The 546,544-nt window shown below is 42.1% G+C and overlaps 8 protein-coding genes and 1 long non-coding RNA gene across 14 annotated transcripts; 4 read left to right on the top strand and 5 right to left on the bottom strand.

The window, feature by feature from the left end:
- Nucleotides 1–13,642: 13,642 nt before the first annotated feature.
- Nucleotides 13,643–63,466, bottom strand: ppp1r14d (protein phosphatase 1 regulatory inhibitor subunit 14D). The gene is made up of 4 exons (XM_060933988.1): nt 63,281–63,466; nt 34,658–34,738; nt 14,011–14,043; nt 13,643–13,912 (listed from the first exon to the last, which is right to left on the bottom strand). Exons 1-4 carry the CDS (start codon nt 63,452–63,454, stop codon nt 13,844–13,846), a joined length of 357 nt encoding a protein of 118 aa, XP_060789971.1. The 5' UTR covers nt 63,455–63,466; the 3' UTR covers nt 13,643–13,843.
- Nucleotides 63,467–82,047: 18,581 nt separating this feature from the next.
- Nucleotides 82,048–85,269, top strand: LOC132893851 (uncharacterized). Its single transcript, XR_009655599.1, has 4 exons — nt 82,048–82,130; nt 82,274–83,448; nt 84,291–84,445; nt 84,563–85,269. It is a non-coding gene; the product is annotated as an uncharacterized LOC132893851 (long non-coding RNA).
- Nucleotides 85,270–87,978: 2,709 nt separating this feature from the next.
- Nucleotides 87,979–131,331, top strand: spint1a (serine peptidase inhibitor, Kunitz type 1 a). Of its 2 annotated transcripts, none has more exons than XM_060933986.1 (11): nt 87,979–88,204; nt 90,921–91,350; nt 96,412–96,572; nt 96,786–96,927; nt 106,402–106,572; nt 106,799–106,846; nt 108,271–108,402; nt 115,870–115,908; nt 116,037–116,219; nt 129,246–129,305; nt 129,606–131,331. In XM_060933986.1, the coding sequence occupies exons 2-11, from the start codon at nt 90,942–90,944 to the stop codon at nt 129,794–129,796; spliced, it is 1,536 nt and encodes a 511-aa protein (XP_060789969.1). In that variant the 5' UTR covers nt 87,979–88,204; nt 90,921–90,941; the 3' UTR covers nt 129,797–131,331. The 2 variants fall into 2 exon arrangements, with proteins under 2 accessions (XP_060789969.1, XP_060789968.1); XM_060933985.1 differs by having other exon boundaries at nt 87,979–88,211.
- Nucleotides 131,332–140,739: 9,408 nt separating this feature from the next.
- On the top strand, nt 140,740–204,573 carry LOC132894318 (pleckstrin homology domain-containing family G member 3). 3 transcript variants are annotated; one of them, XM_060933983.1, is made up of 19 exons: nt 140,740–140,894; nt 150,512–150,597; nt 176,865–177,355; nt 184,916–185,016; nt 186,239–186,308; nt 186,412–186,458; nt 187,579–187,729; nt 190,084–190,215; nt 192,086–192,268; nt 192,783–192,875; nt 192,983–193,069; nt 193,153–193,186; nt 193,331–193,417; nt 194,745–194,786; nt 195,752–195,762; nt 196,068–196,412; nt 200,122–200,229; nt 200,880–202,365; nt 203,094–204,573. In XM_060933983.1, exons 2-19 carry the CDS (start codon nt 150,531–150,533, stop codon nt 203,819–203,821), a joined length of 4,263 nt encoding a protein of 1,420 aa, XP_060789966.1. In that variant the 5' UTR covers nt 140,740–140,894; nt 150,512–150,530; the 3' UTR covers nt 203,822–204,573. The 3 variants fall into 3 exon arrangements, with proteins under 3 accessions (XP_060789966.1, XP_060789965.1, XP_060789967.1); XM_060933982.1 differs by having other exon boundaries at nt 150,493–150,597; XM_060933984.1 differs by having other exon boundaries at nt 140,741–140,894; nt 150,493–150,597; nt 196,068–196,325.
- A 12,234-nt stretch (nt 204,574–216,807) lies between these two features.
- Nucleotides 216,808–268,817, top strand: xgb (x globin). Its single transcript, XM_060933981.1, has 5 exons — nt 216,808–216,992; nt 257,294–257,401; nt 263,644–263,764; nt 263,915–263,995; nt 268,601–268,817. The coding sequence occupies exons 1-5, from the start codon at nt 216,811–216,813 to the stop codon at nt 268,724–268,726; spliced, it is 618 nt and encodes a 205-aa protein (XP_060789964.1). The 5' UTR covers nt 216,808–216,810; the 3' UTR covers nt 268,727–268,817.
- Nucleotides 266,684–284,335, bottom strand: srp14 (signal recognition particle 14). The gene is made up of 5 exons (XM_060933980.1): nt 284,249–284,335; nt 275,980–276,052; nt 272,962–273,074; nt 272,106–272,138; nt 266,684–270,845 (listed from the first exon to the last, which is right to left on the bottom strand). The coding sequence occupies exons 1-5, from the start codon at nt 284,270–284,272 to the stop codon at nt 270,756–270,758; spliced, it is 333 nt and encodes a 110-aa protein (XP_060789963.1). The 5' UTR covers nt 284,273–284,335; the 3' UTR covers nt 266,684–270,755.
- Nucleotides 284,336–291,901: 7,566 nt separating this feature from the next.
- LOC132894315 (5'-3' exonuclease PLD4) lies at nt 291,902–302,054 on the bottom strand. Its single transcript, XM_060933979.1, has 12 exons — nt 301,915–302,054; nt 301,682–301,729; nt 301,503–301,587; nt 301,199–301,383; nt 300,751–300,934; nt 298,956–299,076; nt 298,742–298,869; nt 298,446–298,646; nt 294,732–294,871; nt 294,468–294,633; nt 294,213–294,309; nt 291,902–294,002 (listed from the first exon to the last, which is right to left on the bottom strand). Exons 2-12 carry the CDS (start codon nt 301,687–301,689, stop codon nt 293,797–293,799), a joined length of 1,521 nt encoding a protein of 506 aa, XP_060789962.1. The 5' UTR covers nt 301,690–301,729; nt 301,915–302,054; the 3' UTR covers nt 291,902–293,796.
- Nucleotides 302,055–305,973: 3,919 nt separating this feature from the next.
- cep170ba (centrosomal protein 170Ba) lies at nt 305,974–377,078 on the bottom strand. 3 transcript variants are annotated; one of them, XM_060933975.1, is made up of 18 exons: nt 376,774–377,078; nt 372,053–372,186; nt 358,394–358,483; nt 342,735–342,813; nt 342,257–342,315; nt 341,935–342,073; nt 329,316–329,429; nt 327,911–328,375; nt 322,047–322,912; nt 318,540–318,669; nt 316,921–318,459; nt 315,802–316,036; nt 312,494–312,608; nt 312,093–312,221; nt 311,893–311,981; nt 309,690–309,783; nt 309,558–309,609; nt 305,974–306,925 (listed from the first exon to the last, which is right to left on the bottom strand). In XM_060933975.1, exons 2-18 carry the CDS (start codon nt 372,155–372,157, stop codon nt 306,729–306,731), a joined length of 4,497 nt encoding a protein of 1,498 aa, XP_060789958.1. In that variant the 5' UTR covers nt 372,158–372,186; nt 376,774–377,078; the 3' UTR covers nt 305,974–306,728. The 3 variants fall into 3 exon arrangements, with proteins under 3 accessions (XP_060789958.1, XP_060789960.1, XP_060789959.1); XM_060933977.1 differs by having other exon boundaries at nt 315,802–315,934; XM_060933976.1 differs by having other exon boundaries at nt 329,355–329,429.
- Nucleotides 377,079–399,784: 22,706 nt separating this feature from the next.
- akt1 (v-akt murine thymoma viral oncogene homolog 1) lies at nt 399,785–543,579 on the bottom strand. Its single transcript, XM_060933974.1, has 14 exons — nt 543,421–543,579; nt 508,164–508,309; nt 443,152–443,280; nt 437,677–437,788; nt 435,296–435,422; nt 429,748–429,879; nt 429,471–429,536; nt 423,057–423,125; nt 422,832–422,957; nt 421,250–421,378; nt 411,310–411,524; nt 410,094–410,181; nt 409,556–409,658; nt 399,785–402,140 (listed from the first exon to the last, which is right to left on the bottom strand). The coding sequence occupies exons 2-14, from the start codon at nt 508,207–508,209 to the stop codon at nt 402,061–402,063; spliced, it is 1,422 nt and encodes a 473-aa protein (XP_060789957.1). The 5' UTR covers nt 508,210–508,309; nt 543,421–543,579; the 3' UTR covers nt 399,785–402,060.
- Between the last annotated feature and the right edge of the window lie 2,965 nt (nt 543,580–546,544).

The raw sequence follows: 546,544 nt of genomic DNA, 5'->3' as shown, positions 1-546,544 counted from the left end.
ATCAATGTCTCATTGTTCTTACTGGATTTTTTTTTATACTTAATTCATTTTACTGTTATTGCATTGGCAGGAATTTAAATGAATTTAAAGTGAACTGCTATGAGTAGATGACCACCACAGATGCAGAACAAATGTAATAAGGAGAGATGAGTGCATTAGCAGGCATTACAGACCACCTCTTGAGACATATCATCATTGGATTGTCCATCATGTAGAGACAGAATGAATGTGAAAGGGGAGATGAGTGGTGAGGAAGTGCCTTAGCATTAGCAAGTACTCCAGCATTATGGGGCTTAACTATGGCCAAGTTTACATTAGACCGTATCTGTCTCGTTTTCTTCGCGGATGCACTGTCCGTTTACATTGAAACGCCAGGAAACGGGAATCCGCCAGGGTCCACGTATTCAATCCAGATCGTGTCTGGTCCGGTGCTGTGTAAACATTGAGGATACGCGGATACGCTGTGCTGAGCTCTAGCTGGCGTCGTCATTGGACAATGTCACTGTGACATCCACCTTCCTGATTCGCTGGCGTTGGTCATGTGACGCGACTGCTGAAAAATGGCGCGGACTTCCGCCTTGTATCACCTTTCATTAAAGAGTATAAAAGTATGAAAATACTGCAAATACTGATGCAAATACTGCCCATTGTGTAGTTATGATTGTCTTTAGGCTTGCCATCCTTCCACTTGCAAGTGGTTGTTAGGACTAGGACTGTTTTGGCCTCTAGAGGCCGCTGTTATTTCCTTTTCATGTCGTGTTTATTTTGGCCTCTAGAGGCCGCCACTGTTCCTGTGTTTTGTGTTTGTGTTAATTGCCTAATTATCTTCACCTGTGTCCTTTATTAGTTTGTCTATTTATACCCCTGAGTTCAGTCCTCTTGTCACGGAGTCTTTGTGCTGTTATGTTTATCTCCAGTTTCCTTTGTACTGTGTTTTTTTGATCTTCTTAGCTTTTGTATTTTTGCACTTTGCTTTTCTTTTGGATTTTACTCTTTGGTTTTTTTTTGTCTTTTGTTTTGCCCTGTATATAGTGTATATAGTTTAAATAAACCTTTTGATTCTTTTTCTACTTCCGCCTCACGCCTCTGCATTTGAGTCATCCCCCTGGTGGCCTAGTGGGGGTTTGCTGGATTATCACACCAACGAACCAGGTTCGAATCCCAGCAAAACCCTAACAGAAAGACTCCGTCATGACCGACTCAGCAGAGGCTGCTTCAACTGTCTACCCGGCCAACCTTCAGGGAATTATGGCAGCTTTGACACGCTTCGGAGCGACCATGGACGCTCATGGACGTACGCTCACCAGCCAACGTGAGGCCCTCGCTCGCCACGAGGAACTGCTTCAGCAAATTGGGAAAACCCTGGCACAGCTGACATCTCTGCCTGCATCTCCTGCTCCTGATCCAGTTCCTGCTCCTGATCCAGCTCCCACTCCTGCTCCAGTGCCTCCTGCAATGCTGCCTTCTTCACCTCGCGAACCCAGCCTTCCTGCACCACAGAGGTATGACGGCAAGCACAGTGAGTGCCGAGAGTTCCTTACCCAGTGTCAACTCACCTTTGAGCTTCAGCCTACCACCTACACTACGGATCGCCGCAAGATTGCCTTTGTGATCACCTTATTAGCTGGTAAGGCGCGAGCCTGGGCTACTGCTATCTGGCAAAGACAGGGACCTGAGTGCTTTGATTTCCAGCTGTTTTCTGAAGAGATGCTTCGGGTCTTCGATCAGGCAGACATCAGTACCGACGCAGCCCGAAAGCTCATGTCCATCCGGCAAGGAGGAAGCGTCGCAGATTACGCCATCTCGTTCCGAACACTCGCAGCAGTAAGTGGATGGAACGAGACTGCCCTGGTGTCAGCCTTCCACCATGGTCTGTCTGACCCCATCAAGGACGGTCTGGCCTCTATTGGATGCCCAAGTGACCTCGAAACCCTCATCTCACATGCTATTCGTCTGGACAACAGGATGAGAGAACGCCACCAAGCCTTGAGCCCCCCCAGCCTCCCTACCTCTACCTGGAGACCGTCTACCTCCTTCAGTGACTGTCCAGAACCCATGCAAGTGGGTCGTACTCGCCTCTCCGCATCTGAGAGGGAGCGCAGAAGGAGGGACAAGTGCTGCATCTACTGTGGCAAGCCTGGTCACTTCCGAGCATCATGTCCCGAACTCTTGGGAAAAGGACCGCCCCGTCCAGCCGAGGGAGGGTTGTGACGGGGCCTACCCTCTCTCCCGGACTCCCTGGCCAAGGAATCTACATCCCGGTCTCCATCTCCTGGGGTGAGTCTGTCCACTCTTGTCAAGCTTTGATAGACTCAGGGGCGGCTGGGAACTTTATGGATATTCACTTCGCCCAAAGCATCAATATACCTACTGCACCTCTTGAAGTCCCTCTGTCTGTGTCTGCCCTCGATGGCCAAGCGTTAGGTGATGGAAGAGTCACTCAAGTTACTTCTCCAGTCTTCCTCCAGTCTCAAGGTCACAAGGAAGAAATATCCCTGCACCTGATTCCTTCACCTGAGTTCCCAGTTATTCTAGGCCTTCCTTGGCTTACTCGCCACAACCCTCGCATAGACTGGGTAACAAGCCAGGTTGTGGAATGGGGCCCTGCATGCCATGCCTCTTGTCTGCTCTCTAGCTCTCCTGTGTCTCCTGCCGAGCCCCCTGATCTCACCGAGTTATCTCAAGTTCCCACAGAGTACTGGGATCTCAAGGAGGTATTCAGCAAGAGCAGGGCCGCCGTTCTTCCTCCGCACCGGGCCTACGACTGTGCCATCGACTTGCTCCCTGGGACTACCCCTCCTCGTGGCAGACTGTTTTCACTCTCTCAGCCAGAACGCAAGGCCATGGAGGAATACCTCAAAGATGCCCTGGTCTCTGGGTTTATTCGACCCTCCACTTCACCTGCTGGAGCCGGCTTCTTCTTTGTCGGCAAGAAGGATGGGGGGCTCCGACCATGTATTGATTATAGGGGCCTGAATAAGATCACTGTGCGCAACCGATATCCCCTTCCGCTGATGTCCACAGCTTTCGACCTGCTCCAAGGCGCCACCGTCTTCACCAAGTTGGACCTACGGAACGCATACCACCTCATCCGTATCCGACAGGGAGACGAGTGGAAGACTGCCTTTAACACCCCGTCTGGGCACTACGAATACCAGGTGATGCCCTTCGGACTCACCAACGCACCAGCTGTTTTTCAGGCCCTAATCAACGACGTCTTAAGGGACATGATTAACCTATACGTTTTTGTCTACCTCGACGACATCCTTATCTTTTCCAAGACCGTGCAGGAGCACCGCCACCATGTCCGCCAGGTTCTCCAGAGGCTGCTACAGAACAATCTGTTCGCCAAGGCCCAGAAATGCGAATTTCATGTTCCCGAGGTCTCCTTTCTGGGATTTATTGTACGGACAGGCCAACTCCAAATGGACCCTGCCAAGACCCTGGCCGTCCGGGATTGGCCTACTCCCAAGTCCGTTAAGGAGGTTCAGCGGTTCTTAGGATTCGCTAACTTCTACCGCAAGTTCATCAGGAACTTCAGTTCTGTGGCAGCACCCATGTCAGACCTCACCAAAGGGACAGGTGGATCTTATGGCTGGTCTCCTCAGGCAGAAAAGGCGTTCAAAGACCTCAAGGACCGCTTCTGCACGGCACCCATTCTGGTTCTCCCGGACACCTCCCAACCATTCATCGTGGAGGTGGACGCCTCGGACAGTGGTGTCGGCGCGGTGCTCTCTCAACGTTCGGAAGGAAAGCTGCACCCCTGCGCTTACTTCTCCCACCGCCTGAGTCCTGCTGAGTCCCGGTACGATGTGGGGGATCGAGAACTGCTAGCGGTCAAACTGGCCCTTGAGGAGTGGAGGCACTGGCTGGAGGGAGCACAACATCCATTCCTGGTTTGGACTGACCACAAGAACCTGGAGTACCTCCAGCAAGCCAAGAGACTGAACCCTCGACAGGCTAGGTGGGCCCTGTTTTTCAGTCGGTTTGACTTCACCTTCTCATACCGCCCCGGCTCCAAGAACACCAAACCTGACGCACTGTCCAGACTGTTCTCTGCCACTAACAGGGAGAATGAAGTCGGGCCTATTATCCCTGTGTCCCGGATTGTGGCCCCTGTCCGCTGGGGTATTGAGGAGGCTGTCCGACGAGCCCAACGCCAGGACCCCGGTCCTGGGACGGGGCCACCAGGCCTCTTGTACGTCCCACATCAAGCCCGGGCCAAGGTTCTCCAGTGGGGTCACTCTTCCCCTCTCACCGCCCACCCGGGAGCTCGGAGGACCCTGGACTTCCTGAAAAGACGCTTCTGGTGGCCTAACATGGAGAAGGAAGTAAGGTCATTTGTCCTGTCCTGTGAGGTTTGCACCAGAACCAAGAACCCACGACAGCGTCCCCAGGGTCTCCTGCATCCTCTGACCATTCCCCGGCGTCCCTGGTCCCACGTGGCAGTCGACTTTATCACGGGTCTCCCTGAGTCACAAGGTAACACGGTTATTTTGGTCTTAGTTGACAGATTCTCCAAGGCCTGCCGCTTCATACCACTGTGCAAACTCCCCTCTGCTCTTGAAACTGCGAAACTTTTGTTTAATCATGTCTTCCGAGTCTTTGGTCTTCCACAGGACATCGTCTCAGACCGAGGGCCCCAGTTCTCCTCCCGAGTGTGGCACGGGTTCTGCAAGGTCATCGGAGCCACTGCCAGCCTCTCCTCTGGGTTTCACCCACAGTCCAATGGTCAGACGGAGAGGCTCAACCAGGACCTGGAAACCACCCTGCGAGGCCTGGCTATGGATAACCCGACATCGTGGAGCACCTGGCTGCCATGGGCGGAGTACGCCCACAACACCCTGCAGTCATCGGCCACCAAGCTGTCGCCATTCCAGTGCCAATTCGGGTTCCAGCCACCTCTGTTCCCGGACCAGGAGGAGGACGCGGGGGTGCCCTCGGTCAACCAATATGTGAGACGGTGTCGCAAGACCTGGAGCAAGGTCAGGAAGACCCTCATACAGACCTCCAGAACCAACCAGACTCAGGCCAACCGCCATAGAAGACCTGCACACGCTTTCCGCCCTGGGCAGCGTGTTTGGCTGTCCACTAAGGACCTTCCACTGCGGGTGGAGAACCGCAAGCTTGCTCCTCGCTACATTGGCCCCTTCAAGGTGGTGCGCAGGGTGAACCCTGTCTCCTACCGGCTCCAGTTGCCCCGGACTCTGAGGATCAACCCCACTTTCCATGTTTCCCTGTTACAGCCCGTACTGACGTCTACGTATGCCCCTGCCCCTAGGAACCCCCCACCCCCCCGCATCTTCCAGGGGCAGACTGTGTTCACTGTGAATCGCCTGCTTGACTCCCGCCGGGTCCGCGGCGGGTTGCAATATCTGGTGGACTGGGAGGGCTATGGTCCTGAGGAGCGCTGCTGGGTTCCTGCTCGGGATGTCCTTGATAAAGAACTATGTCGGGACTTCCATTCGGCCCATCCGGATCGCCCTGGGAACGTCAGGAGACGCTCCTAGAGGGGGGGGTCCTGTTAGGACTAGGACTGTTTTGGCCTCTAGAGGCCGCTGTTATTTCCTTTTCATGTCGTGTTTATTTTGGCCTCTAGAGGCCGCCACTGTTCCTGTGTTTTGTGTTTGTGTTAATTGCCTAATTATCTTCACCTGTGTCCTTTATTAGTTTGTCTATTTATACCCCTGAGTTCAGTCCTCTTGTCACGGAGTCTTTGTGCTGTTATGTTTATCTCCAGTTTCCTTTGTACTGTGTTTTTTTGATCTTCTTAGCTTTTGTATTTTTGCACTTTGCTTTTCTTTTGGATTTTACTCTTTGGTTTTTTTTTGTCTTTTGTTTTGCCCTGTATATAGTGTATATAGTTTAAATAAACCTTTTGATTCTTTTTCTACTTCCGCCTCACGCCTCTGCATTTGAGTCATCCCCCTGGTGGCCTAGTGGGGGTTTGCTGGATTATCACACCAACGAACCAGGTTCGAATCCCAGCAAAACCCTAACAGTGGTAAGTGATATGCACTGAGATCTCACACACAGCGGCTCAGTCCCGAATCACTGCTCGTGCGCTATACTCGTGCGCTCTGTGAGCTGCGCAGGGCCGGAGTGCGCACCCTCCAGAGGGCACTCGCTGTTCAGGGCGGAGTGATTTGGAGCGCAGGATGCCTGCGGAGCCGAGCGTATCCGTGTATTGGTGTTGCTGTGTGCACGCTAATCGTTTTAAAAACGTTAATCTGATGATCCGCTGATACGGTCTAATGTAAACCCCACCTATAGTGAGTGATCCATTAGGACAATAATCATCCACTTTTTTTGCTAAAAGAAGAGAACGGGCTTGTTGTCTCACTGACTGGAAAATAATTTGAAGGCTAAAATTGCTTGTTTAAAAGCTACATTCATGCAAGAGTGCCTATTGGATGTTGTGGTTGCCACAAGTGATGACAGCAACTTCTCAAATGTCCTTGTGGCAGACTGCTTGTGCGTAATAATGCTACGTCCAGGTTTTTGTTTTTTTTTTGATTGCTCTTTGTTGTGAAACAAAGTTGCATCAATTCTGAGGTAAATTCTGGGGTCAGGGTCTTTTTTTTTTAATTACTTGGTAATTTAAATAAAGTCTTACTCCTTACATTTTATTTAGATCTTCAAAGTACTTGTTACATACAGTTGTGTTCAAAATAATAGCAGTGTGTTTAAAAACGTGAGTAAAGCTCAAAATCCTTATAATAGTTTTTATTTCCATGCATTGGGAACACTGCACATTATATTCTACATCAAAACATGAAGAAAAATGTAGCAATATTTTAATTACTTTACAGAAAATGAAGAAAAATGAACATTGGGCTGTTCAAAAAAATAGCAGTGTCTGCATTTTTCACTACAAACTACAAATATTTATTGTATAAACTGAAAAAATCTTAAGGATTTAATATTCCTGTGAATCACTAAACTAATATTTAGTTGTATAACCACGGTTTCTGAGAACTTCTGGCACCTGTAAACAGGTATTCCAGCCCAGGATGATTTGACAACATTCCACAATTCCTCTGCATTTCTTGGTTTTGCCTCAGAAACAGCATTTTTGATGTCACCCCACAAGTTTTCTATCGGATTAAGGTCCGGGGATTGGGCTGGCCACTCCATAACTTTCATTTTGTTGGTCTTGAACCCTGATGCTGCTCGCTTACTGGTGTGTTTGGGGTCATTGTCTTGTTGAAACACCCATTTCAAGGGCATTTCCTCTTCAGCATAAGGCAACATGACCTCTTCAAGTATTTTGATATATGCAAACTGATCCATGATCCCTGGTATGCGATAAATGGGCCCAACACCACAGTAAGAGAAACATTCCCATATCATGATGCTTGCACCACCATGCTTCACTGTCTTCAGAGTATACTGTGGCTTGAATTCAGTGTTTGGGGGTCGTCTGAAAAACTGTCTGCGGCTCTTGGACCCAAAAAGAACAATTTTACTTTCATCAGTCCACAAAATGTTTTTCCATTTCTCTTTAGGCCAGTCGATGTGTTCTTTGGCAAATTGTATCCTCTTCAGCACGTCTTTTTTTTAACAGTGGAACTTTGCGGGAGCTTCTTGCCGATAGATTAACTTCACACAGGCATCTTCTAATTGTCACAGTACTTACAGGTAACTTCAGACCATCTTTGATCACCCTGGAGCTGATCATTGGCTGAGTCTTTGCCATTCTGGCTATTCTTCGATCCATTCTAATGGTAGTCTTCTGTTTTCTTCCACGTCTCTCTGGCTTTGCTGTCCATTTTAAAGCACTGGAGATCATTTTAGCCAAGCAGCCCATCATTTTCTGCACTTCTTTACAGTATACGTTTTCCCCTCTCCAATCAACGTTTTAATCAAAGCACGCTGTTCTTCTGAACAATGTCTGGAACGACCCATGTTTCTCATGTTTTCAGAGAGAAATGGATGTACAACATGTGCTGGCTTCATCCTTAAATTAGGGCCACCTGATTGACATCTGTTTTTTACAGAATGAATGACCTCACTAATTGAACTCCACACTGCTATTATTTTGAACACGTCCCTTTCACTTAATTATTCGATTACACAGACTCAGGAGCATGCATATCATGAATGTTGGGTCTGTTGGTTTTCTATGACTCTACTACACCTACTGGTAAATTATTTGCCATGTAGTAATATAATTTCCACCAAAAACAGTGATTGATCTGGTTAGTCGTGTTGGACTGCTATTATTTTGAACACAAGTGTATCTCTCAAGTCTCTTCTTTCATCCAGCCAATGACTGTATGCTATATATCAATTGACCTGACTGCAATCAAAATTCGTCAATATACGCTATATGGTACGAGTACACCTGACCATCACACCCACATGTGGTTCTTCTCCAGACTATTGCAACAAAATTGAAAGCACACTGTTGTACAGAATGTCTTTGTATGCTGTCGCATAATTCACTTCATTTGAACTATGGCGCCCAAACCTGTTCTAGCATGACCGTGCCCCTGTGCACAAAGCATAAAAACATGGTTTACTAAGGCTGATGTAGAAGAATCGAGTGGCCTGCATAGAGCCCTGACCTCAACCCCACTGAACACTTTTGGGATGACTAGAACACTGACTGTGCACCAGGTCTTCTCACCCAACATCAGTACCTGACCTCATTACTCTCATAGCTGAATGAGCGCGAATCCCCACAGGCATACTCCAAAATCTAGTGGGAAACTTTCTCAGAACAGTGGAGGTTATTATAATGACAAAGGAACCAAGTCTGTGATGGGATTTTCAAAAAGCATATGAGCGTGTGATTGGGCAGGTGTCCACATACTTTTGGCCATACAGATTAGAAAAATGTATATTATGAATTGTGCCAATTTAAAACCTCTCTTTAGGTGTTTCACTGAGATCTGATGACTTTGAAAGCTAGAGCATATGATTTACATTATTTTCTTATATATCATACCATTCAGTGAACTCTCATGTCCTGTAGATGAGGTGGGGTCATCCTGGAAGAGACTACTCTCATCAGGATAGAAATCCTACCTCATGGGATAAAGGTAATTTAATCATAACTTTTTTTTTTGACTGATTTTGCAATGACCCTTCAAAGGGGACAAGTGGAAATCTGAATTGACATGTATGTAAAGATTGTGTCACATCCCATGGGAAGGCTTTTCACACTTCAGATTGAAAACACTCCAGGAAGTGCTGTTTTCTTTTATCTCCCACCAAGTATTGACCAAGTTAAAATGTAGAACAATATATACACTCATCATGGATATGAATGTCATGGCAATATTGGGCTTTCAGTGACTTTTTGGAACTGAACTCTGGGGAAGAATGATCATACAACATACATCTTTGGAAAAAATATGGAAAAAATATGATTTTAGTGCACAAGTTTTAATTTATTGAGGGTTTTCTGAAATCAATACAGGTCAAAAACATACATGGCGCACACCTGATATTTGCTTAAATGTCCCTCAGCAAGTTTCACCTTGACCAGATGCTTTTTGTAGCCATCATCAAGCTTGGGGTCATTGTGCTGTTGGAAACCCAGATGTGTTCAAGTTTCAACTGTCTAGCGGATGGTTTCAGGTTATGCTGAAGAATTCTGAGGTTGTCCTCCTCCTTCATTATTCCATCCACTTTGTTTAACCATGCTTAACAGTGGTCTTGGGGTTGAATACCTCACCTTTACTCCTCCAAACATGCTTCTGGTCATTGTGGCCGAACAACTCAGTCTTTGTCTTATCTGACCATAAAACCTTCCCCCAGAAGGTCTTTTCTTTGTCCATGTGGTCATCTGCAAACTTTAATCAAGCTTGAAGGTGTTGATCCTGGAGCAGGGGCTTCCTTCTTGAATAGCAACCTGTCAGTCCATGGTGATGTAAAACTCGCTACACTTGGAGTGTTCCAGCAGTTTCCAGTTCATGACAGGCCTGTGCCTTGATGGTTCCTGGGTTGTTCCTGACATTCAAACCAATTTCCTCTCAGCTATGGGTGACAGTTTGGGCTTTCTTCTTGCCCAAGTATTACACCTTTCAATAACTTGTACTTGTCAAACAAGCCTTTTTTATGTTGGCTCAGAGAAGCTTTCCAGCTGTACTCAATCATGATCACTAACAGGAAGTTAAGAGGCCTTTGCCGTGGCATGTTAAGAGATAATCTCCGTTTCTGTAGGCCTCGGCCTGTCACTTATATAGCTAGGGTTACAATGGGGAGCTAGTCCTCTGGTAACCACGGGAGTTTGACTCCCCACTCGCATCTATATTGTAGCGTGCCTTGCCAGATGGCAGTAGGTACCATTTTTATGATGGTCTTTGGTATGACCCAACCGCGAGTAGAACTCGCGATCTCCCAATCAAGAGGCGGATACGCTAACCACTAGGCCAGCAGTTCAAAGATAAGCATGTAAACTTCTGACCACAACTGTAGACAACATTCAAAAGGACTCGTCAGAGTAGCAGAACTACTCTGGGTTTTTTATATATATATATATATATATATATATATATATATATATATATATATATGTATGTTAGCTCTGTAATTTATTCAGAAATTGCCTCTGTGCAAATTGATTAATATCAGTTATCTGGCAACATTACCAAACAGGCATTCAATACGTTGAGAAAACATATCTGGTCCAAACAGTTTTTTAAAATGATGAGTGTTACCTTGTGTGCCTTCCTCTCTTAGCACACAAACTGGAATTTGCCAGAATATGGATGGGGAAAATTTTTGCATTTGATCACAAGGTTGACCTTTTCTGTTACTAAGCTGCAGAAAGAAGAAAGGTGGTTTGTTGTTCTATAAAGTACTTTTGCTGGAAGTATTATTATAATAGATATAGTGGGGAATGGAGCACGGAGTTTGTAGTGCCTAATGTATTTATTTTTGCCTGTTATGACTTTAAATTTTATTTACTACCTGTTTATGCTCTTTTACTTGTTCTTATCAAAAGGACAATGAAGGCCAATCAAATTTTACAACAGATTCTACCATAGATGGCTGGTTGCAATATTAAATGGGAGGGACAAAATCTAATATCTCTCATTAGCCTGATAAAGAAGTGATTACAGTTGAGCAGTGCATTATTATTGTGCACTTGTTAATGGCACAATAAAAATAACATGGCACAAACTATTACACAATCACATTTTAAGGCAAATAGCAGCTGCATTCGTGATTTCAATGTTTTTTAAGCAATTCCTTCGAATGCCAGAAATTTTGATTATTTCACTCAGTGTGATCACCTGACAGTGTGACACCGTATAGACTGAATGAATCTACAGCCTGAGCTAGACAATATTCAGCGCCTGCTTCATTTCTTCATACCAGTCTGCATTTTTATAATGACTGCTGGTGGTACTGTTTCACTTGATCTGACAAAAATCCACAATAGTCCACTTTAAGATGTTTGTTAACAGCAAATAATCTTTTCAGGATGCCAAACATAAAAGACATCAATATAAATTTTCATCTTTGAAAGACAGCAGGGCTTATCCTTGCTAGCCCATGTATACCAACCACCCCGTATATAACACTAGCATATATTATATATCTATACGTCTGTACATATAGTGGTACAATCCTATACCACTGACACTAAAAAACTGTGCATATTAGCAGTCTAACAATGCTAGGCTTGCCCCGTCTTATTTCTACTAAGAACTTGCGTATGAGTGAACAATAATCAACTGTACTTCAGCACAAAGAGACTGGAAAAAGATATTTCTAGCATCTCCGTTTGTGAACAGAGGATTTACCTGTTCTACATTGAAACTGCTCATAAAAGCAAACAAAAGCAACCAGTATGTTAGACATGAATAAGACACATGCACACACAGACAGACGTCTTCAGACAGTCACACACTCACCACAGTGAATTGTCTCGAAGACTGTGACTATGCTGTCACTCTGTGACATCCTAAACACAATTATCTATTCATGAGCTCACAATAGTATGTTTCATTCATGGCGTAATGGCTGCTGTGACATACTGTCGTACAGAAATGGTTTTCCAGTTTACTCTGAGAGCCTCTCAGGTGTTCCCAGGAAATCAAATACCAGAGAGGCCTGCACAATTCACAAAGATATAAAGGCAACATTTACAACAGGAATGTGTTCTGTGTCTAGCTTTCAGAGCTAAATGAAATCTCATTCAGACAAATATCTTGTGAAGAGCATAATACTTATAAAATATGATTTTTATTCCCTTTCTCCATACATAAAGGTGTGTTACTGTAGGTAATAGGCATGTAATGATACATTGTGACAATAAATTGTCATACAAATGTATGACTATTCAAATCAATGGAAAAATATTATTATTATTATTATTATTATTATTAGGGTGGGTAATCGCTTAGTTTTTCCTAGCTGTAATTGCATTGTTTAGACAGCAGAAGGTACAACAGCTGGAATGCACATGACTTCACACTAAGCAGACGTAACACAGCTCTAATGTCATTAAAACACACACATACACACAAAATCAGATCTCCAGCGGGAAATAGCTGTTGTGGGATTGACTGTACAAATAGATGAGAAATCAGAGCTCTATTTTTTAATAGATTGCCAAAAGCTAAAGATAAGCAAATGGAGGTAGTACAAATTTTCATAAATGTTTTTAAGAAATGGCCTATTTGTTATTAACATTTTCATTTTCAATAAAAGGAATATTTTAGTTAATAGGCTATTATATTTTACTCTAGCTTTAACAAATGTGGGCAAGTAATTATTGTTGGTTATTAAGAAAATGAAAAAAATTGTTTTTTTATTTAACAAAAGGAATATTTGATTTGATAAAGAGTAGGAAATCAGTGTTGCACTTTTTGATTTAAAAAAAAAAGTCATTACATTTTTCAAAAATATTGTAGGAAAATCAAATCATGAATCCAATATTGTGAATCGGATTAAATTGAATTGTGAATTGGGTGAATCATTACACGCCTATTAGGTGAGATCAGCTTTTTTTTTTTCCAAAATTAGGTGTCAAGACAGTTCAACTTTTGAATGATTCCTGCCCAAGTTCATGAAGCTCCACCCCCAGGAACAACAGTGGCCAGTAGTGTGTTTATAAAATGACTGACAGGAAGCACATCCAAACACAAACATACATTCTGGACCAGAAGTCAGGTTTCTAAGCACATTTTCTCAGTGACTTAATACACCATTGCTAAGGCCACGACTTAATGCTTTTTTTTTTTTTTTAATCGTTCTACATTCATGTGTCTTCCAGGAGTTTTTTGTACAGGTTTTGTACTATTGCACCTTTAACACATTTTCTGTCCATGATGACATTTGGTTGTTCATTTAAAATTAACCCCTAGCTTCCTTTACATGTAAATGAAAACTATATGTCCTTGCAAACTTGGTCTAGTGTTGCGTGAATGATTCATTTCTTTCAACTACATCAAACTGTGGCATTTAACAGTTAATTACTAAACCAAGAGGAAAACATCACACAACATAGTTAAAGATCACCAACAATCTACACTTGAAAAGGTATCATTTATGATCACATACAGTGCTTTTCAGAACAAAAACATATAAATAGGCAACCAAAAATGTACAAGTCACAAAAAAATGAGTAATAGACAGTACAATTTTATCTGATGCAACCCTATGTCTGCTGGAAAAAGTGCCAGAAATGTACATAAAGAATAATATTCTTTAAAAAATGATATTTGTGGACAACTCCCTTGTTGACTCACTTGTCAAGGGAAATTCAGTGTTTTTACATAATTCCATTGACAGATGTTCAACTCTATACAGGTGAATATGGATCTTCAGACATACACATACTATTTTTCACATTATCTTGTTTGTGGATTTTGACCTAGGACTATTTCTTGAGGGGCCCTGACATCTTGCGCAGGCCCTTCATCCGATAAAGTAACCCGTTGATAAAATCCTGTGAGGACAAAGAGACAGAGTATAAAAAAAAATCTCATTTTCCCTTCAGAACTAAGAAAACTATGATAACTAATAGTGTGAAGATATACACTGTACCTCTTTTGGCTTCCCACATTCTTGCAAAAGCTCCTGGTGAGGAAAAAAAAAGATAATTATTCTTACACTATTAAGTTGTACAACCACTTTAGCCCAGCTTCCTGAGTGATTAGCTCAGCTTACAGAACAAGCTTTTAAGATTTCCTTCTGACATTCATATATAAGATGTATTTGTCCTGCATTTTTTTGGGGTGCAGTTTCTGTAGTTGATTCAGAATTACATCATGATTTTAGTCCTACTGTACAAAATGGTACTTCTGAATTCTCCAGCCCTTTTAATGCAGAATTAATTCCTGATTCGCAAAACATTATGCACTTCCAAATTTGTAGTTTAATGGAATTAAATGCTAATATTCTACAGTAACTGAGCTGTAAAAAGAAGTGTGTTTTTGTTGTTGTTTTTACTCAGTAATAGTCTGGATGACCACCATGCACACTGAATATCACCTGGATAACTACTGGTTATGCAGAGACCTTTCAACAGTCATAAAGTGACATATGATACAGCATTTGCAATAAACACCATTGTCACACAGCCATCTTTCCCTGGTGCATTCTCACCTAGTCGCCAGGGAAAGAGGCACTAGGTCCAAGGCAGTTCTGAATTACAAGGAAACATGGCGGTTATCCAGGGTTCATGAAGCCACAGTTATGCCTACCTAGTGTCCTATTTCATGTCTTCTAACCAACTCGCATGGATAACTTATGCCAGAAATGTCGTGACGAATGGAAATGAGCTGAGGACTAATTAGAAAGGTGATCAGAGAGGACTACTGCACTCACAAACATGCTAACCCCCAGGTGGCAGAAGCATCGACTTTCAGTAGTAATACACCTCTGATTAACATCCGTAAGGAGGAGACGTTCCTCATAGTAGAACATCATTGTGCTTAGACAAATGAGAACCTTATACCTTGTAAGTGGTTAGCACGGTCGCCTCACAGCAAGAAGGTTCTGGGTTCAAGGCCAGCGGGGGCCTTTCTGTGTGGAGTTTGCATGCTCTCCACATGTCTGTGTGGGTTTCCTCTGGGTGCTCCAGTTTCCCCCACAGTCCAAAGACATGTGGTTAGGTTAATATGGGATGGCCTTGGGCTGAGGTGCCCTTGAGCAAGGCACCTGACTCCCAACTGGTCCCCGGGCGCTGTTAGCATGGCTGCCCACTGCTCTGGGTATGCGTGTGTGCTCATTGCTCACGTGTGTGTGCATGTCTGTGTTCACTACTTCAGATGGGTTAAATGCAGAGAGGAATTTCACAAGTGTGTGATGAATAAAGTTGTGCTTTCTTTCCAAGACAGATGAACAGTTGGTCATAGGTCATGGATGGCCGCTGTCTTGTCTGGTATGTGGGTTTTCCTTCATAAAACACTGATAGGTCATTTCACTGATTCACAAAAATGGGTGAAATGACCTCACAGATTCAGATCACACTGATGGTCCATTTGGCTATGCTAGATTCATGATAGTTAATTAAAGAAAAGAATCACATGTTGTCTTGTGCGTTTCTCATACTGTACGTTATACGACACTGTACTGTACTATGCTAGTGTGTCATACTATACTATACTCTCAGAAAACAAAGTACACGATTGTACCTTTAGGGGTACAATGGCTTGTCACTGGGGCAGTACCCTCTCAGGTACTTACTGCTGTGTCCAAAATCACTCCCTACTCACTATAAAATCTACCATGGTTTACTATGGTTTTACCATGGTTTTTATGTAGTAACCATGATTCTACCATGGTATTTCATGGTTATTCTAAGTACTATGAACCAACCATAGTATTACTGTGGTTCATCCGTGGTAGTAACCATGGTTCTACTATGGTATTTCATGGTGATTCTAAGTACTATGAACCCACCATAGTATTACTATGGTTCATCCATGGTAATAACCATGGTTCTACTATGGTATTTCATGGTGATTCTAAGTACTATGAACCAACCATAGTATTACTATGGTTCATCCATGGTAGTAACCATGGTTCTACTATGGTATTTCATGGTGATTCTAAGTACTATGAACCAACCATAGCATTACTGTAGTACTGCAGTAGCTGTGGTAGCATCATAGTTGTATGTGTAATAGGTCATAGTAACTACGAAATTAGTTTAAAAAGGGATAGTATGGTTTTTAAAAGGATGCACTAACTGTAGTATTACCATGCTTTCGTCCAACAGTCAATACTGTAGAGAAGGATCTCGATTAACAGCCCAGATACATTAACATTTACTTAGAACCTAAAAATTGAAGTGAACATTGAGGTAAAATGCACCATGGTTTTCATGGTTACACAAAAAAACATGAAAACCATGAATAACTATAAACCATGGTAAAACCATGGTTAGTTTTCATAGTAAAACCATGGTTAATTTAGTGGACTATATAGTGATTTCGCCATTTTGTAGTGCTGTCCGAATGTATAGTGAGAATTATTACACCTTATATAGTGGACTTACAGTATCCCACAATGCATCATGAAAAGTAGTGTACAACCAATGGTCACTAACCAAGCAATATATGCCATCATGCATTGTGGTCGTGCCGAAAGAATGGCAATAATATTGCAGTGTGTTGGGGGTGAATGGACAGAGGAAGAAACACATTATAAACGGACATTCAAGTACAATTAAAAATAGTAAGAGAATAGAAAATAAGTTAAAATAGAATAAGACTGATAACATACAAGAATAAAAGTTATAGGTGTAGAGCGAGGAATTCACCAAAAGCCTCAAATATGATTTAATAAAAGGCAGCGGCAAAGAAGAAAGTATTCAGCCTTGATTTATAAGAACTGAAAGATACAGCAGACACAAAATACTTTGTATTTATTAATGTAGGAAATATGCTCAGTATAATATGTATTTATCACAAAAATACACGCATGTATTTATTATTTTGAAAACCCACCAGCCGACTGATCTGGCACACTTTAATTGTGCAACAGTAATGACGTAAATAACGGTGTGGCGGAGTAGTGTCCGAAAGCATTTTTTTCCCTTTTTTTCCATTTTACCAATGAGCTCACTATATAGACCCTTTTCAGTCACGTGACCTTCGTAAACGCGACCACCATTTTGGACATGTAGCGGACTTCGGCTCGAATTGGTTTGAATGCGAGGAAGGCGACAAACGGAGAACATACAAGAAAAAGGAGCGAGATGCAGAAAACACCTTCGCTATCCAGCGACGTAGGGCATTTACAGGGCGAGCAGAGGGAGAAATAACAACAGTAACGACATATTAGCAACACCGTACAGAAATAACGGTTTATGGCACAGACCCTTTCGGTTCTCGCTCATCTAGCTGCTACAATGACTGCTTAGACTGCAACAATAATACCTAACACACATTTAAGTATCCGTCGTAAAGACGTGAAACTCGTCGAGTGACGAGTGTGTTCATTGATAAGCTAACACAATCTAAAAGTAGACATACCATCACACTGCCCTGGCGCTGTGTACAGTTTACCTTCTATGGTTTGTGCGCTCACTATTTGCCATTACTTTCTCCAACCGTTGTTACAGATTACAGGGAACGGCCTGGATTTAAGAGACAAATACATGCTCCTATTGTTTTGAACACTTATTTGTAGGCAGTGCTTAATTTGTAAAGTGGGAGGTCCCGGAGCGCAGAGGATGAGCAGCTCCGGTGCGGGAAAAAGAGGGGGGGAGGGGGGCGCGGCGCTGCGCTTCTGGGCATGTTTTATAACAACACTGCAAATTAAGTTCATCTGCAGATATTTTGTGGATGTCGTTTCATGAGAGAAATCACCAACAAGACAGATATCAAAATCAGACATTAACACTAAATAAACTTGCATTTTTTATTTAATTATTTGTTTGTTTGTTTTTTGTTACATAGTCAAAAGAGGTGTCGGATCACCGGATCCAGTGTAAATAGCTGCCGGAGCCAACGCCCGAGGTTCCGTCAAATTTGAGGCTCCCCTCAAATTAAGCGCTGTTTGTAGGACACTGCCTCTGATCTGTCCTACAGTCTACCAACAGCAAAGGAACACAACGCTAGCTAATGTCGTTAGCTAATAGCCACTACAGAAGAACAAAGAGGTTACAATGGGTTATTTTAGCCTATTTGGTTACACACTCGCCCCCACAGAATGTTAACAGCAATGTAATGCCTTTTCTGGCTAATTTTATTCGTCTTACCTCCAACAAAGTGGTCACTACACAAGCATTGGTATGCCGAGGGCTGCCAATCTTTCCTGTTTATGTCCGCTATCCATCTACCGGGATCCGATAAAATGATAAACCTTGCCTTGTTTGTTGATGGTTACTACATCCAGGTGCACAACAATATAGTGGCATGATGGAAGTCTTGCTGAAAACAAACACTTTCTTTGCTGCCGTTCCTCAATGTTGGCTGTGGTAAACTACTGGTAGTACACGTCCAAAATGGCGGCCGCGTTTGTCGTGACATCACGTGAAAAGGGTCCATAGTCCTTTATATAGAATTCCCTAGCGAGTGAGTAGGGAGTAGTGAATGAGTGAGTGATTTCGGACACAGCATATTTGTACCTCTTACATACTGATTGGGAACATATATGTACCTTTTTGTCCTTAAAAAGGTACACATAGTTACCTTGAAGTCCAATAATGAGCCCTGGGGGGTACATTAGTGTAGAATGTACCTTGGGGGACAGAAGTGGTCTCCTACTGTACCCCTGTTTCTGACAGTGTATACTCATATTGCCTTCCCAACAAGGTTTTAAACTGATAGTACTCTTAGTCCATAGGCTCCAGCTTGCCCGCGACCCTGTAGGACAGGATAAGTGGCTACAGATAATGGATGGATGGATGGATGGATGGATGGATGGATGGATGGATGGATACTCTTAGTCCATGACTTAGTGCATCAGTATCAGGATGTATTTATTGATAGAGACTTTAAATAACTTAAGTAAATCGTTCTGGATATGGGTCTCTTCCAAATGCCGTAAATGTAAATGATTCTGAAACCTGCGCTCTCCCATCCAGGGCATCTTTGGCAACAGGTCCAAAGTGCAACCCCAGTACACAAGGTAGATTACCTAAAGTTTGTTTGTACATGAGGCCTATGGCAGAGGGATTGTCCTAACCACACCTGACGCCGTGCATAAACCAGGTTGGTGGAAAGTCACCCAAAAGCAAGCCCTAGGTGGTCTACTGCTTGAAGCAACATGTCAATCAGCTCCCTTCTAGAGGGATCCACTTCTGTACATTTGAATGATTGCTTGAACCAGCTAGAACATACAATACATTGTTTGGGTACAGGTGAACTGTATGTCTAAATCCCAATAAAATCTCAGTGAAATCTTTGCACTGTGGCATTGTGAATTTTGCTGTGACTGGTGTTGTGAATGATTGATTTTAGTGATGTAGGATAAAAGTGACTGCCCCAGCTGGTTTAGTACCTGTCAATGGTGCAGACAAGATATTCAAGGCCGACCCAGACCCATCAGCTTCACTGAAACCCAAATATCTCACCAGAAGCTTCTCTGGTATTTCTCTGCTCTTTTTCAGTTCCTTTTGATTAATATGATTTGCAAGGTTTTTTTTATCTTCAGTTTGGTCTAGTAGAGTAAAATGACTAGAGTAAAATTCATCAGTGTGGTCCTGTTCAAGTTACTGACTTGGTCTGATTGTACGTTTGGTCCCAAAAATTTAAATCAGTTATTTCAGTTTGGATGATTTGTCAGACTGGAAGTGAAAGTGGAAGTGTTGCCTTTTGAGTCTGGTTCCTCTCGAGGTTTCTTCCTCATGTCGTCTGAGGGAGTTTTTCCTTGCCACCGTCGCCACAGGCTTGCTCATTGGGGATAGATTAGGGATAAAATTAGCTCATGTTTTAAGTCGTTCAAATTCTGTAAAGCTGCTTTGCGACAATGTTTATTGTTAAAAGCGCTGTACAAATAAACTTGATTTGATTTGAAGTGAAAGACCATTGTGTGTCGAGGCGTGGTGTTTAAGAGCATTTAAACATTGCTTTTTGCTTTTTGACACCACAGTATTCATTCTGCTTCTGTAGTTAGCAGTCACATCATCAATAAGACAATCAAGCCAGTTTCACATGGAGCCATTCCAATTCTCTCAATTCTCTCAATATTTCAGTAAAGCTTCTCTGTGACAATGTCCATTTTTAAAAGTGCTATGCAAATAAAATGTGATTGAAATTAATCAAATTCTCTACCATGTTAAACTTCACTCTATTTATAGTTAAATGTGGCTCCATGAAACCACGAGCTTGTTTCAGACATGAGATGGTAATTTTTGGTAGATTTTCCTCTCATACTCCTTTGAGACCCCAGTGTTGACATGAGAACATCACATTTTCTCCCAGCTATGCATGCATACAATGCCTTCAGAAAGTATTCACCCCCTAGTGATTATTTTTCTTTTCACTCTATTGAAACATCATATTTATGCATATTAGGATGGGATTTTTTGTGCTCATGTTGAAGTGACTCTTTACAGAAATAAAATTATGTCCTCAGTATTGCTTAAAAATGCATAATTGATACAGTTGAGCGCCGTTATAATACGGATCGCTATTATACAAACACCACTGTCACATGGTCAGCTCATGGCTCCCAAAATTTAAATTTAACTTTATGCAACTGCATTCAAGAACTCAGCAGTCTCAGACTTGGAAGAAAAGTTACTTGAAAATGCGTTAAGATGGTTTGAATGCAAAGGTACTTCTGTGGTGAACGTCACACAGCTACGAAATCTGCTTCATTTCATCTGACTACAGGCCTGCACGAGATTTCAGCAAATGAAAGTTACAGACTTTTTCAGTAAAACCAAGGACCAAAATGTGCTGTGTTACGCGCTATGCCTAAACTGTGCTTGTTTCACAATAATCATTGTTCCATTCTTTGAACACTTCTCGTTTACTTATTATATGCATATAATTATTACATGATTATCCATATTCTTCTCACTGCTATTGTAGTTTTATAATGACTTGTAATTAACTTGGCGGTGCTACAACACTGTACAGAATTATGCTTACAATTGTTTAGAGCAGGCCAAAACTTGTATTTTTAATACCTTGCAATGCAAGCACAGGATGTCGCTATAGAAAAAACGAGTTTTTAAAGTATCCCCTTTCTTTTAACAGACTAAATTAGAACTAGTCTGTTTATTTCAAATCTACAGTGCCTTGCAAAAGTATTCATCCCCCTTGGTGTTTGTCCTGTTTTGTTGCATTACAAGCTGGAATTAAAATGGATTTTGGGGGGTGGGGGGTGTTAGAACCATTTGATTTACACAACATGCCTACCACTTTAAAGGTTCAAATTGTTGTGTGGGTTTTTTGTTTGTTTGTTTGTTTGTTTGTTTGTTGGTGACACAAACAATAATAAGATGAAAAACAGAAATCTGGAGTGTGCATAAGTATTCACCCCCTTTCATATGAAACCCCTAAATAAGAGCTAGTAAAACCAGTTCATTTCATAAGTCACATAATTAGTTTATTAAGATCCACCTGTGTGCAATCAAAGTGTTACATGATCTATCACATGATGTCTGTATAAATCAACCTGTTCTGGAAGGACCCTGACTCTGCAACACTACTAAGCAAGCAACATGAAAACCAAGGAGCCTCCAAACAGGTCAGAGACAAAGTTGTGGAGAAGCATAGCTCAGGGTTGGGTTATAAAAAAATATCCCAAACTTTGAATATCCCACAGAGTACCATTAAATCCATTATAGCAAAATGGAAAAAATATGGCACCACTATAAACCTGACAAGAGAAGGCCACCCACCAAAACTCACAGACCAGGCAAGGAGGGCATTAATCAGAGATGCAACAAAGACACCAATGATAACACTGAGGGAGCTGCAAAGATCCACAGTGGAGATGGGAGTATCTGTCCATCGGACCACTTTAACCCATACACTCCACAGAGTGGGGCTTTATGGAAGAGTGGCCAGAAAAAAGTAATTGCTTAAAAAAAATCACGTTTGGAGTTTGCTCAACAGCATGTGGCAGACTCCCCAAACACATGGAAGAAGATTCTCTGGTGAAATGAGACAAAAATTGATCTTTTTGGCCATCATGGGAAATGCCATGTGTGGTGCAAACCCAACACCCTGAGAACACCACCCCTTCAATGAAGCATGGTGGTGGCAGCATCATGCTGTGGGGATGTTTTTCATCTGCATGTTAGGACTAGGACTGTTTTGGCCTCTAGAGGCCGCTGTTATTTCCTTTTCATGTCGTGTTTATTTTGGCCTCTAGAGGCCGCCACTGTTCCTGTGTTTTGTGTTTGTGTTAATTGCCTAATTATCTTCACCTGTGTCCTTAATTAGTTTGTCTATTTATACCCCTGAGTTCAGTCCTCTTGTCACGGAGTCTTTGTGCTGTTATGCTTATCTCCAGTTTCCTTTGTACTGTGTTTTTTGATCTTCTTAGCTTTTGAATTTTTGCACTTTGCTTTTCTTTTGGATTATACTCTTTGGTTTTTTTTTGTCTTTTGTTTTGCCCTGTATATAGTGTATATAGTTTAAATAAACCTTTTTGATTCTTTTTCTACTTCCGCCTCACGCCTCTGCATTTGAGTCATCCCCCTGGTGGCCTAGTGGGGGTTTGCTGGATTATCACACCAACGAACCAGGTTCGAATCCCAGCAAAACCCTAACAGAAAGACTCCGTCATGACCGACTCAGCAGAGGCTGCTTCAACTGTCTACCCGGCCAACCTTCAGGGAATTATGGCAGCTTTGACACGCTTCGGAGCGACCATGGACGCTCATGGACGTACGCTCACCAGCCAACGTGAGGCCCTCGCTCGCCACGAGGAACTGCTTCAGCAAATTGGGAAAACCCTGGCACAGCTGACATCTCTGCCTGCATCTCCTGCTCCTGATCCAGTTCCTGCTCCTGATCCAGCTCCCACTCCTGCTCCAGTGCCTCCTGCAATGCTGCCTTCTTCACCTCGCGAACCCAGCCTTCCTGCACCACAGAGGTATGACGGCAAGCACAGTGAGTGCCGAGAGTTCCTTACCCAGTGTCAACTCACCTTTGAGCTTCAGCCTACCACCTACACTACGGATCGCCGCAAGATTGCCTTTGTGATCACCTTATTAGCTGGTAAGGCGCGAGCCTGGGCTACTGCTATCTGGCAAAGACAGGGACCTGAGTGCTTTGATTTCCAGCTGTTTTCTGAAGAGATGCTTCGGGTCTTCGATCAGGCAGACATCAGTACCGACGCAGCCCGAAAGCTCATGTCCATCCGGCAAGGAGGAAGCGTCGCAGATTACGCCATCTCGTTCCGAACACTCGCAGCAGTAAGTGGATGGAACGAGACTGCCCTGGTGTCAGCCTTCCACCATGGTCTGTCTGACCCCATCAAGGACGGTCTGGCCTCTATTGGATGCCCAAGTGACCTCGAAACCCTCATCTCACATGCTATTCGTCTGGACAACAGGATGAGAGAACGCCACCAAGCCTTGAGCCCCCCCAGCCTCCCTACCTCTACCTGGAGACCGTCTACCTCCTTCAGTGACTGTCCAGAACCCATGCAAGTGGGTCGTACTCGCCTCTCCGCATCTGAGAGGGAGCGCAGAAGGAGGGACAAGTGCTGCATCTACTGTGGCAAGCCTGGTCACTTCCGAGCATCATGTCCCGAACTCTTGGGAAAAGGACCGCCCCGTCCAGCCGAGGGAGGGTTGTGACGGGGCCTACCCTCTCTCCCGGACTCCCTGGCCAAGGAATCTACATCCCGGTCTCCATCTCCTGGGGTGAGTCTGTCCACTCTTGTCAAGCTTTGATAGACTCAGGGGCGGCTGGGAACTTTATGGATATTCACTTCGCCCAAAGCATCAATATTCCGACTGCACCTCTTGAAGTCCCACTGTCTGTGTCTGCCCTCGATGGCCAAGCGTTAGGTGATGGAAGAGTCACCCAAGTTACTTCTCCAGTTTTCCTCCAGTCTCAAGGTCACAAGGAAGAAATATCCCTGCACCTGATTCCTTCACCTGAGTTCCCAGTTATTCTAGGCCTTCCTTGGCTTACTCGCCACAACCCTCGCATAGACTGGGTAACAAGCCAGGTTGTGGAATGGGGCCCTGCATGCCATGCCTCTTGTCTGCTCTCTAGCTCTCCTGTGTCTCCTGCCGAGCCCCCTGATCTCACCGAGTTATCTCAAGTTCCCACAGAGTACTGGGATCTCAAGGAGGTATTCAGCAAGAGCAGGGCCGCCGTTCTTCCTCCGCACCGGGCCTACGACTGTGCCATCGACTTGCTCCCTGGGACTACCCCTCCTCGTGGCAGACTGTTTTCACTCTCTCAGCCAGAACGCAAGGCCATGGAGGAATACCTCAAAGATGCCCTGGTCTCTGGGTTTATTCGACCCTCCACTTCACCTGCTGGAGCCGGCTTCTTCTTTGTCGGCAAGAAGGATGGGGGGCTCCGACCATGTATTGATTACAGGGGCCTGAATAAGATCACTGTGCGCAACCGATATCCCCTTCCGCTGATGTCCACAGCTTTCGACCTGCTCCAAGGCGCCACCGTCTTCACCAAGTTGGACCTACGGAACGCATACCACCTCATCCGTATCCGACAGGGAGACGAGTGGAAGACTGCCTTTAACACCCCGTCTGGGCACTACGAATACCAGGTGATGCCCTTCGGACTCACCAACGCACCGGCTGTTTTTCAGGCCCTAATCAACGACGTCTTAAGGGACATGATTAACCTATACGTTTTTGTCTACCTCGACGACATCCTTATCTTTTCCAAGACCGTGCAGGAGCACCGCCACCATGTCTGCCAGGTTCTCCAGAGGCTGCTACAGAACAATCTGTTCGCCAAGGCCCAGAAATGCGAATTTCATGTTCCCGAGGTCTCCTTTCTGGGATTTATTGTACGGACAGGCCAACTCCAAATGGACCCTGCCAAGACCCTGGCCGTCCGGGATTGGCCTACTCCCAAGTCCGTTAAGGAGGTTCAGCGGTTCTTAGGATTCGCTAACTTCTACCGCAAGTTCATCAGGAACTTCAGTTCTGTGGCAGCACCCATGTCTGACCTCACCAAAGGGACAGGTGGATCTTATGGCTGGTCTCCTCAGGCAGAAAAGGCGTTCAAAGACCTCAAGGACCGCTTCTGCACGGCACCCATTCTGGTTCTCCCGGACACCTCCCAACCATTCATCGTGGAGGTGGACGCCTCGGACAGTGGTGTCGGCGCGGTGCTCTCTCAACGTTCGGAAGGAAAGCTGCACCCCTGCGCTTACTTCTCCCACCGCCTGAGTCCTGCTGAGTCCCGGTACGATGTGGGGGATCGAGAACTGCTAGCGGTCAAACTGGCCCTTGAGGAGTGGAGGCACTGGCTGGAGGGAGCACAACATCCATTCCTGGTTTGGACTGACCACAAGAACCTGGAGTACCTCCAGCAAGCCAAGAGACTGAACCCTCGACAGGCTAGGTGGGCCCTGTTTTTCAGTCGGTTTGACTTCACCCTCTCATACCGCCCCGGCTCCAAGAACACCAAACCTGACGCACTGTCCAGACTGTTCTCTGCCACTAACAGGGAGAATGAAGTCGGGCCTGTTATCCCTGTGTCCCGGATTGTGGCCCCTGTCCGCTGGGGTATTGAGGAGGCTGTCCGACGAGCCCAACGCCAGGACCCCGGTCCTGGGACGGGGCCACCAGGCCTCTTGTACGTCCCACATCAAGCCCGGGCCAAGGTTCTCCAGTGGGGTCACTCTTCCCCTCTCACCGCCCACCCGGGAGCTCGGAGGACCCTGAACTTCCTGAAAAGACGCTTCTGGTGGCCTAACATGGAGAAGGAAGTAAGGTCATTTGTCCTGTCCTGTGAGGTTTGCACCAGAACCAAGAACCCACGACAGCGTCCCCAGGGTCTCCTGCATCCTCTGACCATTCCCTGGCGTCCCTGGTCCCACGTGGCAGTCGACTTTATCACGGGTCTCCCTGAGTCACAAGGTAACACGGTCATTTTGGTCTTAGTTGACAGATTCTCCAAGGCCTGCCACTTCATACCACTGTGCAAACTCCCCTCTGCTCTTGAAACTGCGAAACTTTTGTTTAATCATGTCTTCCGAGTCTTTGGTCTTCCACAGGACATCGTCTCAGACCGAGGGCCCCAGTTCTCCTCCCGAGTGTGGCACGGGTTCTGCAAGGTCATCGGAGCCACTGCCAGCCTCTCCTCTGGGTTTCACCCACAGTCCAATGGTCAGACGGAGAGGCTCAACCAGGACCTGGAAACCACCCTGCGAGGCCTGGCTATGGATAACCCGACATCGTGGAGCACCTGGCTGCCATGGGCGGAGTACGCCCACAACACCCTGCAGTCATCGGCCACCAAGCTGTCGCCATTCCAGTGCCAATTCGGGTTCCAGCCACCTCTGTTCCCGGACCAGGAGGAGGACGCGGGGGTGCCCTCGGTCAACCAATATGTGAGACGGTGTCGCAAGACCTGGAGCAAGGTCAGGAAGACCCTCATACAGACCTCCAGAACCAACCAGACTCAGGCCAACCGCCATAGAAGACCTGCACACGCTTTCCGCCCTGGGCAGCGTGTTTGGCTGTCCACTAAGGACCTTCCACTGCGGGTGGAGAACCGCAAGCTTGCTCCTCGCTACATTGGCCCCTTCAAGGTGGTGCGCAGGGTGAACCCTGTCTCCTACCGGCTCCAGTTGCCCCGGACTCTGAGGATCAACCCCACTTTCCATGTTTCCCTGTTACGGCCCATACTGACGTCTACGTATGCCCCTGCCCCTAGGAACCCCCCACCCCCCCGCATCTTCCAGGGGCAGACTGTGTTCACTGTGAATCGCCTGCTTGACTCCCGCCGGGTCCGCGGCGGGTTGCAATATCTGGTGGACTGGGAGGGCTATGGTCCTGAGGAGCGCTGCTGGGTTCCTGCTCGGGATGTCCTTGATAAAGAACTATGTCGGGACTTCCATTCGGCCCATCCGGATCGCCCTGGGAACGTCAGGAGACGCTCCTAGAGGGGGGGGTCCTGTTAGGACTAGGACTGTTTTGGCCTCTAGAGGCCGCTGTTATTTCCTTTTCATGTCGTGTTTATTTTGGCCTCTAGAGGCCGCCACTGTTCCTGTGTTTTGTGTTTGTGTTAATTGCCTAATTATCTTCACCTGTGTCCTTAATTAGTTTGTCTATTTATACCCCTGAGTTCAGTCCTCTTGTCACGGAGTCTTTGTGCTGTTATGCTTATCTCCAGTTTCCTTTGTACTGTGTTTTTTGATCTTCTTAGCTTTTGAATTTTTGCACTTTGCTTTTCTTTTGGATTATACTCTTTGGTTTTTTTTTGTCTTTTGTTTTGCCCTGTATATAGTTTAAATAAACCTTTTTGATTCTTTTTCTACTTCCGCCTCACGCCTCTGCATTTGAGTCATCCCCCTGGTGGCCTAGTGGGGGTTTGCTGGATTATCACACCAACGAACCAGGTTCGAATCCCAGCAAAACCCTAACACTGCAGGGACAGGAAAGCTGCTCAGGACTGAAGGAAAGATGGATGGCACTCAATACAAGGCAATTCTGGAGGAAAACCTGTTTGAGTCAGCCAGAGGTTTGAGACTGGGACAAAGGTTCACGGTCTAGCAGGACAATGACTCTAAACATACTGCTAAAGCTACACTGGAGTGGTTTAAAGGGAAAGATTTAAATGTCTTGGAATGGCCTAGTCAAAGCCCAGACCTCAATCCAATTGAGAATCTGTGGCATAACTTGAAGATTGCTGTACACCAACGCAATCAATCTAATTTGAAGGAGTTGGAGCAGTTTTGCCTTGAGGAATGGGCAAAAATCCCAGTGGCTAGATGTGCTAAGCTAATAGAGACATACCCCAAGAGACTTGCAGCTGTAACTGCAGCAAAAGGTGGCTCTATAAAGCATTGACTTTGAGGGGGATTATTATGCACACTCCAGATTTCTGTTTTTTCATCTTAATTATTGTTTGTGTCACAAAAAAAAAAATGTGCATATTTAAAGTGGTAGGCATGTTGTGTAAATCAAATGATGCTCGCCCCCCCACCCCAATCCATTTTAATTCCAGTTTATAATGCAACAAAACAGGACAAACACCAAGGGGGATGAATACTTTTGCAAGGCACTGTACCTGTGACTAGTTGTATGGTCACACAATACATATCTCTGACTTGGGTAGGTCTTACAGTTAAAGTTGCAAATCCTCATGTTAGGAGGAAAATAAATCTGGAGAAGGTTTTTAAACATAGGTAAAGCTTTGAACCTTCCTTGGGGCATTGTGAAATCCATTATAACAAAGTGGAAAAAAATATGGCACAACCCAGATACTACCAAGATCAATTCTCTCATCTCATTATCTCTAGCCACTTTATCCTGTTCTACAGGGTCACAGGCAAGCTGGAGCCTATCCCAGCTGACTACAGGCGAAAGGCGGGGTACACCCTGGACAAGTCGCCAGGTCATCACAGGGCTGACACATAGACACAGACAACCATTCACACTCACACTCACACCTACGGTCAATTTAGAGTCACCAGTTAACCTAACCTGCATGTCTTTGGACTGTGGGGGAAACCGGAACACCCGGAGGAAACCCACACGGATAGAACATGCAAACTCCGCAAAGAAAGGCCCTCGCCGGCCACGGGGCTCGAACCCAGACCTTCTTGCTGTGAGGCGACAGCGCTAACCACTACACCACCATGCCCCCAAAGATCAATTCTTTTTCTGAAAAAAAAAAATGAGCACATGGGCAAGAAAGGCAATTGTCAGAGAAGTGTCCAAGAGGCCAGCTGACACTGACACTGACACTGAATGAGTTTCAGAGCTCACTAGCTGAAATATTTGAAGTTGTGCAGACATCAACAATATTATCAGCTCCTCACAGATCAGGCCTCAATATAGAGTGGACAGAAGGAACTTAGCCATGTATGAGAAAGGATAAATGCATGCCTGGAGTTTACTGGAAGGAATGTTGTAAAATCTGAGATGTTTTTATATGAAAATGATTTTGAGTTATGTTTGACACAGCCCAAATATCACCCAACCCCCAGGCAGCACCATTGCCATACACTGGTATGTAGCATCATGCTCTGGGGTATCTTTTCCTCAGGAGAAACTGGAAATCTTGTTGCCATCAAGGGCAACAACAATGGAGCCAAATACAAGCAAATTCTTTCGGAGGACCTGTTCCAGGCAGCTAGAAATCTGTGTCTAGTGTGATAATTTACATCCCAACAAGACACAGACCCAAAGCACAGGGCAAAAGCTACAAAGAAATGCTTTGGAATAAAGAAGGTTTGTGTTTTTGAATAGCCAAATCATAGCCCAGACTGAAATTCAAGTGAAAATCTATGGCATAGCCTGAAAATTTCTGTCCACCAGTGTTCTCCATCTAATTTAGGAGAGTTGATGAAACTTCTCATTGATAAATGCAAGAAAATGCCCAAATCAAAATGTGCAAAGAGACATATCTAAGACACTCAAAGCTTTAATTGCTGCAAAATGACAATTGATTGTGGGGATATTTATCAATTAACCAATGCTTAGATCTCATCTCATTATCTCTAGCCGCTTTATCCTTCTACAGGGTCGCAGGTAAGCTGGAGCCTATCCCAGCTGACTATGGGTGAAAGGCAGGGTACACCCTGGACAAGTCGCCAGGTCATCACAGGGCTGACACATAGACACAGACAACCATTCACACTCACGGTCAATTTAGAGTCACCAGTTAACCTAACCTGCATGTCTTTGGACTGTGGGGGAAACCGGAGCACCTGGAAGAAACCCACACGGACAACATGCAAACTCCACACAGAAAGGCCCTCGCCAGCCATGGGGCTCGAACCCGGACCTTCTTATTGTGAGGCGACAGCGCTACCCACCACACCACCATGCCGCCCAATGCTTAGATCTTGTATTTTAAAATAATCCAATAATCCTGAGGACATTAAATGTTTAAATTAATTGGAAGGCCATGGAGAGGCCTTCAATTAACTTAAAGCCTAGGTCACAACCGGACGTACAATTTTTTGGCCATGCGATTTTTGGCGTTTCCCAAATCGCTGCGTTTTTTTTTTTTTTTGTTCATGGAGAAAGACGCACGTTGGCCGTAAGTTTGTCTTGCAACCTGAAAAAAACGTAAGCGCCCGTAGATTTTGTTTGACATGACAAAGAACTTCTGCGGCCAGTCTACGGCTCGAAAATCAGCACGTCACACACGCGCCCTCCGTGCGTTTCTTGCGTTTTTTGCACATAGACCGGCCATAGGACCACGTATGGCCGGTTGTGACCTAGGCTTAAGCCATGGCTTCTAGGTTAGAGAAGAAACTTTGGGACTAAAAGGTCACCGGTTTGATTCCCTGGACCAGCAGGACTGGTTGAAGTGCCCTTGAGCAAGGTATCTAACCCCCTACTACTCCCTGGGCTGCTCTGGGTATGTTGTATGTCGCTCTGGATAAGAGCGTCTGCTAAATGTCAGTAGTGTCATTTTATTTCTCACGCAAATCACTTAAAAGCATTCTAATATACATACATTTAAACTTCAACACAGCAAAAAGAGAACTAATTCATACTTGAAAACTTTCTGGAGGTACTATATATCAGGAAAATCCTTACATCAGGACTTCTTCCTGTTGTAACATACTGATCAATATCCATAGTTATCAGGTGCTAATAAACAGAAATAGTAAAGAAACACATCATTATAGTTTGGGTCTCAAGAGGACACATGTTAATCTGGCTGCACAATCTAGTCATGACATCTATATGCTGTCCAGTAGAAGTCTGTTGGGTTTCTTAGCTAGCTTTACAGCTAACTAAGCATACTGTTGTGGGCTGTAGTCATGTGGTTGCCAATAAAAGTAAGTGCAGTGTTTCCTTTTCAAGCTTCTTTCTCACAGACACCACAATATAAATTAAAAAATAAACAAGATAAAATGTAAAATAAAAAACATAGTACATCCCAAGTGACATAAGTTTAGAATATAATACTGTACGTTCAGGGCGGCACGGTGGTGTAGTGGTTAGCGCTGTCGCCTCACAGCAAGAAGGTCCAGGTTCGAGCCCTGTGGCCGACGAGGGCCTTTCTGTGAGGAGTTTGCATGTTCTCCCCGTGTCCACGTGGGTTTCCTCCGGGTGCTCCGGTTTCCCCCACAGTCCAAAGACATGCAGGTTAGGTTAACTGGTGACTCTAAATTGACCGTAGGTGTGAATGTGAGTGTGAATGGTTGTCTGTGTCTATGTGTCAGCCCTGCGATGACCTGGCGACTTGTCCAGGGTGTACCCCACCTTTCGCCCGTAGTCAGCTGGGATAGGCTCCAGCTTGCCTGCGACCCTGTAGAACAGGATAAAGCAGCTAGAGATAATGAGAATGAAATGAGACTGTACGTTCAAAAAGGAAGCACAATTGAGTACATCAAAGTCCCTCTCACGCCACAATCTGGTCTTCCCAGGAAGTCTCCTGTCCCAGTACTAACCAACTCTTTAAGGCGTACGGGTGTGGTGCTGATCTCCATTTCAATAGCCCTTGGACTGAAAGAAAATGGCGCAAATCTAAACTTCACATCCATTATCAAATCCATAAAGAGATGCTTTGTAATTATAATTATGAAATTCGTAAAGCAAGACAGTCTTTCTTCTCCAATATCATCAGCAGGAATATGAACAATGCCCGTGTGCTATTTTCAACAGTAGAGAAGCTAACTAATCCCCCACCACAATTAGCACCTGAACTTCTCTCAGTTAATAAATACAATGAGTTTGCATCCTTCTTCAAAGGTAAAATTGATAAAATACGGCAGAATATTTCTCATAATATATCTCAGTTGCAAAAAATTGAAAAACTGCAATCACCAATGACACAGATAGATAACTTTAACACAATGTCAGAATTTTGTTTAATTGATTATGAGACTCTTGAAAAAACTGTACAAAATCTCAGTTCCTCAACATCTGAACTGGACATTCTGCCCACCAACTTTTTTAAGTCTGTTCTTCATCTTATAATTACAGATGTGCTTCAAATTATAAATACATCCTTGGAGACTGGTGTTGTTCCTGTGTCCCTAAAAAAAGCTGTTGTAAAGCCCCTTCTTAAAAAAAATAATCTGGATCCTTCAGTGTTAAATAATTACAGGCCAATATCAAATCTACCATTTATCGGGAAAATCCTGGAAAAAATTGTCTTCAATCAATTAACTGCCTTCTTGATATCAAACAGCCGTTTTGATAATTTTCAGTCAGGATTTCGTGCCAATCATAGCACTGAAACAGCGCTGATTAAAGTTATAAATGACATACGTCTTAATACTGATGCAGGCAAAACATCGGTCCTGGTATTACTGGACCTCAGTGCAGCTTTTGATACTGTTGATCACAACATACTGCTATATCGACTTGAACACTGGGTTGGATTGACTGGTAAAGTTATCAATTGGTTAAAATCATACTTAAAAGATAGAAGCTTCTTTGTTACCCTGGGAAATTGTTCCTCAACGTCAATGCCCTTGACCTGTGGTGTCCCCCAGGGGTCGATTCTTGGACCATTACTTTTCAACCTTTATATGCTCCCACTTGGGCAAATTATCAATAAAAATTCAATTTTGTATCACTGCTATGCAGATGATACCCAAATTTATTTTGCTCTATCACCAAATGATTATGCCCCCCTTGAATGTCTCTACCAGTGTATCGATCAAATCAATAGCTGGATGTCACAAAATTTTCTTCAGCTGAACACAGATAAAACAGAAATAATTCTATTTGGAAAAAAAGATGAAAGACTCAGGATTACCACTATTCTTGACACAAAAGGGATTAAAACTAAAGAAATGGTTAAAAATCTTGGTGTTTTCATTGACAGCGAGCTAAACTTTGACAGTCACATGAAAGCAATCACTAAAACGGCATTTTATCACCTAAAAAACATTTCCAAACTAAGAGGACTTATGTCAAAACATGATCTGGAAAAACTAATACATGCCTTCATCTCTAGTAGGGTTGATTACTGCAATGGCCTTTTCACAGGCCTGCCAAAAAAGACCATTAAACGACTTCAGCTGGTTCAAAATGCAGCGGCGAGGGTTCTCACACGAACAAAAAGAACAGAGCACATTACTCCAATTCTAAGGTCCCTTCACTGGCTTCCAGTAAGCTACAGAATTGACTTTAAAGCATTGCTGCTGGTGTACAAATCTCTAAATGGTACAGGGCCCAATTACCTCTCTGATATGTTGCAGCGGCCTAACCCAATCAGATCTACCAGATCGCAACAGAAAAATTTACTATTAAAACCAGTTGTTAAAACAAAGTGTGGTGAAGCAGCTTTTAGCTACTATGCAGTGCAGCTATGGAACCAACTCCCAGAGGACATTAAAAATGCTCCTGCTGTTGGCAGCTTCAAATCTAGGTTAAAGACCAAGCTGTTTTCAGATGCTTTCTGTTAAATAATTAATATTTTACATTTTTTATAATCTTTTTCTCTGCATGTTTTAAATTTATTTTAACTTTATTCTATTTTATTCTGCTAGGGTTTTTTTTCTCTTTCTCTTTCTTTTTCTCCTTTTTCTTTTTGGAATTTTAATATTTTATTTCTACTATTGTTTAATTCTTATTATTTTCTTTTAATTCTTTTAATTAATTATTTTAGAATAAAGATAAAATTATTTTATGTAATTTTATTTCTCTATTGTTTACTGTTTTTGTTTTTACTTCTGTAAAGCACATTGAACTGCCATTGTGTATGAAATGTGCTATATAAATAAACTTGCCTTGGTCTCTTGCCTATACAGCTTGGGTTATAAGTCCTCTTGTAACTGTGAGAGCTTGACTTCCCCACTTGCATCTGTATTGCTGCATGCCTTACCAGGTAGGAGTAGGTACCATTTTTATGATGGTCTTTGGTATGACCCAGCCATGAGTAGAACTCATGATCTTCCAGTTGAGAGGCAGACACACTAGCCACTAGGCCAACTCACAGTCAAGTTGAGTATATACCAATTATTTAAAAATGTTAGGAAGACAGGTGTTTTCCTGAATCTCACCAACATGTCTAATATTTCTGGAACCAACACAGAAACTATGACCTACAGTATGGTCCAATGTCATATTGTTGTAAGTAGAGTTGTGCATGGAGGTGCAGTTTGAAGTGAGAGAGAACATTATTATATCCACATTCACTGGTTATGAGCAATTGTGTGCTCTCATTGGCTACTCTACTACTAGGCTATCAGCTCATATACCGTGAGTAGAGAAAAACAAAATGGTGTTGCTGAACCAACCGAGGACTAAATAAAAACTCTACTTGAAAACAAAACCCCCCAAAAAATAAAAACAAATCAACAAAATACAGTATTTGATGGTAAAAATGTGTTGTTTTTTTGAAGAATTATTATAGCATTTTTCACAAATTGCTACTGTTATTTCATTGGTTTGTTTACATTCTAAGTGGAAATTATTTTGTCGGACATTTTGTATAAAGTTTTTATTTATTGCATTTGCAAAAAGTAAAAATAAAAATGCTCTGTTTTTTACAAAATCCAGTGAATTTGGATAGAATAAAACAGTTATTCCACTCCATCTTGTCGTACATGGCTTATAGCTACGTGCCTTGTCGGCTATCAGCTCATGTACGACTTGATTTTTTGGAATAATTGTTAAATAGAACAATGTAGAACTTACATGTAGTCTGGTTCTCTGTTCTTCATCTGAGAGCTCCAGAAGTTCATCAATGTCTATCTCTAGTTCAGGAATCTCTTCTTCCTGGGGAGAGCAGAGAAGTGATAAGCTTTGATACAAGAACCATATTTAACTTCTTTAAACAATAACTTCAGAATTTGCTATGGAAAATAAACAGTAAACTCCCTCTATTATTGTGAATGTAAGTCCACCAGAAATTGATTTTAAATGCAATTCTATGCAGATTAAATCTTAATTAAAAACAGATTCATTTTAATTCAGATGATACAGAAACAATGTGATTTGTCTTGAAGGTAGAGGGATGCCATTGGTTTTAAAAGGACATTTTGAATAGTCTTGAGAGATATTTTTAATATAGAAGACACAAGGACCCTCATTTATGAAACAAAAGTATGATAGAAAACTGAGCAGACAGCCATTTCCATGCAAAGCTCGGCATTTGTAGATGTGGAAGTGAATGGAGGCTACGATCAAATCTCACACTGCAAAAACATGATATCTTAGCAAGTGAAAATATCTTGAAAATAGTTGAAACGATCTAGCATTTCCTATTAGAAGAACACAAGACACCAATTCTGAGATTATTAAACCTAGTTCTAGATTGCAACCAACTTATTCTAAGATGTCTTATCAAGTAAAAATATCTGTCCATACAGCGAGATAATTTCACTAATAATTTTCACTAATTTTCTCCTCATTCAGTTTTCAATTTTTTGCAGTGCACGTCAAGTTTCATCTCGTGTACGCAAGTTTTGAGTCAGCAGGGACATGCGGTACAGCGCAGTACATCTGGCTGAGTGGAGAATTGTTATTAGACCTGGACCTGATTTATCTGAAACATCATTAAAATGAGGAAATTAAGAAACTCAACAACTGTAAGTTTTGGTGACGAGTTTGAGATCTGACCATTTTTTTCTTCGCCTAGCTTACATGTAAAGATGTGCGATATTTAACAATTATTCCATGAAATCGAGTCGTGCATGAGCTGATAGCCGACGAGGCGTGGAGTTGGCTATAAGCCATGTACGGCGAGATTGAGTGGAATAATTGTTTTATTATATCCACATTCACTGGATTTTGAGAAACAGAGCATTTTTATTTTTTGCAAATTCGATAAATAAAAACTTTATACAAAACATCTGACAAAATAATTTCCGCTTAGGCAGACTTCTTAAAAACTTACTGATGGCTGTATGAATTGACTTTAATGTTGTTTTTTTGTAGAACATTCTGTCTTGCTGTCGTGCCAAGGTATAGTATACCTTTAAACATTTATTTAATTCTTCCTTGGAGAGATCAGTTGTGTAATTTTCAAACTTCTTTGAGCTTTTGAACCAGTCTAAAAATATTCAACAAATTTTAATGGTTAAAGATGAAGAATGTAAACAAACCAGCGAAATGACAATAGCAATTTGTGAAAATTGTGATAATAATCATTCTTGAAAAAAAAATTTTTTAATGACATTCTTACCATCAAATACTTTCATTCCATGTTTAGTCGCTTTTTTTGTATTTTTGGGGGTTTTGTTTTCAAGTAGAGTTTTTATTTCGTCCTCAGTTGGTTCAGCAAAACGCTCTGCCATTTTGTTTTTCTCTACTCACGGTATATGAGCTGATAGCCTAGTAGTAGAGTAGCCAATCAGAGCGCGTGGCTGTTCATATCCAGTGAATGTGGATATGATAAAAGCTATTATATCATTATTATTGTATACAGTCTATAGGCTATACATATTATACAGTAGTGCTTGAAAGTTTGTGAACCCTTTTGAATTTTCTGTATTTCTGCATAAATATGACCTTAAACATAATCAGATTTTCACACAAGTCCTCAAAATAGATAAAGAGAACCCAGTTAAACAAATGAGACAAAAAATATTATACTTGGTCATTTATTTATTGAGGAAAATGATCCAATATTACATATCTGTGAGTGGCAAAAGTATGTGAACCTTTGCTTTCAGTATCTGGTATGACCCCCTTGTGCAGCAATAACTGCAACTAAACATTTCCCGTAACTGTTGATCAGTCCTGCACACCGGTTTGGAGGAATTTTAGCCCGTTCCTCCATACAGAACAGCTTCAACTCTGGGATGTTGGTGGGTTTCCTCACATGAACTGCTCGCTTCAATGACCTAATGAGTTGCAACTTTCTTAGAGAAAGTTACTCTGTGATTAGTCTTGAAAAAGGACACTGTGATTGGTCTTGAATGAAGTGAGACACTGACGCATTGGTCTTAAAGTGAGATGCTGTGATTGATCTTGAAGAAAGAGACATACTGTGATTGGTCTTGAACAGGAAAAGACATTAAGACTGGTCTTGAAAGAAGAGAGACACTGTGATTGGTCTTGAAAACAGGGAGATACTGTGATTAGTCTTGAAGAAAAAGACATTTTGATTAGTCTTGAAAAAGGAGAGACATTGTGATTGGTCTTGAAAGAAGAGAGACACTATGATTTGTCTTGAAGGACAAGAGACCTTGTGATTGGTCTTGAAAAAGGAAAGACTGATTTTTTTTGAAGGAAGAGAGACATTGTGATTGGTCTTGAAGGAAAAGAGACACTGTGATTGGTCTTGAAGGAAAAGAGACATTGTGATTGGTCTTGAAAGAGAAGAGACGCTTTGATTGGTCTTGACGGAAAAGAGACACTGTGATTGGTCTTGAAGGAAAAGAGAGATTGTGATTGGTCTTGAAGGAAAAGAGACATTATGATTGATCCTGAGGGAAAAGAGACATTGTGATTGGTCTTGAAAGAAGAAAGACACTGTGATTGGCCTTGAAGGAAAAGAGACACTGTGATTGGTCTTGAAATAGAGATCCTGTGATTGGTTTTGAAGGAAGAAAAACACTATGACTGGTATAATTAAACCCTTGTCTGGTTTAAATTTTTCTGGATTTTGGAGTGTTCTTCTATGTGAATCTGAGTCTCCATGTTTGTGACAATGCCTTTAAAACATTTATATAAAATATTGTGATCAAGGAAACAATATATTTTTGCTCTCAGTTCCATCAGTAAGTTGGTTATTTCTACTAAAATTTGATCTGAATTCTTTAAAGGCAACCTGACCTAACCTTTGTGGTTATATTGTACTGCCCACACTCATTTCACAATATGAGGAGCTGATCTGATTGGATATTGCAGTGACATGCCTTTAATTACCTCTTGATAATGTATTTATCACAATTTTCACTCTGACCACTTTACCACCAGCACTGATGGACACAGAGATACTAAAATTATACAATGCCACACTCTCATTTTTATTTGTTACCAAACAAATGACCAAGTTTTTAATCTGGGATGACATCAAGATAATGATTAGGCACCACATGCAGAAGAAGTTGTTCTGTCTTTAAAGTTGATTTTTTTTTTTTTTTTGCCTCATGTTTACAGTTCTTAGAAAATGGATTTGAAAATAGCATTTAAAGGATACTGTTTACAATAATGGCCAATTTCTAACTTTTATTTGAAGCTTACCTTATGAAGTTAAGAAGAACAGAAGTTGCACCCAGTGTTAGTAATGAGCTCTCCGACATAATCTGACACTGCAGCTTCTTTGCTTCAGTGAAGAGAGACTGAGAAGCTTCACTGAGTCCTGTAATGCTCAGTTTGTCCTAGCTGATAAATGATCCATGCTGGACAGTTCATTTTCTCACAGGGGAGCAGTCACTGATGGATCTGGGCTTTAGGGTCACTGTAGGAGCTCTTCTACACATTATATGTGTAGATATCATGGCTGGGGCGGCACGGTGGTGTAGTGGTTAGCACTGTCGCCTCACAGCAAGAAGGTCTGGGTTCGAGCCCCGCGGCCGACGAGGGCCTTTCTGTGCGGAGTTTGCATGTTGTCCGCATGGGTTTGCTCCGGTTTCCCCCACAGTCCAAAGACATGCAGGTTAGGTTAACTGGTGACTCTAAATTGACTGTAGGTGTGAGTGTGAATGGTTGTCTGTATGTGTCAGCCCTGTGATGACCTGGCGACTTGTCCAGGGTGTACCCCGCCTTTCGCCCGTAGTCAGCTGGGATAGGCTCCAGCTTGCCTGCGACCCTGTAGAACAGGATAAAGCGGCTAGAGATAATGAGATATCATGGCTATAGTAGTATAAGATTCCAGCTGGGTGATGCTCGAATGGGATATAGACTCTCACAACGCTAACAGCAAAACAATGGAGGAGCTGTGGCCTAATGGTTAGAGCAGCAGCTTTGGGACTAAAAGGTTGCCGGTTTAATTCCCTGGACTAGCAGGAATGGCAGAAGTGCCCTTGAGCAAGGCACCTGTAAGATTGTGTGTGTTCTCGTGCATAGCTGTCCTGAGCTTTATGACCCTTTCACACCCTGGTAAACGTGCATAATCGCGAGAACATACTCTTTTATTTTCTCTGTACCTTCTAGTTTCGCTGAAACCACATTCCTGGTTCCTCCTGTTCTAGGGGGTGTATGGTCTGCTCTTTCATGTATAATAAAAACGACTCCTTATCTGGCGAGTTGACCTTGTGCCCCCGAGCCCCTTACTTATCTTGTCACGCAAGCTTCTGATGTATATAAACCCTGCTCTTTCTGTGTATCGTTGAGCAGTGCCTGAATAAACCAGATTGATTTCATTCGTGTGGTTTGTTTTCTCCCTGCTCCAGAGCGCTCTTACGTCAACGCATCTGAACTGAGACAGACACAGGTTCTAACAATTTGGTGACCCCGACGTGATACTCTCAATCAGGTAAGACATGTTTGATTGACTACCTGGTTGGCAGTAGTTTCGTAGTGTCCTACGGAGGACAGTTTTCCCTGGTTCGAGTCCAGGAAGAGCGCGCTATACAAATTTGTACTATATTTGTTGTCTGTTCCTCTTCAGATCCGTTTGTTGTCATTGTACGATGGGAAGCTCGTTCCCTAAGCCTGCGCCAGGGGAAACCCCGGCCGAATGGATGACTAGGTGCGGTTTCGCTTATTATGTTTCTCCTTGGCTCGATAATTTGGCAGGTTGGACCGAGGCCAACCCTCAAATTCCTTCATATCCTCGCCGAGGTACTTTCGATCCTGGTTATCTTGCATCGGCCCATCGCATGATTTATGAGGGATTAGGGGACCCCGGATGGGATCGCCCGTATATGCGGGAAGGATATGCCAAATGGTATGATATGAAGAAGATTTGGGATAATTTTAAACAGGCTTATACTCCCCGTTCAGTCCTGAAATCCATCCCGAAGCCTCGGGCTGCACCCGTCACCAAGGAAACGGAGGAGGCGGCGCTAGGAAAATCCAAATCTCATTCTGCTCCTCCAGCCTCGTTAGATAGTAAACCTCCACCTTATAGTAAGGCTGGAAAAATTACTGGTAAATCGCCGTCAGCTGCAAAAACGATTCCTAAAATTTATCCGTCCCTGGCTGCTGTGTCTGCGTGCCCCCCCCCCCCACGGTTGACAGAGGGCAGCGTCCCGGAGGGATAAAGGGTGCGCCTGCATCAGCCAAGAACGGCAAAGACGAAGAAAGTAGTGACGATACCGATGATGACACTGATGATGACGATTGGGATAATCCCGATGGTGTGGGTCCAGACGCCGGCTCGCGTCCTTATCCGCCACAAAACGCTGCTTGTGTATGGGTTGCAAAGCGCAGTGGTATTGATATAACTCCTCCGTCCCCGTCGGCTCTTAAGGACATCATCTCGCTTCTTCCGTCACCCGATAAGCCCTTGCTTTTTGTTGATCAGTTAATTAATGTTTCTCGTAATTGTCAGCTTACGGGAGCTGATTACCGGTTTATTCTGCAAAATAAATTAGGAGGCGCATATGATGAGACAGCCCTGTTAGAAAACGTTCAGGTTCTCGCCCCCGTCAATGATCAAGCTGAAAATATTAAGGAAGAGTATGAAGGGGATGACGGTCGCCCGCGTCGGCGCACCGTGACTACCTTCTTTTGGAAGGACACGCCGAACGCACTGCAGCAGCTTCGTGAGCAATTGACGCGATACCTGCTCGCCTTAAAACAAGCAAATAGAGACCTGTCACAGGTCACTAATTGCAAACAGGAGCGTTCTGAGCTGACGTCGGCTTTCTGGAAGCGCTTTGGGGAAGTTTGGCAACATTTGGGAGGTCTTGAACTTGATTTGGCAAACCCGAACCCAATGTTCTTGTCCACCTTTCTGTCTAATTGTCGCCCCGAAATACAGAGCGTTTTAAAACATCACTGGAGTGACCGGAATAATCTGGTCCTCCGTCAGGCCGGGGAGCGGGTGCGCACGCTGGAGAGCGATGGTCTTTTAGACTGTAAAACGAATAAAGCATGTTTATCCGTCGTGCCGGGCGGACGAGCGGAGGGACGACAGGAGAGGGGTCGCCGAACGGGACCGCGCGGCGGGGGAGGGAGGAGAAATGGAAAGTGCCACTATTGTGGAAAAGAGGGGCACTGGATAAGAGAATGTCATGCGAAACAGCGAGATGAGCAGGAACGCGAGAAACCCGTCATGCGCGCCGGTTCAAGCCCCACAGGGCAGAGAGATCCTGCCCGCCCATAGGGCTGCCCTCAGAGCGATGAAACCCCGACCGTTGCTATGTTAAATCTTTTATTCAGCTCCCCTCTTAACGAAGATCTTCCCACTATTGTTTTATGCCTGGCAGGGACTGAATATCCTTTTTTACTCGACACCGGGGCTACCATGTCCTCAGTGGGGAGGGAATATGCGGGTCCTTTATCTACACGGTCTGTAAGCTCTGTGGGAATAGAAGGGGTTCCTTTCCATTCCAGTTGCACGCCCCCCCTTTCTGTTACTTGTGCCCTTGATCCTTTACTGAAGTTTTCTCACTCCTTTGTTTGCATGCCTGATTGCCCTTTTAACCTGCTTGGACGGGACCTCATGAGCCTCCTAGGGCTCTCTATTTCTTTTAGTGGCTCACACATGGTTGTTGACATACCAGACGAAACCTCGTCGGCTGCTCTTGCCCTCACCTCTCTTTCTCTCCCCCATAACCTTCTCAATGCTGCTTGTGCCGTTACCTGCCTCACACCCTCTCTTTCTGATCTCCCAGCTTCTCTTTGGGCGGAACATAAGGACGAGGTGGGCTTTGTTAACTGTACCCCTTACGAGGCGGTCATTAAACACTCTTCGCCAGTATATGTAAAACAGTACCCCCTTTCCCCAGCTAAACTGTCTGGCATTGATGATGTTCTGTGTTCTCTCCTAGAGCAAGGTGTGGTTGTTCCCTGTGTCAGCCCTTATAACACCCCAGTGAATCCGGTGCAGAAGCCCAACGGCACGTGGCGTTTCACCCAGGATTTGCGTAAGATTAATGAGTTAATTATCCCAGTCGCCCCATTAGTTCCAGACGTTCCCTCTCTTATGGCCTCGATTCCGTGTGAACATGCGTTTTTCTCTGTGATTGACCTCTGTTCTGCCTTTTTCAGCGTCCCTGTGGGCCACGACACGCAGCCCCTGTTCGCTTTTACGCACAGGGGAAAGCAGTACACATGGACCAGGTTACCCCAAGGATATGTCGATTCCCCCGCGGTTTTTACAGCCGTAGTGAGGGACGCCTTGGCCGGTTTGTGCCTCCCCTCGGGCTCCTCCGTGCTCCAATACGCGGATGATCTTCTGGTAACGGCGGAGGACGAGGACCTTTGCGCTAAAGCCACACTCGCTCTCCTCTCTCTTCTGGCGCAAGAAGGTTTCAAGGTCTCACGAACTAAGCTTCAGTTCTGCCTCCCCACTGTTCGATATCTGGGTCACGATCTCTCCCAGGGCTCCCGCAGGCTCAGCCCCGAGCGTGTGCAGGTCATCCTAGACACTCAGGTGCCTGCCACCAAACACGCCCTCATGGCTTTTCTGGGACTTATCAATTACTGCCGCCAGTGGATTCCTGACTGTTCCACCTATGACAAGTGTCTGCGCTCTGCAATTCTGCACTCGGACCCTTTGACTCAGCCCCTGGTGTGGTCTGATGAGATGCTGACGGCCTTCAGGGCCTTGAAACAGGCTTTATGCTCGGCCCCTGCTCTCGGACTTCCGAATTACCGTTTGCCGTTTCATTTATATGTGTGCAACCAGCAGGGAACTGCGTCTGGGGTTTTGGCGCAGGAGCACGGGGGGGGTATGCGGCCTTGTGCGTTCCTCTCTAAAACTCTTGATTCTGTGGCACAGGGCCTCCCTGCTTGCCTCAGGGCGGTGGCTGCATGTGCTGTCATGGTCACGGACGCTGAACGGCTGGTTTTGTCTCACCCGCTCGTTCTCCACACCTCACATGATGTAGTGCACGTTTTAAAGAACCTCAGTACCCAGCATTTATCTGCGCAGCGTCGCTCTGGATACGAGTCTATTCTTTTGGCCACCGAAAACCTTACTGTTAAGCCCTCCTCCTCTTTTGATTCTCTCGCGCACGCGCTTCAGCGCCTCCTCAATTCACAGGATGATTTTCTTCCTTCTGAAACACACGACTGCATTTCTAGCATTCTTTTCGAGACAAGTATCCGCCCCGACTTACGCTCCACCCCGTTACTTTCAGGTGATTCGCTGTTTGTGGACGGCTCGTGCTCACGCCCCTCTGACGGCGTTTTCGTGTGTGGTTATTCTGTGTGCCGCCTTCCTGATGAAACTGTTGAAGCTTTTTCTCTCCCTTTCTCCTCGGCTCAGGCTGCCGAACTATACGCTCTAACCCGTGCATGTGTTATTGCCCAGGACACAGACGTCACTATCTACACTGATTCACGTTACGCTTTCGGCGTTGCTCACGACTTTGGTCGGATTTGGGCTTCGCGTGGGTTCACCACTGCAGACGGTAAGCCCATTTCTCATTCTTCGCTTGTTACTGATCTTATTACAGCGTGTCTTCTCCCGCGCTCTTTAGCCATTGTTAAGACTCGTGCTCATTGTATTGGGGACTCTTTTGAGATCAGGGGAAACTCTCTCGCCGATCGCATTGCCAAAGCCGCGGCTGCCTCCGGTGTTTTTCCGCCTTCGCTTACTCTCTCCCTGGTCTCATCCAGCCGTATGATTAGTGCCGTTCTTCCGGACATTGACTTGATCTCCCTCCAGGCCTCCGCTTCGGCCTCAGACAACCATTTCTGGGACTCATGCGGCGCGCAGCCGTCTGACGGCGTTCGGATCGATGCTCAGGGCCGCCTTTGTTTGCCTAGACATTGCACTCCATTTCCTCGTCCGCGAGTTTCATGGTCCCACTCACCGCGGACGAAGGGGGGTAGTGGAGGATTTATCCAAAATATTTTGCATCGACAAAATACACACCGATGTACATCACATTCTAGACAGATGTTTAACGTGCGCCCAGAATAATCCATCTAAACCAGGCGCGGTACATCAGCACCTTCCCATACCTGACACGCCGTTCCAGGAATGGCAGATTGACTTTACTCACATGCCAAAACAGGGCCCCTTTAAGTATCTTTTGGTCATGGTCGACAAATTTTCACGATGGGTGGAGGCTTTCCCTTGCGGGAAAGAAGACGCTCGCACGGCGGTAAACAAATTGACGCAAGAAATCATTCCGCGTTATGGCCTCCCGGTAGGGATAGACTCTGACAAAGGGACGCCGTTCACCTCTAAGGTGACACAAGAACTATGTAAGGACCTAAAAATCCTTTGGCGATTCCACATCCCGTACCATCCACAATCCTCCGGCATTGTGGAGCGCGCAAATAGAACAATCAAGGGTAAGCTGCGCAAGGCAATGCAAGAAACCGGCACTAAAAACTGGGTACAAATTTTACCCTTAGTCCTCGCTGACATGCGAATGACCGCTCAAGTGGCCCTCGACAACCTGTCTCCGTACGAGCTCGTGATGGGCCGGCCTTTTCCTACACCCTGGCGCAGAGGTATGCAGGCTATAGGAACGAGTGATCTTGATGTACATCTCAGTGAGTACGCCGTGGGTCTCATGCGGGTACTTGATGAATACTGGACGAGACTAAATTCCAAAAAGCCTCCCATTCCTGAGGCACCCACTCACCCCTTTGAGGTAGGGGATAAAGTGTTGGTAAAGAAATTCGCTAAATTAGGCACTCCTCTAGAGGAACCGCCCTACAGTGAACCCACGGATGTGCTCGCTGTAACTCGAACGGCTGTACTAACTGACCTTTTTCCACAGTGGATTCATGCCAGTCGAATAAAGAAGGCTCCAATGTAATAGAAATCTATATTGTTGATGCTTAACAGGTTTTTGTGTTTCAGAAAGTTGCTGTGACAATAGCTGACGGCCTTTTCAGGGATCCCCTTTCCAGCATCCGGAGTAATCCGGTTTCGGCTGATCTACAAAGAGGGGATGGTCGGTGAGTCCTGCAGACTTCTGGGCTAAAGAATCTGAAAGACACGTGAGCCTGGGCTACCTTCAACTATCTACATCCTGTGGACACAGAAAGAACAAAGTCAGTGACCAGTATGACTTTCCTTCTGGTATTGGTCTTAGCGCTTGGAGCAGGGAATCCCGCTCAAGCCAGCCACGAGGACAACGTTTTTTGGCGATTTGCCAATTGGACTGCTAAACAACATACTAATCAGTCTTGTTATGTCTGTCAATACGTTAGAGTCTAAACTGTAGTTATACTCTGTAAACAAAGTATAAAAGAGGGGATTGTAAGATTGTGTGTGTTCTCGTGCATAGCTGTCCTGAGCTTTATGACCCTTTCACACCCTGGTAAACGTGCATAATCGCGAGAACATACTCTTTTATTTTCTCTGTACCTTCTAGTTTCGCTGAAACCACATTCCTGGTTCCTCCTGTTCTAGGGGGTGTATGGTCTCTTTCATGTATAATAAAAACGACTCCTTATCTGGCGAGTTGACCTTGTGCCCCCGAGCCCCTTACTTATCTTGTCACGCAAGCTTCTGATGTATATAAACCCTGCTCTTTCTGTGTATCGTTGAGCAGTGCCTGAATAAACCAGATTGATTTCATTCGTGTGGTTTGTTTTCTCCCTGCTCCAGAGCGCTCTTACGTCAACGCATCTGAACTGAGACAGACACAGGTTCTAACAGCACCTAATCTCCAGGCTGCTCTGGGTATGTTGTATGTCACTCTGGATAAGAATGCCTGTAATGTTAACTGATTATCTTTGTTAAATTTTCACTTTTAAATATATCACAAGATCATGACCAAAAATTTGCAATGGGGCATTGACGGTGTCCTAAAGACTGCCTTTAGTACAGTGCTAAAAAGGAAAAGCAAATCCATGACCACACCTATGAGAGACAAGAAGATTAGCATAATAATTGCTATGTTAATTATGCTAGCTTCCGTCTTTTAGTGCTTTTTCTCATCTTGTGTGAAAGAGTTAGAAAGATGTCGCATTGCACTGTTTTCAGAATATTGATGCTTGAAGGAATTCTTTCAGACATATTATTTAAGGGAGCTCTTAAGTAATATAATACTTGACTGTAGTGGGTCCTGCTGAATTGGCATTTAGATATGGACTTTGTAAGGCTCTGAGGGCATTTGAAGATTTGAAGTATTCTGTCCATCTAACATCATCTATCTACACTAGGGCCAAAAAAGCTCCAGTGGCTGAATAATTTATTTTCAAGACAAGCCTTGCAAGAACATTTTGGACATAGTTTGGACAAGTGTCAAATCCTAATGTTTCTCTTCTTTGAAAGTCAGTGTTTGAAAGCAGACAAGCATGGTTTGCGAAAGTACTAATACAGTACAGTACAATAATCTTTATTAGGTTCACAAAATGGGGTCTTCATACCTAATTTGCAAGTGCTTATAAAAATATAATAATTCTAATTACAAATAATAAATGAAAGTATTCTACAGAAGTACAGTGGTGCTTGAAAGTTTGTGAACCCTTTAGAATTTTCTATATTTCTGCATAAATATGACCTAAAACATCATCAGATTTTCACACAAGTCCTAAAAGTAGATAAAGGGAACCCAGTTAAACAAATGAGACAAAAATATTATACTTGGCCATTTATTTATTGAGGAACATGATCCAATATTACATATCTGTGAGTGGCAAAAGTATGTGAACCTCTGCTTTCAGTATCTGGTGTGACCCCCTTGTGCAGCAATAACTACAACTAAACATTTCCGGTAACTGTTGATCAGTCTTGCACACTGGCTTGGAGGAATTTTAGCCCATTCCTCCATAAAGAACAGCTTCAACTCTGGGACGTTGGTGGGTTTCCTCACATGAACTGCTCGCTTCAGGTCCTTCCACAACATTTCGATTGGATTAAGGTCAGGACTTTGACTTGGCCATTCCAAAACATTAACTTTATTCTTCTTTAACCATTCTTTGGTAGAATGACTTGTGTGCTTAGGGTCGTTGTCTTGCTGCATGACCCACCTTCTCTTGAGATTCAGTTCATGGACAGATGTCCTGACATTTTCCTTTAGAATTTGCTGGTATAATTCAGAATTCATTGCTCCATCAATGATGGCAAGCCGTCCTGGCCCAGATGCAGCAAAACAGGCCCAAACCATGATACTACCACCACCATGTTTCACAGATGGGATAAGGTTCTTATGCTGAAATGCAATGTTTTCCTTTCTCCAAACATAACACTTCTCATTTAAACCAAAAAGTTCTATTTTGGTCTCATCCGTCCACAAAGCATTTTTCCAATAGCCTTCTGGCTTGTCCACGTGATCTTTAGCAAACTGCAGACGAGCAGCAATGTTCTTTTTGGAGAGCAGTGGCTTTCTCCTTGCAACCCTGCCATGCACACCATTGTTGTTCAGTGTTCTCCTGATGGTGGACTCATGAACACTATTATTAGCCAATGTAAGAGAGGCCTTCGGTTGCTTAGAAGTTACCCTGGGGTCCTTTGTGACCTCACCAACTATTACACGCCTTGCTCTTGGAGTGATCTTTGTTGGTCGATCACTCCTGGGGAGGGTAACAATGGTCTTGAATTTCCTCCATTTGTACACAATCTGTCTGACTGTGGATTGGTGGAGTCCAAACTCTTTAGAGATGGTTTTGTAACCTTTTCCAGCCTGATGAGCATCAACAATGCTTTTTCTGAGGTCCTCAGAAATCTCCTTTGTTCGTGCTATGATAAACTTCCACAAACATGTGTTGTGAAGATCAGACTTTGATAGATCCCTGTTCTTTAAATAAAACAGGGTGCCCACTTACACCTGATTGTCATCCCATTGATTGAAAACACCTGACTCTAATTTCACCTTCAAATTAACTGCTAATCCTAGAGGTTCACATACTTTTGCCACTCACAGATATGTAATATTGGATCATTTTTCTCAATAAATAAATGACCAAGAATAATATTTTTGTCTCATTTGTTTAACTGGGTTCCCTTTATCTACTTTTAGGGCCTGTGTGAAAATCTGATGATGTTTCAGGTCATATTTATGCAGAAATATAAAAAATTCTAAAGGGTTCACAAACTTTCAAGCACCACTGAATATAGAAAGGAGTTATTATCAAAACCTAATAGAAGTACTATTTCCAATGTTAGCATCAAACTTATCAGAACTCGGTGTGCAGCCACCTCTCGAAATAACACAACTTTAAGTTACGTTTAAAAATGGATACTGATAGAGACTTGGAAATTGCCTCTGGGAGTGACTTCCAGACAGAAACCCCTCTATAAAGAAATGAGTTTTGTGCCTTGGCAGTACAACACTTGGGGATATTCAGATTGTTACTATTCCTAGTATTTTGTTGATGTACTGTATACTGGAGCATTTCCTGAACAAGCTAGTAAGATACTTAGGGGCAAGATTATTCATGCATTTGTACATAAGTACAGCGTCTCTTATGGTTAATAAATCAGACACAGGTAAAAGTTTCAGTTCCTTGAGAGTAGGTGTTATGTGATCATATTTGCGCTGCCAAGATAGAATTCAGGCAGCAAAATTCTGCACTCGCTGTAACTTATGAATATTTGAATTGCTGGTACCTGATCAGACAGAAGAACAGTAAAAAAGCTTAGTAAAAATTAATGATTGTAAAGAGTGTCTGTTGGTCAAAAAGGTGACGGATCCGACTTATCATTACTAGTTTGCTTATTAGATCTGCAGCTAGAGTCCTGATGTGTTCATTGAATGATAAGTTCTTATTGACTATAACTCCAAGGTCTGTAACTGAGTGAACGACAGGTAGCTCCTTCCCCAGGAACGTAATGGATGGGACAGGCGTCTGACTGAGTATCTTGCTTGATCCAAACACACACAACTTGGTCTTGTCCAACGTAATGTCTTGTAATGCCTGCTACTAAGCCTTCCAGCACTTCTTGTCATAGACTCACACAAAGTTGCCACTAAAAACATGGCATGCCATCACACAGAAACGATAAAGGTTACATCCTACGTCAAAATCTCTGATATACGTTTTTGTGATGAAACTTTTAGTGCACAGCTAAACACAGACAATAATCCTGTTTTTAATACTGAACATTTCCTATTGATCTGTTCAACAGTTCATCACATTTTTTTTGTGTGGTGTTCATATTTTTGTTACTCAGCCAGTGTTCGTGGGTCTGGCGGACCCGCTGCATTTTGGTGCTTTAAATTCAACACAATCAAACAATTTTACATTAAATTCTTAACAGATGTTTCCTTCACCCCAATTACAAGCAACATAAACAGCATATATGGTTAATATTTGCCCTTTACCTTTGTTAGATTACATTTATTTTTTTTAAAAAGTGCGACTTGTTTTTTGTTTGTCTTTTAATAAAATGTAATTTTACAAAAAAATCCATTACAGTCAAGATATGAGTGGAAAAAAAGATGTTTATCTTCAAATTTACAAACGAAGCAAGGTTTTCCATAATAACTGATTTTTATTTATTTGAATTTCATTAGAAATTTAACCCATTCAGTTCAGTTTACACAACACAAGCTGAACACATACAGTAACCATTGTCAGTCTATACAACACATCATCCCCATGCTCGTCTTTGGTTTGGGACTAACTGATGCTCCATCTCATCCTCTTCTTCAGAGTCACGTCAGACTCTGAATTTTCAGAAATGTGATCCTCACGTTCTGAAACGTCTTCCTCTACATCATCATCAAAAGCTTCTCTCTCTTCCAGAATCATTTGCAAGTCCATCTGAGCAGAGAATCTTTTGGCCATCTTGATCAGTTGTGATAAGGAGCCACATTGGAAAAGCTATAGTTATTGTGTCCTGCCCCCAATTTATGGGAACTTCTGTCTTGGTTCCCGCAAGACAGAGGGTACAATGTGTAGGAATATGAAAGCAGACAGGTGTCGGTGCTTGAATGGCAGGGGCAGAAACACAAAACTCACACACACACACACTAACAGCAGGCCCAGACAGGAGGAGGACAGAGTGAAGGTACACACTTTTATTAACCCCGGGTCCAGTGGACCCGAACATCCTGTATGTAATATAAATGTGTGGTGGGGTGTACAGTGTGTGGTCATCGAAAATGTGTTCTGATATACGCTACCGTTCAAAAGTTTGGGGTCACTTTGAAATTCCCTTATTTTTGAAAGAAAAGCACTGTTTTTTTCAATGAAGATCACTTTAAACTAATTAGAAATACACTCTATACATTGCTAATGTGGTAAATGACTATTCTAGCTGCAAATGTCTGGTTTTTGGTGCAATATCTACATAGGTGTATAGAGGCCCATTTCCAGCAACTATCACTCCAGTGTTCTAATGGTACAATGTGTTTGCTCATTGCCTCAGAAGGCTAATGGATGATTAGAAAACCCTTGTACAATCATGTTAGCACAGCTGAAAACAGTTTAGCTCTTTAGAGAAGCTATAAAACTGACCTTCCTTTGAGCAGATTGAGTTTCTGGAGCATCACATTTGTGGGGTCGATTAAAGGATATGGGACATGGATTTTTTTTTCTGGGCATAATTATGTATAAAGGACATAAGAAATGCCATCTAAATCACTGCAGGGCGTCAAAAAATGTGAAAATCATCACATTATTCAAGTTTTTTTTATACATCAGGGTAAAACAAGGATTCGTTAATGAGCTAGGTGGTCACGTGACCTGTGACGTAACAAAAACTTTCCAAGGAGCCAGCGCTTGGGAATCTAATGTAAACAGGTTACCGAAATGGACACCATCGACAGTGATATTCCCGATGTTTCACAGATGTGAAGTTAGACCTTATCAATTAGAACCGATAGCTGGAAATTCACATGAACATGGATCTTGTATTTACTCTGACGGGTCAGATGATTCTGAGAGTGAGAGTTCATTCAATCCCCATGAAACTGAAAGCGGTCGGCTCGATAACACTTCCTGGTAAGTTAAAAACAATTCTGCTCAAAGGCTAATGATCTGTTGAAAAAAGTATTATTTTTGTATCATACATTGAAAGTTCATCATAGATCTAGCTAAAGTCCGTTGCAAGCTATTTTTTTTTTGCTGATATTTTTCGAGATTGATTGAGATACAATGCTTCCAGAGTCCGAGATGAAAACATTCAAAATGGTGAAACGCCATCACACAGCCAACAATACTACGCCGTTTGGCGAAAGAGATGAAAATTAAGAAAAGTTAAACAAACTTACCAACATAACATTTATTTAAATGTCCATTAATGTTACAGGATTTCTTGACTGTCTCTACAGTTGTAGGAATGTTAGGCCCTGTATATTATGGCGCTATCACTGCCTCCATGAACCTGGCTATACGGCCTATTGTCCTCACCGATGTTTATGTCGGAATCCGCATCATTGCTCCAGAAAATTATTCAATTGTTTTGAAAACATAATCGATATCTATTGTTGCATTGAAATTTGTCAACTCTATGTTTTATTCGCGCAATAAATAAAATATAGAATAATAAAATGAAATAAAAGTTAAAAAAAAACTCTTCTACAACTTCACCACAACTCTTCAATTCGGTACGTAAACAAAGAAGGACAGATATAAGAGTAAATGAGTCAGAATTAGGGGTGGCACGGTGGTGTAGTGGTTAGCGCTGTCGCCTCACAGCAAGAAGGTCCTGGGTTCGAGCCCCGGGGCCGGCAAGGGCCTTTCTGTGTGGAGTTTGCATGTTCTCCCCGTGTCTGCGTGGGTTTCCTCCGGGTGCTCCAGTTTCCCCCACAGTCCAAAGACATGCAGGTTCGGTTAACTGGTGACTCTAAATTGACCGTAGATGTGAGTGTGAATGGTTGTCTGTGTCTATGTGTCAGCCCTGTGATGACCTGGCGACTTGTCCAGGGTGTACCCCGCCTTTTGCCCATAGTCAGCTGGGATAGGCTCCAGCTTGCCTGTGACCCTGTAGAAGGATAAAGCGGCTAGAGATAATGAGATGAGATGAGTCAGAATTATGATAATCAATAATTGATACACCCAAAATTATAATACTAATCCTTACCTCGGCTTTCAGACGCTTAGCGAATGCACCTCGTGGTGGCCGTAGCACTTCTGGTTTCACTCCGCCGTCTTGTTCCTGAATTGGGACGTTGGGAATGGCTCCATCTTTACGTAGCCTCTTAAATTTGGCTTGGCAATTAATTTCGTTCAGTACCTGAGTATTAAAGTTGAAAGAATCCTCTGTGAAATGGTCCGAACACAGTTTGTGGGAAACAGTAGGTGCAAAGTTTTTTCTACGGCAGTAGTGAGCCCACACTTTCCTCAGCTTCGGGTCCTTGGGGAATGCAAAAAAACTTACTCCAGGGCATTTCTCATTGGAATTATTGCAACCATAAGCAGCACAATACACCATGATGTCCAATGTATGATGTCCAATGTACTTTAAAGACTATAAAAACAATTTTCTTGTCATCCACTTCTCCATTCATCTACCCGCTTGTGCTGTGCCCGAAAGTTTTTGTGACGTATGATCACGTGACAGCGGCTCTTCCGGTGGTAGAAAATGCATATCGGAAGTCGAGCAGAAATGCCATTATAATCATCACGAATATAACGATTTTGCTGAATTTAATAGATGATTTTGTATTTGTTGATGCAATTAATTCATATTTTTAATGGAAAAAAACTGATATAGCGTGCATTTATGTTTCATGTCCCATATCCTTTAAATGCTCAAAATGGCCAGAAGAATGTCTTGACTATATTTTCTATTCATTTTACAACTTATGGTGGTAAATAAAAGTGACTTTTCATGGAAAACACAAAATTGTCTGGGTGACCCCAAACTTTTGAACGGTAGTGTATGTTCTTCACAGAAAATGTGTAGGGGGGAAGAAAGAGAGACAAAAGAAGTGATGGAAATCCCTTTTAAGAATCTTAGATAATCCAAATTTTTAACTAGGTTGGAAGTTATGACAAGGCCAATGAGTCTGAGTTTGAAAAAATAATTAATCGTATCATTGTTCCTTTCATAAAAAATGAAAATGGGGTCCCACAGACCCGAACACCATACAAGGGTTAATTGATGGCACTAAGATCACTTTCATTTTGCCAAAGTGCTTTTTAGCTGAGCTTCCATGCATCAGCAGGAGGAACTCATCATGTCTGATATGATTTATTTATATATTTGTAATATATGAAAATGCAGTCAGAGATGCACAGAGTCTTTGTGGCATCCAATGAGTGGCTGAATGCATTAGAGATGAGCATGAATAATTAATTCAGTGACACAGGGGACTCATGGTAAACGCTTCCACATGAAGACTCGGCATACCCATAGCGTAATCTTTCAGCCAAGCCATGTAAAATTCAGCCTTTTTATCGACCATGTGGACAAATACATTGCCACTCATCTACTGTGACTTAGCACCTAGCTAAGTGCTTTCTAAGTAGAAAACCGGATGAGCTTCATAGCTAATCGCTTTTACAAAAATAAACAAAAGAAAACAGTAGTTCAGTAGTTGTTGTTGTGTGGCAGGTAAGCTTCTTATAAAAAATAAAATTCAAGACATATTATCATAGTGAGATTATAGATGTTACAGGTCAAAAAATTTCAACCTAGGTGATTTTTTTTTAACCTGGGTTAAAATGTTTAACCTAGTTCATAACTTCCAACCTAGTTAAAAATTTGGATTATCTAAGATTCTTAAAAGGGATTTTCCATCACTTCTTTTGTCTCTCTTTCTTCCATTCACTTCATCTCTATCTACACCTACCTAGTATTTCCTCTTGTCTGTCTATTCCTATCTACCTAATTAGCATTTTTTACATATCTTTTTTCATACTTAACCAGGATTCAGAACCTTGTGATTTTTAACCCAACACCTTAACCACTAGACCAGCGACAATTGTGATGGAAGGAGTGATATATATTTTGAATTTATTAATGAGTCCAGCCTTATTACATCATCAAGTAGTTTAAAATACAAAGTCTTCCCAAATCCTAACCCTAACCCTAGATATAATAAGTCTCCCTAATACAAGTAGCAAATTACGAAGTGGGTTAAAAATTCTAATCTAGATTGAAAAATTCCACCTGACCTACAATTCCGACCTGGAACATAGACATTTAGTCACACAAGAAAGATTTGTTATTAATAATATACTGAAAAAAACAATGTAAGGAACTGTTAATTTATAGTATAACCATCTGAATCAGCACTGTAGAGGTCACAGCCTCCATAAAGCCTTGAAGGAAGCTGAAGATTTAAAATATTGTGTATATCAGCTACACCACAGGAGGACATCAGCCTTGACAATTGGCCTTATATCTTGCAGAAAGAACTCTGCAACAAAAAGCACCAGAGAGAATGAATGCCTCAGGAAACCTTTCAAGTACTGCATTTATATTGTGGGCTTTTTGGTTGATAGTCTCAATTTAAACAACAGAACTGATAAAAAAAACAAATATTCTATGTATGTGTGTTTCTTAGAAAACATCCAGGCTGGTCTCAGATGTGTGAAGGAGAAGGAGCAAAGATTATTTATTCTGTCCATAGAAACTGACCACTACAAAGACAAGTGTGCAGTTGAACAGCCTACAGACCAATAGGGGGATGTATATTGCAGACAGCATAAAGAATGTTTGAATATTAGTGCATCAGTTTATTGACTTCCAATCTCATAACACCCATCCATCCATTATCCATAACCGTTTATCCTGTGCAGGGTCACAGGCAAGCTGGAGCCTATCCCAGCTGACTATGGGCAAGAGGCGGGGTACACCTTGGACAAGTCACCAGGTCATTGCAGGGCTGACACATAGAGACAAACAATCATTCACACCTACAGGCAATTTAGAGCCACCAATGACCCTAACCCATAACTACGTCATCGCTTGTTTACCGCAATGCATTATGGGTGATACCTGGGGTTAGCTCCGCCGTATTGTTTACTTACTTTCACCCTTGTTAAACACTGCATTGTTCTGTCTAACCGGTTTTAACTGTGCCTAAAGTGAATTGCTGTGTGCCTTACTGTGTCTCCACAACAAAGAAAGTACCTAATTTGAGTTTTTATCAGCTGCCAGTCAAGAAGAAGGGAAGAAAGAAATGGATAAGTTTAATCCGCAACGAAAACCTTCAGATTGAATCGAAATGGACAAGTGTTTGTAGCTTACATTTCTCGGGTGGGAAAAAGACGTACTTATACTGTGACTCAGCAATATTTCCATGGTCTATGAAAAGGCCTTCAGTTATAGAAGATTATAACAATCAACACTGTTCATCATCTGAAACTAGCGATGTTCCAAGGCCTGGAAAACAAAGAAGCATTATTTGGCCTTTGCCTCTCAACGTGCCGAAGCACTCGGCAGCTGAACGAGCCTGTCGGACCGATAAAACTCCCAAACCATGAAGGGTTCTCTTTCGACTGTGGGTGGTAGAAATGGGCAACTGGACTTGCTTGAAAATTCTTGAAAACGTTTCATCTCTCGTCCAAAAGGCTTCCTCAGTTCTGTCTGAAGACAGAACTGAGGAAGCCTTTTGGACAAAAGGTGAAACGTTTTCAAGAATTTTCAAGCAAGTCCAGTTGCCCATTTCTACCACCCACAGTTTACTATGACCTGGATGATTGAGAATCTTCACAGACAGGTTCTCTTTCGAGTTTGTATAATGTTCAGTGTACCTCACTAGTGGCATTTATTAATGCATTACCATCTGGGTCACATACATATCAACTTAATCCACTGTTTATTAAGTCCTTCACCCTGTATCACACACCAAAAATTAAGTTCAATCCGTGTTCAACAAATCAATCCAGATTAGACTTACAAAATAGTTTATTTCTTAAGATTTGACAAGATGTAGCAAAATGTTTCAAAATTAGGAATGAAATTATTTAGCATACAAATTATTTATGTTGTTCGCACATTTTCGTTGATTAGGCCTATAAAGTTTTGCTATACTTGGCCGTAGGACCTGGCAGTCAGCCTAACATGAATGTAACTTCACCATGAACACTATAGACATTACAGCCAATTTCAGAGAGGCTACATACAATTCCTGATATTCAGATAGATTTGTTTTCTCGATAAAGTTTAGCTGGTGCAATATACGTCCTCAGAAATAAGACATTCTGAGATTTGATGTTGTTGTTGTACAGTGTGGTAGACTCGGTCTAGACGCTTACCTTCTCACCAAGCTTGATTTGGATTCCGATTTTCCTCCTGTAAACCCTCGACATGTTATACACTTTTTTAAATCATCAATTTCATTGTCTTCCATGACAGAGCACTGCAAAATCGCTCCTCTCACATCACTCTCATGTAAAATTCATCTGATATATCGCTCAACTACCGACCCTGGCTATCCCCCACAATGCACTGCGATAAACAAGTGATGACATAGTTATGCTTGGGGGCTGTTAACCTAACCTGCATGTATTTGGACTGTGGGGGAAACCAGAGCACCTGGAGGAAACCCACACAGACACAGGGAGAACATGCAAACTCCACACAGAAAGGCCCCCGTCGGCTACTGGGCTCCGACCCAGAACCTTCTTGCTGTAAGGCAACAGTGCTAACCACTACACCACCGTGCCACCAATCTCATAATAATGTTATACAATATTATATGCAGCCTACAACACTGTAAAAATGTTGTATTTGTTCAGGTCTCTTTGTATGCAAACATTCACAAACCCCCAAAGTGAAATATTTATACTTGGTCTCATGAAAGATTTCTACTCATTTGAACAACGTGGTTGGATTTCATTGTAAGAAAACTGGTCGCACTACCATCTCACAGCTCCCCAGTTTGATCCTGAGCTCAGGTTATTGTCTGTACAGAGCTTTTGTGCATGTTGGGGAAGCCATGGCCTAATGGTTAAAGAAGTAGCTTTGAGACCAAAAGGTTGCTGGTTTGATTCCCTGGACCAGCAGAAATGACTGAAGTGCCCTTGAACAAGGTATCTAATCCCCAGCTGCTCTGGGCATGTCACTCTGGATAAGAGCACCTTCTAAATGCCATTAATGTAAAGAAAATTGACATCTGCAAGCATTTTGATTCAAAGAGCAGCACTACTGCTCGTCAGAGGTGTGTCACAGGAGTGGGCAAAGTTTCTCTCATGTAGCTAGATAGTAAGCTCACAGGACATATTTCTAATAATGACCATTCCAACTCAATGAACTAATCAGCTATGCTAACTCTAGTTGAACTCTACAAGCCATTTTCTGGGGCTGAGCTTTGTGTATATAAGCAGGAATGGACAGCAGCTCAAGCAATAAAAAGTTAAAATGTTCTTCAACCCTCCTACTTAGTTGATAGAGACCCAGTGCAAGGTACCTAACCCCAACTGCTCCCCAGGCTGCTCTGGGTATGTTGTACGTCACTCTGGATAAGAGAGTCTGCTAAATGCCTGCAATGTATTGTAATATTTTCACATGTCTATATGGGTTTCCTTCAGGTCCTCCAGTTTCCTCCTACCTCCCAAAAGCATGTGAGTTAGAAAGTGAATGTGTTTGTGAGACCCTGTGATGCACTGGTGTCCCATGAAGGGTTTGTCCCCACCTCACCCCCAGTGTTTCTGGGCTCGGCTTCAGATCCACCATGACCTTGACCAGGATAAAGTGGTTACTGAATTGTGTAAATTGTTCCATGGTGTGAGACCATGTTGTGATTTTCATTAGCATTAAGCTTAAGCCATAAAGATTTATGAAAACACAACAGAAACAATAATTAATTTAATGGAGACTGAACAGAATGATAGCAGCACTAGACTTCCTCTGTTGTAAAAAGTTAGCTTCAGGTCAGCAAGAACGTATCTGTAGGAATAGTATGGAAACTATTTGAGAGGAATTAGTTCCATATAATAGTATTGAAGTGTTCTGTAATTTTATATTAATAAGTACTTGTTGTTGTTTGTTTGGATTTTGGATACATGTGTTTGAATAGTCTGCATTAGATACTTTATAGTAAACAAGCTGTCTATAGACTGTTATGAACCTGTCAGGTGATGGTTCTGTATCAACTTATCAACTCATCTCATCTCATTATCTCTAGCCGCTTTATCCTTCTACAGGGTCGCAGGCAAGCTGGAGCCTATCCCAGCTGACTACGGGCGAAAGGCGGGGTACACCCTGGACAAGTCGCCAGGTCATCACAGGGCTGACACATAGACACAGACAACCATTCACACTCACATTCACACCTACGGTCAATTTAGAGTCACCAGTTAACCTAACCTGCATGTCTTTGGACTGTGGGGGAAACCGGAGCACCCGGAGGAAACCCACACGGACACGGGGAGAACATGCAAACTCCACACAGAAAGGCCCTCGCCGGCCCCGGGGCTCGAACCAAGGACCTTCTTGCTGTGAGGCGACAGCGCTAACCACTACACCACCGTGCCGCCCAACTTATCAACTGATTCCTAAAAATGTGAACAGTGTATGGTTGTTGAAATTTAGTAGATAAACTACCATGTCGGCAGTAGTCCTATCACTATTTCACAACATCTTGCTTAAATGTATGACATGTTGGTTGAAGGCATTTTTGACATAACATTAAGAAGAAGTTGATGATGGGGTTTTTGCATTATTAAAAAGTTCACATTCTCAATACAGGGTGGCATGGTGGTGTAGTGGTTGGCACTGTTGCCTCACAGCAAGAAGGTTCTGGGTTCAAGCCCAGTGGCTGACAGGGGCCTTTCTGTGTGGATTTTGCATGTTTTGTGTGTATGTGGGTTTCCTCTGGGTGCTCCGGCTTCCCCCACAATCTAAAGACATGTGGTTAGGTTAACTGACTACTCTAAATTGTCCATAGGTATGAATGGTAGAGAGGAGAAAACCTCTATAATAAGCTGGTAGAAGGCAACAGGAATCCATCTATCCATCCATTATCTGTAGCCACTTATCCTGTTCTACAGGGTTGCAGGCAAGCTGGAGCCTATCCCAGCTGACTATGGGCGAGAGACAGGGTACACCCTGGACAAGCTGCCAGGTTATCGCAGGGTTGACAGAGAGACAAACAACCATTCACACTCACGGTCAATTTAGAGCCACTTAATTAGCCTAACCTGCATGTCTTTGGACTGTGGGGGAAACCGGAGCACCTGGCAGAAACCCACGCAGACATGCAAACTCCACACAGAAAGGCCCTCGCCGGCCTTGAACCCAGGACCTTCTTGCTGTGAGGCGACAGTGCTAACCACTACACCACCCGCAACGGGAATGCATTACTGTAATTCTTCCCTAGTAACTTCAATGGCTGAAGCTGTCAGAGCAGACCTGCCATCAGGCAGAACACTAAAGAAGAAGATGATTCTCAATACAGTGCAGTATAATTTATTTTCTTTTCATTTCAAAAGAAACCTACAAGCCACACATGATGAACAAACACAAGCTAGCTCTCATGAAATGAATCGAGCTAAACTTAAAAAAAAGAAAGAACATATAGTGGTATGCAAAAGTTTGGGCACCCCTGGTCAAAATTGCTGTTACTGTGAACAGTTAAGCAAGTTGAAGATGAAATGATTTCCAAAAGGCATAAAGTTAAAGATGACTCGTTCCCTTTATATTGTAAGCAAAAGCAATTTTTTATTTTAATCTTTTACATTTTCAAAATGACAAAAAAGGAAAAGGGCCCGAAGCAAAAGTTTGGGCACCCTGCATGGTTAGTACCTAGTAAGACCCGCTTTGGCAAGTATCACAGCTTGTAAACACTTTTTGTAGCCAGCTAATAAGCTTTGAGTTCTTACCTGGGGGATTTTCACACATTTGTCCTTGCAAAAGGCTTCCAGTTCTACAAGTTTCTTGGGCTGTCTTGCATGCACTGCTCTTTTGAGATCTATCCACAGATTTTCAATGATGTTTAGGTCAGGGGACTGTGAGGGCCAGGGCAAAACCTTCAGCTTGTGCCTCTTGAGGTATTCCATTGTAGATTTTGAGGTGTGTTTTGGATCATTGTTTTATTGTAGGACCCATCCTATTTTTAACTTCAACTTTTTTACAGATGGTGTGATGTTTGCTTCCAGAATTTGCTGGTATTTATTCGAATCCATGCTTCCCTCGACCAATGAAATGTGCTCTGTGCCACTGGCTGCAACACAACCCCAAAGCATGATCGATCCACCCCCATGCTTCAGAGTTGAAGAGGCGTTCTTTTCCTGGAATTTGGCACCCTTTTTTCTCCAAACATACCTTTGCACATTGTGGCCAAAAAGTTCTATTTTGATTTCATCAGTCCACAGGACTTGTTTCCAAAACGCATCAGGCTTATTTAGATGTTCATTTGCAAACTTCAGATGCTGAATTTTGTGGCTAGGACGCAGGAAAGGTTTTCTTCTGATGACTCTTCCATGAAGGTCATATTTGTTCAGGTGTCACTGCATAGTAGAACAGTGCACCACCACTCCCGGGTCTGCTAAATCTTTCTGAAGGTCTTTTGCAGTCAAACAGGGGTTTTAATTTGCCTTTCTAGCAATCCAATGAGCAGTTCTTTCAGAAAGTTTTCATCTTCCAGACCTCACCTTGATCTCCACTGTTTCTGTTAACTGCCATTTCTTAATAACATTACAATCTGAGGAAACAGCTACCTGAAAATACTTTGCTATGTTCTTGTAGCCTTCTCCTGCTTTGTGAGCATCAATTATTTTATTATTCAGAATGCGAGGGGGGGCGGCACGGTGGTGTAGTGGTTAGCGCTGTCGCCTCACAGCAAGAAGGTCCGGGTTCGAGCCTCGTGGCCGACGAGAGCCTTTCTGTGCGGAGTTTGCATGTTCTCCCCGTGTCCGCGTGGGTTTCCTCCGGGTGCTCCGGTTTCCCCCACAGTCCAAAGACATGCAGGTTAGGTTAACTGGTGACTCTAAATTGACCGTAGGTGTGAGTGTGAATGGTTGTCTGTGTCTATGTGTCAGCCCTGTGATGACCTGGCGACTTGTCCAGGGTGTACCCCGCCTTTCGCCCGTAGTCAGCTGGGATAGGCTGCAGCTTGCCTGCGACCCTGTAGAACAGGATAAAGCGGCTAGAGATAATGAGATGAGATGAGAATGTGAGGGAGTTGCTTAGAGGAGCCCATAGCTGTTGATTTTAGGGACAAGTTTGAGGAGACAGAGAATTTATACAGCTTTGAAATCTGCATCATCTGGCCTTTCCTAACGAAGAATTTGAACAAGCCACATCTCAATAAGCTAATTAAGGTCTGGAACCTTGGTAAAAGTTACCTGAGAACTCAAATGTATTGGCGTGCCCAAACTTTTGCATGGTGTTCCTTTTCTTTTTTCACTCTCCAATTGTACAAAACAAAAATAATACACAAATCTTGCATAAAACACTGAAAAGAAATGTGGCGTCTTTACCTTTTATGCCTTTTGGTGATCAGTTTATCTTCTGCTCACTTAACTATTCACAGTAACAGACATTTTCAGTAAGGGTGCCCAAACTTTTGCATGCCACTCACTGTACACACTAAAGCTGTTCCTCTCTCCTGTTCATCAGTCGTGTGGTTTTGGCTGCAACCTGCCTAATGACACTGTCACTCTGTCAAGAGCACACTGATCATCAGCAGAAGTGGGAGGCCAACAGACAGGAATCGGTGTTTACGACTCAATAAAGTGTAGGAGTGCCAGCCTCACCATTTCTCTTTTCAGGCTTGGTTCTAGCTTTAAAATCGTCAGACAAACCACTTTAAAGACTAGATTCACTTGCTACCATAAGTAAAGCAAGCATCATACTGTGTTTAGTGGCATAATTGTCATTCTCATGTTTTTGTTGGAGGTAGGAGAGGAAATGTTTGTGTCCTGTTGTCATCATCATCATTATTATCATCAGTATTTGTATCAGCACTCATCACCCTTTCGTTGCTTCTCACTGTGCATCTGTTTTGCTTTTCACACATGGCAGCCGGAGCCTTGTTGCCATGGTATCCCCAGAGGCAGCTGAGCGAGTGAGCAAGCATGCTTCATATAACCCTCACAATTATAATGTTCCCACCACCATGTCTTAAAGTACATCCATCCATTATCTGTAGCCGCTTATCCTGTACAGGATCGCAGGCAAGCTGGAGCCAATCCCAGCTGACTATGGGCGAGAGGCGGGGTACACCCTGGACAAGTCACCAGGTCATTGCAGGGCTGGCACATAGAGACAAACAATCATTCACACTCATATTCACACCTACGGTCAATTTAGAGCCACCAATTAGCCTAACCTGCATGTCTTTGGACTGTGGGGGAAACCGGAGCACCCGGAGGAAACCCATGCAGACACGGGGAGAAAAAGAAAAACAACAACTTTATTCATCACACGCTTGTGAAATTCCTTTCTGCATTTAACCCATCTGAAGCAGTGAACACACACATACATACCCAGAGCAGTGAGCAGCCATGCTAACAGTGCCCGGGGAGTAGTTGGGTGCCTCACTCAAGGGTACCTCAGCCCAAGGCTGTCCCATACAGTATTAACCTAACCGCATGTCTTTAAACTGTGGGGGAAACCAGAGTAAACCCATGCAGACTTGGGGAGAACATGCAAACTCCACACAGAAAGACCCCTGCTGGCCACTGGGCTCAAACCCAGAACCTTCTTGCTGTGAGGTGACCGTGCTAACCACTTACACCACCATGCCGCCCTGTCTTAAAGTACAAACATGGGCAAACCAGTGTCTTGGAGCTCAACGATAATGTACCTTTGTGAGCTGTGGCTCAGTGAGTATTGAGCTACTACTTGGAAAGTTGAGTTCAAATCCCAACACTAGCAAGCTGCTAGAGTTGGGTCCTTGAGCAAGACCCTTAATGCTCAGCTGCTCTGTGGTATCCTGTCTCAATTACAAGTTGCTTTGGATAAAAACAATAATCAGATGAAAATATCACCCAGAAGTAACAACAGAGTTCTCATAGTATAAAATCTATTAAGAGCTTATAGTAGGTGTAGATATTTAGCAGAAATAAAAGGGCTGTTTATTTTTGGTCTATACAATGACTTAGCTTACGGACAGACACTTGTAAGTTTAGTTATTATTTCTGGCGAGATCACTGCCTCAGTAGGGAGCTGTATGAGGATTCCTAAGGTTAGATAGTATCACTCATGACGTTTCATTTAAAGTACCGTTGTGCGACAGATCTCACTGATCACTTATCCATTGCAACATCAGTGCAGAAATAATCCTCTACTATTTCAGAATTTGGTGCGGTCGCTAAACTGGTTAAAACGGACAGTTAATTGATAATTCATAAATACTGAATCTGAGTAGCCATGTCTCTCTGGGTGTGTACTACACACTTGATCCTGTTACTAGTTTATACCAGAATAAACACATAACATTCTTAGGACTTACAGTGAGCGGTTTAATATAAACTACCTCCGACCCCTCTGGGTCTCACCTCGCAGTCGTAAAGCAGGTGCAGCTGCCCGTCGATCCACTCCTCAATGTCCAATCTCCGCTGGAGGTCTTTACGGTTGTATTTCACTGTTAGTTTGCCCAGCTTGCGATGGGAGGGCTCCTCCTCTTTGGTCTGAAACATCACCCTGGACTGGGTGCCTGGTTCCGACGCCATGGCTGCCACGGCTGCACACAAACCAGGGAGAGCAATCGGCAAGCCGTCTCTCTCGCTCTCTCTTTCCCTCGCACCCCCCCCTCTCTCTCTGTTTCCCTCCCTTTCTCTTTGCTTGGATCTCTCAGAATCGCTCCTTACGCTCTGTCCAACAGCCCCTCTAGCTGTCTCTCTATTTCAGCTCTTCTCTCTGTTGTTCTCTCACTGTCGTTCAGCTACTTGCGTGCTCGCCGCCTGTTCCTTTGGAGGCTTGTAATGGAAGACGCCTTTATATGTGTGTGTGTGTGTGTGTGTGTGTGTGTGTGTGTGTGTGTGTGTGTGTGTGTGTGTGTTTTATGACAGTCCGTGAGCACAGGTCACAAAGAGACTGATAAGCTGAGGAGTATAAGATGAGTGACAGAGGGCAGGAAGTGTACTGAAAAATACCTAATTTTATGTTACCTCCACAGTTCACATAGCTCCCACTGTAAATGGCTTAATGGAGGGGGAAGTATTGCATATTGCTGTAATATATCTCCTTACTCTGTATACCCACAGAGCTCTGGGACTTCAATATTAGCTTGGCAGCACAGAATCTGATTTTCGGTGCTAATAGTGTTTTATGCAGCTTTAATATCCTGTGCTCGGAAACAGTGGTGAGTAATGGATTTGGCATTTCTGTGTTTTCATTAAACATGAGCGAGAGACATGGTTGTACACTTACTGTGCATCAAAACCTGTCCCACTTAAAGGAAGTCATTAACTCATGAGTCCACTTAAAGGAAGTCATTAACTCATGAGTCCACTTAAAGGAAGTGATTAGCTCTTGCACTGAGATCAACTATTTGTACAGAACAGTACTGTAGAAATGCTAAAGGTTATGAATATTTACAACACATTTACGGTGAGTGGCCAAAATATTGATATAACTGTGAATAATAACATGGTGCAGCATGTAAGGAATTAAACAAATCAGGGCTTCCTGTTATAGGAAAATAATCAGTGACAGATTGGTATGATGCCACTCCAAAGTGGACTATTTTTGCAGCACATCCTAAAGTTTTTCATTCCTTTCATACCACAGCCATTTGGCAGCAACTATATATTTTTTTATTGTTGAAGAATGACACATCATACTTTTTATCTGTTTATAGCTATATTTTACATATGTTGTGGAAAAATCCACAAGACAAATTAGTTCGTGGTATCACTTCTGTTATAACAACTATAAACTGTCACTCCCTCATCAGCCTTTCTATTTTTTACCTCTCTCTTGAAGTGAACAGGGCAGAAAAATCCAGCTTGTCATGTTACCAAGAAACCCAAAGGCACCACGTTCTCTGTCCTCAAGACTTTGCTGTGGCAGAAAACTTACTGGCTGTTGCAAAGCACTAACACTGGAGATGCTTTCCATCCAAGCATTATCTATATCGCTTATCCATCAGGGTCGTAGGGGAAGCTGGAGCCAATCCCAGCTGACTTCAGGCGAGAACTAGGTAAGGTCACAAATCTATCACAGGGCTAATACAGAGATGAACATCACTTCACCCCTATGGGCAATTTAGAGTTGACCTAATCCATGTCTTTGGACTGTGGGAGGAAACCAGAGCACCCAGACAACAGAATCAATTTTATTGGCCAAGTTTGTGTTTGTTGAGCCTCTGTAAAACAGTGGTGGCTGAACAGTTAAAGTGCATATCCTGGACCAATTTCGTGGGGTTTTTTTATATGAAAGTATGTCCCTTTACACACTCATCCAGAAGGGTAATTTTGCACAAGGCCATCTGTCTACAGCAGAAAAAAATAAAATAACAAAACGTGTCTGGAAAAATCCCAAGGGAGTCTGGACCCAGATTCGTGACGTTACCTGCAGAAGCACCAGCAGGCTGCGCGAGCTTTGCACGGTTTCAGTGCACAGCCTGTGTAGACCAAGCGCTCCCATTTCTCTCTCATTGTCCCGGCTTTTGGGAAACGATGAGTACTAATCCCATCAAGATTGGTGTTGCTACACCCTCCTACGATACATCTGTTAACCATTTTAATAATTACGTGATAACGTTGAAGAAATTTGCAGAAAACCACCAGGTCGTTTTCTCATAAACAAACCAGCGCTGACGTAGGATTCAGAGGGAGGCGTCCCGCAGATGATGTCACGGTAAATCAACATTTGCTGGGAAATCCAAATGCCAAGTTTTTTCAGAGGCGGACCAATTCGCCTCAAATGGCTTGATTTCAACTGAATTTTTCTGGTATTGCGCAAGGTAAAAAAATTGCACAAAATGCAAAATGTGACAGATATTTGACCAAAGTTTAATATAAATGAGGAGAATTACATTGATCTTGCTCCTGAATTTACCCGTGATATGCGCTTTAAGGCTCTTGGTTAATGATCAGTAAGTCAGGGGTTCAAGTTCCAACACCAAGCTGCCACTGTTGGGCCCTTGAGCAAGGCCCTTAACCCTCTCTACTCCAGGATCACTGTACCATGGCTGACTCTGCACTCTGACCCCAGCTTCCTAACAAGCTGGGATATGTGAAAATAAGAATTTCACTCTGCTGTAATAACTATTTGTGTGGCACACCAATGGCTGGTGCACACTTCCCATTAATGTTCATTCATGGCAAAAAGTTATTTGCAACCAGTGTGATAAGTTAAGAAAAAATAATAGTACCTTGTAAACACAGCTACAAATAATGCACAAGAAAAAGGATAATTATTACCATGTTTTGGATGTTACTGATATTATTTGTTAAAACCCAGTGTATCAGATTGTCAACAGAGCTCAAACTTGTGCTGTATTCAAATGCCAATCGGTTACAATAAAGAACACAGAGCTCAACAAGGGCCAGAGTGCCACTATAGATCTTCCACAGGTCTGATTACAATAACAACAATGTCTGCGTTACTTTTCTTTTGTTTTGGCAGGGCATATCAGTCGGCTGGTTCACCCCGCTGATGCGCCGTCTGTTACAAGTGCTGAATTATTGAGTGTCACTGCAGCTCAGCTTTCACAGCCAACAACCATTCATTCATTCCACATCTAGTGGCAGGTATTTCCCCTTCAGGTCCACTTCTCGACGAAAGGGTTCAGGATCAATTTGCCTTAACTTTACCCTGATCAGACAGAAGTCCCGATCCTATTTTTGCCTGCCAGTTTTTCGCTCTTGTTTGCCCTTCTTTGTCACACCTGAGTCAGCCATTACATCAGCTCATGAATTTATAGGCAGAGCTTAAAGGAAAATTCTAGCTTTTGTAGAAAGCTTTGCTCAGAATTTCTCAATTAAGTTATAAATCTAGATTTTCAAAAGAAAGTTGTTTGTGGTTATGAATTAGTAATATTGACACATATATATTGAAGGTCCTCAGGTTCAGCCTGATCATGCATATGGTGGCACAAAACCTCAGGGAACGGCTATATTACTTTATACTGTATACCTGTAGTTTTTAAAAGTAAAATACATCATCTTTGCTAAGACATTCTGTCATGTCTGTCTTATCTAATAGCTAATTTTATAATTAAGTATAATGCTTGTTTTTTTATTTTGATTTGAATTCCATTATATTTTGATATTTTAAATCTTTACTGGAGAAATTCACCAACTGTTTGTAGGTTTCCACAAGTTCATCTGGGGATTTTCTGCTCTTTTTCAGTACAGCTTCAAATTTCATGCCTGATAATTGCACATGGTTTCTTTGTATTTACACATTTCGCAATGTTTTTATGGTATGAACTACTGTGTGTAACAGCCCACAACAAATGATAGGGCTGGGCTTGCAGGTTATCCAAGACAGGAGATATAGTAGAAAGTATGCATCTAATTACCTCTGCCAACTGTGTTGGAGGAGGTTATGTTTTCACCTCCATTTGTTTGTTTGTTTGTTTTTTCCCAACATAACTCAAAAAGTAGTGAACAGATTTTGAAGAAATTTTGAGCCATGGGCCAAGGAACAATTGATTAGATTTTGATGCAAATCCGGATATGCAAGTGGATCCAGGATTTTTTTTAATCTGTTCCCAATGTAACTCCAAAAGCACTGAACATATTTTGATGAAATTTGGTGTACAGCTTTAGTATTATCCGAGGTTCAAGTTATTTGATTTTGATGTTGATAATATGTGGCTTGGCAGAGATAAATACGTTTTCAAACCAACACAAAACAACACAGCATCAAGTGACTACTTCACTATGGATCAACATCGCCCATCTGAACTCCTCAAAATGGGACTTCTGATGAACAAACCCATGGATTTCCGAAGACTTGTGCCGGATCTGAAGAGCTGGACCTTGGGGGAGATCTTCTGTGCTGTGGGATTTGTCGTGTTGTCTGCTGGGGCAGGTTACTGCATTTACCGCCACTTGAGGAAAGGAAGCGCTCCTCCGGACCACACCCACACTCAGCCTCCTTCTCACAGTAGGAGGAGTTTCAGTCAGTCATGTGACTTTACTGTCTCACTGTTTTTACAGTAAATCATGTTAAAGTTACAGTGTTCAAGTTTAAGTAACAATTATTCGCCGAAGGTGAAGTGAATATCGGTGAATAATAACCAAGATGAAGTTGAGGTTATTATTCACTGATATTCACTGAGCCTGAGGCAGATATTTGTTTCAGTATAAATACACAGGTGATTATAAAAAAAAACCTTAAATCCTATTTTAGAAAATGTTTTTATTTCAATCTTCAAAAGTAGCATGCAAATGTAATGCGCGCAGATTTGTCACTTATCTATGCCGACTCACATAAAATACTTTGTTTTGAAATAGATAAAATAAATCACAATTCCACCTTACCTTTGAATAGTTTCAGACCAAACTTCATAACATCTTCAGTGCTTTTAGGAACAGCATTTTCTTTCATAATTTCTAATTCTTCTTCACACAAAGTGATTGGCTGCCATTTTGCCGAGTCGCTCGAGGTGATTATCAAGAAATAGTCTGAATCTCTCGACCAATCAGCGCACGCGATTTCGAATAATCACCTCTGTATTTATACTAATGTTATTTAGTGTTCAGGCGACCTTGTGTATGTGATTCAAATTAGCCTAATGCTAGTTACCATGCTAGCAAACTTGGCTACTATTTTAAATTACACACTAAAATCCTTAACTGAATTGATTTGGTTGAGGAATTAGGTTTATTTCCACAATATATTATTTACCCCATTAGAAGGTCATTTTTAACAAACCCTGGCTACTGGTTTTATCATGTTTAGCCTGGTGATTATCCAGCTAGCGCAATACCTCTCTCTCTCTCTCTCTGTCTCGTTCAGACATGTGTTCATTTAGGATTAGTAAATAAAATTTGTTTTTGTTTTTTTTTTTAATTATAAAAAACTACTTGCCAACACCAAAGTATCATCTCTGTGTCTCTGTGAAAAACTGTTCTAATGTTAGCTACACTGCTAACAAACCCAGTTGCTTGGCTTGGTAGCTAACGTGGAGATAACTATTGTATTGAGCAGCTAAACATTAAAATGAGTAGATGGTAAAATATTCTCCTTTCCTGTTAACGTTTGGACATGAATTATACAATTTAATAGTTAGCTGAATTTCTGTGCATTTTAGGTCTCAAGACAATAAAATATTTATCCTAATGTTACCTACTATCTAATAAACTTGGCGATTGGTTTTAAATGTATGATAGAAAATCTCAGCTCATCTCATTATCTGTAGCCACTTTATCCTGTTCTACAGGGTCGCAGGCAAGCTGGAGCCTATCCCAGCTGACTACGGGCGAAAGGCGGGGTACACCCTGGACAAGTCGCCAGGTCATCACAGGGCTGACACATAGACACAGACAACCATTTACACTCACACACCTACGGTCAATTTAGAGTCACCAGTTAACCTAACCTGCATGTCTTTGGACTGTGGGGGAAACCGGAGCACCCGGAGGAAACCCACGCGGACACAGGGAGAACATGCAAACCCCGCACAGAAAGGCCCTCGCCGGCCACAGGGCTCGAACCTGGACCTTCTTGCTGTGAGGCGACAGCGCTAACTACTACACCACCATGCCGTCATGATAGAAAATATTAATTATAATTGAAGTTTTAATTCTGAGTCACAGAAAAGTGATTTATTGCAGAGCCTGTGGATGTGCTGGAAGAATCAGTAGATACTCTCTCTGTCCTCCAGGTATGCGTCAGTTACAGAGTGATATTTTAACTACATTGGAAATATGTAAGCCTCTGTGCTGGCGAGATTATCAGCGCCTGGTGCAATGTTCAGTTTCTCTCTGCAGACGCCTGCAGCTCCCAGTCTGAGGTGTTCTACAGAGCTGCAGCTGAGATACAAACACACCCTCTTCTTTACAGCTTCTCATTTGTGGTTTTGTTTTTTCCTATTGCTAGTTAATGAACATTAAGAGATATTTCCTCGGCATGATAAGGGGTCCTGAGAGTCGGCTCTGCTGGTTTACAACCACAGAGACATGCTGCTTAAATCACCAAGTAATCACAGTCTTTATTACTCTGATGAAGAGAACTGACAATTAAGATTATTAGATGAGCACTTTTGTGAAATAGATCTTGAGTTTCAGTCGATTGCTATTTGCAAGGATTCCCTTATTACATCAACACAGAGGATTGTTTCACTGGCATACAGGTCAGGGATTATTCACTGTAGCATCAAAAAACTTTTGTTAATTAAGGTGATTAGTTGTGTTCACAATTAATTGTTCTTTTAAGGGTTTATCTGGGAGGGTTACAGAATTCATTTCCTGTAACCACATAGAGACCAGGACTTTACATTAGCACCCACCCACCCGCCAAATGCGGGTAAAATTCGGCTTTGGCGGGTAATAACTTTAGTCTCACTAGCCACTTTGGCGGGTGGTTTATTCTGTGGTATGACAATATATTTTAATTGTAGTTTTCTCTGAAGGCATCTGATATAATAAACACATTGCAATGTAATATTACGCGCCTACAACTCCCATGAGCACCTGCATAAACATTCTGACAACATGTTAGAATTGTTTATAATGTTCGTTAACGTCTCAGATAAAATCAATGATACGGTAACCTGCGGTTAATGAACGAAGCAACAAAGTTGCTGACGACTGACAAACGTACTATGTGGCAACATATAGCTGGAGTTTCAAACCCTGCTGTTCAGGAAAAAAAAAAGGGGCAGAGATGATCAGGGCCGGAGCAGCATTTTAAAATCACCGAGGTCCGTGATGCGCAAAGCGCGCGCCGAAAAAATGTTCGACATATTTAAATGAGAGGGGTGAATTACACGCCACACAAGAGATCTATTCCTGAAATTACTTTTAATGGTGTTTGAACTGAATATCATCAGTTTTGAAAAAAAAATCATGTATGTGGCAAGAGTAAGAATAATTTAAGCTTGTTTAATGGTTTGATCTGGCCCAAGCAATGAGGACAAAAGATACCCTAACCATGTAGCCTATGGAACTAAGATACATTAACAATCTGGCATCCGTTACACCTACACACAAAAAAAATTCTGGGGAAAAAATCAGTATACACCACCATGTTTTAGGCAAAGTTATTCAAGGCAAACATAAGTTGAAACTTTCCACTTTATTGCTTTGGCTTATCGAATGATTTATTTTTAAAATCACAGACAAGGTAGGCTACAACTGCGCTGCTTCAAAAATGTAAATTTAACAACTTCATGAAAGTGCGCTGATGGTTCCCATGGAAACCCCATGTTTGCTGCACTGCGTTCCTCCGCCGAGTCGCGTGCTCATTCGTTTTTGTGTTCTTGGTCTCAGAGCCGCACAAAACAGACACAGAAGACAGAATCAACGTTTAACATAATTAACAATGCACTTTTTATGGAGACGTTTTAATGTTATTCTTTATTTTTTTATCCAGTTGAATATTTAGCGTAGGGGAGAGTGGGGTAAGATGAGCCACTTTTTACATTTTTCATCATAACTACATGTTAAAGCCATTTTTGCTTCCAGTCTACACACCATACCAAATTTCAAAGTGTACTGTTACTATCTGAGCAAAACATAATTGATAAGCTCTTATGGTTAGAGTGATATTACCTCTTGAAAAAAAAATGTCAAGTGGCTCAACTTACCCCATGCACGGGGTAAGATGAGCCACTGTGTGGGGTAAATTGAGCCAACACAAAACATGTTAGGTTAACAAAGTAAACAACTTTTATTATTAGAAATGCAATCAATGAATCAAGTCAAGTCAATCAAGTGGGGGATAGGGCCGTTGCATAGAGAAGGGGAGATGAAGAGAGAGGTGATAGAACGAGGGATAGATAGGGATAGATAGGGAGGGATAGATAGATAGATGGATAGAGAGAGAGATATGCGTAGATAGATAGAAAGAGGGATGGTTAGAGAAGGAATGAGAGATATACTATATTATAGAAATTACTAAAACAGTAGAACAGTGCCAAAAAAATCTTATTTATTTCAGTAGGTTAAAACATTGCTAAAACATGCAGCAATCATTCCATCAATCATTCAATCATTTCATCATTATTCAATGTTCCAAGCGTTCAAATGGCAAGGGAACACCATTTGCCTCTCCCTCCGTGCTGTCCCCCCAACAGTAAAGGGGCGGGGCAATTTTTTCACAATATCCTGTCTTGACAGGACAGCCTCATCTTTCTCTTTGAAGACAAAGGTTGGCTTTCTTGCAGAGCCATGGCATGACCGGCTTCTTTTGAGAAATCTTGCCTCTATTTCGAAGACATCCAATTTGATTATCTGGCCAATGAAGAAATGCACTTTCTTCTTCCCCGTGTATTTTGCCACAACATAATCCCCCACATCTAACAACTGGTCTTCCTCATCTGATGTCATATATATATGTTGTTGTCATATATGACCATTAAATGTGAAAACTTAAGTGTCATCCATATTGGGTAAGCTCAGCCACCAATGGGGTAAGTTGAGCCAGTGGCTCAACTTGCCCCACATCTAATGGCTCATCTTACCCCATGGCCACCATTTTGTAGAAAAATGCTAATAAAGGGGATTAGGCTAATCAAAATTATTTTTATTAGCATTCATATCATAGCTTAGAAAGCCACTAACTTAACCCTAATGTGTCTAAATATTATTCTACTTTTGTCTTCTCTAAATCATCTTCACTGTGGACAAACATGGAATTGACTTAGAAAGCACAAAAACACATTTTTATAAATATGTCCCTCACCTAGTTTGACATGTGGTGCTCCTCTCCACAAGTGTAAGTAAATGGTCCCGGCCCCCTTTGAATGTGGTCACATGGTCACATTTGTTTACTGTTTCTTAGAAACAGGGGGTGGCTCATCTTACCCCCTGGCTCATCTTACCCCGCTCTCCCCTACAAATGTATTTTCAGCTCTTAAAAATGACCGAGGTCCGGACTGCGGGGGCCTCATAGCTGGCTACGGCCATGGATATGAACAAGACGCTAATAGGAAGATAAGGCAGTTGAATGACAAATGGAAGTTCGGGCGAGATTGGCTAGTTCATAACAAAACCGAAAATACCATGTACTGTGAAGACTGTAGAAAGTCTGGCAAAGACAGGCACCAGTAATTTTAAACTCATAACTATAAAGGACCACGAAAAGTCAAATGCACACATCGGTACATCAAAACAGGCGAAGATGGTTGGTTCACTACAGGACAGCATTGCTTTCAAGTCCCTGGCTGTCATGAAGTCGGCTGAGCTGGGGAAGATGGAGCTGCTATTTAGAAATGTTCATGCGATTGGAAAGAAGTTGATCCCACCCCAGCTATCAACTTATGGCCTGCTGGAAGCCTCAGGTCACGAAGACCATTTTTCATGGACCATTCAGACTCATCTGATGATGAATGTAATGAGGACATTTAATGTCTCTCTCTACACATGTTCACACACACACACACACACACACACACACACACACACACACACAATTAATAGATAATACATAATATACATAATACTTGATAATACACATAATACTTGCATATCAAAACATCAAATGTTTTTCAATGATAAATGCTTTGAATTGGACTTTTAATATTAGAATCAGTTCAGTTGTACTGAATGTTATTTTTCATATTATACGATATTTCATATTGTAAGAGGCTTGAATTTGAGTTCAATAAACAGAATACTCTGTTTATATTTTTGTCTGAATTGGTTGCATGTTTTCATATAGGGAGCTACCTTAACAGCACTGAATACTTGAGTGCTACTGTAGAGATACATTATACGCTGCCATTCATAATTAAATCTAGATCTTCCAAACTTTAACGTATCATGGTGAAGAAAAAACTGCGATTTCCTGGCAACAAAATTGCGGCTAGTGAAAAGGCTGAATGGCTAGTGACTCGGGAAAACCACTAGCCACAGTGGCCGGTATGTCATCATGCCTCCTGAGGTCAATGTGTTGCAGTCGTGATGTGTTTATTGTACAGAGTAACTTTTAGAATTTTGTCCATTGTACATTTGTCCGCCATGTCAAGATATATACAGTACTGTGCAAAAGTCTTAGGCACATGTAAAGAAATGCTGTAGACCAAAAATGGCTTAAAAATAATGAAATGAAATGTTTGAACATTAAAGTACTATAAACAGCAGTAAGCCATAATAAATGGAACAAAGTCAATATTTGGTGTGAGACGACCCTTTGCTTTTAAAAAAAAATGGTAGTCTCAGGTACAGTTTTATAAGGAAATGAGCTGTAAGTTTTACTGAGCATCTTATAGAACCAAGGGTGGCATGGTGGTATAGTAGTTAGCACTGTCACCTCACAGCAAGAAGGTTCTGGGTTCGAAGACGGGGGCCTTTCTGCGTGGAGTTTGCATGTTCTCCCCGTGTCTGCATGGGTTTCCCCCAAAGACATGCAGGTTAGGTTAATTGGTGGCTCGAAATTGACTGTGAGTGTGAATTGTTGTTTGTCTCTATAAGTGTCAGCCCTGTGATGATTTGGTGGCTTGTCCAGGGTGTACCCTGCCTCTTGCCCATAGTCAGCTGAGATAGGCTCCAGCTTGCCCATGACCCTGTACAGGATAAGCAGTGATGGCTGGATCTTGCAGAACCAGCCACAGTTCTTCTGGACACTTTGACTGTCACATTTGCTTCTTAGTTTTGGAGCAAAACCCAGTAGCCTTCATTATGTTTTCTTTTTTAATCTGAAAGTGGTTAATATACTGCTCAGATACAAACATATTTTTCTGTAACATTTAATTTTGTGCTGGAAAACGAATGTTTGGAACTCTAAAATGTTTTTGTACTGACCCGATAATGTAGAAGTCATAAAATAGAAATCTATAACAAAGTTTGTATGCAAAAAAATAATAAGGTGCCTAAGACTTTTGCACAGGACTGATGTGTGCGTATATACTATATACAGTATATATACACAGGGTGTTTCAAAAAAAATTATATTATTTGAGATGTACTTGTGGTCAGATGTTTACATACAGTGACAATGTCATCTTGGATATGAATGTCATGGCAATATTTGGGCTTTCAGTAATTTCTTTGAACTGTTCTTTTTCTGTGGCAGAATGTACAGCATACATCTTTAATTTAAAAAACATGATAATTTGGTGCAAAAGTTTTAATTTTCTTTGGGTTTTCTGAAATCAACACAGGGTCAAAATTATACATACAGGGTCAAAAAATATACATACAGCACACCTAATATTTGGGTAAAATGTCTGTTCGCAAGATTCACCTTGACCCAACATTTTTGTTTACCATGAACAAGCTTCTGGTAGAATTCTGGTTGGATATTTCATGACTCTTTATGGTAGAATTGGTAGAGTTCAATTAATTTTTTTTTCTTGGAATGGACTCAACTTATAAGCACGGTCCATATATTTTCAATAGGGTTGAAGTCAGGACTTGTTTTAAGCTTAATGTTAGTCTGCTTTATCCTCCACAACCAGCTCTGATGCATGTTTGGGTTCATTGTCCTGCTGTACTGTAAGTCCCAAGTCGTGTTCAAGTTTCTGATGGTTTATGCTGAAGAATTCTGAGGTAGTCCTCCTTCTTCATTATTCCATCCACTTTGTGCAATGAACCAGTTCCACTGGCAGCAAAACAGCCCCAGAGCATGATGATCCTACGACCACCACCACCAGCTGGTACAGTGTCCCTCTGTACATGGTAGTCATTGTGGCCAAACAACTCAATCTTTGTCTCATCTGACGATACAGCTATCTTCCAGAAGGCTTTTTTTTTTTGTCCATGTGGTCAGCTTCAAACTTTAGTTAAGCTTGAAGGTGTCAATTTTGGAGCAGGGCGTCATTTCTTGGATAGCAGCCTCTTAGTCCATGGTGATTTGAACTGTAGACAGTGATCCATCAGCTTCCAGCTCATGGCAGGCCTGTGCCATGGTGGTTCCCAGGTTGTTCCTGACCATCCAAACCAATTTCTTTTCAGCTGAGGGTGACAGTTTGGGTTTTCTCGAAGCAAAGTGGCTTGGCAAACTGACTACACCTCACAATAACTCGGATACAATTGTTTGAACTGATCTTGGGCTTTGCAGTTGTTTAGAAATGGCTCCAAGAGACATTCCGGAGTTGTGTATATCTGCGATCCTCTTTCTCAAATCTGCACTGAGCTCCTTGGACTTTCCCATTTTACTGTGTGTTGGTCAATCCAATGAGTACTGTAAACAAACCCTTTTTATGAAGGTACAGAGAAGCTACCAGCTGTAATCAATCATGATCAGTAACAGGACATTAAGAGACCTCGGCCTTGGCAGGATAAGAGACATTTTGGAAGTTTCAGCACCTCTGAATTAATAATTTGAGTGAGTGTATGTAAATTTTTGACCCTGTATGTATAATTTTGACCCTTTGTTGATTTCAGAAAACCCAAAGAAAATTAAAAGTTGTGCACCAAATTCTAGTGTTTTTTTTTTTTAAATTAAAGATGTATGCGGTACAATCATTCTACAACAGAAAAAGAACAGTTAAAAAAAATTACTGAAAGACCAAATATTGCCATGACATTCATATCCAAGATGACATTCATGTCACTATATGTAAACTCCTGACCACAACTGTAAATATCCCAGAAACTACATAGTCTAGGCAAATGAAACTGAACAAGCTTAATTTTGAGCAATATAAGATTTATTCCTCAAAATTTGAATGAGAAATTCAAAGGTATGTGGATTCCATGAACGATTTCACAAATTTTCAATATGCATACCACCTGAGACATGGCACACGTCAAGTCGGTAGTCCAGCTCCTGCCAAACACACTGCAGCATCTCATCTCATCTCATTATCTCTAGCTGCTTTATCCTGTTCTACAGGGTCGCAGGCAAGCTGGAGCCTATCCCAGCTGACTACGGGCGAAAGGCGGGGTACACCCTGGACAAGTCGCCAGGTCATCACAGGGCTGACACATAGATACAGACAACCCTTCACACTCACATTCACACCTACGGTCAATTTAGAGTCACCAGTTAACCTAACCTGCATGTCTTTGGACTGTGGGGGAAACCGGAGCACCCAGAGGAAACCCACGCGGACACGGGGAGAACATGCAAACTCCACACAGAAAGGCCCTCGCCAGCCACGGGGCTCAAACCCGGACCTTCTTGCTGTGAGGCGACAGTGCTAACCACTACACCACCGTGCCACCCACGCTGCAGCATGTCTTTGGTAATAGTCTTTTCTGATAACAATGCATTTTTAGAGAATTCTCATTAATGCACGCTGCACAGTCTTGTTCGACTGTGTTCGAGTGTACTCTAACACACAAAATGCCTTTTCTTTTCCAGTGACTGGCATTTCTATACCCAAAAAGATAAAAACAAAAAACATTAAACATAAAATTTTGACCTGTTTCTACACATGCTGTTAGAATTCGAGGTCAATTGAACGAGAATTGGCAAAGTTATTAGATTGTGAAATGATACCAAATTTTTTGAAACACACACACACACACACACACACACACACACACACACACACACACACACATATATTTACAACAGATCTTTAAAAGATGACTTGCACAGACCTGCATGTGGGCACAGATGGTCAGATGGACACCTCCACTTGGGAGAAGGAAAGCAGTCATTAGGAAAAGCAGTCTGACTCTACAGTGAGTCAGAGAGTCAGCCAGATCCTGAGGCAATTCGGTATTTCAGACCTGATGTGTATCTACATATTCTACTGTTCCCCTGAATGGGAGGCTGTAAAATTTACTGTGTGAGTTTTAATGATTCGTTGCTAATTTGGCTTGCAGGAGAGTGAGGACAGCTTTACCCCAGAGGAGATGGAGGTGCCCTAGATCAGGTACGATCCTCTCCACTGTTTAGTGTAATGTATGTTTAACATACACTAAACATTTACACCTCTTGTTTCTTAGTTACCATCTTTCAGACAGAGAGGTTACAGATATTGGCCTGAAGCTGAGTGCTCTCCGTCAGACGTGCTCTATGAATAATATCTTTGTTTAGCTGCTGTTATTCCGCAGATAGATTACACTCTGCTTTAACTTGTATTGTGTGTTGTCTTACAGTATATTCAGACTTTGCTTGCCAGTGCCTACAACCAGAACATCATCTTTATGGTGGGGGAAAAGATTGTGGGGCCTCTGGCAGCAGCTAACAACCAAGTGACTTCAGAATGATGATAGACTCTTTCATCTCTGTGCAAAATACTTTCAGGTACTGTGCTCCAAAATGTTATAGTAGTTAAAAAATAACAGGAAGTGAAGACTACTGGAATAACTAGCATTGATACAGTGGATATAAAAAGTCTACACACCCCATTAAAATGATAGGTTTTACTGATGTAAAAAAAATTAGACCACAAGAAATAATTTCAAAACTTTTCCCACCTTTAATGTGACCTATAACCTGTACAATTCAATTGAAAAACAAACAAATCTGTTAGGGGGAAAAACATAAAAAATAAAAAAACGTACAATAAGCTGGTTGCATAAGTGTGCACACCCTTAAACTAATACTTTGTTGAAGCACCTTCTGATTTAATTACAGCGTTCAGTCTTTTTGGGTTCACACCTGTCATCAATTAAAATGACTTCTGATTAACTCCAAATAAAGTTCAGACATTTGCTCAGTTGCATCCTCCAGCAAAAGCCAGGGTTCACAGAGAGCTTACAAAGCATCAAAGGGATCTCATTGTTGAAAGGTACCAGTCAGGAGAAGGGTACAAAAACATTTCCATAGCATTAGATATACCATGGAGCACAGTGAAGACAGTCATCAAGAAGTGGAGAAAATATGGGACAACAGTGACATTAGCAAGAACTGGACGTCCCTCCAAAATTGATGAAAAAATTAGATTAGATTAGATTAGATTAGATAGAACTGTATTGATCCCTTTGGGAGGATTCCCTCAGGGAAATTAAAAGACAAGACGAAAACTGGTCAGGAAGGCTGCCAAGAGGCCTACAGCAACACTGAAGGAGCTGCAGGAATTTCTGGCAAATACTGGTTGCGTACTACATGTGACAACAATCTCCCGTATTCTCCATACCGTATGTCTGGACTATGGGGTAGGGTCACAAGATGGAAGCCTTTTCTTACAAAGAAAAACATCCAGGCCCAGCTAAATTTTGTAAAAAAAATTCCATCAACTCTCCCAAAAGCATGTGGGAAAATGTGTTATGGTCTGATGAAACCAAAGTTGAACTTCATCTCATCTCATCTCATTATCCGTAGCCGCTTTATCCTGTTCTACAGGGTCGCAGGCAAGCTGGAGTCTATCCCAGCTGACTACGGGCGAAAGGCGGGGTACACCCTGGACAAGTCGCCAGGTCATCACAGGGCTGACACATAGACACAGACAACCATAGACATCCTAATACATAGACGGAGAGTTGGCTGTTCTGACGCGAGAAATACGGTCGCCATCTTGGAGTGGTGAGAAAGCGCGAGATATCAAGGTACCGTCTATTAGTCTAGGGGGATTCAGTTTGCCCCTTTATCCATTAAAGAAATTAAATTTGGAGTGTTTTTAAATAATAACAAAATTGAATATGGTATTAATAATTTACTACTTTTAGGTAAACATTTTATTCACAAATGTTTTATTTAAAACTAAACCTTATGTTACAGACTGGAAGAATGACCTCAAGCTTTTTGCCAAATCTTTAAAGTTAGTTGAAAATAAGGATGTTGGTTATTTTATATCTTTTTTGGATTACTTTGATTTACTCGATTAACATATGTAAAGATAGTTAAGTAACCCCTTTCTTGTTCATATTTTTTACTTTATTGCTATGTGTGTGTTTTACTATTTCGATGTTTTGGATCTGTATATATATGGTGCTCTATTTGTTTGTATTTTGAATATTTTGGGAAATAATAATAATAAAAAAAAGTACCGTCTATTACTGCACGACTGAAGAAGAAGACAAGAGACAAGCTGCCAGGCTGGTGCTCAGCGTACTCCTGCTCAAACGAGCGAACCGTTTCAAACAGAAGCAGGGGGATTACATTTCACAAGTAAGATTTAACATTACCGTACTATTTGTTGTTTTTTTTAAATAGTATATTACCAGAGCTGAGAAGGAGCTAAGAGACTTAAATCGTCATCAGGTAGTGGTTTCACGAGTAATGTTTTAATGTTGTATGCTAATATTATATATATTGTTATTAAATGTTTATTCATATACTACCTTTTTTATTTATTTACTAGTTTATTTATTTACTACATTGTTATATTTTTATGTTTGACATTAATTTGTTATAAATAAATGTTTTGATATGCTTTAAAACAAGACAAAAAATGTTTGTGGTCAATATATGGTCATCACACATTGTCCTACATACCAAACAAAGTGCCCCACTCAACCTGAATACATCAGCTTTGCTGAAGGGGGGTCAGATTGTGTTGAAGGATGTAAAAGGCTCTTATAAATTCACTGACTAGATTAATTTCCCCTTTGATATGTTCTTAACAATCTATTTAAAGAAAACATACACACATTTGAATCATTATAATGGATTTAGATTGTTAAAACCGCATTTTATTTGCAACAGATTGGTGGTTGTAGCCGATAGAAAAATGTTAAGCTGTTTATATCTAATGTATTTAGTATTACACTGAGTGCAGCGGATCACCACTCCAAGATGGCGGCCCCGCATCTCGTCAGCGCTTTTAGAATTTACATTGGATGCTCCGTCTATGTATTAGGATGTCTATGCAGACAACCATTCACACTCACATTCACACCTACGGTCAATTTAGAGTCACCAGTTAACCTAACCTGCATGTCTTTGGACTGTGGGGGAAACCGGAGCACCCGGAGGAAACCCATGCGGACACAGGGAGAACATGCAAACTCCACACAGAAAGGCCCTCGCCGGCCATGGGGCTCGAACCCGGACCTTCTTGCCGTGAGGCGACAGCGCTAACCACTACACCACCGTGCCGCCCAAAGTTGAACTTTTTGGCCATAATTCCAAAAGGTATGTTTTTGTTCCAAACAACACTACGCATCACCAAAAGAGCACCATACCCACGGTGAAGCATGGTGGTGGCAGCATCATGCTTTGGGGTTGTTTTCTTCAGCTGGAACAGGGGCTTTAGTCAAGGTGGAGGGAATTATGAACAGTTCTAAATACCAGTCAATTTTACCCCAAAGCCTTCAGGTGTCTGCTAGAAAGCTGAAGATGAAGAGGAATTTCATCTTTCAGCAGGACAATGACCCCAAGTATACATCAAAATCAACAAAAGAATGGCTTCACCAGAAGAAAATTAAAGTTTTGGAATGGCCCAGCCAGAGCCCAGACCTAAATCCAATTGAAAATATGTGGGGTGACCCGAAGAGGGCTGTACACAAGCGATGCCCTCTCAATCTGACAGATTTGCAGTGCTTTTGCAAGGAAGAGTAGACAAATATTGCCAAGTGTAGATGTGGCAGGCTGATAGACTTCGACCCAAAAACACTGAATGCTGTAATTAAATCAAAAGGTGCTTCAACAAAGTATTAGTTTAAGGGCGTGCACGCTTATGCAACCAGCTTATTGGACTTTTTTTTTATGTTTTCCCCCCTAACAGATTTGTTTGATTTTCAATTGAATTATATGTGTTATAGGTCACATTAAACGTGGGAAAAGTTTGGAAATTATTTATCGTGGTCTCAATTTTTTACATCAGAAAACCTATCATTTTAACAGGGTGTGTACAGTTTTTATATCCACTGTAACTAACATTCTGTTTTACAACAATCACAGCCTGCTAAGAATTAAGTACATTCTTTGGATAAATGTTAAAATAAAATGCACATGATGAAGATGGCCCTGGGATATGCAATACTTGGACTTTTGGCCCATGTAGTACACCATCTGTGTATCTTTAGTAGAGTACCGAACACATTTATGCTAAAATGCTGCTTCTTGTTAGGGTTTAAACTGAGTAGCCATGCTGAAAACCAGAGCCAAAATGAGTTTTAAAGATGTTGTTTTGCTTTAACAGGATATGGTTGGTGTGCAGCTGGCCTATGGATCTCTAATTGGATTCCTGAAAAGTCCTCCTAATCAGGAACTGACTGTAACAGAGCTCCGTGAGGCCCAGGTAAGCTTGCAAATGTCTCTGTAAAATGACTGATTTTTAAATATAAAAGATTTTGCTTATATAGAAAACAGGATTTCAATATCTAAAGCACACTTCTTTTTGTAACTTTTCTCCTCTGTGCAGCTCCATCATTACAATTTCCTGGGTGTGTTTTTTGAGCTGCTTCATTTGCCTACTTCATTAACGGCTCAGCTCCTGAGGCAGTAAGTGTTTTCTCAGGAAATGTAAAAGTCATACTTGAATGTAGTTCCAGAACATTGTCTGTTTTATCTCATTTTGTTTTCCCATATTTTTAACCCTGATATTACACGGCATTAATGGAGTTTGTTGTCTTTCTTTCCTAAAGTTCGAGGGAGGATTCTTGGATCACCTGTTTACGCTGATCAGCATGTGGGACACGGACGTGTGGGAGCCTGCAGTAGGACACCATGCTTACTGTAAGCGGTAAATATCTTCTGATACCACAATACACAAGTTCTCAGGATTGCATCTCTAACTCAGTCACATTATGTTGTGTGTGTGTGTGAGAGAGATTTGTCAATAGGATCAGCTTACAGTGCTTTGAGAAGTACTGTTTTCTCAGCCAGTGGAGCTCTACAGCAATCCAGAAGCCTTAAAGCCAATTTATGCTGACAACCCAGTCCTCGCAGATGGCGTCGCAGATGGCGTCTGCGAAGCCCCCCCCTTCGCAGACGCTCTGCGCACACCTCCCAAAAATTGTGACCACCGCAGACAGCCTCGCAGACAGCGTCGCAGACAAGAGGGCTCTGATTGGTCCACTCTACATCCGCTGTACACGCACTTCCGCTTCCCTACTTTCCCGGTTTGGTTTGTTTTCACAACCGGCATTTTTAAAAACACGAGCGAAGATGGAGCAGCACGAAGAGCGGTTGATCGAGGAAGTGAGGAAGTACGTACATCTATACGACTCCAGTTCTAGTCATTATAAGTAACCGGAGGATAAACACTCCACTAACCACACCCACCAACTACTCCTAGCGATTTCGCGACTTCGCACCCCCTTGCATTGTGGCGGTGAATAACATCGCGAACGCCTATTACTCCCCGCTCAACGATAAATTACAACTGTCTGCGAAAAGCTATCTGCGAAAGCCTTGTCGCAAGAGCATGCAGAGGCCCTTAGTCTCTGCAGTTTTGCATCTCCTTCTTCAGTTTGTCAAACTGATAGACACTTTGGAGAGGCTCTGAACAATGTAGTTCCCGTAAGGCCAATTTATGCTGACAACGCAGTCCTCGCAGATGGCATCGCCGATGGCGTCTGCGTAGCCCCCCCCCCTTCGCAGACGCTCTGCGCGCACCTCCCAAAAATTGTGACCACCTCAGAAGCCTCACAGACAGCGTCGCAGACAAGAGGGCTCTGATTGGTCCACTCTGCATCCGCTGTACACGCACTTCCGCTTCCCTACTTTCCCGGTTTGTTTTGTTTTCACGACTGCCATTTTTAAAAACACGAGCGAAGATGGAGCAGCACGAAGAGCGGTTGATCGAGGAAGTGAGGAAGTACGGACATCTATACGACTCCAGTTCTAGTCATTATAAGTAACCGGAGGATAAACACTCCACTAACCACACCCACCAACTACTCCTAGCGATTTCGCGACTTCGCGCCCCCTTGCGTTGTGGCGGTGAATAACATCGCGCATGCCTATTACTCCCCGCTCAACGATAAATTACAACTGTCTGCGAAAAGATATCTGCGAAAGCCTTGTCGCAAGAGCATGCAGAGGCCTGTACTCCCCCTCCGCACGCACAAACACACACACACCACAACAATTTGCAAATGATTAGAATTCTTTAATTTATTCATTAATGCCATGTTATTCTCATCTCATTATCCCTAGCCGCTTCATCCTTCTACAGGGTCGCAGGCAAGCTGGAGCCTATCCCAGCTGACTACGGGCGAAAGGCGGGGTACACCCTGGACAAGTCGCCAGGTCATCACAGGGCTGACACATAGACACAGACAACCATTCACACTCACATTCACACCTACGGTCAATTTAGAGTCACCAGTTAACCTAACCTGCATGTCTTTGGACTGTGGGGGAAACCGGAGCACCCGGAGGAAACCCACGCGGACACGGGGAGAACATGCAAACTCCGCACAGAAAGGCCCACGCCGGCCGCTGGGCTCGAACCCAGGACCTTCTTGCTGTGAGGCAACAGTGCTAACCACTACACCACTGTGTCACCCCCAGATTTACATCATAATTGAAATGATAGCTTTCTAATTGGTTTTATTGTAAATAATGGGTGTGTTTGCCTTTCATCTAAAATAATTTATACTATTATCATCCTTGAAAATTCATCCCTTTAGGAATCTCCCAAACTTTCTGTTTCAGCCAGCATTAACTTTTTCAGCAGTTTGTGCTACAGTAGCTCTTCTGTCGAACTGAACCACATGGGCTAGCCTTCGTGCCCCAAGTGAATCACTGAGCCTTTGACACCCATGACCCTGTCACCAGTTCACCGGTTGTCCTTCCTTGGACCACTTTTGGTAGGAACACACCACAAGATGTGTCATTTTGGAGATGCTCAGACCTAGTCATCTAGCCATCACAATTTGGCTCTTGTCAAAGTCGCTTAGATCCTTACGCTTGCCCATTTTTTACAGCTTCCAACACATCAGCTTCAAAAACTGACTGTCAGTGTAATTCACTTCACCTGTTAGTGGTCATAATGTTATGGCTGATCGGGGTATGCAGATCATTGTGAAAGGTCAGTCTGCTCATTGTAATAGTAAGAAGCCTTGTGTTTGTGTTTGTTGATTTGTCTTTAGAAAACTCAAAGCAGAAAAATTAGATTATTTTCGCAGATGATGATGAGGATGAGGAGGATGCCTCTCTACTGGAGCTATGCAGGTCATCAGAGCCAGAGTGTGTGTGTTTGCGTGCTGTAGAGAGCCTGACTGTAACCTGGCACTAATGGAAAACGGGGCTCAGGAGGGGTCCATCAAGTCCTGTTTCCTCTTTAACTGCTACAGTAGTAAAAGCAGAAGAAAGTGTGCCGCTTTGTCCGAAAGAAGGGTTTCAGGTGATCATGGGCACAAAGCACATTGCAGAAAACTGCTGTTTTTTACTGAATTGCTCCAGAGCCATGCATCTCAGCGACTGACAGGAGGCAGAAGTCTCTCACACCGCTGTGCCCGTCATCATCTAGCACACCTCTGCAACATTCACCAAGAGTCCTTTCCAATGCCGAAAAGCAGGACACGATGCTCAGAGAGGTGGAGGACATAGCAGCAACTCCAAGAGACATAAGTTTGAGCTTAAAGCAAATATACCAATCACTGCAAAATGTGAAAAACTAACAAAAATTAACATGGAAATAAAGCTTGTAAACTAAATGGATGATGGAATTTCTTATGTTTATGCCAGAAACCTTTGCTTTACAGATGCATGATGAGGCCCTGATATTCAGTAACTGCATTCTAACTCAGGTCTTTTAGAGCTCTTGACCCTTTTGAGGGTTTGTTAGCGTGGGCTTTAATGTGTGTATTCTATCCCTTAGACAAAAAAGTGACATGAGGCTATCCGATAAAATAAAGTGGTATGTATGCACACAATTTAATCAGACATACGCTGCTGCACTAGCCAACCTCAGACCCACAAAACTATGCTGAAGAATAAGAGAGTCATGCATTCTCACCAGCCACTGGGTAACCACATTAACAGTATTGCACTAAGCATCACAAAGTTTCATATTAACTGTGATATCTTTTGTGAATTTGTCACTTGATGGATCTCAAACTGCACAAATAAAGCAGCTACTGTAGTTAAATGAAAAATGAATGAGCTGCACAAATTGCATACTATTTTATCTTGTATACTATTGCGTCTTATGTAGAGTCTCTCAAATTATAGAGGATTTGAAATACGATTTAAGACCAATTTTCTTCGTGGGTAGTGGGCAAGCTGGAGCCTATCCCAGCTGACTATGGGCGAGAGGCGGGGTACACCCTGGACAAGTCACCAGGTCATCATCGCAGGACTGACACAGAGGCCCTGCCCACGACCCTGCACAGGATAAACAGTTACGGTTAATGGATGGATCAATTTTCTTGAGAGATCACCTTACTTAACATTACCCTGTCTGTTCGTACTCCAAAATTGGATTTGTGTATTTTATTATATATTATACATATACTTTTATTGATAAAAAATAAACTGTATGCATTATAATGATATATATTTAATTAAATATTACATTAAATGTAAAATACTGGAAGGGTTAGTTCATGGAGGTTTTCTGATATAAAGGTAAAGCTTAATCTGTCCTTAAGTAGCAAGTTGACATAGTGTCTATGTTTTCATGCAGTTCGGGATTTAGCAATAATGATATCCTGCCTAAGGTACAAACTGTTTTTATTTACAGGGATCCTTATATAACACTTTATGACTCAATATCAAAAAATTGTCATATCCTTAATTCTAAGACGCTGATATGTGAGTGGAAACAAAAATCTAGTTTAACCCCTAGATGTGTAGACTTCATCATCATTATTATTATTATTCAACCAGTTTGAGCCCATGTCCACCTGGAACCCAACCTGTCCAGAAAGGCCCTCGCCGGCCACAGGGCTCGAACCCAGACCTTCTTGCTGTGAGGCGACAGCACTAACCACTACACCACCATGCCGCCGCATTGAATTTATTTATTTACTTATTTAGTTTTTAACTTTGTCATCTCCAGCTTAGGGGTGGCATGGTGTAGTGGTTAGCACTGTCGCCTCACAGCAAGAAGGTCCTGGGTTTGAGCCCAACGGCTGACAAGGGCCTTTCTGTGTGGAGTTTGCATGTTCTCCCTGTCTCTGCATGGATTTCCTCCAGGTGCTCTGGTTTCCCCCACAGTCCAAAGACATGCAGGTTAGGTTAACTGGTGGCTCGAAATTGACCGTAGGTGTGAATGTGAGTGTGAATGGTTGTTTGTGTCTACGTGTCAGCCCTGTGATGACCTGGCGACTTGTCCAGGGTGTACCCCGCCTTTCGCCCGTAGTCAGCTGGGATAGGCTCCAGCTTGCCTGTGACCCTGTACCGGATAAGCGGCTACACATAATGGATGGATGAATGGATGGATGGATCTCTAGCTTAGCCATGTGATGACCTGGTGACTTGTCCAGGGTGTACCCTGCCTCTCGCCCATAGTCATCTGGGATGGGCTCCAGCTTGCCTGTGACCCTGTACAGCAGGGGTGTCCAAACTGATCCATAAAGGGCCGTGTGGCTGCAGGTTTTCATTCCAGCCATGCAGCAGCACACCTGATTTGGCTTATTCAATCAACTGACACACCCACCCTTTAATCAAGGGTGGGTGTGGCTGCAAGTATTTGACTGTGTGAAGACAGTTCAGTTGATTGAATGAGCCAAGTCAGGTGTGCTGCTGCATGGCTGGAATGAAAACCTGCAGCCACAAGGCCCTTTATGGATCAGTTTGGACACCCCTGCACAAGTGGCTACAGATAATGGACAGACGGATCTCCAGCTTTTGTAAGACTGCCACCTGGTGGCCGTTTGCCTGTATTGACGTTTTTTAAAGGCCAATTCTCGATCAGACTCATGACTGCTTTTTCTGAGAGATATTAAATAAAAGAAAAAACATGATCTTATAAGAGCATAAATGGTAAAGGTTTAGTGGAAGTCATTAACCAGGAGTACCAGTTAAATACACTTAAATACGGAAACAAAATTTAATTAATACATAGTTGTCAATAAATCACAGAGTTCTAGTTGGATGTTGATACAAGAAGGTGAAGATGAGAGGGTGAAAAGAAGTCTAAACATTATATTTGGCCAAATTGTTTTTGAAGAAATAAAGTCATTACAATAAAATTCAGTTGTTGAGGATCTTATTCTTAAGATTATAAATCTAAAACAGATCCGTGTTCATGTCGGAGACTGAAGCTCAGACAGCCTTCTTTCCCACATGCCGGAAGTGGATTGAGCGTCAAGGAGGCGTGGCCTAGATACCTGAACATGCATACTACTGGACTAAACAGTACAGATACAGAAGCCTGCTATACTCTTACGTATTCAAGTATGTACTCTGGAGGCGTCGCTTCGAATTTCATTTCCTGGTGCGCAGGTATCGGACACACCTGGAGAGAAGACAGGACGGCTTTCCTTAACTGGAACTTTTAATAAAGGTGGATATATATGCGTGTAGATTTTTGTTTTAGTTCATAACGTCGCTATTGAAAACTTTGAAAAGAAAAAACACCTGGAGAAGTGAAAGAAGCTGAAGAGAGACTGAAATTTAAGGTACCCGGTAAGACACTGTCACTTACTTTGTTTCACTCAAAGGCCTAGTGGGATTTAAAAAAACAACAGCAGTATTCCTCCACAGGCTTTGAGCCATCTGTTTTTGGTTTTTTTTAAAGTTATTAGTTGTTTAAGCAGTAGGATATTAAGCAGTTACAGTCGTGTTCAAAATAATAGCATTGTGTTTAAAAACGTGAGTATATGCCTACTTTTTTATGTGTGTGTATGTGTGTATATATATATATATATATATATATATATATATATATATATATATATACACACACATACACATATATATATATATATATATATATATATATATATATATATATATACACACACATACACATATATATATATATATATATATATATATATATATATATATACACACTGTGTGTGTGTGTGTGTGTGTGTGTGTGTGTGTATATATATATATATATATATATATATATATATACATATATTATATATATATATATATATATATATATATATATATATACACACACACCCACTTCACATTTTATATTCTCTCTCATATATATATATATATATATATATATATATATATATATATATAAAATGTGAAGTGTGTATCTATCTATCTATATATATATATATATATATATATATATATATATATATATATATATATACACACACATTATATATATATATATATATATATATATATATATATATATATATATATATATACACACACATTATATATATATATATATATATATATATATATATATATATATTATATATATATATCTCACACTTCACATTTTATATTCTCTCTCATATATATATATATATATATATATATATATATATATATATATATATATATATATATAGTCTACCTGTAATGTGCAATTTGTCCGAGCCTCTCAATAAGGCAATTTTTCTATACTTTTTCACGGTAGATAATGCAAATAGCCCTCTGTATTTAATCCTTCATTTGTCTAATTTTTTTTGTTATCTGTTTGACATTTTCTTGCTACTGTAACACGTGAATTTCCCCGATGTGGGATGAATAAAGTGAATCTAATCAAAATCTCAATCCTTATAATAGTTTTTATTTCCATGCATTGGGAACACTGCACATTATATTCTACATCAAAACATGAAGAAAAATGTATAAATATTTGAATTACTTTATAGAAAATGAATATTGGGCTTTTCAAAAAAAAAAAGCAGTGTCTGCATTTTTCATTACAAACTCATTTACTATATAAACTGAAATTTTTAGGATTTAGTATTCCTGTGAATTACTAAACTAATATTTAGTTGTATAACCACGGTTTCTGAGAACTGCTTCACATCTGTGTAACAGAGTCAACCATTTTCTGGCACCTGTGAACAGGTATTCCAGCCCAGGATGATTTGACAACGTTCCACAATTTCTCTGCATTTCTTGGTTTTGCCTCAGAAACAGCATTTTTTTTATGTCACCCCACAAGTTTTCTATCGGATTAAGGTCCGGGGATTGGGCTGGCCACTCCATAACTTTCATTTTGTTGGTCTGGAACCAAGATGTTGCTTGCTTATTGGTGTGTTTGGGGTCGTTGTCTTGTTGAAACACCCATTTCAAGGGCATTTCCTCTTCAGCATAAGGCAATATGACCTCTGAGTATTTTGATATATGCAAACTGATCTATGATCCCTGGTATGCAATAAATAGGCCCGACACCATAGTAAGAGAAACGTCCCCATATCATGATGCTTGCACCACCATGCTTCACTGTCTTCAGAGCGTACTGTGGCTTGAATTCAGTGTTTGGGGGTCATCTGACAAACTGTCTGTGGCCCTTGGACCCAAAAAGAACAATCTTACTTTCATCAGTCCACAAAATGTTTCTCCATTTCTATTTAAGGCCAGTCGATGTGTTCTTTGGCAAATTGTATCCTCTTCAACACGTGGTTTTGTTTTTAAACAGTGGGACTTTGCATCGTCTAATTGTCACAGTACTCACAGGTAACTTCAGACTGCCTTTGATCACCCTGGAGCTGACCACTGGCTGAGTCTTTGCCATTCTGGCTATTCTTCGATCCATTTGAATGGTAGTCTTCTGTTTTCTTCCACGTCTCTCTGGTTTTGCTGTCTGTTTTAAAGCACTGGAGATCATTTTAACCGAGCAGCCCATCATTTTCTGCACTTCTTTATATGTTTTCCCCTCTCCAATCAACATTTTAATCAAAGCACGCTGTTCTTCTGAACAATGTCTGGAGCGACCCATTTTTCTCAGGTTTTCAGAGAGAAATGCATGTATAGCATGTGCTGGCTTCATCCTTAAATTAGGGCCACCTGATTGACACCTGTTTTTTCACAGAATGAATGACCTCACTAATTAAACTCCACACTGCTATTATTTTGAACACGCCCCTTTCACTTAATTATTCAATTACACAGACTCAGGAGCATGCATATCATGAATGTTGGGTCTGTTGGTTTTCTATGACTCTACTACACCTACTGGTAAATTATTTGCCATGTAGTAATATAATTTCTACCAAAAACAGTGATTGATCTGGTTAGTCGTGTTGGACTGCTATTATTTTGAACACAACTGTACATTAATTAGGAGGATATACACGCGTGTGTGTGTGTGTGTGTGTATATACACACACCTATATGTTGGTCTGTGTACTCTGTGTAACAAACAGTAAGAAGCCTTGTGTTTTGTTTATTTGCTTTTAGAGCGCTCAAAGTGGAGAAGGAATGAAGATGATGATGGTGACTCCTTATCAGATTTGTGTGTTGGTTCTCACTACGTCGCTGTTACCAACTCTTCTGGCCCAGGACCCTTCAGAACAATGTTTGAGCAAGTTTACAAAAGGACGTGAAGACTTTGTTTTAGACACGGAGGAGTCTGTGAAAGATGGCGCTGGGTTCCTCGCATCTCCACAGGTTTCAGGAATCAAAGAGTGTGTGTCTGCGTGCTGTGCAGAGCCCGACTGTAACCTGGCACTAATGGAAAGTGGGGCTCAGGAGGGGACCATCAAGTCCTGCTTCCTCTTTAACTGCTTGTATAAGCAGAAGAAAGTGTGCCACTTTGTCCGAAAGGATGGTTTCAGCAACTATTTACTGGCCTCTGTTTTTGACCGTTACCTGGAGGAGTATGTGTCCGGTAAGTGTGAAGAATAAAAGGGCTGTTTTTGTTTTGTTTTTTAATTCAGTGGAGAAAAAAGGTCATAACTTGCATGACAGGCTGTCGCTGTCAATACATAGGTCAGAAAATGAAATTAAATACTTTTTTTTTTTTTTTTAAATTTCAATTACATGTAATGAAATAGGGTGGCACGTTGGTGTAGTGGTTAGCACTGTCGCCTCACAGCAAGAAGGTCCTGGGTTTGAGCCCAGTGGCTGACGAGGGCCTTTCTGTGTGGAGTTTGCATGTTCTCCCCATGTCTGTGTGGGTTTCCTCCGGGTGCTCCGGTTTCCCCCACAGTCCAAAGACATGCAAGTTAGGTTAATTGGCGGCTCTAAAAATTAACCATAGGTGTGAATGTGAGTGTGAATGGTTGTTTGTCTCTGTCAGCCCTGCGAGAACCTGGTGACTTGTCCAGGGTGTACCCCACATCTCGCCCATAGTCAGCTGGGATAGGCTCCAGCTTGCCTGCGACCCTGTGGAACAGGATAAGCGGCTACAGATGATGGATGGATGTGATGAAATAGGATGAACATCATAGCATTTAGGCTGGGGTTTTATTCATGGGTGAAGAGGCATCATGTCCATAGCCAGGTTTCCATTGTGGGTTTTGTGCAAAAAAGAAAAAGTAATCTTTTAAAACTTTTGACAAAATACGATTACAAATGGTCTTTGTTTCCATTGAGTGATGCTATGCGATTTAAAGCTGGGTTTTTTTCCTCTTGCAATAGCTCTGATACCTTTTCCCGACCAACAGGGAATGGGTTCTTGAACCGGTTCCATTCAGGATTCTTTGCAAATATGTTTTCAGTCCATTTTTTTTCTTCTGAACATGTATCTTTTGCTGCTGTTCTTCATTACAGCACTTGGCTTCCTCTGCAAAGTAATGACGCCCACTGATGTCACAGTTCATGCTATATTTTGGTTCCAGCTGGGAACCAACTTTTCAGGTTCTGGAACAATTTATTTTTGGTTGAAACGCTTTGAATGGTTCAAAAATTGGTGCGTGAACAAGAACAGAACCCATTCCCATACATGTCAACCTATACGGAATGTCCGTAGTTTATACGGATTTGATTCAATAAACGTAGTATACGGGCGTACAAATAAAGTTATACGGATTCTTTAAAAAAACTTCAATATTTATTTAGAGCTATAATCAATTCCCACGATGATAAAAGAGCGCATAACATTTACAAATGTACTGTACACCACAGACAGCCAGTAAAGAGTCTTATGAAATCGCGCGTTATCTTGTGGTAGCGAGACTTCGTTCCACTTTTGATCACGCGCACACCGCATTGCGAGAATCCCGCCAACCCGGAAGTATTTTGTTTGAAACGTGTATTTCCACCTGAGCGACTTTCACTAGTGACTGAAAAGATTCTGAATGGGCACTCCGGCAAGATCAACACAGACACTTGCTGTGACATGCAGCCTAGTGAGGTATTGGTGCAGAGCGCTAAAAAAGCTGTCATGGAGTACAATTCAGAACATTAGAGTGACACTTTGTGTTTTTATCGAACATTGGAGCTTTGTATTCATTCTGAAGGTTTATTGTTATTAATATTGAATAAAAAGTAACTTGGATATATCATTGTTGATTATCATTCAAATTTTAGGTAAATTATTTTAATTTGCATCTTATATGGATTTTATAAGGGAAATACGGATTTTGGAGGTTGGTTATACAGGTTTGATTGACCAAAGGTTGACATGTATGCATTCCCTGCTGGTCAAAAAGGGGAAGGAGTATCATTCCCTCCCCCCACCACACACACACACACACACACACACACACACACACACACACCACCCCCAAAACCAAAGGTAGTGTTTCCATTTGCTCGTCATGTCATGTGACTTAAATGTGAATATTTCCATTTCAATTTTGCGAAGCATTGCTTTGTCAAATCATTAAAAAAAAAAACACCTCATGCAAGTGTAAAAACGTTGTGATATTGGAGTGGTGTGTGTTTTCATGTGTTTTTACTTTTTTTAGTTTGCAATTTCATATTACGCATTAAGCAGGTTCATGGAAGCATGGCTTGTCATGTAGAAACCCTCTGCCTGTAAAGCACATTTTATTGACACTCTTTTTAATGTAATCAGACAAAAGTATTACTCAGTAAGGCTTTTTAAACTCTTTCCAGCAGTACCAGCAGAATGGAAATTAACTTGGCAATCAGTATAAACAAATGAATAATTGTATTGCTTCAAGCCTGTTATAAGATTAGTCAGGACATTGTTGGGTTTCTGTGTGTAGAGTATCGGGACTCTGTGTTTAGCTGCTGGTGAGCAGGGTGATTGGGAAAGTGGAGGGATGGGAATCTCCTCCTGGGCAAACAGTTCATACCTCTTCACAATAACTTTTGTACAGAGATAAAAACACAGCACAACTAAAGCATTTTTGATAGTGGAAAAAAAAAAACTGAACACAGCTACCATAATAAAATTATAACATTTAAACCTAGTGGGCTTGGTTAAAAAATAGGTACCCTATGGGTAAATGTGGATCCTGCTTATAAATAAAATTGTTTTCTGGTCCCATGTCCATACAGTAAATACAGCATATATATATTTACTCTATGAGGCAGTAGCCACAGAAATGAAGCGTAATCCAAAAATTAATAATTTAAAAATCACAGAAGTAAAATATACCAAGTGTCTGTACTTTATATTATTCTACTCTTGCCTTTTACGGTTTTCGAAACTGAAACCTCCGAACCGAGGCTGATATACATACGCTGTCGCCATGACCAAAACTCTTATTTCCCAGAAAAGGCCCGGCGCTAGAGCTCAGTGGTCTCAATACTCTTTTCGACAACTTCCTGTAACAGCTCAGAAGTGCGTCACATCTACGTCACACATGGGACCACTGGCCGAAGAAGGCAAGGAAAGGGAGACAACCTGGAGTATATTTTAAAATAGGAGTGCAATTTCTATCGGTAATAAGCATAAACATGTCTGAAAGCAATTTCTTTAGTCCATTTATTTTGAATGGTGAACCGAATTGTATACACTCACCGGCCATTTTAATAGTTTTAATAAGTTTTAATAGTTTTAATAAGTGTAACAATAGCACACTGCACCTGCATGTGCAGTGTGCTATTGTTACACTTATTCTTACAACACGATGACATAGTGGCGCAGTAGCCATAAAAATATATTTATGGGGAAAAACTGCAAATTTTTAAAACCGAGTGCGTACTTTCATATGAGCCTTTAACAACTACTGTGGCTTGTGATATCACACATTCACTGCTCACAGGCAGCCCCAAAACAGGCGGAAACTCCATTTTTTGGTCTCTGGTAAAATGATTTAAGGAGAGATTTGACAAGGAACACCCTAAGGATTTTTATCTCATCTCATCTCATTATCTGTAGCCGCTTTATCCTTCTACAGGGTCGCAGGCAAGCTGGAGCCTATCCCAGCTGACTACGGGCGAAAGGTGGGGTACACCCTGGACAAGTCACCAGATCATCACAGGGCTGACACATACAGTAGACAACCATTCACACTCACATTCACACCTACGGTCAATTTAGAGTCACCAGTTAACCTAACCTGCATGTCTTTGGACTGTGGGGGAAACCGGAGCACCCGGAGGAAACCCACGCAGACACGGGGAGAACATGCAAACTCCGCACAGAAAGGCCCTCGCCGGCCACGGGGCTCGAACCCGGACCTTCTTGCTGTGAGGCGACAGCGCTAACCACTACACCACCGTGCCGCCTAAGGATTTTTATCCCAAATTAATTTGAAATGATGCATATAGATGCTTATCTTGCTCAGTGTAAAATCTTTTACACTTTTTTAAAAAAAATTTTTACTTTTTAAAAATATCTTATTCAGTTGTGTTTATTTGTTTGCCTATTTTCTGTGTGCCTGTTCTTATGTTTATCTACCTTTATGTAGCCTATTCATTTATTATTTATAACTTTGCTCCTGCCATGAATGTAGCACATGATGCTGAACATGGCATTAAAAATTAAATACCTAACTTACGTTTTTACGAGAATAATCTTCTGTACAGTCACATGATTTTATGGATAGTCTATTATTGGTTATTTTAATATAAGTTTTTTGCTCTTAATATCCCTGCTGTGTTTCCATGAGCAGCATTAATTCATCTCATCTCATTATCTCTAGCCGCTTTATCCTTCTACAGGGTCGCAGGCAAGCTGGAGCCTATCCCAGCTGACTACGGGCGAAAGGCGGGGTACACCCTGGACAAGTCGCCAGGTCATCACAGGGCTGACACATAGACACAGACAACCATTCACACCTACGGTCAATTTAGAGTCACCAGTTAGCCTAACCTGCATGTCTTTGGACTGTGGGGGAAACCGGAGCACCCGGAGGAAACCCACGCGGACACGGGGAGAACATGCAAACTCCACACAGAAAGGCCCTCGCCGGCCACGGGGCTCGAACCCAGAACCTTCTTGCTGTGAGGCGACAGCGCTAACCACTACACCACCGTGCCGCCCGCATTAATTCATAGTTTTGGATTAATCTCTGTTTTATCAAATATTTCTCTTGATCAGGTTTATGTAATATATGCTCCCGATGACTTACTAACACTTTTGTTACATAGCCTAGGGCCCCTCCTATGTGCAATTCGATACTAAGGCATATTCGAGTCAAAATCATTAACTCAATCCTTCAAGTTTCAGTGTTGAACGTTTGTAATATGCTCCATACAATACTATGTCTCTTTTATGTAACTACTTTCAGTTAAAATAATTTAAGATCTAATCCCTTTTTTTTTTAAATATGCTCCTCATTCTAGGATTGTGTGATCACATCAGTGAGCATTCTTGTAATGTTTTCATTGAAAATATTTTGCTTTGTTTGCATCTTGTTGCTCAACTTTGTGTACTGGAGAAAACGGTTCCTGTAATTCAAGCTTCCCCCTGTCCTTCCTGATGAAATACTCAAGACCTGTAACAGCTTGTTGGATTATGTACTATAGCAACCTGCTTTCGCTGTTTACTTAAAATGTTCATGTTTTCCATTTGTTTTCTTGTTTTTAGAAGAGAAGAAGGATCAGCCTCCTAAGGCAAAAGCAGGACAGGATAGAGTGGTGCAACCTAATGATGACGTGAGACTCTCTGGCTTTGAGAGCAAGGATGACAATAAAATTATTCAGTACGAGTGGGTTCAGGTATCTGGAAGCCCCACAGCTGTCCTAGAGGTGTGTGAATTTTCTCATCATGCTTCAGGTTCTGTTGTTGAATTACTAGTAAGACAGGAACTGTGTATGGTTTTGACTTCTTAAATAGTATGCAGTTTTGTAAGCTCATTACGAAAGGTGTGCATCAGATTCTACCACATGTTCACCCTGCCACAACTGTAGATGTGGACCTCTGCATTCTGAAGTACAGCTCTGTGCATCTGTTCCTTTCAGAAAACCACTTATAAAGATGAAGTGAAAGTGTCCAAACTGTCTGCTGGAGTGTATAAGTTCAGGTTGACTGTCACAGACAGCATTGGCCAGACTGACTCAGCGGAAGTTACTGTCTTGGTCCTCACGCCTGAGCAGTCACAAAGTGAGTACTTGTCTCATCATAAACCCATTATAAGCGGTCACCACAATTTCATATTGACACTCCTAAGAAGCAACTTAATTCAGTTTATGCTATGTTGATAAAGATGTCTCAAATGCACGTGTTCTTTTTATTATAATAAATTGATATGAAAATGTGATGTTCAGCATGTTCGTGGGGAATTCATCTGGGTTCTCCAGTTTCCTCCCGCCATCCAGAAACATACCTGTAGGCAGATTGGCTACACTAAATTTCCCCTACGAGTTTGTGAAAGTGTGTATGCATGGTACTGTGGGATGGACTAGTAACCCATCTAGGGTGAATTTTCCCACCTTGCACCAGCATTCCTGGGATTGGCTCTGGATCCACCACAACCCTGACTGATCATTACTGAAGATAAGGGGAAAAAAATATACAGGGGGCTGCAAAAGTAGGTACTGTATACAGTAATGAAAAACAAAACATTCGTACGAAACGTTATTTTATTGATTATACAAACGTATGTGACGAGTCATGGAATCCACGGACACGTCGGCCGAAACGAATCTGAGAAAATCGCAAAAGAAGAATTAATTAATTAATTAATGCTTCTTTTGCGATTTTCTCGGCTTCGTTTTGGCCGACGTGTGTCCGTGGATTTCATGACTCGTGACACGTCGATAATATATCAATAATAAACATTTGAATCCCTCAAATGTTCAAACTGTTTGCCCCCGGCATTCACACACTCCACTAGTCGAGTGTGGACACCCATGCGCACTCTGGCACAAAGGTCTTGATCAGCATCAATTTCCTGTCAAGCTTCCCATATGAACTGAATCATGGCATCAACAGAACGTGGCTTGCGTGCGAAAACCCTAACTTTTACACATCCCCAGAAAAAGAAGTCCATAGGGGTGAGATCCGACGAACGTGGTGGCCAGCCAGCGGCTCCCGGACGTCCAATCCACCTGTTGGGAAATTCTTTGTCAAGTAGCGCATGCACATTGAGTGCGAAGTGCGGTGGCGCTCCATCCTGCTGAAAGTAGAAGTCGTCCTGCTGCTGTTGTTCGCGTATAGTCCTTACTGTATACCTACTTTTGCAGCTCCCTTTATTCAACCTGAAAATAGAAATTAATTTCCAAGCTTTCATGCAGCACATATAGTTCTTGTTGTCAAATCAATGAGTGTTTTGAATAAAGGTAACAAAGTAAATAATGTAACTACTTTTAAATAACAGATTATAAAGGCTGCCAGGGTGTCATGTTTTTATATGTAATTGAAAGCAATTCATTTAGTTATGTCTTAATCACTTGATTCAGCTTGGTTTCTTGTGAGAGGAATCTTTTGATAGCAAAGTGATTTTTGGACCATTTGACTAAAATGGATATGTAATGGTGCACAGTAAACCTCGAGTGTCTTGCAAAAGTATTCATCCCCCTTGGTGTTTGTCTTGTTTTATCGCATTACAAGCTGGAATTAAAATGGATTTTTGGAAGGTTAGCATGATTTGATTTACACAACATGCCTACCACTTTAAAGGTGAAAATTATCGTTTTATTGTGATCCAAACAATAAGATTTGGAAAAAACAGAAGTCTGGAGTGTGCGTAGGTATTCACCCCTTTTCATATGAAACGCCTAAATAGAAGCTGGTCCAACCAATTCACTTCATAAGTCACATAATTTGTTGATTAAGATCCACCTGTGTGCAATCAAAGTGTCGCATGATGTCTGTATAAATCAACCTGTTCTGGAAGGACCCGGACTCTGCAACACTACTAAGCAAGCAATATGAAAACCCAAGAGCACTTCACACAGGTCAGAGACAAAATTCATAAAAAATATCCCAAACTTTGAATATCCCACAGAGCACCATTAAATACATTATAGCAAAATGGAACGAACATGACACCACTATAAGCCTGACGAGAGAAGGCCACCCACCAAAACTCACAAACTGGGCAAGGAGGGCATTAATCAGAGATGCAACAAAGACACCAAAGATAACACTGAAGTAGCTGCAAAGATCCACAGCGGAGATGGGAGTATCCATCCATAGGACCACTTTAAGCCGTACACTCCACAGCTTTATGGAAGAATGGCCAGGGGAAAAAAAAAAAAAAACATTGCTTAAGAAAACATGTTTGGAGTTTGCCCAACAGCATGTGGCAGACTCCCCAAACACATGGAAGAAGATTCTCTGGTCAAATGAGAAAAATTGAACTTTTTGGCCATCATGGGAAATGCCACGTGTGGTGCAAACCCAACACCCTGAGCACACTATCCCTATGATGAAGCATGGTGGTGGCAGCATCATGCTGTGGGGAAGTTTTTCATCTGCAGGGACAGGAAAGCTGGTCAGGACTGAAGGAAAGATGGATGGCACTAAATACAGGGCAATTCTGGAGGAAAACCTGTTTGAGTCAGCCAGAGGTTTGAGACTGGGACAAGGGTTCATATTCCAGCAGGCCAATGACCCTAAACATATTGCTAAAGCTACACTGGAGTGGTTTAAAGGGAGACATTTAAATGTCTTGGAATGGCCTAATCAAAGCCCAGACCTCAATTCAACTGAGAATCTGTGGTATAACTTGATTACTGTACACCAACGCAGTCCATCTAACTTGAAGGAGTTGGAACAGTTTTGCCTTGAGGAATGGGCAAAAATCCCAGTGGCTAGATGTGCTAAGCTAATAGAGACATACCCCAAGAGACTTGCAGCTGTAATTGCAGCAAAAGGTGGCTGTACAAAGTATTGACTTTGGGAGGGTAATACCTATGCACACTCCAGATTTCTGTTTTTTCATCTTATTGTTTGAATCACAATAAAACAATTTTCATCTTTAAAGTGGTAGGCATGTTGTGTAAATCAAATGGTGCTAACCCCCCAAAAATCCATTTTAATTCCAGCTTGTAATGAGACAAAACAGGACAAACACCAAGGGGGACGAATACTTTTGCAAGACACTGTAGGTGTTGCTATAGTTTTATGTCTCTAGGGGTCTGCTTGCTTGCATTTGGTAAATTACAGCTGAGCCTAAAAACAGATAAATTGGCTTATTTAACAGTTTGTTTTAAAAACTATTGGTCATTCTTTTCAGCTAGGTGTTGCAAAATCCTTCAATATTTTCTAATATAGATTAACTGGTCATTTTTGTGTAATGGTTAATTGTTCAATTACTAATTTGTATGTGTCTGGTATTAAAAAAATACCTTTTGTTCATCAAATAATCTGTGGCCAAGTTTACATGTGTTGCTTATATAGGTCCCTTTATTTTAGTTGCCCTTGTAGTTTTTCACTGAATTGCCTTGGTTAAGTTTAGTTTCCTGCATACCAATAACTGAGTTTAAATCTTGAATGAATGAATTTATTTGAATGAATTTATTTATTTCGAACATGTATAAAAATGTATGTAACTATTTGTACATACAAAAGAAAGAAAATGAAAAAAGTGACAAAAGAATAAATAAAATAACATAAAGAGCTAAGACATTACAATACACCGCACATTGTTCGAAAAAGGAGTGGGAAGAAGTACAATACTTTTTTTTTTTTTTTTTTTAATTTCCCACCCCTTTTTAACTACCCCGAAATCCAAACTACATTAATACACCTATAAAAATATATACCATATATACACTTCATGATTATCCATATAAATATATAATTACAAAAATAAATATATACTACATACTATAATCCATATATATATATATATATATATATATATATATATATATATATATGTATATATATATGTATGTGTGTGTGTATGTGTGTGTGTGTATGTGTATATATATATATATATATATATATATATATATATATATATATATATATATATATATAACAGATTTATATTTGCACTTTGTTTTATTTCTGTCTCCAGTCTGTTCCATAAAGTCACCCCACAGCTCGATACGCACATGCTTTTCATATTTGTTCGAACCTTTGGTTTTTTAAAATTTAGGTCTCCCCTTAGATTATAAATTATAAATTATCTTAATTATGATTTTTTTTTTTGTGAGATTTCTCACAAAAATAACACCAGATTCTGTAACTAGCCAAACTAATTAGATATACCTGATGGTAACTCCAGCAAATTCACTCTATTTTAAATAAAATGGTATGATGTCAGTACCTAAATACCATGATCTAATTTTATTCAGTAAACATATACCAAGTGACTTCAGGTCTAGAAAATAAAGTGGTCTAGTGTGTGGGAAGAAAGCGGAAATGAGTTGAATTCTGCAATATGCCTTTGAGGCAGTGAAACTAGTTGAGCTGGTTTTCTGCTTGAGTTTCACATGCAGTTAAAGAGAATTCAGACACATCTTTTTATTTCCTGTGCGTGAGAGTCAGTAAATAATATTTGGGTTGCCTTCACGTCATTTGAGGTGAGTCATTTTGTTGAGAAAGCATGAAATTATGCTTGTCTGATGAAGCCTTTTCAGTTGGTCTGCTGCTGTTTGTCTGGTTTTTTTTTTTTTTTTGGTCAGCAGAACATCCACAATAAGTTGTCTAGTGTAGTTATATAGTGAGTTAGCAGCAATGCAGGAAACTGAGTGCCACCAAATGCAAAAATGCCAACAGATGTCTGGTGAGCTTGTTCTCGGAATAGGCTGTAATGCACAATGGTGTCCTAGGACATTATTGATGAACAGGGTGATCACTGGTGGAAGAAAAGATTTTGTTGCTACAGCAAAGCTGAATAAGCCTGTTGCTGAATGTGCTCTGCTGTTTGACCAATAAATAATGGAGGGGATGTGATGCATTGTTCAGGATCCAGGACATTTCCATAACTACATCATAACTACCCAGAGAGCATCCCAGGACAGAGTTGGCCACCTTTCAGTTTGTCAAGCTTCCGTGCATCTTCAGCTGGAATGCTAAACCCCCCATCCCCAGCATACTACCATAAAGATGACGGCACTCGCAACACTACACTGCTTGAGGATCTTCAATATCTTGTTGCAAACATGAAAGGACCTGATTGTCCTCAGAAAGCAGTGTCTGCTCATCCCCTTCCAATATGCAGCCCATGTGTTGACTGTCCAGTCCAGCCTGTATACACCAAGGCATTTGTAGGTGTCAGCCAGCTCATCATCCTGTCCCATAATGCTTACTGGTCTAGTTGTGGTCCTCCTTCTTCCTGAAGTCGACCACTATCATATTGGTCTTGGCCACATTTAGGAGTAGCTGGTGTTTTCCACACTGCTCAATGAATTTGTCTACAAGGTCCCTATAGAGGATGTGCAGTCACGTGACCCATCCGCGTTTACTCCGCCATATTGGACGGCTTCAGGATTGTTTACCTTGCGCGAGCGTAATGGATCCAGGGAGTAATCCCCAAGAAAATTCGGAAAATACCCCATCTACATCGCGCGATAACTTGTCTAAGTTTGTTCAGCATCTTGAAGGTGGCGTGAGGCAGCATTACGTGGAAAAGTGTTCCAGGTTGGGGATTGTAGATCCATACAACTTGCCGCAATCCTTGTTCAGGGAAATTCGGAGCTGCGGTGCCGGCGATTTGCCCGATCTGGCCTACCACGACATTTACAATTTTCTTGTTAATCGTGAATCGTGTTACACTGGCAAAGCCCTCAAAGCTTACAAGAGCCTGGAAGCTTATAAATATTTTGTTACGGGATGGGTATCCCAACTATACCTCTGGAAGGTTCCGAAGAAGAATGTCTACTTGATAACCTCACGGGTAAGTGGCATTAAGATGTTTATCATAAAACGTCCTGCATAGTCTCTCTATCGTAAAAATGTTTGAAATCTAAACTCAGTTCCAGATAATGACAGGATTGTAAATATGTATGTTTTTGTCTGAAAAAAAAATCACAAATCACCGACTATGCAGTTATCATTCAATCCGAAAATCAACTTAACAGATGTACTAGGAGTGTTGAATTAGAAGATTACACCTACCTGATATGAAGTGTTCACTACAAATTCGGCTGGTAGAACTGGGGTACCAGTTTTCTCTTCGCACAGCGGACACCCATTTTGCGCGTCTCTCCTCGTCTGTGGGGAATCTATAAAATGACAGGCCCTCCTTTTGGCCCTGTCTATTTGTACAACCAAATGCTGAACAAGATATAACCATTCTCGAAAGATCTACTCCCACGCACTTGATAATTAGAACGGGTTCGTCTAAGTTCTATGCGCGGCCATGCCGTCCAAGATGGCAAATAAACAAATATCACGTGGTCTCGTGACGTCACGTGCACGCTCTCTATACTCTTCTTCCTGTCCATCCCTGATGCACCCAACCACTGCAGAACTTCTGCAGGTGACAGGGGTCTGATTTGTACCGGAAGTCTGTGGTCTACAATGGTAAAAGGGATAGGGATGGCACAGTTGCCTGTGGCACTCCAGTGCTGCTCAGTAACCTCTCAGACATGCAGCTTCCCAGCCACACGAACTGCGGTCTGTTCGAGAGGTAGTCTGTGACCCAGAAGATCATGGAGTTGTCGACCTACATTTTACCCATCTTCCCACTTAGCAGGAGAGGTTGGATGCTGTTCAGTGCACTTGAGAAATCAAAGAAAAGAAGTCTAAGAAGTGATGCAAAGAGGTATTGAATGTTGTTTAACAGTGCTTAAATGGTAGCTATACACAACAAATTTCTCGACAGTCAAAATATATAGAATTTCATTTAAATTGTGCTTCATATCCAAATTGTAGCCTACTATTCTATCCCCATGTCTGGGTGTTTTTGGTTTGGGTTTTTTTTGTTTGTTTTTTCCCCTCCTGTCTTATTCCTGGTTGTATCCTTTTGCTCTTGGCAGTTGCTTGTTTGTACAGAGTAGAAGAGGTGTGTGACTAAAAGCTATTGTCACTGCTGGTTGTCAGATGCCATATGATTTTGTAAATATTAGTGCTTTCTCATATCCTGTTTTTTCATGCAATTAAGTAAGTAACCATGGCTCAAACGTAACATGCCTTGTTAACTGCTCATGAATGAGTCGAGTGGAATGAGAAGTATGATTTTGCATGACCTGCAAGTTTAGCATGAGCATCTGGATGAATGTAAGCGGCAATCACAACAATGGCCAAAAATGCTCTGGGTAAATAGCCTACACTTAATCATGATCAAATACTTTAAATTAGCAGAGCAATGACTTTCAGTTACAGTGGAGTCTGCACCATGATTTGTTTAAATGCACAGAACCCCTCCTTTGCTCTTACCAGAGTCCATGGCAGCTCAAGTGTACACTGTCAGTAAAGCAAAAGAGGGGACCAAATACTGAGAAATGAAAATATTTTAGACTGAATTTGGCTCATTCAGTCTAAAAGCGTTAGAGAAGTCAGAAAGCCTGATGCTCAGCTGATGTTCCAGTTCACCCCAAAGGTGTTCTGTGGGATTTGAGGTCGAGGCTTGGACCACTCAAGTTCTTCCACATCAGCCCTCGCAAGCCATGTCTTTTATGGAGCTCACTTTGTGTGCAGGGGCATTGTAATAATGAAATAGATTTGGGCCGCTTAGTTCCAGTGAAAGGAAGTTTTGATGCTACAGCATACAGACATCTTGTACAATGTGTGCTTCCAACTTTGTTGCAACAGTGTCAGGAAGCCTAGGGTTATAGTGTACATGGTTATAATTCCCTGCAGTAAGGAAATCCTTTCTTTTGTCCGTTTTTGTTTTGGCTGATGATTTGCCAGAAACTGGGTTAATGATTTAACTGTTAAGCACGTGGCTATGTTGATGTTAGCTGTTAAGTCTACAGACAATGTAAAGATGCATTGAAAACAAGACAACAGAATTGGGAGCATAATATTTTAGTGTAATTATATTTTGCATCATATACTAACTCGGCTCCCACCAAGTCTGCCATACAGAGAAACATCATTGGGCAAAGAGAATATGAAGGTATGAACGTTTTCAGTTCACTGTTGCTATTTTTGCACAGCATGCGTGCACTGTGTATATGTACATGATGTCCTTTTTAAAAAAAAATATTAAAAATGCCATTCTTCTCAACATGTGATTGGGACACAGGTATTTCATATCTCATCTCATTATCTCTAGCTGCTTTATCCTGTTCTACAGGGTTGCAGGCAAGCTGGAGCCTATCCCAGCTGACTACGGGCGAAAGGCGGGGTACACCCTGGACAAGTCGCCAGGTCATCACAGGGCTGACACACAGACAACCATTCACACTCACATTCACACCTACGGTCAATTTAGAGCCACCGGTTAACCGAACCTGCATGTCTTTGGACTGTGGGGGAAACCGGAGCACCCGGAGGAAACCCACACGGACACGGGGAGAACATGCAAACTCCACACAGAAAGGCCCTCGCCGGCCACGGGGCTCGAACCCGGACCTTCTTGCTGTGAGGCGACAGCGCTAACCACTACACCACCGTGCCACCCCGTATTTTATACTTATGTATGGAAATTATCCACTTAATAGTCTCTCTTTCCTCTTCTCCATATTTGCGGTACATCATCTATACATTATTGGCACAGTGTCTGCACTTACCAGTCAAAAGTATGAACACGCCTTCTAATTAAATGCCTTTCTTATTAAGACACTTCATGTCTTAAAATAATGATGGATGTCGTTTCTCTTTACTTAGTCGAGTGGTTCTTGACTTAATATGGATTCCTACAGTTGTGGAATAGGGCTATTTACTGTATTGTTATTATTTACTATTTACTGTTTGATCTCAAATGCATTAAGGCGGCAAGAAATTGCACTAATTAACTTTTGACGAGGCATACATGTTAATTGGAAAGCATTCCAGGTGACTACCTCATGAAGCTGGTTAAGATGATGTCAATAGCATGCAACATGGCAAGGTAAATGCTAGCTACGCTGAAGAATCTAAAATTTGAAACTTCTTAAAACTTTTTGTTCACGACATAATTCCTTACATGTTCCATATGTTGGTTCATAGGTTTTTCTGTATTTTAACAATTTTCTACATTGTAGAACAATACTGAAGACATCAAAACTATGAATTAGTAGGTGTGTCCAAACTTTTGACTCGTACTGTGTGTAAATAAATCAAAATCTTCTCATGCACTATTTGTTTTATAAATTCTAGCAACTGTCAGTTATCTCCACAAGCATAGGGCAGCCTGTTTCTTGCATATATGGGGCCTCTATTAGCTTCTGTTGTCGTGTTCCCCCCCCCCCCCCCCCCCCCCCCCCCACACACACACACACCATTTTCTCCCTCATTTAATCACGGCCAATTCCCACCCACCAGACAGGTCTCTTCTATCACACAGCCACCGACCAGGGAGGATGAAGGTCATCGCATGCTTCCTCTGAGGCACATGGAACCAGCTGACTGCATCTTTTCAAACTGCTGCTTATATAACATTAGGGGGCTGCATAACACACTCAGATGTACATCATTACATTGCCAACCTAGTATTGTAATGATGTATATCACTTACATGTTTTGTCTTTTTTTCCCCCTCCCAATTCTTGTCTTTTCATTTGATCATATTTTTTTCTTCCCTCTCCCTAGACCACTGTCTGGTGCCTAAGAAGGTAGGACCATGCCGTGGTTCCTTCCCTCGCTGGTACTACAATGCATTGACTGAGAAGTGTTTGCCGTTCACCTTTGGTGGCTGCAGTCCAAACCGCAATAACTATCTATCTGAGGAGGAATGTAAACAAGCCTGTGATCAAGTTTCAGGTAACTTATGTGTCCTGTCAAATTATTTTTGTTAAAATGATCAAATTAGGCAAAATAATGTTTTAGATAACGTGACCAGTTTATCATTCAGTTTTATTAGTAGGCATCACAAACGAGAACTTCAACTCCCAGAGTTAAAAAGCAGAAGCGTGTGTTTATCTTGGTCTTGTCTAGAATGCTACTGCTCATGTTTGCTACTAATGCATTGCTCTCCTTCCTGTTGCAGTTCAAACAGATTCCTCACTAGGAAGACTAGGGCCTATTGAATCTGCAGGTAAGTCCATAAAGATGTTCTCTTAGAAGTCTGCCTTCCCTGGAGCTTAATGAACCATAAGTCACTTGTGACACTTTGGGAATATACACCGATCAGCCAGAGCCTTAACCCACTGTCAGTTGAATTGAACGACATTGATTATCTTGTTACACTGGTACCTGTCAAGAGGTGGGATATATTAGGTAATAAGAGAACAGTCAGTTTTCGAAGTTGATATGTTGGAAGCAGGAAAAATGGGCAAATGTATGGATCTGAGTGACTTTGACAAGAGCCAGATTGTGATTGCTAGATGACCTGGGTCCAAGCATCTCCAAAACTTGTGCAGTGTTCCCAGTAAGCAATGGTTAATATCTACCAAAAATGGTCCAAGGAAGAACAACAGGTGAACTGGCAATGGGGTAATGGGTGCCCAGGGCTCACTGATGCATGTGTGGTGCAAAAGTTAGCCTGTCTGTTCCAATCCCACAGAATAGCTACTGTAGCATAAATTGCTAAGTTAATGCCGACTATGAGAAAGGTGTCTGAGAAAACAGTAAATTGCAGCTTGCTGGCGTAGCTGCAGACCAGTCAGAGTGTCCATGCTGACCCCTATCCACCACCAAAAGTACCTACAATGGGCACATGAGCATTAGAACTGGACCATGGTGCAATGGAAGAAAGTGGGCTGGGCTGATGAATCATGTTTTCTTCATCATGTGGATGGCCGGCTACATGTTTCACTTACCTGGGGAAGAGATGGCAACAGGTTTAACTAGTCAAGTCAAGTTTATTTGTACAGCGCTTTTAACAATAAACATTGTTGCAAAGCAGCTTTACAGAATTTGAACGACTTAAAACATGAGCTAATTTTATCCCTAATCTATCCCCAACTATGGGGAGAAGGAAAGCAGGTGGGTGCAGTGTGATGCTCTGGGCAATGTTCTGCTGGGAAGCCTTGGGTCCTGGAAAAATGAACATGACAAAGTGTTTATTGACCTCTAAATTGTCAGATCTTAAGCCAATCAAGCATCTGTGGAATGTGCTGGACAAACAGTTGTGATCCATGGTGCCCCCCTCATAACTTATAGGACTTGAAGTTTCTGCTGCTAATGTCTTGGTGTCAGATACCACATCACACCTTCAAAGTTCTTGTGGAGTCCATGCCTCGACAAGTCAGAGCTGTTTTGGCAGCACAAGGGGGACTTGCACAATATTAGGCAGGTGGTTTTAATGTTACGTTTGATCGATGTAAAGGCCCCCTGAAACCATTACAGGTCAAAAGTCAGCACTGAATTGAATATTTAAAAACTGCATTTCAACTTTTTGACACAGTGAGTTTAGGCTTATGTTGTATGGACATGTTATTTATTATGCTTATAGCAATCTATTATCCTTTGCTTGCTTGCTTGCTTGCTTGCAGAACTCAAACATTGTGTCTCTTTCAGGTGAGCAGTGTGGCATATCATGTGGACCAGAGAAGTTTACTTGTGCCAATGGGTGTTGCATAGATGAAGCACTTGAATGTGATCAGGTGCAGCAATGCAGCGATGGCTCAGATGAAACACAGTGTGCTAATTGTAGGTACCAAAGTTCAAGTTGTCCTGCAGAAAGCATATTCTGATAACCTTATATCTTGGGCATTTAGCCAAACAGTCTTGCTATGTTGCTAGTCTTGCAGAATCATGATAAAATCATCAGCTTACATCCAGTCATTTTTCTGAACTTTTGGTGGCCCAAATGAATAAAAATTAATATACTCAAGTAATTAAATCTCTAAACAAGGGCTGGCATATATCCTTATAGCTCTAGAAAAATGACGGTTAGGCTACTTGGCATGGTGAAAGGTATTGAAAGTAAAATCATTTCTTTGTTGGTTGTGATGGTCTGAGTTGTTGTGGTCTCTGGAAACAACTGTAGGTGACTGACATTTGGACCACCCAAGTAGTGACCATCTTTAAAGTCAGCAGACTGTTGTCATAGCCAGTAATGGCGAGCTAGCAACTTGGCCTAACACTTCTTATTTTAGACGCTAACTAGTCAGCCGTTAACATTTTTCATGCCAATTAAATCAATAATTGGAAGCAAGAAAGCAGACAAATTGACTGACTAATGTCCAATTACACTGCAACCCTGCTATAATGAACTCTTTTACTACGAACTTTCGCATATAATGAACTCCTGTTTGTGTCCCCCACCTTTTAATGATGAGTTGGAGTCTTCAGGGTGAAAAAAAAAAAAAATCACTGTCTCTGTGTCCGAAATCACTCACTTGTTTGCTACTCGCTATATAGAGGACTATATCGTGAGCTTATTGATAAAATGAAAAAACGCTTTCGGACACTAGTCCGTCACGCTGTTATTTATGTCATTACTGTCACACAATTAAAACGTGCCAGATCAGTCAGCTGGTGGGTTTTCAAAATAATAAATGCATGTATTTTTGTGATGCATGTTATACTGAGCATATTTCCCACCTTAATAAATACAAAGTACTTTGTGTCTGCTGCACCTTTCAGTTCTTTTAAATCAAGGCTGAATACTTTTCTTCTTAGCCGCTGCCTTTTATTAAATAAAATTTGAGGCTTTTGATTTGATTTCTTTCAGCGCGACCGCAGTGCATGATGGTGTAATAATGCTCACTATACATTCGGACAGCGCTACAAAACGGCAAACTCATTGTCAGACCCGTCAGCAGAAGCGGTCTAGTAGCTGGGCATTGCACTGGCTGGGGGTGGGCATGCATTGGCGAACCCAATTTTACAAGGGGGGTCCGGGGGCATGCTCCCCCGGAAGAAATGTTTGAAAAAAACACTCTAAAATGGTGTATTTTGAGCTCTTCAGACACCCTGTTCTGCTGCTATATATTGTCCGTCACTGAGCACATTTTTAGGGCATATTCCGTTTCATACGGAATATTGGCAGTATTCCGTTTGCGCACGAGTCATGTTGTAAACTCGTTCCGAATACCCAACACTGAATGCGCAAACGGATGATTGTGATCAATGTTGACCGCAAATTAAGATTGATATTTACAATTAAGAGTGCGCAACAGAAGATTACATCACACTCATACCCCCTGCACAAAGCCTAACTGCAGTAACTGAATCCCTTCTAAGTGAAACCATGCGCATTAAAAGTTTTATGTCTCAAATCTAGTTTTGTGAAGCATGACATTTAATCTTTAATACAGATGTGTTTTGTAGGTTAACTGAAACATCAAAACCAGTTTCTTACCTCCAGTGCTTAGTTTGCAAATCAAACGCCAAGTGCATGACAGCGTAGGGCTGACGAGATGGGCGCAGGCCGAAATGTTAAGAAAACAGTGTGTCATGTATAACTATTTTGTAGCCCATACAGTAGGCTTACTATAATCAACAACTCAAGTATAACTATTATGTAGTGATTAAAAATTCAAGCTCACCCTCAGTAAAGCAGTAGGCGACGATGCAGGCACAAAAAAAAAAGAAAAGCGTTTAATTGTAGTAGCCTGCGATTGATTGATTTTATTGATTTATTTATTTATTTTAAATATTGTGTTAAGCTGTTGGCCCTAGCTTATGACAGGGCGGGCGGGCCCACACTAGGGCGGGCCCACGTGACTAAATGGGCGGGCCCGGCCCCCAAAGGCCCGCCCATCGCGCCGGGCCCGCTCGTTGTATAGTCCACTATGCAGGGAGTGATTTCGGACACAGGGTGCGTCAAATCCATACATATTGGCGCTGCACGCTCGGAGTGCCATTAGGACTAATTACAGTATTATGCACCTGTTCCAGATTAGAGCACAGTCACACCGTGTGCTTATAGGGCTCTCTAAATATACAGACTTGGCGATGTACAGTGGCATGCAAAAGTTTGGGCACCCTTCCTGAAAATGTCTGTTACTGTGAATAGTTAAGTGAGCAGAAGATGAACTGATCACCAAAAGGCATAAAGGTAAAGACGACACATTTCTTTTCAGCGTTTTATGCAAGATTTGTGTATTTTCATTTTGTACAATTGGAGAGTGAAAAAAGAAAAGGAACACCATGCGAAAGTTTGGGCACCCCAATACATTTGATTTCTCAGGTAACTTTTACCAAGGTTCCAGACCTTAATTAGCTTATTGAGATGTGGCTTGTTCAAATTCTTTGTTAGGAAAGGTCAGATGATGCAGATTTCAAAGCAGTACAAATTCTCTGACTCCTCAAATTTGTCCCTAAAATCAACAGCCATGGGCTCCTCTAAGCAACTCCCTCACATTCTGAATAATAAAATAATTGATGCTCACAAAGCAGGAGAAGGCTACAAGAACATAGCAAAGTGTTTTCAGGTAACTGTTTCCTCAGATTGTAATGTTATTAAGAAATGGCAGTTAACAGAAACAGTGGAGATCAAGGTGAGGTCTGGAAGATGAAGAAAATTTTCTGAAAGAACTGCTCGTTGGATTGCTAGAAAGGCAAATTAAAAAAAACTGTTTGCCTGCAAAAGACCTTCAGAAAGATTTAGCAGACCCTGGAGTGGTGGTGCACTGTTCTACTATGCAGCAACACCTGAACAAATATGACCTTCGTGAGAGAGTCATCAGAAGAAAACCTTTCCTGCGTCCTAGCCACAAAATTCAGCGTCTGAAGTTTGCAAATAAGCCTGATGCATTTTGGAAACAAGTCCTGTGGACTGATGAAATCAAAATAGAACTTTTTGGCCATAATGTGCAAAGGTATGTTTGGAGAAAAAAGGGTGCCAAATTCCAGGAAAAGAACGCCTCTTCAACTCTGAAGCATGGGTGTGGATCGATCATGCTTTGGGGTTGTGTTGCAGCCAGTGGCACAGGGCACATTTCACTGGTTGAGGGAAGCATTGATTCGAATAAATACCAGCAAATTCTGGAAGCAAATATCACACCATCTGTAAAAAAGTTGAAGTTAAAAAGAGGATGGGTCCTACAATAAGACGATGATCCAAAACACACCTCAAAATCTACAGTGGAATACCTCAAGAGGCACAAGTTGAAGGTTTTGCCCTGGCCCTCACAGTCCCCTGACCTAAACATCATTGAAAATCTGTGCGTAGATCTCAAAAGAGGCGGCACGGTGGTGTAGTGGTTAGCGCTGTAGCCTCACAGCAAGAAGGTCCGGGTTCGAGCCCTGTGGCCGGTGAGGGCCTTTCTGTGTGGAGTTTGCATGTTCTCCCCGTGTCCGCGTGGGTTTCCTCCGGGTGCTCCGGTTTCCCCCACAGTCCAAAGACATGCAGGTTAGGTTAACTGGTGACTCTAAATTGACCGTAGGTGTGAGTGTGAATGGTTGTCTGTGTCTATGTGTCAGCCCTGTGATGACCTGGCGACTTGTCCAGGGTGTACCCCGCCTTTCGCCCATAGTCAGCTGGGATAGGCTCCAGCTTGCCTGCGACCCTGTAGAACAGGATAAAGCAGCTACAGATAATGAGATGAGATCTCAAAAGAGTAGTGCATGCAAGACAGCCCAAGAAACTTGCAGAACTGGAAGCCTTTGGCAAGGACGAATGTGTGAAAATCCCCCAGGTAAAACTGAAAGATTATTAGCTGGCTACAAAAAGTGTTTACAAACTGGTGATCCTTGCCAAAGGGGGTTTTACTAGGTACTAACCATGCAGGGCGCACAAATTTTTGCTTCAGGCCCTTTTCCTTTTTTGTCATTTTGAAAATGTAAAAGATGAAAATTTTTTGCTTAAAATATAAAGGGAATGAGTCATCTTTAACTTTATGCCTTTTGTAGATCATTTCATCTTCAACTTGCTTAACTGTTTACAGTAACAGCAATTTTGACCAGGGGTGCCCAAACTTTTGCATACCACTGTATACACGCTGTACCTAGTGTCTCACATCGCCAAGCCTTGTATCTGTGTTTTGACCTTTTGTGTATTTGGACTGTGCTTTTCGTCTTTGCCTCCACCCTTCTGTTTGTTCCTCGTTTGATCATTGCCCGTTTCATGACCCTGCCTTTGTCTTACATTTTTGAACTGTTTGCAAATAAACACTCTTCCTGCAATTACATCAGTCATTCACCTGCTTACATGACACACTGAGGTGGGGTTTACATTAGACCGTATCAGCAGATCATCGGATTAACGTTTTTAAAACAATTAGTGTGCACACAGCAACACCAATACACGATTCGCGTGCACACAGCAACACCAATACACGGATACGCTCGGCTCCGCAGGCATCCTGCGCTCCAAATCACTCCGCCCTGAACAGCGAGTGCCCTCTGGAGGGTGCGCACTCCGGCCCTGCGCAGCTCACAGAGCGTGCGAGTGAAGTGCACAAGCAGTGATTTGGGACTGAGCCGCTGTGTGTGAGATCTCAGTGCATGTCGGGCATGCGCGTCACTTACCACTTGCAAGTGGAAGGATGGCAAGCCTAAAGACAATCATAACTACACAATGGGCAGTATTTGCAGTATTTTCATACTTTTATACTCTTTAATGAAAGGTGATACAAGGCGGAAGTCCGCGCCGTTTTTCAGCAGTCGCGTCACATGACCAACGCCAGCGAATCAGGAAGGTGGATGTCACAGTGACGTTGTCCAATGACGATGCCAGCTAGAGCTCAGCACAGCGTATCCGCGTATTCTCAATGTTTACACAGCACCGGACCAGACATGATCTGGATTGAATACGTGGACCCTGGCGGATTCCCGTTTCCTGGCGTTTTAATGTAAACGGACAGTGCATCCGCGAAGAAAACGAGACAGATACGGTCTAATGTAAACTTGGCCTGAGCTTCCCACCAGAAACAAGCAATAAGCAATTAAGTCTGTAGTCAAGTTAACAATACATGTTAACACCATAAAACAAAGGCTTAACTAGCCTAGCTTAGGTGTCTGTCACTAGCAGTTATCGAGAACGGTGATCAAAGGATTGATAAAAGAATGAAATGACTGCTGATACTGCTAAACTTAACACCTAGTTAAAACGTACTGGTGGAGTTTTTATAGAGGGTGTGCAGTCATGTGACCCGCACGTGTGTACTCCGCCATATTGGACGGCATCAGGATTGTTTACCTTGCGCGAGCGTAATGGATCCAGGGAGTAATCCCCAAGCAAATTCGGAAAATACCCCATCTACATCGCGCAGTAACTTGTCTAAGTTTGTTCAGCATCTTGAAGGTGACGTGAGGCAGCGTTACGTAGAAAAGTGTTCCAGGTTGGGGATTGCACATCCGTACAACTTGCTGCAATCCTTGTTCAGGGAAATTCGGAGCTGTGGTGCCGGTGATTTCCCCGATCTGGCCTACCACGACATTTACAATTTTCTTGTGAATCGTGTTACACTGGCAAAGCCCTCAAACCTTACAAGAGCCTGGAAGCTTATAAATATTTTGTTGCGGGATGGGTATCCCAACTATACCTCTGGAAGGTTCCGAAGAAGAATGTCTACTTGATAACCTCACGGGTAAGTGGCATTAAGACGTTTATCATAAAGAGACTATGCAGGACATTTTATTGTAAGAATGTTCGAAATCTAAACTCAGTTCCAGATAATGACAGGGTTGTAAATATGTATGCTTTTGTCTGAAAAACAGTAAATCAGAAAGCTGCGCATGTTTGCGCGGAAGCTGCGCAAATGTGCACAGCTTTCTGATTTACTGTTTTCTTCTCATACTTATACTTCCTGTTTCATGGACTGTAACAGTATTTGCTCATTTAGTAATTTTAATACAGAATTTACTCTGATGAAATTATTCAGACACTCCAACGCCCCCCCCAAAAAAAAAATCGGATCTGCACGATTCAGCCGTGAAAAGGGCGGCATCTGCCGTTTGCATTCCTGTTTAAATTCATAGGTTAACCGACTTTAACCGGCTAATGAGGCTCGGTGGTCGGTCAAGATTTTTTTTAGTTTTCGCCATCCCTACTATGGATTGGCCTTTCAAAGGCATATATGAGCCAAAAAGATAAAACATTGTCATAGACTAGGCCAGGGTAGTAGGGCTAGGCATAGCCATTTTAAACGTTAGAGACTGTCTAGTTTCTAAGTATGCAGTTATCATTCAATCCGAAAATCAACTTAACAGATGTACTAGGAGTATTGAATTAGAAGATTACACCTACCTGATATGAAGTGTTCACTACAAATTCGGCTGGTAGAACTGGGGTACCAGTTTTCTCTTCGCACAGCGGATACCTATTTTGCGCGTCTCTCCTCGTCTGCGGGGAATCTATAAAATGACAGGCCCTCCTTTTGGCCCTGTCTATTGGTACAACCAAATGCTGAACAAGATATAACCATTCTCGAAAGATCTACTCCCACACACTTGATAATTAGAACGGGTTCGTCTAAGTTCTATGCACGGCCTTGCCGTCCAAGATGGCAGATAAACAAATATCATGTGACCTCGTGACGTCACGTGCACGCTCTCTATACCCCCTGCCCAGCTCTGACATAAATGACCTCATCGGTGATTTGCAACACATAAATGAACTGAATGGGAAGTATTTAGAAAACATAGCGAGTCAGTGGGTGGACCTTGACAATGATACACCAGTAACCTCTGTCATTTCCATAATTGCCTCTCTTCGTGATCCTTTAACTCAGTCTTAACAGTGATCGTGCTTCAGAAGGAGAAATGTGCCTAAAAATTTGCATATAACGTAAGAGTTTGGTGTGACAAGTGGGTCCATTTCGGTATTACAAACTATTTAGACGTCCCCCAAGGAGTTCATTATAGGGGGATGCAGCGTAATTAGCATTCATTTCCTACTGGTATTTTCTGTCTTTCTCCTGCCTTTTTTTTGCAGTTTTCTGGCCCAGATAGAGAAGAGTGTTTAATGATAATTGTTTGTGATCTTCTGACATTAGTTATATTGGTTACGTTTTCATATCAGAACAGTGTGACTGCCTGGTACTTAAACCTTTTCATTAAATGATTGTAGTGTGAATTTTTTTGCACATCAGTTTTAGAAAGCATAGCCCTGCCCTTTTTGTGCCCTGGATCTTTCAACTGTGTGGAACGGTGGAAGCATATCCTCCTTTTTTATTATTATTATTATTATTATACTAATGATTTTTTTTTTCTTTTCCTGCACAGTGGGCAAAAAGCTAAACCGATTGCTTAACATAGACACAGGTGAGGACAATGGTGTGCATTTAACAGCGGAGTTTCTTTTTTTTTTTTTAATTCACTGATGCATTCTGCAGAATGGGGTCAGTATTTCTTTCTTACTCTAATTCTGTCTTTCCACTATCAAAAATAAGCCAGTGCACCCAGCCGTTGCACACAACCTCCTCTCACAGGACCCTGCCGAGAAAGCAATACCATGTGGTACTACAGTGCATATGAGAGGAAATGCATTCGCTTCAACTATGGTGGATGCCAAGGCAACGATAATCAATTTAATTCTGAGGACGCCTGCATGAACTTGTGCAGTGAAGTGACTGGTAAGTTTTGGCTTGAGGCCTTTTCACTCAATAATAAGACCCAACTAATCTTGTGTATATACAACTTGAAATTTTTACTTGCTAAATATGTCAGTTATAGGCCAATTTTTAATTGTGAGATTGTTGTAAAATACATTTATCATGAATTAAAGCCAAACAAAACCCAAAAAACTAACTCCATTTGCTGAATACAGCAAGTGCCCTGATGTGCCCCTCCACGTTTTAAAGATAACTCGTCCATTTTAAAAGTTTTGTTATAAAGTTGAGATTATTGCTAAAACTAGGCTTACCTGGGCACGGCCATTTGTGCTGAAACCGGATATCGGTTTGTGATGTTGCTTATACACTAGTACACCATTTGTCTTTGCAACACAGTCATCGACTCCAGAAATTTTCTGGGGGTTTTTTGTTTGTTTGTTTTGTTGTTGTTGTTGTTGTTGTTGTTGTTGTTTTTTTGTAGTTTTGCTGCACAAACATGGAAAATTTGCCTGAACAAAAAGTGATTCAGCTGTATACGTTTAAACCAGAATATGAGCCCAGGGAGTAAGAAACAGTGAAAATGATTCCATTTCACTGCTTGCTCCTTCACTATAGTACAGTGCTGAGCATAAATGAGTACACCCCCTTTGAAAAGGAACATTTTAAACAATATCTCAATGAACACAAACAATTTCCAAAATGTTGACAAGACAAAGTTTAATATAACATCTGTTTAACTTGTAATGGGAAAGTAAGGTTAATAATATAACTTCGATTTCACATTTTTCAGTTTTACTCAAATTAGGGTGGTGCAAAAATGAGTACACCCCACAACAAAAACTACTACATCTAGTACTTTGTATGGCCTCCATGATTTTTAATGACAGCACCAAGTCTTCTAGGCATGGAATGAACAAGTTGGCGACATTTTGCAACCAAGGGCGGCTGGCGCATAAGGGCGATTGGACGACGCACTGCCAAAACGAAAAAAAAGTTTTTTTTCTTTTTTTTTTTTAAACAAACTTTCACCAACGCTGCTCGAGGCCGTTTTAATCTGTCTCTGGGTATCATTGTCCAATCAGGGTGGTCTTGCTTCTAGAGTACCGCCCCTTTTGGGGCAATTTCAGTCACGTTGAAAATCACCCAAGAGTTCACTGATAGAGTCCCATGTTAATATATATTTTTTTCACCTAACTGACACTTCAATGCAATCTCTATGGGTTCCGGGGGGGCTTGCCCTAACGTGCTTACGTCACTGCGCAGCGCGGCAAAGTTGCGTTCGATCCGCTCAGTTTCTGAGGTGAGATGGATGTGGAAAGCAATTCAGTGCGGTCCTTAAAAGAAGCTCCATTTAGTCAGCGATCAAATCGAGCTAAATTGGCAACAAAACAAGCTGGACCCCCTCGACCAAATCTAAACATAAAACAAATTTCGACAAAGGGGGGGGGAATCATGTACTCGAGGTTTTACTTCAACATGGTCCCAGCGCAAATCCTGGCGAGCTGGCTGCAAGGACGCCTCAGCGGTTTTCTGCTCCCCCTGCTTACTTTTCCACCCTGGAGGTGGCTCTGCGGACAACACTGTCACTGGAGTTTCGGACATGCATCATTTGTCGGAGAAAATAAAAAAACATGAGTCATCAAAGATTCACATGGGCAGCTGCCTGAAATTTTCGGCTTTTGGGAGAGTGAGCATCGCTACACAGCTGGATGAGGGCTACAGGCTAGCAGTTCACCGCCACAACAATGAGGTGAGCAAGAACAGGCACATATTAAACCAGCTCATCCAATGTGTGAAATTTTGTGGAGTGTTCGAGTTAGCTCTACGAGGCAAAGACTAAACTGAGGGCTCCAGTCACCGTGGTGTTTTTCTGGGTTTGGTTGACTTCGTGACACACACACACACACACACACACACACACACAGTCACAGAATCCGTTCGCTTTTGATGTTTTCAATGTGCATTTTTATATTTGCCACACTTTGCTCTGAGAGTTAGCACTTTGGTAATATCCTTGGTAAATACCAGTAATTGCAAGATCTAAAGATCCACTCATCTATTTATTCAACTGCTATTGTTATGTTAGCCAACTATTTACAATGTTTTGTTACAGTAAGTGCACTTTCCTGTTGTCCTTAAGTTGCACAGTCTGTAAAATTCTTGCTGGTCATGGAGTTTGAAGTACAAAATCTATTTACAGAACATTCTGTAGAACAGTACTTTCAAGATTGGCAAATAAATATGTATTATTTTTTTAAAATAATGTTTCCTTTCTTATTTACACTACCGTTCAAAAGTTTGGGGTCACCCAGACAATTTTGTGTTTTCCATGAAAAGTCACACTTTTATTTACCACCATAAGTTGTAAAATGAATAGAAAATATAGTCAAGACTTTTTTCTGGCCATTTTGAGCATTTAATCGACCCCACAAATGTGATGCTCCAGAAACTCAATCTGCTCAAAGGAAGGTCAGTTTTATAGCTTCGCTAAAGAGCTCAACTGTTTTCAGCTGTGCTAACATGATTGTACAAGGGTTTTCTAATCATCCATTAGCCTTCTGAGGCAATGAGCAAACACATTGTACCATTAGAACACTGGAGTGAGAGTTGCTGGAAATGGGCCTCTATACACCTATGGAGATATTGCACCAAAAACCAGACATTTGCAGCTAGAATAGTCATTTACCACATTAGCAATGTATAGAGTGCATTTCTGATTAGTTTAAAGTGATCTTCATTGAAAAGAACAGTGCTTTTCTTTCAAAAATAAGGAAATTTCAAAGTGACCCTAAACTTTTGAACGGTAGTGTATGTGTTGGACATATCTTTTTATAAATATATCATTCTTGGCTATTTCACATCATACAATATTGAAATAACGTGAATAGTGAATAGGGCGTAATTGGAATTGGTCATTGTGGAGCCAAACTATTCTGTGATTGTGAATGTTGTTTGCAACTTTACACCACAGCCTATTGAGGTATTTCACCTGACGTCACAGGGTCACATGACGCCCCGGTGTCCGCCATTTTGAACGTCAAGCTAGCTAATGTCAACAACAGTAGCTGGTATGTTACTGTAGCAATGTTTACGTTCAGTCATTTGGATGACTGTTAAAACCTTTCAGTCTCAAGTTTTTCCTTTACTGGATTTACTAGTTTACTGGGCGGCACGGTGGTGTAGTGGTTAGCGCTGTCGCCTCACAGCAAGAAGGTCCTGGGTTCGAGCCCCGGGGCCGGCAAGGGCCTTTCTGTGCAGAGTTTGCATGTTCTCCCCGTGTCCGCGTGGGTTTCCTCCGGGTGCTCCGGTTTCCCCCACAGTCCAAAGACATGCAGATTAGGTTAACTGGTGACTCTAAATTGACCGTAGGTGTGAATGTGAGTGGTTGTCTGTGTCTATGTGTCAGCCCTGTGATGACCTGGCGACTTGTCCAGGGTGTACCCCGCCTTTCGCCCGTAGTCAGCTGGGATAGGCTCCAGCTTGCCTGCGACCCTGTAGAAGGATAAAGCGGCTAGAGATAATGAGATGAGACTAGTTTACTGAGCTAGCGCGTGCGCGGGCTGGCCGGCCGGCAGGCTAGCGCGCACGCTAGCTCCCAGCTTGCCCGAGCGCGCTAGCTCAGTAAACTAGTAAATACAGTAAAGGAAAAACTTGAGACCGAAAGGTTTTAACAGTCATCCAAATGACTGAACGTAAACATTGCTACAGTAACATACTAGCTATGATGTTGTTGACATTAGCTAGTGCTAACAGCTAGTTGCTAATACACTGCTACAACTACACCGACCCTAATAATACAGTTCTTCATCATTGCCTGGTAACAGCAAATTTATAACGGGCCATGTCTCAACAGACTAAGAAGTTATTTCAATGACATTTAATAACATTTTGTTTATCCTGAGGACCGAAAGTAAATGAAAATGTGAACAAACCTTAGTTGTAATAAGATGGTGACCACCGGCTCCAGGGACGACCCGCTGATGTAGGCATGTTACCCAGCCTGACACAAAATATTTCTAGGTATCCAAACTCTTATACGCTTTCAGATCAATACCTGTGTATGGCGATGGGTTTTTAACGACATAGGTGTACAGATCATGTGGGCCGAAGTCAGGTAAAGATGAGGGCTTCGTATACTTCCGTACGTCAGTGAACAATCCTGGTGGAAGCAGGTAAACGTCGTTCTCTAAGCCTGCTAACCTCAATTTTTGCAAATACCTCTCCCTCTGCTCGCCCTGTAAATGCCCTACGTCGCTGGATAGTGAAGGTGTTTTCTGCATCTCGCTCCTTTTTCTTTTATGTTTTTCGTTTGTCGCCTTCCTCGCATTCAAACTGATTCGAGCCGTGCTGTCCAAAATGGCAGTATCACATGACTTGGTCACGTGAGTGAAATACCTCAATAGCTTAGGTAGCTACAGGGAAAAGATTTCTGTAATGTGCTGCCATCTAGTGGACAGAAGTGGCATGGAACTGTGATATGCAGAGAGAAAACAAAAAAAGTCAATAATGTCTGGCTACCGATAATGTACCTGTTGAATGAGTCACCTTATGACATTATTGGATAATTTGCCCCTCCTGAGAAAATTTTCAGGACCCGCCACTGTTTGCAACATCAATCTTTTTCCATTCTTCAACAATGACCTCTTTTAGTGACTGGATGCTGGATGGAGAGTGATGCTCAACTTGTCTCTTCAGAACTCCCCAAAGAAAATAATTTCTTTACACCACAAAGGTTAAGGCTACAAGAAGATCAGCAAAGCTTTACTTATCAGTCAGAATACTGTAGCAAAAGTGGTACAAAAATTTAAGAAAGATGGAACTGCAACCATCTCACAGAGATGTCCAGGTCATCCACGGAAGTTAACACCTCAACAGGAGCGTCTTCTGATGAGAAGTGTTGAAGAAAATCTGCATGCAAGTTCACTGCAGTTATCTAAAGAAGTAGAAAGCCAAACTGGGGTGACTATTTCCCGTGACACAATACGGCGTACACTGCAGAGGAATGGCATGCATGGATGCCGTCCACGAAAGAAGCCTCTCCTAAAGCCCAGGCACAAAAAAGCCCGCCTAGAGTTTGCCAGGGCCCATGCTGACAAAGATGAAGACTACTGGGACTCTATACTCTGGAGTGATGAGACCAAGATAAATGTTTTTGGAACTGATGACTTCAAAACTGTATGGCGTCGCAAAGGTGAGGAATACAAAGAAAAATGCATGGTGCTTACAGTGAAACATGGTGGTGGCAGTGTCCTTATGTGGGGCTGCATGAGTGCTGCTGGTGTCGGGGAGCTGCATTTCATTGATGGCATCATGAATTCACAGATGTATTGCTCTATACTGAAAGAGAAGATGCTACCATCACTCCGTGCCCTTGGTCATCGTGCACTTTTCCAACATGACTAAACACACATCTTAAGGCCACTGTTGGATTTCTGAAGAACAACAGGGTGAAAGTGATTCAGTGGCCAAGTATGTCTCCTGATCTGAACCCAATCGAACACCTATGGGGAATTCTGAAGAGACAAGTTGAGCATCACTCTCCATCCAGCATCCAGTCACTAAAAGAGGTCATTGTTGAAGAATGGAAAAAGATTGATGATGCAAAATGTCGCCAACTTGTTCATTCCATGCCTAGAAGACTTGGTGCTGTCATTAAAAATCATGGAGGCCATACAAAGTACTAGATGTAGTAGTTTTTGTTGTGGGGTGAACTCATTTTTGCACCACCCTAATTTGAGTAAAACTGAAAAATGTGTAATCTAAGTTTATATTATTAACCTTACTTTCATGTTATAAGTTAAACAGATGTTATATTAAACTTTGTCTTTTCAACATTTTGGAAATTGTTTGTGTTCATTGAGATATTGTTTAAAGGTCCCATGGCATGGTGGTTTGTTGATGCTTTAAACGGGCTTGTGGAGGCTTCCGGATGTTATATCCGCAGCCTTTCTCAAAATGAACCCTCAGCACGTAAATATAGCCTCCTGGGAGAAAGCCCCATTTCAGCGCTTTTCCCAGTGCGTCGTTTTGCTAATGAGAAGCAGGAGGCGGGGAAGGGTAGAGGGTGGGGGCAGGCCATGGGGGGAGGGGCTTGACCAAGCTGCAGCCATGCTAGCTGTGTGTGAACAGTAGCAATGGCAGGTCAAGCAACAGTCCAAGCTTTCGCTTTTGACCCGGAGTCTGACCCCGAAGCAGAAGCGCAAGCAGTTGAACAAACTGTAAATCACCGACTTCAGCAGGACGTATCAGAATGGTGAGTTTGAAATGTTATGTCTGGAAACGGGAATTATTGGGTTGGTTATGTTTCCCGTTATAAAGTTCGCGATCAAACCTAGTCTGTGTTTACACAAAGGTAGTGATTTAGGCTATATCCCGGTTTGCTTGACAAAATGTTCACATGCTGATATAAATAGCCACCATACTTCATCATATCCCTATCGTGGTGGATACAAAATGATTACCTGGCTAACTGCAGGAAGCGGTTAGCTGCACAGCTAATGTAGCCATTGCTAGGCTAACGCACCGATTTTAAAACACGGCAAAACGACCAGTTATACACTTACTTGTTCGGTGTTTGTTGCTGATGCGGTAGGGATGCTTGGTACGGACCCAGGCTTCAGTGACAGTTGATGTGCAAAACCTGCCCTGTACTGTCCCAAGTTGTGGAAACATTCCTCAGAAAAATGCTTCCGACAAACATACACCATCTTAGGTAGACTCGACGGCGTATTATTGAAGTAAATAAAATTAAGCCACTGCGTCTTCAGGGGCTGTCCCGTCAGCAGTAAAAACAGACTCCTTTCTGTGTTGTCACATCCATGTACAGCGCAATTTCCATGTTTCGCTTGCTTGGGTGATGCCATGTTGTTGTGTCCTCTATGGTCTCCTCACTACAACTGGGCGGGCAATCCATACAGTGGGTGGGAATCCAGAGGGGGGGCGTGGGGATCATCTCCCTTGCTGACGTAGTAAAGGGAAGAGCTTATCAACGCATCGTTTTGACGTGCCATTCTCAAATGTTGGGCATAGTTTGGTTTACACATTATGAAATTTCTAGCCACTGGGGTGACTTAAGAAGGTCAGAGGAACTCATTTTAACATTAAAAAACCTCAAAGTGAAAATTTCATGCCATGGGACCTTTAAAATGTTACTTTTCAAAGGGGGTGTACTCATTTATGCTGAGCACTGTATCTTTTGTTGGATTGTGGATGGCAAAAAAAAAAATTTCCCTTTGCAGTGATCAGGCTTATTTTTACATCCAAACGCTTGGCACTCAGGCGTCTATCAGTAGGTATATCAGATGCTTGCTGGCTGTGCTGTGAAAATTCTGCATGCAGACGCTCATCCAAGTTTCCAAATCTGTCATTCCTTAACGCTTGAATATTTTCTTTTGTGACTACTATCATTAAAAAGCTTATCTCTGCTTTCCAAAGAAATTTCTCACTAAGATCTGTTCAGTACTTTGGGAGTAATGGCAGGTTAAAGTTGGTACAACAGAGTACACTCTCTGCTTGCGTGACGTCGGGAAAATGGCAGTGCTTTTTGAATCACGGGAAAGTGGTCAGGCGCTCTCCGTCTCTCTCTCTCTCTCTCTCTCTCTCTCTCTCTCTCTCTCTCTCTCTCTGTTTCCAACTGGATTACTCGTGAATATCAATCAGATAACTTTTACAGGGATGTTCTCTTGCTCTCACTGTTTCTGATGAAGTATTCAGCAAAATTTTCTGTCTGCTAGTTTTGATGTTATGATTCATGGGAGACTTTGAAGTGAGTTTTCATAGCTTTATCTGCTTATCTTTTCAAATCAAACTGATTTTCAGGTAAATAAATAACTATTTTAGAATATAACTGTAGTTTTGATGAAAAATATTGAGATCTTAGTGGGTGAAACGATATTTTACAAAACGGAAGTCAGAAATGCGCATGTCAAGTTCAATTCAATTAAATGGAATTTTTTATTGGCTGCGGCTCACGGAGTTTTTTTTTTTTTTTTGAGGTTTGCCTTGAAAGCTGTGAATATCATTTATATCCTTTAATATGAACACTAGCCAGCCCTACTTTTGAGAAATACAAAGGCCTACAGAGCACAAAGAGGGAATTAGAAATTCTTTAATTACTTTATTGAGTGTACTGATTTAACATTTTTATGTAATTAGCATAATTAATACTAATTAAATAGTAATTTGCATTATTTTTCAAACTTTGTATTCAGTATACAACCATCTATGTGCCTGCCAATTTCCATGTAAATATCTTGAAAGCTAACAGTTATTAAGAAAAAACATTTGATCTCATTCGTTAATGAGGCCCATTTTGGACCATCCACCCATCCATTATCTGTAGCCGCTTATCCTGTGCAGAGTCGCAGGCAAGCTGGAGCCTATCCCAGCTGACTACGGGCGAAAGGCGGGGTACACCCTGGACAAATCACCAGGTCATCTCAGGGCTGACACATAGGCCCTGTCCACACGGCAACGGATTCAGGTGAATCTGATAAAATTGTTTATCGTTTCGGCCTGGCGTCCACACGGCACCGGCGTTTTGGGTGCCCCAAAACTAAATCTTTTGAGAACGGGTTCCAGAGTGGAAAGATCTGGCAACGGCGCTGTTGCGAAGTCGTCTGGATGAGTAGAACGGATTTGTTTATGATGACGTCACAACCACATGACTGTCAGTGCTTCACGCCAGGTAGAAGTGTAACGAACTCGATGCGAGTTGTCAACAAATCCTATAACTTGGTTAATAAAACGCGCTTACAAAATATTTTCACTGTGAATATTTATTGTGTAATGGTGCAAAGTGAGAGAGAGAGAGAGAGAGAGAGTGTGTTAGGGCAGAGTCAATCCCGCCAGCAAAAATAGGGAATAAAAAAAGGAGCAATCTCACCTCTTCAGATGTTGGTTTAAGTCCTACAATACATTCCTCAAAAAGGGCATAGAAGAACAAATTAATCCATCAACGTGTAGTATTCAATTTATTCCGGACCATTAAAGACGCCGCCTTCCGCGTAGAATCATACGTCATCCTCGCCGCCATATTGGATGGGTCAAAGCGGAGAATAAAGATGCCTCATTCATATGCTGCGTTTAACTGTACCAACAGGTTTACCGTCCAAACGAGATCACATGGGATTACCTTTCACAAGTGAGACTGGAAAAATACTTTACATTGTATTTGGTCATTATAACGTAATTTTACAAACAGATTTTTCTGACTGTGGCTAATATGAAGTCTCGCACATAATAGTTTATGCGCATGCGTCCTTACTTCTATTATTCTGGTGTCTCCGATGGGACCGTCTTACAGCGCACCTAGAGGTGTGGCATGTGTATTGCATCGTTTTCAGCAAGCGTCGCGTTGCCATATGTACCTGATATTTTACTGATCCATTGCCCATGTGGACGCGATATTTATTTATTTATTTATTTTATTTTTTTTAAATCTCGTTGTCGTGTGGATGTACCCATAGAGAGACACAGCCATTCACACTCACATCTACGGTCAATTTAGAGCCACCAATTAGCCTAACCTGCATGTCTTTGGACTGTGGGGGAAACCGGAGCACCCAGAGGAAACCCACACGGACACAGGGAGAACATGCAAACTCCACACAGAAAGGCCCTCGTCAGTTGCTGGACTTGAATCCAGAACTTTCTTGCTGTGAGGTGACTGTGCTAACCACTACACCACCGTGCTGCCCCATTTTGGACCATGTTATCCAAATACATCTCATTATGGCAGTTTTCTAAAAAATTAAGCCATTTTTTTCAATCTTTGATTTTGTAATATCTCAAAAATGGATAAACATACTTTTTACAGAATTAAAATATATTGTTCTGCATTCGATTCTGAATTCAGTGAGACCAGTTTCAAGCAATTTGGATTTAATTTTCACCTGATATGTCTACTTCATGGTTGTTTACAACAATTTAGAAGCGATGTGTCCATGAGATCTAAGCCTAGGTAAGCCATGTGAGTCAGTTACATCACTGTGTCGGATTCTCTCACATAATTTGCACTCGGAGCACGATATTTAAACCTCAGAGAGAGTATGATGGCAGTCCTTGGGGACATTTTATTTTAAAAGGGAAAAACAATCTGTATACAGGTACAAACATGAATAAATGAATAATCGAACATGGATATTGTCAGTATAAATGAGTTTATTTTTTGGGTTTTGTTTAACTTTAAACCTATTTCTAAATATTCTTGCTAATTTCAAGCTTGAGATTTTGTAGAAAGAAACAAAATCTGACAATAGGTAAGGAATATGTGTAGTTACACAAAAATAATCCATCTCAGGGTGGCATGATACCACCACAGGGTGGTGCAATTTCATATAATCACAGTCTGGAAGCATTTATTCTGCTTATTGTCAATTATTGCAATGTTTTAATTATTAATGAACTACACATTGCACTTTTAAAAAAAAAAAAAGTTAATTGTCGTCTATGATTTAAGTCAGTTTCTGTTCTGTTTATTGTTCCTATAATATAATTCACTTACTTACCAGCCTCTTACATTCTCTCTGTCCTTCTCAAAAAGCACAGCTCGTCATTTTAGAGAGAGAAACCATAAAGCATAAACTCCTCTGTGAAGACGTTCCTGTGCTAGGAAACTTTGCAACGCACCATGACTGTTACATAGCACTGACATGACACGTGAAAGACCTTCCATAAATGTTAAACACCTCCACATCATGTCAATGGTTATACAGTTAGGTCCATATATATTTGGACACTGACACAAATTTTTTTTTTTTTTTTACCTGTTTACTGAAACATATTCAAGTTATAGTTATATAATGGACATGGACATAAAGTCCATACTTTCAGCTTTCATTTGAGGGTATCCACATTAAAATTGGATGAAGGGTTTAGGAGTTTCAGCTCCTTAACATGTGCCACCCTGTTTTTAAGGGGACCAAAAGTAATTGGACAGTTGACTCAAAGGCTATTTCATGGGCAGGTGTGGGCAATTCCTTCGTTATGTCATTCTCAATTAAGCAGATAAAAGGCCTGGAGTTGATTTGAGGTGTGGTGCTTGCATTTGGAAGATTTTGCTGTGAAGAAAACATGCGGTCAAAGGAGCTCTCCATGCAGATGAAACAAGCCATCCTTAAGCTGCGAAAACAGGGGGAAAAAAAGCATCCGAGAAATTGCTACAATATTAGGAGTGGCAAAATCTACAGTTTGGTACATCCTGAGAAAGAAAGCAAGCAAGCACTGGTGAACTCATCAATGCAAAAAGACCTGGACACCCACAGACGACAACAGTGGTGGATGATCGCAGAATAATTTCCATGGTGAAGAGAAACCCCTTCACAACAGCCAACCAAGTGAACAACACACTCCAGGAGGTAGGCGTATCAATATCCAAATCTACCATAAAGAGAAGACTGTATGAAAGTAAATACAGAGGGTTCACTGCACGGTGCAAGCCACTCATAAGCTTCAAGAATAAAAAGGCTAGATTGGACTTTGCTAAAAAAACATCTAAAAAAGCCAGCACAGTTCTGGAAGAACATTCTTTGGACAGATGAAACCAAGATCAACCTCTACCAGAATGATGGAAAGAAAAAAGTATGGCAAAGGTGTGGTACATCATGATCCAAAGCATACCACATCATCTGTAAAACACGGCGGAGACAGTGTGATGGTTTGGGCATGCATGGCTGCCAGTGGCACTGGGTCACTAGTGTTTGTTGATGTGACACCGGACAGAAGCAGCTGGATGAATTCTGAGGTATTCAGAGACATACTGTGTGCTCAAATCCAGCCAAACTGATTGGTCGGTGTTTCATAATACAGATGGACAATGACCCAAAACATAAAGCCAAAGCAACCCAGGAGTTTATTAAAGCAAAGAAGTGGAATATTCTTGAATGGCCAAGTCAGTCACCTGATCTCAACCCAATTGAGCATGCATTTCACTTGTTAAAGACTAAACTTCAGACAGAAAGGCCCACAAACAAACAGCAACTGAAAACCGCTGCAGTAAAGGCCTGGCAGAGCATTAAAAAGGAGGAAACACAGCGTCTGGTGATGTCCATGAGTTCAAGACTTCAGGCAGTCATTGCCAACAAAGGGTTTTCAACCAAGTATTAGAAATGAACATTTTATTTACAATTATTTTACAATTACTTTTGAGCCCCTGAAATGAAGGGATTGTGTTTTTTTAAAAATGCTTTAGTTCGTCACATTTTTATGCAATCATTTTGTTCAACCCACTGAATTAAAGCTGAAAGTCTGAACTTCAACTGCATCTGAATTGTTTTGTTCAAAATTCATTGTGGTAATGTACAGAACCAAAATTAGAAAAATGTCTCTGTCCAAATATTTATGGACCTAACTTTTTTTTTTTTTTTTACTTTTTTTAAATAAGGTTTAGTCTTGGGCAATACGGTGGTGTAGTGGTTGGCACTGTTGCCTCACAGCAAGAAGGTTCTGTGTTCTAGCCCAGTGGCCAACGGGGGCCTTTCTGTGTGGCGTTTCCATGTTCTCCCCTTGTCTGCATAGGTTTCCTCCCACCATCCAAAGACGTGTGGATTAGGTCAATTGGCTACTCTAAATTGCCCATAGGTACGTGTACCCGTACCTACCACCAGATGAGGGTTTAGGTCCCTATGGTGTGCTATAATCACCCAAGAGAATTCAGGGAAGCTAATTGATAGCTTCCTGGATCGCCGACCCTCAGCTGTGAGGACAACAGACATAAGGTTTAGTCTTGAATCATGTGGAGTGTCCATCATACCTGTGTATGGGCTACTGTCTGAGCTGTGTAGTTGTTATATAAAATCATTGCACACCTTCTGACCAATCAGATTCAAGTGTTCAAGAATGGAATGGGGAAAATCATTTCCTTTTATTATAACTTAAGAAGAAATATTAAACGTATGTCTATATTGTCTATATTCAAGCTTTCACTTCAAGATATCATGGTTTGCACTATTGGTATTTTCTGGGAGTGAATGGGGTTGTGGCTGTTTATTTGTTTGTAAAGATTTCTGAGTATATGTGTATCATTAATGTCTGACACTGCTTATGCAGAGAGAGATGTTTTCATCAACGGAGAGGTCTCTGACAGGCTGACAGATGACGATCAATCAGGTAACTGGCCAACTTCCTGAGGAAAAATTATGCTTACATTTAAAGATCTACAGGTCCAATGGACACAGATCAGTTGTGTAATTTTGTTCCATTGTTCTAGTATATTATATCTGAATTTATGCTTAGTCGAGCATAGTTGGTGTTGACTGATCAAAAGCATACTTTCAATATTGCTGTAGAGTGAATGTACATACATTACCTTCACCACTTTGTGAACATCTCTGACATGTTCTCTTGCACCATCATACCACCATTCAATGCTTTTTCTTCTCTGGTTTGATTTTTTTTTTTTCCCTCCAGTTCCCATTGCCATTGCTGTTGCACTGGGCTTGGCCATCCTGATCTTGCTGGTTGTTCTTGGTTACTGTTTCCTGAAGGGGAAGAAGCAGCGGCAATCAAGGCACCAGCACATTTCTGCTAATGGTGCACACCTACTTCCTGTAGAGGACACAGAGAAATTTGTGTACAATAGCACCACCAAGCCCATCTGATTCCTACGTTCTTTGTCCGTTTACAGCAGTGCTTCTTTATTCTAACACATTATGCTTTTCCTTCTGTAAAATACCCAAATCTGCTCATTAAGAGTTTGATTATTAGCCGAGGATCTGGGTAATGGTATAATGTTGCATTCATAACTCCCAAAATATGCTCTGATTTCATTAACCAATTCTGGTAGGGAGGCATTTGCCTACATAAGCATGCTATGGCTGTCTTGAAAATAAGTTTTTAAAATGTTTTTAAGTAAGAGTTTTACTTGAGAAGGAATTGGTGGTTTATTTCAGTTTTACTGAAATGTTTCATGAACAGATTAATGCTAGCTAATATTGGATAAGAACCATCACTGCTATATTTATCTAGTAAATGAAATGGCAATGTGTAAAAATTTCCGAGGACAATAGGACATTTTCCCATCACTGCTTTCTTTATCACGTGAAGCGAATGCTGGGAAAATTACAAAACTGTATAAAACATGGTGACCCCCAAGACTAGAATTAACCTTCCTTACCTTACCTTGTCCAGGTCTTCAGTTGTCGTCAGGTGACAGCTCTGCCTGCTCACGAACCGAATTAAGAACCAGAATTAAGAACCACTGTTTTAGAATATTACTGGAGAAACACCATTTAGTGTTGTCCCTGCCCTAATGCATCAGATTCGGATCGTCCATTAATTGCTGAATCCTTCAGCAAATGAATCGGACAAAATGGGGAAGACATGAGCATGTGCAGGCAGGACCGAGACTGGGACCACTCCTCTGAACTCGTACACCAGTAACAAACTCTTATGAAAGCTTGTGGATTCTTTTAAATGACTTCTTGAGTCTGTTTGGTTTTTTTTTTTTTAAGTTAATTTTATTTGGCAGTCCACTTGGTTTGAACAAGGCATGTCTTGAGGAGGTAAAGTGATTGACCGTTATCCTTTTTTTTTTTTTTTTTGCTAACTATTATATACATTGAAAAAAACTGTATTGATTTATTGTATGTACTGCATTATATTTGTTTTTAATCAGCATCTCTGTACTCAGGGTTTAATGTTCTCATTTAAATGTTCAGCTCTGCTTTGAGAGTCGGTTTGTCAGTTTTGGACTAAAACTCTTCCAGAAGTTTAATATTCCATGAGTTTTGGCATGGCAAACTGTTCCAGTGTGTTTTTGAGGAGACACAGCTTAAACATGTAGTTTGATTGGCCACGTGGTAAGATTTTGTTTTGATTTTTAGAGGGGTTTTTTAGTGGCTTGTATATATCGGTATCGTTTTAATTTTTATAGGAAAATGATTTAAGAAATAATTTCCATAAACCAGATTTTGATAGTTTATGCTAAAGCAATCATATGTGAACTATTTGTTCATTTTATTTTTGTACATACAGCTATGGAAAAAAAATTTGAGACCATTTTTAAAGGTGGTCACTATTAAAAGTGGTCCCTTAATTTTTTCCAGAGAGAGAGAAAGACAAAACGTGATAAATATAACACATTTTTGAAGTTTGTTCATCCGTTTTTAAAGATTCAATAAAACTATATAATGTATATTTTGACCTTCTGTTTGACTGGTAGGGAATGGTGACTCAGGAGGCAGGCTGAGGAGAGAGATGCAGACTTTTTAGCTCATCCTCGAACTCTGATTTTCAGCCCAACTGTTATCACCAGGAGATATTCCATTTTCAGCATGGCCAACAAAAACACTTGGGTTAAAACTGAAATCACTGATGCACACACAACATCTCTCTGGTAAACACTTGGTCTGATTTTAGGGAACCACTTGGAGAATCTGTTTCTGGTGTTTCAACCCAAGTGAAAAAACAAATTAACTACAAACAGGTGTAAAAACACACTTATTACCCACTCATTCCCCATGACTTCTCCTGTTCATAGCCAGCACTTGACCACATCCTTGTTGCCACATACTCTAACTGTGCTACTCAAACTGGGGTGTCATTTGACCTGGGTATAGCATAGCAGCAGCTCATGATCGTAAATGTAGATGGGATGGGATGACATTTATTGTCATAGCATCAAACGAAACTAAGTTTAGTTGTACCTTTGTTCAATACACCAGGTGTACTCTCCCTTGCTAGTGTGAGAGAACCAAACAGTTCAGAAATAACCAGTGTTGCCAGTTTTCAGCAAAATTTCCAGCCCAACTGCATGTCAAAAACCCCATAACTGACCTGAAATAATACATCAGTAACTGCTTCTGGACACCTTATCAGTCAGATGTTACTAATGAAATGCACAGTATCATCAAGAAGTGTGACTACCTCTATAAAAGTAGAACTTTTAAGCAGTTTTGTGTTCTGGTGTGTCTCTACATCAAGCCAAGAAGAAAGGATGTCTTGACCTCAGCAATTGTTGCTACTCCTCAATCTTGGAAAGGTTATAAAGCCATCTCCAAGCAATTTGAAATTCACCCTTCTATGGTCAGAAAGGTTGTTTACAAATGGAGAGCCTTCAAGACAGCTGCCAATCTTCCCAGGAGTGGGCGTCCCAGTAAATTCAGTCCAATGTCTAAGCGTTTAATGCTTAGACATTGAAAAACTCAATAGCAACATCAGGTGACCTCTGTAAGCACATTAAATGTTTATGATGGCACCATCAGAAAATAACTGAGCACGCATGGACCTATCTTGTGTGCCTGAGTAGGAAGCAATACTACGTGTTGGAGGAGGAAGAAAATTTAAATGTTGAATCCTGAAATATGCATGAACGTCATATTATTAATAGACCTCTCAGAAATGTACTTTTAAGGCCAGTGTAGGTGTAGCAAACATTATTTCAAGGATTGCAGCCCTATTTTTAACGAAGAATTGTACTTTTGTTACCTCACCAGCAGAGGGCGAGGTTGATCTGCTGTTTGATATGAACCTTATAGGCACACATCTGTATCTCCTGATAATGGCAGAATTGGCTTTGTTCCTCTACGATCATTACCTTTTAAAAAGCCTATATCCAGAACAACGTTAAATACTATGCAAAAGTCTTGGGCATCCTTTTTTTTTTTTTTTATAAAATCTTTGTAGATTATTTTATGACTTCAACATTATCGAGTCAGTAGAGAATCATTTTAGATACCAAACATTAGTTTTTCAGCACAAAATTAAATGTTACAGAAAAGTGTCAGTAATGAAAGCAGAATATTACAGAAAAGACCACTTTTCAGACAAAAACATAATTTGCTGCAAAAATAAGAAGCAAGTGTGACAAAGACTCCAAATGAACTGTGGCTGGTTCTGAAAGATGCTCATTAAAACATAACTAATTTTCTTATAAAACTGCACACATTGCACTGAGACTACTGTTTTTTGTTTTTACAGCAAAGTGTCATCACACCAAATATTGACTTTGCTTCATTTATTACTGTTTACTGCTCTTTATAGTATTTTTTAATATGTAGAAACATTTAATTTCATCATTTTGAAGCCTTTGCTCTACAACATTTCTTTGCATGTACCCAAGAGTCCCCCCCCCAGGTACACTACCGTTCAAAAGTTTGGGGTCACCCAGACAATTTTGTGTTTTCCATGAAAAGTCACACTTTTATTTACCACCATAAGTTGTAAAATGAATAGAAAATATAGTCAAGACATTTTTCTGGCCATTTTGAGCATTTAATCAACCCCACAAATGTGATGCTCCAGAAACTCAATCTGCTCAAAGGAAGGTCAGTTTTATAGCTTCTCTAAAGAGCTCAACTGTTTTCAGCTGTGCTAACATGATTGTACAAGGGTTTTCTAATCATCCATTAGCCTTCTGAGGCAATGAGCAAACACATTGTACCATTAGAACACTGGAGTGAGAGTTGCTGGAAATGGGCCTCTATACACCTATGGAGATATTGCACCAAAAACCAGACATTTGCAGCTAGAATAGTCATTTACCACATTAGCAATGTATAGAGTGCATTTCTGATTAGTTTAAAGTGATCTTCATTGAAAAGAACAGTGCTTTTCTTTCAAAAATAAGGACATTTCAAAGTGACCCCAAACTTTTGAACGGTAGTGTAATTATGTAAATATGTGATCAATCGTGGAAAACAGCCATTCATCCATTATCTGTACAGTAGTGCTTGAAAGTTTGTGAACCCTTTAGAATTTTCTATATTTCTGCATAAATATGACCTAAAACGTCATCAGATTTTCACTCAAGTCCTAAAAGTAGATAAAGAGAACCCAGTTAAACAAATGAGACAAAAATATTATACTTAGTCATTTATTTATTGAGGAAAATGATCCAATATTACATATCTGTGAGTGGCAAAAGTATGTGAACCTCTAGGATTAGCAGTTAAGTTGAAGGTGAAATTAGAGTCAGGTGTTTTCAATGAATGGGATGACAATCAGGTGTGAGTGGGCACCCTGTTTTATTTAAAGAACAGGGCTCTATCAAAGTCTGATCTTCACAACACATGTTTGTGGAAGTGTATCATAGCACGAACAAAGGAGATTTCTGAGGACCTCAGAAAAAGCGTTGTTGATGCTCATCAGGCTGGAAAAGGTTACAAAACCATCTCTAAAGAGTTTGGACTCCACCAATCCACAGTCAGACAGATTGTGTACAAATGGAGGAAATTCAAGATCATTGTTACCCTCCCCAGGAGTGGTCGACCAACAAAGATCACTCCAAGAGCAAGGCATGTAATGGTCGGTGAGGTCACAAAGGACCCCAGGGTAACTTCTAAGCAACTGAAGACCTCTCTCACATTGGTTAATGTTCATGAGTCCACCATCAGGAGAACACTGAACAACAATGGAATGCATGGCAGGGTTGCAAGGAGAAAGCCACTGCTCTCCAAAAAGAACATTGCTGCTCATCTGCAGTTTGCTAAAGATCACGTGGACAAACCAGAAGGCTATTGGAAAAATGTTTTGTGGACAAATGAGACCAAAATAGAACTTTTTGGTTTAAACAAGAAGCATTATGTTTGGAGAAAGGAAAACGCTGCATTCCCGCATCAGAACCTTATCCCATCTGTGAAACATGGTGGTGGTAGTATCATGGTTTGGGCCTGTTTTGCTGCATCTGGGCCAGGACATCTTGCCATCACTGATGGAACAATGAATTCTGAATTATACCAGCGAATTTTAAAGGAAAATGTCAGGACATCTGTCCATGAACTGAATCTCAAGAGAAGGTGGGTCATGCAGCAAGACAACGACGCTAAGCACACAAGTCGTTCTACCAAAGAATGGTTAAAGAAGAATAAAGTTAATGTTTTGGAATGGCCAAGTCAAAGTCCTGACCTTAATCCAATCGAAATGTTGTGGAAGGACCTGAAGCGAGCAGTTCATGTGAGGAAACCCACCAACATCCCAGAGTTGAAGCTGTTCTTTATGGAGGAATGGGCTAAAATTCATCCAAACGGTGTGCAGGACTGATCAACAGTTACCGGAAACGTTTAGCTGCAGTTATTGCTGCACAAGGGGGTCACACCAGATACTGAAAGCAAAGGTTCACATACTTTTGCCACTCACAGATATGTAATATTGGATCATTTTCCTCAATAAATAAATGATCAAATATAATATTTTTGTCTCATTTGTTTAACTGGGTTCTCTTTATCTACTTTTCGGACTTGTATGAAAATCTGATGATGTTTTAGGTCATATTTATGCAGAAATATAGAAAATTCTAAAGGGTTCACAAACTTTCAAGCACCGCTGTAGCTGTTTATCCTGTCCTACAGGGTCACAGGCAAGCTGGAGCCTATCCCAGCTGACTATGGGTGAGAGGCGTGGTACATCCTGGACAAGTTGCCAGGTCATCACAGGGCTGACGCAGACAAAAACAACCATTCACATTCACACCTACGGTCAATTTAGAGCCACCAGTTAGCCTAACCTGCATGTTTTCGGACTGTGGGGGAAACCGGAGCACCCGGAGGAAACCCACGCGGACACGGGGAGAACATACAAACTCCACACATAAAAGCCCCCCTCGGTCGCTGGGCTCGAACCCAGGACCTTCTTGCTGTGAGGCGACAGTGCTAACCACTATACCACCATGCTGCCCTGTGGAAAACATCTGCCCATGAATTCAAATAAAGAAAGAAAAAAAGAACAACTTTATTCATCACACACTTGTGAAATTCCTCTCTGCATTTAAACCATCTGAAGCAGTGAACACACACATGCACATACCCAGAGCAGTGGGCAGCCATACTAACAGTGCCCGGGGAGCAGTTGGGAGTTAGGTGCCTTGCTCAAGAGCAACTCAGCCCAAGGCCGTCCCATATTAACCTAACGCATGTCTTTGGACTGTGGGGGAAACCGGAGCACCCAGAGGAACCCCACACAGACACCAGGAGAACATGCAAACTCCACACAGAAAGGCCTCCGCTGGCTGCTGGGCTCAAACCCAGAACCTTCTTGCTGTGAGGGGACCATGCTAACCACTTACACCACCATGCACGTGTTAATGTGTAAACACGTGAAACAAAATCACGTCAGAAAATCTTATAACTTGTAAAAATAAATAAATGAAATATAAAAGAAAAAAACTTTATAAAAAATAGTTGCAAAAAACAAGAAGCAAGTGTGACAAAGTCTCCAAATGAACTGTGGCTGGTTCTGAAAGATGCTCAGTAAAACATACCGACTAATTTTCTTATAAAACTGCACACATTGCACTGAGACTACTGTTTTTTGTTTTTACAGCAAAGTGTCATCACACCAAATACTGACTTTGCTTCATTTAGATTAGATTAGATTAGATTAGATTAGATTAGATTAGATTAGATTAGATTAGATAAAACTTTACTGATCCCTTTGGGCGGGTTCCCTCAGGGAAATTACGATTCCAGCAGCATCATTACAGATAAACAGAGAAAAGAAATAGAGAAAACTTCTAGATAAATTAAAATAAATTAAGTATTTACATATACAAATATAAAAAGAATAAGATATGGGGAAGAGAGGAAGAGGGAGGGGGGAAAGGGGAAAGGTGGGGAGAAGGGGAAAGGTGGGGAGAAGGGGGGCGGTGGCAGGAGAGATATTGCACTTTATATTGCACATTGTCCGGTATTGCTTATTGTTAGGCTAGGCTACCGCTCCTTCCCATCCTCTGTCCTCCTGTTACCCCTCCTTCCCCCCAGAGAGGAGTTGTACAGTCTGATGGCGTGAGGGGCAAAGGAGTTTTTGAGTCTGTTAGTCCTGCACTTGGGAAGGAGCATTCTGTCACTGAACAGGCTCCTCTGGTTGCTGATGACGGTGTGCAGAGGGTGACTGGCATTGTCCGTAATGTTCAATAGTTTTATTACTGTTTACTGCTCTTTATAGTATTTTTTTAATATGTAGAAACATTTAATTTAATCATTTTGAAGGTATCTTTGCTCTACAACATTTCTTTGCATGTACCCAAGAGTCCCCAGGTAATTATGTAAATAATATGTGATCAATTGTGGAAAACATCCATCCATCATCTGTAGCTACTTATCCTGTTCTACAGGGTCGCGGGTAAGCTGGAGCCTATCCCAGCTGACTTTTGGCCCTTTTCCACTACCCTTTTTCAGCTCACGTCAGCTCGCTTCAGCTCACTTCAGCCCGACACGGCTCGCGTTTCGACTACCTCAGAGCAGCACGACTCAGCTCGCTTCAGCCCTGCTTAGCACCCAAAACTCGCACGGTTTTGGAGTGGGGCTGAAGCGAGCCAAACCGAGCCAAGTGGGGCTAGGGGCGTGAGCAGACACTCCCCTGTGCACTGATTGGTGAGGAGGAGTGTCCTCACACGCCCACACACGCCCCGCGAGCACGCTGGGATCTGTAAACACCGTAAACCCGGAAGAAGAAGAATTACAAATTACGAGAATTTCTGAAGCCTTATGCGCCTCGCCTCATCTGTACACTCTTGCCAGTATCTGTTGGCGTTGTCGGTGACAACAAGTCACAGCACCAAGACCAGCAACACTAACGACTCCATGTCCTCCATGTTTATTGTTTACTATCCGGGTCGTGAGACTACCGCTTAAAAGATCACTGATGTCACTGTTTGCGCCGCCTAACGACATCACGTGACGTCCACCCACTTTCGCTAACTCCACCCAATGTGGCCACCCACTTCCAGCCAGCACGGTTCAGCACGGTTGTAGTCGAAATGCAACTCCAACAGCCCCACTCAGCTCGACTCAGCCCAACTCAGCACGGCACGGCTCAGCCCAACTCAATTTAGAGCCACCAATTAGCCTAACCTGCATGTTTTCAGACTGTGGGGGAAACCGGAGCACCCAGAGGAAACCCACGCAGACACAGGGAGAACATACAAACTCCACACAGAAAGGCCCCCACCAGCTACTGGGCTTGAACCCAGAACCTTTTTGCTGTGAGGCGACAGTGCTAACCACTACACCACCGTGCCACCCTGTGGAAAACATCTGCCCATGAATTCAAAGAAAGAAAGAAAGCACAACTTTATTCATCACACACTTGTGAAATTCCTCTCTGCATTTAACCCATCTGAAGCAGTGAACACACACATGCACATACCCAGAGCAGTGGGCAGCCATACTAACAGTGCCCGGGGAGCAGTTGGGAGTCAGGTGCCTTGCTCAAGAGCATCTCAGCCCAAGGCCATCCCATATTAACCTAACCGCATGTCTTTGGACTGTGGGGGAAACCGGAGCACCCAGACATTGGGAGAACATGCAAACTCCACACAGAAAGGCCCCCACCAGCTACTGGGCTTGAACCCAGAACCTTCTTGCTGTGAGGTGACAGTGCTAACCACTACACCACCGTGCCACCCTGTGGAAAACATCTGCCCATGAATTCAAATAAAAAAAAATAAAGAAAGAAAGAATAACTTTATTCATCACACTTGTGAAATTCCTCTCTGCATTTAACCCATCTGAAGCAGTGAACACACACATGCACAGAGCAGTGGGCAGCCATACTAACAGTTCCCGGGGAGCAGTTGGGAGTTAGGTGCCTTGCTCAAGAGCATCTCAGCCCAAGGCCGTCCCATATTAACCTAACCACATGTCTTTAGACTGTGGGGGAAACCAGAGCACCCAGACACCGGGAGAACATGCAAACTCCACACAGAAAGGCCCCCACCAGCTACTGGGCTTGAACCCAGAACCTTTTTGCTGTGAGGCGACAGTGCTAACCACTACACCACCATGCCACCCTATGCAAAACATCTGCCCATGAATTCAAAGAAAGAAAGAAAGAAAGCACAACTTTATTCATCTCACACTTGTGAAATTCCTCTCTGCATTTAACCCATCTGAAGCAGTGAACACACACATGCACAGAGCAGTGGGCAGCCATACTAACAGTTCCCGGGGAGCAGTTGGGAGTTAGGTGCCTTGCTCAAGAGCATCTCAGCCCAAAGCCGTCCCATATTAACCTAACCGCATGTCTTTGGACTGTGGGGGAAACCGGAGCACCCAGACACCGGGAGAACATGCAAACTCCACACAGAAAGGCCCCCACCAGCTACTGGGCTTGAACCCAGAACCTTCTTGCTGTGAGGCAACAGTGCTAACCACTACACCACCGTGCCACCCTGTGGAAAACATCTGCCCATGAATTCAAATAAATAAATAATAACTTTATTCATCACACACTTGTGAAATTCCTCTCTGCATTTAACCCATCTGAAGCAGTGAACACACACATGCACAGAGCAGTGGGCAGCCATACTAACAGCGCCCGGGGAGCAGTTGGGAGTTAGGTGCCTTGCTCAAGAGCATCTCAGCCCAAGGCCGTCCCATATTAACCTAACCACATGTCTTTAGACTGTGGGGGAAACCAGAGCACCCAGACACCGGGAGAACATGCAAATTCCACACAGAAAGGCCCCCACCAGCTACTGGGCTTGAACCCAGAACCTTCTTGCTGTGAGGCGACAGTGCTAACCACTACACCACCGTGCCACCCTGTGGAAAACATCTGCCCATGAATTCAAAGAAAGAAAGAAAGAAAGAAAGCACAACTTTATTCATCACACACTTGTGAAATTCTCATCTCATCTCATTCTCATTATCTCTAGCCGCTTTATCCTTCTACAGGGTCGCAGGCAAGCTGGAGCCTATCCCAGCTGACTACGGGCGAAAGGCGGGGTACACCCTGGACAAGTCGCCAGGTCATCACAGGGCTGACACATAGACACAGACAACCATTCACACTCACATTCACACCTACGGTCAATTTAGAGTCACCAGTTAACCTAACCTGCATGTCTTTGGACTGTGGGGGAAACCGGAGCACCCGGAGGAAACCCACGCGGACACGGGGAGAACATGCAAACTCCGCACAGAAAGGCCCTCGCCGGCCACAGGGCTCGAACCCAGGACCTTCTTGCTGTGAGGCGACAGCGCTAACCACTACACCAACGTGCCGCCCCACTTGTGATATTCATCTCTGCATTTAACCCATCTGAAGCAGTGAACACACACATGCACATACCCAGAGCAGTGGGCAGCCATACTAACAGTTCCCGGGGAGCAGTTCGGAGTTAGGTGCCTTGCTCAAGAGCATCTCAGCCCAAGGCCGTCCCATATTAACCTAACCACATGTCTTTGGACTGTGGGGGAAACCGGAGCACATGCAAACTCCACATAGAAAGGCCCCCACTAGCCGTGAACCCAGAACCTTCTTGCTGTGAGGCGACACCACCATTAATGTGTAAACACACGTGAAACAAAAACACGTGTCTGAAAATCTTCTAACTTGTAAAAAAAAAAATCATAATAAATAAAATATAAAAGAAAAAACTTTTTTTAAATAACAGTTTTTAAAAAGCACTAGAGAAGTGACAGTCGTAAATCACGTGTATAAAAATTCACATGTGAAGAATAGTGAAGTATACCACATGGAATAATGAATAATGGATACCGGAAGTACAGGAATGTCTTTGGCACGTGAATTGCGGATTGTGTGTCGCTTTCTAGTGACACGCCCTTTTCAGGCTGTGGGCGGGGCTTATCCGAGCCTGCAGTGATCAGAGAGGCGTGCGGTGCGGTGCGGTGCAGTTGCTGACTGCATGTCGGGTTTGTGTGGAGCAGAATACAGCACGGCCTTAAAGTGAGGGATGAGTTTGTGCTTGGAGCGAATCCTGAGATAAAGATTTAGTGTGAAGAGCCAGATGTGCACTTGGTAAGTAAGTTGTCTGACTTTAGTGCGCTTCCTGCTCACTGATGTGTCTGAGCTTCTGTAGAGTCATGACTGCTTTCAAGGTTTCCAAATGTTGTTGTTTTGCCTTCATATACCAAATCCAAGAACTTTTACAACGACAACGAACTGCACAGAAAAGATACTAAACCTTTGTTCACTCTGTTCTTCATTATACCTTTAATCTGATGTGCTTTCCATATGAGTTAAGGAATGTAAACAAAGCATAATTTGTATTTTTAAATAAAAATAAAGTTTAAAAAAAAAATAAGCTACACATGAAAGATGCAAAACCTATTCTCTTAAGAGTGCTCCAAACCAATCAAAATAAGGTACACTGTTTCTGAGAGTCTAAATAGGACTTGTTCCAAATCTACTCAGTGTTTACAAATGTACAGTAAGCTGTGTGACTTGTCTTGACATTAAGATAATGCCTGTAATATATGAGTGATTCCACGCTTATGGGTACTGAAATGGGGACATGAACTTATTTTTAAAAATTCACCTAAAACCATTTCTTTTTTTACCATCAGGTCACAAAACATGTAATCTTTAATGAATGATATGTTAAAAGATAACTTTAATTTTCTGAGATGTAATAAAAACATATTTATATGCCAAAGTCAGAACATAACAGAAGTGTTGTGGACATATATATTCTCAATTTTAACAATGTAGAATTACTTTTTGAAACATCGGAAGGTGATGTTTTAGCAAATATAATTAATAAACATGTGTAGTAGAATAAACATACACATTCTTTCAATAAGATTAACATGGTATATAGCTAGATTGTAATTAATTTGTAACAGACGCGAGATGGACAATCGTAACAGAAGTAATGTAACAGACATCATTTTGGAACTCATAGGCTTGACTTTGGCATATAAATATGTTTTTATTACATCTCAGAAAATTAAAGTTATCTTTTAACATATCATTCATTAAAGATTACATGTTTTGTGACCTGATGGTAAAAAAAGAAATGGTTTTAGGTGAATAAGTTCATGTCCCCATTTGAGTACCCATAAGCATGGAATCACTCATATGAAAGTCTCCTCAACACTGATTTTACAGTGCTCATATATCATATCATGAATACTCCGTCAAAGTTTCAGTACATGTTCATTCTGGTTTGTGAAAAAGATGTGCACCAAGATTGTGCCATCTCTCTCTTTCACACACACGCCCTGTTCGATTGTATGAAAGCGAATATCAAAGATGATCTACAAATCCTGGTGCGATTCTTGTTTCTCCACTGTGTACTTATAGTATCGACTCTGCATGATGCAAAGTTCACTGCAGTTTGTCTTTGTTTTTTGTAGCTTTAAAAATACAAATAATCAAGACTTGTGATTTCACATCGCACATAATCACGCATGTGTCATCAGACCCTGTATCCAGACTCTAAAGAACATTTGAATAGTTTTGACAAGGCCAGACATCTCATCTCATTATCTCTAGCCGCTTTATCCTGTTCTACAGGGTCGCAGGCAAGCTGGAGCCTATCCCAGCTGACTACGGGCGAAAGGCGGGGTACACCCTGGACAAGTCACCAGGTCATCACAGGACTGACACATAGACACTGACAACCATTCACACTCACATTCACACCTACGGTCAATTTAGAGTCACCAGTTAACCTAACCTGCATGTCTTTGGACTGTGGGGGAAACCGGAGCACCCGGAGGAAACCCACGCGGACACGGGGAGAACATGCAAACTCTGCACAGAAAGGCCCTCGCCGGCCACGGGGCTTGAACCCGGACCTTCTTGCTGTGAGGCGACAGCGCTAACCACTACACCACCGTGCCACCGAAGGCCAGACGTGACAACTGATAATACCTGTTTACTTTTCTTTAAAAAAAAAAAGTTCCTGTTACTGCTGAACTTTGGTCTGGACCAGAGTTTGCATATATTGATTGTTGTATTTGATATAAAATATTCCTGTGCAAAAGTCTTAGGCAGTCATATATATATATATATATATATATATATATATATATATATATATATATATATATATATATATAAAATTTTATTTATTTTTTTTTGTTGTTCAAACTTTCTCTATTAGTTACAGAAAAATGTTTGTGTCCGTAAAGAGACACTTTTCAGGTTAAAGAAAACATAATAAAGGCTGCTGGGTTTTGCTGCAAAATGAAGAAGCGAGTGTGGCAATCAAAGTGTCCAGAAGAACTGTGGCTGGTTCTGCAAGATGCTCAGTAAAACCTACAGCTCATTTCCTTATCAAACTGTGATTTGACTTTTTTTTTTTTTTAAGCAAAGTGTCATCACACCAGATATTGATTTTGCTTCATTTATTACTGTTTACTGCTCTTTATAGTATTTAACATAGAAACACTTTCATTATTTTCGAAGGACTCTTTACAGGATTATTAAATTTTTTTTTTTTTTTTGTGCCATGTGCCTAAGACTTTTGCACGGTACCAGTATACATATTCTATCATCCATAGCTTATCTCCCCTTCACTTACTCCTCCGTATACACACAAACATACTGATTTTTTTTTCCCCCTCTGGGATTCCAGAGAGGGGTGTAGGATGAAGAACATAAGCTTTTTATAGCTTTATAGTGTTTTGAACTTGCATGAAGTTTAAGCGCATGTTTAATTAGCCCATTGGAGGGAATTCCTTTGGTGCAGTCATGATGTGGGATAAATGCCTCTGTTCATGGCCTTGAATTAATGTGGCAGGTCTGGCAGCCTTTTATTTACTTTAGACTTAGCAGTTACAACAATTATATACTCCTCCCTGTTCCTTGATCATAATAGAAATGTGTGGTGGTGTACTGAGGCTGGAGAAACTTTCTCCTGTTCTTCTGTTTCAGTTTCCCGTCCATGCACAAAGTAGCACATGCCTTTCTGCTTCATGGTTTTTAATGGAAGGACTTGACATTAACACAAATGGCCATAAAATGGAATAATTCTGCACAATGAGCTCCCGATGCTGTGCTTTGAAACGCACTATAGTCGAGTGACGCAGAGAGAGAGCTTACCTAACGGATTCGTTTGTTGTTTTAATGTTATGCTTATTATGTGTGGTGTTCTCTCTTCTCTTCTAGTTTTCACACAGAGGATGTGTAGATGTGCGAATTTGTGCGAGATGTTCTGGTAGAAACAAGTCTAATTGGACCCAGCTGTTTCAAAAAGACAGGCTCAGTGTTTTTTGCTTTGACCTTGTCTACCTTAAAATTCCCTGTGGATTCACAGTGCATGTCTGAAGTACTGTTACACTGCCAGAGTTGTGGTTGAAAATGGAGCAGCATAGAACACATGTTGGGAAGTCCAGGATCGAGAGCAGAATTTACCATGAAAGGAATTTGGTTCTCCTTTTGTGTCCACGTCCATGATAACACACTGCAGTTTTACCGTCCATAATAATAGACACTTCTGCTTGAATTTGGCCTCGGTCAGTATTTTGTCCTCCTTTTCATTCTGTGAAAAAGGCCTTAATTTAAAAACAATCAGTCTTAACCATAACGTTAAGCGATCTCCAAATTTTATTTTAATTTCTGGCTTTAAATATAGAACTCTCCCAGACTTTTCTTGAAAAAAAGCACAACTCCAGAAAGAGACTGAGATGCCTGTGGTATGCTGGAGTTCAGGGTCAGTTTCTTTTATTCGGATATTGCATGCATGAAGGGCCAACATTTTTGCAAGGTATATTTTAATAGACTTTCCAGCCTTAACTATGCTGGCAAGACCTAATGGTTCTGGGACGATTTTAAATGGTGCTGTGGGGTCTTAAGGCCTCTGCATGCTCTTGCGACAAGGCTTTCGCAGATAGCTTTTCGCAGACAGTTGTAATTTATTGTTGAGCGGGGAGTAATAGGCGTGCGCGATGTTATTCACCGGCACAACGCAAGGGGGCGCGAAGTCGCTAGGAGTAGTTGGTGGGTGTGGTTAGTGGAGTGTTTATCCTCCGGTTACTTATAATGACTAGAACTTTTTTTATTATTATTATTATTATTATTATAATGACTAGAACTGGAGTCGTATAGATGTACGTACTTCCTCAATCAACCGCTCTTCGTGCTGCTCCATCTTCGCTCGTGTTTTTAAAAATGGCGGTCGTGAAAACAAACCAAACCGGGAAAGTAGGGAAGCGGAAGTGCGTGTACAGCGGATGTAGAGTGGACCAATCGGAGCCCTCTTGTCTGCGGCGCTGTCTGCGAGGCTTCTGCGGTGGTCACAATTTTTGGGAGGTGTGCGCAGAGCGTCTGCGAAGGTGGGGGGGCTACGCAGACACTGTCTGCGACGCTATCTGCGAGGACTGGGTTGTCGGCATAAATTGGCCTTTAATCCGACACAGGAAATGATCGTTAACCCATGTGCACACTATCAGAAATAGGGGTACAGTAGGAGTCCATTTCTGTCCTCCAAGGTTACAGTCTATCTATATACTACTAAAGGAAGGCTGTGTGTCTCTCGGTCTGTTCACCTATGCAAATTGACACAGCTGGACGCACATACTCCATACTTTGCACGTGGATTAGTGATACCCCAGAGGGACCCAAGACAACATTTTCGTTTTTCTAAAACATGGGATTAGTGCTAATCCAACACACTTAATTTCCCATCGGCTCCATGCTCGTGCTAACACACTGTGCACAGCCTTGGCAGGGAATCCCCTCCCCGACTCACCTGAGAGTTTCGATTGTACAGGATCTCACAGTTGGTGCTCCTTGCTGGTGACTTCTGCTAGGGCTGGGACTACGTCACTGAGGAGATACGGGAAGCGATTTACATCATTTTGACAGAACGTGGTGAAAACATGCGTCCACTCAACCCAATTCCAAGCAGCTGTATGACCAACACAGCCCCTGTGAAGAGCACCATTCAGAGGAAGTCAGGTTCACAGGCAATCACTGCTAGTTTACACTAAAGTACCCCCTAGGGCTTGTTATTGGACCTCAAGGTAACTGTGTACCTTTTAAAGGTCAAAAAGGTACAGGTATGTTCCCAAGCAGTATATAAAGGGTATAAAGAAGTACCTTAGAGGGTCCTGTCCCAGTGACGAGCAGTTGTACCCTTAAAAATATAATAATGTAGTTTATTTTTTGAGAGTGTAGACATTGTGAGCTTTGTGGATTTTATTTATTTATTTAAGATGCCTTATGGTGCGATATTGAAAACGAGGCTCATTCTCTTGTTAAAAATGTGGAAAGTGCAAGCAGAATTCCTCCTCATGGTATTGCATGATCTGAAAATAAAAGTAAAATCGTAGGCGTTGTTCAAAACGAATAGACATGTCTGATTTGATTGTTCTGACTTGTATTTGTTCTTGCATGCTTCAGGCAGCGGGTTAATTGGGCTGTTGGGTTTGTGTAGAGCTGAAGACTGAGTGGAACTTGTGTGCTGTTAGAGCCGGAGTGGGTGTGTGAAAGTGTGTGGTTGGGAGTGAATGATGGCGGTTTTGTCACCACCCCCAGCCCGAGTTAGGACAGACAGCAAGCAGCTGATCTCTGTTGGAGTTAAACTGCCACAGGGAAAATGTGGGAAAATGGACACTCCTCTTGTATTGTGTTACTGCGTGGAGTGAAGAATTTTCTTTTAAAAAAAAAAAGGGTGGTGGTGGGGGGGGATGTCTGCAGTAAGAACAAGGTCATCCAGGACATGCGTGCACTACAGTGCTGAAATAATAAAACCTTGGCTTTAGTCAGGCCATCACTGGACACTGCTGTGAATTGTCAGGATGTACAGTGAAGATCTGGCTATGGTGCTTCTCTAGAGAGCTTTTATGATGTCACTCCGAGACCCATGGAGTACGCCACTGATCCCATGGGTCTACTTGGGATGTAGAGTTAAATGTGGCCGCTGAAGAAAGGAGTCGGTCGAAGAAACTATATTTTTAGTGCAGCTCGGAAGCTGGGTTTGTTTGGCTGTCGGATGTGTTTTAATCGAGGAAGTAATTGTCGCTCTCTTGCCTTGAGAGGCTTGTCTAGTGTTCCTGCGAGTGTGTTTAACCCTGAAGGAGACCATCTTCGGTTGCAGTAAGTATAGGTGACGGTTTGTGCATACAGTACTATCGTGTCCATCTTAAAATCAGTTCCAGTAATTCACTTGATTTTGATTCCTTTATGGTATTGTATCTTAAAACCCACTTCACCTGTTTATCAGGCGTACATTTTGTAATTCTCATGGACCTTCTTGAGCGACAACAAAATATTGCAGCAGATTCATCATGTTGGGTAACAGTCGTTCCTTTCTCAATATATTTCAGAGATTACTTTTTTTTCTTCTTCACCATATGTCTTATCTAAAACATTTCTTTGTAGATAAAAAGCTCCCTTGGGAGTCTTTCTTTTACAAATGCTCAGACTTGGGCAACAAAAGCATAGATTCTTAACATTCTTCTCCTGTTAGGCAGATAATTCGAATAGACTGTTTTGCAAAGCTCATTCTTGCTCTTTTGGGGAGATTTATTGCTCCAGGAACAGCATGTCACAAAGGTAGAAAGGTCTGTTTATTTCATATTTGGATCTTGCTGAATATTATTGTCCCACTGAAAGCTCTGACTTAACTCTGTGTCCTCTGAGCCAATATGTGAGAACAGCATCTGTTTCTGTGTAACATTGCTAAGAAGTTATAAAATCTTTTAACTGCCTGAAGCGTCATGTGCGGAAGACGGTCACTCCGTCTGTCTCTAATTAGCGAATGAGTCCTTGATATCCACTGGCTAAGTTGTGGTTTTTGGAGGAGTGGGGGGTGAGGTGGCAGTCGTTTCACAGGTCATGTAGTGGTTAGAGTGTTTTATCAGCTGGAGGAACAAATGCTTTCTAGTTGCAGTTGACTCAGTGCCAGCTGGGCAGTTACACATCTGGTGTGTGCTGTGGTGGTTTCTTAGGCTTGGCTTTTAATGGCAGCAAAAGGAGTGACAGAAAAACAGAACTAATACAAAGTAGTCCTGATGTATCTGCTGCTCCTTTTGTTGTTATTTTTAATGTTTTAACAAATAGTTAATATTTTGAGCTTTTTTTTTTATTTTATAACCCTTCTTTCAAGTGAGATGTGAGGCTTTGTTGAGGTTTGCAGGCATACGGTATATAGAACATTTCATCGTTTGGTTCAATCCTGAGCTCGGCTTACTGCATGGAGTTTTGCATGTTCACCTCATGTTCATGGGTTCATTCTGGTTCTCTGGGTTTATCCAACCTCCCAAAGCATGCTGGTAGAGGAATTGCTCCGAGTGTGGATGAGTGCTGTGTGATGGACTGGCATCCCATTCAGGGTGCATTCTTTAACATCATAGCCAGTGTTCCCACGATAGGCTCTGGATCCACCTCCACCCTGACCAGGGCAAAGTGATTTCTGAAGATGAATAGATGAATGAATATTGGACGTTATTTCATGTTTGATTTAAGAATAGTAAGTCCTAAGTTGTTGATGGTAACTTAAAAAAAAGAAAAAAGAGAGAGAAGCTTAAGTGGTTTTTTTTTTATTATTATTATTTTTTTTTTTTTAAATCCTCCTCATAAAAACTGCTCTTTGGAGTCGTGATAACACAACAACAGGGCTTTCCCTTTTTGTGCATGTTTCACAATAGCATAAATAGACTTGAACACATTGTGAACTGCCCCCTGCATATTTATGGAGGAGTTGCCCTTGGGTCATGCCATAAACACCATTTAAAGGGACTTCAGCTCCTTTTTGCACCATTTCAAACTATCTCCACTCTGGCAGCTATGCACAATGTGTTTGGGTTTGGTAAGGCAGTGTAGCGTGCACACGCAGAACTCCACTCAGCCACTGAGAGATAATTGCCAAACCTCTCGTGGCCGTTGGTTTTGGTGCAGCAGGTTGTCCGCTTGTAGCAGAGCTCAAAGATTACACTGAGGAACAATGCAGGACTTAATCCCTGAAGAATTCCTGCTGCTGTGATCTTTGATCTTGTTCCCATTCGAAAGGCAGAAGCTCACTGGGATAGCAGGAGGGGAGATCACGAGCCTGTTCTCCAGAATTAATTTAATTTAATTCAAGAATGGAGAACTAATCTGTGTTGTCAAGGGTTCGTTACTGATGTGGGAAGTGCAGCAGTCTTCCCCTTCTCAGCCCCATTAAAGAAACCTGTCCATGATCATGCTGCAGTGAATAAAAAGATGCATGCAGTTTGCACTCAAACCCACAGACGTTCTGCTCTTACACTCTGAGAAAACAAAGTACATCATTGTACCTTTAGGGGTACAATGGCTTGTCACTGGGGCAGGACCCTCTAAGGTACTCGTTTGTACCCTTTATATACTGATTGGGAACATGTATGTACCTTTTTGACCCTAAAAAGGTACACATGGCTACCCTGAAGTCCAGTAATAAACCTTAGGGGGTACATTAGTGTAGACTGTACCTTGGGGGACAGAAACGGGCTCCAACTGTAACCCTATTTCTGACAGTGTGTCCTACAGTGAAGTAGTAAACTTTCATTTTCTGCCTTTGACTTTGAGTTCCATTCTCCTTTAGCCACTTGTCCTTTGTTTTGGAGCTTTTCTTTTGGCTAAGAGTGATTAGATATGTAGAGTTGCCTTTACCTGTTTGCACAGTGTGATATTACGTAGTGTGAGTTAACATTTTGGAGCATGGATTTGAAATCCATATTTGGTCTGAACCAGGGGTTGCATGTCTGTCTGACTGATCCATAGCTTGTCTGAAATGTTTTGTCGAACCCCCCCCCCCCCCCCCCCCCCCTTTATTTTTTTTTTTAAGGGGAGTTTACTTAATTAATGCAGTCTTTTGGTATGTACATTTCTATCAATGGACTGTGTTCTCAATTCTGTGAATTGATCATTTTTTAAATCTAGGACTTATTATAAATAAATTTTTATATAAAGTCTAAATGGGGAAGCATTACTGTTCAGTTTTTGGTTTAAGTGTTTGCTTGACCTGCTCATGACCACAACTACATTCAGTCCAGATCTGGAAAGCTTCACCACTGCAGTTCTGCCAGCCCACTAGCTTTCTCTGCCCACTGGCAAATATTCATTGAGGTGGCAAGTGGCTGGCACAAGCTAATACAGAACACTGATTTACTCTGTGCACTGGAATGGCAGGAATTTCTCTCTCTCATGCCGATAACACTCCATAGCCATTTCCCTTAGAACGGAGGGCAAAGCAGGGGGCAGCTGGAATGCGTGGCTCTGAGCTAACTCCATGGATCTGAATACTTGGGCCCTGAAGAAAGGTCCATATAGAAGCACAAATATGTCAAAATATTTAAGTTGCATTAATAGTCTTGACTGGAGGGAGGAAAAAAGTTGACAGTGGTGGTGGTTGTTTATGTACTGTGGCTGCTAGAATGAGGACGCTATTTTGAAGATGCTGTGACTTCCTGGGACCATTGAATCAGATTGGAGAGGCTATTAAGTATAATCAGTGGATATTTCTAGAGAATTATTATATTGCTCGTTTCTAAAATTCATATTGTGTGTTTTTTTTGTTTGTTTGTTTGTTTGTTTGTTTGTTTTATATAAACAGTCATATTAGAAATTGAGAAGTAGGCACCAGATAACAGCTTTAAACATTAATGTGAGTCTGGAAAACACAAGTTTCATTTGTCCTCTGTTTCAGGTATGTTTTGCTTTTGCAGTGTCTGAAGCTTGAGTGACATGCCAGAGAAGTCTCATCACAGTCGTCGTCGTCGTCGTCATCATCATCGGGTCTCAATGGGTGAAGGTAAGTTCCTCAATTTCTAATGCATTTTTGTGTTTTTAGAGATCCAAACACCATTTATTTCTAACATCTCCATGAGCAGGCCGTATGGTGACGTGGAGGGAGTAGCACAGCACTGGGCCTCATAACATACAGCAACTCTCTATAGTTCTTATTAGCAGTGGTGGATTTAGGTATGAGTGACACAAACAACCGCCCAGGGCAGAACAGGGCACTTGCACAAACGAACAAATTTGAGCAGTGACATTTGCACAATTGGTTTTCTGTCCGTCATTTGCATGACACATCTGATGACGCTGTGTAGGTGAATTAATCTGTCTGAGTGAGCACCCTGATTGTAGTTTGTGAACTAGGCAGGATATTTCCTGGTCTCCCACTCAGAAATACAAGATGGGGAGGGTAGTGGGGATAGGTTGACCTATGACCTCAAGTCTACTCACCGGAAGCCCAAGGTAGATGGAGCAGGGGAATCTATCAAATGGCGCACTACTAACTTTGTACAGTACGAATGCAAGTAGGAAAATCGGAGGAGAAACGTGCAAAAGATAAAGGTATGCAGCTAGGTCATCTCTGAGTTGTTGTTGTTGTTGTTATTATTCATGTCATGAAATGTGCTAGTGTAATACTTATGTTTGTTAGCCTATGTTGCTATTTTGCTTGCTATGCTATTACACATAGGGGGGTGATATCCCATTTTCTGTGTAGCTAGTTTATATAACCTGGGATAAATGTACTTCTGTGCACTGAAGGAAAAAAAAAAGTTTTGAACACTGACCCAACAAGCTGTATGTAATCACTGGGTAGAAAAAAAAAAAAGTTCATAGCATAACATTTCAAACAAAACTCTTTCTTTTAAAAATGGTTGGATGAAAAAGAACTGGTACTTTTGGTCATTAAACATGGTAATTCAAACTGTCTCTGTGAAAACGGATAGTTCTCACCATGTTTACTGACCAAAAGGATCAGATATTTCACAAAAGCTAGAGGTCTAGCTAGATTTGCTAAACTAGGCTCTTATTAAACATTTGTGGTTTTGAATGGATTAAGTCTCCACATTCAACGTGCAGTACAGGAGCTTCAAAGTTTGGGAGAATAGCAGGGTACAAATAATTTACAGCAGGGTACAAAATGGTAAAATGTCTGCGTGCAGGTGTATGTATATATATGTGTGTGTATATATATATATATATATATATATATATATATAAGAGAGAGATATGCAAGTACGAATTTTTCATGGGGCGGGATGGTTTGGAACAGGCCATCTAAAATTGGGATAACATTTACCCGGGACGGGTATTTGAGGCGGGTCATCTAGCTTAAGCTTGATTAGCGTTGTTACGCATGCCAGTGTTTCCCACAGAAATTTTGGAGACTATGGGGGCAAGCCATGGGGGAGGCGCGGGGGTTGTTTAAAATCGAGTGATATGTTAAATATTAAGTTATTACTGAAAAACTATTGATAAAAAAAACAGACACTGAGAAATGGTCCTATAAACAACTTTACCAATATAAAAGATTACCAGGACTACAAAAATGCAGAAAAATGGGCTTTACTTATCCAAATGCACCTGTTGGTTCAAAAGTTAAAGTGCAGAGAACCTCACAGCACAACATGAAGTTACCTTCAAATATAATGTAAATGCCTCAGCTTTCATGTAAGAAAAAAAACTATTAATACTAGTACTGTGTGCAGGCAGTCTCTCCTGAAGACTAAATTAAACAATAATTATAAACTAATAAAATAAATGGCTCAGGCTTCATAGAAGAAAAAAAAACAATTTGAACAGAATCTCACAGTATGATGCTGAAGCTGCCTAAACAATGGAAAATAAAATACCATTTTGGCAAAAACGTTGGCATCCATTAATTTCTTGTATTAAGTAAAAAATATGTTGCCAGATACTGCTGACATTTTACAGCCCAAAATATGTTCAAAACCCGCCGAAATGCACTTAAAACCGCCCAAATTGGGCGGGAAACCACTCAATCTGGCAACACAGGTGGCAGTAATGGCTGCACTCGTGTCGAGGATGTAAACACAGTTGACGCGGCAACGGACATACATGACATAGTGGATGTAATTTACGTTCACAACTTATTTTGCTGTCAGAAATATTTAATATTAAATTTTGTGACTCGACTGACAATAGCCGGCGGCATAACAAGCCATAGCCGGCGATTTGCCGCCGGTGACCGGCTACTTTTGAGACTGCTGCAGCAATGTCTGAATACCAGGTCTACAGCCAGAGTGGATTTTATTTTATTTATTTATTTTTAAACTTGTAGGATATCATCCATCAATAGGTCTTTCTTCTAGCTGGCTGGCAAATGTGCTTGGCACTGATGTACCACTTGCTGAAGAATGCCAGCATGTCTCAGGCTCCATCTCTCCTCCTTCCTTTTTCATAATCAACAGGAGCCAAGAAAAGCCTGGGACTAGAGAGGGGAAAGTTCTACCTATTTTTACACAATAAATGCTTCATTCAGCACCATCTCTCAATTCACCAGGCTTTGTTCTAGGATTAATAAATGACAGGTTGAGATGGTAAAAGGGAATGTTGTGCTTCAGGAAAGAAGCTGAGGATAGAATGTGGATGGTTGCCTGTGGTTAAGATAAATAAAACAAAAAAATAGCGGAGTTTAGACTTGTTCCATAGTCTTGATCAGACTTGATTCGTTTTTTAGCAGTTATATTAAAAATGTTTGTCCAGGTGGCCATGTTTGGTCTGTATAGCATATAGACACACACACACACACACACACTCTCTTTCTCTCTCTCGTGTTCTTGTCTTTTTTTGGAAGTGAACATATTCTGAAAGCCTGATTCATTTTGAAACTCCAGACAGATGAGAGTTGTATCCATGCCTTTCGGCACTAGTAAACTTGACTCAATATCTAGATGATGTCTTTAACAGAACGATGATGATCCAAAGCCTTCATGACTCTCTCACCACATTCCTGCCCCAGGACAATCTGTAAGCGCAGGGTCTTTTCAAATCTCCTCTGTTTGGCTGCGACCAAAGAAGAATAGCATATGCCCCATGCATGAATGCAGCAGTTCAGCAAGGACAATTGATGAAAGCAGCCTTTGGACAGGAATTTACTGTCTTTTTATTGCACTAATGCACAGCGCACCCTTTTCTCTCATTATTTTCTCACATATTTTTCTGCATCACAATAGCTTGCATATCCAAAACCTTTACAGTGGATTAGTCTGATTTTTAGCTTTTGACTTTGTTGGTCCATTGCACTTTTTGTTAGGAGCTGCTAGTTTGTCCACAGCAAAAGAGCTATTGATAACGCTGGGGGTGGTTAGTGTGAGAGGGAAGGCACTTATTGTGAACATTAGCTTAATGAGGCATTCCATGTAGCCATGGAGATTTCCTTCGACTACCCCTTTTAAACTGAGAGAGACTGGCCTCAACCAAGTTGTGGAGAAGTGTCAAATGTTTTCATTTTAGCCTCACCCATCAACAGAACATGTTCGTTCAACTGGATTCCCACATCTCGCTTTGCACTGTGTCACCCAGACTGAGGATCTCCTGTGGATTTTCAGGCTCACTGGTAAAGTTTGCAATGAGCTTACACCTCGACATCCTCTCCACCTGACAGATGGTCTATGTTGTTGGAAGGAAATGGAGATTTGAATAGAGGTACTTCAGAAGGGGGCAAGAAGGTCTGTGTAATACCATTGGGGTTAATTGGCTCTATAGGCTCCTGCTGTTCTTATGGGAAAGTTGGGCTGATTTGTCCTGCAATGCTGCATTGAACCTTTCGAAGGAATCTACCATGTTTTTGGGGAAAAGGGTTTTTATTTTTTGAGGAATTACGCTATGGCAACCCATTTGATCTGTGGACTGTTTGATGGTCTAGTGTTGCGTGCATGTTAGAAAATTCCTTTCTCTAGTGGAATCTCTGCCTTGTATTCCAAGGTGATCATTAGCTGGATATCTCTGACGTAATTTGACACAACTGTCAGGAAAATGTAGATTTTAATTATTGTTCAGCTTAACCACAGTTCTGTGATGTTTTGAGAAGTTGAATATTCCTTGGCCTTTGATAATTTCCCCTCTGATGCTATCTGGGAATTTGGCCCTGTTCCTCCCTGAGCCCTGCAATCTTTTTTTCAAATTATAAGACAGAAGTGGAGACGCAAACACTAAGTGGTTTTAAATTGTGGGGTTTGCGTGAAGATAACGAGATATGATGTTTCAGTTCTGTGGTCTAATGTGGATGCTTGAACTGAATGCTATGTCAGAGTTGGAGCTCGTGCTGATGGCATGTGATGGTCTGTGAACTCTGTTTTAAAAGGAGTGAGGTGCACTTGTGGTCTTGAGGGACGTATGACAAGCACGTGAGATGGAATGTCCAAACTAGATTCCTTCACTTGTAAGCATGTGTTACAGGAGTCTGTGATGATTGCTCATTGATGGACAGATATCCTTATTATCTGGAATGTCTGCTGAATTTATGTGATTAGTCCCAGCTGTACTTAGTGCTATACATGCTGTATATGGTTTCTAAATTATGGCCTGGATGAATGACTATTTGGTAAAATCTGCCTTCATGATCTAATCGAACAAAATCGGCTGCTGTTTAGAAATGAGACTATAAGGCCAAGTTTACATTAGACCGTATCTGTCTCGTTTTCTTCATGGATGCACTGTCCGTTTACATTAAACCGCCTGGAAACGCCAGGAAACGGGAATCCGCCAGGGTCCACGTATTCAATCCAGATCGTGTCTGGTCCGGTGCTGTGTAAACATTGAGAATACGCGGATACGCTGTGCTGAGCTCTAGCTGGCGTCGTCATTGGACAACGTCACTGTGACATCCACCTTCCTGATTCGCTGGCGTTGGTCATGTGACGCGACTGCTGAAAAACGGCGCAGACTTCCGCCTTGTATCACCTTTCATTAAAGAGTATAAAAGTATGAAAATACTGCAAATACTAATGCAAATACTGCCCATTGTGTAGTTATGATGGTCTTTAGGCTTGCCATCCTTCCACTTGCAAGTGGTAAGTGACACGCATGCCCGACATGCACTGAGATCACACACACGGCGGCTCAGTCCCAAATCACTGCTCGTGCGCTCCACTCGCGCGCTCTGTGAGCTGCGCAGGGCCGGAGTGCGCACCCTCCAGAGGGCACTCGCTGTTCAGGGCGGAGTGATTTGGAGCGCAGGATGCCTGCGGAGCCGAGCGTATCCGTGTATTGGCGTTGCTGTGTGCACGCGAATCGTGTATTGGCGTTGCTGTGTGCACACTAATCGTTTTAAAAACGTTAATCTGATGATCCGCTGATATGGTCTAATGTAAACACCACTTAAGTAAGATGGAATTGAAGTGGAAGACGGTGACAATTTGCTTTGTCTCGCTCACCCTGAGCATCTCTCGGTGAATAACTGGATTTGCTTCCTGCTTCCAGTACCATGGTATTTTGCTGCCACCTGACGTGGGGCATTGTTTTCAAGGAACACCCGTCCTTTGTACCTTCTCATGTCAAGAACTTTGGAGTGTTCACAGTATTCCCTGTGTGTATTTCAGGGTGCTAGTTTTGTAGTCAGGATGTAAACAGAGATGTGATTTCAAGTGAAATTAAAATACAGTGGTGCTTGAAAGTTTGTGAACCTTTTAGAATTTTCTATATTTCTGCATAAATATGACCTAAAACATCAGATTTTCACACAAGTCCTAAAAGTAGATGAAGAGAACCTAGTTAAACAAATGAGACAAAAATATTATACTTGGTAATTTATTTATTGAGGAAAATGATCCAATATTACATATCTGTGAGTGCCAAAAGTATGTGAACCTCTAGGATTAGCAGTTAATTTGAAGGTGAAATTAGTCAGGTGTTTTCAATGGATGGGATGACAAACAGGTGTGAGTGGGCACCCTGTTTTATTTAAAGAACAGGGATCTATCGAAGTCTGATCTTCACAACACATGTTTCTGGAAGTGTATCATGGCATGAACAATGGAGATTTCTGAGGACCTCAGGTAAAGCGTTGTTGATGCTCATCAGGCTGGAAAAGGTTACAAAACCATCTCTAAGGCCCTGTCCACACGGCAACGGATTCAGGTGAATCTGATAAAATTGTTTATCGTTTCGGCCTGGCGTCCACACGGCACCGGTGTTTTGGGTGCCCCAAAACGCAATCTTTTGAGAACGGGTTCCAGAGTGGAAAGATCTGGCAACGGCACCGTTGCGAAGTCGTCTGGATGAGTAGAACGGATTTGTTTACGATGACGTCACAACCACATGTGCTTCACGCCAGGTAAAAGTGTAACGAACTCGATGCGAGTTGTCAACAAATCCTATAACTTGGTTCATGAAACGCGCTTACAAAATATTTTCACTGTGAATATTTATTGTGTAATGGTGCAAAGTGAGAGAGAGAGTCAATCCCGCCAGCAAAAATAGGGAAAAAAAGGAGCGATCTCACCTCTTCAGATGTTGGTTTAAGTCCTACAATACATTCCTCAAAAAGGGCGTAGAAGAACAAATTAATCCATCAATGTGTAGCATTCAATTTATTCCGGACCATTAAAGACGCCGTCTTCCGCGTAGAATCATGCGTCATCCTCGCCACCATATTGGATGGGTCAAAGCGGAAAATAAAGATGCCTCATTCATGTGCTGAGTTTAACTGTACCAACAGGTTTGCCGTCCAAACGAGATCACATGGGATTACCTTTCACAGGTTAGACTGGAAAAATACTTTTCATTGTATTTGGTCATTATAACGTAATTTTACGAACAGATTTTTCTGACTTTGTGGCTAATATGAAGTCTCGCGCATAATAGTTTATGCGCATGCGTCCTTACTTCTTCTATTGTTGTGGTGTCTCCGATGGGACCGTCTTACAGCGCACCTAGAGGTGTGGCATGTGTATTGCATCGTTTTCAGCAAGCGTTGCTTTGCCATATGTACCTGATATTTTACTGATCCGTTGCCCATGTGGATGCGAGATATATATATATATATATATATATATATATATATATATATATATATATATATATGTATATATATTTTATTTATTTATTTATTTATTTATTTATTTATTTTTTTAATCTCGTTGTCGTGTGGATGTAGCCTAAAGAGTTTGGACTCCACCGATCCACAGTCAGACAGATTGTGTACAAATGGAGGAAATTCAAGAACATTGTTACCCTCTCCAGGAGTGGTCAACCAACAAAGATCACTCCAAGAGCAAGGCGTGTAATAATCCGCGAGGTCACAAAGGACCCCAGGGTAACTGCTAAGCAACTGAAGGCCTCTCTCGCATTAGCTAATGTTCATGAGTCCACCATCAAGAGAACACTGAACAACAATGGTGTGCATGGCAGGGTTGCAAGGAGAAAGCCACTGCTCTCCAAAAAGAACATTGCTGCTTGTCTGCAGTTTGCTAAAGATCACGTGGACAAGCCGGAAGGCTATTGGAAAAATGTTTTGTGGACAGATGAGACCAAAATAGAACTTTTTGGTTTAAACGAGAAGCATTAATTTTGGAGAAAGGAAAACCCTGCATTCCAGCATAAGAACCTTATCCCATCTGTGAAACATGGTGGTGATGGTATCATGGTTTGGGCCCATTTTGCTGCATCTGGGCCAGGATGGCTTGCCATCATTGATGGAACAATGAATTCTGAATTATACCAGTGAATTCTAAAGGAAAATGTCAGGACATCTGTCCATGACCTGAATCTCAAGAGAAGGTGGGTCATGCAGCAAGACAACGACCCTAAGCACACAAGTTGTTCGACCAAAGAATGGTTAAAGAAGAATAAAGTTAATGTTTTGGAATGTCCAAGTCAAAGTCCTGACCTTAATCCAATCGAAATGTTGCGGAAGGATCTGAAGCAAGCAGTTCATGTGAGGAAACCCACCAACATCCCAGAGTTGAAGCTGTTCTGTATGGAGGAATGGGCTAAAATTCCTCCAAGCTGGTGTGCAGGACTGATCAACAGTTACCGGAAATGTTTAGTTGCAATTATTGCTGCACAAGGGGGGGTCACACCAGATACTGAAAGCAAAGGTTCACGTCCTTTTGCCACTCACAGATACAGTATGTAATATTGGATCATTTTCCTCAATAAATAAATGACCAAGTATATTTTTGTCTCCTTTGTTTAACTGGGTTCTCTTTTATCTACTTTTAGGACTTGTGTGAAATCTGGTGAGGTTTTATATCACATTTATGCAGAAATGTAGAAAATTCTAAAGGGTTCACAAACTTTCAAGCACCACCATAGGTGTTTCAGAGCTTTTTATACCAGACCTTTTATTTTTATGGATCCCAAGATGATGGTATATCTAGAAACAAATGTGCAAAAAAAATTTGATTTCATCTTGTACTAGTCTTGTGCTCATCCAGTTACATGTTCTCGAGAACATGTGTCCCTCCCCCTGGGGTGGGTAGGTTGTGCTCTACAGTATGAGCTCATTAGAAGCAAACATGCTGTGTGCATTTTTCTGTGTGTCTGCTCTGCCTATATACTAGCTAATTATTCCTTGGTTGAGGCAAAAATAGCTGTTTATTCACCAGCACGTTCTACCTCAGGCCAGTCAAAACCTGATTTGTCCAGCTACCTCAGACTGACGAAGAACACAATTTTGTCTTTATACACTGTTGGAGTTTCTCCATCAGTAAGTGATATTTGAGCTACCATTCAAGCGCCTCCCAGTGATGAAACCACAACTCTGTTATCGTCAGTGCCACTGATGGTACAGTGGCTTTTGTTTTTGTTTTTTAAATATAAAGTGCTGTCTGCGGTATCGCCTGTGCTGTGAGTGAAGACGAGAAGAAAAGGAGTCTTTCATTGAAAGTCTTTGCTGTTCTCCATATTTATCTAGTTTACTAAGCTGTTGTCATGTTTGCTTGAATTTGGCAAGGTATTGTGCATCTCGGATGCTCTTGGCTCTTGTGTAAATAGTTTACATGCTGCAACTCCCCTTTCACTTGGATTACCTGGAGATAGGTTGACATACGGAATCAAAGGTAGTTTCATGTGGCTTTTAGGTTTGTATCTAGGCTAATGAAGGTTTGTTTGCTGTCTGCTGGCATCTGTACAGTATAAAATTGAGACTCCAAGTACTATGACTGCTAAATTCCAATTTGTTTGACTCCCAGTGTGAATGAAATATATATAAAGTCTCCCTTTCAAGAGCAAATCCTGTATCAAAGGTTGAGGGGAATTTATTATTATCCTTTTGAAACTGCCTGAAAATGCATTTGTGTGTGTTTGCGTATAAGGAAAAGAGAGCACAACTTTTTATTCATCACACTTGTGAAATTTCCTCTCTGCATTTAACCCATCTGAAGCAGTGAACACACATGTGAGCAATGAGCGCGCACACGTACATACCCAGAGCAGTGGGCAGCCATGCTAACAGCGCCCGGGGAGCAGTTGCGAGTTAGATGCCTCGCTCAAGGGCACCTCAGCCCAAGGCCGTCCCATATTAACCTAACCTAACTGCATGTCTTTTTAAACTGTGGGGGGAAACCGGAGTAAACCCACACAAACACGGGGAGAACATGCAAACTCCGTACAGAAAGGCCCTCGCCTGCCGCTGAGTTCGAACCCAGAACCTTGTCGCTGTGAGGTGACCGTGCTAACCACTACACCACCGTGCCACCATAGATCACTGTTCTGCTCCATCTAATCAAAATGCTTCCATTTTTTGGACAATATTAAGCTCAGGATGTTTTTTGATGGAAGGATCTTATTTAAGTTTTGTGTTTATCCTGCATCTTTTCTGCTTTTTCCTTCTTGTATGAAAGGTGATGATGGAATTAGCAGACTTGTGGATACTTTGAGAACTGTGCTTACTGAAAGCGAATGATGCAAAAGATATCCTGGAGAATCCTGTGAGGGTACAGTTGGTTTTCATAGAGCCCTCACTCACCTCTGTATCGTCACTGTTTTCTACTCGGAAAAGATTTGCATGAGGCCAATGCTGTGGCCTCAAATTTCCCTGCAAGTGCATGTGAACACTGCCTATGTTTCCTGGTTCCTAAAGAAAAGCTCATGTGGAAGAACATGTATTTTCACATTTTGCATTTTCCACAAGCGGAGGCTGAGGAAATGCATTTCTGCTGCTACGCTATATTGCTATATTGAGTGGAGTTTCCAGCCTAATCGAAGGTAAGGTTAGTTAAGTTTAATGATTTATGGGGCATTTTGTTTAGGATGACGGTCTAAAGGTTTTATGAGGATGAATGATGTTAGAGAGGCTGTTTTAATGGTGTGCTAAAGGAGCGTCTTGATCGATTTAGACAATGCCACTCCCCAAGACTATCCGCTCAGGTTAGTCAGATTATAGCTCCTGCCCTGAAGTTTGGGAGTTGACTGGTAACTTTTCAAAGAGTTTTTGTTTTTTTAACTTGGCAGAAATGTTTTATTTATTGTGTGTCTGCAGTGAGACATTTTGGAATTTCTCACCTGTAATGGTTAATACCTGGGTTAATCAGACAGAGGTTTTCATTCACTTCACTCTCTAGGTATGTTAGTGTCTTTTACTTGTGTGCTACTCTATTGTGTGTGTGTGTGTGTGTGTGTGTGTGTGTGTGTGTGTGTGTGTGTTTATATTAAAAATGTGGTGCTGTTATTCAATAAGCAAAGTTTTATGTGCACGTTGTTGGGATAGTGTAACATTCAGACACTGTACATTATGGCAGGATCCTGAGAGGTGTTTTATTTGCTCTTTAGTCCAGCCTTATCGATTGCTCTGTTTTTGACCTCTGCTGACTATAGTTTCGTGTTCGTCCTCTGCGAAGGCTCCATGGTAACTGCTTTGACTGTGTGGAATATTTGGGTGAGACGAACAAAACCAGCCTTCATGTCTAGATGAAATTTGCATGGCGCGTTGTTACAGTAAGATTGAAGTATGTTCACAGCTAAATGGGCAGGATACATCCTGGAATTCAACATTTGAGTTGTGTTTTTTGTTCCGCATCAGATGTGTGATTTAGATGTAAACACAGTTTCTTTAAAGAAATGCTGCTTCTGTATAGTAAATAATTTTGCTTTATATTATGTGCAGAAGTCCAGAGAGCAGTGGTGAAGTTGGTCATTTTGTAGATTTATCTAATACCTGGCAACCAATCAAGAGATAAGGAGAGAGATGTCGTTAAACTGTGGATGATCATCTTGGGGTATGTGCGAGAGGTTCTGCAAGTGTCTTCAATTAATTCTTCTTAAATTCAGTTCATACTGAAATGGCAACCCTGCTGGTCGCAAACAAAAGCCTTTTATAGTCACTTTACAAGTGATGGCATGACTCCATGTTTTCTTTTCCAATACCAAAACTAAAACCTTGAGTATGGGCCAATACCGGTCTAACCTTTGTTAAGAACTAAATAAGCTTTTAAAATGAGGGATTGAGAGAAATTGAAGTGTTTTTTTTTTTTTTTTCATTTTTAAAAAATGACAGCGCATAGCCATCAACATGCCTTACACAAAATGGCAACCTTTTTAAATGTGTAATTGTGTGCAAAATGAGAGGTTGTAATAAACTGTAATTCCTGTATAATGCTGCTAAATAGCAAACTAATAGTTATTAGGGTAACTTGGGTGGCTACTCTGTCTCACATGACCTACTTTACGTAGCTTTACATTTCATTATGTTGTGCTGCACACAATGTTTTTCAGGCTAGATTTGTTTTCCTGTGATGTCAGGTCCAACATTTTCTGCTGATATGAAGTGTCTTGATACTGACATTGGATCAGTGTTTCTAGTAGTAACGTTTGAACCTAGTTAATAGAGTAGTCTCCGAAAATATCTTTTGAAGACTGCGTTGTTTTTAAAAAGTGGTTCGAAAAATAAGATGGGAATACGGTAATAAACCAGAATGTGGGTAGCCCTTTTTCATAGCATGAACATTTGAGTTGGTGGAAATAACTCCGAGGCATGTTTGTATTCTAGATCTTGGGTTAGATTAGATCTTTATATTAGCTCTTGGCTGTTCTATTAGATCTTATATTCTAGATGTTTTTATATATTCTAACAATGGACATTGTCCCAAAGAACACTTTTAAACTTTGAGAATACTACACTGGCCGTTAACTTGAGTTAATAATTAATGAGTTCTTGGGTTTTTCCCTTCCCTTAGATTGTTGTGATTAATCCCATTTCCTCTATGCTCCCTTAGGAAAGATGTGATAGTTGATTCATTATCACATGTTGCAGTGAAATGAGATTAAAACTAGATTAATGGTTTCACAATGATGGTGGAGATTAAAGGCTTAAATTCCTGAAACACACAGACCTTTCAAGGGCATATCAGGAAATCAGTATTCCTACTCTAGATGGTTCTAGGAATAGTGTTACACATACAGTTTGTTAAACTCCCTACATCCTAAATATGGTGTTTTACTGAACATGCCTCTTCTCCGTAAAAGTCAGTGTTTCCTGTAATCTGAACTCCTCTTTCTCAGCCATCAGTGGACACTGTGTAATTAAATGTATGCCTGTAGACTGAAATAAGTCAGTTTGAGTCACATCTATGACCTATATCTGTTTCCTGCTCATGGTAGTAAACGTCAGTTTTGCCGGTCTGTGCGTGTCCGTCTGATGTCTAGACAGAATTGCTCACTGTTCTCTGTTCCTGCTTTGACCTGCTGTTCCTTTTGCCCTTGTCTCAGCATTAAGTGATGTTCATGGGGGGGGGGACTGAAAAGTGTCCTTGCTGTGAAAGAATGTGTAAGTTTGGTCCTCTGTCAGGTGTGAGGAATTTTGTTGTTGGCCTCCGATGGAATGCGGCCACCTGCTAAGAAGGCCGTTTCAAAACACGTTGGCTAATGATTAGCTACTTCTCAGTAGTACTGGGGTGTGTGGGGGGTGGGTGGGGGTTTTTTGGATTTTTTTTTTTAAAACATAATTTCCAGGTTGGCTTAAATCTACTTTTTAATATATGTAGACAGCATGTGTCAATTTCACTTTTTATTTAGGTCAAGGTCAAAGCAGAATTTCCGTAGCAGGTTTGATGAATTCAGGGACTAACTGCAGAGCACTTCAGTAATTTATTGTAAATGAAGAGCCATATACAGCTCTATATACAGCATGTGTGTCTACATACATACACTGAGCCATAAAATGAAAAACGCTGACGGGTAAATTGAATTACTTTTGATTGTTACAATGGCCCCTGTCAAGGGGTGGGATATATTAGGCAGCAAGAGAACAGTCAGTTCTTGAAGTTGATTATATTAGAAGCAGGATAAATGGGCAAGCTTAAGGATCTGAGCAACTTTGACAAGGGCCAAATTGTGATGGCCAGATGACTGGGGCCAAGTTTACATTAGACCGTATCTGTCTCGTTTTCTTCGCGGATGCACTGTCCGTTTACATTAAAACGCCGGGAAACGGGAATCCGCCAGGGTCCACGTATTCAATCCAGATCGTGTCTGATCCGGTGCTGTGTAAACATTGAGAGTACGCGGATACGCTGTGCTGAGCTCTAGCTGGCGTCGTCATTGGACAACGTCACTGTGACATCCAACTTCCTGATTCGCTGGCGTTGGTCATGTGACGCGACTGCTGAAAAACGGCGCGGACTTCCACCTTGTATCACCTTTCATTAAAGAGTATAAAAGTATGAAAATACTGCAAATATTGATGCAAATACTGCCCATTGTGTAGTTATGATGGTCTTTAGGCTTGCCATCCTTCCACTTGCAAGTGATAAGTGACTTGCGCACAGCGGCTCAGTCCCGAATCACTGCTCGTGCACTACACTCGCACGCTCTGTGAGCTGCGCAGGGCCGGAGTGCGCACCCTCAAGAGGGCACTCGCTGTTCAGGGCGGAGTGATTTGGAGCGCAGCCGCTGAGGAGGAAGCGATGAGCCGCACTGACACATTTCAACTTACGTGCCGAATTAGTCATGTGATTAGCGTATCCGTGTATTGGCGTTGCTGTGTGCACGCGAATCGTGTATTGGCGTTGCTGTGTGCACGCTAATCGTTTTTAAAAATGTTAATCTGATGATCCGCTGATACGGTCTAATGTAAACCCCACCTGGGTCTGAGCATCTCAAATGGCATACCTTGTGAGGTATTCCTGGTATGCAGTGGTTAGTATGTGCCAAAAGTGGTCCTAGGAAGGACAACCAGTGAACTGGTGATGGGGTCAAGGATGTTGAAGGCTCACTGATTCGCATGGGGCACAAAGGCTAGCCCATATGGTCCAATCCCACAGAAGAGCTACTGTAGCACAAACTGCTGAAAAAAATTAATGCTGACACCTTTCTGTTTCAGCCAGCATTCACTTTTTCAGCAGGGTTTTTTTTCCTTCTTTTTAAAACTACAGATGCATTCAAACACTTTGAGCAGCATGACGGAACATTTCTGGATGTGGCAGGAGATCATGTTTCTGGTCTCCTGGTTCTGGATGATTTTAAAATCCCCCCCCCCCCCCCCCCCATATAAATGGAAAAGCATGCTGGCAAGGTCCTTTCTTTCATCTTTGCAATACGTTGACATTTGGTATTGAATTTATTTATTTTTAAATGATCAACTGTGCATTTACACTACAATTATCTGCCTTAGGCTCGTCGAGGTTATTATTCACCAATATTCACTGATTCACTTTGCCTTCAGTGAATAACTGTTAATGAATGTCTACTCTTGCTTTGAGCCATAGTTTTGGCTGTGAAGCCTTTTTTTGTTAAAAAGGATAAACCAATTTAAAGACCACAGAGATATGGGAGAAAAGCAAGCCATTTCGAAGCTTAGAAAAGCGGGAAATCGTTCAGAGCCGTTGGGCATAGCCGGTATAACAATTTTCAGAATGTCTTGAAAAATTTTACCCTCAAGATTAACCTCTACCAAAATGTGGAGAAAGAAAGGATCAGTTCATGATCCAAAACATGCAAGCTCATCAGCCAAGCACAGTGGAGGTAGTGTCAGGGCTTGGTCTTGCATGGCTGCTTCTGAAATGTGTTCACTAATCTTTGATTGTTACTCATCATGCTAGCAGCAGGATGAATTCAGAAGTCTACAGAAACGTTGTTTGCCAATTTACAGAGCAGTTCATCCAATCTTATTGGGAGGACCATCATGCAGAAATGCGATGACCCGAAACACACTGCCAACATAACAAAGGATTTCATCGGGGGGGGGGGAGTGAAAGGTTTTAGACTGGCCAAGTCAATCACCAGAGCAGTTGAGCATGCAGTTCACTTCTTGAAAAGGAGATTGAAGGGTGAAACCCCCCAAAATAATCAACTGAAAGAGGCTGTAGTATAAACCTGGAAAAGTATCACAAAAGGAGAATGCACCTGTTTTGGTGGTCAGTGGGTTGCTGACTTGATGCAGTTATCGTAAGCAAGGGGTATGCATGCATGCATACCACCAACCGGGAGGTCTGTATCATGAAATACCATGACCGATGTCTTGAAAGTACTGACCGAGGTCGGTATTCAAGGCTGAGGTCACGGTATTTCACGATACTGACCTCCCAGCTGGTAAATAACTTTTTTTTTTTTTTTTTTTTTCGCGGTCTGGTTTCCATCAAATCCTGTGCTCTGATTGGCTGGCGATCGGGTCCGTGTCCTACGATACAGACCCCAGTTACGGACCTCTGGCGACTCGCTTGTTCACAACAAACAACATAGTAGCAATTTTTGTCAACATTTATTTTTGCATTTCTCAGGAGAATAGCATTAATTTTACATTATGGATAGCGATAACGACAGTCTTTACAGCGAAAGTGAGTTTTACTACCTTGAGGTAAAAAAAACTGTTATTTACAGTGGTGCTTGAAAGTTTGTGAACCCTTTTGAATTTTCTATATTTCTGCATAAATACAACATAAAACATCAGATTTTCACACAAGTCCTAAAAGTAGATAGAGAACCCAGTTAAACAAACCCCTCCTAGAACTGCCACCTTATTGTGGTGGAGGGGTTTGTGTGCTTGAATGATCCTAGGAGCTATGTTGTTGGGGGCATTATGCCCTGTTAGGGTCTCCCAAGGCAGACAGATCCTAGGTGACAGGCCAGACCAAGAGCAGTTCACCAAAACCCTTATGGATAATAAAAGATCAAGGACCGTGACATCTCCTGGTATGGCGCAGCCGGGGCCCCACCCTGGAGCCAGGCCTGGGGTTGGGGCTCGTATGCAAGTGCTTGGTGGCCGGGCCTTTGCCCACGGGGCCCGGCCGAGCTCAGCCCGAAGCGGTGACGTGGGCCTGACCTTCTGTGGGTTCACCACCCACAGAGGTAGCCATAGGGGGCCAGTGCAGTGTGGATTGGGCGGCAGTCGAAGGCAGGGGCCTCGACGGCCTGATCCCCGAACACAGCGGTTAGCTGTTGGGACACGGAATGTCACTTCGCTGGGGGAGAAAGAGCCTGAGCTTGTGCAGGAGGTTGAGAGGTACCGGCTAGAGATAGTCGGGCTCACCTCCACGCACAGCTTGGGCTCTGGAACCCAGCTCCTCGAGAGGGACTGGACTCTCCACTTCTCTGGAGTCACCCATGGTAAGCGGTGGCGGGCTGGTGTGGGCTTGCTTATAGCTCCCCAGCTCAGCTGCCATGTGTTGGAGTTTACCCCAGTGAACGAGAGGGTCGCCTCTCTGCGCCTTCAGATCAGGGAAAGGGCTCTTGCTGCTGTTTGTGCCTACGGGCTGAATAGCAGTATAGAGTATCCGGCCTTCTTGGAGTCCCTGGGAGAGGTACTGAGAGGTGCTCAGACTGGGGACTCCATTGTTCTACTGGGGGACTTCAATGCTCACATGGGCGGCGACAGTGACACCTGGAGGGACATGATTGGGAGGAACGGCCTCCCCGATCTGAACCCGAGTGGTGTTTTGTTATTGGATTTCTGTGCTAGTCACGGTTTGTCCATAACGAACACCATGTTCGAGCATGGGTGTCCATAAATGCACGTGGCACCAGGACACCTTGGGTCGGAGGTCAATGATCGACTTTGTTGTCGTTTCATCGGATCTCCGGCCCTATGTCTTGGACACTCGGGTGAAGAGAGGGTCTGAGCCTGTCAACTGATCACCACCTGGTGGTGAGTTGGATCCGCTGGCGGAGGAGGAAGCCAGACAGACCTGGCAGGCCCAAACGTATGGTGAGGGTCTGCTGGGAACTTCTGGCCGAGCACTCTGTCGGGGAGGTCTTTAACACCCACCTCCGGGAGAGCTTCTCCCAGCTTCCAAGGGAGGCGGGGGACATCGAGTCTGAGTGGACCATGTTCTCTGCCTCCATTGTTGACGCGGCTGTTCGGAGCTGTGGCCGCAAGGTCTCTGGTGCCTGTCGTGGCGGCAATCCCCGAACCCGGTGGTGGATACCAGAAGTAAGGGATGCCATCAAGCTGAAGGAGTCCTTTCGGGCCATGTTGGTCTCCGGGACTCCTGAGGCAGCTGACTGGTATCGGCAGGCCAGGCATGCCACAGCTCAGACAGTTGCGGAGGCAAAAACTCGGAACTGGGAGGAGTTTGGTGAGGCCATGGAGAAGGACTATCAGTCGGCCTCGAAGAAATTCTGGCAAACCGTCCGGTGCCTCAGGAGGGGGAAGCAGTACTCTGCCAACGCTGTTTACAGTGCAGGTGGGGAGCTGTTGACCTCGACTGGGGACATTGTCAGGCGGTAGAAGGAATACTTCGAGGATCTCCTCAATCCCACAGTCACGTCTTCCATTGAGGAAGCGGAGGCTGACTCAGAGGTGGACTCGTCCATTGCCCAAGTCGAAGTCACTGAGGTGGTTTGCAAGCTCCTCGGTGGCAGGGCACCGGGGGTGGATGAGATCCGCCCTGAGTATCTCAAGTCTCTGGATGTTGTGGGGCTGTCTTGGCTGACACACCTCTGTAACATCGCGTGGCGGTCGGGGACAGTGCCACTGGGGTGGTGGTCCCTCTTTTTTAAGAAAGGGGACTGGAGAGTGTGTTATGGAGCAGGGTGTCGGGGGCCTTAGAAGTTAACACACAGATACGGCAGGAGGCAAAAGATGACGTTTTTGCCTTTTATTTTTTTGCACACCACAGATAAGATAATGAGCCAGAGGCCAATAACTAACTAAAATAAACCAAAACAAAAATATAGAAAAATATAACTATACAATATTTACAAACATACAGAAAATAAACAGGCTACGTGGAGCCAAAATAAACAAACAAAAGATAAACTAGCCTAAGGCTCAAGAAAGCACAATTCAAATCAATGTACTCACACAACTGAGTGTAGGACAGAGCAATATAAACACAGGTCTTGTCTCTACCTGGCTCTCTCAACAACTGAACACATCACCATTATAAATGATACCTGTCTCCTCCCTATAGTTGGCCAATACACTTGCCTAAACCAAAAAGCAGGGAGTTTTTAGTTAGGCACTCAATAATAACTAATTTAAACATTTTAAAATAGCGCTATAAAGAAATACATATTCTCAGGCCTTACAAAAAATAATACACAAATACATATAGGTACACAAATACCAACTATTCAGACATTTTACACGTTTAACCGTCACCGCAAGGGCGCGAGGACGCGCACACGTGAACGTGCCCCATAATAAAAACATCCTCAGCACCATCACGCAACCCTTTGTCACAACCAGGAAGCGCTGCCACCGGTAAGACATGGAGCTTTTTAAATGCCAAATGAACATTGATTGATGTTCTTAAACACTTAAAAACCACTCGTTTGTACTCATTAAGGCTAGATGTTATGACTAGGCACAATAAATAAAGAAAAAACATGTTGACAAAGCGTCGTTTCTGAGTTGTTTGTGTGTGCGTTGATATGTGTGGAATGTAATGTATTTTAATACCATGTGCGTGAATGGTTGTTACGCTAAACATGTGTCGACCCATGTTAACTAACAAAACCACAATGCACAATAAAAAGGGTTAAAACTCACGTACTGCGGTTTATAAAGTCCATGAACCATCATAACAATGCAAGAAAAGTTTGAATGGGAAAAATAACAGTACATACTTTCAATGGCGGCTGCCATAGCAGACGCCATGATGGTGCGCTCATGGGTCGCATCATCACAGTGTGCTCCAATTATAGGGGAATCACACTTCTTAGCCTCCCCAGGAAGGTTTACCCCAGGGTACTGGAGAGGAGAATTCAGCCAATAGTCGAACCTTGGCTCCAGGAGGAACAACGCGGTTTTCGTCCTGGTTGTGGAACACTGGACCAGCTCTATGCCCTTCATAGGGTGCTCGAGAGTTCATGGGAGTTTGCCCAACCAGTCCACATGTGCTTTGTGGATCTGGAGAAGGCAGTCGACCGTGTCCCTTGTGGTATTCTGTGGGGGGTGCTTCGGGAGTATGGGGTTTGGGGCGCTTTGCTAAGGGCTGTCCGGTCCCTGTACGAACGGAACAGGAGTCTGATTCGCATTGCCGGCAGTAGGTCAGACCTGTTCCCAGTGCATGTTGGACTCCGACAGGGCTGCCCTTTGTCACCGGTTCTGTTCCTAATTTTTATGGACAGAATTTCTAGGCGCAGCCAGGGGCCAGAAGGAATCCTGTTTGGGAACCACAGGATTTCATCTCTGCTTTTTGCGGATGATGTCCTGTTGGCTTCTTCAAACCAGGACCTTCAGCATGCACTGGAGCGGTTTCCAGTCGAGTGTGAAGCGGCTGGGATGAGAATCAGCACCTCAAAGTCCGAGGCCGTGGTTCTCGACCGGAAAAGGGTGGCTTGCCCTCTCCAGGTTGGTGGAGAAGTCCTGCCTCAAGTGGAGGAGTTTAAGTATCTCGGGATCTTGTTCACGAGTGAGGGAAGGATAGAGCGTGAGATCGACAGGCAGATCGGTGCAGCCTCCGCGGTGATGCAGTCGCTTTACCGGTCCGTCGTGGTGAAGGAGCTGAGCCAAAAGGCGAAGCTCTCAATTTACCGGTCGATCTGCATTCCGACTCTCACCTATGGTCATGAGCTTTGGGTAATGACCGACAGGACAAGATCGCGAATACAAGCAGCCGAGATGAGTTTCCTTCACAGGGTGGCTGGGTGCTCCCTTAGAGAGGGTGAGACGCACAGTCACTCGGGAGGAGCTCGGAGTAGAGCCGCTGCGCCTCCACATCGAGAGGAATCAGCTGACGTGGCTCGGGCATCTCTTTCGGATGCCTCCTGGATGCCTCCCTGGGGAGGTGTTCCAGGCATGTCCCCTGGGAGGAGGCCCCGGGGAAGACCCAGGACACGCTGGAGGGACTGTGTCTCTCGGCTGGCCTGGGAACGCCTCGGTGTTCTTCCCGAGGAGCTGGCTGAGGTATCTGGGGAAAGGGAAGTTTGGGCTTCCATGCTCAGACTGCTGCCTCCGCGACCCGGCCCCGGATAAGCGGATGAAGACGAGACGAGACAGTTAAACAAATGAGACAAAAATATTATACTTTGGTCATTTATTTATTGAGGAAAATGATCCAATATTACGTATCTGTGAGTGGCAAAAGTATGTGAACCTTTGCTTTCATTATCTGGTGTGACCCCCCTCGTGCAGCAATAACGGCAACTAAATGTTTCCGGTAACTGTTGATCAGTCCTGCACACCGGCTTGGAGGAATTTTAGCCCATTCCTCCATACAGAACAGCTTCAACTCTGGGATGTTGGTGGGTTTCCTCACATGAACTGCTTGCATCCGGTCCTTCCACAACATTTCGATTGGATTAAGGTCAGGACTTTGACTTGGCCATTCCAAAACATTAACTTTATTCTTCTTTAACCATTCTTTGGTAGAATTACTTGTGTGCTTAGGGTCGTTGTCTTGCTGCATGACCCACCTTCTCTTGAGCTTCAGTTCATGGACAGATGTCCTGACATTTTCCTTTAGAATTCGCTGGTATAATTCAGAATTTATTGTTCCATCAATGATTGCAAGCTGTCCTGGCCCAGATGCAGCAAAACGGGCCCAAACCATAATACTACTGCCACAATGTTTCACAGATGGGATAAGGTTCTTGTGCTGGAATGCAGGTTTTTCCTTTCTCCAAACATAACGCTTCTCATTTAAACAAAGTTGTATTTTGGTCTTATCTGTCTACAAAACTTTTTTTCCCAATAGCCTTCTGGCTTGTCCATATGATCTTCAGCAAACTGCAGATGAGCAGCACTGTTCTTTTTGGAGAGCAGTGGCTTTCTCCTTGCAACCCTGCCATGCACACATTTATTCAGTCTTCTCCTGATGGTGGACTCATGAACATTTGGCTAATGTGAGCGAGGCCTTCAGTTGCTTAGAAGTTACCCTGGGGTCCTTTTGTGACCCTCGCCAACTATTGCACGCCTTGCTCTTGGAGTGATCTGTGATGGTCGACCACTCCTGGGGAGGGTAACAGTGGTCTTGAATTTCCTCCATTTGTACACAATCTGTCTGACTGTGGATTGGTGGAGTCCAAACTCTTTACAGATGGTTTTGTAACCTTTTCCAGCCTGATGAGCGTCAACAACGTTTTTTCTGAGGTCCTCGGAAATCTCCTTTGTTTGTGCCATAATGCACTTCACAAATGTGTTGTGAAGATCAGACTTTGATAGATCCCTGTTCTTTAAATAAAACCGGGTGCCCACTCACACCTGATTGCCATCCCATTGATTGAATTCACCTGACCCTCTAATTTCACCTTCAAATTAGCCGTGAATCCTAGAGGTTCACATACTTTTGCCACTCACAGATATGTAATATTGGATCATTTTTCTTATTTGTTTAACTGGGTTCTCTTTATCTACTTCTAGGGCTTGTGTGAAAATCTGATGCTTTAGGTCGTATTTATGCAGAAATATAGAAAATTCTAAAGGGTTCACAAACTTTCAAGCACCACTGAATGTTAAGACTCTCTATTCCAATAATTTTGCTCAACTAAAGTTGGATGGTTTACCACCAAATGTGCCATGTTCTAAGTTGTTTAACACATCTAGATAATCTCAGTAAATAAAAGCTGAAATTCTGTTCCATCGTCTCATTCATCTTTTGATCTCAAACTTAAATGTCTTCAGTGTATAGCGCAAAAAAAAGCCTTCCTGTTCTACTACTTTTGGTGGGGGACTGTATATCATATTGTCTCTCAAAGGGGGAGATTCACACTACTAATACAGTAATTAGGATTAGATAGTTCAAAGTGTGTGTGTGTGTGTGTGTGTGTGTGTGTGTGTGTGTGTGTGTGTGTGTGTGTGTGAGTGAGAGAGAGAGCTTTTATTCTTTGAGCATTTATTTCTGCAAGTCTATCACTAAGTCTTTCCTTGTTTGATGATAACTTTTGGTTCTTGTTTTGTTACAACCCCCCCAATGAGTTATTGTTTAACTAGTGACTGTGTTGTGCTCCTAGGCAGCTTTATCTACACTGATGTGTTTGCTGGGTCAGACTACATGCCTCAGCTTCATTGTCCTGAATGTAGCAGATGAAACTGCACAGCTGTCTCGATTGGCGGAGGAGAGCGCAGCATGGTCAAAGTGAAACTGGTTAAAGTGTGTTTTGGGTCCTGATGATATGTATTTATGTTGTTGAGCAATACGTAGAGCAGAATTGAGTAAATTTGTTGACTAAAATGAGCCGTTTGTTTTCGTTATGTTGCTGCTGTTTTTAAAACTTCAGTATGGTTTTGTACAGTAGTTAACAGAAGCAGGGTTGTGGTTTTTCTTTTTTTTTTTTTTTTTTTTTTAATGAAGCGCAATAAGACTTGACATGTCAGAACTGTTTGGTAAGGCTTTACAGGAATACTTGTATTTCTTTACTTCTTACAGGGCCTGCCCAGACCCCACACCTCAATTCAGTTCTAACTATTCTAGCAGTGCAATATCGTACCACAGAAATGGTGAGTGTGAGTCAGCCTTTCTCACCAGTGTTAAGGAGTGTTCCTGCCTCACCCTAACCTACACTCTGAACATTGCTAAATTCAGGAAGGAAATGAAAAGTTGAACCTGTTTGCATCAAACAGAAAGCAGGATGGCTATTGTGCATTCTTTTTAATCGCGCCTAACGGCACTTTTGAAAATGCATGGTTTATTTGCGAGGGTTTGTTTGGGGCATTTCTATGTAGATTTGACTGTGGCAGCTTCCTGATACCTGAGTCATAGAGACTGAGGGTGGATGGCAGGTGTGATCGTGCAGAGGCTTGAGTCGGCCTGCTAACCTGTGCACTGGTAAACAGGCTGGCTGTACTATAACATCATACTTATGTCATCTCTGTGCAAGTCTGTACAGCACTGTTTGGGTGACTAGGAGTTAGATGGAAAGTGATGGGAATATTGAGTCAAATGTGTTTTCTTTGGTATTGAAAGTATTTCCATTCCCCATTATATTTGTCATGCCACACACTTTAGGCATGGTGGTGTAGTGGTTAGCACTGTCTCCTCACAGCAAGAAGGTTCTGGGTTCAAGCCCAGCGGCCGGCGAGGGCCTTTCTGTGTGGAGTTTGCATGTTCTCCCCGTCTCTGCGTGGGTTTCCTCCAGGTGCTCTGGTTTCCCCCACAGGTCAAAGACATGCAGTTAGGTTAACGTGGGGTGGCCTTGGGCTGAAGTGCCCTTGAGCAAGGTACTTAACCCCGACTGCTCCCTGGGCGCTGTAGTGTGGCTGCCCACGGCTCTGGGTGTGTTCACTGCTTCAGATCGGATAAATGCAGAGGATGAATCTCACTGTGCTTGAAGTGTGCATATGACAAAGGTTTCTTCTATTTTGACACGACACTAATTAATTCTGATTATACTTTCTTCCTCCACCCCCCCCCCCAAAAAAAAAATCTATGGTTCGGACCTGCCATGGGTCCAGTCTCAAGATCTCAACATGCTTCATTTGGAGCCTACATTTGACTGGCTTCCATGAATAATATTACACAATTGTGGCTCAAATGGACACTGCTTTATTTGCTGTACCATGCACATAGCAACTGGGTGAACTCCAAGGATGAATGCACTATAAAACCAAACCTGTCATTGGTGATTTATAAATGAGCCAAGCCAAAGCCAATTATTTTCAAGATAAATAACACTGAGAAGTAGCAGTCGTTTTCTTGTCATCATGAAATTTAATAGCATGTGTACACAATGGCCAATACAAAACCTCAGCAAGTATGAGCTTGTAAACTTTGCACAACCCTTGCAGACGTCATCTCCACATTAGCGTGTAATTTCACCACCAGTTCTGAGCCTAACTGCACATACTGCGTAACTTTTGAAAAATGGGGGAGCGGTTGAGGGTGGAGAAGTGGCATAAAGTCCTTTTGAATAGAGTCTCAATCAAGATGTAATTGAAACTGAGCAGTTTCATGGACTCCCACTCAAAGGCGGGAGGTGGGCTGCCCAACTCTGATTTGTGGGTGTACTCGTGTAATATATAATTATGCATTTTATTTATTTAATTTTTTTTTAATAATTAAAAATTCCATGATACAGAGGCTTACCAAACGGTCAACTCTCCATCAGCCTTGCAAGGTTCAGGATGATTTTAACCAGTAAATAAATTGAGCTATTTTCAGCCCATAAAATTGTGCGCGTGTGCATGGGTGTTTTTAAATGTTGTGTACAGTCTTGTCAATTAGCTGACAGCTCAAAACCACATTTAACTCTGCAGTACTACGTTAAGTCTGCTGAGGGCTTGAGGAAGGGTGAATGAAAAAAGAAATTAGGCAGGGATCATGTGATGTACATTTTCCATGCACGGTAACACCAAGTAGATGATCTCACTCTGTTTATTATGGACTTGAGCACTAGTTTACACTCTATACAAACATGACTCCGAAATCTCAACAATCCACTCTTTCCCAAGGTCTCTTCCTCCTTTTCCTCTCTCTTAGGTTCAACTGGCATCAGTCCATATGTGGGCAGGAAATGGAAATTAGGCCTGGTCAGTTATCGCTGAAAACCACTCCACTCTGAAGTGTCATGGGTTATTTGGCTAATGGGGTTAGTTACTGTAGGGAAAAATTGCTGGGGGAAAGTTTGGACATTACATACTACTTCCCAATGGGTTTTCTATACTGAATGAAAGCTTTCTTTGTTGGAGTAAAATCCGGTGTCATTCCTGTGACCTTTCAAAAGGTTATTAATATAGAATTGGAGTACTGAAAACTGTGTTTAAAGTGAGATGCACTTGGCAGTAAAAGTTTCATTCCATTACTAACAACTGTTTTTATTTCCAAAACTTGAACGTGCTTGTCAAAGTTCTCAAACTGTGTTATCATGGTTCAGTAATGTATAAGAGTTAGTGAAAGATATAGTAATGATAAAGTATAGAGGACTGTAATAATGAAATTTCAGATGGTATAAATGTATTAATTTCTGAATGAAATCGGAGCAAAAAAAAGTTTTAAAATGTAAAAGCTGTTGAATTGTTAATGATGTATTCATTTCAAATGTAATCATAGCAGAGAGCAGGGTTTTTGAAGTAATTTTTTTTTTTTTCTTTTGGAAATTTAACATTTTAAATTCACACACACACACACACACACACACACACAAAAAAAAAAAAAAAAAAACCTAATTGAGCCTGGAATTCAATAAACTGATATCTGGTCAACCAATCATTTTAGGCTTGTAACCTGGATACATAACTTTTTTTTTTTTTCTTCTTCTTCCTTTTCCCCTCCCCAAAGTGAATTTTGCAAATTTGATTGAATGTGAGCACCGAAATATATAAAAAAAATTAAATATTATTAGGGCCAATAAAACTACTTTTGAATTTTAGTCGGGTTGACTTCAAAACAAATAAATACAGATGTGTGGTTTGTGAAGTAATAGTTTGGTGCAATGAAAAATTTAAATTCAGGGGAATTTACATTTAATCATGAATTCAAAGGCTTTTAAAATTCAACCTATTTATTTCTCTTTTTTTTTTTATGTTTTTGAGTAACACTGTAGTACAGTGGGTAGCATTTGGCACCTCACAGCTCCAGTGTATCTGATTTGATCCTGCACTCGGGTCTGTCTGTGCAGTAACATGAGTTCCATATGTTCTCCCCATGTTCGTGTGGATTTTCCGCATGTTCTCTGATATTTTTCCTGCCAATGTCCAAAAACATTTCAGATGGATGAATTTACTGCGCCAAATTGACCCTAGGGGTGGGGTGGGGGGGCTGAGGCTAACCTCCCAGTTAGCCTCAGTTTTTGTTAAATTGTCAACTTTTGATTTTATTGTTGTGGCTTTAAGTCAGACTGTGTGTGTGTGTGTGTGTGTAATATATATATATAATGCTGTGCACATTTTGAGGGAGATTCAAATGCCAAAAAAAAAAAAGATTTTATTAAAAATGTATAAATGCTGTAGTAGATAAACCATGTACATGTTTTTGACTTAATGTCTCTCTTTCCCCACAACAGAATCTCCTCGCTTGTCCACAGACTCCTCCTTGAGCAGCCATGACACTGTCCTGGCTGACTACTGCTCGCTGTCCATCGAACACTCTGATAATGAGCGACCAGTGAGCACAGTGTCCACTGTCTCATCAGGCTCCTCCGGAGAGGGCCAGAGCAGCCTGTTCAGTGTGTCCCACTGTCCCCAGTCCATACCCTCCTTATCCACAGAAACTGATATCAGCCTGGAGCTCAGTCCTCCTGAGGAACCCAATGAACATCCACCCACTCTGATGCCTGCAAGCAAGAGACCAAGGCAGGACCCTGCTGCGGGCCAGCTTAACAACAACGCAAGCAATGGTGACACCATTACTCTGCCACCAAGCCTGGACAGACCTTCACCTGTCGCCACTGTAGTGATGGCACCTAACTCTCAACTAACATATGTGGACCGAGTGGTCATGGAGATTATTGAGACAGAAAGGATGTATGTAAGGGACTTGTGCAGTATTGTCGAGGTGAGTAAAAGCGTTCCTTGTATGACCAATAAATTTTTTTTCTATTAGTCACAGCTGTTTGTGCGACTTTAGTGTTTACGCAATCTGGTAGTTACAAGATGGTATGACACAGTTTGACTTGTGTGAGCTATCTGTTCTTAACTTTTAAAAAAATTAATGTAGGTGGTTCTTGGTGAGTGTCAATTTGGAAAGTCTTGTGCGTCTCGTTATTCTATATTTTTATATCGAGCTGTTTAAAGTCTTTGGCTGTGCATGAATGTCAGTTTTGTATTGCTCAGCTGAGCCTTTAGTGTGTTCATATAATGGAGAGGAGCAGGAGTACAGAGTCGATCATCTGATGTGTCAGGTGAAGTTCGTTGTTGTTGCTGAAACCAGTGTGGTTGTCTCTGCTTCGAGTGAAGAACATTATGGCAGTCTGAATTTATGAGCAATTTATTGCTTGTGGGATCTTGGGCTAAAATGTGGTTTAGACATGGAGCTGTTGCTTTTGGTGGTTTTATTTATGTAATTGTGCAAAACGATTTGAACCCTATGACCTTTTTGTTTGTTTGTACCAAGCTGCATTATAAAGGAGAAATTTTATTTGCTGAGTAGATGTATATTTCGATCGTTAATGAGCCAAGTCTTTTGAGATGACATGAGGACATGACTGACCAGACTCCTCATCTTTTGGGTGACACTGAATAGTGGGATTATAAATCCTTACTCCACTTGTATGCTCTTTAAAATCCAATACTACCAAGTATGTGAGATGGATGTTCGGCATGAGCAGTAGTTCTGAGGTACAAATCTGTAGTATTCAGGTGAGATTATCCACTGAAATAAGTGTGAGACTTGGGCATAAACTGTTTTTGGGAAGTCCAAATGTAGAGTATCCGTGTGGGACCCGTTCGTGGCAGCAGAAGGAGGGTCACAACTGTAGAAGCACTAAGCAGAAGCAGCATATCAGGATGAATCCAGCAGGAGTAGCTTGGGCTGCACAATATGAACAAAAATTTAGGTTTTCTAATTTTATTTGTTGACCAGAAATCTAAGAGAACCTAATTGGCCATACATTTTGAGTGGGAGGGATGGCATTCCTGTCTTTCCTATGAATGAGGAAAGACTTGGTCATGGAATTCTTTGACCTCGTGTATACAGAAAAGAACCACTGGCATCTCCTCAAAGCGTATTCACTTGTCCTGTTCTGTTGCATAGATGTGACTACTGGCGCAGCACATCTTGTCTCAATAATCTCAGAAGCACATCTTCGATTTGTTCTTCCCAGTTGATATCGGTCATGCAGTAGTGAAGAACTAGCTAGTAGACAGGAATGAGCAAAGCCACCAGGTGCCTAAAGCACCACGTTGTTTCGTTATACTTGATGCTACACTATACCAGTAATTTGTGGATTTGATACGGCTTTGTTAAAAAGCCCTGTGCTGCATGTTTTTGTTTTTTATAGTCCCCTTCTCTCACTACAGCTGGTTACAGAACTCTTACAAACTGTTCTACAAAGCTTGACCCGGAGTTAAGCTTTGTTTTTATCCACCACATTGCAGTTTTTATCCCACCCACAATAAGCAACTGCCTGTTTGGGTGAATCACATGTTATTGGTTGTCACCCACATTTCCCAGTCTTTCATGATTGTTTTTTTCCATTTATATAATTAGCTGTGATTAATGGCTATGCCAGCAGGAGCAGTTTGCTTCTGAAAATTGAGGTAGTTTTGGCCATACTTGGGTTTCCACACGTGCAGCAAACTGTTTGGGGGGGTGGCTACCTTTCCAGCTGTTCTATCTGCCTTAAATCATTATTTTTCACTTACAGCCTTGCATTGTCTCCTGTTTGGTCTGGACCACAGATGGGGAAGGTAATGATAGGCTGAACCTAAATCCTACATAATCATGGTAAATCTTGACTACTTTGTCCACCTGTCAGGATTTTACCCAGGTGCATATCGACAACAGAGCAACACATCTGGGGCTTGGCTGGAGCTCTGACTTTACTGAAACAATTTCTAAACCCAACTCACTAACAGAAGAAATTCATCCAGACCAAAACCATTTTCTGAACCATAGGTCATCAAAATCATCCCTAGAGTTGCTGTCCAAACTCTATTCTTTATGCTTCTAACTTGATTGGCATTTATTTAAAGTTCTCATGAACTTGCGTCGTCATTTGATTCCATATTTTGGCATATTTCCTTTTGAAACAGGAGGTCAGAGTAACACTGTTGTGCAAATCAATTAAGTGCATCAACCACGAATAGTGCTCAAGATGTCACGCCCCTGTTGAATCTAAATCAGCTTGATGGTTGCTAAGAAAACTAGTAAAATACAGAGAACAGCAAAGAGTTTGAGAGGCTGGGTTTTTTTTTTGTTTGTTTGTTAACTGAAGGATTTCATCCAAACCTGACAACTGTAGGAGTGTTCAGAGTTATGCCATACGTGTTTGAATGTCAGTGGTGCCGTGAAGTGAAGGAGCTGTAGGATGCATCGGCCACGTCTGAATGGTGGATAAAATGTTTGACTGTGAAGCCCAAACAGTGTCTAAAGAGGAAATCATGTTCCTGATCAGTCTGCGGCAGCACCACGCCCTGAAGTTCTCTGAAAAGTGCCTGTCTGATAACCCCAGACTTGCAGAGAGCATTTAATTGGATGTGCATGACAGTAGTACAGGTTGAGTCATCAAAAAGCTTTTTTGAAAGGTCTTCCTAGAAGGTAGCAAAACTATATAAAATTTAAAACCCAAACAATATTCTCATCTCATCTCGAGCCGCTTTATCCTATTCTACAGGGTCTCAGGCAAGCTGGAGCCTATCCCAGCTGACTATGGGCAAAAGGCGGGGTACACCCTGGACAAGTCGCCAGGTCATCACAGGGCTGACACATATAGACACAGACAACCATTCACATTCACACCTACGGTCAATTAAGGCCCTGTCCACACGGCAACGGATTTAGGTGAATCTGATAAAATTGTTTATTGTTTCGGCCTGGCGTCCACATGGCACTGGCGTTTTGGGTGCCCCAAAATGAAATCTTTTGAGAACGGGTTCCAGAGTGGAAAGATCTGGCAACGGTGCCGTTGCGAAGTCGTCCGGATGAGTAGAACGGATTTGTTTACGATGACGTCACAACCACATGACTGTCAGTGCTTCACGCCGGGTAGAAGTGTAATGAACTCGATGCGAGTTGTCAACAAATCCTATAACTTGGTTCATGAAACGCGCTTACAAAATATTTTCACTGTGAATATTTATTGTGTAATGGTGCAAAGTGAGAGAGAGAGAGAGAGAGAGAGAGAGAGAGTGAGAGTCAATCCTGCCAGCAAAAATGGGGGAAAAAAAGGAGCAATCTCACCTCTTCAGATGTTGGTTTAAGTCCTACAATACATTCCTCAAAAAGGGCGTAAAAGAACAAATTAATCCATCAACGTGTAGCATTCATTTTATTCTGGACCATTAAAGACGCCGCCTTCCACGTAGAATCATACGTCATCCTCGCCGCCATATTGGATGGGTCAAAGCGGAGAATAAAGATGCCTCATTCATGTGCTGCGTTTAACTGTACCAAGAGGTTTACCATCCAAACTAGATCACATGGGATTACTTTTCACAGGTGAGACTGGAAAAATACTTTTCATTGTATTTGGTCATTATAACTTTATGAACAGATTTTCCTGACTTTGTGGCTCATATGAAGTCTCGCACATAATAGTTTATGCGCATGCGTCCTTACTACTTCTATTGTCCTGGTGTCTCCGATGGGACCGTCTTACAGCGCACCTAGAGGTGTGGCATGTGTATTGCATCGTTTTCAGCAAGCGTTGCGTTGCCATATGTACCTGATATTTTACTGATCTGTTGCCCATGTGGACGCGATATTTTTTTTAATAACATCTCGTTGCCGTTGTCGTGTGGATGTAGCCTTAGAGTCACCAGTTAACCTAACCTGCATGTCTTTGGACTGTGGGGGAAACCAGAGCACCCGGAGGAAACCCACGCGGACACGGGGAGAACATGCAAACTCCACACAGAAAGGCCCTCGTCGGCCATGGGGCTTGAACCCGGACCTTCTTGCTGTGAGGCAACAGCGCTAACCACTACACCACCGTCTCATCTCATCTCATTATCTCTAGCCGCTTTATCCTTCCACAGGGTCGCAGGCAAGCTGGAGCCTATCCCAGCTGACTACGGGCGAAAGGCGGGGTACACCCTGGACAAGTCGCCAGGTCATCACAGGGCTGACACACATAGACACAGACAACCATTCACACCCACTACACCACCGTGCCACCCCAAAACAATATTTTAAAATGTTTTTTTTTTCAAAAGTCATTTGGTGGCTATAACACTATGGGACAAGTACAAAAATCCCTAAAACGCCTATTTTGACTTCAGGGATACATAACCACCCCTCCCCTTTTTTATTTATTTAATTATTTATTTTAAATCAAATCACCAACCTAGTAGTAACAAATTCCCAGTGTGCTTGGCCTCTCTATGTACTGATCATATGGATATCGCTAGATTGGGATGGTTGAGTATACACACTCCAGCCAAGTATTTTTCAGTTTACACCCATTTTGTGAATTTCACCATGCTTCAAAGAGAACGGTCACTTGACTTTAATCATGCAGTAGAGATGGGCCCCAGTTGTCTTTGCTGTGTTCATTGTTAGTGAGTAAATGTTTATTTCGCTGTAGATCTCCCCACAGTTCTGCGCGCTCATTGGATAAAGATGGTGTTAAGCTGTTCATGAGTCTGCCTGGTTTTGGTCTTGGCATTGGCTTCACTGCCATGAGAGACACAGTCCATTGCAAATTGCCCAAATATGGTGCTCTTTGATCTTCAGCATAGACACACCCTCGTGACATCACTCATAGTCTCTGTGTCTCACTCTTGTACACACACATGTATATTTTCACTTTCTCAAAAGAACCAGTGGAAAGTGGCTCTGAAATCCCTTATTCCCCTGTTCACTTATACGGTAGCAAGAACATGTACAAGTGGAGATTGTCACTACATCTTGCATTAAGAACACTTTTATTGCTTTTTGATATGGATAGTTTGAATTGGTGGCTTATACTTAACAAAACATTGTAATTGGAAATGGATTTGAAATATTTTAAGAACATATATTTTAATGCTATTTATGCCTTTTTGCCTGCTTACCTCCTGGTGTTTTCTACAATAAGTAGCAAGATTTCATTATAGGAAGGTTCTTTTCAAAAGAGCTGAAAGTATGCCTACTTCCTAATCCCTTTTTAATCATTTCATTATTTCAGAGGAACAACTGCTGGCTGACGTTCTTCATTGTTAAGGAAAAAAAATGAAATTCACTTTATTTCAGAGCATGTTCCGACACAAAAATGGCCTACCCTGCCCGTGGAGATGGTCTTTCCAAAGGATAAATTTTGTGATGATATTAACTGAGATATTGTGCAGCCCTATATGAGTGTTGCATTTTTGAGACATACATTTGTGACTTTATGAATTTTAAAATGGCCACATAATTAAAAGGCCTCCAGTGTTGGCTGTTCTGAAAAACAGTCCTATTTTACATCTAGTAGGCTGTATGCTAAATGCTTTACCTTATTTGAGCAGTAGACGATACTCACATGCGGCCCAGTCAGAGGCCTGACACGAGTGGAATTCCCCAGAACAGAAAGTAGCAGGTTTTTGTGTTTGTCTTGGTAGGTGAGAATGTCTGCAAGGGGAAAAATGCATACATGCACATATAGATGTTAAACTTTTGCTTGCACAGCTGATGAAGGACTTTGGTTTGACTTCTCCTATTTCTCCACAAAGCGCTTCCAAAGCTGTCAGAGTTGAAACCAGATGCATTTCAATAAGTTCCACCACACTATACAGTAAATGAAAATACTCATACAATTATGTGGCTGACTGGTGAGGAAATGTAATTTCATTAATCTGAAAAGGAAAAACAAAGCAAACCCAGACCATAAAAATAAAGGAGAACTCAAAACACACACTGGAGCTTGTGGTCTGTATCAGTTTCCTGATTATCAATGCCACGTTCTGTGTTTAGACATGTGATTAGTAACTGGTTGGTTTTGAATGGTAATAAGCAAGATGATGTAGAAGAGAACATGGGCTAGCAACAAAATGTACAGGTATACTGAAGTGACCAGAGGACCTTGCTGCTCAGTTGACTTCTCCATATTGTAGAGCTGTTACAGACTTGTCTAGAAGTATAATACTGCCCTCTGTTGACATGTTTTAGGAATTACATGTGTGTTCCTGCACACGCAAATATTTCTCTCTTTTTCATTTACTTAGTATTTACTTAATTTCTTCTTATCCTGGTCAGGGTTATGGAGAATCCGCATCATATCCAGGGAACACTGAAAACAAGAATACACCCTGGATGGCATGTCAGTCCATGCACCATTCACACATGTATTCACATCTGGGCCAATTTTGCATAGCCAGTCTGTCCACTGGCATGTTTTTGTGGAGCAAAGGGTGGGAGGAAACTAGAGAACCCAGAGGAAACCTATACAAGCACAAGGAGCACATGCAAAAATGTGCACAAACCATCCAAGCTCAGGATTGAACCGAGGATGCTATGAGGCAGCAATGTTAAATTTGACTTGCTTACTTTAATACTTTTGAAATTGTAGCATATTACTTTTCATGTATTTTATGGTAGCTTACTCCCTTGAATATTTCTTTCCATTATTTACATATTTGTAAATCGTCCTGTGTCTTGTATGTTACATGGCCTCACCAATACAGCAGATTTTATCTCCGATTCAGTAGCAGATAAATGTCATGCAGTGTGTTCTTTCTTTCCCAAAAGACCGCCGCTGTCTGAAATCACTTCCTCATTCACTTTATAGACTGTTTTTATACATGCAAACAGTGCGGTAGATAATTCCCACAGTGTAGCACGGCATGACATGTGACCGTGCTTTAGCCATGTGACATCTGTTACAGTGGTTAGTGTCAAAACATCACATTTTTAGCCTTATAAAAGGAATGTATTTTTAATTGTATTACTGTTTTGAAGTTCTTGAAACGGTTTATTGCATTAGTTTTTAAAGGAGCATGTTCAGTAACTGTAGAGATGCAGCTGTGCAGAGAACTATTGATATAGCATCACTTCCTGTGTACAATTTATTTTACTTAATGTTAAAAACATAATTTAGCAGAGGGTGCAGTGGTTAGCATTACCATCTCACTGCTCCATGGTCCCCAGTTCGATCCTGAGCTCAGGTTACGGTCTCTGTGATGTTTTTGCATGTTCTCCCTATGTTTGATTTTCCTTCCAGGTTCTACAGTTTCCTGATGCATCCTGCAAACTTGCTGGTACATTGACTTGGTTACTCTAAATTGCCCCTTGCTGTGAATGCGTGTATGTATGGTGTCCCATACAATGTGTATTCCCACCTCACACCATGGGTTCTGGATCCGCCAACAATCCAGACCAGAATGACTTTAACTTGATAGATTTCTATATTATACACACGTAAACTGAAAAAATGTGACCTAGTAAGCTAATCTTTGTGTGGTGTGGCTTTTATTTTATTTTATTTTTTCCTTTCTTCAGGACTATCTGGCTCACATTATAGACACCAGGAATTTACCCATTAAGCCTGAGCAAGTGTGTTCCCTGTTTGGCAACATTGAAGTAATCTATGAGTTCAACAGGTAAGAATCAACCTCGTATAATGTAAAAGTAGAACTGAGATGAACACTGGCCGCCTTCTTTCTGGAAGACGGCCCACAAAGTGGTAAAGCTTTAAAATAAAATTAGAAAATCTGTCAAGTCCTCCTGATTAAATCTGAACTCCTTGTGGATGTCATGAAGCTGAACTTGTACCTCTAATGCAAGTGCACTACTTCTCTTTGGTTTAAAATGCTTTAAAAGGGATTTGTCACGCAGGGTTGATTTGTGTGCGTGGTGAACGTTCAACATATTTGAGTTTGTATTGGTCAGCAGGATGTTGACGTGAGGCATCGGGCTTGATTCTGACATTTGCAGTCAGAGACGTTTACAGCCCCATGTGTTTAAACAGTTGCTTTTCAGCGGGGTGTTGGACAACATCTGATGTAACAGAGAGCCACATGGATAGAGAACAAATGTGTGTTTTGCATGCACATACCTCAACAATAAAACATTGTGGAAAGCTCCACTTTGAAATGCATTAAGCATGTTTATCCTGAAATATCTGTGATTTTGCGTAAAAGTTGGAAGCTAAAAGATTAAAACACTGCTCTCTTTAGGTAGAGATGATGTACGCACTAAATCCCGTTGCTGTTATCGACAGGTAGTCAGACGGCATTATGGGTAACATAGGAAAAGATGAATCAAAGTGATAATATACCAACATATTGGACGAAAGGGGTTTAAAAGGGGGGGGAAGTGAACTTGATGATAAAATTAAAGATCACGTACTGATTATAAATATTGATGTGCAAGTCATTCAAGGTGGATCCTTCAAATAAGGGCCTGCTTCAGCTTCACTGGTGTAACACTTTCAGGTTTCCTTACCACTAGAAAGAAGTGTGATTGATGGGGGGGCATCACCAGAACATCAGAAACCTCTGAGTCAGATGTCAAATAGTTTTAACTTCTAGGAGGCCACATCCATTGCATTAAATGCACTCTTGTGGGTTTTTTTTTTCCCCCGTCTGTAAATTTTGCATGTAATGTGACCATGTTATAGTTCACATGAGGAAAGTTGAGTAATTTATTGCTTAACCTTATGATTGATGTGAAAATCCATATTTGAGGTTCACAGATGCAGAAATTTGAATTTCTATTAAGCTATATATAAGGTTAAAATCAAGCTGTATAACACATGCAACTTAAATCTGTCTGTTCTCTCTCTCTCTCTCTCTCTCTCTCTCTCTCTCTCTCTCTCTGCAGCGAGTTACTACAGTCTCTAGAAATGTGTGACAGTGACCCAGTGGCTATTGCATGTTGCTTTGTGGATAAGGTATACAGTTAAACTCCATTCCATTTGATTTGGTGCGCCATCCATTACAACCAGGCTTCTCACATTTTTATATATATATATATTTTTTTCCTTCCATGTGCAGAGCGACTATTTTGACATCTACACTCAGTACTGCACAAACTATCCCAAGTAAGTGGGCAAGAAATTTTTTTTATTTTATTTATTTTTTTTTTCTCAAAGTGATTTGATATACAGTGCGAGTGGTTGTCATAGCAGTGATAACAGCAGAGCGGCCATCAGGGGCTGCATTTGTCCCACTTGTCTTCTACGTCTTTTTCAATCCACTAATTTTAGATTTGTTTGTGGCTGAAATGAAAATTGTCAGCTTTTTCAGGATATGAGATGAGATTTGTTTAAAAATCTGACAGTTATGGCCTTGGATCTGGCAGCACAATTGTTAGCATCACTGTTATGCTACTGGACTGTCCAGTGAGTTCACACTATTTTAAACTCCACAGACAGAAAATGAGTTATGTCATTACTTTGTTGTGTGTTCTTGCTTGGATATTAAGCCAGTAAATGACGATGCTTTTTATGTTGCATTACATTTGTCCAGGTATCTAAAACATTGTTTGTGAAAGTGCCCTTCTTGTACGCCTGTTAGTCCATTTGCAGGTCTGAATCAGTGAAAAATGATATTTTTGGCTTGTTTTGGTTTCACACAGCACAAGAATTAAAAATCACAAAAATGATCTGAGCACAAAGAATGTGTTTTTTATAATTGTAAAAATGAATAAATTGGGTTTCACATCTAGCATTTATTTCCTCATTTCATTTGTTGGTCCAAATATCTAGAACACCTCGCGTTTCTGCAGCGCTACAGTTCAATCCTCTGGCTCAGTTTCTGCCTTGAGGGTCAGTTTAACAGCTCACGTCTACAGAAAGTGCTGCCCGAAACCCATAATACATGCCAGGTTTGGTTCATTTCCTGCAGTTGTTTTGCTTCAAGGTTGAGGAGTTTTCTCACTGCATGTGAACCATGTTAATTTGCTAGAACTTGACTGAGACCACCTTGCCCAGACAATATTGGACGGGTTGTTTTGGTCTGCAACCAAGTGTGACTACTGTGTTCTCACCTGCCCAAACAAATCACACCAAGGGAGAAAACACACCAGGGTTCAATTCAGACTAAACACTGCGAACACACAAGGCATTGCTATTGGTGGATGCAAGATTTCTTTTGTCTGGGGACTTTGTGCATTTCATTTCCCTTTGCCAATCTTTGTCTTCATCGTTACTTCCTTTTCAGCTCAGTAGCTACACTTACAGAGTGCATGAGGAACAAGACACTGGCGAAGTTCTTCCGGGATCGTCAGGCCACTCTCCAGCATTCCCTCCCTTTAGGTGCCTATCTGCTGAAGCCTGTGCAGAGGATTTTGAAATATCACCTCCTGTTACAGGCACGTACCCCTTTATGCCTGACAGTCATTTATTGCATACACAGCAGTGCTCAAATGAGTTTGACGTACAGTTAAAGCCAAAAATTTGCATACACTGATGGTGATGATACACGGGGCAACTTTTTGGGCAATGTTGCCGAGCAATGTTGCTGGCAACGGGCAACTAGGTGAGACACAGGGCAACTTTTCAGGGCAACTAACAATGGGCAACAACAGTTAGCAACGGCAGTTTACAGTTAGCTAAAAAAAATCGATGTCTTAATTTTTGCTGTGACCATTTAATCAAGCTGTCTGTTGTTTTTTAGAGCTTTGGTGAGGTAAATTCCTCCATATAGAATACCGGCGTAAAAACAGATGAGGAGTCTCTCCATCTCTTCACTCCACTGACACTGAGCGGCCGCCATATTTGTTTGAAATTTCTGATCCGAACCTCACCGGAGGTCACATGACTCGATACTCACATTCTGATTGGCTTATCTCAAAAAGTTGCCAGAGATTATCAAAACCATTCAGAAAGAAACAATGTTGCCCAATCTCAACAGAAAAGAGTCAAAACGCAATTGCCCAGCAACATTGCTCGGCAACATTGCCCAAAAAGTTGCCCTGTGTATCATCACCATTAGGCTAAAAATATTTAAAGAAGTCATTCAGAATAATAATTAAGGGACTTATTTCATTTCATTTCATTTTACATGTCAAAAGTACTTGATTTGGTGGCACTGCCTTTTAATTACATAACCGGAGTCAAAAATTGGGGTGGTCTTCCATAAGATCCTCAACAGTGCTTCAGGTTTGTGGGCCTTGTGCCTCAGACATGCTCTTTCAATTCGGTCAACAAATTTTCAGTCAGGACTTTTGATGGCAACTCTAATCCTTTCATTTTGTTACAACTTTGGAAGCATTGACTTGCTGGCATTTGCCCCATTTCCAACCAAGTTTTAACTTTCTGACTGATATCTTGAGGTGTTATATCGGTATTTCTGGATAATCCTCGTTCCTCACAATGACGTCTATTTTCTGAAGTGCACTTGTCCCATTTCCAGCAAAACACCCTGACAACATGATGCCACTCCATGCTTCACATTTGGAAGGGTGTTATTCCGATTAAAAGCCTTACCCCCCCCCCCCTTTTTTTTTTTTAAATGTTTGTCTTAGAGTAGGGGATTCTTCCTTTACACAGCAGCCATTCAGACTACAGATATGTAGGACTCCTCCTAATGGTAGACATACATGCATACTTTTGGAACCAGGTGCCTCAAACTCTCATTAGTTCCTTTTGTTCTCTTGGGGTTCAGTTGGACGGTTTGATCAAAGTTTGCTCCCTGGGAGTTCATTTGTGCATCCTTCCTGAATGATGCAGTGTCTCTATGGTCCCAAGATTTTTATATTTGCTGTTTTTTATAAATTGTAAAATGCAAGTGGTACCTTTTCAGTATTTTGGAAATTGCTCCTAACGAAGAATTAGATTTGTGGAGGACCACAGGTTAGTTGGTTTGTTTGTTTCCTTCCCCCGAGGTCTTGGCGGAGTTGCTTGGATTTTCCCATTGCAACAAGGATTTAAAAAAAAAAAAAGACGTTCTTAAGATAGACTCTTAAGTACAGCAACAGGTGTGTTCCCATTAAGTCCTAATTATGACACTTGGCCAATCAGGAGCTTCTAAAATTCATTACATCAATTTCTGGACCTTCCCAGACTGTCAACTTTTGACCTATTGGTATTCTGATGTATAGTGAATTAAACCTGAAATAATTTGTCTACAAATCAGTTGTTTTCTGATGTTCACAAAGTAGATGTAATGCAACAAAAATGTATGGTAACGTGAAATGTGTGGGCTTGTGAAAAACTAAGATTGAATATCTTTGGCCTAGGTGTATGTAAACTTTTTTTGGCCTCAACTGTGTCAGTTTAGCCATACAGTCAACACTGACAGAGGGAAGCAAATGGATTTTACTGTCTGTTTAAATTAAGAAAGCATTGGCACCTCTCTGGACACCATATCACACTACACCGGTCTGTTAAATCTGCATGACACTGTGATCAGACATAAAACCCTAATTAAATAGTCCTAAAATAAAAATGTGACTTGAGTTAGATTTATCAAACCTTGCTGTTTATACTTCAGTTAAATACTTTGTCTAATAAGCTTACTGTGAATTTATATCAAGGGTTATGGCACACAAAGGTAGAATCTTTGTCTGGCATGTTATTTCTGGACCTTCCCCTTTTTTCATGTCATTTCAACGTATGCATGCGTCAATCATCCATCCCTTCCTTACACATCTCTGATTGCTTGTGTAGCCAATCTGACAGAGCTTTGTTTACTGACTATATTTATGCTACTTTGCTGTTTTAGGAAATCGCCAAACATTTTGACCCTGAGGAAGGAGGCTATGATGTAGTGGAAGAGGCCATAGTCACCATGACAGGAGTGGCCTGGTACATCAACGACATGAAGAGGAAACACGAGCATGCTGTGAGACTGCAGGTGATCAACAGTCTGCCTTTACATTTATCACAGCACTTCAGTGAACATGCTGGAATTGCTGATTGATTAGAGATGCACTAAAGGAAATTGTTTCTGGGTTCAGCGTTTTGATGCTGGTTGTTTTATTAGACTATCTTCTAATTGCCTTTTAATAAGATTTTGTTTGTTTGTTTATTTGTTTGGCGAAGCTTTTTTTTTTTCTGGAGGCATCTTTGAATTGGATTTAGATTTATTTTTTTAAAGATTTAATTAGCTTTTGCTGTTCTGATGGTCAGAGTTGAATTAATAATACCTGAAAGCACCAGAGGCTACTCTAAATTACCCATAGGTTTAATGTGAGCGTAAATGTCTGTCTGTCTGTGTTAACCACGTAATAGATTGGTGACCTTTCCAGGGTGTACCCTGCCTCTCGCCCAAAGTCAGCTGGGATTGGCTCCAGCTCAACCACGACCTGCAATGGATAAGCGGTGTAGAACATGAATGAAAGAGAACACCAGGCAATTTAAAAATCAAGCCCAGCAGAACCCATTTTAAATCTGCACAAAGTGATTTGAAACAATAAATCACTACTGCAGTCATGAAGCTATGTATATGTTTTTAATAAAAATAAATACATAAACGGTGAGCCAATTAAGGCTACTACATTTCCTCGTCCACATGAACTGCTGTAAAAATTAGGCTGGCAGTTCAGTGAACAATAATGCTGAAAATTACAAAATCCCAGTCCGTCCACCTGTGTAGAAAGTACTGGAATTTATGGCACCAGAAACTGGAATTGTGCTTGTTTGGTACATCAGAAAGAGGTTTGAATGGGGCAGAGTGTGGCAGTTTGTAAAAGTCACTCCCTAAACCCAAAGCATCCAAACTGCCTCTCCACAGTGATTTAGAAGGAAACCATTGGGAGCTCTGACTGTATCGAATACAATCTCCTCCTCAAACACAGTTTTATCACACAGTTGTGCATTATAATGAATTTGTTGATTTTAACAGAATTGTCCATAGTATGGTGGAAGATATTAAAATATCGACTTTTATTATACAAGTAGCAGAGACGAACGCTTCACTTCATTGTGTTTTTTTTTCATTTGGGGACAAGTTTGAGAAGTCATACCATGTAGAACATTCAGAAGTCCTGAATCGTACTCTGTGTTTCTCATTAGACTGTGGGGATCTGTATAACCTTCCTCAGATGGTCCAGGAGCTCATTTCATGTTAGCAACATCCTCATCTCAGTCAAAGTGACACTATTTCATTATAATTAAACATGTGCTTATCTACTTGCCCCTTTGTTGATGAACTGTTATGTAAGGCCACAAATGCTCAGGGGCTTTCTAAAATTTGTTTTTGAAACACTTTTCAGGAGCAGGTGATAAACAAAGTTTAAGGCTCCAGTTGTTGTGTTCTTGGTTTGGCACCAACAGGCCCCAACTGGACTTGGGGTGGGGTTGAAGCTCCTGTTCATTAGTGATTCATTACACATAATTACAAACAGAATGAGGAAATGCGGGCAGTAATTTGATCTGTAAGTGGATTAACCAAATGGCTGATTAGACAAAGAAACAAACTTGATCTAAGCACGTCCACCATGTTGAACTTATTGGCGTAAACACAATGCACGCACTGATTATTCTGCGCAGAACAGATGTTCTATTTGCGCTTTTTTAAAAGACCGTTCCAGATGAATCTCTGATTGAAAAGGGACTGACATTAGAAACTAAAATTTTATTGCCTCCAGCTGGCATCATACCCCTAATAATTTCACAAGTTAGTAGCATGCTATGTTTACAGAGAAGCTTTCACTTCAGTTGATGGACTGATGCCTGGAGTAGCAATGCATTCTGAAGGGGAACTTGTTTCTCGTTTTCTTCAGGAGATTCAGTCCCTCCTCATCAACTGGAAAGGGCCTGACCTCACTACCTATGGTGAGCTTGTCCTTGAAGGAACCTTCCACGTCCACCGTGCAAAGAACGAGAGAACGCTGTTCCTCTTTGACAAAATGCTCCTCATCACCAAGAAGAGAGGAGAGCATTACGTCTACAAGACCCATATAATGGTACTGAGCAGTCTATAATTGGGTGTGGTCATGTGTTCTTTTAATTCGTGCAATGTTTTTGCCAGGGTATCTGTTTTTTTTTGTTTTGTTTTTTTTTTTAGTTAGACCAAATCCTAGTGCAGTAGGGTTCTCCTCTACAGAAAAGGTAAACTAAACTAATTTTAGAAAGGAGACTATGGAAAACTCATTATAAGCAAGCATGATGTTGCTGTCATATCTATTTGGTAGCGTATTGCTAATTGAAATGTTACAAAGGCTTTTCCTGCCTCCCAAATGGAGATCATATCGGTTTGTTTCTCCACAGTTTAATTATGATTAAGTAGTTTCCTCTCATTTCCTATGAACATCCTCACTTTCTGATTCACTGCAATAATATCTATATCAGGTTTCTTTTCTGATCCTAAGGCTTATAGAAAGCCTAAGATAGAAGATTCAGGGCTAAGAGCTGTCCAGTAAAATGAAAGGTGTTCGCTATTCTCACGACCTCGTTTCTCATGTTTTATGTATTGTTTAGTGTTCCACTTTAATGCTGATTGAAAGTGCCAAGGACTGTCTTCGCTTCAGTGTGACGCACTACAAGCATCCTAAACAACCTCATACAGTACAGGTGTGTGGGACTCTGATTGTAATAAACTGTACATCAAGGAATAAGCAGAATTCTTAGTGTTACTGCTCTGATTTGGTTTGTATAACTTCTCGTTTGCCTTTTTGCAGGCCAAAACTGTAGAGGAGAAAAAACTGTGGGCTCATCACATAAAGCGGCTGATTCTGGAGAACCATCATGCCATCATACCGCAGAAAGTAGGTAACGTGAACAATATAAATGTATTATGATTCACTACATATGATCTGTAAAATGTAATTTGCACTCTTGATACTTTTAGGCCAAAGATGCCATTCTGGACATGAGATCTGCCTGTGAGTTGTTGAGATTTTTTTTTTATTTTATTTATTTATTTATTTATAAATCTGATGTAGGACTCAAACATGCAGTTTTGCACAGTGTATGCATGAAATGTAAAGCAAGTTTTTATTTCTTTGTCTATTTGCCTGGTGCTTTAGGCCCAGTGAAGTATCGCTATAGTCCCGAAAGGCAAAATAAGGGTGAGGACCATCTAATGCTAGGACTGAAAGAAAGAAGGCGGTCAGGTAAGCCTTTGACTTTTGCACTATTATTCTTGCATGAATTTGTTTGTCCAGCAGGTTTATTAAGATATATTTAGTTGGTTTGTCAGGGCGGTACGGTGGTGTAGTGGTTAGCACTGTCGCCTCACAGTAAGAAGGTCCTGGGTTTGAGCCCAGCGGCCGGCGAGGGCCTTTTTGTGTGGAGTTTGTGTGCTCTCCCCGTGTCCGCGTGGGTTTCCTCCGGGTGCTCCGGTTTCCCCCACAGTCCAAAGACATGCAGGTTAGGTTAACTGGTGGCTCTAAATTGACCGTAGGTGTGAATGTGAGTGTGAATGGTTGTTTGTCTCTGTCTCAGCCCTGCAATGACCTGGCGACTTGTCCAGGGTGTACCCCACCTCTCGCCCATAGTCAGCTGGGATAGGCTCCAGCTTGCCCGCGACCCTGTAGAACAGGATAAAGTGGCCACAGATGATGGATGGATAGTTGGTTTGTCCTGATTGGTCTCTGCGCTATGATTTTAACCCTCTCAGCATGTGCTTGTTCTGAGTTTTCAGTGTGCTTTTGTTATTGTTTAGGTTTGCTCCATTTACTCCTCCCCTGTTAGCAGACTGAACTACTAAAAATGATGAGCTATCTATGGAGCCCTGCTCATGATAGAAAAAGAATGTTTTGTATATATCGTGGACACATTTTACGAATTTGTTCCCTCAATTTAGCTAATTTGTGGTCATGTTTTAATAATTTATGGCCACATTTTACTAAATAGCCTGCTCTTTATTAATACATCACTCTCATTTAGGCCACTGAAAACATCTGCATCTGATGGTGGGGACAATAGGGAGCCTGTGTGGTCACAATTTAATTAGAACGAGGGAATGAGTACAAGGTGGTCACCAATTAGTAAAATACTCCTTAGATATCAGTATCACCTTGTGTCTTGTTAGTAATTAATTGTGCCATGTATGTATTTTCAGTTTGCATGTTCTTGTTTGTCATTTCTGGGGGGGGGGGTTGGATAGTCTAGTTATTTTGCAGCAGTTTCCTCCTTTTAAGTTGTGTATTATTTCACTTTCATTCATTTGCATCCTGTTGCATACTGCCGTGGTTTGAGTCTGCACATTAGTATGCTCTGTTTCGTTTATTATACATGCAGTGGTGTATTGTGGGGAAGTTCTGAACATGTACACTGGCAGTCAAAAGTTTGGAGACACTTGGTCATTAATAGTAATAAGTGTGTCCAAACTTTTGGCTGGTACAATACTGTAAATGTTTCAAATTGGCAAGATAATTATATAATTGGTTTTAATTGAATACATACTAACTGTTCATTTTCTGTTTTCTTCTTTAATAGAGCCATTTAACAGAGTTAAACAGAACGTGAGACCTACAAAAGGTAATTTGCCCTATTTAAGATGGTGTCTTTTCATATTTTAGATTTTTAGGAGCCATCACTATAAATATCAGAAATCAACCTGTTGACAGTGGTGATACCAGGTTTTGTTTTAATTTTTTTTTTTCAATTGGCTAATCATTAGCAAACAAAAAATGTCAAAAACAGAAGTGCGCCATTCTTCTCATTAGCTCAAAAAAAGCCTGCAGAGCCTCCATACTTGCCTGTTGTCATCAGGAGATGCATGCTTGTCTCGTCCCCTTGTCTACTTGGCTTCAAAGGTTTACAGTATCCAAGTGGTCTCTCCAGTAGATCAAAGACCGCAGCCCCCATCCTCAGCCTCACACATAATGATGTTAATTATGGAGACCATAAGCAAGGGCCTTTGTCATGCGTAGGCTCTGGCTCCTTTCAGTCTGTGGGCTTGTTTTGGCCTCTGATCATCACTGGTTCCCCTATTACGCATTCTAATTTGTGGATAATGGAAAAAAAAGCCAAATATATGTTAGCCATTTTTTTCTTCTCCCTCCATAGGTTGGTTGGGCGCTCGCTCGCTCGCTCGCTCGCTCTCACTCACTCACTCACTCACTCACTCACTCACTCACTCATGTAATTTGATTTTATGACTAACTTAAAAATGAACGTGTTGAGTTCCTACATGTCTGTCTCTGTACTTTTGTTCAGAAAAACACTCTCTTAAGCAACCATGAATGCCTGAAATGGGGCTTTTCCCCAATGTAAAACTGATTTAATTATATCTATTTGGAACTAACAAAACCGGTGCTATTTTAACAATGCCTTCATGCTCAAAATATAAATGCCAGGCCAAAAAAAAAAAAAAAGTATTGCCGAGTTGTCAGAAATGACCACTGGAAAAGCTACCATTTATTGCGTTGTTTGTTTGATCAATTTTTCCTTTCTTTCTTTTTCATTACCCTGTTATCTTCATTCTTCATGTCATCCTGTAGAAACTCTTAAGGTAAGCCTGCATACAGTTTTAATTTTATATAATTTTTTCTCCTTCCAAATCTAGTACCTTTTGTTGAAAAGGGGCCGGTGTCCTTGAGAATGGATAAGCTTAATATGAGGAGGGGTGGGTTTTTGTTGTTTTTTTTTTTTTTTGGGGGGGGGCAATTAATGAGCCACATGAGGTTTGAAATTGTATAGCTAGGGCCACCAAAAATGGATTTTACCTGTAGTACTTGCTTTCAACATTAGCTCAAATCCCCAAAACATGCAGCGGCAGCCTTTGTGCACCCCTATAACTGTGTCTTTACACTCCAGCATGCTGACAGCATGGGTACTTTGCTGTCAGACAGCAGCCGGGATTCTCTGCAAGCTGCAGCTAGCGCCTCCACCTTGAGTTCCGGCGTGGATGAAGCAGAGACTGAGAGGCCCATCACTGAGGAGAGCACAAGCGAATGGCTCTCCCTGGACTGGCTAGAACCACCATTCCATAGAGAGAAAGAGGAGAAGGAGGGAGCATTGGAGAAAGTACAGAGACGGACTGAAGATGAAGAGATTGTAGTTAAAGATGAGCAGGTAGCTGACTTTGCCAGCTCAGTGTTGGCCGCCATCTCCTGCTGGCGCTATAAGGCCAGGGCTTTGCTTTTCACACGAGTCGCAACGGTGAGGCTCACTGTCACTATCTGCTTTTGCCTCCCCCCCAGCCATATCACTTCACTGCTTTGTGCTAAACAGCCATGCTAGCCAAATTCCTCTCTGTTGCATGCTGCATCTGATGTCAGCTATTGGAAGGTGCTCAGCTTCGCACTTGCATGACTCAGTGCATGTTTTACATCTCTCAAGGATTTAGAACACATCTCCTTATGCATGATCGTTTTTCATGGGAACCTACTTGCTGCTTGTTGTATCTCAGCATTTAAAAAAAAAAAGCAGTTTGTATCCCAGCAATTCAGTTGCCTAATTTTTCGGTTGTGGTTGCCATATTGGTAAAGATGGCCAAAAAAATTACTACAATTTATTCGGATGAGAATAAACGGTACTTTAGCAGAGCCAGTAAATAGACTGATTCAGATGATTCCTTTAAGAGCATAGAAGCTTACTAGCACTTCACGTCTGCCTGAAGAAAGGATCCCAACCTCAACCCCCATTTAAGAGCAATAAAAACTGTTATTAAAGGCAAAATAATTTTTTTTTTTTTTAAGATTTTTTTTGGGCTTTTTTTACCTTTATTGGATAGGACAGTGTAGAGACAGGACAGGAAATGAGTGGGAGAGAGAGATGGGGAGGGATCGGGAAATGACCTTGGGTCGGAATCGAACCTGGGTCCCCGGATTTATGGTATGGCGCCTTATCCACCTGAGCCACGACGCCCCCAAGGCAAAATAATTTTACATGAGCTGAATGTTGCCAATACACTCTACTGAGATAATGTAATGTTCTCTTCGCTGCACTGCTGCTTGCTGAAGATGTGTGTAGTGAAGTACAACCCCGATTCCAAAAAAGTTGGGACAAAGTACAAATTGTAAATAAAAACGGAATGCAATAATTTACAAATCTCAAAAACTGATATTGTATTCACAATAGAACATAGACAACATATCAAATGTCGAAAGTGAGACATTTTGAAATTTCATGCCAAATATTGGCTCATTTGAAATTTCATGACAGCAACACATCTCAAAAAAGTTGGGACGGGGCAATAAGAGGCTGGAAAAGTTAAAGGTACAAAAAAGAAACAGCTGGAGGACCAAATTGCAACTCATTAGGTCAATTGGCAATAGGTCATTAACATGACTGGGTATAAAAAGAGCATCTTGGAGTGGCAGCGGCTCTCAGAAGTAAAGATGGGAAGAGGATCACCAATCCCCCTAATTCTGCGCCGACAAATAGTGCAGCAATATCAGAAAGGAGTTCGACAGTGTAAAATTGCAAATAGTTTGAACATATCATCATCTACAGTGCATAATATCATCAAAAGATTCAGAGAATCTGGAAGAATCTCTGTGCGTGAGGGTCAAGGCCGGAAAACCATACTGGGTGCCCGTGATCTTCGGGCCCTTAGACGGCACTGCATCACATACAGGCATGCTTCTGTATTGGAAATCACAAAATGGGCTCAGGAATATTTCCAGAGAACATTATCTGTGAACACAATTCACCGTGCCATCCGCCGTTGCCAGCTAAAACTCCATAGTTCAAAGAAGAAGCCGTATCTAAACATGATCCAGAAGCGCAGACGTCTTCTCTGGGCCAAGGCTCATTTAAAATGGACTGTGGCAAAGTGGAAAACTGTTCTGTGGTCAGACGAATCAAAATTTGAAGTTCTTTATGGAAATCAGGGACGCCGTGTCATTCGGACTAAAGAGGAGAAGGACGATCCTAGTTGTTATCAGCACTCAGTTCAGAAGCCTGCATCTCTGATGGTATGGGGTTGCATTAGTGCGTGTGGCATGGGCAGCTTACACATCTGGAAAGACACCATCAATGCTGAAAGGTATATCCAGGTTCTAGAGCAACATATGCTCCCATCCAGACGACGTCTCTTTCAGGGAAGACCTTGCATTTTCCAACATGACAATGCCAAACCACATACTGCATCAATTACAGCATCATGGCTGCGTAGAAGAAGGGTCCGGGTACTGAACTGGCCAGCCTGCAGTCCAGATCTTTCACCCATAGAAAACATTTGGCGCATCATAAAACGGAAGATACGACAAAAAAGACCTAAGACAGTTGAGCAACTAGAATCCTACACTAGACAAGAATGGGTTAACATTCCTCTCCCTAAACTTGAGCAACTTGTCTCCTCAGTCCCCAGACGTTTACAGACTGTTGTAAAGAGAAAAGGGGATGTCTCACAGTGGTAAACATGGCCTTGTCCCAACTTTTCTGAGATGAGTTGTTACGGTATGAAATTTTAAAATCACCTAATTTTTCTCTTTAAATGATACATTTTTCTCAGTTTAAACATTTGATATGTCATCTATGTTCTTTTTTTGAATAAAATATGGAATTTTGAAACTTCCACATCATTGCATTCCATTTTTATTTACAATTTGTACTTTGTCCCAACTTTTTTGGAATCGGGGTTGTATGTTACACACAATAACATTGATGCAGACGGTCAGTCTTCAGTCCTTGCAGTGTGATGTCACATGAAACACAAAGGGGTGTGTGTGTAAGCAGTGTGATTCACTCAGCTGGTAATGTTTTGGTTGTTTACACAGCTCCTGGAACAGCATTATGATAACGATCTGTTCTAATGATTAAATATATGCTCCGTTATGAATGCGCATAGCTTTTTGTCAAGCGATTTGTTGCTTTAGGTTGTTTATGGCTCTTGCTGATTTAAATAAAATGTATTAAAGTAAATGTAAGTAAGGAAAATATTCAGACAGACTGGTGTGATGTGGCCCATTGTGAGGCACTGCAAAGGGAGGGGATTTCCCGTAACAGCATGTGCTAAATGTTTTATTCCTCATTTACCGCAGTGATGTTTAAAAAAAATATATGTTTACAGTTACATATGTCTAGCTGGTTCATGTTGTCACTTACATTATAACAGTTACAAGCTGTAGTTGCCTCACTAGCCTCAACATTGACTGTTAAAAGTGCTAACACCTGAGACTCCTTCCATACATGTTCAATTCCTTTCAGAAAATATAACTATAAGATCTCAAGTATGTTTTTTTTTCCTTTGTTAAATAAATTTATTCAGTTTATTATTTGACTTGGTTTATATAGCATGTCCAGCATCAAGTTCCTGTGACTGAGTTGTTACTGTAGAAAAGATAATGTATATTAAAATTTGTCATTTGAAGGCAGAACTAGTGTCAGAGCTGCTGTTAAATAAAATTAATCCTCTTTCTGACCAGTCGATCAGATTAGAGAATTCAACAGCACCATTGTAATTACATTTATTATAATAACTTGAGCAATATTACAGGAGGTCATGTCCTCCTGTTTTGAAGACTATGCCCATTCTGAATTGTTAATTGCACTTTGAGTACATATGAATTAGATTCTGTGATTGAAGTTTGACTTCAAAGGAAAATTTCACTGTCAAATTTTTGGAGGTGGGAGTTGGGGGACAGATGGGCTGTATTCAGACTAGCTCTGTGCTTCCCATAATCAATTTCACCAAACCTTTCTGTTGTGTTTTTGATTGTAGCCCATCACACAAGCAGTTTGTAAAGGTCAGAAAAGCACTGAAGCTTTCATTTGAAATGCAGCCGTTTATCATGGATAAAATGGAGCTCGGAGAGTGTTCACTCCAGATCAGATGGGACCGACCATGCCTCCATGAAATCTCATTCAAATTGGATTTGTAGCATAATATTATGTTCTATTTTTTGCTTGTTTTATATTTAAGAACAGAGATGGGGAACAAGCTATGGAGGAGAATGAATTGGTGAAACCTAAGAGAAGCCAGTCTCCCTCTGAAGAAGACCAGGGAGACAATTCCACTGTGTATCAACAGGTGAGACAGATGATGTAAATGTGTTTTATATTTAATTGCATGGCATTGCCTCACTAAATGCGTTATGAGAAGTGAAATATTAATCGTTGGTTTTGTCATTGTATTATTATTATTTATTATTATGCTGCACACAAGACTTACTGAAAAGCAGCCTGCAATCCCTGAAAAATGTCCAAAAAAACACTATTATTGCATTACTGTCTCACAGCTCTAGGGTTTCCCCTTCAAACCTGAGCCAAGGTTATAGTTTGTGTGGCATGTTGTATGTCCTTCCTGTGTCTGATTCCCCCGCCCACCAAAAAAAAAAATGCTGGTAGGTGAATTGGCAACTCTAGATTCCCTATAGGTATGAATGAGCTTGTAACACGCTGCAGTAGACTGGCTTCTCATTCAGGGTGTATTCTTGCCTTGCTCCAAATGTTCCTGGGATAGGATCTAGGCCCACTGCAACCCTAACCAGGATAAAGTGGTTACTGATGACAAATGAATGAACTACCATGGTACAAATGACTTTTATCTTGTGGCTTTGTCAAGTTAATTGCAAAGGATGAATATTGACAATGTACAGTATGTTCATATCTTTTTGTCATAATTCAATGAGCCCCCTCCTGAAACGGTAATTGATATTCCCCCCCCCTTCTGCCCACTAGAACTCTTCTGAGGATCATTGTTCACAGGCCATTTCTCTGCCTGGAGAAGAAGATACAGAAGAAGCAAGTCCACAGCAGTCACAAATTAACCTTCAGGATGAAGCCAGAGAAGGCGATGGGATAGATGGTGGTAGTATGGAGTCACTGTCCTCAGTCCACAGTGAGCTCCAACTAGAGGACGAGAGCATTCAATCCGGAACAAACTTTTCGGAGGACCTGGGGGAGGAGGAAGATGATGAAGTTTCATCAGAAACTGAACCTAGGAGTATCTTGCCAACATCTGTGCTAGACAAAGCCAGTGTTATTGCTGAACACTTCGCCAGCAGTCACTCTCGGCAAAGCAGTCTGACAGCTGATGACGCATTCTCTTTAGGTTGCCCTTCATCTCAGACAGGTAGTCGGAGAAGTAGTGTGTTTAGCCTCAATGTTGAGCTGTTGGTTAAAGAGGAGACTCAAGAGATGAACTGTTCCTCCCCTGAGCCAGTTATGTTAAAACTTGGACCTGAATCTTTAGCCAAAGCCAGTCTTGGAGACAGACTGGTCACACCAGACCAAAGACCACAAACAAAACCAGATACACTCTCCAAAAAGGACAGAATGCTTATCCATAAGATCAAACAATACTATGAACATGCTGAGCAACAGGATGCCAATTTCAGCATCAAACGCAGGGAAAGCCTTTCTTATATTCCTGCAGGGCTAGTCCGCAATCTTAGCCAACAGCTCAATGGCCTTCCCACTGAAGAAGCTGTGGTAAGCCACAAGAAGGCCTCAAAAATTACCAGGCCAACTTCTTGGGCAGTTTTTGATCTTTCAGGCCTGGAGAAAGAGAAGAACTCCAATGAAGTCATGGACACAGAGATTCTGACTATTATAGACAGAAAAGAAGCTATGGACAGGTCTCAGCAAGGTGTCCAGGTTCTTGGTAAAGATGAGGATTTCCAAGCCTCCTCTGAGGTGATAAGGATTTGGCAAGACACGGAGGTTGAAATAAGTGGAGCTTCTAAGGAGGCTCAAGATGCTTCTAAAGATAACATGAACGGCACAGTTGCCAACTCTTCCCAGGATCAAAAGGGACAGGAGAGTTCTTGTACTGACCTTGGGGAACCCCTGCTAATATTGGAAGAATTTGATAACAGCATAGCTGGACAAGGGACATCAACACCTGTACCACTTAGCAAGTTCCAAGGCAAAGAGCATGACCTGGGGAGCAGCTTATACACTGATCAGAAGCTCCAAGAGACACAGAAGATCAGACATGCTCCTCTACCAAAGATTGTCTCCCTGAGGTCAGACTCTGAAGAAGACCTAATGCTACGTGATATGGAGAAAATGAATAACAAAGTCTTCCAGCTAGCTAGGCAGTACAGCCAACGTATTAAGGACAACAGGCCTGTAGTGAGACCGAGAGCAAAGGTGTCAGAGAACAACTTTAGACACAAAAAGCTGTCTGTTGTGGAAGACAAAACTCCAGAGAATGAGATGGGTAAGTATTTTCACATTTGGTTTAAAGCAAGGCCTGTGTTGCATGGATTTATTCTTTCCTTCGATGTTCCTTGCAAAAACATTTATAATATAACTAGGTAATAAAGTGATTATAAAAAGAATAGTGACCTGTCCAAATATTCATGAAGTCCTGGAGTTTTCTATTTTTATGCCATGGTTATTTGCTTATTTTATTAATTGACAAAGTACATTCTTTACCAATTTTTCGTCGAAGGTGAATATTGGTGAATAATAACAAAGGTAAAGTTGAGATTATTATTTACTGCGCCTGAGGCAGGTAATTTTTATTTATTTATTTTTAAAGTATAAATACAGGTGTGGGTTTTGTTTTGTTTTTTTCTCCAAAAGTGGCATGCAACTCTAACGGCATGCATAGACTTGTCACTTATCTCTGCTGAGTCACATAAAATACTTTGTTTTGAAATGGATAAAATAAATCACAATTCCACCTTACCTTGGAATAGTTTTAGACCAAACTTCATAGCATCTTTTAGTGCTTTTAGAAACAGCATTTTCTTTCATTTGTAATTCTTCCTCACTTACCTTGACGAAGCGATTGGCCGCCATTTTGCTGAGTCGCTCGAGGTGATTTGAGAAATAGAATTTTTCGGCCAGTCACACATGCAATTTTCTACAATTGCGTGTGTATTTATACGAATGATAGTTATAGCTGTTATGTAACTTAACACTTTGTTTAAATATCTATAGGTATGCAGAGCCTGGCACTATCACTTGGTTCATGTGATCGCACAGACTCCAGTTCATCGCTGAGCCCCTCTTCCCTGGGGAGTCCTCAACTGCAGTCCACGATCAGACCACCTGCTCTGGATCCACAAAGTCCTGTCTTCACTGAGACCTTTAATTGGCCAGATGTAAAAGAGCTGCGTTCTAAATACTCCCGCCCAAATTCTCAGTCAGTCACAATTAATCGCAGTGTCTCTGTACCAGAGCGAATACTTGAGGTTGGACGAAATAATCCCACAGCCCGACGAAGCTGCTCCTGTTCCAGCCAAAATTGTGACCGTATGGACCTCCACACAACACCAACTAAAGTCACTACCACTATGCAATCCATGAACAAGGGACCTGCAGGACAGGGTGTAGGTAAACTGTCCAAAAGCAGTTCTTTGGAACACATGATGGGATCTCTTCATTTAAAAGAGCAAATGAACCTTACAAACATCCCAAGGAACTACTACATATCTGGCCAGGCCACCATGCCCAATGAAAACAAGATCATTGTAGTGGAAAGGATTATTAAGACAGAAAATAATGGTCTGACAGCAGGCAAAGAGGAGCTTCATGAGGACCAGCCAAAGTGTCTGGACAGTGATGAAACATGTACATTGAGGTCGTGTGAAAAAACAGAGAACAGCCAACACAATTTAGTCAAAAACCTGCGAGAGAAGTTCCAAAACCTTAGTTCATGCACATAAATGTTCTTGTAAGCTGCTTTCAGACTTTATACTATTGTACATTTCCTGTACATAGAGGCCCAGTGTCTTTTCTACAGAGATATCTAAGCATAGCCTTGTGGGGTTGTGGCAATATGCCACTCATTTGTTCATTATGTAGATTGTATGTTAAGAATGGAGTGCTCAGGCCTTTAAAGGAGTCCATTTATATAATTATGCTGTATTGATTAATTGATTTCAGTTAAGTGGTAAAAGGACATTTATAAACACAGACCTCACCAGACATATTTATGAAATTGATATTTTGTTGTGTAATTTAGTGTATATTAGCATTTTTGGAAGTTTATATATGTACAAAAGCTTTTGAGGACTGCCTACATAACATGACACTGTTAAGCTTACTCAGGATAAATTTACCTCTATGCTATTTCAAGATCTGTATCATTTATCGTTTTCTTTTTTTTGTACTCCCTGTATCTCTTTAGAGAAAAGTGTCCAGTAGGTACACTACAGCAATAATCAAGTATATAACTGGGGCTGTGAACAATATGGCCTGTGTGTATGAATGATGGCTTGTAATATTGGGCATTTGCAGTAGAATTCAACTTGTGTATATTTTTGTAAAGCTGTCCCTTCCCAGTAACATTAAGTTACCAACAGGGTGGTTCTAATTAAATATGAGTGGACAGAAGTGGGGATGGATTAACTTTGATCCCAGGTCCACATTTGTTTGTTTCTGTCCAAAACATTTCTGTGATAAAAATCTACTGTAATTTTGTGTATAATCTTTATAATTTATTTAAAATTGCATACTAGGAGTAGACAGTTTTTGTTTTATATCAATTTTACTTACTCATTTTCAGGGGCACAAAATTACATTACATTCAATGTTGCTTTAGAAAATGCATTATACTATCATCAGACTCATCTTGCAAATAGATGCAATATTACATGAATGAACATTATATATTTTAAAAAAATGTATGTAAGAAAGTGATACATAAGATATTTAAGTATTACTCATTTTGCTGGTACTGGCTAAACTCCTGGTTACCATAGAATCAGCCAGACATCCATCTCTCTGAGTCAGGGCATCTTCCAGTGCCATCTTCAAATAATCGGGGGGGGGGGGGAAGCAATAGAACAAAGTTGCGTTAATAGCAGGGCTCCCCGTGCATGAAGTTCCATACTTAAGAGAATACAGGAAAGCATTGATCTGATTTTTGATAGCTTTTGTGACCGTATGTGTGTACAAATGACGTACCACCACAAAGTACCTGATTGCAAATGCAAGGCAGCATATCTCATAAACACTCGACCATAAGACAATGAAATTTGTATCTTTTATTTACATAAGATAGATGGGTTTTTATCTAGTGCTTATTTTTAATTTGCCTTTTAAAAAAAGCTTTATTTTTTTTTTAGACATTAGACTAAATATTTTGATTTTAATAATCAAATCCAAGGCTAGCCTACACCAACTGAAGGCGTCGGCTGTAATGTGCCAATGAAGTGGACCCATCATATGGTCCAACAGTGCCAAGGGTTTTTTGTTGTTTATACATGCAGATAAGTGATACCTGAGGAGAAGCTGGTGGGGGATTAGGATGAGTACAGTGACTATCCACAAGGGGAGCCATAACCTCAATGAAAATTTTAAACTACTGGTTAAATATAAATGCATCCATGTCAAGTCTGGGTGTACATGTTGAAGTTTCATCTCATCTCATCTCATTATCTCTAGCTGCTTTATCCTGTTCTACAGGGTCACAGGCAAGCTGGAGCCTATCCCAGATAACTACGGGCAAAAGGCGGGGTACACCCTGGACAAGTTGCCAGGTCATCACAGGGCTGACACAGAGACACAGACAACCATTCACACTCACATTCACACCTACGGTCAACTTAGAGTCACCAGTTAACCTAACCTGCATGTCTTTGGACTGTGGGGGAAACCGGAGCACCCGGAGGAAACCCACGCAGACACAGAGAGAACAGTTGAAGCTTCATATTGGGGTTAATTAGAACATTTATCTGAAATTGCAGTAATTAGTATTCTATAATGGATGCAGATTAATTAAGATGGTGGGGCAGAATGCATAAGAATTGTTACTGATGGATTGATGGATCAATTGATAGATGGTTAATGTGCTTTATTCATCTCTGAGGGAAATTCGTCTATTACAAAGTCACAGGGAATCAGAAGTATACTAAAAGTAACTTTACATTATAAGTTAAAATAAGTTTGTGTGGGTGGCATGGTGGTGTAGTGGTTAGCGCTGTCGCCTCACAGCAAGAAGGTCCGGGTTCGAGCCCCGTGGCCGGCGGGGGCCTTTCTGTGCGGAGTTTGCATGTTCTCCCCGTGTCCGCGCGGGTTTCTCCCACAGTCCAAAGACATGCAGGTTAGGTTAACTGGTGACTCTAAATTGACCGTAGGTGTGAATGTGAGTGTGAATGGTTGTCTGTGTCTATGTGTCAGCCCTGTGATGACCTGGCGACTTGTCCAGGGTGTACCCTGCCTTTCGCCCGTAGTCAGCTGGGATAGGCTCCAGCTTGCCTGTGACCCTGTAGAACAGGATAAAGCGGCTACAGATAATGAGATAAATTTGTGTGTATGAAAGAATATTGTGTAAGAATGCAATGTGGTAGGGCAGTTCAAAGACATGCAAATTAGGTAAAAATACCCAGCCACTGGGGTTGTACAAGCCAGTGCATACTTGGTGCCAGTCCCAAACCCAGAAATCTTGGGGAGGGTTGCATCAGGAAGGGCATCCAGTGTGTTTAAAAAAAAAAATCTCTGCCAGATCAAAGGGGGTTTTGCCTTGTATTCCTCCCGTCACAAACTATGTGAACTACGTGACAAATCAAATAAACTAGAAACTTTAAACAATGGGGTGTAAACATTGTAGATATAAGCAGCACACTTGAGTGGAATTAAAGTGGCAATGCAAACACTGTCAAGAGTGATCAAATGAACAGGTATATACAGTATTGTCTGCAGTGTTTCTCAACCACTGGGCCACGGCCCATTAGTGAACCGCAAAGCGCCAGCTAGTGGGCTCTGAATTTTTTTTCCAAGTTTGAAGCCAAATACTAAATAGTTCAGGATGTCATAGTGTCCCAAATCCGGTAGCTGGTTCGCCGAACACTTTTCAAGTGGAATAAATACATTTGTGGGTAAATTAAGATGAATAAGCCTTTATTTTGTCACATTCCTCCTCTACATTTAACTGCACGTGCGTGAGTACACACACGTGCACACAGAGAGAGAGAGAGAGAGCTATAAATAAATAAATTTGTGGGTAAATTCTATGGATCTGTGATGCCTGCTGGAAGAGAAGAGCAGGGAGAACTGGGAAGCAAGTGGCTGTTGTTTGTTTACACCCAATACTAAAACTTGTAGCATCCTACCAACTATCGCAAAGACGTGGACCAAAAGCCCAGAAACTCCTATTTACACGGACAAAAATGCTACAGGATTTATCTTTTAGTGTCCTGATCACCAGACCTTATCCCAGCCACATATTAAAAAGTTGTACTCCTCCATGCTCTTCCAGGTTTTCATGTGTGTCCCCGTGTAGAATGATGTCTGCAGCACCAGGTAGTTTTAGATGTTGGGGAACTCAACAGATGAATAATTTTCCAACTCGTTATGAATGAATGAATGAATAACTTCTATTTGATTGATTGGTTTTTATTTAGTAAAATGATGCACAAAATACATATAGTGTACATTAAGATATACAGATAACACAAATTCTATAATACATTTCCATTGTGGTCTGGCAAGAATCAAATGGCAAAATAGGGGTAAATAGTAAATACATAATATTATGTAAACAATAGTATACTAAAATAATATTAGAATTTTTAAATGTAAACATAAGTTGATCAGCAGAGCTGGTGGGGTTGTGCATGTACAGATACAAATAATTACAAATATAAAAGACTAAAAATATACACAATCTTTAAAAAGAACCTTAAAATCTATTGATTATCTGTTATCTTCACATTAAGTTAATAGTATGCATAACTATTGTCTTTGTATTTAGTTACGGCTACAATAAGATCAATATTTATGCTACTAATGTCAAATATAGCTTGTAAATTTTTCTTTCATTGGAAAAATCCTTTGTTAGTGTGTAAGGATCTAATCCCATTGAGTGGTTTCTATATCCACTTCTTTTGAGTCTTGGTTTTAATAACCTTCTTGTTTGTTATACACAAACATGACAATAAGTTTTTGTGTTAATGGACCAGACTCCACTTTTGGATCATTAATCCCTTTTGACTGAGAATGTCCTGCATGCAGCGTTTGGCTTCTGGAACATCCATACAGTTTTAAATACAAAACCTACAATCTAAAAATTTTTTTATTGCATTTATTTAATTCCCATCTGTAACAAGGAGTGATGTTGCATCCCATTAATACACTTTACAGTAGATTATTAGATTCTAATAGAATAGATGAGCCAAAATAATTGGGGATCTTTTTTAATGGGCCCCGACAAGTATGAATAGGTGAGCCTCGAAGCAGAAAAGGTTGAGAACCCCTGGTCTAAAGTGAATATGAGAAAAGGAAAGAAAATGGGGGGAAATTAATAGTAGTAAAGTGACTGTGCATAAGTGATGGTAAAGTTCAACAATTGTCCAATGAGCTTATCCAAAGGCTAGCTCAGTGCAAAATAGTGTCCCAGCACAGTGATTAGCTGTTGGTACAAAGCATGTCCTGTTACTGCTCCTTTCTACAGCAATATTGAATGAGTCTTCTTATAAAGGAGCTTTGTTGTTTAACCAGTAGGTCATGGAGGGGATGCTGTTTATTGTCCAGAATGGCTGTGAGTTTATGGAGTGTCCTTTTTTCCACCACCACCTCAAAATCATCTAGACAGCAGCCCAAGACCAAGCAAGCCTTCTTGATGAGTTTGTTGAGGTTTCTTGCATCTGTGCAAAAGACTGCACTGGCTACCTGCAAACATTAAAGGACCTGAGCTTCCACAGAAAGTAGTGTGTTCATATCTTTCCTTAAATGTGAAAACTAAAGCCATGGTTGTTCATGATGGCCAAGGAAAGACATGTAGACTATGAAACGGAGTAGACTAAGAACAGAGCCCTGTGGGACACCTTGAATCACAGAAGCAGAAGAAGTGGATTTGTCTCATCTCATTATCTCTAGCCGCTTTATCCTGTTCTACAGGGTCGCAGGCAAGCTGGAGCCTATCCCAGTTGACTACGGGCGAAAGGTGGGGTCCACCCTGGACAAGTCGCCAGGTCATCACAGGGCCGACACATAGACACAGACAACCATTCACACTCACATTCACACCTACGGTCAATTTAGAGTCACCAGTTAACCTAACCTGCATGTCTTTGGACTGTGGGGGAAACTGGAGCACCCGGAGGAAACCCACGTAGACACGGGGAGAACATGCAAACTCCGCACAGAAAGGCCCTCACCAGCCATGGGGCTCGAACCCGGACCTTCTTGCTGTGAGGCGACAGCACTAACCACTACACCACCGTGCCGCCGAGGTGGATTTGTGTTTTGCTTATTTTAATGAAACATTTCCTGTCAGAAAAATGGCATACCAGGCAAGAGCTAAAAGAATGGTGGTAATAAAGTTTGCAATAAACAATATCCAATTCAGGACTCAGTTGAATAAGCAAAAAATGCTAAGCATCTCTGCCAATTGGATAAGGTCACTAACATTTATAAGGGCGTCATGATACTATGGTAACTCTAAATCTAGATTGGAAAGGATCATACAAAATTTTAGGGATAAATATACCTGATTATGCCCCTTTGCCATAAGAGATTGAATTTTTAGCCTTCAGTTTGTTAGCTCTGTAGACTGAGGCTGTTTTTGATGTGTGTTTTTGGAGGTATTATTAGACTGAAGAAGTAGATCAGATCAGACATCTCTGCTCCCAGCAACCAATTAATTTTCTTTCAGGTCCTATTTCCCCATTTGTGAATCGCACACTAAAATGTAACTTGACCACTCTTGCACTGTTTTTGTTATGCAGATACAACCTCACCATTTCCAATCTTTTCCTGATATTACTATTCATTCATTCATTCATTCATTCATTCTTTCTTTCATTCACCTTCACCTATCCTCCTTGTGTCGAATGGTGTATAGGGTTTCCATGTCTGCTGTCCAACTGTCTCACTGGGATGTCCAACCAAATTCAGTTCTCTCTTTCTCCACCATTCTCTTCCATGTAGTTTTTGGTTGACCTCCCTTTCTTTTCCCTTCTGGTTTCCACTCCATGTTGTTGCTCACTTCCATGTTCTATTGACTCTTGAGGTCAGGTTCTTGTAGGGCTGTGAGATCATGTCTCTTGAATTTCTCTCTCTTTTTTTTTTACAGTCCTCTTTAGTTTCAGTTTAGTCACCCAATGGTCGCTTGTTACATCAGCTCCTTGCCTCACTCTTGTGTCCATGATGGGTGATCTGAATGTCCTCCTGATCAAGACATGGTCTATCTGGTTCTTTGTTCTCCCATCAGGCAAGGTCCACATGAGTTTGTGGATGTCTTTTGTGCGGAAAGCAAGTGCCAGTGATCACCATTCTGTTGTTCTGGCAGAACTTGCCCAACAGGTTGCCATTGTCATCCCTCATTCCAGTTCCATGTGTTCCCATGACATCCTCAAAGATGTTGTTGCTAGTGTGCACCTTGGCATTCATATTGCTGGTGATGATGGAGGTCGTGCTTCTTTACCTTGTTCACAGTTTCTTGTAATTGCTCATAGAAGTCATCTTTGACTTCCTCTTCTGCTTCATTTTGTTGGTGCATACACATGGATCATCGATAGCTTGATATGTCTTGAGACTGAACCTGGCAACAATGATTCGGTCACTCACTGGATTCCACTGCAGCAGCATCTTTGCCACCCCTTTAGCCATCATGACTGCCACACCAAACTGGTGGTCTTCGTTATCATCTCTGCCACTGTAGAGAATTGTCTCTCCTGGGTTCGTCTTCAAGTGCCCTGATCCAGTCCATCAACATTTGCTGATTCCCAAAGTCTTGAGGTTGTTTTGCCGTAGTTCCCGTGTGATCTGTGCAGTTTTTCTGGTAGTATACATCGTCTGCACGTTACAGTTCCTGATCTGGATCATGTCCTTTGGCTTGAGCAGCGACTCCAGCGGCCTGCAGACTTCCTCTCGGCTTTCATCTGAAGGTGTCATACATGTGGCATCGGGGACCATGGTCACACTCACCAGCATGATCAGATGTCTCATCTCATCTCATTATCTCTAGCCGCTTTATCCTGTTCTACAGGGTCGCAGGCAAGCTGGAGCCTATCCCAGCTGACTACGGGCGAAAGGCGGGGTACACCCTGGACAAGTCGCCAGGTCATCACAGGGCCGACACATAGACACAGACAACCATTCACACTCACATTCACACCTACGGTCAATTTAGAGTCACCAGTTAACCTAACCTGCATGTCTTTGGACTGTGGGGGAAACCGGAGCACCCGGAGGAAACCCACGCGGACACAGGGAGAACATGCAAACTCCACACAGAAAGGCCCTCGCCGGCCACGGGGCTCGAACCCGGACCTTCTTGTTGTGAGGCGACAGCGCTAACCACTACACCACCGTGCCGCCCCATGATCAGATGTGTTGCAAACATTTCTGGTTTCTGTACCTGTGTAGGTTTTTACGAGGTAGGGTAGTTAACTGTATACCCAATCCCCAACCTGGAGGACCAGGAGGCCTATTTCTGTCTGACTACTCGCTTTGAACCTGTCCAGCATGGTTGGATCTGCTGGAGGCATGACTTCTCCACTGGCATAGCTTCAGGGGTCTTTGTGGCGTGCAAGCTACCACACCACATCAAGGTATGGGCATCATAGTGGCTCATTCACCTTCAGTAACCACTTTATCCTGGTCAGGGTTGCAATGGATCTATAGAATGAAATACAGCTTATGTTTAGCTCTGGTGGTTATAGTTAAGTCAGGATACTGCAGATAGAAATGCCAATTTTGGTCACATCAATCATTTTCACATTTTTATATAAATTGCATTTGTAACGTATTCTTTTATTCTGATATCAAAACTCAACAGAACAGTCTGTTCCCAAGATACACTTACTGGCCATTTTAATAGGAGCACCTGTGCACCTGCTTATTCATGCAACTATCCAATCAGCAGCAGTGCAATGCATATAATGGGGTTAATACAGGTCCAGATCTTCTGTTAAAGTTTACACCAAATATCAGAATTGTGGGGGGGGGGAGTAATCTCAGTGCCTTTGACTTTTTTAACATCCAGTTTTACAGACAGAAATACCTTGATGTTGAGAGAGGCCAGAGGAGAATGGACAAGCTGATTTAAGCTGACCGGAAGGCTACAATAACTTAATCATGCTTTATAATCATGGTGAGCAGAAAAGGCTCTCAGAATTCAAAATACACTGAACCTTGAGGTGGCTGGGCTACAGCAGTAGAAGTCCATATCAAGTTCTAATCATGTCAACCAAGAACAAGAATCTGAGGTTCTCATAACTTCACTCTGTGGAGGATGGCCTCATATGGACAGTCTAAACATGCACTTAAAAGATGGCTCTAGACACTTACAGTTTTGCTGGAAGTGGCTTAGGGCTACAATTACCATGATAAATTGTCATGAACATTTTTTTGCACTTAAGTCACCATTAATGAACAGCTGATAACGTCAACAAAAATAGACTTCGTGTTGAAACTATACTGAATTTCCCGGTTATACAGTTGCACTTTTTGACCACATAGGACACAGTTATAGAAGCGAGTTATTCATAATTACAAGATCTGTTATCACCCAAATGAGGATGGGTTTCCTTTTGAGTGTGATTCCTCTCAAAGTTTTTTCCTCATATCATCTCAGGGAGTTTTTCCTTGCCGCTGTCACCTCAGGCTTACTCATTAGAGATATATAAAATTATTTGGGATAAACTTATATATTTAAAATCTTTAATTTTCTGTAAAGCTGCTTTACGACAATGTCGATTGTTAAAAGCACTATACAAATAAATTGACTTGACTTGAGGTTATACTGGATACAGGATCACTAAAACTGGACAGCTGAAGACTGGTAAAAGACCAGATAATGGTTTTATAATCTCTTCTTATGTTCATAGCTCTCTCTAATTAAAATAATATTAAAGGAATTTCTCAAAACCATTGATTATTGTTGGATGTAGGCTATGTTAGATTTTTATACTGAAAATGGCATAATACCATTGCATGATATTTTCTTGATGAAACATTATGGTTCAACAAGGGCAGCACAGTGATGCAGTGGTTAGTACTGTTGCCTCACAGCACGAAGGTTCTGAGTTTGAACCTCGTGGCCAACAGTGGCCTTTCTGTGCTTGCATGGGTTCCTCTGGGTGCTCCAGTTTCCTCCATCAATCCAAAGATGTGAATCAGGTCAAATGGCTATTCTAACTTGCTCATAAGTGTGAGTGTGAAAGGTGGTGTACCCCACCTATTGCCTGAAGTTAGCTGGGATTGGCTCCAGCTTTCCCCAAAACCCTGATAGATAAGCGGTATAGATAATAATAAATGGATGTTCCAACAAACCATTCTGTAAAAGTCTCTTTTCGAGAATATCTTCAAAGTGAAATGCAGTACTAGTCAAATGCTTGGACACACCTACTCACTGATAGGTTTTTCTGTATTTTGACTATTTTCTAGATTGTAGAACAATACTGCAGACATCAAAACTATGAAATAACATGTGGAACATGTATGGAATTATGTGGTAAACAAAAGTGTGTTAAAAATAAACAATGTTTCATATTTTAGATTCTTCAAAGTATCCAGCATTTACCTTGATGAAGTGCTTACACACTATTGGCATTATCTTAACCAGCTTCATGAGGTAGTCACCTAGGATGCTTTTCAATTAACAGGTGTGCCTCGCCAAAAGTTCATCTCATCTCATCTCATTATCTCTAGCCGCTTTATCCTTCTACAGGGTCGCAGGCAAGCTGGAGCCTATCCCAGCTGACTACGGGCGAAAGGCGGGGTACACCCTGGACAAGTCGCCAGGTCATCACAGGGCTGACACACAGACACAGACAACCATTCACACTCACATTCACACCTACGGTCAATTTAGAGTCACCAGTTAACCTAACCTGCATGTCTTTGGACTGTGGGGGAAACCGGAGCACCCGGAGGAAACCCACGCGGACACGGGGAGAACATGCAAACTCCGCACAGAAAGGCCCTCGCCGGCCATGGGGCTCGAACCCAGGACCTTCTTGCTGTGAGGCGACAGCGCTAACCACTACACCACCGTGCCGCTCGCCAAAAGTTAATAAGTGCAATTTCTTGCCGCCTTAATGCATTTGAGATCAAATAGTCAATAATAAAAATACAGTAAATAGCCCTACTCTGGTGGTGTAGTGGTGTTGCCTCATAGCAGGAAGGTTCTGGGTTCAAGCCCAGTGGCTGACGGAGGCCTTTCTGTGTGGAGTTTGCATGTTCTCCCTGCGTCTGCGTGGGTTTCCTCCGGGTGCTCCGGTTTCCCCCACAATCCAAAGACATGCAGGTTAGGCTAACATGGGGTAGCCATGGTCTGAAGGTTGGGCTGAAGTGCTCTTGAGCAAGGCATCTAACCCCCAACTGCTCCCTGGGCACTCTAGCATAGCTGCCCACTGTTCTGTGTGTGTGTGTTCACTGCTTCAGATGGGTAAAATGCAGAGGAGGAATTTCACTGTGCTGAAGTCTGTGCTTGAGTGTATGTGTGATAAATAAAGGCGTTTTGTTCTTGTCTTGTCCAGTAATCCATATTATGTCAAGAGCCACTCAACTAAGTAAAGAGTAGCAACATCCATCATTATTTTAAGACATGCAGTGTCTTTTAATTAATAAAAATAAAGAAAAACAACTGACTTAGAAGGCAGCACAGTGGTGTAGTGGTTAGCACTGTTGCCTCACAGCAAGAAGGTCCTGGGTTCAAGGCCAGCGAGGGCCTTTCTGTGCAGAGTTTGCATGTTCTCCCCGTGTCTGCGTGCAGGTGCTCTGGTTTCCCCCAAAGACATGCAGGTTAGGTTAATTAATGGCTTTAAATTGACTGTAGGTGTGAATGGTTGTTTGTCTCTGTGTCAGCTCTGTGATGATCTGGCGACTTGTCCAGGGTGTATCCTGCTTCTCGCCCATAGTCAGCTGGGATAGGCTCCAGCTTGCCTGCGACCCTGTAGAACAGGATAAGCGGCTACAGATAATGGATGGATGGAACTGAATTAGAAGGTGTGTCCAAACTTTTGACTGGTACTGTAGATATTTTAGTTCTAACATCAGACAACTAGATTTTTTTAAAGAAGGCAAATGTATAAATAGCCAATAGACAATAACCTGTTCATCCAACCAATATCTGTAGCCGCTTATCCTGTTCTACAGGGTCACAGGCAAGTTGGAGTCTATCCCAGCTGACTCTGGGCGAGACATGGGGTACACCCTGGACAAGTCGCCAGGTCATCACAGGGCTGACATGGAGACAAACAACCATTCACACTCACATTCACACCTACGGCCAATTTAGAGCCACCAATTAGCCTAACCTGCATGTCTTTGGGGGAAACTGGCGCACCAGGAGGAAACCCACGCAGACACGAGGAGAACATGCAAACTCCACACAGAAAGGCCCTCATCGGTCACTGGGCTCAAACCCAGGATCTTCTTGCTGTGAGGCGACTGTGCTAACCACTACACCACCATGCTGCCCCATTACCTGTTCAGTCATTGTCAATTAATAAAATGACATGTGGTATTAATAAAGGTCATGTATATTATGAAGGACGTGTGGTAACTTTACCCAGGTCATAAGTTAAGGAAATTCGGTCCTTTTTGTGTATTTTTGTTGAAGGATTAGTCTCATCTCATCTCATTATCTCTAGCCGCTTTATCCTTCTACAGGGTCGCAGGCAAGCTGGAGCCTATCCCAGCTGACTACGGGTGAAAGGCAGGGTACACCCTGGACAAGTCGCCAGGTCATCACAGGGCTGACACATAGACACAGACAACCATTCACACTCACATTCACACCTACGGTCAATTTAGAGTCACCAGTTAACCTAACCTGCATGTCTTTGGACTGTGGGGGAAACCAGAGCACCCGGAGGAAACCCACACGGACACGGGGAGAACATGCAAACTCCGCACAGAAAGGCCCTCGCCGGCCCCGGGGCCCGAACCCAGGACCTTCTTGCTGTGAGGCGACAGCGCTAACCACTACACCACCGTGCCGCCCTGAAGGATTAGTGCATGGTTGAATTCATTATTTGGGAAACATTAGTGTTATGATGGGTGGCACAGCACTGTTGCCTCACAGCAAGGAGGTCCTGGGTTCGAGCCCGGCAGCCGGCGAGGGCCTTTCTGTGTGGAGTTTGCATGCTGTCCGCTTGGGTTTCCTCTGGGTGCTCCGGTTTCCCTCACAGTCCAAAGACATGCAGGTTAGGTTAACTGGTGGCTCTAAATTGACCGTAGGTGTGAACGTGAGTGTGAATGGTTGTCTATGTGTCAGCCCTGTGATGACCTGGCAACTTGTCCAGGGTGTACCCCGCCTTTCGCCCGTAGTCAGCTGGGATAGGCTCCAGCTTGCCTGCGACCCTGTAGAACAGGATAAGCGGCTGCAGATAATGGATGGATGGATGGATGGTGTTATGACTTTGTGGACCTTGCAGTAATGTGTTGGCAGGAAAACAGAAGTTAAGTATGTCTGGGCAGTACTTGATGATGGTGTGTGCTTGGTGTCAGACTCCTCCCATGCTAATGATGGGTGGTGTAGTGAAGTACAGGCTGCTCTGTTCCTCAGAGGTCCGTCAGTGCGCGTTTGGAGAGGAGATGAAGATGATGATGGCTGACCAGGAAGTGCGCCTGCTAGTTCATGGACAGTAAATTACAACACATACACACAGGTTTGTCGTGTAAATTCAACGGAGCAGTAGCCATAGTGCCTTCCCTCGCATCTCTTGACGGTGTTGTTGAGTTTCAGTGCTTGTTTAGGATGGGGTGTGCTGTCTCAGGGCTCGGGTTAGCCTCCAAGAAATCAGCAGAAGCCGCGAGTAAAGAACAAGAAGAAGCAGAAGAAGCGCCGCATCTCAGCAGTGAGCACATCCATATGATTAAAGAGTCGTGGAAAGTTATTCAGGAGGATATTGCCAAAGTCGGGATAATCGTATTTGTCAGGTGAGAAGGTACAGTTTCCTCTGAAAATGCTCATTTTTACATATCATACAAAGCATTCAGAATAAAATCTATAAATCCACACAGTTTATGTGTGTGTGTATATTTATTTATTTATTTATTTTTTTTTTTTACTTATTTAAATTTACTATTCATCTTTGCACTATGCACCATATTGCACCAAAAGGGAAATCCTTTCTGTGATGAACAGCTAAAATCCAGATTCATATATGAGTGATTCCACGCTTATGGGTACTGAAATGGGGACATGAACTTATTTTTAAAAATTCACCTAAAACCATTTCTTTTTTTACCATCAGGTCACAAAACATGTAATCTTTAATGAATGATATGTTAAAAGATAACTTTAATTTTCTGAGATGTAATAAAAACATATTTATATGCCAAAGTCAAGCCTATGAGTTCCAAAATGATGTCTGTTACATTACTTCTGTTACGATTGTCCATCTCGCGTCTGTTACAAATTAATTACAATCTAGCTATATACCATGTTGATCTTATTGAAAGAATGTGTATGTTTATTCTACTACACATGTTTATTAATTATATTTGCTAAAACATCACCTTCCTAGGTTTCAAAAAGTAATTCTACATTGTTAAAATTGAGAATCTATATGTCCACAACACTTCTGTTACGTTCTGACTTTGGCATATAAATATGTTTTTATTACATCTCAGAAAATTAAAGTTATCTTTTAACATATCATTCATATCATTCATCATAAAAAAGAAATGGTTTTAGGTGAATTTTTAAAAATAAGTTCATGTCCCCATTTCAGTACCCATAAGCGTGGAATCACTCATATCAGTAATATCACTTGTAAAATATCTGAACACTTATACCGTCATTCTGTGCACACTGTATACTTTATATTTATTTAACTATTCCATACTTGACTTACCTGGATTACTTTGCACTATGCACCTATTTTTGTTGTTGTTGTTGTTGTTGTTGTTTGCTTGTTTGTTTTTGTGTTTACGCTTTTTTATCTGTTTTTGTACTATGAGAGCTAAGTGAACCGGAGTCAAATTCCTCGTGTGTGTCCACACACCTGGCAATAAAAGTGTTTCTATTCTATTCTATTCTATTCTATTCTATTCTATTCTATTCTATTCAGTTTATTGTAGGCTGAGACACAAACATCCAGCTGTTCTGTTTTCTGCTTGACAGTAAATGACCTTATTAGTGTTGTTTAGTTTGTCACAGTTGCAAGATATTACAAACCAAAAAGATTATCTATATACACTAGCAAAAATCAAACAGAAAAAAATATTATGAAACAAACAAAAAAAATTTTTTTTAAATAAATTTTTGTGACTGGAAAAGGGGCGGCACGGTGGTGTAGTGGTTAGCGCTGTCGCCTCACAGCAAGAAGGTTCTGGGTTCGAGCCCCGTGGCCGGCGAGGGCCTTTCTGTGTGGAGTTTGCATGTTCTCCCTGTGTCTGCGTGGGTTTCTTCCGGGTGCTCTGGTTTCCCCCACAGTCCAAAAACATGCAGGTTAGGTTAACTGGTGTGAATGTGAGTGTGAATGGTTGTTTGTCTCTATGTGTCAGCCCTGCGATGACCTGGCAACTTGTCCAGGGTGTACCCCGCCTCTCGCCTATAGTCAGCTGGGATAGGCTCCAGCTTGCCTGCGACCCTGTAGAACAGGATAAGCGGCTAGAGATAACAGATGGATGTTCTCATGTCAATTGCACCTGGTGTTATTATAAAAGACATTACTATTGGTCATGAAGATTTCACCCAACTAGTAGCAGTCATGGTGAAGATGAAGAAACTGTTAGGTTAGGCTAATTGGTGGCTCTAAACTGACCATAGGTGTGAATGGTTGTTTGTCTCCATGTGGCAGCCCTGTGATGCCCTGGCGTCTTGTCCAGGGTGTACCCCGCCTCTCGCCTATAGTCAGCTGGGATAGGCTCCAGCTTGCCTGTGGGACAGACAAGCGGCTACAGATAATGGATGGATGGATGGACTGGAAAAGGAAACAGGACTCTCGTCCCAATTGACAACCCTTCCCACAAAGGAAAAAAATGTATATATACACTAATTTAAAGGAATATAAAATTTGTACTTTAAAAGGAGTTCATTTAGGCTAAAAAAGTCAATCTTAATTTGGGTGTCTAACTAAATAATAATGCAGAGGCGTAGCTAGGGTGGGGTCCTGGGGTGTCTGTGACACCCACCCCCCACCCCCAGACCATACATTTTTTCAATAGCCACATAAGAATATTAGAAAAGCAGCCACTGTAATTTTTCTAACATATATATATTGTCACCTCAGCTTCATTAGGGTTTCTATAACCTTGTATGGACTTCCTGTGGTTTGGGCGCGAAAACCCAGTTCTGCGCAAGTGCAACATGATCGCACTAGAAAGCATGGTCAAGCTGCCAGTGTAGCTGCAGTCTTTTTAGTTGTGAATTACGAGTATTTCCTCTTGTGTTAATAATTCGCCATGTCAAAACAAGCGAAACTTTCCTCCTTTCAACGTGAAGAGAGGTAAGCAATTTATTATATATTTTTTTCCATCAAAGTTGCATTCTGTGGCTTCGAAGCTAAGTTTTACTGTGTCGTTTCTAGAACACAACATTAAGAAAACGTGGAAGAATACACTATGGCAGAGCGATCGACATTGACAAGATCGTTGACATCTTTGCCATTCTTCATCCACGACGCCTTTTACTTAGAAACATTTTGGCCAATGAGCAGTAAGACACCAAGAATAGAGAGATCTGCATCGGTTGACTAGGGTAAGATGTCAAGCCGCTATCTGCCGGATAAAGCTGATTTGGTTTAATCATTGTCCGTCATCTCAACAGCTCGCAACATGAGATGAAAGAATGATGCAAAGACCGCGTTATTTTCTCAAAATGTATTCAGTGTATTTTTTCATTTACAAACCTGCAGGTATGTACTCAGGCTGCCAGTCATTGTGTGACACCCCCCCCCCCCCCCCCTTTGAAAAATCCTAGCTATGCCCCTGTAATGAGATATATAAAATGTCTAAACAACTTACATATACAGTTTATGGAGCTTGATAAAATGCTTGTTTCGTGTAGTAGAAAGAGTTTATGCAGGTTTTGAATTTGTACAAAGACTGTTGACATTTTCATTTTGCTTGGGAGGCTGTTCCACAGATCAATCGATCGATCGATCGTGGAAAGAATGAAGACCTGTAGTAATTCTGCTTGAACTTCACCATTGGAACAAGATTGTTCTTGTCAAAGTTTCTTGTTTGGTATCTTGTTTCATTAGGAACCAGGAGATAATTTCCTTCTTCCGTGATAGCTTGTACATTCTTAAACTTGTATAGTTGGACCAAGTCAAATATCTGATGTCTGTTTTCCAGTGGTTGGAGTTCCAGTATGAATAGCCTTTTATTGTATGTCAAGTCCTTGGAATAGTTAAGGACGAACTTGGTGGCTCGTTGCTGTACATTCTCAATGAGTCACTGAGGTTTGACAGTGTATGGTGACCAAACACAGGACAGTGTCACCCAGGAAATACCTCAGACATTGTTTAATGGCAAAACATTTTCTTGATTATTAATTCTTTGAGCATTTCAAAATATGTCAATGTCACTTCAAACCACTTTATAACTTTTTAATGGCTGTTAAAGGGGACATGCTGTGAAAACCAGTCAAAAGTTTGGACACACCTTCTAATTCAATGTTTGTTTGTTTTTTTCTTTTTTATTAATTAAAAGACACTTCATGTCTTAAAGTAATGATGGATGTCGTTTCTCTTTACTTACCTGAGTGGTTCTTGGCATAATATGGATGACTACAGTTGTGGAATAGGGCTGTTTACTGTTTATTATTATTATTATTATTATTATTATCATCCATCCATCCATCCATCCATAAATCCATCCATCCATTATCTGTAGCCGCTTGTCCTGTTCTACAGGGTCATGGGCGAGCTGGAGCCTATCCCAGCTGACTATGGGCAAGAGGCAGGGTACACCCTGGACAAGTCGCCAGGTCATTGCAGAGCTGTATTATTATTATTATTATCATTGCACTGTCACAGAGTACGAAATTGTGGTTACATTAGTGTACTGGAGATTTCAGCTATCTGTCAAGTCGGAACAAGGACCTCAGACAGACCGCACCTTTCACAATATGTGGGCAGTTCTGAGCAGAACTGACGTTTGTAGGGTCATAATGTCATACTTCACATCCAAAATGTCTAAGTATGTTTTTAATGTCCTTGGAATTGAATCCAAGGCACCAATAACAACTGGAACGACCTTGAGCTTTGATTCTGGCAGGTCCCACATTTTTGAGATCTTGACTTTCAGTAGTGCGCACTTGGTACTCTTATCTGCCTTGACTACTGTCTTGACTACAGTTGTGGAATAGGGCTGTTTACTGTATTATTATTATTATTATTATTATTATTATTGCATTGTCGCAGAGTATGAATTGTGGTTACATTAGTGTACTGGAGATTTCAGCTATCCATCAAGTTGGAACAAGGACCTCAGACAGACCGCACCTTTCGCAGTATGTGGGCAGTTCCGAGCAGAACTGACTTTTGCAGGGTCATAATGTAATACTTCACATCCAAAATGTCTAAGTACGTTTTTAACGTCCTTGGAATTGAACCCAAGGCACCAATAACAACTGGAACGATCTTGATCTTTGATTCTGGCAGGTCCCACATTTTTGGGATCTTGACTTTCAGTAGTGTGTACTTGGTAATCTTATTTGCCTGTTTGGTGACAATATTATGGTCACCTGGTATTGCCACATCAATTATCAGGCATTCCTTCTGCTCCTTCTTAAAGACCACCAAGTCAGGTTTTCAAGCTTCGATTACATGGGCAGTTTGGAACTCAAAGTCCCAAAGGATCTTGGGCTTCCCGTCCTCATCTAGCACTTTCCCAGGTGTATGTTGGTACCACTTGTCTTCCATGGCATAGCCATACTTTCTGCACAAAAGCCAGTGGAGATTCAAGCAGACCTTATGCCGACGCTTGTATTCTTTTTGTGCTATTATTATTATTATTATTATTATTATTTACTATTTGATCTTAAACACATTAAGAAGGCAAGGAATTGCATTAATTAACTTTTGAAAAGACACAGTGATGCTCATGAAGCTGGTTAAGATAATGCCAGTAGTGTGCAAAGCATCATCAAGGTAAACAGTGGCTACTTTGAAGAATCTAAAATATGAAACACATTTTTTTTTTTTTTGTTTACCACATAATTCCATTTATGTTCCATATGTTAGTCCATAGTGTTGATGTCTTCAGTATTGGTCTACAATGTAGAAAATAGTCAAAATACAGAAAAGCCTATGAATGAGTAGGTGTGTCCAAACTTTTGACTGGTACTGTATGTTGATGTGACTTCAGGACGTACTGGGTTTTTCAAAGTGAACTGTTCCCTTCCCAGTCTTTAATGGCCATAGAAAAAAAATGGATGGTGAGAACAGGTCAGTTACGAAAGTGCATGCTTCTTACATTTTATTTTATTTTATTTTATTTTTTTATGGTACCGTTCCTCATTAACATATGCCCACCCATAGTGATCTGAATCTAGAAGACTGAGATATCTACTTATTTATTCAGCAAATGAGACCTGGAAGGAACAAGTGGAAATGTCAGAGAGAAAGTGCAAGTGGGCTGTTCCAGGATGCACAAAAGAAAGTCTAGTTTCTCTCCTGTTATTTTGGAAAAATGATATAAAGAATATTAACAATGTCACTAAAATGTATGGTTTAAAATTATCATTCTGAAATAGCCATCTGTAGTCTTGGTCGTGGCACTGGTTCAGTATCCCCTCCTTCATTTTCTTCTTCTGACCTGGGTTCATACATGTAAGGCTGTAATCCTGGTACAGAAGCCATTACTTACGTCTTAACTCATTTAAAGATGTTAGCCAATCAGAGCGAAGCTAATTACATATTTAATATTTAAAAGCACAGCCGCAAAATCAGCCTGTCGGGTTTTCATACCATACTCACAGCTTGAGGGGCAAAAAAGAACCAAGGTGTAGGTTTGTTTTTTTCAATTAAAAAAAAAAACTTTCCAAACTTTACAAAAGCATCTCAGAGGGTAAATATATATTATTTACCAGCTGGGAGGTCCGTATCATGAAATACTGTGACCGAGGTCTTGAAAATACTGACCGAGGCCTCTGGGCCGATGTTTTAAACGGGACATGCCATACAGACCTCGGCCCAGAGGCCTCGGGCAGTATTTTCAAGGCCGAAGTCACGGTATTTCATGATACGGACCGACCTTAAGCTGGTAAATATATTTAGTTTTTTCTTAACCAGATTCTTACAGAAAATGAGAGCGCTCGAAAGGGAAACCATGTTTAGAACAAACCTACTACAAGCTCGTCAAAAACTTGTTTGACAAGCTACGTCAGCTCGGAATTTTCCAAAAATAAAAAACTTGATCTATACTGAGAAATGCGAAAATAAATATTGACAAAAAATTGCTACTATGTTTGTTGTTGTTGTGAATGAGCGAGTCGCCAAACATTCGTAACCGGGGTCCGGATCGTAGGATTCCGGACCGCTCGCGAGCCAGTCAGAGCACACGATTTGATGGAAACTGGACTGCGAAAAAAATAATATAAAATAATTGAAAACTGTATGGCATGTCCCGTTTAAAACATCTTTTACCCATGTAAGCATTACTATTCACATATGTCCCCTAGTTAGCTATAACAATGGACTTGTATAGACCCTTCCCACGTGACGTCACGACAAACGCGGCCGCCATTTTGGACATGAACTACCAGTAGTCTACCACAGCCAACAACGAGGAACGACGGCGAAGCATCAAAAGGAATATACCGTAAAATACCAAATAATAGCCCGGGCGATTATTTGTCTCAATCACGTAAGAGACCCGGCGCGTATTAGAGACTAGGCGGCTATTTGGAACAGGCGATTAATTCCTTCTTCACAAATACCTTCCCCAAAATCTACCTCAAAACGGGGAAAAAAATCATTCTCAGATAGGCCTACTTTTAACCAGTATAACTTACAGTTTGTTTAGAGTTAGATTACAGATAGCACGGTGCCGACTTCGGGGAATTTTGAAGACGCAGAATGCATCTTCGCATGGCACAGTCGGGGTGGATAAAGGATAAATCACACACCTTTTCCTGTTAATGACTAGTTAAGCGCATGCTTTACAAAATAATCAAGAAACCACACCATTGTCTGTGCGCAGCACTGTGATTTAATTACTCTGCAAAGTTATGGTCACTTGCTATCACCCTCACCCATGCAGCCTCCCTCCACCCTTTGCGCTTCGCGATGTCTGTCAATCTGAAATTGCATGGAGGGCGCGACGTTGAAGCAACATAATTAGGGTGCGAAGTGTCAAACCAAAGGGTTTTTTCTTATGCTGAAAAATAAGTGACCTGCAGTGGCTACATACTGTCATCTTGCATCACGTTTCTCTCCAAGACGTCTCCCTGTTTGGCCGATATGAGCCTATTCCCCGAGTGAGTTGGTACGGTGGCTCGACCCCGTAGAAAACTTAAAGTTCGGATGAAAGTTAGTTGAATAGGTTACTGACTTGTAGGCCTACATGTTGCCTGCCTGACGCGTGCTTCTGCCCAACTTGCACGACAGATTACTTGTTGAAAAGGCCCCTTGGATTAGATTGGCCGCGAGCAGACTGAAATGCATGTTAGAACGCTCTCACCTTTTTTGTAAAGCGTCTTCCAGATCCGAATGGGTAAGGGCAAGTGAAATGGTATAAGGTCTTTAATAAAACTCAGTGTGTGCTTTGACGCATACATTCGGCAATTTAGGTCGTTTAACAGAAGCAGCAGTCCAACCTTGGAAACCCGCAGTCCTTAATGTCACCACACACGCTGGCTTTCGTTGGGTATACCCAAAGGGGTGGCTAAGACATCTGTCAAAAGTTACGGAGTTGCATTCCTCAAGAAATATTACGGTAGACCAAGATTATAACATTGAAATGGCATGTTTATTATCACGTAACAAAATGTTGTAAACAGTATTATAGAAATAATTTCATTCATTCATTCATTCATTCATTCATTCATTCATATTGTTTCGGTAGAAAACTATGCAATGCAAAATCGTTTAAACACCAGAAAACCAGAAAAGTGCTGGGCCTCAAGATTCTAGATAGAACGTTCGGACGCTTTTTTTTTTTTTAGACCCCGGCGAGTATTCGGAACCGGCCTTTATTTGTCACAACACACGCGTACACCCGGCCGTTAAAGGGAACTCGGCGGTTAATTGGAACTCGGCTATTATTTGGTATTTTACGGTAGCCATCAAAGAAAGTTTTTACTTTCAGCAAGACTTCCATCATGCCATTATATTGTTGTGCACCTGGCTGTAGTAACCATCAACACACAAGGCAAGATTTATCATTTTATCGGATCCCGACAGATGCTGACCGACGGAGAAGATGGATGATCTCTAAAATATTGGCAAAATGATGTTTATTGGCATAGCAATCGTGTGTAACGGGAAGCATTTGCATATCCGAAGTGTTGTGTTTACATCAAAGATAAAATAAACCGATATGACAACGACTGCTGCTGCCAGGTTGGGGACACAAACTAGTAGAAAGGAAGTGTGCCAGCAGTGCCAACACACTTCCTTTGTGGTCGATTCTGCTTTAAGGTAAGATGCATTTAATTATTCGTCTGCTGTGGGTTTGGAATCGGTAGCCTGACCGATTCGTTCATGTTTGTGGTGCCATTTGTTTGTTGACGCGTGTTGAAATGGAAGATTGGTTGTTGACATGATTTCCAGTGATGCTTTGGTGCTGCTGTGGATCAGATGTGTTGAGTAGCCTGACTGTTTTTTTTTCTTGCGTGTGGTATCATTGTTGATGCGAGGCTGTTTTTTGAACATGCCAATGCGGGCACGATTTCCCCTGATGAGTTATGACTTCAGACGCGATGTGTGTGTGGAGTCCGTGTGATATGTGCGTAAGAGAGGCTTCTCATGTGTTTGGAGATCCGCGCTCTGAGACAAGCGCAAGCACCCCCCCCCAAGGGAAAAAAAGGGACCCCCCGAAAATATCAGCATAGTTCGAACACTGGGTTGGAGAAAGTAATGGCAAATAGTGAGTGCACAAACCATAGAAGGTAAACTGTACACAGCGCCAGGGCAGTGTGATGGTATGTCTACTTTTAGATTGTGTTAGCTCATCAATGAACACACTCGTCACTCGACGAGTTTCACGTCTTTACGACGGATACTTAAATGTGTGTTAGGTATTATTGTTGCAGTCTAAGCAGTCATTGTAGCAGCTAGATGAGCGAGAACTGAAAGGGTCTGTGCCATAAACCGTTATTTCTTCATGTCCAAAATGGCAGTCGCGTTTACGAAGGTCACGTGAGTGAAAAGGGTCTATAGATCAATTCATGTGTCTGTTTCATGTTTACACTGCCAAGGGGAATAAGCTGAAAATGACCCCACTGAATGATCACTCATCTCATCATCTCTAGCCACTTTATCCTGTCCTACAGGGTCGCAGGCAAGCTGGAGCCTATCCCAGCTGACTACGGGCGAAAGGCGGGGTACACCCTGGACAAGTCGCCAGGTCATCACAGGCCTGACACATAGACACAGACAACCACTCACACTCACATTCACACCTACGGTCAATTTAGAGTCACCAGTTAACCTAACCTGCATGTCTTTGGACTGTGGGGGAAACCGGAGCACCCGGAGGAAACCCACGCGGACACGGGGAGAACATGCAAACTCCGCACAGAAAGGCCCTCGCCAGCCACGGAGCTCGAACCCGGACCTTCTTGCTGTGAGGCGACAGCGCTAACCACTACACCACCGTGCCGCCCCTGAATGCTCACCGAAATCTTAAAATAAACTTTCTGACTTATTGACACGGACCCAATATGGACTTGTATTAAATCATGCTCTAATCCACTGCTTAAGTCATCTCTGTTTCACAAAGATACCACGGTAGTCATGTTATGATTTACCATGATATTCTCTGGTGAATTATATTCAATTAATTTGCGTTCTGAACTCCCATCATATTTAGATTGCAAAACGATCAAACTGAAGTTTGAATTGTTGGCTCACCATGTCCCTATGGGTCCTTTAGGTTTAACATTAAAATGTAAATCCTTATGTAGTCCTGATTAGATAATCAGTGCTTACTTCTTATGCATATACTGTATGTTTTCAACAAAGCCACATTCAGAATCTAGATATCTTTAAAACAGTAATACAAATTCTTAGTGGCCTTTCTAAATTCATAAACAAATTAACATCAAGACATAAAATAAATGGGACATGTATCTCATTTATAAACTCTGGATATGAACCTTTTATTTTGCACAGTAAGATGAGGGTCAGTGACAAAAAAGATGTTGCGGGAGTAGGGTTGTTACAGTGTCATGATTTTATGGCTTTTAGTCCCAGTGTGTGATTGGGCGGAGCACTGCACACTGCTTTGTTCGGGGATATATTTTTTTAAATGCCCCCATTTTTTTTTATAGTCACTTTCTGTCAGCTATTAACATCAACAACGTCATGGTAAATACTGACAGTTTCAGAGAGTTTATAGAAAAGCTGTTCTGAAAGAAAGAAAAAAAATATATATATATATATATTTCTAAGAGAGAAATGGATTTTATTTGTTGTTTCCAAACCTAGGCGGACAGCTTGACAAAATATCTTGTTCACTACAGTGGTAAATAATATGGGTTTTATTTCCAAGTAATGGCTAAAGGGTCATTGGAACAAGGTGATAAATCAAATTGGGAATAATCACCAGGAGGGGAAGTCTCTCTCTCTCTCTCTCTCTCTCTCTCTCTCTGCCAGATGAGTGACTGTCTATCTGTATCATCATATTTTGGAGATTAACACAAACCAGGTTCTACAAGATTTTAAAAAAAAAAAAGTATGTACAGGATGGAAAATCTATTCTCCTTTGTAATCATGATCAAATAGTCATTATTCATTTTAGTAAAGGAATCATTTCTCAGGAAGGAGAAACCTCTTATGAGTATGATTGCTTATGACTGCCTAAAGGAGGGGGATGAGACATATCGCGCAAACCCAACATAACTCTGGTGGATGGTGACGCTACTGTAAGTTACCCAGGGCTCCACACCTGTGTACCCTGAAATAAATCAGATGAATGTCTTATGTCCATATTGAAATGGTGATTCAGTGAAATCACAACTCAGGGGGTGGCAGCATGATCCTAACCTCACTAAGAAACATGACTGTTCCAGGGGTCTCCTTTTCAACCATGTATACGTTTTGTGCGTAAGCTAGTGGTAGAAAAGTGTAATCTCTATTAAAATGATCATGAGGAGCTCCTGTCCCACTGATTGTCATTCATAATTAACAGTAATCGCTGACCTTTGGCACTCACAAGGTAAAATTGTATTTTAAAAGATTGTGTAAATTGATGCCTTGTGTGATGATTTGGCGCACACAGCTTTCTTCAGGGAACATGTTTTGAAGAACCAAAGGAATTGCTTTACTAAGTGCTGAGTAGCTCATCAGTCAAATGCATTTCCCCAGTGCAGTTTTAGTTGCTTTCTCATTTAGAGTTTTTTAAGCCATGGGAATATTTCAACAAGAAATTAGTCTGTAGTATGAGCTGAATAATGACATGTCTTACATGCGAATATATGACATATCTTTCCAAATACAGCAGCAGAAAGCACAATAATGAAAGATTTTCATGCAAACAGAGATTTTCTGTACAGTGCAAAAAATTGAAAACTGAATTTGAGGAGAAAATTACTTAATACTAGTGAAATGATCTTGCTGCATGGACAGATATTTTTACTTGATAAGACATCTTAGAAAAAGTTGGTTGTAATCTAGAACTAGGTTTAATAATCTCAGAATTGGTGTCTTGTATTCTTCTAATAGGAAATGCTAGATCGTTTCAACTATTTTCAAGATATTTTCACTTGCTAAGATATCATTTTTTGCAGTGTAGATTGCCCACATGTACCCCTAAAAAAAAATAAATTAGACAAAACATTTATTGGACAAGTGACAAAAAACAATTTTTATTTCCCTATACTAAGTTATTGTCAGTGAAGTTAATCATCTTTTACCTTTTGTCTGAACATACAACCCAATTCAAAAGCAAAACCTCAAAATGCAACCCTGCCAGAATAACAGATACCAACCCAAAGAGACCAGTGTTGCAAAAGGACTACAGGGAACTAAACATTAGAAAGCTCATCTGATCTCATCTCGTCTCATCTCATCTCATCTCATTATCTCTAGCCGCTTTATCCTGTTCTACAGTGTTGCAGGCAAGCTGGAGCCTATCCCAGCTGACTATGGGCGAGAGGCGGGGTACACCCTGGACAAGTCGCCAGGTCATCACAGGGCTGACACATAGACACAGACAACCATTCACACTCACATTCACACCTACGGTCAATCCAGAGTCACCAGTTAACCTAACCTGCATGTCTTTGGACTGTGGGGGAAACCGGAGCACCCAGAGGAAACCCACGCGGACACGGGGAGAACATGCAAAGTCCGCACAGAAAGGCCCTCGCCGGCCACTGGGCTCGAACCTGGACCTTCTTGCTGTGAGGCGACAGCGCTAACCACTACACCACCGTGCCGCCCATTAAAAAGCTAACTGGGGAAATAGCATAGCACCTAGTAAGTTAGGGGTTTAAACTTTAAGCTGCATAAGAGCTCAAAAGCTGGAAATAACATTGATCGAATGGTGGAAGTACTGGGTGGACACTTACACTTTCATAGACTAAACAGATCACCTCTATAAACCTCTTACAGAAAGATTTAAAAGAGAACATAACATAACATAATTGGGCGGCACGGTGGTGTAGTGGTTAGCATGGTCGCCTCACAGCAAGAAGGTTCCGGGTTTGAGGCCGGCGAGGGCCTTTCTGTGTGGAGTTTGCATGTTCTCCCCGTGTCTGCGTGGGTTTCCTCCGGGTGCTCCGGTTTCCCCCACAGTCCAAAGACATGCAGTTAGGTTAACGTGAGGCGGCCTTGGGCTGAGGTGCCTTTGAGCAAGGTACCTGACCCCTGACTGCTCCCCGGGTGCTTTGGTGTGGCTGCCCACTGCTCTGAGTGTGTGCGTGTGTTCACAGCTTCAGATGGGTTAAATGCAGAGGATGAATTTCACTGTGCTTGAAGTGTGCATGTGACGAATAAAGATTTTTTCTTCTTCTTCTAACTGATCATATTTTTTCCAATTACCTGAAGCCCAGTCTTCAGCGAGTTCATTTTCCGATACCTCAAGAAGGTCAGTGAGGTTCAGCCCACCCCATCTAAAAATGACCCACAAATTCCACAGAGATGCCACTTGTGCTTTTGTGTAGAATACAGTGGTGCTTGAAAGTTTGTGAACCCTTTAGAATTTTCTATATTTCTGCATAAATATGACCTAAAACATCATCAGATTTTCACACAAGTCCTAAAAGTAGATAAAGAGAACCCAGCTAAACAATTGAGACAAAAATATTATACTTGGTCATTTATTTATTGAGGAAAATGATCCAATATTACATATCTGTGAGTGGCAAAAGTATGTGAACCTCTAGGATTAGCAGTTAATTTGAAGGTGAAATTAGAGTCAGGTGTTTTCAATGAATGGGATGACAATCAGGTGTGAGTGGGCACCCTGTTTTATTTAAAGAACAGGGATCTATCAAAGTCTGATCTTCACAACACGTTTGTGGAAGTGTATCATGGCACGAACAAAGGAGATTTCTGAGGACCTCAGAAAAAGCGTTGTTGATGCTCATCAGGCTAGAAAAGGTTACAAAACCATCTCTAAAGAGTTTGGATTCCACCAATCCACAGTCAGACAGATTGTGTACAAATGGAGGAAATTCAAGACCATTGTTACCCTCCCCAGGAGTGGTCAACCAACAAAGATCACCCCAAGAGCAAGGCATGTAATAGTCGGCGAGGTCACAAAGGACCCCAGGGTAACTTCTAAGCAACTGAAGGCCTCTCTCACATTGGCTAATGTTCATGAGTCCACCTATCAAGAGAACACTGAACAACAATGGTGTGCATGGCAGGGTTGCAAGGAAAGAGCCACTGTTCTCCAAAAAGAACATTGCTGCTAGTTTGCAGTTTGCTAAAGATCATGTGGACAAGCCAGAAGGCTATTGGAAAAATGTTTTGTGGACGGATGAGACCAAACTAGAACTTTTTGGTTTAAATGAGAAGTGTTATGTGTGGAGAAAGGAAAACGCTGCATTCCAGCATAAGAACCTTATCCCATCTGTGAAACATGGTGGTGGTAGTATCGTGTTTTGGGCCTGTTTTACTCCATCTGGGCCAGGACGGCTTGCCATCATTGATGGAGCAATGAATTCTAAATTATACCAGCGAATTCTCAAGGAAAATGTCAGGACATCTATCCATGAACTGAATCTCAAGAGAAGGTGGGTCATGCAGCAAGACAACGACCCTAAGCGCACAAGTCGTTCTACCAAAGAATGGTTAAAGAAGAATAAAGTTAATGTTTTGGAATGGCCAAGTCAATGTCCTGACCTTAATCCAATCGAAATGTTGTGGAAGGACCTGAAGTGAGCAGTTCATGTGGGGAAACCCACCAACATCCCAGAGTTGAAGCTGTTCTGTACGGAGGAATGGGCTAAAATTCCTTCAAGCCGGTGTGCAGGACTGATCAACAGTTACCGGAAACGTTTAGTTGCAGTTATTGCTGCACAAGGGGGTCACACCAGATACTGAAAGCAAAGGTTCACATACTTTTGCCACTCACAGATATGTAATATTGGATCATTTTCCTCAATAAATAAATGAGCAAGTATAATATTTTTGTCTCATTTGTTTAACTGGGTTTTCTTTATCTACTTTTAGGACTTGTGTGAAAATCTGATGATGTTTCAGGTCATATTTATGTAGAAATATAGAAAATTCTAAAGGGTTCACAAACTTTCAAGCACCATTGTAAGATTTGTTATCTTATAGTGTGCCCTGGAGAGACCTTTCTTCAAGCATGTCAGGAAGAAATAGCCATGAAATGCACCTTAAATACACCAAAGTAACTTGTATGACTGTAGATTGTCCTACTGGTCACCCTTAAGTTTCAGTAACTTCCACATGGAGATTTAATAATGAAGATACCAGTTCACTGATTATGGGTGGCACAGTAATAAAGCAACTTGAGCTTGAACATGGAGGTAGGTGGATTAGCCACACTCAAGTGTGTGTGTGTGTGTGTGTGTGCATGTGTGCGCGCATTAGACGTAGTAATGAACTGTTGTCCCATCCAGGGTGGAATCACACTTTGTGCCCAACTTTCCCAGGATATGCTCGGAATCCACAGGGTAAAGCAGTTATTGAAGATAAAAATAATAATTGAATGAATATTATCAGGGGATGTTATTGTTAAGGATTGCTCAACAGCATCAGATCAAGGCACCAACAACCCATCATAAAAAGGGAAGTAACAAGAAGTCACGCCACATCTCTAGCACTCACAGAAAAGTATATAGAACCAGCTTCAGCCAACATGCAGGAGCATCGTGTGTTTTGTTTCCCATTCAGAGCATGCTGTCTGTGCCTTTGCTGATGCCACTCAACAGAGAAGATCCTGCCAGAAGAACATTAATGTTTGTATTTGTTTTGTGATTTTTGTCTTTGCTGCTTTTCAGACTTTGTCAGACTTTTTTTAGTCTTTTAAGTTTGATTTTATTGTTCAGGCTTGAGCTGAGGAGTTTTCTAGTTTTGGTGTTCCATGCATTTTACTGATGGTGAGGAAGTCTACTTTGTTCTGCTTCCTCATGCTGTTTGATACCATTTGTCTGCATTGTCTCAGGGCTGCTAGACCTTCTGTGTTGTGATGGGCTTGTGCTCGATATGTCTGGCATTTTATGCAGCTCTGCAGCATCACTGATCCATGGCAGGCTGATTGCAACAATTGTGTCTGGTGCCATTCGAGCTATTTGAGCTGGTCATGGCACAGACAAAGTTCACCATTATTGAGAGGCCAATAAGGTCACTGCAGTTTGATTTATATATAATTTTTTAAGGACTTTGCTCAACAGTTTGTTTTTTGTTTGTATATTCACTAGGCATGTAACGATATAGTGTGCAACAATAAATTGCAATACAATTTTTTTGACGATTTGAATTGATGAAATAAAAAAATTGAATCACAATTTATCATCAGGCTGTGTAATCTTAGTTTTTCCTATCTGTAATTGCATTGTTTAGACAGCAAATGGTGTACAATAGGGCACAATAGCGGGCATGCATGTGACTTCACCCTAGGCAGAAGTAATGCAGCTCTAATGCCATGAAAACGCACAAAAAAAATCAGATCTAAAAATGAGAAAGATCTGTTGTGATTTGTACAAATAGATTTAACAAACGTGAGCTGTCTGTTTACAGAATGCCAAAAGCTAAAGAAAAGAGAAGAAAATGGTGGTAGAGATAAATGTTCATAAGTTTATGAAAAGGCCTATTTGTTATTAATGTTTTACATTTTTAAATAAAAGGAATATTTTAGTTAATAGGCTATTATGTTATGCCAAACTTTACAAATGTGGGTCAATAATTATTGTTGGTTATTAAGAAAATTAAACAATTTTTTTAAATTTAACAAAAGGTATATTTAAGTTGATAAAGAATAGGAAAATAAATGTTGCATGGTAATAACATTTGGTCATAACATTTTCTTAATTTAATTTTATTTTTTAAAAATATCATGGGAAAAATCAAACATTGACCCCAATATCCTGAATCGAATCATGAATTGGGTGAATTGTTACATGCCTAACATTTACCACACATTTTTGTTTTTAATTTTGTTTTTTTTCCCCCTAAACTGTAATGCCAACTTTGAGAAAGGTGCCAAAATGCACATGACATGGCTTGCTTGTTGTTGGCCAAAAGGTGTGTAGGGGACTCCCAAGCCCTGACAGACAAGATTCTAAGGTATGACTGGACCTCATATCTTAAATGTCACTTGTTGCATCTGAAGGAAACCAGACATCTGGCTATCTCCTTTTCTAATATGATGGTGAAGCATGGTGCTGGCCTATCAGGATAGGAAAAAAAGATGCAAGGTTCAATGTATAGAGATACGCCTAATTGGAGCAATGGTTCAGTTTTCAACACAGCAATGACCTGAATCACAAACAAAACAATGCAGGAGTGGCTTCAGGGCAAGTCTGGGAATGTCCTTAATGCTCCAGCCAGAGCCCAGCTGATTGAACACATCTGGAGTGTTCAAGAGTTCTGCAAAGAGGAATGGTTGGAGAGCCACCAATCCATGTGTCCCAAGCTTGTAGCATGATACCAAATAAGCTTTAAGGCTGTAATTGCTGGCAAGGTGTTTCAGCAAAGTATTGAATAAATAATTTTCTGAGTTGATGTGCAAATATCTCATCTCATCTCATTATCTCTAGCCGCTTTATCCTTCTACAGGGTCGCAGGCAAGCTGGAGCCTATCCCAGCTGACTACGGGCAAAAAGCGGGGTACACCCTGGACAAGTCGCCAGGTGATGTGCAAATATGATATTTATAACTGCATAGTTCGGGACATTGCATGCTTTAAAAAATGAGCTGCGGCAGGGGGTTAAAAAAAAACTTCAGAGATTAAAAAGTCAGAAATTCAACAATTATGAAGTCACAAATTTGAGGAAAGAAATTCTTATGCTTCCTGTCTTCCTGGCTGCTGTGCATTCTAGGAAATGTAGGAGAAATCTCTTAGCGTTTTTTGTTTTGTTTTGTTTTTTTAAATATTGCACAATTGAAGAGGAAAGACTGCATTTCCTATAACTCTCTGCTTAGCCATACAAAAATAACAAAGATTTGGGCAAATGTGGAAATTTCACGCACTGAAATAACAGAAAAGTACTCTTGCACAATAATAATACATTTTTAAACAGCCAAGACAAAAAAGGACACTGACGAGCAAAGATGTGCCCTTTATACATTCATCTCTGGCTGCATCCAGGAAGTGCAACAATCAATCATATGCTTCCCAGCTGCAGTGCATTCTGGGAAATACAGTTGAAAATCTCTCCGTGCTTTATTCTTATATATTGCCCGATTGAGGAGGAAAGACTGCATTACCTATAACTCACGGCTCAGCCGTGGCATCTGTAGTGTGATGACAATTGATCCAACCTTGCAAAGTGACGCGATCTAGTTTCTTAAAATAAAAAAAGCACTATTTTTCCAATGGATTTTAATTTTTAATACATTTACAAACCTTTGTGACCCAACTTTTCATTATGTGGTTAATAAGAGGTCCAAACACTTTCTGAATGCACTGAACCAGTTCTGTTTCAACATTATAAATATATGTGACATCTGAATAGTTCATAAAGAAATATACACAGGTATGCCTTATTTTATATTATAATAAGGTAGACTGAAATACAGAAATTCTTTATCCAGTCACTGCTTTCCATGGCTATTAAACAGTAATTTGCTGCAGTCACGTATGCCTCCCTCTCCATGGAAAGGTTTCACTTGACACCACCCTGCTGCGGCTTACACATGCTTGTCAAAGAAGGGTCATTATAACATAACGGGGAAGAGAGATAATGAGAATAGAAGATGGAGGGCTAGAGATTGGAAAAGGAAATGAGATTGGGAAGAAAACAAAAAGAAGGATGCTCTTTCGGTGTGCTGTTTGACGCTCCGTGTCCTACTAGCGAGAATTCTTAGAGCTCATATATAAACAAATTTTCATTCCCATTGATGGATATTTAACAGTTATTCCACAAAATCAGGTTGTACATGAGCTGATAGCCGATGAAGCACATAGAGCCGAATTGGCCATAAACCATGTACAATGAGATCGAGTGGAATAACTGTTTTATTCTATCCACATTCCCTGGATTTTGAGAAACTGGGCCTTTTTTTGCAAGATCAATATATAAAACGCCTGATAAAATCATTTCCGCTTAGAATGTAAACAAACCAGCGAAATGACAGTAGCAATTTGTGAAAAATGACATCATAATTCTTGAAAAATAAAAAAGATACGTTCTTACCATCGAATACTTTCATTCCATATTTTTTTGTATTTTTTGGGGTTTTGTTTTCGAGTCGTTTTTTTTATTTCGTCCTCGGTTGGTCCAGCAACACGCTCTGCCATTTTGTTTTTCTCTACTCATAGTATATGAGCTGATAGCCTAGTAGTAGAATAGCCAATCAGAGCGCAATTGCTCATATCCAGTGCATGTGGATAGAATAAAGCAGGTTAGCTGTTGGGTCTTGAAACCACGCCTTGATTTCTTAAGGCCTCTGCATGCTCTTGCGACAAGGCTTTCGCAGATAGCTTTTCGCAGACAGTTGTAGTTTATCGTTGAGCGGGGAGTAATAGGCGTGCGCGATGTTATTCACCGTCACAACGCAAGGGGGCGCGAAGTCGCGAAACTGCTAGGAGTAGTTGGTGGGTGTGGTTAGTGGAGTGTTTATCCTCCGGTTACTTATAATGACTAGAAGTGGAGTCGTATAGATGTACGTACTTCCTCACTTCCTCGATCAACCGCTCTTCGTGCTGCTCCATCTTTGCTCGTGTTTTTAAAAATGGCTGGCGGTCGTGAAAACAAAACAAACCGGGAAAGTAGGGAAGCGGAAGTGCGTGTACAGCGGATGCAGAGTGGACCAATCAGAGCCCTCTTGTCTGCGAGGCTGTCTGCGGTGGTCACAATTTTTGGGAGGTGCGCACAGAGCGTCTGCGAAGCCCCCCCCTTCTGCGACGCCATCTGCGAGGACTGGGTTGTCAGCATAAATTGGCCTTTAGCCCTTTAAGCCCCATCCTAGGTTTTCCATGCCTCCCTAAAGTATGGATTGCTATAAAGATTCCCTGTTAAAGTCTATAACCATAAAATTCCACTCGACTTTTGCATCATGGTAATTTTTATTCTCCATTTGCAAAACTTCTCAGCCAAATTGTTGTCCACCCTGGTTAAGGCATCCATCCTAGCTGTTTATCTTTCCCACTTTTCTGACCATGTCATTGTCTGATACCAGACACTCTCACGCTCACTTTTAGTCTCACTTTAGCTTCTTGCTGTTTTTCCATATTTCTGACAAATGTTACTTTTAGTTTTGGCTTCTCTCTTCTGTTACCACTTGAACAAACATTGTTTCTTCAAGAAAAACCAAGCTGTTTGTTGATTTCAGTGGTTTCTACAGAGGCCCTCAGCCTGACAAACATGCTCACTGTGAGCCATTCGCTCTCATCATAGCTGTACTTTGGAATCAATCTATCCATTGTAATGAGCAGAAATATAAGTTCTTCAGTCTCTATGCCTTCTGCCATTTCTTTGTAATCTTGGTTGGTATTCAGTACAGGATCCTCTGAGTCTTGTATATTCCAGGTAGCGTTAATGCACAGTTGTGCCCAACACCAGGTTCTCCCACTAAGCACTTAGATTTACTTAGCATTCTCCTTAATGGCAAAGGATTTTGGATCACAGCACCCAAAATCTCAGACTCTTCTCAAGCACAACACCACAGCATGCAGGTGAAATTCAAGACCTTGAGGTGGGGTTTACATTAGACCGTATCAGCGGATCATCAGATTAACGTTTTTAAAAACGATTAGCGTGCACACAGCAACGCCAATACACGATTCGCGTGCACACAGCAACGCCAATACACGGATACGCTAATCACATGACTAATTCGGCACGTAAGTTGAAATGTGTCAGTGCGGCTCATCGCTTCCTCCTCAGCGGCTGCGCTCCAAATCACTCCGCCCTGAACAGCGAGTGCCCTCTGGAGGGTGCGCACTCCGGCCCTGCGCAGCTCACAGAGCGCGCGAGTGTAGTGCACGAGCAGTGATTCGGGACTGAGCCGCTGTGCGCAAGTCACTTACCACTTGCAAGTGGAAGGATGGCAAGCTTAAAGACCATCATAACTACACAATGGGCAGTATTTGCATCAGTATTTGCAGTATTTTCATACTTTTATACTCTTTAATGAAAGATGATACAAGGCGGAAGTCCACGCCGTTTTTCAGCAGTCGCGTCACATGACCAACGCCAGCGAATCAGGAAGGTGGATGTCACAGTGACGTTGTCCAATGACGACGCCAGCTAGAGCTCAGCACAGCGTATCCGCGTATTCTCAATGTTTACACAGCACCGGACCAGACACGATCTGGATTGAATACGTGGACCCTGGCGGATTCCCATTTCCCGGCGTTTCCAGGCGTTTTAATGTAAACGGACAGTGCATCCACAAAGAAAACGAGACAGATACGGTCTAATGTAAACTTGGCCTTAGGGTCTGTTTTCTCCATTTTTCACAGAACTCCTTCTGTAGAGCTGTTCTGAGCCCCACATTCTTTTTTAAATCACTTTTTAATCTTGACGGACATTGATGTTTTCTGTGCTAATATTTTTCTCTAGTAGCTAGAATTGCTTAGTATGTTCTAAATACGTTTGACGTAATAGGCAGATGAGAGACACGGTATTTTGTGTATTGTTCTGTTTATTTGTTAAAAGGGATGACAGAGAATTCCCCAATACCTTTAGGGAACATTCAGCATTACAAATGGTTTGCAATATAATTTTCTCAAAAATTAATCCCTGTTGTCTCATACCAGCTTTTAATGATATTTTCCATTTTGTGTGTAATATATTCTGTGTTAATGAAAATGACTTTTTTCAGTCCTTAAGATATCATTAAGGGGCCTGAATGTGTAAGATAGCTTTTGAAAATTAACACTGTTGTTGATGTTGCTGCAGGAATCCACTGCAAATGAGGCCTTGGTCACAGTTGGGTCTAGATGTTTAAATAAAATTTCTTTATATGTAAATACGAATATGGCCAACAGTCAACTAAAGAATCATTGGTCCTGTTCAAGACAATGTGCAGTAAAGACTAAACCATTACACATAATTCAGTTCTCTACAACTGGCAATCACCCATCCATCCATCCATCCATCCATCCATCATCTGTAGCCGCTTATCCTGTTCTACAGGGTCACAGGCAGGCTGGAGCCTATCCCAGCTGATTATGGGCGAGAGGCGGAGTACACCCTGGACAAGTCGCCAGGTTATCGCAGGGCTGACACACAGGCCAAGTTTACATTAGACCGTATCTGTCTCGTTTTCTTCGCGGATGCACTGTCCATTTACATTAAAACGCCTGGAAACGCCGGGAAACGGGAATCCGCCAAGGTCCACGTATTCAATCCAGATCGTGTCTGATCCGGTGCTGTGTAAACATTGAGAATACGCGGATACGCTGTGCTGAGCTCTAGCTGGCGTCGTCACTGGACAACGTCACTGTGACATCCACCTTCCTGATTCGCTGGCGTTGGTCATGTGACGCGACTGCTGAAAAACGGCGCGGACTTCCACCTTGTATCACCTTTCATTAAAGAGTATAAGAGTATGAAAATACTGCAAATACTGATGCAAATACTGCCCATTGTGTAGTTATGATGGTCTTTAGACTTGCCATCCTTCCACTTGCAAGTGGTAAGTGACTTGCGCACAGCGGCTCAGTCCCGAATCACTGCTCGTGCACTACACTCGCGCGCTCTGTGAGCTGCGCAGGGCCGGAGTGCGCACCCTCCAGAGGGCACTCGCTGTTCAGGGCGGAGTGATTTGGAGCGCAGCCGCTGAGGAGGAAGCGATGAGCCGCACTGACACATTTCAACTTACGTGCCGAATTAGTCATGTGATTAGCGTATCCGTGTATTGGGGTTGCTGTGTGCACGCGAATCGTGTATTGGCGTTGCTGTGTGCACGCTAATCGTTTTTAAAAACGTTAATCTGATGATCCGCTGATACGGTCTATTGTAAACCCCACCACAGAGACAACCAACCATTCACACTCACATTCACACCTACGGTCAATTTAGAGCCACCAATTAGCCTAACCTGCATGTCTTTGGACTGTGGGGGAAACTGGAGCACCCGGAGGAAACCCACACAAACATGGGGAGAACATGCAAACTCCACACAGAAAGGCCCTCGCCGGCTGCTGGGCTTGAACCCAGAACTTTCTTGCTGTGAGGCGACAGTGCTAACCACTACACCACCATGCTGCCCACTGGCAATCATTTGTCACAATAATTCTCATTTTTGAATAATAGTTTTTCTCAAAACCATACGTGGCAAAATTAGTGACGTCCCTAAAAATGTCATTCTTGAAAAAAGGAAAAAATAAGTACATAAGATTTTTGAAAGACATCCATCCTGAGACAAGTCCACAGAATGCATCTCCTGGAACCTGTTCCAAAAAGATGGCTTGAATAAGCTTAAACTAAAATCCCTCGACTTAATAGAATTAACCAAATCCCACATCTGAAGATTTGTCTATTACAAAAATGTTTTACAGCAGACAGGCTGAGTTTGGATTGTGAAAAAAACAAGTGTGATTTTTTTTTAATGAAACATTGTACAGTTTTACATTTATTTCCAACCAGAGTTGCATTAATTCTTCACTGAGATTTTGCATGGTTCTAAATGCTGTGTACAACTGAATCACATTTGCCAATAACCACAGTAATAAAAAAGATGTTTACATGTAATAAAAAGTGAAGAGATTATGATACAATCCCCGGCCAAAAAAAAAGTCACACCGTCTAATATTTAGTTGGACCACATTTAGCTCTGGCGGCACGGTGGTGTAGTGGTTAGTGCTGTCACCTCACAGCAAGAAGGTCCTGGGTTCGAGCCCCGGGGCCGGCGAGGGCCTTTCTGTGTGGAGTTTGCATGTTCTCCCCGTGTCCGCATGGGTTTCCTCCGGGTGCTCCGGTTTCCCCCACAGTCCAAAGACATGCAGGTTAGGTTAACTGGTGACTCTAAATTGACCGTAGGTGTGAATGTGAGTGTGAATGGTTGTCTGTGTCTATGTGTCAGCCCTGTGATGACCTGGCGACTTGTCCAGGGTGTACCCCGCCTTTCGCCCGTAGTCAGCTGGGATAGGCTCCAGCTTGCCTGCGACCCTGTAGAAGGATAAAGCGGCTAGAGATAATGAGATGAGATGAGACATTTAGCTCTGATTATGACACATTCGCTGTCATATTGTTTCAACAACCTTATGCCTTATGTCACATTTATTTCCATCCAGAGTTGCATTAATTTTTCACCAAGATCTTGTATTGAGGATGGGAGAGTTGAACCACTCTGTAAAGTCTTCTCCAGCACATCCCAAAGACTTTCAATGGGGTTAAGGTCAGGACTCTGCGGCAGGCAGTTCATGTGTGAAAATGATTCCTCATGCTTCCTGAACCACTCTTTCGCATTTTGTGCACTAATTTTATGCCATCAGAGAAGAAAAAAAAAATCCATTGATAGGATAACCTGGTCATTCAGGTTAGGGTTATTCAGGTCATCAGCTGACTTTATTTTATTGCCACATAACATTGTTGAGCCTCGACCTGACCAATTAAGGCAACCCCAGATCATAACACTGCCTCCAGAGGTTTGTACAGTGGTCACTACGCATGATGGAATGCATTGCTTTTTCCACTGTTCCAGAGTCCAGTCTTTTTGCCCCCGAGCAAATTGAACCCGTTTAAGCATGTAAGTGATCTCTGATCATGGTCAGTCAGGATTTTTTTTTTCTGACCACATTTCTTCTGTGAAGTTGATGGTTCACCAGTATCCTTCCAGGTTTTAATAATGGGTCATTCCGTGTGAAATCATCAGATTTTCCAAAATCTTCCCGGGTAACCGACTCGGATTCTCATGATTTTTTTTTTTTACAAGTACCCACATATGTCTGATGAACACATGCAAATATTTCTGCTTAATTCCAAGTAGTTTTTAGATATAATTGTTTTAATCAGGGTACCCACAATCCTATTTTACACTCGCGAATGCATTTTGAGCTATTTTTCATTTTTAAAAGGCATTATCTCAGCTAAAAATGCAGATATAAAGCTCAAATTTGTAATACACCCTATTTGGGCACCCCAGATACAGTAGTAAATTTCAAAAATGGGATACAGAGCTAATTTTTCATTCTGTAGCATCACAAAAATGGCAGTTTGTCCATTCTCGCAAAAAATTACAAAATTTCAAAGAGCTGTACTAAAGAAGGGATTTAATGGATAATCTTCATATTGTAGAATACACATATCTGAGGTACTAGTTATCTCATCTCATCTCATTATCTGTAGCCGCTTTATCCTTCTACAGGGTCGCAGGCAAGCTGGAGCCTATCCCAGCTGACTACGGGCGAAAGGCGGGGTACACCCTGGACAAGTCGCCAGGTCATCACAGGGCTGACACATAGACACAGACAACCATTCACACTCACATTCACACCTACGGTCAATTTAGAGTCACCAGTTAATCTAACCTGCATGTCTTTGGACTGTGGGGGAAACCTGAGCACCCGGAGGAAACCCACACGGACACGGGGAGAACATGCAAACTCCGCACAGAAAGGCCCTCGCCGGCCACGGGGCTCGAACCCGGACCTTCTTGCTGTGAGGCGACAGCGCTAACCACTACACCACCGTGCCGCCCCGGTACTAGTTATATGTATGTAAAACATTGTGGTCATAACTTGAAGGGTTTTTGAATTATTGACTCTTGAAAATCGAACATGATCGTAGAATGTCAAAAATAGGCCTCCAGTCTCTTTATGATTTGACCATGTGGGCAAGTGCTCAGCCACTTCATAATTTTTTTGTGGAGAGCATATTGATATACCAACTTTGTCAAATTTTTTTTTATCTAGCTCAAATGCCTTCATAGTGAAAAAAATTTGCAAAGTAGGGTACCGTAACATGGCGCAAACCAATTTTGGACCTGTATTTGCATATTCAGAAAGCAATATATCAGCTCTGAATAGAAGCATAAAGCTCAAATTTGGTATTTACAATATTTGGCACCCCAAAATAATGGATCAACTTTGAAAGACAGATTACTGAGCTTTTTTTTTCTTTCATGGCATCATAAATTTAGCAATTCAGTCACCATCACAATATTCAATTGATATTATAGAAACAATATGCCTGGTAAAAAGAAAGGGTTTTTATTCTACAATTAGCATAAAATAAACATTAATAACCATCATCAGATTTACTTTGTATAATTACAAAAAACAGCAGAAATACAAAGTTTTTAACAGTACTTGACAGTACTTAAAATTCTTCAGCTTCAAATCCATATCCAAAGCACTGATCAAGGAAAATATCTTTTTCCTGAAGGAAAAAAGGTACTTGCAAAAAAAAAAAATCATGAGAATCCGAGTTGGTGACCTGGGAGGCACCTGATGATTTCACATGGAATGACCCTAATGCATTGGACAGTTCTTAACCCAAGTTCCAGTCATTTCAGCAATCTCCTTAGTTGTTTTCTTTGCTTGATGTAGGCTAATAATTTGACCTTTCTGAAACATCTTTTCCACAATCACGGGATACATCTTCCGACATGGTAGTTAAAGAAAGGAGAAGCTACTCACTGCATCATTTAGGGTTAAAAGGATTGTTGCCAGTTGAACACGTTAATCACTGCAGTAATTAATCAATCAAAGGCTCTTAAGTATTTGCTTATTTAAATCCAAATGGCAGCTTTTTTTGGCCAGGCAATGTATTTTGGAAGATTATATTTTTAATACTTCTTTACTATCCATTTGGCATAAATCATTCCAATCAGTTGAGCCTCTGTCAAGTACAATGTTCAATAAATGGCATGACTTTTTTTTTCTTCGCTGATTACGTGTGTGATTGGTTTTTCCACTTGCTTCCAAATGGCTACTGCATGGAAATCTGGCTCCATTTTGCTCTACTTAAACTTCCATTTTGCAGAAAACAGAAATGAAGTAAGTTATTGATTACTTTTGAGTAAGTCATCTTGAGTTTACCTAAGCCCTCTATCTGAAATTAATAAATCCATATTTTCATGAATCTTGACTTACTGTATCACACTAACCCTCAAATCCAATTTTTGTGAACTAGCTCTTTTTTTTATTTTATTTGTGGAACTATAATTGAAATTGTGTATAGGTGTCAGACCATCTGCATATTTGGGGAGCAAAAAGAGATGCCCTTTTCATACCAGGAATACAAACCTCCATATGTGGGGCAAGAAAAGAAGTGTGAAATGTTTCACATCGAGGAGTAGTCCAAGATTCTTTTAGTGTTCTTCAACATTGCAGGAAGGGGCACAGTCTCGCCAGGCTTCATCAAGTATTAATTCTGGCTTTTTTCAATATTATTGAAAACAGCATGGGATGAACAAAATAATTGAAACACCACATGAAAAAGAACACTGACTTGACTTTAAAGTGACTAATCACAATTACAAGCCTAGCATCACAGGTAAGCTACATTAGGTTGATTGCAAATTAATAGCATGTATTGGTTATAAAAAAGACCTGAGGATTAGCACTTTTATAAAGAGAGACTAAGAGAGGCCAACTAAGTAATGAGGCCAAGTAGTCGGTACCCAATTGGCAGGTTCATCCATCACAAAAAGTGGATTTTTTTTTCTCAAAGATTACAGCGTCAAAAGCCATGTCAGCATATCAAACATGGACAAACAGCATTATCAAAGAGGAACAGTGGTCGCAGTCGAAGCTTACTGACAGGGACACTTTACAGGATAGTTGCTAAGGACCCTAAAAGTACACACAAAAACATGACAAAGCTGGAATCCATAGCAAGGCTGCCATTAGTAAACATTTCCTATCAAAGGCCAGTGTGCGAAGATGTGTGAACGTAAACATGGACCGACCCCTGAGCAATGGAAAACATATACTGTTCTCATGAGTCAAATTTCACCCTATTTCCAACATCAGGATGGATTTATGTTTGAAAAAGCCAAAGGATGCTTTCAAACCACAATGTCTGCTGTGAACTGTTAGATACACTGGGGGATTCATAATGGCATCGACAGCCATCTGTAGAAATTATTAGATCTAATTTGGATTGCTCTACATGGTCGTATAATGGTCAGCAAACAAGGCAATTCCAGAATGATGATATCCCAGTACATGCTAGTAAAATTATTCCAGTGGTTTGATGGATGTGGTTTTCCATGGTCACCACAGTCACCAAGTTTAAACATCAGTAAATCTTTGAGGGATTTTCCGGAGCACTGACTACAAAGCAGATATCCACCTCCCTCATCGCTCAAAGAAATGGAGGATTTGCTTTTTGAAGTATGATCCAACATGCCACGACAAACGATTCAGGACTAGCATATTTTTATGGCTGTTATGGATTTCTGTTATTTTGTTTAACCGCTTAGGGTTTTGCCAAATGTGCACTACTTGTGCAAACAAAATGTTTTAAACAATATTGTGTCAATTAATAAAAATAAAACTGTACATGATCCTTATACATTGAAGCTCAGAATATCATTGCATGAGCTGTTCATTGTATTGTGTCTGCGTATAATCATTGCCAATAACACTCAGTTGTTCACTCAGTCGTACACATAATACTTCCAAAACAGTGTATAAAGAGCCACCATAAGGGCTGTATAAGTTCAAAGCATAGCAACTGATGCCTAATACAGCTGTGCAGACAAATAGTGCATATAGTGAGGGGAAATAAGCATTCAGACACTTTTTTTGGTTTTTGTTATTTATATACATTGAGTGCATGTACTGTATCCACTGCGAATTTACATAAATAATGTATTTTGACTCTACATGCACCAAAAAAAAACTGGGATAAAAAAAATTGATGGGAGGAAAGGGAGCTTTCAGCGTTAGTACTTGTCACCAATTACAGCTTTGAGACATCTGTGGTAAGAAGTAATTGGCTTTTTGCAACATAGTGGTTGAATCGTGGCCCACTGCTCTTGCCAAATTGTCTTCAGTTGAGCAAGTGTTCCTTTGATCTGTTGGACTCACAATTTCAAAATCCTCCAGAACTTCCAGTAGCATTCAAGTCAGGAGTTTGGCTAGCCTTTCTTTCTCTGTGTCTCAATTTGTGTACTTCCGTTAGTACACTCCCATGTAGTGCACTGTGCACACTATGTACTTACTTGCGTAGTGCATGAATTTCAACAGAGTAGTTTTATCTTAAATCAAACACGGCAAGTTGTGTACTTGCTGGAAATGATGATCTCAACCAGGGCAGGAATTTCAGGAGGGCCATGGCCCTCGTGCCCTCTCATTTTGGCCTTGTGCCCTTGGAAAAAAATATCTGCCGTAAGGCCACAGTGGCCTTGATGCCCTGTGGTTTTGCGGTTTTGTAGTCTGCCTCATGACTGCCAATAGGCTTTAACGTCACCTGCGTCTGTTGAGAAAAAAATACATCTTTTGATGACGTTCTGGATTCTTATTGGGCAACTCATCAGTGGTGGATCGGACTCGAGCCTGGCATGAACCGCTCCGACGTGCTATAATGACACCAATCTATCACCAGCCAACCAGGAGACTTAATCAAACACATCCCCCGCTCACTTGTGTCCGCGTCTGAAACGTTGAATTTTCACAGAAGGGGGGAAGAAGTTGACTGAGGTAAGACTGTGTGATAAATTAACGAACGAATAAGATAGGAATTTCAACATATAGGGCTTAAGTTTGTTACCGTTAAATAAGCATTGCTTGTACAGTAACATGACGTTATAACATTGACCCACTTTTAACGTGCCGAGCAGTGATGGGAATAACAGCGTTAGAAATAAACGGCGTTACTAACGGCGTTACTTTTTTTAGTAACGAGTAATCTAACTAATTACTTTTTACATCGTTATAACGCCGTTCCCGTTACTTACAATAAAATACTATGCGTTACTTTATTAAAGCTGTTCTCATCTGGCACGCTGCTCGTTTAGCCTCTCTTTCCTCTGCTTTAGTGTGGGGCGGGGAGACACGAGACAACGGCACAGTAAGCCAATCAGAGTAGATTTGGACAACATACGTAGGTAGGCCACGCCTACTGCACTACTGCGCGCTCTTTCAATCGGAAGACCCAGCGATGGCGAGCGGTCAGCCCAGCACTGCGCTTTCACACTGGAAATACAGCCATTACTTTTCATTACTTGAAATAAAAGGCAAGAGTGTTTACGTGCAATGCACATTATGTCGAGGAACAAAGCGTTTGTCCTCGTCAGTGGCCAGTAATTAGTAACATAATTTTAATAACTACAAAAATATATTACATTTGATAGATGTCTTATCTCACATTGTCCCACAAAAATATTAATATAGTGTAGATAACATTACTAATTGGTTCTGTTAAGTGTCCATTTCAGTCATTAAACACATTTAACGTTCACTTTTATTATGATTACACTAATTGAATTTGATTTTTTTTGAGGGGGAACAAAATGTAACGGAATAATTACTTTCCCTGGTAATTAGTTACTTTTATGACAAAGTAACTCAGTTACTAACTCAGTTACTTTTTGGGAAAAGTAACTAGTAACTATAACTAATTACTTTTTGAAAGTAACGTGCCCAACACTGGTGCCGAGTACCAACTGTAGCCGGTAATAAATGCTAATTAGCTTGCTGTCAAAAGTGCAAAGACCTTAAATTGCTCTGTGTAAATTAGAAAATGGCGCAACTTCCTCTGTAGCCGTCAACTCAACTTGTCTTGAGTTTTGAGCCAATCACAACAGGGCAGCACTGTGGCCTGAGGTAAAACATGATAGTTTAAGTTTGTTTAAATTACAAAAATGAGTACACCCAAGGGTGGCACGGTGGTGTAGTGGTTAGCGCTGTCGCCTCACAGCAAGAAGGTCCGGGTTCGAGCCCCGTGGCCGGCGAGGGCCTTTCTGTGCGGAGTTTGCATGTTCTCCCCGTGTCCGCGTGGGTTTCCTCCGGGTGCTCCGGTTTCCCCCACAGTCCAAAGACATGCAGGTTAGGTTAACTGGTGACTCTAAATTGACCGTAGGTGTGAATGTGAGTGTGAATGGTTGTCTGTGTCTATGTGTCAGCCCTGTGATGACCTGGTGACTTGTCCAGGGTGTACCCCGCCTTTCGTCCGTAGTCAGCTGGGATAGGCTCCAGCTTGCCTGCGACCCTGTAGAACAGGATAAAGCGGCTACACATAATGAGATGAGATGAGATGAGTATACCCAATGACTGTCTCATATACTCTTCATATACTCATACTGTTTAAGTAATGCAATAAAATTAATCTTTAAAAGTGGTATTTACTCAAACTGTTTGCATAGAATGAACTTTGGGGTTAACAGTGTAATAGTGTTGCAGTGTTCTGCAAATTTCCAATTTAATATTTCAGATCTTGAGACATGAAAGTGCTATTTTAAAAAATAAAAGGTCAGAAATGTTTTCTTTGTCGTCTATTTAGTTCATTTTATTTCCTCAATAATTTTCCTAGGACGGCACGGTGGTGTAGTGGTTAGCGCTGTCGCCTCACAGCAAGAAGGTCCTGGGTTCGAGCCCCGGGGCCGGCGAGGGCCTTTCTGTGTGGAGTTTGCATGTTCTCCCCGTGTCCGCGTGGATTTCCTCCGGGTGCTCCGGTTTCCCCCACAGTCCAAAGACATGCAGGTTAGGTTAACTGGTGACTCTAAATTGACCGTAGGTGTGAATGTGAGTGTGAATGGTTGTCTGTGTCTATGTGTCGGCCCTGTGATGACCTGGCGACTTGTCCAGGGTGTACCCCGCCTTTCGCCCGTAGTCAGCTGGGATAGGCTCCAGCTTGCCTGCGACCCTGTAGAAGGATAAAGCGGCTAGAGATAATGAGATAATTTTCCTTGATTGAGAAATCGGTCTGGGCTCTTATGGGTTAATCAGTAGCCTGCATGCGAGTATATGTTCCATTTACAGTCAAACATTTTGATGAACTCCAGGCTCAATTTTGATTAATCAAAAATCTGCGTAGTAGTACAGTCTGAAGATGCTCTTGCACATTCGGTGTCAATTGAACAAAAATTATGGGAGGATATAGGTTTAATAAGTTTTATAATTTTTGAAGTGAGTGATGGATTGATAAGTTCAGATGTGTTCAATATTTTCTTATCTTCAGACATAATAGTGTAGGAGATGTTTCTTTACCTGCTTGATAGTTTTGACTGAGACTCCAATCTTCCTCAGAAGAGTCATTAGTCCTTAAATTAAATTCATTATAGACGTGAACTTAAAATCATTGTTTTATTTTATGGCCTTGGTGCCCTGGCTTTTGGCCTTCGTGCCCTCAAAAAATTGACAGCACAAAAGGCCAAGTGGCCTTGCCCCTAAAATGACGAAATTCCAGGCCTGCACTGTACCCAACAGAGAATGAGCATGCAATATTGTTACAATGTTGCACGTTGTCAAGAAAACACATCATACATCGGCAACATAAAACTTCCATGTTAGCGAGCGCCTGTGACAATTTCTAAACAAACATGGCTGCCAGGTTTGCTTCGTTAAAAACAGAAGATTTTGAGAGAATTTTGGCTGCCAGGTCACTCTGTTGTGTGTAGTTGTCAATGTTGATTTTAAAAGTAATTAAGTAAATTCCACAGGGAAGATGATAATAATAATAATCAGCTTAACTCTGCTAGCACTGGCCTTCGCTAACACTACACCAGCTGGAAAGTAACTGGACTGCCGTACTAACAGCACCGAGGCGCGGGTAAACTAATGTTGGCCTTTGCTAACGCTATACCAGCTGGAAGGTAACTGGACTGCCGTGCTAATAGCACCGAGTCGTGGGTAAGCTAGCATTGACCTTCGAGAATACTGATATGAAGAGAGTATGTATGTATAATAATAATTATACATGTAATAATAATGGCATATAATTATACATATTATAATAATGGCTTTTTTCGTGGTCCATTCAGCTAGCATGGTACTGAACTCATCTTCAACATCTCATCTCATCTTATTATCTCTCGCCACTTTATCCTGTTCTACAGGGTCACAGGCAAGCTGGAGCCTATCCCAGCTGACTATGGGGTATACCCTGGACAAGTCGCCAGGTCATCACAGGGCCGACACACAGACAACCATTCACACCTACGGTCAATTTAGAGTCACCAGTTAACCTAACCTGCATGTCTTTGGACTGTAGGGGAAACCGGAGTACCCGGAGCACACCCACAGGGAGAACATGCAAACTCCACACAGAAAGGCCCTTGCCAGCCACGAGGCTCGAACCCGGACCTTCTTGCTGTGAGGCGACAGCGCTAACCACTACACCACCGTGCCGCCCTTGTTCAGTATCATGCTAGCTGAATGGAATATATCTGATAGACCACAAAAATAGCCAGCCAATATTATTTAATTATGTCATTTTGTATCAGGCTTTGTGAAAAATGACCACTAGATATGAGAAAGTGGGGAGTTCAACTATTCTAATTTACTTTTGTGTATGGAGGTAATTTTCCCCTTTTAAAAAGTAGTTATTTCCAATATTATGGTTATTTTGTTGTTTTGCCTTGTACAACTATTACTTTATGAGCAACCTATATAATTACTCAACTAAAATTTTCATTAGTTTGATAAGGCAGAATGTCTATCAAATGTCATCAGGAATTGTCTACACTGAAGACGAATAAACAGTTATGTGACAATTTGGTTATCTGGTAAAATGGTAGTATCAGGTCATGAAATATTTGGATTTGAAACTGAGCATGCATTTGCATTTCTTTTTAATGACCTTGAAATTAAGTATATGCATGAATAAAGGTGTGTGCAGGGGTGGGGTTTTTTAAATTACAAAATAAAAGTCTCACAGTATGTTTGATCCACAACAATTAAATGCAGTCTATATACAGTATCCTGCAGCAACTTACTTACCATTCATCCAATAGGATGATGGTTTAGGCCCTACAACAAATATAACCTGTAGGAAGTTTAAGGTTTAGTGGACTGTAAATTATCAGAAAGAAACGCCAAAACCCTTGCTGCTTTTGGACCTTGTTCGTAGTGTAGGATGTCAAGGACTCCTGTAGGAAGTTTAAGATGAGTAGGTACTCTGAGTTCCCACTTCCGAGTTCCCAGATCCGACTTCCCAGTTCCGAATTCCCAGTTCCGACTTCCCAGATCCGACTTCCCACTTCCGAGTTCCCAGTTCCCAGATCCGACTTCCCAGTTCCCAGTTCCGAGTTCTCACTTCCGACTTCCCAGATCCAACTTCCCAGATCCAACTTCCCACTTCCGAGTTCCCACCTACCACTTCCGAGTTCTCAGTTCCGAACTCCCACTTCCGAGTTCCGGCTTCCCAGTTCCCATCCCCAGTTTCTCATTTGCATCCAACTGCCAATCCATCCCCCAGTTTTTCAAATCCATTGACCCCCATTTCCCAATTCAATCTACCACATTCCCAATTTCCCATTTTCATCCATCACCCAATTTTCTATTTCCTTCCATTCTTCTAATCCATCCTCCAATTTCCCATTTACAGCCACCCTGTTCCCACTTCCCAGTACACATTTCCCAGTTCCTGAATCGAACCAATGACCTTTTGTCCCAAAGCTGCTTCTCTAACCACTAAGCCTTGGCTTCATCTTAAAAGAATAGACTGTGAAGAACAACTGGGAAGAAAAAGCCAGAGACAGATACAAGTGGAGAAAGATTGTGAAACAATCGGTTGAAACGGTTGAGGAGAAAAGGGAGGAGGAATATCAGTATGTTGTTATCATAATAACAACACAAGTCACGTCATGGGCAGTTGGTGTCGAACATTATATGTGAAAGATGTGGCCGTAGTTTTATTATGAGCAAACAAATGCTAAGCGAGCAAACAAATGCTAAACACCTCCTAGTCATCATCGAACATGACAGACTACCATAAGCTGTAGGGTTTAGTGGCATCTAGTAGTCAGGATGCAGATTGCACCCAAACGAATACTCCTCTCTTTCCAAGCATGTACTAGAACCTATAGGGACTGTCAGGTAGTATTGGAGTCAAGACCAGCTCAACCAAGACCAAGTCATGACCAAGACCAAAGTGTATCGAGATCGAGAATGATTTCCATATCATCATAACTTTGAGGGGTTGAGACCAAGTCAAGACCAAGACCATAGCAGGGTGAGACCTAAGTAAGACCAGGACCAGACCAGTGGGTGTGAAGGGGGATGGGGAGGGGTGATGGCCATTGCAATGAATCACGTTATTTAGCATTTGAAGCAGGAAGTTTCACATTCAATCACAGTAATGATGTTAACAAATGAATCAGACAATGTACAGGCAATTTAGTGAAATCCTCACAGTTGTGGTCTTGACCGGTCTTGAAATAAAATCCTGAGTCCTCCATGTCTGAGACTGAGAAAAGACCAAGTAAAAATGCATTCAATTCCGAGATGAGACCAAGACCTTCAAAAAGTGGTCTTGAGACCGGTCTACTCAAGTCCTACAACACTACTGTCAAGTGCATTAGGTGCAATAACATCTGTTTGGAGAGCTGCAGTTTTCTGACAGCAGTTTCATCCCAGCTGCAGCACGCGTGGACACTTTTTTTTTGGTTTATCATAGTGAATATTAGACTCCTCAACAATTGTTCTGGATAAATTTGTGATATAAAACGACGCTCGTGTCATAAACTGTTTTGAACCCTTCATGTTTTTTTTTTCTTTTTGAAAACTAAAAGCCTGTATGTGGTTTGTGTTTGTCTGGGTACACTTACACTACATGTGCAGGAATAAAACTTTACTTCAAACAGAGCATCATCTTATTGTGAGCGTCATATTATTTTATTTGAACCACTGAAACAATTACACAAGCAAGAATGCAAGTTCACTGACATTTACCTCTTCTTTCATCATCTTTGTCTTCCTTCCAGCACTGGATTCAAGCTGCCACTTGTAATGACACAAAACATGAAAAGGTGCTCTCCAAAGCCAGTGTTTGGTTTATCATACTGCTTGGGAACATACATGTACCTTTTGGCCTGAACAAGGTACACATAGTTACCTTGAGGTCCAGTAATGAGCCCTAGGGGGTACATTAGTGTAGACTGTACCTTGGGGGTAAGAAATGGACTCCTATTGTACCCCTGTTTCTGACAGTGTATAAAATATTAATAATGGTTCTTGATGGATTGCCTGTCCTAGTTATGGTTCTTGTGCAGCTTTGTTGATTAGACTGTAATATAGACACAAACAAAAACAATATGCTAAATATACATCATTATTATACATATACAGTGCTCAGTGTAAATGAGTACACCCCCTTTGAAAAGGAACATTTTAAACAATATCTCAATGAGCACAAACAATTTCCAAAATGTTGACAAGACAAAGTTTAATATAACATCTGTTTAACTTATAACGTGAAAGTAAGGTTAATAATATAACTTCGATTACACATTTTTCAGTTTTACTCAAATTAGGGTGGTGCAAAAATGAGTACACCCCACAACAAAAACTACTACATCTAGTACTTTGTATGGCCTCCATGATTTTTAATGACAGCACCAAGTCTTCTAGGCATGGAATGAACGAGTTGGCGACATTTTGCAACATCAATCTTTTTCCATTCTTCAACAATGACCTCTTTTAGTGACTGGATGCTGGATGGAGAGTGATGCTCAACTTGTCTCTTCAGAATTCCCCATAGGTGTTCGATTGGGTTCAGATCAGAAGACATACTTGGCCACTGAATCACTTTCACCCTGTTCTTCTTCAGAAATCCAACAGTGGCCTTAGATGTGTGTTTAGGATCATTGTCATGTTGGAAAAGTGCATGACGAAGGGCACGGAGTGATGGTAGCATCTTCTCTTTCAGTATAGAGCAATACATCTGTGAATTCATGATGCCATCAATGAAATGCAGCTCCCCGACACCAGCAGCACTCATGCAGCCCCACATAAGGACACTGCCACCACCATGTTTCACTGTAGGCACCATGCATTTTTCTTTGTATTCCTCACCTTTGCGACGCCATACAGTTTTGAAGCCATCAGTTCCAAAAACATTTATCTTGGTCTCATCACTCCAGAGTATAGAGTCCCAGTAGTCTTCATCTTTGTCAGCATGGGCCCTGGCAAACTCTAGGCGGGCTTTTTTGTGCCTGGGTTTTAGGAGAGACTTCTTTCGTGGACGGCATCCATGCATGCCATTCCTCTGCAGTGTATGCCGTATTGTGTCACGGGAAATAGTCACCCCAGTTTGGCTTTCTACTTCTTTAGATAACTGCAGTGAACTTGCATGCCGATTTTCTTCAACCCTTCTCATCAGAAGACGCTCCTATTGAGGTGTTAACTTCTGTGGATGACCTGGATGTCTCTGTGAGATGGTTGCAGTTCCATCTTTCTTAAATTTTTGTACCACTTTTGCTACAGTATTCTGACTGAGAAGTAAAGCTTTGCTGATCTTCTTGTAGCCTTAACCTTTGTGGTGGAAAGAAATTGTTTTCTTCGGGGAGTTCTGAAGAGACAAGTTGAGCATCACTCTCCATCCAGTCATTAAAAGAGGTCATTGTTGAAGAATGGAAAAAGATTGATGTTGCAAAATGTCGCCAACTTGTTCATTCCATGCCTAGAAGACTTCGTGCTGTCATTAAAAATCATGGAGGCCATACAAAGTACTAGATGTAGTAGTTTTTGTTGTGGGGTGAACTCATTTTTGCACCACCCTAATTTGAGTAAAACTGAAAAAAAATGTGTAATCTAAGTTTATATTATTAACCTTACTTTCATGTTATAAGTTAAACAGATGTTATATTAAACTTTGTCTTTTCAACATTTTGGAAATTGTTTGTGTTCATTGAGATATTGTTTAAAATGTTCCTTTTCAAAGGGGGTGTACTCATTTACGCTCAGCACTGTAGGACACTTTTTCCATGGAATAAAAACGTATTCTATTCCCTTCTAGTAGGTTTACTGATAGCAATATTGTGATCATATCTCTTATCCTCCATGCATTATGCCACTGTACATTTGATCATGATTGTTATATAACTTGCCAAAAAATATCTGCCAGGTTTGTTTGTTTGTTTTTGTTCTCCTCTTAAAAACCTGTTCTTAATTTTCCTCACTTGTGTGCATAGATATTTCACCTGGCATGGAAATTATGTTGCCATTGACAATGACGGCATGCCCTCTTCCAACCATACCTTCCCTCCCCTACCGTTATGTAGCCAAAATGGCAATCATTGACCATGCACGATTGCAAACTCAACATTTTCACCATTTTGAGTACACCATCTGGGTACTCATAGTGCACTGCATGTTGCCATACTTGTCAGTACGAACACACTTGTGCACTCAATTCATGTACTATCATACTTCCATCCATCCATCCATTATCTGTAACCGCTTATCCTGTGCAGGGTTACGGGCAAGCTGGAGCCTATCCCAGCTGACTATGGGCAAAAGGACAGCCCTGGACAAGTCACCAGGTCATCACAGGGCTGACACATAGAGACAAACAACCATTCACACCTACGGTCAATTTAGAGCCACCAATTAGCCTAACCTGCATGTCTTTGGACTGTGGGGGAAACCAGAGCACCCAGAGGAAACCCACGCAGACACAGGGAGAGCATGCAAAGTCAACACAGAAAGGCTCCCGTTGGCCACTGGGCTTGAACCCAGAACCTTCTTGCTGTGAAGCGACAGTGCTAACCACTACACCACCGTGCTGCCCTACTTCCATACTTATACTTGCTATTTTGAGATACATTGCTAGTCTTGTTAAAATGTTTGTTTTCCCCCAGATTTTTTTTTTTTAAATAACATGGCCACCATCAGCCAATCAGCTTGCAGCAGGTATTTGACAGGGGGAGCTGTTTTCACAAAACTTGAAAATATGGTTATTCTGAAGACCCCATAATAATTCATACAGTCTTACTCACCTTGGCCTATGAGGATTGCTTTTCATGGTTTTGCACTTAAAAAAAACAAGCATATCCTTTGTAAAATAAGGTGTACATTGAAACTTTTTTACTCCTGTTGAGATTTGTAAACAATCTGGCCTCCATACTATATATCCTGGCCCCATTCCATGTTTTCTTTAATGCTGTGAATGTTCCAGTACCTTTTGCAGAGAATCAGCCCAATATCCTGCTCCCACTTCTGTACATCACTGTATGAATGGTGCTCCGTATGGGGTTCTTGGAGTCATACTAGCAACCCTTCTTTCCCTAAACATCACAAGCTAAATTATTGCCAAAAGCTTCTATTTTTGTTTCGTCTGACAAGACTACTTGACAAGCATTTAGCAGTCTTGCTTATCCAGAGCGACATGACACAATGCTCCTGGAGCAGAGACGGTTAAGGGCTGTGCTCAAGGGCCCAACAGTAACAGCTTGTTAGTGCTAGGGCTTGAACCCATGACCTTCAGATCAGTAACACAGAGCTTTAACTGTTGAGCCACCACTGCCCCAAAAGAGACTATGTTGTTCCAAAAGAGTTCTGATTTGTCTCATTGCTTTTAAACATACATCTGTTGAGCAGAGGAGTTTTGTATGGGAGGTAGGAATAAAAATTATTGCATTGCAGTTCATTACTTATTGTTCTCTTTGTACCTGCTGCTCTTGCTGCTTTTAGGTCATCCTGCAACTCTTTTTGAGTGACTCCTGGCTTCTTTCTTATCTTCCTTATCATTAGGGTGCACATGACCTGATCATCCCTGTTGTGGTTCTATGAACTTTCCACCTGTATATTGTTAAACCACTTGTACCAGCACAGATGTTTAAAGTCTGTAGGTTTTCCCTCCAGGTTTTGTGTAATAATGTTGTCCCTGAGAGATTTAGACAGTTCCTTCATCTTCACCATGACTGCTACTAGTTGGGTGAAATCTTCACGACTAATAGTAATGTCTTTTATAATAACACCAAGTGCAATTGACATAAGAACATCTATCCATTATCTGTAGCCGCTTATCCTGTTCTACAGGGTCGCAGGCAAGCTGGTGCCTATCCCAGCTGACTATGGGCAAGAGGCTGGGGTACATCATCGCAGGGCTGACACATAGAGACAAATAACCATTCACACTTGGTCAATTTAGAGCCACCAATTAGCCTAACCTGCATGTCTTTGGACTGTGGGGGAAACCGGAGCACCTGGAGGAAACCCACACAGACACGAGGAGAACATGCAAACTCCACACAGAAAGGCCCCTGCCAGCCCTTGCTGTGAGGTGACATTGCTAACCACTACACCGCCGTGTGTGTGTGTGTATATATATATATATATATATATATATATATATATATATATATATATATATATATATTAGTATGAATACTGTTTCCCTATCAATTTTGTTTTTTTATATCTTTGTTTATACATAAATGCATATTTTTTTGTAGTATTTAAGTACAACATTAAAATACACGGTATGATGACATAAAGTGGATATATGCACTGGAAGAGTAAAAAGAATGTCCAAGTAATTATTTCCCTTGACTAAGTGAGAGAGGACACTGAGGTCCAGTGCCACCTCATATATCATACATGTTCCTGAAATCCGTTTTTTTCTGTCTTGGCAACAGGTTGTTCGAGACTCACCCGGAGTGCAAAGATGTCTTCTTCCTGTTCCGTGATGTGGAGGACTTGGAAAATTTACGCACTAGCAAGGAGCTACGAGCCCATGGTCTCCGGTCAGTGCTCTCTTTGAAAGGAACCTCTAGCCTACTCCCTCCTTTAGAGCATCCAGTAGTTGAAAAATCCAGTAGTGAAATATTTACACTCTTACAGCACTGCCAGGTAACTAATGACTCACACTTGGAACAGGCCTGCTATGAGAAATGCAGTAACTCCACACAAGAGTAAATGTAACACCAATGCTTTATTCACATCAGTTTCATAGTGCAGAGTCTGTGTGACACGCACTCTGAGAAAATCATCTTTTAAATGAACATTTATTCATGCGACGGGGTTGTTGTTGGTTTCTTTGATTTGTTTTTCTATTCAAAACAACTTAGGCTACATCCACACGACAATGGCAACGAGATTTTTTTTTTAGCGGGTAAAAAAAATATCGCGTCCACATGGGCAACGGATCAGTAAAATATCAGGTACATATGGCAACGCAATGCTTGCTGAAAACGATGCAATACACATGCCACACCTCTACGTGCGCTGTAAGACGGTCCCATCGGAGACACCAGAACAATAGAAGAAGTAGGACGCATGCACATAAACCCCTTCTTCTACCCGGCATGAAGCACTCACAGGAACAAACACACAACAACAACAACAAGATGGCTGCGACTACGCGAGGAAAAACCGACTCTCTTGTCTGCTAAACTTAGCAGCGACTGCAGCACTGAAACTACTACTACTCTGGGGTCCGCCATTGTTGCTGTTGTTGTTATGAATGATGCGCGCGAGAGTGCTGCTTGTTCTAGTCATGTGGTTGTGACGTCGTCGTAAACAAATCCGTTCTACTCATCCAGACGACTTTGCAATGGCGCCGTTGCCAGATTTTTCCACTCTGGAAACCGTTCTCAAAAAATATCATTTTGGGGCACCCAAAACGCCGGTGCCGTGTGGACGCCAGGCCAAAATTATAAAAAATTTTATCAGATTCACCTGAATCCGTTGCCGTGTGGACAGGGCCTTAAATGTGAAGCAAAAGTCTATCCAAAGCTATGCAAGCACAATGACAATTCATTGACAAAGTTTTACCTATAAATAACTTAAATGTCTACATTTACACAGTATATAGGAGTACATATCAGTAGCGAACCATTACTATTAGAGCTGGGACTTCAGCTCAACCAAACCTTAGCCAGACACCAAACAAGCAATGGGGCAAAGGATTTTGCAAGGGATTAGCAGCAGGGTGCCAGATAGCTCCGTTGTGTGTAGTTGTTGATATTCATTTTAAAAGTAACTAAGTAAATTACAGAGGAAAATGAATACTTAAGTATGAGTGAAAAATACTGTAGTAAGCGTGCATGGAAGAAGAGTCTGGAGACAGAAATCTTAGGTGGTGTTTACATTAGACCGTATCAGTGGATCATCAGATTAACGTTTTTAAAACGATTCGCGTGCACACAGCAACACCAATACACGATTCGCGTGCACACAGCAACGCCAATACACGGATACGCTCGGCTCCGCAGGCATCCTGCGCTCCAAATCACTCCGCCCTGAACAGCGAGTGCCCTCTGGAGGGTGCGCACTCCGGCCCTGCACAGCTCACAGAGCACGCGAGTGAAGCGCACGAGCAGTGATTCGGGACAAATAGCAGGAAGTGAAAGTCCACGCCGTTTTCCAGCAATCGCGTCACATGACCAACGTGGCATGACCAACGCCAGCGAATCAGGAAGGTGGATGTCACAGTGACGTTGTCCAATGACGACGTCAGCTAGAGCTCAGCACAGCGTATCCTCGTTCCTCAATGTTTACGCAGCACCGGATCAGATACGTAATGGATTGAATACGTGGGCCCTGGCGGATTCAAGTTGTTCCGCCTGTGGAGTCGTTTCCCGGCGTTTTAATGTGAACGGACAGTGCATCCGCGATGAAAACGAGACGGATACGGTCTAATGTAAACATGGGCTTAGTTTCTCGGTCGTTAGCTTGTGCTACTTGTTCTCGATAGCACTGGCTTGACCGCTTTATCGGTATTCGCTAACACTACTGATGAACGCTACACCGGCTGGAAGGTGACTTCACTGCTGTGCTGATGGTGCCGAGTCGTGGTTAAGCTCGCGTTGGCCTTTGAGAAGGCTGAGGGTGATTAAAATTTTGGTCCCGCCCATTATAAATCAAAATCTGATTGGTTAATTCATCTGTCAGTTCCTACATAAACATACACTGCCATGGCCTTCTGTCCTGGCAGTGAAGTCCTAACCAGTGAGTGAGCCAGCTCCAAACTTTTCTCAGCCTAGAGACAAAAAAAAATTTGATTTGATAACTATTTTAACGTTTTCAGGACAGGAACCCTTTCATTTCTGAAGCAAATTTGATAAAAAATGAGGCCAAATTAAAATTAGAAGAGAATAATTAGAATGAAATTATGAAAGGAATTAAAGAATAAAGAAATTAAATATAACATTTGAAATGCTGATATGTTTGGGCCTTCTCTGAACGCCTAGAAGGCCCTGACAGTTCCCTTCTGGTGTATGTGCAATCTCACTAAATCAGAGATTTGCATTCAGTCAGGTGTGATGTTATAAAATAAAATAAATCTGGATTGCTACACTATGGTATGGTTTTGTATGCCATAGCATACACAGTGTATAGAAACGCGACACGCCCCTATTGTGCACACTTATGCAACCGGGTTAATGTAATTTTTTTTCTTCTTTAATCCCTAAAATATTTCCATTTGTTTTCCACTTAATTTTTATTGCTTGCTATATCACAGTAAAGGTGGACAAAGATCTGACATGATAAATCTTGGTTTAATTTTTTGCATCGCAAAACCGTGCGATTTAAACAGGGGTGTGTGGCCTTTTTATATCCACTGTATTTAAATCATATTCATACAGCGATACACTGAAAGAACTAACCATGACATTAGGATGAATAAGCCAGACAGCCATATTCCAGAACCTGTAGACATAATGGTCTACTAATGTTTTTAAATGTTAATAGAGCCCTTAAATGAAATGAAATTTCTTCGTACGTCGGAAATACTCTGTAGCCTATTACAGGTTAGTGTCACAGAAATGACCTCTAATGGCCTCCTGCTGCACACCAGAGCACTGAGACCATCTCCAGAACACCACAGGATGGCAAATGACTCTAAATAACAGGCATGAGGAACCTGTCATTAGACTTTTATTACTATTGTGTCTTGTAATCCATGTGGCTGTCTGATCAGGCTATCAGAATCCCATTTCACATAAATCGACTGCTTATAACAGCCCTGTTATAAGCCATTTCAGAGCCCTGAAATGTGGAGATGGTTAGTAGCTGATGATTCAACATTAAAAGGGAAATATGTTAAGAAAATAAAACCTGAAGGCCAAATAGCTACTGATGCAAATGGTTCTGTCTTCCCGCATATCACAGTCAGCAGCATATTGCGCCGTTTGGTTGCATTCCTAGGAGCCACTTAAATTGTGTGTCCTACTGGTGCTGTTGAGAGGAGAGACAGCAGGCTCCCTATGTGCTCAGGCAGGTGAAAAGTGGCTCTTCAAGCTCACTCATAGACATTGTGTGAAAATACCACAGAGCCAACAGTGAATGTGGCTGTAATTAGGCAGTAACACTCCAGTATCTCCTGTGTGCACACAGACAAGCAGGGTTGCTAAGGCACTAGCTGTGTTTCCAGTCCAGTTGCAGTTTATTGCACCGTCAACAAGGCTGGATCAAAGCATATTTATTAGCCTAAGTCTTTATTTTTTTGCGCCTTTCAATAAACTGGGTTTCTTCATTTACCCAACATCATTCTGACCCCTCCCAATGCCCACGTGAGCCCATATAATAATACACGATTTTATTTTCATCCCCAGCATAATAACAGAACCTATTTGCATCCAGGAACATGGTGGACTCTTATAGACTATTTATGACACAATGGCACTCACCAGGGGCGCAGACAGGATTTTTGAACTGGGGGGGACTGAGCTGTCAGCAAATGATTCCATTTTGTGTAAATGCATATATATACATTCGAATTGTGAGTTTTCTAACTGAATGAACATTGGTAGACAAAGGCCTACCTGGTCAACATTGCTCGGTTTTTGAAAAAACGCTGTAATTGTTTTTTGTTTTTTCATTGTTGACCCCACCAGGGATTGCCTGCAGGCCAGGAGGACAATGTTAACATCTTGAATCTCATAATTTCAGTTAACAGTTGCTGCTTACTAAAATAACATTATACATAAAAATAACAACATTAAAAAGATATTCACCTACAGCCTAGAATGCTGTTATTTTACATTTAGCCTACTTCAGGTAAGTCCAAATTCCTTCTTATTATTATCAGACTAGCTACTCAACATTACAAAACAAGTATTTGTCACATCTGGGAAAGGCAACAGGCATAGGATATTTACATCTTTTGGTTCTTGAAACAAATGCTGTGATTTTTTTCCCCCTCTTCTCTGGCTTAATGTGGCAGAAAGATCACCAGCTCGGTCATTAGACAGTTGTTTATGATCACTATGGTCACCGCGACAGGCAAAGTCCCCAGCTCCCCTTAGGACCCCAGGGTCGAGATGGTGCGTTACATTTACATTGGAAGTCGGAACTTGGAGCTCCGAGCAACATAACCTCAGAACTGAGCGCTTCCCAGTTTAAAAACTGGGACATCATGGAACATTGAATTCGAAAAAAATGGCCAGTTAATGAAATGAAACGAAAACCCCAACGTTTATGCTGGGAGATGCTGGATTTCAATGCTTTTCCGACTTCAAACTTCCAACTTACGAGTACAACTGAACGCACCATTAGTCGCAGCAGAAACACCGCTGCTATCAAATGGATGAGCTGTGCAGTGTTATTAACCGAGAATTACGTGGAAAATGAACACCTTGCTTTCCCAACTCTGCAAGGATCTGCTCCAGCCTACACCGATTCAAGAAGGGGAAAATGTGGATTGATCACTGACAAGGCTGCTGCTGCTGCCATTTCAACTTTGTGCTGCAGTGTAAGTTAGTCTAACTAACGGAACATTAATCCTCACTTTTTCTACCTATGTGTGGCGCCTTACGTAGGGACGGTGGGTGGGGGGGACAGATGGGGGTCACTATAAATCTGGGGGGGGGACATGTCCCCCCCGTCCCCCGTGCTATCTGCACCCTTGGCACTCACCTGCCACATTAACACTAACTTGTTTCCAGTGAGGTTTTCTGTTTCCTCTGACTTGAAAAAAATGCAGCAAAACAATCACCGTAACGCTTTTTGAAATTCAACCACTCATAAAATTCAATTTCCAAAAAATATTTTATAATGTTCCAAGAGCACTTAAAGCGCATTGATGCGCTTAGACTGAGGAGTGACAATAAAATAGTGTGTGTCCAAAATAGAACTAGAAGGGCACTCGGTAGAGTGCATACCTCCACCAAGCCACATATCATCAACATCAAAATCACTTGAACCTAGGATAATATTAAAGCTGTACACCAAATTTCATCAAAATCCGTTCACTACTTTGAGTTACATTGGGAAAAGACAAAAATGCATGGACCCACATATATATATATCTGGATTTGCATGAAACCGTAATCAGTTGTTCCTTGGCCCATGGCTCATCCTTCCTCCAAATTTCATAAAAATCTGTTCACTACTTTTTGAGTTACATTGGGAAAAGACAAATAAACGGAGGGAAAACATAAAGTCCTTCAACAAAGTGGGGCACAGATTCCCAACCCTGGTCCTGCACATTTTAATATTTCCCTGCTTGAATACACCTGATTCAACTAGTCAGTGCCAAGTTTCCCAAAAGCATCGAAGCACAAAGATCATCGTTAAATGGTAGAGCGAGCAGCGCAATGAACACTCTCTCTTCTAGTTAAGATGCTCTTAGCGTTAAGAGGCTTTTGGGAAACCCACCCCAGCTTATTAGCAGACATTCCTGACTTAAAGTTGGTTTGTTTAAGCATGGGTTCCCTTTTGAGTCTGGTTCCTCTCAAGGTTTCTTCCTCATGTCATCTGAGGAAGTTTTTCCTTGCCACTGTCGCCACAGGCTTGCTTACTGGAGATAAATTCGGGATAAAATTGGCTCATGTTTAAAGTCTTTAATTTTCTTTAAAGCTGCTTTGCAACAAATTGTTGTTAAAAGCGCTATACAAATAAACTTGACTTGACTTAAATGTGAAGGACAGGTGGTACTCCAGGACCAGGATTGGGAACCTGTGCTGTGGCGGATCATTTGAAACTATTTTCTCTAGCACAGTGGTGGCAATGAGTTGTATTTTGTTTTGTCTTGTTTGAACAGAGTGATGTCCTTCATTGAGAAGAGTGTGGCCAGGCTTGATCAGTTAGAGCGGCTGGACTCGCTGGCTGTTGAGCTTGGGAGAAGCCACTACCGCTACTTCGCACCTCCTAAATACTACGGGGTAAGAGAATATAAAATTGTCTCCTGCACTCTGTGTCCAGCAGGTGTCCCAATTTCACTAAGAGTTTCCTCTATCAAAGTATCAATGAGAATAAACCTTCTAATCCTGTCAGTAGTGAGTGAATGAATTCAGTGTGGTTTGTATTTCCAGTATGTAGGAACAGAGTTCATCTGCGCAGTCCGGCCGATTCTGAAAGACAAATGGACCCCTGAACTCGAGAATGCATGGAAGGTGAGTGAATATAAAGAGGTCCAAGAAGTGAAGGAGCAACTTTAAAGTGCATATCCTGGACCAAATTAGTTATTTTTTAATGAAAGTATGTCCCTTTACACACTCATCCAGAAGGGTAATTTTGCACAAGACCATCTGTCTACAGCACAAAAAAAAAATAAAATAAAACGCGTCTGGAAAAATCCCAAGGGAGTCTGGAGCCAGATTCGTGACGTCACCTGCGGAAGCGCCAGCAGGCTGCGAGAGCTTTGCACGGTTTCGGTGCACAGCCTGTGTAGACCAAGTTTAGCAGCGAGCGATTTTGCATTGAAATATGGAATTGTCACCTGAGCGCAATGTTACTTCACCTTTGGAGGAAGAATGTAATGTTGCTACACCCTCCTACAATACAGCTGTTAACCATTTTAATAATTACGCGATAACGTTGAAGGAATTTGCAGAAAACCACCAGGTCGTTTTCTCATAAACAAACCAGCGCTGACGTAGGATTCAGAGGGAGACGTCCCGCACACGACGTCACGAAAATCAATGTTTGCCAGGAAATCCAAATGCCAAGTTTTTTCAGAGGCGGACCAATTCGCCTCAAATGGCTCGATTTCAACTGAATTTTTCTGGTATTGTGCAAGGTAAAAAAATTGCACAAAATGCAAAATGTTACAGATATTTGACCAAAGTTTAATATAAAATAGGAGAATTACATTGATCTTGCTCCTGATTTTACCCGTGATATGCACTTTAATTCAGAACTTGGGTTGAAATGGAATGAAACATTCGATAAATTCATCCAAATATTTTTTCACAGTAAAAATGTTTTTGCCAGAATGCTTCCTAATGGCCAACTGTGGAGAATAATAAAATACAAAAATGAATTGATGTTTTTTCCCCGCCTTTATTTTTGCATCGATTTATTTATGCATTTCTTTCTCTAGTGTGCTAATGAGAGATACTTACAATCTATTGGTTAATCATTATTTTCTTAATGTTTGATTATCAGCCAGGTCAAAACCAAAATTAAACATGTTCTTATAAACCACTATACAGTGATTCTATTATTATCAGAGCCGGAAGTAGCCTGTTGTAATACTGAAGCAGCATCATTAAAAACACACGTTCCTTCACATTGCTTTCATGATGGGAGAAATTAGAGTAATAAATAAAGAGTATCTATGAGAGTGAGTAGACTGACACATAATGCATGGCCAAAGGTTTGTGGACACCTGACTATCACAAAAAAAAGGCAAAACATCATCCCCCTTATTGACATGTAGGAAAGGGGATGGGGTGTCACTCTGTGTTTGTATTGCAGAGAAATCATGCAGCAGAACAGCAGGCTATAGATCCTAAAGGCTAGTCATACCGACGGCACGGTGGTGTAGTGGTTAGCACTGTCGCCTCACAGCAAGAAGGTCCTGGGTTTGAGCCCAGCAGCCGACGAGGGTGGAGTTTGCATGTTCTCCCAGTGTCCGCGTGGGTTTCCTCCGGGTGCTCCGGTTTCCCCCAAAGACATGCAGGTTAGGTTAACTGGTGACTCTAAATTGACCGTAGGTGTGAATGGTTGTCTGTGTCTATGTGTCAGCCCTGCGATAACCTGGCGACTTGTCCAGGGTGTACCCCGCCTTTCGCCCGTAGTCAGCTGGGATAGGCTCCTGTGACCCTGTAGGACAGCGGCTACAGATAATGGATGGATTGTCATACCAGATGCCTTTCTAGACACTGTGAAAAGTCTGTCTATACGGAGAAGATTTCATGTTAAATATTAACAAAAAAAACAGTCACACTGATGGGAAAACTTGAAATGCATGACACAGATGGTACTGTTTTCATTTGAAACATGGGGACAACCTGAGACACTGAAAAGAACTCTTTATCTCTTCAGGGAAATACAATCAGCAGGGAATTGTTTCTTTTTCTTAATTATCATTGTATCAGAATCAGAAGAATAATGTAATTATCCACTGCACTTCCACACAGATATACAATCACCATCCAATCACAACACGAAGCTGAACAGGGGCCTGGTTATAATCTATAATATAGATCACTTTCTGGGAGGCGTCCTCCTTATAAAGCAATGCCTTTTACAGAGTCGTATTGGTTACTTTATTACTTTCGCATTAAATACTTATAGCAGGAACAAGTATTTAGTCATAATGCCTCAAAGGTAGTTACTGTCTCTTCCTCTTTTTTTCACTATTTTAAACGTGGACGTTACACCACTGTGGGCAGCACGGTGGTGTAGTGGTTAGCATAGTCGCCTCACAGCAAGAAGGTTCCGGGTTCGAACCCAGCAGCCGGCGGGGGCCTCCCCGTGTCTGCATGGGTTTCCCCCACAGTCCAAAGACATGCGGTTAGGTTAATACGGGACGGCTTTGGGCTGAGGTGCCCTTGAGTGAGGCCCCTAACTCCCAACTGCTCCCCGGGTGCTGTTAGCATGGCTGCTCTGGGTATATGTGTGTGCTCATTGCTCGTGTGTGTGTTCACTGCTGCAGATGGGTTAAATGTAGAGAAGAAATTTCACAAGTGTGTGATGAATAGTTGTGCTTTCTTTCTATTATTATTAGTTTCTATATTGCACCTGGTCTGCCTTGTGATATAGCAACAGCTTGTTAGATTTACCGTCACCCTCCTCATTAACAAACCAGAGAAAGAAATAAGCATGCACATAAATATATAAAAACATAAAACAAATGAAGATACAATTTGTGTTTTATTTTATTTATTGTCTGCCATAGAAGGGTGTCTCTTCTGCTGCATGTTTTCTTTGACACTGCCCTACAAAAAAATTAATATTCATAAAACAGACCCCAATGTTTATTGATATTAACTGATTTGCCAGTAATATTAATGAAGGGAGATGCTTTTCACACAGCAATACTTGCAGACGCTTTCTCTGAAATTAGTGTTTATAAGCTTGAGCTGTTTCTAACCTAAGCAGCAGTAACCATGAGCTGAATCAGCACTGTGCAGTCTGTTTCTCCAATACTGTCATGAGCAAAGGATTAAACAAAGCAAATTATCTTTGAGGGAAAAAAAATGACTTAGTTGCCACGTTGCCACTGGAAAGGCTCTTTTTACTCATGTTGCGTTTGTTTTATTGCCCAAGCTAGCATAATATAACTCCTCATAAAATCATGTCAACAGCTGTTACTATGCCGTAGAGTGGCCAGCTAACTTGGGAAAGCAGCATGCTGTTTGTGAAACTCTGTGATGTACAGGGCTTTGTATAAAGATTCCTCTTCCTTTGTAATATTACAGTCTGGAACCAAAACCTGACTGTGATATGGTTCTACATGAAATAGCCCATAATAAGGTTCGATGGAAAACCAATACTGCATTTGTAAATAATTTTACAAATAAAAATAAAAAAGTATTCAGCCATGGTGGTGTGAAATCCCTAAATTAGTTCTGGTGTAACCAGTTGCCATCAGAAATCACACAGAGTCCCACATTAAGCATCCTGCAGAGTACCATTATATTTTTTAACTAACATTTAAAGACTTGGCAGAGCCACAACTCTGCCAAGAAACAACCAACCAGAAGCAACCAAAAGACTCAGGGGTAACCCTAAAAGAGCTGGACGGATCCACAGGCCAGATAGCTGTTGTTCACATGACTTCCTTAACCCAGACACTCCACAAAGCTGGACCAAAACACTTTGGTCTGGGTAAAAAGCTTTATGTTGGGCAGAAACCCAATACTGCTCATCATCCTGAGAACACTACATAACGGTGAAACATGGTAGTGGTAGCATCACGTGTGGATGCTCTTCAGCAGCAGCAGGCAACTGGATGCTTAGAATTCCAACAAGAGAAGGACCCTTAGCATGCTGCCAAAGTGACAATGGAGTGGTGCAAGACTAAGAACCTGAATGAAATAGTCAGAGACCAGAACTAAATCCGAGTCTGGGGCAAAACTCATGGTCTCCAGCCAGTCTGACTGAATCTGAGCAGGTTTGCCAAGAATGGGAAATAAATAAATAAACTAGGATTCAGATGTGCAAAGCTGTAAGACATACAGCTAAAGGTAGTTTTTACCAATTATTGAAGCAGGGAGATAACTTAGGCAACCAACAAATTCTTCCTTTAATTAACCTTTACGTCACAACATGCTTCTCCTTCAAAATGTTTGATTTATTCTGTAAACTAAATTTTAAAATTCATAGTCAAGTTACAGGTTGCAATGCTACAAAAATGTGGACAATGTGGTGTATGATAGTTGGTCACCAAGGGCCAATCACTGAGCATTATACAAATACATTGTGATATACAGTTACACAGAGATTGTAGATGTACACAGCTCTATAAATATTTGGACACTGGCCAGATGTTATTTTAACCACCTACTACAGTTTATAGGAGTTGAAAAATGAAGGCACTTTAAGCTCAGAGTCACAGCTTTATTTTGAGGGTATTTATATGCAAACCGGTTGAACAGTGGGAGGCAGTTAAAATAATATCTTCGCTAACGTCCAGAGACTTCAGGATAGGCCTGTACATCTACGGTCTCAGAACGTCATGTAAAAATAGAAATGATCTTTTACCACTGCACTGAGGAATATGCACTACAGTCCAGATGTTCTATTATATTTTCTTGTTTAATTTCCAGACTCTGTTCCAGTACGTGACTTGGCTGATGCGTCAGGGTTACACAGAGGAGGAAGAGGAAGCCAAACGAAGCAACACGGTCGGCTCAAGCAGAGAGCGGCCCGACAAGAGGAACACCGTACTTTAAAACTTCAGCTTTAGATTTGGTTGTTACTTAGGTGTGTACATAGTGTTGTAATGTACTGATTTTACATTGCATAATGTTCCTTTAAATATCAAATAAGTCTGTTCTGGTCAGTGACATTAAGAGCAAAACAAGTTCAACAAGTGTTGCCAGGCAAAACAAACCTCGCCTGGCAGCACTTATGATGAATATGAAGGAAGATGATATGAAAAAATAGGGAGCCTATGGGTCCATGTGGCTACTGCATATAAATAAAATTCCGATACCATGTCCGTACAGTAAATGTGTGTATATATATATATATATATATATATTTACCCTATGACACAGTAGCCACAAAAATTAAGTGTAATCCAAAAGTGAACAATTAAAAAACCCGCCAACTGTCTGTACTTTACATTATTCTACTCTTACAGTTTTCAAAACGGGCAGCACAGTGGTGTAGTGGTTAGCGCTGTCGCCTCACAGCAAGAAGGTCTGGGTTCGAGCCCCGTGGCCAGCGAGGGCCTTTCTGTGTGGAGTTTGCATGTTCTCCCCGTGTCCGCGTGGGTTTCCTCCGGGTGCTCCGGTTTCCCCCACAGTCCAAAGACATGCAGGTTAGGTTAACTGGTGACTCTAAATTGACCGTAGGTGTGAATGTGAGTGTGAATGGTTGTCTGTGTGTATGTCAGCCCTGTGATGACCTGGCGACTTGTCCAGGGTGTACCCCGCCTTTCGCCCGTAGTCAGCTGGGATAGGCTCCAGCTTGCCTGCGACCCTGTAGAACAGGATAAAGCGGCTAGAGATAATGAGATGAGATGAGTTTTCAAAACTGAAACCTCCAAAATGAGGCTGACAAACACGCTGTCACCATGACTGAAACTCTTATTTCCCAGAAATGGCCCGGTGCTAGAGCTCACTGGAACACACTTTCCCTCTGTAATAAGCATAAACATGTCTGAAAGCGATTTCTTTAGTCCATTTATTTCGAATGGTGAACCGAATTGTATACACCCACCGGCCATTTTAATTAGAACACGTGTATGCGCAGTGCATGAGTGTTCTGTTCTTACAGCATGATGACGTAGTGACTAGCGCCTCTACATGAGGCAGTAGCCACAACAAAAAACAATTTTGACCTTTTTGGTGACCTTGACCGGATGACCCTCAAAATGATGGAAGTTATATTTGAGACCAATGCCCATCTGTCCTGAAAGTTTCATGAAGATTGAGCCAGCCGTTTTCCTGTAATATCATTAACAAAACCCGACCAAAAACAATACCTCGCTCCCTGGTGGACTCCATCCCGGGGAAGGTAACAACAACAACAACACCACGGCCCTACTGAAAATATTACACAAAACTCCTCCTCAGTCAGTGCTGGACGAGCTTTTTTTTTTTTTATTTTGGACTCAAAAAAAAAGTTCATCTAAATATTATTAGTTGCTCATTGCACTGTTTGGGCTAACAACTGGAAACAAGAACCCTAAACCTAAAAACCTGTTTTGGTGCCTGGGTTTGTGCTGAAATGCATGGAAGGGAGGAAAGAAAAATGTGTCAAAAACAACCATTGATTTCAGACAAATTAATTATGGAGGACACTTAATAAACAAGTATCTTTCAGCATTTAAAAAAAAAAAAAAAGTACATCCTCTTCTGAAGTCAAAAACAAATCTGTACATTAGAGGATGTAAATATTGGACACTCGTAGGTGAATTTCCAACATAAGGAGCTAAAGCTAGGTGATCTTAAGACATTTAAAAGAAAAAATTGATTTGTTTAAAAAAAAAAAAAAAAGTGACATCATATGGCACCACTAAATTATAAATTACACCCAATGACTGTGGCACAATCCTGACCAACAGAACAGTTTTGAACAGGGAAGATGTCAAGATATTATCCAGGCAGAGAAAACGACCGCCACCCCTTTGGTTGCTATGGTGTGCCACACCCCAACAGCATGAAGGAAAAGTTGTCGAGGTCAGGGCACAGATGTCACTGGAGGTCGTCTTGCTGAATAAACAGCCCTCTCGCTCTCCTTGGTATTTTTAAATCACTGTGTAGCTTTAGTCTTCTTACTTTTACTCTTTTTGTCTTTCTTCTTCAAGCCATCCATGTGTGCTCTCAATAAATTGGAGTATGCCTGAAAGCCACAGAACAATATTTAAGTGTCTGCATAACATTATAACAGAACCAAATGTAATGCATAAATGCATGTGTGTGTGTGTGTGTGTGTGTGTGTGTGTGTGTGTGTGTGTGTGTGTGTAAAATATATATCAGCCTGAATTGTGTTCAAATGCAATACTCTAAACTGCTTTTAAAAAAATCCTGTTGTAATCTACAGTCAATAAGAGACATACATCATACGTGTTCTATTAAGGAAGTTGCTTTATATCAATACATAATTAAAAATCTGATTGTGAGAGATTCTTTTTTTTGTCTTGTCATGGCAAGATATTGCCTCAGGTGATTTTTTTTTTTTTAAAGAAAAATGTATTACAGCCATTTTATAAATAAATAATTAAAAATAAAAATTACATAAATAAGTAAATGAGCCACTTTAAAAATGCAGGACATAAAATTCAAAACACTGTTGTAGTACCTTAATAAAAACATCAAGTATTTTGAGAGTAAAACCCATTCCCTTGTGGTGTTTAGACCAGGACAGCAAAGTAAAATATGCTTGTCAATGACGTCTTACAAAAATGACATGCTGGTGATTGAGAGATAAAGAAATCTTTAAATAATTGTTTAAATTTTCTTTGTTGTGTGAGGCAAGCTACCCATTTTATTTTAGTCTGTCATGACCCCATGAAAAAAATTAAGCCAGAGTTCCTAAGTTATCTTCGCTATATCCATCATAGAATAATAATAATAAAAGTAATTAAAAGACAACTGCTGGAAATGTCAGACGGTGCATAAACATGACTTACAGCCTTATGCCACACTGCTCACTAGATTATCCTCATTAAACCCCAAAACCCAAATCAATTATCCCTTAACATAACATGAAAGCAAACTAGGCAGCACAGTGGTCAGCCCTGTTGCCTCACAACATGCAGGTTCTGGGTTCAAACCTGCCGGCTGGCCAAAGCCTTTCTGTGTGGAGTTTGCATGTTCTCCTCGTGCCTGTGTGGGTTTCCTCCAGGTGCTCCGGTTTCCTCCCACAGTACAAAAACATGTGGATTAGGTCAACTGGCTACTCTAAACTGTCCGTAGCTGGGAGTGTGAATGGCTGTCTGCGTGTTAGCCCTGCGATAGACTGGGGACCTCTCTGGGGGGTAACTGCCGCTCACCCAAAGTTAGCTAGGACTTGCTTCAGCTTCCCCACAAGCCACAATGAATAAGCAGTAAAGAAAATGAATGGAAGCAAATTAAAAGCTGAAAACAAGGAAATACTTACCATCTGAAATTTTATTACTTCTTTTGTGCTGACCTGAAAAAAGCAGAGACACATCTTAAATATTAACTCAAACACCACACACATACACACCCCTCTCTCATTTTTCACACCAAGTCATTAATGTGGACTATAAGGATGGTCAGATTCACCAATTTGCAACTTCACAATGCACATGCCCCAAGAAGAAGAGGGGAGAGAGGAAAGAACGGGGGGGATACAATATAATTGGATATAAATTCAGTACGTCTCTTTTCTAACCTCTTTGCATCTGTAAAATCCAATTTATTAATATATAATTAGTAGAGGCTCATTCTCATTATCTCTAGCTGCTTTATCCTGTCCTACAGGGTCACAGGCAAGCTGGAGCCTATCCCAGCTGACTACGGGCGATTCTTTCAGAAAATGTGACCAATAATTTTATATTTAGATTGATTCCTCCTCTTTACACTGGCAAGATGCTCCCTCATCTGCACTGATGTCAGCGGCCAATTCTCATCAAGTCTCTCAGCCACACTAGTATACAGCATGAGAACCGGAGACTCTGGTGGTTCACTCACCAGGCCTCCAATGGGACTTCAAAATTCAAGTCCCTGTGGCTCTCTTGCCATAGTGCATAGCGCTACTGGGAATTCAAGCTAAAAAGTCCCTTCCCTCACCAGACAGTCCTCAAGTCACACAGAGGAGGAAGAGCCAACAGACACCCTGGACAACAGACAGCATCATATTCTTTTGCATCACACTGAGTTGAATCTAATTGTGCATCTCTAATGGATCGCAGCGACAGTGTATTGCACCAGCATCAATGATGGAGATCCCTAATGCACGGATTTAGAGTTTAAACCTCAGTGAAACTCACCACTGTGCTAATTTTCTTCTTGCCATCTGATGCTCTGATGAGACACTTATTGTCGGCTGGTTCATACGTCTCTGGATGGCCTTTCCTTGGCACCGGTTTCGTCCTTCCATCGTCTGAAAAACAGATTGAAATGTCTGAGGTTTATATTTGCTTACTGAGGACTTGACCCGTGTAGCAAAATGATTCATTGAGAACACAAGAACACCGTCTGACTCATGACGGACTCCCACATAGCCCCAACAGACATCACAGACCATCTGAGAGCAAATGTTTGCAAAACTTCACGATAGAAAAGAAACAATTTAGTGTTGGATTTCACAGATATTCATTATTATAAGCATCAAAACAAGAGTATTAAAACATTAACAGTGGAAAAAGCAACCATCAGTTCTGAAATGTGCATCTTCGCTTCCAAATGTAATATACAGTGGTGCTTGAAAGTTTGTGAACCCTTTAGAATTTTCTATATTTCTGCATAAATATGACCTAAAACATCAGATTTTCACACAAGTCCTAAAAGTAGGTAAAGAGAACCCAGTTAAACAAATGAGACAAAAATATTATACCTGGTCATTTATTTATTGAGGAAAATGACCCGATATTACATATCTGAGAGTGGCAAAAGTATGTGAACATTTGCTTTCAGTATCTGGTGTGACCCCCTTGTGCAGCAATAACTGCAACTAAACGTTTCCGGTAACTGTTGATCAGCCCTGCACACCGGCTTGGAGGAATTTTAGCCCATTCCTCCGTACAGAACAGCTTCAACTCTGAGATGCTGGTGGGTTTCCTCACATGAACTGCTCGCTTCAGATCCTTCCACAGCATTTCGATTGGATTAAGGTCAGGACTTTGACTTGGCCATTCCAAAACATTAACTTTATTCTTCTTTAACCATTCTTTGGTAGAACGACTTGTGTGCTTAGGGTTGTCGTCTTGCTGCATGACCCACCTTCTCTTGAGATTCAGTTCATGGACAGATGTCCTGACATTTTCCTTTAGAATTCACTGGTATAATTCAGAATTCATCGTTCCATCAATGATGGCAAGCCATCCTGGCCCAGATGCAGCAAAACAGGCCCAAACCATGATACTACCACCACCATGTTTCACAGATGGGATAAGGTTCTTATGCTGGAATGCAGTGTTTTCCTTTCTCCAAACATAACACTTCTCATTTAAACCATAAAGTTCTATTTTGGTCTCATCCGTCCACAAAACATTTTTCCAGTAGCCTTCTGGCTTGTCCACGTGATCTTTAGCAAACTGCAGACGAGCAGGAATGTTCATTTTGGAGAGCAGTGGCTTTCTCCTTGCAACCCTGCCATGCACACCATTGTTGTTCAGTGTTCTCCTGAAGGTGGACTCATGAACATTAACATTAGCCAATGTGAGAGAGGCCTTCAGTTGCTTAGAAGTTACCCTGGGGTCCTTTGTGACTTCGCTGACTATTACACACCTTGCTCTTGGAGTGATCCTTGTTGGTCGACCACTCCTGGGGAGGGTAACAATGGTCTTGAATTTCCTCCATTTGTACACAATCTGACTGTGGATTGGTGGAGTCCAAACTCTTTAGAGATGGTTTTGTAACCTTTTCCAGTCTGATGAGCATCAATGCTTTACCTGAGGTCCTCAGAAATCTCCTTTGTTCGTGCCATGATACACTTCCACAAACGTGTTGTGAAGATCAGACTTTAATAGATCCCTGTTCTTTAAATAAAACAGGGTGCCCACTCACACCTGATTTCAATCAATGGGATGACAAACACCTGACTCTAATTTCACCTTCAAATTAACTGCTAATCCTAGAGGTTCACATACTTTTGCCACTCACAGATCTGTAATATTGGATCATTTTCCTCAATAAATAAATGACCAAGTATAATATTTTTGTCTCATTTGTTTAACTGGGTTCTCTTTATCTACTTTTAGGACTTGTGTGAAAATCTGATGATGTTTTAGGTCATATTTATGCAGAAATATAGACAATTCTAAAGGGTTCATAAACTTTCCAGCACCACTGTACATCTCCAGATTTGTATCAAAATCTAATCGGCGGTTCCTTGGCACATGGCCCAGCTTTCCTCAATCTCATCAAAATACATTCACCAATTTTTGAGCTACATTGGGGACAGACAAACAGTTTTTTAAAAAATGGAGGCGAAAACATAACCTGCTCTAACAAAGTTGGCAGAGAGAAAAAGTCCAGTTTATATTTCAAATTTGCACACAAAATACCTCCAAACGGTGTACAGTCAATCAATATGTCATCAAGTAATTGTAATTTATAATTTTGTAGTTAAAAAGTTAACCATTATTAGGCGAGTATGAGTGAGGTAATTAACTGTGTATGCATGTAGACGTGTGGAAGTGTGTTTAATATGCACTATATTGCAAGTTTACTTCTTGTTGTTTAGACTTAGACTTATAAACAGCTGTGTCCATCACAAAGATTTCTGGTTTCTGCTGTTGGATCATTTTCCTCAATAAATAAATGACCAAGTATAATATTTTTGTCTTGTTTCTTTAACTGGGTTCTCCATCTACTTTTAGGACTTGTGTGAAAATCTGATGTTTGTCATTTATGCAGAAATATAGAAAATTCTAAAGGGTTCACAAACTTTCAAGCACCACCGTAATAAATATTCTCCAATAACTTGCATGCCAGAGTGGCACATGGAGCAGGAAGCACTGCTGCTGCCTAACAGCTCCAAGGTTCCTGGTTCAGGCCTAAGTTTGGGCTCCTGTCTGTGTGGGTTTCCTCCTCCATCCTAAAAACATGCTGGCAGGGGGATTAGCCATGCTAAAGTGCCTCAAATTGCTGTGTTTTTTTTTTTTTTTTTTTTAAGTGTATGAATGTAACCCTAACCCCTTTACATCTCTTCTGAACGGTTTTTGCATCATTTCAGTTGCAATATTTGCCTTACGTTCACTGACATCACTCGTACAGCTCCTTATTCAGATCAGACCCAGAGATTAGAGGATTAAAGCAAAACATGTTCAGTGTTTAGCACTTACATTTCTTTAAGGTGATCACCACACTGCCGCTGGTCCTGCACTTCTGGAACAGGCGTGTGAGTTCAGTGAGAAACTACAGGACAGCCAAGAGACACAGCATCAGAATAAAGCCAGGTCATTGTAAATAATGGCTCAGAAGCTACTCAAATCAACTCAACTGCCAAAACACCACACACATTAGCTGTTCTGTATGTACACACACTATCTACAGCAATCCACATTATTTGGTCCGGACAATGGTTTCATGATTAGTCATGGTGCATGACCGGGTGGCTGCCTCATCGTTGACTTTTCTGATTAAAATGCATTTTTCATCCTGTACTGCCTCTACACCCACGACTGTAGTCCGACCCACAACAACCTTATCGTCAAGTCTGCTGACGACACCACAGTGGTCGGACTCATCTCAAAGGGAGACGAGGCAGCCTACAGAGAGGAGGTCCTGAAGTTGGCAGCCTGGTGTTCAGAAAATAACCTCGCTCTGAACACCAAGAAAACCAAAGAACCCATTGTCAACTTCAGGAAGCACAGCACCGACCTAGCCCCCCTCTACATTAACAATGAGTATGTGGAGAGGGTCCACACCTTCCGGTTTCTCGGTGTCCTCATCTCCACCGACATCTCCTGGTCAGAGAACATTACAGCAGTCAGTAAGAAGGCTCAGCAGCGGCTACACTTCCTGAGAGTCCTCAGGAAGTACAACTTAAGCTCCAACCTGCTGCTGACCTTCTACCGCTCATCCATCGAGAGCATACTGACGTACTGTATTACAGTATGGTACGGCAGCTGCACTGCTGTAGACAGGGAGAGGCTCCAGAGGGTAGTAAAGGCAGCACAGAGGATCATTGGCTGCCCTTTCCCCTCCCTGATGGACATTTACACCTCCCGTTGCCTTAGCAGAGCTAAGAATATTATCAAGGACAGCTCCCACCCTGGCTTTGATCTGTTCAACCTGTTGCCCTCAGGGAGGCGCTACAAGTGCATCAGGGCAAAGACAAATCGATTAAAAAACAGCTTCTTTCCAAAAGCCATAACTGCCCTGAACTCGGATATGCTCTGACTTTATAGTCTATTTTATTTTACTATTTTATAAATGTGCAGTACTTTATAAGGTGACTCTCTATGCAATACTTTTATAATGTGCAATACCACACTCCAAAATGTGAAACGCAACACATACATCTCAGGACTGTGCACCTTACACACAGCACATGCACCTCAGGGGCATCGTGGCTCAGGTGGAGGGGGCACCGTGCCATGGGTCCAGGGACCCGGGTTCGATTCCGGCCCGAGGTCGTTTCCCGGTCCCTCCCCGTCTCTCTCTCCAGCTCATTTCCTGTCTCTACACTGTCGTACCCAATAATAAAGGTGAAAGAAAGCCCCAAAAAATGTCTTTAAAAACAAAAAAAGGACTGTGCACCTTACACACAGCACATACACCAAGTCTGTGCACCCTACCTTACCTTGCAATACTTCAAAATGTGTAATATTTTATCTTATAATGTGACTCTCTCATGCAATAATTTACAATGTGACTGTCACTGTGCAATATTATGTTCAATATCTCACTCCATAATGTGTAACACAGCACATACACCTCAGACTGTGCACCTTACACACAGCACCTCAGACTGTGCACCTTACCCCCCCCCTTTTTTTCTTCTCTCTTTTCCCTCCCCCCTTCCTCTCTCTCGCCCTCTGTACACGCCGTTTGCACTGTTATTGGAGATGCTTTAATCTCATTGTACATGTGTATAGTGACAAAGGCATTCTATTCTATTACTGTCTGTTTATCTGTTCATTTTTTTTACCCAATCAAGTTTCTCTCATCTCATTTGTTTACAGCTGCAACTCAAATTTTCACAACCCTCCCTTCTCTCTGTCCTCACGCGACAGCAAGCCCTTTTTTCTCAGCACAGGAGACGTGAGTGCACTGAAAACCCTTTAGCTGTATAATCCCCTACTGCTGTAAAACACGTTACCTGATTCAACTCCTAACATGTTCATAATATACACAAAGGCTATCAAAAAGCAAAAGATTTAATCTCTCCCTGCCCCTGTGCTATTTATGGCCCTTTTCCAGCTCACTTCAGCCCGACACGGCTCGCATTTCGACTACCTTAGAGCAGCACGACTCAGCTTGCTTCAGCCCTGCTTAGCACCCAAAACTCGCACGGTTTTGGAGTGGGGCTGAAGCGAGCCAAACCGAGCCGAGTGGGGCTAGGGGCGTGGGGAGACACTCCCCTGTGCACTGATTGGTGAGGAGGAGTGTCCTCACATGCCCACACACGCCCAGCGAGCACGCTGGGATCTGTAAACACCGTAAACCCGGAAGAATAATAATTACGAAAATTTCCGAAGCCTTATGCACCTCACCTCATCTATACGCTCTTGCCAGTATCTGTTGGCGTTGTCGGTGACAACAAGCCACAGCACCAAGACCAGCAACACTAACGACTCCATGTTTATTGTTTACTATCCGGGTCGTGAGACTACCGCTTAAAAGATCACTGAGGTCACTGTTTGCACCGCCTAACGACATCACGTGACGTCCACCCACTTTCGCTAACTCCACCCAATGTGTCCACCCACTTCCAGCCAGCACGGTTGTAGTCGAAATGCAGCTCCAACAGCCCCACTCAGCTCGACTCAGCCCAACTCAGCACCGCATGGCTCAGCCCAATTCAGTCGTGTTGGTAGTGGAAAAGCAGCAATAGTCACCGTCCACTTTAATAGGAACACCTGTATACATGCTCATTTATGTAGTTTTCCAGTCAGCCAATCATGTGGCAGCTGCAGATACAGGTCAAGAGCAAACATCAGAGGGGGGAGGAGGAAGAGAGAGGTGGAGGAGGGGGAAAAAAAAAAAAAAAAAAGTGTGACTCACTGCATAGTTGTTGGTAACAGATTTGAGCTAGTTTGAGTCTTTCAGAAACGGCTGATCTGCTGGGATTTACACACACACACGAGTTTACCCAGAATGATGCAAAAACACAGAGTGAGCAACAGTACTGTGAGTGGAAACACCTTGTTGATAAAGGTCAGAGGAAAAATGGCCAAATTAATTCAAGCTGCCAGGAAGGATGCAGTCAATCGTTCTTTACAACCATGGTGAGCAGAAAAGCACCTCAGCACACACAAGACATTTAATCTTGAGGTGGATGACCTACAACAGCAGAACACCACATTGGGTTCCACTCCTTTCTGCCAAGAATAAGAACCTGAGGTCATCACGGGCACAGACTCACTGAAACTGAGAAAAATAAACTGGCCCCCTCCATCTTCAACCATCTAGCTTCAGTGAGTGAGCAGACCCTGATGTCTTCTGCTGTTGTAGCTCAGCTACATCAAGGTTTAATGTGATACAAGTTCCAAGATGCTTTTCTGCTCACCACAGTTGTAGAGAGTGATTATCTGGAGTTACTATGTATATCCTTCCTGCCAGCTTGGACCAGTCTGGTCATTCTCCTCCCATCTCTCTCGTCAATTAGGTGTTTCAGCCTGCAGACCCTCTGATGTTTTCTGCACCATTCTGTGTGTGTGGAAACAGTGTTTCACTTACTGTGTGTGAAAACCACCAGGAGATCAGCAGTTTCTAAAATACTCAAGCCAGTCTTTTATCTGGTAGAAAACATCCATCCATCCATGGTTAAAGTCACAGATGGCACTTTTTCCACATTCTGATAGTTGATCTGAAGAGCCTGACCTGTACCTGCATGAGGTTTATGCACTGTGCAGCTGTCAAGTGTTCCTATTAAAGTCTTCTTTTGGCTGCTCCCGATTAGGGGTCGCCACAGCAGATCATTCGTCTCCATTGTTCCATCTTCCGCATCCTCCTCGACCACATCTGCCACTTTCATGTCCTCTCTCACCACATCCATGGATCTCCTCTTTGGCCTTCCTCATTTTCGTGTGTCTGGCAGCTCCATCCTCAACGTTCTCCTTCCAACATGCTCTGCATCTCTTCTCAGGATGTGCCCATACCATCTCAGTCTCATCTCTCTTAGCTTAATTCCAAAGCTCTCCACATGTGCTGTCCATCTGATGTGCTCGTTCCTTATCCTGTCCAACCTCCCATCGCAAACCTTAACATCCTCAACTCCGACACCTCCAACTTTGCCTCCTGTCTCTTCGTTAAGGGTACGGTCTCCAATCCATACATCACAGCTGGTCTCACTACTGTCTTATACATCTTACCTTTCACTTTTGCTGGAACACGAATGACTCCCGAAATCCTTCTCCAACTGCTCCACCCTGCCTGCACTCTCTTTCTCACCTCACCATCACAGCCCCCATTTTCCTGCACAGTTGACCCCAGGTACTTGAATTCACCAACTTTCTTTACGTCTACTCCTTGCATCTTCACTACACTCATCTCCATTCTCATTGATGCATATGTATTCCATTTTGCTACTGCTCACCTTCATTCCTCTTCGTTCCAATGCATACCTCCATCTCTCCAAACCCAACTCAACCTCCTTTCACCACATATCACAATATTATCCGCAAACATCACGTTCCATGGTGACTCTTGCCTCACTTCATTCGTCAAGCTATCCATCACTATGGCAAACAAGAAAGGACTCAAAGCAGATCCTTGATGGAGTCCCACCTTCACCTTGAACCATTCAGTCGTTCCAACTGCACACCTCACTGCTGTTTCACTGTTCTCATGCATGTCTTGCACCACTCTAATATACTTCTCATACAATACCATAAGGGTTGTTTTACAATCAGGGTACAAAGTTTGTCACAGGGGTTCAAAATTCAAATTGATTCAAACTAGTTCTTGTACCAGTTTTTAAGTGAAGGACAAGTTAAAGAACAGATTTCAGGTAATTTGACACGTGTATGGTAGTTTTGTGTAATCTGCTATAAGATAAAGAAGATTAAGTGTAGCTTTAAGCAGGGCTGGAAACAAATGAAGTGATTCTCGGAGAGGACATTTTTTTTTGACAATTCAGAATCCACTACTTCCATAGTGCTTTTAAATATAAGGCTGTAAGCTTTCTGTTAGTTGTCTCTAATATTTATGTCCCAATATCTTGACCACATTTTAGGATGAAAATCATTTTAGATATGTTATTTTATATTGAAAAATTAGCTGTCTCAGAGAGGACATTTTTTTTTACACAATTACATACTAATTTGATCAAAATAGTCTGAAAACTTACTGGCATTCAACATTAAAACTTAACTATGTTTCCAATGATATGGAACCAAATATGTGTTTTATGGTATAAAGAATGATTTAAGTGCATCCCTTTTGGAGCTACCTGTGGTCAAAAAAAGCACTTTCTAAATGACAAGTAATTTTGCTAAATATGACATATATTGCCATACATTCACCAAAAATAACGTTATCACCAAATTTTTTTTTGCATGGTAAATAGAGCTATCACAGGGCTACAATAAACAACCAAGTTTATTTAGTCAAGCCTTTTGATATTGAAGATAATAAGTGTTAAATGTGATTTTTAGCTTGCGTACCCTGATTGTAAAACAACCCATAACTCATCTCTTGGCACGCTATGGTACGGTATGCCTTCTCCAGGTCTACAAACACACAATGTACACTACTGTTCAAAAGTTTGGGGTCACTTTGAAATGTCCTTATTTTTGAAAGAAAAGCACTGTTCTTTTCAATGAAGATCACTTTAAACTAATCAGAAATCCACTCTATACATTGCTAATGTGGTAAATGACTATTCTAGCTGCAAATGTCTGGTTTTTGGTGCAATATCTCCATAGGTGTATAGAGGCCCATTTCCAGCAACTCTCACTCCAGTGTTCTAATGGTACAATGTGTTTGCTCATTGCCTCAGAAGGCTAATGGATGATTAGAAAACCCTTGTACAATCATGTTAGCACAGCTGAAAACAGTTGAGCTCTTTAGAGAAGCTATAAAACTGACCTTCCTTTGAGCAGATTGAGTTTCTGGAGCATCACATTTGTGGGGTCGATTAAATGCTCAAAATGGCCAGAAAAATGTCTTGACTATATTTTCTATTTATTTTACAACTTATGGTGGTAAATAAAAGTGTGACTTTTCATGGAAAACAAAATTGTCTGGGTGACCCCAAACTTTTGAACGGTAGTGTAGCTTTCTCTGGCCTTCCCTGTACTTCTCCATTAAAGGATATGGGACATGAAACATAAAAGCACGCTATATCAGTTTCTTTCCATTAAAAATATGAATTAATTGCATCAACAAATACAAAATCATCTATTAAATTCAGCAAAATCGTTATATTCGTGATGATATGGCATTTCTGCTCGACTTCCGATATGCATTTTTTGCAACCGGAAGAGCCGCTGTCACGTGATCATACGTCACAAAAACTTTCGGGCACAGCACAAGCGGGTAGATGAATGGAGAAGTGGATGACAAGAAAATTGTTATAGTCTTTAAAGTACATTGGACATCATGGTGTATTGTGCTGCTTATGGTTGCAATAATTCCAATGGGAAATGCCCTGGAGTAAGTTTTTTTGTATTCCCCAAGGACCCGAAGCTGAGGAAAGTGTGAGCTCACCTGCGCATGCGCAGTAGGCTTCGCGCATGCGCAGTAGGCTTGGTAGGACAAATCCAAGAGGTAGGATAACTTTACAGAACACCTGATGAAAAAACTTTGCACCTACTGTTTCCCACAAACTGTGTTCAGACCATTTCACTGAGGATTCTTTCAACATTAATACTCAGGTACTGAGCGATATTAATTCATGAAACAGGAAGTATAAGGATGAGAAAAAAAACAGTTTAAATCGGGAAGCTGCGCACATTTGCGCCAGGCTGCACAAATGTGCGCAGCTTCCCGATTTAAACTGTTTTTTTTTCTCATCCTTATACTTCATGTTTCATGAATTAATATCGCTATTTTTTTTAAATCGGATCTGCCCAATTCAGCCGTGAAAAAGGCGGCATCCGCCGAAAGGCGCGCTGTTTGCATCCCTGCACGGAGGCCAAGGGACAGGGCAGGAATATTTTTGTTGATATGAGTGATCCGGTGCGATTTCGCGACCCCCCTGTTGAAGACCTCTGCGCTAAGCGACTGAAAGCCGAGGTAAGGATTAGTATTATAATTTTGGGTGTATCAATTATTGATTATCATAATTCTGACTCGTTTCGCCATTTTGAATGTTTTGTATCTCAATCTCGAAAAATATCAGCAAAAAAAAAAACTAGCTTGCAACGGACTTTAGCTAGATCTATGATGAACTTTCAATGTACGATACAAAAATAATACTTCTTTCAACAGATCATTAGCCTTTGAGCAGAATTATTTTTAACTTACCAGGAAGTGTTATCGAGCCGACCGCTTTCAGTTTCATGAGGATTGAATGAACCCTCACTCTCAGAATCATCCGACCCGTCAGAGTAAATACAGGATCCATGTTCATGTGAATTTCCAGCTATCGGTTCGAATTGATAGGGTCTAACTTCACATCTCTGTGAAACATCGGGAATGTCACTGTCGATGGTGTCCATTTCGGTAACCTGTTTACATTAGATTCCCAAGCGCTGGCTCCTTGAAAAGTTTTTGTGACGTCACGGGTCACGTGACCACCTAGCTCATTAACGAATCCTTGTTTTACGCTGATGTATAAAAAAAACTTGAATAATGTGATGATTTTCACATTTTTGACGCCCTGCAGTGATTTAGATGGCATTTCTTATGTCCTTTATACATAATTATGCCCAGAAAAAAATCCATGTCCCATATCCTTTAACATTCTTAAAGCAAAAAAATAGTACCCGACCTGCTCTTCCTTGGCAAAAAGTGGTGAGGCAAAATACAAGTTTTCTTAAAATAATACAGAAGGAAAGAAAGACAACAGCTAGTTGCATCAAAGTGTCAATCAAACTCGGTGTTCAATATATTTCATACCTCTCGAACTTAATTCACCTACAAGTTAATTAAATACCAAACACAAGGTGAAGAAGAAGAAAAGCAGCACTGAGTTTTATTACTCCATTAAATTAACTCCGTTTACAAAGTGACCACGACACCGACTCAGGAGTTACAGTATGTTATTGGTTCAAACCTCATTACAGCATGTGTGCAGTTGGGGCTCAGAGATAAAGCAGAGGATTTTACTAAACACTGAAAAACTGAAACTGACCGCTGAGGTAATTAGCTTAATGCTAATTCAGCTGAGCTCTGTGTACAACCTGCACTGATTTGCCAAAAAAACAAAAAAAGTGTTATGCATCCGAAACATAATTTAACACTAAATTAACCATTAAATATGATTCAAATGTTTCTTACCGCGTCATTTTCTAACAGCACCATGATGTTCTTTGTAAATGGAACAGCGCTACTGAAAGCACACGTCGCTTTTGCATTTCCGCTGAACGCCCCGCCCCTGAAACGTATCTTACCAGTGATTGGCTAATAAAATCACTACTGCCCCCTGCTGGCGGCCTCCATTAGGAATTAGAAACTAAGGTTCTCAAGGCTTCCTGTGGTAAAGAACTATCCATCCATCCATCCATCCCTCCCTCATCTCTCGCCGCTTTATCCTGTTCTACAGGGTCGGGGGCAAGCTGGAGCCTATCCCAGCTGACTACGGGTGAAAGGCGGGGTACACCCTGGACAAGTCGCCAGGTCATCACAGGGCTGACACAGACACAGACAACCATTCACACTCACATTCACACCTACGGTCAACTTAGAGTCACCAGTTAACCTAACCTGCATGTCTTTGGACTGTGGGGGAAACCGGAGCACCCGGAGGAAACCCACGCGGACACGGGGAGAACATGCAAACTCCGCACAGAAAGGCCCTCGTCGGCCACGGGGCTCGAACCCGGACCTTCTTGCTGTGAGGCGACAGTGCTAACCACTGGCAAAAAAACATTTAAAGCCAAATATCACATCCATTGTAGCAAATGGAGACGAAACAAACCCTCATTTTCCTGTTTTATGAACAAATTCAAATTGTAAGATTCTGTATTACTTAGTTTAAAAGACTGGAAGGTGGCTGGAAGTGTTTCTCATCAGATTTCTAAGTCATTACTGTTTTAACCTATTTCCAGTTGTATGGTGTAGCTCCTTTTTTAAAATCTCATCTCATCATCTCTAGCTGCTTTATCCTGTTCTACAGGGTCGCAGGCAAGCTGGAGCCTATCCCAGCTGACTACGGGCGAAAGGCGGGGTTCACCCTGGACAAGTCGCCAGGCCATCACAGGGCTGACACATAGACACAGACATTCACACTCAAGTCTGTGAAATATGGCTATGTTTTTTTTTCCTCGATGAGAGGTTGTATTGTATTGTATTTTTTGTTCTTGTATAAATGAAATACAAAAAAAAGAACCATTTAAAGCTAGACGGCCTTTCGATTTAATAAAATCAGTGGAATTTAGTTCCCTCTGAAATTTGGTCATTATGGTATATATGTATTTATTTTTTTCGCGGTCCAAATCCTGCGCTCTGATTGGCTGGCGAGCAGGTTCGTATCCTACGATACGGACCCCAGTTACGGACCTCTGGCGACTCGCTCGTTCACAACAACAACAAACATAGTAGCATTTTTTGTCAACATTTATTTTTTTTATAAGATTTATTTATAAGATTGTCAAAAATCTTATAAATTTTGCCAGCATTTCTCAGGAGAATAGCGTTAATTTTACAGCATGGATAGCGATAACGACAGTCTTCACAGCGAAAGCAAGTTTTACCACCCTGAGGAAGAAGAAATAAAATAAAACATTTAAGGAGAAAGCTAAAAACCTGTAATTTGCTAACACCGAGCAAAAACATGGCTGAATCCTGAATGACAGCTATTTGTATAAATAGGGGACTACATGGGTGGCAAAATGTAGTTTTTTTCCTGCCATGGAAGTGCACTTGTATACTGAGGAGGAAGCAATTTGCATTACAGCCGTGAATGAGGATTCAAAATGGCAGCTCGGCTCGGTTTTTCTTTTCGGGCGCTCTCGTTTACCAGCTTAAGGTCAGTCCGCATGGTGAAATACCGTGACCTCGGCCTTGAATACTGACCCAGAGGGCCTCGCTCAGTACTTTCAAGACCTCGGTCACGGTATTTCACCATACGGACCTCCCAGCTGGTAAATAACATATATGTATGTAATATCTCACAAAATATCAGGCCATTCTGTGGCTGGAAAGTTATTTAATTTGAGGGGATTCCTGAGCAGGTTTACCTCCTTCTTTTCCTTCTTCTTTTGGGTTTTACGGCAGCTGGCATCCACAGTGTTGCATTACTGCCATCTACAGGTTTACCTTGACCGTGCACTGACAGTTCCATCATTCTGTCGTGAAACGAACTGCTGATCACACCGAGGTGCTCGCTGACCGCCGATATTTATTAGTCTGGTCCTGTGTTTCCTTTCCTTCGCAACATAACGTCTTTTCTTCTCACTTTCTGTTACTGTAGTCGGTCTTTCATGTTTCATTCGCACACTCACGTCCGCCATTGTTCTCTCCTGTTTCAAATTTGTATTCCACAATGCCTTGCGCGAACGGGGAAAGCCCACCACGTGATGCATGACATAGTATCTTGAATTGGGTCATGGTGAAGCAGGAAAAAATAATGGAGAATTTAAGGCAACGTGGGCTTAAATTCATTAATTGTTCTATTTTTTAAAAACCTAATAAAATTGGAAGTCTGTGATTTGAATTCAGTAGCTTTCAGTGCACTAAACAAAAATAATTGGGTGTCAGGGAAAATTCTTTTTATGACCTAAACTTGAAAAGTCTGAAAGGCAGTCTAGCTTTAACTGTAAAATAAATCACAGCCCCCCAGCAGTAATTTGTTTAATGAACCTAATTCAACTATTCAAATATTAGACTCATTATTTACTTGGTTAGTTAATACCTGTATGGAGTTTAGTATATTTTTGCACTCTGTTGTCTCCCACTGTTCAAAAACACATAGGAGAGCTGGCTTTGTTTAATGGTTTGAATGAGTGTACAGTATGAGAAACTGTGTGTGTGTTTGCGTGTTTGTGTGTGTGGGGGGAGAGGCTTGAATTTTCTCACTTTGTGCCATGTGTTCCTGAAGATGAATGAAAACAATAATATTCTGGCTAGATATCTAAGGCACTGAGTTGTTGTTGTTTTTTTAATAGATGGCCATTTTACTGGCTAAACTGAAGTCCAAGATGACTGCTTTTTTAGGTTAGTGACATTTAGAGGTTTAATGAAATTACAGGTCACTGGTGATGGACCGTCTGAAGCTGGTGCTCCGAGATGTGTGTCGACTATGAGGGGGCGTGGCAGACGGAGACCTGCTTTGAGGTGTGTGTCGACTATGTGGGGGCTTGGCAGACAGAGACCGATTTGAGGCGTATGTCGACTATGAGGGGGCGTGGCAGACGGAGACCCGCTCCGAGGCTTGTGTCGACTATAAGAGGGTGTGGCAGATGGATACCCGCTCCGAGGCATGTGTCAACTATAAGGGGGCGTGGCAGACGGAGACCCACTTTGAGGCGTGTGTCGAATATAAGAGGGCGTGGCAGATGGAGACCCGCTCCGAGGCTTGTGTCGACTATAAGAGGGTGTGGCAGATGGATACCCGCTCCGAGGCATGTGTCAACTATAAGGGGGCGTGGCAGACAGAGACCCGCTCTGAGGCATGTGTCGACTAAAAGAGGGCGTGGCAGATGGAGACCTGCTCTGAGGCGGGGGCATAGCAGACGGAGACCTGCTTTGAGGTGTGTGTCGACTATGAGGGGGCGTGGCAGATGGAGACCCGCTTTGAGGCGTGTGTAGACTATAAGAGGGCGTGGCAGACGGAGACCCACTTCAAGGTGTATGTCGACTATAAGAGGGCGTGACAGATGGAGACCCGCTCCGAGGCCTGTGTCAACTACAAGGGGGCGTGGCAGATGGAGACCTGCTCCGAGGTGTGTGTCGACTATAAGAAGGCATGGCGGATGGAGACCCGCTCCAAGGTGTATGTCGACTATAAGAGGGCGTGGCAGAGGGAGACCCGCTCTGAGGCGTGTGTCGACTACAAGGGGGCGTGGCAGATGGAGACCCGCTCCGAGGCGTATGTCGACTATAAGAAGGAGTGGCAGATGGAGACCCGCTCCGAGGCGTGTGTCGACTATGAGGGGGCGTGGCAGATGGAGACCGATTTGAGGTGTGTGTCGAGTATAAGGGGGTGTGGCAGACAGAGACCCACTTCAAGGCGTGTCGACTATAAGAGGGCGTGGCAGATGGAGACCCACTTCAAGGCGTGTGTCGACTATAAGAGGGCGTGGCAGACGGAGACCCACTCCGAGGCGTGTGTCGACTATAAGAGGGCGTGGCAGATGGAGACCCGCTCCGAGGCGTGTGCTGACTATGAGGGGGCATGGCAGACAGAGACCCACTTTGAGGCGTGTGTAGATTATAAGAAGGCGTGGCAGACGGAGACACGCTCCGAGGCATGTGTCGACTATGAGGGGGCATGGCAGACGGAGACCTGCTTTGAGGCGTGTGTCGAGTATAAGGGGGCGTGACAGACGGAGACCGATTTGAGGGGTGTGTTGAATATAAGGGGGTGTGGCAGATGGAGACCAGCTCCAAGGCGTGTGTCGACTATAAGGGGGCGTGGCAGACGGAGACCCACTTCGAGGTGTGTGTTGACTATAAGAGGGCGTGACAGATGGAGACCCGCTCCGAGGCCTGTGTCAACTACAAGGGGGCGTGGCAGACAGAGACCTGCTCCGAGGCATGTGTCGACTATGAGGGGGCATGGCAGACGGAGACCTGCTTTGAGGCGTGTGTCGAGTATAAGGGGGCATGACAGACGGAGACCGATTTGAGGTGTGTGTCGACTATAAGAGGGTGTGGCAGATGGAGACCTGCTCCAAGGCGTGTGTCGACTATAAGAGGGCGTGGCAGACGGAGACCCGCTCCGAGGCGTGTGTCGACTATAAGAGGGCGTGGCAGACGGAGACCCACTCCGAGGCGTGTGTCGGCTATAAGAGGACGTGGCAGACGGAGACCCGCTCCGAGGCGTGTCGACAATGAGGGGGCATGGCAGACGGAGACCTGCTTTGAGGCGTGTGTCGAGTATAAGGGGGCGTGACAGACGGAGACCGATTTGAGGTGTGTGTCGACTATAAGAGGGCGTGACAGATGGAGACCCGCTCCGAGGCCTGTGTCAACTACAAGGGGGCGTGGCAGATGGAGACCCGCTCCGAGGCGTGTGTTGACTATAAGAAGGCATGGCGGATGGAGAGCCGCTCCGAGATGTATGTCGACTATAAGAGGGAGTGGCAGATGGAGACCCGCTCCGAGGTGTGTGTCGACTATGAGGGGGCGTGGCAGATGGAGACCGATTTGAGGTGTGTGTCGAGTATAAGGGGGTGTGGCAGATGGAGACCCGCTCCGAGGCGTGTGTTGACTATAAGGGGGCGTGGCAGACGGAGACCCGCTCTGAGGCATGTGTTGACTAGAAGGGGGCGTGGCAGACAGAGACCCGCTCCGAGGCATGTGTCGACTATAAGAGGGCGTGGCAGATGGAGACCCGCTCCAAGGCGTGTGTCGACTATAAGAGGGTGTGGCAGATGGAGACCCGCTCCAAGGCGTGTGTCGACTATAAGAGGGCGTGGCAGATGGAGACCCGCTCCGAGGCGTGTGTCGACTATAAGAGGGCGTGGCAGATGGAGACTCGCTCCGAGGCGTGTATCGACTATGAGGGGGCGTGAAAGACGGAGACCGATTTGAGGTGTGTGTCGACTATAAGTGGGCGTGGCAGATGGAGACCCGCTCCGAGGCGTGTGTCGGCTATAAGAGGGCGTGGCAGACGGAGACCAGCTCCGAGGCGTGTGTCGACTATGAGGGGGCATGGCAGACGGAGACCTGCTTTGAGGCGTGTGTCGAGTATGAGGGGGCGTGAAAGACGGAGACCGATTTGAGGTGTGTGTCGACTATAAGTGGGCGTGGCAGATGGAGACCCGCTCCGAGGCGTGTGTCGGCTATAAGAGGGCGTGGCAGACGGAGACCCGCTCCGAGGCGTGTGTCGACTATGAGGGGGCATGGCAGACGGAGACCTGCTTTGAGGCGTGTGTCGAGTATAAGGGGGCGTGACAGACGGAGACCAATTGGAGGTGTGTGTCGACTATAAGAGGGCGTGGCAGATGGAGACCCGCTCCGAGGCATGTGTCGACTATAAGAGGCCGTGGCAGATGGAGACCCACTCCGAGGCATGTGTCAACTATAAGAGGGCGTGGCAGACGGAGACCCGCTCCGAGGCGTGTGTCGACTATAAGAGGACGTGGCAGACGGAGACCCGCTCCGAGGCATGTTTCGGCTATAAGAGGTCGTGGCAGATGGAGACCCGCTCCGAGGCGTGTGTCGACTATGAGGGGGCATGGTAGACGGAGACCTGCTTTGAGGCGTGTGTCGAGTATAAGGGGGCGTGACAGACGGAGAACGATTTGAGGTGTGTGTCGACTACAAGAGGGCTTGGCAGATGGAGACCCGCTCCGAGGCGTGTGTCGACTATAAGAGGGCGTGGCAGATGGAGACCCACTCCGAGGCGTGTGTCGACTATTAGAGGGCGTGGCAGACGGAGACCCGCTCCGAGGCATGTGTCAACTATAAGAGGGCATTGCAGACGGAGACCTGCTTTGAGGCGTGTGTCGACTATAAGAAGGCATGGCGGATGGAGACCCGCTCTGAGGTGTATGTCGACTATAAGAGGGCGTGGCAGACGGAGACCCGCTCCGAGGCATGTGTCGACTATAAGAGGGCGTGGCAGACGGAGACCCACTCCGAGGCGTGTGTCGACTACAAGGGGGCGTGGCAGATGGAGACCCGCTCCGAGGCGTGTGTCGACTATAAGAGGGCGTGGCAGATGGAGACCCGCTCCGAGGCGTGTGTCGACTATAAGAGGACGTGGCAGATGGAGACCCGCTCCGAGGCGTGTGTCGACTACAAGGGAGCGTGGCAGATGGAGACCCGCTCCGAAGCGTGTGTCGACTACAAGGGGGCGTGGTAGATGGAGACCCGCTCCGAGGCGTGTGTCGACTACAAGGGGGTGTGGCAGATGGAGACCCGCTCCGAGGCGTGTGTCGAGTATAAGAGTGTGTGGCAGACGGAATCCCGCTCCGAGGCATGTGTCAACTATAAGAGGGCGTGGCAGACGGAGACCCGCTCTGAGGCGTGTGTCGACTATAAGAGGGAGTGGCAGACGGAAACCCACTTCAAGGCATGTGTCGACTATAAGAGGGCGTGGCAGACGGAGACCCACTCCGAGGCGTGTGTCAACTATAAGGGGGTGTGGCAGACGGAGACCCGCTTTGAGGCGTGTGTAGACTATAAGAGGGCGTGCCAGACGGAGACCCACTCCGAGGCGTGTGTAGACTATAAGAGGGTGTGGCAGATGGAGACCCACTCCGAGGCGTGTGTCGACTATAAGAGGGAGTGGCAGACGGAGACCCTTTCCGAGGCGTGTGTCGACTATAAGAGGGTGTGGCAGACGGAGACCCGCTCCGAGGCGTGTGTTGACTATAGGAGGACGTGGCAGACGGAGACCCGCTCCGAGGCGTGTGTAGACTATAAGAGGGCGTGGCAGACGGAGACCCGCTCCGAGGCGTGTATCGACTATAAGAGGACGTGGCAGACAGAGACCCGCTCCGAGGCGTGTGTCGACTACAAGAGGGCGTGGCAGACGGAGACCCGCTCCGAGGCGTGTCGACTACAAGGGGGCGTGGCAGACGGAGACCCGCTCCGAGGCGTGTCGACTATCAGAGGGCGTGGCAGATGGAAACCCGCTCCGAGGCGTGTGTCGACTATCAGAGGGCGTGGCAGATGGAAACCCGCTCCGAGGCCTGTGTTGACTATAAAGACACATATAATTCAGCAGAAAACCATGTGACCGATGGCCAATGAGGCCTTGGTTTGTTTCACACACAGTCACATAACACACATTGAACACAAAAACAAACGTTACACCTCTTTATGTTTATGTATACCTTTTTATTGTGCAGACATAATTATACGGAGCATGAATTCATACAAAGGGATAAAGTACGCACATTCGTGTGTAAATCAGAAGAGTCAACACTAAATAACATAAAGGCACATAAACTTAACAGTTATTTTAAGATGGAAAATTGTGAAAATTATATGCAAATCATGCAAAGTGGCAGAACACTGGTGTTGTAGAAATTAAAACATGCTGTATATTTATCTTGGCAGTAGGTGTCGCTAGTGAACTCTGTTGAAACTCTTGAGATTTCAAGTGGTGTAATGGTTAGCACTGTCGCCTCACAGCAAGAAGGTCCTGGGTTCGAGCCCAGCAGCCAACAAGGGCATTTTCTGTGTGCTTGAGTTTGCATGTTCTCCCTACATGGGTTTCCTCCAGGTACTCTGGTTTCCCCTACAGTTAGGTGGCTCTAAATCGAACGTAGGTGTGAATGGTTGTCTCCATGTGTCAGCCCTGCGATGACCTGGCGACTTGTCCAGGGTGTACCCCGCCTCTCGCCCACAGTCAGCTGGGATAGGCTCCAGCTTGCCCGCATCCCTGTACAGGATAAGCGGCTACAGATAATGGATGGATGGAACTATTTAGTGAATCACAGCCAAGGTTTTCTGCTAAAAGATACTCCTACTCAATACGCGTTTCAGAGCCTCATTTGGCCATCACTACAGATCACTATCCACATTACATTATCTAATAAATCAGTAATCTCTCACAGCACAAGAGTATCATCAAGATCTCACGTCAAACAAATCAGACACGCAAACTAATGCAAGGTGACGGTTTTATTCATTATTGCTTTTTTTAACCTGTGTGTCTTACCCGTATTTCAAACCCTCATTTGTTCAAATACTCGAAGAGACAAAATCAGAATAAAGGCATAATAAATTTCTGCTTTCTGTTTCATTCACTGAAACTTCATTGTGCTTGCTGTGTGTGCATGCATGAGCGCGGGGTGAATCATTTTCAGTGGATGGAATCGACTCCAAAGTGTTCGGGTTTCAATCCCAAAATGAGTGAGTCAACTCTTTTTTAGGATTGATTTCGATGAGAATCGAAAGTAGGATGGAGACTCGATACGCAAGACATTAAAAATATACTGTCTAGTGTGCGTATCTACACATATCAGCCCTACTGGGTCAGGAAAATAGTTTAACTTCCTACAAGCTAATTGATATTTGATAATTCAATTACTCTATAATGAAGTTTGTTGTCGAATATTATTATCTATTTTTGTTGCAGTCCAAGTTTATTCATATCAGAACTGAATATTTGTATCGAAAAACCTGACCTACTGTTATGATTCCCATTGACTTTTTGCTTGTCCTGTCCCAGTCACGTGACGAGTGGTTATATTAATTCCCAAACGTCAGCCTCTAATGACGTCTGGTTTAAATTCAAGTGACCGGTCAAACAGACTAATAACCATCATAAGTTAATAATAAACACTACAACAGCCGTGGTTGTGGTGGGTTTTGCTTTCTGAAATAAAATATCCCAGACCCTATGTTCAGATCCATTGTTTTAAATGTTAACAGCAGTGATACTGATTATTTTCCAAGTTGCATGCATCACAACATTTATTTCTTTTCTCTATAAATGTCTGTTTATTTACTCAATAAATGCTATTCTTAAACCTGTTCATTTTGATGCTTAACTGTGCGCGCGTGTGTCAGTTCTCTCCTCATCCTTTCTTACTAGAGGGAAAAGGACTGTTATTATTATACCAATTACAGAAAGTTAATTATATGCCTTCGTATTGGTAAGCATTACACTGTACAAAGTGCAGCATTTCAATTTTGCATTCCATTCCATTTCACCTTGTGTAATAAAACCTCTTTATACTGCTCACTGACTTGATATCATCCATTTATGCTTTAGAAAAAGCACAGTCAGGGTTGTGACCCAGTTTTTCAAGGGGCACTGCAAATTTGGAGCTCCAGTCTCGGTCAAATACAGCACTTAGCTGCCCCAGTAAGGTGTCTGCAGGTGAGGGGGAATCCAAAACATCTTGGGAAACCACCAACCCGACACCAGCGGTAGTGTTGAAGTAGTCAGCAGACCAGTTAGAGGTACCTGTGAAACAAATTTGTTCAATGTACAGTTTTAGCAGATACGTCATCGAGTACTTTTAGTAAGGACAGTCTGCAGATAATAATATTCTCTTCGTTAATGATAAAATGATTAGAAAAATAACGATGCTGTACTGTTTTGTTCTTTCGCTGTCATTGACATTGTGAAACTTGTAAAGTCGTAAATTAAACATCTTTGAAGTCCAGAACTCACCTATGTATGCTACGTTATCGGTAACCATATATTTGTTGTGATTTACTCTGGTGTAGGGAATGTTAGTCTCGTTACCCGCAGGAACAATATAGAGTCTCTGTGGAATGTAAAAATATTGCATTCATATTGACTGCAGCCCAAATTAGAGTTGAAAAATCTTTAGGATTGTAAATATATGATATACTGATCTACTGTGACTGTAGCTGAAGTGATAGAAAGTATTAGAAACTCTACTAATGTTCCTGTTGATCTTACCACTTCTATCCTGATGTTGTCAGATGCAGAGTTCAGGGCACTGAGGGACTTGAGGAAGGGCAGGATGGTGGGGTCACTATCACGGCCACAACTGACCAGGAGACTCATTGTCACGTTCCTCTCAAACACTGACCGTATTAGTGCATTTTCAATAACTGGCCAGTATCTAAACAATAAACAAAAACAAGCATGCAGTCCTTTTCTTTAAAAAAACAAAACAAAAAACAAGTATCCATGATCCATTCAATTTTAATCAAGGTTTACCTGTGATGGTAGTAAAATTTAGACGCAGGAAAATATTCCATAACTGCTACATGAATGAACTGCTTTGCCTGGTGGATTACAGACAAAACTGCATCCAGGTCTTTGGTGCGTGAGTCCGGACAGAAAGCAGGAGGGGAATTCTGAGTTAAAGGGAAGAAGGAAATTGTCCGAGGGGACTAAATACAGGCCACAATACATAATATTTTACAATGTTTCTTGTTTGGACCAACTTTGAAATAGTTAATGTTAAATGTATTCACTGAGTTTTATTTTGATGAATGTGCTCAGATGTATACACTATATGGCCAAAAGTATGTGAACACCTGAACATCACATTCCTACAGTACCAGTCAAAAGTTTGGACACACCTCCTAATTCAATTTTTTTTTCTTTACTTTTATTAATTAAAAGTCACTTCATGTCTTAATGATGGATATCGTTTCTCTTTACTTAGTTGAGCGGTTCATTCCATAATATAGATTACTACAGTTGTGGAATAGTGCTATTTACTGTATTTTTATTATTTACTATTTACTGTGCGAGCTTAAATGCATCAAGGTGGCATGAAATTGCACTAATTAACTTTTGACGAGGCACATCTGTTAATTGAAACGCATTCCAGGTGACTACCTCATAAAGCTGGTTAAGATAATGCCAATAGTGTGCATAGCTGAAACAATATATGGGGTTTTTTTGTAAACACTTTTGTTTACCACACAATTCCATACATGTTCCAGATGTTATTTCATAGTTTTGATGTCTTCAGTATTGTTCTACAATGTACAAAATGGTCAAAATATAGAAAAACCTTTGAATGACTACGATTGTCCAAACTTTTAACAGGTACTGCATGCCCATCTTGAATATCCTGTTCCAGATTTAGCTCCCTTTTGCTGTTACAGTGGGGCAAAAAAGTATTTAGTCAGTCACCAATTGTGCAAGTTCTCCCACTTAAAAAGATGAGAGAGGCCTGTAATTTTCATCATAGGTATACCTCAACTATGAGAGACAAAATGAGGGAAAAAAAATCCAGAAAATCACATTGTCTGATTTTTAAAGAATTTATTTGCAAATTATGGTGGAAAATAAGTATTTGGTCAATAACAAAAGTTCATCTCAATACTTTGTTATATACCCTTTGTTGGCAATGACAGAGGTCAAACGTTTTCTGTAAGTCTTCACAAGGTTTTCACACACTGTTGCTGGTATTTTGGCCCATTCCTCCATGCAGATCTCCTCTAGAGCAGTGATGTTTTGGGGCTGTCGCTGGGCAACACGGACTTTCAACTCCCTCCAAAGATTTTCTATGGGGTTGAGATCTGGAGACTGGCTAGGCCACTCCAGGACCTTGAAATGCTTCTTACGAAGCCACTCCTTCGTTGCCTGGGCGGTGTGTTTGGGATCACTGTCATGCTGAAAGACCCAGCCACGGTTCCTCTTCAATGCCCTTGCTGATGGAAGGAGGTTTTCACTCAAAATCTCACGATACATGGCCCCATTCATTCTTTCCTTTACACGGATCAGTCGTCCTGGTCCCTTTGGAGAAAAACAGCCCCAAAGCATGATGTTTCCACCCCCATGCTTCACAGTAGGTATGGTGTTCTTTGGATGCAACTCGGCATTCTTTCTCCTCCAAACACGACAAGTTGAGTTTTTACCAAAAAGTTCTATTTTGGTTTCATCTGACCATATGACATTCTCCCAATCCTCTTCTGGATCATCCAAATGCTCTCCAGCAAACTTCAGATGGGCCTGGACATGTACTGGCTTAAGCAGGGGGACACGTCTGGCATTGCAGAATTTGAGTCCCTGGCGGCGTAGTGTGTTACTGATGGTAGCCTTTGTTACTTTGGTCCCAGCTCTCTGCAGGTCATTCACTAGGTCCCCCCGTGTGGTTCTGGGATTTTTGCTCACCGTTCTTGTGATCATTTTGACCCCACGGGGTGAGATCTTGCGTGGAGCCCCAGATCGAGGGAGATTATCAGTGGTCTTGTATGTCTTCCATTTTCTAATAATTGCTCCCACAGTTGATTTCTTCACACCAAGCTGTTTACCTATTGCAGATTCAGTCTTCCCAGCCTGGTGCAGGTCTACAGTTTTGTTTCTGGTGTCCTTTGACAGCTCTTTGGTCTTGGCCATAGTGGAGTTTGGAGTGTGACTGTTTGAGGTTGTGGACAGGTGTCTTTTATACTGATAACGAGTTCAAACAGGTGCCATTAATACAGGTAACGAGTGGAGGACAGAGGAGCCTCTTAAAGAAGTAGTTACAGGTCTGTGAGAGCCAGAAATCTTGCTCGTTTGTAGGTGACCAAATACTTATTTTACCGAGGAATTTACCAATTAATTCATTAAAAATCCTACAATGTGATTTCTTGGATTCTTTCCCCCCATTCTGTCTCTCATAGTTGAAGTGTACCTATGATGAAAATTACAGGCCTCTCTCATCTTTTTAAGTGGGAGAACTTGCACAATTGGTGGCTGACTAAATACTTTTTTGCCCCACTGTATAATAACCTCCACTCTTCTGGGAAGTTTTTTAAACTAGATGTTGGAAGGTGGCTATGGGGATTTTGCCCAAATGAGGATGGCTTCCCTTTTACGTTTTCATCATGTCATCTCAGGGAGTTTTTCCTTGCCACTGGTGCTTCTGGCCTGCTCATTAGGGACAAATTTATAAATTTTAAATGTACATCCAGAAATGAACATTGTTAAAAGTGGTATACAAATGAAATTGAACTGAACTGAATTTGCTCACTCAACCACAAGAGCATTAGTGAGGTCAGGCACTAATGTCAGGTGAGGAGACCTGGGGCTCAGTCAGCCTTCCAGATCATCCCAAAGGTTATTAAGTGGGGTTAAAGTGGGAAGCTATGGCCTCATGGTTTGAGAAGCAGCTTTAGGACCAAAAGGAATGGCTGAAGTGCCCTTGAGCAAGGCACCTAACCTTCAACTGCTCTGGATAACCCTTGGCTATTCTGGGTATGTTGTATGTCGCTCTGGATAAGAGCATCTGCTAAATGCCTGTAATGTAATGTAATGAAGTCAGGGCTCTGTGAAGGCCACTTGAGTTCTTCCACTCCAATCTTGGCAAAGAAAAATCGTAATGCTACAGCAGACAATGACAGTATCGTCAATTGTGTGCTTCTAACCTTGTGGGGAAGACCCACATATGGGGTGATGGTAACGTGTCCACAAACTTTTGGCCATATAATGCATTTCACATTTTTAGACAAATAGTATTTTGAATATACCAACATGAAAATCTTTTATACTGGCATAATAATAAAAAAAAAACATCAGAAAACAAAACTGTAACGCCAGAGCCAAAATAGAATACACAAAAATGACTACTATCTGGTTACAACCCTGGATTAAAACACCCAGACAAACAAAACAATGTTGTTCTGTTCTCTAACATGACACCATTTCATAATATTCTCATGAGACAACATAATACTAAATTAGTTGCCATGTTGCTCAATGTGAAGTGCAATAATCAGCTGCATGACATTCTTTGAGGTCACAAGTTCAGTCAAACTATAAATTGCATAATGGGTTTCATTTTTATTCAGCATTAAATAAATGACTGAATGTTAAGATGAATTTAGATGTTCAAATATCTGAATATCGGTGACCACCCCTAATTATAACTTCAGTATCCAAGTAATGTGTTTTTTTTTTTTAAATAAAGGCATCAAAACCATAGAACATTACCGAAATGTAAACTCTGCTGGGCACATCGCTAAGGTTCAGATGAAGAGGCTGGTCTTTATTGATGGATGTGTCATAAGAAGAAGGCCAGGGATCTGGGATCGTAGCATTGCTGTGGCCCATAACCCAGTAGGATTGGAAGATCTTCTGGAGGTCTGTGGCCAGACTGGTGCAGTTGTAAATCACCACTCCAAGTTCCTTCACCTTCAAGTTAAAACAAGAGATAAAAATACATCAGGTTAGTTGGCTTCAAACATGGTGCCAGGCATATTACTGATTCTCTGGATTGTCTTCTATACCTGCGTTAATGCTCTCCAGTCCATATTGGCACTGCCGATGTAGACATGTCTCCTGTCCACAATCCAAAACTTACTGTGAAGAATTCCTCGGGTCAATTTGCCAAAGTTAATTCGTCTGACATGGACTCCTATAAAAAGACAAATGTAAAGCCTCATTACAGACACAATGCAAAGCCATATGCAAATGCAGTAATCAGCATATGCACTTCATGACCATTTTCTCTCAGGACTTCCAGGTCTGTCGAGTTGGCTGCCACAGAGGGGATGCTGCTCACGGCTCTCACGGACACGTTTCTTTTTGGCAACACTTTTAATTGTTCCATTATGTCGCGACCCTGTAGCCCAAACACACAGTAAAATACATTAACAATACATTAAGTCAAGCTGTCACACTTTGTATTGTGTCTATTACCAAAGAGTACTTGCACAGTCACAAGGTAATAACACGTGTAATAGCAAGCTGCTAACATAATACACCTTATACCACAGCACTGTTGAATTCCTGATTAGTCAGAAGGTATTCATTCATTCATTCATTTTCTAGGCCAGCATGGCTCAGTAATAGAGCAGGCTGTAATTCACATCACAGGTTTATATTAAAAGCACTCTTTCTAATACATTTTCTTTTTTATCGGAACAGCTTACACAGGGATTTATATGCCAAGCCACATATTATTAACATCAAAATAAAATCACTTGATAATACTATAGCTGTACACCAAATTTCATCAAAACCCATTCACTACTGTTTGAGTTATGTTGGGAAAAGACAAAAATCAATCCTGGATCCGCATACATATCTGGATGTGCATCAAAATCTAATCAGTTGTTCCTTGGCCCATGGCCCACCTTTCTTCAAAATTTCATCAAAATCCATTCACTACTTTTTGAGTTACACTGGGAACAGTCAAACAAACAAACTGAGGCGAAAGCGTAACCTCCTCCAACAAAGTTGATGGAGGTTTCTCATCTCATCTCATTATCTCTAGCCGCTTTATCCTGTTCTACAGGGTCGCAGGCAAGCTGGAGCCTATCCCAGCTGACTACGGGCGAAAGGCGGGGTACACCCTGGACAAGTCACCAGGTCATCACAGGGCTGACACATAGACACAGACAACCATTCACACTCACATTCACACCTACGGTCAATTTAGAGTCACCAGTTAACCTAACCTGCATGTCTTTGGACTGTGGGGGAAACCGGAGCACCCGGAGGAAACCCACGCGGACACGGGGAGAACATGCAAACTCCGCACAGAAAGGCCCTCGCGGGCCACGGGGCTCGAACCCGGACCTTCTTGCTGTGAGGCGACAGCGCTAACTACGACACCACCGTGCCGCCCCGGTGGAAGTTTAAAAAAAAAAAAAAGATGGGACTTATGGGGTTTAGTTTTTAGCTAATATCATACCAGTTTCAGGCTTAGTTTCTTGTTTACAGCAGTTATAAATGAGAACATGACCTAACTTGTTTTGCAGACAGTCCATAACATTAAAAGTAACTGGATGAAAATGGCTGAAATGTATATACTGTAGTATCATTCATTTTTAGCAAATTGTTCTGTCTGATCTGTGTGCGGCCACATCACACCACTCCAACACTGATTAGATTTGACGAGGTGTTCTGCTTTTCATTCAATATTACAAACAACCCTAATACAAGCCAAAAAAAAAAAAAAACATTACTTACATTACAGTTACCATATACGAGCGTTATTTTTATCCAAGTTAAATATTGGGGGCAAACTTCAATTCACAAGATGAACACTAGCAGCCTGTGCAGGTTTTAGATCATTGGGGGGGTCAAAAGCTAATTACATGTAGGACCAATTATGTGTAGATACTTGCAGGATATCCCATTTGTTCCTCAGTACAAGATGAGCAGTGGCATAACATTAAACGCATTAGTTTCATAATTGCTCTGCTGACAAGGCTACAATAATGAATTCAATTTCCAGGAGCTCGATTTGACCAGTCTGAGACTGACAGTATATAGCAAGGTCACTACTCACAAATTGGTCAGTGGAGGACTTGACTCCGATGTCCTCACCAGTAAGAGACCAATAGAATGATGCTATATCGATCTGCTCGGTCGCTGTAGACAGAAGGTCTTTCCATGCCTTGTACAGCGGTACTCCAAAAGTGGCATTGGGTCCATAATCCATCCATAAAGGAATACTCTCAACCAGAACAATCCTGTCCAACGAAAAGATACTTTTGAAACATGAACAGACTACAGTTGGAATAATACACTCATGGGGTGTATTATTTGAACTGATTGCAGGGAATATGCATTAAAAGCAATATGAAAACGTCTGACTGTATTTGTCCGCAGTGTGGTTCAGTATTGTGGCCTGATGGGTGATGAACAAATTGCTTCTGCTAACGTTCCACTTTGTACTGAAGATTTAACTTCCTCAGAAAGAGATTCTGATCATTTCTGCAGGGATATGACCTCACCTGCACTCTTCACCATGATCACATCGCTCAGCATGTGGCTCTGGTCGATGCGTGGTATTCTGATCGACAGCTTCGTTAATCTTTTCCTCATTTTTCATCTCCACTAGCAAAGCAATGGCAAGTAAGACCCCTAGGATAATCAAACATCCCATGGCCAATAGCAAAGTTTTAAGTCCACTCGGGCGCTGTAAAATACATGAACATAGCTAAAGGTAAGAGTCGAAAGAAAATAAGCAATGTTTTTAAATTAACTTGGAAAATTCCAGTAAGAAAAAGATTTAACCAAAAATAACACTTTCCTTACCTGCTTTTTGGGAACATAATTATCATGTAAAGATGTGTATGGAGAGGACAATTCATGAGCCTCGCGAAACGTAGATGAACATGATCTGTACAAATTAAAAAGTCACCCTAATCAGCATAATATTGAATCAACTGTCACTAGATTTCCTCCGATATAATAAAAATGAACAGAAAACTTACGAATACATGATGACAGCAGATGTCTAGTCTAGGCCTGCCTTTCCTTTCCTGTGAATTGGTCACAAGCAATAGTGTAATATTTAAAGTCTCTTTACTCTTCCTCTTTTTCAGTTCTGCTTTATATTTGTGTCAAACATCTGATGTACCCAGAATTCACTTGGGTAAATACATCTGTCCCGTTCTTCTATTTACAGTAAGATATTACACCAATTTTACATCTCTCCATTCCATACCTTAAACAGACTGTTCAGTTGTTCATGTTTCACACAGTTACATTCTATAGAGCACAGACATGTTGTTTGTTTGTTTTTTTGACAACAGGATGCCTTTATATTTGTGTTTAATCTCTGGGGAAATTCACCCAAATTCTCTGGGCTTTCCAGAGACCAACCACACACAAACAGTTGAACAGCTTTGCATGAGTCATTTGTAGGTGCTCTCATTTCATTTTTTTGAGAGGGGGGGAAAAAAAGTCCCTTGAAAGCACTCAAATGTACACCATATCAGACAAAGTGACAAATCTATGACAAAAGCAATAAAAGTTAGGAACCTCAAGCACAAATCATTTTCATTTCGGTTTAATTTGGAAAAAATATCCACAGATTTACATTATATACAAAATAACCATTTTGGAAAAAAAATACATACTGTAGGTAGATCACAATGAAGATCTTACATTATTACAGCACTGCCTCAAAAGGCTTTTACATCAAACCACTGAATAAATTCAAAAATGTATTGCTAGAATGACAAAACATCACAACCTGTCTGAGGTTTTCAGACGTTTTCTTCTGTAGTTTGGCTTTGTAACGAAGACGTGCTCTATATCCGGAGAGTTTCAGTATCTGACAAATCAGCTTTCAACAAATAGTTGGTCATGACAGGAGTCTTAACCTTAAACAGCCCCTTTGTTTGTAAGCGTATTCATCTCTCCTATAACATATGTACCTTTAATGCATTTCATATTTAAACAGATTAAAGCAGGTCTTAGTTAAGAGTGTGCACATTTACTGGGTTCAGGCTATAGTCAAACCTTTCCCACCTCATATCCACCCATTTTAAATGACAGCATGTATAATATAGATTTAAATACATTCTGTAAATGAAAATCATCTGTTCACTATAAAAAGGAAGTGAAAGCAATCTGATCTTAAATCAGGACCAGGACACAAGAGACACACTGTCAGTGCAAACAAACATCATTCCATACATACTTAGCTTTTATACACATACTAGATGTTACATACCTCAAAGAAGCTCAGTGAACTGTTACACGTTCATCTTAATCACAATAAATCATAAGCTGCTATCAGTGAAGGCTCCTAGAAGATATTACAGAAATAATAGTAGCATACTGCTGAATTATTGCCTTGATTTGTAAGTTTCGGTTTCCTTTTCACAGTGGATTTAAGATTTCTCAGTAAAATGAAACTGATCAAGGATTTACTCGGTTTTAACACGGTAACATGGAAAAAGGAAAAGGTGGTGGTAGAGACAGCTGGAACTGCATATTCCCGTTGTACCAGAACACTTTGGTATTATTTAACAAGTGATAGCTTTAGGTATATACACTCACCGGCCACTTTATTAAGAACACCCACACACCTGTTGTTTTATGCCGTTATCGAATCAGCCGATCCCTTGGCAGCAGCACAGTGCATAAAATCATGCAGATGCAAATCAAGAGCTTCAGTTAATGTTCAGTTCAAACATCAGAAAGGGAAAAATTGTGATCTCTGTGACTTTCACTGTGGTATGGATGTTGGTGCCAGATGGACTGGTTTGAGTATTTCAGAAACTGCTGATCTCCTGGGGTTTTCATACACAGCAAGTCTCGAGAATTTACACAGAATGGTGTGGAAAACAAAAAACATTGAGTGTGCGACAGTTCTGTGGGTGGAAACGCCTTGTTGATAAAGAGAGGTCAGAGGAAAATGGCCAGATTGGTTCAAGCTGCCAGGAAGGACAGAGTAACTCATACACTACCGTTCAAAAGTTTGGGGTCACCCAGACAATTTTGTTTTCTCCATGAAAAGTCATACTTTTACCACCATAAGTTGTAAAATGAATAGAAAATATAGTCGAGACATTTTTCTGGCCATTTTGAGCATTTAATCGACCCCACAAATGTGATGCTCCAGAAACTCAATCTGCTCAAAGGAAGGTCAGTTTTATAGCTTCTCTAAAGAGCTCAACTGTTTTCAGCTGTGCTAACATGATTGTACAAGGGTTTTCTAATCATCTATTAGCCTTCTGAGGCAATGAGCAAACACATTGTACCATTAGAACACTGGAGTGAGAGTTGCTGGAAATGGGCCTCTATACACCTATGGAGATATTGCACCGAAAACCAGACATTTGCAGCTAGAATAGTCATTTAGCACATTAGCAATGTATAGAGTGGATTTCTGATTAGTTTAAAGTGATCTTCATTGAAAAGAACAGTGCTTTTCTTTCAAAAATAAGGACACTTCAAAGTGACCCCAAACTTTTGAACGGTAGGGTATAATCACGCTTTACAACCATGGTGAGCAGAAAAGCATCTCAGCATGCAACAGCAGAAGACCACATTGGGTTCCACTGCTGCAGCCAAGAACAGGAATCTTAGAATCAAGAACAGGTTCCTGTTAAAGTGACCGGTGAGTGTATTTTTCTCTTTCAAATTTATACACAATATATCCATCCATCCATCCATTTTGGCATATCACTTCAGTGATGTGGCTGCTCTGACGGCTTCAGCCATCAGTGTCTCTCGGGAAGATTGCAGTAGTAGTTTCCTGTTGCCTTCTACTGGATTATTATAGAGGTTTTCTCCTCTCAACCATTCACACGGAGCACCCAGAGGAAACCTATGCAGACCATGCAAACTCCATACACAATATATGCACAACCCTAAATCAGACAGAATTAGGACGGTATGTTGAAACTGAAAACCATGATTTGTAAATAGTCTTTGACCTGTATTGCACTCAAAACAATAGAACAGCACATTATTTGATGTTTTACCTCATGAACTTTTTTTTTCTTGAATAAACACATTTCAAAAAAGTTGAGATGGTAAACCATTTACCACTTTATAATGTTGCAATTCCTTCTCAGACACTTAAATGTTTATGGACTGAACACACCAAGTGATGAAACATTTCAGGTGTTCTTTTGTCCCATTCTTCCTGCAAACAGGTCATAAGGTGTGCAACAGTACGGGGTCGTCGTCATATTTTTCATTTCAAAATTCGCCGCACATTCCCTATTGGGACCAGGCACCCTCTTCTGCCACAGCCATGCCTTTGTAATGTAATGTGTGCAGAATATGGTTTTACATTGTCTTTTTGAAACATCTCTGGAAAAGATGTCATCTTGAAGGTAGCATATGTTGCTCCAAAATCTCAATGTACCTTTTCTGCATTAATGCTGCCATCACAGAAGTTACCTTTACCAAGGGCACCGACACAACCCCATACCATGACAGACCCTGGCTTTTGGACTTGTTGCTGGTAACAGACTAATGGTCCTTTATTATCTTTGGTCCAGAGCACATGCTGTCCATTTCTTCCCAAAAAAACCTGGAATACTTATTTGTCTGACCACAATATACATTTCCACTGTATGATGGTCCATCCCAGATGCCTCTGACCCAGAGAATTTGACATTAAACATAAGGCTTCCTTTTGGCACAGTAAAGTATTAACTGCCATTTGTGGATGTAATTCGATATTGTGCTCGACAAAGGCTTGCCAAAGCAATCCCGAGCCCATGTGGTTACATCAGCTATAGACGAATGACGGTTCTTAACGCAATGCCGCCTGAGGGATCAGAGATCACAGGTGTTCAGCTTAGGCTTGTGCCCTTGTCCTAAATTCCTCCAGATTCCTTGAATTGTTTAATGATATATTACACACACAGAAGAGGGTGAAATATCCAAACCCCTTCCTATCTTTCTTTGAGGAACATCTTAAACATTTCAATACATTTTCTCATGCAGTTCTTAACAAACTGGAGACCCTCAGCCTATCTTTGCTGCTCAAAGACTCGGCCTTTCCTGGATACTGATTTTGTACTAAATCATGATTACAATCACCTGTTGACATCACCTCTTTCAAATCACATCATTATATAATTGCTTTACTTCATTACTAGCCCTAAATGACTCCTGTCCCAACTTTATTTGGAATGTGTTGCAGGCCCGAAATGCAGGAATAGTTGTATATTAACAGTTAAAATTAAGTTGACCAGACAAAACATGAAATATCTTGGGTTCATACTGTCTGCAATGAAAAACAAGTCAAAGTAAATTCAGAAAATCACTGCTTTCTTTTTTATTTGCATTTTCCATACCGTCCCAACTTTTTCTGATTTGTGGGTTTTAAATATTTTCATATTTAAAATCAACCAGCACATGTAATGATTCAAAAAACAAGGAATTTCCATTATTATGTTGAACTTGTAAGGACTACAATCATTACAGACAAGAAGAGAAATTCAGAATGACAATTCAACTGGTTTGGTGTAGTGTATTTAAAGTAACTGGCTTTCTAGTGTTCAACAGAAAAATTCATATGAATCAAAGTACATACCTCACTATTTGAGACAATGTAATAAAGAAAAACCAAATACATCCCTGTAATACATTCTTTAATGATCCGTCCATATAAAACACCCTAAATAATGTTTAATGCTTTTTTTTTATTTTACAAACCTATCAATCACTGAGGGAATAACAAAATGATCAAACTGAAATACAGTGTCATAAATATTATACAGTACATGAACGGCACTCATTGAAGTGCCTGTACCCAATCTGCTAGTACTTCCAATCACTAGATTTGGATCCTCATCTTGTATTGCCATGCAAGAGGTGCTCTTTCATTCACTCGCTCACTCACTCTCACTCACACAAAGTGCAAATGCCCGTATTAATACCGAACCCCAATCTTAAGGCTAATAATAATTAATTTTTCATACCATTGGTCACTTGTGTACAAATGAGCAGCTTTAGTAGACATGGCATACAGAAACATAGGAGACGAAGGACTTCCTTACTCCCATACTACAGAACCCTACCATCATTCCCTCTACCAAAGCGTCGAGCACTGGTTAAGGATCCTGAAGCCCTTGGAGAAGCAGTGGCTCTCCAATCTCTGGAAGAACCTCTGACACTGCTTAGACCTGCTGAAGAGTGGCTTAATACAGGCGAAGACTTGACCAGATTTACATTTCCACTGGGCTCAATGACTGTGTTGATGACTGCAGAAGAAAGAGATTGGGGTGTATTTAGTATCATTGATTTACAGTACCAGTCAAAAGCTTGGACACCGCTACTCATTCATAGTTTTTTCTGTGTTTTGACTGTTATACTGAAGACATCAAAACTATAACATATGGAACATGTATGGAACTGTACGGTAAACAAAATCTCATCTCATTATCTCTAGCCGCTTTATCCTGTTCTACAGGGTCGCAGGCAAGCTGGAGCCTATCCCAGCTGACTACGGGCGAAAGGCGGGGTACACCCTGGACAAGTCGCCAGGTCATCACAGGGCTGACACATAGACACAGACAACCATTCACACTCACATTCACACCTACGGTCAATTTAGAGAGTCACCAGTTAACCTAACCTGCATGTCTTTGGACTGTGGGGGGAAACCGGAGCACCCGGAGGAAACCCACGCGGACACGGGGAGAACATGCAAACTCCGCACAGAAAGGCCCTCGCCGGCCACGGGGCTCGAACCCGGACCTTCTTGCTGTGAGGAGACAGCGCTAACCACTACACCACTGTACCGCCTTATTTGCAAATTATGGTGGAAAATAAGTATTTGGTCAATAACAAAAGTTCATCTCAATACTTTGTTATATACCCTTTGTTGGCAATGACAGAGGTCAAACGTTTTCTGTAAGTCTTCACAAGGTTTTCACACACTGTTGCTGGTATTTTGGCCCATTCCTCCATGCAGATCTCCTCTAGAACAGTGATGTTTTGGGGCTGTCGCTGGGCAACACGGACTTTCAGCTCCCTCCAAAGATTTTCTATGGGGTTGAGATCTGGAGACTGGCTAGGCCACTCCAGGACCTTGAAATGCTTCTTACGAAGCCACTCCTTTGTTGCCCGGGCAGTGTGTTTGGGATCACTGTCATGCTGAAAGACCCAGCCACGTTTCATCTTCAATGCCCTTGCTGATGGAAGGAGGTTTTCACTCAAAATCTCACGATACATGGCCCCATTCATTCTTTCCTTTTCACGGATCAGTCATCCTGGTTCCTTTGCAGAAAAACAGCCCCAAAGCATGATGTTTCCACCCCCATGCTTCACAGTAGGTATGGTGTTCTTTGGATGCAACTCCACATTCTTTCTCCTCCAAACACGACAAGTTGAGTTTTTACCAAAAAGTTCTATTTTGGTTTCATCTGACCATATGACATTCTCCCAATCCTCTTCTGGATCATCCAAATGCTCTCTAGCAAACTTCAGATGGGCCTGGACATGTACTGGCTTAAGCAGGGGGACACGTCTGGCACTGCAGGATTTGAGTCCCTGGTGGCGTAGTGTGTTACTGATGGTAGCCTTTGTTACTTTGGTCCCAGCTCTCTGCAGGTCATTCACTAGGTCCCCCCGTGTGGTTCTGGGATTTTTGCTCACTGTTCTTGTGATCATTTTGACCCCACGGGGTGAGATCTTTTGTGGAGCCCCAGATCGAGGGAGATTATCAGTGGTCTTGTATGTCTTCCATTTTCTAATAATTGCTCCCACAGTTGATTTCTTCACACCAAGCTGCTTACCTATTGCAGATTCAGTCTTCCCAGCCTGGTGCAGGTCTACAATTTTGTTTCTGGTGTCCTTTGACAGCTCTTTGGTCTTGGCCATAGTGGATTTTGGAGTGTGACGGTTTGAGGTTGTGGACAGGTGTCTTTTATACTGATAAAAGAGTTCAAACAGGTGCCATTAATACAGGTAACGAGTGGAGAACAGAGGAGCCTCTTAAAGAAGAAGTTACAGGTCTGTGAGAGCCAGAAATCTTGCTTGTTTGTAGGTGACCAAATATTTATTTTACCGAGGAATTTACCAATTAATTCATTAAAATCCTACAATGTGATTTCCTGGATTATTTCCCCCCATTCTGTCTCTCATAGTTGAAGTGTACCTATGATGAAAATTACAGGCCTCTCATCTTTTTAAGTGGGAGAACTTGCACAATTGGTGGCTGACTAAATACTTTTTTGCCCCACTGTACATATCATTTCCATAACAACTCATACACAGGTAGTTGTATTGACCGACAAACAAAAGATGTATAGTGGTTGATATGGTGAAGTTTTCTGTTAGATTTTGTTTATTTAACATTTACGGAAAGTGTCTCGAGCACATTGTAGGAGTCAGCAAGTTTTCCACCACAAGAACAGATTCAGGGCAAAGGAGGTTGTGATTTTCCGGTTTCTTGGTAACATGGCAAGCTGCATGTTTGTCTTATTAACTTCAAGAGAAAGAAAAAAGAGAAACTGCTAAAACACCAACTGTGTAAAGCTGCTGTAAGATGTGATAGCAGGAACTAACTTGTCTTGTGGATGTTACACAGCATTAAATACAACTATAAGATATAACTGCATGACGTTGTTCATTAATAAATTAAAAATGGTCATCATTGGCAAATAGCTGTTGTACAAGAGGAATAAACCGCATAGGGACATGCTGTTATAGGGAAATAATCCATTTTAAGGTGGTAACGACCCTCTGGCCACGCCACCCTGTCATGGATTATTTTCCAATAACAGCATGGCCCATGTTTTTTTATTCTTTACATATCACACTCTTTAATCGAGCGTCCAAATCATGCTTGAAAACCACAAGAGAGAGAAGTGACAAATACAATTCACTCGCCTTCTAACCGCTTCTGGATTCCCCTCAGATCTCGGATAATAGACATGATTTCCTAAATAAGAGAAGTAGTGTGTTAAGAAATTAAAGGAGCACAAATACATGTCCAGAAAGTAGACCGAAATATAAACAAACCTTGTTTGGATTTTCCAAAGGTGGAGAATCAGCAGCAGCATCAAGCATTGTCTCCATTTCCTCCCACACCTCTGTCTTATTATGGAACAAAAGCCTGAAAGCATATAGAATAAAAATTTGAATGTTACCAAGACCTTTAACAAACAGATGCGTTCCAGAGGCCTGGTTCTGTCACTCATTTAACAAGCTTACTGCTGTCCACAAAAGGGGACTATTAAAAAAAAAAATAATAAAAAAAAAAAAATAAAAAAGGTGTTTCCTAGTCAACAAAAATGGACAAAACTGGCTTGAAGCCAAAGCAGTAGTAAGGTCATGGAAGTGATCTATAACTAGGCATGTAACGATTCACTCAATTCACGATATTCAGCTCATGATTTGATTTTCCCCAAAATATTAAAAATAAATGAAGAAAATTTTATTCCTGAAAAAAGACACCACCACAAAACAACTCTTCCCCAGGTTCGATCGTTTTTGTTTTTTTAATGTGTTTTTGTGGCATTAGAGCTGTAATATTTCCATCTATGATGAAGTCCTGAGTATTCCTGCCATTCTATGTTATTTCGCCCTCTGCTGTCTAAGCAATGCAATTACAGTTAGGAAAATCATTACATAGCCTGATGATAGTCACAATTAATTTCGTATCTTGATTTATCATTGCACAATACATCATTACATGTCTATCTATAAACACTAACAGTGTGACTTTCATGGTTGTAGTGTTATTGCACTGTAATACTGGAACATGGACCCCGATAAGTTATGATGCTGATGGCCAGCAAGTGGTGGACTAGAATGTTGCAACCCGCCAAATCTGTGCGTAATACAGCAGCAATAATACCACAAAGATATCACAAATACAGCACGCGCGCACACAGCTGCGTTCAGGCAGCCTGTCCTTGCTGCCTAGTCTAAATGAATCATTTGGTGATCAACGATTAGGAAGTTCATATGTGGAAGTGGAGAATGCTGTATTCAAAAATCCATCTAGCGCCACAGAGAGCTGCATGACCGCACGGCTACCAACCAGCAGAATGAGAAGTGTTTCAGGTCATGCCACCTGGAAACACACCACTAAAAGCTAGCCACATTTAATTTCATTACATTCTAATGCACAGCTTTAGTTTCATTATGCGCTGCTACAAGTTCGAATAGATCACTCAAACACTACCATTAAGCTTCAATTATTGTAGTCTATAATGTTGAATGTTTTATTCAATTAAATATAGAAACCCAACACATTCAGGCATTTTTTATTTTTTTTTAATTAAAAATGTATTGTGGCACCACCATACCTTATTGCATCGAATTAGAATTTTGTGAACCTTTACAGCCCTAATTATTTATAAGGTTTAGTTATTGTATAATGTATAAATAGTACTGCTTATACCACAGTGCGGTTATATTCTCGAATCTGACTGGTCAAAAAGGTGTGCGTTATATTCTACTATTATAGTTCTGGCTGTAACATGAATAATAAATTATTACTAAATGCGCTCTCTAATGTGTTACTGCTTCTAAACTAACAGCTCATATGCAGGGACGTATGGAAGACTAATAATAATAATAAGAAGAAGAAATGTGCTGCTGTTTAACAAAGTAAAACGTATAATCGATGTGGTGACATCTTTTGTTAGCAGACATCTATTGATCATTAATGGAAGGAGTCCCAGGTGTAAGTGCTTTGTGACAGTCATGGAGCCTTGGAAATGTTCCCAGCTCATGAAAGTCTTCAGGACAGAGGAGTTTACACTTTCTGGTTCATCAGTAAATTGGCAGGCTGCGTTTGTGGTTCTTTTAATAACCCTTTGATGCACAACCTGGGTCAAAAGTGACCTGGCTGAGTTTTTATTTAAGCTGGGATTGCTTAGCTTGCGCATCAAAGGATTAAAAAAAAAAATTAAAAAGAAAAAGAGGAAGGGAGGGAGGAATGAATTTATGTCTAATGTAGGTGAGAACAGGAACTAATGCATTTCTTGGATGGCATACAAAATTAAATCCAACTATAACCTGTTAACATGTGCAATGTGTTGTTCATTGATAAACATGGTAAACACTGACAAATCGTTATGGTACAATTAGAATAGCACTTTTGACAAATTTTATAATGCGCAATATACTGTTTTTTTTTTATGCCTCTAGAATTTAACTAAAAGCAAAACGTATTTCCGCTCATCAGATATGCAGCCGAACTACAATAACGTACTTGATCTTCTCAGTCAGTTGCTCAGTGTTTTCTCGGATAGCCATGGAAAGTTGCGAGACAGGATTCAGCATCGAATTATCCAGAGCAACCTGAAGCCAAACAGAAAGAATGAAGTGCATGCCTCCAGACAGAGAATGTGGAACAAAAGGACAGAAAGACAGTAACATGGGAAAAATGATGGTCTGCAAAAGTTAAAATACCTGTTCCTGTTTCCAGCTCTGGTGTTTGAGCCCTTGATCACCAACAGTCTGCTCAGGATTCCTGCACACAGCTGAACTTTGTCGAACTTTAGAGTGGTTTATGCTGGTCTCAGGAATCTGTTGCCGTAACTGTAAGCCCATTAAAACAAACGATACATAATACCCTTATGTGCGGTCATGTGGAATACACACAACTGGTCGACCATAATAGAAAGCTAAATTTCTTGCATTTAGCCAGGCAATGCCATTGATAAAAGCATGTTTAAAAAGAGACAACACAAACAAAGGAAATAAAACAACTACACAACTAAAGTATCTTAAATAACAATTTAAAAACAATTCTAGAAAGTTTCTGGGAATGGGAGATAAATGCAAAAGACTACAGAAAAATGAAAGGTTACCTCCGTGCAAGCAGATGCATCAACAGAGGCGGTATTCGGAGTTTCACCATCACCAGCAACATTATGAATTTCCTGGGCCAGGATGGCCAAGTCTTTAGCCAGGTCCTGACTCAGCCTACCACAGAATAAACAAAGCTGGATTAAAGTAATTAAATTATTTAAACTAAAAATTGTACAGCGCCATTTGTTCAGATACTTCAAATTGGCAGGAATATTTTACAAAATCAAGTACTCAATAATGTGATCAAATAATTGATCATTCAGCATTTGCAAACTGACTATAGCTAAATAAATAAAACCTAAAAGGCTTTTGATAAAAGTACCGATGTTTGTGTAATTCGTTTAATTTGTCTACCTATCTTTCACCATTTAGGTTACAAAATGTTATTAAACTTGGGTACAATAATTTTTAAAATCCCCATTTCATCCCCAATTTTGGTCTGGCCAATAGGCTATTTGCAGGAATTGGTCACATGTCAATCTTCCCCATTAGAGGTCTGCGCGGGTCGGATTTTTCAGTCCCGCTCCCGCCCGCATTGTGCAGTCCTGCTCCCGCCCGCAAAGAATTATGATTTTCAGTCCCACTCCCGCCCGCAAAGAATTATGATTTTCAGTCCCGCTCCCGCCCGCAAAGAATTATGATTTTCAGTCCCGCTCCCGCCTGCCATATTTTGTCCCGCTCCCGCCCACAAATCCCGCATGATGCAGACGTTCGCGTTATTTCTCAGGAAAGTTCTTGTCTTGACACAGCGTGATGGTGCCCCGCCCCCTACTTTAAGTGGATTTGAGCATAAATATCTACAGCTCACGTTTGTTATTATTTATCTTGTTTCTGAATGTTGAAATGGCAGCATGTAGACCTAATAATAATAATAATTTAAGTAGGCTAATCATTTAAGTATGCGCTCTCCCGTGGTGCGTCTCCTATGAATAATTAGTGTGAAAGGAGAGATGGATCGCACTCTTGAACTTATTCTTTTAGTTACATTTCTTTTCAGTTGTTTTTAGCAGCAGAAGGAGACAAACGTTTCGGCTGTTGCCTTCGTCAGTGTCTCTAATAATAATAAACAATAAAAAAAAAAGACAGGCGAGCACGTAATTCCAAGTGGAAATTTGGTATATTTATTGTTCAGCCATACAAAACATTAGGCTAACCCAGTTTACATTTGTAAAGCATTTCTAACTAAAATGTCTGATTTCAGGACTCTTGACTTTTTAACGGTAAATGTACCTCTTTTTAAAGCAGCACTTACTTTTGAAGCACTGTGAGCTTCAGTAGAAGAGCTCTGCTCTTCTGCCATGATCGGAGATCTCAAACACGGAAGAGGAAAGGAATCGGAAACGTACGAGAGATATTTATCCTCTCCTGGATCAGAATCAGAATTCTGATGACCAGCTCATCTAAGGTGTCATTGAGGCATCATGTTAGTGTGGGTCACTGGAGGCTGGGTGTGAACGGCGAGTCATTAGAGTGATCAAAGGATTGCCCGTTACGGTGATCAATGGCAAATTTAAGATGCCATTCCTCATTCAATCTGGCAATCTGACCCTCTCTGCAAATTTAGGCATCTTAAAATGTTTTTATTAATGCCAAATAAAATATCCAGCACAAATTATATATGATAGACAAATTAATAATTTATAAATTTTATTTTAAACACGTTTTTAGTTAGCGGGACTGCAGCTCATCACCGCTCCCGCCCGCATATGTGCACTCCCGCTCCCGCCCGCATATGTGCACTCCTGCTCCCGCCCGCAATGAGCTTTCAAAATTTGTCCCGCGCCGCACTGCTTTGCGGCGGGTCCCACGAGTCCCGCGGGACTCCCGCGGGAGTGCAGGGCTCTATTCCCCATAGCAACAAGCCCGTGGTGGGCAAGCTAACTTGACATTCTTTGACAACCATAAGAGTTTGACTGGCGATGCGAAGCAATCCATTTCTATAATCGCTGTTTTTACCTTTTCTACGGTCTTTTTTTTTTTTTTACCCGAATTTTCGTGCGTACTTCAAAAAAGTTTGTGGTTTTAATTTCTGTCATAAGTTAAAGCAAATCATTGGCCATAAAAGAGGGTTGTTTTTTTTTTTAAATCTGCTTCTTATTGGCTAAAAACACGTCTACAGATATATCTATATTTATTTTCAAGAATCTTCACGCATTAAGCAAATGATGAAGGTAGAAAAGGAGAAATTATAAGTTATAAACATACCTGAGAAATCCGCCACTTTGCACGTGAATTTCTTTCAGCGGCAACCAACTTGAGTCCTAAAAATTCTCTTTTATGGCCAATAATTCGCTTTAACTTATGACAGAAGTTAAAACCACAAACTTTTTCCAAGTACACACAAAAATTTGGGTCAAAAAAGACCGTAGAAAAGGTAAAAACAGCTATTACAGAAATGGATTGCTTCGCATCGCCAGTCAAACTCTTATGGCTGTCAAAGAACGTCAAGTTAGCTTGCCCACCACGGGCTTGTTGCTTTGGGGAAAATTGACACGTGACCAATTCCTGCAAATGGCTGATTACCCCCCATCACACATCAACCAACCAGGGAGGGTGGGGCTAACATGTGCCTCCTCCAGGAAACATGAACCCAACCTCCACATCTTTTCAAAAAGGTTCTTGCAGCATCACAGGGCAGAGTAATTTATTAATTTAAATTAAGATGAAATTTTTAATTTGGTATAAATACAATGGTGATTATAGGAAATCACGTGCACTGAAATTTCTCGATAATCACCTCGAGTGACTCAGCAAAATGGCGTCCAATCACCGTCAACGTAAGTGAAAAAGAATTAAAAAGTTATGAAAAAAAATGCTGTTCCTAAAAGCACTAAAGATTCTACAGTTTGGTCTTAAACGATTCAAAGGTAAGATGGAATTGTGATTTATTTTATTCATTCAAAAACAAAGGTATTTTATGTGACTCAGCACAGATAAGTGACAAGTCTGCGCCACGCCTTTATTACATTTGTATGCCTATTTGAAGTTTGAAATAATTTTTTTAATACGATTTAAAAAAAAAAAAAAAAAAAATCACCTGTGTATTTATTCTAAAATAATTATCTGCCTCAGGCTCAGTGAACATCGGTGAATAATAACCTCGACTTCGCCTCGTTGATTATTCACCGATATTCACTTCACCTTCAGCAAATAATCGTTAAAGATCATCACTATAAATCATTAATCATATTAAAATTAATTTATTTAAATCTTAGGTTATCCATTACTAATGTTTGAGTCCTTGACTTGAAATGCCAATCCTCTTTCAAAATAGTTGATAAACCCTAAGACTCCCTTTTTTAGTTACCTGGCAATCTCCGCACTATGAGTTGTCCAGTTCTGGAAATTGTCACTCTCATGTCCCTCGCCTTCAGAGTCTCTGCTCCTGGATGGAGGCTGAACCTGGTCAGAAGTCTGGGTTCTAGAGCTGTGCAAGGCTCCTGAATGGTGGGAGCGTTTATGTTTAGCGATGCTATGGTTAGATTCATACTCTTCCTCTGAAGTGGAGGCGTAGTCTGAGCCCTTCTGACGTCTCCTGGAGCCTTGCCCCAAGGAATTTCATTAAAAAAAGAGGAGCACCAAAGGCGAGTAGGAGTAGTAAAGAAAAGGTAAAGATGGAGAAGGAAAAGGAAGAAACCAAATATGAGAAAAAACCCATGTGTCAGAATGCCAGGTTATACTGAAAAAAGGGGTTTAAAATGACCACAAAGTGCTCACACAGTCAGTTTTCAAAATATGTCAGTCCACTGAAAGTAGCACTTTAACTGGTATGAATATCAAAAGATCAATTAGTACTCAAAACCCATTCAATTAGTAAACTGGAGTGCGTTAGTTACTGGCCTAGCTGTACAAAACAAGTAGCACAGAATCACTAGGTCAGTTACTTGGAAAAAAATAAAATGATATTAATCCACAGGTAGTGTAAAGGATAAAAATCTTGGTAATACTATTTTAAGGAACACCCAAGTGATTAAGGTCTTCGTTCATAAATACATGCATTACTACACAACTAGAGATCTGTTGTGAGGAAAGATTAATAATTGCATTACTGGTTGTGACAATATGCAAGAAACGCTTTACTAAATCCTTGTTATGCAAAGTATTGAACATGAATTAAGGCAAATTTGAGTTACTGGTTCATGCTCAGTAGTTTTTATAATGAGTCTTTAATAAAATGTGTAGTAATGTAGGTATTTACAAATACAGACTAAATAGTCTTGAATTTGAGTAATTACATAAATAGCAATACATTAACCCTTTATGTTCCTTAAAATGAAGTGTTCCCAATACCTTTTCCAAACAGAAAACAAATCCTCCCCCAAAATACTAGACAGACAATCTCAAATGAAAGTAGATAAAAATATAAACGTATAGCGCATGAAAACTTTTATTTTTATAATAATTAAAATGGCAGGGTCATACTTACTGGCTGTACTGCTGGTATATTTTGCACTGCTGGATCGCCCACGGATGATTGGTTGTCTGACTGTTGTCCCAGAACTCCTGTGTGTACCAGTCTTGAGGTCAGGTACTGAAGCCTTACGTGCTGAAAAACCAGACTCTGCCTCTGAGCGGTTGGAAAAGCCAGTCCTACCAGCTGAGGACTCCGTCTCACTGGGTGCAGTGAAAGAGCTGGTTCTCCTTCTCGGCATAGCCAACATGTCCAGCCTAGAAAGCTTTTTACTCTCCTGGGTTCTGGCAGAAGATGAATTGGCATCCGAGTTCTGAGAGGTGCGGTCAGTCTCTGTACTATCATTGTCGGATGCGTCGCCGAGGCGGGCACGGCGTAGCATGGACGTCCTCGTAGGTTTTGGTGCAGAAAGGCTGCCAGAGCGAGCTAGCACTGAGGTCAATGTACTTTTGAGGGATCTCCTAGAGCTTTCATTCTTAAGGGGGATGGTGTACTTTCTCTGAACAGGTTGGGAGCTGGACTCCTGGTCTGAAACAGCACCAGACCACTGATGCATGGGGGACCTCTGAGAGGTCTTACCTGATTCCTTATAGTTACTGTCTGCTGAACTGAGCCTGTACTTGCGAGACTGAGGATCTCCAGATGAATTCTGCTCTTGAGCACGCTGACTAGCAGTTTTTCTCCCTTTCATCAGCTCACTGAGGATCACTGGCTTTTTAGGGGCACAAGTGCCAGAATTTCTACCACTACGCTGACTGACTGTACTGGATGTGTCTACATCTGATTCCCCAGAAAGCGAGTCCTCCAGAGGGCAGGGGACACGGTTGTGCTTCTGCACTTGGAGTTTGGACTCTAAAACAGCGAGCACATTCTCTGTCTCTTTAAGGTAAGACTGAGTGTCTTGGTTGCACACACCTTTGAATGCATTTGTATCATTGCTAGGTTCCAGACTTGTGATATGGGGCAATTTCAGAAAGTGAATGTCGTCACTGGACCGATGTTTGGTAAAGCTCTCTTGTCTCATGAGCGACACAGTGTTTTCCATGCACGTAGCAGCATCCTTACCAGATGGAGAAACACTGGAATCACCAGACCTGCGGTTGCCGTGCTGTTTAGTTATGGTGGCTGTAGAGAACTTTGTGGTAAAATCTTGATCCTTTGCCACTTTTCCCGTCACTACATCTTCCTTAGATGATGTCTCGGCCTTAACCTCTGACCAAGTCCTTTCTGTTTTTCCAGTGCTAGTTTTTCTATCCTGCTCTATGATGGAACCATCATCTGATTTACTAGCGTCACTCAGACTGTCTGGATCTAGATCATCCGTGACGTACAGTTTCTTATCTTTTTGCAGTGAACCTTGTATGTTCCTCTCCACAGGGTCATATGTTGGGTAAGATTCTGGCTGTACATGAATACTAGGTGGTGGCACTTGCTCCTCCACTCTTGTGGGCAACTGAGGTAGAATTCGTCGTGCTCTGAAAGCCTGGCCGTCCTCTGCCCCTGTGCTCTCGTTGGTTCGGTTATGCATAGACTGAGGGATAATTTGTCCAACTCCTGAACAACGGGTTAAAAAAAATTATCACTTTGAATAAAGTGTGGTGTAAAAATGAAGAATAAGAACGTCTTGCTGCTACCTGAAAGATCCATCTGTGCAGAAATGTCGCTCTGTCCTGAAACTGGACCAGAGTCTGAATAGCTGTCAGCCAAACTCGCCCAACGTGAAACCCATTTAGTGTCCCCAGTAGTCAATACCACTGACCCTACCTGTGAAGCGGGGGTAAAATTAGATGCCACTACACATTCATAGCCAGTAAAACATGATAATTTCTAACTGATTTGTATTTACATCAAGGTCAGGCAGCCTAAATTGATTTGAATCAAAAATAAATATTGACGCAAGACTGATTTAAATCACCATGTTCACTACACACTGTCAGTAAATAGATGCCAACATGAAAGTATCTGTCCTCTGATTTGTGTCACCAATCACCAAATAACCTGCATGAAAGAAAGGAAAGACTACCACCAAATCACAGAAATTGCTTCGAGAGGATCCCAGAAGAAAATTAAAGTAAATGCTGCTCCAAAAAGCAATAACGAAGGCCAAGCACCAGATGATAATCATGCCGTGTTATATTAGCCATCCATTATCCATAACTGCTCATCCTGTGCAGGGCTGCAGGCAAGCTGGAGCCTATCCCAGCTGACTACGGGCGAAAGGCGGGGTACACTCTGGACAAGTCGCCAGGTCATCACAGGGCTGACACATAGACACAGACAACCATTCACACTCACATTCACACCTACGCTCAATTTAGAGTCACCAGTTAACCTAACCTGCATGTCTTTGGACTGTGGGGGAAACCGGAGCACCCGGAGAAAACCCACGCGGACACGGGGAGAACATGCAAACTCCACACAGAGACGCCCCCGTCGGCCACTGGGTTCGAACCCAGGACCTCCTTGCTGTGAGGCAACAGTGCTAACCACTACACCATTGTGCCGCCCTGTTATATTATCAATTTTGATAATAACTGCACATATTCTAACTACCCCCCCCCCAAAAAAAGGAACGGTGCTGAGACCCTTGCCTCCTCATACCATTACCTCTACAAAGTAATCAGGAAAAAAAACGTAAAGTTAATTTTTTTCCCCCCCAATGAAAACACCACACTTGATAAATCTGTCAGTGTTGGTGTCTTACTGGGTTAATAATGGGATAATTCCCAAGAGGGCAGACTAAGAAAAACTGAAAGTTAGGCAGATTCCACTTTAAACTTCTAATTCAAAATATAGGTCACTTAATTTATATCATCATATGAAGATTCAAATATATTTACAGAGAAGGGAGGGAAAGGGAAAAAACCCTACATAATTGATGCTTGGCCCCCTTGAAATGTGAAGAGAAAAAAAAGAAAAAAAATATCAGTGGGAGGTTAGGTCAATGACTGATTAGGTTTTTGACAGACGGACCCATATAATTAAAGGGGAACTGAAGTCATTTTTAAACTTGCTTTATTTCTTAATTAACGTGGTGTTCAATTACGTTTTCGGTTTTAGTAACCTTATATCGTGACTAATTGCAATTAGTCGACAATACAATATTATACTTATCGGCCTATTCGGTTTTCAGCCATGTCGAATTAAGTTCGTTTGGTCCACGGCAGGCGTCGCTTATCCGCGCGATCTTCACGAGACTTGTGCGAGACTTCAAAATGTGAAGTGTCAGCCAGGTGTCAGTGCCACTATTTTGAAAACTCTTTTCCAAACGAAATATTGCACAAAAACGAGTTTACATAATGATTACTGCCTACTTTTTTCAAACTTTCCTGATTGCTATCAAAACAAACAAAACTTCTGGCTTGACTACGTCAGCATTTGAAAGAGGGCGCGCGCGTCTTTTGACAACGTTGGTCACTTTGATTTCCGCTGTACGTTTTACTTCCATCCTACGATGTCTCGCACAGGTCTCAACGAAGCTCGTTTACGGCCGTTGCTTTGAAATATGGACTGATGTATTACAGAGCACATTTCAAACACTCATAACTTGCTATCAAAAATGCATTCCTATATTTAATAAAATGAGATAAACAGAATTTTGATGATATAAAAAAAAATTGCCTTCAGTTCTCCTTTAATATTTGAAGCCCAGGTGTAAGGTTACCTGTGCTGGACCCATGTCTGGGTCCCTACAGCCTGGGTTATGACCCAGTGTTGGGCCAGGACTATTCTCACTAAGTGGAAGGCTATCCTGGGCCTCCCTGTCACCCTCTACAGACCTACACACTGATGCTGCTGAAGGCTGACTGCTGTGCTCAGGGCACTCAAGAACACCAAACACCTGTCAGGAACAAAGGATGTGTGAGCTGCCAAGGGCTGGCAAAAGATTTGACGGGCAGAACAAAATATATAATTTGACATAACTATGACGGATAATAACGTCAGTCAAATAGATCAATTTAAATGGGTTACAGTGCAGACATACCACTGACCTCAGATCTGCTTTAGAACTAGAAGTAGTGCCAGCTGTCTACAAAAACTCCGAATCAATTATTTGATAATTGGAAAAAAATGAAAATGAATCAAAATACCACAAGCTCATTGGACCCAACATACCTAGCAGAACTTAACTATTTTATTTGTAGGTTTTTAAATGTTAAGTGTTTAAATGCCTGCTCTGAGACCCTGAAACTGAAAAATTCACCATGATCACCTGAATACTTTGAAGAAAAAAAAAAAAAATCTTTAGGCAACCATATCCCTAGTTAAGAAAAACATATGAAACACTCAACCTGAACCATTAACGGAAATTCTCTTTATTCATCGATTTCATAATTTCAAAAATGTTATTAAAAAGTCCTCACATGCTTGTACTGGTGATCATTTCAAAACACTCAGTAATGTTTGACTTTATAGCACACGGTTGAGGAAGGGGATAGGTTCCCTTTTGAGTCTGGTTCCTCTCTAGGTTTCTTCCTCATGTCATTTCAGCAAGTCACTGCTTGTTAGGGATCCAAATCTATATCTGGATTTTTGTAAAACCGCTTTGTGACAATGTCCATTGTTAAAAGCGCTATATAAATAATTTTTTTAATAAACTGAACAAGCATGTCTGCTGGACTTTTATTCCCAATATATTATCTTCAGTTATGTACGAGATGCTAATCAAATTAAGACATTACCTATTTATTAAATATGTAATTTAGCTTGGAAACTTGGGCAAGATCAACATAAATAAATGAATGTTATTGAACATTGTAAATGTCTGGAAGCATTACCGATATGATGTCAGAGTAATAATGTCACTGTAACCCATTCTGCACGGTCAAATCACTTTTGGCAGGTTTGTTGCACTGAAAATCCGAGCGCGAGAAGAAGGAAATGCAAGTACGAGAGCACAGGCTTGTAAATGAGAATCAGTGATTTAACTGAAGCAAATCCACAAACAAGCAGGGTAAACAGAGCACGCATGCATTTTTGCCTCAAAGCAGAAGGAATTGCGTTTGTGAATGAGCTATGTGCTTAGGTTTCGAAATGTAAACTGTCACCATAATGGTCTCACCTTGTAAACAGAGAAACATTCAGAGTTGTGTGTGTCAGGTCACACATCAAACTAACCAGTGGATTCAAAAGGAATGTACCTGATCAATCATCTTACGCGCCTCCTCCACCTCTTTATCAGGTCCCTCTGTCTCAATGGTGTAGGTGCCAGCATCACTCAAGGTGTCCTCCTCTTCTTGCCTGGAACCTTTAGGGGTCTTCCCATCTGTGCAACTGGTAGACATGAATGCACGCAGGGGTTTTGAAGATTCTAGCTGTTGGGAAGGTGATAAGACAGGACTCTGATCCATGGCTGAAGGCTGAGACTGGGTAGAATTATCTGCTACTGCTGAGACCATGCTGGAAGCTTTCGAGTGTGTAGATGGAGTAGACTTCTCGGACTTAGCAGCGGAACTTGGTTTTGACCCCGTAAAAAACTCGGTCATAAAATCCAGTGCCAGTCTGGACTTGCGACCCACACTTCCAAATGGTCTTGAGGAAGCTGAGCGAGAAGAAAAGTTTGAAGTATTGGCTAAAACATCACTCTTCTCTCTTCTCAGTGATCCAGCTCTCAGAGGACCATCAGAACCTTTGAGAGGAACAGTAAACCGCTGAGTGGGCGTGTTCAGTACAGGTGAGAATGTCAAACTCTCTCCAGATTGGACTGCTCCTTTCGTCTTCTCTGTTCTTCTTTTGAGGGCCGCATGGGATTCCGCTGGAGACATGTTATTAGTAAAGGACTGAGAGCGACTCTTGTGCATGTCGTCATCAAGGAAATTGATGACAAAAGCTTGCTGAGGGTCCTTTTTAGGTTGAGTCTGATAACGTGGGGTGGAGGTCATGTGAGGTTCCTCTCTCTCTGGAGGAGTGAAAAGCTGTTGGGGAGTCAGCTCTCTTGAGAGGTCCTGAAGGTTCGAGACAGGATCTTCAGAGTCGCTTTGTGTTCCGTCCTCATGATGGTGCCCATCTAACAAAGACGGTTGCATCAGAATGATTATATACATGGTATAAAACCATATATTATATGGACACGAGTGTCTTACTGGGAAATATGCCACTCATTTTTCATACAACCTACATCCGGGACATGGAGAACCAAAACTGTGACAAATCTCTATGTGACTCATGAGGAAATCGATGCATTGTTTTGATAAATTTGGGTACTTTGTGAATGTGTCTACATAAGAAAAAGAAAATCTGATGAAAAGTTGACTTGAAAATATGAGGTTTATCTTCTTGTGTTGAAAAACTTGCATTTTTCATATGTAATACATCTCAGATCTGAGTGACATATTTAAATAATACTGGTTGGCATTGAGTGGTATATCAGATATATTCCATTGAGCTAGCATGATGTTGAACGAGTTCAATATCATGCTAGCTGAATGGAATACATCTGATAGACCATGAAAAAAACCCCATTATTATTATTATTATTATTATACATACACATTCCTTTCAGGTGTTCAATGCGTCTTTCCCTTTCAAGATTCTCTCAAAATCTTCTGTATTTAACAAAGCAAACCTGGCAGCCATGTTTGTTTACAAATTGTCATATTCGCTCGCGAGTGCGGAAGTTTTACGTCTCCAACGTGTGACATGTCGTCTTGACAACCATGAATACAGTTTACGATACATTTTATATATTTGGGTAGTGGCGTAATACACATAGGATACGTGATATACTAACAATATTGCATTTTATCAAACCAAATGAATGAAACCCACTAGAAGGAAATAGAATACGTTGTTTACCAGCTGGGAGGTCCGTATTGTGAAATACCGTGACCGAGGTCTTGAAAGTACTGAGCGAGGCCCTCTGTGCCGAGGTCAGTATTCAAGGCCAAGGTCACGGTATTTCACCATACGGACCGACCTTAAGCTGGTAAATAATATATTTATTTTTTTCTTTACCAAATTCTAACAGAAAACGAGAGCGCCCGGAAGGGAAAGCCGAGCCGAGCCGCCATTTTGAATCCTCATTCACGGCTGTAATGAAAATTGCTTCCTCCTCGGTATACAAGTGCACTTCCATGGCAGGAAAAAAAACTACATTTTGCCGCCTATGTAGTCCCCTATTTATACAAATAGGAGTCATTCAGGATTCAGCCATGTTTTTGCTCAGCATTAAGTTAGAGGTTTTTAGCTTTCTCCTGAAATTTTTTATATTTTATCTTCCTCAGGGTAGTAAAACTCACTTTCGCTGCGAAGACTGTCGCTGCGAAGACTGTCGCTATCACTATCCATGCTGTAAAATTAATGCTATTCTCTTGAGAAATGCTGACAAAAATTTAAGATTTTTGATAATCTTATAAATAAAATCTTATTAAAAAAAAAAAAAAAAAAAAGATAAATGTTGACAAAAATCGCTACTATGTTGTTGTGAATGAGCGAGTTGCCAGAGGTCCGTAACCAGGGCCCGTACCGTAGGACACGGACCCGCTCGCCAGCCAATCAGAGCGCAGGATTTGGACTGCAAAAAAAATAAAATGTTTTTATTCCATCGAAAAAGTGTCCTGTTTGGATAAATAAATTTCTGATATTTCACTCCCAGTGTTTTCCTGCTGACGAGACCCACGTTGTCAAAATGGCTGGGTCAAAATTTTAATTCTTTTGATCAACTTGCCTATTTTTTGTGGATGTGTCCATATAATAAAGAACATTACATGGTTGTGCAAAGATATGAAGTTTATCTTTGCCTGTTGAAAATATTTTTTTACTTGTTTGCTTTGCTCACTCGTGAATATGTTCACCACTTGAAGATAAATTGTGTGTGTGTGTATATATATATATATATATATATATATATATATATATATATATATATATATATATATCTTTGCGCAACCATGTAATCTTCTCCAAATTATTGACCACTGGGTTGTTCTGGTAACCCTGGACACCAAACCATATAAACCACTCATAAATGTGAGCACAAAGAGCTACTAATTCAATCCACAAAGGAGATTTTATAGGAGGTTGCAAAGGTAGCATTTGCACCCCTACTGTGGGGATTGGAACAGATTTTGTGTTTTTACAGTTTCAGTCGGTGATTATTGGGTAGTTAAACGTATTGGGTTTCCTCCTGGTGGGTAACCATTCAAAAAGAGAAGCAGGGCAGCTATCGCAGGACAAGGCAGAACATCCAGATGAGTGAATGTCCAGCTCTGGTCCATGTTTGCAGTGTTTTGTTTTGTTTTTTTTTATCTGGCCAATATGCCACTACAGAAGTTTTAGTTGTCTTAAAAAAAAAAAAAAAACCAGCACATGCAGTGCATTAACCTTTACTAAAATCAGCAGCAACATAATATGTAATGTATGCAGTGAACACTTTTTGGGTCTCCAACTTCTGATAGACTACGCTGTATCTAAATGCACAAAGTTGTTCATTACCTATATGGAGTTTTCGAAGGCGTATGACAAGGTACCACAGAATGCCCTCCTCATTATTAGCCTCTGTTGTCTAGGACGCGGTTGCATGATGATTTTAGCAATTGCATCCCTTTATTACGACAGCAGAATGGTACTCGGAGCTGCGATAATAACTGCCACGCTAAGGGGTACGGCAAGGCTCACCGACGAGTTGCTTCTTGTTTACAATGTACATAGATGAGCTTGTCAGGGACTTACACTGTACATGTCTGAATAATGGATTCCTCAAATGGATAAGTTGCTTACTGCTTATGGACGACAGTTTTATTTGCCACCACCTGAGAAGGTTGCATCAAGAAGATTAAAGTGTTGGCTGACTTTTGCAGCTGTTCCGGCATGGTTATTAACCAGTCGAAAACAAACTTCATGGTGATCAAGGGTACTGATGCAGACAGGGCACCCATACGCGTATACAACTTGAAGGTAGAAAATTGTACAACTTAGACATATTTAGAAGTCATATTTACGCAGGATGGAAAAGTAAAAAGTCATCAGTAAAAGAACATTTACCAAGTAAGCAAAAACATCTTGGTAAATTTGCAGCTTTCGTGAAGAAGAATTCTGATTTCCCATTTTGGGCGAAACAAGAAGTTTTGGATGACGCCCTATTAAGTACCACTCTGTATGGTTGAGAGCCCTGGCTGGGATCAGGCAAGAACGCAGCCCAGTCTGTATACAACACAGCCTTGAAAACTCTTCTGGGACTCCGACAGATGACACCCAATGATCTAGTTCTTTTAGAACTGGAGTACCCTTCGTTACAAGCGAAAGTGATGAACATTCAGTGAAGATTTCTGTCACGCATGTTAAATAACAAAATCGGGTTACTTGATGACCTGTTTCATACCATATCAAAGATTCATAGTGATGCTAAAAACATCTGGCGCAAGGTATCTGCAAAGTCTCCTAGATGCAGATGATCATGTGATGGCTGATACAACACGCCGCAAACATTGTCATATCGTCAGAACGGTCTCAGTATAAGACACATTGCAATTTGAACCCAGATTTATCTTCGCCAGGTACACACACACACACACACACACACACACCTCGTCTGACACTGCATAGCACAAGAGAAGAGCAACCACTAGGTTACGCCTTTCAGCTCACTGTCTTGCTGTAGAGACTGGTCGATGGATTAGAATCCCACACAATGAACGATTATGCCTTTATGGTGCAGTTCAAACTGAAGAACATATCCTTTGTAAATGCCCACTGACTGCAGATATCAGATCAGAGAACTCCGATATGCACTTTTCGAACATTCACGATTTTTTAAAAAACCCTGATAAAGTAAGAGTACGCAAGGTATGTGCGAATTCCATGAAAAGGTATTAGTCGGCTTTTTCGTGACCCCAGCGTTTTCTTTTGAGTAGTAGGGCCTAGGTTATACCTTACTGTCTAGCCTTAAAGCCAAAAACAGTAGAATTTCAAAGGTTCATATTTGTAGCCCTTGAGAGGTTTGTGTTATTTTATTTGTGCTTATTTCTAATCTTGGCTTGATTTTTTTTTTTTTTGTAAAAGCTATATTATTCATGTTTTTTTTTTTTTTTGTCCGCCCTGCTCACTGTACATATATCGGCTATTATAGCAATAAACTAATCTAATCTAATGCCAGTAGCTAAAGGTGCTTAGGAACAGTAGTGTTATCTTGCACACTTTTTTCCTTAAAAGATTTTTCCATCATTTTATAGCATATAAACAGCCACTGAAGTGAAATGTAGTCTATAGGAACAAGTATTTAATTTTAAGTATATTTTAACCTAACCTATAGTTTAACAGACAATATTTTTATACTATATTACCTTTTTAATACTGCCAAGTGGCCTAATGGTTAGCGTGTCCGTCTCTTGATCGGGTCATACCAAAGTCCATCATAAAAATGGTGCCTGCTGCCATCTGGCAAGGCAATAGAGATGCGAGCAGGGAGTCAAACTCTCGTGGTTACCAGAGGACTAGCCCCCCCACTGTAACCCTAGCTATGTAATAGGCGAGAGGCCGAGGGCTACGAAACGGAGAATGGCGCCGCCAAACACGCCATGTATGGTACGGGAAGGACTTTGACTTTTTTTTTTTTTTTAATTGCCTTTATAATCTTTTATCCATTTTGTTTGTGCAGTATGAATGACCCATTCAGTGTGTATTCTCACAGGACAGGTTCCAAATCCACCACAACCCTGACCAGGATAAAGTGCTGTCTAAATTTGAATGAATCAATTTAAAATGGATGCGTACATCAACCAACTGCCAATTTTCAGGTCTGTCTCATGACACGGAGGATGGTTGGTCACCTCAGGTGCTCCTGATGGCTTTATGTTTAGATAGCCAGAGTAGATGAAGTTACCCATAGCCTACGTTTCGTCATCTCCCCCTTGCACCCTGACTGGAAAGCGTAAAAACTCACCTACGCCCACGAGGCAGCTGTTAGTTTGCGTACTTAATACAGAATATCACAATTAACACGTCTGCATTTCCATGATTTCAGTCTGTATATGTACAAATGTTCCATTTCAGCCGTTTTAATTCTTACCTTTCAGAGCATTTTTGTTTATGGAAAGGTCGCTCTTGGTGGTGTGAAGCTCATCTGACCTGGAATTTCTTCTCATCATGCTTGGGTCAGTCTGCACCAGCCAATCAGCCACCTTGCTCTCTGATGACATCACCTCTGACAGAGTGGCGAGTGACTCCTTGCTGGGGTTCTTGCGTTGGCGGAAGGAGAATTTTGTAACATGGTCTTTGATTTTAATCTTTCCAGGAGTGCAATCATCAAACTCAATGGTGAAGGAGGCATGGCTCTGCACTACAGGGGGAGTAGGAGGCGCTTTATTGACCGTGTCTTTCGTTGGGATCACCTGGACCTCTTGCTCTGTACTTTTGGGCCTTGACTGCAATTCTTTGGCAGTAATTTCAAAGTAGCTCGCATCCCTTCGACTGGAGTAAATGGCCTTTCCTTGCTGTTCAGAGGAGAGCCCATTAGCGTCTTCCTTCTGTTTCTCTGTGAAAAGACATTATAAGCATATAGACATCAATCTCGAAACTAGCCACACTGACCTCATAGTTGTATTTTAGGTTTTAATTAGAAGATATAGACCTGGGCGAAAGCACTGCGTCTTTAGCCATCTTTGAACAGGACTGAAATTAGACAGGAATGGCCTAAATACACTCGATGGCCAAAAGTATGTGAACACTTATGTGGACCATCACATTTGTATGTGCTTTTTTGAACGTCGTTATAGATTTAGTCCCCATTTGCTGTTATATCCTCCACTCTATGAAGGCTTACCACTAGATTTTGGAACATGGATGTGGAAATTTGCCCATTCAGCCACAAGAGCATTACTGAGGTCAGATACTGATGTCTGGTGAGGAAAACTAGACTTTCTAGACAGTCACGTGCTTTCAACTTTGTGGAAACAGTTTGGGGGGGGGAGGCGCACATATGGTTTTGATGGTCAGGTGTCCACAAGCGTTTGGTCATGTAGTGCATCAATGCAGATGGCAGTAATTCCTATAGCCTAAATTGTACTTTGGGGGCATATAATATAAATGTACTGCAGACCTGGTGTTTATATTTAAAAAAAAAAAACACCACTCCTGTTTCATTGTTAAAATACATGACTGTCACACCAACTCTGCTGATATACTTACAAGATTAATCTGTGCAACCAGAGAAGGCCCATTTGGATCCTGCCTCAGAAGAAAACAATGCCCCCTCATTTTGCTGCAGCTTAGACAGCCACTAATCCATCACAAGACTGTGGTTTGCTAATAATAGCACTGTTTTTATTCAGCAAGTCTTTCTTTTCACCCCAGAATTCACCAGTGTTTTTCTAGAGAGCAGTTATTTGAGTGTAATGCACCAAAATGGACATAAGTAGGAAGTAGTAGTGCTATTACAATGCTAAAGCTTTGCTGCATCGTTAAAAGTTGCAGACCTGCATTTATGTGGTGGCTGCTTGATTCACTAGGCTCACCCTTGTGGTCTTCATCAACGTCACCCCACCATGAGGGTTGGCCATACAAAGGAGTGGGCTTGAAGACTGGCGGCTCTGTGAGTGACACACAGAAGAGAGATAAAGAAAGGACCATGGACATATATAGAACCCTTAAACATGGAGGTTAAATCAATAACTTATTTCAACCTGTAAAGCTTGTAGCTCAACAGTTTCACCATTTGCAATAGAGTCCTCTTTATTAAAACATTAAAAGGGGGGGGGGGGGGGGGGGGGGGTGTGTGCTCTGAGAGCACAAGATCACCCGCTGGCAACTATGCCATAACTCTGGTAAAACGCGACTGAATTAAACGAAATTGCAATACGCGTATTAACGACATAGAACAAAGAATCCTGCCAAGTTTCATGAAATTCCTCCAAACATTGTGAGAGGAGTTGATTTCAGAAGGTGAGCACCCTTTTCCTGGGACAGACGGACATCGCCAAGACATAATCCCCCTCCGGGCCTTTCAGCCAGCGGGGGATAAAAAAAAGGAAAAAAAAATGCTTCCATTTACTCCAGGTCAAGTGACTCAAATGCAAAAAAAAAAAGTTTCCATTTCAATTTTGCCAAATATTGATATATCAAATCATCTGAAAAACCATCTCAGGCAAGAATTTTTATTCTGAGATATCCGAGTCCTCCCCAAACATGTACATGTTTTTTTAAGTTTGCAATTTCAAATTGTGCATTAAGCAGGTTAACAGAACACGGCTAGTGACATCTGTATACACACAAGCAGGGACAACATTAACGTAGCTAAACGATAAGAAGCTACAGCAAATATCCAAATGCTGCTCAGACCCACACTGCACTGGCACCCTGCCTGACCAAGTTTAAAACAGAATGACATAGCACTCGATTCACCCTGTGGAATCCTCTCTGGTGAAATCAGCTACACAAAAAGACACAGCCTGTTGTCCATCACAGCTGAAGTGACAGGCAGAGTTATCGAAAGCAGCAAATCACAGCGAGACGGTTATGTAGCATGAGCAGGACGGCGTTCTACGCAGACAAAGTCCAAGTGGTTCATCAATATAAATATCACCAGTTTTAAATATTACTTTTTCATTTTCTGTAAGCAGATACCATAGAGTTTTTTTTTTTTTACATGGAACAACGAGCTTGCATTTGTCATTCATAACTGAAGCGGGGTATGTACGCAATCCAGTGCTACTACTTGGGTAGGGCAGAGCAGAGCTGGGCAACACCCAAGTGTGAGTCAGCACTGCGTCTTATCCCACTAAAACTGCTGTGGCCTGGCAAGAGACACTAGGAGTAATTTTTGCCAGGCTACAAGGCCACAACATATCCTATTAAACATGGATGTGAAATCATTGAGCTAACTTTCGGTCGACATAAAAGCAAGTTCAGGTTCGAAGCCAAGATTAAACGCTTGAGAAAGACAAGCCCTGCAGTAAACTTTCTAAAACCCCAGTTGAATTTATATGGCAGTTTGGGAAAACCCATGTCTTTGTGGCATCAAGAAAAGACAAACAAGGTCCAAAAGTGTTTTTTTTTTCTTCCTGAATATGCTTTGACACCTGAACTTTCAGAAACCATGAATACATTTCACCAGTACAACACAGAAATGCTTTGCTGATCATTACAAAAAGCCTGCCTAAAGCTGTCAAATCCTTGCTAGTTTAAAGAGACCAACTCACCTTTCCCAGTTCATCGCTTTTGTTTTGAAATCATGTGACCACTACTCTACTAGTTCTCTGTGCACTAAAACCTCTGCAAATTGACTGCTAGTGATCCTCAAATCCTCTCTCAAACTTTTTCCTTCCTCCATGTGGAAGTTTTGAATTGAATATGCCTAATATTTTCTTTGTTTCTTGGCCACCCGCGAGACATCCGAGGCCGGTTCTGGTCCATTACTGTACTAGAATGGACTGGTCAAAAGAATGTAAAATATATATCTACTTTGACAAAATATGTTCAGTTTCACAATCTAGGGTTTTGGAGGTCACCACATTGTTGTGGATTGTTTTTCAAACAGAGGACCGCGTGTGCTTTTCTCACAAAGTCAATGTGCTTTACTAACAAAACAGAAACATCTAAACCATTCCAAATCAGATGCTGGTTGTCTAAAATGCTCCTGTACTGCAATTGAAATGAAATCTAAATGGGGCCAGAATTTTAGGACAGACTTTAAAATGCTACAACTTTACTTCTAGTTGAGATGTAATAAGGCCACACCAATTCATTCAATTAGTTGGTTCTTGGAATCGCCGCTTGAAGAAAATAAAAAAAATAATAATAAAATAAAATCGAAATCAAACTCCAACCAACAGAAAAGGTCATGTGATGTGGAAAACCAATCAAATCACCCCTTTCACGTTCGATAAAGACTTGTGGAAGAAACATGCCTGTGGAGCGAACAGAAGCGTAAAATCTTTGACAGGTGTGTTGAAATTCTGTTTACTGGTTTGCCTGTATTGTTTGGTCTATTTCCACCGCTAATTTTACCATCAGAGCATTTTTTTTTTATTTTATTTTTATTTCGCCCGCTCGCTTCATATTTTTCCTGAAAAAATCCGAGAACCAACTAATTAAATTGGTGTGGCCTAAATAAATAAATAAATTAATTAATTAATTAAAACAAACAAATACATTTTCCCCTCCTCAGGTCAACATAGTCTATAGGTTTCCAATGTTCAAATATTAGAAATGGCAAAATTACACCATGTGAGGGGTTTTCCCAGGACGCCACAAACACGATGACCGTTCTCACAAAATGGGGACACACACACACCTCTCATTCTTCCAAAAGCTATGGATTATGACAGGAGTGTTATTATTGCTTCCTAATACTAATCCTAATGCCTGATCAAGAAAAGTACTGGACACAGTTTAATACAAAACCCGTCTGGAACTGTTTTACTGCACCGTGATGTCTTGAAGGCTGGGAGTAGTGATGTCCTGCACAAACTCCTGGAGGTTCACAGTGTATACACTTCGTGAAGTGTACTCTTCATGAAGAGCATGTCTACATTCTAAACAGAATTATTCACAAACCTATTCAATGTTGTAAAAACCTAAAATATATTAAAAAAAAAAAAAAAGAGGGCTAAAAATGTGCACTATGAAAGCAGAATCCCATTCTTAACTACAGAACACTAAAATAATTAAAGGATGAAGAGGAAGGAAGGATGGATATGGGAGACTTGGGGAAAGAACCGTGAGCACTGTGTGCATAAGGTTCTCTCATTATGTACTCGATAGGAAAATACAGTGGTTTTTGGCTCAGCCTTTGGCTGAAGCCGATAGAGGTACCTGTCTGTATGTCACGGGCGATTGCTCTAAGACAACGAGGGAGGCTCAGCCTCCTCCAAGAATGACGAACATCGTGTAGGATGAATTGCGCTAGGCTTATGTTATAGCCGACCTTATAACATTGCTATTTCAGATCCAGAATCATAGAAATATATGTGCTCAACCCACTACAGTGCGAAATCATTCCCTTATAACTTTAATGTGTGCGTGAGTTTTTCCCCCTCATGACAGCGCGATGCAGCCCAGCCTCAGTGGACTTCAATGGCATTTGGGAGCTCTGCGCTTTTCAATCTCAAAATGCAAGCAGTGTTGCCAGATACTGCTGACGTTTTCCAGCCCAAAATATGTTCAAAACCCACCAAAATGCACTTAAAACTGCCCAATCTGGCAACACTGAATGCAAGACGATTATTGGACAAATACTGCGAAAACGCCCGCCCACGGAGTCTCACGGACTCCCAGCCTCAGTGGACTTCAATGGCATGTGGGAGCTCTGCGCTTTTCAATCTCAAAATGGGCAATTCCATGTAAATGTCAACCTCACCATGCAAAAATAAAGCAACATGTAATACATCAAAACCACTCCCAGAGATATCACCTAGGCCTGTATTTTACAGATGTGAATAAGTTGAACCAATTTGTAACCAACCTAATATGTCACTGTCAGTCTTTCTTTCTTATAATGTAAAACCCAAGCTAAAATCAACTTTGATCATGTACAATTCTATATTATTGCCACAAGCCACAGAAATGTATGCTAAAATCCAAAAAACAGCAAAACAATAGCCATCCTAAATATTATTTAAGAACTTTGATAGTTTTAGCTGATATTTAGAGAGTTTTTCAAAGGGTTATGGTGGTTAAATTGCTGATTTTCTAAACATATGCCATGAGATGATTATTGGACAAATACTGCGAAAACGCCCGCCTACGGACTCCGAGCCTCACATGGGAGGGACATGGCAGTTTCCGCGAGGAGACTGGTGATTGGTGAAAGCGGCCGGATATTTTCTTTGATTGACAGCTCGTTTCAACAGGCAGCGGTGAATCTCAGTTCAGTCCCATGCGGATTCGCAAGTGCTGTGGTGTATTGTAAGAGATCAGCTTACATTTCGATTTCATTCATTACATACGGTTTCTACCAGCTTTTTTAGTTTGTATATATTTTCATTGTAAATAAAGTGTAAATATAGTGTTGTCAAGTTTGCTATCTTAGTTCCAGAAATTTTGTTTACTTGAGTGACTGAACTTGAACTTGAGGGGGCTAGTCAGCTAGCAAGAAAGCTGCGCACAGATGCCAAGCATTGCTGATTTAATTTTGGCGAAGCCATTTGCCAGTCTTCCTTTCGAGGAAAAAATTTAAATTAAAGAGCAGGGTAGACCAACGCCTCAAATTGACTTGGTGAAAAAGGTAGGGAATAATACTCGTTCCTTTCAGCTCTCCTGGTACGAGAAAGTGAATTGACTAACAGCAAGTGACCCACATCAACAACAGTAAATAGGCTACTTTAGTAATATGTCATGGATGGACCAAAAATATAGAATCTATTTAAAATGTTTATGCTGAGTATATTATATTGGAATATATATTTTTCTGGATATGAATTAAACACAGCTACAATTTGGAAAACATTTTTAAACAAAAACACAGCCGAGAACATTTCACACTACAGACCTGGATTAAAATTGAAGGGTTATCAAAATTGTCAATAAAACATTTCTCAGTCAAAATAAGTAAAATATAGGGAAAGTGTCATTGAATGAAATGTGTGGCACCCAGCTCTACTGCTGAGGTTCCTGACAAAGAGCTGCTTTCAATAATGATCAATTTTTAAACAACATGCCACAATTTTAAAATATAAAATGTTAAAATATAACACCCCCCCCAACACCACCATCATGTATATTGGACAGTAGGCTAATGGGCCAAAAGAACCTGTTATTTCACAGTTTGTGACGCTGCCAACAATCAGCCAGATCAGAGGCAAGAGTATGGACAAAATTGATGTTTTTTCTTTTAAAATCTGGAAATATCGTAACCGACCAGCCTCCCCTGTTTGAAAGACTACCAGCCGCCACTGCTGTATGTGTATATTAAGCCAGAGTTCAAGCGTGTTTAAGAATGCAAGATGGTCACTGGCATGCCAGTCTCCGGTAGTGATTCCACAGCCGCGGTGTGGCACCACTGTGTACGGACTATGTAAGTGCCACGTTATATAACCTCAGTTCACAATGTAATCCTCCACGGCCAAGCAGTCTAAAGCGCTGTCTAGGAAAGGAACAGAATTTGCAACGTCGGTTTGAATCCTGGCGTTGATGCAAAAGGCTGAGCTCAGGCCTGCACAGGTCTCTAGTTCTTTATTTTTATTAATTAAAAGACACTTCGTGTCTTAAAGTAATGATGGATGTCATTTCTCTTTACTTAGTAGAGCACTTCTTGACTTGATATGGATTACTACAGTTGTGAAATAGGGCCATTTACTGTATTTTTATTATTTAATATTTACCGTGATGATCTCAAACGCATTAAGAAGGCAAGAAATTAAATTGCACTAATTAACTTGACGAGGCACACCTGTTAAAACGCCTAGAGAAATGTGCCCCCTTCTTCCTTGGATAATAATAGTACAAGTCTGAAATCTTAATAGAAACCCACATCATAAATGTCGAGAACATTCAGAATTTATTGAGCTTAAATTTCCCGCCAAGGGAATCCCAGTACCAACGTCGCCATTGTTAGCTGGCTTTCGCGGGACGTCACGAGCGAGTGGTTTTACTGGCAGTTTTTCCACTGTAGCTTCGGTCCAACTCTCTGCTAGATTACATTCATTTTGACGGAAACTCACGACAGAACACGACGTAGAAAGAGAGACAAATCATTAAATTACAATCTACGACTGTTATGGTGGGGGGGGGGGTGCCCGGAAAGCAATGCATCGTTGTTGGGTGCAGGAACACAAATGCCGTGGAGGGAGTAGCCCTGCTCCTTTTCCCGAAAGATAAATCAGTAATTAGTCAAGACTTTGCTACAATGAACTTCAAAGCATTTTGTTTCTAACATATTGTAATACTACTAACTTGAGGAATGCATCTTCAACTTCCAGTCATCCAAACGCCTTAAAGTGCGGAGGTGAGCTCGCGCCGGGGCGAATAACATCCCGAGGCGCGGTCCTAGGGGCCGTGCCCGTGCTGGTTTGTGAGAGCATGGTGAAAGGGAGGTGCCTGCGAAATTTCGCCTCACTGTGAGCTTCCCTAACTGAGTTATGAATTTTTAAAGTCCGCCTGGATTATTGAATCATATGGAAACTCAATGCATGGAGTAGAGCTCACGCCGGGGTGAATAACGTCCCGAGGTGCGGTCCTACCAGTCCATGCCCATGCTGGTTTGTAGGGGATCGTGTAGAGGGAGGTACCTGCAAAATTCGGCTTCACTGGGACCTCCGGTGGCCGAGTTATGAGCATTTAAAGGCCGGCTGAAGCCGTGGATCAAATCGAAACTTAAAGGAGATATGCAGAACCATGGCCTCACTTTTTGTTTATAAATGCCTTGAGACCTCAAGAATGGCATAGGAACAGTTTTAAGTGTTAACAATAAATCTAATACAGTAATTTTTTACGATTAAAATGATTCATATAGGTAGCGGTCTGAGTGAATGACCTTGACGTCACAGCAGGAAGTCTATCGGTCTCATCGCCATTTCCGCTATACTAAAACACAGAGCTGACTGCAACTCTGATCCTCCATTTTGAGCTAATTTATCGCCATGCCACGTAGATGTGTTGCTGGTGGGTGCAGCAACATGACAGAAGGTGGATTTACGTTGCATTCATGGCCCAAGAATGTTGAAACTGCAAAGATTTTGATGCATTTTATGAGAAATTCATGGGCCCATTTTACTGATGACTCATACGAAACCTCTGATCTGTTGAGGAGCATTGACCATAAGCCTGTATTGAAACAGGGTGCAGTACCAGCAATTAAAGGAAAAGAAAACGACAAGAAAAGGAAAGTAAGTTCAGTTGCACCAGTTCTCCCAGAGCGTGAGCCGAGCAGTAATGGTGGAGTACTTAGTATGGAGAAAATGGAGAATAAGTGGACCAGTTGGCAGATTTCTCCGCTGGATATGCTTGCCTCAGCAGCAATATCTTGCCCTTACGTGGAAGAAGTGAATGCCCAAAGAACTGAAAGTCAGACTGTTTCAAAACAATTGGCCACAAGATCGGCCTTCAAGAAGCGAGAACACAGACGGGTAAGCTCCGACTCTCATCATTTGGATACAAAACAATACCACTCGTTGTTTACCTGCATTTAGATTAATACATGTAACTTGTATTGTGTGTTTTAAGTACAAGATTTATTTAATTTGCTTCAGAATGTGATCGTCTCAGTTCATCTGATTATTTAATTAGCCTTTTACGTTTTATCAGTGAAAATACATGCATGTACATGTATGTTGCCCAAGTTATAACACCTCTCCTGTTTTAATGAGAGTCACATGAGACGGTCAGTTCAATTCCATCCGATTCTCTAGACAGCTTTGTTCTCTAGCTTTATTTCGTATGGTGGGGGCCTCCGTAGCCGACATGTTATTATCGGATTCACTTTCCGATGGTTCGAACTGATACGGTTCTACGTGTATAGCAGTAGCATGTACACAAACTCCAATTTCAGGACCATCACAGTCAGATGCATTACTATCTGAGGGACCCGAAAAATCTCCAATAAATCCGAACGAAGAGGCCATTGCAACCACTCTCGCCTGCAGAGTCTGGCTTTGGTCTATAGCTGTCAAAGGCCTCGGCCTTCAAACCGGTCACCGCTGTGACGTCACTCACTCAGGGCTGGCTGGCTCAACGGGGCAGCTCGAATACCAACTTTGTGGTTGATCTTAACTCTCAAAAATATATTTTTTATTCCCATTTATGCAGCATACAAGAGTCAAGGATGGAGATATTATCCACTCAGAAACGTATTTAAAAATAAAAAGGTTCTTCGTCTCTCCTTTAAAGTTCAGCACTGTCACTGACCCCGCTCTCATCGGACGATTCTGGCTCGAATCAGTACGGTTTGATACCTCTCTCTTCTCCCCTATCGCTGGCCACTTCTTCTTCTGTCAGTACATCGTCATCAACTTGAACTGACGAAAAACTACTAAAACTTAGTCCCCCCACTAAATTCCTGCTCGCTTTGGTTGCTCATGGCCGACGCACACTCGTGACGTCACGCGGCTCCCGTCTGCTACTTCCGGGCGGTTCTAAAAGGGTTAAATTTACTCGGTTTTTGTTTGCGAATATATCCGCTACCGTGCGGTTGAGAGAATAGTTGCCTCCATCCAGGGACTCAATAAATCTCGCTGAATTTAACTGCTATTCTGTCTTAGCACAAAAAAAAAAAATGCATTTCTCTAGGCCTTTAAATGAAAAGCATTCCAGGTGACTACCTCATGAGGCTGGTTAAGAGAATGCCAAGTGTGCAAATTGTCAAGGTAAACTGTGTCTACATTGAAGAATCTAAAATTTAAAAAAAAAAAGTTTAACACTTGTTTACTACATAATTCCATATATTTTATTTCATAGTGTTGATGTCTTCAGTATAGTTCTACAAATGTAGAAAACAGTCAAAAATACAGAAAAACCTATGAATTAGAAGGGATGTCTATACTTTTGACTGGTACTGCACATTCTGTACTGTTGACTCATGCGGAACACCTGACCACCATTTCGTCTCCCTTTGCTGTTCTAATAACCTTCACTCTTCTGTGAAGGCTTTCCGCTACAATCTGGAGCATGGATGTAGGGATTTGTGTTCATTCAGCCACAAGAGGTCAGGCACTGATGCCAGGTCAGGAGGCCTGGGGTGCAGCCGGCATTACAATTCATTCCAAAGATGTTCAGCGGGGTCAAAGTCAGGGCTTTACGCAGACAACTCAAGTTCTTCCACTCCAACTGTGGCAAACCACATACTTTTGGCCATATAGCGCGTCTTAATATTCCACAAGATTTCACTGAACGGACAGCTTTCTTAAGAATATGCAACATTCTTGTAATGTCCATCGCATAATGCAACAACATACTGTAACACACACCTAACACACCATATACTGAAATGACTGTATACAGGAGTTAAAGGAAAGACAACTTCACCAGGTTTTGAACATGGACACCAAGGACACTCTGGATAAATTCCATCACACTAACAAGATCAGAGACTGTGGCGTGGTGTGTGGTTTCACAGATTAACAGTAATCGTCTCACCTGATCAGGAAAACAGCCAGCAGTCACAAATCCAAATCCATTCCCATAGCAACTCCCTTAAAACACGGTTACACTACTCCACAATACACAGTAAGGTCACGTTCTCCTTTAGACCAGTATTCTCCGGTCACCTTTCACAGATGGAAGTGAGCATTGAGTAGCCCGCAGAGCTTCTTCCTGACCACTAGCCACAAACCTCAGAGTAACAATGCATAAGCAACCAAACTCATATGAGGCAGAGAAACAAATTATTTACAATGAGTTAATAAATAACTGGCTGTTTTTTTCAGTTTTGTTTTTTAACACAGTGAGTCGACTGAGTGTGGCAAAATAACAGTCAGGTAACATGAACTATCACCATTAACTACACACACACACACACACCTCAGTTTTACTATAATATTCAACATGTGAAATATCATCATGAACACTAAAATATCAGTTGATCTTTGTATTGAACAGAAACGTTCACATATATCTTATTTACATTCAAGTATTTTAAGAATATCATGACTATCTGTAATAAATTTTAAGCAGATGTCATTTGTACCAAAAAACTGTGGCCTATTTGCACCATATTATTTGCTATTATGATAGTCTAGTAACAAACAGGGTTAAATATTTTTGCTTAAAATAAATATATATGTTATTTACCAGCTGGGAGGTCCGTATCGTGAAATACCGTGACTGAGGTCTTGAAAGTACTGAGCGAGGCCCTCTGGGCTGAGGTCAGTATTCAAGGCCGAGGTCACGGTATTTCACCATACGGACCGACCTTAAGCTGGTAAATAATATATTTATTTTTTTCTTAACCAAATTCTAACAGAAAACGAGAGCGCCCAAAAGGGAAAACCGAGGCTAGCCGCCATTTTGAATCCTCATTCATAGCTGTAATGAAAATGGCTTCCTCCTCGGTATACAAGTGCACTTCCATGGCAGGAAAAAAGAAGAAAAAAAAACCACTACATTTTGCCGCCTATGTAGTCCCCTATTTATACAAATAGGAGTCATTCAGGATTCAGCCATGTTTTTGCTCAGCGTTAGCAAGTTAGAGGTTTTTAGCTTTCTCCTGAAATGTTTTCTTTTATTTCTTCTTCCTCAGGGTGGTAAAATTCACTTTCGCTATCCATGATGTAAAATTAATGCTATTCTCCTGAGAAATGCTGGCAAAAATTTATAAGATTTTTGATAATCTTATAAATAAATATTATTAAAAAAAAAAAGCAAAATGTTGACAAAAAATTCTACTATGTTTTTTTGTTGTTGTGAACGAGTGAGTCGCCAGAGGTCCGTAACCAGGGTCCATACCGTAGGATACGGACCCGCTCGCCAGCCAAACAGAGTGCAGGATTTGATGGAAACCGCACCGTGAAAAAAATGAGTTACTTCAGGATATTTTTTCCCCACAATTTCTCTCTCTAATTCAATTTTTAAAAAATAATATACAACACGTCTCCCCTAGCCTGGGCCCGCCCATCCTAAGCGTGACGCAACACGAGGGCCTGTTGTGAGCTTAGTCTGGCCAGGCAAGCTATCTACAGCATTTCCAAGCTCCCGAAAAATCGGGAACCAATCAACTTTGAGCATCTCCAACAGCCCTGGGTAGAGGCGTGTTCAAGGCACTGACGTAGTAGAACTGCGACCGGAAGACATAGATTGTTTACAGAATCTATGCCGGAAGCGCTTCATTCACGCTTCCGCATCTATTACGCATAGACGCTGTACTGAAAGCATTCAACGGGAAGTTCTCATTGAAAACGGAGCAAAGAGCAGCCCTGGAGGTATTTATTGAAAGGAAGTTTTCGCCTTGCTCCCGACCGGCTTCGGTAAGAGTTTAATCTACCAGTTAGCCCCGTCGCGTCACATACGTCAGAGGAAAGAGTGATGTGATTGGTTTAAGCTTCGTCACAGCCTTTTCTGGCTTCGACCAGTAGCAAACTGAGGCATTTCAGGGAGGCGGGTCAACCACGGGCTCTGGGAAACGGTTGGGCTTAATATCTTGGCCAGACCAATAGCTCGGAGAGCTTTGAAGTCACGTTAGCCAGGCTACGTCTCCCCTACCAAACGACAGCTACCAACCAGCGACAGCTTCTTGCAAGCACCCATGCAACGTGTTTTTTTTTTTTTTGGGGGGGGGGGGGGGGGGGGGGGTGTTAAACACACTCAGAGGAAAGTGCTACTTGCCCACTTTTGTATGCCCGTAACTGGCTCACATCACTGTAACTGACAAGGCAGAAAGAGTATGCCACTCCTTATTCCCTGAGAGCATGGCCAATTTTGCCCGCTTGGCTCCCAGCCACATCTGGCTGTGGTATTATTGGGATTTGAACTCGCGATCTCCAGCTGACAGTGCGAACACGTTCCTGTTGCAGCACTCTGGAGCAGGATGTGTGTTAAATTAATAAATTATCTATCTAGCTAACATTAGGACAGTGCTGTGTTAAAGTAGCTGGGCAGCTTAGTGATTTTTATGGTAAAAGTGGAAAGACTAGGGACGATGCAGTGTAATCAGGTTTGCTGGAATGATTTGCATAGCAATACTGATACTCAAAACATGATCTTTAATTATGCAAATAATTTATTTATTTTTGTAATTCAATTCTGAGTAACTTTTTTTTTTTATTCTATTAACATTTTGGTCTAATTTTTACTGTCCTACATGCCATTCGATGACTCGCTGATCGTCGTGCCAATCACTCGTCTGAGATCGTTTAATTTTTTTTCCTATTCAACCCTGTGCGCGCTAGCAATGTTCCCGATGACACTCTCACACAGGAATAAGAAAAATACTGCAGCAACCAGCACTAGAATTACTAAGACGATCACAAACATTTCAATATAAACATATTTAATCAATGCGGGTGGAGTTTTTCTTTAGGTACACAAAAAGCTGAACTGTGTATAATTTGACACAAATGTCATGAACATATTGTAAACCATGATAATGTAATAACAGCACTTGCTGACTACCACCCGATAACCTGATCAGGGGCAAACGGAGGACACAGATAAGGCAGGAGAGGTTACCTATATTGGATTTGCGCTCGTTCTTTTCGTGTTTGGAATGCGGCATGTCTACAGCGCTCGTCTTCTCATCCACCTGCTCCGTCTTCCCGAGCTCCAGAGGATTTACACCCACCTGCAGCTGACTCGTGTACTTCTCATGCTGACACCCAGAAGACAGACAAAACAGCAAATTTAAGTGTATGGCACTGTGCGTCATAAATTAGAAAGAAAACACACATACACACCTCTCCAAACATGATCTAGAACAGCAGTAATTCACAAGACAGTGAACTGGATTGACAACTAGCCAGCATTTAGCGAATACCAACACACACACACACACCTTAAGAGCCTCCTCTGGGACTTTGTGTTGACTCCGCTCCATGATATAAACATGAGAATGTGAGGAGAGTTAAGATATGAGTCAGGCATATGATGTCCACAGCATGAGTCAGCAAAGTATAGCACAGAGGCACGGCATTAGATTGATAAATACCTTGTTTTCTTTTACATTTATTGTGTCTGTGCCATGACTTTTACAGTATAAAGCTGTATCTTGGACAACTTTGTCCTTAACTGTGCAAGCAGCATATAAAATCTGTCTCATAAACAAGAAAGGTGCTACCCTTGCTATTGTCTAAACAGAATTTCTTGCATGCTCAATCCCTTTTTTCCTTTTAGTGTACAAGCACATGAAGCTGCAGGAGATTATTTATTTATTTATAGCTGAGCACTTAGGAGAATATCATTGAGAAGATAAACATTAGAGAAATTATTTTTGGATGGGAACAATTGTCTTGCTCATGTGCTGAAAAGGATATCATATCCAAAGCGAACAACATCAGAGAGCTTCAGGGTGATGTAGGTCTGGTCAGGGATGCGAAGATCATTCACAAATGTCTACAGAGCAGGAAAGAGAAGATAACACATGCACAAAGATGTTAAATTAATTAACACGTGTACTTTGGGCTACAAGATTGAATGGATGAACTAAAAACGTAGTACTACCAATCTCAGACACAGTCTCAGTGTTTAAAGGGGAACAGAGGGCAATATATAGAGTAAATATAACAATAAAACACACATTAACGAACCTTATTCAAGACTTACAAAAGTTTTTTGTTCTAAGGTTGGAAAGTTATAGTGTTTTGAAAGTAGCTCGAGCAAACTATTTCCGCAGTTTGAACAGCCCGCCATGATATTAATTTCATCCAATCAGAATGCACGTTCATTTTCTCTGCGTAACACTCATGACGTATGCATGTGCCCAGTTGTGTTGGCTCATTGAGGTTGGGAATAGCACGTGTGAATCGGAAAGTAGGATGAATTGTAAGTGATCGGCTACACAATGCCTACCTTTCCTAGGTTCAAACTGGTACCCTTCTAAGCCATAGCCTGCTTGCAGTGTGTCTTGCGGGATCTCTTCGTATGATTCGACAGAGCTGTCGCTTTCACTTGATGCGCCCGACGCCATGATTACACGCTTCTCTCCTAGTGCAGTGGGTAGGGCTGACGTCACGGTCTTTTAAAAATGGCGACTCTTGTGCTGTTTAGCGTACCGACTATTATATTTACAATTACCAAGATATTTCGTTGTTTTCTAGTACATAAATTTGATAGAATACATTGTCACATCAGCAACTGTATATATTATATTTGGTACCCCTTTAAGTCGAAGCTGAAAACATCTTTATAGTCAAGCCTTTTGTTAGCAGTTTTTATTAGGTAAGGGAGTAGATCTGGAGGTTCCTCAAGCATAGTGTGTGTTTTGGTAAACTGGGATGTATGGATGCTGTCGCCTCCCCACTCTCACTCAGGATTGACGACGGTGTAGTGGCTGGCTGCTTTATGTCCCGGGGCGCCCTCATGACGGTGTTACCTTCTGACTCTCCCCTTTTAGTTATGCTGTCATAGTTAGTTTTGCCAGAGTCCCTGCTTGCACTCAGCACAAAACGTATACTGTTCTTATTCTTTAGGCGACATTGGGCATACCTAACAACCTGTCTGTCCCTCTCCGAGTTACATGTCAACCCTGAGACACCAGTAAGATGCTGACCTCTTCTGCTCCTTGGACTTGCCTGATCCATCCTGATGCCCTACGTCTGGCTGGAGTTTCATCACATTGCCTCTGTGGAGGACAGCCCCATAGGGACAGTCGAAAGACGGCTCTGGACACGTACAGTAATGCATCTATTGCCGCTTTTCCACTACCAACGCGGCTGAGTTGGGCTGAGCCGTGCGGTGCTGAGTTGGGCTGAGTCGAGCTGAGTGGGGCTGTTGGAGTTGCATTTCGACTACAACTGCACTGAACCGTGCTGGCTGGAAGTGGGTGGACGTCACGTGATGTCGTTAGGCGGCGCAAACAGTGACATCAGTGACCTTTTAAGCGGTAGTCTCACGACCCGGATAGTAAACAATAAACATGGAGGACATGGAGTCGTTAGTGTTGCTGGTCTTGGTGCTGTGGCTTGTTGTCACCGACAACGCCAAGAGATGCTGGCAAGAGCGTATAGATGAGGCGAGGCACATAAGGCTTCAGAAATTCTCGTAATTCGTAATTCTTCTTCCGGGTTTACAGATCCCAGCATGCTCGCGGGGCGTGTGTGGGCATGTGAGGACACTCCTCCTCACCAATCAGTGCACAGGGGAGTGTCTCCTCACGCCCCTAGCCCCACTTGGCTCGGTTTGGCTCGCTTCAGCCCCACTCCAAAACCGTGCAAGTTTTGGGTGCTGAGTAAGGCTGAAACGAGCTGAGTCGTGCTGCTCTGAGGTAGTCGAAACGCGAGCTGTGCCGGGCTGAAGTGAGCTGAAAAAGGGTAGTGAAAAAGGGCCATATGTCTGAGATCAACGGTCGCCTTGCTAACTTTAGGACTGCAGTTGTCATGAACAGTTTTGCACTCAAGTCTACATCAATGAACAATTTATAACTTCAACAAAATAGACTTCATGTTAAAACTATTATTTTCCTGGTTACACAGTTATACTTTGTGACTCTACAGGACACAGTTATAGAAGAGAGTTATTTCTAATCAAGTTATCTGTTATCACCCAAATGAGGATGGGTTCCCTTTTGAGTCTGGTTCCTTTCAAGGTTTCTTCCTCATGTCATCTGAGGGAGATTTTCCTTGCCACCATCGCCACAGGCTTGCTCACTGGGGATTAAATTAGCTCAAATGTGTAAAAAAAAACAACAACAAAAAAAAACACTTTAATTTTCTGTAAAGCTGCTTTGCGACAATGCCTGTTGTTAACCCATTGACGCCTGAAACGCCTACAAAAAAACATCTGCAAATGCCTAAGCCAGTTTTTAGAAAAGGTCCCCATCTGCCTGAGGGTTTTCTGAAATAAAAATAATTAATTGAAAATGCCTATGAAAAATTCAATATCTCAGCCTCTGAAGCACATAAAGACATGAAATAAGTTGCATTTAAAAGATAAAATTCTCTGCTTTTATTGGATCATGCTCATTCAGCATTAACACTAACGTTTTTATAAAAAAAAAATCTGGCATGCGTCTTGAAAATAATGACAAATCAACAATGCTGGGTTATGCAGCAACCGGCACTAGGGGCAATGTTGCGCGACGCAGCATCCGGTGTCAATGGGTTAAAAGTGCTACACAAACTTGACCAATCAGTGACTCACCATTACTATTAGGAAACCATTAGGTGTGCTTTATAGCAGTGTTTTCAAAAACCGACCATGTGTGACTTTGTTTCTAGCTCATAATTATGTCTTCTGTCTTCCGAACAGAAATTATGGTTAACACAAAAGCCTGCCAGAATTTTTATTCATATCCTACAAATTTTTTTTTTTAAGCTTCACAATTTAATACGAGTACAGAAGTACAAGTTGTCACTCAAGAAAATGCCAAGAGCAGTCGTCTTCTCCCCAATAAGAAAGTGAAATAAGTTAATCAATAAAACAGATCTGGAATGATCTGCGCAGGTGTTTTGAACCCTCTCCAATATTAACCAACACTGGCCTGGAAGCCCTGCTCCTCCCCGTCTCGCGTGTATGTGACTGAACTTGTGCAGCAGCGTCACTTTCTGTCACAGTAAATGGATAATGTTCTCAGTTCATTAATGTATGCAGGACTTAGATAACATTACACAAGTATATAATTACTGTAACATCAGTTAAATGTTTATTAAGCTGCAGTCACACTACAGCTCACGATGGGTTATCGATGAAAACGAGGCATTTTGGTGGCGATGCATGGAGATATACAGGTGAGCTAAAAGTTGTGGTCATAGCAGGCGAACACTTTACGGTTATGCTTTTGCGCGCTCGAGCCTGACACAGCTTGAGCGGCCACGCGCACTCAGAGCGCGTTGTGCACGCTCTTGGGACCCAGTTGTTTTGGGAAACACCTGATGCTGATTTGAGCACAATCAGTATGTGCATATCAGGACGCTGTTTTCAGAGAGACTTTGCAAAAGTATTATCACGGTCATGTTTGTTTCTAGCTATGTTTATGACTCTGCTTTATGACTGCTTTCTGTTTTGCTACTCTGCCTTTGTCTCATGTTATTGTAAATATCACACCTGCTAATAAAACACTCTTCTTGCACTTACATCCATCTACCGCCGCATACCTGACAGAATACTTTGCAAAGTCCCTGTGAAAACAGCGTCCTTATATGCGCGTGCTGATTGTGCTCAAAGCAGCATCAGGTGTTTCCCATAATGACTGGGTCCCAAGAGTGCACACAACATGCTCTGAAGGATCGCTGAATGTAAAACGCACTAAGTCTCGGTGAAGGTTAGGCTATGCCGAGCCGCTGTGTTGATGAGGCTCCCGCAAGCATCGGGGACAAGGACTCAAGACAGATGCATCTCAAGAGGCTCGACAATGCTTCCCCAAGCTTCGAGACGTATTCCCAAACCCATCTGCAAGTATTTGCCGCCTAGTTTGCCAATGAAATCACCACCAAATTTCAGTGCAAGCCTTGAAAATTTTTGACGTTTTTGGCCACTCACAAGGCGGACTTGCGAAGCTCGGAGAACATTCGCTGTGCATCGCACGACTAGTGGCAATGCTACCAATTTTTCAATTGCAAAGTATTCACAAACCCACCGTGAGCTGTAGTGTGACCAGGGCCTGAGAGATACCACTGTAATAGTTTGTTAGAAAACTTTCAGGCTTTCAGTTTTTGTTGAAAAGACTTTTAAAAAATAATTTTTTTTTAAATAAGGCTGTTATTTCCTTGCACTGGTCAGCACTCAGACCTGTTTAAATATTTGGAGCAGCAACAAATAAAATACAAAAGGACAACCATGTGGGCATTAGACAAAATTTGCAAAAGGTATTGTTTTGTTTTTTAAATTAACTGTGCATCACCTAAAACTCCAGCATTCAGGTGAGATTTCACGATTGCCAGTGCCAACAAGCACTTCCAACTGCACAACTAGTGTTATTACACCCTCCTCTACTCCACTTAAACCTGAAATGGTGGCATTGCTTGTTTCCTGGTTTTTTATGCCATCAATTGTGCATGATTAAATATGTAAAATGGTAAATTGCAAGCATGGGAAAAAAAAATCTATACTGCAACCTGCTGGACAATGTTTACTTCGTCTATTAACTTCCAGTTTCTCCACCAAAGCCATTTTGTAAAAACAACAATAAAAGGAAGTAATCCACCTTGCTCATTTTTACTACACCCACTATTGTCTTGCTGTACTGATCTACAGCATGTGCTAGAAAGAAGTCATCCTCAGTCTCTTCTTCATACCATCCTTTCTTATTTTTACTTACAGCTGCTGGTGGTGCGGTCACAATTTTTTCCCACAAAATTCAAACATAATCCACTTTAAGCAATTTATTAAACAGCAAATAAACTGACATAGGGGATGAAAACAGCATTTTTTTAAAATGTATTTTTTCACTGAAAGAGAGGGATAGCTTAGTAATAATGTTGGGATAAATGTATTACCGATTTGCCAGTGCTACTAATCACTGGTTATTAGCTTAACTTGACAACCAAACAGAACAATCTGTTTGGTTGTGCAGACATGCAGGATCTATAACAGGTGGTGGGGTAATAACTTAATGAAGCCTTGGCAGGTTGAAGGCATGCTAGAAGTCAGATGTGCAAGAATGGTTCGAGAGGCCTCAGTACATATTGTTCCAGTGAAGGTTAAAGCATTTTTTTAAATTTTCCTCTCCTTTTTTATTTTTTTCCTTTTTCTGTGTTTGATGTTTGAGTTTTTTTGTCCGCCGGTGGTGGTGTAGCTCCAGACCCAGTTTTGGGTGTCGGTTCCCTCCAGGCCTTGGTTCGCTGTGGGTGATGCCTGTGCTCCTAGCTATGGACTGCAGTGAGCTCGTTGCTCATTTTAACATCGTGGTTGTCCAGCGCTCTGTGCTTTAATGCTTGGCGTGATGTTCCGAACGATGTTGCTCAGTGGCGTCGCCGCAGCTGTGCAGGCCGTTTGGGACGTACCAGCGCTCTGTGTGGCAGTGCTTCTATCCTTGCTTTGTGGATCCATGGCGTGGTGTTCGAGCGATGTTGCTGGCGGCGCTTCTATGCTTGCTTTGTGGATCCATGGCGTGGCGTTCGAGCGATGTTGCTGGCGGCGCTTCTATGCTTGCTTTGTGGATCCATGGCGTGGCGTTCGAGCGATGTTGCTGGCGGCGCTTCTATGCTTGCTTTGTGGATCCATGGCGTGGTGTTCGAGCGATGTTGCTGGCGGCGTCACGACGGCTGTGCTGGAGATGTGGGACTTGTTTTTGTGCACCTTTTGGTGGGACTGTGGCTGCTACACCACTGGAATGATGTCCTGACCTCTATTTGGTGGACTTTCTTTTTTTTTTCTGCCTATTATTGTAAAGCGACCTTGGGTTTTGAGAAAGGCGCTATATAAATTGAATATATTATTTTTTATTATTAATAACACCGTGGCAGTTAAATAATAAACAGTCAGAAAGGAGCTCGCGGTCCTATTGCTACAATGGTGCTGAACATGAAAACTTTCTTCATGTTCTAGGAGAATATCAACAAAAAAGAAGTGTTACAGGTACATTCTACTTTGTCTGTTACAGAACACACACCTGACCATTGACACATCTCTGGTGAATGGCGCCATTCATCCAATGGTTTAATAAATAAATAAATAAAAAATATGCAGAAGCAGTAAAAGAAACTAGATTTAAACATAGTTAAATGTTTAGTTTGTATTTAATATAAATCATTAAAAAGCACATGTATCTAAAGGTGGGTTATATAACCAAATTTTGATATTTAAATATTTTGAAAATGGTATTTAAAATAACTGAAAAGTTATTAAGCTGTAAATAGAAGCCTTTGTCACATGTACACTCAAGCACAGTGAAATTCCTCCTCTGCATTTAACCCATCTGAAGCAGTGAACACACACAAGTGAGCAATGAGCACACACACATGCCCAGAGCAGTGGGCAGCTATACTACAGCACCCGGGAAGCAGTTGGGGCTTGGGTGCCTTGCTCAAGGGCACTTCAGCCATGATACAGAAGGAGGAGAAAAAGTGCTGTTCATTCACTCAACACCCCTCACATTTTTCCTACCAGTCCCTGGAATCGAACCGGCAACCCTTTGGGCCCAAGGCTGCTTCTCTAACCTTCAGGCCATGGCTGCCCCCCAAATTGAAATCAAATTATATATTTATTATAAACATATGCTAGGTCATTTTTTGAACAGTCATGAAAAAAAAAAAAAAAACCTTGAGCTCAGCATGACTTCAAGGGCAGCTTCAAATGTCCTGTTATCAGGGTGATCATTTCTTTGGCTCAGTCACCTGGTTGTGTGCATGAATGAAAATTCTGGCAACAACGTTTTGATCACAAACACTCCAGACACCTGTTTCAGACAAACAGGACATGGAAACATTCCACACATGTGATGACACATACTAAGTATTACAGATGCTGAAAGACACTTAAGAAATCTGACAACTGGTCACTATTAATCACAATCATTCAACACTAAATCAATTAATAACGAGCTACTTTAGGCACATAGATAAACTACTGCCTACAACGTGACTAAGTAAACTGTTAAACTCAATAGCACAGGCAAGAGTGTGTGTAGTTTTTTTTTTTGGCCTTAGCAGTCCCAAGGACAAGCAGGTTCAACACCGTGAGAAAAAAAAAAGAACTAACTTTCACAAAACGACTTTGAAATGTATGCTTAAATTTAACGCATTTCAAGGTGACGTGACGCTCCTTGATACTGTAACTATAACGCATACTTCCAAATCCTGCAACCTGCTGCACTACACACATCAGCTAAAGGGCTGTTGAAAGAACAATTTTTCTGAGCAAGATCAATTAGCAGGCACGGATGATAAAACAGGGCAAAATAAACTGCAGGACAAAGCTTTTATATTGCTAACTGATCCGCTAGCACAACAAGCAGTCACCCCAGGGTTAAACATCTCATCTCATTATCTGTAGCCGCTTTATCCTGTTCTACAGGGTCGCAGGCAAGCTGGAGCCTATCCCAGCTGACTACGGGCGAAAGGCGGGGTACACCCTGGACAAGTCGCCAGGTCATCACAGGGCTGACACATAGACACAGACAACCATTCACACTCACATTCACACCTACGGTCAATTTATGCCGCTTTTCCACTACAAACGCGGCTGAGCCGTGCCGAGTCGAGCTGAGTCGGGCTGAGCGGGGCTGTTGGAGTTGCATTTCGACTACAACCGCGCTGAACCGTGCTGGCTGGAAGTGGGTGGACACATTGGGTGGAGTTAGTGAAAGTGGGTGGACGTCACGTGATGTCGTTAAGCAGCGCAAACAGTGACATCAGTGACAGTGGCGGAACAAGTCAGAGCCGGGCCGGGGGCGGGGCAAATGACCGGGCCCTTTATTAAAGCTTATCATAACATAATTTTAGGCTACAAAATGTCCGCAACTGCGGTGTTTACCAATTTCAACACTACCGGGTGCAACTATGTTATTTAGTACATCAAGTCCTTCAAACGAACAAGTAACTCAGAAACAAAAAACATTAGGATACTGTACATGGCTCATAATAAAACATCAATAGCCTATACTGCGCACATTATTTGAAGGGCATACGAATGAGCGCTCAGAGTGGTGACAGGAAGAGTCAGAAATAAAAGGAGGGCGGTGCAAACCTCACTGAATGCACTGTGTTTACCAATTTCAACACTACGGGGTGCAACTATGTTAGTTTGTACATCAAGTCCTTCAGACGAACATGTAACTCAGAAACAAAAAAAACATTAGGCGACATACTGTACATGGCTCATAATAAAACATCAATAGCCTACTGCGCGCATTATTTGAAGGGCATACGACGAGCCTTGCGCTCCGCGAACTCGTCCACGATGTCACTGATTCAGTGAGCTTTTAAGCGGTAGTAAACAATAAACATGGAGGACATGGAGTCGTTAGTGTTGCTGGTCTTGGTGCTGTGGCTTGTTGTCACCGACAACGCGGACAGATACTGGCAAGAGCGTATAGATGAGGCGAGGCGCATAAGGCTTCAGAAATTCTCGTAATTCGTAATTATTCTTCTTCCGGGTTTGCGGTGTTTACAGATCCCAGCGCGCTCGCGGGGCGTGTGTGGGCATGTGAGGACACGCCTCCTCACCAATCAGTGCACAGGGGAGTGTCTGCTCACGCCCCCAACCTCAGTCGGCACGGTTTGGCTCGCTTCAGCCCTACTCCAAAACGGTGCGAGTTTTAGGGGCTAAGCAGGGCTGAAACGAGCTGAGTCGTGCTGGTTTTTGGTAGTCGAAACGCGAGCCGTGTCGGGCTGAAGTGAGCTGAAGCGAGCTGAAGTGAGCTGAAAAAGGGTAGTGGAAAAGGGCCATTAGAGTCACCAGTTAACCTAACCTGCATGTCTTTGGACTGTGGGGGAAACCGGAGCACCCGGAGGAAACCCACGCGGACACGGGGAGAACATGCAAACTCCACACAGAAAGGCCCTCGCCGGCCACGGGGCTCGAACCCGGACCTTCTTGCTGTGAGGCGACAGCTCTAACCACTACACCACCGTGCTGCCCCCAGGGTTAAACATACCAAGGGAAAATAAAGATGCTAGCCAGCAGACATGTGGACTCGAGTCATGTGACTTGGACTCGAGTCAGACTCGAGTCACCATTTTGATGACTTGAGACTTGAAATCCCTAGATGAGGAATGACTTGCAACTCGACTCGGACTTGCACGCTGTTGACTCGAGACTTGACTTGGACTTGACAGTTTTAGCTTGCAATGACTTGGCATATCAGGTATAAATATTCTTTTTTTTTCCCCCCTCGATTTTGAATCCAAGTACACTAGTTATTACTTGAATGCGGTGTAGCTCCTTGTCCTAGGCTACGGCAGCTCAATCCACTAGCACTAGGTGTCACTCAAGCACTTCAACTGGTTCAAATGAAAAACCAAACGGTGATGGGCAACGAGGACGCTGAATGATGAACGGACGGATAAAAACATGATTCCCCGCGTAATTTCCTTTGGATTTAAAGAATACTCCAATACAGATGGCAAACACATTGCTACATGCAGAACATGTGGAGCCACAATTTCGGACAGCCAGTCAACCACATCAAACTTCGTTCGTCACCTGAGGCTGCATAAGGAAAAGTAAGTAACAAAGCTAGGCTACAGCTAGCAAGAATCTGTACAGGCTAGTTGGTGGCTAGAAGTGGAATGTGTTAATATATTAACGCTGTCAAGGATTTGTTTTGCTGAATATAAAATAGTGAAGTAGATTTTTTATTGGATTGCTTTTGTGTTCAGTCTAGTGTTAGATTATGTGGGCTAGGCTACCAGTTAACACACATTGGGAAGGCATAGCCAGAAGGTGGTGATTTGGTCAGAGCAGAGAACGTTTACAAGATTGTTATAAAGGCTCTGGTCAGAACGACACAGACTTATGATAAGAACCGGACAGCAAAGGATAAAACGTGAATCAAATAAACAGTTACCCAGGCTGCAAACTAAGTATGTAAAACAGAAGTTCGCTCTTTGCAATGGGAAAGTCAGTGCTCGTCATGAAAGGCATTTAAACCACTGAGACGAGATGACTAGCAATGCAAGTTAAACCAGGCGTTTAACTGTTTGCTACGTACTGCACCAAGTCGTGGACGCTGTGCGATGTGTGTTATTAGTGCTGGGATTACGTGTCAGAGACATTCAATTCTATTCTCTTCCTCTCTCTGGTGTCATGTAGGCAATGTGAATAATGGGCCATTTGGGCTATGTAAAATGTAAGCTCAGCTGATGTTTTATAGCGCAGTACATCCCGACAGATTGGAGTGTAGCCTACTCCGACGCGAAGCATTATCCCACAGTCTTACCCAAACGACAGGGCACACAATGCCTCTATAGCATGGCTTTACCAGTGCATTTATTAGTCTCTGGTGAGAAACCAAATTCGCCAAAAGCACGCAACTTGGATCTGGAGGATTCCGCTGAACATTCTGAAATTCACAACTGTTTATTCTACTTTATTATACGGCTCTCTAGAATGTTGCCAGGGTTTCATTCTCACATTCTGGCCAGAGCCCTAGAGGACTCTGATTCTGGCTACATCATCACAACGTTCTGTGTTTACTGAGGCTACCGGTATTTTAGCGAGTGTTTAGTGAATGCATTGTGGTCTAGCTAAACTGCTTAAGGAAACATCCTGGCTGGCTTGTATTAAACATTATACTGTGTATAAACAAATATGTTCAGATTTGCAGAATATCTGAAGATTTGCAGAATATCTGAAGAACAAGATCATCCCAAGTGAGACAGAGCGGCCGTCCATTTCTGGATTCCTTACTGCAAAAGATGCACAGTACAATGCTACCCACTAGGGGTGTGCAAAATAATCGTCATGACAATGCATCGCGATACTAACTTTCACGATATACTGCATCGATTCTTGACGCCAAATATCGATTATTAATTTTAAAAAATGAATAAATAAAATTGTATGAATGGTTGGCGAACATCAGCCAAAAACAAGTAGAATACAACTTCCAGTCCTGTAGATGTCGCCGTGGAGTCTTTGACGCCCGCTGCCTTCATGCCAGTGGCATTTCCGGCGGCGGGCTACTGCGACCTAGACATTCTGCATAGACATCATATGCGACTGCAACTCTGTTTACAAATCTCGCTGGAACAGCGCGCACGACATGCTTGAGCGCTTTTTAGAGCAACAGCCTGCCATCCACGCTGCACTCCTGTCTGCAGAAATACGTAAATCTGAGAAGGACATCTGCACACTCACCGAGTCTGACATTGCTGCGGTACTACAACATGCTAAAAGAAATATGCTAAATGAGTGTATTGTTTCCTAATTTGAGGATGCTCCACAAACTATAAATGCATAAGGCATTTAAATATAATGTAAAGTAATGTAACAAATAATATAATAATGATGATGATGATAATTTAATGTACTGAGTAATATAGTATATATATTTTGATATTTATTATTGCCTTGTCCTCCCATACTGCAGGTGCTGCAAAGAAATTGAAAACTGCTGCTATTAGTTTTCTTTTATTATTTTTAGTTTTATAAATCCTATGCAATTTTTGTCATTAGTGTGTCCACTCGTTAAGTATGGAAACAGTATTTGTTTTAATGGCAACTACCTCCAAAGTCGTTTCATTAAATTCAGTTATGAACTGAGTTGCTCTAAGTTATGCATCAATTGGAGACACTATCCAGATCGTACACAGCCACTGGTAATTATGCTCTATTTTTTTTTTACATTTTCACTGAAGTATGTTGAATATATCGCAATGCATCGCAATAATTCAAGAATCGTGATGCATCGTGATAGTATCGCATCGTAGCATGTGAATCGTGATTCGAATTGAATCGTGACTTCTTTGCCAATACCCACCCCTACTACCCACCCACAACAAAAAGCCATCACAAATTCAATACTAACAGATTTGGTCATTGGATGCAACATCCCTCTCTCAGTAGTGGAGAACAGATATTTCCGGAATTTTTTGTCAGTGGCTGACAACAAATACAAACCTGTTTGCAGAAGAACACTGACCAACAAGGTGGTTAACCTGGCTGCTGAATGCCAAAACAGGCTGAAGGAACAACCTGAGAAGGTAGATCACCTATCAGTCACAATAGACATTTGGTCAGACAGGAAAATGAGGGGGTTCCTTGGTGTGACAGTCCACTACGTGTATCAAGAACAACAAGAGGTGCAACTGAGGTCCAGTCTGCTGTCATGCGACCGCTTCAAAGGCCAGCATACTGCTGAACGCATTTGCGAACTTTTTGAAAGCATTTGCAACGAGTACAATATCAAACACAAATTGGATTTCATTCTGTCTGATAATGCTGCAAACATGAAAAAAGCGTTCACTGTCTGCTTCCCAACTGAGGCTGAAGATATGGAGGATGAAGACGTGGATGATCCTGAGCTTTGGAATGACCTGTCCACAGAAGAGATGGAAGTAGTGAACGTCGCATTGGCAAAACAGACGCGCCTCCAATGTTTTGCGCACTCTCTACAACTTGTCGTGAATGATGGTTTAAAGGAAACCAGAGCACTTGCACCAACTCTTTCGAAGCTCACAAAGTTGAGTTCGCTGCTGCACACCAGCACTACCTTCAAAGATGCGTTTGAGGATGAGTTTGGGGAGCAGAGGGGCATCCCAGCAGCAGTGACTACAAGATGGAACTCTCGACTCAGACAGGTTAGCGCGGTCCTCCAGTGTGATGCCACAAAGTTGAGCCGTGTACTGCAACAAGTCGGACACAACGAGCTGCTGTTCTCACCAAGGGAGTGGGCTTTGTTGAATGAGCTATGCAACATCCTGACACCATTTCAAGAAGCCACAAATATGACCCAGGGAGAGAATGTGGTAACAATAAGCTTTGTTGTACCCTCTGTCCTTGCACTGAACCATCATTTGGAGACACTGAAACAGGCTGGTCACCTGAAGGGCCTGGCTAAGGCACTGCAAATGTCTTTGAAGAGAAGATTTCAAGGAATCTTCATTAATGTCCAGATGGAAACCAATACAGATGGAACTCCAGCACCGTTTTCGGATCCGGTGTATCTCAAAGCTGCTGCTCTTGATCCAGCCTTCTCACTGCAGTGGGTACAGCCCCATTTGATGGTCCCAGAGTATGTTAAGGAGGAGGTAGCAGAAAACGTTAAAGGTAAAACAATGGTTCAGTGTTTATCAATAATCATGTAACTGTTTAAAGGTAGAGTATGTAATTTTTTTAGTAGTTTACTTCCAGAATGTATCCTGCCCAATCACAAATGTCATGAGTATTTATCACCACCACCAATTTCTAGGTATTCATTATGACTGGGAAAATGACACTTTTCATACATGAAAAAGGTGGATCTTCTCTGTGTCCGCGGTTTGGGATTTCCAGTAATAGACATCTTTAGCTGCAAAACTTACTGTACTTTGGTCAGACCAATAAATATTAGTTTATTACTTAGTAAATATTCATGACAAGCTCAAATTTGGGAATGGGCAGCATAGTTGCAGTGCCTAGTCTGGCCACAAGCCTACATACTCTACCTTTAATGAATTGCAGCTCTAAAACCACTCAACAATCTTGCAAATATTTCACATATTTTTCAGACCTTATCCTAACGGATGCCAGTGCCTACCAGCCTCATCCAGCAGATGAAGCTCCCGAAGACCATGCCAGTGTTCTTGAAAAGGGGGGACTGTTTGCGGCATACCGCAAGCTACCAAAGAAGAATTTGATGGACAACCCTTCCACTCAGCTAAGTGTTTACTTAGATAAATGCGATGGACAAAATGCTCTGCACTTTTGGGCAATGAACAAATGTACCCTCCCAGCATTGTTCCCTGTGGCCATGAGAGTACTGGCTATTCCAGCCTCCAGTTGAACGTGTCTTCAGCCATGGGGGCATCATACTGCGCCCTCACCGAGCCAAAATGTCTGACACACTATTGTCCAGGTTGATCTTTTGCAAATGTAACTCTGCTTGAGCTTTTCAAACACACACACAGAGCAAGGCACTACAGCATCACCTAACTCATATCCCTCTCTCTCTCTCTCTCTCTCACGCACACGGACACCTTGTCACAAAGATATTTGCCACTGTGGTGACATGGTACATGCACACACAGTTCTCTCACACATAGTCAGCTCACAATGATATGATGTTCAAAGAAAGGCTTAATTAGCTAAATTCATTTGGATAGGAAATGGGCATTCTTTGCCACAGGAGAGCCTGTTTGTATGTTCTCTGTCAGTGGGAATTAAGCGTGAATGCACAATGGTTTCTGTAGAATAGTTGGTCTCTCTCTCACACACACAAACGTACTCAAGTCACGTTGTATTGCGTTAAAGGCATGTCATGTTGTATGTTGGGACAGTGCCTAACTTCAGAAGGAAAACCATTCTTTGATTCTAAAAGTACACAGATCATCTGTTAGCTTGGACTTTGAGTTTCATGTCTTAAAATGCACATGAAAAGCATTATGTGAAAAATGACATGAATGAAATGAAAAGAAAATGATTTTTGTTACACAGTACCAGTACTAGTTTTGTTTAAATTTCTCACTAATTTTCCAATAAAAATTTTAAGGAAATGGTTATACTTTCATTCTCACACCCTTAGCCTCAAATGTACACTGACTCACTCAAACTAAACTCACTGAAAATTTAGGATGCTTTACTAACGTTAACTAACTAATCATTGTCTCCTCTGAGATTCTTTGATTGTCTTGGGGCACAAGCTCTAAAACATTTTAAAATGGAAAAGAATGGGTGTACTGTAGTTACTTGTGCTGACTCTATGAATCATTGACATTACATTACATTTAGCAGACATTTTTATCCAAGGTGACTGGAAAAGGAGGACATACACTGCAGTGTGGAGAGGTAATACATTTGTGATCAAAAATGTGTTGATTGCCTGTAGAATAAATGGTGACTTGTTAGGGACTTGGAAAAAAATGAGACTTGGACTCGACTTGGCTTGGGTAGGACTTGGACTTGACTTGGTCAAAAGTGCCTTGACTTGTGACTTGACTCGGACTTGAGTGGTAGGACTTGAGACTTACTTGTGACTTGCACATTAGTGACTTTGTCCCACCTCTGCTAGCCAGAGTTGAATATCTTTTAGACGAACTGATGAGAACACCACAGCTCAGTCAAAATATTTCCAACATCTTGCTGACATTTTGTGAAGATCAAAAATACAATGTGCTATTCAAGAAACTTACTTTATGCGCTTACGGCTAACTAGCTGGCCGTACGTTATTACATTATATCCGCTACCACTTTTATTCTTGGCAGTTAGGCTTCCAGCCAGTCAAAATACCGGACTGGGCAAGTACACTGAAGTTTCTACTTATTTGATGGCTCAGCTAATTAATTTATCATTTGTCCATTTACACTTTCCAAAATTCTAACAACTGACAACATACGTGTGCAAAAGGTGTAGGTAGAAGCAGCTGCTTCAAAATAAGATGATCCACTCTGAACTCACCCCATTAAGACTGCCAAGGTCTTTCACAAGGTGCTCGTCCGTGGTTGGGTCATAGTTGATCACAGCATGCTGTTTATCCACGCTACGAGACTGTATTTAGGAAAGGGACACACAAAATCCCACACAAGGCTGAGTAACTTGCTATATTTTAAAAATACATCATTATATAACACACATTTGGGACACCTGATCATCACACCTGTATGATGTTCTCTCTTTTTAAAACATCCCATACCAGATTCAGTCCCGCTTTGCTGTAATAACAACAACCACCACTTCCATTTTTCTCTTTCTTCTCGGAAGGCTTTCCACTTGATTTTGGAGCATGATTGTGGGGATTTGCTCATTCAGCCACAAGAGCATTAGTGAGGTCAGACACTGCTGTAGTGGTCCAATTCATCCCAAAGGTGTTCAGGCCACTCGAGTTCTTCCACTCTAAATTTAGCAAACCATGTCTTCGTGGAGGGGCGGCACGGTGGTGTAGTGGTTAGCGCTGTCGCCTCACAGCAAGAAGGTCCGGGTTCGAGCCCCGGGGCCGGCGAGGGCCTTTCTGTGTGGAGTTTGCATGTTCTCCCCGTGTCCGCGTGGGTTTCCTCCGGGTGCTCCGGTTTCCCCCACAGTCCAAAGACATGCAGGTTAGGTTAACTGGTGACTCTAAATTGACCGTAGGTGTGAATGTGAGTGTGAATGGTTGTCTGTGTCTATGTGTCAGCCCTGTGATGACCTGGCGACTTGTCCAGGGTGTACCCCGCCTTTCGCCCGTAGTCAGCTGGGATAGGCTCCAGCTTGCCTGCGACCCTGCAGAAGGATAAAGCGGCTACAGATAATGAGATGAGATGTCTTCGTGGAACTCGCTTTGTACACAGGGGCATTATCATACTGCAACAGGTTTGGGCTCCTTAGCGCCAGTGAAGAGAATTTGTAACACTACAGCATGCAAAGACAATTCTACACAATTGTGCGTTTCCAACTTTGTGGCAACAGTTTGGGAATGAACCACATATGGGTGTCATGGTCAGGTGTCCACATAATGTACCAGAGGCCCAATGTGGACCAAGAAAAATACTTCAGCAGACCGAACAGAGGAGCTGAAAAGGCGGCGTAGTCGACCTGATACATTTAAAAAAAGAAAACTGGCCAAAGTTCAGCAATGATTGATAGATCGACACATACTGTATTGATATAAAGGTAAATTGCAGCATGACAGTAGTGGTAAAAAAAAAAAGACAGACGTTCACAAATAACCTACATACAGTAAACACAGAACAGTGCAAAGAATCAAAAAAACTGAATGGAACTCTATCGAGGGGGAGGTTTCTTGTCTCTATACAAACAGTAAGTGTAAACAAACTTGCAAACAAGGCACTTGGATATTGTGTAAGAAATTTCAGCGACTCTAGTTTTCTAAACATGTACCAGTACCACATCTGTAGCAGATCCATCCAATCACACACATTTATCAATTCTTTAGCTGAAGGCAGCTCATCAGACCAGAGACGAGCTAGAGGGCTTGTTACATTTAAGTCAGAAAATAGCGTTTTCACAGGGTTTTCAATTTATTTACCCGCTCGTCTAACTGGCAAACTGAAACGCAGCCAACACAAACAATTTTTATAGACAAGGAAATGAGAGTTTATTTTGCTACGGGTCAGTGTTTGTGGCGCAGGTCAAAGCTGGCAAGTTAAAACGTCGCTATGAAACAAAACCACTTTGAATAATCTTGTTTATAGCCATAAATTAAATGGTAAGTGCTTTCACAATTCAGTCACATTCATTACTTATCTGGACATTTGTAAGAATATTACGATGTAGACCATTCCATTACCTATATGTAGCAAATGCACAAACAAAACCCGAAATCAGTTATAAATAAATCTAAATTTCCTGTTGAAATTGGAACAAAGGAATTATCAGCAAATGTCTAGAGGAAAGCACAATTACAGACATGCTTTTATTTGCCTTATCTTTTGTAATCTTATCTTCCACACATCGGGGGAGCTGTGTTCTGGAGCCAAACTCATTTGCAGCCTCATTAGAGCTCATCAGAGACGCCTCTGTGAGCTTGTGGCCCAAGCCAGGGAAGAACTCTGAGCTCAGACACCCTCCGCCTTCTGCTTACTGTGTCCCACTTATTGTCCTGCACTTTAACCCTTTGGGGTCAAAGGTTTAGAATGAGTAGGTCATGTATTGAGATAAATAATCTTTGCGAGTTTATCCATCATGCAAGAATGATAAACATATTGACAGAAAAAGTATAAAAGTTCCTATGTGCCCACTGAGAAATAATATTTTTAAATTATCTAAAACATAAAACTTGTCACCTTACTCAGTCACACCGGAGTCAGAGGGCTGAGCGCGCAATTACGCATTCATAAAAGACTATTCACATGGTAACGGCATGATAATCACTTTCACTCTTTCGGCTTCGACTGGTTTCTTTTTCGTGGTTTGAACAGTCACCGTAAACAGGATAAAAATGTATCAGACATAGTTTGGGCTATTTGGAGGTAAAACTTGTTGCAAGATGGCACGCGGATTGTTATGCGCTTCGGATGATTCAGGACAGCGATTCAATTCACGATTCATTTCAGGATTCAGGACCGTGATTCAATTTCAGGACAGAGAATCAATTCATGATTCAGGACAGCGACTCGGTTCAATCTTGAGAACTGCGACAAATGATGAATGGTGCAACCCCCCCCCCTTTTAAATTTCAACTCGATTCAGCCAAAGATCAACTCGAGTAAGTTTAAATATTTCTTCTATTTATTATGAGCAGATCGGTTGATATGTGTACGCTGTAGTGCATACACAGGAAAAATGACTGAGCAATTTTTTTTTTACAGAGTTAAAAGTATTTTCCTCAAAAAGTTAATTTTGCTCTATTTTGAGTTTAGAGTGTAAAATTTGGAGTTGGAGCAAAATTAGAGTAATTGTGTAACAGACGGTTGTGGCTCTGAACTGAGTAAAATAGTACAAGAGTTAATTTCAAGACACTGAATAGAGTTAAATAGCAGATGAATGAAGCTGTAAAAAAAAAGTTTTAGAACTGTGTTGGAGTGTGGGGGGTTGGGGAAAAAAAACAAAAACAACATTTACCTTACCTATTGTGACTTGACCTGATGGGATTAAGAGTTGGCTGTGGGAGGGGTTTTCACTCTTCTCACTGAATGAATGGAAATTTTTAGCCAGCTCATTGAATACCCCTCCCACTGCCAACCCTTTATTCCAAAACAATAGGACACATTTTTTGATAGCCAGATAATTGTCCAAATCAATGGAGCAGATTCAAGTTTTTGTGCTTGATACATTCCTAAGGCTAAACAGAAATCACTCCAAGTGACCAAAATGGTTCAACAGAATGGGTAAGGTCTTGTTTTTTCCACACATTCCAAAACAGTTCTAAAACTGCTTTTTACAACATCTTAATTTATCTGTTTTTTTGTTTTGTTTTTTAAGTACAATCATGACATACATACTACATGGATATTATTGTAGCTAAACTTGTGCTGAATTAAAAAAAAGTCATATGACTTTGAAGATACTGCTTAGATTTGTTGAAACTGACAACAAAATCATAGCATGCTAAAGTCATTGGAGTGCCAGAAAATACTCTCATGCCCCTTTTCCACCAAAGCAGTTCCAGGGCTGGTTCGGGGCCAGTGCTTAGTTTGGAACCGGGTTTTCTGTTTCCACTGACAAAGAACCGGCTCTGGGGCCAGAAAAACCGGTTCCAGGCTAGCACCAACTCTCTGCTGGGCCAGAGGAAAGAACCGCTTACGTCAGCAGGGGGGGCGGAGTTGTTAAGACCAACAACAATAAGATCGCGAAAGATCGCCATTTTTAAGCAACGAGAAGCAGCAGCTGTACAAACGCGAAGTCATCCATTATTATTGTTGTTGTTGCTGCTGCTGTTTCAGTGTTGTTTTTGCTTCGATATTCGCGCCAAGGTTTATGCAAACGTAGTGACGTAACTGACGTATACAGCAACGTAATGACGTGGCTCCCCTTAGCACCACGAGCTATGGAAAAGCAAACTGGTTCTCAGCTGGCTCGCAAGTTGAACAAGTTGTGAACCAGCACCAGCCCTGAACCAGCCCTGGAACTGATTTGGTGGAAAAGGGGTATCAGACCCCAGACAATTAAAAAGCGGAACAAGGCAATGAAAACAAGCTATTGGGCATTTAATGCTGCCTTATATTGAAATACACCTTCAGTGAAGAGTAATGAGCTGGTTGCTTTATTTAGACAGAAAATGAAGCCAAGATAAATAATTTCAGATCGTTGTACATCTTTAATGTGATAACCAACAAACTTGAAGTTTTGCTTGCAATACAGCATTCAGTCTTTTTGGGGTAGGATTCTACCATCTTCTCATTTCATCATCTCTAGCTGCTTTATCCTGTTCTACAGGGTCGCAGTCAGCTGGGATAGGCTCCAGCTTGCCTACAGGCGAAAGGCGGGGTACACCCTGGACAAGTCGCCAGGTCATCACAGGACTGACACATAGACACAGACAACCATTCACACTCACATTCACACCTACGCTCAATTTAGAGTCACCAGTTAACCTAACCTGCATGTCTTTGGACTGTGGGGGAAACCGGAGCACCTGGAGGAAACCCACGCGGACACGGGGAGAACATGCAAACTCCGCACAGAAAGGCCCTGGCCGGCCCCGGGGCTCGAACCCGGACCTTCTTGCTGTGAGGCAACAGCGCTAACCACTAGATTCTACCATCTTGATGAGGCAATTTTATTCAACTCTTCCTTTAAAAAAAAATGTTCCAGATCCATCTAATTGCGAGGGGATCTCCTGCACACAGCCCTCTTCAAGTCATTCTATAGGTTTTCAATAGGACTTAGACCAAGTTTACATTAGACCGTATCTGTCTCGTTTTCTTCGCGGATGCACTGTCCGTTTACATTAAAACGCCTGGAAATGCCGGGAAACGGGAATCCGCCAGGGTCCACGTATTCAATCCAGATCGTGTCTGGTCCGGTGCTGTGTAAACATTGAGAATACGCGGATACGCTGTGCTGAGCTCTAGCTGGCATCGTCATTGGACAACGTCACTGTGACATCCACCTTCCTGATTCGCTGGCGTTGGTCATGTGACGCGACTGCTGAAAAACGGCGCGGACTTCCGCCTTGCATCACCTTTCATTAAAGAGTATAAAAGCATGAAAATACTGATGCAAATACTGCCCATTGTGTAGTTATGACTGTCTTTAGGCTTGCCATCCTTCCACTTGCAAGTGGTAAGTGACGCGCATGCCCGACATGCACTGGATCACACACAGCGGCTCAGTCCCGAATCACTGCTCGTGCGCTCCACTCGCGCGCTCTGTGAGCTGCGCAGGGCCGGAGTGCGCACCCTCCAGAGGGCACTCGCTGTTCAGGGCGGAGTGATTTGGAGCGCAGGATGCCTGCGGAGCCGAGCGTATCCGTGTATTGGCGTTGCTGTGTGCACGCGAATCGTTTTAAAAACGTTAATCTGATGATCCACTGATACGGTCTAATGTAAACCCCACCTTAGATTTGGACTTGGACTGGGCCATTCCAAAACACTAATCATCTTCTGAAGTGATTTCTTTGTTGCCTAGGATTTGTGCTTTGGGTCGTTATCATGCTGGAAGGTGAGATTTTTATTCATCTTCAGCTGTCTAAAAGAAGTAGGTTCAACTGCCTAACCGCAGGTTAGATCCATTTAATTGTGAGAGGATAATCAGTCTAGGCTTTTTCACCAGACATATCTTAAGATTGTTAGGTTTTTCGTCTGTACTGAAGGAGGTCGAGTTGACAAAATACGATCTACGAATGTAGACCTGTGCCTCATGGATATGGCTGGGAGCAACAGTCAATGACACAGCTGTTCAGTATATACATGAGTATATATTCACATTCAAGAGTGTGTTGTAGCTATACGATTGGATGATGATGTGATTGACGAAACTCAGCTATCTATGTAGGACAAGGTAACAAATGAATGATGTAACATTACATCACTCATTAAGATCACCTTATGAAAGAAGAGAGAGACATTACTGGTCAAAATAACCTTCATTAAGCAGAGAGCAATATGCAAGCAAAGATAAATCAAGGATTTAACTAGCCAAAACAAGTAACAATCATTTTCAAGCATGCTAAACAGATCTCTCATCAATGATTATGCCCCCCAAAAAAGTTCTACCTTGGTCTCATCAGACCAAAATACATTTTGCCGAATGGTTCTGGGGCGATTCAAGTAGGCTTGGATGGGTTTTTTTTGTGAGAATGGGCTTCCATCTCGCCATCCTACCCCAGACATGTGAAGAACATGAGAGGTTGTTGTCCCATGCAGGAAGTGACCAGCACATGCCAGATATTCTTGCAGCTCCTTTTGTTGCTGTAGGTTTCTTTGCGGCCTCCTTGATAAGATTTCTTCTTGTCCATTTCGGAGGGACGTCCTGTTCTTGGTAATGTCACTGCGATGCCCCGTTTTCTCCACTTCTTGATGTGGAGAAAAGTTTTGGAAATGCTTCTGTATCCCGCTCCTGATCGATACCTCGACAGCAAGATCCCATACAGGGTTTGTTAGCTCTGTATAATACAAGTAATTACTTTTGAACGTGACTGGTTCATTCTGGGCGGCACGGTGATGTAGTGGCTAGCACTGTCACCCTACAGCAAGAAGGTTCTGGGTTCAAGCCCAGTGGCCGACGGGGGCCTTTCTGTAAGAACATGCAAACTCCACATGTCTGCGTGGGTTTCCTCCGGGTGCTCCGGTTTCCCCCCCCCAGTCCAAAGACATGCAGGTTAGGCTAATTGGTGGCTCTAAATTGACCGTAGGTGTGAACAAGAGTGTGAAGGTTGTTTGTCAGCCCTGCAATGACCTGGCGACTTGTCCAGGGTGTACCCCACCTCTCGCCCATAGTCAGCTGAGATAGGCACCAGCTCGCCCGCGACCCTGCACAGGATACCGTATTTTCTGGACTATAAGCCGCTACTTTTTTCCTAGGTTTTGAACCATGCGGCTTATACAAAGGTGCGGCTATTCTGTGGATTTTTCTTCCACCGCTAGGGGCGCTCTAACCGGAAGTAGAATCAAAAATAAGATAGACGAAAAATCAATGCAAAGAAGAATTAGCAGATCTTTAGCAGATAGAACACGCATGACAAATTACTAACTGGTAATTATTTTCAAATCCAGCGAAGATGATTAAAGTGAATTGTGGTTTCAAACACAGGAGAAATGAAGGTAAATAAATACCGGTTATTTTCTCTTGGTTCTGTTCTGTTTTAATCAGCAAAGTTGCTGCCGTGTTAAAAGGCACTGTTCGGAAAGAATCTGTTCAGGTACATACATGTACATTTACAGTACAAAATCATTCTGTACATGCAGTAAATATCTAATTTTTCAACATAGATATCTGCGGCTTATAGCCCGGTGCGGCTTGTATATCTTTTTTTTTTTTTTAAATAGAGCGGATGCGGCTTATATACAGGTGCGCTCTATAGTCCAGAAAATACGGTAAGCGGCTACAGATAATGGATGGACGGTTGGTTGGTTCATTCTGAGCACAGTCACATGACCCACTGTTATAGTATGTGCACACTTATGTAACCAAGTTATTCTAAGTTGTGTTTTTTTTTCTCTTTCTTGTTTTTCCCTAAAATGTGTTTCTATTTATTTTTCCACTTGAAAATTACTGGTTGCTATATCACATTAAATTTTGGGTTCATTTTTATATCACAAATACCTAACATTTTACTTTTTATATCTACTCTACATCATTATTTCATGAAGTGCAGCAATTTTGTTTAATTTAGCCTGAACAATCGTCATTTGAGACATTTTAGACTGTCAGTAAAAACAAACAGGAGCCTTGTGTTTCATGTGTCTAAACCATAGTTGCTATTAGAGTTTCTGATGCATTGTTTCAAGTGTTGACATTGTTTAGCACAACTAAAAGCCTGTGGCCAGGAGGCATGATATGAACATACCAGAAGCTTTCAGGGGGGGAAGGAGACCGGCAGAGGATTGTGTAACCGTGAGCACATGAATGTAGACAGGATGAGCTTTTTTTTTCCCCCAGTTCAGCTAACCAGTGTGGTGAGGAAAGCTTTATAAACTAACCACAGATAATGAAAACAGTGAAATGAATAAACAGTTTTAAAGGCAGTGTGGTTTCCAGTGTCCTACACAGACAAGGGAAAAGGAGAGAGTGGGGAAAGAGAAGCACACAGAGTTTCCTCGTGCTACTATCAGGTTCATGCAGTAGAAATGCTGACATGGCAGAAGTTACAGATCTCCTCCATCTATAAGGTTACTGAAGCACAATAACAACCAGTCCAGGTCCAGTACGAACGTCATAATCAAATACACAATATTTTTAGATGATTTTAGCCTAAGTAACTTACTCAAGCTGTGTCTTAACTGATTAAGATTGTGCATGGCACTTTTTCTGTATCAGCACAGAAGCCACAAGGGATACAGTAAAGAGCCACATCGTGATAACTGACTTAAAGGTAGTTTTGGACTTTGGAGTAGGGTTGGGCGGTATTACGGTAAGAAGGTATCCCGAGGTATCCAAAAGTACCAACGGTATCTGTCTCATTACTGTCATTTTAAAAAATATATATAATATCTAAATAAATATGGAGTACATGAGGTCATAATATAAAATAATAAATTGAAGATCATCCTGAATAACTGTGTGATCGTATTTTCATTAATTCTATCAATTTCCTAAAGAAGTTCTCATCGCGTGCAGGGTTGTTTATGTCGTTACCATGGCAACCCTGCGTGACATTTGGAGTCTGACAGAAAGCTTCGCAAGAGACTGAGACCGCGGTTGAAAGATGGCAAGTCAAGATAACGAGTTAGTGGCAAAAAAAAAAAAAAAAACCCATTGGCAGTGTGGCAGTATTTTGGTTTCAAACCAAACGAAAAGGGAGAGCCAGCAAACACAGATGAAGCTGTGTGTAAAGTATGTAAGAAGACGGTCACGGCGCAAGAAGGGAACACCTCCAATCTGAGAGCTCACCTACGGATAAACCATCCATTGACGGCTTCAAGGCTGAGTTTGGCGGCCCCACCAAAGAGAGATGAAGCCGAAGGAGCAAGGCCAGCTGCCTCACAACATCAACCAACCTTGAAGGAGGCATTCTCCAAGTCAACGAAGTACTCAAGAGACAGCATCTGATGGAAGACCTGCACTGGTGCCGTGACCGAATTCATCGCGAAGGAAATGATGCCTTTCCATACGGTGGAGAAAACCTCGTTCAAAAACATGGTGAAGACGCTGGATGGCCAGTATGAGCTGCCGGGGAGAAAATTCTTTTCAAAAACAGCTATCCCTCAGATGTACAATAAGGTAAAGACAGAAGTTAAGTCATTGTTGTCTGAGGCTGAAAGCTACTCCGTCACCACCGACCTGTGGTCGTCCGTCAACATGACGTCCTACATGTCATTGACTGTACATACAATTTCACCTGAGTGGAAATTAGTGTCAAAATGCCTCCAGACAGCGTATTTGCCGGAAAGCCACACCGCGGAAAATCTTGCCGCTGCGCTACAAGACGCGCTTCACGACTGGGGACTTGACACAAAACTGGCAGCAATTACTACTGACAAAGCTGCCAACATCTCTGCAGCTGTGAGGTCCCTGCGCTGGCCGTGGCTCAACTGCTTCGGCCACAATCTAAACTTGGCGGTCACCAATGCTCTGCAAGACCAACGGCAGAAAACTGAGCGCGCCCTCGGACTCTGCCGTAGCATCGTGGGGGCCTTTTCTCACAGCTGGCACCACAAGAGCGAGCTGAGAAAGAAACAAGTTGAGTTGGGACTCCCAGAGCACAGTCTCATAACGGTAAGCTGGCATTAAATAGTAGGTGTCTAAAGAAAATGTTTAAATGTTTAAACAGGCAGCGCATGTTCAGACATAAATAAACAAACAAATAAATAAATCCATCCATCCACAGGACTGCGCCACTCGCTGGGGCTCTAAGTTTGCCATGGTGGATCGCATCCTCGAGCAGTCACAAGCCATCAGACATGTCCTGTCTGACGACAGAAGGAACAACCTCTCGCTCACCTGGCAGGACACGGATGTCTTGCGATCCATCCACGCAGCGCTGAAACCAGTCAGTGACCTCACAGACGTTTTGTCCAGGGAAAATTGTCACCAGTTCCTCCATCCTACCCATGCTCCAGCTCTGCAAGGATTCTGTGTTGGCCGTGTCAGATGATGACGCCCAATTAACAAACTCCATAAGAACCGGAATTCTTGCCAAGCTAGAGGCCAAATATGCCAGCGATTCAGTGCGTAAACTCATCCGAAAATGCACCTTCCTTGACCCTCGGTATCGCGGAGGCTACGAGAGTGACACTGCTTTGGCCGAGACAAAGTCAGAGTTGGAGGCCGAAATGGTTGTACTCAATGCCCAAGCAGCCGCACCAGTGGGCATTCGAGTGGAGGAGGAAGAACAGCAACCCGCACCCAAGAAAAAAATGACTCTAGGATGTCTGCTTCAAAGAAAAGTCGGTGCGCCGGCACGTCCGGTCGGTTTAGTGGAGCGGGCAGAAGCAGAGACGTCTGTCTATTGCCGGGAACCTGTCATCCAGGGAGAAGAAGACCCCCTTGTGTGGTGGAAGCAAGAAGGAACCAGGCGATTTCCACTGATGTCAAGGGTTGCCCGCAAGTACTTGTGCATCTGTGCCACAAGCTGCCCGTCAGAGCGGGTTTTCAGTACAGCGGGCAAAGTTGTACATCCCCTTCGTGTCTTGCTGAAGCCAGAAAAGGTGGATATGTTGGTGTTTTTGGCAAAAAACATTGATTAGAACTGAGGTGCAGCTACAAATGTTTATTGTGTTTGTAGCCTACAATTTGTTCGTTTTTGTTTGTTTGTTATTTATTTTATTTTAGCTAGGCCTATATGGTCTGCTGTACGTTCGCATTAAAAATGATAAAATAATAGACCTAATTTTAGATGTACATTAAGATTTGCACGATCAAAATGAATACACGTTTAGGTTTCGCTGACTTACATTTGCACTTTCAAAAATGTTAATAAAAGTTGTTAATGCAGTATATGTTTTGATGGGTTTTTTTCTTCAATATTTTAGGCAAATGTAGGCCTAATGCTATTATGTTTTATGTTAGACCAGAGGGCCTCGTAAGGGGCCTTGTAATATTGATAAAATAATTTTAAAAATCACCAACATCAATGTACGGTTAGCTTATAAGGTTAAAATAATGTAAATGACCGTGCAAAATCGAAAAAAATCTAATATGTCCCCTAAGGCACACCATAGCCTGGGGTACTCCACTTCCACGAGATCTCTCCAATGAGTTGTGTTTTGAGTAGGTTACATGAGTAACAACAAGGTAAAATAATATAAGGTATGACATTTGGGATGTGGGTAATAAACGTTTGAAATGTCATCTACTGAAGAAACGGAAGAAAACATCGTAGCGTAAACTGTTAGGTTTCTGGTGGGAATTAGCAATGCGCTTGCTATCTTTGTTGGGTGTGTTAAACCGTATGGATTTAAGTGGAATAATTGTAAGGAGTTATGTGATCAAGACAACGTTTTAAGCAAGGTAAGGCCATTTGATTATTAATTCCCCCGCCATGGCATGACGTGGGCCCATATGATTTTGCCTTGTGCAGCTATCACGCATTTGAATTAGGTTCGCCTCATTTGCGCTGAAGAATATGGTTTATCGCGCAGTCTAAACGGACTTGGGTGTTGGTTGATTCTTTTTCTTTTCTTTTTTTTTTTATTTCCCATGCTTGAAAGGGTATGATCCTGCTCATCGTGTACTTTTTTTTGATGGAGTAGGTGAAATAGTGCTGCAAATGGCGTTTCAACGCAGACATGTGTAAACGACAGTTGAATGCTATTTTCAAGATGAAGGAAGAGTTGCGTGATGCTTTGAAATATCTCTTAATCCATTCATCAATGCACAAAATTCGCTTTGCTGCTTAATCCATACCACAATGCACACAATTCGCTATGCTGCTTTTAAATAGTACATTTGAGGCATAGGCGCAGGTCTGGACATGGTCCGCCGGTATAGGCGCACGTTACACAGTAGGCTGAAACAAAATATTTTTTTCTCGGTAATACCGTATACCCCGGGAAAACACAGACAGTTTAAAGGTATCAAAATTTGGATACCGCCCAACCCTACTTTGGAGGCACCGAGTGAGCGGCATCATGGGATAACTCTGGGACATTTGCTTTTTTGTTGTTTTTGTTCACCGGATGAAAAGAAAAATCACCCGGTTAGATTCTAAAGTGGGTGCCTCCACAGTTCAAAACTACCTTGAAGTCAGTTATCACAATGTGGCTCTTTACTGTATCCCTTATTTTATTTTCTCTCTTTTTTTTTTGTGCGCGTGTGTAGTTTGATTTTGTTTGAGTGTTTTTGTCCGCCGGTGGTGGTGTAGCTCCAGACCCAGTTTTGGGTGTCAGTTCCCTCCAGGCCTTGGTTCGCTGTGGGTGATGCCTGTGCTTCTAGCTATGGACTGCAGTGAGCTCGTTGCTCATTTGAACATCGTGGTTGTCCAGCGCTCTGTGCTTTAGTGCTTGGCGCTCCGAGCAATGTTGCTCGGTGGCGTCGGGCCAGCTGTGCAGGCGGTTTGGGATGTACCGGCGCTCTGCATGGCGGTGCTTCTGTGCTCGCTTTGTGGATCCATGGCATGGTGTTCCGAGTGATGCTGCCCGGTGGCAGCACAGCGGCAGTGTGGGACTTGTTTTCGTGCGCCTTTTGGTGGGACTGTGGCTGCTACACCATTGAAATGACATCCTGGCCTCTATTTGGTGGACTCCCCCCCCCCATAATTGTAAAGCGACCTTGGGTTTTGAGAAAGGTGCTATATAAATTGATTTATTATTATAATAAAAGTGTTCACTGTGGTAATAGTTTTAATCGTCTGTACCCAAAGTTTATTTGAGCCCACTTGGACATAACATTTTTTCATGATCCAAGATCAATGATGAATCATGTCAATGCAGCATGTAATAACAGGTAATAAACAACTTTTTTTAAAAATAAACAGTGGTTCATTTTAAACCATGCAGATTCATTATCAGGTTTCAAATACAAATTCAGTTTTAAAACTTGTGTAAATTTGTGGCATTCCTCAGAGCTTTTATCCTATTACCCTCCTGCTCTCTGGCAAACCTTTAAGTATCAGAGACTAGGTTGTTATTCTTATTATTGTTGAGATAATAACCTAAATATGAAAAATGACACATAGAGCAGGGAGTCTTACATTTGTGGAGCCAGGAAACCCTTCAATTGTTAAATTCCACTTGAATATTATTTCTATTTATCTTCAATTGTTAAATAAATTCCACTTGAATATTATTTCTATTTATTACAGCAATAAGCTTTTCTACTTCTAAACTTCCCATCCTCATTCCAAGTTTAGATTATTTAGAGGCCTATATATATATATATATATATATATATATATATAGTGACCAGTCAAACTGACTAATAACTATAAGAACTCAATAATAAATATAATGGCTTTGATAATGGTGGGTTGGGATTTCCACCAGTTCCACTGCTGACCCCTGCTCTGCTTCATGGACCTCTTCGGGAGTCACTAGACCGCACGAGGAAAATCACTGGTACAGAATATGTGTGTAGTCTCACCTGCAGCATCAGCTCACAGTCCTCTCGGCCAACGAAGATCATCTCACGTGGCAAACGGTGGCGCGTGCCCGAGCTGCTCACCAGGAACCATGAGGTCACACTCATCTTCACACTATCAAATGCGATTTAGCATCCTACACAACAAGGCCAAAAACATTTCAGAACATAAACACCAGATTCCACATACAAAGTCACTGGAACTGTGACAGATACAAAAGCAAGTCATTCCTGTAAAGGCCAAACAATTCACATACAAAAGCTGAAGATGACGTACGTCTAGAAGTCATTTATTTCCCTTGATTTCAGGCACAGAGTTTAAAGTTCATTCCCTTTAAGTCGCTATAGCCAAATCAATAAAAATAATGACCCACGGAGACGAGATAATTTCTATGACTCAAAGCAAATAAAACTACCCGGCTTGCTCTGACTAGCTGCCAAAACACACTCCGATCAAACTAGTACATCATCGTTACCAGAAGGTTATTTTCCAGTTTTCTTATTACGACACGACATTTATTATTAAATGTTTGAGATTGGGGTGGCACGGTAGTGCAGCGCTTAGTGCTGTCGCCTCACAGCAAGCAGGTTCTGTGTTCGAATCTGCCAGTCAACCATGGCCTTTGTGTGGTTTGCATGTTCTCCTTGTGCCTGTGTGGGTTTCCTTCAGGTGCTCTGGTTTCCTCACACAACCTAAAGATATGTGGATTAGGTCAACTGGATACTCTAAATTTCCCACGAGTGTGAATGTTTCTTGGTCTCTGTGTTGGCCCTGTGATATGATAGAGTCATGACCTGTCCAGCCTTCCTCTTACTCGATGTTATTTGGGACTGACTCCAGTTTCCCCTTCACCCTTGATGGATAAGTGGTACAGAAAACGAATGAATGAATAATTGAGATTTTCTAATTCTGTTGTCATATTAGACATGTAGACAGATCATTTTATTAATCCTATTGGGATAGGGATATTAGTTTCTTTAAAAAAAAATTAAAAAAACTTGTACAGTGCTGAGCGTAAATGAGTACACCCCCTTTGAAAAGGAACATTTTAAACAATATCTCAATGAACACAATTTCCAAAATGTTGACAAGTTTAATATAACATCTGTTTAACTTATAACGTGAAAGTAAGGTTAATAATATAACTTAGATTACACATTTTTCAATTTTACTCAAATTAGGGTGGTGCAAAAATGAGTACACCCCACAACAAAAACTACTACATCTAGTACTTTGTATGGCCTCCATGATTTTTAATGACAGCACCAAGTCTTCTAGGCATGGAATGAACAAGTTGGCGACATTTTGCAACATCAATCTTTTTCCATTCTTCAACAACGACCTCTTTTAGTGACTGGATGCTGGATGGAGAGTGATGCTCAACTTGTCTCTTCAGAATTCCCCATAGGTGTTCGATTGGGTTCAGATCAGGAGACATACTTGGCCACTGAATCACTTTCACTGTTCTTCTTCAGAAATCCAACAGTAGCCTGAGATGTGTGTTTAGGATCGTCATGTTGGAAAAGAGCACGACGACCAAGGGCACGGAGTGATGGTAGCATCTTCTCTTTCAGTACAGAGCAATACGTCTGTGAATTCATGATGCCATCAGTGAAATGCAGCTCCCCGACACCAGCAGCACTCATGCAGCCCCACATAAGGACACTGCCACCACCATGTTTCACTGTAGGCACCATGCATTTTTCTTTGTATTCCTCACCTTTGCGACGCCATACAGTTTTGAAGCCATCAGTTCCAAAAACATTTATCTTGGTCTCATCACTCCAGAGTATAGACCCTTTTCAGGTGACGTCACGACAAACGCGGCCGCCATTTTGGACATGTACTACCAGTAGTTTACCACAGCCAACATTGAGGAACGGCAGCAAAGAAAGTGTTTATTTTCAGCAAGACTTCCATCATGCCACTATATTGTTGTGCACCTGGATGTAGTAACCATCAACAAACAAGGCAAGGTTTATCATTTTATCGGATCCCGACGGAGAAGATGGATAGCGGCCATTAACAGATTGGCAGCCCTCGGCATACCAGCACTTGTGTAGTGACCACTTTGTTGGAGGTAAGACGAATAAAATTAGCCAGAAAAGGCATTACATTGCTGTTAACATTCTGTGGCGGCGAGTGTGTAACCAAATAGGCTAAAATAACCCATTGTAACCTCTTTGTTCTTCTGTAGTAGCTATTAGCTAACGACATTAGCTAGCGTTGTGTTCCTTTGCTGTTGGTAGACTGTAGGACAGATCAGAGGCAGTGTCCTACAAACAGCGCTTAATTTGAGGGGGAGCAAGCCGGAGCGCGCTCCGGAACCTCGGGCGTTGGCTCCGGCAGCTATTTACACTGGATCCGGTGATCCGACACCTCTTTTGACTATGTAACAACAACAAAAAAAAAACAAATAATTAAATAAAAAAATGCAAGTTTATTTAGTGTTAATGTCTGATTTTGATATCTGTCTTGTTGGTGATTTCTCTCATGAAACGACATCCACAAAATATCTGCAGATGAACTTAATTTGTAGTGTTATTACAAAACATGCCCAGAAGCGCAGCACCGCGCCCCCTCCCTCCCTTTTTTTTTTCCCGCACCGGAGCCGCTCATCCTCTGCACTCCGGGACCTCCCACTTTACAAATTAAGCACTGCCTACAAATAAGTGTTCAAAACAAGAGGAACATGTATTTGTCTCTTAAATCCAGGCCGTTCTCTGTAATCTGTCACAACGGTTGGAGAAAGTAATGGCAAATAGTGAGTGCACAAACCATAGAAGGTAAACTGTACACAGCGCCAGGGCAGTGTGATGGTATGTCTACTTTTAGATTGTGTTAGCTTATCAATGAACACACTCGTCACTCGACGAGTTTCACGTCTTTACGACGGATACTTAAATGTGTGTTAGGTATTATTGTTGCAGTCTAAGCAGTCATTGTAGCAGCTAGATGAGCGAGAACCGAAAGGGTCTGTGCCATAAACCGTTATTTCTGTACGGCGTTGCTAATGTGTCGTTACTGTTATTTCTCCCTCTGCTCGCCCTGTAAATGCCCTACGTCGCTGGATAGCGAAGGTGTTTTCTGCATCTCGCTCTTTTTTCTTGTATGTTCTCCGTTTGTCGCCTTCCTCGCATTCAAACCAATTCGAGCCGAAGTCCACTACATGTCCAAAATGGTGGTCGCGTTTACGAAGGTTACGTGACTGAAAAGGGTCTATAGAGTCCCAGTAGACTTCATCTTTGTCAGCATGGGCCATGGCAAACTCTAGGCAGGCTTTTTTGTGCCTGGGTTTCTTTCGTGGACGGCATCCATGCATGCCATTCCTCTGCAGTGTACGCCATATTGTGTCACGGGAAATAGTCACTCCAGTTTGACTTTCTACTTCTTTAGATAACTGCAGTGAACTTGCATGCCGATTTTCTTCAACCCTTCTCATCAGAAGACGCTCTTGTCGAGGTGTTAACTTCCGTGGATGACCTGGACGTCTCTGTGAGATGGTTGCAGTTCCATCTTTCTTAAATTTTTGTACCACTTTTGCTACAGTATTCTGACTGATATGTAAAGCTTTGCTGATCTTCTTGTAGCCTTCACCTTTGTGGTGGAAAGAAATTATTTTCTTTGGGGAATTCTGAAGAGACAAGTTGAGCATCACTCTCCATCCAGCATCCAGTCACTAAAAGAGGTCATTGTTGAAGAATGGAAAAAGATTGATGTTGCAAAATGTCGCCAACTTGTTCATTCCATGCCTAGAAGACTTGGTGCTGTCATTAAAAATCATGGAGGCCATACAAAGTACTAGATGCAGTAGTTTTTGTTGTGGGGTGTACTCATTTTTGCACCACCCTAATTTGAATAAAACTGAAAAATGTGTAATCGAAGTTATATTATTAACCTTACTTTCATGTTATAAGTTAAACAGATGTTATATTAAACTTTGTCTTGTCAACATTTTGGATATTGTTTAAAATGTTGTTACTTTTCAAAGGGGGTGCACTCATTTACACTGAGCACTGTATATGGTGTTTCCATTTTCCCAGCTGTGGCCCAGCAGTTCAGCCTCTGGTTGTTCAGTTTAAAAGAAAAAAAGTTAATTAGTTTCCTAATTAACCTACATGGTCTTAAAAAAAAAAAAACCTGAAGCAGAACCTTGATTTTATCAGCAGTCAAATTCACCCAGAGTTAATGTACTTCTGCAGCAGTAGACACGGGCTGTGTCCTAAACCGCACACTACCGCACTAAACACTTCGACAAAATATCGCACGAGCGCAGGTGGTAGCCATAGCTGACGTCATATTTGCTGCCACACTATTTAGTATTGGATTACGCGATTTGGGACAAAGCCCATCTTTTCCCTGTGTGTGAGAACATCCTGGTTAACAATTTGATTATCTGCTTTGAATCCAGAGGAAGTTGCTCAGAGGCACAAAGTCTCTTCTCTTATAGCACACCTGAGTGTGTTTCAGACGACAAGTGCCGTTTTTTGTTGGAAGTGAAGTTAAATTAAATGTGTTTTATTATAATAATGAGGTAAAGTAGGCAGTTGGTGTAGAGAGTCTGAGGTAAAACTCGGCAGCTAGCGTTGCTAAAGCACACCACGGATTAGCAGCTTTCAGAGAAATTACCACCAGAACACTGCAATTTCCTCAACATTCATCCTCTCAACAAGTTCTAACAAGATTATTTTAGCTCTGCACGACACCATACTTGAACACTTACCCAAAATAATGTTCAGGGAGGAGGGAAACGTTGTGGCCAGCGTTCAGCAACAGGAAATGAGCAAACGCGTCTCCAAGTTACAAACCAGCCCGACTTTGACATTCCCAAATAACAACAGCAACTCCTCCTTTAGCACAGATACCTCATTATACACCGGTATTCTCAACAAATACCGAGCTAAACCTTTCAGCAAACGAAATAAACAAACATACAGCTCATAAGCTGTTGACATCCAGGTGGATGAGACTCACACGCCCTCCTTCCCCAGACAGGAGAGCGGCGGCTTCTCCCAGCTCGGCCACTCAGCTCTGCCCTGACACCAAGGTTGCCAGATTCCCAACTCTCAAAAAATCCCACACCACACTTTAACTTCATCTCATCTCATCTCATTATCTGTAGCCGCTTTATCCTGTTCTACAGGGTCGCAGGCAAGCTGGAGCCTATCCCAGCTGACTACGGGCGAAAGGCGGGGTACACCCTGGACAAGTCGCCAGGTCATCACAGGGCTGACACATAGACACAGACAACCATTCACACTCACATTCACACCTACGGTCAATTTAGAGTCACCAGTTAACCTAACCGGGCGGCACGGTGGTGTAGTGGTTAGCGCTGTCGCCTCACAGCAAGAAGGTCCTGGGTTCGAGCCCCGGGGCCGGCGAGGGCCTTTCTGTGTTGTTGTCCCCGTGTCCGCGTGGGTTTCCTCCGGGTGCTCCGGTTTCCCCCACAGTCCAAAGACATGCAGGTTAGGTTAACTGGTGACTCTAAATTGACCGTAGGTGTGAATGTGAGTGTGAATGGTTGTCTGTGTCTATGTGTCAGCCCTGTGATGACCTGGCGACTTGTCCAGGGTGTACCCCGCCTTTCACCCGTAGTCAGCTGCGATAGGCTCCAGCTTGCCTGTGACCCTGTAGAACAGGATAAAGCGGCTAGAGATAATGAGATGAAATGAGTTAACCTAACCTGCATGTCTTTGGACTGTGGGGGAAACCGGAGTACCCGGAGGAAACCCACGCGGACACGGGGAGAACATGCAAACTCCGCACAGAAAGGCCCTCGCCGGCCACGGGGCTCGAACCCGGACCTTCTTGCTGTGAGGCGACAGCGCTAACCACTACACCACCGTGCCGCCCCACACTTTAAATTCACCATATTAATTACCAACCCAAAACCATGTTAATCACAGCATATACAAATTTTACAATATAACCTGCACACATTGTGTGGTTTTTCAATAAAAATGCAAAGCTTGTTAAATTACTCTTTCATCTTATACGCCTCTTGTCCAGGGTGTACCCCGCCTTTCGCCCGTAGTCAGCTGGGATAGGCTCCAGCTTGCCTGCGACCCTGTAGAACAGGATAAAGCGGCTACAGATAATGAGATAAGATGAGATCTTATACGCCTCACTTTTTGTTTATAGAAGAAACCTTTATTTATCACATGCACACTTCAAGCACAGTGAAATTCATCCTCTGCATTTAACCCATCTGAAGCAGTGAACACACGCACGCACACACCCAGAGCAGTGGTAGCCACACTACAGCGCCCAGGGAGCAGTCAGGGGTTAAGTACCTTGCTCAAGGGCACTTCAGCCCAAGGCCGCCCCACGTTAACCTAACTGCATGTCTTTGGACTGTGGGGGAAACCGGAGCACCCGGAGGAAACCCACGCAGAGACGGGGAGAACATGCAAACTCCACACAGAAAGGCCCTCGCCGGCCACGGGGCTTGAACCCGGACCTTCTTGCTGTGAGGTGACAGCGCTAACCACTACAACACCGTGCCGCCCAGCAACCAACATAAACAGAGCAAAAGAAAATGTTCAATGAGTGTCCAAAGTCATTATCACTAAACAGGTATTTAGACTCACTGGCCACTTTATTAAGTACACCTATACACCTGCTGTTTTATGCAGTTCTCTAATCAGCCGATCCCTTGCCAGCAGCACAATGCACAAATCGGGCAGATACAAATAAAGAGCTCCAGTTAACATTCACTTTACACATCAGAACGGGAAAAATTGTGATCTCTGTGACTTTCACTGTGGCATGGGCGTTGGTGCCAGATGGACTGGTTTGAGTATTTCAGAAACTGCTGATCTCCTGGGGGTTTTCACACACAACAGTCTCTAAAGTTTACACAGAACGGTGCGAAAAACAAAAAACATTGAGTGAGCGACAGTTCTGTTGGTGGAAACGCCTTGTTGATAAGAGAGGTCAGAGGGAAATGGCCAGACTGGTTTGAGCTGCCAGGAAGGATATAGTAACTCACAGCAACTCTTTACAAACATGGTGAGCAGAAAAGCATCTCAGCATGCAACAGCAGAAGACCACATTGGGTTCCATTCCTGCCATCCAAGAACAGGAATCATATGCCGCTTTTCCACTACCAACGCGGCTGAGTTGGGCTGAGCCGTGCCGTGCTGAGTCGAGCTGAGCGGGGCTGTTGGAGCTGCATTTCGACTACAACCGCGCTGAACCGTGCTGGCTGGAAGTGGGTGGACACATTGGGTGGAGTTAGCGAAAGTGGGTGGACGTCACGTGATGTTGCTAGGCGGCGCAAACAGTGACATCAGTGATCTTTTAAGCAGTAGTCTCACGACCCGAATAGTAAACAATAAACATGGAGGACATGGAGTCGTTAGTGTTGCTGGTCTTGGTGCTGTGGCTTGTTGTCACCGACAACGCCAAGAGATACTGGCAAGAGTGTATAGATGAGGCGAGGCACATAAGGCTTCAGAAATTCTCGTAATTCGTAATTCTTCTTCTTCCGGGTTTGCGGTGTTTACAGATCCCAGCGTGCTCGCGGGGCGTGTGTGGGCATGTGAGGACACTCCTCCTCACCAATCAGTGCACAGGGGAGTGTCTGCTCACGCCCCTAGCCCCACTCGGCTCGGTTTGGCTCGCTTCAGCCCCACTCCAAAACCGTGCGAGTTTTGGGTGCTAAGCAGGGCTGAAGCGAGCTGAGTCGTGCTGCTCTGAGGTAGTCGAAACGCGAGCCGTGTCGGGCTGAAGTGAGCTGAAGCGAGCTGAAGTGAGCTGAAAAAGGGTCGTGGAAAAGGGCCATTAGAATCAAGAACAAGTTCCTATTAGAGTGGCCAGTGAGTGTATTTCAGTATCTGTATCAGTATCAGTGAGCACTCCTATTTGTTCGGGGGGAATGGTATTGATGCATTTATTATTATTATTATTATTATTATTATTATTAATGAAAAAGGGCGGCACGGTGGTGTAGTGGTTAGCGCTGTCACCTCACAGCAAGAAGGTCCTGGGTTCGAGCCCCGTGGCTGGCGAGGGCCTTTCTGTGTGGAGTTTGCATGTTCTCCCCGTGTCCGCGTGGGTTTCCTCCGGGTGCTCCGGTTTCCCCCACAGTCCAAAGACATGCAGGTTAGGTTAACTGGTGACTCTAAATTGACCGTAGGTGTGAATGTGAGTGTGAATGGTTGTCTGTGTCTATGTGTCAGCCCTGTGATGACCTGGTGACTTGTCCAGGGTGTACCCCGCCTTTCGCCCGTAGTCAGCTGGGATAGGCTCCAGCTTGCCTGCGACCCTGTAGAACAGGATAAAGCGGCTACAGATAATGAGATGAGATTAATGAAAAATGACCAACAGAATCAATGTACCACCATTTCATTCAGGGTCAGTCAAGGATTTAAATACGTGAATAGCTGCCCAATCTGGCAACCCGATTCTCCACCTTGGCAGGTCGCTACTGATGACGTCACACACACAAAAAGACTGACGCGCTTATCCATGTGGGGCTAAAAAGCAGGAAAAGCCAGATCTATAGATTACACACAGGCTACAGAGAGAGAGGTGCACTGTTTGACAGCTTGCCTCTGTGGTTTCAGACTTGTCCATTCATTCATAACCAAAAACAAGCTGAAAATTACTTCTGACCAAATTGCAATTTATAGGAAGTAATAGCAGAGACATAAACAACTAATATGCAAACTATACAAGAGACAATTAGCCTATATGTGTTTGTAAAAATTGGTCTTGTAGACTATTACCTTTTCCGATTGTCTGAAATGTATGACCATGTACACACAGTAGTGTGCTCTCGATATATAAAGACACATGCTACTAAAATTGCATTAAGTAATAATGTGATGTATGTTTTCACTAAGTCACTGAGTTGATGAAACTAATCTGATTTACATCAAGTGGAAAAGTTCTCATCTCATTATCTCTAGCCTCTTTATCCTGTTTTACAGGGTCGCAGGCAAGCTGGAGCCTATCCCAGCTGACTACGGGCGAAAGGCGGGGTACACCCTGGACAAGTCGCCAGGTCATCACAGGGCTGACACACAGACAACCATTCACACTCACATTCACACCTACGGTCAATTTAGAGTCACCAGTTAACCTAACCTGCATGTCTTTGGACTGTGGGGGAAACCGGAGCACCCGGAGGAAACCCACGCGGACACGGGGAGAACATGCAAACTCCACACAGAAAGGCCCTCGCCGGCCACGGGGCTCGAACCCGGACCTTCTTGCTGTGAGGCGACAGCGCTAACCACTACACCACCGTGCCGCCAGTGGAAAAGTTAATTTTAAAAAATAAACATTACACAACTCAGAGACGATGGGTATCTCAGTCATCCATCCATCCATCATCTGTAGCTGCTTATCCTGTCCTACAGGGTCGCAAGCAAGCTGGAGCCTATCCCAGCTGACTATGGGCAAGGTACACCCTGGACAAGTCACCAGGTCATTGCAGGGCTAACACATAGACATAAACAACCATTCACACCTACGGTCAATTTAGAACCACCAATTAGCCTAACCTGCTTGTCTTTGGATTGTGGGGGGAAACCAGAGCACCTGGAGGAAACCCACACAGACACGGAGAGAACATGCAAATTCCACACAGAAAGGCCCTCACTGGCCGCTGGGATCGAACCCAGGACCTTCTTGCTGTGAGGCGACAGTGCTAACCACTACACCACCATGCCACCCCTCTCTCAGTCATTCCATTCATTATTTAACAGTAAAGCCTGTGGGGTTGCTATTTTAATTCATCACTCGGTCCCGTTCATTTCATCCTCCGTTGTAGCGGACTGCAATGGATGCTATGTCATTGTATGATACCCCATTGATCTTAGCAAATATTTATGCCCCAAACCATGATGACGAGCAGTTTTTTGTCAAGTTTGTCAACCTAATATTGATTCACACCTAGTTGTCATTGCTGGATATTTGAATTGTTGCCTTCAAAATTTGGATACATCAGCCACTAGGAAATTTGCAAATTCAAAATCTGCTAAGGTTATCAATGCATATCTTAATAATTATGGTCTAGTAGATGTATGGAGATGTCTGAACTCCAATACACGAGGTTATTCCTTTTATTCCCCCGTTCATCACACACATTCACGTATAGATTATTTTCTTATCGACTGTAAATTACTTCCTCTCGTTCAAAGCTGTAACTACCATGCTAGAGTCATCTCTGACCATTCACCTCTTTTAATGGTCATTAAGATTGCTCATAAATCTACATCCCGCCCACCATGGAGACTAAACACACTTTTCCTATCTGACTCTAATTTTGTTTAATTTATTTCACAACAGATTGATTTCTTTATTGACATCAATGTAACTGCTGACATGAATCATAGCACACTGCAGGAAACGTTCAAAGCCTATATGAGGGGCCAACTTATATCCCGTGCGTCCTATGACAAGCAGCTGCGGTCATTCACTCTTTCTAGCCTTATGGACCGCATTCAACATCTAGAAAACCAATATACTGTACTGACTCACCTTCTCCTGACTTGTATAAAGAGATGCTCCTCTTTAAGTCAGAATTTGAAATCCTCAGTACAGTCAATGCAGAAGAAATGATTTTGAAGTCCAGACACACTTATTATGAATATGGTGACAAGCCTACACTGTAAGAAATGATTCTGTGGTCATGTACAGTACACTGCTAGTATTTATTTCTGAGATGTTTCGTGAAGCTGCAGACTTACGAAGTTGATGTGCCAAAAGGTGGCTACTCATGATCCTCAGGAAATTAATAACGCCTTTCAGAATTTTTATATATCACTTTACACCTCTGAGCATCAGCCTACCTCTGACGATTTGTCAAAGTTCTTTGTTAACCTTCCCATACCAAAAATATCAGAAGATGTAGTTGGAAATCTTGATAAACCCATTACGTCATCAGAGGTGAGGGAAGCTACTATGGTCATGCAGAGTGGAAAGAGTCCAGGGCCCGGTGGATTCCCTGTAGAGTTTTTCAAAAGATTTTCAGACAAGCTTATTCCTCTTCTTCTTAACATGTTTACTGACTCTCTTAAATCTGGTATCCTTCCCAAAACATTACGTTCTGCCCAAATTTCCTTGCTTTTAAAAAAGAACAAAGACCCTCACTGCTGTAGTTCCTATCGTCCAATATCACTATTAAATGTGGATGGCAAAATTCTGGCTAAAATTCTTGCCCGTCGCCAGGGGCGCCGCCAGAAATTTTGGGCCCCATGAAAGATTAGAATTTTGGGCCCCCCAACTTTGCCCACCCTCGTCACAATTGCAAGGAAACAACTTATTATAAATTTATTTCAAAGTGACACGGAGTGACATTTCAATTTGATCAATTACGTACATATTTCTTCATATGTTGTAACCTCTATCCCTCTTTTATGTGTGCTGTGCTTTCTCCAGCTCCTCGATTTGAAACCAATGGTTTAGAACGTGTGAACATTCCACACACGTAACCATGTCAAACACTTGACTGGTGTCCGTTATTAGCAACACTTTAATCTAGCAAACTGTATATGGCGCTCGCTCATTAAAAACTTAAATCCTAAAGCATTTATGGGTTGTATTGCCACTTACCTCCTTCTCCAAAGGGGGGTTCAGTGGTTTGGTAGGGCGGAGGTCCCCCTGAGGCTGAATCTGTGCATATTTAGGGCACCCCATTAGTTATGAAACTGGTTATTAGCACTAGTTATTAGCACCAGCATAACGTAATATTTCATCCTGTTTATCACACAAGTCAGTTCAGTTATTAAAATGGAAAAAATGTCACTGTACAAACTGTAAAAGTGTTCTCTTGATAGGCTAATCCAACCACGTTCATACTGTTCATTTACCATACTAATATTTTGAACACACATGTGAACGATAGCTACCTTTCTTTGGGAAAAACTGAGTGACCAGTTGCCTGCCTCTCCGGTCCCTCTCAGCTTTCAGCTGCCTTTCTTTACGTTTTTGACAGCCACTCTTCATATTTAGCGATCATAGACTGTACGCACTCCACTGCTGGCTGGCTGGCTGCTGCACCGCGACACAGCAGCAAGTAGCGTTGCACTGATCAGCACACAGATTTAACGCATCGCGCTTCTACCAGAACTGGACCGTACCATTTCGCAAAAGAGGGAGGGTTAAATGACAATATGTTGAAGAACTCAAGAAATAGACAACCTTGTTCAATTAGCTCATTTTACCAGATGGAATATTGCATTGTTGTTATTTCAAAAGTCTTATTAAAATCATTAAAAGCATATTATCAGCCCCTTAAAGGGCCCCATGGCAGTGCTGGGCCCCTAGAATTGTTCTAACCTTTCCCCCCCTGGCGGCGCCCATGCCCGTCGCCTTGAAAAAATTCTACCTGATATCATAGCTGACCAAAGAGGCTTCATCAGGAACAGGTTTTCATTTTTTAATGTAAGATGTTTGTTTAACATCATCTATCACCCATCTGATTCTCCTACTCCAGAAATATTGGTTTCCTTAGACGCCGAGAAGACCTTTGATAGGATTGAATGGAGTTATCTTTTTTACACCCTTGAGAAGTTTGGCTTTGGACAAAAGTTTATTTCCTGGATTAAGTTACTGTATACTTCACTTTCTTCAGTCTGCACTAATAACACCTTTTCAAAATATTTTCAGGTAGGACGTGGCACAAGACAGGGTTGTCCATTATCACCCTTACTATTTGCCTTGGCCATTGAGCCCTTGTCACTCACCCTGAATCATACTACACTGGTGAGAGGTATCTTTAGAGGTCAGGAACAAAAAGCCTCATTATATGCGGATGACTTACTTTTATATATTTCAGACCCAGCTAGGTCCCTAACCCATGCATTTTACATCTTAGATCAATTTCATCGCCTCTCAGGCTACAAACTTAACTGAGAAAAAAGTGAACTGTTTCCTATTAATAAGGCTGCTTGCCAGTATTCATTCACTTCAAGGTCTCAAACAGTTTCACATACCTTGGTGTTAATGTCACGGTGGTGTAGTGGTTAGCGCTGTCACCTCACAGCAAGAAGGTCCTGGGTTCGAGCCCTGGGGCTGGCGAGGGCCTTTCTGTGCAGAGTTTGCATGTTCTCCCCGTGTCCGCGTGGGTTTCCTCCGGGTGCTCCGGTTTCCCCCACAGTCCAAAGACATGCAGGTTAGGTTAACTGGTGACTCTAAATTGACCGTAGGTGTGAATGTGAGTGTGAATGGTTGTCTGTGTCTATGTGTCAGCCCTGTGATGACCTGGCGACTTGTCCAGGGTGTACCTCGCCTTTTGCCCGTAGTCAGCTGGGATAGGCTCCAGCTTGCCTGCGACCCTGTAGAAGGATAAAGCGGCTAGAGATAATGAGATGAGATGGTGTTAATGTTGTGGATAAATTCTCCAACCTTTTTTCTGCAAACTTCTCACCCCTTCTCAAACGGACTGAACTTTACCTTAAGCATTGGAGTTCACATCCATTCTCTGTTTCTGGTTGTATTAATTCGATTCGAATGAACATTCTTCCCAAATTTACTTAAGTATTTACTTATTCCTGTATTTATTCCCAAATCATTTTTTCACAAACTAAACTCTATTTCATCCTTTGTATGGAATTACAAATCACCGCGTATAGCAAGCTACAACATCCAAAGTGTCTTGGTAGTATGGCAGCACCAGATTTTCAAGCCTATTATTGGGCTTCCAATATACATGCAATAGTACACTGGTTGTATGAGGATCCAGGTGCTGATGTGCCTTCATGGTATGTCTTAGAGGCCCTGTCTTGTCAACCCTCCTCTTTGCCAGCCTTGGTCTACTCCTCTACCCCAACCCCTCATCAAACATTTCCAAAAATAAGGTTGTCAGATCAACTTTAAGGCTCTGGACTCAGATGCGCCGTCATTTTGGATGGATGTCTTTCTCTTTAAACGCTCCCATTCATTCTAACCACAATTTTACACCATCCTTAATTGACAAATCATTTTTGAACTGGCAGGAATTGGGCATTGGGTCTTTTAATGACCTTTATTCTGATGGGTTTTTCTCCTCTTTTGATCAGCTGTGTAAGAAATTTAACCTCCCCAAAAGTAACTTCTTCCGTTATCTTCAGGTCAGAGACTTTCTTCGTAAAACACTCCCTTCATTTCCAACTCTGCCCCCATGCAACTGACTTGATAGCCTTTTAGTGCAACCTGAGTCTTTCAGGAGAATAATTTCTATTTTGTATAATAAGTTTACACAGAGGCGGCACGGTGGTGTAGTGGTTAGCGCTGTCGCCTCACAGCAAGAAGGTCCGGGTTCGAGCCCCGTGGCCGGCGAGGGCCTTTCTGTGCGGAGTTTGCATGTTCTCCCCGTGTCCGCATGGGTTTCCTCCGGGTGCTCCGGTTTCCCCCACAGTCCAAAGACATGCAGGTTAGGTTAACTGGTGACTCTAAATTGACCGTAGGTGTGAATGTGAGTGTGAATGGTTGTCTGTGTCTATGTGTCAGCCCTGTGATGACCTGGCGACTTGTCCAGGGTGTACCCTGCCTTTCGCCCGTAGTCAGCTGGGATAGGCTCCAGCTTGCCTGCGACCCTGTAGAACAGGATAAAGCGGCTAGAGATAATGAGATGAGAAGTTTACACAGAAGCGCCATTCACAGCTTCCTGCCTTAAAGGCTGACTGAGAGTTTGACCTGGGTGAGAACATCACAGAGAACATGTGGCTATCAATCTTGCAGCGAGTACATAATATATCAATATGTGCTAGGCACAGTCTGATACAATGTAAAATCTTACATCGCACCCACTGGACAAACCTCATCTCATCTCATTATCTCTAGCCGCTTTATCCTGTTCTACAGGGTTGCAGGCGAGCTGGAGCCTATCCCAGCTGACTACGGGCGAAAGACGGGGTACACCCTGGACAAGTCACCAGGTCATCACAGGGCTGACACATAGACACAGACAACCATTCACACTCACATTCACACCTACGGTCAATTTAGAGTCACCAGTTAACCTAACCTGCATGTCTTTGGACTGTGGGGGAAACCGGAGCACCCGGAGGAAACCCACGCGGACACGGGGAGAACATGCAAACTCCACACAGAAAGGCCCTCGCCGGCCACGGGGCTCGAACCCGGACCTTCTTGCTGTGAGGCGACAGCGCTAACCACTACACCACCATGCCGCCCTGGACAAACCTAAAACTGTCAAAATATTTCCCAAACAATAGCCCTATCTGCAGTCAATGTCGCTCTTCCCCTGCTACCCATGCTCATATGTTTTGGGGGTGCACTTCACACATACACTTCAAAATTTTTGGATTTTGATTTTTAAAGTTATTTCAGAATGCATGGGACTGGAAATTGACCCCTGTCCGTTTATGGCCATCTTTGGCACTTCTCCAGACCATCTTAAACTGTCAAAAGCTCAGACAGATTGTATTGCTTTTGTGACTTTTTTTTTTGCTAGACGCTTAATCTTACTCAAATGGAAAGATCCTCATCCTCCTACTTTTATGCATTGGATTAAAGATGTGCTGTTTTTCCTTAAGCTAGAGAAAATATAATATTCATTAAGGGGCTGTGTAAACACATTTTTTTGACCTATGGAATCCATTTATTAACCATGTTAAAGATAAAATCCAGCTATCTGACAACTGAAATGTCCCATATAGGCCTGTTGTACCTCCTGTTCATCTTGCCCTGTACACTCAATGCCTAATACTGTTTCATCTTCCTTTTGGGGTGGGTTGTTTTGATATTTTAATGTCTTTGTGTCTATTGTTTGTTGCCTATATTTTGTGAGGTATGCCACTGACCATTCCAATAATGTGCTGTACTATTTTATGAAATTTAAAAAAAAAACATTACAGACGGTCCAATCACTGGTCACAGATGAAATATTAGCTCACTGGAGATCTGAGCATAGAACAAAAATATCAGTATACACATCACAATCATATCTTCAAGGTTTTAATGGCATGAAAATGAATTTTTGACTGAATATAAATCTAAATTTGGATTGTATGGCCGTCCATTAGGGGGCGGTACGGTGGTGTAGTGGTAAGCACTGTCGCCTCACAGAAAGAAGGTCCTGGGTTCGAGCCCAGCGGCCGATGAGGGCCTTTCTATGTGGAGTTTGCATGTTCTCTCCATGTCTGCATGGGTTTCCCCCGGGTACTCCGGTTTCCCCCACAGTCCAAAGATATGTAGGTTAGGTTAATTGGTGGCTCTAAATTGACTGTAAGTGTGAATGGTTGTTTGTCTCTATGTGTCAGCCCTGCGATGACCTGGCGACTTGTCCAGGGTGTACCCCACCTCTTGCCCATAGCCAGCTGGGATAGGCTGCAGCTTGCCTGAGACCCTGTACAGGCTACAGATAATGGATGAAAGTCCATTTGTGCCCAAACTCACCGAGGTAACATAGTGTATGTAAGGAATAAAACAGATGCAGTGGTGTAATGTGACCCGACACAAATCAAAGATGATAATTTTTCATTTTCCTAATGGTTAGAGAAGCAGCTTTGGGACCTAAAGGTTGCTGGTTCAAGTCTCTGGACCAGCAGGAATGGCTGAAGTGCCCTTGAACAAAGCACCTAACCCCTAACTGCTCTGGGTATGTTGTACATCACTCTGGGTAAGAGTGTCTGCTAAATGCCATAAAAGTTATGCAATATTACAATGTGTTTTATTCCTCTTACACCACAGTGCTTTGCCAATAAGTACCATTTTTGAACTTATTCATTAGAATTAAAGAAAGAGAGAGCTTTATTTTCATTTTAGCCCTATACAAGTATATAGTAGAACGAAAGTGTTTTCCAAGGCCTTGGACAATGTGACAACAGCGAACACACCCACAACATGTAGTATCGGCGTATAACAGACAACAAAGCACAAGACAATAAATAGAAGCTGAGAAGGAATCTGTACAGTGAAGATGAGGACAATACAATCAATATAACACAAGACTTTAAATAGGCCTACAATACAACACATGAATAGCATGTCTTGTTCCTGACTGTTTATAGTTACGTTACAGGGAGGGAGGGGATGTTGGGGGTTTTAACACAGCACAAGGCACAAGCCATATTAATCAACATGGGTTGATTGTGTGATGTTGTATGATGCCTTCATTCATTCATCTTAACGGCTTTATCTTGGTCAAGGTTGTTGTGGTTTAAAATGACATTTGGTTTTTGTGGGGGGAACTAGAAGTAACTAAGCAAGTACAAACAATGAAAAGAATGCCAGAATTGTGCAGGATTGATCCAATTTTCTGTAGAAGTGGGCAGAACTGGTCAAGGTTTTCTGTAGGAATTGGGGGTGAGGGGTGGGTTAGAACTATCTTGGAAGGAAACAGGATTTAACTGGAAGGGTACTAGAAGGGAAGAGTATATACCCCTGCCAAGCCACACATGATCAACATCAAATCAATTGAACCTAGGATAATACTAAAGCTGTCCAGCAAATTTCATTGAAATCCATTCACTACTTTTTGAGTTATGTTCCTTCTCCTTCCCATAGCTGGCAAGGGCCATAGGGCCACCACTGATGACATTTTAACAGTCCATCATTGGTGTTTCTAGGGCATTTTTAAACTTGGCAGAGCCCATCCCCTCTCCAAGCTTGATCAATGGACAATTTAGAGTAGTCTCACTACGTCTTTGGACTGTGGGGGAAACCAGAGCACCCAGAGGAAACCCACACCGACACGGGGAGAACATGCAAACTCCACACAGAAAGGCCCCCATCAGCCACTGGGCTTGAACCCAGAACCTTCTTGCTGTGAGGAAACAGTGCTAACCACGACACCACCATACTGCCCGCTTGAGTTACATTGGGAACAGACAAAAAAAAATCCTGGATCCACATACAGTGGTGCTTGAAAGTTTGTGAACCCTTGAGAATTTTCTATATTTCTGCATAAATGTGACCTAAAACATCATCAGATTTTCACACAAGTCAAAGTAGATAAAGAGAACCCAGTTAAACAAATGAGACAAAAATATTATACTTGGTCATTTATTTATTGAGGAAAATGATCCAATATTATAAATCTGTGAGTGGCAAAAGTATGTGAACCTCTGCTTTCAGTATCTGGTGTGACCCCCTTGTGCAGCAATAACTGCAAATAAACATTTCCGGTAACTGTTGATCAGTCCTGCACACCGGCTTGGAGGAATTTTAGCCCATTCCTCCATACAGAACAGCTTTGACTCTGGGATGCTGGTGGGTTTCCTCACATGAACTGCTCGCTTCAAGTCCTTCCACAACATTTCGATTGGATTAAAGTCAGGACTTTGACTTGGCCATTCCAAAAAATTAACTTTATTCTTCTTTAACCATTCTTTGGTAGAACGACTTGTGTGCTTAGGGTCATTGTCTTGCTGCATGACCCACCTTCTCTTGAGATTCAGTTTATGGACAGATGTCCTGACATTTTCCTTTAGAATTCGCTGGTATAATTCAGAATTCATTGTTCCATCAATGATGGCAAGCCGTCCTGGCCCAGATGCGGCAAAACAGGCCCAAACTATGATACTACCACCACCATGTTTCACAAATGGGATAAGGGTCTTATGCTGGAATGCAGTGTTTTCCTTTCTCCAAACATAACGCTTCTCGTTTAAACAAAAAAGTTCTATTTTGGTCTCATCCATCCACAAAACATTTTTCCAATAGCCTTCTGGCTTTTCCACGTGATCTTTAGCAAACTGCAGACGAGCAGCAATGTTCTTTTTGGAGAGCAGTGGCTTTCTCCTTGCAACCCTGCCATGCACACCATTGTTGTTCACTGTTCTCCTGATGGTGGACTCATGAACATTAGCCAATGTGAGAGAGGCCTTCAGTTGCTTAGAAGTTACCCTGGGGTCCTTTGTGATCTCGTTGACTATTACACGCCTTTCTCTCGGAGTGATCTTTGTTGATCGACCACTCCTGGTGAGGGTAACAATGGTCTTGAATTTCCTCCATTTGTACACAATCTGTTTGACTGTGGATTGGTGGAGTCCAAACTCTTTAGAGATGGTTTTGTAACCTTTTCCAGCCTGATGAGCATCAACAACACTTTTTCTGAGGTCCTCAGAAATCTCCTTTGTTCATACCATGATGCACTTCCACAAACATGTGTTGTGAAGATCAGACTTTGATAGATCCCTGTTCTTTAAATAAAACAGGGTGCCCACTCACACCTGATTGTCATCCCATTGATTGAAAACACCTGACTCTAATTTCACCTTCAAATTAACTGCTAATCCTAGAGGTTCACATACTTTTGCCACTCACAGATCTGTAATATTGGATCATTTTCCTCAATAAATAAATGACCAAGTATAATATTTTTGTCTCATTTGTTTAACTGGGTTCTCTTTATCTACTTTTAGGACTTGTGTGAAAATCTGATGTTGTTTTAGGTCATATTTATGCAGAAATATAGACAATTCTAAAGGGTTCACAAACTTTCCAGCACCACTGTACATCTCCAGATTTCTATCAAAATCTAATCGGCGGTTCCTTGGCACATGACCCAGCTTTCCTCAAAATCTCTTCAAAATACATTCACCAATTTTTGAGCTACATTGGGGACAGACAAACAGTTTTTTAAATAATGGAGGCGAAAATATAACCTGCTCTAACAAAGTTGGCAGAGAGAAAAAGTCCAGTTTATATTTCAAATTTGCACACAAAATACCTCCAAACGGTGTACAGTCAATCAATATGTCATCAAGTAATTGTAATTTATAATTTCGTAGTTAAAAAGTTAACCAGTATTAGGAGAGTATGAGTGAGGTAATTAACTGTGTATGCATGTAGACGTGTGCAGTGTGTTTAATATGCACTATATTGTAAATTTACTTCTTGTTGTTTAGACTTATAAACAGCTGTGTCCATCACAAAGATTTCTGGTTTCTGCTGTTGAAATTTACATCCATGTTGACTCAATTCCTCGTCTCTCCAAGGGCTCATCTAACAAACTACACTTGAACATATTCTTGAATGAACAATGTAACTTGCATACGTGTGAGATTGATATGCTACCTACACGACCATTTAAAAGTTTGGAATCACTCAGGAAATGTAACATTTTCCATGAAATATCATATTTTTGTTCCTCAAATAAAATACAAAATGAGTTAAAAAAAATTATGTAAAGCCTCGGTCACAACTGGCCGTACGTGCTCCTACGGCCGGTCTACGTGCAAAAAACGCAAGAAACGCACAGAGGGCGCGCGTGTGACGTGCTGATTTTCGAGCCGTAGACTGGCCGCAGAGGTTCTTTGTCATGTCAAACAAACTCTGCAGGCGCTTACGTTTTGTTCAGGTTGCAAGACAAACTTACGGCCAACGTGCGTCTTTCTCCACGAACAAAAAAAAACGGCAGCGATTTGGGAAACGCCAAAAATCACACGGCCAAAAAAATCGTACGTCCAGTTGTGACCTAGGCTTAAGACAGACATCGACAAGGTTAAGCCTCACTCATAACCCGCTGTACGTGCTGCTACGGGCGGTCTACGGTAAAAAATTTGGCAAAACCGTGCTTGAGACTTGCATGACACTTGCGTGTGTTCAACGCTGTAGAAGGTTGCAGACTGGCCGTGGAGACTTTTGGTCCTGCACGTGCAAATTCTACAGGTCTTGCGACAAATCAAGAATGCATACACTACGTACAGGACCCGTACTCCTTTTGTACATCTGAACCAAGTCAGCAGCACGGCTAGTAGGGGCTTTTTGCGATGACAGTAAGACGCACGAGTGACGCACGGTCATTGTACGAGTGACGTGCCTCAGAAGTACTACACAAGTATCCACACTTGCTATTTGTGCGGCCCGCAAGACAGAAGTACATCTCACTTTCTACTCCTATGTGTGGCGTGCACGCAGTGCACGCAACCCGCATGCGACACAAGGGGCAAGACTCTGGGTATATATATATATATTGGGGGAGGAACCAAGGAACCGATCATGTAGCGTGTAGAAGGGAAGACCACCACCTCATTTGCTGTTTTTATTTGAGTCAGTATATGTTAATTTACCATGCAAAAATCAAATAATATAGCATGAGTATAAGGGAATAACGCATTTTATTACATTGTAAAAAATCCCAACTAAATAGCCCAACAGTTTGGGCACTGAAACACTTTGACTCCGAGCTGCTGTCCTGCTCCTACTCCTGCTGAGTGGTGGGACGGGGTGTCAGGATGTCCTTGTCCTCATCACTGAGCATGGCACAATGGCCTGACAGCAATGATGGGATTGCAATGTCCTCACTTCTGGGCGTCGTTAGCTGAAACATACATGAAAATCAGCATATATAATAATAATTACATACAGTGCTCAGCATAAATGAGTCCACCCCCTTTGAAAAGTAACATTTTAAACAATATCTCAATGAACACAATTTCCAAAATGTTGACAAGACAAAGTTTAATATAACATCTGTTTAACTTATAACGGGGAAAAAGTAAGGTTAATAACAAACTTAGATTACACATTTTTCAGTTTTACTCAAATTAGAGTGGTGCAAAAATGAGTACACCCCACATCAAAAACTACTACATCTAGTACTTTGTATGGCCTCCATGATTTTTAATGACAGCACCAAGTCTTCTAGGCATGGAATAAACAAGTTGGCGACATTCTTCAACAATGACCTCTTTTAGTGACTGGATGCTGGATGGAGAGTGATGCTCAACTTGTCTCTTCAGAATTCCCCATAGGTGTTCGATTGGGTTCAGATCAGGAGACATACTTGGCCACTGAATCACTTTCACCCTGTTGTTCTTCAGAAATCCAACAGTGGCCTTAGATGTGTGTTTAGTCATGTTGGAAAAGTGCACGACGACCAAGGGCATGGAGTGATGGTAGCATCTTCTCTTTCAACATAGAGCAATACATCTGTGAATTCATGATGCCATCAATGAAATGCAGCTCCCCGACACCAGCAGCACTCATGCAGCCCCACATAAGGACACTGCCACCACCATGTTTCACTGTAAGCACCATGCAGTTTTCTTTGTATTCATCACCTTTGCGACGCCATACAGTTTTGAAGCCATCAGTTCCAAAAACATTTATCTTGGTCTCATCACTCCAGAGTATAGAGTCCCAGTAGTCTTCATCTTTGTCAGCATGGGCCCTGGCAAACTCTAGGCGGGCTTTTTTGTGCCTGGGCTTTAGGAGAGACTTCTTTCGTGGACGGCATCCATGCATGCCATTCCTCTGCAGTGTACGCCGTATTGTGTCACCCTAGTTTGGCTTTCTATTTCTTTAGATAACTGCAGTGAACTTGCATGCTGATTTTCTTCAACCCTTCTCATCAGAAGACGCTCTTGTCGAGGTGTTATGTAACTTACGGTATGTGGACGACCTGGACGTCTCTGTGAGATGGTTGCAGTTCCATCTTTCTTAAATTTTTGTAGCACTTTTTCTACAGTATTCTGACTGATATGTAAAGCTTTGCTGATCTTCTTGTAGCCTTCACCTTTGTGGTGTAAAGAAATTATTTTCTTTGGGGAGTTCTGAAGAGACAAGTTGAGCATCACTCTCCATCCAGCATCCAGTCACTAAAAGAGGTCATTGTTGAAGAATGGAAAAAGATTGATGTTGCAAAATGTCGCCAACTTGTTCATTCCATGCCTAGAAGACTTGGTGCTGTCATTAAAAATCATGGAGGCCATACAAAGTACTAGATGTAGTAGTTTTTGTTGTGGGGTGTACTCATTTTTGCACCACCCTAACTTGAGTAAAACTGAAAAATGTGTAATCCAAGTTATATTATTAACTTTACTTTCACGTTATAAGTTAAACAGATGTTATATTAAACTTTGTCTTGTCAACATTTTGGAAATTGTGTTCATTGAGATATTATTTAAAATGTTACTTTTCAAAGGGGGTGTACTCATTTACGCTCAGCACTGTAAGCATATAGATACTGAAATGAATGTTTAAAGCATGTGTATTTACCTGTGAAAATCCCTCTGGCGGGGTGCTGTGCCTTCTGCCAGCTTGAAGGCATACTTCTCCCTGTCCGTGCAGGGCTCGCCGGTGCTGCTACCATCATCATCAAATTCTTCCTCCTCCTCCCCCTCTGCTGTTTCAGGTTGGGTTACTTCACTTTTGCTCGCTTCTTCTTGGGTCCCATTTTCTAAACTTTAAATTGAAAATTTTTAAATCTTTCCCACAAAATATCCAATGTTCTTCAGTCGAAAGACAGATACAGAATGCTGCAGACACACTTGTTTTATACCCACTCCTGACTTGTGTCACACGCAAGTTATGAGTGATTGTAATGTGCTAATCACATGCGTCACACACGCTTCACAAGTGCGGCCCGAACTCGGAGTGCAGGAAACTGGTAAAATGCAAGTCACACACACTCCACACTCACTGAACACATGCGTCAGATGCACACTTTCCATGGGCTAATGGCGCAATTTTTCCCCACGCCTCGAGGAAGTCAGGTGTGCAACCTGTACTTGACAAGTACTTTGTCCGTACTCCTCCCCCAAACTTTCCCCTGGGTTCACTGCGACCCTGTGGCACGGCTGCGAGCTACCAAACCCTGCGACCTGTGCGTGTCCAAAACACTTACGGCGGGTTGTGACTGAGGCTTAAGAAATAGTCATTTCTGCTTGACGAAATTTAGTACTTTTGTCTTTCACGATGGTCACCATGTCAGATTAGACAATCATAGTGCCATAAATTCTTGCCATGTCTTGGTTGTGAGACTGGAAACACTACAAGTTTGACCCTGACCAATCAACATTCTTGTCCTTGTGTGTTGTTGTGTTTTTTTTTGGGGGGGGGGGGGGGGGGGTGTCACGAAATTGTCAATTTCGGCTGCTGGTCAATATCAAGGTACACATCGTAGGAGTTGACAAACTGGGCGAGACGATACAAAAATTCTGACATTCTAGACTTGTCATCAGGGTGTCATGGGGCATCCCGGAAGCCATATTGTCGTCATTCGATTTCGTCACACTACAAGACCTGTTCATCATTCCAGATGTTCATTTTAGGGCCCGTCGCTGGAAATTTGTCAGCCATGACAAATGTTATTTTAATTGAAAAGAATAGTGATTTTCTTTCAAAAACAAGGCCATTTCTGGGTGATTTAAAGCTTTTGAATGGTAAGGTAGGAAATTAATATAAAGGCAGAATCCAAGACAGTAAATTGCCATAAAAAAAATTGAGTGATCAAACATCTCATCTCATTATCTCTAGCCGCTTTATCCTGTTCTACAGGGTCGCAGGCAAGCTGGAGCCTATCCCAGCTGACTACGGGCGAAAGGCGGGGTACACCCTGGACAAGTCGCCAGGTCATCACAGGGCTGACACATAGACACAGACAACCATTCACACTCACATTCACACCTACGGTCAATTTAGAGTCACCAGTTAACCTAACCTGCATGTCTTTGGACTGTGGGGGAAACCGGAGCACCCGGAGGAAACCCACGCAGACACGGGGAGAACATGCAAACTCCACACAGAAAGGCCCTCGCCGGCCACGGGGCTCAAACCCGGACCTTCTTGCTGTGAGGCGACAGCGCTAACCACTACACCACCGTGCTGCCTGATCAAATATCAAAAATAAAACAAAGAAACTCCCACCAAATATCAATATGAAGACTGAGCATGTGAAAGTAGTCTCCTCATTGTACCGTATGGCTGAAGGAAAACAAGGTTTTTCTGAACTCCTCAAACAGGCAGTGAAAGGATTTTTTTGTTAAGATGATTATTTCTAGTTTATGAGAAACACAAATGGTTTCAAGGAGCGGCACAGTGGTGTAGTGGTTAGCGCTGTCGCCTCACAGCAAGAAGGTCCGGGTTCGAGCCCCGTGGCCGGCGAGGGCCTTTCTGTGTGGAGTTTGCATGTTCTCCCCGTGTCCGCGTGGGTTTCCTCCGGGTGCTCTGGTTTCCCCCACAGTCCAAAGACATGCAGGTTAGGTTAACTGGTGACTCTAAATTGAGCGTAGGTGTGAATGTGAGTGTGAATGGTTGTCTGTGTCTATGTGTCAGCCCTGTGATGACCTGGTGACTTGTCCAGGGTGTACCCCGCTTTTCACCCGTAGTCAGCTGGGATAGGCTCCAGCTTGCCTGCGACCCTGTAGAACAGGATAAAGCGGCTACAGATAATGAGATGAGATGAGACAAATGGTTTCATAGCGATCACTGCTCCCATCACGTAGAGGCATTAAAGCGGTAGTTCTAGAGTTCCCTGATGAGTTAGTTTCTGGATGCAGTCCACAACTAGACAATTGCCAGAGGGCTTCACCTACTCCTTGGATTATTTCATAATGCACTTTTCCTTTTTTAAAAATTTAATGAGTTTGTAATCAAATCAATCAAGATTACCCTGCTGTGGGTCACCGCAGGATAATACTCCTACATGGTGAGTACATGCAAGTCACCAGCATGTCCAGTTTTACCAACTGGACTTTGTTAGCCAGGCAGCATGGCGATATTTGTTTACCAGATAAACGAGGGTGATGCAATCCTATCCACAAAGGGCTAGGTTTTTCACCAATCAGCCAGGAACACACCCAGTATCACTTGTATAATCAGCTTGTATCAGGCTTTAAATGACTGGTCAAGTGTATCAGCACCGTGTTGAGAAAGCTGATCCTGATGAAGGGTAGAGGAGAACTCAGTAATTGTGCATAGAAGATGAGCGATAGTCTCTGTACCACGACTTCAACATACATGTCAACCTTTGGTCAATCAAACCTGTATAACCAACCTCCAAAATCCGTATTTCCCTTATAAAATCCGTATAAGATGCAAATTAAAATAATTTACCTAAAATTTGAATGATAATTAACAATGATATATCCAAGTTACTTTTTATTCAATATTAATAACAATAAACCTTCAGAATGAATACAAAGCTCCAATGTTCGATAAAAACACAAAGTGTCACTCTAATGTTCTGAATTGTACTCCATGACAGCTTTTTTAGCGCTCTGCACCAATACCTCACGAGGCTGCATGTCACAGCAAGTGTCTGTGTTGATCTTGCCGGAGTGCCCATTCAGAATCTTTTCAGTCGCTAGTGAAAGTCGCTCAGGTGGAAATACGCGTTTCAAACAAAATGTTACTTCCCGGTTGGCGGGATTCTCGCAATGCGGTGTGAGCATGATCAAAAGTGGAACGAAGTCTCGCTACCACAAGATAACGCGCGATTTCATAAGACTCTTTACTGGCTGTCAGTGCTTTCTGTGGTGTACAGTACGTTTGTAAATGTTATGTGCTCTTTTATCATCGTGGGAATTGATTATAGCTCTAAATAAATATTGAAGGTTTTTTTTTTACAGAATCCGTATAACTATTTGTACGCCCGTATACTACGTTTATTGAATCAAATCCGTATAAAATACGGACATTCCGTATAGGTTGACATGTATGCTTCAAGGTGTATAAATGAGGTTGGAGTGTGTAATGAAGTGACCTGCTCAACACACTAACACACCACTACCATACCCGTCTCACTGCCGTGCTGAAAATGATCCAGCACCCAAAGAACATCCCGTCATCTGTGGCTCTTTGGTGGGTTTTCTGGATATTTGACAATATCAGTGAATCTGCTCCGATACAATACCATTCAAATGAGTAGCCTTTGTTCAATTTGTGATGAACTTTTTCCCCACAGCACCCCTTTTGCGACACTCACTCCTTCCTTGACATCCTGTACCGGTAGCTGCCCACATTAGATTGAACTCGTACTTGCCAACAAAGCTAAAAAGGGACCGGTACCTACCTACAGTACTTTAAAAGCACTTTAGCTGAGTCACTGCCTGTCTTCAAACAAAAGGACTAAAGATAAAGATGACGTGTCTGCACTTCTGGACACCGCTCTGGATAAATGCTAAATGCCAAAAAGGTAGATGTTCAAATTCTGGGGTATGCTTACCATTCACGAAAGATGATGAATTAGAGAAAGACTACTTTAAGTATTACAGTTAAACACAAATGACCTTATATCCTATTTAAATATCACTTTCTTTTCGGGCGGCACGGTGGTGTAGTGGTTAGCGCTGTCGCCTCACAGCAAGAAGGTCCGGGTTCGAGCCCCGTGGCCGGCGAGGGCCTTTCTGTGCGGAGTTTGCATGTTCTCCCCGTGTCCGCGTGGGTTTCCTCCGGGTGCTCCGGTTTCCCCCACAGTCCAAAGACATGCAGGTTAGGTTAACTGGTGACTCTAAATTGACCGTAGGTGTGAATGTGAATGGTTGTCTGTGTCTGTGTGTCAGCCCTGTGATGACCTGGCGACTTGTCCAGGGTGTACCCCGCCTTTCGCCCGTAGTCAGCTGGGATAGGCTCCAGCTTGCCTGCGACCCTGTAGAACAGGATAAAGCGGCTAGAGATAATGAGATGAGACTTTCTTTTCGTTGTTATGGACACCATTAGCAGAAGTGATCAAATTTTTTTTAAAGAAATATCATCAATTTATTGATTTCTTTAGTAACACAATAAGCAGGATAATGTACAGCAAACCAGACTGCTTCGGGATGCTTCAAGACTCTCGTTTTGGGGTTTATTTCACCAAATGACCAGCTAGCTGTACATTATCCTTTACTCCAACACCACCTTCTGACCAATCAGATTCAAGAATTCAACAGCGCTGCGATATTTTCATTTTACTTAAGTTTTCCTAATAGTGGCACAATCAGGCCTAATCAGCTGTACTTCAGACCCAGTGTAAATCCAAAATCAGATCACCGTCTTTCTGCTTGATTCAATGAACCATTATTCCTATACTTCTCCCAATGTGCCCTGAAATGATCAATCAATACTTTTAGCCAAACTTTTTTTTTTAATTTGCTCAATTCCACAGAAAAATTGAAGCCATATAAACAGATGTGCGTACAAAGTTTATATTATTCATATACTAAAGTTTGTGTCTTAGAGAATTGAGGAAAGGCCGCAAAAAAAAAAAGAAGCAAAATATCTCCCCATTAAAAAAAGATAACAGTATGAGAAAACATATGCATATGTAACAATGGAGTCTTAAAGAAGCAATAAGTAGATTCATACGTGATACACAATTGTGGAATGTTTAGAAGGTGGGAATAAAACAAACATTCATGTTTCATTCGTTTCTGTGGTCTGGTCACATATCACTCACTACTAATAGGCATGGGGACTAATTATATGCAATAAAGTCACTTATCGCTTCTTTAAACAGGAAAAACAAGCTTAAAGTGAAGGGGGGAAAAAAGCATTTACATTCATTTACTCATGATTGATGAGGACTTTTTTTTTTAATTTACTCATTACCAATGATTACTACATGAAATCCAAACACTGATCAGAGTAATGCACTTAAAAATTGTGACAATAAAAAAAAGTCACTTTCAAAAACATATTCATGATGCTTAGCTTAACAGATTCTATAACTGTACAAGTCTCATTTCAGTATCTGTACATGCACTGTAATGGATTGTATCTGAAAGCAATTTCTTGGTATTTACACCTTGCAATAGATTAATGGACAGATGTGTTGGTTCATGTCACCTTCAAGCATAAAGGAGCTCTAGGTAAGGTTCTTTTCTTTCATCATAGACTTCATAAATCAAATTAAATTACACTCCTAACCAGAGATCATCGCAGCTCATTTCATAGCTCTTTCTAAAATCAGCATTAATTGCGTAACCCAGTAAAACCATGAAAACTATGGCTGCGTTTATTGTTGGAAATGCCTCGAATGCGTTAATCAAATAAACAGAACAAATACTCTTAACGGCTTTAGTTTGTAAACAACGGCCAACTTTGCGAGCTAAAGCACCACGACATGTTTAGTTTTACGTGTAGCTCCTCTACGGTGCGAGTAATGCCGAAATGTACAAACGTAACATTTGAAACAGGGAAGAGCACTTGTCCTGCACAGTCAAGCTGCTGGTTTTTAATATATAAATATTGAACACATCCAGGTTTAAAAAAAAAAAAAAAAAAAAAATCCAAAAGGTCACAAGCTGGTTCTGCCTGTTGGGTCTCTTGGATTCAAAGCCAAACTCGTTAAAAAAAAAAAAAGTCCCTAAAGTTGTTAGAGTAGTTCTAGCTGTAGTACCTCACTGAGGCTGTGCAACGTGCACTGTGAATAATGCACTTAATACAGAAAACTACCAAAAAAGGAAGTAGGAAAAAAAAGAGAAAGGAGACCGGAAGAAGAGTACCCAGACAACAAGATTATAAAATACATGATGTGGGATAATATTCAAGTCCAGAATAGTTCGATGTATCCGTGCATTTTTAAGTTATTAAAATGAGAACAACTCCTGACTGCTTTGAGGACTGAAGAAGGAGGAGGGGGAAAAAAAAAAGTTCCTAAAGACTGAATTGGCTTTGCTTCAAACTTAACCATGGTACTACGATCTATCTATTATTTTGCTACAGTATTGCACATTTAGTACAAATGATTATAAATGCAGGGTAAAATTTTTAGCCTACAGCAGGTGGGCCAAAGCAATTCCAGTCCATACATCTAGAAGTGAACTGATATTCATATAGGATAGGCAAGGCTCTGCTTGATTGAAATGTTGCACTACACTTTTTCCAAGATATTTTCTTGAATTCAGTCTTTCAGTGTATAAAAATGTAGAAACGCTTCAGTTGGTCCAAATGGTTGGTCTTTTTTTAAATACAAGTAAAAGAAGTATATTTGGCATTTCATTAAATCTACTGTAAATATCTGACTTGGTTTGTGAAGTGCTATAAAACCTGTCAGCTTGTGTACTCGTGTGTGTGTGTGTGTGTGTGTGTGTGTTCCTTCTGATATCCTCAGAAATAATAATAATAATAATGATAATAATAATAATAATCATTCTCAGACCACAAAGGAAACATAAAATGGCTGGAAGGTTGATGTTCGTCGTTCACAAAATTATGAAATGAAAGCAAGAAGCAGATGAAATCCAGGAGAAGGACACCTGTGCACTTAGGCCAGTTCGTGTGTTGTAGGGGGAAAATGTGTCGGTGGTCAGTGGTGCAAAAGAGCAACAGCTACCCGAAGCACCCGGCAGGGGGCGCTGGACTCAGTGGCGCGGAGGCTGATATGGGGAAAAGGTGTCATCTAACAGGTTCCACTGGCGGAGTAGGAGAACTTTGGGAAGTGGGGTCTCCTCTCGCTGTCGAACAGTTCCATGTTTTCATCTGAGAGGAGGAAGAAAAAAAAAGGAGACAGAAGAAGAGAATGACAGAATATTAATTCCTTTTTGTATTCAAGTTCAGATTCAGTTTAAGGGTGTATTCAGACCAGGATAGTTCGATAGTTCACTTGCTTTGGTCCGAACCAAATGTTTTTTTATTTTTTTCATTTTGGTGCGGTTCGCTTTCACACTGTACATTTTAGTAAGCGGACCAAAATCTGTCAACAAAGCCACGCGCCCTGAGGTCGTTCAGCTATTGGTCAGAGACGACACGCGCACAAAGCGTTAAGTTCAAAAGTAGTCACGGAGGATAGCGCTGATGAGCGCACATCATGTGACAGTTCTGGCTCTTCACGCAAGTCGCTAGTACCGCCACTTTTTGAAAGAATGTCCCTGATTTTAACGTAGGTCTGACGGAGTTTCTTCACTTTTAGCCGACATTGTTCTGGGGAGCGCGTGAACCCCTTCTTCATTTTCTCACTGAATACAGCAAACACGTCGGCATTTTTGTGTGTTCTCTCCAAAAGCTCAGATGTGTGTTCATCTGCCCATATATCCACAAGGGTACGCGTTTCTTCCTCGGCCCACGTTTGCCCCCTACTCATTTTTTGTACTCTGTAGTCTAGCCTGAATGACGGAACGACTGTTGTAAGGTTCCCTTGACAACCGAAACAGTGTTTGCGCTTTGCGGTGGAGTGTCAAGACTCTGTTTCCCATAATGCTCGACAAACGACAGAAGCTCCCGAGATGCAAAAAAGCAAAATTGTCGGATTAGGTCCGGTCTGCTTTCACACCTCCAAAAGATCCGCACCAGGGTTCCTTTGGTCCAGACCGAGTCCGACCTTGCAGCTCGGTCTCGGTCCGCTTGTTTGATCCGGACCAGAGTTTGGTGGTTTGTATTCAGACCAACCCAAAAGGTCCGGACCAAGGGAAATTTGGTTCGTTTGGTCCGGACCAAACAACGTAGGTGTGAATACGCCCTAACATTCATTATCTCTAGCCGCTTTATCCTGTTCTACAGGGTCGCAGGCAAGCTGGAGCCTATCCCAGCTGACTACAGGCGAAAGGCGGGGTACACCCTGGACAAGTCGCCAGGTCATCACAGGGCTGACACATAGACACAGACAACCATTCACACTCACATTCACACCTACGCTCAATTTAGAGTCACCAGTTAACCTAACCTGCATGTCTTTGGACTGTGGGGGAAACCGGAGCACCCGGAGGAAACCCACGCGGACACGGGGAGAACATGCAAACTCCACACAGAAAGGCCCTCGCCGGCCACGGGGCTCGAACCTTCTTGCTGTAAGGCGACAGCGCTAACCACTACACCACCGTGCCACCCTTCAGTTTAACAAAAAGCACCATTTAAAAATAAAATAAGAATGACATGCTGTGGTTTGTTTACTGCTAATAAGTATTCAAGAAATAAAACACAACAGGTGTGCTGTTACAGGTGCGATGAGACGCGATGCGCAAGAGTGTTCCTGTTCCCACCTCAAAGTGTATTACTTTCCTAGAACAGCATGTCCCAAAGTCCTTTATTCCTATTATACCACAGCAATTTCACAACAATTACAATATTTGAATTATTAATAAACTTGTCATGTGTTTTAACCATTTAAAAGTTCCATTTAATGCTGTGGAACGTCTACAAGACAAATTAATTCCGGTTATTACTCATATCCACGATAAACAATCATTTTCTAACCAGCTCCCTTTTTTGTCTCAAAGTTAATAAGACAAAGAGAAACTGCACAGTCCTCTTTCCTGAAAACTCACTGACAGTTACAAAGTGCTGATGGCCAAAACTCCTTCCAGAAAGCTTCACCATATCAAGGACTATGCGCTTTTGTTTGCTAAATATCACCATACGTTTTATCCATAACCTCAGATTATGGATCTCATCCGGCACAAGCTGTTACTATAGAAACAATTTTTCTAAAGCTCAAACAGAGTTTATTATTAAATAAGCAGAGATATACATGTGCTTGCTCAAAATATTATTGAAAGAATTTACTGCAACTTTCGTTTATAAATGCCTTGAGACCTCAAGAATGGCACAGGAATAGTTTTAAGTGTTAACAATAAATCTAATACAGTAATTTTGACAATTAAAGTGATTCATATAGGTAGCGGTCTGAGTGAATGACCTTGACGTCCGTGATGTCACAGCAGGAAGTCTATCGGTCTCTTTCGATTACGTTCATTATGTCTTATATTGAATATTGTTAGTTTTTTCTTTTTTATCAGACATCTAATTTTTTAGGTTTGTTTACCTTCTGACATGTTTCGACGTACGACTGTCGTCTTCCTCAGAGTGTCACCGGATGTTATTGGTGACGCATCTTTTATCAGCTGATGTTTCCGAAGGTGTGGCCTTCCTGTCTGGATTGACAGGTCGGTCACGCCTTCTACTGTCAGTTCTATTGTCAATCCAGACAGGAAGGCCACGCCTTCGGAAACATCAGCTGATAAAAGATGCGTCACCAATAACATCCGGTGACACTCTGAGGAAGACGACAGTCGTACGTCGAAACATGCCAGAAGGTAAACAAACCTAAAAATTAGATGTCTGATAAAAAAGAAAAAACTAACAATATTCAATATAAGACATAATGAACGTAATCGAAAGATTAAGAATAAGTTATGGAGATGAAAGCATCAAGGAGTTTCGCCGCCTTGAAAGATTGACACGGAAAACGGGCACGCTACAGGAATCACCTGAGATTCAATCTGCGCTGCCGGGATGAGGAAGTCGTACCGGCCAGCCTGAACATCAAGAACCCGATTCCAACCAGAAACGCGGAAAAGATGATCAGGAAAGTGTGGATGACTCTGGTAAAAGAACGGATACGGCGCACAACTGACAAACTCAATAATATCAACAGCGAACTACACAGGGAGACGGAAACTTTCAAACGCCGGTTTCCCCAAAACAAGGAAATGGAAATAGCAATACACGGACACTTGGCAGACATACATGAGCAGGAATTCACAGAGACAAAAACCGGACAAATCCGAAAACTGGACAGACTCATTGCACAGAAAAAGAAGGCAGAACCGGAGCACGCACACATCAACGACAAATGGATCCACAACATATCAAGGTACAAACTCTCACAAGCAGAACGCAGTATATTAGCAAAAGGACTCAACTACGCTGTCACACCGAACAACATACCACACGATGAATTCATTCTGGCAACTGAATTAGCATGTGAGAAAATGACGCGGTACGCGGTGGTCCGGACTACCGTTGTGGTCCGGACCACGCCGTTTTCAGGTGTGGTCCGGACCACCAAGTTCAGAAGACAAATAAAAAGTTGGTAAAATTATTCTTCACTTCCCTCGTGGCAGCTCCCGCTTTTTTACATGCGTTAGAACTGGTATCTTTTATTGCGCGTGTGTTTTACGCATGCATTTCTCTTCCGGTTTGAGAAAAAATAACAAATGATGTACGACTTTGTAAAAAAACTCGTATTAAATGACAAACACAGTATGATTTTGGTAAGTTTTTATTTATATCGTAATATAATACAGCATACGGTGAACCGGACCACAATCCAGGAAAAATAATTAATTAATGCCCTCGTTTTGTATGGAAAATACGGTGATCCGGACCACCGCGTACCGCGTCAAATACAGGATCAGGGACAAAAAGCAGCACTAAGAAACGCAATAGCTGGTATATTGAAAACGGCCAAACCACCACCCAGTAACATCACCAAACAGGAAGCCAAAGCCATGAGAACGTTAGCAAAAAATAAAGACATCACAATCCTCCCAGCAGATAAAGGCAGAACAGTAGTTATCATGGACTCCGAAGAATATGAACACAAAATGATGGAATTACTCAGTGACGATGCCTTCGAGATATTAAGAAAAGACCCAACAGAAGACAAGAAAAAGAAACTTAAAGCATTACTCAAACCGCTACTCAATGAAAATAAAATAGATAAACAGGCATATAATCATTTAGTACCCACAGCCAATGTCATCCCCAGGATTTACGGCACACCAAAAATACACAAACCAGGAACACCATTACGCCCCATAGTAGATAGCATTGGTTCAGTCACATACAACTTATCAAAAGCACTCACTGAAATAATTAAACCATTACTAGGACTCGCAGACCAACACTGCAAAAACTCAAAACAACTGGCAGAAGAACTAAAAAACATAAAAATGCAACAAGACGAAGTTTTCATTTCACACGATGTCATATCTCTTTTCACCAGAACACCCACGGGAGCCACCATACAGGTAGTACAAGACAAATTAAAAACAGATAGGACGCTCAAGAAACGCACAAACCTCACTGTACAAGACATCACTCAGCTCCTTCAATTCATCGCCACGTCCACATACTTTCAGTTCAGGAACACAATTTACAGACAAAAGGAAGGTTTTGCCATGGGAGACCCACTATCAGCCATCATGTGCGGCTTTTTCATGGAAGACCTGGAGCAGAAAGCACTCACTACAATACCAGCGGAATACAGACCAACACTCTGGAAACGGTATGTGGACGACATATTGGAAAAAGTGAAGAGGGGACACACTCAACAACTCACCGACCATCTCAACACCATAGACAATACCGGCAATATAAAATTCACACATGAAGAGGAAACGGAGCAGTCAATAGCATTTTTGGACTTAAAAATACATCACACAGAAGATGGGGACATCAAAATAAAAGTACACAGGAAACCCACACACACCGACCAATATTTAAACTGGACTTCCGAACACCCCATAATGCACAAAATATCCGTAGTTAGAACATTGCATGAACGCGCAGCAATAATTACAGATGCACAGGACAAAGAACAGGAAGAACAACATATACAACACGCACTGAAGGCATGTCAATATCCACAATGGGCAATATCCAAAGGGGCGGAACAGGTCAAAAACAATAAAACACAGAAGAAAGAGAAAAAACAAACCAACAAACAAGAACGCAGGGGAGTAGTGACATTACCATACATCAGAGGAATAACGGAACGCATTCAAAGAGCAATGAGGAAATACAACATTAACACACCTGTCAAACCACACACAACACTCCGTCAGATCCTGGTTCATCCCGAAGACAGAATACATCCGGAAAACAGATGCAACACCATATATGAGATTCCATGCCAGTTATGCAATAAAACTTACATCGGGGAGACAGGAAGGAGTTTCAACACAAGAAAAAATGAACATAAGAAAGAGTGCGAAAAGGAGACAGCTACAAGACAAACCCGAACAATAAAAGAAAAGGCACAACAGGAAAATTATAAGTCAGCCATAACAGATCATTGCAAAAGGGAAAATCACATTATGGACTGGGGAAATGCCAGAGTCATCCGCACAGAAGATAATAAACATCAGCGCTGGATCAGGGAGGCCATGGAGATCCGTAAGCGAAGCCCGAGGACCATCAACCGAGATGAGGGAGCATACATGCTCTCCCATACCTGGAGTGCCATCTTGCAGGGGACGAACTGACCGTAGAAGGCGTGACCGACCTGTCAATCCAGACAGGAAGGCCACGCCTTCGGAAACATCGGCTGATAAAAGATGCGTCACCAATAACATCCGGTGACACTCTGAGGAAGACGACAGTCGTACGTCGAAACATGTCAGAAGGTAAACAAACCTAAAAAATTAGATGTCTGATAAAAAAAGAAAAAACTAACAACAGTCTATCGGTCTCATCGCCATTTCCGCTATACTAAAACACAGCTGACTGCAACTCCGATCCTCCATTTTGAGCTAATTTATCGCCATGCCACGTAGATGTGCTGCTGGCCAGTGCAGCAACACGACAGAAGGTGGATTTACATTGCATTCATGGCCCAAGAACGTTCAAACTGCAAAGACTTGGACGCGTTTTGCGAGAAGTTCACTGGCACATTGGGCGCCTACGAAGTGGTCTCTCCTCTGCTCTGCACATTTTACTGAAGACTCGTACGAGACCTCTGATCTGTCGAGGAGTGTTGGCTATAAGCCCGTATTGAAAGAGGGTGCAGTACCAGCAATTACAGAAAAAGAAAACTACAAGAAAAGGAAAGTATTTAATTTTTTAAAAGGAAAGTGAGTTCAGTTGCACCAGTCCTCCCGGAGTGAGCCGTTGCTAAAACCTGGGACGGAATGGGACGGGACATATTGCTTGGGCAGTGACCTCCCTGCAATTGTTGCTAAAACCGGTGACGTCCCATTCCGTCCCGGGTTTTAGTAATTGCCTGAGCCGAGCAGTAATGGCGGAGTACACAGTATGGAGAAAAGTGAATGAGTGGAGCAGCCGTCTGATTTCTCTGCGGGATATCGCTGCCATCTCACCCTTACGTGGAAGAAGTGAATGAACGGAGAACTGAATGAACAACTGAAAGTCAGATTGTTTCAAAAACAATCGGCCTTCAAGAAGCGAGAACACAGACGGGTAAGCTCTGACTCTCATTTGGATACAAAACAAACACTCGTTGTTTACCTGCATTTAGATTAATACATGTAACTTGTATTGTGCGTTTAAGTTACCGGTATAAGATTATTTAATTTGCTTCAGAATATGATTGTCTCAGTTCATCTGATTATTTAATTAGCCTTTTACGTTTTATCAGTGAAAATGCATGCGTGTACATGTATGTTGCACAAGTTATAACACCTCTCCTGTTTTAATGAGAGTCAACCCACAACCAATGAAGTCAAATCAGTCTTAGTTGAGCAAGTCGGTGACGGTATTTCTTACTTTCACCATAAATTTTTATTTATATGACTTTGGTCTATAGCCGTCAAAGGCCTCGGCCTTAAAACTGGTTACTGCTGTGACATCACGCGCTCAGGGCTGGCTGGCTCAGCGGGGCAGCTCGAATACCAACTTTGCGATCGATTTTAACTCTCAAAAACAGATTTTTTTTTTAAATTCCCATTTATGCAGCATACAAGAGTCAAGGATGGAGAGACTATCCACTCAGAAATGTATTTAACAATAAAGGCTCTGCGTCTCTCCTTTAAGGAATTTCCAGCAGTGAAAGCTTAAACACCACAACCTCTAAGATGGTGAAATCCCTCAGGTGAGAGTGTACAGTGTCCTATTGTACATTCATTCGTCTTCAGTAGCGGCTTTATCCTGGTCAGGGTTGCAGTGGGTCCGAAGCCTTGAGCCAGGGATACGCTCTGGATGGGAGCGCACCATGCGCGCGCGCACACACACACACACACCTAGGGGCAATTTAGCATAGCCAACACACCTACTGAGAGGTGGGAGGAAACCAGAGAACCTACAGGAAAGAGGAAACCTATGCAGACCAGAAACTGCAAAGAGCAAAAACACCACCTAGACAGTAAGCCAAGCTCAAGCCACGGTCCCTGGGGAGAGTGAGGTGGCAATGCAGTTTCACATACTGTTAAGATAAATACCTTCTCCTGGTGGTGTGATAGTGATGGTCTGTGCAGTGAACTCCTCATCAAAATATCTTGTATCTGTTTCTGAGGTAACCTGGGGCTTAAATGGAGGGATCAGCTGAGAGGATATATATGAGAGAGAGAGAGAGAGAGAGAGAGAGAGAGAGAGAGAGAGAGAGAGAGAGGAAATAAGTTTTAGAACAATGTTTAAATCATTTGCGTCTACTGTTATTACTGACAAATAAATAAATAATCAGGCTTTCATGTTGCACTGGACAATTCTCGTTGATAAAACCCTCATCCGCACTGTGAAAAATGCAGGGATGGGTGCAAGTTTAAGCAGGGATCAGCATAAGACCAACCCTTATATTTACAGTGTGAGCAAAAGCTGAGGATGTGATCAAACTGAATCCATGTCTAAAGGTCTTGTGTTTCACATTAACACCAAACACTCAATAATGAAAGAAATAATCTATTCTTATTAAAAGAAGTGGTTGTATCCCGTTACATGAAAACGAACAAAATAAGTTTGGGGTTTTTTGTTTGTTTTTACCTTTTTCTCATAAACATCTTGCCACACGATTCCAGCAAAAAACTTGTGCTGCATAATTTCTTTCGCATCATCAGGACCACCTCCTAATCTAAAGGACAAGCATTAAAAACACAAATCAATCAATCAACGTGTCAAATGTTGCCACTAGTATTCCCCCCCCGTGACTACTCGTATATTAAACCGAGAACATTTAAAAACACACAGTATCTAACCTTCTCCATAGAATATTAAATACATATATGTTATTTACCAGCTGGGAGGTCCGTATTGTGAAATACCATGACCGAGGTCTTGAAAGTACTGAGCGAGGCCCTCTGGGCCGAGGTCAGTATTCAAGGCCGAGGTCACGGTATTTCACCATACGGACCGACCTTAAGCTGGTAAATCATATATTTATTTATTTTTCTTAACCAAATTCTAACAGAAAACGAGAGCGCCCGAAAGGGAAAACCAAGCCGAGCCGTAATTTTGAATCCTCATTCACGGCTGTAATGCAAATTGCTTCCTCCTCGGTATACAAGTGCACTTCCATGGCAGGGAAAAAAAAAAACCAAAAACTACATTTTGCTGCCTATGTAGTCCCCTATTTATACAAATAGGAGTCATTCAGGATTCAGCCATGTTTTTGCTCGACCAAAGTTATACAGTATTATGACGTTTATATTGCATAAATAAAGCCATTTGGTGAAACTTTGAAGAAGAGACTGTACTGGTTTAAAGTTTTTACCTAACGTAATATTATGTATGAGGATAACATGGTCCAAAATGGGCCTCATTAATTAATGAGATCAAACTGTTAGCAAGTTACAGGTTTTTAGCTTTCTCCCAAAATGTTTTCTTTTATTTCTTCTTCCTCAGGGTAGTAAAACTTGCTTTCGCTGTGAAGACTGTCGTTATCGCTATCCATGATGTAAAATTACTGCTATTCTCCTGAGAAATGATGGCAAAAATTTATAAGATTTTTGATAATCTTATAAATAAATCTTGTAAAAAAAAAAGATAAACGTTTGTTGTTGTTGAGAACGAGCGAGTCGCCAGAGGTCCATAACCAGGGTCTGTAACTGGGGTCCGTACCATAGGATACGGACCCGCTCGCCAGCCAATCAGAGCGCAGGATTTGGACCGCGAAAAAAAAAAAGTGATAATTACACATGCTAAATATCAGCAACATTTTTCTGACTTTGAAGGAGTGTGAGAATTAAAAGGAGCTGCTCACCGCTGTTTGGGATCTTTCTTGAGAAGGCCAGAGAGCAGTGATTTAGCCTCAGGGGCGAGTGTACGGGGAAAGCGGATGTCCTCCATTAGGATGAGCTCGAACAGGCGCTCGTGGTCCTGGTTATAGAAAGGCAGGCGGCCGCACATCATCTCGTACATGACCACGCCCAGGCCCCACCAGTCTACAGCACGGCCATAATCGTTATCCTCCAGCACCTGCAACACATCCATTATCACACAAAATTGAATATTATAGCTACTAGATAAGCATGTGTGCAATTTTATACATGTACCACCACCAAGATGGGGGGGAAAGTCTACACCGTGCTAATTTTCAGAATATACAGTTAATGGAACAGATGTGATTCAATCCTGCAATTAAAAGCTCTGCGATACATCGCCGGTTCCACTTGGTGGCACTGTAACACATTATTAAACATCCTCTCAGCCCACTTCAAATCATCCTCTTGCAATACACCGACATTAGCACACGTTTCAGAATTCCTCTTCTCTACAGTCTCTAGCAGAAAACTGCAAACCAACCATGCACACGGTCATAAACAGCTGAAAGACAAATATTATTATTATTTACTGTAGTTATATTATTAGGGTCATGGACCTTGTACTCATACGCATATACACGATACTGACTAAACGGTGTTGCCTGGCTGTGACATTAAAACACACAGGATTTCCAAAAAGAGAGAACCAGACATGAAAGACTTCATCAGGATACAGCATCAGTACAAAAACACATACCTGTTAAGATGATATATTCATGCAATCCTCTATGTACTGCCTATAAAAGTGTTTTTGATTTAATTTGGGTGGCCCCTTTCCAGTTCTTGGGGTGCTTGTGGTCAGGCAGAGCTCCCAGCTGGCATCAGGGGCTGGAGATAGCGTTTCTCTCAGGAGCCCAGAACATTGTGTCAGCACACTCACCCACTGCAGTTAGCTAACGCTAGAGATCGGGTAGTTTAGGTTGGGCAGGACTGGCAGCACTGAGAAAAGATTAACCGTGTTGCTTAGTCTCAGGAAAGCTAGTCATCTTAGGCAGAGTTCTTAAACTGGTCATGTGTGTCTCTGAAAATACTCAGCCCCATGTACAAAATGCAAGATCTGCGGAGGAAAGTGCTTATTTGCACTTTGCTTATGCTTATAGCTGCTTTTCCAGATTTCAAGTAAGGTGCAAAAATGCCACCTTTTGCATTACTCATTAAGAATGGGTATAAAACCAAACAGAACTGATACAACAATAATGTAACTAGAGGCCAGAAACAAAACCTGGAAACAAACCATATTCTTCTTGGTACCCAACCCCCCCAAAAAAACAAAAAACCACAAATTTGGAACAGAAACAATGTGAAATCTCTGTTAATGACCAATAATGGTCCCCCATTCGGTGTCGTCCACCAGCTTATTATTTACGTCTTACCTCCAAAGCCCTACATGTTTTTGCATCAGCAACACATCAAGATTTTATTGTGTGTATGATTTTACACACGCTGTGCTGCATATAGTAGCAGCTCATTCACAGGGACAGAGCTACGCCGTATACATCAACTGTTCCATAAGTGTTAACCTTCATACAGACCTTATTCACAACTGCATACATTTAAAATTTCATCAAAATACTAATTACCTCTTTTGAATGAATAACAAATTAGACTAAACAACCTATTATGGTAAACCGCAAAAATTCAATGTTGGTGCAAGTCAAGTGTGATAGAGTCTCAACTTGATTTTGTTTGAGGCCATGTTGGTATTAAATGTCGTCCTAAATAAATAAATAAATAAATAAATATTCTATGGTCATGAGCCAGTGCTGATGTAATGATACATGGCTTCAATGTTTTCTCTATTGATAATGTGAAACACTGCATTTGGATTTATTTTAATAACGTGGTAAAATACTATGGGCTAGAGCTGGGGAAGAAATGGGGAAAAACCCATAGCCTGTGCGTGTGTGCGTGCTACTGTGTGTGTTTGTACGCATATCCTTATCAATACAAACACAGCTGCCAAGTCCAATAGCGTTCCAAACCTACCATTTTACTATATTAGGCCCATATACAGTATACAGCCTATAAGGTTCTCCATTTTGTTCAAACTGTTTCAAGAATGAGCTAGAACACAAGAACAGAAACATTAAAATATTGTTTCTGCTCAGAGCAAACTATTAATGTTTACTACTACTACTATTATTATCTCCCCATTCCTGAGCTTTGACTTTGACCAAACGAAACAATTATACAATAAAATGCTGTCACAAATTATTTGGTCATGAAGCCCTGTGTTTAACACCAAACGAGAACTTTGTGTACTCAGTAATTAAATAATGAATGAAGAAGGAAACACACTGGTAAGAAAACAAAGACACTGAATTACTATGAGTTACTTGGTATTACTTTTAAACTTGGACATGAATTAGTCCACTTTCACCTGAACGTAAAAATGAAAACCTGAACTCTGAAGTAAGCATACACGTGTGCAAGTACGTTCCTTATATAGTAAAGATGGGGCTCGTGCTCACTGAGGATCATCTTTAAAATACCCAACTGTATGTGTCCTCCCGACAAATTAGGAGTTCTAATAAAAACTTTTGAGCAAGAGAGAGAGAGAAAAAAAAACGATCACTATGATGCTTCCCATCATTGTGATTACTGGCCTAAATATTCAGGTTGGGGATGAATGTGTGTGGTGGAGCTTCAACTGGTTTTTGCCAGCTTGTTAGTTTAAGACTAGAATAAGCAGCAATTATTCATAAAACGCTCTTTTCAGCACCCATTCTTTTATGAACTTTTACAGAAACACTGACCGATCTAGAAAACACTCAGGAAACTTTTTTTTGTACTCAATGACTTGCACTACATTCAGACTGCAACCTGAAACGACCCATATCCGATTTGTTGTGAAATCCGATTTTTTTGTTCGGCCGTTCACATTACCAATTATATGAGACTTGTATGCGGTCTCCAATATGAACGGAAAACGACCCAAAAGTGTCCCGCATGCGCAAATTGACACTTAATAAGCACATCTACGTAATACGTAAACAAACAAACAAAAAAAAAAGCACACTCTTCAAGTTTCCACCAAAGAGGCGGGATTAGCCAACGCAGAATAGTGACGTTTGTCTCTTGTTGATGACGTGTAGGTCGCATGAATGCGACCTGTCCGGTCAGACTGCAGTCGCATGTGACTGCAGTCGCAAATAACGGATATGCATCGGAATTAGGACCACATATCCAAGCGGCCTGGGTCGCATGTGAAAAAATCGGATCTGTGTCGTTCAGATTGTCAATAACAAATCGGATACAGGTCGCATATGGGCAAAAAAAATCGGATATGGGTCGTTTCAGGGTGCAGTCTGAACGTAGTCAAAGCTATTTTGGGAAAGCCTTGCATTAAAGCAGTGATTCTCAGTGTAGACCATGAAGCACAAACAGGGTGTCGGTGTCATTTCCCCCCCATTTAATCTCATTAGCCTTCTGACCAGTCAATATAATTGAATGCAGTTAATCCAAACCTCAACAGTAGGCCGATGAAAACTTGGACATAGTGTTATACCAGTGGAAAGTTACACCAGTAATACCAGTGGACAGCCATAACATTATCATACTCATTTAAATAATGTTCTTGAAATTAATATGTACTGAGTGGGTTTGTGGAATTTAATTTCACAGTTAAAAGCCCTGGCTGCAAAACAGTTTGAAAACTGTCATTTTTACAGCCCTCTGCTCAAAGTCACTAGCAACTAGAGATGAAAGTGGAGCAAAGAAAAAACCCTGAACTTTTGAAAGTCAAACTAAGACTGGGGGGGCAACGTCCCCCCGAAAATATTTTAATAACACGCCAAACCCTGCATTCTAGTGCATTTCAGTACTTATTTTCACTAAAACAAGTTATAACTTCTAAGCCTTTTTCTTTCATGTACATTAATGATTAACATGTCAAAAATATCAAAATTTAATTCCCCTAGTTAATGAGTAATTTTCAGGAGCGCATTTAGAAAACGCGGTGATTTTCCTGCTACACAGTTTAAAAAAAAATCAGACAGTTGAAGGTAAACTCAGCAAAATCCCAAAACAGTCCTGTTAAAAAGTAAAGGTCTGTTAGAGTTTCTAAAGCTTTCAGGTTTCAATGTTGGGGACACTGAGCCTCGTTTATCAATCTTTTAGTAGAGTTGTGCGTTTGCAGAAGCTAAAGTGAACTAAACATTTCCAATTCAGATTTATGCGAGCTGAAGCCAATTGTTTACATTAGTTCGTATTGTCTGTAAATTTAAACACACCAATGAATACCAGATTTCTCATGTAAATCAGGGGCGTGTGTGTGTGAGACACACTGACTGGCAGCCTGAGTGCATTATGTAACAAAAAATAAGTTACCATTGCTAGTTTTAGGTAGCTTAGAAACCGGCTCTTCCATTATTGCTGTTTCTTCCACGTTTTCTTGATGTTGTGTTCTAGAAACGGCACTAAAGCTTAGCTTTGAAGCCACAAAATGCAACTTTGATGGAAAAAAAAATATATAATAAATTGTTTACCTCTCTTCACGTCGAAAGGAGGAAAGTTTTGCTTGTTTTGACATGATGAATTATTAACACAAGAGAAAATACTTGTAATTCGCAACTAAAAAGACTGCAGCTACACTGGCAGCTCGAACACGCTTTCTAGTGCGATTGTGTTGCGCTTGCGCAGAACAGTGTCAGTCCTGCGCGCCTTAGCCCGTGCACCTGAAGGCGTGCCTTGGGCGCGCATGCCTAACGAGCTCTGGCACGCGCGCCTTTAACAAAGAACACCTGTCTTTAAATCAATGAACTGTGCTTGGGCTATTTAAGGACCACGCCCATGCAAGGACAATGTGAAGTATTACGCTGCGTCTAGGAACATGAAAAATAAATTTCTCCATTCGGAAAACCGGAGATTTTCAAGAGTTTTGTCAAATATCCGGATTTCCGGAAGACTTTCATCCCTGAGCAACCATAGATTCCTTGTGCTTCATAGACTAAATCCTGTGCCAATTCTCTCTACCAAGCTTGTGAAGGGAGGGGGCACAAACTTCTGCTACTTCACTGTATACTAATTTGTATGCCTGTTGGGTCATATCTCTATAGTAAGGATTTTTGCCCTAGTGTGTATATCACAGCAGTGTGTAGAGTCCACGGTCGAGTGAGCAGGGTAGGTGAACGCTGTGCCCTCAGAGGGAGAGACTAAGCCCATGGTGGTAAGGTGAAGCCAGTGTGCTGCTTGGATTACTAACTGCTCTCTATTTCCAGCGCCGCTGTCGTGTGACTTGCAGAGAGGCAGAGACAGACAGCTGGGCCTGCAGCTGCCCCTTATATGTAGAAAAGCGGCACAGCTGTGGAGCTGCCAGGAGTCCAGGAGCCAAAGCCCGTCCCTCACACACACAAGCACAGACCGCACCAAGCTTACAGAAACACCCCCCAGGGAAGCTTGAAGGCTTCCTCAGAAGCACTGCATACACACATACACAAGGGCCACCTATTTCCTTCCACCTGTCATCTTGTACACACACACACACTGTACTGCAGCCTTGGGGGTGGGGTGGGGGGGCAGTCAAAATTTCCAATTAAATATTTACATTTAATCACTTGGTATACGTTCTTATCTAGAGTGACCTTCAAAAACAGAACATAGGCACAGATCCAATATTTTATACCCACCAAGACCTTCATCTCTTGTGAGCAGATTTTCAACTCCCTTTCCCCTTCATGGTCCTCTTAGTTTCTAAAAATGTCTCCAAACGTAAAGCTTTAATGATGCTTTTCTGAACAAACCCCAAACCGTTCTTCTCACTTGGCATGAGTATTACACTTAGGGGTGTCGCCCCACAATGCTTCTGCAGGACCGCACACCTCATAGCTAATATGTGGATTAAAGGCCAATTTATGCTGACAACCCAATCCTCGCCGATAGCGTCGCAGACAGTGTCTGCGTAGCCCCCCCACCTTCGCAGACGCTCTGCACGCACCTCCCAAAAATTGTGACCACCGCAGAAGCCTCGCAGACAGCGTCGCAGACAAGAGGGCTCTGATTGGTCCACTCTACATCTGCTGTACACGCACTTCCGCTTCCCTACTTTCCCGGTTTAGTTTGTTTTCATGACTGGCATTTTTAAAAACACGAGCGAAGATGGAGCAGCACGAAGAGCGGTTGATCGAGGAAGTGAGGAAGTACGTACATCTATACGACTCCAGTTCTAGTCATTATAAAAAAAAAAAGTTCTAGTCATTATAAGTAACCGGAGGATAAACACTCCACTAACCACACCCACCAACTACTCCTAGCGACTTCGCGCCCCCTTGCGTTGTGCCGGTGAATAACATCGCGCACGCCTATTACTCCCCGCTCAACGATAAATTACAACTGTCTGTGAAAGCCTTGTCGCAAGAGCATGCAGAGGCCTTAACACTGCATCAGCTTTGACTGAAACAGATTTTGTCTTGTTGCCTTAAACCACATCAGCATTTTTGCAAGTTAAACATGTTTGGTTTCATTGATTGCTTATAATAGCAGATCCATAAGCAAGTTTCCTGGGAATGAAAACTCATGAAATGTGTCACTGTGTTTACACTAGAAACTGACAGAGCAACAGGAGAACATTCAGTTTCTACGCATGTGTGAGACACAGATCTGCGATTCCACCGACAGAGGTGGACGACAAAACAGCCATGTGACAAGACACATTTGAACTCAGGTTCTCTCTATTCTTTGCAAGTTATATATATGACGCTGTAAAGTAACAAACCCAAGCAACTGGCTTGTATTATTTCTCAGACCTATCTAGCACGTGTGGGCCAACATTATTTCTGTTCCCCACTCCCTATCTGACACACAAAACATGGAAGAAAAATGTATAATCATTGTTTCTTCTTATCCTTTTATATATGACCTTTCATTAAATGTTTAATGAGACACTATAAAGAAAAGTAAAGCCTGGAACAAAGTAGCATTGTAGCTGGTGCCTCTGAAAATGACATCTGGTACTTAACATATAAACCAGACCGACACTTTAAACAAACAATGTGTGTAGGAGATATTATATATGTTATTTACCAGCTGGGAGGTCCGTATGGTGAAATACCGTGACCGAGGTCTTGAAAGTACTGAGCGAGGCCCTCTGGGCCGAGGTCAGTATTCAAGGCCGAGGTCACGGTATTTCACCATACGGACCGACCTTAAGCTGGTAAATCATATATTTACTTTTTTCTTAACCAAATTCTAACAGAAAACGAGAGCGCCCGAAAGGGAAAACCGAGTCGAGCCGCAATTTTGAATCCTCATTCACGGCTGTAATGCAAATTGCTTCCTCCTCGGTATACAAGTGCACTTCCATGGCAGGAAAAAAAAAAAACTACATTTTGCCGCCTATGTAGTCCCCTATTTATACAATTAGGAGTCATTCAGGATTCAGCCATGTTTTTGCTCGGCATTCGCAACAGTTAGAGGTTTTTAGCTTTCTCCTGAAATGTTTTCTTTTATTTCGTCTTCCTCAGGGTAGTAAAACTCGCTTTCGCTGTGAAGACGGTCGTTATCGCTATCCATGCTGTAAAATTAATGCTATTCTCCTGAGAAATGCTGGCAAAAATTTAAGATTTTTGATAATCTTGTAAATAAATATTATTTTTAAAAAAATGTTGACAAAAAAAAGGCTACTATGTTATTTGTTGTTGTGAACGAGCGAGTCGCCAGAGGTCCATAACCAGGGTCTGTATCGTAGGATACGGACCCGCTCACCAGCCAATCAGAGTGCAGGATATGCTACTATGGTTTCTCACGGGGCTGGAAACACTGGACAGACGGTGCATGCCCAAATCAAAGTGACTTACTGCATTACATAAATAGACGATATTATTATTATTATTATTATTATTATTATTAGTAGTAGTAGTAGTAGACGACCCTTAGTGTGCATAGATACGATTTAACTAATTAAACTAAACTAAGAATATGAAGAGTACACTTTGTATTCATGTCTTCTTGTTTACTGTATTTGAATTCTGATGTCTCTAGTCATACAGGTTTCCATACAGACCCTCGATAAGCAAACACCCAGTGAAAGAACATCTCCGAGTGTATCCCGAGTGACTATTTCTCTCTCTCTCTGCGTCCCTCGCCTGGCGAGACCAGGCGGAAAGGCATTCCATAGCCCTGTGCCCAAACAACAAGCTCATTGTTTATGGCAGAACAACCTGTAACACAGCCCACTGGAGAGGTCGCACTGTTTCCACAGTGATATCCTCCTCCCCCAACCACAGGTCTCAGAAAACGGGGCTGCGTTGTCATGGCTACATGAGGGGAAAAGGGTTGAGAGGGCAGAATCCAGGATAAAATGAAGCCAGTTTTATTTAGGTAAGGGGTCTCAGGACAGCTTTTAGGTGCTTGAAAGGATTTAAGGGGTTAACAGAGTACAAGATAAATCATGTAGGGGTCCTCCTTAGCGCAGGTGCACAGGCCTAACCAGAGGAGCCGAAACGTTGAGTACAGTCTCAGGCAGTAATAACCACATTGCTATCCACCATTTCCGGAATCCTGGTTAGTTCAATGGCAAACATTTCCCTCAGCTGAGCCTTCTTTATGATGAAGCGCTACATTTTGGGTCCTAAAAACTATTCATCAATCGTTAATACTATAGCAGTGATGTAGCATGCATAACTACTGTCCGTCAGAATGTGGGTACGTGTCACCTGAGGGACTCTCAGTAAGAGGGAGTCCATTTGGCAGCATAGAAGCTCGCATGCCACGTTGATCTCCCAGTAAATGCCAAACCAAGGCAACTGTGTCAATACAGGCACCATTCACCCGGAAAACATTCCTCATGCTGGTGGCAGGTTCTCTCTCTCACACACACACACACGCACAAAATGCCCTATTATGTTACTGTGCCATATATCATACCTGCACGCAATGGTGAGAGACACACCCCAACACTATCACAACGTGTGTATCAACACACAGCTGCTCTCCGGCTCAGCTTTCTTGGCAGAGTAAATCATTTACTCTTAAAGGGACAAGAAAGGAAACACACAACTGCTAGCCATACATACAAGTGCTGGAATACAGCTTTGAAAATAAATAAATAAGTTCCCTTTAAAGGAATACGCCACCCCCAAGTGAAATTGAGTCAGTCCCTGCAGTCCCTAGAGTTGGATGAGTGAGCCAAAGCGTTTTGTAGCTGACCCAGCCATTGTCCTGATCTAGAAACGTCCCGGTTAGCTTTAGCTTAGCGTAGTCGCTGTAATCCGGCGTGTCCAGATAGCACTGTCATTGCAAAAGTGAATCAAATAACTCAAGATTTTTTATAATTATTTCTCATGACCTGTACATTCACATCGAGTACACATATCAATGCAAATTAACACAAAGGGATTTACTAGACCAATTAATATCTGGAACTATTTTCGGCCACAGCACAGGCAAAGCACCGCTGCAGGCGCAAAGACACCACACAGCACCTGAAAACCCTGGTTTCCCTGGTAACACTGGTGTATTGACGGAAGTTGTGGTGCTGCGTGGTGTCTGCGCCTGCAGCGGTGCTTTGCCTGTGCTGTGGCCGAAAATAGTTCCAGATATAAATTGGTCTAGTAAATCCCTTCGTGTTAATTTGCATTGATGTGTACTCGATGTGAATGTACAGGTCATGAGAAATAATTATAAAAAATCTTGAGTTATTTGATTCACTTTTGCAACGACAATGCTATCTGGACACGCCGGATTACAGCGACTACGCTAAGCTAAAGCTAACCGGGACGTTTCCAGATCAGGACAATGGCTGGGTCGGCTACAAAATGCTTTGGCTCACTCATCCAACTCTAGGGACTGCAGGGACTGACTCAATTTCACTTGGGGGTGGCGTATTCCTTTAAGTTGCCTGAAACAGGAAGGATTGGAAAGCAAGTGTGTGTGTGTGATTACCTCAGGAGCCAGATACTCTGGGGTGCCACAGAAGGTCTTCATAGTGGCTCCGTCTGTTATGCCCTCCTTACAAAGCCCAAAGTCGGTGATCTTTATATGGCCGTCTTTGTCCAGCATCAGATTTTCCAGCTAAGAAACCAGAACAGGAAAGAAGCAAAAAGGTATATGAGGCAGAGCAAGATTGTGTGTAGTCGGCCTTGAAAATGACTGTTTCACAGTACCATAGTACATTGCATTGTCTGGGTGATGTTACATTTGTTTTGAATACATTTCTGTGACATGTTTCCAGCGCAGCAACAAATAAGGAAAAACAGGGTTTTCAAATTTTAGAGCATCACTATAAATTTGGTGACCCAGGATGAGTACCTTTTTCCAAAAAAATTCCCACCCACAGATCTCCATCACATGACCACCGCCAACCAGGAAGGGCTTCTCCAAAAGCACGTGACACCAGCCGACAACATCTTTTCGAACTGCTGCTTATGCAACTTTAGTGGGCGGTGCTCTGAGGAACGCACTATCTGCCCACTTCTGTATGTACAAGCTCACAGACGCCCATGATTGGCTAGCGTCACTGGCTCTGACAGGGATGAGACAGTATGCCACCCATCCCAGAGAGCGCAGGCCAATTTTGGGCTCCCGGATGGCTGTGGCATCATCGGGATTCGAACACCAATTTTCGGACAACAATGTGAACATTTTCTATTGTGCCACTCGGAAGTTTCAGTTGTTTTTTTTAATTTAATATCAGCATGTCCTCCCCCGTCTCTGGGGCTAAAAGTCACCTGGCAGCTGTAGCTCACACGTGGCCAGAGGCTCAGGCACAGCAGTCAGCACAAACTACCCTATCCTGCTACTCTGGCAATTTCAGAGGAACCGTAGCACATCCCGCACACAGCACAGACAGAGAGAGAGAGAGAGAGAGAGACACATACACATACAGACAGTGTGAGAGGGGGGTAAGGAACTGGGATCGCTCAGTGCTCTGTTGGCCTGCCTAGTTTGATTAGCTGATGCAAAGCTTATACATGAACTCCATCAGTTTCTCTTAACGGAACTGATATCCAAGGTGGGGAAATGTTATTTTAGTGCTCTGCTAATGTGCAAATGCATGAAGCACATGAAGGATGACATAACCGCTCTATTGCTATTTAAGGGAATAGGATTCTAAATAGTTTATGGGAGTTGGATATCTCTGTGGGTGGGGTGTTTTTATATCTTGGTGGGGAAATATTTCATAATTCTGATCTTATAGGGACATTCAGCTGGTCCCAATGGGTAAATTTTTTTTTTTTTAAATAAACAAAAACTGCAGGTTTTGTCTTTAAACCAAGAGACACAAAACGTTTCCTTTTGGTTACTGTGGTTAAGGATTTGGGTTAAATTTATGTTTAGGCACAGCATTAAATCAGCTGCAGTAATAATTGTGCCTATGAAAGGTCCTCACAAAGATAACAAAACACCAATGTGTGTGTGTACACAGCACTAAGGGAACTCCAAACTCTGGTAAAGAAGGCAAATAAAGCATTCTTTTGAGCATTTCAATCACTAATTAAGCCAATCAATCAGAAAACCTGCTCACCTTCAGATCGCGGTAAACTACGTTCCTCTCCAAGTGCAGGTAGTCCAGTGCAGAAACGATTTCTGCTCCATAGAACCGTGCCCGATCCTCAGAGAATACCCGGTCCCGTGACAAGTGGAAGAAAAGCTATTGGGAGGAAAACGGTTGCATATATTTATTGTCTTCAGCCACAAATATAACATTACCTAACTAACTGAATTAGTTCAACCACCACGCTACACTCACCTCTCCTCCATTCGCGTACTCCATGACGAAGCACAGGCGGTCGTGTGTTTGGAACGAGTACTTCAGTGCCTTAAAAGTGAATCAATTCAAGACAAATCATTAAACAAAAAAGCTCGCATGACACCCAGTTCAACGCGAACATTTCTAACAGCTTGACATTTGAAGTTCAACCCTGACTTCTAAATGATCATACTGTATCATATCTAGCAACATTTTAAAATACAAAATAATAAAAACAAGTAAATACCATTTGTATCCTAAACATGCGACAATGGGCCTCGTTTTAATCAGCCTTTTATCGAAGTGGTATGTAAATGTTTTTTGACCAAACCCGAACTAAAAATTCCCCACGAGGTTTACAAAGGTTTTCAGCAATGCTGATTTTCTTCACATTCACGTGTGCATGTGATAAAAGCCAAATCACCTTTAAATTACCAAGTCATACTCGCCAACTTTACCCGATTCACGTGGTAGTCTACCGATTTTGACAGGTGAATACCACCTACCGCTTTTAGTTCTAAAAACTACTGCATTCCAAAATAAATCAGTGAACACTGTCAGATTTGCACTTCAGACCTCGCTTCAGCTGTTTTTGACACAGGGGATACAAGTACGCTACCGTTCAAAAGTTTGGGGTCACTTTGAAATGTCCTTATTTTTGAAAGAAAAGCACTGTTCTTTTCAATGAAGATCACTTTAAACTAATCAGAAATGCACTCTATACATTGCTAATGTGGTAAATGACTATTCTAGCTGCAAATGTGTGGTTTTTGGTGCAATATCTCCATAGGTGTATAGAGGCCCATTTCCAGCAACTCTCACTCCAGTGTTCTAATGGTACAATGTGTTTGCTCATTGCCTCAGAAGGCTAATGGATGATTAGAAAACCCTTGTACAATCATGTTAGCACAGCTGAAAACAGTTGAGCTCTTTAGAGAAGCTATAAAACTGACCTTCCTTTGAGCAGATTGAGTTTCTGGAGCATCACATTTGTGGGGTCGATTAAATGCTCAAAATGGCCAGAAAAATGTCTCGACTATATTTTCTATTCATTTTACAACTTATGGTGGTAAATAAAAGTGTGACTTTTCATGGAAAACACAAAATTGTCTGGGTGACCCCAAACTTTTGAACGGTAGTGTATATAGGTGTCAAAGAGTCATAAAATGAAGCCAAGAGCCAATGGAACAGCGCAATCATGATGTTGATTCTAAATTTTAAAATCATGCCATCGTGCCATTCTATTGGTTCTTGTTATAGTTCTACCCATTCAGCAATGAGCTCACATGTTACAACAAATCATGCCAGTATGTATAAAAACCAAAACAAACTGGTGATTGTTAACAAGGAAAGCTCCGAAGGGGGGAGGTAAAAAGATTTGTTATGACAAGTTCAAGGTGACTTGCTTGTTGGATCATCCATGCATCAAAACATCAAGTCAAGGTGAGAAGCATGCATTTTGTGAAGTATGTTGGTACCAGGGCGGCACGGTGGTGAAGTGGTTAGCGCTGTTGCCTCACAGCAAGAAGGTCCGGGTTCGAGCCCCGGGGCCGGCGAGGGCCTTTCTGTGTGGAGTTTGCATGTTCTCCCGTGTCCGCGTGGGTTTCCTCCGGGTGCCCCGGTTTCCCCCACAGTCCAAAGACATGCAGGTTAGGTTAACTGGTGACTCTAAATTGACCGTAGGTGTGAATGTGAGTGTGAATGGTTGTCTGTGTCTATGTGTCAGCCCTGTGATGACCTGGCGACTTGTCCAGGGTGTACCCCGCCTTTCGCCCGTAGTCAGCTGGGATAGGCTCCAGCTTGCCTGCGACCCTGTAGAAGGATAAAGCGGCTACAGATAATGAGAGGAGATGTGACATTTTATATCCACATTCCTTGGAATTGCGCGCTTTGATTATACTAGTAGTAGCCAATCCGCTCATATACTGTGAGTAGAGAAAAATAAAATGGTGGCGCATGTTGCTGAACCAACTGAGGACGAAATAGAAACTCTACTCAAAAACACCCCCCCCCCAAAAAAAAGCAACAAAATATGGAATGAAAATATTTGATGGTAAGAACTTTTTTTTTTAATTTAAATTTTCAAGAATTATCATCATCGCATTTGTCACAAATTGCTACTGTCATTTTGCCGGTTTGTTTATATTCTAAGCGGAAATTATTTTGTCGGACGTTTTGTATAAAATTTTTATTTATCGAATTTGAAAAAATCCCCAAAAACCCTCCGTTTCTCAAAATCCAGTGAATGTGGATAGAATAAAACAGTTATTCCACTAATGTACAACTCAATTTCGTGGAATAACTTAAATATATAAGATAACACCAAGAAGGCACTCACTCACATTAGAGTAGCCAGTTGACACGTCTTCGGACTCTCTCTCTCTCTGTGTGTGTGTGTGTGTGTGTGTGTGTGTGTGTGTGAGAGACCCAAAGGAAACCCATGCAAGCACGGAAAGAACATGCAAACTCCACACAGAAAGGCCCCAGTCAGTTGCGAGTTTCGAACCCAGTACCTGCTTGGTATCAGGCGACAATGCTAACAACTGCACCACTATGCTGACCCTTATCTATCTTAATTTATGGATTTGTTTTTGCTTGCTTTCACAAAATTACATTAAGTTCTTGTGTGCAATTAAAATAAATAAGTTGATGTAAACGTCACAGAGTAAGCTATAAGTAAATTTGCAATAAACTCAATATATGATTTGGAGCCCATCAATCGAGGCCCATATTAATGAGTTTCCATATAGTTACATTTAGACAAATTCAGGCGCTTTTGCTGGATACAGATATTTTCCTGAACTGGATTTTAATGAATAATGTTTTTGTATATGCTCCTGCAAACAATTTACAAATAAAATCTTTCATTTCCAGCTTGATAAGTGAAGCCCGCTGTTCAAAGTTGATGACAGAGGTTTGGAGCTGTTCAGGGAATCAACTGCCTTCAGTCCAAGTACCAAATACAGCAGCAACTGAATAGGACACTGAATGAAAAGGTTTTTTCTCCTCTGCAGTGAAATTAAAACTTTTTTTTCCCCCCCTTTTTGGCAGGTTCATGCAAACATCTGCTAAATTTCCCTCCCATTCCCCAAAAACATACTTTATCACCACTTAACAATACAAACTATAAAACACAATAGATATTTTACAAAAGGGCCAACCCGCTCTTTTGATAACTAAATATTATAAATAACTAAATACAATATTCTCATTTGTTGATTGGTGATTATTTCACGTGAATGTATTTACAAATAGTTAATTAATTAGTTTAAACATGGCTTGTAAATGAAAAGGGGTGTAACAAATTTCTTTAATATCATGTAAAACAAATGGTTAGGAACAACTGTTAACATTCTCGAATGATTGCTCCTGGTCACAATAACCAATTTATATTACAAATAAAGAATGCGTTTTCAGTAAAACACAAGTAACCAAAATTTGCTTGTTTATTGTTGAGATTTAAAAGATATTTCTCTCTACCTGTAATCTTACATTACGTTACAGGCATTTAGCAGATGCTGTTATCCAGAGCAAGGTACAACATACCCAGAGCAGCCCGGGGGAGCAGTTGGGGTGCCTTGCTCAAGGGCATTTCAGCCATTCCTGCTGGTCCAGGGAATCGTACCAGCAACCTTTTGGTCCCAAAGCTGCTTCTCTAACCATTAGGCCATGGCTTCCCCCTCACCATTAAACATGCCAAAATTAGGCTAAACTTCACCTTCATTAAACGATGAAATTGCTAATTATATTTTACTACTTCATGAGAAAAATATCACATTCCTTCCATTAAAGCTCATAGGCAACGGTTTTAATTTTATGCACATTTGAAACTTTATATGTTAAAAAAACCCTCTAATTTTCTTCTGGTCCCAAGAAGTATTGTTAATAAGTAATAATTTAAATAAGTTAGCGCGGATCGTGGCGAATTTCTGTTTGACTATTTTCGTGAGCACTCGGCGCGTGACGTCATTTAAGACAAACAAACCGCTTGAGTTGAGTCCACTTCCGTTTACTTACATTGCCGTTCGGCTTGAGTGCAGACGTGTGTTCAGGAATTTCCAAAGGAAAACCATGCCTTATTGTTGTGCAGTGAACTGTAACAATGGGACCGGTTCAGGAAGAAGTTTTTACCTTTTACCGAGAGAGGAGAAGAGGCAGAGACAGTGGATTGGCTTTTTCCGAAAAAGGAGAAGAGGCGGAGCGAGTGGGTTGGCTTTTTCCGAAAAAGGAGAAGAGGCGGAGGGAGAGGGTTGGATTTTTCCAAAAAAGGAGAAGAGGAGCGAGTGGGTTGGCTTTTTCCAAAAGAGGAGAAGAGACGGAGCGAGAGGGTTGGATTTTTCCGAAAGAGGAGAAGAGACGGAGCGAGAGGGTTGGATTTTTCCGAAATAGGAGGCGAGGCGGAGAGAGTGGATTGGCTTTTTCCGAAAGAGGTGAAGAGGCGGAGCGAGTGGGTTGGCTTTTTCCGAAAGAGGAGAAGAGGTGGAGTGAGTGAGTTGGCTTTTTCCGAAAGAGAAGAGGCGGAGTGAGTGAGTTGGCTTTTTCCAAAAAAGAAGAGGCGGAGCGAGTGGGTTGGCTTTTTCCGAAAGAGAAGAGGCGGAGCGAGTGGGTTGGCTTTTTCCGAAAAAGGAGAAGAGGCGGAGCGAGTGGGTTGGCTTTTTCCGAAAGAGGAGAAGCGGTGGAGCGAATGGGTTGGCTTTTTCCGAAATAGGAGACGAGGCGGAGACCGTGGATTGTGCACATGAAGCCAGAGGGTTGTTTTTTTCCAGAAGAGGAGACGAGGCAGAGAGAGTGGATTGTGCGCATGAAGCAAAATCAAGCAGTCAAAAGAAGAAACGGAGCAGCAATGCTCAAGCAAAAAGGAGAAGATTGGAGGTAAACATTTTTACTTTTGCTTGCAACTGACAAGTCAAGAATCCTGAGGAATCCTGTACAATCATTGTGGAAATGAGACAAAGGGATATTTCCTCACTTAGAGTCGGCTATAAATAGTATAATGCCGTGGATGGCAGGCTAATGTGGCCTACCGGCGCACTGTCAAGTAATCGTTCCCTATATCCACTAGGGAGGCGGTTTAATTATTCTTCAAAAGGGCTCTTATTTAGTATTACGACAAAAGTAGGAATTTATCATAACTACCAGGATAAATCGTTTGGGCACGAGTCTTGTTGAGGTCCGGGGTCACTGTGATCAGAGTCGGCCGAGTCACCGTCCGATTCCGAGGCTGCACGGTCAAACCAGTGAGCCACATTCACTGATTGCTTCGCAACGGCCATAGGTTCATACATATACGGTTTCACCTCTCGATATTTAATTTGGAGAGTTCCTACTTCAAAATCACTACAGCTTTCAGACATTTTACACAAACTCTCATGACCAAAGTCCGTACAATGTGTGCTCGGTTCACAGGTAAACACAGAACTGCTCCCGGTCTGTTTGGCTTAAATGACGTCACGACGACAGTCCCCTGGTGGTAAAAGTGCGCATAAGTGAGATGTAAACAAACCTTCGGAAATTGGGCAAAACAGTATATTTTAACCGTTTTATTCAATTTTAGGGTGCAAATTAGACACTAGGAAGATTGAATTCGCTTTTTCGGTCATTCTTCTAGACAATAAAGTTGATATTCTACGTTTCACCTCCGACCGTTGCCTATGACCTTTAAATGTAATACAAGTGTATAAAGTCAACTCTTCAGCTTATTTTACCAGACAGGACTTTCTGGGTGCTTTCGGGTTTAATGTCCGTGCATCAGCAACATGCTGCTATTTGTGCAGACTGCATTGCGCTTTTACACAGCGTTTCAGGTATTGCATTTTTGACTTCTCTATCTCCATGCAGCCATCATTCAAAGCTCTGTCTGCTGTAAGCGACTTTTTATGGTGCAGCGGCTCATCCTCATGTTTCCCATCACATTGCTATCAAGTTCACATCCTCAGCATGAAATAAAATCAGATGGTTTAGTCATTTACTTTATCAAGTGTTTAAATGACAGGGCTTTTGTTGTTTTTTTTTAAGTAAAAATAGGGGCACAGTTTGCTCATGTCCATCTGTAGTTTATCTTCTGAATCAGACGAGAACTTGCCAACATTTTAAACGGAAATTTCTCCATGACCATTTAAAAAATTAAAATTGACTGCTGCTCTTCTATATAAGGCCAAACAGATCCTGTAAATGGTCTGCATCTAAATGTCCCCGAGTGATTAGTGACCCCAGCAGTTTCTCGTCACTGTCAAAGGATTGAAATTCCAGACAAAAAGGTTTCCTAAAATAGCTACAGTTTTATAACAGCGTTAAATTGTATGGAGGGACCCAATGGAAACATCCAGACTTGAAAAGAGATGTTATTCAAATGGCAGGAGAGAAGTGCTAGGAGTGTGTGTGTATGTGTGTGTGTGTGTGTGTAGAATTCCTCACCGTCAAGAAAGGGTGCTTAGAATTCTGGAGCACGCGGTTTTCTGTGAGTGTGTGAGCCACTTCATCCTGAGAGACAGATCACAAAGAGCTGTAGTGTACTTGGATTATATGGACTTTCTCTCATTCATTCATTCATTCATTCATTCTCTCTCTCTCACGCACACCTGTTACAAGGACCCTCAAAAAACTCATCCATATAAAGACAAAACACACTGACTAGCATCCTCCAGCTTAGCTAAATCAATCCCTTCATGTCACATCACTTCCCCTTACTTACTTTTGCTACAATTACTTCCTTCTTAAGGATTTTCATGGCGTAATATTTTCCTGTAGCCTTCTCCTTCACCAAGATGACTTTGCCAAAAGTGCCTTTCCCAAGGAGTTTGAGGTATTCAAAGTCATGCATAGTCTGAAACAGCACACAAACAGAAGCATGTCAGCAAACAGGTAGGAATAATAACCTACAAGGAGTTACAGAGCTTACAAGCAGGAATGAAGCAGCCCTGTTGAGAGCATTGTGTTTATTTACACCACAGCTCCATCCTCAGTCTGCACATTTGTCCCCTATCTGATGCACATTTGATGGCCATGCGGATGTAGTGGTAGAGCATGTGTGTGACAACATGAGCTGAAAGTGTGTGAAGGTAATAAAAAAAAAAAAAAAAAATCTGTGACATGGCTTCCCACAAGTTCTCAGTTCTCATGATTTACACGCACATCGAACCTCTTTAAATTGCATTGCACAAATCAAATATCTCATATCATCTCTCGCCGCTTTATCCTGTTCTACAGGGTCGGGGGCAAGCTGGAGCCTATCCCAGCTGACTACGGGTGAAAGGCGGGGTACACCCTGGACAAGTCGCCAGGTCATCACAGGGCTGACACATAGACACAGACAACCATTCACACTCACATTCACACCTACGGTCAATTTAGAGTCACCAGTTAACCTAACCTGCATGTCTTTGGACTGTGGGGGAAACCGGAGCACCCGGAGGAAACCCACGTGGACACGGGGAGAACATGCAAACTCCACACAGAAAGGCCCTCGCCGGCCCCGGGGCTCGAACCCGGACCTTCTTGCTGTGAGGCGACAGCGCTAACACACACCACAAGTGCCAACAACAGACAAAAACTATTTCTTGAAAACCCATGCAGTAGAGTGTAACAAAAAAAGATGAATGGGTTTAGAAGAGTTCTATTACCGTATTTTTCGGACTATAAGTCGCACTTTTTTTCATGGTTCGGCTGGCCATGCGACTTATACTCCGGTGCGACGTATATATGTTTTTTTTTTTTTCACCGCGGAATAACTGGAGCTGATGCTGAGTCTGACGACAGCCACGCAGAAGAAGAGGAAACGGCGCTTCATCTGCCGCTGGAGGCAGAGTTGTTCAGAAGCGACACCGAGGATGAGGAATTCAATGGATTTGCTGATTTGGAGTGAAATCATCAGCTTGATAAACTTGATTGGCCTGTGTTTTATTATTAATGATAGGCCTATAGTTATTTAAGTAAGTTATGTAATGATTTTAGGCAGTGCTTAATTTGTGAAGTGGGAGGTCCCAGAACGCAGGAGGTGGGTGGGTCCGGCGACTCAAAAAAAAAAAAAGGCGGGGGATGGTTTACTATAACTTTACGCACACGCGCTTATTGTGTGTGTAAAATAATAATAATAATAATATCAGACATTATGATTTTAGAAAACGCTTTAGTAAACAGTTACAGACAGTAATATGTCGTGATATTATATTATAAAATATTAATTTTTATTAGTCTATATATTAAATTATATATTACATTTATCTTCTAAAATAACAGACTGTACTCATCACAACCGGTTTATTTCACCATTGGAGATCAGATCACACAAGACATGAGTTAAATGACTCATTTTAAGGATTTAGGTAGGGGATTTAAAAGCGGTTGTTGTTGTTGTTTTTGCACTAGACGGTTGTTTTTACTACCGTACCTGTCTTTGGAGATGATATACCTATAGCCTACTTGACCTCTGATTTGATGAAATAAAATTTGACAAAAATGAATAATGACACTCCTCGATGATGACTACAGCTTTAATAACACAGATGAAAGAGCCATGGGGCGATAATAAGCCCTACCGGTAAAAATATTCTAAAAGCAAACTGATTAATGCATCAGTAATAGGCTACTAATATTAGTTATAATAATAATATAGGCTATTAGTAATAACGATAGTGATAGTATTAAAGATAGTAGTAGATATTTAAAATAATCAGACTAGGCTACTTACAGGGCAAAGGGCGCGTTATCACTGCTCAGCTGTTCGTTTATTAAATAAACAATGCAGTCGCGCAGTAACCACGCGCCGCTTATCAGATACAATCACAGATTCTATGGATAGAATAAGCCTTCAAAAAAGTGCGACTTATAGTCCGGTGCGACGTATATATGTTTTTTTTGTCTTCATAATGCATTTTTTGGCTGATGCGACTTAAACTCCGGAGCGACGTATAGTCCGGAAAATACGGTATTTATAGGTCTAATTTTTTTTTATTTCTTATGTTTTGGATTAAACCCATTCAATTTGAGTATATTATAAAAAAATCACAGCCCCTGTGGAACACACTGAGCACCACTGGTTTCGAAAACAGAAGACCCTTAAGGGAAAACCCTTTCTGCTTCAGCATACCCGAATATCTTTTTATATACTATTCAAAAAAAGTAGGGGATATTGGATTTACAAGTAGAATGAAATGCAGATCATGAGGTCAGGAAGGAAACAAATGACAGAAAAACATTAAGGAAACATTTGTCAATTTATTCGAAACCCTGTGTACAGTCAGTAAAGGACAGATTCTCCAGAATAAGGGTCAACACAAACACAGGGTCACACAGCAAATTTACCACCATTTTGAAACCGAGTCAGTAGCGGGTAAAACCCCCTCGGCGTGGCATACTCCTAACGAGACGTCCCAGGTCATTTTGGGGAATGTTATTCCATTCCTGTTGCAATGCTGCAGCAAGTTCTTGGACATTGGCAGGAGGTTGTTGACGTTGGCGTAGCCACTGTCCAAGCATGTCCCAGACATGCTCGATGGGGGAAAGGTCCGGACTGAGTGCTGGCCATGGTGATCTGGTGATATTCTGCTGCTGGAGGTAATCTGTAACGATCCTGGCCCTATGACATCTGGCATTGTCATCTTGGAAAATGAAACGGCGGCCATAACGACGTGCAAACGGCACAACATGGGGTGCCAAGATGTTGTCCCGGTAGTACTGCCCTGTGACACGTCCAGCAACAACATGCAAGTCTGTTCTGCCGGCAGCAGTGATGCCTCCCCACACCATTACAGAGCCACCCCCATACGGATCATGTCTAATGACATTAACGTCATGGAAACGTTCGTTACGTCGGTGCCAAACCCTCCTGCGTCTGTCCAGGAAGTCTACAGTGAACCTCGACTCATCTGAGAACATTACGTGGTTTCATCAGCGATTATCCCAGCGTTGATGACGACGACACCATTGGAGTCTGGCCCTAATGTGACGATCCCTCAAACAGGGAATGACACGAGGACGTCGGGCGTGTAAGTGAAATCTGTGCAGTCGATTCCTGATGGTCTGGCCACTCACTCACTGGCCAGTATCCCTTCGAAGTTGAGACCTTATCTGATTTGCTGTTACCATACGATTTCTCAAGGCAATAGTGCGGATGAATCTGTCCTGAGCCTGAGTTGTTGCCCTTGGTCGACCGGATCGTGGTCTATCCTGAACAGACCCTGTAGCATGACGTCTGGACCATAATCTGCTGATGACAGACTGGGAAACATTCAATGCTCTTGCCACAACGACCTGTCTTGTGCCAACCTGTAGCATGCCAAGGGCACATAACCTCTCATCCTGTGTTAGACGGCGCATGGTCTCTGTTTAATTAACGACTTCAACCACTGATAATCTGATGCTTTCTCTTCAAAATCTTCCTTTGGAGTGGCTCTAACCTTCCAATTCAGAGTCATGCAAATTTGTGGCACGACCCCCTTGATCATCAGTAGCTGATCATGAGAGTGTCATTGATGTGTTTGGGTGATGAATTTCTTTGGAAATGCTTCCTCAGTAAGGAACTATACAACATGCTTTCGTATCCCTTTGTATATGTGAAAATTTGGATCTCAAAATAAAATATCCCCTACTTTTTTTGAATAGTATATTTAGCAAAAAAATATTCAGCAACAAAACCCCTTTTCTTCAGCCTTTCCTCATGCTATCTATATTTAGCAACAATGCTTCTGAAATCTACCCACGATGCAATCCGAGTCCTTACTGTCAAGTCCATGGGGGGACAAAAGCTCCAAGTTCCTAAGTATAAAGTGAGCAATTCTGTTCCTAGGCTGATTACAACTTGCATTAAAAACTCAGAAAATATGCTGTTATGCCATACCATGTAATATTTGCCAGATTCTAACATGAATTTTGAGCACTGCCATAACTTTAGTTGAAATTACTGTATGGTTCCACAGTACCAAGCTACTGCTTCTAGCGTTTTCAAAGAACAGTTTTTTTTGGGGGGGGGGGGGGGGGAATAAAAACAAAAGACAAATAGACCCCTTCGCAGTAAACGTCATTCATACGTAAGAGGAAATTGCGCGCGCAGCCTGGACTCAAAAAAGACTCAGCGATACCTAGTTGTTGTGTTGTCGGGTGTCAGAATCGTAGCAGTGATGGGGTTAAAATGTACAGAATTCCAGCAGGATCTCACCCATTCCAAAAAATCGCTGACGTCTATGGCTACAAGCCATCAAACGTGTAGACTGGGATGAAAGCACCATCAAAAATGCGCGGGTTTGCAGCGCCCACTTCATCACAGGTAAGATCAGGCTATTTATTAAATCTTTCTTTTTTATTCTTTCTAGTCTTCGTTTATTGATGTAGCAAAATACTTTGGTAACGTTTGTCTGATTAGCTGGGTCATAGTTACACAATGTAATGAATATTGTTAGCATGTTAACTTAGCTTTGCATGCAATTTTGTTTGTAGGAGAGCTCTCGCTTGACTCAAGCAGTCCAGATTTTGTGCCTTTGTTATTTGTGTATGCCGAAAATCACAATTTTAAAGCAAGGATGGAAAGGTAAAATTGTGTGCCCTCGCTCTAAATGCCAACTTACGCTGACTGCTCTAACCTAGCTCCCGCCCCGTTCAGTTTCATTTCTGCTTTCTGCCTCTCGCTTTTTACGCAGCTCTGATTTCTCTTAGCTGCACTCTTTACACTATCATTCCTTTCATGCCATTACCTCCTGCAAATTGCTGTTTAGTGTTGGGATTTGCTGTTGTAGCTAAAGCCACATTGCCATCACATCACTGGCATAATTTGATTAAAACAAAATTAATATGAATGGCCCATTGTTAATCGAGTTGTACATGCCTGCACATAATCATATGCGTCTAAAGACTTATAGGCACGAAGTTTTTCGTGGGTGTACACTGAAGTCTGGTCAATAAGGTACGAGTATATATCTGGCCATTGTATACCAGGGAACTTACTAACATCGTCCGTCCACTCTTTAATTAAATGCGGATCCGGTAGGCGATGTCCACTTGTTAGAGTTAACTTATTTATGTAGCGTTCTCGATCTTGTAACGACAATTGTTTGGCATAATCTGACAGCTCATAATGCCGGTCTATGGGCAGCGCCATTGTTTCTGAGTCCAGGCTGCGTGTGCATCCTGGCAACGGTCGGTTTGTTTACAAACATGCGAAGGGGTCTATAGGGGTAGAACAGAAAATACCGGTTCTTTCACTGTGGGTGAAAAGACTACAGGTAATTCAAACAGAAAATGGCATGTACCACTTTGTGCCGAGGTTTGGTTAGGTACATCTCCATATCCATGGGGTCAGGAGAAGAGTCCATCATCTCCTCCTCCTGTTTCTGCAGACTGTCAGCCACAGCCTGGATGGCTTTACTCCATTCCTCCCTGCAGAAAAGAGCCCACTATTAGCAACAGCACATCTGGATTCACAAACAAGTCATCAAAGCCAACAGACAAACATTCATTCATTTATTTGATTATTAGCTAATCCCCCACCAAAAAAAAAGATATTGAAATTGACATTTAAATACACGGAAATATTTATTATGAGTAGCACGCTGTGTGAGCACAATCGCTATCAGGCGCGTTAAAATGTAAATAACTTTTCTAGAATTTCACCAAAACTCATTGAATTTAGCACTGTAAGAGAACTCCCTAAAGTATTATTCAGCAAAACCCCAGAATGATAGCACAAATCTAGAATTTTTAACAGAATTTTACTTCTTAAAATGTAGCGTAATTATGGACGTCATGCGTAACATTTACACCCGTGAAAAATCACTTTGAATGCTGTTTTGAAAGTTTTGATCAAATATTCTATTAAAAAAAAAAAAAATAAAAAAAATCGCTTAAACACTTTAATGTATCAAAAATAATTTTGATAAAGCAAGGAAATTCAGAAGAAAATTTTTTTCTTTTGCTTGTTGTGCGCGTCACGCTACCAAAATCTAACTAACCCCTTCACGAACAATTCCAACTTTCATGGACTTGTAGCGCGAATAAACCTTTCAAAAAATATATATAATACTTCTCACCCAGTAAATTAGAATCCTGGTGATTTTCGTAGCTTCAGTAGATCTAGTCGATTTAGTAAATCCCAAACGCTGTGAAACACGCCAGCCATCTATGGTGAGAAGTGCTGCTGTAGTTGAGAAACTCTCATTTATCCCGCTTCCAACTAACTCCGTGACCCATACCAAAATAATGTCACGCTCATCACTTAAGGATGATTTATGCCAAGTTTCACGGAAAAATACAGTGAAATAAACTTGCTAGAAGCATTTTTCAAAATCCCAAACATTATGAAACATTTCTTGTAGGGTTTCAGGTTACAAATTTCGAGAATAGAGAAATTGTGGCGCAAAAGTTTGCCACTAAACTCGCGAAAATACTCCATCCTAGCGAGTTTCACAACCGAACTAGACTACGTGACGGTCCGTGACCACCCAGGAATGTTCTAGAAGGTACGCTTCTAGGCACGTGCGATCGAGAAAGACGCCACGTGAAGGTAGTAAAGGTAGTATTTCCACTGTCTTATGACGTTTTTGCTTGTTTTAGCGCGATAAACAATGCATTATGGGTAATCATTAAAATGCTGATTTCAAGGTTAAAATGGGTAAAAACAACTAATTTATATGAGTGATTCCACGCTTATGGGTACTGAAATGGGGACATGAACTTATTCACCTAAAACCATTTCTTTTTTTACCATCAGGTCACAAAACATGTAATCTTTAATGAATGATATGTTAAAAGATAACTTAAATTTCCTGAGATGTAATAAAAACATATTTATATGCCAAAGTCAAGCCTGTGAGTTCCAAAATGATGTCTGTTACATTACTTCTGTTACGATTGTCCATCTCGTGTCTGTTACAAATTAATTACAATCTAGCTCTATACCATGTTAATCTTATTGAAAGAATGTGTATGTTTATTCTACTACACGTTTATTAATTATATTTGCTAAAACATCACCTTCCTATGTTTCAAAAAGTAATTCTACATTGTTAAAATTGAGAATATACATGTCCACAACACTTCTGTTACGTTCTGACTTTGGCATATAAATATGTTTTTATTACATCTCAGAAAATTAAAATTATCTTTTAACATATCATTCAGTAAAGATTACATGTTTTGTGACCTGATGGTAAAAAAAGAAATGGTTTTAGGTGAATTTTTAAAAATAAGTTCATGTCCCCATTTCAGTACCCATAAGCGTGGAATCACTCATATAGATATTGTAAAAATTGTGCCTAATAGTTATTTCAGTACATAAAATCAAAACCTGAATTTTAAATTTTTTTCCCTACGTTACACCATTGTGCATCTATAGCATGCTACTCATCACATACAGTATTTCATTCAAAATCTCTTCAGCACCAACATCCTACATTGGGGTCAACTCCTAACATCAGTTGGGTGAATGATTTATTAGAACATCCTTTCTGCAACGTATTGAGATATTTGGACAGAATGACAACATTGTGTACTAAATCTACGTAATTTGACATCAGGTGGACTCGTATTTAGACCCTTATATGCACGTCAATAAATACATCATACCACTAATACACAGAATTAACATTTTCCGAATGAAAAACTGCCTGAGCAAGTGCGTGTTGGGATATCTGACCGTTCCTCTGGGGTCTCCACATGGAACGTGCGCTCAATAACAGTGGTCCACTGCAGGCAGCGGATGATAAATGTGTTGGGCTTCGGCCTCTCTGTCTTCATCAGCTGACATTCTGGACACGGCCACAGAGAAGTGCACCAGGGAGCGAGAGAGAGAGATAAATGGGAGGAGAGAAAGGCATGGTGACAATCATTTATCTTTATCTCCTTTCATCCCCAGTACTGCATTAAAACACATATGCTCGAGAAAACATCCCCCCCCCCCAGTTGCGCTGCAGCAGAACAGGTGCATCATGGGACTGCAGCGGCATTCAGGTCCTAGTGCTCGCTTTAATATTTGAACAGAAATGCAGTTTGGCCACAATGAGAGTGCTGTACTAAATCATCTTTCCTATGGGGTTTTTAAGTACTAGTACTAGTCTAGGAGCAGTTTTGAGGTGAGGTAAGACGGTTCGATTTCTTTTTGGGGGGCTCAGCATGCCACCTTTCCTCTCAACCACTCGTTTTCAGCTTATAACAGCAGCAACGTGATAAATACTAACAGTACAAGACATTTAATGGAAATGTCAATAGGAAAAGGAACAGCAGTGAGGGGATTTAAAATTCTGTGCAAAGATTTCATAAACTTTTCCTTTAACTTTCCCGACCAGCTTGCGCGCTGTCAAATGCTCACTTAATACAACGAAAGCATGATATTTTTACACTCTGCTATTATACTGTAAAAATATCAAATTATAAAAACACCCATCGACTGTAGAAAACATGGACAACATGGCTCCACTGCCTCCCTTTCGATAGTAAGGAAGCCCAAATACCTCTGCCATGTTGTCAAATTTGGAGTCAGAGTCTGTGCAGTACGGATGAGAGTCAATAACAGTTACGCCTACTCATCCGGCAGGCCTGCTGCCTTCTCCCAATGTCCAGTAGCAGAAATGATCAGATGAATGCAGCCACATTCTCAAATTCTCTTTTACATCTATCCAGAGAGCTTAAATAGTTTCAGCTGGAGATATTTCATCAACACGGATGCATCTAAGGAGGACATTTTAAATAAATAAATAAATAAATAAAAATCAGGCAGCACGGTGGTGTAGTGGTTAGCGCTGTCGCCTCACAGCAAGAAGGTCCGGGTTCGAGCCCCGCGGCCGGCGAGGGCCTTTCTGTGTGGAGTTTGCGTGTTCTCCCGTGTCCGCGTGGGTTTCCTCCGGGTGCTCCGGTTTCCCCCACAGTCCAAAGACATGCAGGTTAGGTTAACTGGTGACTCTAAATTGAGCGTAGGTGTGAATGTGAGTGTGAATGGTTGTCTGTGTCTATGTGTCAGCCCTGTGATGACCTGGCGACTTGTCCAGGGTGTACCCCGCCTTTCGCCCGTAGTCAGCTGGGATAGGCTCCAGCTTGCCTGCGACTGTGTAGAACAGGATAAAGCGGCTACAGATAATGAGATGAGATTTAAAAATCACAGAGACGTGACCTGGAAATTCATTCATCATACCGGTGTGGAGTAGGGATGTTAACCGATGACCGTTTGACCGGTGGTTGACCGAATCAACGTCAACTGGTTAATTTTTTTTGGTTGTCGGTGAAAAAAAAAAATCAGTCGTTTTGAAGCTGCCGATTTTGGAGCGGAGAACCTGGAATTCTGTGTTTGTAAACGCTTGGGGCATGCCATGCGGTGTAAGGACGACAGCTGACAAATCAGAAACACCCATTCAGTCATGTCCCGCCCCAGTTGAACACAGCTGCCACTCGGCGAAAGAAAAAAAAAAAAAAAGTGTAGACACAGGCTTTTTAGCTTACAAATTACTATTCTGTTTTTTTTTTAAAATTATTATTAGAAGGCACATGGAGTTTAGTCCTGCCTTGGCCAGTGCATTCTGAAAGTATGTTTCGGTCTGTAGCCAACAATCCACACAAACTAAAGGCGCAGATGCCGACTTTTTCACGGCTTTTTCATGGACTGTAACGGCATTTGCTTATGTAGTAATTTTAATACAGAATTTACTCTGATGAAATTATTCAGACACTCCAACGCCCCCCCCTAAAAAAAAAAAATCGGATCTGCATGAGCTGTGAAAAAGGCGCGCCGTTCGCATCCCTGTTTAAACTCATAGGTTAACCGACTTTAACCGGCTAATGAGGCTCAGTGGTCGGTCAAGATTTTTTTTTTAGTTTTCGCCATCCCTAGTGTGGAGTGCAGTGCGAGTTAATAAGTAATTACTTGGGACACATAGCTACTCCGAGTGCACTGTAAACTAACTAGCCTACTTGTAAAACCCATCCTAATGTTATTGGTAGTGTATGTGTTCACTGATGAACAAATGGCTTTTGTGCAAATTTCAATAGCTGGCAAGCTGGACGTCATTAATACTGAAATAAAATAGCTGTCAAGGCTGCTACATGGCTATGTAGCTAGTGTGCTTAAACTAGCCTTTTCCTGTGAAACCTCTTGATGTTGCAAGTGATTTATAGAAATGGCCAACCGTTTTAGCGCATGTGTCCAGAAAAGTTCAAATAAGTAGGTATATGATGGTAAATTCTGTGGTTAAGTTAGCTGGCTGGCTACAGTGGGCTCTTCTGCGAAATCGGTCAAATCACGTCATTCCCAAGTGTATCCACGCCTCCTTACTGTATAGTAAAATAATGTTTTAAAAACTAATTTCTTTTGGGGGGAGGGAATGCAGATATCAGCATAGGGAAAACTAACTGTTCGAATTAGACACTGTAGATGGAAAGACAATTCAGCCGAGAAAAGGGACATGGAAAATCAGCTGTTTTGTCAATGAAACATACCATAGGGATGGGCAGGGCTAAAAACTGTACCGCAGCCAGCCAGTAGGGGCGCTAGACCCATGAGGGCCTCCCTTTATATATATATCAGTGGCGGCTGGTAGTCTTTCAAACAGGGGAGGCTGGTCGGTTACGATATTTCCAGATTTTAAAAGAAAAAACATCAATTTTGTCCATACTCTTGCCTCTGATCTGGCTGATTGTTGGCAGCGTCACAAACTGTGAAATAACAGGTTCTTTTGGCCCATTAGCCTACTGTCCAATATACATGATGGTGGTGTTGGGGGGGGGGGGGGTGTGTGTTTATATTTTAACATTTTATATTTTAAAATTGTGGCATGTTGTTTAAAAATTGATCATTATTGAAAGCAGCTCTTTGTCAGGAACCTCAGCAGTAGAGCTGGGTGCCACACATTTCATTCAATGACACTTTCCCTATATTTTACTTATTTTGACTGAGAAATGTTTTATTGACAATTTCGATAACCCTTCACTTTTAATCCAGGTCTGTAGTGTGAAATGTTCTCGGCTGTGTTTTTGTTTAAAAATGTTTTCCAAATTGTAGCTGTGTTTAATTCATAAACAGAAAAATATATATTCCAATATAATATACTCAGCATCAACATTTTAAATAGATTCTATATTTTTGGTCCATCCATGAAAGTAGCCTATTTACTGTTGTTGATGTGGGTCACTTGCTGTTAGCCAATTCACTTTCTCGTACCAGGAGAGCTGAAAGGAACGAGTATTATTCCCGACCTTTTTCACCAAGTCAGTTTGAGGCGTTGGTCTACCCTGCTCTTTAATTTTTTCCTCGAAAGGAAGACTGGCAAATGGCTTCGCCAAAATTAAATCAGCAATGCTTGGCATCCGTGCGCAGCTTTCTTGCTAGTTGACTAGCCCCCTCAAGTTCAAGTTCAGTCACTCAAATAAACGAAATTTCTGGAACTAAGATAGCAAACTTAACACTATATTTACACTATATTTACAATGAAAATATATACAAACTAAAAAAGCTGGTAGAAACCGTATGTAATGAATGAAATCGAAATGTAAGCTGATCTCTTACAATACACCACAGCACTTGCGAATCCACATGGGACTGAACTGATGTTGCCAGATACTGCTGACGTTATCCAGCCCAAAATATGTTCAAAACCCGCCAAATCGCCCAATCTGGCAACACTGTCCGCTGCCTGTCTATAGTTGAAACGAGCTGTCAATCAAAGAAAATATCCGGCCGCTTTCACCAATCACGTCTCCTCGCGGAAACTGCCATGTCCCTCCCATGTGAGGCTCGGAGTCCGTGGGCGGGCATTTTCGCAGGTATTTGTCCAATAATCGTCTTGCATTTTGAGATTGACAAGCACATAGCTCCCAATCCACTGAGGCTGGGCTGCATCGCGCTGTCACGAGGGGGAAAAATTCACGCGCACATCAGGTGAACTGGGGAAAGTTATAACGGAATGATTTCGCACTGTAGTGGGTTGAGCACATATATTTCTATGATTCTGGATCTGAAATAGCAAATGTTATAAGGTCGGCTATAACATAAGCCTAGCGCAATTCATCCTACACGATGTTCGTCATTTTTAGAGGAGGCTGAGCCTCCCTCGTTGTCTTAGAGCAATCGCCCGTGATATATATATAAAAAAAAAAAGAGAGATGATACACTATCCATGTTTTCTGGTCAATGGTAACATCACACCACACCACTGTCAAAGACTGCCCTCTCTATACGTACAGTATAAATGATATGGTTTGTATACACCACACTGGGTTCAAACTATCTTTAAAGTAATGAGTCATGGAGATGCTCAAAAATTGACACCTTTTTGTTCTCTGTGCTTACACTAAAGAGTCTAGCAGAATCAGAAAACTGTACATCAGCAGTTAAATACTGAACACTCATGTCTTTTTTAGCAATGAAACAAACAAAAAAAAAATCATGACTTGTGCTTTTTGAAGTAACAAAACACAATGGCAGTGGAATACAGTCGCATCAGGAGCCATATGTGGAAGAGGAAGCTGTAGCACAGAGCCATTTGTGGCAGGAGAGGCGGGGGGGGGGGGGGGGGGAGCGACATAAGAGGCCTGTCGAGGAGATGGAGGACTTGAGTGGAGGCCACCACTGCGCTCCAGCAGGGCTCATCAACAGCCCAGAATGCTTTGCACCGTGTCATCGGTGTACACCAACATCACTGCTGTTACACGACTGACTGCGTCTGACGCCAGGGACGACTGCTGCTGATGATGCTGCTGCTGCTTTAGAGCAGAGCCGAGATAAATAATGAGAATAAGGCACTTAATAACCGTTATAACTCACGAGTGTCAGGGTGGAAGCATTTCCTTTAACAAACAATATGGCTGTCTAATTAGCCTGTTCAATCATTCAAGCGGCTTTTGGCAGCGATGGAGGGGTGATGCTCGACTGAGTTCAGAAGGGGAAAGTGAGACAGAAAGAAGTGCTGGAACAGACTTGAAACTGAAGTTCTGTAGTTCTTGGGGTCAGCCTGAATATATGCACAATTCACCTATTAAAGCGTTTATCTCTGTTTTTGCAGGGACACCGTCTCTATTACTGAGCTTAAGAGCGTTGCTCAAATGCAAAACAAAATTTGAAATAAAGGGGACTACAAGTTTAAAATCACTTCCCCACCAACAATAAATGTCAGAGTGAGATACTCACGTGCCACAGAGAAGTTATTGAGTGGCGTCTCCAGCTGGTCCACGTCCTGTGGCCGCTCCTTATAACCAATAAACGTACCATCATTCTTCAGCAAGAAATACCTCGGCCTCCACGTCTTAATGTACTCTCCTGTGGAGCAGTGAAGAAGACAGAAAGGTTTCATTTCAAATGCTGGATTCCTGCATGATACTCAGCAAGTTTATCAAATTCATCTTTTGGATATTCTAATACACACCTGCAGATTAGGGCGATTATGATCACACTGTAACCTCACCAATGATTTTTGGCCTCACAAATGACTAACCTTTTTTTTTTTTTTTTAACCCAGTCAAGTTCCTTATGCCAGCGGCTCTCATTCTTTTTGCCAGCGGTGACTCCCCAGAACTTTGCAACCTCATCGTGCAAATCATACTACAGCAACCTCTGTTTCTCAGCACTGGGGATGTGACCACACTGAAAACCTTGTAGCTGTGTGATCTGCAGCTGTTAAATGTGGCACATTGCTACCTCTGCTACTGCTCTTACCATGTTTGTAATTTTCTCATCTCATCTCATTATCTCTAGCCGCTTTATCCTGTTCTACAGGGTCGCAGGCAAGCTGGAGCCTATCCCAGCTGACTACGGGCGAAAGGCGGGGTACACCCTGGACAAGTCGCCAGGCCATCACAGGGCTGACACATAGACACAGACAACCATTCACACTCACATTCACACCTACGGTCAATTTAGAGTCACCAGTTAACCTAACCTGCATGTCTTTGGACTGTGGGGGAAACCGGAGCACCCGGAGGAAACCCACGCGGACACGGGGAGAACATGCAAACTCCCCACAGAAAGACCCTCGCCGGCCACGGGGCTCGAACCCGGACCTTCTTGCTGTGAGGCGAAAGTGCTAACCACTACACCACCGTGTCGCCCTGTTTGTAATTTTATCATATATAACAGTTATGAAGCATGCAGAAGACCATGGCACTGCTGACCAGAACTCAAACAAATATCTATTTCTGGTTAAGCAACACTGCACACTAGCACGCTAGTTAGAATTCTTGCGAGTATATAAAAAAAAAAAAAAAAAAAGACTTATCTTTGTGAGGAACTTGCACTAAAATGATTATTAACGCAGAGTTAATTGCAGCTAATTAAACTTGGACCTAAAACTAATGCTAACTTTAATCTTGGTTACCAAACGAAACCTTCTAGCTTTTTTTTTTTTTTGGGGGGGGGGGGCACGACGAGACACATTTCTACACATGGACCAGAGAAATGTCTCTATGGACCCTTTTCACGTGACGTCACGACAAACGCGGCCGCCATTTTGGACATGTGCTACCAGTAGTCTACCACAGCCAACAACGAGGAACGACGGCGAAGCATCGAAAGGAATATAGCCATCAAAGAAAGTTTTTACTTTCAGCAAGACTTCCATCATGCCATTATATTGTTGTGCACCTGGCTGTAGTAACCATCAACACACAAGGCAAGATTTATCATTTTATCGGATCCTGACAGATGCTGACCGACGGAGAAGATGGATGGTCTCTAAAATATTGGCAAAATGATGTTTATTGACATAGCAATCGTGTGTAACGGGAAGCATTTGCATATCCGAAGTGTTGTGTTTACATCAAAGATAAAATAAACCGACATGACAACGACTGCTGCTGCCAGGTTGGGGACACAAACTAGTAGAAAGGAAGTGTGCCAGCAGTGCCAACACACTTCCTTTGTGGTCGATTCTGCTTTAAGGTAAGATGCATTTAATTATTTGTCTGCTGTGGGTTTGGAATCGGTAGCCTGACCGATTCGTTCATGTTTGTGGTGCCATTTGTTTGTTGACGCGTGTTGAAATGGAAGATTGGTTGTTGACATGATTTCCAGTGATGCTTTGGTGCTGCTGTGGATCAGATGTGTTGAGTAGCCTGACTGTTTTTTTTTTTTTCTTGCGTGTGGTATCATTGTTGACGCGAGGTTGTTTTTTGAACATGCCAATGCGGGCACGATTTCCCCTGATGAGTTATGACTTCAGACGCGATGCGTGTGTGGAGTCCGTGTGATATGTGCGTAAGAGAGGCTTCTCATGTGTTTGGAGATCTGCGCTCAGACAAGCGCAAGCACCCCCCCCCCAAGGGAAAAAAAGGGACCCCCCCGAAAATATCGGCATAGTTCGAACACTGGGTTGGAGAAAGTAATGGCAAATAGTGAGTGCACAAACCATAGAAGGTGAACTGTACACAGCGCCAGGGCAGTGTGATGGTATGTCTACTTTTAGATTGTGTTAGCTTATCAATGAACACACTCGTCACTCGACGAGTTTCACGTCTTTACGACGGATACTTAAATGTGTATTAGGTATTACTGTTGCAGTCTAAGCAGTCATTGTAGCAGCTAGATGAGCGAGAACCGAAAGGGTCTGTGCCATAAACCGTTATTTCATGTCCAAAATGGCGGTTGCGCTTACGAAGGTCACGTGAGTGAAAAGGGTCTATAGGGTTAAAAAGGTCAGCTATTTCAATTTTTGGGGGGACATTTGGTCCCTACCAAGCTATAACCACCCCACTCGAAAACACACGCTTGTGCTGTTAGCCTGAAATAATGAGGGGGGGACCCCAGACCTCCCCTTTTCACAACTTGCACCTAAAACCCTGTACCCTTTACCAGTAAACCTTTATTTCTGCTGAAAACCAGAAGGAGACAGTGTGCCAGATGTTGTACAAGTACAAAAAAAAAAAGCTTACGCATTAGGGGGGAAAAAAAAAAAGTCCAACTGAAGCATCTGCAACATCTTGGTGAGAAACAGAGTGAACAAAAAGTTGGAATAGAACAGTTTTCGAGGATAGAGAATCTGAATTCATTTTTAATTACGGCAGAGTGGTATTAACCCCATGCAGAGGCTGAGCAAGCTGTCCTTAATTGGCCCATTTACTCCTGGCGCTTCAGTTCTGAGCCATGCAGAATCAGTCAGAGCTGCCAGCGCAAACTGCTGCCTCTCTGCCATCCACTGAGCTCTGATATGTTCCCACTGTGATGGACCTGTCAGACAACTGAACACACCCTAGCCTGAACTCATGAACGGAATCGCAATCGCATTCATCAAAAGGTGCAACTAATATCCTCCTTTTCAGTAATAACATCACACTTCTCTCCGTCTCAATCGACAGGAAACTACTTGCTACAGGTGGCGCAGACCAAAAAGTGGAGATTATCTCCATCCATGAGGATTTACCAAAGTCTCTAATGTAAATGTACAATTTCCGATCGACCAAAATCTGCCTGACTCACAACTGGGGCACGTAAGAAAACATCTGCCTCCCAGATCTGCGCACTTAACGCATCTCCATTTTGCAGCAGATGCCCAATATGTTATTGCGGCTGGTGTCATTTTTCATCACGCCATCGAGAGGACAACGACTCCCGCTTAGCCACCCGTTTTGCAAAGTAAGGGGGTTCTTCAATCAAAAGACACTTTGTTATAGGAGCGAGAGCGCTGTCACTATTCACGGCACTTACAACTATAGTCGTGGGGTTGAGAAGAGCAGCCTGCCGTGTAACAAACAAACCAACCAACCAAATAAATAAATAAATAAATAAAAAAAAGGAGTTGATCAGGGTTCGCCTAAATAGGGTACTTTAAGAGTCCATGTTGAACAGAGTACACCAAAGAAAAGAGCCACAAAATGTGTTTTGTTTGGTTTTTTTTTTTGGGGGGGGCTTGCATCTGGTATCAGGCTGCCTATTTGAATTCGTAACTTGGCGCTCTCTCTCTCTCTCAGTCACTGTGTTTAAAAAAATAAAGAAAGAAAGAAAAAAGAAACAGCTGATACAATTTTCATTTTCAGTTACAAAAGTAACCGTGACTGAATTATATCTTCCCCAAAGTTTAGCTCATCAGTTGTAGGAGTATAATCGGGAACACTAAGCATTCCAGCTTCAACACAGTGAACTGACACATTGCCGTTTCTCCTTCCTAAATACGCAGAACCATGGCCTCACTTTCGTTTATAAATGCCTTGAGACCTCAAGAAATGGCACAGGAATAGTTTTAAGCGTTAACAATAAATCTAATATAGTAATTTTTACGACTAAAGTGATTTCATATAGGTAGCGGTCTGAGTGAATGACCTCGACATCCGTAACGTCACAGCAGGAAGTCTATCGGTCTCATTACCATTTCCGCTATATTAAAACACAGAGCTGACTGTAACTCCGATCCTCCATTTTGAGCTAATTTATCGCCATGCCACGTAGATGTGTTGCTGGTGGGTGCAGCAACACGACAGAAGGTGGATTTACGTTGTATTCATGTTCAAACTGCAAAGATTTGGACGCGTTTTGCGAGAAGTTCACGGGCACATTGGGCGCCTACGAAGTGGTCTCTCCTCTGCCCTGCACGTTTTACTGAAGACTCGTACGAAACCTCTGATCTGTTGAGGAGCGTTGGCTAGAAGCCTGTATTGAAAGAGGGTGCAGTACCAACAATTAAATAAAACTACAAGAACAGGAAAGTATTTATTTATTTTTAAAAAAGGAAAGTAACTTCAGTTGCACCAGTCCTCCCGGAATGTGAGCCGAGGGTTGTTGGTAAAACCCGGGATGAAATGGGACGGGACGTATCGCTCGGGCAGTGATCTCCCCGCAGTTGTTGCTAAAACCGGTGACATCCCGTCCTATCCTGGATTTAGTAATTGTCTGAGCCGAGCAGTAATGGCGGAGTACTCGGTATGGAGAAAATGGAGAATGAGTGGAGCAGCCGTCTGATTTCTCTGCGGGATATCGCTGCCATCTCGCCCTTACGTGGAAGAAACGAATGAACGGAGAACTGAACGAACAACTGAAAGTCAGATGGTTTCAAAACAAATCGGCCTTCAAGAAGCGAGAACACAGACGGGTAAGCTCCGACTCTCATTTGGATACAAAACAAACACTCGTTGTTTACCTGCATTTAGATTAATACATGTAACTTGTATTGTGCGTTTAAGTTACCGGTATAAGATTATTTAATTTGCTTCAGAATATGATTGTCTCAGTTCATCTGATTATTTAATTAGCCTTTTACGTTTTATCAGTGAAAATGCATGCATGTACATGTATGTTGCATAAGTTATAACACCTCTCCTGTTTTAATGAGAGTCAACCCACAACCAATGAAGTCAAATCAGTCTTAGTTGAGCAAGTCTGTGACGGTATTTCTTACTTTCACCATAAATTTTTATTTATATGACTTTGGTCTATAGCTGTCAAAGGCCTCGGCCTTAAAACCGGTTACCACAGTGACGTCACGCGCTCAGGGCTGGCTGGCTCAGCGGGGCAGCTCGAATACCAACTTTGCGGTCGATTCTAACTCTCAAAAATACATGTTTTTTATTCCCATTTATGTAGCATACAAGAGTCAAGGATGGAGATGCTATCCACTCAGAAATGTATTTTAAAATAAAGGCTCTGCGTCTCTCCTTTAAAGTCTTACTGTATCAGCATCCACTTTACACCAAATTTTAATACTTTCTTTAAACGTAGCATTTTTATTAGTTGCAGACTGGCATTAGTAGCCTATGGACTTAGTGTAAATCAATGCTCCTTCATATACTGAAATATTAACAATCATGTAACAGTTTAACTGTAATTTGTGTTTTAAATAAATGTACACTGCCAGTCCAAGGATCTTTTTTCACGACTAAATCCATCAATGAAAGGAAATGTTGACGTAAGCGCGTTTGTAAATTGCATCATGGAAGTCATTTTACCACAATAAGCATTATAAACCTACAGCCTCTTTAACGGTATTGTGTTGTACATGTTAGAACAAGAAAGTGGTTTGTGGTTTTAGAAATACCAGCCTATAAGCTGTTTGTTCGCACCAAGATCAGAACACCACTTAATATCTGCAAGAATTTTAGCATGTGAAAGAGATTTTGTTTGATTTAATTGAAGGTTAGTTTTTGTGGCTTTTCGAACATTAACTGTGCGTAACGCTTTCAAGATAAATCTTAAAAGGCGGCACTGTAAGACATGAGATCAACAAAACTTTAGCTGGAGCCACCTACGCTATATGGCCAAAGATATGTGGACGCGTGACCATCACACCTATGTCCATGTTGAACATCTCATTCTAGATTTAGCCCCCTCTTTGCTGTTAGAACAACTTCCAGTCTTCTGGGAAGGCTTTCTACTTGATTTCAGAATGTGGGGATTTGTGCTCATTCAGCCACAAGAGGTCATTAGTGAATTAGTGACGTCAGGCACCGACGTTGGGCAAGAACACCCATTACAGTTCGTCCCAAAGGTGTTCACAGTGGGGTTGAGGTCAGTGCTCAGTGCAGAAAACCAGAGTTCTTCCACTCCAAATTTGGCAAGTCATGTCTTCCTGGAGCTTGCTTTGTGCACAGGAGCATTGTCATGCGGGAACAAATTTGAGCTCCTTCGTTCCAGTGAAGGGAAACCGTAACACTATATTCTATAAAAGACAGACATTCTATACCATCAAGTGCTTCCAACTTCGTGGCAACAGTTTGAGGAAGACCCATCTATGGGTGTGACCGTTAGGCTGGGCAGACACTGTGCGATTTTTTCAATCGCGGTATTTAGCTGCTGCTCACACTGTACGAGTGAATCGCAGGGGTAAACAGCACGCAGCTTACAATTCCTGTTCTCACACTATACGATCCAATGCTCGGATGCGATCTGGCTGCTCACACTGTACTTCCATACTTCCAGATTCTTGTATCCGGAACTGCAACGTGAATAGTGTTGTGGCGTTCGCGAACGAACCGATTCTTTTGAACGGCTCCTAGGCATGAACGATGAGAACCGAGTCTCGAGCTGGGGGAGCCGTTCTTTCTGTCGTTCTTTTTCTGTACTGTGTTTCAGATAGTTTATAATGTTGTTGTGTGATATTAATGATAATATTGTGGGAAAACTACTTTGCACGGATGTTCATTTAATTTATTCTATCGTCATTTTGTTTGTTCTATTTTTGTGTATTTTATTTATTTATCTGTTTGTCTAGTTGTATCTATTTTGTATCTCAGACTTAAATATTTTTGTAAAACAAGTGTTTTTCTATAAAATATTCTTGCGTTCTTGATAACTATGTTCTTGAGTGGGTTCTTTTTTTTTTTTACAGAAAAGCCGTTCTGCATGGACATTCATTGAAGCCCTCATTGTTTTTTAATGGTTATTTATGAGCGTTTAGGGGTTACAATAATGTAAGTCTAGGTTGCTTTATATAAAAGGTATGTCCAGAAATATTGATGTCACTGTCTAAGCAGAGGGATCTGGCTTCTTTAGACGCTGGCTTCTTAAAACTGAATAAATATTTAAAAAGAGCCAAATGAGCCAGTCTTTTGAACGGCTCTTTTCAAAGAACGGATCACAAAGATGCGGATCCCATCAAAGAGCCATAAATCCCATCTCTAAACGTGAAGAAGAAGAGGAGACCGGAAGTGCTGCTCAGTGTTTGTTTTCTCTTCCGTATCGGTGTTCGCGCATGTGCAGTGTGACAGGTTGAGGTAAATCGGCTCGTGACACTGCTTCAACAGTGCGATAGCCTCACGATGGGCGACCAGGATTTCAAACGGGTTTGATTTTCATCCGATCGATCGGGAGGAGGTCGTGAGGTGTTAATCGCCTGTCGTTACCCCATGTATACTACACGATCCGAGACGCACGATTGAGCCAAAAATCGGCCCGATCTCCAAAATAGTCGCACGAGTGAAAATCGTGTCAAAATCGGGCCAAAAATCGCACAGTGTATGCCCAGCCTTAGGTGTCCACATACTTTTGGCCACGCAGTGCATTTCCCACATTACATCCTTTCCTCCCTCTTGCTCTCTTTCCTAAAGCTGTTTAGCTGCCAATGAGCCCAGGAACAGCATGTCAACAATGCAGACACATCATAGCCACAGCAGTGGTGACAGAGAGAACCTGAGAGACATAGAGGGGGAGAGAAACAGGATCCACGGGGCAGCTTACAGAAAAGCCCAGGCACTCACCTTTCTAAACTGGATTCAAAATGTGCAGTACAACTCACAGACAGGGCAATAACAACAACAACCACCACCACCACCACCACATACTACTGTGTGTTAGTGTGTAAAGGCATGTAATTGTACGTGTAGGAACCCAGAACTCTGGTTCTATAATTGTGTGTGTGCAAGAAATAGCTACTGACTATGTTATGACTGCCTCAGTGGGTGGCACTGCTAGTCATCGCAGGCAATGAACACACTGAGCAGCCGACACATGCCAGTTGGGGTGGGTGCTGTGCGTCAGCCAGGCTGGCATCCAACAAATACGCACTCCATAGCCCTCAGGAGAGGTCACACTTCCAGATCTTTCACTTTCAAATATACACGTACAGAGACTGTGTGTCTGGGCTGTTAGTTTAATTCGTAGTTGCACAGAAGACAACCAGATTTTTTTTTAAAGGGGAACACCCTCCTCTTTATTGACCTTTGCAAAACATTTGGTGTGTAGGTTATGGTTAAACATAATAAGCTTCATGGTGGTGTGACACTCCTCAGTGCTGTAACTATAGCACACACGACTTCATACTGAATCGCTGGGGTGTGAGCTGGCTGACGGTGGAAGGACTTAGTAAAAGTATTAATTACTGTGAATATATGACCATTCTTTTTTCAGAATCAGGAACATGTAGGTATATGGAAAAACTGACAAAACCGAGAGAAAAAGACGGTGCTCGCTGGACTCAAATAACATCTTTTACATGTGACGTGACCAACAAGTGGCGGACATCCTGTCGAGGGCATAAACAATCTGCTATTAAAGAACTTTTGTGAAAAGAGAATTATATAAAAATATACCGTTGTCCTCTCCCAGGATATTCATACCGTAAGTTAGTTTTAATAATTTGTATTAATGGACTTAACTTGCTATTAAATCAGGTAACTGCTAGTTAGCCTGGTTAAAAAAAAAAAATCCCAACCAGTGAAAATGAGAATGGGCAACACATTCGAGCTTTCACTTGGGGGGGAGAAACTACTACGTTTATCATTTATCCAGCCCTGACAGACGCACTAGATGGCCAAAAGTATGTAGACACTTAACCATGACACCCATACGTTCGATCCCAAAATGCTGCAAACACACAAATGTATTGATGAATCACAGCTCAAGGTTAGCGTTAGAGACCAAGTATCTTGTAGATATCAGAGTAAGGCTACGTTCACACTGCAGGCTGAAGTGACTCAAATCCGATCTTTTCGCCCATATGTGACCTGTATCCGATCTTTTATTGACAATATGAACGACACAGATCCGATTTTTTCAAATCCGACCCAGGCCGTTTGGATATGTGGTCCTAATTCCGATTCCTATCCGCTCTTTTCATATGCGACTTCAGTCTGAACCGCCAGGTCGCATTCATCCGACTTACACGTCATCAACAAGCCACAAACGTCACTATTCTGCGCTCAAGTAGGCAGCGGGTCTCTCAAAAAAAGTTACAACAACATGGCGCATAATCACGGGCGCAGATAGAGGGGGGGGACGGGTGGGATTCGTCCCACCCAGATTTAAATTCACTTCGTTCGGTCCCCCCCACTTATAGGGAGGAAAAAACGTCTATGCTGTCTTTCTTTGCATAAGGCAAACCTCACGGAAAAATCAAAAGACTAATTACCATTCGGTTTATTGAGGTGCACAGCAGTGTATACATAGTTGCAACAACTCACATAAAACAAAACAAAGACTGATATTCGGTTGGTTGAGCTGCGCAGACTGCACAGGTTGCGAGCTCGAGCTTGGTTGCTATGGTAACCCACAACAAGTTTGACAGGCGTATCGGGGTTGGGGTTGGTTTGCTGGCAGCTTTGTCCCCCCCAGTTTTTTGTCCCCCCCAGTTCAAATAACGTATCTGCGCCCCTGCGCATGACATCAATGCGAGGGACGCTTCGGGCTGTGAAGGTTCTGAATCTTCTCAATGGAAGGACGCAGAGGTTAGGGAGCTGATTTCCATTTGGGGGGATGCAGCTATTCAAGCTAGATTGGATGAGTCATACCGCAACCGGGCGGTTTTACTTCCGTAAACACTGGCCATGCTCACTGCGTGTGACGTCGTCGTATCCTGCAATGCGCATGCGGAACACTTTTAGGTCGCTTTTCGTTCATACTGAGGATCACATACAAGTCGCATATATTTGTTAATGTGAACAACCTCACAAAAAAATCGGATTTCACAAAAAAATCGGAATTGAGCATTAAGCCTTGCAGTGTGAACGTAGCGTAATAATTCAGATTGCTTGTATTTACTTCGTCAACCAAGTCACAGACAGAGGCGACAGCCAAGTGCTTTCCTGCTTGCTTCAAGTGCATCCATTCTCTTATAGCGGAGTGTCAAGAGGCAAAGTGGCCTCATGTTTCTGAAGAATGGTGTCAATCACTGTGTTGCCAAAATTGTGAAGGTCTTGCATTTTTTGAAGGGAAAAAACAAAGCAAAACTAAGTGATCACATGACTTAAGGGATTCATACCCAATTTCAATCTCTGATTAAACCTTGCCCCTCTCAACTTCAGGAAGTGTTTCCTGTAATGGCTTTCACCATCTTGCAAAAAGGGTGAACTGTCCACTGGCTAGCATCAGCTCGTCTCTACATTCTCCAATGGTCAGCTTTTCCTAATTAAACCTGAGGGATATGAGCTGCAAAATGCTTCCCCATGTCAAGCATGTTGGCCAGAAACACTGAAAGGGCTCTGAGCAGACATGCTTCAGGTTGCTATCGTCTATCATAGCCATTTGGTTGGCTGGAACAGCCTTCATATTCTCAAGTGTCTCGTTCCTCCACAGAAACCACCAATATTGTGAAACTAAAACTTCTGAAGGAAGCTGAACGCCAGGGCACACAGTGCAAGCTGACCACTAGGCCCCTGGGTGCTTACACCATGAGCTGACCACTAGGGCACCTCAGGGTCCTCATTACTTACAATGTGAAGCCCCCCCAATACCCTTGGTGTTTAAAATGTGAGCTGACCATTACTGCCACACCAAATCCCTCAGCAATTACAATGTGAGGGCTCACAGACCCCTTGGTGTTTAAAGATGCCCCTTTTCCACCAAAGCAGTTCCAGGGCTGGTTCGAGGCCAGTGCTTAGTTTGGAACCGGGTTTTCGGTTTCCACTGACAAAGAACTGGCTCTGGGGCCAGAAAAACCAGTTCCAGGCTAGCACCAACTCTCTGCTGGGCCAGAGGAAAGAACCGCTTACGTCAGAGGGGGGGCGGAGTTGTTAAGACCAACAATAACAAGACCGCGAAAGATCGCCATTTTTAAGCGACGAGAAGCAGCAGCTGTACAAACGGGAAGTCATCCATTATTATTATTATTATTATTGTTGTTGCTGCTTCTTCCGTGTTGTTTTTGCTTCGATATTCGCGCCAAGGTTTATGCAAACGTAGCGACGTAACTGACGTATACAGCGACATAATGATGTGGCTTCCCTTAGCACCGTGAGCTATGGAAAAGCAAACTGGTTCTCAGCTGGCTTGCAAGTTGAACGAGTTGTGAACCAGCACCAGCACTGGCCCCGAACCAGCCCTGGAACTGATTTGGTGGAAAAGGGGTAAGAGTGAGTTGACCACTAGGGCCCCTCCATGCTTAAAAGCATGAGAAGTTAACCACTAGGGTCCCTGGGCCCCTCAGTGCTTACAGTGTGAGGGCCCCCAGGCCCCTTTGGTGTTTCAAGAGTGGAGTTGACCACTAGGGCCCCTCCATGCTTAAAGCATGAACTGACAACTAGGGCCCCCAGGCCCTGCAACACTTACAATGTGAAGCCCCCCAGTGCTTAAGGCATGAGCTCACCATGCAAGTTGACCACTAGGGCACCCAGGCCCCTCAGTGCCAATATCAAACAACATCTGGGCCCCTTGGTACATCCAGTGCACGCTTAAAATGAGAGCCTCTTGGCCTAAAACTATAGTCCATAGTCATGATGCTTAACTCAAAGCTACTAGCTAATTAACTATTGAGGCTATTAGTTCAAAATCTGGTATGTGTAGCCAGGGAAATAAAAACTCCTTGACAGTTTATTAGCTAGCCCAAATGAACAAGTGTACTAAATACATATTGTGGTAGTGTTGCACGCTAGCACACTGTTTAATGGTCATCATTTAATATTGTTTTTTTTTTTTTTTTTAAATACTGTATGCAAACTTGTCTAATCTAAGTAATAGATTATAATTGTGGGCAATTTTACAGAAGGCAAAATGAAACAGACGCAATATTAAAAGGGAGCAAAAGTAATGAAATGGCTTCTTTTTGAAGTTGATGTATAGAATATGTAAACCTGGTTTAAAGTTGGGAGGGGTGCTGGAGTGAACGCTCAAAGAAAAAGCTTTTCTTTTGCTCAGGGTTGGTCTGATGTTTCTTTGCAGATGGTGAAACGTCAAAGTATCAGCTTAAATGTTTGTTGTTTTTTGAACATATCCCCCAGTATTGCATTTGCTCAAAGAAAAAGCAATAAACATTTTGTTTGTTGGTTATTAGCTATGTTGCAGGTATGCTAATGCACAGACTAAACTGATAAACCTCGTGCATTTCAGAATTCGGTTGTGCATGCGTACCAGTAAAGCCTCGGTCACAACCGGCCGTACATGCTCCTACGGCCGGTCTACGTGCAAAAAACGCAAGAAATGCACGGAGGGCGCGCGTGAAACGCACGGAGGGCACGCGTGTGACGTGCTGATTTTCGAGCCGCAGAGGTTCTTTGTCATGTCAAACAAACTCTACGGGCGCTTACGGTTTTTTCAGGTTGCAAGACAAACTCCATGAACAAAAAAAAAAAAAAAGCAGCGATTTGGGAAACGCCAAAAATCGCACGGCCAAAAAAAAAAAAAAAAATCATACGTCCGGTTGTGACCTAGGCTTTACACGCATCCCGTTCATAATCCATTCAATTTTTACTGGGACATGAATAAGATGCGTATAGGTTATATACATCATCCAAAATGCAGACATCATTTTTCAATACTTTTCCATGATCGGTTGGAAAAACAGAGGCTGACTGAACGTTATTTATAAAGCCACGTCCATTTGTTGAAAATTGAGTGCGTGAAGGAGTGTACAGTGCGTAAATGTGTTCAGGCCACCAGCTCTCAGATCATTTTGAGACAAAAGCAAAAAGTCTCTCACACCGTCTGCATCACTCAACTGCCTCACGAGTGGCACGTTTCTATAGGATTGGGGATGCAGTCTGCAGTCAGGTAACGCACGACATAAAAAGCAGGAATTCCTCCTGGGGGCTTGCCTTGCACTCAGGCACGTCCTTATACCATTCTGAGATTCACTTTTATAATTAAGTCAACTGCTGACACATTGGTTTCTGTGCTCATGTTGCTCTTAAACCCATCATTTCACTGTAATAATTGATAAAAGCCAGTAATATAATGCCTTCTGGAATGATGTGGTCTAATTTCAAATCACCTCCTGAAAGGTCTGCTAAGGTGACAATGTCGATTTTTTCACTATACATCTGAAATGGTGTACTAATGAGCTGCAACCCTGACTTACGGACAAACCTGAACTCTTTACCTGTAAAATGAGGCTGAAACTACGCGTTATATCACACTTGTATGGAAAAAGGCGGAAATATTGCCGGAAACACCCGAGCTGCTTTCCGAACGGTTTCCATAAAGTGTGACGTTACTTACAATACACAGCCATATTCGACAAAATGGACCATAGCGCCAGCGACACTTCTTCACCGATTTCCACGAGTATTTCGGACAATGACATGAATAACGATGATCATCATGATAAACGAGCATTACCATATCAATCAGTTACACACAAGTGAATATTTATAGAGTTGTTTTAGTTAGTCATTACCGAGGCTTTTCTGACAACACAATCAAAGCGAGACACCCAACAAACATCAAGCTGCTTAGCTGCATCAGCAATTATTACGTTTATGCCCAAAGGAACTCAAAATAGCGCATCATGCTTAATAAAAAGTTAGGGAAGCCATAAAGTGTCTTCTTACCCTTTGAACTTCTCTTTTGCGGACTACTGACCGTGTTGTCTTATCTGCTTTTTGGCCGAAGATTGTGGGAACCGCATCTGGATTCAGCGCTGGCTTGTACGGTACTCCTAATGCCTGGTGCAGCAGAGTTGCTTGAGTGAAACAATTTTCTTCAAAATATTCCGAGCACACGAGCTGCAAATGTACTGTTTTTGCACCCGAAGGACCATTCCAGTTAGCCCGTGAGAGGTCTGTCCCTGTGCAGCAAATGGCATTTATCCATCACCTTCTTACCTTTTTGTCCTTTGGGAATTGATGCAGGCGAGTTTTTTCACTTCTGCCATTGTTGCATCCTCCTGTAGCAGGTGGCTGGAACGTTCACATAAATCCTGTATCCACCCTCGGCTTCCTACCACTACGCTCTCGACTCATTCATAAAAAACTTCAAGACGTCACAAGGCTAGCCTACCGTAATTACCGTGGTAGACAGTCCAACCCCCGCAGCAACGCAGAAAGAGGGTAAACAAACACTGAGGATAGGACAGTGTTTGTTTACCCTCTTTCTGCGTTGCCGTGGGGGTTGGACTGTCTACCACGGTAATTACGGTGGACTAGCCGGGGGATGTCTTGAAGTTTTTTATGGATGAGTCGAAAGCGTAGTGGTAGGAAGTGGTGGCACCCCTGGATTAACGAACGTAAGGGGGGGGGACACGACCCAACTTAACTTTAACCTGGCTGGGATATTCTACACTACACTCCCACACAACGCCTGGATCCGACCATTACTTCAAATGATCTTAAAAAATATGGACACAAATGATCCTCACTGTTCTCTCTTCTCTCAAATATGGCGGTGTGTACTGTGAGCGACATCACCTGTCGGGGAGCTTACGAACATTTCCGATCATCAGCAATAGAGTGTAAAATATGTGAAAGTAATTGGCTAACTAAAGTCGTTTACTATTGTAAACGGTCAGAAAATGGGCGCTTATGTGGTTGAAAACCACGGTTTGTTTAAAATAAGAAAAACGGGTAGGGTAATTGTCATCTTGTGGCCCTTTTCCACTACCCTTTTTCAGCTCACTTCAGCCCGACACGGCTCGCGTTTCGACTACCTCAGAGCAGCATGACTCAGCTCGCTTCAGCCTTACTCAGCACCCAAAACTTGCACGGTTTTGGAGTGGGGCTGAAGCGAGCCAAACCGAGCCGAGTGAGGCTAGGGGCGTGAGGAGACACTCCCCTGTGCACTGATTGGTGAGGAGGAGTGTCCTCACATGCCCACACACGCCCCGCGAGCACGCTGGGATCTGTAAACACTGTAAACCTGGAAGAAGAAGAATTACGAAAATTTCTGAAGCCTTATGCGCCTCGCCTCATCTATACGCTCTTGCCAGTATCTGTTGGCGTTGTCGGTGACAACAAGCCACAGCACCAAGACCAGCAACACTAACGACTCCATGTCCTCCATGTTTATTGTTTACTATCCGGGTCGTGAGACTACCGCTTAAAAGATCACTGATGTCACTGTTTGTGCCGCCTAACGACATCACGTGACGTCCACCCACTTTCGCTAACTCCACCCAATGTGTCCACCCACTTCCAGCCAGCACGGTTCAGCGCGGTTGTAGTCGAAATGCAACTCCAACAGCCCCACTCAGCTCGACTCAGCACGGCACGGCTCAGCCCGACTCAGCCGCGTTGGTAGTGGAAAAGCGGCATTAGTCGGCCTTGAAGGCTTGTTTTTTGGACACAGCCTACTCAATAAAGCAGAGCATAAGTACATACAAGTGTTTTTGTTAAAAACAAACAAAAACATTCAAGGGCTTTCCTTTTGTAATTATTTCTTGGGCGGCACAGTGGTTAGCACTGTCGCCTCACAGCAAGAAGGTTCTGGGTTTGAACCCAGCTACCGGCGAGGGCCTTTCTGTGCGGAGTTTGCATGTTCTCCCTGTGTCTGCGTGGGTTTCCTCTGGGTGCTCCGGTTTCCCCCACAGTCCAAAGACATGCAGGTTAGGTTAACGTGGGGTGGCCTTGGGCTAAAGTGCCCTTGAGCAAGGTACCTGACCCCTGACTGCTCCCCGGGCGCTGTAGTCTGGCTGCCCACTGCTCTGGGTGTGCGCGCGTGCGTGTGTTCACTGCTTCAGATGGGTTAAATGCAGAGGATGAATCTCACAGTGCTTGAAGTGTGCATGTGACAAATAAAGGTTTCTTCTTCTTGTAGAGTTCAAACAAACAATTTATGCAATATGAGGTGAAACAGAGTTCATTCTTTGTGGGCTTTGACATTTTGCTATTTCTGCAATTGATGGTCAAGGAAGTTTAAAAACACTGCATGTTCTCACACTTGAGCCTTGATTACTACAGAGTCATCCGAGTTAGCAGGAACATGACGCGCATAGATTTTGACACACTTATGAACCTGACCTGTGAATCCTTTTTCAAATACATTTTATGAGCTTACTTTGTGGAATACCCGCCTAAACACTGATGCCATGATCCGTGTTCATTCGGTTAGATCAGAATGTTCCTCAGAGCCGATGACGCCAGCTAGCAGACTAACACTAAAACCCAAGGCCTTGAAGGGAAAAAGCTTCTCTGTTATGACCAGCCACTCACTGCCCTGCAGCACAGGTGTGAAAAGTGAATGTATAAAACTCTCTGCAGGTCTTGGTGTGAATCTACAGATGAATCTGTAGTAATCAAGCCTCAAGGCTGATGATGGTGAGCGAGGTGGGAAAGCGGTATACATTAAACTATAGAAATCTGGACGAGGGTCTATCACATGATCTATCTGATCAAACTACTGATCTGTTCTAATAAGACTGTTATCTCAATCTAAATAAAAAGACATTCATTTAGACATCTCGGGTGGAATAGAGAGTCAACTGATGAAGGGAAATATGAATTAAATTTCTATCCATTAAAGGTGACATCATATACTCCTTTTCCATAAGTTGAGACAACTCCCTGAGATCTTAATGAAACGTCTAGGACAGACCTGGGCATTTTACGGCCCACGGGCCGCATCCGGCCCTTTGGTTCATTCTGACCGGCCCGCGTAAGGTTAATTAGAAATTATAAAATAAACGTATTTTCTAATTTTACCTCATGCATGGACTGAATGTGCATTGCTTTTATTTTGAAGTTGTGTTCAACAAAAACGCAACGCGCGTGACATGAAATTCCACGAAACCTAATCCCGCGATAACTACTTCCGTAATTTGTCCAGACCAACCACAAACTTGTACGTCATCCTTCAAACGATCCAGCCAATCACATAGTGTAACGTCACCAGCAGGCGCCGGAGCCCGAGCCGATCTGTAGATCTGATACCTACACCGAATCGACGTTTTCAGTGATGAAGTTTAACAAATCCAGGTATAGATCCTCTCTCACCGATAATCATCTGTCAGCTGTGCTTCGCATCTCCACCTCAGACATTCAACCTGACTTTGATGCACTCGTTAAAGACCAACAGAGACTAGATTTCTCTCACTGAACAAATAAACTGAAAGACACCAAATGAGGTGATTAGACTACAAATGTGGGCATCATTATTATAATATGATGTATCTTGCTTAATATTTGGAGTAGAAAGACAATATTGTGATGTATTTATTGTGTTTTGGGGTGAATGTGACTGGGGGAAAAAAAAAAGGTACAAACGTTCACGTTTTGTTAACCATTGTTTTGGGAAATTTGATTGAGTAAATGACATTTTTTGTAAGGCAACCTCGTTTTTTCCAGACTCTTAGCAGTTTGTAAAAACAAACAAACAATGTTATTTACTGCTTTATATAAAGAAATACAATTAATATTATGCAGAATTTAGTTCAGCCTTTTGGTCCGGCCCTCCACAAAATTCTCTGTTTCTCATGTGGCCCCATGGAAAAAATAATTGCCCACCCCTGGTCTAGGACATACTTTGGTCAAAATACCACGAGGATAAAACACCATTGCTTCCTTTCTGAGCTGAGTGCCTGTTCCTTTACATGATGAGGCACTGCTCACTACACCCCCCCCCCTTTCTGCCAGCCAATCAGGTAGCACTTTTCTCATGAATATTCATTCACAAAGGCAGTTCTCAAGCCATGAGTGGAGAGGCATATACCCAAATCTATGTGCACAAGCACTCAAAAAGCAACTTTCGTAATCTCATTATCTCTAGCCGCTTTATCCTGTTCTACAGGGTCGCAGGCAAGCTGGAGCCTATCCCAGCTGACTACGGGCGAAAGGCGGGGTTCACCCTGGACAAGTCGCCAGGTCATCACAGGGCTGACACATAGACACAGACAACCATTCACACTCACATTCACACCTACGGTCAATTTAGAGTCACCAGTTAACCTAACCTGCATGTCTTTGGACTGTGGGGGAAACCGGAGCACCCAGAGGAAACCTACGCGGACACGGGGAGAACATGCAAACTCTGCACAGAAAGGCCCTCGCCGGCCACGGGGCTCGAACCCAGGACCTTCTTGCTGTGAGGCGACAGCGCTAACCACTACACCACCATGCCGCCCACTTTCATATGTCTCCTTTAAATAAAATAATAATAGCTATGTAAACCTTTGTCCAGTTACTTTTGCTATCAGGATGTGCACATGCTTTTGGGTCATGATACAATTAAAAAAATAAATAAATAAATAAAAATATCCCCCACACAGTTCCTCTTCCAGATTTTAATCTATTTAAAATAATTGAGAGGTTGGATACAGGACAGGAATTAAAAAGTTCAGAAGAGGGGAGGGTGCTTTGATAAAACCATTATTTATTGTCCTGCTGCTCCCAAAAAGGAGCTTTGAATATTGATAACATTAGATGACGAGTAACACGATCATACCGATGCATAATGTGCGCGTTTTGTTATTTTCAACCAAAGTATCCGTGTTTCTGAATGTCAGATAAACATCAAATGCTGAGCGACTTTACTGTGGCCACAAACTCATCTCGCTGCCCGATCAAAAATAACATTTTTGCTGAGATTCGTTTTCTTCAAATCATACTGAACATTACAATGTCTTTCAACTGAAGCACCTTACAGTTCAACCTTCACACAAAAATCACTGTGTAAATATAATAAAGTGTAAACGTAATTTAAAAAAAAAAAAATCCCAAAACAACAGCAGCAAGTCTCTTTATATATAAACACTTCCAGTTCTAGAAATCAATTTATTTTTCAAATACAATTCCAATCTTTGCTATTTGTTCCGTTATCAAGATCGGCTCTCCGGATTAATAACGTGGTATTTTGTCCATTATCTGATCCAACATCCTTTTACTGGTTTCCGTTGCCACAAGCAGTGCAATAAAACAGATTTCCTATAATAATGTCATGTATTAAAGAGATTTATGTAACAATTATAAACCGTTTAACAGTCACAGTACTGTACTGAAATTCTGACACATTTGAAAAGAATTAACACCACACACACACACACACACACACACACACACTTCATTCGAGTTACTGTGACAAAATACACTGCACTCCCCAATCAAATAAGCAGATTTCCATCTGACTTTACTGCCACTAAATCCCACATACTTCACATCTTTGTGTGAAAGAGCAACACGACTGGCAGCTCATGTGAACTGCTCTGGTGTTCGGTGTTGTTTTTCTGTCCACCACATCCGCCTGACCGTCTGCTCATCTCTTTCACCTTCCCCTTCACAATCAGCCAGCTTCTAATAAGCTGCCCCCCCTCCACACATTACGCTGCCACCACATCCACCCACGTTTCCTTTTTTTTAACAACTCTTCCTCTTTTTCACCCACAACGCTTCCACTTTTTCGCACTCGGCTCCTGTTTCTCGTACAGGACATAGTAAACAAGGAACGAAGTGTATAGACTCAGTCTGTGAGGGTGTTTTTCCACTTTTGGGTCTCAGGATGAGGTCACAATAACAAGGTGTACAACAGCGTGTAGAAGAGTGAAATGTTACTGAGCACATGGACAAAGCTACAAATCAGGAAGTTTGGGTTTTTTTCTGATTATTCAAGCACACCCGTTATAACAGGGTGTGGAAAATAACACAAAATTAGGCAGAGATATGCGGAATCATTTACAGTGTACTGGAGATTAAATCGACACAGGTGAACAAATCCTAAATTTATTACTACCTTGCCCATAAAATCTAAATGTTATCGGAAATTTATTTTTCTTACTCGTACAAATAACCTGGAATATACTTTGAATATATGATTTTAAAAAAAAAATGATTTTAGCCATGACCTCAGCACACATGTACAGTTGTGCTTGAAAGTTTGTGAACCCTTCATAATTTTCTATATTTCTGCATAAATATGACCTGAAACATCATCAGATTTTTACACGAGTCCTAAAAGTAGATAAAGAGAACCCAGTTAAACAAATGAGACAAAAATCGTATACTTGGTCATTTATTTATTGAGGAAAATGATCCAATATTACATATCTGTGAGTGGCAAAAGTATGTGAACCTTTGCTTTCAGTATCTGGTGTGACCCCCTTGTGCAGCAATAACTGCAACTAAACATTTGCAGTAATTGTTGATCAGTCCTGCACACCGGCTTGGAGGAATTTTAGCCCATTCCTCCGTACAGAACAGCTTCAACTCTGGGATGTTGGTGGGTTTCCCCACATGAACTGCTCGCTTCAGGTCCTTCCACAACATTTCGATTGGATTAAGGTCAGGACTTTGACTTGGCCATTCCAAAACATTCACTTTATTCTTCTTTAACCATTCTTTGGTAGAACGACTTGTGTGCTTAGGGTCGCTGTCTTGCTGCATGACCCACCTTCTCTTGAGATTCAGTTCATGGACAGATGTCCTGACATTTTCCTTTAGAATTCGCTGGTATAATTCAGCAAGCATAATGATGGCAAGCCGTCCTGGCCCAGATGCAGCAAAACCGACCCAAACCATGATACTACCACCACCATGTTTCACAGATGGGATAAGGGTCTTATGCTGGAATGCAGTGTTTTCCTTTCTCAAAACATAACGCTTCTCATTTAAACAAAATAGTTCTATTTTGGTCTCATCTGTCCACAAAACATTTTTCCAACAGCCTTCTGGCTTGTCCACATGATCTTTAGCAAACTGCAAATGAGCAGCATTGTTCATTTTGGAGAGCAGTGGCTTTCTCCTTGCAACCCTGCCATGCACACCATTGTTATTCAGTGTTCTCCTGATGGTGGACTCATGAACATTAGCCAATGTGAGAGAGGCCTTCAGTTGCTTAGAAGTTACCCTGGGGGTCTTTTGTGACCTTGCCGACTATTATACGCCTTGCTCTTGGAGTGATCTTTGTTGGTCGACCACTCCTGGGGAGGGTAACAATGGTCTTGAATTTCCTCCATTTGTACACAATCTGTCTGACTGTGGATTGGTGGAGTCCAAACTGTTTAGAGATGGTTTTGTAACCCTTTCCTTAGGTCCTCAGAAATCTCCCTTGTTCGTGCCATGATACACTTCCATAAATGTGTTGTGAAGATCAGACTTTGATAGATCCCTGTTCTTTAAATAAAACAGGGTGCCCACTCACACCTCATTGTCATCCCACTGACTGAAAACACCGGACTCATTTCACCTTCAAATTAACTGCTAATCCTAAAGGTTCACATACTTTTGCCACTCACAGATCTGTAATATTGGATCATTTTCCTCAATAAAAAAAAAAAAAAAGACCAAGTAAAATATTTTTGTCAAATTTGTTTAACAAGGTTCTCTTTATCTACTTTTAGGACTTGTGTGAAAATCTGATGTTGTTTTAGGTCATATTTATGCAGAAATATAGAAAATTCTAAAGGGTTCACAAACTTTCAAGCACCACTGTACTAAGTACAGTGTTCTCCACGGGCGCTTTTAAAGTGGTGCACCGTCACATTATAATTCTGGCCCGCCACCCTTCCCATGGCCAAAGTAATTTCTTCAGTATACACCAAATAAATCGTAAAGTATTGGCTTTATTATAATTTTGTAACTATTTAACACGCAGAAGACCATTCAAAGAATGCATACAGGGCTACCTGAAGTGGCCATGCGATTGCAATAGGAAAACATCTGGCCGGCTGCATACAGATTGTGACATAGAGCTCTGCAGATTGAGGTCGATCCCTGCGTTACACTACACCGCACTACATTACATTACTATACTGACACATACTAATGCTGGAAGCTACAGCTAGCCAGCAGCTAAATAACTTCGCTGGTGTTTGTAGAATTATTGTGCAACGGCTACACTTGTCTATCGTCTTTTCTGACCATACACAGTAACAGTAACCATATACAGTGGTATGCAAAAGTTTGGGCACCCCTGGTCAAAATTGCTGTTACTGTGAACAGTTAAGCAAGTTGATGATGACATGATCTCCAAAAGGCATAAAGTTAAAGATGGCTCGTTCCCTTTATATTTTAAGCAAAAACAATTTTATTTTCTTCTTTTACATTTTCAAAATGACAAAAAAGGAAAAGGGCCCGAAGCAAAAGTTTGGGCACCCTGCATGGTTAGTACCTAGTAACACCCGCTTTGGCAAGTATCACAGCTTGTAAACACTTTTTGTAGCCAGCTAATAATCTTTCAGTTCTTACCTGGGGGATTTTCACACATTCGTCCTTGCAAAAGGCTTCCAGTTCTACAAGTTTCTTGGGCTGTCTTGCATGCACTGCTCTTTTGAGATCTACCCACAGATTTTCAATGATGTTTAGGTCAGGGGACTGTGAGGGCCAGGGCAAAACCTTCAGCTTGTGCCTCTTGAGGTATTCCACTGTAGATTTTGAGGTGTGCTTTGGATCATCGTCTTATTGTAGGACCCATCCTATTTTTAACTTCAACTTTTTTACAGATGGTGTGATATTTGCTTCCAGAATTTGCTGGTATTTATTCGAATCCATGCTTCCCTCGACCAATGAAATGTGCCCTGTGCCACTGGCTGCAACACAACCCCAAAGCATGATCGATCCACACCCATGCTTCAGAGTTGGAGAGGTGTTCTCTTCCTGGAATTTGGCACCCTTTTTTTTCCAAACATACCTTTGCACATTGTGGCCAAAAAGTTCTATTTTGATTTCATCAGTCCACAGGACTTGTTTCCAAAATGCATCAGGCTTATTTGCAAACTTCAGACGCTGAATTTTGTGGCTAGGACGCAGGAAAGGTTTTCTTCTGATGACTCTCCCATGAAGGTCATATTTGTTCAGGTGTCGCTGCATAGTACAACAATGCACCACCACTCCAGGGTCTGCTAAATCTTTCTGAAGGTCTTTTGCAGTCAAACAGGGGTTTTTATTTGCCTTTCTAGCAATCCAACGAGCAGTTCTTTCAGAAAGTTTTCTTCATCTTCCAGACCTCACCTTGATCTCCACTGTTTCTGTTAACTGCCATTTCTTAATAACATTACAATCTGAGGAAACAGCTACCTGAAAACACTTTGCTACGTTCTTGTAGCCTTCTCCTGCTTTGTGAGCATCAATTATTTTATTATTCAGAATGTGAGGGAGTTGCTTAGAGGAGCCCATGGCTGTTGATTTTAGGGACAAGTTTAAGGAGTCAGAGAATTTATACAGCTTTGAAATCTGCATCATCTGACCTTTCCTAACGAAGAATTTGAACAAGCCACAGCTCAATAAGCTAATTAAGGTCTGGAGCCTTGGTAAAAGTTACCTGAGAGCTCAAATGTATTGGGGTGCCCAAACTTGCGCATGGTGTTCCTTTTCTTTTTTCACTCTCCAATTGTACAAAACAAAAATAATACACAAATCTTGCAGAAAACACTGAAATGTGTCGTCTTTCCCTTTATGCCTTTTGGTGATCAGTTCATCTCCTGCTCACTTAACTATTCACAGTAACAAACATTCTCAGTAAGGGTGCCCAAACTTTTGCATGCCACTGTAATAGCACACACACAAGTTCAGGTCTTTTATTTTACGTATCTGTGATTGTGTAGGCGAGAGCTGCATTTTCCCGTTGCTTCACTGTTTGTTTACTGCAGGACTTCTGGGTTCCTGGGTCAAAGGACCCGAACTACGGAGGCCGGGGTGGCCTTGTAGCGCCAGTCTCGGGCACGCGCACCAGCTCGTACATGGATTGGAGTGGTTTCACCCAATTAACATTATGTGTATTGTAAAAAAGTATGCATTTATTGTAATTAGGTATTTTGTTTATACATGGAAGTTCATTTATTTTTCACACAGAAAAAAAGAATTAATTCAGGGATGCGCAACAGGCGCATCGGTCTCAGCTGAAATGTCAAATGAGTCTCACATTGACAGTAAAGATATGTACAGTAAGAATGTGTTAATTTTTTATAAAATTATTTTAACAATGATTTAGCATTTCCTATCCATTTATTGGCCAGTTTCACTGTCAAAAAAGCCCAAAGTCCGTCAGCTTCAGGGGGACTTTGTCCTCCGCGGCCCCACCCCCTCCGCCACATTTTATTTTTGAAAAGTGGAGAACCCTGAAGTAACTGAAAAAACAAAAAAACAACCCTGTTCGGGAAACTTCCAGCTAGGAATGCACGTGCGTGTTTGAACGGGCCTCCTGTCGGTCATTTATATTCACACATCCTGCCCGCTTGGCAAGTGAAAGTTTCAAAGTGATGCTCAGTCCCATGTTATGTTTGCTTGGAGATCATCATAACATCGCACAGGAGCTATTTTCTGATGTTTACCAAAGGAGAAACCACGCAGAATTTGTGAAGTCGATTTCCAAAGTAATGCCAAAATACACTCACTGGCCACTTTATTAGGTACACCCATCCACCTACTGGTTTATGCCGTTATCTAATCAGCCGATCCCTTGACAGCAGCGCAGTGCATAAAATCATGCAGATACAAATCAATAACTTCAGTTAATGTTCACTTCAAACATCAGAACGGGAAAACTTGTGATCTCCGTGACTTTCACTGTGGCATGGGTGTTGGTACCAGATGGACTGGTTTGAGTATTTCAGAAACCGCTGAACTCCTGGGGTTCTCACACACACACACACACACACACACAACGGTAAAAAAAAAAAACACTGAGTGACCGACAGTTCTGTGAGTGAAACGCCTTCTTAATAAGACAGGTCAGAGGAAAATGGCTAGATTGGTTCGAGCTGCCAGGAAGGATGGAACAACTCCTATAAATCACTCTTTACAACCGTGGTGAGCAGAAAAGCATCTCAGCATGCAACAGCAGAAGACCACATTGGGTTCCGCTCCTGGCAGATTCTACCGTAACTGGATCCATTAATCACTTGCCCACAAAATAAGAAATTTTTCTCGTCCTTTTTTCAGTGAGGTAATATTTTCAATCTTGAAAATATGGTATTTGGTCTTCTAAAACAGCACGTCATTTAAAAATACACTGAGTATATCAAAAAAAGATTTTTAAAGAATAAAGTTCTATTTCTTTGACATATCTGACAGACATAACTCCCATTTTAAAAATCACTTTCATTATCCCTGTTGCTATCGTCAGTGAATTTCTGTCAGATGACCTGATGATAGACTCAGCCATTATGGATCTTTGGTAGTTATCGTGCGGAAGCAGGCTTTATCATTTTATAATAAAGAATAAATTTCTATTAATAGAATAAAGTTCTATTTCTTTGACATAGGGGCAAGGTCAAGGGGTAACGGAGTAACAAAATTGCTGTTTTTGGGCCATTACACTCAAACCAATTTGGATATGAAAATGACTTAAATACATTTTTAATAGGCCATATTAGTGCTTTTAAATGGTAAAAAATTTTCTTTGGATTTTGACACTTTTTGGGTGAAAACCACCAAAATAGGCCCGGTAACAGAGTAACCTGAAAACTACATCTGATTTTTGCATGTTTAGTCAGATAGGGATAACATGCGGTTTCCAGCACAAGAATGTAAAAGTGGCTATTTATTCTGTTAGTATATTGAGTTATCTATCCCCAAACAAAAAATTAGGGTGAAATTGTAACCCCTCTTGAATCAGGGACACTTTTTTTTAGCCTTGCGCGGTAACGGAGTAACAAGGCAACCTGGTCACGGAGTAACAAATAATTATGATGAGTGAGGGTTTGTTTAAAATGAATAATAAGCATTGTTTTATCTTATTTTCTTTATTAAAGTAATCAAATAACTGTTTTAAAGAGCAAAAGGGCTTCATTTATCTTTTAAGTTCATTCAGGTTCACAGTTAATTCATATTCACAGTTCATCATTCACAGGGGGGCGGCACGGTGGTGTAGTGGTTAGCGCTGTTGCCTCACAGCAAGAAGGTCCTGGGTTCGAGCCCCGGGGCCGGCGAGGGCCTTTCTGTGTGGAGTTTGCATGTTCTCCCCGTGTCCGCGTGGGTTTCCTCCGGGTGCTCCGGTTTCCCCCACAGTCCAAAGACATGCAGGTTAGGTTAACTGGTGACTCTAAATTGACCGTAGGTGTGAATGTGAATGGTTGTCTGTGTCTATGTGTCAGCCCTGTGATGACCTGGCGACTTGTCCAGGGTGAACCCCGCCTTTCGCCCATAGTCAGCTGGGATAGGCTCCAGCTTGCCTGCGACCCTGTAGAACAGGATAAAGCGGCTAGAGATAATGAGATGAGATGAGATCATTCACAGGGACCAAAAGTTCATTCAAGTTCGTATCAAATTAATATTCACAGTTCATCAAAAGTTCTCATTTTATAGGAAGTTGGCAAACATCTCCCTAACCAAGTTAAAGTCAGTGGCAGTAAGTTTTAAGAGACTGGTCCTTGTGGATGAGGATGGAGCTGGAGCATCAATTTCTGCTAGAACGTGATCAAGTTTAGCAGAGTCAATGTCATTTGTTGTCTTGAAACCGTTTGTTTCTTCATCAACTTGCTCGAGGAATGAGAACACCCATTTTGACATGAATAAAAATTCTAAGTTGAACTGAAGAAGCCCACGAAGCCATGGAGGGTCAAAGATTGTGAAGTTGTCGAGTGCCCAGGGTGAATAAAGATATCATCTTACTGCATGTCTGTGATGTTTTAAGACTGATATTGTGCTAATCTGCATTTCTATAACATAAAAATGGGAAAAACCGAAAAGAAATGCATTGAAAACATTGATTTAGTAAGTTAAAAGCTGATGTTACTCCGTGACTTAATCAGTTACTCCGTTACCTGGTAACGGAGTAACTGATTTGGACCACTGAACAAAGAACCAAAAAAATGTAAAATCAAACAACTGATCTTAGAATCTGATTATAGGTCCAAAGAAGCTTTCTTTTTAAAAGTTTCACTTTTTCAAAATAAAAATTAGGCAAAAAAAATTTAAAAATGTTTTTTTTTTTGGTAACGGAATAACAATCAGGATTACCCAAGATTGTGAAATTTAGACCATTCAAAAACACCTTTTTTCAGATCAACCCCTAAAACTAAGGTTGTATGCTAATTTTATGATCATGGCAATGCAAATAATAGTTAAATGGATAAGATTTTGAATTAAACACTGAAGAAAAAACTTGAAGCAAAAATGCCAATATTTATGTGAAAAAATTAGTTCCGACATATTTACACACACCCCAATTCAAACAGCTCTCATTTTTTTCGTAGTGATCCAATTAGAGAAATTCAACTTCTTCCAGAAGGTTCAGACCAATACCTAAACATCTAGAATGAGCAAAAGTGCCTAAGACCATTTTGAATTTTTGCCATCGATGTTCACTTCCCCTTGACCTTGCCCATATCTGACAGACATAACTCCCATTTTAAAAATCCCTTTCATTATCCCTGTTGCTATCGTCAGTGAATTTCTGTCAGATGACCTGACGATAGACTCAGCCATTATGGATCTTTGGTAGTTATCGTGTGGAAGCAGGCTTTATCATTTTTGGGTGTCAACAGATAGAGTTGAAATAGATTAACAGCGAAAAAACTATTTCGTTCACGAGAGAAGCCCACAGTTATTTTTTAAAAATGCTATCGTCAGTCTGTCAGTCAAATGCACCTGACGATAGCAAAATTCAAGCCCTCGCCACGCACATGCTGACTGACGCAAAGAGGAAATTCTACTGCGCGTGATTTTTGTGACAGCAGACATTTACTTCCGGGCAAGACTTGGAGTTCTGACGGCTAGATTTCATCAAATAAAATCAAGGTAAGATTTTCAGTCAGCTATCCTGACGATAGAAATTTTTGATGATAAAAACATTGAGAATATATTTGTGCATTCATATTTAAAATTTTCTGGAGGAAAACTATCCTAAGTTGAGATAAATCAGAGCCACTTGCGACCCTTTCAGCCGACAGGCCGTTTCACTCACTACGTTTACATGCACATAGAGAGAATACGAATTTCTACCGTTGCTCGACTGAAATCGAAGTTCAAAATGCCATGTATACACCTTAATTCGGCTGAAATTGAACCGAACTTGATTTCTCGGAATCGAGCTACACGACCTAGTTTATGCGATTTCTGCCGAGCTACTTTGTGCATGTAAACCCTATCGAGCTAGTTGTCGAGCTACTTCCGGAAGTGACGAGTGACGAGACCACAAGCGGGAAACACAACAGCCTCGGTCGGCATGACAACGAATCATGACAACGGCATGAATCTTTTCTTTTTGTGGCATTGTTTGCACTGTTAAAATTTAGCTCACTTACTGTATCACCAAATACATCTGTACAGCTGTTGCATAGCTGTGAATTGTGTACATAAACAAGTCACTGTATTTGTGTGTGTGTATATATATATATATATATGTCCAACATCTGAAGAATGTCAATAAAAACAAAACAATTGAACTTTTTGTGTGTTTATTAAGACATAAGTTAAATTGTAAGCAAAAAAAAAAATTTTTTTTTGTAAGCAAAAAATGGACTTTAGAAAAATATTATTGTGCAAAATAAGTTGTCTTACAAAACAGTGGTCTGCACTGGAGAGTTTGTAGCCATAGTCTGTTAGAGCAAGCCTAACAGCTTGAACACGGAACTGCTAGTGTTGCCAGATTGGGGGTTTTAAGTGCATTTTAGCGGATTTGAACATGTTTTGGGCTGGAAAACGTCAGCAGTATCTGGCAACACTATAGCTCTTCTTCATGACGACAACCGGAAGTGTACCAACACGATGGGGCGTGTAGCGCCACGTGTGGCTCGGGTGCACAATGCACCTTGCACAATAGCCCGATTTCACTTGTGCATGTAGGATTGGATTTCTCTGGCACCCCTGCTGGGACCCTTTGCTCGATTACTAACAGCAGCTCGATTTGGACGTGCATGTAAACGTAGTCAATGTGTTATTTCCCCGCGAAAGTGACAGTCGTGTCTATCGTCATTTCAATTTTGAAAATAAATTTTATTTCAATATTTTATTTTATTATTTGGTTCTTTGACGCGGATAATTGCCCCATAGAAGTAACCGTTTTGCGCTTGCTGGTTACAGCGCACTAACTCAATACTGAACCAATTTCTGGTTTTAAAAAATCCTGGAGTTTCCCTTTAAAGCAGACTACAGAAAATAAGTGAGCGCTTGAATCCATGAGAGAAGCAACTTTATGCAGCTACAGTCTTTATCCTTCCCTGACAACGTCGCTGCGGAAAAAGCATCACGCTCGTGCACATCAGCCCTGAGCTGCGTTCGCTCGTTGTATATATGGACGTCACTGGAGTAGGAAGCAGTTTTTTCTTTCTCTGGGGCAATTCCATGTAAATGTCAACCTCACAGGAGATCCCAAATTTCAAACTAAACAAACTAAATAAATAAACAAATAAATAAATACATACATACATAAATAAATATTTTGATCACCTAATATGTCACTGTCAGTCTTTCTTTCTTATAATGTAAAACCCAAGCTAAAATCAACTTTGATCATGTACAATTCTATATTATTGCCACAAGCCACAGAAATGTATGCTAAAATCCACAAAACAGCAAAACAATAGCCATCCTAAATATTATTTAAGAACTTTTGATAGTTTTAGCTGATATTTAGAGAGTTTTTCAAAGGGTTATGGTGGTTAAATTGCTGATTTTCTAAACTTATGCCATGTCTATTTCAAACGCGTCACATCCATAACGGAATTTCGTCGCATCCATAACGCTGACTTTTCCTTCCGAAACTCTGCATGAAATACAAAATATTTTAAACAGAGATTTTTTAATATTCACCTTGGACCCCTCTATCAAATGGATATCTCCATTTCGACATTAGGTTTACGATTTCACAGAGTTTGATAAAAATGTACAGTCACCCAAGAAAAGTGATACTTTTTCTGTCACATCCATAACGCATCTTTTATTGGCATTTTCTGGCATGCCCTAGATGTACTATGGGAATTGTTCTTGTTCTATCACTTCTCCAGTATGGTACAGCCTTAAAATATGCAACGCCTGTTTAAATACTGGGAGACAATAAAACATGCACTGGGTCATTTGTTGCCATTTTGAGTTCAAGTGTCACATCCATAACGCTGGAATTGCTCTCTAGTCGTTTGGATGAGTGTAATTTAAAAAACAAACACCCACACACTGGTGACTGTCGTATCAATCAACTTTTCCGCAAGGCAAGACAAAGAAAAATACTAGAGATACATGAAATCTGAAGATTTCCGAGTAGTGACAAAGCTTCATCACCGGGATTCACCATGAAGCCACAGCTATTCTCCGTCAGGGATCAAGAGAAGAAAATTAGCTGTGCTGTCCGAGTGGGATGGACAGCATACTCTCTCTTCCCTGTCAATCACAGTGACACTAGCCAATAACAGGCCTCTGTGAGCTCATTTATGTGGGAGAGGGCGGATAGTGCTTTCCTCCGAGTGTTACGCTGCCCTGAGACACAGCACGAGAAGCAGGTAGAGAAGATGTGGAGTTTTACTTCATGTGTCTTGGAAGGAGGACATATTAAGTTTTCAGCTTCTCTGGTTGCTCGCTGTTGTGAGAGAGGAGAGCTGGTGAGTGGGGACTAGCAAGTGAACAAATAAGAGAGAAAACGGAGAAAGAAAAGAAAAAAAAAAAGATCGATCAACTGTGAGCTACTGCTCATTTACGTATCCCCTGCTCTCGCTTATATCAGAGTGCAAGCAATCGAAGGAACAGGACACTTATTAAGAATGTTGACTTCAACAAATAATTAACCCTGAAACGAGTAAGTAAAGAGCAGTGTTCTGCCCAGGGGTTTCAAACAGCATCCTGTAGGGCTGTAACGATACACCCAACTCACGATTCGATTCGTATCGCGATTTTTGACCCACAATTCGATACGCCCACGATTTTTAAAAAAAAATTTTTAAAGTAGTAAATTTGACATTAACATTTACTTACTTACATTAACTATTTAATAAATAATTCAGACCACTGCAGAGAATGAGTAATATGTATGCAAAAATGAACAAATGTATATCCAAAGATTGTTTTATTTCTCAAAATAATACTGTTGAGCCGGAAGCTCTGTTTTTTTCGGTTCTGAAAAAGTCATTTTTCCAAATCGTGTAAATCCGTTAAGATTTTTTTTTTGGGGGGGGTGGCTCTCTCACTGTCTCACTCTCATAGGGCCAATGATTTTCTGTGATTGCGGAAAACAGATGGAAATTACGGAATTTTTATGGTGAAACATTGCTCGCATGTTAAAACGTAACTGCCGCAGAAGGCTTCCGCCCAAGCAGACATGCCTTCAGTGTTGCCAGATATTGCTAACGTTTTCCACCCCAAAATATGTTCAAAACCAGCCAAAAAGCACCTAAACCTGCCCAATCTGGCAACACTGCATGCCTTTCCGGTCAAGTGATTGTGATTGGCTTGTGGCACACCTAGCCAGCCAATGAGCTGCTTGTTTACAGATTCGCTCCCCGCGTCGCAACCAGAATGGCGACCGCTTAAAAGAAATGAATGCTCTGCCAGTGGCGAGTGTGGACGTTGCGTGACTCGCAGAAGATTGTCGCAGGTCGGCGAAAAAATGACTTACTAATAGATATAAAAAATAAAAGTAATTTAAGTAAGTTTAAAATGTAATTTAAATAAAAAGTCAAGTATTCATAAATTGAAGTTTGGAAGCGCCTCTGTTTTTGGGCTGAGGAGAAGTTTGAAAGGGTGTACCGCCATTCTGCCGCCTTGTATCGCGATACGGATCGTGGCTCTGCGTATCGCGATTTCGATACGCATATCGTTACAGCCCTAGCATCCTGGTAAACTGGCATTCTGAAATAGCATCTTGCTTCTTGAAATAGCGTCAAAATCCACCCTATATGTTTCGTAAACACGTTCAGTCGGTAAACAGGAAATCGATGTGCGACAGACCTGAAAACGGTATACACGGTACAGAACCCCAAGCTGAAGCTCAGTACCAAGTGGCTATGATCTGTGGTTGCTGAGAAAAAGGGTATTTCAGACGGACAGAAATACAGATGGATGGGCGGACGGAGGACGGACAGAGGTAAACCAGTATACCCCCCCTTCCTTCGGAGTGGGGGTATAATGAAGAAAAGAAACAAAAACAGACAAAGAAAAAATTAAGGAAAGACAAAAGACCGGATAACGGGCTGACGGATAGATAGACAGAAAGAACGAAGGCAGACAGATGGACGGACATGGATGCAGGGGCTATTGATTTGTCCACTTGTGATCTAATATGCATCAGATTTCAGAAACGTCCATTTTAATTAATTTAATAAAGATCACAAAAAGATGTCGACAAAACTGTTAAACCGCTACTTCGCAGAAAAAACACCGTCTCTGAATTTCTAGCAACTCCTGAGCTACAGCACATCTTTCTAGGAACACACTTCACACACTGATCCCAAATTTACGCATCTCTTGGTGGACTGTAGTGTACGCACTCAAATCATTTCACTGGGAGTCGATTGAGAGACGCGCGCACACCACCTTGGATCAGGAGATCCTGTGATCTTAAAGTGCCATTCCACCATTGGATGTATTCTTTGGCATAAAATACAATATATTTTGACAACATATATAAATGGTATCACTAGATAGAGAAATCTTTTAGCTTCAAAATGATATATCAAACATAATTTTTTGACGACAAGTATATTAATTTTGCGACCAAAAAGTCACCTACCCTTTTAATTTCCGCGCGTGATGTCATCAGCAGGTTCCCCTTCTTGTGTACCACGTGACGTGTGACGTGGCACATGTTATTATCAGCAATGGCGGATAGAACGCGATAAAAATAATACCAATAAATCTAGCTAATACCAATAAATCTAGCTAACTGAAAGATTAACTCAATTTTTCGCAATTTTTTTGGCCCCCATATACGAGGAGAAATGACTCTCTCACTTTGGGGGTTTCCTAGCCTGGGAAATCCCATGCTGCTTTGCACATTCGTTCCGATCTGAAAAGACAGCATGGAAACTATGGTCTAAAGGCTCGCCTGAGTTAGGGAGCCAATCAGAGAGTGGGGAGGGTTGGAAAGACGGTGACGCGTACTACTCGACAAACGGAACCTTGTAGTTTATTTGGGACTGTTTACGGATCACATTTAACATGGCGGCGAGCGATACGAACCAAACTTTCAGTCAAGCTTTAGACACTGTTCTGAATAGTTTAGAGCGAAAGTTTGTTTAAAAAAAAAGAACAGCGTTTGGCGTTACAGTCTTTCTTCGCCTCTTCGTTGCTCTAACTACGTCACCAGGTACAACTGCCATGATTGGCCATGGGCTACGTATACGCCAAATGATAGACATTCGCAACGTCCAATAAACGGCCGTTGACAATCGTAAACCCCACCTCCCCTACGAGAAATTCAATAGGCGGATTCCAGACCATATTTCACTTGTGATATGGTCTGGTGTTAACCAGACTAGGGGTTTCCTGGTCTAAAAATAGACCGACACGTGGTACACAAGAAGGGGAACCTGCCGATGACATCACGTTTCACTACCGCGCGGAAATTAAAAGGGTAGGTGACTTTGGTCGCAAAATTAATATACTTGTCGTTGTCAAAAAATTATGTTTGATATATCATTTTGAAGCTAAAAGATTTCTCTGTCTAGTCATGTTGTCATAAAATATATTGTATTTTATGCCAAAGAATACATCCAATGGTGGAATGGCACTTTAACGGTGTCTGCCGTCACCCTACACCAGCACGATATAACGTGGTATCTACTGATCAGAGGTTTACGTCACACAAACAGGAAGCCAAGCGTCAGAGTCTCCTGCCAGCGAGTTAAGCGAGAGTGCTGTATTTGGTACGGACACCACGTTACCTGGAACCACTGATCAATTACTGCTTCAACACACGCGTTGTATATGATTAATACTGAGGTGCTGCTGTTTAGCCATCATCTTGGTGTGGGTACATGCTGGGTTTGTGACGGACCTTAAACAAACATCGCTTCATAATCATCCTCATGCTGAGACACGTGACTCGGAGGAAAAGGTTTGAGCGCACGTGCGTGTTGCAATACACTGTACATGCAGAGGTCTGCTGATTTTACAGCTGTTGTCAGATAGAGATAAATTGGAGAGAAATGACTGCGTGCATGCGTACGTGTGCGTGCGTGTGTGTGTGTTGGGACCTGTCAGGCCCTGATAGAGTGCTTATACATGCAGAACAGCTGCAGAGCTCAGGGATGCTAAAGTGGAATATAATGAAGAGCAAGATTCGAGCACTCAAAAGAGAATTCATCTCTATCTGACAACTTACTTTTGGCACGCGCACACACAATTCATCTATCTGACGATAGCTGCGCTGCCTAAGCAGCAATATATTGTGGCACCATCATGCTCTCACATGCCCCCCCCACACATCATGTAAAAAGAAAAATAAATAAATCAAATCAATCACCTAATGTCTTCTTCCCCTCTTTGACAAGACGACACCATCAACAACACCGAAGATCTGCGTTTCATGCAGACGGCAACGCCAAGCTTGAACATCCAAGTGTGACACTGAAACGCTGAAGCCATATGAGCCGAGTCAGCGAGATATTAAAACGTCATTTGACAGAAATGCTTATACAGCACTCGAAAACCCTCTACCTTCAAACCGGACTGACGGACTGGACAGAAATCCGAGCTGCTCGACTATCAGGTGGTGGAATTTGCCGAGTACGAACGTGTGGCTTTGTAGTTACAGCTGACGGCTCTCGTCTACGGCAGGGGGAATTAACGTGTTGGTGTTCAGGGTTTCGAGTAACTTTCAGCATTATATGAACTCCACGCGTCTCCTCTCCATTACTCCTCGAACAGGGGGTTCCCAAACGTGGGGCCACTTGACTGACTGGTTCGTGAGGAAAAACTCACACTCCTCTTCTTTTCTTTCGTTCAATTATTTTACTAAATAGCATAAGACGGCTTTTTTTCCCTATGACCTTCAAAAGGTCCTTTTTGCGCATCAGCCTTCTGAATTTTCTAGATTAGGAAATGCTTCCAAAGGGCAGAGTTTTGGATTTGAGACAAAGACCATGATGACAGTGAAAAAAGTTTTAAGAGAGACAGAGCTTGCCTATCCGGTGAACACTGCTTTTAAAGGGCTGATGACACGAACATGACTCTATGCAATTTCTTAAATAAACTATACAACATGGCAAACATGTTAGATTTCTGTTATAATTACGTGAAAAGAAGCTGTTACGCAAATATCCAACTTTTAATTGCACAGCGCAAGAAAACTGGGTCCGTGGCTTGCGGCCATGTTGTGACGTCAGCGGGAGAACACGCTGCGGTTCACTGGCTGTTCTACTCTGGTTCTACTCAATGGAAATGGCGCATGAAAACGCCGGTGAACTCTCTAGTGCTAGCTCTTCCTCTTCTGGGAGTCTAGAATTGTGTTGATCTCTTCCGAATAGAATCTATGATAGCCTACCCTCTTTACCCTTTGCCTCTCGTTGCTAGGCGGCAGTTACATGAAAGCCGCAAGCTTTCACAAGCAAATACATGACTGATATCACGCCGACTTTATGATTACATTTATGATTATCATGTAGAATCTATAGCCCTACGTACCTTTATCTTATGTCGTTTCACAACACGTTCTGACAGGAGGACTGTCTTTGGATCCGGCATAGCTACTAGTAGACCCCCTCCGGAATACTGGCAGTGTTGCTAGATTGGGATTTTTACCGCCCAGTTGAGCGGTTTCAAGTGCATTTTGGTGGGTTTTGAACATATTTTGGGCTGGAAAACTTCAGTAGTATCTGACAACACATACTGCTGACGTTTTCCAGCCCAAAATATGTTCAAAACCCACCAAAATGCACTTGAAACCGCTCAACTGGGCGGGAAAAATCCCAATCTGGCAACACTGTGTAGGCACTGCTGATGGTAGTAACACACGTTTGTGCTGAACTGAACACCCAAGAGATTCTTTTAAGCTGGGAAGGGTGTCAAAACAATCCAAATCGAAGTGTTCAGAGCACAGGACGGATGTTGGTGAGGGCTCCCACTTGTCACGAGTGCGCCTGACTTGCTTCACCCACTTCGCATGCAGCTCGGGATCTCTGGGAAACTTGAATAAACTTACCCCATCCTTGTGGGTTTTGGAGCAAAAGCCGGCAACACAACGCGAAGGCATAATAACTATATACATATATAAAAAATGTATAATAAAAATACTAATAATGACAAACTGAACACCTGTCGCATCAACAATAAACTGGTAAGTGAGGAGGAAGGTTCTTTCGCTGACGTCATATAGCTCCTCCTCCTCCTCCTCCGTCTCCTGGGTGCTGCAGCCCCGTCAAATTTGCCCAAATAGCCGCGTTTATCATAACTTGTAAAATAGGCGCCTTCGTGAATTAATATATGGATCATTGGGAATTACTTTTTATGTTATAAAACATCGCCAAAGATGTCAAAAACGTGTCATCAGCACTTTAAATCTAACCCAAGAGAAGCGGCGAGTATGTGAATAATAATGTCGCTCGTGATGCTACCGCTATTGTATGTGCATGCAAAAGCGTGCATCAAGTATAAACCAGGCTGCAGCGTGTCGAGTCGAGCTGCATCACACCACCCTGCCACAGATTTTCCAGCACCACGCTTCCCACTAGACTGGTACATACATGCTAGATTATAAATCTGGAATTTTAAATAAAATGTAGGTTGGTCAAGGCATGGGGTCGTTTGCCTAAAATTTTGGGAACCCCTGCACTAGCAGGGGAGAGAAGGGGAGGAAGGAAGGAAAAAAAAAAAAAACACACACACAAGCTTCTCTGGTGTTATAAACCCAAGACATACTGCTGCAGTATTTGAGCATCACCACTAGAAAAGGCGAAGAGAAAAGACTCGAGTTTACTGCTCACATCCAGTAAGAAATGTGGAACCTGACCCACATGGGTTCCCATCTTAAGGGTCCCAGTTCACCTCCGAGATCGAGAGAGAGAAAACGCCCTCATGGGTTTTATTGTCACTAGGCTTTTTTTGGACAGGGCTCGACTTGTCTCTCTCTGTAGGGAGCATGAGGAGGACGGGCTTAGTCTTTACAGGACAACGGCGAAACGCTCACTGCTCAACAAATCATGAAAGATGCTCTACATGAAGACCCAGAGCAGTGTAACAAGAAAGAGTGAAAAAAAAATACTGTAGAGAGAAGGTGAGAGGCAACATGGGAAATGAGAAAGACTGAAAGAAACATGTGAAAGTGAGGCAAAGTGAATCTAGTGTAGACAGAGCAAAAGAAAGACAGCCAGACAAAGAGAGAAACAGAGAGACAGACACGTGTGCGCGTGGGTTGGGGGGCAGACAGAGCGAGAGAGAGGCAGACAGACACACACAGAGAGAGAGAGAGAGAGAGAGAGAGAGAAAACACATGCAAGAGAAAGTGAGAGAGAAACAGCGCACGAGAGAGAGAGCGCAAGAACACATGCAACAGAAAGTGAGACAGGCAGACAGACAGTGCATGAGAGAGAGAGACACACACAGACAGACAGTGAGACAGGCAGACAAGGAGAGCAAGAGACAGAGGCAGCATGCAAGAGAAAGTGAGACAGGCAGACAGACAGTGCATGAGAGAGAGAGAGAGAGAGAGAGAGAGACACACACGGACAGACAGTGAGACAGGCAGACAAGGAGAGCAAGAGACAGAGGCAGCATGCAAGAGAAAGTGAGACAGGCAGACAGACAGTGCATGAGAGAGAGAGAGAGAGAGACACACACACAGACAGACAGTGAGACAGGCAGACAAGGAGAGCAAGAGACAGAGGCAGCATGCAAGAGAAAGTGAGGCAGGCAGACAGACAGAGAGCACACGAAAGAGAGAGCGAGACATACACACATGCAGACAGACAGACTCTTCAATGTACTACCCATGGCCAAAGGGAGAACTTCCTGAGAGAGCAGCCGCTGCATTCTGTCCTCTTCCATTCATCTCCCAGGATCAGGAAAGAACACAGGAGGCAATGGTGACTGTGTGCACGCGCGCGCACACACATAGACGTGTGTGTGTGTGTGTGTGTGTGTGTGTGTGTGGGGTGCGCACATGTGCAAGTGTATGTGATAGAAGGTGGGGGAAGCAGTGAGTGTGATGAAGGAAAGGGGAAAGAGAGGAAGGCAGGCAGTAAGGTGAAGGATTAAGGGAATTAAACTCCTAGAAACTGGGAACGAGCTGCTTTTGTTGTCTTTTTCTTAAGTCCCCCCTCCTCGCGCTCTCAGCACTGCCATCCTGCAGCTGTGCCAGCCACCACTGCTCCCAGCATCTCAATGAGTCTCCCATCAGCGGAACCCCATCCACACTGTCCCCAATCACGTCTACGCTCTGGATGACCCACACCCCGCACTCGGCCTCCACCTCCGTCTCTCTCTGCTCTGTCCCTCCTTTCTTCCCCTCTTTTGTTGGCCTCCTTTTTCTTTCTTCCCTGCAGCTGGATGGGACAGAGCTTTTGGCAGTCACCCCTTCCCCCCCCTCTCCCTTTTTCTGCCACTGCCACTGGGGTGGGCGCTGCTACCGCTACAGGAAAGAGGAAAAAAAAATGGGGGGAAGGAGGATGAAGAGAGGACTCGGCCCCTGTTTCTCACGCTCGTAAGAAAGCCCTCGCTTCTTCTCATCAGCCAGAGGCACCTGCTGATTACCATAGAGACGCTGTGTGAAGGCCCGGCCCTCCTCCATCATCTCCCCCTCCGGTTTAAATTCTGTCTCAAACCCCCCCAGCTTCTTTTTCCTTTCGGTAAACAAGCGCTTGGTGGATTAGTTAAATGGGTTGCTGCACAGGAAACAAATAAACAAACGGGGGAGAAAACGGAATTCCGTAGCCTTTCAGACCTTCATTACAAATCTGTGGGACATTACTAGAGGACGGACCGACCACCGCACTTGGGTTCCCCCCCCCCCCAAATAGCACAACTATTAACATCTGATCAACTTTTGGCATTTCACATCCTCAATTTGTTTTAAAGAATGTGTAATTAATTCCTGGGGTTTCACGTCCACATTTCTGTGTTCTTATACACTCCCGTCTATTCTTAGCTAGGTTTGTTTATATCTTTGACTCTGTTAAACTGGATTTGCTGTCACGTTAATGCTGCAGGACGAAAACCATCGGCATACACTAGCACTGAGTATTTCCATCACTGCCATGTTTAAATCTTGATGCGTTCTTAGACTTCCAACCTTTTATAAAAGAGGTCACAATGACTTCGACCACTGAAAATCTCTAATGCCGGGATCAGACCACACGATATTTTTGTCTTTCACGAGGTCAGATTAGGCAATCATAGTGCCATATATTCTTGCCAAACAAGCAATGCTACAAGTTTGATCCCGACCCATCATTGTTCACGTCCTTGCATGGTGTCAAGGAGGAGGGTCAAGAAACTGTCAATCATGGCTACAGAAGGAACATCAAGGAACGGGTCATACGGAGTTAGCAACCTCGGCAAGAAAATACAAAAAAATTTAAACATGCTGGACTTTTTTTTTTTAAGTAGTGTCATGGGACATCCCAGATGCTGCTCAAACTCTAAACAAACTGCATCAACCAAACAACTTGATCTTTAGCAGGAAACCACACCTAATAAACAAAATTTGCTATTCCAAACTACAGTTGCTCCACTTACTAATAAATTTGACACAGTACGGCATCATCATTTCACAAATTTCGGTAAACATTACTGCATTTCGCCGTTTTTTTTCACCGAACTTTGAAATGCGCCTTTAAGAGTTCACTCTTTCGCCTCTCCTTTAAGCCAGCAGCTCGTGGGCGTGACGTAAATCTATAGGGGTGTTCACATGGCAACTTTTACTCCGGTGTAGCACCGGGGCTGCCCCGGTAGAGCGTTCACACGGTACAAAAGTTATACCGGTGTCGCCCCTGAAAGCTGCTTAAACCGGTGCAAATCTAACCCTGCTCAGGAGGTGGTTTAAGAAATTTACTCCGGAGTAAATGCTAGTTTGCGGGGCAGCACCGATATAAAATGGGACGTCTGAACGCTACAGGGTAGACTCGCTACATGTGAGGAGAGCTGATTACATACGGGCATTACATAATTTGCATCCTGGTATTTTGCGCTTCCAAAATGGCGAATATCAACAACAAAACTACGTGTCTTCCAGTGTTGCCAGATTGGGCGGTTTTAAGTGCATTTTGGCGGATTTGAACATATTTTGGGCTGGAAAACGTCAGCAGTATCTGGCAACACTGGTGTCTTCATCCACGTTGTTTTCCCGGCGCTTGGTGATGCCATGACAACCGGGAAAAGGAAGTACATTTTCACGCATGCGCATATTTCATTTCCGCATTATTACTATCGTATAGCACGGTCGCAAAAACTGCCGTGTGAACGCAAGTGGGGCTGCACCGGTGCTAACACGCTTCTCTCTAGTAAGCAGGTTTGACACGTGTGAACGCTCCACAAAATTTACACCGGTGTAAGATATATCGCAACAAAATACGTCGGTGCAGCATCGATGCAAATATGTGCCATGTGAACACTCCTTATCAAACAGTGGAAGAGCTCTCTGTCTGACCGGTGACCTGCCACATGGCTTTGAGTTACCTAACTAAGTTTGGGAAGACCTTGAGATTCGGCAACTGCTAGTGACAGATTGCTGAAATTGTCGAGAAACAAGGCTCTGAGTGAGATATGGTGATGTTTTCCCTTTTAGGGCAAGTGATAGTGGTGAGGTGGAGTCTCCTTCTACACCTGTGTGCAAATGGTGCTTCAAGTCACGTGTGGTGGGAGGAGACAATACATCTAACCTGATGAAACAATAGATGCATGTCCAAAGAATTCCATGAATAGAAGGTCCTCGTGATGATCACGTAAATACGATGGACTTTGTCTATGGTTAGCTTATTCACAATATTTCCCATCCTGAATCTAGCCAACAGACTCGCCCACTTGTAACAGGTTTAGCCGACCTAACGTTACACGGGGCTAACTGGTGGTCAGCTACTGTGACGACGACACTAAAGCTGCCGTTTGTCTTCTTAGGCTACATCCATATTATAATGCATCTTAATTTTAAAAAGAATCAGTTTTTCTACGTTTACACCTGGGTGTCCACACTACTCTGGAGTTTCTGAGCCCCTAAAACAGAGACTTTTGAAAACGCTGCTGGCCCTGTTTTAGTTTGGAAACAATGATGCAGGCACCCACGTTCGCGTCCTGATTGGGTCCGAGTCATGACGTTACTTCCCTGATCCATCACGGCATCAGCTGTTTACATCAGCACGTGCATGCCCAATGTACATGAAAGGTCATAGGATATGCGTTTTCAGGTGCGTTAGTATAGCTGGAGATTATTTCTGATAAGGCGCTAAAAACGCTCGCCTGGACGGAGATCGTATCCATTTTAAAACGAAAACCTATTAAAGCAGAACTGAAGGCAAATTTTTAATTAATTATCAAAATTCTCTCATTTTATTAAATATAGGAATGCATTTTTCATAGCTATTTTGTCACTGCTATAGCAAGTTATGAGTGTTTGAAATATGCTATGTAATACATCAGTCCATATGTCAAAGCAATGGCTGTAAACGAGATTCGTTCAGACCTGTGCGAGACGTCGCAGGATGGAAATAAAACGTACAGCGGAAATCAAAGTGACCAACATCTGCCAACGTCATCAAAAGATGCTCGCATCCTCTTTCGAATACTGATGTAATCAAGCTGGAAGTTTTGTTTGCTTTGATAGCAATCAGGAAAGTATGAAAAAAGTAGGCAGTAATTGTCAGTTAAACTCGTTTTTGTGCAATATTTCGTTTGGGAAATGGTTTTCAAAATGGCGGCACTGACACCTGGCTGACGCTTCACGTTTCGAAGTCTCATGAAGATCGTGTGGAGGAGAGACCTCTGCCGTGGACCAAGCGAACTAAATTCAACATGGCTAAAAACCGAATAGGCCGATAAGTATCATATTTAATTGCAATTAGTTGCCAATACGAGTCACGATATGAGGTTACTAAAACTGAAAACGTAATTGAACACGTTAAGAAATAAAGCAAGTTTAAAAATGACTTCCGTTCCTCTTTAATGTGGATGCAGCCTTAGCCTACTTAGCAGTCTACTCCTTAATGAGTTCAAGAATGAAAGGATAACGAGGCTATAGACATAACCTTAGTCAGAAGTTTGCAAACTTAGCCTACTTATAAATCCTTTCTACAGCTGTCACACAGAGAGAAGCAGGAAGTTCATGTTTTCACTCATTTAATGCAGTGTTTGAACAATACGATATTTAATGTTTATTCATTTCACCAGTTTGTGGGAATAGTTATTTATTGAGATCAAACTAGTACCGTTACCGTTCTACCATGCCAAGTACAGTTCCGAACCCAAAATGCTGGTTTCGAGTCAGCGGTCTCAAAAGTAGCTGGTCACCGGCGGCAAATCGCCGGCTATGGCTTGTTATGCCGCCGGCTATTGTCAGTCGAGTCACAAAATTTAATATTTCTGACAGCAAAAAAAGTTGTGAACGTAAATTACATCCACTATGTCATGTATGTCCGTTGCCGCGTCAACTGTGTTTACATCCTCGACACGAGTGCAGCCATTACTGCCCTGTGTTGCCAGATTTCGCGTTTTCCCGCCCAATTTGGGCGGTTTTAAGTGCATTTTGGCGGGTTTTGAACATATTTTGGGCTGTAAAACGTCAGCAGTATCTGGCAACATATTTTTTTACTTAATACAAGAAATTAATGGATGCCAACGTTTTTGCCAAAATGGCATTTTATTTTCCATTGTTTAGGCAGCTTCAGCATCATACTGTGAGATTCTGTTCAAACTGTTTTTTCCTTCTATGAAGCCTGAGCCATTTATTTTATTAGTTTATAATTATTGTTTAATTTAGTCTTCAGGAGAGACTGCCTGCACACAGTACTAGTATTAATAGTTTTTTTTCTTCCATGAAAGCTGAGGCATTTATATTATATTTGAAGGTAACTTCATGTTGTGCTGTGAGGTTCTCTGCACTTTAACTTTTGAACCAACAGGTGCATTTGGATAAGTAAAGCCTATTTTTCTGCATTTTTGTAGTCCTGGTAATCTTATATATTGGTAAAGTTGTTTATAGGACCATTTCTCAGTGTCTGTTTTTTTTAATCAATAGTTTTTCAGTAATAACTTAATATTTAACATATCACTCAATTTTAAACAACCCCCGCGCCTCCCCCCCATAGTCTCCAAAATTTCTGTGGGAAACACTGGCGTGCATAACAACGCTAATCAAGCTTAAGCTAGACGACCCGCCTCAAATACCCGTCCCGGGTAAATGTTATCCCAATTTTAGATGGCCTGTTCCAAACCATCCCGCCCCATGAAAAATTCGTACTTGCATATCTATCTATCTATCTATCTATCTATCTATCTATCTATATTTATTTAGCACCCTATTTGTACCCTGCTATTCTCCCAAACTTTGAAGCCCCTGTGAGTCATCCCTATTCCAAACTAAAACCACAATGATTTCAGAAAAACTCAAAGTAGTCAGCTTGACAGTGAAGCATGGTAACTGGAGGAGCTGATCTCCAACATGGCTGAGACACCGGACTCCATATTCACTGTTAATAGCAGGACACCCAAAATACTCAGAAGAAAACTCCAGAAAGCTGCAGTGCTCTGGCCAGCTGCTGAAGAATGCAGTGCTGATGATGGATGTGTGGGATGGATGAGTGCAATGCCAATCGGAAGCAGCCTACGCAAAACACTCTGGGTAGACAGCAGGGACTCTGGACTGGCACAGAGAGAGAGAGAGAGCGAGAGAGAGAGAGGAAAAAAAAAACCCGAATGTTTATACGAAGTACGGGACAACAGGGACTTCAAACTGGCAGAGAGCGGGGAGAGAAAGATTTCTAGTGCTCCTCCACCAAACAGTGCTGAGTGGCACAGAAATCCAAACCCACAATTATCCGGATTCAACGCATTTGTCTTTTTGCCATGACACTAGGAAAAGGACATGGAGGTTAGCACTGCAGACAACAAAAATGTTCTCAAACAAATGGCAGATGCATGCCTAAACACAGCCTAGGGTGCCAATATTTCAGTGAAACCAGAGAGAAGTTTCAATCCAAACATAATCGGATGTTAAAGCACTCCTTGTCCATGGAGGAATCTCAAATGATGCACGTAGGGCACTTGCTAGAGTACATAGCACCATTATGTTATACTTTATGTAGGGTGCAAACAAAGTGAACAGGAAGCTATTTGGGACTCGGCCTAACTTGCAGATGGTGGATTTTTCCTTTTCCATGGAGAAGGAATGTACAAGTCAAGTTAATACAGTGGTGAGAGAATGTTACTGTGAATGAATACAACTGAATTTGATGATGCACTACAATATTACTGAAGATAAATCAGGACAATCCTCTAATCACCACGTTCGAGCAATCAGTAGTCCGCACTCATTTTTAGCTCCACCCATACGTCCTGGCTCGGCAGAAATGGTGACAAAAATTAAGATCACGGTGGTTTTGTGGAAACTTGACAGTAGCAGAGAAAAGAGGGGAAAGCAGGGTAGAAAGAGAGGGACAAAAAGTAAATCAAAAACACAGGGAATCTGCGAGAGCTTTAGGCCAGGGTTATAATTTCTGCATCCCCAAGTACGCAAGAGCTCACCTGATGCACTTTTCGTCATTAAAATGTGTACGAGTATGGAATCAATTTTGTGCCAAAATGTTCATACAATACTTTTGAAATATCAAACAAAAACGACAAATCAAAATACAAAAAAAAGTCAATTTTTTTTAGACTGGCAAACAAATTATTCGTGTAATCGTGCAAAATATCAGTCTATTACTCTTCAGAAACCTTTTATTTTTGTTCCGCGTCTTTCTCAGTTTTGCTTGACGTAATTTATTTTGGTTGCGATTCCAGCTCTCGTTTGCGCTCTCTGACTTTTTGCTTGCAGTTTTGGCACAAACTTCACGTGTGGGTGGGCTGTCCAGGAACGCATTCCCATTGGCTAACTTGTGTTTGACTGACAGCTACGCTCAGCCATTCCCTACTCGGATTCTGGCGGACTGTTTGACGAGTGACCGATCGATTGACGGTAAACAAGGATCGAGTGGACTTCAGTGGCGACTATTATATTGAATTTACACTTTGTTGAATTAATTCAATATCATAGTCGCCACTGAAGTCCACTCGATCCTTGTTTACCGTCAATGGATCGGTCACTCGTCAAACAGTCCGCCAGAATCCGAGTAGGGAATGGCTGAGCGTAGCTGTCAGTCACTACGTTTACATGCACATCCAAATCGAGCTACTGTCAGTAATCGAGCAAAGGGTCCCAGCAGGGGTGCCAGAGAAATCCAATCCTACATGCACAGTGTTTAAATCGAGCTATTGTTATGAGGTGCATTGTGCACCCGAGCCACAGGTGGCGCTACACGCCCCATCGTGTTGGTACGCTTCCGGTTGTCGTCATGAAGAAGAGCTATTCAAGAGTATAAACAAAGGGACTACAGGCGGAAATTAGCATGTACTGCTATAACCTGGTACAGACATTTGTCCTTACCGCAAGGATAATGTTTAATTTGTGCACTGTCCCTTTTAAAAATAAAATAAACTCTAAACTCTAAGAAGAGTGTTTGTAGTTTGTATGTACGAACAGAAGTGTTCCTAATAAAGTGGGTGGCTAAGGTGAAGTGTCATGCCGACCTAAGCTGTTTTTTTTTTTTTTCCGACCGAGGCTGTTGTGTTTCCCGCTTGTGGTCTCGTCACTCGTCACTTCCGGAAGGGGCAGTGCTGAAGTAAGTAGCTGGACTGCGTGGCTCGATAGGGTTTACATGCACCAAGTAGCTCGGCAGAAATCGCATAATCTAAGTCGTGTAGCTCGATTGCGAGAAATCAAGTTCGATTCAATTTCAGCCTAGCTAAGGTGTTTACATGCCATTTAGAGCTTCGATTTCAGACGAGCTACGACAGAAATTCGATTTTCTCTATGTGCATGTAAACGCACTGACACAAACACAAGTCAGCCAATGGGAATGCGTTCCTGGACAGCCCACCCACACGGGAAGTTTGTGCTAAAACTGCAAGCAAAAAGTCAGGGAGCGCAAACGAGAAAGCTGGAATCGCAACCAAAATAAATTACGTCAAGCAAAACTGAGAAAGACGCGGAACAAAAATAAAAGGTTTCTGAAGAGTAATAGACTGATATTTTGCACGATTACACGAATAATTTGTTTGCCAGTCTAAAAAAATTTACTTTTTTTTGTATTTTGATTTGTCGTTTTTGTTTGACATTTCAAAAGTATTGCATGAACATTTTGGCACAAAATTGATTCCATATACGAGAGGCTTTTTGTGGACATTCTTTCTCACACACACACTTTTGTGGCATATTATACCCCTTTTCCAGAAATTCCCTCACAAAGTTCCCCGCGGTCTTAATGAAAAGTCTGTGACATGCTTTGGTCAAAATACCACAATACCTTCTCACCCTGTCTAAACAGACCTGTTCAACACGGCTGACTTGATGCCTGTTCCTTTAAATGATAGAGTCACTGCTCACCACACCCCCGCTCTTTTGCTGGCCAATTCTTGGGTTTCACGTGACGTCACGTCCGCCTCATTAGTTATTCAAAACTTTAGCTGGTCTACCAAAGCTCAGCCGACAAAGCGTTTGTACAGAGAAGGTGCATTACTCGCATGAAAAATGCCTTACGCTTGTGTTGTTTTAGGTTGTTCGAATCAATCAAACCGTAAAACTGATAAAAGTTTCTTCAGGGTTCCCTGTGAACTAATAATAAAGGCTGAACGAACACAGGATTTCACAAAAAGACGTCGAGAAAGGTGGCTTTTGAACCCCTCACTGAAATCGAAGGGAGCCGAGTCAAAGCGTGCTCGAGTTTGCAGTGATCGCTTGGTGAAAGGTTTGTATCTCCCTCTCGGCTACGTCCTTAGTGTTTTCCAAGTACTTTTCTTGTTGTGTGTTATTTTACGGTATTCTTTTTTTAGTCATGAAGTGCTAAAGTCCCCAGCTGTTTCTTTGCTTACTCCTGACTTGATGGCCACCATATTGAAAACAACACGTGTCTTGTTTTCTTTAACAGGGTGTCCTAGCGGTCTTTTCAACAACAACAACAACAACCACAGACTGGGCTCCAACACTGAAATTAGGTCATGATAAAGTCAAACAGCAATCAGCAGAAGATAAAGAGCACAAAGTAAGAGCAAAATCTGTTTTAAAATCTGTAAAAAAAAAAAAAAAACTAAACTTACACAGGCAAAAACAATACAGGATTCATTCAGCAGTGACTTGATACCGAGGTCCTTTACCCAGCCACATACAAAAAAATAAATAAATAAATTAAAAAAAAAAAAAAATTGTACGCCTGCATACTCTTCATCTGTTTTGCAGTGCAGAAGGATGTCTGCAACACCAGATAGTTCGAGATGTCGGGGAACTCGACTGAAGGGTAATTTTCGAGATCGTATGACAAATCCTTCTTTCCCAGACCGTAGGGGTCGATTCCACTGCACATAGCGATCTTCTGAATATATCTAAAGCCAGCAGTGGCTTCTAAATTACGAGTGTACTCTGATAAGTTATCGCTAGTTGTTTGCACTACGGCAGCCGTTTTGGTTTGCTTGACCACCAGCTGTTTTACTGGAAGTGAAAATCGCTAAGAAAACTCGCGTGACTGAAACCCAAGAATCAGGTAGCACTTTTTCTTCATGAATATTAATTCACAAAGGCAGTTCTCAAGCCATGAGTGGAGATACTCGTATGAGGGGGCGGTATAATTCTAATGAGCTCCACTTGAGACATAGGGCCCGTCCACACGAGTACGTTTTTGTCGAATCTGCATAAATACTTTACCGTTTCGGCCTCGCGTCCAGACGGAGCTGGCTTTTTCGAGGTGTGAAACCGGTATTTTTTGAAAACGGGTCCCAGAGTGGGAAAATCCTAAAACGCCGGATAGCCCGGAGTCGTCTGGACGGTGAATGCGGATTTTTCAGAAACGATGACGTATAAGCCCCGCCTCTCTAAACCTTTAACCTCAGTCGCTGCCGCATCATAACAACAACAATGGTGGACTACAGGCTTCTACCATATAGTTCCACTTCATTGTCGGTCCACACAAAAGACTCTCCTCTTCCTCTGAGTTGCGCTGGCCATGATCGTCCTCTTCTCGTGTTATGAGCTTGTTTGTAAACAGCGCGTGACCTTTATACGCATGCTCCATGGCTTCTCTTCCGGTTTTAGTGTATTGGTGTGGTGGCGTCACAGTGCCACATACAGGCCTGGCATATATACTACAGCGTTTTGGGTCGTTTCCAGTTAATCCGTGTGGACGCAGATATTTCTGGAAACGACGCCGTGTTTACGGAGATTTTTTTTCAAAACGACAGCGTATTGGGTGAGGCCGCGTACTCGTGTGGACGGGCCCATAGAAACAAGGAGCCAAAACTAAACGGCTTGTTGAAGCGCACGTTTTCTGAAATGGGCAGCACAGAAGAAACTGATTGTTGTCTTATTGCAGAGTTTGTCAGTTGGCAGGCTCTCCAGATACCCAAATATGTGCACAAGCACTGAAAAGCAGGTTTTCATAATAATACATGTCCCCTTTAGAACAATATAAAATGCAATAATTTGTGGACGGAAATGCTGATCGACTGTGCATGTATGGAACACATCCTCCAAGCAGACTCGAAAGTAGTACGATATGAACAACTACGCGTCCGTGGTGTTCATTCACAAGAGAGAAAAAGAGAGAGTATAACTGAATCTTTCCTCTGACAAAAGAGGTGAGAAATATATGGGAAAGAAAAACGGTATTTAAAAAGCACAAAGGAATCAACAAGGATTATAACCTGGCAGAGAGAAGGAAAAAAGTGGGAACAAGTGAAGTAGGAGTGGAACAGATGAGGTACAGAAGTAAGAGAAATCACAAGACGAAAACAGAAAATCTTGTCAGGGGGTGAAATAATGAAGGGGGGAGGACATTAGAGAGAAAACGGAAACGCAGAGAAAAATGACTTATCCTTGCAGCACAGTTGCAGAGCAGGAGGCTTTGGCACAGAAAAGTAAGCACACAGCAGGCTGACTGTGACAGAGGTGGGCCTTGCTGGCACACACACACACACACACCCTCCCAACAGCTACACCCTGGCAATTTACATCTCTCCAGCACATTTAGCAAGAGCCCGTCTGCTCTCGCTCAAGGCCCTGCTGGCCTCCAGACAGCAGACAGAGCGCTCTCATCACGGGGAGCCTGACGCCGTCCTCAGAGGAAATGTTCCGATTTTGCTCCATTCACTGGAGGGAAAAAACAAAAAACAAAAAAAAAACCCCCCACAACTCTCCTGGCCGCTGGGTTTAAAAACCCAGTCAGCACTTTTGGACTGTGGCTGCTACTTTCTCTGATCACATGCAACTATGATCAAGTAAGGCACCTCATCATCATCATCATCATCAACAGTGGAAGGAAACTGTTAAAAAGACGTTGCAGACAGAATAGCAAGTGCAATTTTGTGCGTGTTGTGAGCAAGATTAGTGACGGACACTTTCTGTATAGTCTAGAGAGCATCCTTTAAATAGACAGGATGTGGGTTTGCTTGTGAATGGGCGCACAGAGAGAGAGAGAGAGAGAGAAGGGGGGGGGCTGGCCTGGCTGCGAAGTTGGCAGCTGCTTAAAACCGTGTCACTATGGGACAATGTTAATCATGTGACTAAAAGCACAGAGAATGTGAATGAACGCGAGAAACAGAAAGCAAGAGAAAGAATGGAAGAAGGAAACAGAAGAGTTGTAAAAAAAAAAAAAATCAGTAGTAAATGCAAGAAGTTAGCTTTGTTTAGAAGGGGGGAAAGGGGAGGGGAAAAAAAAAAAAGTTGAAGCTCACACATGCACAACCCCTTCCTAATTTATATCACTAGGGCTTACGCAGTATAACACACAAGCGTGCTCGAAAATCACAAGACCACTGTGGAGCTAGGAAGCCCGTGGGCATAAATCTGGACTTGTATTTGACCAATATAATACGCGTCAAACAAGACGAGAGGCTGACAAAAGTCTCGGGTGTTTTTTTCAGCCAGCTAGCTTGTCCACTGAGCCAGTTTCATAAGCCATGTCTCATTAATCATGACCCCAAAGAAGACAGACAGTGAGACATTACTGGTTTCAGTGGCAATTTTCTCTCCCTCACTCAAACCTGTTGTTTCAAGCCTCTTAACCTCAATTACTGGAACCCACATCAGAGGTTACAAATAGATACCAAAAACAAAAACACAAAAAGGCTCCACAGCACACTGCTGCTTGTGGAATGTGGCCTTGTTGACGGGTCTGGTGTTCGGTGTTTGATTTAAAAAAAAAAGCACCCTTTCTCTTAAAAACACTCCACTCCCTATCTGCTGGCTTCACTCGGGCACGTGGGTGACGTCAATGATCAACCAAAACACGGAGGGACTGGGAGAACCTCTGTTCTCATTCAAGACAATAAGGAAGGACTGAAATCCGTGCAACCAGTTCCAGGCAAGAACTTCCAGAAACTTTCCCAGGCTAAGCGTCGTCATTCATCACCTGGTGAATGAATACAGTAAATGTCAGCATTGGCCTCAGCATGCAAGAGGAGCCTGAAAGTAGCACTGCATGGAATTAAATGGCTCTTAGTTTAAGAGCTTCCTGTGGGACTTGGTATAATTTCCTCCCGGCGCATGGCCTTGTTATTCATTAAGTTTATTTTAACCATGGTTGGCCACTAAACACAAGCAGGTCTTCTCTTCAACATGGAAGCGCCGCTAATTCTTCTGGTTTCAGCACGCTACTTAAATGGTACATTTATATTTATTTATGTGGAACCTCCTCATATCTAAAGCAAAAAAAAAAAACAGTACAACTACGCAGAGAGGGTCAAGGGTCTTGACAGGAACCCAGTGGTGGCTCTTTGGTAGTCCTGGGATTTGCAGCTTGTGGTAACAACCAACTCTAAAAACACCTGCTAACAGTAGAACGAGTAACATGGAAAAAAAGTTTAAAACTCCCAGCAGAAACAGCACTGGCACAATATAAACAGGACACTGCCTGTAGATTTTCGCTTGATGTAAAACGACAGTGGTGCAGCATGTACGCTCGTCATCTTACAGCTCCAGGGTCTTGAATTCAACCCCGAGCTTGGCTTAAGGCCTCTGCATGCTCTTGCGACAAGGCTTTCGCAGATAGCTTTTCGCAAACAGTTGTAATTTATCGGTGAGCGGGGAGTAATAGGCGTGCGCGATGTTATTCACCGCCACAACGCAAGGGGGCGCGAAGTCGCGAAATCGCTAGGAGTAGTTGGTGGGTGTGGTTAGTGGAGTGTTTATCCTCCGGTTACTTATAATGACTAGAACTGGAGTCGTATAGATGTACGTACTTCCTCACTTCCTCGATCAACCGCTCTTCGTGCTGCTCCATCTTCGCTCGTGTTTTTAAAAATGGCGGTCGTGAAAACAAACCAAACCGGGAAAGTAGGGAAGCGGAAGTGCGTGTACAGCGGATGTAGAGTGGACCAATCAGAGCCCTCTTGTCTGCGAGGCTTCTGCGGTGGTCACAATTTTTGGGAGGTGCGCGCAGAGCGTCTGCGAAGGTGGGGGGGCTACGCAGACGCTATCTGCGATGCCGTCTGCGAGGACTGGGTTGTCAGCATAAATTGGCCTTTACTGTCCATGGGGCATTTCAGACGCTCTTCACATCTCTGCTTGGGTCTCCTCTGGTCTTCTCAAAAACATGCCAGTGAGTGGATTGGACTAGATTTGAATGAATGATGTGCGTGATTCCCTGAGCTGAACTGGTGTCCCATCCAGGGTGTATTCCCACCTCACGTCCAGTGTTCCTAGGACAAATTCCTTGACAAAGATATAGAAGTTACTGAAGAATGAACGTTTGCCAGGCTGTAGGCTTGATGTCAGCTGTTGCCAAGCCACATCACATGGCCAGCCTATTTCTACGAAGCATGAATGGTCTTTATGACACACGCATTCTTCACTCCATGTCAAGACACAGCTGTTCCCTTTCTTTTACACACAGCTGCCTTGAGGTAATACCACATGGAAGGGTCACAAGTTAAACCCGTACACCAATGAGCTTTCTGCAGCGTGTTCGTTACCTAAATCCAACAATGTCTCATTTTTTGAAGTGAAAAGCAAGGACACAAAAGGTATGTTTTTCTCAAAATGGCTTTCAGACATTTCAGTTTGCCAAAAGGTTCAAAAAGCAGATTTTGTATCCAGGCTATTAGTTTTTATTCATAGTTGTCTGGTGATTAAGTAGCTCACAGCCAAAATATTAGGATGGTGACTTTTGCCAAGGCCACAAACGCATCAAATACGTTCCAAGATCAGATAAGGAATAGAAAGCAACTCCTTCCATGGAATTTAGGCAACATTCACATTACCAGGCTGAAGTGACTCAAATCTCATCTCATTATCTGTAGCCGCTTTATCCTGTTCTACAGGGTCGCAGGCAAGCTGGAGCCTATCCCAGCTGACTACGGGCGAAAGGCAGGGTACACCCTGGACAAGTCGCCAGGTCATCACAGGACTGACACAGACACATTCACACTAGGACTGCACGATTCTGGAAAAAATGTGCATCACGATTTTCTTGATAAGAATTGATATCACGATTCTCTGCATGATTTTTTTTTAAAAAACAAATTTAAATCTTTATTCAACTCAAATGGTAAGCGATTGCTGCAGTTATTTCCTTTTGCCTGCTGGAGCTGGGCGGATATGGTGTCGCGTTGCGTATAGTCTCCGTTATAGACGTCTGTTTTTTTGGACATTCATTTTCAGGGGTCTTATTTTGTACAGTTTCATACTGCACTTTGTGGTGGTGTTTGAGGTGGCTAAACAGGTTGGTCGTATTGCCCTGCTTTGCTGCTACTCGGGCAGAACATATGGTGCAGTGTACATCGCACTGGTTGTCGTCGTCTGGTTTAAACCCGAAATATTGCCACACCAAAGAATGCGAACCTCTCTTAGGAACAAACTGTGTTGGACGACTTGCCTGGCTCTTTTCGCTAACACCTGGGTTTTCATCATCCTCCATTTTCCTCATGCAGACTTCGCATATCTCTTCACTCACTCATGCTGCTGTGTTTCGAAAAAACAAGCATCTCTTTCTGCCTTGCTTGCCGCTGAATCACGTGACGTGCAGGTGCATTTAGGATTGGTTGAGGGAGAAAGCAACTACAGTGGACTTTACGGGAGCACAGAGGGAAACTAAAGTGTGACGCGGCTCGTGATGGAAAAAAAAAACAGAAGAATCGTCTCTAATCAAAAAGTGAATCGCATGTAGGTGTGAACTGAGATCGCGGTTTTTTTAACCATATATCGTGCAGCCCTAATTCACACCCACATTCACACCTACGGTCAATTTAGAGTCACCAGTTAACCTAACCTGCATGTCTTTGGACTGTGGGGGAAACCGGAGCACCCGGAGGCAGGGCTCGAAATTAACTTTTTTTCTTTGTGTCCCCCAGTGGTCCCGAATTCTGTGTTGTATTGTCCCGAATGGAAGCAATAGTGTCCCCATTTTTTTCCTCTCTGAAATAACCAGTGGTTAATATTATCATATGAAGTTACTATTATATTTGTAACTATGCGATTTTGAACCCTTTATATCATTTTTACAATAAGTCACAAGACACAAGCGACACATGTCCTATACATCATCTACTTCAAAATTACAGTTATTGCATTTTCAGTTTATTAAACTTTGGCGATCTCACTGTATGAATAGATACCCGTTTATTTAAAGGGGCCAACTAGCTCATTCAGAAAATGTTTCAACTCACTACATCTGCAGTACACTTTAGCTGAAAATAAGACCCCTTTTATGTTCATTTCATCTACTTATACCTTGAATATCTGTTGGCACTTATAAGGCCAACTTATAATTTTCACCATTACCGTTATCCATTTTTATGAACTTTCCGTTATCCATTACCGTTATCTATTTTTATGAACTTTCCGTTATCCATTTTATGAACTTTCGCTGCCGGGTGCGAATGTTAGCAACATCAGCATAGTGGCAGGTCCGAGCCTAGTTGTGCTGCTGACTGACTAAACTTTCTGAAATAGAAAGACACCAAGAAAACTCACTTATTCTGTTGAACGGTATCTTCCGTCAATATCATCCACATCATTCCTGTTGTGTTTTATAACGTGTCTAACAGTGTTCATTCAGTTCATTCAGTTGCTCGCGTTGCCTGCAGACCAGGCGATGACACTTTGGATCCTGAAGGTCCCGGAGACGTTATGTCTGGGCTTTCAGTTTCTTCCCCGCGGTCGGTCCGCTTCAACCACTTAAGCATTTTTGTTCTGGCAAGAGTCGGCGCAGCGTGTGCGGTAGCAATTCCATTCCAAGTCCATATAATGCGGACTCCGGCCGAAGATTCTAGAACAGAATGCGCTGCTCTGTAGCCTACGGATGCAGGTGCATCGAAAGTGTAGCTACTATGTATTTTTCGCTGTTAACGTTTTAAAATTAAAATTGACAAATTAGGTGAATGTCTACGTATGTGTTATGGCTTTGTAAATAATATTATGTAGAACTTTTTTTCTAGATCTATTTTTTTTTTTCCATTGTCCCGGGATTGTCCCAGATATGATAATTTTGTGTCCCGATGACATTTTTTATGGTCCCCGGGACGTCGGGACACCGTTAGTTTCGAGCGCTGCCCGGAGGAAACCCACGCGGACACGGGGAGAACATGCAAACTCCGCACAGAAAGGCCCTCGCCGGCCATGAGGCTCGAACCCAGACCTTCTTGCTGTGAGGCGACAGCGCTAACTACTACACCACCATGACGCCCCGACTCAAATCTAATTTTAATTAATTTATTTATTTATTCTCAACGCGACACAGACCTGATGTTTGCAGGACTCTGTGGACACAGAAATCTGGTCTTTTCCAATCAGATTTGAGTCTTTTACATGGTCCTAAATGGGATACATATCCAATTCATGTCCCTGCGACATGAATGAGATCAGTCAGGTCAGAATTTGTGTGGATTTTTGGCTACATGAACGTGCTGAGCTCTGTCTTTAATCAGCCAGCACCAGGCAGCACAGCAAAACAACAATGTAGGAGAACTACAGGAGCTGCAAAACCAGCAAAAGCTAGCCTTTTTTTTTTTTGCCTTCTCAACCTGATCCTATACAGCTGATGAACTGTTTGCTGTCCTCCAAAGCAAAATGTAACGCGTACATTAGCTATTAGCGCGTCCATTTAGACGGCTTTAATACTATGAGTCATCTCACAAATACAAAGAAGTTGTCGGTGAGGCAGATGGCTCGTGCACAAACATATCAATATTTAAATCAACATTGGGTACAGGCCACTTGTAATTACGAATATGAACCGTCAAGATAGACATTTAATCTGAGAAAAAAAAAATGGAATTGAACAATGAGGCTTGTAATGTGAACGTAGCCTCATCTCATTTGTTTTGCTCAGTTTGCATTAAAGCACTTAACTAGCTCGCCATACATCATTACATTACCTACCAATTTTTAGCTACAAAAATGGCACTGGGCAAGCAAACAGGAGTTGACCCCTGTCCGCCGGGCTAGATAACGAACGTATGATTTGTCCACTTCTTATCACAAAAATATTTAAAATCACATCCTTTCTTTCATCAGCATGTCAGCTATTCCACCTCAAGCAAAGAAAAATATGTTTTTCGCTCTCAACCTTTGACGATTTAGTTTGTTACTTCAATTAAGAATTGATCATGGGTGTGTGTGAAAGATGGAGGAAACTGGCGCAGATGTTTCAAACTTACGGAACTACAAAAAGTTCTTTATTATTAAGTTCAAAACCAGGTAAATGAAATTCAGCAAAAACAGACTGTAAATGAGTGTCATGTGTTATGAGGTTTTCAGAAAAGTGTTTTGTTGTTTACGAGTAGGGACCAAAGTGACCATGGAGAAACAATGTCAAGCTAAAATGGCCTCCTGCACAGTGGGAGGTTGAAGCAAAGAGGACTTGACAGTGATGTGACACCAAGTCAGACTTGCTGCGAGGCCTTTTGCTCTACCTGATAGAAACACTTGCCCTCCGATCAAATCACAGAGACACTCGGTGTCATCTTACCGCGCACAGCTGCTGGCTTCATGAAAGTACAATGCTCAGTAAGGACTGGATGGAAAGGGAAAAGCGCACACACAGAGAGAGAGAGAGAGAGAGAGAGAGAGAGAGAGAGAGAGAGAGAGTGAGAGAGAGCGCACGAGAGAGATGCGAGTTCTGACACAATCAGTGTAGCATCTGTGGTCATTTCAAAAAACTGTTGGTTTATGAAGACTGGAAAAAGACCAGGAGACTCTTTTCAGTCTGATCTGTCCAGTTTCAGTGAATCTGCCTACTGGAGCCTCAAACTCTTGGCTGACAGGACAGGAACCTGACGTAGTCTCCTGCTGTTATAACCCATCTGTCTCATGATTTGATCTATTGTGCATTCCGAGATGCTTTTCTGCTCACCCCAGCTGCAAAGAGTGGATATTATCATAACATCCCTATTGGCTCAAACCAGTCCTGACATTTTCCTCTGACCTCTCTCATCAATAAGGCTTTTCCAAGCACAGAACCGCTGCTTACTGGATAGTTTTGTTTTTTTTGGGAGGGGTTCTGTTTCGCTTTCCGCACCATTCTGTGTAAAGTCTAGTGACTGCTGTGGGTGAAAACAAGCCTGTCTGGCACCAACAATCACGCTATGGTTAAAGATCACTGATCACACTGTTGAACATTGATGTAAACACTAATGGTGGAAAATGTACTTCACTTTCACCACGCAGTGCTCATATACTTGTTTGCATGGCTTATGTTCATCCAGAGGATTAAAAACGGCATCCGTTAGATGGCACATCAGAGCCAAACCTCCCTGTTCATCTAGTTTTCAAACAGAACTGTAATGTTTAGTGATTTCATCCACAGTAACATTAAACAGGCTAACAAGCTCTGTTTCTCTTTAAAATGTTCTGCTATTGGCATGCCTGCAGCCATGATCTGCAGGACCGGCACTCAAAAATAGACTAGAATAGTGCATGATTATGCAATTTGAGATGCAACATTAGTTTATTTGGTTATGGACAGTGCGCTACATGCTGCTACATTGCTTCCACAATTTTTTACATTGATACTGCTCCAGATGACTAGGCATGTAACGATATATTGTGTGACAAATTGCAATACAAATTTATGACTGACAATATGAATCAATGAAATAAAAAAAAAAATGAAGTGCAATTATCAGGTTGCATAGTGGGAATGTGTGTGACTTCATCGTAGGTGGAAGTAATACAGCTCTAATGCAGCAAAAAAGCCACCCACCCCCACACACAAAAAAACAAAAACCTACACCCAGATCTAAAATGGGAAAGAGCTTTTGTGCAACTGACTGTACAAGTACATTTATCAAGAAATCAGTGCTGTTTATTAGCCAAAAACTTAAAAAGAGAAGCAAATGGAGGTAGTACAAACGATCACAAGTTTAAGGCCTGTTTAACGTTTCACTTTTATTAAAAGGAATATTTTTATTTAAAAGGCCATTATATTTTATTCCAACTTTTACAAATGTGGGTAAATAATTATTGTTATTAAGAAAAAAAACTAAAAGGTTTATTTTTATTATTTAACAAAAGCAATGTGCAAGTTGATAAAAAATAAAAATGCTGCATTTCTTGTGAATAAAATTTTCTTCATTTAAAGACTTTCAAAAATACCATGGAAAAATTGAATCGTGAATTGAATTGAATCGTTACATGTTTACAGATGACCACAGGATACGCTGGGCAGCCATCTTGCATGCTCAGAGTTAACAGCAAGTATAAAATCAGCCTTAGGAAGCTCTTTATCTGTATCTCGACATGTTTTTGCATCGCTGTGACGATATGACAGACTGAGTGGAGGACTGCATGAACGTGTACAGGTCCTAATAAAAGTGCCAAGTCGAGCAGTGGAGAGAAAACGTAACTGTGGTCTCCCTTGAAAGTCTTGCATCTGCCCTGAGTGTCTGCCAAGTGTTCAGTCAATAAGCTAAATTGTACAAGCTCACTTCCTGTCAGTCATCCAGCAGGTCAGGCCAAGTAAGAATGTGAACAGGCCTACTGACTAGCAGCAACTTAACAGCCGTTTTCTCCCTACTTCCTGCTCTGTTTAAATTTGAGGTCACCCCAGATCTTCCTTTTTTACTTTAACAACACAACAAAAGCAGTCTCCAATGGTAAGGACTTCTTCAAAGCATTGTTTCACGGCCTTGGGTTTATGTAGAAGAGTTCCTCGCTGCCATCTGTGAACTCTGGAGGAGCAGAGAATAACAAGAACTTGGTCTATGTGCAGTTTTAAAATAAGTTGCTAGTCATATAACAAGTATCTTGGGAGTTCGGTACCATCACAACCAACAGATATAGATTTGAATCAATTTAAAATAAAACGTAGTGCTATAATTGGCTAAATGGTAAGAACATAAAAAAAACCACTATGTACATTATGTTTTCTGATTTAAAAAAAAAAAAAAAAAAACACCACACAAAAAATGTGCCATATACATTATTCAGCACACTACATAAGGTTTGCTCACCATTTACAGAAAGCTAGAGAGCAGGACACATGATGCCAGCAAATTAACGACCACTTTCCTGATCATACTTATCAATTAAACCCATTTTAACATGATCAGTGGATTCAAGTGTTTTTGTGGGTGTGACTGTTTAACATAAGGTGTTTTCTTTTATTGCACAGACTGCAAGCGTGTTATATGTATGTATGTATGAGAGAGAGATAAGAAAGCCTATACAGCTGCTCTATTCTCTGAGAGCACTCTCGCACATCAGCTGTGCTCACTTCCTCTCTCCTTTTCAGCAGAATTACACTCTACACCTCTGACTCATTATCAAAGTCAATCGATTAGCGGATGAGGTAAACAGAAACTGCTTGTTGCACCGAAACCAAAGGAAATGCGCAGCGGTTGTGCACTTGGTGAGACTGATTTACTGAAACAAACCAGCAATGCAACCAGCCATTGTGCCACGATCATCTTGCTACAATTTTACACAAAGCCTTTTTTGGTTTGTTTACAGATCGCTCAACTCACCACACGAACACAATTACATGCACACAGCAGGCTGTACACATGAAAATATGAAGAATCCAACTGAAGATGTCTAAACTCTTTCACTGCACTGCATTTACACTCTGTCTGAACTTTGATGGGATCGCCAGAGACCGATGTTGATATCAAGTGGGCAGTCGAGATGGATAATCAGGATTTTCATGCATCTCAAATGCTCAAGTGACCATTTATGCTCATCGGTAGCCTGGTTGCCAAATTTGCCACCTATGAAAATCTTAATGCTCCGTAAAAGTAGATACTAGCTAGTAGATTTAGAAGAGACTAAAATTGGGACTGTGTGTAATTTTAAGATGAATTACTTTTCAAGGAGAGACGCAGAACCTTTATTTTTAAATACATTTCTGAGTGGATAGTATCTCCACCCTTGACTCTTGTATGCTGCACAAATGGGAATTGTCTCGTCTCGTCTTCTTCCGCTTTATCCGGGACCGGGTCGCGGAGGCAGCAGTCTAAGCATGGAAGCCCAAACTTCCCTCTCCCCAGACACCTCGGTCAGCTCCTCGGGAAGAACACCGAGGCGTTCCCAGGCCAGCCGAGAGACATAGTCCCTCCAGCATGTCCTGGGTCTTCCCCGGGGCCTCCTCCCGGGGGGACATGCCTGGAACACCTCCCCAGGGAGGCGTCCAGGAGGCATCCGAAAAAGATGCCCGAGCCACCTCAGCTGGTTCCTCTCGATGTGGAGGAGCAGCGGCTCTACTCCGAGCTCCTCCGGAGTGACTGTGCTTCGCACCCTAAGGGAGCGCCCAGCCACCCTGCGAAGGAAACTCATTTCGGCCGCTTGTATCCGCGTAAATGGGAATTTTAAAAAATATATATTTTTGAGAGTTAAACTCGACTGCAAAGTTGGTATTCGAGCTGCCCCGCTGAGCCAGCCAGCCCTGAGCACGTGACATTACTCCAGTAACCGGTTTTTAAGGCCGAGGCCTTTGACAGCTATAGGCCAAAGTCATAAAATAATTTATGGTGAAAGTAAGAAATACCATCACCAACTTGCTCAACTAAGACTGATTTGACTTCATTGATTGTGGGTTGACTCATTAAAACAGGAGAGGTATTATAACTTATGCAACATACATGTACATGCATGCATTTTCACTCATAAAACGTAAAAGGCTAATTAAATAATCAGATGAACTGAGACGATCGCATTCTGAAGCAAATTAAATAATCTTATACCGGTAACTTAAACACACAATACAAGTTACATGTATTAATCTAAATGCAGGTAAACAATGAGTGGCGTTGTTTTGTATCCAAATGAGAGTCGGCGCTTACCCGTCTGTGTTCTCGTTTCTTGAAGGCCGACGTTGTGCCCGATTGTTTCAAAACAATCTGACTATTAGTTGTTCGTTCAGTTCTCCATTCATTCGTTTCTTCCATGTAAGGGCGAGATACTGCTGCTGAGGCAAGTATATTCAGCAGATAAATCAGACGGTTGGTTGACTCATTCTCCATTTTCTCCATACGGAGTACTCCGCCATTACTGCTCGGCTCAGGCAATTACTAAAACCTGGGACGGGGCGTCACCGGTTTTAGCAACAACTGCAGGGAGGTCACTGCCCGAGAGATAATGTGTGTCCCGTCCTAGGTTTTAGCAACAGTAAAATGTGCAGAGCAGAGGAGAGACCACTTCATAGGCACCCAATGTGCCCATGAACATCTCGCAAAATGCGTCCAAATCTTTGTAGTTTGAACATTCTTGGGCTATGAATGTAACATAAATCCACCTTCTGTCATGTTGCTGCACCCACCAGCAACACATCTACGTGGCATGGCGATAAAGTAGCTCAAAATGGAGGATCGGAGTTGCAGTCAGCTCTGTGTTTTAGTATAGCGGAAATGGCGATGAGACCAATAGACTTCCTGCTGTGACATCACAGATGTCAAGGTCATTCACTCAGACCGCTACCTATATGAATGACTAATTGTAAAAATTACTGTATTAGATTTATTGTTAATGCTTAAAAACTATTCCTGTGCCATTATTGAGGTCTCAAGGCATTTATAAACAAAAAGTGAGGCCATGGTTCTGCATATCTCCTTCAAGATGAAAGGTAAGTATTTTAGAGGTAAAACTAACGAACTGACCCTGAATTCACACTGCCATTGAGCAACATGAGGTGGGTTTCCATTAACCTGCTTCATGTGCAATTTGAAATCGCCAAATATAAAAAAATATATAAAAAAGTTTACATGCTCAAACGAGGTAGTATTCTAGACGATTCAACAAAAATATTTCGCAAAATTGAAACGGAAACACGTTTAAGGTCACATGACAGGAACAAAACCAAGATGCCAACACTTATGAAGTCTTGGAGATCCGTTTCCATGTTTAACTGGAATTATATTAGATTGAACTTTATTGATTCCTTTGGGAGGGTTCCCTCAGGGAAATTAAAATTCTAGCAGCATCATTACAGGAGAATAGAAAATAGAGAAAAACTTCTAGATAAATTAAGTATTTATATATACACATATAAAAAAAAAAGAATAAGACATGGGGAAAAAAAGTCCAGCAGAAGAGGTATTATTTATATTGCACATTGTCCAGTATTGCTTTTTGTCAGGCTAGGCTACTGCTGCGCCTTCCCATCCTTTGTCCTCCTGTTCCCCCCCAGAGAGGAGTTGTACAGTCTGATGGTGTGAGGGACAAAGGAGTTTTTGAGTCTGTTCGTCCTGCACTTGGGAAGGAGCATTCTGTCACTGAACAGGCTCCTCTGGTTGCTGATGACTGAGTGCAGAGGGTGACTGGCATCGTCCATGATATTCAGTAGTTTGTCCATGGTCCTCTTCTCTGCCACCATCACCAGAGAGTCCAGCTTCATGCCGACCACAGAGCCGGCCCGCCTGATCAGTTTGTCCAGCCTGGATGTGTCCTTGGATGTGCTGACCCCCCAGCACACCACAGTGTAAAAACAGGACACTGGCGACCACGGACCGATAGAACATCCACAGGAGTTTCCTGCAGATGTTAAAAGGACCGCAACCACCTCAGGAAGCACAGCCTGCTCCGTCCCTTCCTGTACAAGTGGTTGGTGTTGCAAGTCCAGTCCAGCCACAGCCCGAGGTACTTGTAGGAATCCACAACCTCCACCTCGACTCCCTCGATCAGAACTGGTCGTGACCTTGGTCTGGACCTCCCAACGTCAATGACCAAATCCTTGGTCTTCGAGGTGTTGAGCTGCAGATGGTTCCTGTTGCACCACACAGCAAAGTCCCTCACCAGGCTCCTATACTCCTCCTCTCTGTCTTCACTGATACACCCCACGATGGCTGTGTCATCGGCGAACTTCTGAATGTGACACAGCTCCAAGTTGTAGCAGAAGTCCACGGTGTACAGGGTGAAGAGAAGAGGGGCCAGCACCGTGCCCTGGGGTGCTCCGGTGCTGCTAATCACAGTGTCAGACGTGATGTCCTTCAGCCTGACTTACTGCGGCCTGTCGGCGAGGTAGCTGGAGATCCAGGTGACCAGGCAGGGGTCCACTTGCATCCTGTTCAGTTTGTCCTGAAGCATAAGGGACTGGATCATGTTGAAGGCACTTGAGAAGTCCAAGAAGAGGATCCTCACTGTGCCATTTCCCTTATCCAGATGCGAGTGGGCTCGGTGTAGCAGGTTGAGGATGGCGTCTTCCGCACCAACACCTGCCCGGTACGCAAACTGCAGACAGTCCTGGGCATGTTGCACCTGGGGTCTGAGGAAGCTGAGGAAGAGCCGCTCAAACGTCTTCATCAGATGTGAAGTGAGTGCCACCGGTCGGAAGTCGTTCAGCTCGCTGGGCCGGTTCTTCTTGGGAACTGGAACGATGCATGATGTCTTCCAGAGAGTGGGCACTCTCCCCAGCTGCAGGCTAAGGTTGAAGATGCATTGGAGTGGTTCACCCAGTTCAGCAGCGCAGGTCTTCAGTAGTCGGGGACACACCTCGTCCGGGCCTGCTGCTTTCCTGGGGTGAAGCTTCCTCAGTTGACCTCTGACCTGGTCTGCAGTGATGCATGGAAGAGTCTGTGTTGAAGTGGGGGAGGAGGGGGCTGCTGCAATGACTGGGGGGAGGTATGTTAAGGGAAGAAGGAGAGATGGCTGCAGTGAGGGGGAGGGTGGGAGGGACATGGACTGGTTGAACCGGTTGAAGAGGTCATTCAGCTCATTCGCCCTCTCCACCGTCCCCTCAACGACTTTGGTCTTTATGTTGTGGCCTGTGATGGTTTTCACACCTTCCCAGGCCTCCCTCATGCTGTTCTCCTTCAGCTTCTGCTCCACCTTTCTCTTGTAGTTGTCCTTAGCTTCTCTCACGCAGCGTTTCCTACAGTTTCACCTCCTGCTGTGCTGCTTTCATCGCCTCCCTATCCCTACTCCTAAAAGGTGGCCTTCTTCCTGTTGAGGACAGCTTTGACTTCCTGTGTTACCCATGGCTTGTTATTAGGATAACACCGTACAGTCTTAGTGGGGGAGACCACGTCTGCACAGAAGTTGAGGTAATCCGTCAGACAGTGTGTCAGCCCCTCTATGTCCTCACAGTGTGGGCTAAGCAGCACATCCCAGTCCATGGTGTCATAACAGTCTCTAAGGGCATCTTCCATTCCAGAGAACCACCTCCTGATGGAACTAGTTGTTGCAGGCTGCCTTTGGACCAGGGGGGTGTACTTCGGCTGTAGACAAACCAGGTTGTGGTCAGACTTCCCTAGTGGGGGGAGGGGTGTGACTCTGTATGCATCCCTCACATTAGCATACAGCAAGTCAACTGTCCTGTTGTTCCTTGTTGGACAGTCCACAATGACTATGGACCAATCCTAAGGCGCAGGTTTATCCAGATCCTCTGTTCTCTCTTGGTGCAGAAAAATGGAAGAAAAGCCATGGTCTCATGTTTCCCAGTCGAGTTTAAAGTGTATTTTACAGTAGAGTTAAACAATAACAACATTTCCATGTTGTGAAGTCACTTTGTGACCGTGTACACCAGGAGGCAGTGTCACATGAACCAAGCCAGACTTTACAGAAAAGGGAAACTGAAGGACAACTACTATCAACAAGAGTGCTCGGAGAGCACAGTATCCGCCGCTGGCAACTACGCCATAACTCTGGTAAAATGCGACTGAACTGAAAGCAATTGCAATATGCGTATTACTTGAATTGCTTGACTGGAGGAGTATTTTACTCCCATGTATAAAAGCACCATCAAGTGGTTCATGTACTGAAGCACTTCAATTTCACTCCAGTTTAAATAATACACAATTCTAAAAAATGACGGCAATGACAGATGTATTAAGATTTTTTTTTTTATTGCTATGGGTTACATCACCTACACCGAGAGACTGTTAGAAGAAAAATGATCCTTCAGGCTCATTAATTTATCCATTATAATGACAACGCCAGCCTCAAGCTATATGGAACAATATCACAGTCACAGTTTCCTCTAAATAAACCCATAACAACGTAATGTCACCATATGAACATGTGTGTGAGGCAAATATGAAATGTCAGGAAAAAGAAACCTGACCCTAACTTACTCCTGCTGTTCATTTCTAACAGCAAACCCTCTTTCCACTGGGACAAATACATGTTACATACTCACAAGGAACCAACAGCATCCCAGCAAGAATCTGGGGTGGGAAAGAAGGAGCGTGCACACAAACCTCGTTTGTGGAGCCATCCCTCCTTCACGATCACCACGTCCGTCATTCTGGACAGAGGAAGACAGTCAGCGTCTCGGAGGAAGAGCAGCAGCTCCAAAGCCCACGAGCTCCTTCACTTGGGCAAGGAGCCTCTTCTCAAAGGTTACCTGGATGAGCACAGATCAGAATATACATTAGCTTCAATGTTTAATCAACACTGAATTAAAAAAAATAATAAAAAGCAGAACGCATTAATTTTACTGGATGAGAAATCCGTATGTTTATTTAAAAAAAAAAAAAAATCCGAAAACATATTGCACCACAGCAATTTCAAGAAAGAATTACACATCGTACTTTTATCCATTTATAGTTGCATTTAATGTTGTGAAACATCTGTGAGACAAGTTAGTTCCTGTTATCACTCACAATACATCAGCTATAAACAGCAGTTCCCGTCTCAACCTCTCTTTTTCTCCAAGTTTAAAAGATATAAAAAGCAGCTTGTTGTGTTGGAGATACAGGAAAGTCTTCTGAACCGACGACCTTCCTGTTGCAGAGATCTTACTGACCGTTACACACTCCCCAACACGTTACGAAGAGGTCTCCTTATAGAAAGCTTAACTTTAAGAACTAGTCATCCCTGTTAAATCATGTTTCGTGTTTAAGATTAGCGTTAGCTTACGCAGCCCAACCTACAGAGACGTCCCTTCTGAATGGCATTTTATTAGAACGAGCGCATTAAGATAAACCTGTGATTTGACACCAGTGACGGCTGGAACTACCGTCAGAGCCTTGCAGTTAAAGAAAATTAATCAATTTGTCAAATCTCAAGGGTTTTTCTAGGAAACTTTAGTATGAGGGCGCTCACCATGGTGAGGGAGCGAAGCGGGGGGAGGGGGGGTGCCGGTTGTCCGTCCTCCCCTCCGCTGTGCGAAGCCTTTGAAAAACTGAGGCTGCAATGGTACATTCTGAGGCTATCTGAGAGGGAAATTGTAACAAATTGTCAACATTGAAAAAGAAAGAAGTAATCTTCTTCTGCCCCGGACAGTCTTTGGCTTTCTTCCGTTTCGTGCCGCGGGACGACATCTTTAAATGCCCAAGTGTCAACAAAAACAACTCGCGAACTACTTCTGTCAAAAGCTCCCGTGCCGGTGCGTGAAAGGTCATTCAGTCTCGAGAAATCTCGCTCTACAAGTCAGCTGACCTTGTATGTAACCCATGTTAAATCTCGCGAGAACAGCCGCGACAAGTAAACGACATGGCGCCTCAGTCTGGAAAACGCCAATTCGGATTGTTTTTGCACCGTCTGGCGGTGTATCTACTATGATTAAAATATTTTTGGAGTAATTATAACATATTTGATGATCAGACACATTGTCACGTGGTGTTGCTGGGATGTTTTCACGGAGAAAAGATCGTTCTGAGAAAGATTGCATGTTGTGCAGTAGCATACAAGTGCATGGCCCAAGTGTGACTTGGGGTTCAGTCGGCATTTCGGTAAGAGGGCGCAGCGCCCCGTTCCCCGGTTTAGACGAAAGCCTGAAATCTGATTATTCAGGATGTATTGATTGACTTTCAGTGCTATGGTACAAGACTTCTAAACTCAATACACAGAGGACCAGGTGGAATTAATCGCTACTATTTTCACCAAAAAGATTTTTTTTTTATTTTTTATTTGGATTACTGCAGAATGATACCATATCAACTGCACTGTATTTTCAGGACTAATTAAATAACAGCTCTCTGTAGAGGACTCCGACAGCACCATATAGATTATAAAATGGCTTTGAAATACTTAAAATATACAACAGTTTCCAGCTCGAACAGAAATCGATAAAACAAAGTTTATATCGCAAGCCCCATGTGTCCATCTGTGTCTGAGCAAGTTCTGTGAACAGAAACTAGGATTGCAAAGAGAGTCTCGAGCTTGTCATGGCGTGTGCAGCACTGTCATGTACGTGGACATGTCATTGGTGTGACTGGCAGTTCACGTTCATCATTATTCACATTAGAGAGGCCAGACAGGTTTGAGCTGCCAGGAAGGATATAGTAACTCTTACAATCACGCTTTACAACTATGGTGAGCAGAAGCGCATCTCGGCACGCACAAAACATCAACCTCGAGATGAATACAACATCAGGTTCTACCCCCATCATTCAACAACAGGAATCTGAGGCCATCATGAGCACAGGCTGACCCAAACTGGACAGTTGAAGACTGGAAAAAGACCAGGTGATTTTTTTTTCCCTCTAATCTTCAACTGCCCAGTTTCAGTGAGTCTGTGCTCATGATAGAGAAGAACAAGAATAAGAGGCTAGCAGGAATGGATCCTGATGTGATCTTCTGCTGTTGTAGCTCATCCACTTCAAGGTTTCATGTGTTGTACATGCTGGGATGCTTTTCTGCTCACCACCGTTCTTTAAAAAAAAAAAAAAACCACACAACAGTATTTGGGTTACTATATTCTTCCTGTCAGCTAAAACCAGTCTGGTCATTCTCCTCTGATCTTTCGCATCACCAAGGTGTTTCAGCCTGCAGACCCTCTGTTCATGTGACAGGTTTTGTTTTTTGCACCATTCTGTGCAAACTCTAGAGACTGTTGTGTGTGAAAACCCCAAAGGGGTGTTCACACGGCACATATTTGCATCGATGCTGCACCGACGTATTTTGTTGCGATATATCTTAAATATGTTGCGATAAATCGTAAATTTTGTGGAGCGTTCACACGTCACAACCCTGCTTACTAGAGAGAAGCGTGTTCGCACCGGTGCAGCCCCACTTGCGTTCACACGGCAGTTTTTGCGACCGTGCTTTACGATAGTAATGATGCGGAAATGAAATATGCGCATGCGTGAAAACGTACTTCCTTTTCCCGGTTGTCATGGCATCACCAAGCGCCGGGAAAACAACGTGGATGAAGAGACACCAGTGTTACCAGATACTGCTGACGTTTTCCAGCCCAAAATATGTTCAAATCCGCCAAAATGCACTTAAAACCGCCCAATCTGGCAACACTGGAAGACACGCAGTTCTTCTGTTGTTGTTGATATTCGCCATTTTGGAAGCGCAAAATACCAGGATGCAAATTATGCAATGCCCGTAATGTAATCAACTCTCCTCACACGTAGCGAGTCTACCCCTGTAGCGTTCAGACGTCCCATTTTATATCGGTGCTGCCCCGCAAACTAACATTTGCTCCGGAGTAAATTTCTTAAACCACCCGAGCAGGGTTAGATTTGCACCGGTTTAAGCAGCTTTCAGGGGCTGCACCGGTATAACTTTGTACCGTGTGAACGCTCTACCGGGGCAGCCCCGGCGCTACACCGGAGTAAAAGTTGCCGTGTGAACACCCCTCAAGAGATCAGGAGGTTCTGAAATACTCAAACCAGTCCATCTGGCACCAACAGCCATGTCACAGTTCAAGTTACAGAGATCACAATCCACCCCCCCCCCAAATTCTGATGTTTAACTAACATTGACATTAACCAAAGCTTTTGACCTGCATGACTTTATACATCGTGCTGCTATCACATGACTGACTGATTAGATAACCGTATAAGCGAGCAGGTGTTCCTATTAAAGTGGACAGCATAAACGTATAGCCACAGGCAGCACTATAATCCATCCTGGTCACGTATACACAGCTGTATACACAGCATAAAACCCGTAGAAACAGAAGTCCCCAAATAGAGCTTATCAATTTCTAGATAAATAGCAAGTTACAAATTACACTGAATTAACAGGAATTCTAAATCTAAGTGTGAGTTCCTGAGTTATTAAGAAAAAGATATGATCGTGGACCAACCTAATGCGAGTCATAATTTTTTATACAAGTTGGCCTGCGTGTGTGACGCTGTCAGACACTGAGGACCTGAGACACAAGAATCGATCATCAAAACTGAAAAGCCAATAAATATTTCATGATATAAAACAAACCAGCCTAAAAACATAAGCGGTCACTTGGTGCACAGTCTAAGCCTGAAATAAATATAAAAAAGTCGATGCACTTGATCAGAGCGTGAGCTCAGTGGAGAATTACAGCTCCAGAATTCCTGCACCTGTTTCCCAGTGGGGAAATTTTCAATTTACTCCATAATTTGATCATTTGTTAATTTCTAGGTATAACCAGCTACCAGGAACTGCTCAATTACCATCCAATTTATCTTCATCTAATGTAGTAACATTCAAGTGTGCAAAGGGAGGGTGTAGAGAAGTCCAGGACAGACAGACGGTGTGTGTCTGGACTAGGTTTTTTTTTTTAAATGCTGTTGGACAAGTATAATTAACAGTTACACTGTAGGCTTTTGAGGAAGTGGTTACTAGCACCTATCTATAAATAATAATAATAATAATAATAATAATAATAATAAGTGTTAAATAAATGATTAATATTAGTTCAGGATATTAATGTTAGATTAGTTTAACACAGCGACTAGATTTTTCTATAGATCAATGTCTAGAGTCTCGATCTATTAGTCCTAACTTCTGATTAAAGGAGAGACGCAGAACCATTATTGTTAAATACATTTCTGAGTGGATAGTATCTCCATCCTTGACTCTTGTATGCTGCATAAAGGGGAATTTTAAAAAATATATATATATATTTTTGAGAGTTAAAATCGACTGCAAAGTTGGTATTCGATCTGCCCCGCTGAGCCAGCCAGCCCTGAGCGCATGACGTCACAGCGGTAACCGGTTTTAAGGCCGAGGCCTTTGACAGCTATAGACCAAAGTCATATAAATAAAAATTTATGGTGAAAGTAAGAAATACCGTCACCGACTTGCTCAACTAAGACTGATTTGACTTCATTAATTGTGTGTTGACTCTCATTAAAACAGGAGAGGTGTTATAACTTATGCAAAATACATGTACATGCATTTTCACTGATAAACCATAAAAGGCTAATTAAATAAATCAGATGAACTGAGAATCACACTCTGAAGCAAATTAAATAACCTTATACTTGAAACGCACAATACATGTATTAATCTAAATGCAGGTAAACAAGGAGTGGTGTTGTTTTGTATCCAAATGATGATCTTCGCATCTTACCCGTCTGTGTTCTTGCTTCCTGAAGGCCGACCTTGTGCTCGATTGTTTTGAAACAATCTGACTTTCAGTTGTTTGTTCAGTTATCCGTTCATTCGCTTCTCCCACGTAAGGGCGAGATATTGCTGCTGAGGCAAGTATATTCAGCAGAGAAATCAGACAGCTGGTCCACTCATTCTCCATTTTCTCCATATGGAGTACTCCGCCATTACTGCTCGGCTCAGGCAATTACTAAAACCTAGGACGGGGCGTCACCAGTTTTAGCAACAACCGCGGGGAGGTCACTGCCCGAGCGATATGTCCCGTTCCATCCCGGGTTTTACCAAAAACCCTTGGCTCACGCTCCGGGAGAACTGGTGCAACTGAACTTACTTTCCTTTTCTTGTAGTTTTCTGTAATTGCTGGTACTGCACCCTCTTTCAATACGGGCTTATAGCCAACACTCCTCAACAGATCAGAGGTCTCATACGAGTCTTCAGTAAAATGCGCAGAGCAAAGGACAGACCACTTTGTAGGTGCCCAATGTGCCAGTGAACTTCTCGCAAAACGCGTCCAAGTCTTTGTAGTTTGAACGTTCTTGGGCCATGAATGCAACGTAAATCCACCTTCTGTCGTGTTGCTGCACCCACCAGCAACACATCTACGTGGCATGGCGATAAATTAGCTCAAAATGGAGGATCGGAGTTGCAGTCAGCTCTGTGTTTTAGTATAGCGGAAATGGCGATGAGACCGATAGACTTCCTGCAGTGACATCACGGACATCAAGGTCATTCACTCAGACCGCTACCTATATAAATCACTTTAATCGTAAAAAATTACTGTATTAGATTTATTGTTAACGCTTAAAACTATTCCTGTGCCATTCTTGAGGTCTCAGGGCATTTATCTCATCTCATTATCTGTAGCCGCTTTATCCTTCTACAGGGTCGCAGGCAAGTTGGAGCCTATCCCAGCTGACTACGGGCGAAAGGCGGGGTACACCCTGGACAAGTCGCCAGGTCATCACAGGGCTGACACAGACACAGACAACCATTCACACTCACATTCACACCTACGGTCAATTTAGAGTCACCAGTTAACCTAACCTGCATGTGTTTGGACTGTGGGGGAAACCGGAGCACCCGGAGGAAACCCACGCGGACACGGGGAGAACATGCAAACTCCGCACAGAAAGGCCCTTGCCGGCTCAAGGCATTTATAAACAAAAAAAATTGAGGCCACCGTTCTGCATATATGCTTCAAGTTACACTTCAGGTATTAGCTCTCAGAGGATCGGAGTTGCAGTCAGCTCTGTGTTTTAGTATAGCGGAAATGGCAATGAGACCGACAGACTTCCTGCTGTGACGTTACGGACGTCAAGGTCATTCACTCAGACCGCTACCTATATGAAATCACTTTAATCATAAAAATTACTATATTAGATTTATTAACGCTTAAAACCATTCCTGTGCCATTCTTGAGGTCTCAAGGCATTTATAAACAAAAAGTGAGGCTGTGACTCTGCGTATCTCCCTTAAATTTGTTTAGTCCTCAACTTCTACATCTACCCATGTTCTGGCAAACAGAGATGCTCAGTTCTGTGAGCCCCTTGCTGCTTTTACCAAATATATTTTTTCTTTCACGCATTTGTAGCCATTGCTGCTTTCCAAATGTACCTTGCTGCACCAACTCATTATTGTAAGAAGGCAAAATGGTTGACGGAGCTTGACTATGACCCCACGCTAATAGTGTGCTGTGATTGATCGACATGCATTACTTTCATTGCAAGTTGACAACGCTTGTTAGGGCTCACTTTCTGTGGTGGAAGGTATGTGCTGGGCACTTGGAAACTTCTGGAAAATTATGAGTAGGGCGCATATAAATTTAGGCATTGCGCACTTTCTAGGGAGCAGGGTGTGTTGCCATGGTAAAATAAATAAATAAATAAATAAACTAGCTGGAACACTGATGTGTCCCCTTTAAATGAACAGAATATTTAATATTAGAACATTATTTTAAAAAAAGTACTTTGAGCAAAAACTCTCTCGGCAAAAGTCATGTCCAGGTGTGTGTGCGCGTGCACAAGAGTGAGTGAAATTATATGAAGTGAGTGTATTGTGCTTTTTGCAAACTGTGTTGTTCAACCTTGACATGTTCTTAACTTTCCTCTCACTATAGAAGCGATTGCAGGTGCATTCCTGCGTTTCTCACAAACACTGAAAAACATGTTTGATTGGATTTACTCCATATGTGGTTGACATTTCTACCAATCCAACAGCGCTGCTGGTGGGACAGAGACAGACTACAGAAGGTGTTGGTTGGTTGCGTCAACCAACTCGATGCATCATCCAAATTTCATGCAATCCAATAACGCTGTAGGCATAAAACTGGGCTAGACTATAGATGTGTGTTTTGTGGGGTTTTTTTTTTTAAATTGTGGTTGCGTCAGATATGCCGATAGGCAAGGAAAGAAGTTTAAGTGCCGACTCCAATAAACAGGAAAACACAGAATATCGACTCCGGTAATTGGACGACCCCCGATTCACATAAGCTGTTAGTGCAGAAAAGCATCTCAAACATACACCGCATTGAACGGTGAGGCAGATCGACTACAACAGCAGAAGACCATACACCCTACCGGGTTCCACTTCTGTCAGCCAAGAGCAGCAATCTGAAGGTACAGCAGGCACTGGCTCACAGTCTTTTTCCAAACATCAACTGTACAGTTTTGGTGAACTTCCAATTCCTGTTTGGCACAATACGTGTTCTGTTTTGTTGGGAGCTTTTCTGCTCACCACGGTTGTAAAGAGTGGTTATTTGAGTCCCTGTAGCTTTCCTGTCAACCTGAACCAGTCTGGTTATTCTCCTCAGACCTCTCTAGTCAACAAGGCATTTCTGCCTGCGGAACTGATAAGCACTGGATATTTTTTGTTTTTCGCACCGTTCTAGATAAACTCTCGAGAATGTGTGTGTGTGGAAAAGTGCAAGATCACACTCACCCCCCCCCAAAATGTTTCATGTGAAAATTAAGGGAAACACTGCATCTGCAGGATTGGCTATTTTCATTTTAAAATGCCTGTATAATCACTATTTAAAAAAAATAAATAAATAAATCACACCACTATGCACACAGTAACAGTCTTGTATAATACAATTGAAAACGAGTGAAAAATCGTTATGTTTATGACCTATTATTATTACCAGCCCAGAAAAGGAAACTGGTACGTGCCAATCCCTGGATCACTCTGTTCACTGCTGATAGGCATATGTTCTTGGCAGCTGGTAATTTTGTAGTGTGGTTAAATAGAGCCATACTCTAAAACACAGTTTCCTTAGCTGATGAAGGAAGGGGACTTCGGTGGCTGACGAGCAAAAACAGAAACGTGTTGAGTGGCTGCTCCGTCACAGGAAACCATTAGTCTGGAATGGATAGCGGCTGCATCATTGTTGACCACTTACTGGTGGGACCCAAAACCCAAATTTCTAACATGCAAGAATGTAGAGGAACGGTTAAAAACCAAAGGCATGTTGGTCACTGTGTAAAAGGTTCAAAAGGTGATTGAACTGGAATTTAAAGTGACTAAGAACTCGCACCACCAGCCCACAACTTCAACTTTCATGTACTGAGCACGAACAATTAGGCACTTCCACACGTCTCTCCTACTCAGTGGGCCTGTATGCCACGCAGCTTTCTGATCAACCACACGGTCTCAAACGGAAACCCTACATCATGACAAAGCAGTTTGGTCAGGCTTCATATAAATAACAAATGTAAGAAAAACTAAAGCTGCCAATTCAAATAAATTAGAGCAATGGATTTACTTATTCATTTACCTTTCCATACAAGACTGAAATTAAAAGTATAAAATATTTACAGACTTGGTCCCTCACAGTAGTATGTGTTAGGGTTCTTACACAAAGGCTAGTCTCAAAAATAAAGAATAATAAAAAAAAAAAATTTAGCAGCATGATTTGTCGCCAAAAAAAATTAAAAATCCTATAAGCTGCTGTTACAAAACATCAAAAATCAACACCTTCTGACCAAGTAGATTCGAAAACTGAACATGGCACAACTGGCTAAGGCTGTAAGCAGTATTTATGTGAATTTGTTGAAGTGACTACATATAAGCAGGTAATACAGCACCAATTAAAGGGGTACCAAATATAATATATACAGCTGCTGATGTGACAAAGTAATGTATTCTTAAGTATTCTATCAAATTTATGTACTAGAAAACAACGAAATATAGCTTGGTAATTGTAAATATAATAGTCGGAAAATTTAGCAGCATGATTTGTCGCCAAAAAAAATTAAAAATCCTATAAGCTGCTGTTACAAAACATCAAAAATCAACACCTTCTGACCAAGTAGATTCGAAAACTGAACATGGCACAACTGGCTAAGGCTGTAAGCAGTATTTATGTGAATTTGTTGAAGTGACTACATATAAGCAGGTAATACAGCACCAATTAAAGGGGTACCAAATATAATATATACAGCTGCTGATGTGACAAAGTAATGTATTCTTAAGTATTCTATCAAATTTATGTACTAGAAAACAACGAAATATAGCTTGGTAATTGTAAATATAATAGTCGGTACGCTAAACGGCACAAGAGTCGCCATTTTTAAAAGACCGTGACGTCAGCCCTACCCACTGCACTAGGAGAGAAGCGTGTAATCATGGCGTCGGGCGCATCAAGTGAAAGCGACAGCTCTGTCGAATCATACGAAGAGATCCCGCAAGACACACTGCAAGCAGGCTATGGCTTAGAAGGGTACCAGTTTGAACCTAGGAGAGGTACTCTCGACTCCGGTGATGACGAAAGAAGAGAAGAAAGCTCGAACTCGCTTGGTGTTTTTCAGCGGAAACGAGTGAAAAGACATGTCTGGAGGATCGTTATGCTTTCCATCGGTCCTGTTATTACACCCGAAAGCAACACACTGTGGCATTGTGTAGCCGATCACTTACAATTCATCCTACTTTCCGATTCACACGTGCTATTCCCAACCTCAATGAGCCAACACAACTGGGCACATACATACGTCATGAGTGTTACGCAGAGAAAATGAACGTGCATTCTGACTGGATAAAATTAATATCATGGCGGGCTGTTCAAACTGCGGAAATAGTTTGCTCGAGCTACTTTCAAAACACTACAACTTTCCAACCTTAGAACAAAAAAAAAAACTTTTCTAAGTCTTGAAGAAGGTTCGTTAATGTGTGTTTTATTGTTATATTTACTCTATATATTGCCCTCTGTTCCCCTTTAACTTCCCGCCGGATTTATACACGTTTCAGATTCTCTTCATACTTCGAAACAACCGAAACAATCAGGGTAAAGCCTGAAAACTAGAAGTTCAAATTATTTTGACACACTACACAGCTAATAAAAACTTAATATCTACCTTTAGTATAAATACAGAGGTGATTATAGGATGTGCTGATTGGTCAAGAGTGTCAAACTATTTCTCGATAATCACCTCAAGTGACTCAGCAAAATGGCGGCCAATCACCTCATTGCTGTGAGTGAGGAAGAATTAGAAATTACGAAAGAAAATGCAGTTCCTAAAAAGCACTAAAAGATGCTACAAAGTGTGGTCCAAAACTATTCAACGGTAAGTTGGAATTGTGATTTATTTATCTATTATTTTGTGAGTCGCACAGATAAACGTGACAAGTCTGCGCCGTGCCGTTTTTACATCTGCATGCCGCTTTTGGAGACTGAAGTCAATTTTTTTAATACGATTTTCTTTAAAATAAAATCACCTGTGAGGCGGCACGGTGGTGTAGTGGTTAGCGCTGTCGCCTCACAGCAAGAAGGTCCTGGGTTCGAGCCCCGGGGCCGGCGAGGGCCTTTCTGTGCGGAGTTTGCATGTTCTCCCCGTGTCCGCGTGGGTTTCCTCCGGGTGCTCCGGTTTCCCCCACAGTCCAAAGACATGCAGGTTAGGTTAACTGGTGACTCTAAATTGAGCGTAGGTGTGAATGTGAGTGTGAATGGTTGTCTGTGTCTATGTGTCAGCCCTGTGATGACCTGGCGACTTGTCCAGGGTGTACCCCGCCTTTCGCCCGTAGTCAGCTGGGATAGGCTCCAGCTTGCCTGCGACCCTGTAGAAGGATAAAGCGGCTAGAGATAATGAGATGAGAAAATCACCTGTGTATTTATACTAAAATTATCCACCTCAGGCTCAGGGAATAATAACTTCGACTTTGTCCCAGTTATTATTCACCAATATTTACTTCGCAGTTTAGCACTGTCTTGCTTGGGCCTTCAGTGAAAAAGATGGTAGTACGTTGCTCCAAACCCTGTATCTCTCATTCGGCATTAATGATGCCTTTCCAGATGTGCAAGCAACCCAAGCCATGCGCACTAATGCACCCTCATGCCATCAGAGATGCTGGCTTTTGAACTGTACACTGATAAGCCATATGGTAATTCTCCTATTTAGCCCGGAGGACGTTGTGTCCATGATTTTCAAAAAGAATTTCAAATTTCAACTCGTCAGACCACAGGACGGTTTTCCACTCCGCCTCAGTCCATCGTAAATGAGCTCGGGCCCAAATAAAGCAGCAGTGTTTCTGGATATTATTTCTATATGGTTTCTTCTTTGTATGGTAAAATTTTAACTTGCATTTGTGGATGCAATGATGAACTGTGTTCACAGACAATGGTTTTAAGAAGTGCACCTGGGCCCATGCAGAAAGTACTCGAAGTTAGCACCCGCTACCCGTCAAACGCGGGTGATTTTGCTCAACCTACTAGCCATAGTGGTGGATAAACAAAAAGAAATAATGCAAGTGTAACAGAATTATTTGTGACCTTCCACAATGCAGACTGAATTGCGAATCCGCTTGGACACCATCTTCTCCTTCGAGTGTCCGAGTGAAACAAGAAGACGACGCAGTTTCAGCGTGGCAACTTGAGTATAAAACGCTAACTAGCACTAACTCAAGCATAAAACACTAACTACCAACTGATGGTTAAAGAGAATTACCTCAGGTCAAGCAGCCTAGACTAACATTGCAGCAAAAAAAAAAAAAAAAAAAAGTTACATCGTAGGCATTAAGAGGTCTGCAGAGAAGCGTCCCAGGAGACAAGGCCAAACAAGCGAAGGTCAAAAAGCTTTTTTAAAATGAGAAGTGGACAAAAGCCAACAACAGGGAGTCCCGTAAATGGTTAGTGGTCTTTTTAATCTGCCCAACTCATCAAATGTAACTTCCATCAGTTCCCAGCTGTGCATGCTTATGAGAGAGAGAAAATGTCAGTATTTTCCTTGAGTTTAAATATTTAACTTATGAAATAAAATAGCCTATTTACCTATATAATCATGCTTGAATGTTGTAGCTCTTGCTGTATTTTCTTCTTTCACATGCAATTACACATTCAGTTAAAACAAGAAAAGTGGCTTTTTTTTTTTTTAATGTAAAAAAGTGGCCGGTAGATTTTGGAATCCACCAGCCACAGTTGCACGTGGATTTAAATAAATAAAAGTTACTTTCCAACCCTGCCGTGCAGCGATTTCCACTACAGAATCGTGTCCATTTTTAATGCAGTACCATCTCAAGGCCGAAGATCACGGGCATCCAATGTCAGTTTTCAGCCTTGTCTCTTGCATACAGAGATTCCTCCAGATTCTCTGAATCGTTTAATGAGATTATGTACCATAGATCGGCGTTTCTCAACCACTGGGCTGCGAAGCGCCATCTAGTGGGCCGCAAATTTCTTTCAAGTTTAAAGCCAAATACGAAATAGTTGGGGATGTCATAGTGTCCCAAATCCGGTAACTGGTTTGTCGTATACTTTTCCAAGTGGAATACATACATTTGTGGGTAAATTAAGAAGAACAAGCATTTATTTTTGTTACATTCCTCTTCTACATTTAACTTGCGCATACACGCACGCACCGCAGTAGGCAGAAAAATAAATATGTTTGTGGGTAAATTATATGGATCTGTGATGCCTGCTGGAAGAGAAGAGCAGGGAGGATTGAGAATCGAGCGGCTGTGGTTTGTTTACACCCGATACTAAAACTTGTAGTGTCTTATCAACCATCTCAAAGATGCGTACAAAAGCCCAGAAATTCCTCCTTATCTGGGCGAAAACGATACAGGATTTATCATGTAGTGTCCTGATCCGCAGGTCTTTAACCCAGCCACATATAAAAAGTTATACTCCTCCATGCTCTTCCAGGTTTTCATCTGTGTGTCCGTGTAAAATGATGTCTGCAGCACCAGGTAGTTTTAGGTGTCGGGGAACTCAATGGATGGAAAATTTTCCAACTCGTAGTGAATGAATGAATGAATAACTTTATTTAAAACACGATAAGTTGATCAGCAGAGCTGGTGGGGTCGTGTATGTACAGACAAATAATTACAAATACAAAAAAAGACTAAGAATATACACAAAAAAAACCTTAAATCTGTTGATTATCTGTTAATTATCTTCACATTAAGTTAATTCATAGTATGCGTAACTATTGTCTTTGTACTGAGTTACAACTACAATAGGATCAAAATTAATTCGACTAATGTCAAATTTAGCTCGTAAATTTTTCTTTCATAGGAAAAATCCTTCTTTGTTAGCGTGTAAGGATCTAATCCCATTGAGTGGTTTCTATAAAGGTTTTCGACCCACGTGACCGTTCCCATGTCAACAAGTAGACGGCGCCATTTTGACGGTCACAAATATGGCGACTACCGGTAGCGATACACTGTTGATCATGACGAAGTCTCATTGTCGAGTATTTTATCCGGCCTAGATGACGCGAGTAAGAAGCGATATCACCAGAAAATCAATGATGCTGGTGTACGTGATCCGTACACGTTACCAGGCTATCTTTTTCGGGCTTTGCAGCGCGGGTGATCTTCCTGACCTGCAGTCAGGCGTGTGGGAAATACCAGGGAAAAAACATAGAAAAAAAAGGAGCGAGATGCAGAAAACACCTTCACTATCCAGCGACGTCGGGCATTTACAGGGCGAGCAGAGGGAGAGGTATTTGCAAAAATTGAGGTTAGCAGGCTTAGAGAACGACGTTTACCTGCTTCCACCAGGATTGTTCACTGACGTACGGAAGTACACGAAGCCCTCGTCTTTACCTGACTTCGGCCCACATGATCTGTATACCTATGTCGTTAAAAACCAGGCTGGGTAACATGCCTACATCAGCGGGTCGTCCCTGGAGCCGGTGGTCGCCATCTTATTACAGCTAAGGTTTGTTCACATTTTCATTTACTTTCGGTCCTCAGGATAAACAAAATGTCATTAAATGTCACTGAAATAACTTCTTAGTCTGTTGAGACATGGCCCGTTATAAATTTGCTGTTACCAGGCAATGACCAAGAACTGTATTATTAGGGTCGGTGTAGTTGTAGCAGTGCACTAGCAGCTAGCTGTTAGCACTAGCTAATGTCAACAACAGTAGCTAGTATGTTACTGTAGCAATGTTTACATTCAGTCATTTGGATGACTGTTAAAACCTTTCAGTCTCAAGTTTTTCCTTTACTGTATTTACTAGTTTACTGAGCTAGCGCGCTCGCTTCCAGCCTGCCCGAGCACGCTAACTCAGTAAACTAGTAAATACAGTAAAGGAAAAACTTGAGACTGAAAGGTTTTAACAGTCATCCAAATGACTGAACGTAAACATTGCTACAGTAACATACTAGCTACTGTTGTTGACATTAGCTAGCTTGACCTTCAAAATGGCGGACACCAGGGCGTCACGTGACCTGTGACGTCACGTCGAAATCCTCTATATCCACTTCTTGGTTTTAATAACTTGTTTGTTTTCTGAACACAAACTTGGCAATAAGTTCTTGTGTTAATGGACCAGACTCCAGTTTTGGATCATTAATTCCTTTTGACTGAGAATGACCCACGTGCATGGTTTTATATTGGTTTCTGGCACATCTATACAGTTTAAAATACAAAACCTACAATTAAAAACATTGTTTTTGTTGCATTTATTTAATTCCCATCTGTAACAGGGAGTGATGTTGCATCCTATTAATGCACTTTACATTAGATTATAAAATGATAGAGGAGCCAAAATAACTGGGGATCTTTTTTTTTTTAAAATGGGCCCTGACTCAGTACACGTATGAATAGGTGGGCCTCAAAGCAGAAAAGGTTGAGAATCCTTGAAGATGTGATCCCCGAATTCTCTGCAATTTTACATTGAGGAACGTTATTCTTAAACTGTTGCACTATTTGCCCACGCAGTCTTTCACAGAGCGGTTAACCCCTGGCCATCTTTACTTCTGAGAGACTCCGCCTCTCCGGGATGCTCTTTTTATACAAATCATGTTACTGACCCGTTCCCAATTAACCTAATTAGGTGGGGGGGGGGGGGGGGGGGGGGGGGGGGTTAAGCATTACACAACTTTTTCAGCCTTTTGTTGCCCCATCCCAACTTTTAACACATTGCTGTCACTAAATTGACATAAGCATGTATTTAAAAAATAAAACGTTTCACTTTCAACATTTGATATGTTGTCTTTGTACTATTTTTCAATGAAATATAGGGTTTCCATGATTTGCAAGCATACGTCATCCACCCATCCATTATCCGTAACCACTTGTCCTGTGCAGGGTCACGGGCAAGCCGGAGCCTATCCCAGCTGACTACGGGCGAGAGGTGGGGTACACCCTGGACAAGTCGCCAGATCATCGCAGGGCTGACACACAAACAAACAACCATTCACACTCACATTCTACAGTCAATTTAGAGAGTCACCAATTAGCTTAACCTGCATGTCTTTGGACTGTGGGGGAAACCGGAGCACCCAGAGGAAACCCACACAGACACGGGGAGAACATGCAAACTCCACACAGGAAGGCCCCCGTTGGCCACTGGGTTCGAACCCAGAACCTTCTTGCTGTGAGGCGACAGCGCTAACCACTACACCACCGTGCCGCCCCACAAATCTTTACATTCTGTTTTTATTTACATTTTATACATCGTCCCAACTTTTTTGGAAAAGGGGTTGCATTAAACACCTGGCTTTCACAAAATTGTCCTCGGTGGTACTCTTAATCACTGTCCTAGTAAACTGGCATGAGGATGTGTTTGTAACATAGAGCTCGGGAGTTTCTAAGTCATTCTGGATAAGTGCGTCTGCTGCATGTTTTAAACACAACAGAAATAAACTCCACAGTATATTCCATACATAAAAGTGCAGCAATCCATATGATTTACATTAGATAATTTTACATTAGTTAATCTTATGTCTACATTAAACACACACACACACACACACACACACACGAGGAACACGAGTAGGATGTGAACATTTTTGTGAACTTGTAGGCTTTTCCCAAGTACCAAATTTCTTGTGCAAGTCTTCATAAATATAAATCCACTCATATCCAGCTTGATAAATGAGACCCACTGTGTGGATTTGAAGGCATTTTGGTCGAACTAAAAGTTGTCACCTTCAAGTCTGTGCAGCAGATACAGTCCATCCATATATGGCCCTTTTCCATTACCCTTTTTCAGCTCACTTCAGCTCGCTTCAGCTCACTTCAGCCCGACACGGCTCACGTTTCGACTACCAAAAAACAGCACGACTCGGCTCGCTTCAGCCCTGCTTAGCCCCTAAAACTCGCACCGTTTTGGAGTGGGGCTGAAGCGAGCCAAACCGAGCCGAGTGAGGCTGGGGGCGTGAGCAGACACTCCCCTGTGCACTGATTGGTGAGGAGGAGTGTCCTCACATGCCCACACACGCCGCGAGCACACTGGGATCTGTAAACACCGCAAACCCGGAAGAAGAAGAATTACGAATTACGAGAATTTCTGAAGCCTTATGCGCCTCGCCTCATCTATACGCTCTTGCCAGTATCTGTTGGCGCTGTCGGTGACAACAAGCCACAGAACCAAGACCAGCAACACTAATGACTCCATGTCCTCCATGTTTATTGTTTACTATTCGGGTCGTGAGACTACCGCTTAAAAGCTCACTGATGTCACTGTTTGCGCTGCTTAACGACATCACGTGACGTCCACCCACTTTCGCTAACTCCACCCAATGTGTCCACCCACTTCCAGCCAGCACGGTTCAGCGCGGTTGTAGTCGAAATGCAACTCCAACAGCCCCACTCAGCTCGACTCAGCACGGCACGGCTCAGCCCGACTCAGCCGCGTTTGTAGTGGAAAAGCAGCAATAGACCCCTTTCACTGATGTCACCCGAAACCGGAAGTAAACAGACCCTGCGCCATTTTGGAAGACCAACAAACTCATGATAACGGCAGCGGTATGTGAACCCACGAGAATAAAGTGGAGTGGCAAACGACTTAAACAAATCTGAGCTGTTTTATTTATGATTTATTGGCCCAACAGTAGACTTGAAAGAAACCTGTGCAAGACTTGGCAAAAAACTGTGGATATAATGGATAAGTCTGTGCATGATCTGCGGACACTTTGAGATAAGCAAACGCAAGAAATTCAGATTTAAAACATGCTAAAGTGGCCCCAAGTTGATAACTGTATGAGGAGCAAGCCTCCCAGACTTCTACAATTTAATAATAATAATAACTATGTGTAGGTTATTCTTAATAACAGCTGTAATATCACGAACCAAGCCACTAACAACATAAGTGTAAGCCTGTAGGCCTTTGTAGGCCTTCAAGTCATCAGCAGTGTAGGCACTGGGTGTAAACAACAAATAGTTTACAATGTCTGGGTAGCAAACTGATGGCAGAATTGGTGTCCGGTCCTCCTTATGTATCTGACACGGAGAAATAATATAAATCGCGCTGCCTACCAGATTACAGTCGTCTGTTTTATTGTATCAGTACTAGTATCACTTACTATACTCATCAGTCATAGATTAGTCCAGTACAACATGACCAGCTTGCTTTTTTTCCATTTGACTGTCGCAAGTTTTTTCAGGCTGGTACAGTCAAAAATTGAAAAAAGTTTTGGCCTACTAAACTAGTCATCGATTCTACTAGTGTATTAATTGGAGTCGACATGAAAACGTTCGGTAAAAACTTTAAACCAGTACAATCTCTTCTTCAAAGTTTCACCAAATGGTTTTATTTATGCAATTTAAAGCTCATAATACTGTACAACTTTGGTCGAGTAAAAGCACGGAGCAAAAACATGGCTGAATCCTGAATGACTCCTATTTGTTTAAATAGGGGACTACATAGGCGGCAGAATGTAGTTTCTTTTTCCCCTGCCATGGAAGCGCACTTGTATACCGAGGAGGAAAGCAATTTGCATTACAGCCGTGAGGCAGCTCGGCTTGGTTTTCCCTTTCGGGCGCTCTCGTTTTCTGTTAGAATTTGGTAAAGAAAAAAAAATTATATATATTATTTACCAGCTTACCGGGTCCATTAACATAAATCTGACAGCTGACAAGGTCGGGATATAAACGAACTTTTGCGTTAAACTGTGTGCTTGGATTCACATAATTTTTTCTGAGTCTTATCATATGGGTCAAGCCCATCAATCACAGCCAGTTTCTCCACATACCGTGCCCTTTCTGCAACTGGTAATGTACTCACATAACCCGAATTATCATCCATCGTGTCACTTTACTCTCGCTCGTTCTTTGTTTTATATTGTGAGTGCATGTACTTGGTCTTCCAATATGGCGCCTAACAAAATCTCTCAGCGCGGTGATGTCATGTGAAAGGGGTCTATAGGTTGCAGACACACCCCTGCTTGAAGCCAGCACCATGCATGTTGAGAGCTAATACCTGAAGTGTAACTTAAAGCATATACACAGAACCATGGCCTCATTTCTTTTTGTTTATAAATGCCTCGAGACCTCCAGAATGGCACAGGAATAGTTTTAAGCGTTAACAAATCTAATACAGTAATTTTTTACGATTAAAATGATTCATATAGGTAGCGGTCTGAGTGAATGACCTTGATGTCCGTGATGTCACAGCAGGAAGTCTATCGGTCTCATCGCCATTTCCACTATACTAAAATACAGAGCTGACTGCAACTCCGATCCTCCATTTTGAGCTAATTTATCGCCATGCCACGTAGATGTGTTGCTGGCGGGTGTAGCAACACGACAGAAGGTGGATTTACATTGCATTCATGGCCCAAGAACGTTCAAACTACAAAGACTTGGACGCGTTTTGCGAGAAGTTCACAGGCACATTGGGCACCTACGAAGTGGTCTCTCCTCTGCTCATTTTACTGAAGACTCGTACGAGACCTCTGATCTGTTGAGGAGTGTTGGCTATAAGCCCGTATTGAAAGAGGGTGCAGTACCAACAATTACAGAAAACTACAAGAAAAGGAAAGTTCAGTTGCACCAGTTCTCCCGGAGCGTGAGCCAAGGGCTGTTGCTAAAACCCAGGACGAAACGGGACATATTATCGCTCGGGCAGTGACTTCGCTGTGGTTGTTGCTAAAACTGGTGACGCCCCGTCCCAGGTTTTAGTAATTGCCTGAGCCGAGCAGTAATGGCGGAGTACTCCGTATGGAGAAAATGGAGAATGAGTGGACCAGCTGTCTGATTTCTCTGCTGAATATACTTGCCTCAGCACAATATCTCGCCCTTACGTGGGAGAAGCGAATGAACGGATAACTGAACAAACAACCGAAAGTCAGATTGTTTTAAAACAATTGGGCACAAGGTCGGCCTTCAAGAAGCAAGAACACAGACGGGTAAGCTCCGACTCTCATTTGGATACAAAACAACACGTTGTTTACCTGCATTTACATGTAACTTGTATTGTGTGTTTAAGATGTTTAAGTTAAGTGTAAGATTATTTAATTTGCTTCAGAATGAGATTGTCTCAGTTCATCTGATTATTTAATTAGCCTTTTATGTTTTATCAGTGAAAAATGCATGCATGTACATGTATGTTGCACAAGTTATAACACCTCTCCTGTTTTAATGAGAGTCAACACAATCACTGAAGTCAAATCAGTCTTAGTTGAGCAAGTCGGTGACGGTATTTCTTACTTTCACCATAAATTTTTATTTATATGACTTTGGTCTATAGCTGTCAAAGGCCTCGGCCTTAAAAGAACAGTCCACCGTACTTCCATAATGAAATATGCTCTTATCTGAATTGAGACGAGCTGCTCCGTACCTCTCCGAGCTTTGCGCGACCTCCCAGTCAGTCAGACGTGCTGTTACTCCTGTTAGCAATGTAGCTAGGCTCAGTATGGCCAACGGTATTTTTGGGGCTGTAGTTAGATGCGACCAAACTCTTCCACGTTTTTCCTGTTTACATAGGTTTATATGACCAGTGATATGAAACAAGTTCAGTTACACAAATTGAAACGTGGCGATTTTCTATGCTATGGAAAGTCTGCACTATAATGACAGGCGTACTAACACCTTCTGCGCGCTTCGACAGCGCATTGATACGGAGCTCAGATATCAATGTGCTGCCGAAGCGCGCAGAAGGTGTTAGTACGCTTTAGAAACAACTCTCACACCTGTTGAAGTTGGTTGTTAACTAATGAACGGATTGCACAGCCATGCACACAGTCTACGTTCTTATTTTGCATTCATGTCAGGCCATTTTTCTGCATCTCTCACTGTTCTTAATCAGCAGCTCCACTTTGTTCTTAAAGGATATGGGACATGGATTTTTTTCTGGGCATAATTATGTATAAAGGACATAAGAAATGCCATCTAAATCACTGCAGGGCATCAAAAATGTGAAAATCATCACATTATTCAAGTTTTTTTATACATCAGCGTAAAACAAGGATTCGTTAATGAGCTAGGTGGTCACGTGACCCATGACGTAACAAAAACTTTCCAAGGAGCCAGCGCTTGGGAATCTAATGTAAACAGGTTACCGTAATGGACACCATCGACAGTGACATTCCCGATGTTTCACAGAGATGTGAAGTTAGACCTTATCAATTCGAACCGATAGCTGGAAATTCACATGAACATGGATCTTGTATTTACTCTGACGGGTCAGATGATTCTGAGAGTGAGGGTTCATTCAGCCCTCATGAAACTGAAAGCGGTCGGCTCGATAACACTTCCTGGTAAGTTAAAAATAATTCTGCTCAAAGGCTAATGATCTGTTGAAAGAAGTATTATTTTTGTATCATACATTGAAAGTTCATCATAGATCTAGCTAAAGTCCGTTGCAAGCTAGTTTTTTTTTGCTGATATTTTTCGAGATTGAGATACAAAACATTCAAAATGGCAAAACGAGTCAGAATTATGATAATCAATAATTGATACACCCAGAATTATAATACTAATCCTTACCTCGGCTTTCAGTCGCTTAGCGAATGCACCTCGTAGTGGCCGTAGCACTTCGGGTTTCACTCCGCCGTCTTGTTCCTGAATTGGGACGTTGGGAACGGCTCCATCTTTAAGTAGCCTCTTAAATTTGGCTTGGCAATTAATATTGCTCAGTACCTGAGTATTAATGTTGAAAGAATCCTCAGTGAAATGGTCCGAACACAGTTTGTGGGAAACAGTAGGTGCAAAGTTTTTTCAACAGGTGTTCTGTAAAGTTATCCTACCTCTTGGATTTGTCCTACTAAGCCTACTGCGCATGCGCGAAGCCTACTGCACATTAGCGATGGGAATTTTGGCTCTTTCAGGAGCCGGCTCTTTTGGCTCTTCTTACTATAAGGAGCTGGCTCTTTCGGCTCCTGAGATTTTATTTTTGATTTAATTGCTGCAATTAACTAGTTAATTAATTACATTATTATGTGAAAGTCTCTCTCGCTCTCTCTGAGGCACCTAAGGACAAAAAACTAATTCGGCTCCCCAACTCGGCTCCCACCGAAGAGCCGGCTCCCGTCGTTCACTTCAAAGAGACGGCTCTTTGAACCGGATCGTTCGCGACCGACACATCACTACTGCGCATGCGCAGGTGAGCCCACACTTTCCTCAGCTTCGGGTCCTTGGGGAATGCAAAAAAAAACTTACTCCAGGGCATTTCCCATTGGAATTATTGCAACCATAAGCAGCACAATACACCATGATGTCCAATGTACATTAAAGACTATAAAAACAATTTTCTTGTCATCCACTTCTCCATTCATCTACCCGCTTGTGCTGTGCCCGAAAGTTTTTATGACGTATGATCACGTGACAGCGGCTCTTCCGGTTGTAGAAAATGCATATCGGAAGTCGAGCAGAAATGCCATATCATCACGAATATAACGATTTTGCTGAATTTAATAGATGATTTTGTATTTGTTGATGCAATTAATTCATATTTTTAATGGAAAGAAACTGATATAGCGTGCATTTATGTTTCATGTCCCATATCCTTTAACATCTACACAATGACGATAACATCGCTGACAACATTTAGCCTACCGCGTCATAATTTTTAAATAATCCGACAATGAAAAACCACACAGTCATGAAGCCTCTGGCTAACGGTAGAAGTTCGCTGATGTAACGTTTAGCTATTAGATTGCTAACTTCTATGCTAATGACTCAGCGAGAGGGGGATGGGTATAACCAACGTCACGGAATCATCAATATGGCGCTACCCTTGGAATATTCATTTTGAAAAATGCAATTATCTGAAAGTAGACCATCACACCTTTTATCTGGGAACTTGCAGAGTCTTTTAGACATGAATAAAATTCAAACCCAGTGTGTCCTGCTAGCTTGTCTGAGACACCATAATTGTTTTCTACGTTTTCATTTGTGCAAATAAATGGAGTGTGAACTCCATAGGCAAGTATTCAAATTAAATCCCACATGTGCACTTTCTATATACTTAATTAAAAATCACCACACCCTCAACTGCACTGCAGTTTACACTGATTTCAGGAGGATTTAGTAGAATACTGATGCAGAATATTGACTACCAAAAAAAAAAAAAAACCTCTATAGAGAGAGAGTGTTTTCACTGACATCAAAACACCAAAGTCCCAGATGTGCGGCCATATTGGAGATATTGATTTCTGTAAACAAAACACTTGCATTTCACACGGGTCAGTCGGTCGGTCGGGCAGGCAGGTCGGTAGCAAGTTTTGTAATGGCATCGGCCAAAGAAACTTGCAACAAGAAGACAGAAGCTACTAGAAAGTATGTAGAAGGCCTAGCGCCCAGTGTAAGAGCCCGCTATCTGGAGAAACTGCAGTTAATCGACGGCCTGGAGCCATACGAAATGGGAAAAGAACTGAGTGAAGACAATGCATTGCTGCCGACTGTGACATACCCAGACATCATCAACTACTTAATTTTTTTCACCAAGTCCATACACTGCTGAGGATCTGAAGTGTTTCAAGGGACTAGAAGCCTATAACCAGATGTGCTGTGGCTGGGTCAGGGAAGAAAAAGCATGGAAACTGGGTGTCAAACATCTGGTGAAAGCAAAAAAGTGTGTACAGCGTACATTACATGTACAGCGATGTACAGTAGATCATGAGTACACATTCCCTGTGGGCTGACCTCAGCTGACAGCAGATGGCCGATTGTGATTTTTAACTTTAGCTTCCTCTCAAAAGAACATACAGAAGCACCATCATGGCTAGACAATAAAAATATAGCGTCATGTTTAATTTTAAGATATTGATCAAAGCTTGAAAAAACCTCATACCTGATACAAAGTGAACTGAATGCACAGGCTTATGTTGTCCGGATTTTTGTCGGTCAGATCCTGGTCTAGTTTGGCAAGCCAGAGACGATGACGCTCCTCTGACAGTTTTCTGGTTTCCTCCCCGATTTTCGATTATTTTAGGTAATCGGTAGAAGTGCAGATGTTTCTCACGATCTGAGCGATTGTTGCAACCCAAACTCTGCAGTAATTCACCATTATTTGGTTAGTTTATCGAAAAATTCACGAAGATTGCTTTGCCGTTGATGTGTCCAATGCCGCCAATATGGCCGACTTCCAGTTTGATGATGTCACGTGAAAACACTAATGCCGCTTTTCCACTACAAACGCGGCTGAGTTGGGCTGAGCCGTGCCGTGCTGAGTCGAGCTGAGTGGGGCTGTTGGAGTTGCATTTCGACTACAACCGCGCTGAACCGTGCTGGCTGGAAGTGGGTGGACACTTGGGTGGAGTTAGCGAAAGTGGGTGGACGTCACGTGATGTCGTTAAGCAGCGCAAACAGTGACATCAGTGAGCTTTTAAGCGGTAGTCTCACGACCCGGATAGTAAACAATAAACATGGAGGACATGGAGTCGTTAGTGTTGCTGGTCTTGGTGCTGTGGCTTGTTGTCACCGACAACGCCAACAGATACTGGCAAGAGCGTATAGATGAGGCGAGGCGCACAAGGCTTCAGAAATTCTCGTAATTCGTAATTATTATTCTTCCGGGTTTACGGTGTTTACAGATCCCAGCGTGCTCGCGGGGCGTGTGTGGGCATGTGAGGACACTCCTCCTCACCAATCAGTGCACAGGGGAGTGTCTGCTCACGCCCCCAGCCTCACTCGGCTCGGTTTGGCTCGCTTCAGCCCCACTCCAAAATGGTGCAAGTTTTAGGGGCTAAGCAGGGCTGAAGCGAGCTGAGTCGTGCTGTTTTTTGGTAGTCGAAACGCGAGCCATGTCGGGCTGAAGTGAGCTGAAGCGAGCTGAAGTGAGCTGAAAAAGGGTAGTGGAAAAGGGCCATAACTATAAAACTAGTCAGAGTTACCAAACAAAACAGCACTGTAACCTCAAGTAACAGTTAGTAAGTAGTATGCAACAAAATATTAATATAGATAGTTATTTATTTAAGTGTTCTGCCTGATGGCAGGTCTAAGTTTCTAAGTAAGGATTACAGGAGTGGTTTCCCATTGCCTTCTACTACATTATTTACAGAGGTTTTCTCCTCTCAACCACTCTCATACCCCTTTTCCACCAAATCAGTTCCAGGGCTGGTTCGGGGCCAGTGCTGGTTCACAACTCGTTCAACTTGCGAGCCAGCTGAGAACCAGTTTGCTTTTCCATAGCTCGTGGTGCTAAGAGGAGTCACGTCATTACATCGCTGTGTACGTCACTTACGTCGCTGTATACGTCACTACGTTTGCATAAACCTTGGCGCAAATATCGAAGCAAAAACACGGAAGAAGCAGCAGCAACAACAATAATAAAGGACTTCGCGTTTGTACAGCTGCTGCTTCTCGTCACTTAAAAATGGCGATCTTTCGCGGTCTTGTTATTGTTGTTGGTCTTAACAACTCCGCCCCCCCGCTGACGTAAGCGGTTCTTTCCTCTGGCCCAGCAGAGAGTTGGTGCTAGCCTGGAACCGTTTTTTCTGGCCCCAGAGCCGGTTCTTTGTCAGTGGAAACAGAAAACCCGGTTCCAAACTAAGCACTGGCCCCGAACCAGCCCTGGAACTGCTTTGGTGGAAAAGGGGTATCACTCTCACGCCCCTATTAGCAATTTAGAGTAGCCAGCTAACCTAACCTGCATGTCTTTGGATTGTGTGGAAACCGGAGCAGGAGGAAACCCACGCAGACACTGGGAGAACATGCAAACTCCACACAGAAAGGCCCTCGTCAGCCACCGAGCTCGAACCCAGAACCTTCTTGCTGTGAGGCGACAGTGCTAACCACTACACCATGGTGCCGCCCCACAACAATAAATGGCGATACGTGTTTATGATGCTTTGAATTAAATGGGGAAAAAAAATAGAACTGTGAGTAAACTCAATAGAATACCCCACGCTTACGAGCCCGTCATCATATATTGCCATATGTAAGGGAATAATTTGAATTAATTATCTTCCCTTTGAAACTTCGGACCGGGATTATTTTCCTTCATGCACATCTTCAGGTGGTAAACTGCAACTGTGTAAAGTTTTATCAAAATCCATCAAACCATTTAGGAGGAGTTGTGCTTACAAGACATGGACAGACAGACAGGGTGATTCCTATATCCCCCCCCCCCGCAACTTTGCTTGCAGGGAGGTATAATGAAATCCAGATTATTATTAGGCTGCGTAATCTTAGTTTTTTCCTAGCTGTAACTGCGTTAGACAGCAAACGGCACGATAACGGACAACAGCAAGAATACATGTGACTTCACTCTAGGCGTAACTAACAGCTCTAATGCCATGAAAACACAAAAAGCAGATCTAAAATGGGAACAAGCCGTTGTATGACTGACTGTACAAATAGATTTTTTTTTTTTAAAAAAAGCTCTTTTTACAAACTGCTCAAGCTAAAAAAAAAAAAAAAAAAAAGAAGCAAAGAGAGGTTATACAAGTGTTCATAAAAGATTAAGAAAATAGCCATTTGTTATTAACTTTCTTTTTTTTTTAAATGGAATATTTTAGTTAATAGGCTATTATATTTTACTTCAGCCTTTACAAATGTGGGTAAATTATTGTTGGCTATTAAGGGTTTTTTTTGTTGATTTTTTCCATTTCACAAAAGGAATATTTACATTGATAAAGAACAGGAAAATTAAAAAAAAAAAAGTATTGCTCTTTTGGTAATACAATCTCTTAACTTTTTCCCAAAAAATACTGCTGAAAAATCTAATTCTGAACCTAATATTGTTAATCAAATAAAATTCTGAATTGGGTAAGTCTTTACGTGCCTAGACAAGATTGTAAAAAATGGTCTTGATATTCTGCTGTGAACAACCAAGTCAGCTAGAACAGTTACTGAATTAATGTTTAATAACAGTTGAGGTGAACTGAGAAATATATTAAGGTCATCATTCATCTCTAAATACATCCATGCATTTCTTCATGCAAGTTATTACAAAAATACTTCAAGCGAAGCCACATCTGCATGGAACACCACTATAGCGACCTGCTTCTCATCTCTGGGATTATCATCAATAAACAGAGGCAAAGCACATGCAGGAGGAGAAAAATAATATTTACATAATACAAGGAAACCTAGCTAGAAATCACTTATTCATCATCCATGCAATCTTGAAAAACTAAACCCTTAACTAGGATGTTATTAATTAGACGCTAAACAGGCTGAAAAATATGATTGCTCGATTTCCATTTCTTACTACGATGAAAAAAGAAAAACTTCATTTTCAAAAACGCTCACATCTAAGATACACCCAGACTTTCTCTACTGCCAAGACACACACACACACACACACACACACACACACCATGGATATAAAAAGTCTACACACGCCTGTTAAAATGCCAGGGCTTTGTGAAGTAAAAACATTAAACTAAGGCTACATCCACACGACAATGGCAACGAGATTTTTTTTTTTAGCGGGTAAAAAAAAAAAAATATCGCGTCCACATGGGCAACGGATCAATAAAATATCAGGTACATATGGCAACGCAACGCTTGCTGAAAACGATGCAATACACATGCCACACCTCTACGTGCGCTGTAAGACGGTCCCATCGGAGACACCAGAACAATAGAAGTAGGACGCATGCGCATAAACCCCTTCTTCTACCCGGCGTGAATGAATGAGTGCTGCTTGTTCTAGCCATGTGGTTGTGACGTCATCGTAAACAAATCCGTTCTACTCATCCAGATGACTTCGCAACGGCGCCGTTGCCAGATTTTTCCACTCTGGAAACCGTTCTCAAAAAATATCGTTTTGGGACGCCAGGCCGAAACGATAAATTTTATCGGATTCACCTGAATCCGTTGCCATGTGGACAGGGCCTAAGATAAGTTAATGTGGGGTGGCCTTGGGCTGAAGTGCCCTTGAGCAAGGTACCAAACCCCTGACTGCTCCCCGGGCGCTCTAGTGTGGCTGCCCACTGCTCTGTGTGTGTGTGTGTTCACTGCTTCAAATGGGTTAAATGCAGAGGATGAATTTCATTGTGCATGTGACAAATAAAGGCTTCTTTTCTTTCTTATAAAACGTCAGAACTTTTTCAACCTATTGTATGTGAAATTACAACATAATTAAGTGCAAAACTATCAGAAACAAAAAAAGGGGGGAGAAAATAAAAAAGTTATAATAAGCTGGTCGCATAAACACGCAAGTTATTTTATAAACTGAGGACATAGCTGTCTTCAGACTGAACCAATCACATTCAATCTCATGATCAAAAGTAATTATCATCAATGAAGTTATTCTCATTAACCTCAAATAAAGATCAGCTGCTTCTGCAGGATTTTCTTGACATGCTCTTGGTTTCATCTGACTGCGAGACTCTGCGTGTGACAACAGTCGGTCGTATTCTTCACATGTCTGGGTTAGAGGGCAGGGTGGTTAGACAAAAGCCCTTTCTCACACAAAACATCCGAGCCTAATCATATCACCCCCAAAACATGTGGCAAGATGTCTTACAGTCTGAGGAGACCAAGTCCAAAAGGTATCATTCCACAGTTCAAAAACATGTTTGTCTCTCACACACACACACAAAAAAAAAAAAAAAAAATCATCAAAACACCACCAAACCCAAGGTGAAACATGGTGGTGGTGGCAGCAGCATGCTTTAGGGCTGCTTTTCTTCAGCCAGAACTGGGGCTTTCATCAAGGTGGAGAGAATCATGAAGAGCTACAAATACCAATTGATTTTCGTGCAAAACTTTCAGGCATCTGCTAGAAAGAGGAACATGAAAAGAAATTCACCTTTCAGCATGACAATGACCCAAGGCACACAAATCTACAAAGGAATGGTTTAACCAAAAGATCACCGTTTTTGAATGGCCTATCCACAGCCCAGACATGCATCCAAAGAAAAATGTGTGGGGTGACCTGAAGCAAGCTGTTCAGAGAATTTTTGGACACTCAATTTTACAGCTCTAGAATGTTTTTGGAACAAAGATTGGAAAAATACTGCCAAGTCAAGATGTGCCACGCTGATAGACTCTTACTCAAAAAGACCGAGTGGTGTAATAAAATCACGAGGTGCTTCAACAAAGTATGAGTTTAAGGGTGTGCATACTTATGTAATTGTATTTTTCCTAAAAAAAAAATTGATCATTTTTCACTTTTTGTACACGTTACAATTACATATTAAAAGGTGGGATATGTTCTGACATGGTTTATCTTGGTTTCATTTCTTACATAAACCGTTTTAACAGGGGTGTGTAGACTTTTTATATCCACTGTATAACCACAGAAGCACTCAGAGTAAGGTACTGTAGTTAGTGCAGAGAACACAGCGTTTAGTTGAGAGAAATAGACAGAAATGGAAAGAGAAAGCAAGGAACAGTGGTGCAAGATGGGCCTGAAACCCAAATGCTGCTACCGTTAAACACGGCAGTCTCTGCATTACCAACAGCTAAATGCCTGCATAGCTGGCAGCTGGCCAGCAGCAACTGAATGAACTCAATACCCCGGCTCGGGTCACGTGGGTACGGCAGCTTCGAGGGCTCCACCCACTCTGTGTGTGTGTCTCTCCCTCTCTCTCTCCTTCCAATCATTCATCATTCCAGCTTGTCCTGTGCGAGTCGGCCCCATTCAATGTAAATCAGTGCCTCATGGCTCAGACTTAACCACGTCCTGGAGGAACCTTTTTTTTTTTACACTACCACAACAACATGGAAGAACTTTTAAGGCAAAAGTGAGTCATCACAACTCAAAGTGCTGAAGTCGCGACAGACGCATCATATCAGGGGAAACACTGGAGTAATAATAGCACAACGACTACAGCGTATTAACGGAAAAATCCACTCTGAACAATTTTTGTGTTCGAATCTATAGAAGTAGGTGATCTTCACTGATGTCCACGATTTATTCTATAATGAAATGACCAAGTTTAAACTTACCACGTCTACAATTGCACAGTTTAAGTTTCCCCTCAATGTCATTCAACTACTGATACAGGTCACAGGGGAATTTAGCTCTCGCTTCATCTCTTTATATAGAGAGCAATGCAGCAGTGCTTTATACCTTTAGTCTGTCCGGCTCTCTCACCTCTTCATCAGTACTCTGCCCAAACAGATCAGCTTTCAAAGCTTTTACTTTCATGCTAATGCAACCATCAGTGCTCGTCATTTTGTCTCTGTTGTAATTCGAGCAGCAAGAAGGTCCTGGGTTCAAACCTGCCAGTCGACTGAAGTTTATATGTACTCTTTTGGCCCTTTTCCACTACCCTTTTTCAGCTCACTTCAGCCCGACACGGCTCGCGTTTCGACTACCTCAGAGCAGCACGACTCAGCTCGCTTCAGCCCTGCTTAGCACCCAAAACTCACACGGTTTTGGAGTGAGGCTGAAGCGAGCCAAACCGAGCCGAGTGGGGCTAGGGGCGTGAGCAGACACTCCCCTGTGCACTGATTGGTGAGGAGGAGTGTCCTCACACGCCCCGCGAGCACGCTGGGATCTGTAAACACCGTAAACCCGGAAGAAGAAGAATTACGAGAATTTCTGAAGCCTTATGCGCCTCGCCTCATCTATACGCTCTTGCCAGTATCTGTTGGCGTTGTCGGTGACAACAAGCCACAGCACCAAGACCAGCAACACTAACGACTCCATGTCCTCCATGTTTATTGTTTACTATCCGGGTCGTGAGACTACCGCTTAAAAGGTCACTGATGTCACTGTTTGCGCCGCCTAATGACATCACGTGACGTCCACCCACTTTCGCTAACTCCACCCAATGTGTCCACCCACTTCCAGCCAGCACGGTTCAGCGCGGTTGTAGTCGAAATGCAACTCCAACAGCCCCACTCAGCTCGACTCAGCCCAATTCGGCTTAGCCCAACTCAGCCGCGTTGGTAGTGGAAAAGCGGCATTTGTGCCTAGGTGGGTTTCCTCCAAGTGTTCCAACATGCAGATTAGGTCAACTGGCTATTCCAAATTGCCCATAGGTATGAATGTGAATGGCTGTCTATCTCTCTGTGATAGCCCTGTGATAGACTGGCGACCTGTACAGGGCGTGCCCCGCCTCTCGCCTAGTGTCAGCTGGGATTGGCTCCAGCTTCACTCGCAACCTGTAATGGATAAGCAGTATAGAAAATGAACGAATGGATTCAGGTCATACTCGACACAGGTTCCTCTACTTGGTATCAGCCACCACATGGAACGGTGAATCATGCTCTGCCATTACTATATAAATTATCCAGTTTGGGGGTGGAGATGCATAGTCTATAGTGAAATGACCAAAAAAAAAATCAACCAACATCAACAGAAGCAGAGAATTCCTTAGAAACAGAGGGCAGTAAGAACAAGTTGGGAATTGTCAAAAACACAGTCTGGAGAACAAACACATGGGACTATCCTGAATTTAAATGGAAAAATGATCTGATTCTAAAGAGGCGTCACTTTAATATTTCATGATAAGCAGACGTGACATGCCCCCAAAGGGTACAAGGTTCCAAAGACGTGAGCATAACAAGCCTGTGCACGCTTGGACGTGCAGGGAATGTCTGGTTTTGGCAATAAAACAATTTATTCCATTTTCCATAAACTCTCAGAACAGCTCACACGTGGAAGCAGGAGGTCAAGCCATAATGTACTCCATCATGTTTTGGACATGTTTATAACAAAAAAAAGCAAGCGGAGCACACGATTAGCTGAGTTACATTACATTTAAGCATTTCAGTTCTAAGGAATAGGACTGGACAACAAATATTAATCAGGTCTGGAAAAAAAATAAATAAAATAATAATAATAATAATAATAATAATAATGTTCAATCATGATATCGTTATGTGTAACAAGGAGCAATATGATTTCAGCAATCCAAGATTATTTCTGATCACTTTGTATAAAATGATTTCAATAAAATCTTAGTCAACCTCCAACAGACCATCCAATAACATACTCATATTAATATAATGTCAGATTATATGATGATCCTCTAACAGACCCGTCCTTGATTAAAGAAAATAAATAAATAAAGCTTTATTTAAAAGATGGAGCCAATTTAGCACCACTAATCTTACATTGGGCCATCTGATGACTACCCAATTAGTCAAAAATTATTACCTTCTGATTAAAATCATCAAACAGTGTGATCCAAGTTCATGCAAACCAAAACGCTCTTCAAAGTGAGTTTTAGGTAATAAGGTTACATTATCACTTTTCGCCGTCCTGTGAATTTGATGTAATCTTATGCTGTTGTCCTACTGATGACTTATGCCAAGATCAGATCACACGCATCAAGTCTGATTTTGACAATTCTGTCATAACCAACAAATTTCCAGCATCTGGCCTGAATCTGAATGTCAGGAATGACGACCGGGCCTTGTAGTGTTCTCTTCTTTCGGCTGCTCCTGTTAGGGGTCGCCACAGTGGATCTGTTCTGCATATTTGATTTGGCATAGTTTTTACACCGGATGCCCTTCCTGACGCAACCATCCTCAATCTATCCAGGCTTGGGACCGGCACCAAGTATGCACTGGCTTGTACAACCCCAGTGATTGAATATTTTACCTAGCCTGAATGTCTTTGGGCTGTGGAGGAAACCAGAGCACCCAGCAGAAACCCACGCGGACACGGGGAGAACATGCAAACTCCACACAGAAGGGCCCCTGTTGGCCGTGAGGTTCAAATCCGCAACCTCCTTGCTGTGAGGCGACAGTGTTAACCACTGCGCCGCCATGGGCCTTGTAGTAGGACATAATCAAAATAACAGTGATGTGGCCCCTGGGACCTCCCACAACGCCCCAACAACAACAACAAAAAAAATCTAGCATGTCAGGCTTTTTTGTATTTTCTCACCAATACCTACGACATGTTCCTCAACATTCCTTCTGTAGCCATGACTGTCAGTTTCTTGACCTTCGTCTCTGACGACATGCAAGGAGGTGAACGATGATGGGTTGGAGTCAAACTCAGTCAGTGCGTTTACATGCACATCCAAATCGAGCTACTGTCGGTAATCGAGCTAAGGGTCCCAGCAGGGGTGCCAGAGAAATCCAATCCTACATGCACACAAGTTAATCGAGCTATTGTGTGAGGTACATTGCGCACCCGAGCCACAGGTGGCGCTACACGCCCCATCGTGTTGGTACACTTCCGGTTGTCGTCATGAGGAAGAGCTATTCAAGAGTATAAACAAAGTTATCAGCAGTGTTGCCAGATACTGCTGACGTTTTCCAGCCCAAAACATGTTCAAATCCGCCAAAATGCACTTAAAACCGCCCAATCTGGCAACACTGCCAGTTCTATGTTCACAAGTTCCGTGCTCAAGCTGTTAGGCTTGCTCTAACAGACTGTATGGCTACAAACCGTCCTGCGCAGACCACTGTTTTGTAAGACAACTTATTTTGCACAATTGTATATTTTTCTAAAGTCCATTTTTTGCTTACAATTTAACTTATGTCTTAATAAACACACAAAAAGTTCAATTGTTTTGTTTTTACTGACATTCTTCAGATGTTGGACATACATACATACACACGTGTATATATATACACACACACACACACACGTGTGTGTGTGTGTGTATGTATATATATATATATATATATATATATATATATATATATATATATATATATATCTCACACACACAAATACAATGACTTGTTTATGTACACAATTCACAGCTATACAGATGTATTTGGTGATACAGTAAGTGAGCTAAATTTTAACAGAGCAAACAATGGCACAAAAAGAAAAGATTCATGCCGTTGTCATGCCGACCGAGGCTGTTGTGTTTCCCGCTTGTGGTCTCGTCACTTCCGGAAGGGGCAGTGCTGAAATAAGTAGCTCGAATACGTAGCTCGATAGGGTATACATGCACTAAGTAGTTCTGCAGAAATCGCATAATCAAGGTCGTGTAGCTCGATTCCGAGAAATCAAGTTCGGTTCAATTTCAGCCGAATTAAGGTGTATACATGGCATTTTGAACTTCGATTTCAGTCGAGCAACGGCAGAAATTCGATTCTCTCTATGTGCATGTAAACGCACTGAGTGTTACCAGTCTCCCAACCAAGACACGACACAGCAAGAATTCACGGCACTATGATTGCTTAATCCAACATCCTGACCATCATGAAAGACAAAAATCATATTAGTCTGATCCCAATATTAGGCAAGCATTGTAGCAGCTATGCATTAAGACTTTATTAAAAATGTACGTTTTACACAACCATAATTTTGCAGTCGTGTCTTTGGTCTCTGTGGCACGTGTTCTAAGACCACCGACCTCAACTCCCGACTGAAGACGTGCGACAGCAACTCAGGGCTGACGAACATACCATGTAACGCCAAGAGATTGTAAGAGGTTTCTCCAAAAGCCTAAAAAAGGACTCAACGTGATACAAGGCCAGTCAGATGACAAGGCCAGAAGCGGCTTTCTCCCCCCTTGTTGATGTTTAGGCCTGACTCCTGAGGCATGCCTAACCTACCCAGCACCACACACACAATAACCTCGACTGTGTGTGTGGATTTCAGCAGCATTCTTGGGATTCTGCATGTCACTGACGGCACATTTGCGTCAACAGGACCCAGAGGAACTTGGAGACCTTTCACACATTAATGGACATGAAGAAAGAATGAAGAGTTCAAGCAGGGATAACGCCTCAGCATCAGCATCTTCAAGTCATAAGTGTTTTTAAGGAAGGGAAAAAAAAAAAAACACACACAACAGCCTCCAGTAAGGAGTCTTGCAGTGATCTCATGAGGTGTAGTAGAACAGAATAATAGCCAAGTAATAATTTAAAAAACAAAGACTTTATTTTTTTTTAATAAATAGATTAATTAATTTAAAAAAAAAGCAAAAGAAAAAAAAAAGTGTCTGCTCCTGTTGGCCTTCAACAATCAAAACACAAAGTTGAAAAAGCAGCATGCATCCGTTCTGTGTCCAAATACATCCATCTTCCCTGTTTAAGAGCACTATGGATGTCTAAATAATACTGACTTGACTATCTAGGACACTACAAGTAAACAAGTAGCAGTTTGGGACACAGCCAAAGAGAGTGACCGAGTGAGCGCGCACGCGCGAGAGAGACAGAAAGATGGACAATAAATCAACTTAAATAAGGACTAGTTCTCGCGTGACGCGACCCAAAATCTCTCTCTCACACACACAAAAAATAAAAATAAAAAAACAGCAGATATCCGTTTAAAAAAAATAAAAGAATTAGAATTAGGAAAATGGAGTCGGGGACACTCAGAGCTGCGCGTGAACAACAACTAGTAGTAGTAGTAGGCCTTAACCGTCCACGCGGCGGCCAGCGCGAGCGCGACAAGACACAATGTAGAGAAGTGACAGTTGAATAAAAGCCTCGGGTTGAGTTTCCCTCACACACACACACACACACACTGTGCTCAGGTCAGATTTCTTCCCATGGCTGCTTACTAACTGACTGACTCAATAGGAGCGAATATAGTGAGTGGAAAAGGCCTGGACAGGAGCAGGCTGAGAGAGGAGACCAACTAACTGCATCCTATAGAACATGACTCACTCACTCACTCCCCCCTCCCTTCTCCTCCTTCAGCTCAAACAGTCCGCCGCCGCCGCGTCACCACAAAAAGAAGCAAAATGGCACCTTACCTCGACGATAGATCAAAAATGCCTCCGGAACATTGCCCTGGGTGGCGTCAGGCGCTTTTCGCTGGCTGCTAAATCCCACAGAAAAAGGCCAGGTGCAGTGTTTTCATTTACCCCGCTCCCCTTTTGCCTTTGCTCCACTACGCCTCCCAAACGGCTCTGCAGGGCTGCTGCTGCCACGAGCACGACGCCGCGGTCCTAGCGCCGACCCGATTCCTCACCCTGTACATCATGACCACGTGCGCTCAGTGGAGCATACCTGTCAACTTTGAGGTTTGAAAAAAAAAAAAAAAGGGATATTTCCCAGATTTTTAACTCAAAATAAGGGAAAATTTCGGAAAGTCATACCCTTCACCAAAAGTGGGTGTGTAGTTGAATGGGGGGCAATTTATCTAGTATTTGTGATTTCCTGTACTCTGGTGCATGTTGGGGCGGCACGGTGGTGTAGTGGTTAGTGCTGTCGCCTCACAGCAAGAAGGTCCTGGGTTCGAGCCCCGGGGCCGGCGAGGGCCCTTCTGTGCGGAGTTTGCATGTTCTCCCCTTGTCCGCGTGGGTTTCCGCCGGGTGCCCCGGTTTCCCCAACAGTCCAAAGACATGCAGGTTAGGTTAACTGGTGACTCTAAATTGACCGTAGGTGTGAATGGTTGTCTGTGTCTATTGCCGCTTTTCCACTACAAACGTGGCTGAGCCGTGTCGGGCTGAGCGGGGCTGTTGGAGTTGCATTTCGACTACAACCGCGCTGAACCGTGCTGGCTGGAAGTGGGTGGACACATTGGGTGGCGTTAGCGAAAGTGGGTGGACGTCAGGTGATGTCGTTAAGCAGCGCAAACAGTGACATCAGTGATCTTTTAAGCAGTAGTCTCACGACCCAGATAGTAAACAATAAACATGGAGGACACGGAGTCGTTAGTGTTACTAGTCTTGGTGCTGTGGCTTGTTGTCACCGACAACGCGGACAGATACTGGCAAGAGCGTATAGATGAGGCGAGGCGCATAAGGCTTCAGAAGTTCTCGTAATTCGTAATTATTCTCCTTCCGGGTTTGCGGTGTTTACAGATCCCAGCGCGCTCGCGGGGCGTGTGTGGGCATGTGAGGACACTCCTCCTCACCAATCAGTGCACAGGGGAGTGTCTCCTCACACCCCTAGCCCCACTCGGCTCGGTTTGGCTGGCTTCAGCCCCACTCCAAAACCGTGCGAGTTTTAGGGGCTAAGCAGGGCTGAAGCGAGCTGAGTCGTGCTGGTTTTTGGTAGCCGAAACGCGAGCCGTGTCGGGCTGAAGTGAGCTGAAAAAGGGTAGTGGAAAAGGGCCATATGTGTCAGCCCTGTGATGACCTGGCGACTTGTCCAGGGTGTACCCCGCCTTTCGCCCATAGTCAGCTGGGATAGGCTCCAGCTTGCCTGCGACCCTGTAGAACAGGATAAAGCGGCTTGAGATAATGAGATGAGATGAGATGGTGCATGTTGGTGATAGCCAAGACCCAAACTCAATATGCTTATGGTTTATAGAGTGCATTTGTGAATAAACTATACATTTATTTTTATTTGCTTTCAGTGGTACCAGTTATTTCCCAAATTAAGGGCTAAAATACGTATCTTATGTTAAAATAAGAAAGGTCATTATATAACCAGTCAATAAATTCAATTCCATTGCAATTTATTATGGTTTTACCATAGTCATGGCCTCAGAACAATAGATAGATAGATAGATAGATAGATAGATAGAGTAATAAAGAGATAAAGAGTAATATAAGATATTAAACCAAGAGTGATTTAAAATGGGTAAGTTTCAGATAGAAAATAAAATAGACAATGAGTGGATAAAACAGTTAATACACCAATAGAGTGCTTCGAGGTCAGCGCGAACCCGGCGGCGGCCATATTGGAAGTCAAACATCGCTGTGTCAGTGCATTGTTGTTGCTCAGCGAAGCAAAATGCCAAATACGTGTGTCATTGTTGGCTGTAGTAACCGAGGGGAAAAGGGTGGCAAAAGCTTCCACAGACTCCCTAAAGTCGTGACAAACCCGGGAATTGCAGCACAGGAGAAAAGCGAGCGGAGGAGACGACAGTGGCTGGCTGCCATTAACCGATCAAATTTAGGACAACTTGACTGTATCCGGATTTGTTCTGATCACTTTGTGACAGGTAGGTTAAATTGTCTTGAATTTCATAGTTACTAAAATAAATGTGATACAAACTATTATCTTTTCTATGTACTTTCAGCAATGATTAATGGATATATTTGTCACATTAGGTAGCTTATGTCTACTGCAGTGCATTGTTGCATCAAATGGCATTTAAGATCTAGGCCTAGTAATGTTTATGTACACATGCTGTTAGTACAAGTTACATACTAGGCCTACATTTTATTCACTGACTAAAATAATTGATAATTATGCGGCAACAAGCTGGGGTCAGCTTTCCATTCCTTCTCACTAACAGTGTATGGATCTACATTCCCAGTGAAACGTACCTTCTCAGCATAACGCTCCCGTGCCTGCTTATCCAAACTTTCACAGTAGTGCTCCATCACTTCAGATGTCTAAATTCTTAAAAAATCAAAGCTTCTAAGCCCTCTAACGCGGAAACGAATCGGTGAATGTGTACTCTATGATGTGTACTCTATGCACGCTCTGGAGCGAGTGACTTCCAAGATGGTCGCGCCGACCACATGGTTACTATTTTTAGCATCATCTCGGAGCACTCTATTAGTTTACACTAGGCTATTGACGTATTTCACTCATGTGACCAAGTTATGTGATGCTGCCATTTTGGACGGCACGGCTCGAATCAGTTTGAATGCGAGGAAGGCGACAAACGAAAAACATAAAAGAAAAAGGAGCGAGATGCAGAAAACACCTTCACTATCCGGCGACGTAGGGCATTTACAGGGCGAGCAGAGGGAGAGGTATTTGCAAAAATTGAGGTTAGCAGGCTTAGAGAACGACGTTTACCTGCTTCCACCAGGATTGTTCACTGACGTACGGAAGTACACGAAGCCCTTGTCTTTACCTGACTTCAGCCCACATGATCTGTATACCTATGTTGTTAAAAACCCATCGCCATACACAGGTATTGATCTGAAAGCATATACGAGTTTGGATACCTACAAATATTTTGTGTCAGGC

Source organism: Neoarius graeffei, chromosome 11 (assembly GCF_027579695.1).
Source record: "Neoarius graeffei isolate fNeoGra1 chromosome 11, fNeoGra1.pri, whole genome shotgun sequence".
Classification (NCBI taxonomy): domain Eukaryota; kingdom Metazoa; phylum Chordata; class Actinopteri; order Siluriformes; family Ariidae; genus Neoarius; species Neoarius graeffei.
The sequence above is the reverse complement of the archived record's forward strand: the minus strand, read 5'-3'. Positions and strand labels throughout refer to the sequence as shown.

Excerpts from the sequence above, each read along its gene's own strand:
- cep170ba (XM_060933975.1), bottom strand. The coding sequence starts at position 372,157 with ATGAGTGTGACCTCATGGTTCCTGGTGAGCAGCTCGGGCACGCGCCAC. Across the intron at positions 342,316-342,734 it reads TGTTGTTCGCTTTGGATATG|ATTCTCATGTTTATATCATG; the intron begins ATATCCTTTTCA and ends AACTCTCCTCAC. Across the intron at positions 318,460-318,539 it reads TGCACAGATGGATCTTTCAG|GAGTTGGACAAATTATCCCT; the intron begins GTAGCAGCAAGA and ends CCCGTTGTTCAG.
- srp14 (XM_060933980.1), bottom strand. The coding sequence starts at position 284,272 with ATGGTGCTGTTAGAAAATGACGCG. Across the intron at positions 276,053-284,248 it reads TGCTGTTAGAAAATGACGCG|TTTCTCACTGAACTCACACG; the intron begins GTAAGAAACATT and ends GCTGTCCTGTAG. Across the intron at positions 270,846-272,105 it reads AAGTAATAAAATTTCAGATG|GCATACTCCAATTTATTGAG; the intron begins GTAAGTATTTCC and ends TGTGGCTTTCAG.
- LOC132894315 (XM_060933979.1), bottom strand. Across the intron at positions 294,872-298,445 it reads CCAGCAGAGTTTACATTTCG|AATTCCCCTCCTGCTTTCTG; the intron begins GTAATGTTCTAT and ends CCTTTAACTCAG. Across the intron at positions 294,634-294,731 it reads AAATTTTACTACCATCACAG|ATACTGGCCAGTTATTGAAA; the intron begins GTAAACCTTGAT and ends TTTATTGTTTAG.
- LOC132894318 (XM_060933983.1), top strand. The coding sequence starts at position 150,531 with ATGCCAGAGAAGTCTCATCACAGTCGTCGTCGTCGTCGTCATCATCAT. Across the intron at positions 190,216-192,085 it reads AGCATGCTGTGAGACTGCAG|GAGATTCAGTCCCTCCTCAT; the intron begins GTGATCAACAGT and ends CGTTTTCTTCAG. Across the intron at positions 193,187-193,330 it reads TCTGGACATGAGATCTGCCT|GCCCAGTGAAGTATCGCTAT; the intron begins GTGAGTTGTTGA and ends CTGGTGCTTTAG.
- akt1 (XM_060933974.1), bottom strand. The coding sequence starts at position 508,209 with ATGACGGACGTGGTGATCGTGAAGGAGGGATGGCTCCACAAACGAG. Across the intron at positions 435,423-437,676 it reads GTGGAGACCCCAGAGGAACG|GGAGGAATGGAGTAAAGCCA; the intron begins GTCAGATATCCC and ends TCTTTTCTGCAG. Across the intron at positions 421,379-422,831 it reads TAGTTTACCGCGATCTGAAG|CTGGAAAATCTGATGCTGGA; the intron begins GTGAGCAGGTTT and ends CTGGTTTCTTAG.
- spint1a (XM_060933986.1), top strand. The coding sequence starts at position 90,942 with ATGAAGATGATGATGGTGACTCCTTATCAGATTTGTGTGTTGGTTCTC. Across the intron at positions 96,928-106,401 it reads CACGCCTGAGCAGTCACAAA|ACCACTGTCTGGTGCCTAAG; the intron begins GTGAGTACTTGT and ends CCCTCTCCCTAG. Across the intron at positions 108,403-115,869 it reads TGAAACACAGTGTGCTAATT|TGGGCAAAAAGCTAAACCGA; the intron begins GTAGGTACCAAA and ends TTTCCTGCACAG.
- xgb (XM_060933981.1), top strand. The coding sequence starts at position 216,811 with ATGGGGTGTGCTGTCTCAGGGCTCGGGTTAGCCTCCAAGAAATCAGCA. Across the intron at positions 257,402-263,643 it reads CTACGAGCCCATGGTCTCCG|AGTGATGTCCTTCATTGAGA; the intron begins GTCAGTGCTCTC and ends TTGTTTGAACAG. Across the intron at positions 263,765-263,914 it reads CACCTCCTAAATACTACGGG|TATGTAGGAACAGAGTTCAT; the intron begins GTAAGAGAATAT and ends TTGTATTTCCAG.
- ppp1r14d (XM_060933988.1), bottom strand. The coding sequence starts at position 63,454 with ATGGCGTCGGAACCAGGCACCCAGTCCAGGGTGATGTTTCAGACCAAA. Across the intron at positions 34,739-63,280 it reads ACCTGCTTTACGACTGCGAG|GAAGAAGAGATTCCTGAACT; the intron begins GTGAGACCCAGA and ends TGCTCTCCCCAG. Across the intron at positions 14,044-34,657 it reads AACAGAGAACCAGACTACAT|GAGCTTTTGCAAGAATGTGG; the intron begins GTAAGTTCTACA and ends TTTCCTCACCAG.